Consider the following 541225-nt stretch of genomic DNA (forward strand, 5'->3'; position numbering starts at 1 on the left):
AATAATGGGCTGTGAATATGGCATGAAAATTAATTATAATGCTTCTCTATTGCAATTCCTAACTTTAAAAATGCAGTTTTTTTCAAATATAATTCTAAAAATACATTTGATAACATAAAGAAGAGCAGAGATACTGTTTCCCTTTTTAAACAATTCACTTATCATTTCATTATTTTTTTCTTTTCAAATTCAAAAAGGCATTTATCACACTATTGACCTGCAAGATCACTGCCGAGCATATTCCTTTGAAATATAAAACAGAAACTTGTCTTTAAATAAGAAAAATTGTAAACAAAACCAACCCAATCCTTTGAAAGGCCTTGCCAAGAGATTTACCTTGCCCTGTGGCAAATAATATTTCTTGAACTGAGTTTAAATTTCATGTATCCTGGGTTTATATAAACCTGGAACGAAAGGAAATCAGTCTCAGAACAACAAATATTATCTGCTTCTAGGGCAAGATATTGAAATTGCATTTTTGTGTCTCAAAAAGCTCTAGCAAGGTTTTTGTTTTGCAAATCCCTGTATGAAACCGCGTGTTTGTTCGTATTGTGCTGAAAAGCGCCAAAACACTATCAACTCCATTGTTTAAAGAAGGTACGGAGACTTTTTTTTCTGGCTTGCTTTATCACAAAATTTATTAACTCTGACATTTTGGGATTTCTTTACAAAACAGATACAATATGTAGACTGCATAAAACAACACAACTTGCATTTCTTTTTTTTTCTTTCCTTCTGCCTTCCTTTCCAAATATTTGTATCAGCCAAGTGCAATTCAACAAAATCTCAATGAAAAAGCCCTGAAGCGCTAAAACACTGCACCCTATTTGAAGTGTATATCATAGTATGTGATGAGTAATATTTAAGTCTAGGGAAAAAATAGTTATATTCTGATAAAGGAAGCAACATACATAGATATTTCTTATAATAATAGCAATAACCAATATTATCACGATTGCTGTAACACTATTGTGTGAATAATTAGATTGATGTAATGCATTGTGCCCTGTTTCAAACCTGTAAAGACAGCGGGATGAAAGGTGTCTCTGTGTGGACTGGTTGTGGTGTTATGGGGGGATGTCCTTGTTACCTTCTCCCTCCAGTTTCCACACTCTCTTCAGATATAATGAAATAATAACCTTCTGCCTCATCAAACACCGGGATCTACTCCTGCTTTAATGCCTAGGAGACTTAAGCAGAAAAAAATGAACAGAAAACTAAATAGCAAATTAAGAAAAAAAAAACCTGGTCCTTCTTGCGTTGTGCCACGATGTGTTATTTAAATTTGCTAACCACCCCCCAAGAAGAGAGCTGTAATTTTATTTCTCTTTGTAGTAAACCCTTGCTAAGGCGAAATCAACTAGTGCTGGCCAGCCATTCAGGCAACCTTCCTGGTAACAACAATACCGCATCAAGTGCGCTTCGGCTGTCATCAGATGTTCCACTCTACTTAAAACAGAAAAAAGAGAGAGAGAGAGGAAAAAAAACCCCTGGCCCTGCTATCATCATTTTATTTTTATTTTTTTCGTCCTTTACTTTAATCTCATTGATGATGTCTCGACAGGCTGAGGCATGCTTTCACAGACAGCAATTTCACTGCGCCATATGCGGCTCACACATAAGATAGCAGAGTGGAATGGGTCCTGGCAGGAACAGTGAAACACAACAGAGTGAAGAAGAGAAAGAGGTGGGGGGGGGGGTTGGGGGTAGGGGGTTTGGGGTGTACTGATTTACTGCTTAACCCTGTGCTGCACCGAGTCTGTCTGGCTGTCCAATATTCAGAATCATTTTTTCTGAAAAGGGCTGTTGCTAGAATAGAAATGTGACCATTAATTTGTGGGTAAGGATTCACAAGAAACACAGTCAGAATGGTGGTACCATTCTGACTGAATATCAGTTCGCTGATATTTTGTTATTTCAAGCTAGGGATGCAAATCTTGTATCTCGTGCTTAAAGACATATTTATACAAATATACACGTATATTTTGCGCCCTGTTTATGCTTTATTCTTCAGCACATGCTTTTGGTAGTTCACCTAATGCCGTATAGATGTTTCCCAGGAAAATGCTGCTATGAAATGCATCGCGTCAGACTATAGCTTTATTCAAGGGGTCCACAGTCCTTACAAATAATGCATTTGGCTTAAAATATTCATTTTAATATTTCTGGGCAAAGGGCAATATAAACAAAATTCGCCATTTGCTTCATACATGCTGTTTTCGTATCTATAGTTTAACTTGATTTATATATTTTTTAAATCCTCCGTGGTTCTCTGTGGTTTTGTCGTCTTCTAAAACATTGTTCCGTGTTTTTCCTTGAAATGACACAGGAAAGTTCATACACTAGTAGTCTTGCCTGCTTGTATAGTGTTTTTCCTCCTTAATGCAGTTTTTGAATAGCTTTTTTAAATATTAGGTTATGCATAAATGTACAGTACCTTAAAACCAGGGTTCATTAATTTCATGTTTCCCTAAGCATTAGAACACAAATTTCAGTCCTCGCTGCGGCAGAACAACTTGCAACTCTAAACCCACAATTAAAGGATGCATTTCACAATGATTGGGTTTCAGTTGCAGGAAAAGTTGTGTTTCACGGTAAAGAAAAGGTGAACAAAATAAAGTGAATTTGGGCCAATAGGCCCTCTTCAGTTTTGTAGAGAGAGCAATGTGAAATTCTGAGTGTATTTTGCTTTTCACATTGTGCTTTTTATCTGAGCTGAATGCTGACACAGCACTCTTGCTTTTTAGGCCTGGCTGCCTTTCCCTTTTCTAATATACACTTTACATGTCTCATATTTACAGCATTTGTGCCCTTTAAAATATGTATTTATGTCGTTCAGTCTTTCTTTATATTTTGCTTCTCTAAAGGATGTAATGAAAGGTTATATTTTAGGAATATATAAGCAATTAAGACTACATACTGTGAATCTTTCATGTCTGAAAACGAAGAAGGTACTGAAGCTTTTAGTGTTTGGGCTTTGAAAATAACAAAACATATGGGAATTCTCAGAGCTAATCCAGCTGTGAAAGCAAAATTATATGGATATATTTTGATTTGATTAAATTATATTAATTGTATTTTCTGTTTATGAATGTATAGAGCTGTAAATGAAGAGATAATTACTGTTGTGTTTTTGTATGAGTGGTTTTAAATATTACTGAGATGACTTTTTTTCTGTTTATTTTATATTATATCCCAAATACTACAAGTGTCATCTTCCATTTGATCTGTGATTTGATAGTTATGAAGCTTATCAGAGATTTCCCCTTTGCAAATTTTAGATAAGAAATATTGCTGAAAGAAAAAGACCATTTGCTATTTAGAAATAATTTGCAAACTAAACGAGATTACTTTTAGTGTGCTTCCATTGAAAATAAATATAAATTAGCAGGGATTTTGGGGTTAAAATAGTTTATGATATAAGTAGTGGTCAAATGTTTGTTTTCCTGTTTTTTACTCACGTGGTATGTTTCTCTTGTGTTAAAGCTGTGCAACCTATTGTCATGTTTAAGAACGGTCAAAATCGGTTATCAGTTTTAAGAAGATGCCTATTTAATGATTTTTAATGGAAGCGTTCTGGATGCTTTGTACAGTCAATAAAAGAAAAAAAAAACTTAGAACTTTTGCTGTTATTATTTCCTAGATCACATTACTGAAAAAATTCAAACAGGTACAGCTGGGTCATGCAGGTTTGTCAAACTAACAGACAAACATTGTTTTACATTATTCTCTTTGATTGCTGCTGTATTTCCCGACTGGGGAAATTCATATTTGTCATACCATAAAGTACTACCAATCTAACTCAATATAGCATTAATTATAAAAGAAGGCCTGAAAGGCATTTATAAAGAGGCTTCTGTCTGATATATTGAGTGAGAGAGGGTCACTCCTTTCTTTAAAAGATTTATTGTCCCCATTTCTTGGATGCCTGCAGTTTGAGACCTTTTTTAATTCAGGACTGAAGGAAACTGAGATGCCCAGGGTTATTGACCCTTATATTGACAGAATTTGATGGTACTTTTAAAATGTAATATAAGACTGAAGAGCAGAATATGAGGCAGTTAACTAAATAGCAATAACCTCTTTTCATCTGGTGTAGCACTGATATCTACAATTGCAGACAGTCAATGATACAGGTACTGCCATTTTTAGTCTTGCCATCTTCTGAAACTAATGTGAAACTTAAAGCAGGATGCGAATATCACAGATTATGGAGCTTTAAGGTTTTTTCTTACAATTTGTTTTCCCCAACATTTCAAAACATTTATGGTTTAGTTGGAGTTTATAAAAACGCTTTTTAAGATTGTTTGAGAAAGAAAGAAAACAATAATAACTGCTGTTTTCCCATATTTGTAAGCAGAGAGAAAGTTATACATTTGTAGAAAAGAGTTTCCAAAAGCATTTGCAGAAAAAACTATTCCAAAGGATAGTTAATATCTCATTTCAGTTTTCAGTTTTATTCCTGTATGAAAACCGTTAGTGCATGTCTGCTTCAAATTGCTTTTTAAAATGTCCACTAACTTTTTAAAAAAGATTCACTTTAAGTTTTTGTATTCAAATTTTGATAATTGTGTTGCAGTGTATAATGTCAGGATATCTGATTGTTCTAGAGTTTTTGTATGACTGAAAGAAGAACCACTCTTCATATAAAGTGAAAGTTACGCATGCAATTTCTGCTTCTTAAATTTGCTTTGATTGTGTCCTCAGAACCTAAAAAATGATGTGTTTTAGTAATGTCATCATTAATTAATTAATATTGATTTGAACCACTTTGTGGTTGAAAAAACAATCGTAAAAAATCATACCAGATGTTTGTACAAAGCATGTGCTTCTTCTGGGAGAATGATGGAAGCGAAGACTCCATAGTGCCAACCCTTGCAGTGGGGTGGCACTGTGGCTCAGGATCTGTGCCTGTGGCCGGAAGGTTGCCAGTTCAAATCCCACAGCCAGCAGAGGAATCCTACTCTGTTGGGCCCCAGAGCAAGGCCCTTAATCCCAACTGCTCCAGGGGCGCCGTATAAATGGCTGACCCTGCACTCTGACCCCAAGCTTCTCTCTCCCCTTCTGTGTGCCTGTGTGTCTCATGGAGAGCAAGCTGGGGTATGCGCAAAGACAAATTCCTAATGCAAGAAATTGTATGTGGCCAATAAAGTGATCTTAGATGTGCTTAGACATTGCATGGACCAAATCATCCATCATATTACGGATGGCCCATCTTGTCCCATAATGTACAGTATGTTGGTGATTAGCATGTTGCGGACATACTGGGGCACCTCCACAGTTCTTGTTGAAATGAAGTTAAGTTTCCTTTTGGCACAACAGCGGATTACACAGATAGTGTGACCTGTGGCAAAATGTTCTCTGAAAAACCAAAAAAGCAGTAGTCTGCTTTTGTGGACTGATGGTATATTACAAATAGAATACCTCCTGAAGAATATTGCTATCAGACAGAAGTAACAGTTCTTCACAGACAATCAGCAGTGATCATCCAGTGGGCAGAATTCCACCCCACACTGCAGAGAGTCAGGAGATTACAGCTCAACCAGGGCCTGGCAAGTCACAGGAAATAAACCTCATTGGGCACAAGTGGGATCAACTCATTTTTGTCAGATTGTTTCTGTCTATTCCTAGGACTGACTGAAACTTACAGATTCTGTTCCTGGATTTCTGATATTGTAATCAGAATATGTCAGTGCCTTACTACTCAAATGAAATAAAAGACAGCAATCGACTCTTATTTGTACACTACACTGTACCATTTTAGAAATAAGCAGATATTCTTTCCAGACTATCTGTCTATTTACTTATGTCTAGCCTCTGTTTAAACTGGGATATTGAAGAATTGTTTCACAGTAGAAGAATTAGCCAAATTACATGTGTTTCTACAAATTACATTAGAATAAATATAATTAGTAAATAAAGCTTAAAACAACCAATAAAAAATCTAAACCATTTGTGTAGATCAATAACCTCCTGTGTCATTTGTATGGTATGACAAAGTAATTATTCACATCTGTCTTTCAGAGGTACTGGCTATGTTAGCAAACCCAAAACCCAAATTTAAGCCTTTGTTAGCTTTTCAAAAATATTTTTTTTCAGATGTTACAGTATGTCCCGTGGTCTGCTTTTATGATCTTAAGTCATCAGATTTTGTTTTTGGTGCTCACTGCAAAAACAGTGACAAAAAATAATCAACCAAAATGAAGTTTGAATTTCTATGCCAACTTGTGTTTAAATTAAAGCTAAAGCTACCACTTGGTTTCCTTATATTTTTAAAACCAAATTAATGGTTACTCAATGATTTATTATAAAGCAAGCGATTAAATATAAAGTAAAGGAAAATGTACAGTATTATGGCTTTTTACCATAGCATTGAAAGGTTTTCTGTGTACCTCAATAAAAAAGGAAAATGTGTTAGATTAAAATAAATCAGCTTGGCTAACATTTTCTCCGTAGATAATTAGATAAGGAAACAGATTCTTGCTTTTGGTGGTTGTTAATTTACATCAGTTGTAATTTAGTAATGTGCCCTCTATAATGTGAAACTCAGACTTCCTCTCATTGCTGTGTTACAGTATGTATTTTCCACCAAGACTTAAATGATGTAACAAGCTATAGTTGAAGTTAATTGGGTAGCAGATGTTTTTTCGTACTTTGTGTCCGTATTGGCCAGGGAAGTCAAAGTATTGGAGTTTGTTTTATCTCTAATTCCAAATCTAGTGAAAGACAGTTTGTCCTGGCAAATACATATTTGAACATAAGTCTTCAGTAGACACAAGGTAACTGGAATATTTTTTATTTGAAGAAAAAAACTTGCGTAAGTATTCAACAGTGATTTATTATTAAAATTGTTGTTGTCTTGCTAATGTGCATGTATGTAATTATTTGCCCTTATAAATGTGCTTGGCTGAGTTCTGTAAATTCTAGATTCCAGTTTGTTTGTTTTTAAAAATCAAGATGAGACAAATGTTTAAAAAGCCACAGTAACATAAGTCGTTTTTCATTTCAGATCTGAATGTGAATAAAATTGGTCCTTCTAGTTGTCAGACTGCCTACACTGACTGCAGTAGAGAAAGAAAAGGCTTTCATACTTTAGCTTGAATTGTTTATTGGGTTTTGGCAAACAGAAAAGAAGAGAAAGCAAACACATAGGTACTGGAAAGATCAATATTATTTTTCAGATTTTTTGAGGGGTGAGGGATGCGATTCATTGCTGATGGACTGATGTAGGTTTAATCAGAGAAGGATATGGGATCATTGATAATAATGCTAAGACACCTGTGGTTTTCTCTATTCTTAGGTGAAATGCAATTAAATAATCAATGGCTATTTAAATTAACCAGTGTGGTGGTGTGCCTAAACAAAAGCATTAATAAACTCCTTATAGTTCAGTACCTGCTTTCAGTTGCAATCTGGTTTCTCCCTGAAGTTATTTAGCGTTATTGCATTAAGTCAGGGGCCATTCAATTCGTATTAGCCCCAGTGAAATCGAATAACATCTAAACAGAAAAAAAGGATCTGGAAATGACAAGAGAAGTAATATCTAATACCTGCGTTTTGGTTTTGTGAGCCGGTTCAGGTTATGCGCTGCTGTGCACCAAAGAAAGACGAGACCGTAGATGCTGTACTCTGTAGTGTGAAGGCTGGGACTCTGAAGTACAGGAGAAGGGTTGTGAATCCTAGGATGGTTTCTTGCTCATGGCATTTGAGTGTAGCAACTACAGGCTGAAAAACAGGAAAGAAAAAGAAACAGGAGTTTCTAACCTGGAACATGTTCTGTGTTTCTGTGAGTGGCTTTTCCTGTTGAAGTGCTTGCCTGTCTTCTTCAGCCAAAAAGCTGTGTGACCAGGAGAACACACTGTACTCTCGCTTCTTCCAGTGTACAGTATGTTGTGCTGTTGTGCATATAAACCACATTTTCATGTTTTTTATCATTCTTAGGGATATTCTGATGTCAAATGATAAATTGTTAAACCAAGGCAGAAACAATAATGGGAACGTGGATCTGTATGTATAATTCAATGCAAATTTGAATGAAAATATCAGCCATTAGCTAGGATGTCACAAAAAGTCAAAACTTCTGAAGATAGAAATTTTGTCACCTGTATTGAGTGGCATGCACTTTGCCAAAAATGGCAACTTCTCACATTTATTCATTCATTTCGTTCTTTATCATTGCTTTAACTCATATCGTGTGTGTAATTTATCAGCCATATTATCTGCAAGGGTCTGGCAATATGTGTCTGACAGTAATGTCAGCTTTAGGTGGAAGATGAAAAGGGCAGAGACAGTGTTGTATTACAATATTGCTTCTTTTTAGGACAGCATGGCTAGATTTGTATTGATTTGAATTTGATAATGATTCTATTAGCTCTATCAAATTAGTATATATTTGGGGTTCAGTTACAGACCAAAAAAAATTACCAAAGGAAACAAATTGGTGTATATAGGTGGATTGTGTTGCATGTAACCTTAGAAGGAGGTTATTGGCCAGAATTACAAGAAGTGCCAGTGAACTTTGCATGAAATAGACAAAAGGTCTCGAAATGTTTACTGTATGTGCGTGTGTATGTCTGTGAGACCCTGTGATGTTAACAATCCCATGCACCATAATGCCCAATGCACTGGTGACTGAGCTGAGCAAACATCATTCTCCGAATGCTCTTACTGCAGAAGGATCATTGTCAGAATACACTGCGTCTTCTCACCGAAGACCGTTTGCGTATATGCACGCTCCACTAAAATTGGGTCTCTGGAAGACTTTGACGTTCTTTTCTACATTGGGAATAACACTTTAGAAAAAGTGTTTTTTTTCTTATATTTCAGTGACATCGTCTATTAAAACATTTCATGATCTTTTTAACGTCCTCGCTTTTCAATGTGATGGTGCTCATATGAATGTGTAAAGTAGAAATGCATGACCTTTTCCTGATTAAGTTGAGGTGGGAATACTGAAGAAGTCAATAGTAATCTCCAGGTTGGCTGCATAGGCGACAGTAAATGAGCCCTATGACTAGGAGAGTTAAGGGGGCAGTGAAAGCCTGTCCTTTCCTCTGCAGAAGGCCTTGCCTGAAGTATTCTCTCTCACACACTCCATCGAGGGTTTCTGCTGGTCAGAGGGCAGGGCCCTCAGGACATCTGTTATTAACACACTGACCACTTGTTTATGTGAGACTTTGCCGACACTGACCGCTAGCCTGCCAATACCTGTCTGATCTCATCAGCACTTGTCTAAGGTCATGATTACTGCACCAGGGGAGGCTGGGGCAGTGTCCTTGGGGAGTCAGCTGACCTCCCGTCAGGTCAGGTCATTGTCCGATTAGCTGGTCTGAAGGGGAAAGAGGCCTGTCCATTCACTGGCCCACACATTCACTCACTCTTCCTGACAAGGACTCATTGACATTCACTAGCTCTGTTGCTTTACTTATGGGAATATTCCTTTGACACCCTGTGCGATACAGCTGTACAAAATCCTAAAAGCAGACAAAAAAATTAGACTAAAATATTGTTTTTCTCCAAAAAGACTTCATATTCATTTGCAGTGTTTTAGATACCTGGTTTTTAAACTTTTTATTGCCCAAAAGATCAGCTTTTATCTTTGTGTCAAGAAGTGCAAACATTTGATATATTTTTACCATTTAATAAGAACCTGATTGCCTCTTGTCATTGAGATCGTTTTAAGTGGCAGAAGACAAATGCATCTCCCAAAAAAACAAATGGAAGGATGTGATAAGAAATAAAGCAGGAAACAGCAGCAAAATGTGTATGTTCTTTAAAAATATAACTTTGTATATTTTAGACACTCTGGAAGAATGATGACCCATGAATAATTTAACACAAGCCTGATTGCTAGATTTTCTAGTAATATTTCTGTATGAGGAAAAACTGGGACCTCAGGCTGTTTACTAAAAGAAGACTAATAGATATTTAATTTCAGTGTTTTCCAGGTACAACTTCAGCTAGTTCCGACATTACTATACAGACATTTTTGGCTTTGTAAAACTCACATTATTACAGTGTGCAAAGTAAGCCCAAGTCTAAAAACACTTACTCTACTCAAACTTTATTTCATTTAAAATGTTTTGCTTCTTTTACTTTACAATATTAACCAGTTATTCATAATAGGAAAATCAGTCTATCTAGAGAGCTGTTTCACACTGTGAAATTCTGATATTTAATCAGAAATGTGATAAATGTTAATTACAGATAGATGTTATTCTTAAATTAATTCGTTAATTTCTTTTAGGTACTGTTTTTGGGGCGATGGGAGAACTTTGTTGATACATTTTTTTTCATAGAAACTACACTGTATCAAAATATGATGTTTCAAAAATTCCAGGAATTATGGACTCACATAACAAACTGGGCTGGATTTCATTTTCTTGGCATCTGAAATGAAACACAGATCGATGGAGTTTAGAACATTTTGTGTTTGAAATTTGGCTTTATTGCCTTAAACAGACATCCACTCCATTTGAACCACGTAGCCTGAATACCTTTCTGTATTGATCCAACATGTTCAAGAACTCAAATAGAGTTACAGGAGGTGCAACATAACTGGCACACAAATTTGATCAGCAAGACCTCTGCGTTTGGAATGAACAAATCCTTTCGTTTTCTTATTTCCAAAATCAAGAGGAAGTGAGATGTACATATTTTTCAGGGCTCCCTTTTTTGGTTGTATTCATCAGACATTATTTTTTGCCATGCCAAACTTTTTGTGGTGTTGCCTTTTGTTTTGTTTTTTTTAAAAAAACATTTGTCATTTGTTCCGCCTGCCTGTACTTGAAAAGTCCGTGTCTGACCCTCTGTGCCGCAGCAGTCGGGGAGGAGTGTTCAGGTTTGAGAAATAATCTGACATCTTTTGCCAGATCCTGTCTTCCTCTGAAGAGTCCAGTCGGTGGATGATGCAAATTTACTGAGCCCATGAGAAAGTGGAATAGAGAGGGTGAAAAGCTGCCTGGTGTCATGCAGTGACTGCTGAGTCGAGGTTGTTGTTAAGTAGTGAAGTAGATCTGCTTCAGCTGTTTAACCTCTCTGTAACCAGTTGAAATACTAGGGCCAGTGACGACAACCCCTCTCCCCCCACGCACAGCATGGCCAGGACTGGAACTTCATGATCTACTGGACAGTTTGTCTCCTGTGTTGGCATATGTGAAGTCTGGTTCTGTATTCAAGTCAGTGGACCTTTACTTGTTATTTTTGTTTGATATTTCTGAATTCTTCCCATGGGCAGTGCTTGTAATTGGTATATATAAATCATATCAATGTGTGTGTTGGTAGGGCAATGTTCGCGAGGAGGTTAGAGGAATTTTAAAATGTCCTGCGCCTTACCATTGCAGAGATATTAGACAGAAAATGACATTGGGAGGGTAAGAGGGGAAAAATGTCTTCTAGGACCACTCAACAGGGATTGGAGATCTAAGTGGGGGGAAAACTGGGACTTGTGCAAGTGTGTATGTGTGTGTGTGGAGGGGGGATTTCTATTTCTTTTTTATTATTATTATCTAGGATGAAGGGGGAGTTTCTGAATTTCACTCCTGTAATTTTCTCATCACTCAGACGCTGCCACCTGTCTTTCCCCAAGATTCCTTTCTTTTGTCTCTGAAATAATAAGCCTGCGTCCGAATGCGGATGGAGAGAGAGAGGGAGAAGGGAGGAATGACCAGGCTGAGAAATGGAAGGACTGAGAGAGAGGAGAGAGAAACGAAAGGGGTGGGGGGGAGAGAGCACAGAGAGAGATTAAATGAGGAGGGGTGACCTTTTTTCCTTGCTTATGTCTGCCCGTTTGAAAGCAGACGTGGCAGTGCGAGGAGCCATTTTATAACTCCCTCATTACCTCGGTCTTATTCAGGACGAAACGAAGCTGGGAGCGCTGGTCAGGGCTCTCGAACGGCGGGCGCAGGTCGGCGCCGATCGCAGTCGGCAGCTGGAGCGCGTGGAGAGGGGTGGGGGTCGGAGGAAGAGGGATTATAAGCACAGACCCCTGGGTTGTAGGCCAAAGCTCAAGTTGATCACAGCAGACAATCGAGACCTCTTCAGAAAGCAATTGGGCTCTCACAGCTATTGGCCTTGCACTTTGGAGCCTGTGTACACACGCAGACGCACACAGCACCTCTTTGTGTCCTCTAGGTTAAAAAGGCTTCTTATTAATAATAATAAAGAATATGTGGTGAGACACATTGACAGAAATTCTATACTATTGTATTGGTTACCTCTGAATTACTGCGTGTAAAATATGTGAATGCATATGCTTTGTCTTACAGCGTACAAAAGTGATTTTTGCTTTTTATGAGAAATCCTTTGGTTAAGACACTGTATGAGAGAGTCTGCAGATAGATGCTCAACCAGAAATATTCCCATTCCTGAGGCCTCCTCACATAGACACCACTTCTTGCTTGTCTTGAATTAAACAGCAGCTTTGTGACAGCTTTTGCTGGATGCTCTACTGAATTTAAATGTAAGGTCCACCACCCAGGTTGACCGTGAATTTGTCTTTTAACGCACTTACTGTATATAACAAAGTAAAGACGCTGAAAGCTGCCAAATCTACAATATTAATATAGTGTGGAAACAGATCTAAAGGTCTGTTTTCAAATAAACAGTTTTGGTAAAATGGCTAGGTCAAACCGTTAGTTTCAAATGTCTACTGTAATATCTGAAAAGGGAAAAGAATAGGGTTTTTACATATTTGTTTTTAATTAATTTAACAGGATATACTCTTGTAATTAGCCACATTCAAATGGAAATCCACACAGGCAGCACGTCATACATTTAAAAATATTTTACTTTTACACTTCTTGTTCTATCCTTAGAGAACCAGTGAAGTTTGCAAAAATACTTAAATATCACACATACCTATTATGCATTTTACACCAAATTAACAGATACTGAATACCTTAGATTATGTTTTGTTTTTGTTTTGAATTATTTTTCTGGATATTACCATTCTTCTAGTATTAGGCTATGCCATTACTGTTTAATATAAAGTCTCTGCCATGTTCTTAGCCATCCAATGCGCACACATATATAAATATGATGCTGTGCATTGCAATTTAATCATTAAGCTCAAAGATCTGTGGTTTGCATCCACAGCTCATAATAATACACCCAAATCACAGAGAAGAGCTTGGCAACTTTCAGACATTTTTTGTCTGTTGGAAATAAGATATCTTCTTCAAAACAACTCTTATGATAATGCAACATCGTTTATTACCTACACATGTTTAGTTTTAACTTACATGGTCATTTTAAATGACACAGTGAGATAATGCAGAGTGAATCTTGGTGTAATGTAAGTCAATGTATAAATACAGTATATATAAAGGAAAGTTGACCTCCTAAAAGCTTATTTTATTGAAAACTATCACAAAAGGGTGTAATGGTTGTACATAAGATCAGAGTATTAACAATTTCAAATGTGTTGTCTCTCACAAAAGGTTTTATGTAGCAAATACCTCACTGGGCTTGTTTTGTCTTATTTGGATTTTTTTCAATTCTCTGATAAGATCTGTTCCATGCGCATTCTGTAGCATTAAAGGAAATATTGTATGGAATGTAAGACGTACAATATATAATACATAATACATCTTACTTTTTCTAACATAAGTTGAAGGAATAAAAGGGTAGTAGTCTTCAAAAAACGGAGGTGATGGAATTAATAAAAAAGCAATTTTTGCCAGAGCAAATTATCTTTTTGAAATTAATAGTTAATATTTTATTATTGCTATATATTTTTAATGTGCTCTTTGCATTTTTGCAAATATAATGTATCTTTCCACATTCATTTCACTGCCCAGCCTTGATGAGTACTTCAAATGTGAATTAAAGCACTCCATTTTTAAGAAGAAAATGAGTAATAATTCAGAAATATTAATAATATATAATAATGCTATTCAGGAAAATTGAAACTTCAAAAACAGAATGAAAGAAATGAGAGAAAACCTTGTTTGGCTTCATTTACAACAGGAGAAGCCTGGTATATATTTGCATGTGAGGATCTGCAGATCTATAAATATGTACACAGTAGTCCCATAGGCAGGTAGCAGCTGGGATGTTTCTCACAAACAATGGCCCAAACATCACCTTCTCACTGCAGTTAATTGAAGAGGCACATTAACAGGTTTCTTTCCACTAGACTGACTTGTACTTAACCCATTTAAAAGTCACTGGTAACATGGAACTCATTAATATTTATTTTCTTTCATGTTAATTTTAGCCAATCCACATTTCTTTGCGCTTTTAAAATGTTCAGCTGCTTGCAGCAGTTTAAAGCCCTTTCCAATGTAAGAAAGCACTCAGCCTTTGAACTGGGCTATAGGTGCTGATATATGGCACCATAGAATCGTTTGTTTTCAGGTCTGCTAGCTTACTCAACTCCAGCATATAAGAGCAAGCAAGGAGAAGGAAGACAGCCTGCAGGGTGTAGTAAATAGGTTTGGTGTTCCTGAGTCTTATTTTAATAAGATGCAATCAATAATGGGCCTACGTAATGCATTTGGGAAGCAGATTTTTCTATTTCATGCCATTAAAAAAGCCATTGAAAATTATAGTGGCTAAAAAATGGAAAAAAAAACCCAACATATTTTCCCCTGTATGCATTGCATTCATTAGGCCACCTTTTCCCTTCTAGGACTTTGACTTTGACTTGCTGTGTCCAAATGCACTACATTCACTATTGCGTCTTCATTTCTGATGTTCTGGGTTTATCTCGTGTACAGTACAGCCACTATGAGAGCGTTTCCATTCATTGTTGTGAGATGAAACTTTTTTTCACATTACTGTTGTTGCTTTTTGATTCCTGGCTCAGTAGCCAGGTGGGATACTTATGGTTATGCAATTTCAAAGCTGCGATTTCTCCTTTTTATAGTTTTACCTTGGAAATCCAATTGGTTGGAGCCGTCCTGAGAAATTCATGATCATTTTATTTCATGAGTAACGTATCAGTAAAATGTCAGCACCTTTTTGAGACATCTATGTATATATGCGAAGAATATATGCATGCATATGTAAGGAGAGAGGGATTTATAGAAATTCCGGTTTGGGAAAAGATCCCTTTATCCTCTCATTGATTTCCTCTTCCTGTCTCTCTGTAGGATGCAGCTCCATGTCTAGTGTTGTGTATCTGCCAATAGGTTGTGACAGAAACCATTTAACAATTTCTCAGAGTTGCTGTTTTTTTTCTGTAGCTTGTGCACCCAACATGCTGAATAAGCTGTGGAACATAAAACTGAAGAGAAATAAAATTAACAACAAAATCCTATAGGCTCCATGCAAAATAGAACAACTGAGACTTTAAGATGATTAGTTGAATAAGTCCACTAAATTAACAAATCTGTATTTCTGATCGTAGCCTGACTGGAAATGAGGAATGGTGACAAAGCAAGTATAAATGAATTAAAGTATACTATATGTATTATTTCTGGTTGTTCTGCAGTGCTGATGCTGCACGTGTACAAATGTTTCATTTAAAGCCCTTTCCTGAGTGTTCTTACAGTTTGTAAAAGTAAAAAAAAGACAAAAAGTGCATTTCGATGCACTGCGCTCTGTGCTGACGATTCTTGAAGGTAGATAATGCCATGCTGTAGTGCACGCATACACCTTTTACAAAGGAGAGAGACGGAATTAAGGAGTCAGTTTGATGAAAAATGAGAAGACGGCCTGTTTTGGACAGCCCTGGTAAGACAGCAGTGATGTCATTAAGCAGCACCTAGGTTGATAAAGGTGGCCAAGGAATCTGTCGAGGTGGGGGGAAGCTGTAGGATTTGGGGTAATTGAATAAATAAATAAATTAAATGAATATCTTATTTTCTTGCAGCTCCCTCCAGGCCTGCTTTCCAAATCCTTACCCCCTCGCCCCCACCCCTGACTCCCCACCCCACTACCAATTCCACTGTACCACCTCTCGACAGGCTTTCTCCTAACCCCGTTTCCACTGGAAAAAAAAATGTAGCCTGGCAATAAATAATAAATTTAACTAATACAAATTCAGCTGGAGTGACGCTTTAACCCTTAACCCCTCGCAGAGCAGAAGGGGAGAAAGAACGAATTCAAGAAAGGAAGGGTTTCCTCTAGTACGGAGAATCGTGACGTCTTGATAATAGGCTAAAACAACTAGCGAGGAGCACGAGAAAGGGGGGCGAGAGAGAGAGGGAGAGAGAGAGGCAAGCATATTATAACTCATCCATGTGGATCACCCTAGTAGATTGGGAGCAATCCCTTGTTGAAATTGTCTTCTAAACACTTAGAGAGAAGGAGACAGAACGGAGCTACCAGACCGTCTCTGTGTGTATTCTTGTGCTCTCCGAATCCTTCCTGCCTGTGCCTGGTACTAGCTAAGGTATAGACACCTCTTAGCGCTGTGCATGTGTCTCTGCCTGTCTGAGTGTGAGAGTGTGTGTGTGAGGGGTGTTCATACACTGTGGATGTAACCTCAAGCTTTAACTAGCCAGCCTGCAATCCAGGTGCTGTACTACTGCTTCTAAATAGCCACAATATTCATAATCCTCATCAGGACATTTAAATCTCCTGCAGCTTGTGCAGCAGTAGCAACAGAGGCAAGGAAAGGAAGGTGAAATTCATAACATTCATGATATGTAGCAGGTAATTTATGACAAACAAGTAGATAGGGGGGCAACAAGGAGAAGAAAAGTGAGGAATGGACGTCAGAAAAGAATGAAAGAAAAAGAGAGAAAGGTCAGTACACATTTTCTTGTTGTTCATTCAAATTGTTCTACAGTATCGAATTTGACTCTTCGACTCGTTTTCTTTGAGATAGTATCGATTTGTGGCCATTCGTTGGAAGTTTGTGGTGTGTTGTGCTGCTGCTTTGATCCCCCCTAGTTTTTGTCCAAGAGAAGGTGAATGGGCTGGAATTCGGCGAAGGATTTAGGAACAGGCCGGCCAATGAAGTTTGTGTTTGTGTGTGTGTATGTCAGCACAGGCGCCCGCGCTGTGTGTGTTGGGGTGGGTTCGGACTGACAGGTGCTCTGCTGCTTTAAGATCACTGGGGTCGGCTGGCCAGGGAGTCGGGAGTTGGTAGTTGGAGGGGGGGGGGGGGGGAGTTGCGTTTCTAAGTGTTTATATTAGGGCAGTGAGGAGCCAGAATCATGTTTCTTCAGTCAATCTCACCATGGGACATAGGGAGAACTTGGAAGGGGGGGCACTCTAAACCTAACTCCACCATTACGTCTAACTGCGCGAAATTGCCTCGAATTACAGTTGATAATGGACATCCAATGCCATATACTGGCTTCCAAATACTATTACAGGACCTATGATACGGCAGCGTACACACTGTGTACCTGTTATCAGGTACATATTGATGTAAAGTCATGTAAAGCATATGTGTCTTCCCACTACACGCAGAACTTATTCTCCTGGCCGAAGGACAATTTCCACCATTGTGGGCACTGATATTTCGGTTTTTCTTAATGAGCAACAGAGGTATTTTACACCAGTGCTAGAAACAAAATGAAATTTGGCAAGCTTCTGCAAAGATCTTTTTTTCCTTTCTTGTTTTACACTGGTCAGCAGGCGCTTTAGACTGAACTGGACCATGTTATCAGAAAGCAAAATATATTCTATCTGGGTTGTGGCTGAAGTAATTATGGAACATTTTTGTATGTTTGAAGAGGTAACATTAAATATGCTGTGAAGAGACTTTTTTCTTGGCCTGCAAAGTAAAGCTCTGTGACTTAATATTTCTGTCAGAAGTTAGCCATATTTACTCTGGGATGCAGAGAAAGAGAGCCCAGGACAGCCAAATGGTCAGGAATACTTAAGACATCATACAATAGTCACCCCCCATCTTTTTTGTCCTTTGACGGGATTGATTTATTTTTTTGAGTAAAATACATTTAAGATAGACAGCTAATCAGTACTCTTACTGAAGAAAGACTGGACCTTCTACTCATTGAAATACAAGGCACTGTGCAGGATGTTTAAATGTGCACACAAACACAAACTAAAACATGCTTGACATTGGATGTACTTTACATTGTGTACATACAGTGAAATAGACGTTGTAACACACAAATAAAAGTCTACATATGCAAATTGTACACCTTCTACGGTATGAAAACCTTAACATTCAGAAGTTTCTGGATGCATGTATATAAAATCTTCTGGGACAATCGTCTCATAGCACATGCGTAGTCACACACAAACACACGACACTTCGTTCATGTACTTACCATAATCCAACATGGTTGTGCCGGGTTTTTTAGCCATTTAGAAAATGCACAGCAAACAAGAGCACATCAGCACCTGCACAAACACACAGACATGCAGACCCTTACTTTATTGTCCTTTCAGGCTAGTGTCCTGTGCATGTGCTCTTGGGTACACTTAAACACACATACAGGACATCGGGAGGACTAATAGCTGACTGTTTGTGTGACTGGGCAGCTTTGATGCAGGCTTGCTTTGACGTGTTCTCTCAGTCTTTCTCTCTGCCTCTCTCTCTCTCTCTCTCGCCCTGTCCTCAATTGCAAGGATTTTTTTTTCTCAGCTCTCCTGTCATTTTTTATATCACAGATGATAACTCAGGTCCCATACTGTGCGGGCAGATTTATCAGAGCGAGCACACCACCCCCCTACACCCCCCTCCGAGTCTCAACCCTAAGCCCTCACCCCTCTATTTTGTTGGGGGGGGGGCGGCGGCGGGGGGGGGGGGGAGGAGGGGGCTGTGGTGCATGACTTCCTGATTTATGCAGATCTTCGGTCAGAAGCTTTCTGCTCCTAATATGTTTCGGGGCTGCCTCTATCTGTACAGCCAATCTCAGCCTTCACCGTAACTGTCTGGAGCAGAGGTTATGCAGAACTGCCAACTTGGGAGAGAAGCAAAAATCCACAAGATTTTATACTGGCATTTGTAACCAAAACAAAAGCATGAATAAAATAGGGATAAAATGTATTTTAGCCCCCCCCCCAAAAAAAAAAATTATAATGTGGCTTTTGTGATAGCAATCAGAGGGAAAATCAGATTGATTCTCATCAAATATAGCTAGGACCCTCAAAGAACATTTTAAGTCAAATAATTAAATAGATTTTTAAATTTAAAAACAGGTAAATTAGTAGCATAATTTTTCTGCCTTTCAAAGGTAAATAACGTATTTAAATGATAAAAGCTTAACAGAACCTAAATGGTCTGTGTACAAAAAACTACACTGATATGTTTCACATTTCAAATAGGTGCATTCATTTCAATTTGTGCTCTTTGCAATTATTGCAAATTTAGGACAATTCTTTATTAATATAATTTACCAATTTTGAAATATTGTTTTGGGTATGTCAGTAGTTCCATATTATTAATGCTTTTTGACCCAAGTAATCCATAGTAATATGGATACCTGTATTTCTGATTAACAGAATAAGTACACTGACATTTTTTCGCTCTTAATATGTAGCTTGTAATATTTAATATGTGGGCTTTAAATAAACTACAAAGAAGTGAAAACAGTACAAACCTGTTTAAAAAAGACACTGTGTTATAGAGTACTGGTAGTATGTTTTGATATGAGTCAGAAGCAGTGCTTGTCAAAGACAGAAGATGTCTTTCAGTGTGTACTGATCGAAAGTGAGGGGTAAAGATTAAATATGTGAACAGCTAGGAAAAGACATATTTCCAGTTTTGAAACCCACTACTGGAAAAATATTTTGCTAATGCATATTATCAACCTGAAGTGAAACAGGCCTTTCTGACTGGGGTAATACTTTATTTTTAAGGTAAGCTATAAGGTGTGTGTTAATTTGTATGAAGTAACCAGTTAGATTTGCTGTCACAAGAAGTATCTTATATGCTTGCTCCTGCCAGACACCACTACATTTATTAGGTATGTAAAACATTTTTAAATATTTGCTTTTCGCTAGAAGAAGTATAACTGAGTGGTAGCATAACCATTTGCCACATAACAATGTGATTACACTTTTAAATCCTTACTTAAAGTGACACCAACTTAAAATCCAATAGTTACTTGTAAAGATATGGCCTATCACAGCTCCTCTGTTTTCTTGCTATCACCTACTGCAATCAAGGCTCTGAAGTGCCGAAGATATGGCTGCAACAATCTGGAAGTTATTATGGTATAAGACAGCCTCATGGATGTGAATTTGTTAATGTTTATTTTATATTCATACATAAGTTTAATGTATTATTAAAAATGAAATAGCAGTTTCTACCACTTCTGTATCCTGAATGTGCGTTACAGCTTATCGGAATGTTTTTTGGATCGGGGAAGGTATTGAAACACAATAACGTGATACTCCAACTTTCCACTAGCTTGTAGTAACTAAACACTGTACACATAACAACTATACAAAGTTGTCCTCTCCTTTCTAAATTTGCTATATTATTGCATGTGCTTTGCTTGGATGTTGTTTATATACACTTTATACACACTCTTCTATTTAATCAAATAATTAAATTGAAATTAAAAACGGCTAAATCAGTAGCATATTTTTCCGCCTTTCACAGGTAAATAACTTTAAATCATAAACTCTGTAAGATATTATATTATGTAAGGTGATTAGTAAGATATATTTTTTCTCTGTCCAAATTATTACAATAGGCAGCATTGTGCTTTAAATGTTGAATGTATTTATTTTATTTAAAATAGACATATTGTTTTATAAACAATGAACACAGTGTTTGTTCCTTGTTTATAAGAATGTTCAAGAAAAGAACATCAGCAACACATATACTCTATGGTTTTGTGTTAAAAGAACTACTTTGCCAAATACTGAATCATTAACAGCAGGGAAAAAAATGCATAAAAACATTTTGTTCATATTTCGTATTCTGCAAAGTTATGACAATCACAATGGATTTGTCACCTGAAATCAAGTGAACGTTTGTGTTGCCTTGCTATTTCTAAAATAATTGATTCTAAAACTCTCTCCCAACTGGAGAAACCCTGAATCTGTAATTAAACAAAGTCCAAATTTAAACAGGATTTGTTGAAACGAATGAACCCTAAAGGACATTTGTTGTTCATCTGCTTACTGTAGAAATTAATTTAAATCATGTCATTTTGCTGTTGTGTAAGGTGGAAATTCAGGACCTTTGGTGTTAAAACCTGTGAGTTTTATGCATTAGCATTTTTTAAACATATTTTACATGCATATTTTTTAAAGAAAGTTTCTGTTATAAAGTTGAAATTAGTATATTTCCTTGTTTACGTATATGAAAACATTGAGCCTTTCATTTTTTAAACAGTTGCAACTATATCTCAAAGACATTTGGCTCTACATTAAAAAACGTCTCTGGTATGATAAATCCTTAAAATGTACACTCTCCAACATGTTATTTTTAGAATCAAGCCATTAGTATTTTCTTATTTGGGGTTCCTTTGTGCTTGATTATAGTTCAAAGAGAGATGATGCTGACCTGCAGGGCCCTGTGTCTTCCGTCCCCTCAGAGCTCCCAGTGAGGGGCAAACACTGCAGGCACATTCATGGGTGCTGCTGTTTTGATTAAATTTATAGACCCTTCACTTAAAAATCGGTTCTGCAAAGTTATTTTCTGACAAAAGTTTTTCTTGTCCGCTGATCCATGCATCCATTTTCCAGCTGCTTTTATTCAAGATAGTGTCATAGGGGAGCCGGAGCCTGTCTTGGCAAGCCAAGGGTGCAAGCAGGATACACCCTGGATGGGACACCAGTCCAGCACAGGGCCCAGACAGGCACCCACACTCACACTTACACCAGCCTAATTTTCCCAGAGGCAAATTAACCAACCAGTATGTTTTTGGACTCTGGGAGGAAAGTGGCGCTCTCACAGGAAACCTACGCAAACAAGAGGAGAACATGCAAGCTCCATGCAGATAGGACCCTAGGTCGAGAATTGAGTCCAACACTCCAACCCCATAAGACAGTGGTGCTAACCACTGTGCCACTGTACTGCCTACTAGTAAATATTATTAAATGTAAATGATGCTTTCAAACTAGGATTCTGAAGTAATTTATCCTAAAATGTGTTCCGAAACTTTTTGTCTTCCTTTAGAGAAAAGGAAAAATACAACCTGGTTGTAAAAAACTACTTCATGTATTCTGTAGTGATGGCTCTTGCTATTGTGTGCAATGTATTTCAATTTACAGATGAATCGCTGGGAAATGTGGAAGATGCACAATGTTTTGAAATCATTGATAGTAGATGGGGAAGTACTTTCTTAGAGTTTCTTGTATTCACAAAAATTATTTGACTAACATCTTCTTCTGTGAGCTCTTCAGCCTGTAAGTTCTGTCTGCTAGAAATGTTATATTATAAAATAGGCTAGGAGTAGTAGTTGACTTTGTTGGTAAAGTTATAGCATGCCTTTGAATTGCCCAGGTTAAGTAATTTTTTGTTTCTTCTCTTCAGTTGTCTAAAATTCGGTGTCTTCAAGATTATGCTGTATTACTTTTAAATTAATTCCTCAATTATGGTAATAGTCATAAAAATGTCCACAGGGATTACTGCTCTTCAATCAAACTTTTGTTTAGTCCTGTTCCTAATCTGTCTTTAAATTACTGTTAACTTTAATGTGATTTTAACAGGTTTGGTTTCTAGGTTAAAGACATAATTGATTGGATTGAATAGCTTTTCAGTTGAGTCCAGTTTAAATGTCATGTCTTTCTGTTCTATAAAAAATAGATTGCTCATTTCCTCATTTTCAGTACTCCATGGTACATTAATCAGCATAAAAATATCAGAACTAGGAACATCTGGTTTGATCAAATTAAACATATGAGCTATATATTGAGTTTCTACCAGTCTTTAAAAACTTAAACTTCACATATACTGTAAACAGTTTCTGCATCAATGTCATCAATGTGCTACATACAAGTATGCATGTAGTATGTAGTATGTAGTCTGTGTAGTGTGTTCTGTATGTAGTGTATTTTCAGGTATCTTGGAAACCAGTCACACATTTTTACTGCTTTCATTAGTTTTTTTTTTTAATGGAGATTTTATGGCAGATGTGCTCAAACAATTGTTTCAGGATCACATTTTTCTTGGAAGAGAAGTGTCTTACATTTAAGTACTATCTGACCTCTGTAGGTTTCCAGGTCCATTTCTTTATTCATTCTGCTACCTGCTAGTACCAGTTCTTTGATACCAAAATTTATAACCACTGTACAACTCCTGAACGATAATGTAACCTGCTCTGTGCTGGGCCACTGTCCCGCTGTTATTTTATTGTTATTTTGGTGGCCTTCTCCACAACACCATTTGTCCAACCTTAGACAAAAAAATAGATTTAGTCACTTCTGGCCAAAAGAAGCTGCTGATGTCTTGAGAGTATTTTTTGGCAAACGCTTCCGTTTTCAGATTGACTTAAGTTTTGCAACATGACCAGTGACTATGATTCATTGACTATGATTTTAGTACTCACTCTGCTACCTATGCAACATACAGTGTTGTTTCACTAGCGCAATATCTCAAGGTTCTGTTTTTTGCTTGAATAGTTACATTTCGGAGCAGTTTACATAAACTACACATTTAAAGTTTTGTTAAAGAGGTGGCTTTTTACCAGCTGCATGCATACTGAGTGGTTTTGTTTTTGCCACATTCAAACTTCTTGTTAAAGATTACAAGAAAACATAAACCATGAACTGCCTGAACATTTCCTATAATTACACTGTCGATATGTGTGTTCATAAATGTAGGTATACAAAGCTGATATAGTTACAATTACTAAATAGAATAACTGAGGCATATAAGTGCTGTTTGCCTGACCTTACTGTCCCTTTGAGTTTCTCATACAGTCATGGGATTTAGCGATTGGTAAAGCCTCATTCTCGTATTCAACAGTCCCCCATTGGAAAATAATGCACTGTCTACTGACCTTCAAAGCATAGAGTACTTTGGCAATTTCAAAAAGGCTTTTCAGGTTCAGTGTGAAATGTTTGCCCCTGATTTCAGTCTTGATTTTCTTTTCTTTGCCTCTCTGTATTATTCTGGCCAGATTGTGCTACACATGAGATTATGTTTCCTGGAATGTAGAAATCAATGTGCTTATAAGACAAACAATAAAATCATAAAAGTAGCGCAGAAGGTAGTAGACCTGATTTTAATAAAGAAATTAGAATGTGTATTAACTTAATATTGTTTATACAATAAAATAATAAAACTGGTATGTACTGAAAATAATCCAGAACTCTTTAATTTGGATAGGTTTTTGACCTGCACAGAAAAACGACACATTTTCAGTGCAGCATTAAGTAGTTTTGAATATTCAAAAACATGTTAGGTGAAGTGCATTCCAGCTTTTAGTCCAAAATGGTTTTTAAAAGCATTATTTTTATTTTGAATTGTCATAAAATCTACTGGTTGAAGTTATACAATTTCAGCCCAGTAGCTGTGGAGTTTAATTAATGGATAAATAAATCTCTTTAAATTGACTATTTGCATTTGAAAAATTGGATTTTCTTCTTTTGTGAAATAAATTGTACTAATGGTGTTTTGGAGAAATTAATTTTAGGTATGAGTAAAGATCAGTGAATATTCACCTGTAATGAAAGAGCACTTACACCTCATGCTATGTTTTCTTTGTTTTCAATTTACCTTATTGTTATGGCTTCTATAAACATTACTTACTGTTTGAAAAGAGCGTACCATATTATAACTGGGCTCAGTTGTATAAAATATATTTTTAAATTTGTTGGTGGCACGTTATATGTAAAAAACATTCACTGAGAACCAACATATACTCTACGATACAAAGATGAGCAATGCTGTTAAGAATATTTGATTCGGTGTATTAACACAAGGGCAAACACCTAATCATGACAGACTATATATTTATATATTTATTTAAATGTTATGGGTCAACTAGCTGGATATAGGCCTGGGTGTTTCTGTCGGTGATGTTTTCGACGTAGCTCGGATTAAATAAGTATGCTATTGTATGTTCTTTGAAGGCCCATTGTGGTCACCCACACATAAAAGCTGTTTTACAAAAGCAGCATTACTGTCGTTTCTATTTTGTGAACAAGAGTTTCTTGATCTTAAAAGTCTTTGGACTTTGGGAGCACTGCACCAGATAAACCTTAAAATTAGATTCTGTTGGATTGTAACGTAGCACTTGGAACTCTTTGTGCTAGGGAAGGGTGAGCTTGGCTTTTTTGTGTGTGTGATCTGTGAAGGGGCTGGGGAGCAGGCTGTCCCCTACTATTCATTCTCCTCAGCCCCTGTCTAATTAATGTGAGCCTCACTCATATATGTTATTGCACCAGGGGCCTGTCACTCATTAATCATGTGACCTGCTGTGGCGCAGTTAATGACCTTGGAGAAGTATATCAGCTGGAGATGGCTGGAGCTGTAGAATTAAATTGTTTCTGGAAGTGCTTACGGTCACCCCCAGACAATTTATACAGCAGACCTGCTCCCGTCCTCAACCACATCTGCCAAACCAACTTCACACGGGCCTTAGGACAACTCATCCAGGCGTTGAGACCTATCTTGGACCCCATCAGCTAGAGATATGAATGTCCACCTTTACGTCACAAATTGTCTGGTATTCTCCCTGTCCACTCTCAAGATGGCTGAAGATGTGGCAGGTGGTCAGAGTTGGGGCTAGGGTGTGGTGCGTAGTGTGGGCAAGGATTAAGAGCCCAACACAAGTTACACCATTTCCACAAAGGTGCGACAGAATCTAATGCAGCTACTGCACACACAGGTCATTGAGGTTTAAACAATAATCTTGAATGAATTTAAATAGATAGGAAAGATTAATTGTGGATTGGATTTGTGATGCTTTGTTATGCACATGCCTCAGCTGCATTCTTCTGGGATGCCACATGTATTGTAGAAAAGCCAGTAAAAACAGTTATAATTCCACCTTCTTAATAGTTTACCCATCGCAATCCTGGCCATTAAAATCCTTTGTGTTTCTGTGCCATTATTTAGCATTTTGATCAGCATGGTGTTTGTGTTCTTGGAGATCCCGACAGACACCAAGCAAACATTGTACTGTGTCATCAAACACAATAATGAGGACAACTTTCTTAATAACACGGGGACAAGAGGCTATTTGCTGAAAACTAAAAATTAAAAACATAATTATTACAGAAAGACGTTATCTTTCTTGAAAGGGCTTAAAACCTTATTTCGATTTGAAAAAAACCCAACATATTTCACATCCGAAAACATGATTCAGTATTTCTGGGAAGTATGCTTTTAGGATGAGGTGAAGATAAAAGCAGCATCCTCAATTCATGAATCTCTGTGTTTATAAACTGTGTATTTAGATATATGTATAGAAACATATTACATGTACACTATCAAATAATCATGCATGAAGAAACCCATCAAAGCTGAACACAGAGTCCTGAAAAAAATAAGGTAAATCTGACACAGTGAGGTAAATTTGATACAATGCTTATAAAAATGGCATTTGTTTTGCTTTGTTTCCTGGATGCTTCAAATTTGGAAAAACTTCAAGAGAAATGACTATGGGAGTCCCAAGTTTAGTTCAAACAAAGGGAAAAATATAAATGACCTGAATCTAACCTGCCCAGACCCATGACAGATCCCGTAAGCCCAAGTAGAGATACTCATTGATTTATGAGAGAAAAAATAAAAATGTTGCTTTGCCAGTGCTGTTGGGTGCAAAGGGGATTTCAGGTTTCAGAGTAGTTCTTTGCCACCTCTTGCAAGACCTGAACAGTTCGCCCAAAGTTTTTATTGGACAAAACAAAAAGTTACACCCTTGTGTCTGTGAAGGCAACAGATACAGTAGAAGGCATTATTAACTGGCGCTTAGTGGTTGGTTAGAGTTTTAAACTCTGCTGTAGGACTAGATCCTGTTCTTTCAAATCAAAAGTCAAATAAAGCCTCGGGCCCTTTAATTCCGTTGCAGGCTAAGTTTGAGAGTGAAGACAGAAGACACCCAGACCAGTGAGAACTCAGAAGGAACTGCAGACAAAGGGTGTAGAAAGTGCTGCTGCCTGTGATGGCTTCTTCTTATTAAATGATATAAGTCCCCCCCCCAACTGCACACACATCTTCACACACCCAGTATACACATATACAGTACCACTTATTTCTTCTCTCCATATCTCTTATTCTTCCCCATCTTCCCTCCCTCCTTTGCTATCTCTCTCTCCCTTTCTCAAGTGCAGGCTTGATTAATATTTTCCGCTGTTCTGTAACCATGGCAATGAGGTCAGTGCATATGATACTTAATTTAATCTTTCCAGTGCTTTTGTGCACATCTCCTCCGTCCGGACAATAAAAACCTTCTGCCGGTGACTGTCGCTCTCCCCTCCCCTACCCCACCACCACAGCTAGCCCCCTCCCTCTTTCTTTTTCTTAGCCAGTTCCCCCATTTTCTTTTTTATTCCCACTCAGTTCCACTGTTATTTCTTCGACCCATCTCTCCGCTTTTTTCTTTATTGTAATCTTTTTATCTTTCACTTATTTTATTTCTCTGTCTTCTCCTGCCTTTCTCCACTTTGATTTTTTTTCTCCCGTTCCTTCTTTCATTTTTCTTTCACATCTCCCATTCACAGGACCCTGCTGTGATTCGAATTAGACCGACTCGTCGCCGTTTAATGCAATAATAACGCTCATTCCCACCTCCCTCCCTCTCCTTCTCTCCCCCACTAACTCTCTGACCCCTCCCCATTTACATACTCAAATCAGTCTCACACACAATCGTTAAAAAATTTATTTTCAAACGGCTCAAAACAATTCAAGTGGTAAAACAAAAGCTTCACAACTGGGCAATCATTGATATACAAAGTGAGATTTGACACAAGCTGCTTTCGCTGGGCAGGTGTTCTCATTAATTCTTAACAAATTGGGGTCTTCAAGGAGCTCGGCATAAGTGGAAGACATATCCAGGCTCACAATACACGCACAAATCAAGGAACACAAACACAGCAGTATTATTTCTACCACATTTAAGACCTATTTATTAATGGGGCATGCAGACTCAAATGCATACTTTCTAGCTATATTTTTCTGTTTATTTTCTCCAGTGGTTTCCAGTCTTGTCCCCTGTTTCTAAACAGTCATTATCCACAAAAGTGCCTTACAGAGGAGACAGTCAAATCAATTTGCTGAAAATATCTGTATTATGGTTTTTCTAGGGTTGTGTGCTCTTCATCCTTCAACCTGCATTTTGAACTGGAATTTAATATGAATTGTTTTAAGGAAATAAATGGGTGGAAGATTGGGTTTGTTCTGAAGGTTCTCTCATCAGTGACTACAACCTCTCTTTTCATTCCATTTTCTTTTTTTTCCTGCTTATTTTGATGTTTGTGTCTAAATGGCAGCAGTCTGCACTAATCCTGTCAAGATGTCTGTTAAAAGCCAGGAGGAGTTAATGAGTGATGTACTAAAGTAAGATAATAGACGTAAAATAAGGCTGTGTGGCTGTGAGGTGTTCTAACACTTTGTGTTTCATGTGGGATAAAGCAAAGTAAATCATAAGTAACTATTATTGTGCTAATCATTGACTTCAAAAAATAATAGAGCACATTTTAAGGAAGATCTGGTCTTGTAATGCACAAGAGTTCGAGTGTATCCGTGGTTGCAAGACAGATAATGGGCCAGAAAGGTTGTTTTGTAGAAGCTGTCAGGAGGACAATTGTGTCTGAGGATCTTAACTACCATCAGAGGAGGCAAGTGAAACAGGAAGTCAACAAAGCTTGTTTTTTCCTTTATAAGGCTAAATTGTGTAACTTTTAAACAAACTCTTCTCAGATTTCATTTCTAGTGTTTTTGGAATGGATGCACTGTTTAAACAGTACCCATGTGTTTGTTTTAAGCATCTGTAGTTTTGGCTGCAGGAATGGCTCTTTCAGTTTAGAGTGCAGGGAAACGATGGGACACAGAGGCTCGAAGTGCTGAAGAAAAAAAATACAGATGAGGTCTGACATATGCACCCTAAAACAGCCATTAGCAGTTACATAGCATCCGATGTGACACTCTATCAATAATGTCACCCTGAGAATGGGACAGGTTTGTTGCTGGCTTTAAATCATTGGACTGTTCACATGGCTGCAACACAGACAAGTTAGGGGAAAGCACTAACGCTTGATATCATTGAGAATCCGGGGAATTTTTAAACATGGGAGAGACTTTTGAATCTACTTTGCAACTATGATGGCCACCCTATGGTCTGTAGTGAATTAGGTAAGTAGAAGCTTGAAGTGACGCAGGAACTTTAAGCTGGCCTTTTCTAGCATAGTGTTTCACAGTATTTTTACTGATTAAAAACATCCTATTTGTATTTGATTGGACAAGAAAATATATATCATGTGCTTTTAGTAAAAACATTGCACTTGTTTTTGTTTTTTTTGTTGTAGTCTCACAAGTTTTAAATCTTGTAGCCAAACCATTTAACCACTAGTTTTATATCTTTTAGCCTAACCCTTGGTATCTCATAGTCATTATGTGTATATACGGTATATATAAATGCATGCATATACTGTATGTTTATATGTAAGTCTTATTGATTTAGCCAGGAAATCTCATTAAGATCAAGATGTCAGACAGACAAGAAGTCACTGTAAAGAAGAAATGATACAATTACATCTTGCATACCTAACTTAAAACAACAAGAATAACAATGCATTTAAATAATCAACATAAGTATTTTAAAGATTTTTAAGTACCTCCATTTATCAACAATAAAAAGTTGTATTATGTCTTTAAAACCTTACAACAATATAAGGTCAGACAACATTAAATATGTTCAAAGGGAGTTCCAGGACTACAGGGCAAAATATCGAAACGCCTTTTTTTACAGGTTCAGTGCCTTAGATCTCTGATGATTGTAGTCTCCCTCATTTGCTCATAAATCCCTGATCTTGGCTCTTTAGTGCAATTTGGGGATTTACAGTCAAATACAACATTATGAGATTTTGTTTTTTGTCTCACATAGGATACCTTTTCAAATATACTTCGCTTCAGTATGAAAAAATAATGAAAAACTGAATGTTATTCAAGGGGATGTGTGTCTTTTAAGTGAAACGATGCAGAATTCAAAGGCAACCAAGCTGATGTTTTCTCGGACTGCCCTGGTGAGTTGGGATAAACTGCAATGTGTTTCTTTTGAATGGGTGTACGTGTGAGTCTGGTCATGTGTTTACACCATAGCTTTACCAGTCCTTTCAGACAGGTCTGAAAGTGAACTTTTGCAGTATAATTACAGGTTTCTAATGGCAGCTGTTTTAATTCTTCAGATCTAAATCTACATCATTGAGCTCCTGATACAATTTTGAATTGTAGTTTGTGTCAATTTATGATTTTACCTGACTAATTAAACTTGCTTGTAACATGATTTTTTTCTCTTGGGGAAAAAAAGCTAAATGTTGTATCCCAGCCTAGAAATGATAAAAGCGCACTGCATTCCGAATCCCCAAAATAATCCAAAACACATTATTTGTGTAAATAAAGAAACAAAGGGGAACCTGTCTCAAACCAGCTTTTACTTAATACACTTAAGTAGGCCGATAAGAAATGGTTTAAGATAACCTTTTTTGAACTTCTGTGCTTGACGTTTTTTAGCATTTCGGATGTTTGGCTTTGTTTCATACAGAACATACAAAGAGTGTATTCAGTATGCAACACGAGCTAGACCAGACAGAAAGCACCCACAGACACATTTGCATAAAATCAAACAGCTAGTTTGTGAATGGGCAGGAAAAAAAAAAACCCAGCACTTCAGTCATGAATGGAGCTGACAGTGACTGCCAAACCTGAAAGACAACCATGCGCGCGCGTGCCTTCTGGTGGCATGTTAAACAGCCGGCGCTGGAGAAGGAGACAGTAGGATGCCCGTCTAGATCATCTCCCAGCTCGACGGGCTGAGGTAGGCAACAGGCAGGCATGTAAGCAACAAGTGTCTCCGAATTACCACGCTTGCCAGCCAACTCATTTGGCAGCCAGCCTTCTTGCCCTCTTGCATATAAAGAGCCAATTGTGCCAAGGCACAGTGCTCAGGGGGAAGGGGGTGGGGGTATGATTTACATACTGCTGCTGACACCCCTCTGATGTTAAACAGCAGCGGAGCAATTAGGGGTCATTTGTCCTTTTGTTTTGTGGCTTAAAGCTGCAGAGCAGACAGGATATAGAGCTAACAGACAGGCAGGGCTACAGAGACTGAGGCTGTCTGGGAATTGTAATGGCACGTGCCCCTCGCCACCTCCTCCTCCTCCTCCCTCCCAGCTCCGGCTCTGGCACGTTCCAGCACACGGGCGAAGGCTCGTTTCGGAGGCGAACGCCGGCCCCTGTTGCTAGGTGGTCTGCTGGCACAAGCCTGGCACCACTTTGGGTGCCCCCATGGCAACCCGGGCCTCATGGGAAACATGCGCACGTGCCAGCGAGGCTGGGCTATTGCCATCCATCTGGCAGGAGCAGCCCCGCGCGTCTGTGGCTTGAAGTGTTTGCACTCCTTTCCCTTCGTTGCCAAACACCGCCATCGCGCTCTCTTCCCGAAAAAAAGATTCTTTTCTTACTTAAGAAACCTGTCTCCGTCTTGCTCTGCAGTCACAGTATGAACATTATTATAAGGTTTTAAACAGAGGCTAAATAATATTCAAATAAAAACATTCCTAAATAAATTTCATATGTTAATAATTTAGAACAGAAATCATTTTGCAGTGGGAGTCTAGATATGTAAATGAATATTATGTAGATATTACACTTTTAAATTGGTGGATATCATTGTGGGAATATATTAAGAGGATTGCCTTCTCAATATTGAATGCTAATTTGTCAGTGCCCACTACACGATAATGCAAGCTTTCTAAATAAAAATAGATATTTTCATTGCAATCAAAATGTTTTTAAGCTGGGTAACTGACAGGGAATCAGAATGCTTTGTCAAAAAAGATGATTCATATCAACAACACTCTTTTCACAGCCCAATATGTCACAGAACTCTAATAAATACAGTTTGCACTGTCTGCTGGAGTTCTCACCGGAGATATACTTTGTACTGTGAAAAACAACTACAACATTAACATTTGTGTGCAGACATGAGGCCCAAAATGACATCTCCTGTAGAAATAACAAAAAAGTTTTTTTTAAATTAGTTTTTACTAAAGCATGCTTAGGAAAAAAACAAGTTCTTGTCTTGTTCCTGCATATATTTATTTTATTACTGCCTTGGTTGTATCATACACCATACAGTAAGTAGCAGGCTGTACAAGAGATACCACACAGTTTAGATATATGAGCAACGTTAATGAGGCAGTATTCTATACTATCAGTTGATTTGTTTTTTTTTTAACTTACTTTGATGTATTGTGAGGATTGTCATTTTTGAAAGTGTGTTGATCATTGAAAATGAAATAAATACTTTAGATTTTCTATGTTGATGGTTGTACTTTAAATTTTGAGTGCATTTTAAATACAACTGTAACAACAGTCAGAGGAGAAAAAATATATTTTCTCTTTATCAGTCTTTATCAATTATCATTATATCTAATAACATCCATTTTTTGTCTACTGAGCTTACATAGTTTATAAAGCTCCTTATGCATTACATATTGTTGTGCACTGTGAAGACTTTGGTTAGAAAATGCAGGAATTATACATGGTGAACCTTGTACAACCACTGTGTTCACCCATTGTCCACACTCATTTTCTAGTTTATACTATTCTGTCCGCTTAATATCTGGATGTTGTCTTTCCCAATGAACCTCAGTTTATATCTATTTTTTTTTATTTGCTTGGAATTGGAGTATACACGTCTGTCAATGGGATAGTCCCCAATTTTTTCTTAAAAAAATATTAAAATATACTAGGGACCGACAGCTCACTGCAGTAGAAAAACAGTTAGTGCTAATGCAAATAGCACCACAGCCCAAATCAGCAAACTGACCAGACCACGAGGTCTGGAGAATATCTTGTAATAGTTATTGCCAAATGAAGTGGCACTGGGATCAATATCGCACTATATCTCACTCTCTCTTAATCGGAGGCTCATTGCAAGAGGCCAAGGGAACAGGGGGCCTAGTCCCTGCATTTGTCTAGATTGCAAATAAATCACTCTGAGTTACTGCCACTCTTCACCTTACTAAACTGCATAAGTAATTAGCAGCTTAGGAAATTGTTTAATCTAATAAGACAATATTAACCCAATCCATTGTGTATATGTATTTCTTCATAGGATACATATATAAAATGCATATGTGTGTAAGTGTAATGTATGCTCAATGTAATGTACTTACATTGTTGTGGGTTTGGAAACCATTAAGAGGACCCGTTCAATGATGTACAGCAATAAAATCTTGCGATCTTCAATTGGGCCGTACGTTTAGGATGAATTCTGTGTTTTTTAAAGCCCTATTTTTGCTTAGGTCAGAGTCAATATTGTTCACAAAGTGAAAGTGAAAGCAGGCAATTAAAAAATGTGAATTTCATAAGCACGGTATATTCTTAACATCAAGCTTGAATATAGTGAAATTAACAAAAGGGAACTGGACAAAATCATCTATATCTGAATTGTGTGCTGGGGGGTGACGCATGCGTTCTCATTCTCATTTTTTCTGATGAACTCTGGTGTTACACCATGAGAAACGCTTGTTTCAAATTAAATTTTAAATCTTCTGCTTTCACTTCCTTGTGTTGTTATTTTAATGGTCTCTATGCTCAGCTGCTGACTTGTCATCAATCTTAGGGCTGTAGTATGTAATAAATTGACATTTATTGTTCCTTATTTATATTATATTTACCATCAGCAAGATAGTATTGTCCAAACTCTTACAACACCCTTTATTTCACTGTTTGGAACACTACCTACTTACAGTAATGCTTGGTAAAAATCCATAAACCCTAACCCTGAGCCACCTTTACAGTAAACATTTTAGGAATGCAGTACAACAAACCTTTAAAAAGAGGGAATTCCATAAGAAAGGCCAATAATAAATTAACACGTAGTTATATTTATAAGTTATAAGTTTGACAGACATATTATTCCACCTTGTCATTTAAGAAAAAATATTTAAGATTAAAACATGGTGGACCACAGCAAACATAGAGTTTGGACAGCATTCTTCATTTAATATCCCATTCATGTTTGTTACCAATAATTAACAGAACTTATTCCTTATGGTGTTACTCAGTAAAGAACATATTTATGAAAATAACCAGTGCAAGCTCAAATCACTGGGAAATGTTTAGCCTCATATATAGACATATAAACATATGTTATGGGGTCCATAAAAACATTCTGTACTTCCTAAAGAATATCCAGATTAATTTATTATCATCGCTATTCATTTTATTTAAGCCAGTTATGTCATTTCCCCTCAATGTGTGGGCATTGACGTTAATACTGTTTTTTTAAGAAGTAAGATTTGTGGTTTTCCTTCTCAGTGCTTTGACGCATAATGGATTTGAACACCGAATTAGACATTAAACCATTTTTATAATTACTAACAATCATTGTATTCAGAGAAATTTGCTCTGAATATAGATAACATAATAAAGCTTTGTCCCTTTTAAAATCATTCTAGAGGTAATTATTATTATTAATTTAAAAATGTTTTTTTTTAGTGTTTGTGAACATTAGTTTAGAAGTTTTTAGATAAATGGACCATAATTATAAGTCACTATGTGATTGATTAATTGGGAAATATGCTTAATAGAATGGCTGTTTAAATTGTAGTGGAGATTAAAATGGGAGATGTGTTTTTTTCTATTAATGTATAGCATATTGCCTTCTGCAAATTAGATTATTATTTTCTCAATTAAAGAGTTAAAGCAATATTACAAGCATACAAAGTGAAGAAAGTTTAACGGGTCAGATCATGGGTCATGTTGATGGTTTCTGATTTCAGTTGTAAAATTCCCATATCTTTGCCCCTTATTCTCTGTCTTTCTCTGTTTCAGGCCTGAGAAAACACTGCCTGTCCACAGCAGCACTGGGTAAGTAACTGTGCAGAAAAGAAACTGACTTTCTCAGAATCTTTTGAAACTACATTTAACCCCCATTCACAACAGCTTGATATTCCAGGATTTCTGGCCTTATGTGTGAAACTGCTCCAGTTGTTTCCAAGGGCAGACAAAATAAGCTGTACCTGAAGTGCTCTCAGTAAAATTGCTTGCATATTCAATGGAGCCCACTTACGTTTGCTTCAGTTTGGAAGAAAACTGTGGTCTTTTTGGTCAATACCATGTGTGCTGCCTTATTCATGATTGGAATGTGAAAATCGAAGCATTATTTATAATAAAATGTACCGACTGAAGTTTAAATCGTTTTTTATAAACACATGCATGGTTTATACCACACTTTTTATAGAATTATGTGTAGTAATTATAATTAATTGTACTCATAGAGTACTTTTCATTCAAAAGGAACTAAAAGTGCTTCACCTGAAAGAGGGGACAGATTTCACCCACTTCTGAAGTACACACCCACCTGTGTAATATGGGGCAGCCCTTGTGCAGCTGCAACTCCACTAGAGAGCACATCAGGTAGAGAGGCAAGAAATTGCTTCACTAAGGAAATTAAGGGGGGATTTTAGGAAAGGCAGACCGTACAAGTTCAGCATGGAATTTAACCGGGACACTGGAGGTAACTTTTACAATGAAACAACAAGCTGTAAATACAAAATAGATAACGCCAAGTTAACTACCACTAAACCAGGATGTGTAGTTACAAGTGAAGAATTTAAATCAAGAGACGTTTTATTCAAATAAATTACAATGCATTAGTAGGACTTAATTTAGAATATTGCTCACATTTTTGTCATCCTGTTATTGAAAGACATTGCTGCTCTGGAATTAGTCCAGACAAGAATAGCCAGACACATTCCCAGGCTTAAAGGAATGTCCTTGTTTTCAGGCTCACACCGCTGATTTTTTTTATTCTTGAATAGAGAAGAATGTAAACTCCTGATTCATATATTCTCAATCCAGTGGACAACGATCATACACAAACAAGAAAAGACAAGTGGAAACTACAGGACAGTGTATTTAAGAAGGAGGCTCTTATACACAAAGGGATGGAGTGTTCCAGGTTACCCGGCCATGTTGTTGAAGCCAATACCCTGTCATATTTAAAGAATAAACAGATGGATGAGATTGTTACATCAATTAGCTACTAAGTACCAAACAAACAGTGTATGTTGCATGACTCCTTTCGTTTGTAAATCATCGTATTTATTTTCACTCTGTAGTCACTATTTATATTTATTTATAATAAATACCTATTTTGATATTTCACTTTAATACACACAAAATGTCTAAACAAGTGATGCCAAAATGCTGAATAAAATGTTTAATACCTATTAGTAATAGGCAGCTGAGATTTTCTTTACTAATCATGTAATCTTTGGGATTTATACATGATATTTGTTGAATTAAATATTAAGTATTAATAAAGGATGAATAATACATTAACAACACGGCTCCTGAATGTTTTTAGACTTGGGTACATTTATTATCATGTACCAGCAGTCACCTCTTAATGAAATCAACTGCCGTAGAACTCCAAAGATTAATTTTATCTTAATGTTTGTTAAAAAATGATAATTAAGTATTTGTTCTACTGCCTTTTTCATTTGTTCCCCTAAATTCTGGCTCCCTGGAGGAAAGATATAAAACTCTCTTTGTATATGATAAACAGAAACATTAAATGAACTTCATCTTAAGGCATACAAGTCATTAAAAAAATGTTAACTAGAACATCAGCCTTTCTAATAGTTTGTTCTGGTACCCTGGTGTTTTTATGTGAACAAGTAATTATCATATAAATATGAGGCTTTCTTTTATGAGAAATTTCAAGATACTTTAAAGTAAAAAACAGATGTTCTAACAATCTTTTCTAATTAGATATCTACAGTATGTGGTTTTACTAATCAACACCATTGAAATGCTTTTTTTATTTGTTCATTAATTTACTGAAGTGTTGTTTATGAGGATAAAGTGACCGACTTGTAAATTAGTAGACCCACATGCTCGAAGAAGAGCATATGTATAATTGTTTATTGATGATACAATCACAGTTTTCACGCATGTGATGGCAGTGCTAGATTTAGAACAGGAAGGAATATGATTAACAGTGTAATTTTGTGCCATAATGTATTTGGGGTTCATAAGCAGAGAGTTGATACTTTTCATCTTATGATGGTATTTAGACTCATCAATTTGTCACTTAGTGCAATGAAGCCCACTGGATGCTAATCATTTAGTAACCAGACAGAAGAAGGTTCACTTCTCCGTCATTGGTACAGACTTGAACTTGACAGTGCATCTGAGGTCAGAGGTGAGTCCAGGTCAGGTCACGCTTGTAGCAGAGATTAGGAAATAAAGGTCAGTTTCACTTAGGGGGGAGTGAGACAGACTGGCCCAGAGGAGGGGCCACAGGTGACATCATTAACAGTGCTTGACGTCTGTCTGCAAAACATGTAACTAGACCAGCGTTCCTGACCTTCGACCTGACTTCTCCAGCGCCCTGTGGCCGGTGGCTAGCTCTAATCCCTTCTTCAATGAGTTGACAATAGAGCGTAGTATTGATCAGCTGGTCAGGTTCAATGATCTGTGTCTGGAGCACTGTGTCATGTGGCTATTGTTAGAACAGCTCAGTAATCTAATCTAAAACAGGTAGGGTGGAGCTGTGAAAGGAGTCACCTCGAAGATGAAAATACCTTTAGTGAACAAGTAGGATGCTCTGCTGATATTCTGCAGTCTATCATTTGACTATATATTTCAGAAAGAGCTGGAGTACATTATTTCCTAAACGATAGTCATGGATCAACCAAAAATCAGTCTGGTTTAGAATGAAACAGAAAAAGTTCTTTAGCTATCTGCAAGTTGTTTTAATCGAAGAAAATATATGATGAAGTAATAAAAAAAAACACAATTCTTGCCAAAAAAATTGTGCAAACATTATTTTATGATAGGCTAACAGCTTTTATTTTCCTTTTTAAATTCATGGGTCCTGTCACATCAGGAAATCCAGTGAAAGAAACAAAAATAAGACATTTGCCAAAATAAAACAACAAATATTAAAGATCAAACGAATTTGCAAAGTGGATGTGAAATAAAGTAGTTAATTAATGTGACTTTTTATGAGCTATATATGTTACTTAGTATGTGCTGTGATAGCCTGCTTCTTTGAAACCTCAGGAAGGAATATGGACTGTACTACATCCCTGTCATCAGGTCATTATGCTCTTCCCGAAAGCTACAATATGAAAAAAAAACTGATAGGAAATAAAGTTTGGAGTTTGACCCTGATGCCTATGGATTCTCACTTATTTTGGTTATGGTTTCAAGTAAAATATCATAAAATATATTAATAGAATTCATAACAAATATTTGAATATAAAACATTCTTCCTGAAAATCACATTCAAGGTACTTGAAAGTCGATACTTCCATGATCTAAGTGAAAGCACCTGTGACCTCCTTTAGTCTCCTGATTTCTTAGGTTTCATTCTGAGTAGCCTGGTGATTAGGTAGATTTGCATGCTAAAATAATGATACTAGTAATAAAAATAAAATGAAAGTAACACATTCAAGCTTATATTACTGACTGAAATAACTTCTTTCCCCTCCTGGGACAGCACAGATTCTTAAAAGCAATGCTTGTGTTTGAAACCACCAAAAACCAACACCCCTTTAAAAAGCCACAAGCTCAAAGCCTTTCATAAGTTGCAGACCTTTCATAACTTCATGTAACTTGGGAAATGCCCTCCCTCCTGCCCCAGCTGTCTGGCTGTGTCTGTAGCAGCTAAATGTCTGAAGCACTGCAAGTGAGCACCAACATCTGGACTCAAAGCGGCATGGAAAGAGGAGTTCCCCTCCCTGCAAAATATACACACTTATATGAGCTCTAGTAGCCAGGGGTAGAACAACATCTGCTGCTGCAGTTTGTAAGATCCAGGCCTCGATAATCCCTCTCCCTCCTCATTAAGAGGGGCTGAATAAACACAGACCGTTTCCAGTTGTTCCAGCGAATTTCCTCACTGTGCGTCAGGAGACTGGAGCTGGGGATCTTGGATCAAAGCTACCAGCAACCCTAGAAACATTTAAGGTGCAAAACCCAACAGAGTTATGGCTATTCCACCTCACAAGGAATGTGAAGAAGGGCATAGGTTACCAGCTGTCGACTTTATGGCTGTAAGGTCTTCTTCAGGAGTCGCCGAAGTTAGCAAGGTAGGATATATAGGCTGTTAGACTAGCAGAGAGAACAAGTGCTATCCATCCACCCTTCTGAAATGCTTAACAGTAAGAGAGCCTCTTCAAGTTGTGTGGCCTTCTCTTATGGCTGCCAATGAGAACAGTCCAGTTTTCTGTAACAGCTGTCTGTGAAAGTGCTGTGTTTTCCTTTACTTAATTGCTTGTTTGTGGACTAATAACGTGAAACATTTTGATTCATTATCATTGCATCATTGCAAAAACTCTTCCACAGTTTATTCTTCAATCAAATTGCTTTTAGTTAGAGTCTAAACATTTTGAGATAGAAGCTGCAAAACTACTTAATAGGACAAAATGTACAAAAGTTTGTGAACTACAAAAAAATAGGCAGGATGCAGAGGAGAAGGGAGTGTTTTTTGTTATTTATTCTTTTTTTTTGTTTCTGTTTATTTGTTTCATCTAGGAAACGTCTTAACAAAGCCACGTAACAGGCAGTGACAGGCAGTATCAGTGGCACAACAGGCCATGGTTAGCAATGTAACCCCAGAGCAAGGGATTTGCGGAAATGCTCATGATGGAAAATAATCTCAACTGAAACAACAGTAAACAGGCATGCGGTATAGGTTTAATGGAAAACACAGTAGCTCAGAATCAGCAGTGACAAGTAGCTCAGAGAACATAATGTTTCTTTAAGAATTTTGCAAGGGAGGCTTGCAGTACGTGGGTGATGTGCATTTGGTTAGCACTAATGTTTTTACCATAGTCGTTTGGCCTTTTCTCATCTTTGCTAGGAACCTAGTAAAGGAAAAGAGTGCAGTGGTGTCTTAGTAATAATCCTTTTTTAATCATGTTTTGCCCTTGATTGTTGTGCAGAAAGAGGAGGGTCTGCGCAGAACTAGGTCAGAAGAGCTCACCCTGTTGGGGGAGGCAGTGTGGCACCTTGACAGCCAGCAGTGTAATCAGGGGGCTGGGGACTTGTAATAGGGCTGCGGTGCTGATCATCAGCCAGTGATCAGCCCTTCCATTAGTTGTGGGTCTCCTGGTCAGAGCTGGCACCAACCTGCCATGAATTCTGATGAGGCTTCTCCAGGGTGAGGGGGCTGGGCTGCCTGACTGCCCTCTCTTACAGCCCCTGCCTTATCCATCACCAAGGACAGTGACACAGTCAGCATGCTCCCCCTCCCTCCCACCCTAAATAGCACAAAGGCACCTCACAGAACACACATTCATGCAACACAACAACCACCTAAAATACCAAATAATGAAGCAAACAAATTTCCTCCATGGTATACAGTTAAATGAATTACACACACCACAATGAACACACTAATTTTGTCGCACGAATGTGAGCAGTATGAATTACTATGAATAAATAATGCCCTCATTTCCATACAATGAAGGCCGACAAACAGACAGCGAGTATCCAGGCTTTCCCCTTTGAAGGGTGAGATTTTATTTTTAGCTCTCACTAGTATTTCCACATTTGTTGTTGCCCATTTAAAAGTACCAGGGTACAGGGGATACAACTTATGAATGATACTGGATTTGCCAATCAACCAAGTATAGTTTTTTCGATGATTTTGGACAAAATTGCAGTTTGCAGACTTGTAATAAAGGGAGAACAGCAGAAGAAAGGGCAAGGGGATGTGAAAAAGGTAAGGTAGCTCATTAAGGAGAGCACACATTGTTGCTCTTAATTTCCTTCAGTTCTTGGATTTCAGTTTCAGACAGAGGTTGGGTGGGAGCGAGGAAGAGAGAAAGTGTGGTGGAGATAGGCAGGCAGGGAGGGGGGGGAGAGAGAGGCAGACAGGCAAAGTTCAAGGCCAGAGAGCACTGCAGGGACCGTAGGTCACATTTGAATGGTGGTAGAGGGGAGTAAGGGGGGGCTCAGTTCTCTGACCCACCAGCTGTGGAATAGGACTCAGGGGAGGCTGGGGTCAGGAGAGCTCCCTCCAACCCCCACGAATTTCTGTGCCATTTAATGCCACAGAGCACCTATTTCCTCCACTAAAAACTAATAACCTTTTCTGTCGGAAATCACTGTGGCCTTCAAGTACTGTACCAGGGGCCCTGGACTGCTTATAATTGCTATGCTGGAGTCCCTTCGGTTTATTTTTGTAGTGTTTGGACTCCCCCCTCCTTCCCATCCCCCTCACTGACTTCAGCACAGAACAGGGTCTGATTGCCCATATTATTCTCCACACACAGGCTTTCAAAACTTCTGGTCGGCATAGGGAAATATGAAAGCACATTTTATAACCGTATGATTTTTTAAATGGAGCTATTTGTCACACTTTTAGTTTGGTTTCATTCAAACTGCAGGGAAGAATGGGGGATACAGCCCAAGAAACATTTACCTGATGTATCAGGATGGCCTTGCACTACGCTGTACTACACCTTTTTGTCTTCAGTGCAACACAACACATTTTTGGAAGCTTGTTAAACAGCTCTTCCAGGGCTGGATTAGAAAAATGTTCCATAGCTCTTAAATCATTAGTGTTGTACAGTATGTCATGTTTAAGGTGTTGTCTTTTTGTTTTGAACCTATTTTGAACGTATTTTTCTGTGGTGCCTGTGACTTAGCCTACTGTTAAAATGATTTTGTTTTTGTTTATCTTCCCAGTGTTTGGGGTGATTCCTTCATTTTGTGCCAAGAAAAAAGTGACTTGTAATGCAAAGTTGTTTAAATATAGGTGACCAAAACTTCCTCAATTTCCTGCACAACAGTGACCCCTGAGTCTGTATACGGTAACTGGGAGGTCATTAAAAGACATAAATGGTCTATATACCTATTTCAAAGCCTGCAAGAAAATTATATTAAAGTGATTTGTTTCACTATTATGCAATTAAAAAGAATGACATTTCCTGAAAATAAAGCTTAACAGTATGTATCATGAGACTGTGCCTTCTATAGTTTTAAGCCCTTAAATAATTAACATTTAGCTAAATTTTCCACAACTCACTGTGGGACATGAGGACAATTAGTTTTGATGAATTACATTTACACTGCATAAAAATGTTCCCTGTGTGTACAGTTAAGAAGTGTCATATAGGATAAAGAAAATATTACATGAAAAACGTTTTGGGAGTGTACATAGAGAAAAGTCAGCAAAATCAAGAATTAACATCATTATATTGAAACCACTAATGATATTTTTTAGGAAATAATTAAAAATATCACCATGTCTGGAAGTCAAGAGTCAGATTCATATGGTTTTGCTTCATGTCTACAGTATTGGTTGTGTTTTTCGTTAAGAGGGTCATGTCAAATGTAGGTTGCGGTTTTGGGGGGCATTTTAAGTCTGTCCAGCAGAGGACTGTAGAAAAAGCTGTACATAACTTTATTTTCTGTTTTGTTTTGTTCATGTTTAAGGATTGAGTGGTGGTCTGGGGACTATTTTGTAGGGACACCCGTTCCTATAGAATAATTTTCTTCAATAAACCTTCTAATATTCCATTTGAGTATGTTTTTTAAAAATCAAATTTCTTTTTTTTCTCTAGTCGTAAAAAGTAAGTGTCTAATTTTCCCCTCAGCATGCTGTCCTGCATTGTAATACAGTAAATACTATTTACCAAGCCTGTAACAGTGTTTAATACATATGGCTGCTCATCTCTCTCTTAATTCACCGCTCAGGTCTTTTAAATTTCATGCACTGCCCTGCTTCTCCTGCTATGTCTGCTTATATTCCTCTCTTCCTATCCGTCTGATTCCTTCAGTCTTTCCCCTTTAGCAACCTTCCTCCTCCTCGCAACTGTCTCTTGTATCCTCACACACCTTCTTCTCTCTATTTTAATAGCAGATGAAAGAGACAAATGGCTCAGCGCAGGCTGCCAGCAATCAGCCCTGGATCAATCGGCTTTGAGCAGTAATTAACTATTTGCTAAACTTACACAATTGATTTCCATTTAATGCTGCAAGAGATGGTTTAAATGAAGACCGATATCCCGGTCGGGGCGGGGGGTAAAGAAGGAACTCCAGGGCCTGATAAATTGGCCACTTTTTAATTGGGAGATGAAAAACACAACTGGAATTTTGAGGCACAGCTGGGAACTAATTGCGGAAGGTTCTGCTCTCTGGAGGGGTCATTGTCATTGCTTTTGATTTCCTCTGGTGTAGCTCTGTAGATAAGATTCTTCATGGAGGGCTTGCACGGGTTAGGACCAGTGGGGAGGTAGGAGTCTCCTGTTGTTGCTGGCTTTCCTTCGAGACCTTGTCCCCATGCTGGGATGCTCACGGTTGTTCACAGAAATGGCTGGGGCCAGCCAGTGTTCAATGCTAAACCATGCAGGGGTGCTGATCTTTATTAGCACCTGCATCTGTCCTGAACAGAGAGTTCAGAATCCGTATCACTGGACTGCTCTGCAGATCTCTGCATTTCAAACATTTTATAGAGTATGGGGCATGGCTTGCAATTTATCTTGCTAAGCACTTCTTTATTTCCACACACACAGTGTTTTAGCTTGTACTGTATTATTTCCACGAAGGAGAAAATGAAAGTTACGACGAAAGTGACTTGACACATCCTAAACTTTCTTGATACTCATCTTGTCCAGCCCAGGGTTATTGCTTGTGTTATTCTGGCTGTTGTATGGCTGGAAATGTTCAGAAGTCTTAACACCATTTTTGCTTCATCAACCAAAAACCTGCTTCCTGCTTCATGACTTTAAACAACATACTGTAGAGATAATCAGTGCCTTGACACTTGCTAATAAACCAAGAACGTCAAATCTGCTAAAATGCTAATTTTTGCGTGAGAAACTTTTTATAGTATATTAGGTACTGATCAAAAAGTAGAGAAATATTTATGCAATCTGAGTAACCTAAATGAATACCATCAACTTTACCCCTATGCACTTTTCCTTGTTAATGAAGTACCTATTATTTATGTAATGATTGTTCAATATCCCTGTGCTTTCCAGTGAGCATCAATAGCCTATTTTCCTGTGTCATGAGAACAGCTCTCACCTTGTGAGCTTGCACACAGCAGCAGTGGATCGGTTTCACTGCAGTACACTTTTTCTAACTGTTCTGGTGATTTAATTAACTTGTCAATCGTCTGAATCTACAACAACCACATATTTTCTTTAACTCCACACCCCCACTCCCGGTGGTATGTTTGTCTCCATCTTCCTCTCTCAGACTCTGGTTACTTGTCCCAGATCTCTCAGCCTGGGTGGTATGTGCCCCGTGGGGTCTCACTTTTGTCAGATAGTGTTTTATGTCAGCTCGATACCCGTGCTCTACGCCTCCGTTTAGGTCCTGTCACTTACGAGGCAATGAACTTGTCTTTAAACTTAGGGAAATCCAATTGAAGACTAATACACCATAATAGGCAGATCAATACTCATTATGGCCCTCAACATCTCACAAAAGAAACAACTGTATATGTTCTTCCGCAGCAGCCAGAGGGTCGTGCTCTTTGTGTGTTCAACAGGCTGTCTGTGGAGAGTGGAGAACATTTTCTGTAAGTAATCGGGTCTCCAGGATGGTACTTGGACTGAGCAGAAAGCTGTTGAGATCTTAAATATAAGTCCAGAGTGGTTGACTATTGGGTCTGTGTTTTGTTCAAATGGGTTACAGCCACCAACAGGAGGCTGAAGAAAACCGTCCTTGGGATGATTTTGTTCCATGTTTGTATTTTGAGGTGAATCTCAAAACGTTATGACTAGAAGGGTGTTCTGCAAAGTTTGTAATTAGGTGTCTGGTTATTCTTCTGCTGGGGCCAGCAAAAATTTCTAGACTTCTGAAGAAGAAAGACTTCTGTATTTTTTCCTTGTTTGTCATCTATGATGTATGTGATATATGTATCTTAGTGAAGACTTTGTGTCCGATTAAATGATACATCAACTGACTGGGCAGTCCAGTCTCCAGCAAAAGTGGTTAGACAACATCTACTATATGAAGTAGAGTCACAGACTGCATGCTATGTCGCATAGAGATAGCAGGGTGGTGAGAAGATGCTGACAATGACCAGCAGCTCTCAACAGAAGGACTTTACCTGGAGAAAGGCTGAGATCAATGTCGCTCTTGAATGGATGTCGAGTCAGAGACAGTCAGCATGCTGCTGTAAGCCCAGTGTGCCACACTGGTGTCAGTGACTTCACAGTGATTATTATCTGAGCATCCCATGAGGTCCCATGTTTGCTTCACCACTTTGTCGTTCAAAGATAGCCATTATGTTTTGGAACATACCGGAGCCTCCACATTTATTTACCACATTTAGACAATCTATGGCTTAAGGCTAACTAAGAGTACAAAAAAAGGTCAAAAAGGTTAAAAAAAAGTTCATCTAAATCTTTCATTTATGGGTTACGATAAAAAATATGTGAAAAGAAGTAACAGACAGTTAAATAGAAAGCAGAAATTCCACATAGTTTTAAACAAGCATTTTTTCAGATTTTTTCCTACCCTATGTAGCAGTAATGGTAATGTGTTGAAAATAATTGCTGTAAATATAATTTTGTGATTTTTGTTGGTCATCCAGTAGCTTCAAGCTTCACAAAGCCTTATAAAGCTTATTGAAACTCCTGGAAGACACCTTGATGGCCATTGGCAACAGAGATGCTGAAGGACGAGACTGAACACAGAATCAAAACATTCTGTGCCATGTGATCAGTGGGGAAGTCTAAGAATTATCCAAAGATCTCAGTCATCAGCAACTCTGGGGATGGTTCTAAAAAAATCTGGAGTCATCACCTTTTCTACTGTGGTGTGTGTAACTAAGACATTCATGAAGGGAATGTATGCAGCGTCACCAGGAGAATGATGTACAGTAGGAAGGTTTTTACACAGATGTGAATTCATAGAGTTGGTGCTGGAGATTAACTCACACCGACTCTAGCATCATCGGGATACAATGTCTGCAAGGAAGTCCACGAGGACTGCCAAGGTTGACCCCATAAACCTGGTGTCAATAGCAGCTTAAAAAGAAAAGGCACGAACATACTAATTGACTCAATGGGGGCAGATGATATGAATAGAAGAAAAACACAAATTATATATTATATCACCGGGATTTTGACCGTCAGGATAAATGTGGAGCTCATGTTGAAAGAGAAAGACATTCCTTCTGTGAGAAACAGAAGTGGATTTGTTCTGCTTTAGGGTTATTTGGCGTCCCCTCGTACTGGTGTCCCACTTAGAACAGGGGGACAGACTGGTTACACATTTTGCGAGGATATTGAAGAAATTAACCGCTTCCTTCTGCCACAAGGTTCAAGCTTGGTTAAAAATTGACTTACCGTAGGATAGCAACACAAAATGTACATCACACACAATGACCAATAAGTTAAGAGTGCATAAGAATGTGTTCTGGATTGGTTATCACAGTCTTCATAGAATATCTGTGGTATGAACTAAAAAAAGCAGACAAGAAATTTGAGGAAAAAGTCTGCAAAACTGGGCAGTGGTCAAATATCCCTTGTGTAATTTTACAAATCCTATAAATTTAAAATGATTAGTTATTAATAGGCTCTTAATAATTTCTTAAGAGGAATCTCAATCTCAAGGCTATCAAAGCCAAAGGAGAATTCACAAAATATTGATTGCTGAGGCAAGACTACATATGATCATCACAAATCTAGAAATACAAATTATCTGATTGTTTTTGCCAGATATTTTATGTATGCAGATAATTCTGAAAGTCGTACAAGTCAATAGTTTTCATTGAAAAATATTGAATGTACTCATTGGTTTTCATGTTGAATTCAACTTCAGCTCAGGGTAAGAATGTACTTGTAGGTAAAAGCACATATATTTCTCTGCTGTGTTTGCAAGACCATTTCTGAATCTTATCTAGGTAACATAGTAATGCTCCAGTTGTATCCAGAGTATTGGTTATCTCTCCTTGCTTTGTATCATCTACTAATCCAACTAACTAGCTTGTGCCCTGATATGATATATTTGGAAGAGTGCTGGCCCCAGGACTGAGCTTTGTGGGACTCCATTTACTACATTACTAAACAAATCGTATAATGTAGACTAAGCTGGATTTCAGTTTTCATAGCACAGGATTATTCTAGCTAGAATATTCAGCCCTGTGCCTTGTGATTATCAGTGCTAATGAGGTGATCGCACATACACACTCCCTTACTCTCTATACATTTAACCACATAATGCTAAAAAGGTGATTTCATGAAAACATTACAACATCGAACATGTAGAGATAGCCCTAATTCTAAAGAACTTGCTATAATTCTAATGATAATATGTAAAAACCCACAGTTTTACAAGGAGTATTAAGAACCACAGAGTAATCATTTGGTGGGACCAAATATTTTGTGTGAATAAATTATCAGAAAATGTAAAATAATTGTATTTTATCGAACTGTTTGATATCACCTTACAAAAACTCTAATGGTTTAACAAGTAATAAATATGATTTGTTTTTCTTTGGAGATTGCATAAATCCTTTTACTGCACTATATTCATGCATCTGTAACCAATAAAGGTATATTTCATGATACAAAATGAGATTTGCGATATTATTGCAGCTGATCTGGAAATGGTAGTCATGAATAATTGTGCTATGACTGTTTCAAGCAGAGTTTTCCTCTTTTTTTTCTCTCCTTCTATCCATGTTTCTGTCCGTCTCTCCTATTCCCATGTAGATCCCCTCTCCCTCCACCCCCTCGCCCTCTCGGGCAGTGTAACTGTCTAAGGGTGAGCTGCGTTCTCTCTCTCCCTCACTGTCATCATTTTAATAGTGGACCTCAGAGCGGTTGCCATGTCGACCAGCCAGCACATTACTATGGCAACCCGTCTGTGCACGGTGAGCCTGCTGATTAGGGAGAGATGTCTGGTGTAGCCTAGCCTGGCCGAGAAGGGGGGGGGGGGGAGTTGTGTGCACCCGTATATTTGTGTCTGTTTATAGAAGCATACGTAAGGCTTGTGCTGCTCTGCTGCTACTGAAAAGTGAATGATTTTATTATATTTAAATCAGCATCCTTCTAATGTAACGGATACTCTAGATCTTCGTAGTACCAGCGGCTTTTACAATCATGGTTGTTCCCACGGAGGACTAAATGAAATGCACATCACAGGTTTTCAGTTCATCGACCATTGACTTATACCCATTGGACCCCTGCATTCGAACCCCCTCAACTCCCCAAACCTTCTCCCTTTTTAAGGTTGGACTATGAAGGTAGTGAAAGTTATTGCTCCAGAATCTGAGCTGCTTAAAGTCCCTGCCAGACTCAGTGCACTTTCATTACAGTACTATATTTCTCAAACACACTATTGAACCTTTGACACTGAAATCTACCGCAATGTATGACCACCGAGCCACAGGAACTCACTCTATTATCTCTCTCCCACCACTGAGCAATTCAGAGCCGTCACCTTCTGTGCTGAAAACTACTGCTTTCCTTAACCACTGATCCAACTGCACCCAAGCATTATCTTCCTCCAGCCACAATTGAAACCCACTAACTTCCACACTGCAGCCCAGCATTTGTACCACTGTATTACAGTACTGGATCTGCCTTCGCCATTGCTGTCCATCATTTCCTTCACTGCCTGCTGTCCATGCAGCAACTCAATGTACCCCCTTCTGGAGGGGTAGAGTTTCCAGGAGGTAGCGTTTACTTTCACATTGAGCTGCAGCCAGGGTTACAGAACACCAAAGTTGTCTAGCCTCTGGTACAGCTACTGGGAGCACCCTAGCCTTCCCGGATCTATCGGTGAAACTAATTACAAGATCTAATTAAACTGTGACAAGAGATAGCAGAGCAATCCTGCACAACTGACCCCCGCCTGCCTGCGATCTCATTCAGGACAGTAATTACACCTCATTTATTATTTATTTTTGCTGCTAAATAAAAGCCTGACATTTAAATAATAATAATAAAAAACACCAGAACTTTGAGCTTGCTAATTGCCTGAAGCAGAGATTAAATGACTTGAAATATGTTGTTATTTACTTATTCATATCTTTCAAAAGTATTATTGTCACTGTAAAGCACACCACTGTAAAATAAGCTGAGGGATCACTGAGGACTCATGGCATACTTTGATACTACTCATTGCTTCTAGAATTATTCCAGGTACATGTTTTTCTAAGCATTAATACATTAATTAATGAGCATGCAGAACATTTTTCTCAGCTCTGTGCTCTAAATATCTGATTTCTTCCATGACTTCCGTAAGTTTAAGTTACTTCTGCATCTCTTGGTACAGTTATCTTTCTGGAGGTGGTTTAGAGGTTTACATTCTGAGAGCTGCAGAAAATTATTCTTTTCTAAATTGCGGCAGGGTCCTTGTGTTAAAAAATGTAGCTTGTTTTAATTAGTGCCTGTGTTGAAGAAAAGATAAGTACAATGCCTTATACACTTAAACACATGTCTGCAACAAGTTAGTGATTTGGAACCATCAGATGATATTTGGAAGGTTTAAATGTTAACCTCTAACTTGATCTTAACTGTGTTTTGAACTGTCTTTTCTTTAAAAACATACCCTGAGAAAGTTAACATACAAGTATAAATGATAAACTTTTTCTTATTTCTCAGGTACTTAGGGTATGTGTATCATATAAGTTAACTTATGCAGAATGATTCAGGGGTAAGTTTTCAGTGTTTAAAATGGCTTTATTTCTATCTGTGTGCTGTTTTGCTCAATCACAGGATCACACTGGGTCTCCCTTCCTACTGTAAGTTTCCCTGTCCTCTCTCTCTCTCTTTCGTGCTCTGTCCTGAACTCTCCTGTACCTCATTAACTGTGAGAGTCTCTGCCCTCATTTGATCAGCTGGAGGTGAAGAATATCACATAATTATGAAGACGAGATGGCATTACAGTCATCAGAAATTATAGATGAGTCTCCAGCCACCATGTCAGACAGACAGAAGGAGTGAAGGAGAGAGTAGATTATATTACAGGTAGAGGGGGTTCAGTAGGAGGACAAAGAGAGGGCCAGTGTCAGTCCCTTTAAACCCAAGAGAACTTATAGTGATTATCTATCAGAAGTTGAACTGAACCTGCTCTTAGGCAGATAGCTCATGGAATATTAGTTTCTAGTTGTTGTTGTTCAGATATGGATTTTTATCCTTTTCTTAATGGATCAGTATGTAATGTATCTGTTATAAGCTGTGTTAGTTTGCTTAAAGCCTGCTCTGGAAGATTTTCTTACCAGAGGAATACAGTGAGTCAACAGCTTCTGTGTGATGTTTCTGCTGAGCCACGTGTGCCTCACTTAAGATTGTAGGGCAGTTCCTCTTATTACTTGGACACAAGAGAGTTTTCATACAGGCCTTGACTGTCTTTTCTCAGCTGTCAAGTGTCTTGTGTCGATGTAGTGTAGGTGCAATGGTTTACCAAATATCTCTTTAGAATTATTTTATCAGAGTCACAAAACCTTCAGCTATGTAGAAAGGCAATTATACATTTCTGTCTACAGTAAGTTTCTCATTGATTCATCAACATATGTCATGCAAGCACTTTCAGATCTTGTCTTAAACTGTTATACACCACCGTTTAATTCTAGCTAAGTTAAATGCTAGTTAAATGCTATCCACCAGATTTTAATTCCTTTAATAATTTGTGTTTACCTGTGTCTTTATTGTTATTGTCTTTTCTTCGTTTTATTGTATAGCACCTGGATGATGCATCATGAAAGGCTCTGCGTACAAAATAAAGATTAAAGGTTATTATTATCTTTTATATTAAGCAGTGGATGTATATTTTTCCATGGATATATAGATAGGAATATTAATAGCCACAATTCCCCTCAGATATTTCTGTATTTTTCTACATGAGAGATGGGCCTGATGTTTGTTATCCATGCACAGAACGGCACACTCAGCATATGTTCTGCTGTGCCTCCAAGGCCCTGATATAGAAACCCATTTATTTGAAACTCATTAATCTATCCCCTAACAATGACCCTGACTTAACTTAAAGCTTCAATTTACTAACCAAACAGAATTGAACTAGCACATTTTCAAAATCTACATTTAGAACTTGCAAAAAAGGGTAAAGGGAAACCTTTGTGGGGTTTTTTTCCTGTGTCGCTTTGAGCATCATGATGAGCAAGTGGCTCACAGGGGGCCTTGTGTAGCAGGTAACTCCATGCAGGTTTGTTAAGAACATGCAAAAAATGCAGTCACAAAGAGGAGTGCGTTATGGCTAGGCTCTTGGTAAACTACAGTAGTTGTCCTTTGTTGACCTGCTGCAGCTCAGTGTTTTAAATAGGAGTTACTCAGCCCCAGCAAGGACAATGGAACCCCCCCCCAGTGTCTTTTAAAGATATTCAGCAGGCGCAGAGCCCAGTTTCCAGATGAGTTACCAGGTGATGTGACAAGTGTCGTCAGCCACACTGATTGACAGGTGTCATTGTGCTTGCAGATGCATTATTTAAACCTGCCGAGGAACTCAAGATCTTGGCTGCTAATTGACTTTGCCCTCCAAATTAATTGACAAGCACTTTAATTTGCAATCAAGGATTTTGTACATCTGAGTGCATGATTGTGCGTAGAGAGCTTAAAGTGATATTAGACAGAGTCAGAGCCGAGCACTTGATTGTGGGAGTCGGGAGTCAAAAGCTTCATATTCTCCAGGTGTTCCTATAATATCAGAGCCTGCCTTAGTTACTTCTATGACATGGCTAGAACTGAGATTCTTATCCTGGGAATAAGTGCATGCCTTGAAACTTCTTAACTTATGGGGAGAACTTTGACTTTTTGTAGACATTGCTTTTAATATGTATTTGTTTTTAACAGGATCAAAAACATAAAAAAAAATTCCAGTTTCCCCAAGCATTAGTAAGAATAACATAATGGTTTGAGATTATAGTTTGTTATCATTGTACCCCCCTCCTATACTACACACCCTGGCAACTTCATAAACAGTACGTGCCCCAAACGTCCATACACACACCACTGGCTCGGGGGCAAAGGAGGAGTGATTTCTCCCTAGGGGGGTGATATTTTATAGTTTGTGTCCATCAGTGTTGTGGCCTGGGGCATGGAGGTTAACAGTAAGAGCTCTCAACATCAGTGACTCTGATTCATCTCCACCTTGCCACAGCTGAGAGTGGGGAGAGTGTTGTGAATTGTTAGCACAAGAGGGATGAGGACTGTGCACTCTTTCCTCTGAATTAGGGCTTCTCAGCCTCTGCTGGCCAGTGGACCTCTTTCACGAATGTGCCTGCCGTGAAGAACCCCAACTTAAACATAAAATCAAATTGAAATAATTCTACTAGACGGTGCAACTATGTTACACTAGGAAAAAGGGCACAGATGCAGTTCAGAGACAGTTAGTCCTTGTTGATTACTCATTCACCCAGCTTGAGATGAAAAGTTTACTTTTGTTTCTGTGGATCTCAGGAAGGAGTGATATTCAAAGCCAGGCGATAGACCATCAGGATTTATAGGTCACTAGTAATCCTCCGTGACTAAAGACCTGGGACCAGTGGTAATAAAAACCAATTAAGTGAGCAATTTATTCAAAAAAAAGTCATTAAGAGTCCAGGGTGGAGTGAAAACCAGGACACATGGCAGCCCTACAGGATCAGGAGTGAATATCACGCTCTAAAGGTCTCTCCTGGACACGTGATCGAGGGCTGTGGCTCCAAAAACATGAGGTGTACTCTAATGCATCTGCCATTTTCACGCTGCACTGCAGCTTCACGGGTGACTGGCAATGCCAGGGGTGCCCTGGTGAGTCCACCTAGCCAGGGTGGCACTCAGCCATTTGTCTGCTGCTGTTCAGGAGCCCCGGTCACAGCTGGCTAATGGCCATTGCACAAACACGAGTGCATTTCAGAAACTCGATTACAGATCTCAACCTGTGATCTGAACATCTACTTTCACAGGCTGAGACACCCAGGTTTAGTTACTAAGAACAAATTGATAACCTGGCTTAAACACGGTTATTCACTTTTCTTGGCATTTTTACAAGACCGTTGAAACCTTTGTTTCAACCATAGCCTGCTCTGGCAGACCTGATGTAGGGCAGATTTCACACTTCATATCGATAGAGCATCACACACTAGATATACAGTGGCCTCTTGGAGAGCCCAGTAATGGACTTGTTCAAATCCCCCTCCTTTTTGGTATGGTGTATGTTGGTTATAGAAACAGCTTGAAAGGCTGGCCCCTGTCTAACAAGCTATTTCAATTTCTAATTCTCCCTACTTGATCTCTTTTGCTTTTGCCTTTTTATATATATATCGAGAGAAAATAAGGATTTGAACCCAGGCCTCTGGGACCAGCATGCTAAGCAATCAACGTGTCACCTAACCCTGACAGTACTATTTTTTCTCATATGGGGCTGTTCTCATTTTTCTTGTCAGCGGAAAGTAATTTGCTGTATTGCGATTCAGTCAGAAAGCTCAGCAGTCAGGGTGTCTGATAGGTCGTACCCCTCCCCTCACCCTTCTCCATTCCCCTAGCCCATACGGAGGGGCAGCGTGAGGCGAAGAGTCTCTCTCTCGGTCCCCCTCTGCACCCGCCCCCTCCTTTTGAACCTGGCTGCTAAATTAGATAAGCGGGGCTGCGCCGCACCATTCCTGATTAATAAAAGATGCGCCATGTCCCTAGGGTGGCCTTTCTGAGGGGCAGAGAGGAGGCCAGGGACAGACAATGCCTTTTGCACTGACACAATGGACAGGAAATGGAAATAATGGAAATATAGCATTTTAAACACCATCCGTTTCCCCTCTATAGAAACATGTATGGACCATAGCAGATAATGGTATTGTGCATGCCTAATGTATTTGATATTACATATTCACATATGTCTTCCAGAAGTCTCAGACGTCCTGTTAGTTTATAAATATGAAATGTTTATGAGAGGCCTTTGTTATAACAACGCTACATAATAATATGGCTGTTTATTCTACGATGAGCACACCTGTAGTGTGAAGTATTTCTGTCGGCAACAAATATATACTATATATAATACAGAATATAAAATATGCTTCTGTATATATTTAGCATTGGGTGATATTTGTCGTTTACCTTTGTTTATATGTGCTGTTTAAATTAGATGATAAAAGGCCAGATCATAATGTTTTCTTGCACTGGATGTGTGTACATAAAGATGTATAAAAGCACATTTCCAGATGGCATTACGATTTCAATTTCAAGTGAGTATCTTGTCTTGTAGGAGGCTATTGATGTTCTTTAATGCTTTCATGCCAAGAGCTGAACTTGGGTACTACATGCCACAGTTTCATGCTCCTCTGAATGAAACTGATCTTACAGTAATGGGTTTGTTAAGGTGAGGATATTTTTCATATAAATTGTTTTTTTTTTCATGTTTGCAATGAAGGCCCATATAGCTCTGGCTGCCTATGGATACTGTGGAAGACAGGAAATGGGGATTAACAATGATTTTATTTTAAAAGTAAATAAAAAAAATCAATCTGGATTTAGAAGTATACAGAAGGTTTTCAAGTAGGAGACTGTTTTGACTGCCTCTAGCACAGGCGTGCTGTCGTCTTGCTGTTTTAGTATTAAACTGAAAAACATATTAACTTGCAAGGTGAGTGAAACCACAGCAGACATAAGGCAAGAGATGAGGGTACTCATCTCGACCACGATGGGCAAACACAAAGACAAAAACACCTTCAGCAGGTGTTGAGTGGACTCTCCCTTCATTCTGCTCTCGTGTGTTTAAAGTGATTGCAGCACGGTTCATGGAGAAGGGGCATTTATCTTTAAATAACCCCCGCCCCCCTGGCGGGACAGAACAATAGCGGGACGCTTCTAATTTTCTGCAAGATAATAGCAGTCACATTGAAGTGAGAAAGGTCAGGGGTCAGTTTGCAAGGTTGTGATTCGCTGGTGGCAACCTGCAATGACGTTTCTGCCTTCAACAAATAAATTGCTATATTTTATAATACAGGGGAATGCACATCAGATGATCATATTGGTATTTATAATAAAGATGTTTGCAATGAGTTGTTCAATTTTGTTTATGTGTACTTTAAATGTGTTAAATATTGATTATCATCATTAAAATTAGATATTGTAACACTTAAAATATGATATGATTATACTGAATAACATGTATTCTTTGAAATCTACATGTACCTTGAATGGCTGTTGTACATTTTTGTTTTGAAGTTTAAAATAATTTAGATTTTCTGTTTATCTCAGATTCATTAAAACAGAAGCATTTTAAACTATAATCACTTTACTTTACTAGTACATAATACCACGTCAATATTTTATTCTTCCTACTTATAATCATCTCTAAAGTTTCGAATACCAGCTTTACCAATAAACATCTTCAGAATGTAAGTGTAACCCATGAAATATTCTAACAAGAAACTGAATTTTTCAAATTAATTACAGTATGACATTCTTATGCACATATTTGTCCATAAAAGATTTTAAGAAATCTGATTCCAATATTAAATGAATTTCATTTGAGTGGTCCTCTAACAAGAGCAGTTTTCTGAAGTGCCTCATGGGTCCAGTATCAGAGAGACTGACAGGTCCATTCAGAGAGATAACTTCTGTCACCAGCTGGGAGTCTGTGAGATTGACCGGTGTCTCCCAGTACAAATTCCTTTGCCATTTACTTTCACGTATAACAGTGCCACAAATGGGGTCTCCAGGATCCCAGTTCGGTTCATATAGGCATTGGCTATTGTTGGGGATCCTAAAGAAAGGTACAGTAAAATATGTGACATGATCCAGTATGTAAAAAAGCTTTACAGGATGTTTTCCTCCCTCACACTGGTAGAATTGTTTACCGCACACAACCATCACTAAAAATAAGCGAGTAGACTAAAATTTATTTCCCATTTATTGTGCCATTTAAAGATTTGTTCTCTCTGGCAGACATTCATCTTCGCTGCTTCCTTCTTGTTTTAGTACCGGCTGCACTGACATTGCCCAAGCTACGAACTATCTACAGTGCTTTGCAAAAGTATTCACACCCTTCCCATGACATTCACATTTCAGGAATGAGAAATGGGGACTACACTATTTCTAAAGTAAATTTTTTTAATTAATTACTTGAATGCTCACACTTTACATTTTAATGGGTGACAGAAGTTACAATGTCAGCTAAAATGCAGATTAAAAGCAAAAACTAATATATACAGTATATCAGTCGATAGATAGGCATTTTCTTCATACCGTTAAAATAAGCGCAATTTTCATGTTGCCTGGTGATCATTGCAGGAGGGCAATTTAAATGCCTTGCCACAGATTTTCTAGCGGAAAGTCAGGACTTTGACTGGGCCACTCGAGACCATTCACTTTCTTCTTGTTAAGCCACTTCAGTGCTGTTTAACAAAGCTACACTACTTCACTGCTTTGGGTTATTGTCCTGTTGAAAGGTGAATTTTTGTTCCAGTTTAAGGCCTTTAGCAGACAGAAACAGGTCTTCCTTAGTACTTTGTTCCATCCATTTCCTCCTCAATCTTGACCAGCCTGGGTCCCTGCCGAAGAGGACCCACCCCATAATAATGGTCTCCCACCATGCTTTACAAAGGGGTGGTGTTGATGTGTTGTTTTTTGGTTTATGCCAGACAGTGCTCTTCATTTAAACCAAAAACGTCCAAGTTTTCCTTGACATCACACAAAACGATTTGACACATGTTTGCAATGTCACATAAATGATCTGTTATTATCTCCAGGAGGGACCCGAGATGGGTTTGTCACTCTGTCATGCCGTCCAGCTTTGTAGATTGACTGGAATATTGTTGACTCATGCACATCTCCTTCCATCTCAGCCATTTGGTCTCTTGGTGGCTTCTCTAATCAGTTGCCTCCTTGAAGAACAGGTAGATCTAGGTAGTTGTAGTTCAGGTTGACACCTGAAGAAGGCTCCACGGCCGAAACGTTGTGTTCTCTTTCTTCTTTTTTTCAGCATGGAATAAACCTATTACTTGTTCCTTTGCAGATCTAGGTAATGTCTGGGAGATACGATACAGCTTTCCCATCTTAGTGATCTTACCCTTCTCCTGATTTGTGTCTTTCTTCACCTTTATTTCTGACCTGTACCTGAGCCTTGTTTTGAATGCTCCTTGATTTTCTTGCTTGAAATTCAAGACCTGACTGAGGGACCTTAGAGAGACCTGTGTTTTTATACTGAAATCACATAAACCAGACAGACAGAGGCCATTCAACTAACTTGTTAAAGCATGTTTTCTGCACCTGAATTAATTTAGGTTGGCCGTAGAAAAGGGAACATTTCTGCAATCCAAATATTTTTTCTTGACTTTGATAAAAGTGTTAGGTTTGAGCATTGAATATTACAAATGTGTATGCATCACTGTAGTTCAACAGAGTGAGACATCACTGCAAAGTGTAAATACTTTTTCCAGACAAAAAAATCCAGCCATTTTTATCCAGCCATCCCAGTATCTATTGTGTTTACCATGTGAGACTGGGATAAAGCATTTGAAGTCATATTGCCATATTACCTGAGCTAAAGGGGACCTGGGGTAAACCTTGCAGGGACAAGATAGAGTAATAAATGAAACCAAACATGTACAGTGTGTCTCTGGGATGTGGGAGGAAACAGGAGCACCTGGAGAAAACCTACATGGACACAGAGGCTTCAGCCTGCAATCAAACTTCTATAAGCTATAAGGACTCAGTGCTTACTGTCATGCCACTGTGCTCAACTGGCTTTACGTTGTATCAATTTAAAGTCTGATTAATTATAATTTCCTGTGTTTGTTGATTCAGGTTTGAGTTGGTCTACTGTTTCCTTTACTCGTTAGGTATCCATGTTTCATTATTAGGACCACAGTTGGTAAGGTCCTTATTTAATGTAATCGGTTGCAGTGACATTGCATCACATACTATGCCATTAGATGTTGTACAATGTATTATGAGATAACAATGTTCACACAATCTTATTTGAGTCTGGAGAAAATGAGGAGCATTCAGCAGCAGTGTACATGTGGATTGTTGTTGGTGGCCTGGTGTAATATCCATGATGCTATTACATAACCCTTGTCTTCTCCATGCTACAACAGGGCTTTTCTATATTAATGATTTAGAAATAGAACCAATACATTTTCTTCTCAAGACAGGGACTTAAGTGAAATGATGGAAATTTCACACTGCAATAAAGGAGGAGAGAGGTCTTCCAGAGTAGAGATTCACTGATGAAAGATTAAAACACAGTGGTGAAGAGCAATAACTGAATATTTCTCCAAATGAAACGACGTTGTCAGTGGAACCTATGCAGGCCTGCTTTTTAATAATTGCTGCCTTAAAATAGAAAAGGAGAAATTATTTTACATGAGCGAATAAAGATTACTGGCAGAGAAAAACTTTCTTCCAGATTCCTTTATTGAACCATCTTGAACTATAGAGAACTAGCGAGTGTTGTAAACTTGGCAAAATTTTAATGATTGTTTAACGAGATATATAAAATGAAGAAATCTTGGCTGGGAAGGGCGATAAGAGAAGGCTTGTTTTATTTATTCTATATTATTCTGTCCCTCAAAAGTGATGATCTTTCTACAAACTGGCAAAAGAAGGCCGTTGAGCTAAATGTTGAACACAAAGACAGTGATGGCTGCTGTGATGATACTTGATAAAAGCATAACGAGGTGGAATCTGTGATCTCCAATTAAACTCCAATTAAATATACCCCCAAAAGAATTCTTAAAAGCTCTGATTACAAGTGCTAATCACTCTGGAGTTGTCCTGAGTTCTCCCTGCAGTTCTGCACCTCGGAGCATTCCCCAACTCATGCTGAATCACCCTTTCTCTGCTGCCAGTTACTGATAGGGAGGTGGGACTTGTTTGGGCCTGAAGGTAATTATGGCACATTAGAGCACGACAAAACAAATTTGCAGCGCTGCTAATTGTGTGGCAGAGAAAACAATAACTCTCAGCATGTGCCCAGGGGCATGTGAAGGAGGTGGGGTGGAGGGGGCATTGGCAGAAGGCCAGAAGACGACACCATTGCCATCACCAGCCCCCACCCCCTCCGTCTGGTACAGATGGCTCGTCTCATGCAACTTTCACACGAAGCCTGACACCCCTGCCAAGTGGCATGGGCTCCCTGACACAGGCTTGCCGCAACCACTGTCTGTCTCAGCTTCTGCAACAGCACATCGGACTGGACAGGCAGAACAGCACTAATTTGTAAATTGCAGCCTAGCGGAAATATATGTTTATACAACAGAATAAATAATAATGATATTATTAAGTTGATCCATAATTTCCATCATAACCATTGAAGGCATAATATTGTTTCCCTTCTCTATTTTTTTCCCATGCAGTATGGTCAGCGTAAAACACAGACTCTTGGATTTCTTTATTTAAATTCTAAGCTCTTCCAACAAGACATGCACAAGGCGTTGAGGGGTATTCCAGTGTGTGATACTCCTTGTATCATACAGTAGGTTGTACTTTGAGAAATGAATCTTTGCCTGTCGTGTTGCTTTAGTTTACCAGTGAAGAAGAGCTTAAGCCCCTATCTGTTTTTTTTTTTGTGTTCTCGGGTCTCATTCTACTTTGACCTGGAAGACTTTTGAGTATCAAATGCTGCCAAATCTTCTGTGGCCAAAAGGTACATTAGGTTGTTTGCTTGTTCAATACGTTCCATAAGTTTAAGTGACTAAATGGAGACGTATATTCATTTCTTCATGGAGAAGTGAATAGTGAAAATTATTTTTAATTCGTAAGCACGAGTTTTAGGTTTCAACACTTTGTTAATGTCAGCTGATTTTCTTCTCTTGTTGCAAAATGCAAAGTGAAAAGTTGATTGTAACTGATGTATAACAAAATGGCAGCATGTTCCCTTTGGTTTAAGAATTAGAGACTGCCCAGGTGTTATATTATTACTTTCTGAACACATTTATATGTTAATAATAATGTCTCTGTTATTCTGCACGGACACTACATTATCAATTATGAATTTCCTCTTATACGACTAATAAAAACAGGAACCACATGGAGTCCAGGTATAAGGACAGGGCAATTGGAGAATTAAAAGCAATGAAACAAATTTGCACCAAATATCCAGTTAAAAAAACATTGTCCTGTGTTAATCCCATAAGACATGTCGCAGCATTTAGTATGGTTCACAATCAAAACAATTATCACAGCAAAATGAGGAAAGAAGCAGTGTTATATTTTTAGAAGAATCTGCATTTTTTCAGCATCTGAATCAGTTTATTGTTTTATGCTTCTCATTGAGCTTCCAGGTAGGAAGATTCAGCATTGAACTGCACAGAAAGCCAGGACATTTTTTTCTTTGGAGATTATATTTTTTACTGAAATATATTTTAAAACACTCTTCCTGATATTCAGTATGTGTACCTACAGGGTGCGGTGAATGGCACATTTATTCAATGGTTTGTATTAAACATATTACTTAATGATTGTTGTGTACATTATGAGAATAATATGCATATTATTATATATGTATAATAATAGAATATTTCAGTTGTTTTAAGTCTATTGTATGGATTCTGAATTTTGAAATGTTAACAAATAGATCAATAAATTTCAAAGAACTTCAGGCATCAAATAGTAACTAGTGGTCTGCAGCAGTCTTTAGCAAAGAGAGAAACAAAGCCTTTGTATCCTTAATAATGTGCTCAGTACACTTAGATAGTTAGGAAACTAGAAACTAAATTTGTTTTAGGTCTTACCAAATAAGCTTTCATAGTCAAAACTGTTTTGTACTTCCCTTTGTGGAAGTACATGCTCTCGTTTTGAAAGACTTCACTTATTTCTTTGGACTTGCTCAATGTGCTTTGTGTGCCATCATTTTGCTTCCACACTTAATACATCTAATTAGCTAGTACAAGTAATTCTGAACTAGATTATTGCTACTTTATTTACTGCCTTGGCTTCTAAGGATAAAAATATGCCAAGGATGACAATTCTTTACCAATTGATGCCCATAAGACATATGACTCCAAGACTTCTGTGCTTAAAAGAGATCCATATGAAATTCCAGCAAAGGAATTTTCCAAGGACGGAGCAAATTGGCTGGGTGATGTTACACCGACATCATAAATTAACGCACTGTAAATCTGTTCAAAATTACAAGAACTTGGCAAAGAGAGAATTAAGTCATGGAGCTGGAAATTAAAAAATGTTTTTAATATTAGTGTGACAAGCGTCTATAGAAGGGCTTTATAATTCAGCCTGGAATGGACTTATGAACTGACTGTATAACTTGCAAGAAATAGTATAGCAACAGTCTTCACGGTCATGACATGGATAAAGCCATGCACAGGAAGTGTCTGAACCAGCTGTTTGGGGATTCTGGGGTGGAGTGCCTTATTACCTAAGAGAACCAGTTGTTACAAAGGACTGCTTGCTAATTACAGACCAGCTGGGAGGTGAGGAGAACTCCTAGCTCAAAGGCATTGCTAGGGTGATCCAGTTAGATCTTGCATTATGCTGCCATTATAGAGGCACACCCATCAACCCCAGCCATTACTTCACATCCATCTTAATTACTCATTTCATTCATGCATTTCACAGATAGCAGCATGTACTAGCCTAGCTCTCTGTCTCCCTTCCTCCCTTCTATATCTTCTCTGGTTTTCTCTGTGATATCCTCTCCCTCTCCTAGTCTCCCCATGCCAATTATCCTGACCTTAATTTCATTTACAAACAATTTGTATGTTACTTGCTGTAATCCCAGCTTTTATGGTTTATGACATTACAGTATTTTGTGCTTTGAGTGCCAGATGTAGTCCAACATCTGCAAGTCATAGCTTTAGTGTATTGCTCACAGTGCAGTGTCCTCTACATGATATTAGGTACTGTATGCAGGTTGATCTATAAACACCATATATTTCTGCTCATGTATCAGCTTTGTGTTTTCATTGGTATCATAATGGACGTATCCTTTCTAAGTAGTCCTTGGAAGACTGCATTATTAAAGGACTCTCAAGCATAGCATGAATGAGCTGGCACAGCTTGAAGATTCTAGGCTTTGAGCATTCATTGAGAGAAAACAAACTACATGGTGAACTGGACTAAGTAACAGACATAACATATTACTTCTTCTTCAGTGTAAGAGAGAATGTAAAGAATTTTACAATGTTAAATATATATGCCCATTTTTAAATAGATTTACATAGAACTTGTAATGACAGGAAAATTAATTACAGGAAAAAATGTAATTACAGGAAAATTCAATAAACTCTTCCTAAAATTCCTGCCAAGCAAAAATTATGTTCTGTTTTGAGGTGAGAAACGCAAACTGAAATATGATTATTTATAATTTTGTTACAGTAACAGTTACCTTTCTGATTATTGTTGCTAAGTATAGTTATCATGCATGCTTCATTTCTTATCTTATAACTAGGTTTTCATTGACACATGAAAACATAATGTTTTGTGTTTCAGTGGTCATTTTTCCAATGGCATTGTTACATTGCACTTGTCATCTCTCTTTATGAATGATCTCCTTCTCATTTCTGTACGTCAGCAAGTCCAGTATATATAAATCCATTTGTCCATGTCATGCCACATCTCAGATGTTTCAGATTACCTTACAATCTTCTATTTGTTTTTAACAGAATAAGTACACATGTATTCTGGAAGGCACAGTACTAGGTTTCTTATTGTACATTGGTGTCATGTGATGTGAACCTGAAGACGTCTGAGCCATCTTATTCCTTTGCAGCATTGTGCTGTATGTCGCATGCTAATAGGTATATCCTTTACACCTCAGTGCATTTCTTGCAGTTCACCAAATTGCACCCCATGTTCATTAACTCAGTGTATTAAATTCAAAAAAACCACCCAAGAGTATCTAATTCGCTGAAAATCCTTTGATATTTAGTACAATCCATTTGTGTTATGAGCCATTTCAACCAAGTCTTCAATGTACCAGCGGTCACTATAATCCAACACAGAACAGTGTCAGGAGCTCCTGTCTTCGATCCAGTCTGATCTCCAATGGGCCAGGTCACAAAGTTGTAGCACCATCTCCTCAACAATCCTATAGCAGTTATCCACTGGAAAATTGATAAGGGCTTGTAGAAGTTGACCTCCTTGTATCCTCTGAATTACATTTGCACAAACTGGGATTGCATGACCATCTTAGTAAGAAAGTTAAAGGTAATGCCAGGTCTCCATAAAATTGATGACAAAGTTGAAAAGTCTGGTATGAAGTCTCTTCCTAGGTTGTCATTTTAATGCTCCTTATCTGTCCATTTGCTTGTCTGCTCATGTAGCTTTTCAGTGTAATGCTGTCTTACTTGCAGTGAACAGATCAATTTCCTTTGTAAGACTCTTATTGTAAGATCTCATGAGAAAGTATTCTTCAAAATAATTATTGCTGCTGCTCAATAATCCTGAAATTCAAGAGCCATATTCTCCAATTGCATAGAATGTTCAGCAGAAAACATAGCACCTGCAATTCTGAAATAAAAAACAAGAACAACAGAAGCATTTCCTGGTTCTCTTACCTCAACAGTCTTTGAAAAATCCCTGCAGGTGTTTGTGTTGCCTTTCTACAAAAGAACATAGCTGCCATGAGCTTTAAACTAGACAATACTAATGTTCTAATTGAAGTACTTTGAGGCCCTCGTTAATGGAAAATCAGTGCAAACAACAAAAAAATGGTGGCACCTTTGCAGTCAGAGACGCTCCCATTCACAGCCAAGCATATATAGAAATTTAAGTGCATTCAATAATGCATACGACTAGCTTGACCTAACATCACCAAATCCAGGTTTTGAGAGTGCAGAGCTCCATCGCAATCATCTGTTACCTCATGTGAGGGAATCCCTGTTACTCCTTCTTTATCCCACTCTCTCTCCGTCTGTGACTTATCCTGGGATTCCCCCCTCCCACACTTAACGCAGCAGAATTCCCCTCGTTAACCACCCCCACCCAACCTCCTTCTAACGAGAAGCTGATACGACACGTTTCTGTAGATCGCCCATTGCTTCTTCGACTTCCCCAAATTCTTCTCTCTCCTCTCAGTTCTCCATTTCTCTCCCTGAAATCCCTTTTTTTCCTTCTACCTCTCCGAAGCAGCAGCCTCTCTCCTCTCTCTCCTTCTCCCTTTTTCTTCCTCTCCACAGCCTCTCTCTCTCGCTCCTCCCATCTCCAAGCTGCAGGCTGCGCTGGGTTTTAGACAGATCGCTCTCACAATGGTTGATCAATACCGGTATTGATCCGCTGGCAAAATGTTTATAAATTCATCCCGGGCAGCTGGAGAATAAGAGGGGAGAGAGAGGGAGAGACACGAGAGTAGGGGCGATGCCATTCGGGCACTGAGGAGGAGGCTGTGCCCCCTGATTGGCTCCTTCTCCGTCTGCCTTGGCAAGGAGAGCCTGGCGCAGAAGGGCTCCTTCTGTCTCCATCATTGTTCCCGTGCTCTTCGGCTCGCGCAACTAAACTTTCTAGCCTGAGCGCGCAGCCAGGCAAGCCAGCCAGGCACAATTTAACCTTTTCACTGCTACACGTTGGCTGCCGGCCAAACTATCACATCCACCTCCCCCCCACCCCCCCCTTCCCCAACGCTGGAACCTCAATTTGCATAAATTAGCAAGCCGCAGGCAATGCCAGTCTCTTAACGAGCGGCTGTCGTTTCATTTTCTTCCCCCCTCTCCTTTCCTATGTACAGTGCAGGCAGCCTAGCCCCCGCCCGCCTGCCAAGCTCTGCCCCCGCCCTGGCTGGCACTGCGGTGTGGTGATCCCCTCTGCTCCACTGTGGCATATAAAGATATTCAAACAGGAGGGATCTGAGAGGCAGCATCCTCTCTGTAGGGACATCTTGTCCCCATTTACAAGTGCTTGGGGACCTGAAGTCTCTTTGAACTAAACATACCACTGCAGAGGGAATATATCCAGACTGGAGAGACTGCTGCTTGATTTCCTCATTTGTGTCCTGGAATTTAAGACCGCAGATCTCACATCTCTGCTCATCTTCATCACAGTGCCTTGCCATTTGCAGGCATCTTAAATGCCAACAGATCTGCCAGATCCTTCTGTTCCTGCAGCTCTAAATATTGTAAAAGCTGTAGAGGGAAAGAGTACTAAATGGTATTTCCAAGTGGATGAATGTGGAGAATGACATGACTTCCTAGGACTCAGAGAGTGCATTAGAGGCGAGACTGTTGAGGCGTGATGAGTGACAGTCTTGCCAAATACTGATCCCATCATTCTCATAAGCTAACCAAAGCTGAACGTGTTTGTTACTATAAAAAATATTGGTGGACCAGTAGGTGACACTATTCCCCTTGAATCAGAATATCTCAACAACAGCCCAGTATGCTGACCAGCGACACTGTGCTGAAAGTGTGGTGTCTTTCAGATGAAATGGTAAACTGACTATTTGGTCATTAAATCTCAGGGCACTTTTTTTAAAGAGTTGGGTGATAGCCTTACTGTATTAGCTAAATAGGTGTATATATGTGATAAGTATATTAGCTACATTTCACTCTAGGCCTGTATCATTTGCCCTACCTGAAGTTACCTGTTGTGCAGCGTTGCTGCAGGTCCAAATTGACACCTATGTGTCACACATGTGGCTGCTGACTTCAGTGGGGAATATAATGGATTCCCCCCTATATGTTAATGTATTAATATTAAGGGTTAATATTTAGCTGACACAATATTATTAAGGTTCCCAGCAATTATTTTATCAGAAATGTGTGCAGATGGAGCCCCACCAAAAAGGTTGGATTTCAATGGAAAGTTTTAAAAATAACCATGTGTTGTAGACATAAGGAAATGTTGGGGGAAAAGTGTTTAAAATTGGCTGGTATTGTAAGTATTTTCATGCTTTGGTTGCAGGGTGACAGTGCTGGAGAGTTTTCTGTGCCTCCTGCCTCCTCAGCTGTGATCCAGCTGTTCTGCAGTTGTGGGCTGGGAGGAGGTCCTGTTAATGGGGCCACAGCCCTTAGACCCTCCCCGTGGGTGTGGTTTCCCCTGGCCACACCCCCTGGCTTGCTCCCCTGGTCCTGACGCCAACGCAAACCACACAGTCTGCACCATGGCCATGACGGCATGTTATTGGAGGGGGGCTCTCTAATTAACGCTGTGTTTTTAATTAACTGCGGCAGCTACTTATCCCCTTGCTGATTGCGGGAGGAACACATAACTCATAATGTTCCCTCTTCCTTACTTTTAACCCTTGCCCTTGATCAAGAAACTGGCATTCAGATTAACCCTTAGAACAGAGTAACTCAAACCTGACAAAGGTGCTACAGGCACAAACTAGGCTAGGCTAAAACAGAGAGGACGATTGAATCAGTTCATACCTGAATACAAGCATAAAAACCTTTTTAAACACATCTCTGGTTTTTGATTATTTCTTCCTCCCATTTGTTGACCGTTTCTTTTCTGAGTGATAATGTAATGTATTTCAAGTGTAATTAGAATCGTAACCATAACAATACCAAAGCAGTAAAATCAGTTTGTAACTCTTTTTCATTGGGGTTTGTGTCTAGTGAGCTAGCTTTAGCTATGACATGGAAAATTGTGAATATCTGAATCAGGTCCGCTCAAAGTCTTCTCTGTTTTTGGATTTAAGGCGTCTAGTTTTTTTAGTCTGTCAGATTAAGACATTCCTTTAAATACAGGAATGTATCTAATTACTCTTGTCTGGACTGATTCCACAGCAACAAGTCTTTTTTTTATAATGTTGTGGCCGAAATCATACACAATATCTTAAATGAGGTCTTACTAGTGCATTGTCCAATCTTGAAATAACATCCCATGATTTAAGCCCTGCACTTTTAACTACATATCCAAGCATTCTGCTTTCTTTCCTATTGATTCCCCACATTGTCTAGAAGATGAAAATGTTGTGTCAAATGATTGTTTCTGCACTTACACACAGTGAGTGGATCGAAGGCAGCTATAAAGTACTTGGGCTGAAACGCTTGAGATGGTACTGATCCCGTTCTCCCTGTTACAACAGCAGCAGTGTTGGATAAGAGGAGCTTTTTATTTCAAAAGCGATCTGCAGCCGTGTAGCATGGGATATAGAAATCAATTTCAACTTCAGCAGTGGAACCAAACATAGCAGAAGATGTATTGCAGAAAGTGTTGTAAAAAAGGACATATAAGATTAGGAACGTTTCTTTCAAATCCATACAGCATAGCCAATTGAATATTCTTAATATTTGGCTCATGGACTTTCTCCTTCCTTGAAGTATGGAAGAAACAGACTGGTTGTATTGAGAGAGTAAATGCATACAAGATATATACATACCTCCTAATTAAATATGATTTAATGTTTTAAATCCCATTTCCAGTGTGATTCTGAGTTTTGTGCGCCTGCATAGACCAATCAGCGTGTGCTGTGTTCCAGTGTGGAGTGAATCCAGCGCTTTTTGTTGTCTGTGCTCAGCCTGCACAGGAAAAGAAGGAGCCAGAGGCCTTCATCAGCCTTTTCCCTGCCATCTCCAGCTTTTTGTACCGCAGCTGAGAACACAAGTTAATGCATCTTCTAGATCGGCGTCGTTCCTTTCCGAGGCTTATTGATTTCAGCAAGAAAAAGGAGAAGAAAGAAAGGGCCTTTTCAGGAATAAGTTAAACGGTCAAGTAGCGGGAGAGAGCAGCTTTCACCACTTATTGATGAGGTGGAAAAATGTCACAACTGCCACTGCTATTATGGAGGCCTTTTCAGAAGATAGCTAGCTGATTGGATGACTGCCCTTAGGTCAGGGCACAATGCATTCCGACGGCAGCCAAACTAGGGCACAGAAAAGGCCAGCGGAATCATTTGAACTGGCAAAGGTTCTGCTCTGTTGGTTCCTTCCCCATCAGAGCTCGATGCCTGTATGTCCGCTTGCTGTGGTACAGGTTGCCCAGCGTACTCCTCTTCGAGGCGCTGATTCGCGAGGACTCTGCACACGAAGAGGCATTGTCATCCCTTAAAACAAACACAGATTTGGAATTGTGTTTAATCAGACTTGAAATCCATCTATTCAAGGTCCCAAGATGTGAAATGGATTCTATGGATGGCCAAAAGGTGAAGCACACGCTGATGTTATATTAGTAGTTAAGAACAAGTGGTTCTCTTTTTTTTTAATTATTTTTGGACCACATCAGGCATTAAGTCAGGAACGTGACCCACGTTGTTAGGATATTCTATGGCAATATAAGCTCAATCAGGCACTTTTTAGGGTGTGAACTCTTAAGAGAAGGGACAATTTTACGCTGAAGAGATAGAGTAGGACCAACCCTGCATGGAGCTTGAATGCTTCTGGGCTGTCCTGAAAGTACCTACACTGTGCCAAAGCTGGGGTCTGGGGTAATAGGCTGTGGGCAGTTCGTTATGTTCTGATGTGAGAGCTAGTAACATCTCACAGTTTTACCACTGAATTGGGAAAGTAGGTCCTGACCACTGGTGGGAGTTCAAACACAAACCATTCAGCCATCAGCTGACCTCAGCCTTCTTAACTATTTCATGAGCATGTACCTCATGAACTGCTTTTTTCTTAAGCACAAGACCAACCAGTCAGCACACTGGAAAAGAGAGGGGACTTCTTAATCTGAACTGGAATGGTTGCTTTTCTAAACTGATTCCAGTTTAGCGTGCACAAGGAAACTGTTGTTTTCGAATTAAGCCATTTAACGACTTCAACGGGATGAGCATTCTGTGAGGAGGTTTCGTGAAACAGAACACATCCATAAACCAAACTATGCGACTCTAACATCTAGACCTAGTGTTTGTAAAGCACAGTACACCAGAATTCTGTATCCACGTGCAGAAGCAGTCAAATCTGCTGCATATGTTTTTTTCCCTTGCTGCAGCACGCACATTGCAATGCATGACACATTTCTAAGCTACACACATGTGCAGTGTAGCCTACTGAAACACAAGCATTTCTGCAGCAAGCCATGGACTTCTGAATGGCATGAAACTTGAACCCTCTACGGCACCTTCAGACTGTATAGAAATGCTCATCCTCTTTTCTGGTATTGCCCTTGCAAGCTTGCAATGTATAGTACCTATAATCAGAAGCACAGCCGTTAAATAAATATTAGACAAGCTACATGTGTTGCCTACAAATATTTTGTTTCTCAGAACATTTTTAATACAAATTCTCTTCTGGCTGTATATAGAAAATGTGCAAGTGCTCCCACACCCACATATTCACTCACATGGACTGGCAAATACACACATGCTTTCATTTCAGATGCATAATATATTTAATGAAATAATATTTCTAGTGGGGATGGTGGTGGCAGGGGGATGGAAGTGTGCTGTGAATCTCAATGCATTTCCCCTTGGACCTCTTGTTTCAATTGCTCGGATAGCAGGGGGTAAATTAATACAAGGGAGGGGGCAAGCTTATCAGAGTGCCTAAGGCTACAGAGTGCTGTCCAAAAACCTGTATGGAGACACAGCCCCCCTAGGCTCATAGCCATGATGTTGAAGATTTATATACACTAATTTGATGACTTTACCTGATTTTACATTTTCTGTCTCAATGCAGAGATATTCCAAAAAAATATTACCCTCAGGTCCTCACTTGGCAGCCAATTGGGATGTAATTAATCTGCAACAACCCAGAATCACGAAAAAAAAATTAACATTGCTTGAAAGCTTTAACCTGTCCTAATAACATTCATGTTGCTGGATATCAAAATTCTTAGTATGCAACTGAGATGCCCCATTCTTCGGTGTGTCAGTATGGTGTGATGTTTGCTTTAGGCAAAAGAGATGGTAGGTTCTTGTTGATGTTTAGTCCAACTAGCACACATCTGCCTGGAAATGGACAAGATATATCAACCAGTATACAAAACAGATTGCAGACCTCTTTCACCTGAGTTTCACAGTATATATTTTCAGGGGCAAAATGGCAGAGATATCCCTGGAACATTTGACAGAATTTAAGCCAGAGACCAAGAGGTACTTCTTTACATAGCATGCAGTAAGAACAAACTAACCAGCTGTGTTGTTGAAGCAGATACCATGGCTTCACTTAAAGGCTGGGTGAGATCCTTGGATCAATTAACTAGAGAAAAACGAGGTAGATGGGCCGAATACTCTACACTCCTTTTTAATCACCCTTCTGTTCATTAGTTCTTAATATCTCCTCAGACATCCTGTGTGCACCTCCAAGAGACTTGTAAGTGCTGATAGCTACTGATTCCAGTCTAACTGCAGCAGTTTCTGAAGGCTTTCCAGAATCAGTGGAAGCACACGCATACAGGCATCTCATGACTTGACCCTAGAATCTACTGTTGAACTGTCTCTGGGTGTCGTGCTGTTGTGCTGCCAAAGTTTGTTGCTACAGTGAAGGGATAAGTACAAGCATTTATTTTGCTATTGTGAAATAACTCAGAAAGTGATTTGCCATTCCCTGTCTGCAGTGCCAGATTTCACTGTGTCCTGTTTGGTTTCTCATTATCAGAAAGGGGCAATGACATAGGTTGCCAGTGCCTCATATCTCTTGGGTCCTCCCAGGTTTACTTCCAGACTGAGGTACCTTCTGTATAGAGTCCGCGTGTTTGTCCTGCACACGACTTTTTTCAAAGTGCGTCAGTTTCCTGCCATCTTCCAGAGACATTCGGTTAAGTTACTTGATGTCTTGAAACTGTCCCTGTATGTTCTTATCAGTTGCTTATCCCCTGGAATGGACTTACAGGCCGTAATCCTGCCTTGTCACCTTATGCTTCCAGGACAGGCTCCTGCTACCTGTGACTCTTACAAAGAATAAGCAGCTCCCTGATATTGGACAGATGAACTGACAGACAGCACTGGTCTTAGAAATGAACTGGGCGGCACAGTGGCGCAGTGGTTAGCATTGCAGAGCAGGGGTCCGTGTGGAGTTTGTTCTCCCCGTGCTTGTGTGAGTTTCCTCTGGGTGCTCCAGTTTCTTCCCACAGTCCAAAGACATACTGGCAGGTTTATTGGCTTCTGGGAAAATTAGCCTGGTATACTGTAAGTGTGAGTGTGCGTGTCTGTGTGTGTGGCTTGTGATGGACTGGCGTCCCATTCAAGGTGTATCCTGCCTTGCGCCATTTGCTTGTTGGGATAGGCTCCAGCTCCCCCGCTATTGGATAGTGGTTAGAAAATGGATGGATGAACATGTGTGGCTTTAATTAGCTCTGCAGTAGTTTGCCACATATCTACTTTAAAATAGTTTTATTTTTTGTGTTTCATGATTCTGATTTTTTAACCAATCCAATTTTTTTTTAAACAGGTCAAATGATAAACAACTAGTGTAAACCTCACTCCAAGTGTGGGATCTAAACTAATAAATATTAGTCAGAATCCAAAGTCTAATTATATAACCTGTTGTGGAATTAGGACATTTACGAAGAAGTATCAAATTGAAAATGTGTCCCTTGAAAATGAAAGGACATACTGTACAACTGTGTTTCTAACTATATGACTACAAAATCAACAAAGATTGCACAGTAAACTGATTTCTTTACTCAAAGGTAATCACTGTTGATTCTCAAATGTTTTTGGATACCCAAGGACCGTGGAAAACATTTAGATTGTTATACTAATCAGCTGAATTTCTTTAAGTCAGCTTCTATAATCATCATGTCTTTGGTGCTGGTCTAGCTCACCCTTTGATTGCATTCCCTTTACTCTTCGCTACTTGGCTAGGCCCTCTCATCACACACTGCAGTTTATAGCCAGGGCGAGGAATGTTTGAAGCATCTCATGAAACATGGGCTGGTATTTTCCCACAAGCATGAAAAAATAGAAACTACAGCAGCGCTGGAATTCTTATGACAGAATCACATCGGGGTGGGAGGTGGGTTTAAAGCTGCAGTCACAATGTTTCAGACGGAAACTAAAACATGCATGGTTCCAAATGGGGAACAGACATGCTTCTAGTGGGTGACAATTGTGGCGGGGCTGAGCTGCTGTGAGTTCCCTCGGTTCTGTAGGGATTTGTCCTTAAACAGTCTCCTTTGGAACCTCGATGCTGTGAGTTCTTATCTATAAAGAGCAGCAAAAAGATCAAAGAAATGATAAATACTCGTGTAAAACAAACAAAACAAACTTTTATTTAGATGTCAAAACAAGAAACAAGGGCCCTAAACACACTACTGTAAGAGATCTGTTGAGCATTGAGCCCCAGAGGTATTAGGAGTGATTCGGATGATTACCAGACGGCTGTTGCCGTCGTAAATTAAGACACAACCTTTAAATGAATTCCTAAGAAGAAGAATTATTTTGAACATTGTACTTTAATAAGTCCTTGTAACTTTTTCTGTTTCGGTAACTCCCGAACTGAACTGTCATTATTTCCTTCGCTGTTTCTGATATTTTAACTTTATGCTATGATGTACTCTGAGTACATTCATAATTCCCATACAAGTCAGGCCAGTGAGAAAGTGTCTTTGAAAGTTACAGACAGCCACTCTCTCAGACATCAGCTGACTCTTCAGGGTAGAGGCTACACTGAGGGGGCCGGCCTATTGCTTGCCTGTCAGTGACCCCTGGTCCCCAGGGTCCGCCTCCTGCCTTTCCAACATGTGGAGCTGATTTCCGGCCTCGGTGCACCCTGCCTGCCGAGACTGGCCTGGCGATGGGCCTGGGCTGGTAACCAGCCCGCCTGCTCTTTCTCTGCACTCCTCCAGCTGTGGAGACTTTTCTGCTTCTTTTCTTTCTCCCTATCTCATCCCTCTCTCTCTCTCTCTCTCTCTCTCTCTCGCCTCTTCCTAGAAGGCCTCGGAAGTGAGATTACCCCCTTCTCCCATTTCTTATCCCTTTTTTCCCTCTTCCTCTTCTTTTCACCTAATTTTCCAGTCTCTCTCCCTCACAAAACCACACAAACTCCTTCCACTCTCCTTTTCTCTGTTCGTTGTTTTCTAGTACGGGAGGCGTATGTCAATCGTAATTGCTGGTCAGTCACTTTTGTCTACCCCGTCAGTTATTGTTCAAACCTCTGATGCGTCTTCTTCTTCCTTTCCCTTCTCCCGCTTTCCTTTCTGTCGGTATTTGGATATATATTTAACGCCCGCATGTGAGGGCTGGTGAAAGCACTCTGGGATAGAAATGAAAACAAGCCTGCCCTCTCTCCAGGCCCTTTTGAGCTCTGCTTCTATAAATATCTTAGTGTGGCGCGTACGTCCCTGTGCCCATGGCATGGGAAAGAGTCTTTGGAGAGTCCAGAGGGTCTTGGTAGGCTGGATCTGGGAAGAGCAGAGGAGGGAGATGGGGAGAGACTAAGGCGTATGCAACTTAAATTATCCCACCAGACATCCCCCCCTGAGTCCAGCTTCACTGCTGCTCAGTGTTGTATTTTTTGCGGCCTATGGAAATGTGTTTTTTTGCAACTGAAATTCAAACACATGTAAATGTGTTTGAGTCTGCTTTCTCCACTGTTAAGGAATTCTCTTGAATTTCTTCAGAAACAAAATCACGCTTTTCAAGACTCGTGTTACACAGGACTGTCAGTTTCTGAAGGCTTGACTAGTGAGAATTACATTTTTCAAGTAAGAGCTATTGGAATTCAGAGAAAGCAGAGAAATATCCGAGTTTTCTTTCTTCAGGTCTTTTGTTATTTTTTTCTTCACATACTGTTACAAGCAAAAAAATGGTTGTGATGTGATGATATCGGTGTGAATTTTTTTGTATCTGAATCTGAAATGCGTTTTTTTTGTTGTTTTCCAAATTGCACAGGTGCAGCTGTAGTGAGGCAATTGGTCTAAGAAGTACTGAGTCTGGATGTAATCTTTCAGACCATTGAGCCTGACCTTTACGCTGAGCCCAGCAGCTAGGTTACACAGTGCAGCGTGGTCTCTTGTAACTCTTCTGACTTGCCACAAGCAACACGGTTTGTCTTGTGTAAACTATTTTTTCTACCAAGGCCATGTTTTGTGCTTACAGCAACAAAGTGCTTTGTCTAGCCCTGTTTTTGCAAGCACTCTGTCATATAGGTATATACTTACTGATTACTGCTGAGGTGTAAAACTCAGGCAGCAGAGGTAAACTGATGTTTGCAGGCAGAAACTTCTGCACATGTGGGAGTTGTGTAGAAAGCTGTATTGATGATGGCAAACGGAGTAGAACTCTATTTAATCTGAACTGTTTAATCTATCCTGTTGCTTGAAAAGGATTCCAAACTTAATGCTGAAACCTGGAGGGGGAGGGAGGGGGGGAGGATTCTCAACTTTGAGAGAGTTAAAGCAGTGACCTGGAGCAGAGGATATATTTTTTTCTAACATCACAGTAGGTTTGTGTAAGAGATCCTTTCGATCAACACACATCGCTTTCTTTCACTTACCTCCCTCGTCTCTCTCCACTTTTCTCCTTTCCCTGGCTCTCTCTCTCCCCTACAAGGCGCACTTGTTATTTTTTCGTACAAGGTCCCATAATTAAGTTTGACATAAGCGCAAGGATTAAATATGCGGTTTGGGAGGGGGAGAATGGGGCTCTGTTACAATCTCAAGGCCAGCTGTAAAATGGAACCAGATTGCGACACTTGGAATAGGAAGGTTTGGGAAAGGTGCCGAGACAGAGCTCTGCATTCAAACAGGACGAGGGTCTGAACACAGTCCTCCAGCCCAGACTGCTACGTTTGCTAGCCAAGACTTGCTTAACCCCCTCGCTTTAGACCTGGCTGGTGCAACAGAACGCACAAAAGGTAGCCCACAACAGGCAACACAAAAAAACATACACACAAACCCAGTTTATAAAAGCCCGATGAAAGTTTAGTTAGCACGTCATTCACAATCATCCTTAACTTCTCACTTGAAATTTAGGTTGCTTCATTACCAGATAAATGTGAGTGTTTTGTACTGGCTTTTCAAAACTGAAGGAAAATTCCTTTTGTCAGTGCAGAGAGGCATGATGACACTCTGTGATAATAACATTACAGCCTCCTGAGCTTCATCCCCAACATCAAACACTCACTCAAAAACGTATAGAGAAAACTAGTTGATTACACTTCAGTTGTACTCTAAAGCACACAGAAGTACAAACATTTGTTACCATTTGCAGTCTCTTGTGCCCATCTGCTGCACCACAAAGCAGAAATGTGTTTTTGAAGCAAATCCAGATCATTTAAAAAAATAATACTGGAATTTTCTTGACACTCAAAATAATAGACTTTATGTGATACAACACATTGTGTGTGTTTACTTTTTCAATTATGCTAATTGTGCTTACTTGACCAGCCTTTAAATGGAAGTAATGGCTTGGTTTATGTGAAAAAAAAAGTATTTTGTTAGGAAACTTTGCATTCTTAAATGACTATGTCTTGCAAAACACTCAAATCTTAATGAGTCCGAAAAAACTCACTCCAGAAGCAGAAAGGGATTAGGAATGCAAAACCAGCATTCCTCTTTGATGACTTTTGTGGAGAAAATCCGCACTTATAAAGTTCTGCAACTAACAAAGCATTTTCAAAAAAATGTTTTTAGACAACACAACTTATCTGAGAAAAACAGAACATCCATTTAAGTGAAAACACAAAAGCAAAGCAGATTTATTCCTTAGAAAATGATAGAAGTGAGTAAATCTATTCACAATCCACTTAGCTAGTTTTGAAAATCAAACCCAAAGTAGCTTTGCACAAATTAACAGGAGCAAACGTCGTGAACGCAGCTTTTCATGGTCCTTCATAAAGTGCTGCTAAGAAATAAATAACTCATTTCATGCAGCAATAAAGAGGTGCCCTAATAAGATTCTGGGGATGAAGGTGTTAATGACCAGAAACATTGGCTGCTGCCGTTCAGACAGCTTTCCAACTAAACAGAAGCTATAATGCTTGCAGTGCATTTTTCCGCAAACTTTGTCATAGCCTGGGAAAAAAAAATCACTTTAGTAAGCTAATCTGAAGAAACATTTCTTTGAATTTGATTAATACATCATTGATGATATGTTAATGTAATCCAAATCAAGGCAGTTCTGCATTTACTCTGTTAATTACATGGACTTCTAATTTCCCAAAACACTCCTTCAGAGTGGAGGAGTTCATTGAAGTGAGCCCCTGGCTAGTTCAAAACCTTAACTGAAAAACAAACACTGCAAGACTGAAACCTGCCATTAGTTTGTTTTCTTCTCAATGACCTTGGATCAGAGTAAATTAGTTATATTTGCTTGCCCAAACTTTCCTCCAGCTCCCCCTTGTAAATCTTAAAATGACATGCTTGCAGCAGAGGAACAAAATGGTGCTAAATGATTTTGCTAAATGGGGAGTGTATGGTGTACTTGTCCTACACATCTCTGTTCCTTTGAAATCCGTACCGTGACATATTTGTAGTTCCTAATGTATATTTTTGCATCAGAGTTTTTGATTGCATTTTCATTTATTTATGTTATATTTTGTGCTGATGTATATGTATTAGGAGTACACTGAGAATAAACATCTGGCCACCAGAGTTATCTTCTGAATGACAGATAACATCTGGAAAGTCTGTAGCTATCACAGCATACAAGATTTCAACCCCACCCTGCCCCACCCCCATCTTGTTTCCCTGCTCACACGCAGGCTTTTTTTTATTGATTTCCAATTAACCCCTTCCTTACTGGGAGTCCTGGCCCAGCCAGGCATCTGATTAATTGTGTGTCAGACATCTTGTTCCATAAATCTGTTAAAGAGGCTGGGAGTGAGAGCTGTCCAGAAGCTGAGAGGAAAACTCCCCCCTGTGTTGACAGATACTTTGACATAATCTTTATGAACTACTCAAATGAACTCAAACTCAAACACAAATGTAGCCTAGGAATTCATGTGAAGTAAAGATGGTGTTAAGAGTACAAGTTAATTCTTAAATCTTTTAAGTATTCATATGTCTGGAACATATTCCCTCAATGTACATAAGCAACACCAGAAAAAAATGAGATGTTCATTAGGTTGCAGTTAACACCCATTAACTTGTTTTGAATTGTATTTAAGATATGTATGACATACAAATCATCTTCTTATTGAACCATCTATGCAATAGAGGTTACATTTGTTTTTAAAAATGTGCTTTTTTGCATTTTCCTATAAAATTTTGTAGCATTAAACCCCCAAAAATGGGCTTTCTGAAGGAAGACATTTTAAAAAGCTTAAATCAGTGAGATATTTGACTTGTGTTAAGCAATTCATTTTAATTGTGGAAAATACAGCCTTGGATTCCAGAATTAACCGCTGGCACTGTGATTTGTTCTAGGACTTCAATAGAGCATGTTTTCAGTACTTTCAACAATGGAGAGTTTCCCTTTGGAAAGGAATAGCTACTGGAACCTTTGTGAATCTTGTATTTTATTTGGCATTGGTGGACATTATGATTTATAATGTTCAGAACACTAATTCTAAACATAGCATGTTGTGCCATGAAAAATTAGAGTGTTTCAGCTGAATACCCAAGTGAGAGTATCAGATATTTTATGGAACCTCTTAAAAACTCTAAAACCTAACCTTCAAACACCACAGTTGGACACTTGAACTGATTTTAATTACAAGAGTCTGAAGAGAAGGTGTCACTGCATTTTGTGAACTATGGGAAAGGTGAAGGCTGGCACAGTAACATGAGCCATTTCTTTGTACATGTATCTTTACTTTTCAAAATAGAAACAGTACTGCTGTCCCTTCTTAAGAGTAGTTGTGAATTTAAATTATGGTTCTAGCCCAAGGAATAATGGTTAAAGCACAACCCCATTGTATTCTTTGCTAAACTATGGAAAAAGCAAACTATAAGCTTGGGAAAGCCACAGTTAACAGCACAATTGGCGTGCAAATGCACCATGGCAAACTTTTTATGAGAGCATCAACAGTGTGGATTGTACAGCGACCCTGCTTTAGAGAGCCAAGTGTTATCTCTCCGAACAGGAGCTTTGTTTGGGGGGCAGAGAAGTAAAGATTTCCTTTCTGTGTCATTCCCTTTATTTGGAGCTCAGTATAAGGGACAATGGCAAACTAATCCATCCTGATTTGGGATTAATATTCAAGCCTGGAGAAATTAATTCGAGGGAAAAGGGGGAATGCTAAATGTGTCAAAACATTCAAACAAATAAAGGAAACAAAATGCACGAACCCAAACTGAATTTACATTTTAAGTTTTCTCTTTTTTCTTTAACATAGCAGTACAGATGCATTTCATCTGCTCAGTACAGATTTTGTGTTAATCTTCATAATGATTTTTTGAGCAAAAAAACAACAACAGTTTTATAACCACATGTTGTTTTTGGCAATTCTATTTTCTAAGCAGGGTTTAAATGTGGATTTAAATATTTACAATGGAAAATAATAGAGGTTATAAAAATAACTCTCCAGAAAATCCCATCACTTGCCCACTTTGAGTTATTGGGGTAAGAACTACTTCCTTACTTCAAAGAGTGTTTGAAATGTACAGAAGTAATCTGCTTCATGTATCCGCATGTAGCTGGAGGATGTGTCCAGCAATACAAGAACTGTCTGGAATACACTACACACCATATGAGGCAAAGGCAGGACCCAGGGTGAACTCTCTTCTTAGCTTTCCTTGTTATCCCATTTCGAGCTCGCTGCCCAACCTAACAGGTTTTACAACAGTAACTCCTGAGGTCAGCGAGCAGCACCTTTGTAAACTCGAAAGGGGAACAAGCTGCTGTACGGTACGGTTCAGCCCCTTATGCACCTCACACGGTGATCTAGCTGGGTAGAATCATCTGGAAGCCATAGATGACTTTGCTCTGAGACTTTCCATTGCCTTTCAAACACCATTGCAGGCACGGCTGCAGTAAAAATGGATTTGTTTCTTGAGAACGAGGCACCTGGCTCATGCGTGAGACTTGGTGGTGACCTGACATTTCAGCTTGGGCATTCAAAGCAGGTGGAATTCTTTAGCAGTGTCGAAGCCCTCTGTGTTGCCAGTCTATTGACCGAGGCCCTCGGCTCGCTGTCTGTACTGTCAATCCGATACTATACGTGCGATCTGGTGGACAGGCCCTTTTGGGAATTGGAAGGCTGGTATCAACTCTCTCTTCACTGTGATGAAGACAGTTTCCCATTGTGTCTGGTGATCCCCTCTGACAACTTCCGCTAAGACAGCATTAGCAGGGCGGCCCATTCAGCATGCACGCAGCCTTCTCTCATACTTTTGAATGACTTTCCAGAGGTTTTCTTTTCTCCTTCTCAAACACTACTCCTTTCACCCAAAGGGGTTTTCAAGACATGTCAACGTTTCACAGGCATGGCCAAAGCTCAGAAGCACTTTTTCTTGCGGCAGATCTGTTCCTCTTACTTCAGGAAACCTTTTCAGACCCCAAAGAGGAGTTGGGGATTTTATAAACCAGTGATAAGGGCTAATGTAATCTTACAATATAAACTTTGTGCTTCATGCATTGTGCCAAAATATGAAAGGACTGTTTATTTTATTCCTTAAATCTCACTTGCACAAGCAATGGGTCCTCTTCTTATGAACTAAAAACAGGCAGTAAATTATCCAGGAGAAGCTTTTAAAGATCCTGCACTTCTAATTAGCAGATGTTCACATAAAAGGGAGTTTACACAGAAATTGCAGGTCTGTAACTTTTTTCTTAAATGCTACAAATCATTTTGTCATCTTGAGTAAGCTTACAATAGTGGAGATGCTGGATGTTTCAACTAAGTCAATGATGCAGCACAGAACACTTTCTGTTCTTACAGCAAACTCGGAGCATGCTTTCAACTCATGTTCAGCTGTAGAAGTTTTCCTTGACATTCACAGATGCTACTGCACTGACATACCTCCAGAGCAGGTGTTGATTTTGGTGGGGACTTCTCAATATCTTGCGAAAATTTAGTTATATGAAAATAAAGATTACTGTCTTTTCCCATAGGAATACAAATCTTATCAAGGAGAAATAACCTAAACCTGTACATGCTTGAAGCATTTTATGTTATGAAAATGGCTTAATGTAAATTTTAGTGGGAGTACATTGATATCAGCTTACAAAATAGCAAAAATCAAAAGTATGTCCATATCTCTGTTCTGAAGCAAACTTACAGTCTGATCATCACTTTTCTCCACATTGGCCTAAATTGCTTGTTTATTTGTTTGCTTGTTTATGTATTGATTGTTTTATTGACTAGCTTGTGAATCCCTGGAGTTTAGGTGGTCTCTCTGGTATATTTCAGTAAACACAACCCTGATATTGAGCTACTGTAGGAATGTCAGTTTTGGGAAGATGTTAAAGTAGGCCATTCAAGTCATGGTGATGAGTCAAAGCTTAGTTAATTCAGAGAATCAAATGTCTTTCTTCTTTTCATTAATCTGTTGGATATAGACAAATGCTGAAACATTTATCAGCTGGCTATTGGATTCAGAAAAATGTTTCTTTTTTCTTTATCCTCAGATTGTTATTGGAGCTATTTTTTTCTGAAAGGAAAACAAACACCCATCAAATACAACAATAATAGTTCCTGTGCAGTAAAGTTAATTAGAGGAAAATTGTGAACAGACATACTTTTCTGTTAGTTTTATCCATACTTTATGACTGAGTGTTTGAAGTTATGAAGGATACTGAGGCAGCACTCCTAAAATGTGTCTCTTACAGAACATTGTTTTCTTCAATTATTTCCAGTTATATGCTTGACTGTATGAAGTTAGGGGTCATTTATTATTTAAAAGCACAGTTGTTCCTGCTTTTCAGGGATTTTTAAAAGAGTTTGCGTCTTTCTGATTAAAATCAATGAATGAATGATGAGTAATAATTCCATTTAAATTGCTTAGTTTCTCATCTGTTCTGCAAAATTTTTGCTGTAATTCCAGCTGAAACAAGTTGTGCTAATTGCAGAAAACAGGGAATGTCAGTAGACATTAGTTTAGTCTGTGAATGTGTGTTGAAATGCACTAACACATACTCACAAAGGCACAAATCCCTCTCTGCAAGCCCACAAGTCAATGAGTGCAGTTAGCAGCCAGGAAGACTGACAGCTATTTTATTTTACAGATGGATTATCCCTAGGGGACCCAGAGAGTAACTAATACTGATTTGTAAAAGTATTGATCACTGCCAGGTCCCTTTAATTTCACTGGCTGGGGAAGGACACAGAACAAACAGATGGTGTTAACATGACAACATTTCTGTTTAAAAGGAACAGATTTTTTTCTTGTTGCAGGAGTCTATATGCTCCTTGGTTGGTCAAATAACAGAAGGAAAAGAATATTTTTTGACTTTCGGGGATTACCCCCTGCGGAACAAATTTCAAAGTTAGGGATTCAGGTAGGAGCCCAGTAAAACTGTTCAAAAGAGGGTCACGGTTGAACGTGGCTCTCTCAAAGCACTACACAGACCGGGATGCGTGCTTTGTGAAGTTAAAAAAATGCCACAGATAATACACAGCTCCAGTCATTATTACCAAAAGGTAAGAGCACAAGTCTGTAAGGCGATTGTATCTCCCCCATCGTGAGTTTAAACTGCTTGGTCACCCTCTTTTTCTGTTCCATCGTCTAACTCTCTTCTGTCTAGTGGGCCATCCCAGCCCCTTCACTGCTCCTCAGTTCTTAGATTACAATTGCATAGACTCCTTGACTCTGCCTTCACCCCACTTTACGTTCTTGCTAGTTCTTCACATTCAGCCAATAGATCTCTTTCAGCCTGTCATCTGTCTCCTCTTGGCCAGTTATTCCCAGTCCCTCAGCCCTAATCACTTAGCAAACCAGCTTCTCAATACCTTTCCTGTAATAATTAAAGCTTATTGAACTCTTCTCTGTCCTCAGCTATAAATCTCTGCATCCAACTGCCCTCTGGTTCAGTAGCTTTAACCACAAGACCTCTCAGGCTTGTGGCCAGTCTCCTCTAACCACTAGGTTACACTGTTTCTCTCTCACTGCCTGGACCTTAAGGTGCAACTGCTGTTTCCCAGTCCTGAGCTTTTAAATAATCCTACCCTCAGTGGAACACAGCAGAAACAATAAATGCTGGAAGCAGTCCCTAGAGGTCACTGACCTGGCTTTATGATGCTAAGGATTTCCCAGTAAAATCACAGGTGATGTATTCTGAGTCACTGACCTTCCAGTGGGGATGAGAAATAGCAGGCTGGCCAGGGGGATGTGGTAGCTGAGAGGGGTGACAGTGTCCATCCAGTGTAGGCTGATAATGAAGTGGTTGGTATTGCCTTTCTGTCACTGAGCAATTACAGGGGGAGATTTACAGCAATAGATAGGTGCTGAATGGACAGGGAGATGTAAACTACTTCAATATAGACTGGTAATCAGTGAGAGCAAGCCAGATACAGGGGGGACATAGCCATCTGGGACATAGACAGAAGAAGACAGAGAGAAGGGGAATATTCTGAGTCCTTTGATAATTGTGTTTTAGCAGAAATTCCTTACTCAAACTTAATTGCACAGATATGTCAGACAATATTTGTAATGAATAGCCTCAATCTGAAATGTCCTGTAATTGTTCTTTAATTAACAATACTTGTATGACATACTTGATCTAGTATTCTGCAATTGTTGCTACTTGTGTTATTTGAAAAGAGACTGAGTCTGACTCCAGTGAAACAGTTCTGGGGAAGCAGTGGAATAGTTCTACTGTTCTACTGTCTTTTCCCCCACCACTGGACAGGAGGGCAGAAGACCCTAAGCTGTATGGCATGAAGACACACTTTCTTGTACATGTTCCTGGGCAGACACCTTTAAGAAATATTACTAGGATTGATGGGGAAGACACTATTATTATCCCATTGACTGGAAATTCCTGAAATTATTCTTGGTGATCAAATTTTAAATGGCACTTATCTGTGCTACATTTTCTGTGCATTCTATGCACTCATGGCCTCTATGTAATGGTATCCTGTAAGAAATGCTGGTGAGGAATTAGCAGTGCAGTCTGGGAGTGTCTCAGGCAGGCGTGAGAAAGTACTCTGGCTTTCTGGAAAGAGCAGGACTCACAGAGGCATTCCTCAGCCAGAAATACTCCCAGGGTGAGTGCAGCTCTCCCACTGGGATCGTAGAGGCTTGGTGGCAGGTTATTTGCAACTAAGTCTTCACAAATAATGCCGGCCATGAACTTTAAACGACCAGCTACCTCTCTGACATCACCATCATTTTTAAGCTGAAATCACAGGAGCCTACAGAGAGAGCAGAAAGTGAGCTCCGTTAATTGAGGTGTTTTGATGGACCCTGCTTACCATGCTTACTGAAGGGGCAGGCCGTATGACCTTTGATCAGTTTTACTCCACTGCCTCTTTACTTTGAAGTGCTTGTTGTTTATGAGGAGCCTTGTCCTTTACACCTCGTGTCTCCTGTAAGACACCTGTCGCCTGTTGCTGTAAGTGACACTGGCAACAGGCTGCTTGTGGCTCCATTCCCTAGTGCAGATGGAGTGAGGTAGGGAATGGAACCAAGGCATGCAGCCAGGCAGCTCCACCATCTGAGACCCCTGCATTCTTCTGTCCACTAACTATTTAGTTGTCAGTGATTTGGTTTAAGTGGAATTGACTTTTATCTGCAATCTGCTTTAAGGCTGCCACCGGCAATACAGATTTCCCCTTTCTGTGCCTCTGTTTTGTCTTTCCCTCTTGTCACTTTCAACACATTACTATTGGCAGCTGAGCCACCCTTGATCAATACCCCAGCTCAGGAATGGCCTGCAGCTGTGCCGCAGCTGCAGGGCAGACTATTGATCAGGTCCTGCGCTCCCACAGGTTGGCCGGCCAGTCGGCCTGAGCGCTCAGGCAGGGGCGGGAGATCAGGAAATGGAGCAGCGGAAGGAAGGTGTCAGTCTTAACTGTGCGACCTACTCACACAGCTCTCTTGGAACTGTATGGACAGCATTTACAGAGACCACAATGCTTTTCCCTCAGTATAAAAACAGACACATGCCACATGAACGTTGCATAGATTTAGACTTCTTAGAAGCATTTTGTAAACCTCGTTCAGTCTGTAAGTTAATTAGGCTTGTTTGCTGTTCCCTAAACTACTACGTTTGCATTTTGTCACACCGAGTTTCTGTATGTTTTACTTTTCCACTACAGGTTGCGTTAACATGGTGAAGCCATTCAGCCCATATTAACTTGTTTGATGGCTTGCAGTTAACTGATGCAAGGATCTCAGGTAGCCTATTCTTGTAAGAACCCAGGGTATGGGCATCAACTGCATGGCTCGCTGGCTTGATCCAGACCCCCGCAACTATAATAAACTTGCGTTGGCATTGATGTATGCATTTGACACACTGAAAGGAAATTAAATAAAAATATTAGATTTTCCAAAACAGACAGCTTCATTTTTTTTTCTAAAGCTGTAAAACAGGGACAAACCGTGCTGTAGAACAGAATCGTTCATCTTTTGGTGCACTGATTAGGACATTGAAAAGCAGGACTGTTTTAATCATTAGGTGCTAGCGCAACACACTCTGTAAATACTCTTCCAGTGCAGATATGACTCAGATTGACTTGACAAACATGTAAAATAAACCTCAGAGGGTACGCAGACCCTCTGACCCCCTTCCACTGAGATCTTGGTGAGGGGTGGTGCGTGCCTGGCTAAACCCCACCCAGTCTGTATCTCTGCCAAGGTACCAGGTTGGTTGTTTTTGTTGCAGTTATAAGTGCTGCTCCCTGGAGCTCCTCATCAACAAGTTAATAAGTGCCCTAGGGAACAATTAAACCCCAGCTTTAACTCTGCTCTAACCACAGAGGTAAAAATAATCATAAAAATGTTGCCAAATAAAAAGGGCTCCAATGGGACCGCAGGAAAATCATAGCCTGTCTACTATTCAGCCCCTTATTTACTAACTGCAGCGGTGCTCCTCGAGAGCTGTCAAGACTGTAGTCTACAATGAGCGAATGAATCTGAGTTAATATATAGACCCATGTGGTATTCAAATTTCTGTGACAATCAATGGTATTTAAGGAAATGTGTGTGATGTAGGTGACATTGTTCTATATCAGGGATCTTTTTCAAGACACAGATGTTTGCACATTGCGGGAATTTTCTTCTGCTGCTCACAGAGAAACAAGAGTTTGTGAAACCAATAAAGAAACATACAAAAAAGTCCAATCACACAAGAAGGGGAGATTAGACATAGTGATTACGCGCTTCATCTTCGTATAATGACAAGATTCTGGTGAAGCTTTAAAAAAGAATGTCATACTCTTACCGCTGGAGTCGTAAGTTTCTTACTTTTTTTTTTGTTGCTGTATAAAGTTTGTACCTGATTTGTCACAAACAAAGTCCACCAGGAATGAAATTTGTAAAAAGAACTTGACTGTGATAGTAAATTAAGAGCTACATGGCAAGCTCCTCAAGAAGCAATCTATGCACAGGCTCTGAGACTAATGTCAGCCCTCGACAGTCTGTGACATATGTGTATAAGCTTTAAGGTGTTGCTGCTAGTTTTCCTCACTTCATTGCTTCTTTCTTGCTGTTTTCCTAGGTGGCGCTGTCGGCCCTGCTCAGCAGACACTGCTCATGTGACCTGACAGACTGCCACCCTATTGGCTTTCTCTTCCTCACCTGGGCCTTTTTGCTTCGGAGACCCGAGAAATACTCTTAAACCTGGGGAATACAACAAAGAGCACGCGGGCGCAATCTTTCATGGCGGCGAGGAGGCGGATCTGAAAAGCCTTTACTTATTTATTTGTTTTTTCATAAAAAGACGAACGTCGGAACATTAGAAAAACCCTTTGGCCTCCTGGGGCGGTCTCCCCAGCCTGCTGAGACTTTGAGGGTGCAACCTTTCTGTCCCTGGCATCAAACAGACACTTGAAAAGAAGACACGAACAGAAGGGCTTTCTGCTCAGTGGCAGCTCGACAAGACCCCATCAGGTAAGACTGCGGATGTCTGTGAAGTCCTCCTACTGCTCTCTCTGCCCCCACATCTCTGGGCTCTTAACCCCTGCATTGCCCCAAACCAAGATGAATTAGCCAGTGTCATCAGTTGCTTTGAGAATGCCCTAACACTAAAGTAAGAACTACTTGTACATTATAGTGCTTTGTGCCACTTTCTTGGGCACAGCCTTTATCATGTCCTCATTTGCTTTTTCAATTTAAGGGCTTGCTGTGTTTTTATGGTGCTGGTAGATCACTGAACTACAGAACGGCTCGTCTTTGCCTTCTTCTTTCTTTCTGCTTTGTACGAAAAGGCTCTCCCATGCCACTGTAGACTGTGGGAGGTACTGCAAATCAAGAACAAAGGGCTTACGAATTTTTTTCTTTTCAACTTGCCAGCCCCTTTGAAGACCCGATTCAAATTGACTTAATATTTGCAAGCCATGCGTGTACTCACCTGGTGCTTTACTGATAGCACCAAGGTAACATGGTGATTCATTGTACTACAGCGGTTCAGGAAGGCTGAAGTTAACTTGTTTTCATATTTATTGAGATGAGGGGTGACTGTGCTTCAGAGAGCCCAGAACGGAGAGTTTCTCATGCATGTTGTCAGTGGTAGACTGGTGAGAAAATAGGGCTTTTTTTGGCTCATTGTTAAGGAGAGTGGTGACAGTGCAGTGGAACTGAGAATAGAGTGTTTTACAGGTAATTAAGGTGGAAACCATCATTACACCAGAGCTAAAATGTCATTTTTAGTCGTTATTAAGGTAACAGAAACAGCGCTAGGAAGCTGAGAATGGTGTGGTTTTAATGCTTGTTTGTAAATGTCAGGGTGCAGAGTGACATGGTGACTAGAGATTCAGTAGTCATTATTTGGGTATGCAGTGACACAGCTGGAGGGCTGGAATGGAGTGTATTAGTGCTCATGGTTGCTTTGTTGAGTGTTGGTCTTCCACAACATGACAAGGTGTTTTTACATACAAGGAATGTATTTGGTGGCAGTTTTTGGGCGATTAATGAAAAGATGACCCACTTTCATATTTTCTGAACAATTTTAGATTGCTTCTAGTTACATATCTGCCACAAGGGCTTTGGATTTCTAGTTGTAACATTATTCCCTTTTAATTTCAATTTTAGTTTGAATCAATCATTGAAGATTTATACAGTATACTATAGAAATAACATGGGTTCATCACAGATCTCACAAGTAACAGACATCAGAAAACCATTTTTTTATTTCAAGTTATTTCCTAACATTTCTTTTACAGGTTCTGTAGATTTCTTTGTAGCGCCTCTGTCCCTTCAAGCAGTGAAATTATAAAGTATATATTCAATTCACTCTCTTTATTAGAGTTATAAACGCATGTTGATTCTTATATATACTGTACATTTCCTGCCCTGGCCGACTGTTACAGTTCTTTTTTAATCAGAAAACCAATCCAAAATAATTATGAAGGAGAGGTTAGCCCAGCAATGCTGTTTACTTACCTCAAAGAATACACAAGTCAGTGGCAGGCTGTTTTTGTGTAAGATAGAAACAGCAATGGGGAGTTTAGATAGAAGGCATTAGCAAACACAAGAGGTTAACAAGACCGTTTTCCCCAATAAGATAAAGCTCAGAACATGCTGGGACTGTGGCTGTTGAGAATGAGGTTATTTGCTGGTCCCTAAATAAGCCTGATTGAAAGTAAGTGGTGTTTATAGAATTAGGCAAATAAAAAACCATGTATGATAAAGAAGAGAAATTCCAGGGGAAGCGCACTATCTGCAGTGCTCCATGGCATTTGTGGTCTTTGTTTGAAAAGTTCAAAGTAATTTTATAAAATTTAGGTCACTGCATATTACAGGAACACAGCGGGTAACCATCATTTGTGAAAAAAATAAAACATACATAAAGATCTCTTTTATTTTCATTTTCTAATATGTATTTTAAAGGACTGTGGGCTTTAAAAAGAAAACACTTCAAAGCATTAAAAGGAACAATATCCATCTTTTTGGGAACTAATTAAGGACGTGAGTTGAAATTTATTTCACAGAAGCACATTACAGCCCCTGAAGGGTCAGCTGGTTCACAATAGGACAAAGATAATGCGACAGAAGTCGACAGTGCCAAATGCCGACAGGACAGAGAAGCCCCCTTGTCTGCTAATGGTGTTTGGCTAGCCCAAGGCTCAGACACCACTGCCTATTCTGCATGTGGGATGCACTCTACTGTAGTTGGATCTGTTCTCTTTGTGCCAGCTGTCTTTGCCCTCCTGCAAAAGAAATGCATAATTTCATACATGAAAGACATATGTAATTGGATGCTGCCTGACCAGATCATATGCAAGAAACTGAAAAAAAAGCAGGCATGTGTTTATAAGAGATATACATTTGTACATAATCTGCATCTGATTTAATATGAGGCAGATTCCTTGGTATACATGTATATTGCACGGACTTTATCATATAAACATATAATGCATTTATGTTGTATATTCTTATTTCAAAAGGGTCCAGACTGATAACAAGTCCGTGTGACATACAAGAACATGTTGAATGAGATAGATCATTGTCTAAGTATGGCGTTCTACACAAAGTAGAATGCAATACACAAGTATTGCTGAAATAAAGAAGAAGAATTGCATTTTTAAAAATAAAGTACTTCAGCCTTGTGGAGCTCAGTAGGTTTCTTGCACTACACTTGTTGAACAATACATGCAATATATTTGGTCAACTTGTGTATCTATCATTCAGATTGTATGCATCCATGTATACTGTGACTGAGAGCCCTGTAGAAGATGCGGACTTATTGAACTATTGCCATTGAGTTCTACTGCAGAGACAAAATCTGGGTTTCAGTCTAGGACATATTGTTGGGCTTCAGGCATAGTTACTCAGACTAGAATTTGTAACAGGGCTGCTGAATCCAGCTCAAATGAAGGACAAGTCTTCTGTTCAAGATCTGGAATTGACCTCCTCTTAAGTGGATATTCTAATTGGGTGTTTCAATTAAGGTTGCTAATGAAAGTAGCCCAACAAAGACTTCAGTACTGTCAGAGGAAGTCACTGAATCTTTCTCAAGGCAGGTGGGGGGTGGACACATTGCCTTGGCAGGTGTTAAAACTACCTCCTGTGGTGTTAATGTACTGCAGAAGTAAACGCCTCTCCTGTTAATTACTCTAACAAGCTCACACCTAGCTGAGGAATGGACTCCCTAATCGCTTTTTTTATTGGGCCATGGGTCTCTAGGCATGCCTCCCACCATTCATGCTACCCAGACTCTTCCTGACCCCTCGGGCTATAGGCTACCGAAAGGGCTGGATCTCTTTATCCTGCTCTGCTCTTGATAAAACCCCAGTGCTAGAATCCAGCACGTGCGTCTGTGTGTGACACGGGTCACTAAAACCGCAGGAAAAGGCACGGTTGAGCTTTCTCTTGCGGTAGCCTGCATTAAGGCTGTGGGCAATGAGAACGTCGGTTGTCCGCACGACTGTTTCTGGAGTCGTATACGAGAAGTGAAGTGCTTGTCAGTGTGGGCAGGGACTTTCAGTCAATCACTATAATAATTATGCTATCACGCCCACACAGAGATGTTTGGGTGCTGAATGCTTCGCAGAAACAGGTTGCTGCCAAACAGTGCTTTCCAAACCACACTTTAGAAGAACTGATAGATCTTGTTAGTGGGTACAACCATCACACACTGCTGATCGGCTGACAATGATCTGTGTATTTCTTTCAGAGCCATGTTGCTTTCTTTAGGGTATCACCGCATTTCATGTTGCTAAATCTTCCTGGACTACTGTGTGTGATGCTTTTCAAATTTTAGAAAAACAAAGCACCCCCAATAGTAGAATTCAAAGTAATAAGTGTGACCAATTCAAAGTAGAATTTAATTTTTTGGGAGGTTATTTTGGTCAATAGTAAACTTAAACCCAGATTTAAGACACTTAATAAATACATTTTTTTCTTAAATCTTAAAAATCTCTATTTCTCTTTCTTTAAGAAAAATAGTTTTTAAGAAATACTTGGAATGTGCAATGTGTATAAATCTACAGACAATGAAAAACCAACAACAGGCATTATTAAAGACTGTTTGAATGAATTAATGAAATATTCTGCTAAAATAATCCAAATGAAAATATTTAAGAGCTCTCTGCAACATGTCTCAAATAGAATTCACATTTCAATAATATGAAAGTAAAGGACTGATACTACTGCACCTGACATATCTAGAGATTGACACAATTGACCTAAAACCTGTATTGAACAATATAAGAAAATAAATAAGTACAGAAATGTGATTAAATTTATGATGCCGAGGAAATCCAAATGAAAAGGAAAATTTAATGAACAATAAAGTAAAGATGGAAAAAAATGGTCAAAGAGGTATGCTATTGTACTGTGAAAGTGCAATGAACTTCAATGTGGAGCTTCCATTACATTAAAGACAAGATGCTGTTGCGGGTTTAATTCCAGTAGTTAAACCCATATATGCTCAAGTGAAATGGATTAATTTCTCTATTCATAATTCAGTGTGGTTTGGAGTATAAGCAATGAGGAGCTAATTGCGATGCTGTCAAATCATAGTTACATATTGCTGTTGTTTGGATTCAAACACAAACACATTTTAGAAAGATATGCAAGGCATTACCTGCTGGTTAAATAAAATATATATACACAAATGGTATAGAGGGGACAGAAAGTTGTATGTTCAGTTATCTACAGTATATATCACTACATGGGCCTAGCCTTCTAAGCCCCATTTATGAGTAATAAAAAACAAATGTGATGCAAAAGATTGCAACAGTGCAGTAGAGACAAAAATGTTTTAAAAATAAAATTACAAGATAGAACTGTATCTTGTGAACAAGATGTGAAAAATATTAGTGTCATGATTTTTTCTTGCTCAAAGTGCATCCTCTATGCGGGAGGTTCACAACCAAAAGACTGATCGAGGAAAGGAAATCTGTGAGCAGTTTGTGACTCAAAGGCTATAGGTGAAAAAAACATTATTTTGCTTAATGGAGATAGCCAAGCTCTAAGGCATGAGTGCAATTATATGTCAGTGAAGAAACAGCAACCTGTTTCTGTTTGTTAATCTAATTGGGTGACTTGCATGGCGATTGTTTTTAAATACTATAGATTCTTCAACAAGCTTCTCTTTGGTATTTGCTCATTTATTACATGAGTAATTTTACTAAGGATTCTGTGATGGAAATTACTGCACAGAACTCATCACTAGCAATATTGAAGTGATACCGTTGTGAATTGTTTACCGTTAACAGTAACAATTACTCTTGTTCACATTCAGTAATTCTTTCCCCAAACATAATGCACTCTTCTAAAAAAATAAATTCAGTTTTTAGATTGGCTGTAACAGTTATTCCCATTGATCCAAACTTTCAGTACAATACATCATTGCTTGATTGTTCTGGAAATCAAAACAATTTAGTGTGTAGAAAGGCAAAATTCATTGGTTCTTTTTCTGTCCAGATCATTTCTAAAATAAATAAGTTCTTCTCTGTTGCAACATTCATCCCACTGACCATAATTCAGTCTCCTTATACCACTACCTAAAAAAAGGAAATGTTAGAATGTTATTTACTTTTTTGTTTGTAATAAATTTGTGGTAGATAACTTTCATACACTCAATTTCAGTACAGACCTCAATGGCAATGTGTATGTATCGTTGTGTTATGTTAATGTAGTGCATTTCTTAACCTTGTGGGTTTTCATTGTACATATTCTTATGCACAAAAAGCAATCCTGTCCAAATGTACAGCTGTGTTTTATTGTTATGCCATGATGGTAAGTGTGTTGCATGAGGCAAAGATAAAATGGCATGTCTTCACACACACACAAAAGAATACTCCATGCGCCAGTTTTTAAGAATTAGTTTTGTCTGCTATTTCTAAAGGCTGATGTAAAAAGCAGAGCTCTCAGTGCAAAGGAAGAAATGCGTAAACTGTATATTCCATCTTAAAAATATTAAAGTAGTACTGCACTTCACAGTTTGTAGTAGTGTGAGACAATAGTCAATCCTGGCCTTTGGAAGTCTAGCAAGCTGGAGCATGAAAACAGACTTTTTAGAGAAATAGTTCCTTCTGATCTGTGCTACAATTATATTCAATATGCATATTACAATTTTGGGGAAAAAAGCTTTCTGGGATATATTTTCAATGTTCTAACTTAAAATTCATATTTTCAATTGTTTTAATATATCCTTTTAAAAACACAATACAACCCTGAAGCAATATATGTGTAGACGCACACAAATATACAGATATGATACAATGTGAAAACCAGTCAGTTATAAACGAGGTTCTGTAATAATACAGGCTTTTAAAATAGTTTAAGTTTTGTGCTGATTACATTGGGTATGCCCCAGTTATGTGTGTGTTAGGAATATATACATTAATTAAATAATAATTTAGTAGGAAATAATGTGTTCTTTTTTATTTAATTTGCATTCCAAATATCAATACAGGCACAAGAATACATAGTATCATTCTTGAATCCTAGCAACCTTTAACTAAAAGATTTGGAGTCTTATTTTCATTTTTACAATATCATTTTAAATGAAGTGGTTTGCTTTGTGAATACTGTGGTCTGGTGGACCTTTACAGTTCTTGCAAAACCAGCCTGCAAATCTAGCTGTTATGGTGCATGATTGGAAAACCGTTAAGCAGGGCTTAATTTGCTGCTAATAATAAGAAGGAAGATGATGATGATGCTGATGATGATGATCATGATGATGATGAGAACAATAACTGCCTTGTGCTTTGTGATTCCATGTTAAAGTGCTGAACCCAGTTGTTGTTTTCTTGCGAATGTAACCATTTTATGGCCAAAGCTGGACTTATAATCCAGTCATGTAAACCAGTTAATAGAATACCGCCGAGAGCCGTGGGCTACGGCGTCCTCTGCGCTGACCCTTGGCAGTAGTCCTACATTCCTGCTGCCCTTCCGTGGCCGCCTCCACCTGTCAACTTTCATTGCTGTGCGATGAAGGGGTTTTCCTGAGCAGCATCTCCAATAAATTGCTTTCTGCTCGCAATTTGGGCTGCTGGGGGCGGGGGGGCTCGAATCGAGTCCCGTTCCCCTACGGATACGATTTACAAATCTTCAGGCGACTTTAAGCAAATAATATAGAATATAAAAGTGCAGCATTAACGGGTGTTTCACTTCAGAGAGATTAATTTAGGCGTTGAGACTGATTGCTGATATTGTAATGGTATGTGGTCACTGGATAAAACATGAGGAGAGTCCTTTGAAATCATGCTTGCGCTGGACCCCTGCTCTCCACGGCAGGAGGGCTATTTTCAGTCTGGATGCGTCAGTTTGGACAGCTGACCGGCAGATTTCCGCTTTAGACAGCAGTAGAAACACATGTCACTGGTGTGTCTTTCATAGAGAGGCCACATGGAGAGAAACTCGTTGCCCGTTTGTGCATTATTTATGACATGCCCTTATAAAAAATGTCGAGTTACGCACTACAGTTTATTTTGTCAGGAAGAGTAGAAGTCTTATCGTATATTATGTAAATTTCCACAGATCAGAGCTGGACATTGCTTTATGTGCGTTTTATTCTTGCTGTTTTTTGGACATTTCACAAATAAATCCAAATTGTTGCAAAAGTAACCTGACATCAAAGGTTGAATTCTGCGAGTCCCTTTGAAGGTAGCACTGTTATTCGGGCTTGAACTGCTTATCCTTTTCACAATAGCTGTCCGTCGGTCCGTTTTCTTGGATAACATTGATTTTCAACTCCTTAAAAAGTGTCGCTTGTGATTTTTTTTAGAAGATATCATAAAGAATAAGAAGCCTTTAAGATACCGAAGGATTTTGTAGGTTCTTCGCTCTAAACAACAGTCTGTCCCCCTCTTTTTTTTTCTCTAAAAATGAAAGACAGGATTCATTTGCAATGTAGTGATTAAGGCTGGACAGGAGAAGAGAACAGGCGAAAGTGGTTTGGGGTTGAAGTAAATGGGGTATCCACAACATGTGCCATTAAATAGATTCTGAGAAAAAAAACTCATTTTGCAGAAGTGTAGATAAAGGTAGCTCTCGCCAGTTTACTATTTGGTTGTTTATTTTATACTGAAATAAATGCAGACGTAGAAATGTCATTATATTTTTGTGATTTCTTATATACGTTTGCTTATTCATTGAAAGTATAATACTTCTGAAGTGGAGAAAGTGATGAAGAATGACATGGACTGATAGACAGACCATAGACCATGCATTAAGTAAACCGATGTCGAAATATGTTTTTTACGTTTCTTATGAAGTGTTTTTTATTGTATCGATTAATTTCGGGTTTTCTCTCACTCCTGCGCTGAAAATATTCATAAAGCATTTGAGCAAACCCGATAATTACCCCGCTGTACCCAATAACGAGAGGATAATACCCCATCACACTTTTTTAAATTGTATTTTACCAAGTAAATTGAGAACAAATGGTCAGTATTACCTTTCTGAGTGTCCGATAAAAGGGCTATACGGAGTTTACGTTTAAAGCACTATAGCAATTCTCATTTCAAGGAATTCGGGCACGGGATTCTATTCACTTATTTCCAATAAAATATTTTATTTTGAATGCTGTAAATTGTAAAACATTTTTTAAAAATTGTTGACATTAAATTGAGCAAAAATGAGAAATCTACAAAATCTAAATAAATAAAATCTACAGAAACAGCTAGTTAAGAAAAGTTTAGAAATATGCGTGAATTGTGTTTTTTTCCCCAGCATAATAACAGCAATGTTTAGTTTTGAGTGTCACAAATTTTAGATGACAGAAATCCATCTTAATGGTTCAGTGTATCTTTCCTCTCTTCCGCTAAAATAACCCATTACGTGCACATTTTAGTAAGACTGTACACTAATTACTTATTTTATTTACATATTTACTTTTGCCTAAAAAACTAAATGATTGCGTTTAATTTCGGAGATACATTGTTCATCATTCACTTTTACAAGTTTCAAAAATGTAAATTTTAAAATTATGCCTATGAATTAGCATGCACAATTCATGCAGCACAGAATCGACAGTATTAAAGTACAGTATCATTCAAGTTCTTTTTCACGATAAAGAACTAAAAGTTCTTTACTACTACAAAAACATTGAACATCGAAAAGTGTACTTGGAGTGGAAGGTTAATTAGCTCCTCAATGGTTTAAATTTAATTACGGTGAATTCTAGGGTCCAAGTCAAACGCATTGCTTGATATTACTATATACTAAATACTAGCATTTTCTTCCCGACTTCATTGAAATAACGTAAGTTATCCAAACAATAAACTATTAAATGCTCTCTACTAATTTTCGTATTAATTGACAGTGTCTCCTTTTCTCGCAGTGTGAAACGTTCGAATTTATGATTTGAGATTATTTGTGCTTTTTGGAGAAAACGTTAGTTTATAATCTAATTAGTTCTTCAGACGCCCGTGTGACAAAGGAAAGATGAGAATTTGCGCAGTCTTTAACTTTAAGTAAAAGTACTTAATGGTGAACCTGAATAACAGACAACAATAGTGATGATTATCCGAACAGAAAAAAACGTGATAAAATCAAGTATTTTTTAAGTTCAACGTCTATCCCCGGAGCGAGTCAAATATTTTACTTTCTTAATTCTTACAAATGCCAAGTAGTTTCAATAATAATAGTGAAGATTTCGTTGGATTTGCATATATTAACGTTTTTGGAAAGTGTTTTGCTTTCGTTGTGACTTTATTTGCCCCATGCTGTATAAATAAGAGGTGTTTTGACCGAGATATCAGGATATGCGTCGTACATCAGAGACTGTGATTTTACATCATCATTGTATATCGTTTTAAATCAGATATTTTATGTAGCTTAATACGCTTAAAGAAGACAGGCATCATTTAGAAAAAACGGCACAAGATGATCAGATTAAATATTTATTATGTTCCTTGGTTTACAAATACGAGGCGAATTCTGATAGCGTTATTTTGGGGTTAATAGTTCAACATGAAATACCTTCCGTGTGCTGAAAGTATTATTCTGTGGGTATTCATTAGTGCTAACTGATTTTCGAGGTACAAAAGTGCAAAGAAAAAAAAACTTCCTTACAGAGGCTAGTCAGTATTTAAATCACAGATTTCACCTGCATCGGAAGGTATTGCGAAGCAAGAAATTGCTATTGAATATTAAAAAATATCTTGAGCAGCATCGTAGCGATCAAGTTTCAATACATATCACACAGCTTTCCACAGCTGCAGAAGAGCTGAACTGTGATATTAATTGTTCTGATTGTTGTTTTGCATTTGAAATTGTTTCAATTAATTTGATTACTCTGGTAATTATAATGTGAAACTCTTTAATATAGTATTACATTCGTTAGTTTTATGAAACGCATCCGAATCGTTTCTAAAGTTTCATGGATTGAATTCCCATGAGATTAAAGGCTTACGAAACGAAAGTAGCGTCTACCTTTACCATGATCTATTTTCTTAAAGCATATTCTCTTAAAGTACTTATAAACGCGCTCAGTTCTTATATGGTGTATTTTGTACTGGTAAATATACATCTTCGGCCAGCTAAAGATACATTTCTTCGCGTCCACATTGGTTTTCCGTGAATTTGCATATATGCAGATAATGTGAGGAAGCAATATGGATTTTCTATTAACCCGAACGGTGAAGTTGAGTAGGAAATCCAGGTGCTTTTGAAAAATTCGACGATGCCGAGTCGGAAGAACCGGCCCGATGAAATTTCACTTGTTTATTTGCATATATGCAAATACAATTGGCCAAGTTTCCGGGGTTTTGCTTTTCACCGCGCTGACGCGCCTGAATCATCAGACGGAGACTGCACGGGTCCGAGGTGTAGCCTGACGTCAGGTTTCTGTGCTACTTGTCGGTCCCTGTGGCCACAGTGAACATAAGAGGGCGCTGCCATTGCACCTGGGAGCATGGGCGCAAACTATTCTGTCCCATCATCTCCAACCACGGCCAATAGCCTTGTATTGTCCAATTCTAAGTCCTTAAAGCAAAAATGAAGCACGCTCAAGTGCGATAGCCGCCAACCTCTCTGACCTCGTCGTTTGAATCCTCAGGATTCAGTACTGAAATGCCCACTTCCCAAGGTGGAAAATTAATTTGATAATATGACTGTTACACAAGCTAAGCGAACACCTGTTAAGCTGTACAGCGGCGTTGAAGAATCGGACTGACAAGATATCGTGTCCGTTTTCTCTTTCTTGTTGTTTTTGGCCTGGTCCAAGTCTTGCTCCTTTGTGTTTATTTTAAGTGAGACCACTGTGGAGTTGCGTGCCCCCTATATTAATATAATAAAATCCCTAAATCCTCAGAACTAAAACGATCATTATCCCTTTATAAAGTTGCGAGACAAAAGCAGACTGCGGCTTTTATCTTTAAACGCTCTCGCCCCGCACTCATTTCCTCCCAGTGCTCGGCTGTGTGTTTTATTATTGTTATTCTGGGATGGCACGCGCGGTGCATGAGGCACAGACAAAATAACGGGGCTGCGTGCGTGTGTGTGTGTGAGAGAGAATACACTGGCTTACCTGGGTCTGGACATTTCGCGGTTTACAATTAAATTCTTGGCCATATTAAATCCGCCAGGGACGGTCTTTGAACCTGTATATGTGGTACTGCGTCCCGTGCGCAGCACTTCTTGAACACCACCATTTCAGCATTGACTTTGCTTTTACGATAAATAAACGCACAACATTTAGTGTATGCTCCAGTAGCAAAATCAGCGGTTTATTTTCTGTTTGTAGCGATTATTTTCCCTTAGGTGTATGAAATACATTTCGTCTGGGGTTAGTTTTAGATTGCTCTTTATTCCCTCGCGTTCTGCCGGTAAAATAGCCTGTTGGTCAATTTCGGTTCCCTGCGTCCCTTTCTAAAATTCTGGTGGCTCTGGGGTTTTCAGATCCCCCAAATTATTTTATTCGTTGCCCATTATTACAGGGTTTTAATTTTGTCTTCGAATGGCGTTTTGTGTCAATAATATGTACGTGCGCCCGCATATTTCTGTTTGAGAGGGTACGAACCCCGGATCCAGTGCGTGCTTTGAAGATGCATTCCACTTCAAACTGATTTCATTGCAAAAACAAATACAAAGGTGGTTTTAAAATGTTTTCAGTTCGCTCTTCTTCAAATAATATTACAACTTTTCAATTACTGACATTGTTATTTAAATGTATTTTTTTTTGGGGGGGGGGGGGGGGCGCTTTTATATACCAGATGACAAAGGCGAGTAGTCCTTAAATTTAAAGATGTCAAAAGTGGGGTGCCATCTGTATTCTTATAGACAGTGTATGGGTGTACTATTAGAGTCAGGGTCTCCTGAGCTGTTTCTCTACGTGCCCCACTCACACCGGTCTCTTTATTACCTCACTGCCTCTCTAACTCTACTTGCACTCTATTTTCTCGCCATTCATTTTTACAATCTCCTCTTCCCAGGAGAGCAGACACATCGCAAATCCTGGAGATCCTCTCTGTCTGCCTTTCACGGAGCCAAACAGTATGATCTGTTTGAGGCGCACATATTATTAGACACTGTACTACACACGTGCACACACAAACACAATACAGATCACAAATCGATGATATGCAACTATGCAAGATGTAGATTTGTAAACTGTGGTTTTATTCGGCCTTAAAATCATTTTGAGTGTGTGTGTGTGTTTCAGTGATATCTATGCAACACATACACAGAAATAAACAGTGCTCATGCTTAGATTTTACAGGTACTATGCAAGCGAATTGGTCAAGGCGTTTTTTGACATTTTTAATTCCATCTTTTGGTCACATATTATTATTATATCATGTTTATTGGTCTTAACTTATTGCGGTCTTCATTTCACGTATTAAGATGAGATTAAAACACGCACGTCATATTTGTTAGTTTATCAGTTCAAGTCCTTCCGCTTCATCGTTATTACTTATTTCGTTGTGGTCCGACGCACGGAGGTATATATACAGAAGAAAAGGAGATGAGATTAAATTATATGTAAACAAGAAGGCAGTTCATTCAGCTAGCTTTCCAGCCCTCTCCCATGGAGTGTGACAGGAGACAAGCGCACGTTTTTAAGATTATGTAATACACGCCTTTACTTTGTTATAAATACACACTTTATGCCAATTAGTTTAATCTGCGTATTTCATATGACGAGCCCCTAATGTTGAAATAAATAGGAGAAAATGTATTTACTACAGAAAAGTTTTTAAGGTAATCGGGTACAAAATAAATTCATCCTGATGTATACGACTCCTTGATAACTTCTACTGTAAGTAGTTACATTGGCTACATGAGCGAAAATGTGTTTTTAAAATCCGCTTGAATTTTTCAGTTACAAAGACCAGAGTATAGGCAGCACTAACAGTTCCCGTCTTGTGTGAAACAACCTAATTTTCTTAACCATTTTGGATCTTAAAGTTTACCTTTGTTGCCCAATTACGATTTTCTCAATTCCACATTTTGCCTACGATTTCTTTGAACAATTTCCTTCGGAAGTCGCAGCTGTGTGCATTAGTGTTGCTTACATTTTTTAAAAATGTAATTCATGGAATAATTAATGAAAATAATTATATAGGTGGTGTTGAGGCCACCTCGGAGCTCAAGTTAGTTGAAAAAGTGTTGCGAGGAAGAGAGTGCGAGAACTTGTCCATTTCTTTACTGGGAATCAACAATGGAATTATCATGACAAAGGACCTTGGGACACAGAGGTTGAGTTCTAGAATATAATCTTTCCATTTTTGGGAAGACCAAGCTTTTTAAACGGCATTTTGTTTGGGGAGGGGAAGGGGGGGACAAACCTGTAGAGTACTTCGCCGATCTATACTACAGTTGTTACTATTGATCAAATGTCACCCCTTTGAACGCAGGCGTTTGAAAGTTACACCATTTATCGGGAATAATCTAAAAAAAAGCGGCGGGAAGCCCTTTCAAGGACTGAGGTTTTTGTTTGTATAACTTTAAAAAGATAATTTAAAAAAATAGCACTGCATTAAGTACAGGTAAAAATAAAAACAAATAAGCGTATACAGATGAAAAACAAACGTATTCCTCAGTAAACATTCACCTGTACTATCCAAAAAAAACAAACACGCCAAAGTTCATTAAATATATTGCACATTTTGGGCGACAGAAATACAAATGAAATATCATTGAATGTGGTCGTTCTTAAATGCAGATGTTGTCTTTGCAAATTGAAACGTGTCTTCACGCAACCGAAGAGTGCAATACTTTGGTTTGGTTTTGACCGGACGATTTTTTGTTGTTGTTGCTTTCGGATATGGTACGATTATAATTTCAAGAAATTATTTTTTTTCCATTTCATTTTATGAAGGCTGTAAAATCAGAAGCGCTCCTTTAAATCTTGTCTAGATTTAAATCGTCGCATGCAGGTTTAGGCTGTATTTGCAATATGGAAATAATTAGCTGTTTATCTACCACATTTTTAGAGCATTATAATTACGCACGTAAACACATATGTGTGTTTTTATCCATAAAAATGCTCCTTTACACATTACTACGGAGGGGATGTACTAACTATAAATATACACCAGGAAGTTTAGGAAGCTCATGCTTTACCTTACCGCAGTTCGAATAGCCGATATAAACCTGGCTCTAATCTACACTCAGAAGGAGCAGACACGATGCCTCTTCGTTCCGTATTGAAATACAATATTCTGTATATTTATGCACCGCTTTTCTGTAGCAGTACATCGTAGTATCTTAAATCCCCTCAGGTCTCCCCTCTCCCTATCATCGCTTCACAACCACCCTGGGACCCACAGTCTTTTTGTCTTGTTAAATCTCAGCGCGGTAGTGTAGGATTGTACTTTCTCTGATCCCTACAATCAGCTAAAATTTAAATCTTTTCGCTCACATTTTATCTCTTCAAATCGAGAATAACTATGTACTATAACTACACACGTGTCTGTATATGTTGCAGTGTGTTTAAAATACTATTCTAAATAGCTATTTATTTACACGCCGTTGTGTTACGATTTTTTAAATGCATCATTTTAACAAGTCTTTAACGTTTTACAAAATCGTAAAACATAATGGGGTTGATATTAAGAGTGTGTTATTGTTTTTGTCATCTAAACCCTTATACTTTTACAACACAAACTTGTGAACAACAATTTGTCTCTGCCATGCTAATATCAGAACTTACTGTTAATTGCCCGAAGGCAATTAATTTTTTTTTTAGGTTGGGGTTTTTTGTTAGTGCATATGTAATAAGCTATCTTCTAACACTGTGCGTTTTAAATTACGTACATGTGTGTTAAAGCTAAGGCTGTGTGTTGTATGTATATAACATATACATACATTACACATATGCACATACTAATTTTTGTAGGTATTTTCAGAACCCTATTTCAAAAAGTTTGTTTCTAGGTTTTTTTACACCTAAAATCTTTCAATTCTAATGAACGATTCAAAATTGTGTATTTTAGAGTATGTGTAGAACTCCCCGAAACTATATATAAACGCCGCACTTTTGCATTCCTGTCCCCTCGCAGTGACATCGGTAAAGTTTCTTAAAAAGAAAATATTTAATGAAAGAGTGAACAGACCGCAAAGCGTTCCTTCTCTCTGCACCATTCCACACGGCTATGAACTTTCACTGTTTTTCTTTTAATCAAACTCCGTGTGTTTTACTTTCTGTTATTCCTAATTCCCTATTTTCAATCCGTGATCATCACTTTCCTCTTTTTTCCCTCTATCTATCCATCCCTCCCTCCCTCTTTCCTCCCTCCCTCCCTCTCCCTCTCTCTCTCCCTCGCTCTCTCCTTTGCTGAATCTTATTGATCCAGAAGGTGGCTAATTAGCCCTTCCCGTCGTGCCTGTGTAATGAAGCACATGCGCACTGAATTAATCACAGCCATTTTTTGCAGGAAACTAATTAGCAGGAATAAAGATCCAAAGAGTTTTTTTTCTTTTCAATCACCAGATCTCACTTTCACCTCTTCCTCTCTCCCTCTAACACAAGACACATCGCCTGCTTTGCATCCAAATTATTTTTATATACCCTTTACAACTAATACTTCTTTTTTTTACACTCCTCAACAACAATGATCTTTCTTTTACCATTCTAAATGCAAACTGACCAAAAGGGACTGCCTTGATGGGATCTTTAGCCAAACCGTCTCTATACTGGATTAAAAAGCGAAGATCACAAAGCGGCTGCAAAAAAATTGTAAGTTTCAACTTTGGGTTTTTCTCTCTCTCTCCGATTCATTTTTTTTCAGTTTTAATACTAACAGAAGGTTTTTAAATATTTTTCTTATTCACTGCGAGGGTTGATTATTCCCTAATTTTGGAGATTTAACAGCCGATCGCAAGTTCTTTTTCATGCAAGTTGCTCTATTTATTCTGTTCTGTTCGTATCGTTACCTGTGTTTACATCTGGGTACGTCCTGGCTCCCCTCATGACTGGAAGAAAAGAAACGGGGAAAAGACACAGCGATTCCTTCTAAATGCTGCAGACCACAAACGGAGGATTTTTAAACAGAAGCGTGCATTTTGGTGGAAGCAGAAAAAGTGAAAATAATAGCATTTAAAAATGACGTGTTTTGAGGAAGATCGCGGAAGGAAGGGGTTGTGTTGAGCTGTCGGAGGGTAGCGGGAGCTGCACATGATCGTAGCCAGGGAAGGAACAGATTAGTCCAGCTTGTGGGTCCGTCTCTGTCCGGCGAAAGGGAAACACCGTCTGTTTTCCCTTACTTTCGCGAATCTGTCAGCGCGCCCTTTACTCTTCTTTCTTCTGTTTTCTTCAACCATACCATATTTATATGATCCTTGGTTTTTATCACCGAATTCACTTTTGAGAGTCCCGTTTTGGTGGCGATTTTTTCTCCCGCTGTATTGTGCATTTTCAATCAGTTCCTCTACTTTTTCTTTCTCTGTGTTCCACTTTCCCGATCTTTTCGTTTATTTTTATTCCTGTTGGATATTGTGAAGGGTTGTTAAAGTCGATTCTTGCTGATTCCCTGTCGGAGTCACATGTAAATCGATCGGTGTGTGTGTGTGTTTTAGTGAGTGTGGGGGGTTTAAAAACGGAGCCCCGGGTCTCCTTCATGACAAGAGCGGAGCTGCGAGACTTCGGATACGGGAAAGCGCAAAGCCGAGTGCCGAGAGAGTGTGGGCGTCGGGTCGGGGAAAGGAGAATGGGGGAAAAAGTGGGGAAAGGTATTGAGACAAAGAACAACAGAGAAACGAATACGAAAGGGTTTTGGATTTTCAGTAAAAAAAAAGAAGACACAAGACAAGGCACAAAATCCCAACTGGAATAAAAAATAATAATTTGAACCTACTGATAGCCAATAATAAGTACAGAAAAAAATAATAAACGATGAGACACATTAAGATGAGAAAATACGAAGCGATCGTTAATAATAAACTTATTTTTTGACAAAATTGGGAACAATTAGAACTTAGAACGGTTACCGGTGGGTGAATCTAGTAAGCGCAAGAAGAAACAAAAGAAAAATGTTTTGACGAGGAAAATATGAAATATTAAACAAAGCACCGGACACAAAAAAAAGTGTAGGGGGAGAGGCAAAAAAAGCAGTAGTCGGATAGATGGAGGTAGAGACAGCGAGAGAGGAAGGGGGAGTCAGACAGGGCTGGAGAGAGTGTAGTCCCTCGGAGATACGGACTGATAGACACGAAAGAACGGAAATATTTCCCACCATGCGTACGCACAGAAACTCGCACACACAACACACACTCTGAAGCTCAAAAAGAACTGAAAACAAAGATAAGATGTGGATTTAAACGAAATGCGTTAAGAGAACCGAGAGACCGAAGACCGAGGTTTCGAGACAGACGGGCGAGAAAAGCTGTTTGAGAGTGGAGGGTAGGATGTGCAGGGTCTTGGAAGAATTGAGAGAGAGAGGTTGAGAGACTGGGGGTCAGACAACAAGAAACAGGGGAACAGGGGTCACCGAGTGAGTGAGAGAGAGATAAAAAGAAAGAAGGAAAAAACCCTCCATTAACAGCCGGGGGGGGGGAGAGGGAGAGGAGGGAAGGCGCGGGGTGGGGGGGGGGTGGTTGTGATGTTGAGGGGTCACACGAAACAGACAAGAGAGAGATTGTGGGGGTCAGCGACTGAAAGATAAAAGAAAGCCTCCAGTTGGTCAGCGAGAGGGAAGCTGCAGTCGAAGTATTTCTGGGGGTACAGTACATGGGAGGAGGAAAGATACCTGAGGAGGCTCTGGCAGTTTTAGGGACTGAGGAAAAGAGAGAGGCGTTGGGGGGAGAAGAAGGGTCAGGAAGCAGTGGGCAGTAGAGAGGGGGATCAGAGGAGAGGTCAGGAAGCCAGGCAGATTGCAAGACCTTTCAGAGGCATTCTGACAAGAAGAAGGCAAGCTTTCACATGCATAACCCAGGCCAGTGCATTATTTAAGACTTTTGCCTAAGAAGAGAGAAAAATTAAAAGAACCCCCCCCCCCCAAAAAAAATAAATAAATAAAAATAAATTAAAATTGAAATCTAAAGAATCGATTATAAAAGCCAAGAGAACCTTTTCTCTGCCTGATTACTGATGATATCTTCAATATTCAGGAAACCTTCATTTTGGAGGAAAAAAACAACTCAGGAGAGGGCTCGTAACATTTTCTTATTCAGAAATGGTCTCTCCCCACTCCAGTTTTTTATGGAAACAAGCTGGAACCGAGGGGTTACAGATAGGTCTGGATTTTGTGTCTTTTCGGCACGGCCTCTGAAGAGCTTCAAAGTTACTGCAGCAGCACAGAGAGAACATGGGGGTGTTAATAATCACAGGCTTCCCACAGAAAAAGGGATATGGCAAGTCATGGTAGCTGTGCCCATGGTCTCATTACCTGTGAGCTTTACAAACAAAGGAAACAAAATGCACAACTACACCTCAGTAGACTAAATCAAATACAGCATGTATATCGTGGACAAACGCAACCTGTTCAATTTAATATTGCTAATACAGTTCATCCGCAAATACTTCTATTATACCTTTATCAGATTTATGATTTTTTAATTCAAATGGTATATTATAAATGAATAATTATCATATGTCTTATTAAAAAAGGCATCTTATAATAGAAACTTATTTCTATATAGAACACTACACGGGAAAGGGAAAATCTTTATTTTCGTTCTTTCTGTTGCCTTTATGTTCCTCAGTTGTAATGTCACATAGTGGTTTGCTTATAATTATATATATATCATTCATATTTTTAAATGTTAATTTTATGCTTTTGGGGTGCTAGTTTTTTTTTTTGAAGATCACATATTTTATTACCCAAGGTTTTTCTTAGTTACATTAACCAAACTGTGTGTGTGCATAATTGTGGTTTGTAAGATGTAGGTTTAACGGTGTGCATTATAATGGAGGGAGCACATGCATTAATAGTGGTAGTGTTGTAATTGTGTCTAGGTCTCATCTCGTCTCATTTTCTAGAATTGTTTTTCTTTTGTAACGTGAATTTAGCTTTGAAAATTACATTAATTTATTCATGTGTCTTTGCGCTGCAACATAGCTCTTTTTGTTAAGCGGGCTGTTTGGGTCCTTCCTTAAGCAGTTAGGAGTACTGTGGTGTGGGCCAGTGCTGAAGAGATTTGTTACTAAAGATATAAAGTAGTCGAGCAAATCCTTCATTTCACAACATTAGCTCTTGAACTTGTTGATAATGGTGAGGTTCAGGATTTGTAGAACATGAAATTTTTTTAACATGGTAAAGGGTAGAGCCTCAGAGGTGAGTCGTGACCCTTTGCTCACATTTATATTTTTCTATTATTATGCTATTGTTTTCTTAAAATGCAAATATATCCCCAAAGGCAGGTTATTGCAATTGGAAGTAATGTTACTTTAAGAAAAGACATTTTAAAAACAGGTTTGTTTTAGAGAAGTATGATTTTAATCAGTTATTTATTCTAATTCTTCAGTGGTGTATTGACGCATATAAATATTTTATCGTGTTACTAAATGTGTTTCTGCTCATGAATGTGCTTTTATTTCTATATGTACCAAACTGTCTTTCCATCCTTCCACTTTTGAATATAAATTAATGCTTAGATGTGTGGATTGTGAATTTCATTTTAGTTGAAAACCTTATGGAAGCATTTTCTTAATTTGCCATCAACAGTATATATTGTACGTCAGGGTGTGTGTCTTCACAAAATTACTTTTAATTTTTTGAAAGCTTTTGAAGACCGGTCATTGAGCAAAAATAATTTGTAATATTTGTGCACTGTCTTGTAGTCAGAGCTTACAGGTCTAAATCCTGAAACAAGGTTACTCGCAGGGAGATGTCAGCAGTGTGTTCTGATATTTTAGAAGAAAAAACATGGTGAGAAATTCTGTGGATGGAATAAATAAGCTAATAATAATAATCTTAACCAGCACGAGAGAGAAAATGGGGAGATAGAGGCAGTGGAGGTTGAAGGTGCCCTTTGTGCATTTATAATGTGACACCGCAAAAAAAGGGTACACTGTATATATTTAAACGCTTTCTTCTTTGCATCAAATTGGGTAGCAGTTTTAATCATGAGAATTTGTTTTTTTAGTTTGCAGCATTAAGTGCAGAGTGAAAGGCGAAAGTGAACTGTGCCTAGGCGTAGTGAGGGAGTCCTGTTTGGTGTCCTGCAGGACCCTGCCGGCGTGGTAGGAGGAGATAGTGTGCCCTGCGATGTGCCGGCTCTCTCTCTCGGTCTCCCAGGGGCCGTGGCTCAGGTCTGGGCAGAGCCCCAGAGGGGATAGGAGGCAGGGTGCAGGCTGTGGCCTAGACACCCTGTGCTCTTGCTCCCTCTCTCTCCCTGATGGCTCTTTTTTTTGCCCTTACTTTTGAAAGAACCAGACTGAAAGATTCTTGATTTTTTTTTAAAATAATTGTTTCTTAATTCCGGCTCTTAACCTGCATGGCCGCCCCCCCCCATCTTAAAAGCACAAGCCTCTTCTTTTTTTTTGAACACCGAGTCCAGCGTCCAGCGGAAACGCTGCCCGGTCCTCCTGTTGCCATGCTGGCGCAGTGCTGTGAGTGGCAGGTGAAAGTGGTTTTGCAGTGAAAAGGCTAATTTGTCACGATCTTGCCATCCGTCTTGTCTTTCAGTTCTCCTGATTTTTCTCCCACACTTTTTCTTCCTCGGACCTGCTGTGTTCTTTTTATTTTTCCCTCCCTTTGCTTTTTTTGGGGGGTATTTTGGGGTTTGCTATTTTTTTCCTCCCCCCCCCCCCCCACCTCCTCCCTCCGTTTTTTACTCACTCTTCAGTGGGTTTTGACTTTTGTTGGCCTGCAGGTAGACCCCTTTCCTGTTGAGATTGTCATGGATTATGTAAAAAAACAAACACGATTTTTTTTTTCATAAATCTTCTTTTCGCTGTAGGGTTGAGTTAAAATTGGGTTAGCAGGAGCAGTGGATCCAATTACAGCTCTAGGTTTTGAATATGCAAGGTGCTGCAGACTGGACCTGTTATTCCAGTTGTTACAAACTGAAAAATAATAGCGTACGTGTCAGACTTGTCATTAAGGGGTGGGCGGTGATGGTGATGGTTGTCGGGGGGGGGCGGGTTGTGTAAAATGGGCCTGATGAACAGTACGATGCTTGTCTCCTGTGTCGTACCTGTCTTGTGGTTTAGGCTCAGTGGCACAGATCTGCAGCCAGAAACCCTTTCCTTTCTCTAGCTCTTACTTGATCTGCCAGCAGCGCCTTTTCTAATTATTTTTCTTCTTCTTCTTTTTCTTGTTCTTGTTGTTGGTCTTTTATCTCCTTGAAGTGAAGCTGGCAGGAATTCTGTGGTTTGCTGTTACACAATATGTTATCATGTTCGTAATCGCTAACTCATTGTGGTGGCGTTGGGGTTGTGAGAGGGGGTGATAACGGGTGGAGCACGTTCTGCCTTTGAAGCATCTTGCTTTTTATACCCTCTTCCACGCACAGGCAGACACAGCACCACGTCGTCTCACACGAACACATACGCACGGATATACTTTAAGTCCAGTCTCCCGGGTTGTGTCTGCAACACGTCTCCAGATTGGGGGGGAAAAGACACAAAACAAAGCAGACTTCATAATCTGTTTTAACAAAAGGTGGAAAAAATCTGGAAACAAACTTGTAATGATTGATTTGTTAAGGAATAAAAGAAAATAAATACAGCAGGTGGAACTGCTCGTGTCTGCCTGCCTGTATATTAAACGGTGAATGCAGAACGCTCACTGTAAGAACAAGAAAGTCAACGTGAAACAGGAATTCCACTTTCTTGATAACAAGCTGCTCGACCACATTTCGTTTTAATCAGGTAACGGCAGCGACTCTGGAGAGGCATGTAGTCTCTGCTTGTTCTTTTTTTTAATGAAATCTTTTAAGAATTAAAGGAAATAAAATCTAACACTCATATGAATATGAATAAACGTGGTTATTTATAATTCCTTATGACACACAAGATGTGCATTCCTTCTATGCATTGCTTTGTGATGCAAAAGTATAATTTTACATTAAACTGGATGTGCGTTTTGAGAAAAAGCTCCTTGCTTTAGTTCCACACGACCTTGAACTGAAACTGTGTGAAGGTAGTCCCCACTTTCTCAGCACTCGATGTGCATTTGTAAAAAGTCAATCTTGTGATGCAGTAGCTGATATATTATGGAATAAATAAATGCATCTCCTTGCTTTCATTTTTGTATTTTAACGTGTCACAATTCCTGTCAAGAGCAAACCCCTTCTCTGTTTTGCGTTCTTTCATTTACGGTCGGTTTCACACAAAAAAAATGATTAATGCTTATTCGCTGATTAAAAACGAAACGATACAGATGAAAAGAAATCCTAGCTCGCCCGTTCGGGAGAAAAAAATAAATTGACAGGTATGGAACAGCAAGGAAAGAAAAAAGACTTTGTGGTCTTGCATGTGTTTGTTTTTTTTTTTGTTAAAACCAAACTGGAAAGGTGTGTTGCAGTTGCTCATGCCCACGTGAGTCCTGGCGCTTCTGGGGGGCCTGTAGCGAATGTGGAGTCGCACGCTCAGAGAGGACAGGTTACCCCACTGTGGGAGCGGGTCTCTGCGTGGAGAGAGGCCTGACTGTGCCTGGAGAGAGGTGCCTCCAGAGACTGCCCAATTGAACTCTCCAGCACCCTCAGTATCCCCCCTCAGGACCTCAGACCAGGCATTCCACCCTTTACACTTGAGCTTATCATCACAAAAGGCAGAATGCATAAAACATGGAGGATATATAGACGGAGTCGACTGAGGTCGCTTTTCTTTTTCGACCACTGAGCTGTGGAACAAAGCGTGGGGCCCCTGGCCTGTGACTTTGACGCAGTTCTTTTCTTCTTCTTCTTCTTTTCTAAACGACGGTTGGTTCCGCCGACCAGCCTCCAACTCTGATTTTTGTTTCTGATTATTTCGCTTTTTTGGGGGGGGGGGGGAAGAGAAAAAAAACCCAGAACGTGTATTTGTTGGTATTTGGATTTTCTGGTGCCGCGCAACGCCGTCGCAGCCGCAAGCTCGAGAGCGACCGTTGTGGGCCCGCGGGCTCCCTCTCTGTGCGGCTCGTGGGCAGTCGGAAGGGAGCGTGGCTTGGAAACGTTTTGGGGGGCTCTGGCGTCAGCACGGCACAGGACTGTCAGTGACGCTGCGGCCTGCCGGCCAAGCTGAGAGAGCCAGTTCTCCTTCACAGAACTGGGCCGCGGAGCCCGAGCACACAGCTGGGACAGCAGCAGACGCTCCGCATGTCATGACCAGGCCAAATTTTACACACAGCAGGAGCCATCAGTTTCTAAATCTCAATACGAGTGATAGTTGGAAGAGGTGTTTGTTTTCGTACAAGGCATGTCCTAGCTTTGGCTGTTGTCCGACCAGCTCTCTTCTGCAGAGTGATCCAATGGTAAATGCCGCTAAACTGTAAATGATGGAAAACCGATTTTTGGCAGCGGAAATGCACTCTTATTTTTGCCATTTGAAAAAACGAAAATTTCATTTCAAAGCATGGGATGTGAAACGGAAACGTGTCTATTTGTTTTTCCCGTTTGTGTACGGCTGTCACAGGGGAGGTGTACACTTTCGTAACGAATTTATTTAGAAATCGAAAGGCGAGAGATTATTTTAAAATGGGAAAGGACACGCTCGGGAGATTCGCTGAATTAACATTGTGCTTGTACAAGGGGATATATACGCCTCAGACTGTGTGGGACCCAAGACTTATTTCCCACAATTGTAGCTGTGGTACTTGTAGTGCAAGACTGGACCCTTTAGAATTACCTGGGGGTGATTTTAAGCTGCAGAGTCTTGTGAATCCCAAGAGCTGCTGGGAAAAATGACACAGCCCACGTTCCTCATAGCCCCTGCCCACCAACACAAATAGTCTTATGCTCGTTTTGGTCCTGCATCTGTCTGATGCGTGCTCCTGCCGGTGATGCTGTTCGGCCTACTCAGGCAGACAGTGACTTTTGTTGTCCAGGACGGCAGCTGGCGAGTGAGGTGACGAGGGCAGATTCTGGGCCTGTCCTGGTCACGGATGGCCTCTGTTCCACCCTGAGCTCAGTTCAGCCTCCGTCATGGGGGGACCTGCGGGGACAAAGCCACACGCGCTCGCTTCAGAACGTCTTACCCTGATCCTTTATAAAAAACAACCAGAATCCCCCAAATACCTGTCTTTCTTGTTTAAATTTAAAATAGGTGTTTTCTTCACAGTATTGGGTCGAGATTTGAAGGCAGCACATATGTGTTCATTGATGATCATCTCTTAATGTTTTTTTGGGGAAATAAATCCATTCGCAGTGTTCAGCCCACTCCATTTTTGCTTCTGGCACCATGGAGTACAGATTTAGGGTTTATTTTTCAGTATTGGGGCTTCTCAAGTGTAATGATTGACACATTTTGGCAAAGCTGGGCTTTCCAGTGTTTGTTTTATATTGGATGCATACGTGTGTATCGGTTTTGAATGTGTAGGTTATAAAAGAAAGATGAGAGGTTTGTAATAGTTTTTCCATGTTAATTATACTGCTATATATAACAAGAAAAAAAATCATTTAAATGCAATTTACACATTGGATTAGAGAGATTCTGCAGCATGTAGTACCTTTATCATTTTATGCAGTTGTATTATTTTATTATTTACAGTTATGTTCAAAAATGAGATCTGCATGAAATCCATTTTGCTTTAGGCATCTGAAAAATAACGCATGATCCTGTCCAATGTAGTACAGTAACGTGCTATGTACATGGGATTGTAGCAGTGTTTTTGTCAATGGTTTTCCACCGTGCAAGGCCATAAATAACATTTCTTGTTCTTCTGTCAGTTGGGGTAAAGCACATGAGCAGCCAGCGAGTGTTGTGTTTGTGCAGTGCTTGTGTGCGTGTGTGTGTCTGCCTGTCTGTAATATGTGTGCGCAAATGTACAGTGTGTGTGTGTTCAGTGTTTCCCGGCTGCACTGAGCTGTTGGAATGCGGAGTGGGGGTATGTGGACCCTGCCAGGCCCATGCCATTTCCTCTCCGTGTACCGCACAGCTTATCCTCTTCAGGATTAAAAGAGAGAAGAAAAGAAAAGAGGGATTCGGGGAGCCCCCTCCCCTCCATATATATAAAACAGAGTCTTCCAACAACACACGCGATTCACTTGCAAATGTGTGGCAGACTGTCCGGGTTCCCCATGGGGCAGGAGGAGAGAGAGGCAGGCTGCTGTCTCCGGCCCGCGGCCTGCTCCAGTTGCCTGTTGCAGGCCTGCAGGGCTCCTCTTTTACCGCCAGGCCGGGCAGGTTCCTTTCGTTCACTTTCTTTTCTCGTCCTTTTTTTTTTCCGGATTCCCAATTGAAGAAGTTGATTCGAATTTGATTCTCCTTATTTTTTTTTTAAATCTCGGGGGCTGGATGTGGGCCCCGAGCTGAGAAGCGGGGCCTGTCTGCGGCGTGGCGTCTGGGGGGGGGGGAGACCGCGGCGTTGCCGGGGACGCCCTGTTGGGGCGCGGGGCGCGTGTTTGGTTTGACATCCCGGGGGGCCGGCCATGGCACCCCGCCCCCACCCTAGCTGACGGAAACAGCGGGGAATGGGTTAAAAGGCAGACTCCCCTCTTTGTCTCGGCAGCCCTCTCCGCTATTGTTGCCGTGGAATTGAGCTGGCTGCACCTCACTTGACCACAGCAAAGCAATAAAATGGCCTCTAAGTGCTGTCGCCTCGCAAGCGGTCTGTCGTCGTTGGTTGGGATGAGGGCGCACATCTGTGGGTTGTTTTCTCCACATCCGTGCCGTATGTACACACTTACAGCGCATGTAATCATGAATATCCAAACACTCTATAAATTGCGCATTGGTGACTGTTTGTAGTTGCTTCACCTAACTTGATATTTTTTCATTTTAAGTAATATGAATTTAATTTTTAAGGCCTAACAATAAATTAAAGGGTAATAGAACAAGGTTAATCATGTACTTATTTCAGTTAATTGAATCAACCTGTGTTAATCTAAATGTATAAATTGAACGCAGAAATGAGCGTTTCCACTCAGTGCTGACTAGAATACCTTTCTTCACATCTGTAGCTTTTGCCTCAACACATGCTTGTAAACAACATTGATTTTTTTTAACTTGAAGGAAACACCTGAGAATTTCAGATGCATGTTTTTTGCTGACATATTTGACTAATGAAGTCCCAGTGTTATAAAAATTAGGCGAGTCACCTACACCTCACCCAGTCACGAGACTGACTTTTATTTTGTTTATACAAATCTTGCTTAAAATTGTAAAGATTTGTTTTGTATGCAACGAAAACCCCATTTTATGTCCATTATATATTTTTGTATCATGACGTCTACTCTTGTGTACAGAACTTGTTTAGATCCAGCACATTTTAATAATGTCCTGCGTTGTGCTGCTATATTATTTTAATGATTCCCTTTCCAGCGTCCAAATCCAATTTCTTTTATCCCTTATTATCCTGTTGGTACGGGAGGATAGGTGGAAGTGAAGCTTGAGAGAGCTTCTGCAGGGCCTCATTATTAACGTGGAGGATGAATTATTGCGTGTTTGTGTTTTGACGTCTGGAGTTTCAGTGAGACTGTGGGATCTGTGTGATGGCTGCCACATAATTGGTAGTGTCCAAAGCCCCTCTTGGGTGTAACCTGTTTATACCAAGTGTCTTACAGACTCTGTATTAATTGTTATATATTAAATCAGGCACTTCCTTGGCATTTAGGAACCAAATTATAACATCACGCTGTCCTGTCTGCAGGATGTTGTTTGCCAGAAGTTTGTACTGCTTCCCCTTTCATTATTTTTCAGGAGCGTGGTTTGCCAGTGGTGGCATTTCTAGATGATTTCCAAAAAGTCAAGGGAACAATTGTCCTTCACCTCTGTGAGTTCTTAAAGAGATTCAGACCCCAAAGACTTGTGATACATTGGAGGTGGCAAAGTGTAAATACCCTCCCCCTACCTCCCCCAGAACACTAGGCTGCAGTGCTGTGTGGATCAGCTTTATATACGCAAGAAGAGGAGCGTGCAAGACACACATACTCACACAGGCCTGGCAAGACAGTGGGATCTTTTGCTCCAGTGTTGACTTACCCCAGACCCCTGCATGCCAAAGCCTGCTGCCTTATTGTACACTGTGCCGAGAATGTGCACTGGGCTTTAGACATCAGAAATTGCCCCCGCCCTCCCACTTTCCCATTTGGGATTCTGTTACCCTTGAGGGATGTCACATTGGAGGAGGAGTGACACTCAGCTCAGAATTTGGTCCATAATATTTCCATTTTGAAGAACAATGGAGTCTGCTGAGCACATAAAAATCAATCTACATTTTAAGGTGTTTTTAAAATTGGATGTTTGTTCAGCAGTGTTAGAATTTTTGTGTTTTGCCGTACAGTATATTGATGGTTACGTTTTGCAATTGAGTTTGTGCTTTAGAAAAGACTTGATCCACTATATTTAATATTTCAGAAGGCTTTTTGGACTTGCTGTTACTAACAGTCACCTTGTCTTGTGCCATTGCCAACAGCTCTAGAATTTGAAATCTCTTTAATGGTTTGTAAATAAAGACTTTTTAACGAAAAGTAGAACGTCAACACACATTGCCATTGTTGTAGACATTGTATAGTGGCACATCATTCCGGGGTGCAGAGACTAGGAATGAATGTAGCTGTCAGCATCTGTTTTAACATGGAAAATGAAGAAAAATGGAATTTGTTTTTACAGTATTAATAGGGAAGGACACACTAAGCTGGTGGTATGAAAATCATTTTATCAACAGTAATATCAGCGGGTAATTCAGAGTGGTAGCTGGATGGAACAAAGTACTTTGTTGTAATGAGAGGTCAAATGAAGGTGAAAACATACCAGGTGTATAGAAATTATTTTTTTTATTTTGATTGCTTATCATGCACATCTGCCTTTGATTGTGTTGTTTGCATACATACGGCAACGAAGCCCTTACAGCTTTCAATAGATGTCAACAGAAGGAAAGCTTGTGTTAGTCACTCAGTGACCTGCATCTTTAGGTGTTTCTTTTGCTTGTTCTGATGACTCAGAAAAGGGTTTTAGAGATCTCACTGAAGCAACAATATTAATCTTCTGTGGTTGTTAGAAATGTCTTAACTTTGCTACAAATTAGTAAGACAGTTCTAAACCAGACCCAAGTGCATGATTACCATTTATAAAGCCCCAGAGTCCTCAAAACAGCCTGTTTAGACTCTTGAATTTTAGGCTGTCCTCACACGTCTCGTGGCTGTAAGGTTGTACTCCTGTTATGTTCTGTTCTGCTGAGCAACAGCAGTAAATAAGATCACATTTAGACTCCTACTGCAAGTGAAAGTTTGGGAAAGTGTGTAATCTTTAAATCTTCAGGGCTGTCAGTAAGAGATTGCAGGCTTATGCTGTGGTTCTGTCTGGGTTTATACAGTGCTGTCTACCTGAAACAAGTGAAGTAAGCTCACTGAGCAGAAAGGAAAGTTTGCTTGGGGGTTGTGTTTAGAGATCTTCCTTCTGATGAGCTGCCAGTAGGCCTTACCTAACTCCCCAGTCCCTGCTTTCCCAGCACATGGCTGTTTTTTTCACTCTCCGGATGATTCCTGACTGGAGTGTCTGTGCAGAGATTCCCAGGGAGAGCAGCGAGTGTCTGCTTCTTGTCCTGGCACAGTGCTCTTAGCCTTTAGGTGACTCAGGCTCACTGTTTATCCTGGAGAGGGAGGGGGAGGAGGAGGAGGGCTGGGGTGCGAGGGAGGGGGTGTAGGCTGCAGGCACAGTTTTCATCACTTCCTTCCTTCCTTTAAGATTTTATGAATCACAAGTGTCATAACAATTGGGGAAAAAAAAGAAGCATAAAGGTCTTTAAAAACAGAATGGCACAACTAGAATAATGACATGTACCCCAAGGGCAGTGAAACTGCAAGGGATTTAGCGAACACTTATTAAATAAAATGTGTGCATATAAACGTACCTGTTTATATTCTGTACAGCCCCATTTTCTGAGGGGTTTGCTTGGCTAAATAAGTGACAAAGCCTGAGCAAGCATTGGCATGGAGTTTCCACTCGTAATTTGTTCTAAAAAATGCATTAGTGCCCCTTCATCCCGCACACACACTTATAAAAATGTACCTTCCTCAATCTTTTCATTGCACCTTTAAGCTATAACCACATTTGACAAATGTGTGTGTGTTGTGGTTTAGTCACAGGGCGTACAGTCCAACACGCATCGCATCTGCACTGCCAGTTTCTTTTGGCTGCCTGGGGACTGTTCTGCATGTTTCTCGGCAGGTTCACCCAAACGCAAGGGCATGCTGAGTAGAACAGGGGGCTTTTTACCTCTCTCCAAGAACTGGTTTCGTCAAGTAAGGCCCTTTTCAGTTCCTGATTCCAGCTGCCCGGCCTTACCAGATAACCACCTGTTTTGAAGCGAAACTGAAATACTGCTGTACATACGATAATGGAATAACAACAAGTCACTGCAATAAATTCTGTTTCAGGTGAACCCCAAGCAGAACAACAGCAACAATGACAGACACCAGGAGGGGAAAAAAGGTTTTTAGAAAAGAGCACAGATTTCACTAGAATATACTGTTTTTTCGGTCTCGTGCTTCATTATTATCTTGTTTCTGCGACAGCATTTAGATACAGACTAGTCTTCAAAGCGACGGGTTCAGGGAATATTTCAGGTTGCAAGGATTGCTTCCAAGCGATTCGGAAGTGATTGTAGATATTTGAGGATGCTCAGTACAATCTATCTTTATATCTATAATATATCTATATACCTTTCTGCTTGTGCCATTGTCCCACCCCAGCAGTATTAAATTGCCCCCCTTCACACCCCCAGCAATGTCAAAATACGAGCAGAGCATCCTGTGTCATTCTGATGCCCTGCACTTCCATCATAATGTGTTTTAACAACCATGCACAGGGTGACAAGGGATTTGGGAAGGCTGCCACTGCGCACTTTGCTAAAATAAAGAAATAAAATTACACCGAAATTAAATATATCAACACGACATCAGGACACGCAGCCAAGAAGAAAAGGAGCAAAGTGCAATTAATCAAAGTTAGCTTCTTTTCAGGCTGGGAGGCAGCGCTGTGTGAATGTTACCAAACTCAGATGGTTAATTATTGGTAATATACAGTCAGTCAAAACGAAAGGCGCAAAAAAAAAAAATACAGCGGAATAAATAATCCGTCCTCCTTCAGTGTTGAGAATATTGACTGTACTGTGTATGGAAATCGGAGTGAGAACATTCATAATGCTGAGTTCACAAGATCCAGGAATCGCAAGCACTCTGAAAAGTCAACCTTAATCCTTCAACAGGAAGCAGGAGGGTGTTCTTTCAGACGTTCCCATGAAACAGGAACTGTGTACCTAGATTACAGAGCTGAGCGGGGAGCGGGCTGGATGCCACGGTATCTAGCAGAGCGTCTGCCCTGGTCGCCCTATAGGAGAGCTGCCCAGCCTGTGTGTGGGTAACATGGAAGCCCTCCGGGGGGAGAGGTGGAGCCGATGCAGCTAATGACTGTGGCTTGTGTCAGCTTGTTTAACACTTGCTTGTGAGCACATTTATATGCAAATGCAAACGACCAATTGTCTGGTTAATTACAGCAGGTCTATTGTATCAGCGCCAGCTAGTAAAAGCAGGATAAGCATTCAGTTTTGGGATTGTGGACTTTCCCTGTTCTAGGTTTTTTGGGGGGCATTCCCTTTGTTAAAGGTTTCTGTTTGTTTGCAGCACCTTTTTTTCCCCCCCACCACCCTGAATTTGAATGTCGCTGATAAATGTGCGAAACAGTGTGTACTTGAGTCCTTCCCCATAGTCCTCCTCCTCTTCCTCACTGGTGTGATTCCGGATTTCTGTGGTCAGACGAAGTAGTCTGTCAGCTCTCACCCTTCTGCAACGAATGCTAAATTAATTACTTCGGGTGCTAAAAATGCATTTAGGTCACATTTTAATTTCATGCAAATTTATGAGCAGACAGAAGCAAATATTAACTGTACAGCCACAGGCAGCCATTGGCTGGGGACAAAGGTACCTCTTTTAACTGACAAATACAATCAGTTTCCACAGACAGACTACAGCCGCTCCACATTTGCAGACAAGGGAGGTTACCAGGACGAGTGACAGCCTGGTTTGCAGAGCGAAGCTGTACAGTGCTCTTGAGTAGGCTTCTGTGCCAATCAGAGGCACTGTGAAGAGCACGTGCTGGACCAAAACACAGAAGAGCAGCTACAACACTGCTAGAAAAACACTTAAATGCCTTTGTCTGGCTCTTTAGAATCTGTATAAAACTATTGATTTCCATTAAATAATACCAGAAATAAGCCAGCCCTCAGTCCTAACACCCATAATACATGCCATAAGGCGACCCTCTCCAGCACAGGACTATTGGCAGCTGTTCTGTAAATAGAACTAGAAGTGGATTTCTGTTTGTAATTGTGACTGTGACAAACTCGTTTTCAGGAAAATCCTTGCTTGCATTCACAGTTTTTAGCAGAAAAGAGCATAGTTGAAGCTGTTAAGTTCATTGTTCTATCCTTTTTTAAATTTTAGGTGAAGGAGGAATCGGCTCTAAGCACTACTTAGATTCTTTTTTTGTCAAAGTGAAAGGCTATATGCCTGTAATGACTCAGGTGTCCTTTTACCTGTCCTTTTTAAATGACAGCAGCCCTATCAGATATTAACAATAATAGAATTACTGTCCTTTTATATACATATGGAAGCACTGGTATAAATTCGATTTCATTCCAGGTTTTCTAATGGCTTGGAAATATCTGTGTCTGGTGGCAGTGTTGAATCTAGTTAGATTATCTGTAAGTGAACTAGGTGCAGTTCTCCCTGTTTCACAAGGCATCGACGGGAATTGCAAACTGTTTATCTTTCCAGACACCCCACTATTCTTTCAGTGCTTTCCTTTGCAATAAAATGATTTGCCGTAGCCTCTGGTCCGCTAATTTGGAGAAATGGCCACTGTGGCTTTGCGAAGCGGAGAGCAAATGTGTGTGCGCCAGTGTTTGTGCGTGCGCTTCCGTACTTGCACAGCCTACACAGAAAACAGCCATTTCCAAGACCTGCCCGGCTGCATTCCTCTGTAATTTGGTTTTCATTAAGACAAAGAGGAAGGGAGGCCAAGAGAGACCCGACTTTGGTGTCATGCTTTGTCCGTTCTGCCTGGGTTTGGAACTGCCCCCCTGTGGAGCCCTGACTTCTGCCGGGCACACCTGTGCCCTCCGCCACGCCAGTTAAGCTCTTCTCAAGTTTGGGCGTCTCGCAGGCTCGGCAGCGAGAGAGGGAGCGATCAAAGGGCGGCTGTAACTCCAGCACGGCCCCTCGCAGAAAACAGCTGCTTCTCACTGTCTCCCTGCTTTCTCCAGAGCTGACAGCAGGAAGAATAATGAAGCCTCACAGGACCCCTGTCCTGGGAAAAGAGGATGGGCCAGAGATTAGGTTATAGGGGAAATAGGTCTAACGCTAAACTCCCCCACTCCAACACACTGGAGAGAAAGAAAAAAACCCAACTTTGTCCTTCTTTATTCTCCACTGATCTTTCTTTTCTGCTCTGTTCTGTTTTTCACACTTTGCCCTGTCATTCCTTAACTTTCTGCTCTGGCCGCCTTTCTTCCTGGCTCTGCCCCTCCTGCCTCTCTCCCTTTCTAGGCTTGTCTTTAACTCTTTCCCCAGCCCGAGGTGTCTGCCTGTCCCCCTTTCTTCTTCTCGATCTCCCCCCCCCGTGTTTAAACTCTGACAAAGTTGAGAAAGGCATTCAGCTCTTAATCCCGGCTCCTTCCATCAGGAATGCAAATGCCTCTGATTGTGTGACCCAATGGGGCCTCGCAGCATCTGCAGGAGCTTCTGCTAATACACGGAGGCTGTGCGCTGAGCAGCAGGCCACTCCGAGTACCGCTGCCATTATTTCATTGTTTCACTTCACGCCTTGAGCGCTGCTCGGGGTTAACCCTCTGTGGCACAGCCAGCTCCTGCGCATGGAATGGCAGGACACGGGGCTCCGTCCGTCCCCTTTCCCAGGCCAGAGTCCTTCTGTCCTGTCAGAGCCGGAAGACGTCGGGGTTTGAACTTGTGGCGTTCTGTCGCACAGCTCTTAGCCGTTTTGTGACTAAAACAGCCTTTAGTGTCCTTTCACTTGCTCACCAATCATGTGTTGTTGTTTTTTCTTTACCCCTCCAGTTAAAAATCAAAGTCCTTAAGTTTTGAAGTGGGTTATACGGATTGGTACTTTTTAAACTGTGGTCAAACGCAACAGACAAAGTAGAGATGCATCAGTGACGTTCTGATTGAACGCTGGTGTAGTTGCAGGTTCATATATTGGACTTTCTGTGTATCACTGTAGAGTGCATGCCTTTATCTTTAAGCTTTCACTTACGAGATAATCGTCATGATTCCTTACGCTTATATACCGCTTTTCTGGACACTCCACCCAGAGGAATTCCACTCCACTCAAATTCGCGTTCCTTTGTGCAGTGTCTGTGTGTATACTGTGTTGCGTACATTCATATCAGCAAACTGTGTGTGGGTGTTATAGATTGGAATTTTTCCTATTAAAAAAAAACTTCTGACAGATCCAAGGAAATTTAAATGCAGTGTCTGAGATGAGCCTATAACACAATACACATCCCTGGGATTATCTCCTAGGGTCTGTTAAAAACTGACATGCTCTAATTAAGGTATACTTCGATACATCTTGGCAAAAAGAAAATGGGAAAATACAGTTCCTTATTGTTTTGAATAAGGAGTTTTAGTTTTTTACTTAAAGGTGTCTGCAGCTGTTGTGCACTGACAGCAATAGGAGGGCTCGGTCTTAATTTTCTTGTATTGACTGGTTGCATTTTTGCCAAAGCTTTCTGTGTGAGTGCATCTGTCCTGATTTCATTTTTAACTGGCCTGGATAATTCCCTCACACCATTAAAAGTGCTGCAGATGATGTGACTGTTTGTGAATGCTCGCATCTTCTTGTGCTCAGAGGACAGCGGACAGCAGGGAAGTTGGGGATAAAAGTTGTGGGGGGAGGAACCCCCTCCCCTCTGTTGTTCCGACAGCCCCCTCCCCTGTAGGAACAACGATTCTGGCTATTGTTATCAAAGCCACGATTAATCATTACATTTGTGCAAAGCAGGGGCGCTGTTGCCATAGGGACCTAAATGATGCATACTACTTTGCATATCAACAGAAAAGTTTACAATCGCTGTGGAGTGAGAGCAGAGGTCTCAACTGAAATGAACCTGCTCTCCCCAAACAGAGCTCATTTTAATCTTCTCTCATCTTTGCCTGCAGTCCCAAAATGCCTCCTGTTTGTCTGACACACAAAGGGAAGAGCAGGTGATGAGCCTTAAAGAGAACTCTTGACACAGTCTTTCAAGACTTCTGGAGAGTCAGAAGCGAGGAAACCGGAAGTTTGGAATAACATTTTCGATGATCAGCGCTTCATTTTTCATACTTCTGTGGGTCATGTTAAGAAGATAGCTCTTAAAATATGAGACAAAACCAGCTGAGATCACGTTCAACCGTCACTTTTTTTTCCCACAATGGCTGAGGTTATTATAAAAATCTTTTGTCTTTCAAGACACAGGGTTTGACACTAGACATTTATTCTCCATCTGTTTTCCCTCAACTCTTTGTCAGTCTATTCTGGACACTCATCTAGAAACTTGTGTTGAGTCCAGTGTATTTAGTCCATTAGAAGCACAGTACAGTACAGCTTACCTAGTGTCTTAGCTACCTGCATTTCTTTGTCAGAATCAATTACAAGAATCAAAATTTTGAATATATATGTGTATTTACGTCTTCTAAGAAGAAAATGAGTTTTTAATTTGTATTATAAACAGAAAAAAATGTTTAGTATATTGTGCACAAGGTTTAATTTATCAAAAAATCATTTGTTTCAGGATATTTTTAACAACAAATGTGGTTACATTTCTTTGTAAGTTGTTGTAGACGGACGTCTGTCCAAAACATCCTGAAACAAATGATTTTGTAATCAGTTGAATTTGGTCTATAACGTACATTTTCCCTTTTGTTTGGTCATTTATTTGTTCAATTAATCCTCCTGTTATATCTTGTTAATATGGATGGGTCGATGAAGGAGCCTGTTAAGAACAATATCCCCTTCAGCCCAGGGATGCCAGTAGATACCCTAATGATCAATTTTGTGAGAGTTTATGAATTTACAAATGTAAATCCATAATATATAGATGAATATACTGAAATAATATCTAATAACATCTGTATTTTTAAAGGGACATGGAATTATCTGGAAATGTTTTTCCTTTCAAACAAGTGAAATGCTCTCGATCTTTGTACAGTGATTTTAGGGTTTTCTCTCTGCAGTGTTGTAATGACATCATAATACTTTGTGGATCAGTTTTGTTTTCATTGTGCGCAAGTAGGAACTGCCCTTAACCGGCCCTGTGAATCAGTATGGTGCCTTTCTTCTTTCTGAAGACTGTCCAGTAGTTGGCTGTTCCACGGCGATCCAGTCCTCGCCCTGGAGGGGCCAGTGTCTGCAGGTTGCTAGATCTTCTAGATCCCTTTAAAGCTGCAGCTCTTGAAGAGTGTGGAGAAACTGCTAAATTGATCTAAAACAAGCCTATTTAGGTCCTTAGGAATTTAGTTGCCTCCCAGGACATCCATGACCTGTTCAATGCCAGCGTGTTTTCAGTCTCCAGAGGACTGATATATACAAATGTCTTCACCAGGAACTATTCTCCTTCTGAGTTTCAGATCTCATGCATGGATATTACGCAGTAGACTTATTTGCATTTAACAAATGAGGGTTGTTGTTTTTGTTTTGTCATTACTGGTATACTGAGCTCAATAAAGTGTCTGTGTGAGCATTGGTTTGGGATCAGTCATAAAAATCAAGTTATGGGATTTTTGTTATGCTACTTTTTAAATACACCTTTGTTTGAGCTGTTTCTAAACATAGCTGCTATGTCTTTTCAAGTAACATTAATCTTCTTAGCAGCCAAGCCAAAAGTGAAGTTTCTGAGCAAGGAAATAATATTCATTCTGCCTTCACCACAAAATACAGACAATTATGGTATTCAGTAGTTTGCTCAGATCCTAATAAAGGCAGGAGGACAAATATCTATCAAGCATGTGGCGGGACTCACCTAGCTAAGGGTATGGAGGCCTATCTGTTGCTGTATAGGCTGCCTAACTCCCCCTCGCTATGGTTAAATGTGAGTTTGCTGCAGGGGTGTAGATGGGGAGGTGGTGGGAGGGAACGCGAGAGAGATACGCGGGACTTATATGCGTAGGGGAGGAGAAATGTGTGTGAGATTAGGATTTAACCTTCCTCCCGAATTTCTGCTACAGCTTATATGATAATTCCATATGTAGACAAGCCTCAACAGTGAAGAGAGCTGTGTTACCCCCTTGTAGCCTTGTAGTCAATCTCAGAAGCAGATCGAGGCCAGACCTGCTCAGTTACTGGGACGGCTGACCTCCAAGGAAATCCAGGTTACTGCTTTATGTGGTGATGATGGACCTGTAGGAGGCACACTTCTCTCTAGACCGATATGTTCGAACTAAAGACCCATTATGGTATCTGATACACTGTCTGGACGGATGAGATGTTATTTTCTCTGCAAAAACAAATAGCACTAACACAGAAAACGTAACCAAAAAAATAATTCCCAAGATGAAAAGAAACTGAAAGACAAAGAAAAAACAATGTACAATAAAAATACAAAAAAAAAAACATTCAAATAAAAATAGTACATTCATAATATTCCTCTATCCAAAACAATTACCAAAAGTTACTCATTACTCCCCATTCCTCATATTGAGTCAACCATTTCCATCTCTTAACAGACTCTTTTGTCTCATTACCACCCATAATAGTCTTTTCCTGCATTTAATAACATTGAACGGTGTGCTTCAAGCCATTAAATGTTAACGTATTTTCATACATGCTATTGACACATTTGAATTTTAGGGATGGTTCCCTGAACATAACCGGACAGACTTTAGAATTTTTTGGGGGTCTCCTGTGAGGAGAATACTACTCCACCCTGTGAAAAACCACTCTCGGACATCCAGAGTAGTTTTCATATTTGCAAAGCCCAGCTGTTGGCGCAGCAATCTCACCAGAGGCTTTTACGTCAAAATAGCTTCTCATTGTCATTAGCAGTTGCTCACAAATGAACAGGGCTAACCCCTTTATAAATATTTGTAAACTTGTAATCCGTCTTCAGCAGTCTAAACGAAAGTCCTATGAGTTTAAGCATTGTGATATCGTTTTAGCAGATTTATAAAGAATCAGTGGTAATAAAGTGGTAGCAGACCTGGACAGGAGGAAGTTTTTGTTTTTCTTCCGAAGACTGGTGTGGCTTCCAGAATGGTGTGACTGGAAGTGAAGAGGTAGTTCTCTGCCCTTTCTTTTTCATTTCACTCCTGACTCTTGAGCGAACTTGAAACCAGCCTCTCGAAATTCATTCACCTTCGGAAATATTTAGGGGGAAAAATACAGTTCTGTGTATTTATTGCCATGTCAACAATTACGGTGATTCAGAGAAATCAACGGAAGTTTGCAGCTATAATTATATATTTTTTTAACAAATTTATGTTGGGCTCTGGCAAAGGCTTGTTTGCTTAATTACAAAGTAGCAGTTAGCATTCTTTTCAAGCATTTATCATGACTTATTATTATTTCTTAACTTCATGTCAAAACTATTTGCAGAGACCTTCACTAAGGCTTTTTTCTCCAAAATGTTAGTGGTTTTGTAAAAAAAAAACCTTATAATATCACAGAACATGAGCATTCTGAAAATAAGAGTCTTAAACTTCAAATTTGTGGTAATTATTTTTAGGGTTTATATTTCGCTGGAGTTCTGTTTCAGCCATTTCGGGGAAAAGGGTTTTAAGGAGATTGTATGAATGATCTGTTTTGTTGATGATGATTTCTTTGGTGAAACAGCTGCATTAACATGCAGGAATTATTGAAATCAGAAACAGATGAAGCGTATCGCTTAGTATTACAGAAACCTTTAGGCCTCTTTCATGTGTGATGTGTTACGATATTTAGCTCAGTTGTCCACTACAATTTAATGTTAGAGCACAACTGTGTTGGCAAGGCCAATAAATTGTGTTTTAGCACTCTCTGAGCAAGAATGTGGCCTGCTTCATTTTTTCAAATGTCCTATAAATATACTGAGTAAAAGTAATGAGAAAAAGTACAATCATGAGGTTCAGTAGAGGCAGAAGAGTGGTGTTTACGAAGCACAAAATGAAGAAATCGGATGATAGATGAGTAAAAAGCACTTACCAGGAAGGCTCTAATTGGACATGGGGTGAGTGTCGTTGTTCCAGGTACATATGTTTTCCTTTTGGCTTGCTCACCTCCATTTTATCTGAGGGAGACATCTAAACTCTGCACAGAAACTGATAATTCACTGTGGGCTGGGAAGGCACTGGGTGAGCCCGGGACTATCCTTTTCTAAGCACAAAAACTGAACTAGAACTAATCATGCCAGTAATAGTGCCAGCCTGTGTTGGCTGACAGGATGCCAAAAGCCTGTGCCAATGACTGCCTATTTGGACCTTTAGGATGTGTTTGGTAGTACATAAAAATGCCGCTTATGACTCCCTTACCAACCCCCAAACCAAGCCCCCAGAATGGCACTCCTCCAAAACCCACAGGATAGTTTTAAACAAAATCTCGGTGCTTTTTAAAACGGCATATAGGACATTTCCTGCATGTCGTATTTATGCAAGCCTCTGTCCAGACAAACCTCTCTGCCGAGTGTGAGATCTAATGGGGCATATCGTCAGAGACAAGGCATCGAGGAACTCAGAGTAATGGGGATTTGAAACTCACAGTTGCGGACTCTTTTTAAAGAATCCATTGGGGAGATTCCTGAATACTAACAGATAAGTGCTGCCCATGTTGATAGCTAAGAAAAAAAAACTTGACTTGGTGTCTCAGTGTAATCTTCAGAAGGTAACCTGATTAGTGTCCTGAATGCAGTGACACTCGGTTCTGTGCGTTAAGTGTCGCACAGTGTTTAGTCGCCTTTAAGGTTACCTTGGTTACTGCAAACCAGAAAGAAGAGCTGCCTGACCAGGAAGTTAGCTTCAAAAGCTCAGCACAATGATGCATAAACAAAGGGAGAAATCGTCTTTGGTGAGTCTGTCGTTGTGCTCTGGTAGAAATAGGGGAAGTCTCAACTTGTCATCTCCCGCGCTGTGCTGAACTGTGTCTGCAAGCGCGCTCTCTCTGCTCTGCTGTGCTGGGAGAGCCAAGTCTTCCCTTTAACTGCTGTCCTGAGGGACAATGATAGTAAAATGTTCAGCCCTGTTGGGGATATTGATCCTGTCCCTGTAGTGAAAACTTTTCCCATCTCTTTTTTCAGGGTGGAAAAAAAAACCTACAGTGACACACGCTCACAGGCGCACACACATGCGCCATAATTTATGGCTCCCAGATCCTTGATCAATTGATAGCGGGGAATCCTTTGGTAAATAGAGTTTTAGACACATTGCCAATAGACCCCAACTATTGATCGGTGTGTAAATTAAAAACTTAATCAGGTCTCTGAGATAAGACTTATCTCCGCCCCCGGCAAATTACAGGGCCAGCTCTGAGACAGGATAGGTAGGCCAGCAAGGAGAACGCACTGCCCTTCTGCCTGTCGGAGAGCTGAGGAGACAGGCTCGGCCCAGCTGCAGCGTTCCTTTTCAGCTGCTCTTTAACTCCCGCCGATACTCAGTGGGGACTGGGTGGCTGAGCAGGCTCACTGCAGCTGTCTGAGATTCACCTCTGAAATAAGAAACTTTCTCGGGACAGAATATTTATACTTTCTTTATATTCATTTTTACTGTTGTTGTGTGTTTGAAGCCTTATGTCTTCTTTTGGCTTATTGTTGTGTTTTGTACAATGGGGTCTACAGAAAATATTTTCCCATTTTAAGGAAATGTAAATGTATTTACACATTAATAAGTGATGATCTCAGTATTTGATAGCAGGATCTTTGGGGGGGGGGGGATTTTGTGACAAATCAGCTTTGCATTCAGATATAAACAATCTCATTCAGTGTAGCTTCCATATAGCTTATGGATGTTTAAAAAATTCAATAGAAACCCCTGTTGGGGTAAAAATTGCTTCTTTTCTTCTCAGTCACCCCAGATGTGTACCGTTTTAATTTTAGGATTTGGGAATATGTGAAACTGTGCATTAGGTCTTCCAGAATTTCTGTTTCTCTTCATCTGCTTTATAGAATCCACCCTACACTAGGGTAAGAAAAGCTTCAGTTTGTTAAGGATGGAGGTTTCTTTTACTGTGGGCTTGTATAACAAAGCCAGCTCTCTACAAGACCCTTTCCTCGTGATTAGGTAAACTAGTATTGTTTATGCTTCTTTAGTTAATGCTGTACAGTTTTTCATGATGAGGGGAAAACACTCAGTTTCTTAGAATGCTTTTGATTTTTCTGGGCAGTTGTATAAAAATGAAAATCCAGAGCAGTAAGGTGGAGAGCTTAAAGGGTCAGGGGCTACAAGTACTCCCCTTTCCAAGCGGACGTGCTCCCCTTCTTCGGAGAATTGCTGATATATTGAACCCCCGTGAAAAGCAAAGTCTTCCTGAACTTCCTAGAAAGGAACTGGACTCTGGCACAGTGATTACTTTACGGGACACACAGGAGACTAGGACAGCGGTATTCCCCCAGCAAGACTCCATCACCCCCTCGTTCCCCTGCTCATCTGTCCGAAGGGGTCAGGTCGCGTGCTGGGGTGGGGGGGGCTGGGTGGAGCCAAGGGGTGAAGGATTAAACAGCAAGAAATAACACCAGGCAGGACTGCTTCCAAGCGCCTCACTCGTCTGCAAAGCGGTGGGTATCTGTAATAGACGCTTTGTCAGATAAGCCTTGAAAAGACTCGTTTAGTTAGCAAAAGTGCTGGGGGAGCCTGCCCTGATAAACCTGCGTTTCTCTCTTTAATACCCACGAGCTAAAATCAATAGGCTGGATAATGCTGCTGCTTGTCCGCCATTCTGCTTTATCTGTAGCTTTCCAAACTGTGTGCAAAGTGTGTGGGGGGAGACCAGCAGAAGAGTGTGTGTGGTTGGGTGGGTGGGGGTGGGGGTGGGGGGGTAGAGTCACACTATTACACTAATAACCCCCAACACCGGGCTCGTTCAGTTGACAGAGAGAAAATGGGTCGGACTGCTTAAAAAAGCAGCCATCTGTCTGGTGCAGTTTCTCTTCCAGCCTCATTTTCCTATTTAATCTGATTGAACTTTTTCCCCTTTTTTAATGGTAAAGCTGTGGCATGTAGTTTCCCTTGACCTGGGTCTGGAAATATCTTACTGCTTCCCTTTGCTTCCTTCCCACGGCTGACGATAGATTGTACTACAGGGCCTGTTTTTGCCCATTCCCTTGCAGAAGTCTGTGTTTATGTCTTTTTGTGTTTTTTGCTTGCGAGACTACGGAGTGTGTCTGTTTTTTTCCAGAGGGCTTGGAGAGGTGCCAGTTCACAAGCCACTTTGGCCTAGACTTACGTCTGGCTAGTGTTACGAGGGTAATGAGCTTGATCTCAGTTTAAGGCCTGTGGACATGAGTCTGCTGGAGAAGGACCCGAGATGGAGGTGTTGCTGTAGGTGTTCAGGTCAGGTGCGTGAGTACATCTAGTAGGGGAAGCCCTTGTCAGGGCTTTGACCGAAAGCCACAGCCGGTGTTTCTTACCTTTAACAAGCAGCTCTCCTGTGCACAGCAGTGTAGCCCACTGCCTTCCCCTTTGTGCTGTTGCTGCCGCCAGAGTTTCTTCAGACTAATTGAAATAATGTGCAGTACAGCACTGCTAAATCAAATTAAACTTGGTGCAGTACATGCAGGTTCTTCTCAGAAAGCCAGGGTTGTCATGTGTTTCTCAGCTACAAGAAAAGGATGAGAGACCAGACCAAGGCACAATAATGCTTGTCAGTCTGTTCCTGGGGCTGATCCAGACAGCTGTGGTGTGGAAAAGTAGGTGGAGTGAAGGGCCTGTTCCTGAATGTATTCCAAGGAGCTTTTTTTTTTCCACAGTGGGAATTTGCCAGTCTGTTTAACGGAGTGTGCTGTCAGGCTGTAAGAGTAAAATATTGCCTGAGGTATTAGCAAGCAGAGATGTTGGCCTGTGACACAGTTACCCAAAGTGCAGTGTATTAAAAAGCAGTTGGGATCCAGATCACAGTATATCATAGAGGAGAGAGCGATAAGGCCTGCCTCGCTGGCTGTGGATCAATGAAGGTTAGTGACATCATATCGCAAAGTGAAAGCAAGTGCTTTACCCCCAGCTATTTATCAGCTGCACATCACACTCACAAGGACTCCACTGTTTCACTGCTGGAGCCCTTGACTTTTCAACTCAGCCACTTTACCAGTTAGAAGGCAATCTCTACTAGATTTCTGTTTCCCCCACTGGGAGACCAAGTCCTTGTTTCAGTGGAGCTCCAGGAGCACAGAATTACACAGATGGAAACTGTGTGAAGTAATATTGACTATAACCTTTGAGACCCCGGTACGGGTCATCGGTGTTATAAGGGGAAATTGTTCCTGTTTATTTGACTCTTTATCAATACAGGCACTTTAGCTAAGTTTGAAAAAAACTGTTGTCTCGCCCTTAATTGACTTTTTTGGGGGTATTTTCAAAACTTTGCAATTCGTGTGATCTCCTTAGCAACCCTTCTCTTTCTCAAGACCTTCAGTGATGCTTATCTTTCAGAAGTCTCATATTAGTACATAACTGTGAAATCCCATGTGTGGTGGGATGGGCTGCATTAATTCATTTGTTGATTTGTCGAACATGCCTGCGCCCCTAAAAGTATGCAACCAGTCCAGCCCTGAAAACGCACTTTGAATTCTCCTCTTCTGCCTTGACAAGGTGTTCTTGAGAATCAAGGTGCATTTGACATACAGTTTATGTTCGACTGGATTTACAAGGAAGGAAATTACATGTGACATTTATCGGGCAAATGCTGGTGATCTTTGACCCCATGCAGACCCCCAACTGTGACCTTTTTCTTTTTTCAGGTATATTTCCTTCTCTCTCACCCATGCCATTCCCCTGACTGCGAGTCACAGTGCTCCTTTACAGCAGCAGAGTCACACGGGGATTGTGATACAAGGAGGAAATGAAAGTACAGATTTTTTCAGGCTCCAAAATAAACAAACTTAAATAGCCGCGTTCGAAACGCATATCAGAGTAAAATGTCATTACTTTTTTTTTTTAGGAACTGCATTCCAAAAAAAGAGATATTCTGCAAATACCAAAAAGTTGAGTGCGAATTTCTGTAAAGCCTCATAATGTGAAACAGAAATGGTGAGGTTGAAAAGTTGTTTCTCAGAGAGCAGGGAAACCGGAGGGGCAGCTAAATGAGGTGAGCTCTCAGGAGTGTGTGTGTCTGGGGAGTTGGCAGAGGACAGGCAGTGAGGCAGCAGAGTGAGCAGCTACAGGTACTGTATGTGTTCCATTTATCAGCAGCCTGGGGCATTATTTGGAGGATTCCCCCCACTGGATTAGTGTGTAACCACTCTGTCAATACGTGCTTGTCCAGGCTGTGAGAGCTGAATAAAACCCTGAGCTCCACACAGTGCAGGCGCTTATTGAGCAGCCAATAGCAATTTAACTCCTGACAAGAGAGAAGGAGAAGGCTGGATTCCAGAAAGGGCTGCACAGTTGCTCCCCTTGACAAGCCTTTTTGTTCCCATCTTCCAGTGCAGAGCGGCAGGGCTTGGGCAGAGACTCTGAGCCGCCGGGAGCGTTTCCACTGCAGTCCCCTCCTGAGCTGCAAGGGCGCAGTTCTTACAGCGAGGCAGAGCAAGCACGAAGCCCAGGGTCAGGCAGGATCAAGCATTTCCCAAGATGTTAATGCTACCGCTCTGGTAATAACATAGATGACTAGAGTTTTCCAACCTGTATGCAGGCTGCTCTGCTCAGACAGAGCTTAATGTTTTATCCCCCAGCTCAAGGACATAGCTGAAAAAGTGCTTATCCCGCTGTGCTGATGTATGTCTTTCTTTGTACGAGGTTTGGTGATGTCATGGCTATGTTTTGCTGCCTCACATTTGCATTTGTTGAGCGAGGCTTAAGGTTTGCTTTCCTGCATTTGACACTTAATGGTTGCAGCAAGATAGGAGCCCCCTGTTTCCTCCTTAGTCTTGGGAAGCTCCCGGTCTGCAGGTTGCATCTCGAAATACCCATCTACTGGGTCTTCAGCCGCGGTTGTTGACTCTAGAGATTAACTCTATGCTGGAAAGCAGAAAGCAAGATGAAAACACACAGTATTTCAGCTGTGGACCCTTCTTCAGGTTTGTGGAGCATAGAATTAACCTCTTCTTGTTCTTACTTTGCCAGCTGCACACGGATGCAGTTCCTCATATTAGCCCTTTCAGTGATCTAGCAATAATATGTACTGTATCTTAGAGACTCCATGTGGTGTAGAAAGACTTTTTACACCTGCTTCTGCCATTGTGAGCCATTGTGATTTCTTATGCACTAGGAAGTCTTTCCTTTTGTCTGGCAACATCATCCGTTTCTGATTTTGCAGTATGGCGTCCTCTTAAAATCCTGCTGCAAATGCATGCTGTCCTTAATCTGTTAAGAGCTGCCTTTTTGGTAGGCAGTATATGCAGCAGGCCTTGTGGATTTGACATTGCTGGCTCTCACTTCATGACCAACAATTCGGGGGAAGATGGAAAAGGCTTCGCTTTGTGACGCACATTGTTGAGCAGAGGCTCCTGTGTTTCTACAGGATGCACTGTGTAGCTAACAGCTGTAAAGCCCTGTTTCCTATCCGGAATGCAGTTGTTGACAGAGAGTATCTGGGCCTGGGAGAGTTTCCAGCCTGCTGGTCTTTCAGGCAGGCTGAACTGGGTCCAGTTTGGAAGCTACTGCTCCCAGATCAAAGCGGCGGGTCTCAGACTTGTCCCTCCAGTGCACCGCCGCCTCCTCTCCCAGCCTCCTCCTCCTCCTCCCCCTCCCCCAGGGCTCGTGTGGTTTATGAATGGGAGTTTGATGGATTTTTCGTATAAATCCGCCTACTTTGGTTTAGCAAACAAAAGCATGTTTTCAAGGAATCGTTTTCGGGATATCTCTCCCTCTCCAGTGGAATTCCCCCTTTGTGGTCTGTGTATCCCTGCATTCAGTGTAGGGCTGGTGTGAGAAATGATAGGGGGCATCGTGTTGGGACGTGTCCTGCTACCTGAGTCTTGTGGGTCTGGAAATGTTAACCCTTGCATTTCCAGCTGGTTTATTCTCTGCCCAGCACTTATTGCACTTATTGGTCGTCAAGGGAAGCTGTAAATAAACTGTGACCTGAAAGTCAACATATATACAGTAGAAACTTGAAGAAGGTTTATATTTACTTATTTTCTTTGTTCAGGGAACACGGTACCCTGAAAAAGAAGAGGTGTGGATTAAAGCTCAGTTAACGGAAACAGGACTCTTCATTTCCCTGAAACAAAGAGAGGTGTTTGACTAACAATTCAATATGAGTGGAAGAATTGGCTTTGAATTATTTCTGATGCAGATGTGCTCACATCTTAACTCAATTGAATTCCTGTAAATGCAAGACTTTCCAGTTACTTAGTGGGAGCTGTCATAAGTGTAAATAAAATCAGTTTGGAAGGACAAACATCATTTTCAGCTGCTTTTTCATAAGACAACATTTAAACCAGAACAGATTACATGTTTTCCCATAACAGTTACTTTGTAAGGCACTTTTTACCACTTCAAGTGAATGTGATAGTTTAACGGAAGCACAGTCAGGGAATCGTCTTAATCCAGGAGGCTTGCATTTAATTGCTTTTGATGTTCATGTGAACATGAGCAGGTTCTAAATTCCATTCCTCAGCAAGAACCCAGGAAAGCACTGCCTGACTCTTAGCTAGCACTCAATCTCGTTTCCAGTGCCTGATAAGAGCAGTACGATATATTTGAGTTGAGACCCCAGCCTTGAAGTTCTTGTGCCGTAGCCTTTTTTAAGGGCTTTTTTGCTAATTTCTCTTGCCTGTTTCAGGGACCAGTTAAATCTGGCCTACGCTGTCAGGATGCAGAGGGCATCTGTTTGGTGGTGCCAAGTGGCAGGGGTTACTGCATTGAGTCTGGCAACAGTTGGGTGTACTTTTGTCTCCTTTAGGAATTCATCAAGTTTAATATGCTCTATTTTGTCTTATGTGAGCGGCTTCATCTGAAAAGCTTAGAAATGTGAATATGACGTAATATGTTCTGTAACCCATTGCCCTTTCACTGCGAACAGAAAGGACAGTTCCCATGTGCCTCTCTCTAACAGGATTGGGGAGCAGCAGTCCCTTCAAGCCTTGGCAGTACTTTGTAACTGATGCCATAATCTGTATATTCTAAACTTATCCTGTCTAAAACAACTTGTAGCATCAAACCCCCCAGTTTTTCTTGAGGAAAATGTGAAGGGCACCAGGGTTTTTTTCATCCGTGTAAACAAGAATATAGGTTCCTGGAGCTGGTCAAAACTAAAGTTCAGAGGCTTTGTCAGGCACAGAAAAAGACGATGAGGGACAATGGGTGCTAAAACCATCCTTTTTCAGGGGTCCGAAGTGCTGGCTCTTCTCCTTCCTAAACTTTAGGGGTGCTGTTACAATTAAGCCATGCACCTAGTCTTTGTATGCATGGCAGCACAGTGTATTGATTGCTTTCAGTACTTGTTCCTTTGTTGTTTCATTTGAAGCGCTGTCTAAAAGTTCAGGTGCGGTTACCATTGGCAGAAAATCCTGAAGCCTGGGGCAGTATACAGGGGTGCAGGCAGGCAGCCAGGCTCAATTCAACAAACTTTTAACCTCTCTTAACTAATCCCTTGTTATGTCAGTAACTTTTCTCTTTTCTGTTTGGTCGCTCTCTCTGTCTCTCTCTCTCTGTTGTTCCCTTGCTATTCCTCTTTCTTATCAAGTGAAGTCAGCTTGATGGCATGACCTTTAAACAAGGACTAGAACACCGCAGCTGTTACTAACTTCAAACACACAATCATTTAAAACGGAACACATATGGGAATAAAGCACCTATTAAATATACTTAAATCCCTCCTTAATTTCTTTTCCTCTCTGCAAGTATTGACAAAGTAAGTGTCTCAGGCACATCCAACATGAGAAACACATTAGAAATGGGAGAACAAACAAAGACACATTTTAGTATTTGACCTTCTCAGCTTTGGATTCCAATAGGGACCCTGTGATTGCTTTTTTAAGAAAAAATTTAGGGAAAGTAGATTTTTTTTTTCTTTTTCTAAAATCCTGATACATAGTCAGAAATAAGTATGAGACAACTGTGTGAAATGTGGGGCTGACTTCTGTAGAAAGCACATTGTGGTTTTAGAAAGAAACCATATCGCAGCAAAGCTAATCCTGGAGTTGAATTATGAAGAAAGACTGAAAAAACAAATTATGTAGCTTGGTTAGGACAAACCAGATTGAAAGTTAGAAAGCACACTGATATTTCATATTTATTTTTTTTAACTTGAACTGGGAAAGAAGAGCCTGAGCTCTGAACTGAGACCATGGAAAAATGTCTGATTGAGGGCAGCGAACAGGAAGTAGAGTTCTCAACACTTGGATCTGAATCATGTTGTTAATGCAGATATTTTAGGATCCTTTAAAAATAGAGCACTGTTTTTTTAGCCTTGTCCACAACTTCTTCATTAAATATGTAAAAAGAAAGTCTGGTGACAAAACTATTTGGCATTCGTTTTAATCAGTGGGCTAGAGACTCAGCACTCTGAGAGATGTTGGAGTAAATGGTGTTTCTTTGTTCAGAAATGTTTCCGAAGTTTTCCTAATTGTACATTAAAGCAACAGTATGACATTGTTGCTTTGCAGTGGACACTAAGAAGGATGAAAATAACAATGGGTCCAGTGAAACTGGATAATACACCCATTGCAGAAATTACTATAGACCAGTGGGTTATATAATGGCCAGGTTAGTTGATGAGAAGACTTTCCAGCGTATGAGGTTTTAAAAATTAGTAAAACAAATGGTACAGAGAGTATTAGAGAATTAATTTGACTTTTATGTTCTGGCACAATGTTGATTGTAACATAAGTACTACAAAAAAAAAAAAAAAATAATAATTTGAATTCCTTAGTGTGTCAGAACAGCCCAGTAGTTGCCATTTTCATTTCATTATTGACAAATGAAGTCATAGGTGCAGAAATGTAGCACTTTCCTCTGTTGTCTCTGTTGGGATCGTTGGTTGTGTTTGCTATGGTATTTAAAAATTCTACGTGTCATTCTGAAGCACGTGAAACAAGAGACTTATAATAATTTCACATCAATATCTGGGAATACAGGTACATGCTTCCAGTTCTAACAGTAAAAAAAATGTTTCAAAGTGTATGTACAGTATGGAGATTAAGCTGTAGATGTTCATTTTTGTGAAACTGCATTTCATACTTTTCAAGTGCAGGAAGAGTGTCAGCTGATGTAGGGTGAGTTGTGTGCTTTTATTCTTTTATCTTTCCTGTACAGATCTTTGCATGTCTAAAAGCTGAAATAAGCATGTTAACCTTAATGATCTGGCTTGCCTGGTTTCTTCTGTCTGCTACCGTAGTTCACCGTACTTACCTGTCATAATTCACAGCCGGGTTTAATATTGTTTCTAAATGTACTGAAGCTGCCGTGGTTTCATGCGTGACTGTAATTGTGTGTAATTAACTGAGCCCATTTTGAAAATGAATAACATGCCTCCTGAAATTGATCAACAATGCAGACATGTCGGAAGGGATGTAGAACTGGGTGAAGTCTGCAAAAGGTTTCACCAGTTCTGTTAAGAACAATGCGTAATCTTTTAGTGACATATTGGGACAAAAATCCATTGATATTGTACCCCTCTCTTGTTGGTCTGGCAGCTTTTGAAGGCTTCTAGCTGGGAACTGCCATTTTTTTTCCTGTAATGCGTGCTTGTGTATATGGTGCAGTTTTTTACTGTCATGTAGAAGGGACAAGTCTGGAACTTAAAATAACCTCATTGGCCACATAGCTTTATCGCATGAAAACACTACTACTCGTTTTAGATGGTAAGGTCATTTTACATTAAAATTGTATTTGCTACCACAACTGTAATGTGTGATGAATTCAGACAATTAGCTATTATTATAGTTATTTTAATAGAGATTATTGCCTCTTGTTATTCTGGTTACAAAGAGGTCAAAATGATGAACCAACTGTTACTCATTGGTGTCTGCCTCAGCTGTCTGAGATATGACATTTAACAGTTTTGTAGTTTATTTGCTTCAAAAAATTTTACACAATAATTTACACAATACATTTTACACAATATCTTAGATTAAATCGGTCTACCCCCAGAAGATGAGCAAATCAGAAAAAAAAAATGACTAAAATGTTTTCTGGCCTGCTCAAATTTCTCATGTCGACAGAAGTTTGTGAAAACTAGTTACATAAAAACAAAACTGTACTTTTTAATAGGTCTAGGCGTTAGGTACATCCTGTGAAATGTGATATGGAACATCATTATGTAGGCTAGCATAAAGACATTGATTCATGGGTCAGAAGTGACAGAAGAGAGCCAAGCCCAGTTTTTAATTTTTATGTATGAATTCCATAGGATGACGTCTGTCTTATATTTAAAAACATGGCTTGGACATCTTTTTTGCGTTATACTGGTGCTAATCTGCATTTGGCATGATTATATCGTATAGTCCATGTTGCCAGGCATTGTGTCTGTGGCCTGATTTTTGTAGCCTGTAGCAGGCCCAGTTTTTTGTTTTGTTTGTCTTTCCACACAGCTGTAATTAGGAGACAGGGCTGAGAGGGCTTGTTTGTCTGCCGGGCCTGTGTCTTCTCTGTCAGAGTACTACGCTTTCATTATGAAATGGCTGTCCTGCCTCCCCAATATCTTTCCCCAACTTCATCTTCTTTTTGTCTCCGCGCTCCTGGTTAATTACAGGTCTGCGCCTGATGTCACTGCTGAGGCGTCTGCTGCTGTTCTCTCGTCCCCAAGCCTCTCCCTCCCCTCTGCTGGGCTCTGCCTCAGCTGAAACTTCGCCTCCCCGGCCATTCAGCCTGTCCCAGCTAAAGCAGCGTGCCTCTTGCGGAGACAAAGCCACGCGTTCGGAAATGTAGGGATGTAGTTTCACACTCCGGAGAGCCGGAGAATGTTTGCCTTTTTCAATGTGCTTTAAAACAAATCAAGTTGACTAACTTGCTGTTGTTAACAGGTAGAGGAGAGGCAAGATTGAACTTGTGCAAAAAACATTCTTTTCCATTTTCAGACAAAATGGTCGTGCCATCGGTTCCTCTAGTTTCACTGGTTTGGAAAAGTAAAGGTTAAAGGCTGAGTATTAAATATGTCAAGAAGGAGTAAGAATTATATTCTGCTAGACTGCCTGACCACGCCAGTGGATTCTGAAGTGCAACACGAGAACGGATCTGCGAATTTGAGATTTCGTTTTGGAAGGGTACAGCAGACGGTCAGCATGCAATGGCGGAAAAATGATCTTTGTTCCAAATCTCGGTTCAGCCCGTGTCTCTCTCTGTGTCTGACCTGGGGAATGTGGTAGCTAACGGGTTACTGCGCCAAAAGCCTTTGCTTCTGATCCAGGCCTGCCTGCTATTTGTTGACTACTACTAAAAATAAAAGACACAAAAGCGAATCCTGTAGAGGGAATAAGGGACACTGGAATGATGTTTTTTGGAAGTAAGAAAAGAATAGTAGGTAATGTTATCTTGCTTACAGTTACAAGAATCCAGCTTGCAGAGGCTATGGGTTTCAAGTTTCTAATATGTATATAAAGTTTCACAGCACAATGGATCTATTGTACAGTGCAAAATTAACACCCCCCCACTCCCTCCCCTTTTTAAAAAATGCATTCAGAGCTCTTGTGGGGCTGTGAGGACTCGGGTTTCTGCTATCTTTGTGTGCTGTGTCGTCACTCGCCCCCGCAAGCCGAAATGTGCATCTCGGAGGGCGGGCACGCTGCCAGGGCCGCTTCCAGCCAGGGATTAGGGAGAATCCGGAAAACAACAGGGTCCTGACAAAACGGCAGCATGGCAGGTAACCAAACTCGCACAGGGGAGAGGAGGCAGACGATAATTACAGAGCTTTTTGTTTTCGGGGCACTTTTAGCTGGCTACTTAAGTGCCTGATCCGAAATCCGTGCCTTGTAATTACAGTACTGGGCCCCATTAGGGCAGAGGGCCTGGGAGATTATGCTCCATGTGTATATGTGTGTGTGTGTGTGTGTGTGTGTGTGTGTGTGTGCGCGCATTTGTGGGTCTGTGTGGGTGTGTCACTCTGGGGCTCTCTGCTTCAGTCAGCGTTGTCTCGGACATAAAATAAGCTGCCCTCACTCTCTGGCTCAGTCTCAGATATGATACAAAACATGACACCCATTCCTACAGCCTCATACTGAGGTGCTTTGCTCAAAATGTGACTCTGATGTAACACGAGGCTCTTGTTCATCCTAAATCATGGAATCTCAAAATGAAAGTAGTGCAGCTCTCCCGTCAATAGCTAGAGTCTCTGGATTCGCAGTATCTCCCATACTAAGCCCTTCTAACTCTTGCCTGGTGCTCAGTGCGGAGTGCAGTGAGCTGTGATTTCTCTATTTTACCTGACTTTACATTTTCTTCGAGTGTGATGGAATGTCCGATACTTGGGGCATAATTAGCTTCTTATACTAAATTATAAGGTTAGCATGGATTGTAGGTCCCTGTGATTTTAATGATTCACTTTAGTCTTATGTGTCATAGTGATTTGACAGGAAAATTTGAGTGGTGTTTGTCTAGTGGAAAGAAAGCATCTGTGTCTGTATTGCCTTTTTTTGATACAACAGTACCCATGCAGCTGTCACCAGAGTGATAGAGTAATGACAAGTCCTATTCAAGTGGGATTTGTCATTTAGATATCCAAAGAAATGCTTGCTATAGACGTAGCTACATTAAATCAGTCTTCAAAGAATGAAAATGGCAAAAATACTAAATCAAAGTAGTCGTCCATCTGACGGTTTAATTACCTTTTTAGTTTGCTTGCATTCAGTTATTGGCTGTTGAAAATGCTCAAAGCAACCCAACCTTAGATAGATTCCTGTCTCTTTAAGCTGTTAGCTTTTCTAATAGATTCTTAAGCACTGACTTTAGTGCATGTTAAACCAGGATTACCCAATCAATTATGGTCAGTACAAACAAGGATTACTTAAAACACTACATTTTTCTTGTCAAGAGGCTAAAAGCAGGGTGAATTAAAGGAACAGCATTGCTTTAGATAAGAGGAGCTGCTGATCCCCAGCTTTCTTGACACGCCCAAATAAAGGGCATGGTGGCCAATTCTTCTTGAGGGAAACCACAGAGTTGTAGCTCCTAGCAGTTCTGATGGCAGGGGTGTTCATTAAGGATCACTCACCTCATAGTAAGTGTTAGTGTACTTCAGCATCTCTTGAAATTCAAATACAGCGCTGTGTCATCCCACACAGTGGGACTGCAGTAGTTGAGTCTAATGTACACATTGTGGAGCCATATTGTCCACAAAACAAATTTAAGAGAAGGGTTTCATGTCTAAAAATGAGTCTGCCCCTCACAGGAGTATGGCAAAGGTGACTGTTGTTGAGTCCCATTGTAGGAATGTGTAACATTCATCCTAAGTTGCTCTTCTCAATGGTAAACTCAAATTGGATTTGGTTGTGAAACGCAGCGATTCTTTGTCTGTATGTGAATCCATGTGTAGTCCTTTGGGTCATTTTTCTCTGATGCTTTTAAAATGAGGGTTATGTGTGCCGTGATGCATGCACACAACCTGTCAATTGACTTTTTCATGTTTTTAAAGCATGACGTTAAGTGTATTTTTGACCAACTTATTCAGTTACCTTCTACTGTACTGGCAGAGCTTGATAAGCAAGTTCTGGATAGTATGGGGCTGAAAATGAGAGTGTTGTCAGAGGTAGTCACCCAGTTGGCTTTTCCAGGTAACAGTTTATGGATTAAAAGTGAGTCAGGGTTGCTAACTGCAACAAACATCAAATATGTGTTAAAGGTTAAACCTTTGTTTCAGAAAAGGTACATACTTAAACTGGCTTAAAAGCACTTGTTTCATCCAAATAGATTAATATAACATTCTAGTGGGAGTGTGAAACAGCACGGCAAGTCTCTGCCAGCGATAAGGTATTTGCTAAATTTGGTAAATCACGAAGGGAGATGGTGGGATATAGTCATTGGGCTTGAATTCAAATTTATGTGGTAACCAAGGGTACCCTCAAACTGTGAAAATGCAGATATTCTCATATTTGCTTGTATATAAATATATAAGATGTTCTTCTCTTGGAATATTGTGGAAGATTTCACCATGATATTTCTGTAGTTTGGCTGGTCCAGTCTAGCGTCAATATCGATATACTGAGGCTAAGACTCCTTTAGATACCATATATTCTCAATTAAATCTTGTATCGCAACACTAAGCAGCATGTAGGAGCCTATACTTGCAAAACCAGACTGGCTTGTACCTGCTGTTTTTGTGTATGTTATTTGTTTTTTTTTTCTCCTGCTTGAAACCACACATCACTGCTCTGTCTGTGCTGCACACATTTCAGGTGTGCGAGTACAGCTGTGATCTACCGGAATAGTTTTTTTTTTTACTCCTCAACATGTCATCAGCACTACTGCAGGCCTAACTACAGGGCTTCACAGTCATCTCTTCTCAGAGTCTTAAGTTTCCAGGTGGTATGTTACTATAGGGGTCATCAGGATAGCATTCACTCATTCCATAGAAATAGATGTTCAGGCTGGTACCTGAACTTGTTCAAGTGTCCTGCTTATAGAGCCTCTGAGTTATAATCCCCAAGAAAGGGTCATTCAACTTTCCATTAGCAAATTCAGTCCTTTTATGTAATATGTGAGACGTTGTTTTTGTTTACTTTCTAACGTTGTTAACATTATTTTCCAAGGCTTGTTTATATTGCTTCAGATCCCAGCATTTTAATTAAGAACTAAGCATTTGGCTATCTGGGTGCTTTGCTAGATGTTTAGAAAAAAACGAATATGGATTCCTCACAGTCTAGGAGACGTTAGAGAGTGCCCTTGGAGTCGGAAGAAATGAGATGGCAAGGCTTAATTAGAATGTGTTATTGATCGTGGAGACCCACCTCTGAGTCCAGTAAGCCTGTGAAAGTGATTCATGCATGCCCCTAACTCCACTGTTACCTTTGGCCTGTCTACAATAAGAACTGAACATCAGACAGACAAGGTGTCTTGTTACCTATTCTTGTCTGGGAGGTGTGGGTTCTGTCCTGTGTATTCCATCACTGCCTGCACCTTGTGATAGGCTTGTGAAAAGAGCTAAATCACCACAGGAGTACCTTCTTTAGAACCCCATAGTGGAAGATCAGTTTCTAAATGTTAATGGAGATGGTGGGCAAGAAAACGCACTCAGCACGTTGAAGCGAGTGCCTTGTTTTGCTCTGCTCTGATAGTTGTCCGTTTTGCTTGAACCGGACGTCGAAAAAAGCAGAGACGTGGGGTGGTATGTGGGCGTGGGTGTGGGAGACAAAAAAAAATGCAATTTTCTCAGTTTGTCCCCATTTTGAAATGAGCACTACTTAATTAAGAAGCAATGAGAGTCTACAGATAGCATTCCTTAATTAGCTTAAGCTGGCTGCTGTAACCAGATCCACTGCATTAATGACAACATAGCCCCTGTGAAAAGGCTCATTGTTCTCCAGATAATTGTCCTTTTAGTTAACGCGGCTAGGGAAGGACTCTCCTTGTTAGTAGAGATAGTTGGGCTGTCGACAGCCTCGGGCGGCAATGGGACCCGGGTTTGCACTGGCCCTGTGCCCGCTGTGACAAGCCACTTGTGCCCTCTGATGAAATCCCCTTGGCAAGCCGTGGAATCAGAGATCCCTGAGGGGGTCAGCTTGTTGGGATGTTAATTATATACCCTGACTGTTAATGAATGAAGTGGGATCAATAGAATAAAGCAGATGTATGCAAACAGCATGCTGATTACTGGTTAATGGCATATGGTATTGCATTCGAGGTAGATACATAAGTCGCTCAATGAAGCAGAGTTTCACTTCTAGGCTGGTAGGAGACAACACTTTACTGTGGGAACTCAGGAAAAAAGCAAAGGGACCATAAGCTAATCAAGTAAAAGTGGAGTATAACATAACAATGCCTTTCATACTTTTCAATTCAATGATGAGACGTGAATGCTCTGAAAACAGGGTAAGAAAAATGAGTTGTACTAACAGTGTAAGAACAGCACAGTCTGGAAACGAAGGAGTCTTAATTTGCACTAACATCAACGCTGACTTAATATTCTGCAGTTAGTTAATGCATGTTGTAGATAATTGAGTTAGAAAACACTAGAGATGTATCTGGGGGTTCTGTTAATTTGGGTAGAGAGGGCCTGGAAACAGAGAAGAAGCCTAGCTCTGAGACCCAATCAGGGGCTGCACTGACGGGCTGCTTCACCTGTTTGGAGTCTTGCCTGTTCTCTGAGATCTCCATTGTACCCAGTCAGCCAGAGCTGTTAGAAACTGTATACCTTCCTTTAAGCAGGGAGGGAGGGCAGCCAAGAATTAACTGCTTTTTCATTCTGGCAGCAACCGAGTATGGTGTCTGACTCGATTCACAGCAGAGCTGGGAAAGGGGGAAAAAGCCAAAACAGCCCCACTCCAGGTTTTTTTTCCAGTCTGAGATTTAAGCTACTTCCAGTTGTGGAAGGGCTGAAGTCGGAAGCACAAGTTCTGCTGAAGCATAGAGGATCCCGGAGCACAGTATTGAAAAATAAACTTTTTTTCTGAGCGGATACATTTTGCATGTTGAGTAATATTTTGAGTAATATAAAGAAATATTGTTTTGTGCATTCCATTAGATCCTTGCTTAGAAAATCAAATTGACGATGCTTAAAACTAATAGGGATACATCGCTCTCCCTGCCATACATAAAACTGTACTAGATGGTAATGTTTAGTCATATGTTTTTAAAAAACTTTGTTTTAATCTTATGCCAAGAGAGAATTGCTTAAGATTAGTATACTAAGAAACTGTGTAGTCATAGTGCACTGTAATGACATTGTTCTCAGTTGCTGTGATGTTTAGCAACAGTAGCAAAAGGTACATGATCTAAGTGTGATCTGATATAAATAATGAGATCAATGAAAAGATTAGCCCTGAGTGATATATCTACAATATATGTAGGTATTGTACTTCATCGAGACAGGCGAGAGTGGTGTCCTATGACGTCTTCTCTGAAAACTGGACCTTCTAGTGAATTTCTGAACAGGTGGTGACCCTAATAGCCTTGCAGTATAGAACTGCCTGGGACCTTGAAGAGCATTGATTATTTTATCGTATTGCCATTCACCTCAACAGCCAAAGAGCTTTGACTGACCTGGAATTCAGGGGCAATAGAATATTGTACTGACCTGTGCCCCAGGGTCAGAAACACGTGACTTTGACCCGAACTGTGTTGGGCAGAAAATGCCTCAGTGTAGCAAGTAGACAGTTGTTTTCTACAGAAGCCACTCTATGGCAGGAGTAGTGATTTAGATGCTGTGACTTAATTTGATTATTTTTGTGGTGTTGACACCAGCTGGTCAGTCTGCAATCCGTATGCGCCATGACTACAGTCTTTGAAGTGAATGGAGCATTCCTCCCTTATTGTAAAAAGTAATATGAGAATAAAGTTTTGAAAATAGATTTTATTATACTAAATCTAAGAACCTTTATGTGATGGTGTGAATCTCATGACAACAAATGGGAAACTTTCTTTGACTGATCACCAGATTTTTGTATAATGTTTTTGCTTTTCAGTTTGCACATTAATTAGCACAACCTTGATTTTTTTTCCCTTAGTGCATTTATAGAAAGACGTGTATAATGTATGCACCTTGTGTATATTGTGAGATGTAAGAATGTGTAGAGGCAATTAACATGCTTGTTTAACTTTGCCAAGATGATATTTTCTCAAGAAATAACCTGGATTGATGTAGCAAGGGAGACATTTTCTATCTGAGAGTAGTTGACTGTCAAGTAAGAGAACTGAGGTGTGGTTCAGTATTTTTTGTATATTTCTCTAATTAGACTAAAAATGAGTCTGTATGCAACAGTGCTGAGGGCATAGAGGAGGCCTTGCATTGATTATGTCTGCTGTAATGGAGAAAGCTCAGCACACCTTACTGTGGTGGGAGTGAGTAGGATATATTACACCTTACAATGACTGGCAGTGTTGATATATTGGGTAGCTGTGATCCAGACCTTGATCACATAAAACCTTTCTGACACAGAGCTGCTTGGTTTTTGTCAGTTTCTTGTGTATTACATGCAGTTCACCTGTCACTTTTAACATTTGATCAAGGGTCTAAAGACAACCACACGCACACAAAAAAAAAAACTAAGTTGTTAAACTATCGTTTATACTGGATGTCTTCTGCGTTTTTGTGCTTGTACTTAGCTTCCAGTAAATTGTGAAAGGAAATAAGAAGCTGCAATGTTTGAAGAACGAAGTCTGCTTAAGTGGTGAAAGAAACAGCAGATTTGAGCCCCTCCACCTGCAAAGCAGCCATTTCACAACCCCCTTTTCAAAAACATTTTTTGTATTTTATTGCTTTTTTAATGAATACAAGATGAGAAAACTCGATGAGTTTTGATTGGCCCCCCTTTGAAGAAGACAATGTACACTCCTTTAAAGGGTGCCTTTGAAGACCATAGCGTGTCTCTCTAGGAATGGGATTTCCTAAGAGCCACTGGCTCTTTTATGGATTCCATGCGTAAAAAATCATTCTAAAGTGTAAAATAAGATTTTATGCAAGTTATGTTAGTTTAATATAAATAAATAAACAATGGTCAATATAATAAAGAATAGCACAACACTGTTGAAACTTAAAAAGTGGAAATTAAAAACAAAAACATGTACTGTATATAGTAAAGATCCCCAGGTCTGTAGCATTCTGCTTGATAGCTGTAGGGCATTGTTCCCTGAATGCACATCCTAGAAAAGGATTTGACATGTCTGGAAAAAATACTTCCTTTTCAAGTGGAGCTCAGCACCACCTTAAAATGCTTAGCCACCAGGCAGCCCCTGATGCTGGAGTGTTTTACAAGCAAGTTGTGCATACCTGCCATAGGAAGGGAATGCTCGGACACGCCTGCTCTATGCGACTGCAGGCTCCACTACTAATTAGAAATAATGATATGGTGACTGTGGGACAAACAGGTGTTGCTGTGCCTTTAGAGTCTCAAAACCTCTGCCCTTCTCTCATCTGCACACTCCATTTGTGTGTGTCTGGAACCTAAACTATTTGTTTGCTCTTTTTAGCAGATTTGTGTTTTTTATGAACAATAATCTTTTAGCGTTCAAAGCCCCCTGACACATGATTCATAATTTACATACAGAAACCCAAGAACAAGTTTGCCCTAGGTGGAGCTGGTGGGATTGTTGAGGTATAGCGATTGTGTACAAAATGGCGCCTTTAAAAAAAATTTAACCGTTCTGATCACTGAGAGGCTCTGGCCTTTAAGATACGTCATGAAAGACAACACTGCCTCTAAGGCCAGTAAGCTTAGATTGACTTCTTTTCCCTTCGTGCGATCAAGGAGATCACCTTCCCATGTTTACCAGGGAAATTAGAAAACTGCCAATTTGTTTAACTTTGCTGACATGTGCGCAGTAAATATGTCTGGAATATGTCTTGTTTTGCTTATATCATGTGTTTATGCTGTGGTACAATTGTTAGAACACCGAGGAGTCACCCCACAGAAGTGGTCCCCTTTTCTGGGGGACTTGGGAGCGATCTGTGCTCTGGCGTGTCCTGTTCTCGAGAGGAGGCAGAGCGTTTTCCTCGTCTTTGTGTTCCAGGATGCGGAGGCTGTCGTAGGGGCTGGGCAGACTGGAGCAGCCTCACGCCCTCAAGGGTGCACCTGGCATCAGTGAGTCCAGCATAATTAGGAGCAGCAAAATCAGGTCCGGGGCCAATTAAATTCCCATCTCATTTTACATGGCCACACCACAGGGCATCTGTTAGGGCTGGACTGGAAAAAGAGGGATCCTCAGTAGTCAGTTCACACCACAGCAATTCACATGGGACACATCAAAGGTGACAAACATTACCTTTGAGATAGTCTCCATGCAGTGCTTTAAGCCTGTGTTAGAGACACTCCTCATTCCTCTTTGAAGAACAGCATAAATGTTCAAATACTATGGAGGAGCCTTCTCAAACCATTCAGATTAGTCATTCCTATTAGACCTAGATAAATCTGCTAGCTAGTGTGCAAGAGAATATTCTTTCGGTGCAGGAAAACGTTGCTGCATCAAAGGTGGTGTCCAAAACATGACGAACTCTAGAACTTGCTCCTGAAATACATCAGATCAATTGCCCTTTCTCATGTCTGGGAATTAAGTGTTACCCGCATCATAGCAACGCATACTAAACCACTCTTCTGTTTCTAAAGTATGTGGGCATTTTTGTGTTCTGAAACTGGGCGACCTCTTTACTGTCTACAAGAGCCTGGATGTGATCCTAGTCATACACTGTGCCCCAGGCAGGGACGCTGGCACAGTCCTTCTCTCTTACAAATGTGTTAATAGAGTGAAATTCATAGGAGAGCCTACATGGAGGAAAACTCTTTGAACCACTGCACTGAGACTCTTTAATACGGCAATCTGATCTCTTAGAAGATCTGCTAATACAGGGGGAATGGTGTTATTTGTCACTTACTCTAGCCCTTTTACAAAAAGCAGAGGTCTCGCATGATAGGCAAGTTACTAAACTCCATATCAAAAGAGTCAATGCGACCAGAACAACTTTTCCAAATTTTCAACCCTTCCTTTGCTTCTTTATGCATAAAAGACACGTCACATGTCAATTGTGCGCAATGTGTAATTATATCTGTCAAGCTGGAACTAAAATCACTGGTTTGGGGTAACAGGCCTGTCAGCTCATAAGAGAAACTGGTTTGGTAGGCTTGGCTAGGGCTGGTTTCACTGGAGAGGGTCTGGAGTCAAACATACCAGAACGTGCCAACAAACCGATAAACTGCTACTGCAGTCCTCACACTTGTGATATTGACTTCACCCAGCTCTGATTTCATTCTCAGTGTCATAGTATTTAAGGCTTAGATCCCTAGTCTTACATGTGAAATGGGAGTTGAGAATATTGCATTTCTAAAATGGAATCTATTTTAGTAATGTACAGGTTTTGCAGAGAAATTTCAAAACCCATCATTTTTTCAGGCCAAGAGATCATTTTGTATTGAAGCTGCATTCTCAGTACCATGTGATGGTTTGTTTTCTTCTTGGGGATACTGTTTCAGTGTTAAACCAATGACATCATGAGTCTACGTCTTCCTTAGAATGTGGAATCCACTTAGAGTTTACCACTAGGTTCTTGCTAAATGAAGAGTGAGAAGTTCCAAGAATGAGAAACTTGAGTGTGTAATGCTTTGATGGACTTTCAAAAATTCGTTAGGTACTGTAAACCCTCACTTTTGCAAGTGACCAGTGAGGCTTTATCTCTACTCATCATCCACCTTATCAGGGCAGCTCCTGTGTGCCAACCCCAACTTCTGTGTTGCAATAGTTCATCACAGAATGTGCCTTATAGATAAGTAGGAACTGTGGCAATACCGATTTGGGCTCTGCCTCGGTTATGGTGTAAAAACAATATGCAAGAAATGATCATTATAAACGTACTAGCACGTGTGGTTTTGAGTTTGCCTTTTTCTTTGTTGCAAAAACAAAGAAAAAACAAAATAATCATGCAATTGTATGTGTGAGCCCTTTACAGTTGCGCACATGGAATACTCAAGTGCAAAAGAAAAATAATCACAGCAAACTGGCCTAGTACAAACCAAGAGTACGACCAAATTAAAGGCTATAGTGAAAAACAGAGGTCTTTAAGGAAGTCTTGAAAATGTTGACAGCTGCAAAGTCACTAATGGATCTGGGCTGTGAGTTCCACACACGTAGTGCGGCACAAGAAAGCTCCATCACCCGTCGTGTGGAGCCTGGTCTTCTGCAGAGTTAACCCAAGAAATGCAGGTGCTAATACCTAGATTTTACCTAGATATCTAGACATATTGTAAAATCTAGTAGGATGCCGTGCTTGACGTTACCAAACGTTGCACTTAAACCCAGATTTGGAAGATTTTAAGTGACCCAGAGTCAGAACTCTTCAGCAAATCGTTACCTACCTTAGAGAGGGCTGTGTAAGTACTGTCTCTGCCTAAACCCTGATTGGAAAGGTTCAAAGTGCTAGATGTAAGAAGAGATTGTGATTGAGCACCCATTCCTGGATTTTTTTTAAAATTGGCAAATTGGCAAAAGGGTGGTGGTTATTAAGACATTGTGAGTCCAAGCTAGTTTTTTTACACTGGTATGATAGCAGCAGTCTTTAAACCTACAGGAATAAGACCAGATTTAATGGATCTCATTGATGAGGTTAATAGGACAAAGCTGAAAAGCTAACTTTGAGTAGGTCTGTTGGTATTGGGAGAGTCCGTGATACAGGGCATTAATTTCATTTTAGCTAGCAACTTGGTAACATAGGCACTATCAACTACAGTAAAATAGGAACCACTCACAACCTGTGAAAACAGGAGTGGACTTGTTTGCCAGCAGCTGCTTATTAATGTTATGTTTTTTGTTTCGAACAAAGTGCACAGATGTGTTATGTTAGAGGGAGAAAAAGCAGGATTGTTAGCTGGTTTCAGCATTTTATTGATAATGGAGAAAATGGAATGTAGGAATACTGTGACCCCTCCTGGGGTTACAATGGAAAAGGATCTGGTTGTCGTGAGGGCATTTCCAAAGGTCTGCTCATGTTGTTCATAAACAGCCATCCCTGTGTTCATTACAAATGCTCAAGACGTCTCCTGCTCCTGTCATAGAGCGCAGGTCATTTATGTAACAAGAGGAAGTACAAGCAAAAACAGCAACAGCATTTTGGTAGAAAAAATCTCAATAACTTGTCATTGTAAAGAGCAGCAGGATCTTCAAACAAAGCAGACTGAGCTACATTATATGGGGTTTTGGGTATCGCTTCCAAATTAGTGGAATTTACCCACTTCAGCATACATGAGGTCACAGCCTGTTTACAGTTAGAAGAAGGGAAAGGGGCTCCCAGCTCTTGTAAGGCAGCCTTGTTGTCACAGTTCAAGTACTTGTTTTGCTGTGTAATTCTGAAACAATTCACGGTAGCTAATACCTTAATAGTAACTGAGTAGTCAGAAGTATCCACATGTATATTGAAACCACCTTGCACAAGATCCTAGCACAAGGCAAGAAGTGATACCTTATCCAGAACTGTAGTGGAAGAATCAGAAATAGCTCTACGTTAACGAAAATAATCCTTATCCCGGATAATTGACTAAATTATAGCAAGCAAGATTATAGTAATTTGGTTCATGTCATTTTAATTTTCCAATGACTGTAACTAAAGATGTTGTCAGTCACTGCCATGTCCCCTTGGCCTGTGCTCCATACTGCTGCCTCATTGGGCTTTGAGGCTGGTCGAAGCAGGAGGCCTAGCAGGGATGTGTGTGTGAACCTGGCCTCAGATACTGACTGCTAACCTCGCTGAAAGGGTAGGAGCCTCCTGTGTACCCTTGGCCTCTCCCCATGCTCAAATTCCCACAGAGATGCATCTTTCATTCGTCTGGAGCCATGATCCTGCAAATAATTACACAGCAATGTAAATTACAGCACTGCTCCACTGAGATAGCCTCACTGTCAGCCTTTTCTCTCTTTCACTATGTGTGCCAATGTGTTTCTCCCCAAGGAGAAAGCCCCCCCACCCCAAATTTCCACAAAGCAACGAAGTAAAGAGCAAACTGCATCTTAAATGTCCCCCTTTTCTGAGGTAGCCCATGACTAAATATTCCACTGGGGATATTTTCTTTGGTTCTTAGCTGTGCTTTTACCACCCACCCCTGCTTGTGAAGTTAGAATTGAAAACATCTTTGCTTAATATTTCAGCATGAGGTCCCAGTAAAGGGAAATTAGAGAACTAAAGCTGGGTTTCTAACAGAAATTAATGAACACAGAAGAGGAGATAGGATGATGTGAAGGTGTTTGTCCAGATTGTGTTGGAAAGTGAAAGATCTGACGTACTAGGCTTTCGCTAGAGGTGGTGATTTCACTCGTATCTTAACTATTTAATCCTCTTGTACTATGATAAATCGTTCCTTAACCAATGAATTTGTACATTAAGGGTCAAGGAGATGGACAGTAGTTGAACTGAAGCCTGTAAGCTACTTTTATCTGCAATCTGAAACAGCAGGAAGCGTGTGAGTTGTTTCACCATCCTCAGCTTTTGCTGAATCTGTGGATCTCTGGAGCAGACCTGTTGCTGGTTGCTTGGGCTTCTTGCTCTGCAGCCACCCAGCTGTGAGCCAGATGTGTGAAGCATGTCATTTGGTGCTGGAAGGCAGGAGATAAGAGAATTGAGGCTTGGCTGGCTGGGGTCTGGTCTGCAGCGGTTCAGCTAGATGTTGCGGTTGGTGTAAGCTGAACGTTCACAGCTCATGTCATGCTTAATGCCTCACTTCCCAAATACAGCTCTCTTCGTGATTTATTTATAACAGGTGCTTTGTTAAAGGCTGACGTCTGGAGGCAGGGCAGCCTAGCGTCTGAGGCTGAGGGAAAGCATGTGGTCATTTTATTCAACTGGGGCCTTGGCTAACAAGGCTGCGTGTACGAATTGCAAGGCATGAGGGCCGTACTCTTCTGCAGTAACGCAGAGGAAATGGATAAGGTCTCGGGTCCCGTGCCTTACTTCATGTCCAAAAAGAAGAAGGGAAAGTTGAAGCAACACAATATATTAGGTTATAACCCAGAGAATATCAGGATCTGCAATCGCCTTTTCATCTCAAGTGCTTCTTACAGTGATGATATAGTGTGAATTAAGGATCAGCCTATCTCAGGCAAGATGTTCCAGAAAATGTAATCACATTGCAATTGGAATCTTTGTGCATTTTCGTTTTTGTTTGAGAATAAGCAGTGCTTTAACTGGGCCAGTATATGACAGTATGCCACCCTGGTATTTCTTGGAACAGCAGAGAGTCTACTGGAACTTTTTCAAATGTTCTACCCAAAATCCACAAACTTTTTGTAAAGAGACATCTTAATGGTAGATTTATTTCTGATTCAGTGGATGTTAAACTAGTATAAATATGGGGACAAGGAAATTAATTTATAGCTGCTTACTAATGTAGCTGTTTTTTGTGTTACACAGGCATCAAAGTCACTATGCAAATAGCCATTTTACTAATGCAAAATGAGTAAAAAGCTTTCCTTGGTACCTAGGGCATGAATTTCTCATATTAATACTAAGCTACACATTTATAGAAGTGGCTAGGATTCCTGTGTTTCTTCATGGAGCACACAAGGGCAGCATTTTAGTATGCAATCTGTCATGTGTTTTATACTATAGTGGGCTCAGTTCTCAATCCATTTCCAACACGTTTAGAGATGGCATTGTTTTTCTGATTGCTTAAATCTTCACATTAATTGTTAAATCAATGAACAGTGACTTAAATATACATGGCACCCATAAAATGAACCAAACAAATTGTGGCTTCATTATTGTTTTAAATCTGAAAACAGGGCAAACGTCTTTACACAAAGGCATGCGGGAGTGTGGGACAAGCTGTTAAAGTTGATTCCCTGGCTCTGTCAGGGAACAGCTGGATGACATCCTTGGGTCAGTTATCCATTGAATAACCAAACAAGCCAAGTAGCCCCATCGCATTTGTAAACATTCTTATGTTTTATTGTTTTCATTTAGATGTCACTTATACTGAATGTAAGTTAAACACTTAAGTTTAGAGATCATAGTCTATTTAAAATTAATATGAAATTCAGTTTGTCCCATATTGTGCCCTATGTCCTACACTGTTGTTGTGGACCCCTTGACTTTATTTTCAAGTAACATCCAACCCTCCTCCTCACCCTCACTCCATATACTGTATATACTTGTTTTTGATCCAGCACTTAAATTTCCATTTTAACTACTGAGAATAATACAGCAGCCTCATGTCCTCAGTAACTCTGTGCATTTCCCTGTCAGGACTCTCATTGTCCCACCCCTCAGTGAAGAATGACAGCAAGCTTAAAAGTTGTGCTTATGTCTGCAACTGCAATTGCACTTTGTGGAAAACTGCAGAGGAACCCAGACATTGCAGCCTTGTTTTGACAGCACCTCCTGTTACTGAGCACACCTGTGGCTCTTTAAGTTGGTTTGACAACCGATGTTGTGTACATAGCAAGGTCATTTTCACACATTGTCTGGCTAAAAGCCCTTCTCGGGATTCAAGACCATATTCCCTGCATTTTATGGGATTTTAAAATGTGTCAAGAGCTGCACTGTGACAATAAACTATCCTTTCCACAAGATATTTCCCTTTTCAACAGCAAATTGTAGTCTATTTTTGATACATTGATCTACATTTTTGTTCTGCCTTTAAGTGGCAAGAGATAAACACAGCAGTATAAACTTTATTACAATAAGATTTGAAGTTTATTTGGTTTTATGCTTGGACTGTAAATTAATTTCCTTCAGACTTCAGTGGCTCATTTTTGGAAGGTATTGGTATTTACTGCATATACAAAGAAAGTATCTCAATTATTTGAGAAGTAATCCAAACCAACATTGATGCTTATGGTTTTCTTCTCATGCTATTTTGGGATTAACGTCATGCTTAACATCTTAAATTGGTCCAAAAAATCAGACAGTCCATAATTTGCATATTTTGACAATCTTCTCTTGTGTTTGATCTCATAACGACAATAAATGAAAACTACAGCACAAGAATGTTCTAATAAATTCAAGCACTCCTCTAGGTACGAGGTAAAAACGACTACTTTTTATAATGAATAAAAGAAATACTCAAAGCGAAAGATCAATCTAGCGGTTTATACATCGCTGGTATGTACTTCTATTGCGTGTGTAGTTTAACCAGATTAAGAAGAGTGAGTTGCTTCCATGTGAATATTGATGGTTTTCAGGAATCTTGGAAAAAAACATTGCATCACACTTTGCCATGAACACAACTTGTGTTCTCTAATTTTGCATAATTCCAATTTTCCACACGCAAAGGGTACCGGCCTGCCATCATGTTTTAACTGTGCTTTCCAAAGACGTACTCTGTGCAGGATAGAAACTTCTTTTGATGTTTCTGTTCTCCAGTTCAAGAGGGAGGTTTCTTTCAAATTCATCCCTGAGGCCAAGTTGTTACTCATTTAAAAATTTGTTGTCTCTCCTTGTTTTTCTTCTCTGGTGGTGATATTTCCTAGTTAAACTGAAGTTTTGAAATGCATGCTAACAAGACTGGTCTTTCTTCGGAAAGCATGCACTGTATGGTAGCACAGATGTCCACTTAAACGAAGATGCAGATGTATTCATCATGTATGATCACGCACAAAATGTCATATTTAGATCATCATTGATTGATGATCAAAACTCATCAGAGACTGTGGTTTACCCTGATTACTCTGGATCGTTAAATACTATTCATCATTTTCTTCAGTCTTGATTGATAATAATCGGAGCAAATCCTTTCCAATTTAGAAAATTATATTCCAGTGGTATTTTAATGGAATTGAATTTATGTGGTGCATTGTTTTTTCCCCCTCTCCGCTCCAGTGATAACTTATTTGCATATCAGTGGGACAGTTCGTTGTTTTTTCCCCATTTTTAGTACATCAAAATAACATGGGGTATGCACCTGACATTGTTTTATTTGTTAAGTTCTTATTTCCGAATCCAGCTTGGTTTTCTGTCATGGTAATGTGAACAAGTAACATTGCAATCTTTGGTGGTTTCTTTAGCCTTTTCCAGATCAGGTGGATCACAGTAGTTTGCTATTAAACGTGAGCCCTAGTTAAGTGCCTTTATCAGGTTGTTCTCGTGAGATACATTTCTTAATCTTCATCTTCTTTACTTCATAGAAAGGTTGGGTTTTTTAGAGCTGTTCACAAACATCCACCATCTGAACTAAGCATTGCATTGTTTTTCTTTTGGCTGGACTCTGGTGGTTTTCCTCTTGTGATTTAGTCAGTTTTCTAGAGATGAATGATGAGATAGTTTGGCAAGAAAATTACACCATTATGCTTCATAAGAATGTTAAGTAATTTTGTTTATCTGTGGACAGATAAACTTTAGCAATATGCCACTCAGCTGCACTTGGCTTTTCATAAAAACTTTCTGTTCCGGGATCTGTTTTATAAGTATCCGTTTTGTTCTTTCTACCAGGATATTAATTTTCTTAGTTACAAATAAACGCTGTTTGACCACTGATATTTGTTATTTTAACACTCTTCCAGCTGTATGTTTGATAAAAAAAATGGTATTTAGATGGTTTGGGAGGTTAGCTCTCTAGCTCTTTTTTTACACAATTGTAAAAAAAAATGGGTTGTTTTACAAGACATAGTGGTTAAAGATGAGGAGACAAAACATACAAAACTTCTGTTGTTTTTAGCTCCCTAATTCCAAATAAAGCCGAAACAGGACGGACGTCATATCAGTTACCTACTCATCTGTGTTCAGCCTATTATTTAAAATGAGCCCAGTTAGCTGTGTTGCATTCTTTAAAAACAGCCTAAAAGTAAATGTGAGCTTGGTTAGCTAATTGGATATCTGCTCTAGTGTTCTTTAAGAATAGCAACATATTAAGGGTTTACATCATGAGCAGGATCCCTTTTAATTCTTCTTGGCAGTTCTGCAAACTCTCGAGTTTTGAGTTATTCCTCTAAAAAAGGCAATACAGCAAAACAGGGATGTATAAAGCTTTTCTTACGTCTGGACTTTCTGGAGTACACCACTCAGCATTTGTTTCCTTTTTGCTGTGCACATTATTCCTTTATTTTATGAAGGTATCATAATTATATAAAAGGAGCAACTTTTTTTTTCCCCCCAATGAAAAAAAGCCGCTCTCCCCTGAGGTTGTGTTGTTTCAAGTGAGCGGAGCGCTCTGCCAGGGTGAGGGTTCTAACTGGGCAAGGAGGAATCCAAGCCAGGGCTCATAAAAGAAGTATTTGTGTACCAGAAAGATTTTCGCTTTTTCCCTTTTAAATCTTTGTCATTAATGACTTTAGCAAATGTGTAGTGGAAAGTGAATGGAGAGGCACTGCAGGCCTTCAAAGCTGTTCTCTAATTATTTATCCAGGATATCCCAGCCTAGAATTAGAGGCTTGGACACTATTGGCTTCTTTCTTTATTCTTTTCCTTTTCTTTTTTCTTTAAAATAAATCTTTTCTATAGAATGGCTTATCTTGGGACTTTTCTAATCCTCTGTATGAATGTTTTTGCATTGTGGAGGACAGTTCTAGCAGCTTATGAAACGTTGACTTTCCAGCCCCAGTTTAACCAGCAGCAGCTGGTTACACACATATTGAAACTGTCTTGTCATTCTGTCTTCCTTTGCCTTCAACATTTGCTTCTGTCACTATCTTCCACTCTCAATTGCTACACAAATCTTCCGTACCTTTTAGCCGAGCTACACAAGACCCTGCATCACCTCCTCTCTGCTCTTATAGCTGGAAGGCACTTTTTGTCCAATTTCTAACTTGATCAGTATCTCATGGACCTTGTGCCTTTTTTTCCTGGAATTTCCCCCTGTCATCCACTGGTCTTTGGTTAGCCACAGTAAATGTACCTCTCTCCTGCCACGTTCTCTACAGCGTTGTCTCTGCTTCAGGTTGTCCCAACCCTAACCACTAGTTTAACTGCTCTTGGTTATCATGTGCTGCAAGTCACCACAAGGTTCCTAGCCCTTGCATGTGGCTTTCGCAAGGGTGTCTGTCCCTTTAAGAATGCAATTGCAGGGATACTTAGCTAATTCCAGGTGCCTGAGCGTGCTCTGTGCTGTTTTACCAGGTGCAGTGTTTGGTCATTACTGAGGTATTTGTTTTTCAGATTACTTAAAAAGACCCTGGATTAAAGGGACATTATCCCCTTGCCTTTCCTTCTGTCAGTCCCAGCTCTGCGGGAGTGAATTAGGGAGGAGGCAGAGCCCAGTACTGGGGGGGGGGGTTTGTATTGAGTGTTACACTTCTAACTTTCCCACTGTAACATCCTAAAAGTCCCAGCTAAACTTCTGTTTTATACGGCTTGTTTTTGAGCAGAAAGAGCAGAGGCCTTGTTTTTAGAAAATTACGTTACAGGTTAATTTAAACGGTTCAAGTGCTGTCGAGTTTCATTGTTAGGATGCTGCACGCCAGGGTCAGAGAGCAGAGAAAGGGGCATATCAAGGCTCCATATCCACAAATTTAGATTGACAAGGCATGGGGCGGTAGAGTATAGTCCCTGTTCTTCTCACTGCTGTCTAAAGTGACATTGACAAACATTGGTCAATTCCGTCTTGCAGATTTAATGCTAGTGTTCTTAGATATACAGTAAGCGTCTGGTCTGCTCTGTCCTGGCCTCCACCCCCAGCCCCCCCTCCCGGCTCACACAGCCAGAGGAGACCGGGGCAGGGCAGGGAGGCCCATTGTCACTGCTCCAGCACGAGTCCTCCTGGAAACATTTACACAGAGCCCAGCGATTATCATAATAAACAGTTTTATCATCGGCCTCCCAATCAATAATGCGGCTTCTTAAGGTTTAATATTTCAATGATATTGATCACCTTAACAACTCTGTTTGCGGTGGGCTTGCCTTAACCACTCGCATGCTGGAGCAGATGTAGGCGAGCTGGCAGCCCTTACCAAAGCTGTGAGCGGTGCACCTGCAAGGGTCGGTGATATCGGCAGATTAGTGATGAATTGACAGCCTGGAGCAACAGCACACACTGGATTTGTGGCATTAAACTCTTTTAAGAGATGGGGCTCATTTTCGATAAGGCGTTATTGGTATTTTTTATTGGCTTTTCTTCAAGACATTCCAGCTTCACATTGCAGAGATTATGAAATAACTTGAGGTTAGCCCTTGCTTCTTCAAAGGCAGTCTCGAAACGTGGGGAAAGAGCACATTTGAAAGAAGGATGGCTCTTAAGTAATGCTAAAAGGCTAAGGGACAGGTTATATTGCTAGTACTGTTCATGTTCCTTGTTGGAAAGCTGTTCTGTTTACCAGTTCATATGGCTACTGATCATTTATAAAGAAAAACTCATAATACCCAAAAAAGTGCTGCTTGTGGTTTAAACTCTAGTTTTTTCTTCTCCTGTTGCTAAGTTGAAAAAAAAAAATGACGGAAAACAAAAAAGCTAAACAAGCAAAAACTCCTGTAGTTAGCAGATTTCACTTCCAGCTTTGCTACAGAAAAAAAGGCCTGCTTCCCTGAGATATAAATAGCTGAGATTTAATAATTAGCAAAAACGAAAGCGTGGTGTCTGGCTGACTTTGATCTGCATGTCTCACACTTTCCAGTGACCTTCTGTTTGAAAGACAAAATGAAGTAGATAATTTTGCGTGCGTGTATTTGTTTCAGCTTGTATACATTATACAGGGTTACCTTTAAAAAAGCCGATACCCAGATAAGAGAAAAAATCATGATTTGACACCTTTCTGTCTGTAAGTAAAGAGCCTGAACGTCTGCAGACATTTTGTGTCTTCTGTTTTATTTCCCACCTTTCTTACAAAAAAGGCTACTGCCACAGAGGCAATCCACTGTGTCTGTGTTTCACACATCCTGAACACAAGCCAAACAACATAAACAAAGGTGAAGGTCAGTGTATGTTTTTTCCCCATTCCATTCAAACTGCTGAATATCGTATGGTTGACCTACAGCTTTTTCCATGCAGTATCAGCACAATCCATGGGGCAGCAGTATGAAGCAGTGGTTAGGGTCCTGGACCCTTAACTGGAACCTTTGAGAAAAGTACTTGCAACCCAATTGTTAATTGCTAATATAAATGATTGCATATGTTAAGCTGCGTGGGATGAAAGAATCTTCCAAAATAAAAAATGAAAACAAGCCATGCTATTGTTTTCAAACACCAGGATGCCACTGTATCTTCCAACTGAAAAGCATGACCATATAGCTGGAGTTGGGAGTCCAGTTCTTTTTTAGAATCAGTGGCCTGATGTCAAGCCTTCTGACCTGTGCTAAATCTGCTCCTGGCTGGTCAAGGTTAATGCTTTTCCATTGGTGACTTCCTGGGGGCCATCCAGCCCTGCCATTGATTCTTGGGCTGTGTTCACAGGTGAGGCTGGCGGATGGCAGGGCCCTCCTGGTAATCAGCCTAATCAGTTCGAAACAGGATTAACAGGAACAGACTTGTGCAGATCACAGGCAGCCTAGTTATCACTGGAACAAGGGCCTTGGTAGCAAGGAAAGAAACGTGGAACTGGCTGGCTTCATTTCAAGCACACGGATCTACACACAGATACTCACACACCCTCACAAACACACCATACTCCCACCCCTGCTGTGCTCTGGCGTGCGCAGAGCTTGGTGTATACGCCAGGTTGCCCCGGGGCGAATGCAGGGTTTGCGGTATGAGTGTGATTGCCTATCTCTGATTATACATCAATACCTTTATCCCTGGGATAATTTATGCATTTATAGAACACAAAGCTTTTATCTAAACGAATCACTGGGGACAGCGCTGGGAAATAATACACTTTGTGTTTCTATGAAGGATTATATAAAAAAATTGCTGGCGGCTACTTTAATAAGAGGTTATTTTTGTTAGAGTTATTAAAATGGTCTTTTTTTTTTTTGTTTTACTTGACACTTTCCAGAAACTTTAAATATTGCCAGTATTTCAGTATTTTAGGACTGGTGCCCTTAACAGTTTAGGGTTTAAACACAGAAAAAAAAAACAGAGACCTTAAATCTTAAACCAGTAAGGTCCTTAAACCAATAAACTGCTTTTTAAAAACAAACAGAGTGCCCTCCGAACGCGTCTTTAACCTAGCTGTGTTTTTTGTTGAGTGCTAGCTGTAGCATGATAACGTGAACCTCCTCTAATGTGCACTCCCTGTCTGTCTCTGTTGCCCCACACACTGGCTGCTAATTGGCGAGAGGCTTCGAGATTCCTGCTGTGTGCTCTCTGCCTTGCCTTGCTTCACCACCCCACCAGCTTTCTTTTTTTTACCAGCTTTCCCAAGAACTGTGTAATTAACCCGGAGCTAATTAACAATTTCTAATTACACCACAGTACTGTTTCTATCACACGCTCTGAAAGTGTGGAGACAGTCTGCCGCCCTGCTTCACTCAGCTGTGCTGACTTTGAACCTGGCTGGGCTGTGATTGGTCCAGCTGTGAGCCCCCTGAGCTGACACTGCCCAGGTCACAGTGTGGTTTTGATCTGATTGGTCCCCTCAGAAGCTGCTGTCGGTCTGGATTGGTGAATCGCCACACCTGTGATCTGATAGGGATGACCATGACTGTCTGACACTGTGCGTTTTTAAAGTGACAATGCTGTTTTGTTCTCGTGGATTTGTTAGAAAAACAATTTGGAATTCCTTTTTTTGAAATAGTTCTGCACCCAGAAAAGGCTGTGCACCTTGAAAACGACATACAAGCATTCACACACATGCACCTAGAAACATTAAAAACAACACCTCACCTCAATAACTTAATAGACTTTGTTGTGTTTTTAATGTCTCTCAGAACACAAATGGTAACATATTATTTTTGCCATGAAAGAACTTTTACAATGGCGTCTCATTACTGCAATCATGCAATATTAACAGGGGTTTTACAGGGCTAGATTTTCAGTATCATATTCTAAGGGATGGGCTTCTTTGGTCTGGAGGCTGAGAGCCGCTGTTGTTGCTGGTGAAGCTGTAGTGGCAGTGGGAGAGCTGCTCTGTGCCCCTCATTCCTGAGGTATCGCAGTCCTGATGTGCCAGCAGCCACACAGCAGTGAGCTCCAGCCCCCTACCACCCCCTCCCTATCGGCCCCAACTTCCAGTCCCGTCAAAACCACAGCTATTTCTGTTCGGCAGACTGATAGCTAGAACTGAAGATCATTGATTTTACGGGAAGCCGTGTTTACAGACTGAGTGCCATCGACCTGAGTTGACTTTTTGCCTCCTGAAGTAGGAGCTGGGGCTGCACGGCCCCGGTTGTATTAAGCGGTGAGGAGGAGAAAAGGCACGCCTGAGATTGTAGTGGCCTTCGCTGCTTTGGTTGCCATTGGCCACATTATTATCAACTGCTAGCATCAGATTTTTACAAGCAGTCCGTGTGCAGCTTCAGATCTGCAGAGGGAGGCCATTCATTCCTTTGGAATTATGACAAAGGATCGATTACATGGTCTGTGATTGCTTGACAGTGCAAAATGATTTTAGAAAATACATCTTTTTTTTTGGGGGGGGGGGGTCTTCACGCAGGTTCCCCCCCCCACACACACACTTTTTATCCTGTTCCCAAACGTTGTTTTTCGAAAGACACCTTCTGTAGCTGTCTTGGTATCTCGGCGGGTGCGGTGGTCTTGTAGTGTGACTGTACACTACAGGACCGGGGGGGGGAGGGGTATTAAAAGTAGGGGGAAGGCGGAATCGCTTGGTCCTTATCTCGGGTCCTGTGAGGAGGGCTGAGGCTGGTCTGTGGCCTGCAGTCTGAGCCAAGGCTGTTGTGCTGAGAACACTGTGTAGCCACGTTGTTAATCTGTACCTGCAGTAGATTCACTTGGGTTGATCTTTTATGATTGGGTGCCCGTTTTTTAATTTAAAAAAGTCATAAAAGTTGATTTAATGGATCCTGTTGGAAGTGATTCTGAAGTACAGAAATTTGTGTATACGTGTGTCTGCATTTATTATATACACACAATTAATTGGGAGAGCTTTGCAGGCAAGCCCTTTTGCTTAGCCTGAGGAGTACAATGGTTTTTCTATCAATAAACATGTCCCCTGTGCAACATCAAAGGCCTTCTGCTTTATCAATAGGAACCCTTCCTTCCCACATTTTCCTGTAACTTGCTAAGCATTTATGCCATTGATTTTTCAATAAGCGTACTAACCCTTCAGTGACCAGGATGCGGGATGGCTGAATCTTAAAAGGTAAAGCAATGTCCCAGCTTGTGAAGTGGGGGATGGAGGTGCCTCCCAGTAAAGCTTTGTCCTGTGTTCTGATTCCCCTGAATCAGGAGGGAGAGAGGGGGAGAGGAGCACTCTGGGAGGTGCTCAGCTGGATCTGGGCTGGGAGTTAATTCCCCACGAGAATTCATATATCCCCTGTCCTCAGGGATCATGCCCTAGCCCTAAGGCAGGTTATTCTGGATGCTTATAATGAGCTGGGTTCTTATAAAAGCAACCTCTGTTTTCATTTACTTCATGACCCACTGGTAAATCCTGGTTAATGTAAGTCACCATATAAATACCAACAAACTCCTCTTTAGCCCTTTGGTTAAAATAAGAGACGAATCCCTCCGACAGACACCGTTCTTTATATCGTCCTACAGTACGTCCATTACTTTCCAGCAGTGCAAGAAATTCGTATTGTGTTGTGGGAATATTTCCATCTCTGGTTGGCTGCTTTGTCAAAGTAATCACAGAACCGAACCCAGTTTTCCTGTTCGTCCCCATTTCTGTTACGGACATTTGGCGGGATAATATCATGCTCGTGTTTTTGCAGAATGGGAAACTCCTACGACGGAAAGAGATGGACAGGTGGAGCAAGCTAGAACCTTTTGCAGGTAGACAGAAGCCACCTGTCCAAATAGATTAGGCAGTTCCTGAGGGCCGCGCTGATGGGAAAGTGAGACCAGTGCGTGGGCACAGCTGGGTATCCCCAAGGGCTTATTCTGTGGACAGTGTTGAGACTGAAAGCAGCGAGAAGCTTTCTTTAAAGAAGACTGGCTAATTGTTTTCTCTTTTGTCTTTTGGAAGGGCTCTGCTAGGGCAAGGCTCTGCATTGATGTTTATTCCCAGAGTTCTGGAATCCTGCCCTTTATTCTTAGGGATTATCTTTTTGTGAGAGTGTGGGCTTGTTTTGGCTTCATTTAGTGTTTTACTTCCTTGCCGTTGTTTTTTCCTCAAATCACCTAGTACAGTAAACATCACTGCAGGGCTGCAATTAGAGTTTCTGTGTTGGCAACAATAATGTAATAAAAGGTTGCGTAACTGTGGTGGAGAATGCCGAATGAAGTATGTTTAGTTTTCGTCTATCAAGGTGCAAAGATGACAGCGGTACCTCGCAGAGAAGAGAGATTTAGGACCGCTTGTTAATTTGTGTAGTAATAATGTGGAGGAGCTGAGATTGGAGCATTCTACCTTACCCTAATAGCTGAGACCTTGCAGTCTCTGTGCACAAAAATCCATTGATTTATTACTTTGAATTGGAGTCGATAAACACAGCAAGCAGAGAGCAGTGACAGCTTATTTCTTCATACTCAAAATAGCTTGTACTTCCTCGTGTTTCTTCGTCAAGGTGTCTTGCACAGCAAATCTCATTTGTTTATTGGAGACATTAAAGGCTTTCCTACTTTAAACAGGTGTCACTTAGTTAACATAAGTACTACAGACAAACAGTATTAGGCCATATTCCCAGGCCCGTTGGCGGCAGGAAGACTCCTGACAGTACTCTTGAGCATCAATAACCAGCATGGGTTATTGAATTAGATCTATTTGTTTGTAAAGAGTAATCTTGTTTAGCACGAACTGAGGACGTGGCGTGCTGACTCGTGTAGCTTTCGGATGGGTTGAGGCTCGGCGAAGATTTGAAGGAAACGGTTTCTCTCGTGTCTGCTTTCTTACCCAACACCAAAGAGGGGCCGTGACCATTTTTTCTCTGTCTTGAAGCATGTCATTAAAATTATAGAACATTAACTTGATTTCTTGTGTCTTTATGGCACGCGAATGAAGTTGAAAAGAGAAATGCCAAGTTTACGATGTTACTTTATACAGTGTCAAGATGCTGTGCTTTACTTTGGCCTTTCTGGTGAACAAAACATTACAGTTCACAAAATGTTTAGTTGGTTCAGGTCCCGGCTGTCTGTGTCTTTGCCCAGTTACAGCCTCGCTCAGTAGGCTACAGCCAGGACATTCTGTGTTTGAGCTTGGTTGGCTCCCTTGTTCAGTTTCCTTTTCCTTTAAATGTAATAATCTAAACTGAAGTCTTGTTTTAATCACCTGTGCAGATAGTAGTCTTAGATCCTAGTGAAGTTAAAAGGTATTTTTACAAAATACACTGCTTAGGTCAAGTCAGGCTATGAAACTGAGAGGTAAAAACAATTGAGTGGCCTACAGATGAGTTGAATAGAAGACGCTTGTTTATGTATGAGGCACATCTGTCAGTCTTTCCGCTTTTGAATATTCAGCCAGCAGACTGAATGCAGTGGACATAGGTCCTGGTTTCATTCATACCGAATGCTTTGTCTCTAAGCGTGCTTCACAGATATTAAAGTATCAGTGCTTGCTCTGTCCCTTGCTTAATCTGTAAAACAGGTGGCTAAACATTCTTTGCATTCTTTCTGTATTCCCAGCTAATGTAAGTGAAACAAATGTCGAAATCATTTCATTCGATATCGAAAGGACCAAACCACAAATGGTGACAGAGTGCAAATATGTAATGTGTTGACACAAAATGGCCGTCACCTGAAGTGTGGCCTCTCTTTCAGTATGATCCTCCTGGACAGGCATTTGTCGCAAGCTCTGGGAAGACAGTGGGCGATGCTTTTAAACAAAAACCCTAAAAATTCCATAAGGCCTTGTCCACACCTGCCAACTGACTACTTTTGAATTTATTTTGTGCGTAGGTAATTACCCAAGAAAAATGTTTAGGTAGCCTATTTAGTAAGAACGTAACTTCCAATGCTGGATTATTCAGGTTAAATGGGGAATATAGAAATCTGCCAATGTAATGAGAAACTATTGAAGATCGTAAAAAAAATAAAGGGATTAATTTGGTTCCAGAGGCTGGAGGGAGCTGCCTTATTTTCAACAGGATTCTTGGATAACGAGACACTGTCAATCCTTCTTCTCCGACCGTATCCATTTATGCAGGAAAAAAAGAAATAGTGTCTGCACACGCCTGAAATTTGCATCCCTAAGTAAATAAGTAAATAAATCAAGTGGAGGCAGAGAATGTGCTAATCAGCTGGGACAGAACGCAGTGCTGTGCCGGGAAACTTTGCTCATGTAATATTCAGCATTCAAGGTTAAAGGCCAGACGAGAGTTATTGGTTTCAGTCCGGTCACCCCCCTTAATCAATGTTGCCTGCATCCCTTTAATAAAATTATTAGCTCAGCAGTATCTCTTGCTATCATTTTATCTCCTTGTTGTTTTAAATTCCTGCCTGTGCTTTGCCTTTTTGAAGCTCGGGGCACTGCTAACCTGAACACAGGGCCACGTTTATTATTTTAAACTGGGGATGCACAGGGGTGTTCAAATCACATTTAACAGAGCTGTTTATTGACAGTGAGGTTGGAACACAGCTGGTACCAGAGTCAGCTTATCTGTGTTTTTGGGATAGCAAGTTTATTGCCTTTTAAGAGACCTTGCCTTCTGTACTCTTGTGTATACATACAATTTTTTAAGGTTTAATTGAAAATATTATCAAGCAAAGGAGCATAGGTTAGGTTTTTTACATACTGTACTCAAAGCATTATTATTTCCAAGTTTTGTTTTAATATTTATCAAAGACCATCAAAAAGTAAAAAGCTTTTAATATAACATTGTCAAAATAGCACTGTGCTATACAGAGGCTTAAATTGGGAATTTAATTCAAAGTAATGCAGCATTTGTACCTACACTAACTATTGTTAAATCACAGAAATTACTGCTACCTATAGTCACTGTTTCATTGTTTCTTAGCATCTTCTTGAGTTAGAAGTTTGGATCTTTAGTTATATTTTTGGATCTTTTTGATTTTTTGTTCAGTGCTTCATTAAAATTGGAAAAATTAAGAGTGAAGCAATATTTAAGTCAGGAGTGTTGTTTGGTAGGTGAAGATGAAGGATTGCAGTTGTTGATATTGCTGGAAGATGAATCTTAGGTGGCTTATTAGTGGTTGTCTGAGGCTCTGTTCTTAAGCACCCAATCAAACATAATGAGCACTCTGTCATTTTTCCAATTAGATCTCACACGTTTGTCTCACACTCAATATAGTATACATTAAGGAATGTTCTATGGCTCCTATACATAGATGGTCCATTTATCAGAGTGTCTCTGTTATTTGATTTCAGTGTAGATCATTATGGAGCTCCCAAATGTCAAAATGATCCATTGGAAACTTGTTTTCTCTATTTTACAAAACACCTGACACGCAACTTTACATTTTGTGTGCACTGCTACATGTTTTGGTTTCTTCCTTAAACATATAAAAACCTGGAAAAAATGGAAATCAGTCGGCATCCAAGTTATATGACTTCCCCCGTCTCTCTCTTTCTGCTTCTCAGGCCTGGATGCGATGAACGCCTCATGTAGGCATCAGCATGGAAAGCTGTGAGTCTCCCGCGGTTTCTGGGACAGACGATGGGCTCGCCACCTCCTCCTCCCAGCAACAGCAGCACCCTCCGCAGCCCTGGAACGATCACTCTAACGTACAGGTCCCTCCCAGCAACCAGACCCATTCCTTGGAGCCCCTATCGCTCTCGGCGCCCTATCCTTCCCAGCACCAGGCTCCTAATGTTCCCCGTGAGGGTGTGAGAGAGCAGCAGAGGCCCGCGCCCCCAGCCCCCAGCGAGAGCTCTGCGGCAGGGCAACACCCGTCGAGGCGAGAGGGCATTGAGGAGCAGGAGGAGGAAGTGGGTAGCTGCGGAGAGGAAGACGATGAAGACTTGGAGGACTTGGAAGAAGAAATGGAAATCGATGGCTGTTTCCCAAGTCTGCAGCCCTTCCAAGGAGTACCCATGGCTCCGGGAGGAGGGATGCCAACTCTCCTGCGCCAACAGGCACGACGGAGAGGGGCGACAGAGAGCGGGAGTGAGGAAGGAGAGGAGGAAGAGGAGGAGGACAGCAGTGATGTGGAGAACCTGGCTGGAGAGATTGTCTACCAGCCCGACGGCTCAGCCTACATCGTGGAGAGCCTCAGCCAGCTGATCCAAAGTGGTGGGGGGGTGGCACCCGGCCTGCTCCCCACAAACTCTCTCCCCAGCACGGGGAAGCCGGGCGAATCTGCCGGGACCTCTTCCTCGGTCTACCCTCAGATCATCAACACGTTCCACATAGCCTCGTCTTTCGGAAAGTGGTTCGGCTCCTCAGACCAAGGCTTCCCCAATACCTCAACCCTGGCAGGCCTGAGTCCTGTCCTGCACAGTTTCCGCGTCTTCGATGTGCGGCACAAAAGCAACAAGGATTACTTAAACAGCGACGGGTCTGCCAAGAAGTCCTGCGTATCCAAAGATGTTCCCAACAACGTGGATTTCTCCAAATTCGATGGGCTGGCCCTCTATGGCAAAGGCAAGCCCATCCTCATGTGTTTCCTCTGCAAGTTGTCCTTCGGCTATGTGCGCTCTTTCGCCACTCATGCTGTGCATGACCATCGCATGACCCTGAGCGAGGATGAGCGCCGGCTTCTGGGGCATAAACACGCCTCTGCTATAATCCAGGGCATTGGAAAGGACAAGGAACCCCTTATCAGCTTCCTGGAACCAAAAAACAAGAGCTCCCCTGCACCTCCTTCCCTGGTGCCCCTTAGCTCTGGGCAGAACTTCTATGGCACATTTAGTGGGGTCCACTTAGAGGCAGGGAGTAGTGGTGGAGGTAGTGAAGCCCTCCTTAACAAAGACTCCAATGCGGGCCCCCAGCAAGCCCCATTAGGTCCCATACTAACACTGGGAGGGCTTGGCAGCCCCAAGCCGCCCTTGCTTACCTCAGCCCCAGGCCCTGCCAAAGACTCCAGCTCCCCGCCCGAGCAGCGAGGGAGAGCAGAGGGGCCTGCTGGGAAAGAGGGAACACGAAGGGGGGAGGATGAGGAGAGGGAGGTAGGGGAGGGCGAAATACTCTTGCCGAGCGAGGAAATGGGCTCGGAGGAAGAGGAGGAACTGTTATTAGAGGAAGAGGATGATGAGGAAGAGGGCACTGCGGTGGCCTGCGGCAGTAGTAGCAGCAGCGGCGGAGAAGGGGGGGAACTGGCTGTCTCAAACCAAAGCATTTCCAAATCTCCTTTATTAATGCCTAGTAGCGCTCTCCAGCCTTCCGCCTGCCCCTCTGTGGCCAGCCCCACGCACAACAGCAAAGCCCCCAACTCAACTTCCTCTTCCTCTGTCAGGGTGTTTGAAGGGGGGGCGGCTGTAGATGGTGGGGGGAGGACCTCAGAGCTCCCTTTGAGCTTTAACTGCCAGGGCCCCGCTCTCCCTGCGGGGGTGGCGGCAGCAGCAGGTAGAGGGGGTGAGGATGATGGGGCGGCATGCCCTCCTGCTGCCACCTCGGCCCCTCTCGCCTCCAGTGCCGCCACAGATGAAAGTGCCAATCGAGATAGTGCCACAGCTCCTGAACCAAATGAAAGCCCAGCTGAGGGAGAAGAAGACAGTGGGGCTCTCCTGCACCATCACCACCTTCACCACCATCACCACCATCACCACCTCCACCCCTCGGCCCACTCCCACAGCCACACACACCCGCACCCGGGAGCGACCTGCGAGCTGTCGGGGGCCGGCGAGTGCCCCCAGAATGCCGCGGCTGGAGGTGGCGGAGGCAGTGGGGTGGAGTGCCCCAAATGCGACACCGTGCTGGGATCCTCCCGCTCCCTGGGCGGCCACATGACCATGATGCACTCCCGCAACTCGTGCAAGACTCTCAAGTGTCCCAAGTGCAACTGGCACTACAAGTACCAGCAGACACTTGAGGCCCATATGAAGGAGAAGCACCCGGACCCAGGAGGCTCCTGTGTCTACTGCAGCACTGGGCAGAGTCACCCTCGCCTGGCCCGGGGAGAGAGTTATACCTGTGGCTACAAGCCTTTCCGCTGTGAGGTCTGCAACTACTCCACCACCACGAAGGGCAACCTCAGCATCCACATGCAGTCTGACAAGCACCTCAACAACATGCAGAACCTGCAGAACGGGGGTTCCATGGCCTCTGCAGGGGAGCAGGTGTTCGGACACGCCCCGGGCGGAGTGGTGGGCGTGCCCTCGGCCACACAGGCTACCGCCCATCACCCCGCCCACCACCACCACCCTGCCCAGTCCACGGCCCATGTGAGCGGAGCCTGCGGGGCCCCCTCCCCCACCAAGCCAAAAAGCAAGCCCACGTGGCGCTGCGAGGTGTGCGATTATGAAACCAACGTGGCCCGCAACCTGCGCATCCACATGACCAGCGAGAAGCACATGCACAACATGATGCTGCTTCAGCAGAACATGACCCAGATGCAGCACGGCCGCTTGGGCCTGGGAGGCCTGCCCTCGCCCTCTGAAGCCGAGCTCTACCAGTACTACCTGACGCAGAACATGAGTCTACCCCCAGGCCTCAAGATGGACACCACAGGGGCCGACGCCCAGTTCCTGCTGGGCGGCTTCCAGCTTGACCCCAACATGGCCGCCCTGGCACCTGCACTTGGTGAGATCACTATATCGAACAACGGGAACCTGAACAGTCCCGCTTCCTTGCCGTGCTCTAAATTGGCCCCTGCTTCTTGCCACTCCAATAAACGCCTTATCGTAAGAACCTAAAAATGTTAAAGAGCAGGTTTATCATGGGTGGGATTGCCCAGATTGCTAAATGTAGGTTATTTCTTTGCAAGCTCCATAGGTCCAGTACTCAAATATATGTAGTCTAGACTGAAACATTTTATAGGACAAACCTGGGTTGGTTCTTTGTAAAAACACATTGACTATTTTTCAAAGAATGTTGCAGTGCTAACAAATTTCATTGCGCTGACTGCAGGTTAAAGAAGGGTTTTTTTTCAGGTCATTTCAGAAAGAATGAAAAATGAGGCAGACGAAACCACTATTTCAGACCGAGGCTGTAGTCAGAAGCGGCGTTTTGGGCATTAGAAAACCAGCTCCCCCTTTTCCGATGCCCTTTTGTTAATGTGCCCCTCTTTATCTAAAGAATCAGTTGAATATGGGAAGCTCTGGAACAGAAGAGGTTAATTGAGCCAAGTATACACAGACGTTCTTGCTCCCTTTCATATTTGGCAGAGCGACTTGTTCTGTCCCTGCCTGCTGCCCCAGGGCACACCTGCCCTGCTGAACTCGGCACAGTTTCTTTTGTTGCCAGCAGTGGAAGAGAAGAGAGCACGACAGCCCCCCCCCCCCGTGGAGCTACTTCAAACAGGACAGCACTGCGAGGCGTGCTCTTGACTTCACGCCACTTCCTGGGCTTTCTGTGCTCGCTAGTGCGTTTACCTCCGTAGCCCTGCCGGGTGTGCTCCTCTGTGCCGGGATGTGCTTCCGGAATCGGAGAGCGCCCCTGTCTCCCAGTTCCCATCTTCCGAACCTGAGAACGTCTGTTTCATTCAAACCCCATTACTGAAACCCTCTCTGTAATCTGCACTGCACTCCCAGCAGCACTCAGGCCTGTGGGCGGGGCTGTCACCCGAACTCTGTAGTATAAGTGTGACAAAATCAATGCATTAAAAAAAGTCTGTTATTAAAGGAAAGTGGATACTGCACAAATCTAAAAAGGGCTTTTTAAAGCTAATTCTGAAGGAAGACGTTGCATCTTAACAGAGCTGGGGCGGTGGTTTCTTGGTTCATGTCAAGGTTGATAGTGCAATACAGCTGAAGGGTTTCTAGCACATTAAGCTGATGAGAAAAGATTTTATTGCATTGTAATTCTTTAGTGGTGAATGCAGATCACCTTTTAACTCCCAATGTATAAATCCCTCAGAGTCTTTCTAACACTTTGGACAAAGTGCTTCATTCTGTGAAGCCTTATATTTTTATATGGGTTATAATATCTGGGAAATTCAAGCTTAGGAGCTGTTATCTTGATTGTCCCGGTATAGGCTAGTGAATGGCTAGGACAGTGCTGCAGAGTGTTATACAGGTTTCCAGAAACATTGCTCCTTTTGTATGTCACTGTTTTGAAACAGCTGCTTTAGTCTGCAGCGGATTTTTAAACTTATAATTGCAGTAATAAATTTTATCTTGGTCAAGAAAAAAAAACCCAGTCAGGGTATTTCTTTTGCAGTGTTGTGCGTGCCAGTTACAATCCCAAAGTTTGTACAGACTTGTCTCGGACTGTCGCAAGTTCAAAGACATTAACAAGAATTGATTGCTGTGACTAATTCTTTTTTTTCTTTTCTGCCATCTGGTTAATTTTCCTGCAAATGTTTAATAAGCATGTTACAGAACAGTACTGACGGGGGTTTTGAGACTTTTCTCTGAAGGGGTTGGAGCCTCCTAGATAAGCGCACGTGCAGTCACACGTTCACAAACACACACACACACACACCAGCACACAAAAGAAATTATTTTCAGTTTTACCCAACACATCCAGTTTGGGGGTCTCTGACATGACCCGCGAATCTGTTGTTGTTTTTTTAAATCCAGCCTCTGCAGACATTTCAGTTTTTATATTACATATATTTATACAATATATTATATTAATATTAATATTGTAATTTCTTTGAATAAAGAGATCACAAATCCTGACCTCACGCAGTCTAACCTGAAGTCTCATCCTAATCCTCAGCACTGAAGAAGGGCACTGTGACTAAGTGCCTTTAGGCTCTAAGTATTGTGTGCTCTGCCCTGCTTTGTTGTTGAACACTAAACTTCAAGACAAAGACACTTAGAGAGCATCTTTTCAAAATATTAAATACACACATTATATATTACAGCCTTAGTCGTCATTCAGAGCACACTTTTTGTTTAAGATTTAATTTTACCACTATTTTCCCAATTACAAAGGACTTATAAAGGATTTTGGTTTTTCATGTTTTCCACACATAAACCTTTCCCTTTGCTGTGTCTCTGTAGTATGAAGTAGAAGAGATTAAAATTCAGGTGTATGAAAGAGCAGCTGTAGTGTACTAGCATACTTACTAAGGGCTGCAATGCTATGCTAATGTCAAGTCCTAAAACCAGACTGAACTCTGCACAAAAACCTAACTTTGTTTTAAAGTTCACAAGAACAGAAATTGCGTGAAAACGAGAGGTTTATGATTGAATAGTTTTGTAGCTGAACACCTTCACATAATATCAGTAAACAGCAAGAGTGGAAGTTGGGTAACAGGGATTGGAGGGACTGAGAAACAGGCGGTGAAAGAGTGAAGAGAGCAAGTTGAGCTTTGAGTGATTTCAGAAGGTTCACAGAGGTCTCCCGTCTGGCTGTTAAAACCCAGGTAATGGAGAAAAGTCGGACTGCAGCCTGCATACCAAGGCAATAAATAAAAACGAGCCTCTGGAATTAATTTAGTGTAAAGCCAGGCAGGGTCAGCCAGCGCTTTCAGTCTGGGCAGTGATAGATTAAAGATCACGGAGCAAAAGCAAAAACTGAAAAGCCTTTCTTTCCTCAGATTTTGCATTTCAGAATTTTTTTATTACCTTATTTTTGTCTGATAGAGTCTGTCCTTATTGCCGTTAAACACCTGGCCTTATTCAGAGAGAGACTAGTCAGGTAGGTCCCTCTATTGATTCAGCAAAAATCTGGAATGAGAAAGCAAGACGACTCCAAGAGGAGTATTTGTTTAGTGAAGGACTGGATTCGATTTACAGTCATATGTGCTTGGGAACTCTTTAGTCTTCTTGTAATAACAAAATAATCTGCTTTTTCTTTGTAACTTAAGACTTCTGGAGTTGATTTAAAACAGGACGGTGGAAATGTGCTCATCTGAACAGGGTCTTATGTAAGTTTACAGTGTAGAAATTCAAAGACCAGTGTAGTGAGTTTCAGTTCCTGTGAAGTTTTTGCAATTGTTTGTAGTCAAAGGAAGAATAATCTTGATTTAATGAAATTAGGTAGCTAAATACACACATGCACTTTAGCCTCCAACACTTATTTGAACAGGAGAATAAATCCACTTTGACTAAAAATGCAAACACTGTACTGTGCCGGTAAATTAACCCCATACCTTCCAATTCAGTCTAGGACATTAATGATACATTGAAATGCAAAAAATAAAACCCTTAGAACTTTTTTATATTTGTGATTTCTTACTGTCCTTTTGGGGTTTTTTTTAACCAAACTATTCTAAATTGATTTTTTTATTGTACATGAAAAAAGTGCCCAGTGTCACGTTCTTACTTATATTACTTTAAATTGTACTTTTTGCTTGTGAAAACACGTTACCGAGAGAGCGAGAGTGTTATTCCTGTCTGCATGTGTGTGTGTTGTATCCGCAGTGGGCGGTGAGATCCCCCTGGACATGCGTCTGGGGGGCGGTCAGCTGGTGTCAGAGGAGCTGATGACCCTGGGGGAGAGCCTGTCCCAGACCAGCGACCCCTCCCTCAAGCTCTTCCAGTGCGCTGTGTGCAACCGCTTCACCACCGACAACCTGGACCTGCTGGGGCTGCACATGGGCGCCGAGCGCAGCCTTCCGGAGGAGGAGTGGAGGGCCGTGGTGGGCGACTCGCACCAGTGCAAGCTGTGCCGCTACACCACGCAGCTCAAGGCCAACTTCCAGCTGCACTGCAAGACGGACAAGCACGTCCAGAAGTACCAGCTGGTGGCCCACATCAAGGAGGGCGGCAAGGGCAACGAGTGGCGGCTCAAGTGCGTGGCCATCGGCAACCCCGTCCACCTCAAGTGCAACGCCTGCGACTACTACACCAACAGCCTGGAGAAGCTGCGGCTGCACACGGTCAACTCTCGGCACGAGGCCAGCCTGAAGCTGTACAAGGTGAGCGTCTCTCCCCCCCCCCCTTCCCATGAGCCTCTTCTTCAGCGGCTGGTCTGCTTCGGCACGCCTGTCGGCGTGTGGGCTGCCGGGCGCAAGGCCACGGGGGTCTGGAGAAGGGAGAATTCACGAAATTGATCAATAATCTTCCTTTTTTTGTGTTTCAAAACGGGTAACTTATCATAACACTGGTTGCCACCCCATGGCAGTTGTCACCATTCCAAACCGCGGGTATGTGTTTGGAAAATGAATAATTGCTGCACTTTTTCGAGCAAAAGTAAGTTTGCAGTTTTGAGCGACGGTCTCTGCCAATCAAAAACGCGGGGGCGTGTTTCCAGTTTCACAGGATTTGATCTGGTGGTCTGGAGTCCCGCGGCTCAGGTGAAACGGAGACCCAGGGGGTGAGAGGGAGCGAACAGGAAGGTAGGAGAGGAAGGGAAGGTGGGGCAGAGACATGTGATTCGGGCAAGAGGAGAAGGGGGGTAGGGCTGAAAGCAGTGTGGAAATGAGCTCAAGTTGAAAGACAGAGAGTAGAGGATTTTTAAGAAATCTGTATTATTTATTTCCCCAAACTGCAAAGCAGAGCAAATTGTAACTGATACACAAAATACAAAATAACCTAACTACCTGCTTCCAGTCAGAAGTAGAGCTTCTTCGAACAAATGCAAGCATATGCTCTTTAAGGGTGTCCAGATCTCCACAAAATATCTTCCAAAGGACAAGGTCTCAGTGGCACGTTCAGATTTGTTTTATCCAAAAGCATATTGTCTCACACTCACACCTGTAAGAGCTGTGCCACGGAACAGTCTCAAAAGGTGTAGATAGGTGCCAAGTGTCCCCTGAGAGGCTGTAACAGAAAGGGTCAAGAGACTTCATTTGGAACCAGTAGTCTAGTGTTATGTGCACTCTTTTAAAATGTATTAGCTTGATCCCAGGCTGCATCTCATTGAGGATTGTCATAAATCTTCTCAAGTTCTCTGTCTCTTACGCCATATAAGTCCTTTGGAGATGGGATTAAAGCCAATGCGCTGATGGTTGAACGGTCAGTTTGGCCACTGGGAGACTGGACCCTGTGGTATCCCACGGCTCCCATAGGCGAAGGCTGGGCATTGGCACAGGGAGTGAGCCAGTCTTCCTCATATCCTGAAACGCATGCTGACCGGTCTCAGGAAAAGACCTGAGAATTTGTCAGTAATAGTGAACGTTAATGAAATTTCGGGAGGCTGTTGAGAAAATAATTGACTTTTCTCTGAACATCCAATGAACATCAAGTGGTTGGGCTCATTGGACAAAATAAGACATTCCTGCATTTCGCTAGCAAGAAATAAAAGATTCTGCAGCCAGTTTAGTTTAATTGGGGCTTCCTTAGTTGGTCATAATAACGCTGATGCCTTTTAATTCAACCAAGACATTGTCAATAGTAAATCCCTGGTGTTATTGTTTTTTAAAAAAGGTGCATTCAAGTAAAATGAAATGTGTTCACTTTGTGTTGTAGATATCACAGTGGGAGTGAGATGGGGCACACGAAAAATAACTTGATAAGAGAAAGTATGTCTGTTTTTAGAATGGAGATCCTACCATGTAGTGTGGCCTGTAAAGAAGATCTTCTAGTCCGATCAGCAGAGGAAGGTAACCGGCGGAGAGGGGATCAGAGAAAATACAGGGAAAAGCAGAACAGCCAGAGATCCAGAGAGCAGGGCAGAGAGAGCGGCAAAGAGCGAGGGAGGGAGCAGGTCGCAGGAGAAGGGATGAAGAAGTGTGAAAAGGCAGGGTTTTGTGCTAATACTCCTCCAGCAGGAAGGCAGAATTGTTCTCGACAGCGTTATTGATTTTCACTGGACTTGGAGCTTCACCTTCTCCTCTAATCATTCCATAATGGCCAGTGGATGAACACTCCCTGAACAAATCGCCATAAATCTAACTGGCCTGATTCCACTTACCAACCTATCTCTGCGTCTGTATTGGGCTCATAGAGCATTTAACCCAAACTGGCAGTGTAACACGCTTTGGGCTGAGGCGAGTGCGGAAGCAGAGGTTGCCTGTAATGCCTCCCGCCTGCTTTGTCACACAGTCTGATCCACGCACGCTCCATGTGTGCACCGACAATATAGTGACCACAGCGTAAATTCTGTTTCATGAAGTCTGGATTTTTTTTTAGCACGGTCATAAATATTTCAACAATAATTAAATATTTGAAACTCGCAAAGGGGGAGGGCCGTGGGGGAGGGTGTATTTCTATGGTTGGCAGGACCACAGGGTCTGGGTAATGCTGGGAACAGTTGCAGAAGCACACACAGGCTTGGTTAGTAGACCCATCACCTCTTGCCATCTGGATAGATCTTGCATGCTTACCTTTCTGCGTGAACTACTCCTTCAGCACTTGGCTGACCATGTTGATAACTGTTAAAAATCGACGAGAATTTAAACAAACCTGGTCGCTTTTTATACCTTGAACAGTATACATATTTTTTACCTGCCAGACTACAGATTTCTTATAAATCTTACCCGTGGTTTTTTATTCTTTCCCCAAGCTGTAACTGTATGCACGTTAAAATGTTGCTTTTTTGGTTAATAACAATTCACTAACGAAGGTCTGGATCCTGACTTAATCAGAAACACCAACAGGGGACAGACACAGGTTTTCAGTGGAGAGATGTCTCGGTCGTTCTTGAATTCCTAGCTCATTGCCCTGGCTGTACTCTCCGAGCCACAGGAGAGTACAGGGCCCAACACTAGTTGTCTCCAGCACTCAAGCCCAGACACGTAGTCAGGATATTTACAAATACCACAATGATTAAAATATGTAACACAATCCCTCAGACACATTAGCTGCTCTGTGGATGGAGCTCGGCCCTGGAGCACAACTGGGGAGAGCTGTATCATCAGGAAAAACTTGAGGTTTCCAGATTGGTGGGGAAGTTATGCCAAGATTCGCCACCACAGCGCGGCACCAGGCCCGGATGTCAAGGGAAGTAGTTACGCTTTAGATAAAAATATATTTTCTGTCACGTTTTCTTCACCTCACTATTTCATATTTTTCCCCAAAGATTCTGGTGTGCTGTGCCTGTCATGGGGCAGTGAAAGTGATAGGGTTGACTGTGGGAGATATCTGTGCTATAGTGAATTTCAGTTTGGAAAGGTAAGATTTGAATGATTATGCCCTTCCCGATTAATATTTTTTCCCTCTGACTGGGAAGTAGGGTATTTTTGGTTTCTCTCAGCGCCCTGCTTCGATTTTTGTCAGCTGGTGAAAGTGGCAAAACAGCTCACTGCGATCAATTTTCAAAAGCTTGGCTTTTTAAGGCTACCCTCAAAAACAATATCCAATAACCTGCTCAAGTAATGTTGGAGTATCGGCCTTAAAAACTGAGACTTTGAACTGAGCCTAGTGCTTTCAAAAGGAAGCGTTTGTGATCAGTTTAGACAGCCATGCCCCAAACAAAGATGTTCACAACCTAACCAAAATGATTATTTGATTTTATGTCCCACAAATATGATTAAATCTTGGAAACATCATAAGTATAGTGTGTGGAGTTCTGCTGTAGCACTGGGCTCGTACTTGTCACTGTAATGCGTCCTGTTTTGGTTTTAGACTCCTGGTAGGAAAATGACAAAAAGTACTCGGCGCAGTTTCATTTAAGAATCACGTCTGTTTCTGTTCTGTTTTTTTAAAGAAACCTATTTTTTTTCCAGAAATGAATTTTAAGTAAATTCATCTTTTTTTTCTGTAAACCTTTGGTGGTGGTGGTGGTGGTGGTGGGGGGGGGATATACCATCAAGTCAGCATAAACACGATGTAAGATGTGGGAGGCTTCTTTGGACACTTTGCCCAAATCAAACTGTTTTGCATTAAGCAGCCCCTTTGTGTGCACAGCTCCGTATAAATTGGAGCCTGTAATTACTGGAATTAAAAAGGAAGATTTAAACTGAGGGCTAAGCTGGATGGGATAATTTGAGAGTCTGTGGTATGCAGCCCATATTAGGGCTTTCTAAAAATAACCCCCGGCATATCGGAATGTTCCGAAAGGCTTCTGAAAGCTGGAGTGGCGTGTCCTGACCACACGGACCACCAGAGTGGGAGTGAACCTGCCTCTTACGGAGCTGTCCTCTCCTGGGAGAAGGAAATGGCTCCAGATCTAAGTTACAGCACCACCATAACCAACTGACCGGTCACATCATGAACTTTTTTTCCTTTGTGCTCCCTGGAAAACGCTTTCATTTTCCATAATCAGCTCAGCTGTTGGTCGGGCAAGTTGTCTGTGGGTGCTGAAATCTCCCACTGCCCATCGAGGGCCACGATGTGTTAGGGGACGGGGTGGCTCAGTTTTGCATCTTAAGTCAGATTTAAAATCACTTGTGCTTTGATTTGGCTTCAGATTTGTGCAGGTAACAAGATGAGGTAGGGTGTTGTTTTAACAGCAGATCCAAAACTGAACAGATATTTTTTTTAGTGCCTCAATGTTTTAACATTTTACTGCATTATTTGTGAGGTTTGTTTTCATTACTGTCTGTGATGGTGATGCCTACATGTCAGACTCTTACAAGGTGTGCTTTAGCAGTAGGGACTTCATCTCCTTCCCTCATTAAAATCCATTTGGTTATTCTCAGCCATATGCAGACCTGCAACACTTTATTACACAGCAAAATCGGTACTTTATAATGCGCTCTTGGATGGAAACAGTGTTTTTCTTTTTTCCAGAGTGCTGATTTTCTTAGTCTTCTCAGGCATTACACAAACTAGACAAAACTGAGGAAAAACTGGAAGTGAGCAATTCTTTCCTCTTATCTGGACAAACCTAAATGAAATTGATAAGTGGAGTGCAGATTTTACTGGACAGGCTGTTAAGTTTGATTTGACCTTTTCTTACACCTCCCCCTCACCTGCCAGGTGTTCTGCACACACAACCTTGCTGTGGTAAGAGCCCTCCCAGCAGTGCCAGTGAGACTGGACTCCTGGGCCCTCACAGCTCTGCCCAGGCGGACAAGGGGTGCGAGAGGGGACCAGGCCAAGACAGAGCTCACAGCCAGGGGGTTGGAAGAGAGGAGGAGCACTGGGGTTAGCTGGCTACCTTCCTTGTCTCGGGGGCCGGTGCGGTCTGCAGTAATTGAGATTGATTGGATGTTATTTTTCCTCTTGCAAATGTAGTCCATTAGCTTGGCACATGCATAATCAGTTTAGAGTGCAGTTAACTGAATGTAATCATGTTCCTTGGTGTCTGCTCGCACAAAATCCACTCCAGATGCAGCCTGACTGAAGAGAGAGGGGAAGAAAGTGCCGTCACTATCACATGGGGAATCTTTACTAATGCCCCCCTTCCCACTTGCATCTTTCTGCTTGTTTGCTCTGTTGGACACATAAACCCCTGCACATACAGGACACTCCCATTCCTCTGTCAGCAGGATGCACTGTCACATGTTCTGAACTTAAGAGTTAACACTCGGCAGACAAAACATCAAGTCCAGCCCTTATAACAAATGAAGTGTGGTGCCTTTTTTTTGTTTTTCCAAACCTGATCCTCAGATTTGGTCCAGCATCCAGCGTTCTCATAGCTGCAAAGAAAAGTCAAATGTGCGTTGCACTGAAACCTGAACTTTATTAAGGGGAAAATCACTGCATTGTTTAATTCAATTCTCATCAGTTAAGATATCGAATATACTTATTTGAACCCTAACTCCCATACCATGAATGATTTTTATTATCATTTCCAGTAATCATAGTTTTATTAACTAAATTGCTGTCACAAAGCTCTTGCTAGATGACGTTTAGTATAAAAAAGTTGTTTTCGATTTTAGAAGTCCGATTTTATGTAGCAGCAGCAGAAAGGAATCAATCATTTTAGGAAACGCCCACTGTAATTATTTGTGTTATTTGATTTAAATCTGATTTCTTACACTCATCCAGGTGTCGCTATCCTGAAGGGGAATGCTGGGAGGTGATGTGAGTGGGAAAGGCCACACCCCAGCCCCCTAGACACACCTTTCAGGCATCAGTCAGGGCGAGAGAGACAGCCTGAAAGAGCGCTTCATTTAGACAAGATACTCTACTAATTAGCATGGCTAGCCAGCAATTGTTCCGTAATAGTGCTCACTGGGAAAAAGGTTGCTGGATTCCTGGAAGCCCTGCTCTGATTTACTGGTACTATCGCGCTAATAAAGCACTCACTCTAGACTCACCGTGGCTGTCACTCAAGCAGCAAGTCAGCTTTCCCTGTTCTTAAAGCAACAGCAGGAGCTAAATCACTCCTGCATGTGAGAAAGAAGCAGAAAAAGGCACTTTTCCTATGCAGAGCCCTGCCATATTAAAGTTGTCTGTACATAGACAACAGGTGCAGCATAACACGAGTCACAAAACAGAGGAGACTCAAACACAGCTGTGTCTGATTGCTTTGCACTGTGCACATCATGCAGGGTCTGATGCAGAGGGTCATTCACAAGGCTGATATGATGGTTGCAAAGGAACTGTGGATATATTGGGACAACCTGGGGGGGCTCATTCTCATATGACTGTACTAAGTTCTTGAGGATGTCAGGATTCATTGATGGTGATTCTTCAGTGGAGTCAGACATATTTCATCTCTTCCATGAAGCGGTACTAATCCATGCTAATCCCGACTTTAGGAAGCCTTCCTAGCCTGGGCCTCCCGTTCAGTCTGTTTTGGGAAAACATGGCAGGTTTGTCATGCAGGAGACTTCTCTCTTCTTTAACGCCCATGCAGTCAAAGATCTTCACCTCAGAAATAAGCTGTGGTGCATTTGAACCCTGACTCCCAGAGCTCAGAGCTCACCCCCAGAGTGGTGGTGGGGGGTGATGTAGACACCTCGTACCCTGGGCAAACCTCTGCTTCTCCCGGCAGAGGGAAGTGTCAGTCCTCGGGAGGGGGAGCAGTCTTTGGGAGGAGTTGGTGCTTGAATGTCCGGGGCTGCTGACACCCTGTTATTTTGGAAGCTCTCCAGCTCCCACTTCAAACAGCCTGGGCCTGACCTGACAAGTCTGCAGTCAAGCCCATCCTGTTGTATTGGGATTATTGATATTGTTAGTGTTTTGTTGCGATTAAGAGAGGGAAGATGCGGCTGAATAACTCATTTATGTCGTTATTTTTCTGAGTGAACACAAAGGCCAGTTTACAAGTGAACAATGAACAGAAAGTCATTCAAGCCTGAAAAGGTGAAAATGGTTTATTTTAAATCTTTTTTTTAAAGTTTTTTTTACCCGCTCGAGTGAACTCCTAATCGTTTTCTGTTGTCGTCATTTTTTTCGCAACTGGTGAGGTGAGGGAATGGGGCAAGAGTAAACGATTCTGCTCCTGGTCAGGCGATTCTCCGATGCCGGATGAGCATCTCCTTGCGAGTGGAGCCTTCCTCCGTGTGGCTGTGGGGGTACGGGCGAGCAGCTCGTTTTGTGTACGGAGTGTGTGGGGGGTGGAGGAGCCCAGGCCTCTGCTCACTCCCACAGACAGGGTGCGGCCTTGGCCGACTCCGTATCAGCCCTCCCTCTTCCTCGCGTCTCGGCCTCCTCAAAATTAATAAACAAGGCAAATCCCGTCACACACAACACCCCGGTGTGGATTGTGGGACAGTGGGTGGTCTAGTGTCGAGCTCTGCTTTAGGTTAAATAACTTTAATCCGGCAAGCCTGAAAAACTAAACTAAACAGCCTCACGAGCTACGTTCTGCTTGCTCTCGTCCCACTGTCTTCAGCAGCGGCCCTCTGGCCAGTTTTGATTTTGTTTTGTTTTCCTGGCTTTCTCCAGGGCAAACGTTAGCTGTTTACCAATCAGCAGTCCATTTACTTGTGAAAGGTTAGGTCTGCTTCACTATAAAACTCTTAAAGCCCAGTATTGGGAAGGGGGGGGGAGGGAAAAGGCTCACTTTTTTACATTCGTGACAGTTTTAGTAACATAATGCCAGCCAAAGTCTTGTGACAGTGGTGTCCAGATCAGATCTCCCCTTCCCTTGCACTTAATGACATGGGGAAATAATAAGGGGTAGCAGTCCTGCTGATTAATTGTAAATCATAACTGAAAACACCAGTTTTTTGCCCTTCTTCCCAGCACAGTCCCTTGTCAGGTGGGACCTCAGAGCTCCTATGAACAGGTCACTGCCCATCCTTTTGGCTAAAGTGGAGCCCAGTGCTTCTGAGTCTCAATGGGAGCTAAGCCTGGGGATGGAGAGTGAGACAGGGTGGCTTACTGGCTCGCCATCATCAATGCAGAGTGGCTTAGTGACCAGATTAGCAGCCTCAGTGTGGTCAGAGCACTAAACTCCACTTCATTCTCCATTCAGACGGCAGCAGCCCAGCCTTCAGGGGGAGAGAGGAACTGAAGACCGCAAACAGGAGACAAGGGGCTTGGATCTATTTGCATTTAAGATACAAAAAAAGCTGCCTGTTGTTTTATGAACTATTGCTTTTTATTTTGAGGAGAAGATATTATTCTATACACATCCCTATCCTTTAACTTCATTTTTTTTTTAGTAAAGTCTTTCCTACATAGAGGCTGACTTTTACCTGGTTTAATTGCTTAATAAAACTTAGGTACTAGTGAAGTTGGTACGTTTGCGATCTTAAGGTTGTTGACGTTCGGGGTTGAACCCTTTTGTTTAATAAAAGGCAGAAAACCCTATCAGTTCTCTGTATGTGTCCTATTGGATATACCCAGCAAGTGCAATCCTGTGGAAGGAGGGGTCTGAACTATCAAGGTATAAACCCCCCCCCACCCCCACAGCTTTTGTAGACCACAGAACCATCTTATTTTTCGCCTAATTGCTGTCTGCTCCAGTCCGGGGGTGAGGGCTGGGAGCAGTAAATCAGCCGGTGTTTTGGGGAGCGATGTTTTCTCCAGATGTAGTCTGAAGATTTCATCCCTTTGTAATTAAGCAGCTCAGCCCGGGGTGTCATCTGGTTTTTATTGGGGGCCTCTGGAAAAAATCATTTCGCACCTTGTTTTCTCATCATGGCCTTTATTGTTGTAAAAAAAAAAAAGTTTAAAATCGAGAGAGGGGAATAAAAAAGGAAGAGAAAAAAAAAGTCTTTTGAATGCCTGTGTGGAAATGGCTGTGTATTGATTTAGGAGGTGAGGGGGGTCATTAAACTCGCAGGTAATCAAAGAAACGTGCTCAACAATCTCTGCTGAGAAAAAGACCGAATTGGAATCTACACAGATTTTTCCCAAATGTTATCTTTTTTTTTTCTCCTTTCCACCTCCTCGTGTTCTACTTTAAGCTCATTAAGATGCTGTGGGACTAGAACACTGTCCAAGGGCACAATCACTGACTTCATTGGCCTTCACTTCCTCAGCCCCCTCCTCGTCGAGCATGCAGCCTCGTATTCATCAGCTATTAGCCCGCTGTCAGTCCCACACTGCGCTTCTACAAACATGGGGAGAATAACCTCCGTCTGGAAGCGAATAGTTCACAATTACGCCGCTGAAGACCTGCATTCAAAGGGTTTGTTGCCATTCTTGGCTTCCTGTTGCAAAAACTAAAGTTCTCTACATAATAAAATCCCAAGAGAAAATAAAACCAGTGTTATGAAGGGTGAACCTTTGGGCAATTCTTGTACAATTTCATGTTTAGGATCCACTTATTTATTAAATTTAGTGTAGCTGTAAAAGAATGCTGTTATACGTTTCTGCACTTCCTGACATTCTGTTCAAAGCCTGCCAGAGTAACCATGTTAGTTTACACAGTGTTACCTGAGCCCGGGCTTTTTTTCCGCAACAGATTAATCAAGTACAGAGTACCTGGTAAAATAACGTGTGGTTCTTTTTACTGTCTATCTCTCCCTCTTCCCCCTTTCGCTTATGTGGCAAAGTGAGGGGTCAGCTTTGCTGGGTGGTTTTTACTGGTCACAGCTGGTGAGAAAAAAAATCTTTTACTTTTAAGCAGTTTCACACATTTGTGTTTTATAAAGAACTTTTCAAATGGTCGTCGTGATTTATAGAGCCAGGCTGCCCTGTTGGAGTAACCCTTTCTCTGCCAAGATGGGGGGGTATCTGTAGCTCTGCAATGTGAGGAATAAGAGAAATAACCAAGGCCGTGCTGAGCAGAAACACTAAATGCTCCGATTTTTTTTTACTCTTTTGATTTAACCTGGAAAATAGCCCATTGCTAGACGGGTTTGCTTCAGCCGTTTGTTGGCAGTTTCGTCCAAGTTGTCAAGACTAGAACATTGCTCTTAGGAGGGGCACAAAGATTTTGCAGAACTAATACTTTCATTCCTATCATAATATTGTTGCTATAGGATTCCACAGCCAGACCCGATATGTAAATGGTTATTTAAATTGTTATTATATTAAATTAGATGTTGAAGGTGCAGATATTGCAGAACTTATTAATAGACTATAAGCACCAGACTAGATTAAATATTTGTTGATGTTGTAGCAGCAATGCTGTATTAATTCTGCACCTGCTACTCCCAGTGGATCAAACCTAGACTTAGCTGAGTACGGAGATTGTTTTTTGAGATGTTTCCTAGTTCTAGTGTTGCACCTTTTCTCATTAACATAATTTCACTAATGAAAATGGGGGAGGCTTTCTCGACATTTCACTTCCATCCTCCAGTCATATCAGATTACACATGTCATAGTTTGGGCTGTAATGGCTCTTGTTCCACAATGATCAATGAAACATTCATACCTTGTACAGAAACTCAAGGTTTTGCTTTTTGATGGTATTTTTCTTTCTGTGAATGAGAAATATTTTTTTTGGGGGGGGGGATTTGGTGCAGTTTGACTTAGTCTTTCATTTAGCTTTGCAGCAGAAGTAGCTTTGAGCTCTGAGAAAAATGAAATGCAAGATGAGTGGGGATTAATGGGATATCATATAGGAAAAAAAGGCCCTGTAAGGGTTATGAGCTAAATTATGGCAAAAGCTTTCGAAAAAAAATAGCCCAAAATCAGATAATTCACAGGACTCGTTATTTGTACTTTAGTTTCCTCATGTACGATGCATTTTTCCATGCTTCACTTTCTCGTCTTAAGTCCAAATGTGCCTTATCATTCAATTTTCTACAATTTAAGACCATTTCCGTCACTTTGCAGCTAGTTTGCAGGTGCATCCTGAACTATGAACACTCAGTCAAAAATCCAGAAAGAAAACTAATGGAAACTGATACACTCCAGTGGAGATGTAATTGGTATCAACTTTTCAGTATCGCCTTTAATCATCTGTGTTCATTGATATCTTTTTAACAGGAAATGCAGTGTAAGTAATAAGAAATCACACTGATTGGAATAAAAGGCATTAGGATTCAAAGCCTGTTTTTTACGACATACATTAAATAAACTTAGACATCTAAAATGAATACATGGCAGATGATGCACTTAATATTTTATATTTCACCCTTGAAAAATAATTAGTACGTCCTCTGTGTTAAACGTGAATAATAGCCTATGGTAAATACAATTGGCAGTCATAGAGCTATGTTTCATTTTTTAAATGCTCTTTTTATTTTTTTATTTTTTAAAGTATTTTGAAACTAAGGTCAGTCATTTTAATTTGTTTTGGTAATGTTCATCGCTTTAAAAATTGAGGGTGAAAATGTGGTACTCTGAAAAGTCTACCTTTTAGAAGCTGTTTTTTTCCCTTTCACGTATTGTGTGAGTGGTGTGTACACTCCCTGCAGTGCCTTCTGACTTCTTACCAGTACAGGAACGCTCCCTCATACCTTCTCTCTCCATCTCTCTTTTCTTCCGTTACAGAATCCCTAGTATTCAACTTAACTTTTAAATCATTAAACATGATGAAGCCATCTCCACAGAGTCAGGATTTTATATACAAAAATCAAACAGCATCTGCCATTTCTGATCAGCGGTAACAGCCGTCAGACCGAAGTTACGAAGGCAGAACAGGAAAAGCCATTAACTGCCAATCACTGCATCGATCGGCACCCCCTTCTTACCGCCTGCTGCAGACTGCCGCGATTTAGGGGCAGAGAGGAAGCCAGGAATGAGGATGAATTTTTAAGACTACACCTTGATGAGAATTTGATCACGTGCTAATACATACATCATATTCTCCAACTGAGAGAACGCCTTCCTTTCAGAGTTGAAGGTCTCCTAACAGTTTCATATCCACCTGTGCTGGTCATGACAGCCTTTTCGCCTGTTGGTATTGCCATAGTCACTAAAAATGACTTACAGTACAGTATTTAAACATGTTGCTTTGTACTTGACAGCGCTTTTAGATAATGTATGCACTATGAACATTACTTCATCAAAACCTTTGATAATGCAGAGTGAGAAAGAAGGGGCGATGAAAAATGACAATTTTTCACTGAAAAAATGGAAATAGCGGAGGATATAGATTAGGCATGTTTTCGTGATTCTGGTTTTGGTTATTCCAGGTACACAACGCAACCTTCACTAGGATATGCTCAATTTTCAAAAAAAGAAACAATAAACCATTTATTTTTCCTTCGCTTCTCTTGAAGTACTCCAGTTCGTTTTTTTTTTTCATTGGTTTGAATCAGATAAAAAAAAAATCTAATGGTGTCGACAAAAGAAAAGAGGGGATTGATTTTTTTTTCAATGGTGTAGTTAGAACTGAGGGTCATTAGAAGAATATTTACCTACTTCACAGCTTAATAGCGCTGCTGTATATCAGAAAGTGATAGGGAGCAGAGGTTAGGGCTGGGAGCAATTAAACTGTATGGATTAGGGAGACTGTCCCATTGTATGAGGTGGAAGCAAGAAAAGAGGGAGATACAGATACTGTAGGTGTGGCAATAAAAATAGAGAAAAAGAGAAAACAACTGAATAATGCAAAGTGAGTGTGCTTAATATACTGAGTTCCTTTGCAGATGATGCGGAACCTCATGTGCCTACTCATGTACTCAGAGGCGTTAAACACACAAAAGATGAGGTTTGGGGAAAATAGCGTTTTGTTGTTACTCGGCTTAAAAAAAGCTGAAAGGAATCCATGGTGACTTAGAATATATTTCTATGTTTTGGGGTGCATGTCAAATCGGCCTTAGAGGTTTGTCTTTTCAAGCTGTCTCTTGTTCGAAACCAGTGCCGGTTGCAGTCGCCCCTGTCAGCAGCATGTACAGTGTCTTGACAGGTCCCCATCAGCGAACTCTGAATATCCTGTTCTCTGGCTACTGTTCTATTGCGGTCCTGTGTCAACAGGCCAGGACGAGCACAGGCCTGGAAACAAAGGTTTGGGATCAGCTTGTGACTCTGTCTATAGTGGTGCAGGAACTGTAGTTATGTGTGTTTCCTAAGCCAAGCTTTCATTAACGTAGGTAAAATAAAGAAAGACACCTGTAAAGACAGAAAGCTGTCTCTCACTGGGGCCTTTAATCGCATGCCAGTTAGCAGGCTTGGGATGTGTGGGAAATGGACAGGGGTGGGTCAGAGGGTAAAAAGAAGGGTATTTTAGCACGGGTGGAGTTCTGCACAGCCAAGCTGTGATGGGAGCGCAGACAGACTCAGTCACCGCAGTTTGGAGGGCAGCAAGTGTGGCCTGATCTGGCTGTGTGTATAATAAACACTGGCGGAGGTCTAGCCAGACAGTGTGGGGATGATGGATGTGGCCTGGGGCCTCTGGACTGCGAATACATTTGTGGTGGCCTCATTGATAACATATGGAAGTGGTGGAGGGGGGAGAGGGAAGTAATGGCCGGAGGGAGTGAAAGAGAAAGAGAAGCATTTTTTCTGGTCATAAATATTTTGTGTCGCTAAATTGTAAACACCAGCACATAAGCCAAAATCAAAGTTGCACTAACGGTTATGTGAAACCAATGCTTTCATGAAGCCACATTCTGTGCAGTGCTTATACCTATTAAAGTCAGAGCCATAGATCATCAGCGATACATTTGGCAAGCATATTGAGTGGTTCCTATCGCAAAGCTGGCTCGAAGTTTTTTAAAGGTTGTGCCTGAGCGTTGTCAGCCTGGGTCCCGTGCATAAGGATGATAAAGGACAGGGGTGCAAAAAAAGTTAGAGAGATTTGTTTAATAAGCTGAAAGCAACAGTACTTAAGTAACACCTTTTGTGGCATAGCATATGGACAAGAAAATAAATAACTAGCAAACGTGAGATATACTGCTTATTGTGTTTCATCAGCCTCTCCCTTCTGGAGTAGAGCAGTGCAAACAGCTGCAGATGCTGTGCTTCAAAGCTGCTGTGCACAAAGGCCAAATAAAGTGATCTGAAAAGAGTGAGGCCTGTTCCTCTTTGCGGTCTCTTAAAATAGGGCCATTGCTGCCATTTGTCATCTCTCTGTGGCAACGCATGTACAGCTTAAGCTTCCGTGCTGAGGGTTCGTCATCAGGATATGGCTTTACAGATCCATACAGAGTGTGTAATTCGGATTCCCTGTCCAATGTGCACACACACACTTGGCCCGTTTCATTGCTGGATTATTAATGCCAGCTCTGGGGCAGATGCAGAGAAGGCAAAGGCAGTGGCTGTTTGTTGACCTCCGTGGGAGGGAGTGTGGGTAGCCAGAGAGAAAGAAAGGCATTCTCTGTGGAGATTCCCTTCTTTGTCCTAAAAATAGCTGAATAAACAGGAGATCCATCATTGGGACAGGGAGTGAGCAGGGTGAGCAGTTGGGAAGGGCTGGCTGGAAAGTGGACAGTGAAAGACCTTTGTCCCAGTTGAGCAGGGACTCGGTCAGCTCCGTTTCCGTTTCCCAGTTCTCCCTGTCTCCCACAGTGGACCAGCTAGCCAATCCGTGTGCAGATAGTTACCTGCAAGTTCGATCAAGTTCATGCGTACGGTCCATGTGGAATTTGACATTCCTCAGTAGCGTTCTGACTTTTTTCTTAGCTATAGTCGGGGGAATCTGCTACAAGAACAGTCAACTCCACATTTCTGAATGGTGCAGTTCCAATAGATAATATTGTTGGCTTTTGAGCTCTTTTAATGTGGGAGCCCATCGCTTGCATTGTATATCTAGGTAGGTGCATGCCAGTATATAAACTAACAGTGTTTTTATGTCTCTGGGTTATTGTTGAGTAGATCAAAGTAACACACAAATCTGTCAATCAGTTCAGGGCAGGGGGGGCAGGTGCTGACCTGTAGCAGCTGCCAGAGTTGCATTATGATCAGGGCACGTGAACTGTTTTCTTCTCAGTACTGCAGAAGCTGGAAGTGCCCTCTCATTTTTCCCATGCAGCACAGAGAGGCACAGACTGCAAAATCAAACTACAGAAAGAGCAAACATTGTATCCATGCCTGCATTGCTGAAGGGCAGCAGCAAAGACAGATTTTAGTAAAGGGTTAATCAATTAATACAGACAGTTTTGGGGGTAATGGTCTCCCTAGGCTTACTATATGGGATATGTGGAATATTAATCATTTATTTGATTGTCCACATGTGCTGATTAATCAGTTTGAGAGAGTGCTCCAGGATTAACAACCCTATTATTTTCTTGTAAGAACAGATAAGGGACAAGACTTTAAAATATCGTGTTCCATTTATCATTTATTTTTAGTCTCTGCTGATGAGAGTGAAATAAAAACTGAGGTGAGATTAGACAATCGGAATCAGGGAGGAACAAAAAAAAAAGAGGGGCAGATTGATTTAACAGCGCAGAAGGCAGTGGAGGCATACCCTTCATAAGTGTGGGTTCACATCCCTCCTCTTCTACAATTACTGCTGTCTCTGGAGCATGAGGGGAGTGCACTGGGAGCTTGGAAAGGGGATAGTGCATTCCGCAGTGGCTGATCTGATAGCTCTTTATGGAGCCTTTCAGGAGCACAGCATTGTGCCACAGGCTGCCAGCAGGCTGCCAGCCACTGTAGTACCTCTCTTAGGTAAGTCTGCTTCTGCTGGGAAAGGATAATTAAACAATTACAATATTATAGGTGCTCCACCTACACTGAATCAGCCCTATAAATTTTCAATCCAGTGACTGTTTAATGTGAATTATGTCATGTGGTAACTCCTTTGATTCCAACATACCTCCGTTTGTAAATACAAGAAGCACTCAAAAGGCTGTGGTTACTTTACAAGCATGGTGCCCCCGGCTCTTTGGTGGAGAAGACTTGAGTGAGAGAGAGAGAGAGCAAGGTGGTTGCGAGCTATATATACTTTATATAGTGTGTCAATACAGCTTACAATAGAGTCTTCTTACTGTTCATGTGGTGTAAGCTAAGTGGTTTAGCAATAACAGGAAAAGAACGATATTTTATTCATAAGGTAGACAATATATAATTTTTTTAAAGTATGTTTTTCAATCAGGTCTGTCGACAAAAACTAAACATTCAGGCCTTTAAACAACAGAATCGTTTCAGCTAAGCATTAAAGAAGTTACTATGAATAGAAACAATATACAAAGCATTGTATGGAATGGGGTGGGGGCAAAAATGAATTGCACTCTTATTTTTAGTGTGTCTATAATGCCCCTACATCTTTAGTGACCCTAAAGGTCACTGTAGTCTGTTGCCAGTTTACTTACTTTCACTGTTCGACCTTTTGGGGCTGCTACACCGTACCAGTGTTATTAGGGAAAGCCAGAGTCTCTAGTAATATTTGACGGTGGGGTCAATGTTGAATCGCACAATGAGGGCACTTCTCCAAAACATTAATACATTTAAATCACAAGTCATCCTATAAAAGGCGCTTGATGTAATCATATAACCTTGTTGCATAATTTACATTAAAGAGATACAAAGCAGTTCTTGTGATGGAGGTTGCCGTGCCCTTTACAGAATGTCCCCAACTTTGTATCAGACACAGTAACTTCTGTAATGACACAGTTGTTATTAGCTTGGGCTCTTATTCGGGACTTCACTTTGCACAATCATCAGCTTTTAGGGGCACATAAGCTGGCAGTGTGCCTCAGGAAGGGCTTGGCTCCAATTAGCTGAGTTTGTTAGATTTTTAAGATGCATATCATATCTTAGATATAATTATGCTCTGTTTGGAATCATGATGGTTTAGATTATTGATCACCATCGATCCCACTGATCAATGACCACTTTGTTTCCATTGTATGGAAAATGACGTTTGTATCGGCATCTGCAGGGTCCCACAGAATTACCACACTAATGGGAAGCTGGTCAGTTTGGACCAGTGATCGGGCTGGGGAACGGAGGCGATATGGTGCTCAGGACCAATAGAATCAGGACCTGAGACCTGGGTTGTTGAGATACCCAACTTCACGGCTGGCCCAGGGAAAAGACTTGCAAGAGCAACTGAACATATACCTGCGTTTGGGAAGCAAGAGGACCTTCTTGTGCATAGAACCATAGCATTAAGATGACACTTTTTTTATTCCAGAAAAAAATGTTTTTCTGAACAGAAATGTACTCCTACCTTTGATTATATAAATAAATGGACACTGGTATTATTTTAGCTCGCATTACATTTGTGGCTGATGTGAAGATCTTAGGAGTTAAGACAAGGTGGTTTGTAAGATTCATCACATCCACCCAGAGATGAACACTTCAAAAGCTGACTGCACTAACACATTTAACCTTCTACAATGCTCTCCCATCACTTAACTTGAGATATAACATTCTAAATACTTTACTTAGATTTGAAATTTAACCCAGATGGTAGTAGGCCAGATCTGCACATATTTTGCTCTTCAAGAAAACAAATAGAGGCAAAACTTTTTTTTATAAAAAAAAAAACTTGGATGCTGATATAAAACAGATTGCTCCGTTCACTGAGCCACATGTACAGAGATGTTGTTAATTATTTTTTCCTTCTCATTGGATCTAAATAAGAAACTGTGCCTGTGCAAATCAAGGCTGGCCGCTGAAGTATAACGGCTGATATTTCTGTGTGGTCGGGATCGCTGTCAGAAGTGTTTAGGTGTTGCGCCAAGAAGAGCACTGTGCCCCATGGCAAGGTGGGTGAGGGGCTCAGAGAGTAGTTTGTAGTAAAGCTGCTCCAGGTGGACACTGTGCCCCATGGAGGGCTGGACGTGAGGTCAGGGTCTCTGGAAGCAGTGTGCAGGGTGTAAGGCTACTCCAGGTGGACACTGTGCCCCATGGCGAACTGGACGTGAGTTCAGGGTCTCTGGAAGCAGTGTGCAGTGTGTAAAGCTGCTCCAGGTGGACACTGTGCCCCATGGAGGGCTGGACGTGAGGTCAGGGTCTCTGGAAGCAGTGTGCAGTGTGTAAGGCTACTCCAGGTGGACACTGTGCCCCATGGAGGGCTGGACGTGAGGTCAGGGTCTCTGGAAGCAGTGTGCAGTGTGTAAGGCTGTTGATGTATCCCTCTGACAGGGAAACTAATGTAATATGCAAATCATGCTCAATGGCTCTGCAGTGCCTGTGTACTACAGCCCTTCTCCACCCCCACCCCCTCTTCCCATTTGCATTTTAAGAAGGGTACCACTCCCAGGGTTCCTTGTTCCTTTGTTGGCACAGTAGTTATATTATAAGCTCTCCGTTTAAGAATCTGTTAAATATTTACATTGGCACAGCATCCTGATCAGTGCTCCTAATTAGCTGTGAAGTGTGGCAAGGGGGAAGGAGGGGGCAGGGAGGGGAGGGACTGGCTGTTCCCCACTTTAAGGTGCTTGCAAACAGTCTATGTTTCCCCTACTACTTTGTGAATTTTTTATATAAAAAAGAAAAAAAAAATACATTTTAACAGCCTTATTACTTTGCCTGAAGCAGCAACCAATTATGTTGCCATGAAATATTTACGCAGCTGAAGTGGGAACACCGGAGGTGAACGCCAGATAATATACACTTGACAAGACTCTATTCCCAATGGTTACCAAATCAAAACCGGCACTGCGAAAGGACTGCTGTCTGCTATCAGATGCAGCCGGGACAGCAGGAGAACTGGGGCAGTAAGAGCTGCCCCATATATCCTACTTTTTGGAGGGATTCATTCCCCAAAATAGAAGTTAGAGGTGATGAGTGCTTTAAGGGCAAACTGTCAGGTTCATCGCTATCGCTTTTTCATCCAGTGGCGGATTAATTAAAGGCCTATTAAAACCCTGAAAGAGTTTTCTACAATTTAAAGAGTCACTTTAGTTGACAGCACAGGACTTTGTTATAGAATTAAGAGCGCAGGTTTGGGGCTCACTCTAGGGGTTCAAGCTGTATTCAGTTTTGTGATAAGAGCTTTTGGGCGTTGGCGATTCCCGGCGTATCTCTTAATGATGAAATAGCTCTCCGTGTCCCAAGTCAAATGTCCAGTGACGAAGGCCATTTATGTAACCCTGTTGTATAACGGCTGTCATTTGCCTCACATAGGGGGCTCCCAGAAAGTGGGGAGAGGAGCGAAATGTTTGTTGTCAGAGACAAATGGCGTTTTGGTAATGTTCATGTGCTGAATTAAATTTTCGAACACCGTATTAATCATCACAAGTGCTTTTCTTTTCCCCAGCTGCTCAGCACCCCCTTTCCCTGACAGGCAGTCAGTAGCCCACACCACCACCCAACCCACAAGGCCGTGCAGTGATAGCCAGGCTGCCAAGTGACAAATGAGAGGCTGAAAGGTGTCAGGGTTAATGTCACGTCTGTGGAGTAAGCAAGCAGGCAACACTACCCAGATGCACTGGACGCTAATGAGTGGTTCTACTTGAAGAAACATTGTAATAAAATCACTAAAACAGTATGCTGATGCTTTCTGGTGTGTGATACATGTTTGAAGGTAAGAATACCATCAATGTCTCATATAGGAAACTTGAAGATTTTCCCCGCTTCTTAAAGTTTTACAAGGTGTGATAGTATTAAAAGTTTAAGGTTTAAGAATCACTTCTAGTTTTAAAAGTACATATTCTACAGCGTGTGCCTTCAGATCTTAGGCCCTTGAAATTGTTCTAAGAGCAGGTGTCATTCTCCACCCCCCCCCAAACAAAAAAATTATTAATTTATATTTTACTTTTCTGTTCTTTTTTTAATTAACTAGAAAAAATACCCCTGAGAAATTCTGTCTGCTCTAGCAGTAATCCCACATGCATAAATAATTGAGTGTCTCCTTTTCATGGTGCTGTGGCAAGACAAATGTGTCTTCCAGGTTTTCCTGTAAGTTTCACAAATGCATGTAGGAGAGCAGAGCAAAAATCCCATCAGGCTCTGGGATGCTCTGACCTTCACCCCAGTGTTCCGAGTCAATATGGAAAGACTTAAAACAGTGTAGTGTGGGTGCTGGAGCCCTGCTTCTTTATGACGTGTAACTAAAAGAAAGGTAGAGTGGTTTTTAAATTGCTGTGTGTCTTTAGTTATATGGGAGGCTTATCAGATCAAGGGGGATTTGGGTGGGGGGCCTGCTTGGGTCAGAGCGGAAATGGGGGAGTGGGATTGTCACTGACAGTACAGGTGTGTTTTTTCCTCCATTGACATGCTGTTAGAGTTCAAAGGAAGATAAGCGATGAGGAACATTGTGCCAATTAAAAACTTCATTAGTTAAGCACTGCATTTAGCATGGCACGCTGGTTCAATACACTGTCTGTTATATTGGATTAAATAATTAAGGAAAAAATCCTGAAATAGAACAGGGTTGCAGATCCACAGCAGTCTGTCTCGTTACAGCACGTGGTGAGAAGGAGGGTAGATGCTGTAGCCATCATACAATTCCCTACTCCCCCCGCTAACCGTCACCTCCTGCTGTTTAAGTAACTTTACTGCTGTTTCGTTTATGTATTACAGTTGATAAGGGCTGACATTGGTAAAGGCACCTAAAAGGCTAAGCCTTCAGTGAGGGAGAAAGGCGGTGTCTGGAGTTTAAAGTTTGTCCTGGAGTGCCCATGTTTCCTGTCTGTTTCAGATACATTTGCAGTACATAACGTAAGAGCTGCTCAGTTCATTAAATGGGAATGCGTTTATCTGGCTCTAGTTAAAACAAAACAATAATGTATGTGTGTATCCAAATATTCTTAATGAGCAAAACCTGCAACTCGGGCACTTTTCTCCTGTGGCCATTGATGGAGGCTTTTACTGCTGTTTAGAGCATTGATTTAAAAGTTGCCTTTTTTGAGAGAAGTATTTGCCCCATGAATTATGTGGACACATTGATCAGGGCTGATTGAGAGCCGATCTTGGGACCAGGGGTTTATTGGAGGGTGGATTAGCACATTTCTGCTTTAGTCACGAGTGGGAGAATATATTATTTAGCCACCTGTCGTCCCCCTCCCTAACTCTTGCGTTCAAATTAGTGGATTTGCAATTAACGTAGGCCAAATGACTGCCTTTATTGATCGTCTTCCCTGTGCAATTATGTATCTATTGTTTACATTCCAGTGCCTTAGTTATTGGAAAGGAATCCAATAATTATTGCATTATTTAATGGTAAAGTGTAGTGAAGTTGTTAAAGCTTAGTGCAGGGGCGAGCAGGGACTTCTGGTGCTGTGTGGCGTACACTTAGACTCCTGCCTTGCTGATGCTGCCTGATTCTCTCGGTTCTCTTTTCTTACAGCAGTTGCGTATCTACATGGTTTTCTTTACTGATGTTCCAGACTGTCCTCCCATTAGCCAGCTCAGTGCATCAAGTACACTCTGTTTTTGTTTATACGTATCACTGGTGTCCACCAACATTTAATCCTCAGTTTGGACATCAAAGACCACTGCTTTAGAAATAAGGCAGCAGTGACCCAAACTGGACCCACCTGAGTGTCCCTAAGAGGGTTCGATGAGCAAGAGCTGATTTGAGAACTGCTCTGCTACCCAGGCCCTGTGCTGCCGCTGTGACAGAGGGAGAGGTTAGGCCTGTCTGGACTGGAGAGGGGAGATTCACAGCCCTGACACACGCTGAAGGCGGGTCTGTCACTGGGGCGGGCAGACTGAGTCACACAAAAGCACAGTACACCATCGGGGCATGTCCCCGCTCGCAGGGGCTAATTCAAGCCAGCTGCTCAGCTTGGCACCCAGCACCAGTTCTGTGGTTACTGCTTCTGCTGCTGCTGGGGGACAGGAATCCCAGGGAAGCTGCAAGCACTAACACCGAGCAGGTCATTCAAGAGGCTACCTCTCCTTTTCCAGGGGAATCCCATCACCTCATGTATGAGAGTTTGAATAGTAACCCACAGGGGCCAGGTGATTTGCAGTCGTTACCTGTGTTTGAGGTGACTCATAGGAGTTAGTGTCTGTGCTTTGCTCTTGGGTAGATATGTAATGTATGTGGCTGTGTGCATAATGTCGGTGGGACTGTAATGGCTTTGAATGTTGTCAGAAGGACAGGGAACGAAAACCCTTTGCTTCTGGCTCTTTCTCCGGTCTTTCTCAAACCAAATGCAAAACAGGGAGGAAATAAAATTCACACAAAGATAATTCCTTGCCTTTACTTAGTTGGATACTAAGGGATCTCGTTAGTGCTTTACTTGAGCTTCATCCACCACTGAAGTATAGCACGTAGCTGGCTAATGGATACTGTACATAGCTTCACTACACAGCAAACCAGGTAGAGGTTAGAGGTCTCCCATCCCAGTACTGACCAGATTCGGCCTTGCTGACCTTCCAAGATCTGCTGTTACAAGGTTCTAACACTGGTGTCACATACTAGAATAGGCCACTTCAGTAAAAGTGCCAGTCTCAACTTTTACAAAAGTTCTTACGAGTTTATATTTCTCTTCTAAAAAGAGAATATCATTTTAGTCAACTTTACTGCAAGAGTCTTCAGACCTAGGCTTATCATACTTATATTTCCAGAAATGTCCCAAGTGATTTTTTTTTTCTTGTGACAGGGTTAACAGCTGACATCTGACATTCTTGAATATCAGCATCATGCGGGTATAATTTATGAAGGCTCTTTGATGGGGGGGGGGAGATTTTGAGAAATGTTTGCGACTGTGATTATTTACCATTAGCCAATGATTTGAAAAATGCAGTGTCAATTTTGGATTTGTTGCGGAAGGGGAAAAAAACTTCTTTGATTTCAGCATGTTTTCCTCCTTTATGATGGGTGTGATTTTTGGTCTGCTCCCCTGATGGCGCTGTGCTGGGCTGTGTGTAAAAGATATTGTGTACCCCGCCGGTGGCCAATGGCAGCGCGTGCTGTGTAGATTGCGCTTAAAAGGGGGGGGGGCTTTATTTTCCATTTCTGCCTGCCACTCACCTGTCACAAGCGTTACATTTATCCAGAGAGATCACATTTGGGCAGCACAGGGCTTTACCACTAAGTGCTGAGAATCGCTGGGATAATTACAAAGCAATACACATTCATACACTCATTGGTTCATTCACAGAGGGTTTTTGGCAGCTTTCTGAAAATTGCTGGCCATTTAGCCTGTGGGTAGCCATCTATTTTAATGCATTAACTTTATATTAACAGCGGTACCGAATTTAATGTTGGAAATCGTGGCTAATCAAAGTGCGTCGGCTGCTTAAATCGCTGTAGAAGTACTCATTGTGCACCAGGAACTTGACAGTTGTCTTCCATTGTGCGCAGTTCTGCACAACGCCAGAGAGGGCACTGTTTCAAAGACTGGACATGAACATTGAGATTGGACGCCAGGCCACCATTAAAATGTCATGACTCAGTCACTGTGAGGCTGCAGAGGTAGCTGTGTGCACAGTGGTGGGATTTTGTTCCTGTTGTTAAAGATGAACAGTAGAGAAAAGAAGATGACTTCAGTGGTGTGCACCAATTAAATACGGTATGCATAGGGTGAATGTGAGAAGAAATGGTCAAGTGCCAGGAGATTCAATTGCCCATTTAATTTTGTAAAGGAGAAACCCTCTTTCTTTCAAAATCACATCTAGCGCTCTTGTTACATCCGATCTGAGCGATGGAAAGCTTGAGTTCAGACTGGGCTAGAGCATCTTCGTGCTCCGCTTTTTACTTCTCTAACATCGCCTTCAAACATGGCTGCAACACATTCCCTGCTAATGACATGGAATGAAATTGAAATTGAAGCCATGCGCAGGCAGGGCCTGGCCGCACCTCCCACACTGGGCTGCTCTCCCTGCCCAATGTGCCTGGCAGGGGCCTCTCAGCAGCAGGGCTGGGGGCCCCGGCGGAGGCTTTGCTGAGCAGAAGCACCCTGGCGGGTTTTGTCTTGGTTCCCAACATGCCTTTTTCATTAAGCTGCCGAATTCCTGTGCACTATTTGGACATGATTTATCAGCGCGGGGCTTCAGGATCATAGAAAACAGACACGGGGAATATAGGGTTTGTCTCGTTCACTTATTTCTTTTTAAGTTGCAAGTCCTAAGGTGATTTTTTTTTCAGGAAATAAGGCACGGTACAGTCATTTATCTGAGCCCTTTAGAAGTAGGGCTCAGACCTAAAGTATGTCGACCATACTTCAGGGAATCCGAGGTCTGTCTGTCTTTCCCGTTAGCTGTTTCCCACTGTGTCCTCTTTAGTCACGCTTCACATTTTGGTGGCCATCTTGAGTGCTTTTTTGTCCTTTACTTCAGATCACATGTGATTTTTCCTGAACAGCTTTAGCTTTGCTGTCTGGGCCGAGATGAACAAGTAGGTCGAAAAAGCGATTGAACCTGGGCTGTCAAGGAATGTCTTCAGTGGCTTCCGTCCAGAGCCGGAAAAAAATGTTCATGTCCGTCCTGTTGCTTCATGCTTCTGACTCGATAGCAGTGCCAGGATCCAGCTTCCTGTTCTTTGCTTACTCCCCCAGCAACATTCTTCTTGGTAGTTTCCCGGCAGCAGGCTGGTAAAGGATTGGATTTGTCAGTGGGTTGTGTGTGTGTGGGGGGGGGGGTGGGGGGCTCATTGTGGTTTCCCAGTGCAGACACTTGACCCACAGACAGGGAACTCTTAATGGTTCATTTCGAATGGATTAGTCCGATTAGCACTTGGCTGGCTTTCAAAGTGAAGGGATGCAGCCGGAGCCCACAGACCCAGGCAGAGGGCTGGGGAGAGGGAGGGAGACGGAGGGCTTCTTCTGCCTCGCCTGCCTGCCGCAGCTCTGCAGGGAGATGAGGATGCTGCCCTGACACGCAGATTTATTCTGGGCTATGGCTGAGTCCAGGCCGGCCGCCTAAGTTCCAGCTCTACTCGAGTCCTGCATGTGTGCAAGGTGTCTTCAGATCGCTTCCGTTGGGCACGACTGTGAGGGCTGAGATTTTTCTGGAAGCACGTGAAATCTTGTGCTTGAGTGGCCCCCACTCCATTGTCTTCAGAAGAGGAAGAGCACATGGTTCAAAATTTTATATTGTGGGGTAATTTGTTCACAATTCATTTCAGATTAGATCTCCTTTCTAGACATTCAGATTCACCCATTTTTTTCTGAGCATTTGTGGTTTAAATTGCCTGTTTTAGCTATCCTGAAGAACTGGCCTTGAATGAAGAAACTTCCAGGATGACAATTATTGTATGGTGTGGCTTATGCTTGTCACTTATATACACATTTGGCTATCTAGTCATGTAATGCATAAGTCTTACCCTTTCTATCTCACGGTTTGATGTTCGTGATTTGTGATCCATTGTGTGAAGAGAGGATGACTGTAACTCGCACATAGGATATTTCCAGCAGCACCTATTCAATTACATCACGCAGCGTCGAATATGAAAAAAAGCACATGCAGAAAGGCAGACCCTTTTAAAATCACCTTATAACTCTATTAGGTAGAGCTTTGGGGCTTGCAAAACTCTGGTTCCTGGAACCAGAATCCTAATGTACGTTTTAGGTGTTGCTGAAAAGCAATGGGAAATGTGATACTGCAGCGAATGAAACACATTTGCGCCGAAAAACCCATAGCAAGATTACGAGAAAATTAAATATCAGAAGAAAAGGAGCAGAGCATTTCAGGGAATAGAAAGGTTTTTGCTATCTACACCTGATGCAGATTTAATTTGGTTAAAAATATAATGTTTCCAGTGCTTTTGCATTTGAGATCAATTTTGGCACATTGGCACCTCAGAATTCAGGGCAGTTTATTCAGGCCTGTCTTAATGGAACAATTTGTTTTTCCAGACCTGTATCAGGCGTGGGGGGTGGGAGGGTGGGGTGCTAACTTTGGAAAATTAAATCAGAAGGCTGTTTGGTGGCAAAAGCATTTTGTGCTGAAAATATTTTGTGCTGATTTAAAGATGGAGACCTTTCCTGCCATTTGTATTTTTATGACCGATTTGCCACAGATTTATAATGTCCCTAGTAAGTCCCCACTACATTTGAGTACAGCAACACATCTCCCAAATTCCATTTATTTTCAGCCGTCCATGCATCAGATTGACAATCCACTACTGCCACCTTGGAGTTTGGACTGATTTCAATCCAATCAAGCCATCCTGGGACATTCTAAAGCACATTCTGAGGGTTGGAATCACCGGAGGGCTGTAGAAGGTGTAATGATCATACTTCCTTAAGTGGAGGTCTTCAACAGTCCTGCTTGTAATAGTTTGCTGTGGCACAATAAACGTAATTTATACAGAAACGTGGCAAGTTAACACTAGAGAATTGCTTATTAAAGGGATGACAAATGATTATACTGTGGAGTCTGAAAACTGGGTCAAATTGTAAATCTGAGTTATACCTAGTGAAACCAATTCTAAAAGTCACTATCTGTGGCATGAGGTGACAGTTTCCTTTCCCTCTGTCGTCGCCTACTTTGAATCTGGGCCTCCTCTCGGTGTGGCTGTTTGGGAATGTGCTGGATTGTCTCAGAATGTAGTTTTCACTGCCACTCGCTTGGAAAGGAAAGATTTGACTGACCCAGATCAATATATCGCATCCCATGCGTGAAACTGGCAGATGTTTGGAGTTTCCTTTTCAGCGCAGGAGAAAAAGACAAGGGGCTTCTAGGGAGTAAAACAATCGATGTTCCCTTCTGTCAGGGGTTGAATGGCTTCTGTCTCATCTGGGATGCTGGACCATGTGACCCGCCAAGCCTCTGGGCCCCCAGAGGGCCTCACTTTGTAGCATGTCCCTTCAGTCACTGACAGTCAGCAGTTTAGTCTCAGTAATAAAGGGGAAAATATGCTGGGGCAGGTGGGTATTTTCCCTGCCTTCTTAGTTAGGAATTGCAGCCTGATCTGAATGGGCAGCGTTTGGCGCCATTAAGGCGAAAAGCGATGTTTTCAAAAGTAGTATCAAACACAGCCATGAATGAGTTCGCAAATACCTTTCAAAGCTTACCGTGTTTACTAAGCCTGCTCTCAGCTCGCCATACTGCTCCGTTCCCACTCTGGTTTCCAGGTCAGATGTCAAAGGCTGTGGTTTCTCCAGAGAGAAAATTGCTGTTCTTAAAGGTGCCCCCGTGAGGGGTCCGGACTGTAGGGCATAAGGGCGCACCCCTCATACGATGTCCCCCCTTCTCGCCCCCCCCCCCCCCCCCGCAGCACCTGCAGCAGCACGAGCACGCGGTGGAAGGGGACGCCTGCTACTACCACTGCGCCCTCTGCAACTACTCCACCAAGGCCAAGCTCAACCTCATCCAGCACGTGCGCTCCATGAAGCACCAGCGCAGCGAGAGCCTGCGCAAGCTGCAGAGGCTGCAGAAGGGGCTGCCCGAGGAGGAGGAGGAGCTGGGCGCCATCTTCACCATCCGCAAGTGCCCGTCGGCCGACACCGGTAAGCCCCCCGCCGCTCGGCGCCGCGCGGGGAACCCGCTCACCCGCACACTGAGCTCACCAATAGTACGGTATTGATTCCGTCTTATTCCAAATTGCTTGCGTAATTTTTTACGCATCTTTACGGTACAAGTATAGAAAATGCACATCGTTGAGTCATTAAGCTTTTCACACCTCTGATCTCAAGCATGCTCTTGTGATAGCCTCTTGAGTACCACAGGAGTAATGCACTGATCACCAGCAGCCTGGAGTTCTTCTGCTTCCACTGGCCCTGGCCTTTAGTGAGCGAAGATGCTGCTTGCCAAGTCACGGGCCGCATTTCTCATTTTTCCAGGGCTGGACTCATTTTTATGCATCTCTTTAACTCCTTTCCTTCATAGGCGTCTTTTTTTTAATCTTGGAGAGTTTGTCGTGCTCAGGAGAGGTAAGTGACCGTGCTAATGGCCATCGCCAGGCACTTTGCCAGCAGACTCCATGACCAAGCCAACACAGACGTGTTTTGTACACATTCCTGGTTCACTTCATGTAAAGGATCAGGAAAACTTGCCGAAAACTTGATTTCAATGCGCTGCAGCAAATGCAGGTTACTTACAGTACATCCGAAAAGTGTTTCTTCCCGCTTTGTAAATATCTTTAAGCAACCTTAAATATGTAAGACTCTCGGAGGCTTCATGATAAGGAAAATAAACTGTTTATAGTACCGTGTACTACTTTTTCATAAATAAAAACATTTATTTTGCTGAGGGCCATTTCTTAAAAAGCAGAAAGCAGACATATGTAGACGAACAAAATGCTAATTACCCAACCCAGCCATTTCCGGAGTGTTTTTTTTTTTGTTCCCTGAGAAATTAGAAATTTATTCGGCTTCTCTTGGCGGCAGAAGAGTTTTCCACATCACAGCTGAGCACAGCCATGTCTTATCTTTCCTTCCTTTCTCACTGTGCTCTCGCACTGAACAAACAGTTTTCAGCTGCACTCGCTCCCTGACGTTGACATGCTGTGTAAACCCCAAGAAGAAACACTTGCTTTTTTTGTTCTGGAGTTAAAAATTCCAGAGCTCTGTTTTTGTTCTTTGTTGGGTTTTCCGGCCAGTCACGCAGGCAGCCAGACGTTCTGATGATTGACAAGTGCTCGTTGTCATGTTATGTCACCTGACCCCCCGGTCACCTGACAAACCGCCCAGGCATCTGAGCCCTGGAGGTTTGGGGTGCTTCTGGGCAGTGTCTGTCCTGGGGTTCCTCAAGTGTTTGTTCAATAGAGGCAGCTCTTCCCACACTGCAGGAATGCCAGAACCCTCACAGAGGTCCCTGTGAGTCAGCAGGACCAGCAACCCTGAACCACAGGGATGTCTGCCAGTGACCCGATCGTCTGTCTCGCCCCATATATCATGTAGAGGAAATTTTAAATGAAATATAGCCACTGTTCACTGTGTGGCCAACACTAAAGCATCTAAACAGTGTCTCATCTCATCCTGATAAACATGCAGCAATAAAGGGCTCTTATTTGTTTCTAAAGCATTGTTAAATATAAACTGACTCTTTACTGTCGGTAAAGGAATAGGTCACCATATTTAAGAGTAGAAGTGCTTGATTGCATCTGGTAAAGCAATCCATATTAAAATAAACCACATGCTTTCAAAGTTAATGGTGGAAGGAAGAGATCCTCGCTTCTTCTGAAGCATGAGTAAATGCTTTGTGAAATACATCTGTGATCATCCTTAAGCTTTCCTTTTACAAACAGTGAAACTGCAAATGCTTAAGCAGGTGGGCTGAGGCCAACGTTTTGAGACTCCCAGTTAGCAATAAACTGTGATCAGGGGGTTAAAGGGGAGTCCTCCCACCTTTTATCTCAGAGTTTTTTTAAACTCTGCGTCCAAACCCCGATTAACAGTGGGGAGGAAGGCTATGAGAGATGCATTCCGAGGCAACATTTCTTCTTCAGATGGAAAAACAAAGGAGCGCACATCGTTTGCTAAAAGACTGATTAAAGGAGTGAGCCGCGGTCAATTAACACTTTGTCTTTTCTTGGATTTCATTTTCTAATTACTTTGACTTCTGCCCCCTGACTCTGCACCCTGACAAAGGGCCGGCATTGTGCGGCCTCTCCGAGCCAGCAGTGCCCTGCTCACACAGGCTCCCTGTGTTATGTAAAAACAGCCTCTAAAGACGCTTTGTTCCAAGGAGGCAGGGATAATGAAGCCAGCGGCTGGGAAATTACGCAAAAGCCAGTCACAGATCTGAGGCAAATCATTAGAGAATGTATTTAGCCTAGCAATTAAGGACAATTAAGCTTTCTGCTTGCTGCACTCCAAATATGTTAATGACTATAGTACAGTGGACAAGCAAGCGAGCAGAGGCAAAAAGGCGGGCCTGCTTGGGTTAAAGGGGAAGAAAGAACAGCAGTATGAGGTTTACAAAAGACCTTTTTTCACTTTTGTGTTGTTGATTCATTTCATTTCTTTCCCTCATAAGCTTTGAAGTGCCTTAATGGATGTCTATGTTTGCAAACAGTACCAGAGCAAGGCTACTTGTCAAGTCAAGGTTGCAGGTTAAGTAATGAAGTTGAACTCCTGCAGAGGGGAATGTGTGGGCTGCACTGGATAAGAGTGGCTGTGTGTTTTAAAGGTATTTTGCTGGTGTTTACATAGAAGTAATCTAAAGATGAATTATCAGAAAAATGACCATCATTATTTTCATTTATAGATCCATAAAATATAACGATATAAACACAAGGAGACAGACATGGATAATTGATTTTTTTTTTTATATATAGCCAGAATTGCCGTATTTACAGTGTTGGCCATGGCTGATGATCTCTGCATTAGGGGGTTTCCTGTAATGCTTTTATCGCTAAAATTTAATTTGATGTGATTTGATATCTTTATGATGAAATGTAAAGTCTATAATTTAACTTCTCCCGGTACTTTACCTCAAGGCGAAGGATTGGGAACCCAGAACAGGGAACTTTAGGACTCAGGCTATGTTGTAGTAACGTGGAAAGCCCCAGTGTGTACAGAGCCTTCTCCTGCACTGCTCTTATCCACACTTTTTCCAATCTATTCCATATTAACAATATGAATTTTTCAAGCTTGCAAGCCTCCTGCTGCACTGTAGGTACGCTAACCTTTAAAATGAGCAGTTACCCTAATAGCCCTTGACAATTTGTTTACCATACAGGACGGCTGTCTTTTTTGGCAACTCCAAATGACTGATTGATGGCACGACAGACACAAGCGAGAACACACAGAGAAATCCATATCGCCAAAACAGACTGGGCACGAACCAAAAACCGCTTGAAAACAAGCCACATCTCATTTAGGAAGGGGGATTTTTCTTTTAAAGGTCCGTTAAATGAAATGAAGTGTGTAATAAAGAATGTCGGCCTTTCTTTCTGTTCAAGCATCTTGATTGAATTACGCTGATAATGAACATACTTCTTCATCAGCAAGCAAGAACACTGAAAACTCTTAACCCCCCATTCCCCCCCCTCTGCTGCCCCCCAACTCCTTCTAATGGCTGGTTCCACCCCCAGTGTTTGACCCCCCCCCCCCACCAACAGCTGAAACATTCCCTCCTGGTGTAATATTTAATTTCCTCCCTGCTATTCCTTCAGAGGCGCTCAGTCCTTTCTTGTGGTGGAGGCACAGTTGCTAAAGTGGTAAAAGGTTCCCCTGCTTGTTAAAACAAAGCTGGCCCTGGATTTCTGGGTCAGCTCAGCAGTAATTCCCGAGGCTGCTGCTGTTACTGCTGCTGAATTGGAGCAAGGTGCTGGGCTGCTTCCACGTCTGCGAGTCAGGCGATCTCATTCTGTCCCCCACGCTCTGCTTAATAAGATAAGATCATAAAAAGCAGGCACCCCCAGCCATTCCTCAGTTAAATGATAACTCAGTCCAGCCCCTCATTTTTTAAGTATAGGAACTCGTTGCAAAAAAAAACAAGGATGGTTATGCACGCTAGAGATGTCAGTTGTATTCTAAAATCAGTCATATTTTCTTAATTAGAAGCAAAAGGCATTAGGGTTGTGGATGAGTACATGCAAAGGGGGAAGAACAGAATACTGGCATTACTTTTATCACGTCTGTAAGCATGTGTTTCAAATGCGTTTCTTTACAAAACAATTAGTGTAGTGCAGAGTTTTAAAATATAAATTACAACACACATTAATGCACATTAACCAACACGCAGAGCACTTTAAAAGCATCACATTAAATCTATATACCACGAGGGGAGGGCTGTAGTGTAGGTTCGGAAAGGAGGTTTAAAACTGTCAGATGCCATTTGGTAGTAAATTGTAAGGTTTGGCTCTAAGAATCATCTCTTAGGGAGTCGGGCAGGTGCTGCATTTGCAGTTTAGGCTTGTCTTTAAGTATTTCTTTGTAGTGTGAGTTACCTTCATGCAACTATAAAATAAAAGGTATTTTTAGCTCTCCATCACTTACGGTTTGCAACAATCAGTTGTAAAGTAAGAAGCAGCTTACTGATATCCATCAGAAAAGCAACATCCAGTCAAGCTATTGTAACATTATACCAGCACATCACATGCACAGTGCTTAGGATTATTCTTCCCGTATGCAGTAGATTTCTTAGTAAGGCCACTGTGTTGCACATATTGGCTGTGTTCACATGCAGGCTGTGCGGAGGGACAGTGCGAGGGGGAGAAGGTCCAGCCAGGTCTGGGAGCACAAAGCCAGGCTGTGTGAAAAGGGCTTTGTTGAGAGTGGAAGGCCAGAGAGCAGCACTGGCTGGGTTTGATGCCACATGTCTTTCCCCACGCTCCTCTCCCCTCCCTGGCTCCCTGGGAGCACCAAGACAGCAGCGATGAATTTCCCATCCAATTAGACCAACGCAGGGATAAAAAGGCACGCATTGTTTTAATTCCTGACCCCCCCCCTCCCCCCACCTCAAATGTGCTGCTTAAGCATGTTTTTTTAACTTGAGTTTTTCTCCCTGATACCCTTCACAAATAAAATAGGAGGTTTCTCGTGACACCAGGGCTCAGCATTTACGAATTTCATACCAGAGCTATCCTGCACCCTTGCTGTAACGCCAGCGGATCTTTTAAGTAAAAGCTAAGTTATTAAGAGCTCATGTGACACCACGTATAAGGGACTGGGAGAGTTACATCCCTTTGTCGTTGTATCCAAGAGTAGCCGGATACGGTGTTTAGAGGTGATAACCAGGAAACCACATGGTCCTCCGATCCAAGCTTTTCTCTGCAGATGAGTCACACTGTAGGTGTGAGCAGCAGCAGTCATTGCAAGTTATAGCTATATGTCCTATTTGTGATTATTGTACACTGTATACTGTAGATAGGTGAAAGAATGTTTTTTGGGCATCTCATTTACAACTGGCAGAAATCTGCAACCATATGCAGATACTATAGGACTGTACGACAAGTTGGATGGCTTTGGGAGTGGTCAGTGGTCAGTGCCACCTGTGAACTGAGCTTGAGGGTGAGGCAAAAGAAGAAAAGCCGCTCCAGTCTTGTCTGGTAATTAGCAGAACATTTGTTTCTTTAATTGTGAAACAGAATCGACCAGAGGCTAGTTTAAAGGGATGTCACAAGATAACTATAAGGCTAGTTATATGGAACATATGGTTTCATTTTTTTGAAAGAAATCTGTGTGTGACAGGCAGAGAAGATACTCTGACTCCGAAATGGAACAAACGCCATTGACACTGGATTAGCTGCTACCTTAAATCTGCCTTTTCCCCCTGTGGCTGACAGATGCAGGCCCTTGATCGCTGGTCTGTGACGGCTTGGCTATCCGCGGAGGAAATCCCTGTCTGTCTGAGGGACAGGGTGCTGGGAGCAGAGCCTGCTCATTGTCTCCGCTTTCACAGGGCTGAGCTCAGCTGTCCAAGTTCTCCCACTGCAGCCCCGCACCTCCCCACAGACTGAGGCATCATGGTGTAGCAGCCAGGTCTTTCCAGGGCCACAGTTACCTGATGAAAAATGATTGTGGTGAAGGTACTGGGTGTGTGTGCGTGAATGAATAGATGGGGGTTAGATATCTACACACTGCTGGTGGTTTAGAGGTTAAATTGGCATAGTAGCCAGCATATGTCTAGACACCTCTCATTGGATGTTCTTCACTATGTAAGGAGGCACCACTAAGGTCATAATTGAAAAAGTGTGCTATTTTTTAGTGTTCCCTCTAATCATCCTTTAGACTGGATTCCTTTTAGCAAAATGTACCATGCATTACTAAGAATGAGTTTTACGGACAGTAATGTGTGCCTCTTTGCATCGACTGCATGTAAAATAAGGCTTCTAACACCAAAGGATCATGAAAATGCTACATGGCAGCAAAATCCAATTTGAAATCAAAGCTTGTTTCACTAAAAGGGGTGTTCTTCTGGGGTCAGGGACTTCCCAACAAGCCCGTTCCTGAAAATCAGGCATCCCTTGCTCAGGTAAGGGCTTTGTATAATTCTCACTGCGATTCCAAAAACTGGCATAGAACACAATGAAACAATCCAGTCGAATAAACAGACAAATTCATGCTTCTTTAAAGTCTGTGTTCACTGCATCTCTCAGAGCAGTGTTATGAAGGCTAGTATAGCATGTTAACAGCTCCCACAATGTGTGCAAATTGCAGGCAGGTTATGTCAAAATTCTTGAGAGATTAAGTTTTGACCAACATCCAAAGTGATGTAACATCTTCCTCATCCTCACTTAACCTTTGCATGGTGGTTTGGCACAATGATATAAGCCACTGACTCAACAGACATGTCTGTTTGCCTGTTTTTAGCACTGTTGCTACTTGTAAGATCCAAAGGATGCCTTTGGCTTTGGAGATCAATAGGGGATTTACCTTCAAGCCTTATCTGTCTCCTTTCAAATGGCAAGTTTATTCTTCTAGAATGCAAGCAAATAAATGCGCAGATGAAAGTAAAGAGGAGGTGAACAGTAAGGCTGGTTGCACAGCTGTCTTTCTGTCTGTGGGTTCAACTGCACACCGAGAGGGGGTATGAGCTCAGGCAGCAGCAATCCTAGGAATGTCATAATTTTCCACGCTTCTTAAAATGCAAAGCAAACCTTCCCAGAAAGGGTACATTATCTCCCCCCCCCCCACACACACAAAAAAGAAAAATCAGCTCACAAAAAAAAAAGCTATGGAAATTCAAGCAGTTTGTGTATTCTTTTAATAAAGTTTGTTATTGCTGCTGTGCCCTCCAGTGACTGGGGTGAGTGGATAAGTCGAGGCTGAGGGATGGAGAGAAGGCTGTCCATTAATCCATGGCAGAAGGGAAAAGGAGGGGCGGAAATTGTTCGATTTGCGTGCGGCTGTAGTAGCAGACCTAAAGCATATCTCCTTAGCCACTAAACGTGGCAGGAATCTCTTAAATACACTACCTCTCATTGTGAAATAAAAAAACAAAAGAATAAATAGGGCCTTTTCCTCCCAAGTCACTAAAGGAAGCCTCTTTTTTCTTTTCCTGGTTTATACTATATGTGCATGCCACAAGAAGTCGCACTGCTGGTTCATCCTGTTACAGCAAACTGACCAGAAAGCCCCGATTCTATTATAGAGCTGCCTGCGAATCGAACCTGTGAATCAAACCAGAATAAACAGCATTAAACCTGGAGTGTTAATTAATTTTGAGTGCATTTAGAACATTTGTGAGTTGACTTAGTCACATAATAGAAAGGTGTGCCCATAATCCTTTTCAGAATCCTTATCAGTTATCTAAAGAATATGTTTTTTCAGCCTGTAAAGATGAAAAGGTAAACTGTATCTGTTTCATTTCAAACATTCTTTGCTTAAAATGTTATCTGGTAATTAAGCTGTCAGTATTTGTTTCTGATAACCAGCATCACAGTGTCGGTTTAGCTCCCTTTCCTGATTGGACACTCAGCTGTATGTTGTAGATGTCTTCACGGCAGGAGTTGCTATAGGACGCGCAACTCACCTGTAGAGCAGATGACTGGTCATAGTGGTGTCAGCTGTGCAATTCTGTGATGTGCTCTGTGCCTGCTGGCAGAGAGGATTGAGTGCACTTCATGCTCAGATCCTGGGAGGAACAAGCCAGTGGCTTTTGCAGATCTCTTTGTTTCACTCCCTGTGAGATACATCACCACAAGAGAGCATTATAATATTGGTTTCAGTCTCCACCGTGATAAACAGTCTCTTGAAAGCTGATACAAAAGATAGACGGTCCATCGGGTCGGTCATCTCATTTGTATTTTCCAAATGTGCTAATGAGTTCTATTTATTGACTCAGATGCTTGACGGTAATTTTGCAAAGAGGGATAGCAGCTCAGTGGTTAGAGGGTCAGGCTGCAGTGTGGAAGGCCAGGCTGTCTGAGTACATTTAGTGGTTAGAATGTTGATCTGCAGGAAAGCATTGAGTGTCGGTGTCCAGAATGAGGGGTCGTGAGAGGGTGAATACCTCTGCAAGAAACAGAGAAGCTTCAGAGTTATAGAAGTAGTCTGCAGGGTCGGAGGAATCAGCATGAGTAGCTCAGTGTCGCCAGTGTTGGGATGCTGTTGATTTGATTAACACTGTGGATGGCAAAAACCTTGGGGTACAGCGTAGAGGACTTGATGAAACTCAGGCCTGCACTGCAAAATGAATTGGGTTTGAGTGGTTTAATGGGGGTGATTAGAGTATTCGATGCTGGAATTGAGCTCCGTGGTGTGAGGGTTGAAGTTTTAGAATGGATGCTAATGGTTTTTTGGTGCAATTTGCATACATTCTAGGTCTGTTCTTGTTCACCAGTCTGGGTGCTTGACTCTTTTAAGCAAAACCCTGTCTGATTTTCTTCAGCAGCATTCACTGAGCAACCTGCCAGTGCTGTCTGCGCTCTGGGATTACATTGGGCCTCCTTGGGGCCCTTAATCGTGGCTGGCTGGTGCTTGACTGGATATTAGTAACAATAATGGAGGTCTGGGGCTTAGAGAACAAGCTACATCTTTGCTTATTTAGAGAAAATGACTGTAATATAGACCTCCAGTGTGACTCTTTCCAGTACACTGCCTTGAATAGCCATTCACCAATATTGTCAAGTGTTCTATTTAAATAAAATCCAATTGATGTCTGTTTCAGGCTGACTTAGTCCATGCAAAGATGTTACATCAAGCTTTTGAAACAGGGGTGTGACATTTAACATTAACCATTTCTCTTCCATGTTAGTCACGTATTGAGTGACAGGAACAGCGATGGTTCTTCCTTGTTCTCACTGTAACAATAAGCAGGCAGCCTATGATTCAGTTGGTGATTGCTTTTGCACGTTAATAGTTACGCAGTATGTACATACAGTAAGTCTTAGAAAAAGAGGGACAGTTTTTCTTAAACAGCATTGTTACCCTTATTGCTTTATCCTTCACAGAAAACTAAAGCACCAGTAGTGCTCACCGTGTTCAGGTCAGAGCTGTCTAACTGAAAATATCCAGTACAAGACATCATTTTTAATCTGGAAAACTGGATATTTTTTTAGTAAGCCTTTTTATTTACCACAGAGGGGATTCGTGAATCAAGGGCCACATGCAGTGCTGTAGATACAGATTAAACTGTTAGGTACTGCTTAGATGGCAAAAATAAATATATGGTTTGTCATAATAAAGAATTTGCTCTGTGAGGATTTGTAAAAAAAGGAATGATACAAAAAGTAATTCAAGCTGTATTTTTGATTTAAATGTTAGTGGTTTAAGAAAAGCCAAGACTCAGATTGAGAGCAATCTGAGGATGCGTTTTAATATAAAATGCTTAATTCCGGAGAGCTGAGTAGATTGGTTAGTTATTGGTACAGATATTATCTACAGTATAGTGAGAAGGTTTGGTAAAGTAATGCACTATGATTGGTTAGTTATTGGTACAGATATTATCTACAGTATAGTGAGAAGGTTTGGTAAAGTAACGCACTCTCACTGAGCTCCATGAATTAAAATCAGTGCAGCAGATTGCACTGACGAGAGACTGAAAGGAATAATTCAATAGCCAACCCAGTAACCTTTACCTGTGGGCTGTCATCAGCCATTGATTTACCTCCGTACTTGATTATTCACAGAGGATGCAGTGGACAGAGAAAGGAGGCCAGATGAGACTGGAGTCATGATCAGTGCGACACTAGATCTTTCCTTGCATGGATTCCACCGCATGGTTTTGAAAAGGAGTGACACCAGTGCTTAGCTAATGTTGGCCTTCTTTAAACAGAACCCCTCACAGCCCGAGGCATTCCAGTTGTAATACAGTACCTTAATCCCTTCATCCACGTGAGAGAGAAAGTGTTCACCTTTTAAACCAAGGATCCTCTTTCTTTTTTACCGGACTACAAGGTCGAACATTTTGCAAGGCAGCCATTTTAACTCATTTTCCAATTCAGAGAAGACCAGCACCTGGTACACGTCTTTTGTAGTTAATGGTTTTCTGCGTTATTGTGCTGTAGATGAAATGTAGCCATGGTTCTTTATTTTTTTAATCTTGATTCTGGTTCAAACTTATTGGATTGAGGAATTTTACAGGTAACAGACATTTGTAGTCACTTGAATGTTAAATAGAAATATTAATTAATTAGTCAATAGAAATATTAACTAAAAAACACACTTCCAGAAGCCTGCTGTTGTGTGGAAAGTCAGTCTGGTTTGATTCAGTGAGGCAGGATTGTGGAACGTCTTGCCCATTGTGGGGTGGAGGCCTAACTCTGTTTAACCAGATGTGAGGATTCTGCAAGTGATGGTCAGAGACAAGATGGTGTTTGTTTTTGACAAACTGGGACATTCTTGCTGTTTGACTCTGGGAGATTAATGTTGCCCCTCCTGCCTCAGTTGAAGGCATATTCCTGACAAAGTCTCTTTGTTTGGCTCGGCCAGTCTCTCACTCACTGCTATTTTATTAGCTGCTGCTAGACAGATTCCTCTACAGCCTGTTTAGACAGGCGAGTGAAATATGCCTTTACACTTGGATTGATGTTATTTAGAAAGTAAAAACTCACAAAAATTATTATTTTAAGGTAGTGTTTTATCTGGTCGTGGCAGTCACTCCCAGGAAAGGCTGGTTGTGATTAATTGTTGAAGAAATTGTAAATGGAGGGAATAGTTCATTATAATGGGCAGATTGTGCCTTTTATGTTGTGTATTATGTGTTTTAGTGATTCCTGTCATCATTTCTGTTTAGCTTATAGTTTACAATACTAATTTACTATCCGAGGAAAAAGACCTCAGCAATCCTCTCTAAGGAAGAGGAGGCACTCTGTTGGGGACCTACAGGCCTTGGTCCTGACTGCTTCTTAGCCATTTTTTGAAAACAAGAGAAACTGAGAAAATGTGTCACAATGGCAACGCAGAGTATTATATGCTGTATCAAAGAAAACAAGACATGAGAAGTTTACACAGCAAAGGATGGTCAATTTAACTCATGTGGATTTTCGAAGGATCTCATCCAGCTGGAACTCAGAGTTTGGTTTACTGTCTAGTTTACTAACCATACTAGAACCTAGAGCATTGATATAAATTCAGTAGAGCAGTCGTCCTAATATAAATCACTCAGGTACTCCACCAATTATATCACCCCAGTACCCCCTGTATGAAACCCTCTATTTCCCAGTCATTAACCAATGCTTAATTCAAGTACATGCATTACCTTGAATGCCTACTGCCTGCAATTATTCTTAATTAGTCAAAATTAGTCTTTTTGAGGAACTTTATCAAAAGCCTTTTGAAAATCTAAATAGAACTCAAGCTGGTTAGTTAACTAAGACCTACCTTTTCTTAAACCATCGCTTGCCCCTTAGGAACATACTGTCATATAATAATAATAATAATAATAATAATAATAATAATAATTGCTTACACTTATATAGTGCTTTTCTAGACACTCCACTTAAAGCGCTTTACAGGTAATGGGGTCTCCCCTCCACCACTACCAATGTGCAGCCCCACCTGGATGATGCGACGGCAGCCATAGAACACACCAGCTATCAGTAGGGAGGAGAGCAGAGTAATGTAGCCAATTCATAGAGGGGGATTATTAGGAGGCCATGATTGGTAAGGGCCAATGGGAAATTTTGGCCAGGACGCCGGGGTTACACCCCTACTCTTTTCGAGAAACGCCCTGGGATTTTTAATGGCCACAGAGAGTCAGGACCTCGGTTTTACGTCTCATCCGAAGGACGGCGCCTGTTTACAATATAGTGTCCCCGTCATTACACTGGGGCATTAGGACCCATATGGACCGCAGGGTGAGCGCCCCCTGCTGGCCCCTGGATGGATATCCATCCATCCATTCTCTAACCACTTCTAATGCAGGGTTGCAGGGATGCCGTAGCCTATCCCAGAAAGCAACAGGCGCAGGCAGGAGATGACAGTTTGTTGCAGGACACACAAACTCACACCAGGGCCATTTTTCCCATAAGGAGTATGTCTTTGGACTGTGGGAGGAAATCGCAGCACCCGGAGGAAACCCTCGTGAACGTGAGGCAAATATACACAATCCACACAGCCAGATAGCACCCCAGGAATTGAACCCGGGGCCCCAGCGCTGTGAGGCAGCAAAGCTACCCACTGCACCACTGTGCCACCCTGAAAGCCATATGTCGTATACTGTATGCCCTATAACAGCCATTAATATTAAGACATGAGATAACAGGACCTTGTAGACAGGTTAACCTTCAAATTTAATTGAATGATGTTATTACAGTATATTTAAGGTATTACCTGAACTTCAATTTAAATGTCAAATTACGGTAGTGTGTGCAACCTCCTCATCCCCTTAAATGCATTACTCTTTCTCAGTACATATACAGGCAGGGCCTGCTGAATCTTCAATTTATGTGACTGTTTATAAGATTATTAGGTTTTATTAAGGATCTTGGCTTAGCTTGTTAACATTTCATCTCTTCTAACAAATACGTTTTAAAAGACTAAAAAATAGACAATTTTAGGGATCATCAGAACAAAATCACTCTGACTTCTTTTAAACATGAAAGATTAATAATACACTGTTTAGAAACCAAGGAAAGGTCAATTTTCATGCTAAGTAAACAGGTAGTCTTGCATATCAAGTACATTCACCAGTCTTGTATACTGGAAAGGAAATAGAAAACAGTGCAGACAGATTAGAAGGCTTGTTGTGGTGCTCTGGTGGAGGTAGCAGTGAGAGATAAATAGTTTTGATTTCATCAAAAGTGATTATAATTATTAAAGTAAAACCCATGTTCTTTAGTTTTGTTATTATGATGAGCAGTTGGATAAATTTCATAGCACGATTTGAGCCTGAATCTTCCATAGTTATCTTTTCCTTTGATGCCTGCTTTTGAACATAAAAAGGGGATTAAAAACGCCCAAAGAAATTCTGTATATACTTATTTTTTTGTAAATGACAATAGAATATTCACCAAAAACTTGATATCCTATTTCAGAAAGCTGGACTCCTGGATAGTATGTGTACAAAGAGAATAAAAACATAAATTGTAATTTCAAATTTTAATTCAGGAACCTATTGGCTCCGGATATGATGAATCATGCAATCTTGGCCTGAAGTATTGTTTGAACTGTGTTGTGAAAGAAAAGGCTGTTATCGTGAAGACAAAATCTGCTAATAAGTAATGAGTGTCTTCTTCAAGGAACCTAGGCTGCAATTCTTTTGTTTAGAAGATGTAAATAAGGGATTTTCACATCACAGTGTTTGGTTCAAATCCCCTAGCACACATTGGAACAGATTCCCTGTGTAAGACTGTAATTGGAGCTGTGGCACAGCAGCAGGTAAGAGTGAATATTGAAAAAGAGCTGGTCTGATTATGCATGTTAAAAGCAGGCTGTTATTTTCCTTGGCAGAGTGGTTTTCTCTACACCCAGCACAGCTCAGCAGGCCTCCAAACAGACAGTGGGTCACACTCAAGGTCACTGGAGTCTTCCCCTGACCTTTACAGCACAGTGCTGGAGCAGCGCGAGCTCTTTCGCAGAATTCCCGTCTTCCTTCCGCTGTAAGTGCTCGAGACGTAAGGATTCCACAAGGTTTTCCACAAGGCCCTTCAAAGTGAATAGACTTGGGGGACTGGTCTCTGTCTCAGTGATGGAGAGGTCATGGGGTTTGAATATAAAAACAGAACAAGTCTGGCATTAATGAGGTCCATGAACAGCGTGTCTGCAGCATTATGTTGAATTCAAGTCAGTCTCACCCTTGAGCTCAGTTTTTGAAGGAAACATCTTAACAAAGATTAAAAATCGAAATTGTGCCACCCGCTTTCTAAATTACAGTGCAATTTATTTACGTGCACATTGTTGTAAACTAGCTTTAACGGCTTTCTTCTTTTACCCAGTAGCTCATTGCAGCAGGACAAAAGTAAAAAATGTGTCTTATTTGAAGCGTTTGTTTGCTTGTACTTTACATCAAAGAAGTGTAGTGTAGTTGGGAGCTAGTGTTTTTTTAAATAAGTTTCATTTTTAATCATCAGAAAAGAAATTGTCCCCGTGCGCTTCCAGTCCAGAACACGTGTAAACAGAACCTACTGTATAAGCATGGCTCTTTCCTCTTGACCAAAATTTCTAAACCAATGCCCCATGATGGTGAGCAGGGATTCCTGGGCTGTAGGTGCTGTCATTTGGAGTTGTTAAAACTGAGGCTCTGACTTCAGAAATCCCATGGCAGTGTCGTACAAGCAGGGAGATAGACCTAGGCTAAATCCTACCATGCTCTTAAAAATCTGGACTCCTTCATTTTTGTTGCTTTCACTTAATTGACTTGACTGACACTTTTATCATGTGCATGTGTGTCCAAGTCCAAATGCTGTACAAATGTTTAATTTGTACAGCTGGGTATTTCAGTAGAACAGTTTGGAGGAAGAACATTGCTGAAGGGTACATCAGCAGTATCTCACCACTAATTTCAGCCTGTAGCCAGTTGTGAGTCCAGAACCCTGACCACAGCACCACACTGCTGCCTGTTGATAAGGTCATTTCTCACTCCTCAACTTGATCAGCTGTGCAGTGGAGTTGCTCGAGCAGAATGAACCCAGGTTTGTTCTACTCTTAGGCAGTGGACGAAAATGATCCTCTGTACTTGCAAAGCACTTTGCAATCCACTGGGATGATGAGCTCCGGACAAATACAAACTATTAATTCTTATTGTGAATGTGCGTGTCCTTGCAATGGATTGACGCCACATTCCAGATACAGTTCTGATTTGCACCCTGAACTTTCAGGATGAGCACTTGGTTGATGCCACCCTGACCTGTATTAAGTGACTTTCTGGTTATAGATGGATGGATAAAAATACATCTCAATGTATACATGCAAAAAGGAATGGATGTAGCCTACAATTAGAGGTCTTTAATCAACTATGTGGGATACAGATAAATGTCTGATGAAAAGCCAAAGCTTGATTGTTTTTTTTCCAAAACTTTTTCAAAACTTATGAAGTATACAGTATGTTCTGAGATGTACCATATTTACAAAATGCAACAGTTGCCATTAATTTCATTACTCATTTGTTGCACTTCAATTGCTGCAAATATACATGTATATGCAGCGCACGTATATTATAAATGGGAAATACACCTTGTGCTCGGATAATTTTAAACTTACAGGGCACACAGCAGGATAGAAACTGAGTGGATTTGGGGCACGAGGCACAATAATGCAGCCGCCAAGGTGTGTTTGAGTGAGTGTGCAGGTCTCTGTCAATCACGGAGGCTGCACATTAATCTAAACTTGTTTAGTTTCCGAGGTGCCTGTGTCAGTGGGATGTTGTGTGGCAGGGGAATTAGGAAAAATAGGCTGTTTTTTTGTCATGCAAAGTGGGGCGAGAATTATAATTGGGTGGGGGAGAGGGAGAGAGAGCGATGTCTCCTTTGTTTAACTGCCTTCCGCAGTTACTTTGCAGCCCCCATTGTGAGCACACAATGGCATTAATTTCTGCTCTTAACCCTAGCTCTTCCTTTTCTGTCCCGTTCTGCTCCAGTCAGCTCCTGTCCGTTCCACTCTGCCTCCACGCTTCACATCCACGCTCCGGCAGAGCAGGGGAGGGGGGGGCGGGGGGGTGGTGTTGAGGGGGCTCCTTCTGGACACCCTGCCCACCACTCCCATCAGAAAAGAGAAAGAAGAAAGGGAAAATTCCTCCCTGCTTCGTACTCCTCCCTTTGCCCCCTCCGATCCAGTTTAAGATTGTTTTGGCCTCCTCTGGTTTCTTTTTCTGTGGCACATGAATAAACTTCTGCTTATCCTCTGACTCTGCCGTTGGCCGTATCACCTTGTTTTTTTTTCATGTAATGAACAGTTTATAATGTCTTGATTGCAGCCTTTGTGTTATTTACTTTTTTTCCCTGCTACCCCTCCTTTTTTGTGATGACTGTTGTAAATATAATCATTTGGTTTCCATTGCAGGCCTTGCCTCTCGATCTCGGCACATACTGCCTTGCTGTTACAATTCAGGGCTGTAGGCCCACCAGCTTTCTGTAGCCGTGTGCAGGTCCAGTGAAAGTAGTTCGTCTTCTGAGGAAGAACACGTGTTAGAAGTGAGAAATGCAATCTGAGAATTGGACCATTTAATGTATGCAGGCTTTGTAGAATGATGGTGGCTTACCAGAAGATTTCATGTCTTATTGCCTCCTTATTAAAAATAAGCTATAGCCACAAAGCAATTTTTATCTCTTGATACCACTCCCTTAAAAAAAAAAACAGCACCGACCAGTATGAAAAGACATTTTTGAGTGCCTGAACTTCATTTCAGTTGGAGGCAGTGCAAGAAGAGCTGAAAGACCCGTCTGCCTTGCTGTTGTGGATAATGCTTCAGACTTATAAAGAAGGTCTTCATTGTGGTAATTGAGCCAAACATTTCTGTGACATTGTACCTGATTGTCAACAGTGTGGCTCTAAGAGTACCTATGCACTCTGAGTGATTTCTTTTAAGTATGGCTGGCATTCTAGCCTTCTTTCATCTAAAGATAGGAACATTCTTTAAATTAGCACTTGAACGTCACTACAAAGGAGTGCACTTAACGCTTATGAGATCTATTTGAAAAAAAGGCCCTGAATGTATGTCTTGGTTATGGAGAGCACTCTATTTTGCCATGCAGTAGATGCGTGTGTTTAAATTGGGGTGTGAACATGCAAAAGAGTAGGAAGCCAGGGGGAAAAAGAAGATCAAGAATGCAATACTCCCCAGCGCTGGTTTGAAATTAAGAGTGGCGTTTTAGTAAATGGCCGTTCTCGGTCTCCTGTCAGCTATCGCTTCACGACAGCAGTAGCCCCTCACCCCACCCCCATGTGTAAATTGAATAACGACTAACCTTGTCATATTTAGTGCACCAGTAATGGCCGCGTGCCTCGTGAAGGTGTAATCATGCACGATAAAATTCAGCCGAAGTTACTAAGCTATGAGCAGTCTTCTGCACATTAAAGTGTCCTTTTTTTTGTTTAAAAGGTCATTCATAACTTGGCCATGCCGTTGATGTACAGTGAGGGATATTGATTGATTAATGCATAAAGTGCTCTAAATCCATTTGCTTCTATGAAAGGGAATAAAGCGAAGTCTTGGTCTCTCTTTCTGTCTCACTCTCTATATTTTCACCTCTTCCCCATTGTTCGAAGGGCATCATTTTTCGCCGGCTGAGTTTAAGGGACAAAAGGCCTGTTTCTGCCAAGTAATGCATTCAAACGAACATTGATTCTCATCAGTGTCAGTTGAATTACCCTCAAAGGCTTGACAAGGAGTTGCTCTTATATTAACCTCCCAGTTTTTTTTTCTTCGTGCCTCTGAAAGAATTTGCAGCTTTGCGATGGAAATGTACGCAACAGTACTTCCAAATCTGAAGGAGACATGTTTTTATCTGGAATATTCAAAGTGCAAAAACAGGGTTTCTCTTTTTCCCGTCTGTGCATCACTGCTAAACAGGCTAGATGGGCCAAACAATCTCTTCTCTCCTCCTCAACCTTTCTTATATTCTTATGTTCACTCTTTACTTTCCTGTAATGTTTAAGAAAAAGCTTAATCTGTTCAGACCAAACTGTTGGTCTCTCCTGTAATATATCCTTTCTGATCCCTTTTATTATATAACCAAAACGTGAGTCTTTGAAAACATTATAAGTTCTTTTTGGTACTTATTAATGGGTTTGCAGCATTAAAGACAAACTGTCTCTTTGTAGTGCAGTGTGAAGCTGCGTGGATATGCTTTTTTTCCTCAATGTGATTTTTAAGGATGTTTTTAAGCGCCTTTGACTCAGAGGTCATTAGGTCACTACCTTTGCACTTTGTGACAAGAGAGAAGAGACCTTTAACAGCCAGAGCTCAGCAGGGACTCTAACTAATGTCTCCTCAAAAGAAACAATAGCTTGAAAACATAGTGGCTGTGTTAGGCACATTTCAAAATGTGCCAACCAGTATGTTACTCACTGTGTTGATTTTGCAGAATAATTATAATTGACCCAAAGCAAATAGCAATAGCGATTTCTGACTGCTGATTCCCATTTTTCAAATAGTTAAATGTTAACAATAAACCAGCTTTGTTTGGGGCCGGACTGCAGTACACTTCACAGTAACATTAAAGGTGCATAGAGGAGTTGTCTTCTTTAAGTGTGGTGACATTCCCTGTTAATATGAAGTTTCCAAGTGAGCATTTTTATATTATTCTGAGCTGTATACATTTATATTTGGAAAGCTTAATTTTGAACTAAAATAAATGTCCAGTACAAAGTCAAAATTGCTATTGGTAAAAAAATAATTCCACAGCTTTCCAGAACTTTTTTTAAGAAATGATTGCAACTAGGAGGAAAGTCAATGGAAAATTTTACTCCTTGCCTTAATTTAATCTGGGATATCTGTTCTACAAAGCAGTTTTTGAAAACAGTAATCTAATCAGTATGGAAAGCGATGTTTAGAGAGCAGGTAAAAATCATTTTTCAAACACACAAGATGAAAATGCAAGTGTGTTTCAAAAGGAATGCTCTTGCAGCTATCGTCACTTGTCTGGCCTAATGAATTCCAAGGCAAACTCCCAGCACTGACATACACTGTCTCTTTAGTGTTGGTAAAATAATCAACATTTCAGTGTTCGGTATTTCCTTAAACAATGTTTTGAATAAATGCTGTGTCTTGTACTATAATCAAGAGACAACACTAGGAAATAGAACATCAGTTTAGATAAGTTATCCAAAACTGTCAGGTTCTTCACAATGAAGGCATTTAAATAAGGGTGGACACTACGGTGATTAGGTTAAGGGATGTGGCTGTGGAGTTTCGGAGCTGTGGTTTCATTAAAGGGAAAGGAATCCAGGAAAGAAGGGCAGCTGAAGGAGAAATCCACTCAGTCCCTGGGAAAGTATACATGCCATCCTGAATCATCTTTACTGTGGGGCTGTGTGCAGCCTTGTGCTGCTAATGGTTTGTGGCCTGACCACAGTGCGGCCGCTCTTGACAGTAGGCTCACACTCCCCAGCCCCTGAACCTAGGGCCCACTGTGTGTAGCCTCCCAGCCACAGCTCTGCATGCTGCTGTACGTGTCCTTTAGTAAGTGGTGAAGCAGTTGAGGGCTGGTTGACTTCAGAAGGAAGCAAACGCAAATGGTTTATTGTCCCTGGCTCAGATTGACTAAACCCCCCCACACACACACCTCGCCTTTTAGTTATTGTTACAGCTACTTATTATCTTTTAGGAATATGTTTGTCCCAGCCTGCATTAGAAATGCCTGTGATGCTGACAAGGTTAAGGGTGATGGCTAAAAACGTAGCACATACTCACACTGAAATACGTAGGATCAAAACCGGCTTTTTTTTTTACGTGATGCTTGCTTTCACATGCTTTGTCCAATGCTTGTGCATGAGCAAATATGTCTGGTATGGAGCTGAATGTATGGCAAACTGTTCAGTCCAATGCAGAAATACATACAGCACAGCAGGGCAGGCAGTAGTATACTACAACAAGTGTGCAGCCAGAAAACCTAGGGGAAAATCCGCTCTTAGAAGCATTGCTTGGTAGTGCTTTTAAAAATGAAAGGCACCGCAGTGATTCCACAGTACTTCACGATGGCCGCTGTCTTTTAGGGGCTTAAATATAAAGTGCAGTAAGGCTGGATGTTGGAAATACTCTTGCTTTCTCCTGCGCCATCTTAAGCAGAGCAAATCTCATTTTCGAGGCAAAGAGGGAATGTACACACTGAATAATTATTGCGCTTAATGCTCTAGTCATAATCCCAGGTTTTATGATGGTTTTCTAATGATTTTCTAATGATGTTAAATATTAGTAGAAAGTATGGCTGTAATTTGAACGCAGCAGTCGTTTTGCAGCTATATCAGCACCCAGTTGCAAAGACAATGAATTTTGCTCTGAGAATTAGATTTAAGCAGCATCCTTTTGGGGGTTTTTTTTGTCACTTTTTTGGCGATAAATCATCATCATCATACACTAAAGCCAGCCCCCCATCCCCTCCGGCCCCAGGTGGAAATAAGATTAGGTGAAGAGGCCATTTGACTCCTTGACGTCCTTCAGGCCCAGCCATCGCAATCATTTGTAAAAACCGATGGACTCCGATGAGACCCCGCCCTAGCAGAAAAAAAATAGCAGCATGGCCCCCGGGGAAATAATTCCGCTACCAATCAAAAAAAAAAAGAGAGAGAAGTGGGCCGAAAAAGAAAAAAAAATGCAGGGACAACAAAAATCCTGAGAATGGCTATCAAGCGAGCTAGCAAGCTTGTTCCCTGATGAGTGACAATGTAGAGCAAAATATGTATTGGAGACAAAGGCTTTGTCTCCTTCCTGGGCCTCTTCAATGAATTAACCCCCCCCCCCCCAGCTTTTTAATTAAATGGCTGCAGCTCCATCTCTCTATCCGTAGCTCCCCATTACAGAGGGCAGATAAGGGATTACTATCTGTAGCATGTTAAGAAAGGCTTCTGGGCAGCGAAGCCTCATGAAATTTGTCACAAGATCTCATTTTCCTCATTGCCAGACGTGATGCTTATAATTGATGTGGAGGCAGCAGTAATTTATTGGCCGTTCGCAATTATCATCCCCTCCGAGCTGGGGGATGTGACTGCAATTTAAAATGGGGGGGGGGGGTTGTTGCGGCGCATGTATTAGAAGAACCTGACTTTTTTTTTTTCCACTCCAAAATCACTACTGGATGCAAATTTATGGCGGCCTCATATCATAAACAATATGTCGTTTATCATGCAGGCGCCTGCGCATGTCCCTGTGTCAGTGGAGCAGTCGGCCAGCTGGACTTTCACACACAGCTGGGGGTGGGGTCACGGCTGCCCAGCTTTGTCCAGTGTCACGTCAGAGTCAGCCTCGGCCTTCTCCTTTTAAAAATAACAAAATCGCCCGATCGCAAAAAATGACTTGGGTTTGTTTTTTTCAGATACAGGCATGGGGATATTCGATAAGAGCGCAATTTATTGTACCATGAGAGGATCTGCAGTTACATTGTTTTTATTGCCAGAACTTTTATGACATTGTAAATTACAGTTATTTTGCATTGTTTCCTTTTTGAGTAGATTTTGAACAAAACATCAGCATTTATATTTGAATAACCGACATTAACCAACATTTTTCAGACACTTTTTACAGCAAGCAATTGGGATTTTTTCCCCCAATTATTTAATAAGCCCTCAGTTCGTTATTGCATTTAAAACTTTTATTCATTAACATAAAGATATCATTATCAATCATTCAAAAAGGAGTGCTTTGTAAGTGCTGTGTTTTTACGCGCTGGTTTTGAATGTTGGTCTCATAAGCCATCTGGAGGGTGGATGGTGTATAAGGTTATTCATTCACTGCTGCATCTCATTGAAGATATGGCATTTCGTGCCTTTTACTGTGGGTAAGAGGTTTTTGTGCTGTGCAGCAGGCATGAGGTGATCTACATTTTCATAGGTGTAGCATTGGCAGATGTGGTCAGAGATTGAGTTCACCATGAGGACTAGGGGACCAGTCATTAGTTATGAAAGTTCACTCTTTATTTCATTTCTTAAAGTATTCAAACACATGCCTGTGTGGTTAGTACAGATCAAGCACTTACAGTATTCTGTATTTCTCAGGCGGTACGTGAAAGAAAAGTCTATACACATTTATTTTAGTCTTTTCAAGGGAGTTTTGTGGAATATATACTGTTTTGTTTCCGATTGACACAGAATCCATAAGAGCATTGAATAGAGATGTAACTGTAGGGTGCTCTTTGGTTTGAATAATCCTCAGTCTGTTCAGCCTGGATAAAGTGTAAACTTAAGTGTCATTTCCTGTGAAGTGAGAACTGTGCCAACACTGGGAAATTGTGTTCCATTGTAAAATTAAACATGGTTACTGGATAGTGCAGCTGTTTAAAGAACAAGAACATTTTATTAGATAGAAATGTGTTAACCTTCTCCTTTGGGTCACCATCTTGGAATCCAGTCGTGCTTTGTGGTAAAAAGATAATTTTAAATGTGACTCCTTTTGGGCATGTGACATGATTGCATTTAGCCTCCAACTATTCTTTTCTCTAGATCAGTGTACGCAGAGCGCTCAGTGGGTAGGCAGTGGTAAAGAGACTTAGCACAGGATTGCCTTAGCAGTTGAACTACACAGGATGAAGTGGGAAAGGCTGGGTTGCATAAGCGTTGGATGGAATTCAGGAAAGCTGAGCAAACAATCTTCGCTAACAAAAGAAACTTGGGGTTGCATTAGAAAACGAGGCAAAGCGCACACTTTTATTTGTTGATGGAAAGCAAAAATCAGCAGGTTTTCGGAAACTTAACAGAGACTGCTAATTTGAATCTGCAGCATATTGTTTTATCCCCCCGTGGTTTATGAAAGAAGCTTTTTGATGCAACCATTTTTAATTTTTCCTGCGCAAAATTAACTTGCGGAAATGTGCCTTAAGTCTTTTAAAAGCTTTGATGTCTAAAGCTTATGAAGGCAGTGGCATAAAGGTGTATTATTTGACATCTCTGCCAGTTTCTAGTTCTGAGTGGAATGTTCTATATCTGCCACTGTCAAGAAGGAGCACTGCTAGACTCGAGAGCGTATGCATATGCTGGTATTCAGCAGATCTCCTCACACGAGGGCTGCCCTGACTGTCTTGGGAATAGATGCTGTTTGTTTTGTCTACCTATAGTTCTGTTGTTCTGTGCCGAATTATACTTTCAAATCAAGCAGCAGGGTGTCGAGGGAATCTTTTTTTTAATATCCTACCTGTTTTTATTTTTTTTTTAAATGTACATTCTAAACAGTGTGCACATTTAATAATAAGCTTGCATAGGAGTATATTTCCAATAATATCCTTGCCTGTTGTGAGTCAGATGGGAGAGAACAGAGGGGATGGGGGTGGTACTGTGCCCTTCATGCTATTATCTTTGTGGCATAGCAAAACATGCTTCAGGCAATCAGCATGAAATTCTTAATTGCTCAGCCCACTTGCATGTTGCTCAGGGGACAGGGCCTGTGAATGGAGTCGCCAGGAGGACCCTCATTCTGCACAGGCTGAGTCCCCTGGCTGCCTGGATTACAAGCAGCAAAAGTGTTTTCAAACTAACTTGTTGTTCGTGCATCGGATCTTTTCTTCTTAAAGAAAAAAGCAGTGCGAAACTTCAGCAGAGCTGAAGCTATACAGTCCTGCCTCGTCTTTCGTGTGTTCCTTTACTGCCTCGGACGTGCTGGAAGATGAGCTTCATAAACCCGGCAGTGTTTGAGATGCACCTGCAGTCCAGTCAGGTTTATGCTGGGGCTGTGGGTCTTTGAATTAATGGGAGAGTGATGATAATGTAACTTAGATTCCACTTATAAGTAGTAACTCTAGCCTATCTCTTCTATTTAAGAGATACATGCACAGGAATAAGAACAGTGAGAAACTTCATAGTACCCCTAAATAACTGGGCTCATATCATTGAGTTCCTCCCCATCTTTGAACTGGCTTCATCACTCTGTTCTCCTCCCCACTGAGAGCTGGTGTGTGGGGAGAGTACCGGTGCACAATGGCTGCCGTCACATCATCCAGGTGGGGCTACACACTGGTGGTGGTGACGGGGAGTCCCCATTACCTGTAAAGCGCTTTGAGTGGAGTGTCCAGAAAAGCTTTATAGAAGTGTTGCATTGCTTCGTCTCTCCATTTTAGTGTCTCATGCTTCACATTTCTGCAGTGACATATATGCACTGCTCTAACAAATATAGCATTGCAACATAACAGTGTGCCAGAGGATAAATGCAAAATAAAACTCTTCTCCATAAGGACTGCTGCCGTCTGGTCCACCAAATTACACAGACAGCCATTAACATTTTATTTAGTATTCTTCTTCTCACTTGTCTCTGGGTGGTGGCCAGGTGCAGAGCAGTTATCAGTAGGTTTTGAGAAAATGTGTTTCTTTTGTCTCTGAACCAGATGCCAGCCCTTTTGGTTTGGAAAGCAATGATGTTATCAACCAACAAAAAAAAACCCAGTGTATATGTACATATGTCTATATGGTTAGACAGTGAGCAGAAGAGTGTCACCTCTGTATGTTCCAGTAATTAAATAGACATTATTACAGGGGCCGAGAGCAGTGTGACCATTCATTGAGCTGTTTCCTCATGCCATCATTCTGCCTCCACTGTATCTATTTCTGAAACCACAGCTTGAAAATCTGATGACAGAGGTGCTTTCTGTACTCATAAGTGTAGTGAATCATTTTATAGGCTGCGCCATGATTCATCCTTGATAAACAGGGCTTCACTGTCCTGTGGTTCAAGATTCATGGACAGCACACTTCTCTCTCGGTTTTCTCCAGCATTCGTGCCTATTGCACACTTTGTAGATAGTTTAATGGCTGTGTGAGGGGATACAAGCTCCTGACACTCATTGAATTGGCTTCAGTGTAGCAGATGCCTACTAGTTTACTTTGCAAACAGAACTTGTAGAAAAAGTTAGAAATGTATAAATTACTCCCCCTGACAATGCCAGTATCTCAGTATGAGATTCACATACCAGTAATCTGCTGCCACAGTTGACTGTAGACAGTTTTGTGTGCGACATTTGTAACCATGTCTAGTTCCTTGGTTATGTATTCAAAGGCTGTGGATCACAGGGCTTTGAGAAACTTTCCTATAATCACACAAATTGCTCTGCACACAGGAAAGTTGGAGAAAAATCTTTCCAACCTGCTGAATGGCCATGTATCACAGGTATCCATACTGGATTTGATAAGGCGTTTTTTCCAAATGCACATTGCTTTACTTTGGTATTTAGCAATAACAAATCCATTTGGCGTACGTGCCATCTGTACTTTTTGTTGCAGCGTGCACTTAGCTATCGTGTTCTGTGCTCTGGGACTCTAGTGACTCCAACTTTTTTTTAAATGTGTAGGTGACTTTTCAAATAACCCTTCACTCTCATACACTTTGAGGAAAAATCCCAAGTGCATATCAGTGAGTCTTAAAAAGCAACTTTGATCTCAATTAAAAAGTCTGAAAAGTCTGGTTTAGTGAGCCAGAGAGATTTGCTGAAAAGGAGGGATTTCACTGAATGCTTGTGAGCCAGCTGTGTTGAAGATGTTGGGGTGTCTGAAATATAGAGCTTGGCATTACATTAGATGACACAGATTCCCTGTTAAACCCATCAGTGCTTATACACTAAATAGTCGCTGGATTGTTAGTCCAACTCTGCCTTTGAATATTGAATGTAAATATTTGCATTCATGGCTACAGCACACTTTGTAAATGGCTGTATAGTTTAACAATTGAATTGCTTACGGGATGTAAGATACCTGATTTATTTGATTTTTTTTGTCATTAGTCTACTTGGCCATTTTAGGATTTATGAACCCATTCACGGTTTTCCTTATTCTATTGATTAGCGTTCTTCTTAACACAGAGGTGGATTCCGAAATATAAACCTGATAAGCTAAAGTAGCCCAGTATGGAAAGATGATCCTGTCCTGTTTTCTCTGCCTCGAGCCGCTTGCCAAGCTCAGGCGTTACTGCACACCGGCTGGGAATCTTGGCTCAGGTTCTGTGTTTTCACCAGTCCCTGCTAGTAAATTGAATGTGCCTCTTAACTTAACTAAGAATTAGCAGATCCTTCAATAAAGACTTATTTGACATCAGTCTTTTGTCTTCCACATTCTAACAAGCTGGGAGAGCAAAGGGAAGAGAAAGCGAGAGAGAGAGGCGAATGGCAGCTGCTCGCCAGGAATTGATTGCATTAATTGATATGCCAATATGTAAGCTTGTTACATCCACCATTGCTTAGGATGATGGCTAACAAGTCTTGCTGATCAATGGAACCAATAAAGGCTTCATCCATTAATGAGCAATGTGGTAATTAATGTTATCCATAAACCAATTAGACCGGGCAGAGCATCTGCTGGTAAGCACAGCAAGTGGCACTACGGTAGCCCCTTCCCATATTTGTGAGCACTGTCTCCCTGCCAGTCTCTGTTTACATCGCAGCCTGATATTTGGACACCCCTAGATTGCGGCAGCAGGCGTCACCTTTTAACGTTGCTCTCCAGCGTGCTCAGACAGTTTTTTTTCTCCTTCTGTGTTGCCTTGTTGTGCCAGTGTTTTCCTTTGTTGTATATGAACTGCAGACGCAGCGGTGGTGGAAAAAAAGTGCAGAGTATTTTTTTTTCCGTCCATTCCAACTTGAACATGAAAGCGGACAGCCAGGCAGCGCGCATGAATATTGCGAGAAATCAGTACTGTGGGCTTCCTGTGCTCTGTCCATTATGGCCTGCTTCACAGTATCAGGTTGTTTCAAAACAGGATTTGGTTTCAACATGAACCTGGAGTAACATTCCGCCAAGGTGACATCACCCGTCTCACCTGCTTCGAACACTGTGGTGAAAATGAGCAGGCCAGGCTGACGAGTTGTTATCTGTATTGTTCCTCAGATCTGCAGCTGCACAGCTTCACCTTTTTAAACAGCTGGTGGAGAGTACAGTGACAAGCCTGAGCACTCAATAAAAGTGCCTGTGATAGACGTATAGTCAGGACAGGAAATACAACACACTTATAAATCAATACTATTGTTTTCCAAATGAATAGCAAGACCAGTCTCGCCTGGAATTCATTACCTCACTCATCAGAGAACGCTATTTGACGAGGGTTGTTCGCTGCAATCTGGACAAGTGTGAAGATGAGATGTTTTTTAACTCAGCTCATGAGGTTTGGGCTCTATGTATACAGCTCTATCCTATGGAAACATGAAATCAGGGTCTGCCAAATGCAGTTCCTAATGTTGTTCAGTGCTTAAGTTAAAAAATCTCACCTTTTTTCAGTGGCCTGAATATGTTTCATATAAATGAAATAGAGTGAACTGTCAATCTTGCAGTCACAATTTGGAGGGATGAGCTGGTAGGATATCCCAGAACCGACTGTCAGGCGTGGCTGAGTCACAAAATGAGCATTGCTTGTTCTGGATTGTAATCACCTTTAATAGTCATTTCTGTTCCTGTGTCATCAATTTTCATGCATTCTCAAAGGTATTTAAAATAATTTACTTTTGCTATAAGATCCTAGTTTTACACAGATAAAGAGCTGGCACATTGACTCACCAAAAATTAAAGAAGGAGAAACATTTTTGAAAGAATGTGGCTTAGCATTTCCAACAAAGAAGGATGCATTTGGGTGTAGGGACAGTTAGGGAAGCCAGGTCTGCAAAGAGGATTTGCTGTTTAAAATCCCATTTGCTGTCAAAAGACTTTTCTTTGGATGTTCAGGAAGCTGAGAAGGTGAAAAAAAGACCTCATCAGTCTTCCTGCCTGAAACCTGCAGCCTTAATCAGTACTTACAGCAGGGAAGGCTAAATAAACAGTAAGTAAGTTGTCTTGGGCAGGGACACATCAATGCCTGCAACTTGCTCAAGCTTTAGCTTTGAATGGTTCTGTATTGACCCTGTAGGACCCCTTGAGGATTCCCTAATTGAAAATTAATATTGAATCAATGCCGTGGGCCATTTGCATATTGATCATAAACAACTAGGAAGGCACCAAGTATGTGGCAGATCAATAGGGCCCTTCTGTAGCAGCAAGTGCAGTACATCACATTACAGCTGCCTGCTCCAGAGGTTAATCACTGCCGCTTGTTAAGGAGCTCTTGTCAGGTGGAATCCAGCCACAGGGGTGCCTTTATGATGCCTGAACCTGGGGAGGGGTTGGGGAGGGGGGGTTGCTGATAGAGGGGCAGTGGGTCATTTCTTCAGGAATCGGGGAACCCTGGTATTGTGGCAAAAGTGCTACTCCTCATAACAGCCCAGCTCACCATGTCTTGAAGTTGGGTAGAAGCTGAAGATACCTTTACTCTTACAGTGTAGCATAACAACGGGTTTTTTGGGTGATCCGTGTGTATTTTTAAATGGCAGAACTTTCCTGAAAACATTTTTGTAGGTTCTGTTCCACACATCCTCAGGCTAAAACTTTATTTTAAGTTTTACGTTTCCTTTTAAATAATTCGTCTTGCAGCCAGTCTAGGCCAAAACCAGGATATGTTTTTAAATTGTGCTTTTGATGAAATGTGTCCTAGAACTTGTCCTCTTCTTACATAGGAATTAATTGGATTTCCCCTTTCACTCTTTGGATTGAAAATAACCAAACAGCCTCTCATTAGATGGCTGTCATACAATGTTATAAAGAGTATTTTTCCATTATTTTCAAACATTGACCTATAAAATGCTTCTATTAAGTGAAATTAGATTAGATCTTAACAAATCTAGAACAAGAACAGAAGATTGTTGTATTTCTTAAACCACATTTTAAGGGGCTTAGATATTTGTACCTCATAAGGACTGTGCAAACTGTACATATCCCAGCACTCTTTATGTTGTGTGGGGCACACGAGAGTCTTTGCCCGGTTCAGAGAGAGTATGGACTTGTGCCATGTTCAAAAAAGTAAAAAAAAAGGAATAAAACAATATTAAATAGATCAAACAGGCATTTTTTTAATTTAAGGTGAAACATTCACAGCGTTATAATACAAAGGCAAACCAGAATCCGCCAGTTTAAAGCACAGATTATTATTCAGCACATGCATTCCTTTCACAAAAGCCCTGTAATGGGTTCCACATGTTGGAGAGAGAGAGAGTCCTGGTCTGGCCGTCCACAGCAACCCCTCATCTCTGCACCTCTGCAGGTGGGGAGAATAGAGCTCCCTATTTCTCTATTAACGTGTTCTTTGCCAGGTTAGAATAACAGAGATCTCTGGTATTGACCAGCATGCCCACTTCCCACTGGTCCCTGCGAGAGAGAGTGAAGTCAGTGAATTAAGGACCAGAGAGAACGGAGCAGGGGCAGCTTATCCACCAGTCTATGAAGGCAGGCCCATGAATTAATGGCACTGTTGAGCCTGTCTCCCCCCCCTGTGCTGCAAGCTCGGCCCAGAGAGCCAGCCTGCATCTGATTACTTCATTACAGGCCCTTTCATTGACTTGGCTGCACTGAACTGATGAACTGAGGCTGTGGACAAGAGCACATAATTGGGAGAAATGAATTCTTATCACAGGCTCTCTTTGGAGGGAGCAAGCCAGGCTGTGAGTGTGCAGGGACTGTCGGGACAGGGGAGAGGCGCCGTGGTGAACAAATCTCTTATTTCTTTTCTAGGTAATAACAGGGCCTCATACTAAAGGCCTGAGGGGCTTGGCAGGATGCTTGGGTTGCTCCATTTGTCCAAGGTATCAGGAAGAGCCTGGGATGTTTTCCCTGAGTTTGTTTTATCCACATGGCTGAAGAGGAAGGGTTAAAATGTTGCTGTGGCACCAAGCCTGCTTGAAATGGTTAGAAAAACAAGTTTCTTAATTTTTTTTATTCACTTCATTACTTTAACTTCACATCATGTTTTGAATCGGCAACAGGCGGCTGTACACATTTTGTGCTTCTGGGCTCCTAGCTCGTTTTCCTGGCTTAGACAGTTGCCAGGAGAGAAGGTGCTGCCTAGTTAATATCTTGCCTTTCTGCACCACGTTGGCTCACCATCCATCACACCACCCAAATATTTACTTGTAGGATGAATAATTGATGGCGCTACCTGCCCCGACTTTCACCCGCATTTCAATAAAGGACTCCTGATAATTAGAGAAATATTTCTACAAAACAGAAAATAGTGCAAACAGAGACAAACACAGGGACTCCTTCCCCAGTCTGCAGGAGATGGAACAAAGCTGGTGAACGAGGCTTGCTTGGAACAAATTGAACCCAGCTTAGTCTCTGAGCAGGCGGTTATTAGGTGCAGTTGTTAATCCCCCCGTGCTGCCCGAGCGAGACCCAGGCTCTCCAGCTTCTGCCTACCAGCCCATTTCCATGCTTGTTTGCAGACTCAGCAAAATGACTAACCTTTCATTTCACAAATGTTGCTGATGTGAACCTGAGACCATTAAGCTAACAGTTTCCTCTGAAAGTTAGAAAGTAATATTAAATTATCTGGTGGTGCATCCCTCATAATGTTCCTGCATTGCATAAATTAATAAGCCTATTTAGTAACACAGGCAGTGAGACTGTTACAGACCTGCCTTTGCTGCTCTTGTCTTTTCTGTGTGTGGCACTAACAAAAATGGTCCAGAAAACAGACAAAAAGTCCAGAGACGTTGGACACCAGAGACCAGTGAGAAGTCCATAATGGGTACTATTCTAAGATCTGAATGCAGCCTGATGATTTCACGGTTTTGTTAGGTTGTATCACTCCTGTCCTGGAGGAAGTATGATTTTCCTTTATATTAAGTGTTATATTTCATGTTGAAGTTGATCAGAGTATCTTGTGCTGTGGTTCCTAACCAAAAAGCTTTATCGGGTTTAAGTTTAAAAAACAAAAACTTTGACATACAGCAGTACTGTCAGGAGCTTCTGAGTGTGAGCGTACTCACTGAAGAGAAATTCCAGGCGCAATAGTTTTGAAAACATTATTTTTTGCTTTATCAGACTAGCTGTTCTCCGTCTTCCTGGTAATGGTCCAGCTATTTGCTGTTAATATTTCTGCTTGTAATTTTTCTTCACACTTAAGTGACAACTTCCCTAACACCAGTACAAGAAAAGAATCCTTCAAGCCCTAACATAACACAAAATTAAAAAAGAAAGTGTATTCAAACAGATATACTTCACATCGCTCTCAGTAACCTCTAATCCAATTCAGGGTCTCAGAGGCCTGGGGTCTATCCCAGGAAGCACTGGGCACAGGGCGGGATATACCCTGGACTGGACCTCAGTCCGTCCCAGACAGATATACAGTATATGTTTTCTGTAATACATTTGATTATAACTGACTGTGCCTTTTCATTTTTTCCATCTACTTCAGTTCAATTTGCCATGATACAGTTGTGTAGACCACAAGAGCAGAGGCAACCGTAGCTGCGGAGGCCTGAGTCTACATTCAGAATAACGTGACCGTGCAGAGAGCTCGGAGAGTGTGTGTTCCAGAGAGAGAGAGAGAGAGAGCGAATTACAACAGTAAACGGCTGTAAAGTGCGGATATTTCGGGGCTCAGCTAAGAATTAAATCTCCACGACTGTCTGGCTGCAGTTAAAAGCCCAAATAGTGTGCAGTAGAAAATTGAAAAGAAATGAAGTGTGCTCACTTGACATGTGTGACCCTAGCTGGTGGTGCTGAATACAGGAGAGCTGGCTGTGGAACTGCAGTCAGTTTACATTATTAGGACTTGCAGGAGAAAGGAAGAGAGAGAATAAGAGACACAGAGAGAGAGGGGGATAGGGGCTAGGGAATACTGAAGGCCAAACTCTTCCTGTGCTGACATGATTATCTTTTGGGAGCACATTTTTTTTTGAGTCTCTTGTACTCATATGAGCTGGCGTCCACACAGCAAATTGGTAAACTGATTAAATTTAGATTAGCATAGACTCATCTGAGATTGGATAGATAGACTACTGAGATTACACAGATAACTAAACGGATAGACAAAGACCATATTTCATTTGTTTCCACAATTTGCATCAATTTCTGTGTTTACGGTTTCTTGTGTTTAAAGCAAAATAGTTCTAGGCGACATGAAATGAATATAAAAGAATGACATAATAAAAACTGGCTTTTTTAGATTTTGAGCCATATGTAAGTAGCTGATGAGAAGCAATTTTGTGTAATGCAATATAAAGATTTTTTTTATAAGTGGTTAGAAATCTTTAAATGTACATATTAAAGTTAACTGCTGTGGAATGAAGTGATCAGACATGATGAGTATGAAACGTGGGATGGCAAGGCGTGATGTTTTGACATAACACGCATCATGCACGTGCTGAGTGACTGCAGTGTTCGATATTCACATTTGTCCCCTGTGATCCAAGTGCTGTCTGTATATTTCAGTGTCGGTTTCGTTTCTAAGGGCAGACTGCTCCAGCTGCATGTTTTGCATTGTTTCTGTAGTTCAGAATTACAAGCAGGCATGCCCAAGTGCTGATGGTATGTGTTGGTAGCCCTGCGCAGGCACACATGTGAAGACACCAGCGCTGTCTCTTGGCAGGGAGGCTGTAGCACACCTGTTCCACGCAGGCCTGTCCTCTCCAGCAGAGGCCACTAGTGACTCTGGGTCTGGGTCACAGTCTGGACGGAAATCGGGAGATGAATTCCATAACCTTGAAATTCCACGAGCACAATTGTTTGAATGATTGGGAACAGAAGGAGGAAATTGCCTTTTTTAAAAAAATATTTCTTTCAACCAAATAATGGAATGATTTCAGAGATGTGCTTTGCCTCATGAATGCAAAGAAAAGATAGGAGAGGACTTATCATCCGAAACAAAAGTTGTTTTTGGTAAAAACGCAGATTTTTAAAATGAATCTGGTCTGTGTTATTAGCAGGAAACTGAATGCAAAATCATTAGCATACTGTGTGCCATTTTTAGCAATCTATAAAACAGAAACATGTGAGAAATACCCTCAGTAATTATTACTAATATGAACGCTGTCCTCATTATTAGTACTAGGCTTATGGAAATGTACAGTTGTTTATAAAGGGATTGGTTCTGCTCTTTGATGCTTTCAATCCGGGGTTTTGGGGGGTGGTCTGCTGACAGGCCTTCCTTTTTAAATATGATTTATCCTGGCTGCAAGATGATGGCAGCGGAGGCCCAGAGCTGAGATCTGTGGGTCTTTTCAAGTTTCTCTCAGGCAGTGATCAGTCATCCAGAGGGTAGGGATACCCTGAAACCCCTTAACCATTTTATATCTTCCTTTACCCTGCCGATAAGAGAAAGGCCCCGATTTTTTCAGATCAAAGTGTTTAACTTTTTAATTAAAAAAAAAACTGAAAGAAACAACCACCCGTTTTCCTATTAAAGAGAAATGTCAAGCGCAGTAGTGGAGCGCTAGTCTGAACGTGTCCCTTTGTTGTCCCCCCTGACATTGCAGGCTAATTTTTCATGGTTATTTGAACTGGAAAATGAAAGAGAGGTTTGCGATTATTTCCTATAAATGACAACACAATCGCATTACGCTTCAGTACAAACGCAGAGAGGATATTGCCTTTTCATATTTCATGTGAAAGTAATGGAAGGGATATGCAAAGAGAGAAAGAAAAGGAAAGGAGAGAAAGAAACCACTGAGTGTTTAATTTTTATTAAAATGAACCTGATAGGGGGAGAATGGAAATACTTTTTTTTTGTAAGTGGTGGTATTCATGTAGATATTTTTTAGTGCTCTTATGAGCTATTCATTGCCCATTTTAAATACTTTTACCAGTAATCTAGAAAGGGATTTTTTTGGCTCAGCTGTTGCTGTGCCTGTGGTGTTTGTGTGTGTATGTGGAGAAGTCTTAACTACCTGTATTTCTGCAGCCCCAGGTTTATAGAACTTGTTTAGAGGTGAACTTGGATGTGCAATCAGAGTGAGCATACCATTGTAAAATAGATTAAAATGTTATTGTTATAAATTACCATTATCTTGTCAAATTGCCCTGTGCAGTTTTTAAGCTTGATCATCAGAATACATTTATGTACAAGAATGGCAGAGGGAACATCATCATAATCCTTGGCTATAATCCCAAAATGATGCTTGGATTAAATGCCGGTTCTGATTTGTTTGTCCATCAGTTTTTAAACAAACACTTGGTCACAGTAACTCTAGACCCTCTCCTGTTGCTGTATTCTTTTCTATGTTCATTGTGTGCCATGCAGTGTAGATTTGTCAGATTGCTTATGTACAGCTGACTACAGTGCAGCTTTACCTGTCACTGTACGGTAAAAGCTTATCTGTACTCAAGCCAGCATGCGTTTGCACTGGGACTTTACAGTAAGGAACTTTTATTCAACCTAACTTAATGGAATGGAGGTTTTTTTCCATTTGTATTTAATGAATTTCTCTGTAGACAAAGGAGGGAACCTTTAAAGATTTCCACACAGGTTTTACACCGTCCATTAGCAGGTATTCCCATACATTATACTGAAAGTGTTAACATTGCAAATCGTCCGTTCTTTTCTTATTCATGTACACCACATTTCGAACTGAAGCACTGCTGAACCTTCAATGCTTAATTTAAAGCAGTGAAAGAGGCTTTTGAAAAAAATCACTTTTTGGATTTGTTGGTTTGAGGGGAAACAGAGGGAGAAAGATAGGTCTCGAACTTAGAGGGGCAAGTGAGTTAGCTTTTAGCATGACTAGCACTACCTCGACTTTAGTGAGCATGGATGCCCAAAAAATGTTAGCCTATTATTTTAACTTAGCTCAGGGTGTTCACAATAGGCATACATTGATAGACCCAGTTCCTGGACTTCACAGACTGCTCTGCTGATAGGTAGATACAATCCAAAGATATGCAAAAGTGGATCAATAACTAGACAGGCTGAAATCCTGCCTGTATGGGTGCATAGCTAGACACCAAAGAGAACAGTAAATAGATAAGTACCTGTTAATGGACAGAGATGTACTGACAGGTAGGTAAACAGAGTAACAGATACCAAGATTAAAGGAACATTTGGAAAAGTACATTGATGAATAGAGTACAACCAAATAAATAGTATGTGAATCATATGGTAGGCTTACTAAAATTACTTTTAAAAAAGAGAGCAGACTGTAGCTTTTCATCCGTAATGCTGATGTGATATTTTGCAGCACTTTTTCTCAGTAATATCTGGCTATTTGCATTCGATTTTTTTTTTTAGGAAATTGAAAAATGGATCTAAAAAGGGGGTGATGATAAAAGTCGGCTGCTCTTCGTTCATGGTCTTGTGAGAAGTGGAGGGGCTGAAAAGTGCTGTCTCTGGGGAAGTGGTCTGAAGCCTACCTGGTAATTAAAGTGCAGTTGTGGCAAAATCCAAACACTGGGTGAGATGAGCTATGAACAAAAGGGCTGTGACAGTTTCAGGTTATGTGACTTTATGTCTTTTTTATGCCAAATGAAAAATCAATACATTTTCTGGGTTATACATATTCAGAATGCCTCCAATGTTTCCATCCCGATTGTGAAATGGGCGTAGGACTTCCTCTCCGGCTGTCAGAACTGTACCATCGCATTTTCCGAGCCACTGGTGAATATTTCAGAGTTGATGTGATTGCCCTTCGTGACAACGGTAATGTTTTTTTCCTTCCTGCCCCCCGCCTCCCTCCCCAGCGCATGTAGAAATAGGTGAGCCAGTGCAGTTTGTGCAAGAGAGAGAGAACGAGCAGCTCTCTGTCCCTTCTTTGTGTAGCAAAATAACCTCAAGGCATCCATGTGCAGTGTCCAGTGAGCTGCTAGCCCACGGTGCAGGCTTTTAGCCCAGTGCTTGGCAGGGAAAAGCACATCTAACCACTGAATTCTCTCTAGAATGTGTTTGTACATCTGTCACAAACTGCCTAATGGCTTTTCTTTGTTTGGTTTTTAGTTGAGCTGGGACAAAATCAAGAAGCCCTGAATAATCTGGGCTGTAAACCCCCAAGTACACATATTAAAATAATTGACAGGAAAAAAACAAAAACAGTTAATTTAAAATAATTAATAATAACTACCACTGACCATAATAATAATAATAATAATAATAATAATAATAATAATAATAATAATAATAATAATAATATGCCTTTGTAACAAACAACAGTGAATGCTGTTGTGCCAGTAACACAAAACTAATATTTTAAAAACAATATATCTTCTTCAGTGATGCTCTTTTAAAAATATTTGATTATTTTTAATGTTTGTGCAAAACCTATTACTACAGTATATGACAGTGACCATCAATGCTATTATCTTGCTTATTTTGATTAAATATACATATGCCCTTTATTTTATCAGCTTTGCTCTGTGCATAATGGGCACTTTTTGTCCATCTTAGCTTCCTGGTGTGGGGCTCCAGTTGTTTGATGATGGAAGCAAATTATGTGTGGGAGAGCAGATTAAAAACTATCAGAAATAATTGACAGATCTGATCTTTTGTACCGTCTCCATTTTGATTTCAAAACTGCCATGTCTTGTTTTTTTGGGGGTTTATAATCATCACCTTCCTCATTAATATATTCCTGTTCTGGTTGTCGTCTCTCCAGGCTCAGCATATTTTCATACGCTACGTATGGGGTGTTTACATATGTATTCTTTTCCATGGCCATGGCTGTCTTTCAGACAAGCTGGCCGGGGAAGAGCGTTTTTTATTATTTAAAAATGCATTTCCGCCGCGGCATTTGATCATTTTAAATTGTGAAAAAAAAATTCCGGTCACGTGTAAATTTGATTTTTTTTTCCTCATTAGCCCCTTTCGTCAGCTAGGGACGCTATTTTTTTTTTTTTTTCGGGAAGAACAGATCAAATGAATTCAGCCTGCCTGACCCATATTGACCTGAGCGTGCATAATGTCCACTGAAATGGCCAGTGACTTTGAAAGGCTAGGGGGGATCAAATTAAATGCTGGTTCGAAAGATGATGGGGTTGGGGGGCTAGGGGGGTTAGGGGGGAGGGGGTATTGTTCTAAGGCAGTGTGGACCATCCCTGCTGTTTGTTATTAACTTGCCGTTTAAAGTTCTTTAGCTATTTGCTGCTCTTACCCCCCTACTTCCACCCCTTCACCCCCCCCTTACTCTCACTCCAGCCCCATGGAGACACAAAGTATTCATTCACATTTAGATCAGTCCTACTGCTCATGGGGTCATGTCAGGGCCAGGAGGAGAGGCACGCTGTACCGGACACAGGTTAGGAATCTTGCACATAATTTAGGCACATACCACCAGAGAGATGCGTCATTTTAAGCAAACAACAAAGGTACACTGCTTTAATTTTCCAGCTTGGGGGGGGGGGGCGCTATCTATCTACTGCGTGCGTGTCAGTGAAGTTTGCTTGCTGTGTGTCAGTGCTTGTCAGCATGTTGATGTGTCTGCTTTTGTGTGTCCACACGTGTGAGATACTGTGTGTACATTTCCCCCCCCCGTATTCACCTTTCTTTTCTGCTTTTAAGCATTCTTAATGCAGCATATTTATCATTGTTATGACTATGAACATTTATTTTGATATCATATATGAAACCGTTTATATTCATATTTGGATTTTCCTGTTTTTTTTTTTGTTTTGTTTGTTCTGGTCGACGGCCAAAATTGTTTTCCATCCTTTATGGGGTCTCCTCTCTGAAACGGTCAGTTGTATGCACGTCAGTTTTCAGAAAGGTCCTTTTTTGTGGGTGTGTAATAAAACTCAACTGAGATGCGGGGTTTGACAAAAGCCGGACAAGTGGGGGAAAAGTGAATTGTGGACACACAGTACGCCTGCAGGAGGGGCTCTGCCCGTCAGACTGTCACAGGTACCGTTTTTACCTTCTTACTGTTTGTGGGCTTCTGTGTGTAAAGGGCCCCTGCCGTGAGACTGGCCTACAGGTTTTCCAGGGTGGAGGGGGTTCCTGACAGTACCAAAAGGTAGTGATCTGTTTTTCTGGGAGGCGTGTTAGTCTTACTTGTTTGCTGTGTTTTAGGGAGATGAAGGGGTGGGAGGTGGATAATTGAGGGGGGGCCATGTGTGGGAAGGGGAGTTCAAACCGATGGGGCTCGGAGGTGCTGATATAAGGAGTGGACAATGCATGAAAGGCCCCAGTGTGGGGCCCGTGTCTTATTGTCCTGTTGTACACTCCTGTCACTTGCATTTTACACCATGCGGTCCAGCCTCAGTGCTGCTTTCATATCACCGAGAGGGGTTAGGGAGAAAGGGGTGTTGGGGGGGGGGGGGGATTTTAAAAGAAATAGGAGAAAAAAGATAGAGAGGCTGTGAGGTGTGAAATAAGATTGCTTTCATCCGACACTACTGCGTAAAAAAAAAGGAAGCTACCCAGCCTGGGATAGAAGGAGGTGGAGGATAAAAAGAAGAGGATGTGCATCTTGGAATAACAGGGCACTCATAGACACCTGGTAAAAACAAAATCAATTCATTAATGAGCACAAATGTTAGTGAGGGTAAGGCTGTTTCTGGCTGGGTGCTGAGCACACAAACTGGGACTTCACAGCTGTGGAAGCGAATCAGTTGAGGTGGTTTTGCAGTTTTAAAATGGAGCAGTAATTAATTAGGCAGTTGTCAGCTTTTTTTCTGACGTGATGCGGTGGACTGAAGAGTGGACCCTCTTCAGTGGGCCAGGCTGAAGGGGAGCGTGTGGTCAGTCCGTGGTTTGCTCCAAACCCAGGGTCTCTGAACCCTCCAGAGCTCTGGTCATTTGCATTGGAAAGCACTTTGCTGAATGCTTCAGATTACCGAGTTTGCTGTTTAGCCTATATTTATTTTTCCCTACAATTTCCCACTTTCCTCGCCCGTCTTTGGATAAATTCCTCATCTTCGGCCGGCTGGCTGTTCGTGTTTTCTTTTTCGGACGGTTCTGCCGCCTTCGTTTGTGCTCCTCTTTTTTTGTTTTCCTGGTGTTTCTGCACCCTGAAAGCCGTCTCTTCATCTCTCCCTCTCTGCCTGCTCCTTGCTGTCTCACAGCTTGTGTAGGGTGACACCTATAGGCCTTTCAGTGCCTCCACACTCTGAAACAGTCAGAAAGCATGTAGTGATTTCTCAAGCCAGCATACTGGGGCTGGCAGGTGTGTCAGCGCTTTCTCTTCATATTGGCTTCTGGCTTGTCCCTTCTGTTGGGGACCTTCATTTAAAAATGAAGCTGATTTACTAAGCCACAGGCTGGAGGCATGCAGTTATTATCATCTTGCCATAATGGAAAAATAATTAAACTGAGAATGTAAGTCTTTTTTTTGCCATTTAATGTCTAGATCTGTGAGATCAGGCTTATCAGCCGATATTGCGGGAAGTTTGTTGTTGTAAAAGCACCCTTCTTTTGGATAAAAACATTAGCACCACAAGTCCCTTACTGCTTAATGAAGGTAATTAAAAAGAAACCTTCAGGTTTTTGGCATTTGTATTTATTTTAAATGTAAATTTGGGTTTAAAATGGCCTGTTACCATAGCTTTAAGTGTTTCTATTAATCTCCCTGGAGTCCTAACCTATGACTACATTTCATGTACATCTTCCATTTGCAATTTACTCTTAGGCCAGTTTTGACCTTTTATTAATTATCACTGCATTGCTTTTAATAATTGTCTAATGTTGTCAGAAAGGAAATGTAAAATGCATGTTTTCCCCACTTAAAGATGCAGTACTACCCAGAGACTAAAATTTATGTGATTATGCATATATTTCCAAAGATTACATTGTTATAAGTCTTGTGGTTAGAATGTCATATCTGTGCAAAAGGAAGAAAAACAGAAACAAAATGTTAGAATGGAGGGAGAAAAAAAAGGTCTTTATTTGACTGCGAGAGATCTGTCTGGAGAATGTTAAGATGACAGCTGTGGTATTCTGGTGAGGAAAAATCTTGTAAAGTCTGATGTGTGGATTAATATAATGTTCTGAGAAAGGAAACCACTTTGGTGGAGAATTATACATGAGTGTGGGGCAGCTTCAAATTACAATAAAACCTTTTTAAGGTGTAAAACTTACTTACGGATTATTCCTTAATCATAGTTTGTCTCCCAGCATGTCTTAACTAATTCTCTGAGACTTTTCTGGATTTTTGTCCCATGTAGTTCAGCCCTTGTTTGTGGTAACTATCTATGGGCTGGTTTTTCTTTCCTGGGGATCATTAGGACTCCTTCGCCAGCGCAGGATGGGTTCTGTTGGACGGAAATTGAAAGTTGCCTTGGTAACATAATAGAAACATGCTTCAGAATAAAAGAAAAAAATATGCAAGTGGGATCTTGGGAACACTTAAATCTACTTTTTACTCCAAGCCCGTTATCCCACTTAAATACCTTTATTTAAACACAGGATCACTGTCTGCACGGAGTAATAATACCTAACAACACAATCCAGACACAATCATTCACTTTGAAACTGAAACAGCTGCACACAGAATCAGACTAAGATAGGAAAGCTCTGTTCCCTGATAGGGTTCTCCTGTTGTCAGTGTCACAGAGGTGATTTCAGTGGCTGACATTAGACACAGTCAATGAAAATCTCTTTAGTGCAATAATAATCATCATCATCATAATAATCCTGATCATAATCATCATGGCTGTAATACTAATGTGAAAAAAACAACAGCAGGGTTACTGTAGATTAGAAATATGTGGAGAATATGTGAATATGCTTTGAACAATTATATCAACATTTTTTGCTGATGACTGTGCCCGACTGTATGTTGCAATCCTTGTTGTCTGTGATTTTAAATCATTCAAGGGCTTTTTTTTTTGCTCCAGTAAAAAGAAAGAATTAAAAAACGTACGAACGTCTTGGCCTTCTTCAGCCGTGTGAACGTAGAGCTTTTCTTCACACACCTGAAGAAATCTACATGGCCAAAATGCTTTTTTTTTTTTACTTTTCAGCATGAGATTAACCTCAGATTAATCCTTGGCATCTCCCCACTCAAACCCCTTTTTTGAAAAATGTCTTCAGGCCAGTTCAGGAGTTTTACAGGAATAAAAGGTACCCCCTCTCTATTATTATTCATTAGGTGCTCTGAGATGCAACCACACTATACTGTATGCATGCACACTCATGCATTATCTTTAAAAAACATGCAAATTTACTTTTTCTCTCAGGTTACAGGCAGAGAGGTTTAGCAAATACTGAGAAACATGGATTAATTTCATCTCCCCACTGAGACCTGATTTCGGTTTATGAGAGAATATTCAGTAATATTTCTGTGTGGACTATTTTGTTGTTTGTTGTTTCTCATTAAACATTTTTTTTGTATAAACCCCCCCCCCCCATATCTGCTGGCATAATGTAAATAGTTAATTTTATATGTATAAAGATAATGTGACAAAAATGAAAGATGAAGGCAAATGTTTATTTATGCTGTTTTGGATGTGTTCCGTTTGTAAATCTTTTCATCGCTAAATAAGTTAAAAAAACATACAAATTACCAGTCAGTTATTATAAGATGTTAAAACACAAATATTTAATTTGCGTTATTAATTCATAAAGCAGAATCTTTTAACCTCAACTGTTAAGTCTGCACTACTCTTACTTCACATCTACTGAAAATGGAGAGCCTTCTAGTGTTACCACATTGTCACCATCAGTGCTTTTAAATGCAAAAATGTAGCAAAACAAAATAATAGAATTAAAATGATCTACCAGCAAAATATCCCTGTCATAGTACATTGCAAAGCAGTGGATTTTGGCATTAAAGATGGATTTATTCAGTGTCTGGGTTCAGGCTTTTCCAGCCTGGGGACCACTGAACACAAACCCAGCCACAGTTGTCTGATTTATTGGACCCCAACTACTGCTTCCCGGGTTGCGAGATAAATCAATTCTGTCCACTCGTTCTGTTTTTAATTTGATTATTTTATTATTTCAACAATCTTGAAGACATTACCTACGATGAGAAAATTACAGACGCTCATAGAATCCCAGGGTGGCGTGGGATTTGTTTTGAAAAAATGTTTTGTTTGTTGCTGTTTTTAATTACTTTTTTCCAAACCACTACAGCAAAAAAAAAAAAAAACCTCGGCAACATTGTGTTTAGGAAACGATTTTCATAACAGAAGCACTACGAGAGCATCAATAATTAAAACAGGATAACAAACACTGAAATTACATTCTGTCTGCAATGGAAGCATCCCAATTTATACAAGTGGATTCTGAATAAAATGGGTCATCATTTTACATATCCCCATTATGTTTCCAGCCTGTGTTTTTTTACCGTGGGGGGAATACATAGATGCAGATGTATCTTGAGCTTGAATTTACATTTATAAAGCATAGAAAACTCATCTCTTTGTATCACTCTTTGCAGAATCCATTGTGCATTATTAGAAAGCAATAAAATATAGTAATACCAAATCAAAGGGAATCAAAATATTATTGCCTTCTGCATTATGGTGTTCTGTTAAATATGAGAAAATCATAAGCTGCTTAATACTTTTGCTATCTCTTGTATGTAGTGCTATAAACACAGGCAAAGTCCTTCCAGACAGAGGTTACAAGCAAAAAACTGGGGAAATTGAGGTGCACTCCTGGAGATTGTGGTGCTGCCAAGGCTTGTAGATGATTGTGGTAGAAAACAAGCTCTTTGAGGTTTTAGGTTTTACCTGACAGGTACAGCACTCAGTTTCATAGGATCTCATGTAATATTTTCATTGAATGAGGCAAGCAGCAAACCTTAGCTCAGATTTTTTTCTACTTCTGAAATTTGTCAGGGAACATATCTTACAATCCCCAAGAGTCTGTATTTTTTGTTTAATTCGAAAAGGAAGAAGACAATAGAATTTGAATTAGGAGCAGAAGATGAATGAAGACACTCAGCCTGTCTGCTCTCTCGTCCTGATGAGAGGCAGGAGGACAGGGGGAGACAGACAGACCTCCCTTTCCTGCTCCCTTTGAATCTATTTATTTGTGTGATTCGATTTACAGTGTCTCGCTCAAGCCAGTCTTTGCCATTTGTTTTTCTTCCAGTGCATGTCTTTATATCAGGAATTAGATTAAAGCAATAGAAGGTGATAAATAAAAGAAAATCATAGCGGGGAACTGGATGTTAAAATGATTGCATGATTAAGGAAGCAAAATTAGAAAGTAAATCACAAAGCTATCGGCAAAGTTACAGGAACTCTTCTGTTAGAGGAAAGAATCAAATAATTAAAGACCGTCTCTTCAGTTCAGTTCAGTGTCAAAAATATTGTGTACCTTAACTGATATTCTGGTTCTGTGCTGCTTTATTTTCCCCACAATAATATGAAGATAGTATTTAAATACACCTGCAGTTCCTTTCTCTGAAAATCCATTTATTGTTTATTATTAGGAGGAAAACTGTTTGATAGTGAATATTCAAAAATCTAACAAAAGTAAAAGTGAAAGTTCATTACAGTAGCCTGTGGTCTTTGAGGTCATCTGAGATTTGCTGCTGAATACACAAAACGTTCTTCTCAGTGAAAGACTCCCTTAGTTGTTTGGAATTGACTGGTGAAATAAATATTTAAACAGGATATTTTTTTGTTGTTGTTGCATCGTCAATATATCAATAATCCAATGTGTAGAGAGTGGAGTGTGGAAGCGTTTTCAAAGATCATTTAAGTACATTTGCCCAGAATTAGCTGACTTCTGTAATAACTGATCGGGGCTTATTGACTGCAGTGCAGTTTACTGTTGTGGAATCAATTTTGTCATCTATCAGTCGCACTACTTTTAAACAAACGTAACATCGAGGGGGTGCAAGGAGTCACTGGAGGGAAATAAATAAGATTGATGCTCATTTTATCTATTTTTCTGCCTTTTTTCTGCATTACTTACAGATGACATTATCGGTTCTCCATTGTTTAGAGTTCATTCCTTTTAAACGGTCTGGCATATTGACCAAATGCTTTTAAGGAGGGGGTTTCGGAGTTAGAGTTGGCAGAAAAATGAATTATAGGCATGAAAAGTTTTAAATATTTATGATATTATTTTGCATTACCTGTGCAATTACACAGTAACAGATTGAAAAATGTAAAGTGCTCAGATTTGTAAGTAATCCAACAGACCGTTGTGGAGTTTTATTAATGAATTGGGGTGAATAAAAGAGCACTTTTATCATTTTAAGCACTCTTACCACACTATTTTCCTGTCCACAGGCATGAGTGCATATTTCTGCCATCTGTGCATTTGTTAGTTTTAAAGCCTTATGAAACTGAAGATTAAGTTGTGTCATGGTCCTAACTTAGTCACAGTTCCTCTAAAAATTAAAAATAGCTTAATAAAAAAGCAGGTAAAATAAAGAATGCACTGATTTATTGGGATACTGAAGGCAAAAATGTCCCATTTCTGTAAATTAAATTGTATACTGTACTGTATATAAGAAGTCTCTTTATTTTATATTTTACAGCACATTCCTTATAGAATCTTCTTGGAATAAACAAATGTGGGTTTTATAACCCTGTGCACAGACATCACTGGGTGTAATTGTTATAACTTCCTGTAGAAAAAAAAATGATGCTGTCCCTTTAAGGGTATCAACCAATTCTAATGGAGAAGTGATTTACATGTCCCATCCTCTCCTCCCCCTCTAGGAGAGCTGAGTGAGGATGTGGAAGCTGCCAGTGAGACCACCACAGACCAGGAGGACCAAACCAAAGACAGAGAGAGTGGGGGGGAGAAGGAGCTCACCAAAGGTACAGGTAAGGTCCCTCTTTGCATCTTAAACCTGTGAAGGGAGAATAAAAACACTGCTCAAAAAGGATATTCACCTCTAGCAGGAACCAAGCCAAGTATTCCTTTTATTTCTTTTGGTTTCTTGATTTAAGTCTGAATGTTTTTTCCAATTCATGTGCTTCTTTGGGTTAATGAGCCCCCTCCTAAAATCCCACAAACCTGATTAAGAGAAGCCTTCAGAACTCAGTAATGAAATGCAAAGAATTCTAAAACAAACTTTGCTGAAGAATGTTTCAATATTTGTCCTGTTGGGTGTTATAAGGCAAAACAAATCTTGAAATGTTTTATTTCAAACTGTACTTAGCTTCCTTTAGTGCTCAATAATGTTTTTGGTTGGGGGCGTCACTTCAGTCTTGGGGCAGGGATACCTTTTGATTTCTGGCACGCTGTGGTTTTAATAACACTGACATTTCAGAACATTCTGCCAGGAATCTATAGCGAGTTCTTGTCCGACAGTTACAGTAAGTTGGGAATCCTGCTGAATTTATTATACAATTTACAAGGGCAATGTTAATTCCAAGAAACACTTTCTTTAAGGCACTTTTAAAAAGCCACAAAGACTACAAATTCAACATTTAGAAATTAAATCTGAACTATAATGAATATCAAAGATGGTAGAGAATTGTAACACTCAGTCTGGGCTAGCCTAGTGGCCACAGCATGGTCAGTGGGAAGAAAAGGGTATTCTTCTGGTGCTATTGAGAATTGCACTTAACATTGTGCCTCATGTCACTGGCTGTTGTGTCTGTTCCTACATTTGCAGTTAGTACTACACTTGTGACAGAATTCACTGTGGAAGAGCAAGCTTTCGATACATGCCATTAATTACACTCTTTGTTGATTTTAGTGGGAACATTTATAACAAAAATGCTTGTGAAGAAATCTTGCTGTCTCACAGACATTTTATCTCATTTAAAAATAAATTGTAAAATGTATGAAGTAAAAACCCAGTAAGGCTTTGGGCTCACCTGATGGGATTAAAAGCGCGTGAAAGGTATAGCGCACCGAGGCAGAGTGGGTTAGCTTCGTTACTCTACAGACTAGACTGGCCTGCAGTTCTGCGGCGCAAGGCTGTATGATGAAGGTACAGTACGTCATGTGCAGCGTAAGAGATCTGTGGTCTCAGACCTGCTGCCAGGGCTGGTTTCTTCTCAGGTAACCAAGACACAGCTCATTCAGGATTAAACTCCTATTGTCAGCTCCCTGCTGCTTTGAATGAATGGCTATGTGATGCAGTGTATAACCGCTCCCTTGTTGTAATATAGCAGTTCCTGGAGTCCTAGGCACAAAGTGGAAGTGCTTTTGACAGCTTCCCACTGATGTCCCCTCCTTGCCTTATGGCATCATCGTTGGCAAGTTCAAAGGTCATTGCAGTCAGAATGGAACTTCTCCACATCATACTGTTGGGAGTAAACACTTACTGCTCTGGGATTGCTTAAGTGAATGTTATAATAATCTTTAATGCATTCACTTATTTTTATGATATCACATGTTCATGGGTTGTGCACAGTTTTAGTCTTGTTTATCCTTATTTTAATTGCTCCTTCAGGACATACACCAGGATTTACATAAGGACCTGCACACTCTATTACTATGTGTAATAGAAGGCAGTGTTTTATTTGCTTTACATTGTTAAATGCACTATTTATTAGATTTGAATTAAGTGTTTTTCTGCACTGCCCATCACAGTGATGCCATCAAAGGCCCTGCGTCCTGGGATGGTGCTGTGCAGTCCAGCTGTGCTACTGAGGGGATGTCAACCAAGGGCCTTTCCCCCTCTTCCTCCTTTGTTCTTATTCTCAGCCTTGCCCCCCCAGATCCCATTGCCTCACATGTATTTACCCTCCTTGCCAGTCGTTTAGGGATTTAAATTCCATTGCCAGCAACAGTACCAAGCACATTCATGTGCAAAGGGACTTTGTTATCCTAACAGTGACAGTTGTTTTTCCAGAGCACTTGGGTTCAGATCAGTCTTCACCTTCCATCTGTCAGGGCTGTTGCTGATTGGTGCAAGAAGTCTCAAAGACTGCAAACTAAACGTGCACAGGCAGAGAACTCGATTGGGAGGGTGTTTCCTGACATTTTAGAAGAAAACAGGTGTTTTCAGGCTCTTTCTTGGTATGTTGCTTTTCATCCTATGTGCCTTTTTTAGTGTTCAACCAAGGTTAGGAGCTCTGCCCTGGAACATTCATGCTGGTGTACCTGCAGTAATGAGGAAAGTGTTCTTCCAATGTCATACTTAGCAGCCATCACTAAAATGTAGAAAGTATTTATCTAGGACAAAGCAAGCTTTGGAGATCCACCTTCTGCTTACACAAGCAAGGTATTTTACAAGATTCTGTTTTACACGTTTTTGGATTGTGACATACCTGTGGGTGCAAGGTAACAGGATATTAAATAGGCAGGTACAAGCCAACAAACACTAAAAACACAGCTGTTAGATTTAAACCACACCCAGGTTTTATTTATAGTGCAAGAAAGCCACGAACCAAAAACCAAGCCAACAAAATAAAAGCCTAAGCTGTTTTTCAAGCTTCTGCCTAAACTTCTTGAAGTCCCAGTCTGTCACAGGCTGAGCACCTACACTGCTTACCAGTCACAAAACAAACAAACAAATCCCCCAAACAGTCTTTCAGACATTTCAAATTTCCAAAACCGTGTCTCTCCCTCCAAGACTCTTCACAAAGCTTCCTAACTCGGTTTCTTGGTCAGTCCTTTTCTACTGTCGGGTGCACACTGGTTCTATCTTCTGTTCCCCTCTAGCAACAGGCAGACATTCCCATGTCAATTTCCTCTTCCTTTAAAGAGGCACCTGACCAATTGGCTTCCTGCAACTGGTCAGGTGACTGAGCAGCAGCCCCCTCCCCAGAGAAATCTGTGGAATGTGCTCCACTGGGGCTGTGCTCCTCACAAGATACACAGCTGTTTCATTTTTTTAATTAATCCTTATTAACACCAGCCCTTGCAAACATCTGTTTCTGAAAACATCAACACTAGAAGGTAAAACAGGGCAAGTCAGTTTAAGATCTTCATGCAAATACATGGCTTGTTTTTTACACAATATATTTTTTTTTACTCTTGAAAGAATTAATTATACCTAATTACATTCTAGATATTAGTTAATTAGAATCAATTTGAAACTCATGGTTGAGAGTGCTAGCCAGTATTTTCTCTCAAAATTGTCTGTTAACTATCTTTACAAGAGGTAATGGGCTTGCCTTAACAGGTACAGATTTTAGCACCTCAAAATAAGGCAGTTTTAAAGCTTTAAAAGAAGCAGCCATGCCAATTAATTATTTACTAATACCTGTGGCACATAGGAAGATGATTCAAATATTTGAATTTTTACTTCTGAAAGGCCTGTGGTTTGATACAAGCGCATTTAATTCACCTCCTCCACCTGTCAGTGACTGATCACTAAATAAGTGTGTTTCAGTGTTTTCACAAAGGGAATATGTGCTGTATATGAAAAATTTACAACTTCTCAGCAGCTTATTAAAAGCGCTTAGTTAAAAATAGTCTGCATTAGTCTCAAGCACTTAGATGCTGTTTGATGTCTGTGGAACCGCCATAGGTGGGGTAGTTTGAAATGCAGAGTAGTCAGGATCCAGCGCGATCACCAAGGAGCTGTGTGTTAGCTATTTAATGGCATATTTTTTTTACTTTTAAGATTGACTGATCTTAGGTCATTGAGTCCCTATTGCATTTTAAATGAACTGGGATATAGCAATTGCATTACCTTTCTTGTGCCTGTCAGTGGGCACATGAAAGACGATATATGGAAGCTCATTAAAATTATTGGCTTTTTAAGTGTTGCTTGATTCCAAAAGGCAAAGGAACCTTGTTGTACCTTACCTGCAGATATGCAGTTCCCAAAGAAAGTAAGAAAAGTTACAAAAGAACCTATATTCTGGCCATTATTTGGTTGAGTATAACTGATATGAGGATGTTATGCAGCTGTTTCTTGGAAGAAACTAGGGTACAAGGGACGATCTTAACAATTTTCAATTTCAGCTCCAATCTGCTCTCTACCAATTCCTTATATATCCTTTCCTGTTCTACATCTCATGATCTCTGTCTCATTCCTTCATAGTCTTCATGTTCCTGCACGTTTTCAAAGAATACTTACAAGCATGTCGTATTACGATCGCAATCAGCTAATCAGCTCTCTTACCTTTGTTTTCTTTACCCTGCTTGATTGTTGAAAAAGACTCGATCGAGAATACTCTTCAATGTGCTATGAAATCTGATTATAAAAGCAGTCATTAGCAGGATTTGCCATTTGAGTTTTGGCTGCTTACATCCCTATTACTTTGTCCCCATCTGTGGAAGGAAAATTAAAATCTTCCATGCCAACCACTTCTCCCTTTACACCTGCTGCTATTTTAACAAGATAAGACTGCAGTATAATTGGTTTCTGAAACTATAGTAGCTTATGTAAACACTTGAGTTTCCAATTTCCAATTTCCGAAAACGACAGCTATTGGAGACATTGTCGTTCAGAGATCGTAGTGTTGTAGTAACATCTGTAGTTACCTTGCATTCCTGACCCCCCTTCATGAATGTCCAGTTTGGTTTGGTGCCTTTTTCAGACATGTATATAACACAAGCACTCTGCAGAATGTGGGTGTTTGACTACTAAGTGGTGTTGATTATTTCTACTTTTCCATAGGCACGCTCTACTTTGTTTTTAATTATTTTGCTGGAAGAGGAAGAAGGGGACAGAAAAAACAAGCAAAGATACGGTTTTATGGTTCAGGTTTTACTTATATGCATAATAAATAATCATGTTGGCAACAGCTGCAATTTAGCCACTTTCCCCAATAAGCAATCCAGGGGTTGTTTCTAATGCTCAGCGTAAAATATTTATAAACAGCTAGCCCCAAGCCTTTCCTTCCCTTTCCCCAGCCGTTTACACCTAGCTAAGGCACGGTTAGTGAAATGGAGCGTTTCTGCTCGAGGATGGAAAACCAAATCACTATTAGAGCAGGGGGGGTGGCTTACAGAGACAGAGTGGGGGGGGGGTCTTAATACACTTTAGTGCTGGGAGGCACAGCTACAATAGGATTTGACGTGTTTAACATAAATGTATCGGGAGGAGGGGGTTGGGGGTTCAGCAATAGAGGATTATGAATAATTCCTCTCATCCCCGTTCCTGACTTTCAGATTACTGAACCTGGAGAGAAGGGGACACAACAATAAAACACAACAGGTCGTTCAAAAGCTGACACCAGCAGCACCCAACCAGATTGGTCCTGTCTCCTTCATTTTTTTTAATATTGGTCACTGAGTGCGCTCAGGAGAACTCCGGCGGTATTGTCTCCTTATTGTCTCCAGTTTTTGGACTACAGTAGGAGGATACAGTGTAACACGGTGCAATGTTCTGTAATAACACTTGCTAACCTAGAACATGGGCTGATTGGTTGCTGCCATAGTTGTCATGTTTGCATTGGAGCTGTTTTATCAATCCCTACATAACCAAGGACTTTTCAACTGTTACAGAAATCAGCAAGATACGTTCAGCAGCTACACCTTTGTAGTTATTTCAGACAGGGAGAGCAAGTGGATAACGGTTAACTGAAAACACAAGACTCTTTCCGTTTTATACCTGTACATTTTCGTGTTTCATTTTTAACATGTGCTATTAGATTTTTTCAAAGTGTCTTTGATTTATCCTGCAGCTGTTCTGCTTTGCAGGGAATAGCATTAATTCATCTGTGTAGAACAAAGGAAAGGTATCCAATTCCTTAACTATCTGCATTTATAACATCCAACATTCATTGACACCTTTGATTTCAGCCTCATATCAGTCAGTTTGCTTTATATAAACCACTTCCTAAAATATTAATTGTTTTAACTGTCTTTATTTAACAACTCACTGTTTTTTTACTTTACAGCATAATTCTGAAAAAAACCCTTTCATGGGATAATAATTATGCAGGCAGTGCTGTTTCTGTTTTCCCAGATGATCTTTGTAATATAATTTTAATATGACTTAAAAGAACATTTTCCAGTCAAAACTAGAAACATACTGTATGTATTGCATATGTATGCAGCTCAACATGTTTTTATTTGAACAGCAGTTTTTTTCACCTTGCAATCTTTTGACATGTTGACTTTGTATTAGCCGGCAGAAATGTTCTCCTTTTTTGAAATGCTGTAGTCCGTGTAGAAGACTTGGTGTCATCAAAGTAGTTTTGTTTCAGGAAATGAGAACATTGTGGAGAATATCACTCTTCTTTTGTGGTATTTGATGATGTTTGTAGCGTTACAAATTTAGTTGTACTCAAGTACCTGAGTTGTTTCTGATCATTTTGAACCTGACAGATGAAAACATTTCAGTGCTTGACAGCAGTAGCCAAGGAAGGGTGTGATATAAAGTTTATACTGGAGCACCTCAAACTCAGGGACCTGAAGAAAGAAAAGCCTAACAAATTGGAAGTACCAGGAAATGTTCTGGTAATTCTTGCAACATTCTGTAAAGAATGAGAAAAATGTTGTGCTGAAAACTATGTGTCATGGCCCATTTACGCTGTTTTATGTGCACATTCAAATCTAATGTGGTAAACCTGGGTTAAAGTTCTCATTTTAATCATCCAAGTCTCTGCTGTTATTTAAATCATACTAAGAGGCCCTATGTTTATTTTGTTTTCTAGCACAATTCATGTTACGGTTCTGTCAGTCTAATCTACAAATGGGTGTTCTGTTCCTTGTCAAAGACAACATGTGCTCTTGTTCGCCTAAAGGAAGTCTTTAGTAAAGAAGTACAAGTGTAAAGTGTAAAATTTCTTAATTGTTCTATCGTAGCATTTTTTTTATTTATTACATTGTGTGTGATAAGTTAGTAGATTGTACTTTTTGCATTCCCATTTACACTAAGACTGCTACTGAGCTGTGCTTTTTGTGAGTTTTAAATTAAATGTGCAGAGCTGAGGCATGTGTCCTTAGCTCTTGAGGTGAATGTGCAGTTTCTTCATTCATAGCAGTCTAAAGACGAATAATTCTGCTGCTAATTAATATCTCTTTTAATTTCTTCATTTGAAATTTGTCTTTGTTGCAGTTATGCCTGCAGGCTTACACATACTGGTCTTTGCATGCAATCACGGTGCTTTTTCATTTAATAAATCAAGGGCTATACACCAAGGATACAGCAAAATGATGAGCCCTAATATTGGGTTGGTTTGGTAGAAGGCTTTCATTGTAATTTTCTTTATTTGAAATTAATTGATGCAAAGTAATTACCTGAGAAGTATGAGGTGGAATGCAATATAACCCTGCATAGCTCAAGGCTTAAACATAGGGTGTAGATTAAAAAAAAAAGATAATATTCAGTTATTCTTGGTGTTCACATTAAAAGAGAATGGCTTGTAGCACTGGGGAGCAAAGCCTGTCTTTGATATTAATGGTTAAATTGCTGAGGGACAGAAGTAAAACATGCCCTGTAAAACTGAGAGCAGAGGGACAGCAGAGAGGTAATTTGGCTTTGTTAGGGGTGAGGGTCTGGAATGAAATTTTGCATATAGTCATCAAAGGAGTTGAGAATTTCAGCATCTGGAAATGAGCCAGAGAGAGCTGGTTTTGAGCGCTGAGAGACTGAGTGTCCAATAACAGCTAGCAGTTTCAGTGTAGAGAATGGACAGGAGGTGTGATGATGTTGGTCAGAGCTGAGAGTCTGGCGGCAAACTTGCACAATGCAGGCTTGGGAGTTTGGACTCTGAGCTTTCGTCTGGAGGTGAGGGACAAGGGGAATATGTGAGGGAATGAAAGTGATGAGCTGTTCAGAAATCCTGGAAACCCTGGAGCACAAGCTTGGTCCCTTCAGTCTGTGTCTACTGGGAACAAATATCCCTCTTTTCTAGAATATCCAGGGATATCGTTCCTTCTTTTTTTTCTCTGTCTCTAACCGAAAACCTACTTTACAGCATCCAGTCAGCTCTGTCTCTCAGAATATCAGTTCCCAAGGACACGGTGGTCACTACACGATGGCCACTCTGATTGCACTCCTAGGCAATTTCAATAGCAGAGGACCTGTTGTGTTAATTTGGACTGGCCTGTGTCGGTCAGCCTCTCAGCCTCTCAAGCTGCCATCCCTTTTCCCCTTGAAAGCACAATGCATTTGTGATTGCCCCAGAGACCCAGGGCCCTGTGCTGATGTCCTTGCCTGAAGAGTAATGCACTCTAGCTAGGTGAGAGAAGGTGCCAAAGTCCAGTTCGCTTACGGGACTCGGCAGCACAGAAGCACCCAGTTTACGGAAAAGGGCCATGAATTAATAATCACCTAATTGGTTCTCAAGATTGTTTTCTCCTCCTGTGCTGTTTGATGGAAGTTGATTCTCTCAGCCTGTCAGATTAGGTTTATTCTCACTGTGAGGAGTGTACTGTATATAGGCAGATGAGGAGGGCATCAGCTATGGCTCCGATCTGGAAGGGTAACTTATTGTGTCAATAAGGTTAAGGTGGGAAATGAGGTTTCTGGTTTCCTGTTTTTTTTTATTTGCAGCAATGAAAGAGGAAGGACGGGGAAAACAGAATATTTCAATTTCGTGTTCATCAATGTGTAATGCATCATATTGACCAGGAAGAGACATGACGTGTGTGCCTGTTAATTTCTTACATTGTGTTCTTTATGTAGGACTGTTTTGTGGACTAGAAACCTAGGGTCAGAGCATGTGACTTAATTACATGTCTTTGAAAATGCAGTATGTTATAGTTGGGAAATTAGGCTTTCATAGGGATGGGACAAGGAGGGAGGAGGTGAAATTTGAAATATGAAAAAGCCTGATTGTGTCATTTTATGCACTACATTAAACATGGAATTACCTTTCAAGGGCAATTCACAAGTGTGACATTTTCCAGGAATTCAAGAACAGCAGTGAAGGTTTAAATTGTGCTTCCTCAGCCAAGTGAATTCATGGGGCTCTTAATAACAGTATTTCCCTTTATGCTGAAACTGACATATGTAAAATGTTGAACAACAAAGAGGGAGTACTTTCCCAGAGTATTTTCCAACATGAACTGTTCTGACATGGTCAATGCAATTGAATCTCAAAAACATGCAAAGTTTGCCTTGCTTACACACTTCCCAGCAGTGGAAGAGGGATAATATATCTAGACAGTGTCTTCAGAGCAGAAAACTGCATGTACAGACTGTTTTATTTTTACCTTTTTTATCTTTTCTAAGCTTGTTCCCAGTTTTGTTTGTTTAAAAGTCCCTAAGAACAAAAACAGAATACTAAATCAATTCTTGGTTATTTTCTCTATGGTATTAGAATGGTATTAGGTTTAAAAGAATCCATCTGAGGTGATTTATGGTGTCCTAAACAGCTGTGTCAATTGAAGGCACAGCTCATGGATGGAGCTGTTTGGTAAGTGAGCCCAGTATTGAGCTCAATGTGTTTTTCACCATCTAAGATCCCTCTCAATAAATGAACAGGCAAAATAAATATGCTGGTGCTTGGCTTGTCTGCTAATTGCAGATCAATTAGAAAGCCATTCAGTCTGGATTGATAAAAGTAGTTCAGATAGTCATTTTGTCCTCTCAGTAAACTGTATATTTATCTGGGAGCATGTATTTTCTTCTGTATCGTGTTTCTTTTTTCCCATAAATCATGTCATAACTGTAGCTTTTGGGTGGTGTGTTTTTATGGGCTCATTTAGATAAGTTCAATTGTTTTCAAAAAGATAAAATCTGTGACTAATGTTACAAATGAATTATTTTGCTGCTTATTTTGCTTATAGAGCAAATATATATCATTCTTAAAGAAGATTATGCAATATACAGTATTACGGTTTGTGTATAGCTGATGGCGAAGCAAAACCTCTTTTTGTCTTCCCAGCACACTGTTCAGACTGCCGCTGCTTCTGAATGGGTTTTCACAGGTTGTCCACATAAGCACACGTCCAGTGTGTCCCTTCTCTCTGTTAGTGAGAAAAGACAACAGCGAAACTCATTACTGTTGTTTAGGTCTGAGAACCAGCAGTCTCAGTTTATCTCATATAAATTCAGCAGTGGCTCACAGTTTAGGGAGCTGAGGGTCTGGAAATGTACCGCATTGCAGAAAATGAAAAGCAGGGATCACCAGCACATTAAATGCACTATTGAGATTTCAGCAGTGGGGTTATGACAGCCAGCAGATTCACCGCTGCACTGAGAATAATACAGTATAATGAAAGGATAACCTTTCAAAAATGTGAAGAGGAAGATAGAAAAGAAACGGGAGACCCCTGTGCTCCTATCGCAGCAGGCAGCCCAGTGCGGAGTGAGGACAGTGCAAGAGAGGAAAGGTTAATTTTATCACTTCACCCCAGTTCCGAGTGGGAGGTTCTTTTGTTTAACGTTTCCTTTGTTTATTGGTGGATGTGTTTAATGGGATTGGGTCTGACTGGGCCTAATAACCCATCGCTCCGTCAGCCCGGTGTCTCTGGGAGATCCAGCAGGCAGCGCTAACGAAGTGAGGGCCCCCACTGAGTAATCAGCTCAGCTGTCTGTGCCCTGATTGGAGCTGACATTTTAATGTCTGGAGCAGGAGCGTGGGTCAACGCCGCTTAACCCGCCCCCCTCCACAGCCCCCATTCCCAATTTGCCCTTCCAGGACTGTACAAATCAGGCCAAATTTAACTCTTTATGACCTCGTTAAGGGCCAGTAAGACACCTTCTTAAGTTTCCCATTAAATTCTTTCCATTTGAGCACTGATCGGGCACACTGGTTCTGGCTCCATGCGGATTTAGGTACTTTACGACGGAGGCTTAGCGGGTATTTTTGCTCCTCCGTTGTGACGTGTTGCCGTTTGTGGTTTTCTTTTGTTTTGTCAGATCTTTTTCTCTACTTTCCATTCACTCTAAGTGGGAAGTGGATGACGTGCTCAGATGCTGCAGCATCGCGTTGCGAGCAACGTGTTGTTGAACAGCAGGAGAGGTGCACCAGAAATGCTTTGTTAATGAAGCACTGGCTGAATTAAAAGGGTTAGCCTTGTGAACTATTTTGCCAGCATGACAGAAAGTGCTGTGCAGTCAGGGTTTAGATAGACAGTTTTCTATTACCTTCAGTCTTAGGTCGACAAACAATTTTTCCTTGACTGGGATTAACCTGGGTTGGAATTTTTGGGAGGTAGGATTATCAGTCAGCAGTGTTAAACCATTTGTTGTGAATACACAGTTTGCTAGACTTCCGTTTTTGTGGAGAGTTTGTCCGTGTTTCTCTGCATGTTTGTGTTAATGTGACGAATGCATTGTGAATGCAGTGCTTGAGAGAAGTGGTGGCAGTTACGGATTTCAGGCACCCTGAGAGCTTTCTCTCAAATCTCTGAAAGACATCCCTATCCTCCATTGCCCATGTCACTTTGTCCAAGACTTCTCTCAATTAAACAGCATTTCTATTTACATGATGTGTCCTGTTGTCTACTTAAATTGCCTCACCCTTCTTTCACTTGCTCAGTGAAGCAGCACAGTAGAGACAGAACCCAACAGTACAGGAATGAGTGGTGTATAAATAAAATGTTCTAGCCTGCTATGTATCTGGATTTGGAAAAAAAAAATTCAGTTTATATGATCGAGTGAATTTGTTTTGTTATTATTAAGAAAAGCTTTAAGGGCTCATTAACAAAACTTTCAAGAAAACCTCATTAGCCATCCCTTTCTGATTACAGCAGTTGTTAGTTGTTATTGCGCATTACAGTGGCGAAAACCTCGTCTTGGTCACGTGAGTAATGAGTATCAGAGTGGACAGATTACAAGCCATGGGCCATCGTTTCTAGTGTCACCTTGCCACCATGCCCGGTGAAGGAATGGGGTTGGATCTGGCTGAGTTGAAAGATGCTGAAGTGGCTCGGGAAGCAGGGAGCTGAACACTCTTGTCACACTCCACGTAGCCCACTGAGATGTGTTGAGTAAGCTTAGCTGGTTAAAAATTTCCAATTAAGTCAAGAGTTGCACTGGCACTCACTGCTGTATAGGCACAAAAGAGTGTAGAGATTTACCCTGAGGGGTCAAGCTCTAGGTCAGTGGTTCCAGTGGGATTTGAAACCAAGGATATTTGGCTTCACAACTTCTAAGCTCTAACTACCAGGCTAAATTGCGTTTCTGTTTCTCCCCCACTTGCTTCAGATCTAACATCTAGGTCGCTTGGCCTCCTTTCCCCTCTTAGCTGAAGAACCAATTTGCACCAGAACTGTTTTAACACTGAAGCAAACACCATAGTCAAGTATTACAAGCTTCCTACAGCTTTGTGGGAATTTCATATTTGTGTGCTAGATTAATTAAATTAGCTCTGTGTTGTACCTCTTTTCTAGTCATTAGATTAGATCCTTAGCTTTGGCCATTCACTTTCAATGCAGTTTGTAGTTAACATATCCTCTGCAGCTTCTGAAGGGGCAGTTTACATTAAATACTGTACACAGGGACAAGAGGTTGCTAGGATACCTTTTATTAAGAGTACTAATTGTTTAAATGCCCCTCAGTAAAATAAAGGTTAAAAATAGCTGAGGAGTGCAAGTCTTGTGAAGATCCTGTGTTTGTCCGCTCAGTACACGGACTTTACTGACAGTTGTAATGTTCTCTGGTGTATATTGGGTTTAGATGGAAATTATAACTCGACTGTAATATAAAATCGTATATTTATAATTCTAAATTGTTTTTGTTGTTGTTGATTTGTTGTTCCATCTATTATCTGAAAGACGCTTATTCCTGGTAAGGGTCAGTTTGTATCCTGTGCTGTTTGTTTTGAAGGAGGGGGTGTTGTGTGTGTTGGAGTTAAACTAAACCTGTTCTACCAAATCTTGGCGTAGATGGTGCTGTTTCTCTAAAAATTAAAACCAAAAGGACAGGAGAAGATGAACAACCTGACCTGAAACTGAACTTATTTGGAAAAAAAAAACAAAAAATTGAAAAGGCAAAACAAATGCAACATTCAATCATGTTAGTGAACAAGAAAACAGCTCACTTCTTTGACAGATGCTGATGTGTTTACCTTCAAGTATGTGTTTGTTCTATTTGCTACATGAATCTTTCAGCAGCATTGGTATAACTCATCCATTCCTTCAAACAGTCAAAGAGAACTGAGTCAAACTTAAGAACTCGAAAGCCTTTTCTTTTACTTCTTTTACATTTGTGTGATAAAGATAGAAGAAGGTAGGAGGCTATGTTGATTAAAAGTTTCTATACCTGACTCTCAGTAAATATGATCTCTTCTTATAACAATTTGTTTTTAAGTCCTAACTTGCAGGGAATGTATTGATCGACTGATGTGCTGACTTCCATGTGTGTGCCTGGTTTTGAATTGCCCTCTCCTTGTCACTTCAGCAGCAGTATCCAGCCAGGCGGAGAAGGATCAGGCAGATTCCTCACTCCCCTCCAAAAGACCTTCATCAAGGTCTGGGGTAACAGAGGCTCCCCTTTCCTCTAAGCGTCCAAGGACAGCTGACAAGGGCGCTGCCGAGCAGGTGAGACCACCCAGGGAAGACCCTACAGCGAAGTCCATGTCTAACACTGATCTTAATAAGCACATAAGAGAAATCAACACCATTCAGTGATGTAATGTATGTATTAGCCTGCCTCTTAAGAAGTTAGATTGTTACAAGTTTTGATTTCCAGTTGAGGTTCGTTTTAGCTCATGTCCGAAATAAGACACACAATGGACGAACCTTTTTTTACAGATAATAGTTTTCTCTTTATTTTGTAACACTGGAGCAGTAGACTAGCTACGCTGACCACCTATCAGGCTATCACCAATAAAAAAAAACTCTTTGTGTACCTTATGGAATATTAAACAGCAAGGCATTCATTAAAAAAGTGCTGAGCTAAGCGTTTTACTACATTTGAATACAGTACGTCTGCTATGCATTCTGCATCACTGTGTAGCCTTTTTGCTTTATTATTTTTTTCGCTGTGGTTGCATTGTTAATTGCGCAAAAGGTGGAAAATCAATAGAACGTTTGACAGACAACAACTCTTTGAAGTATCTTGCCAGGGAGGCCTGATTCTCAGCCGCAATCTTCGGTCTTTGTGCTGGTGACCCACCCTTCCTGTCTGCTCGGAGAGGGAGTTCCCCGCCCGGCCGGCGCGGCAGGGGGTGCCGACCGGACCCCCCCCCCACCCTTTTTTGACTCTTGCTCTTTTGCGTCCGACAGATGTACCAGTGCCCCTACTGCAAGTACAGCAACACGGACGTGAACCGCATTAGAATGCACGTGATGACTCAGCACTCTGTCCAGCCCATGTTCCGCTGTCCGCTGTGCCAGGACATGCTCAACAACAAGATCCACCTGCAGTTCCACCTCACCCACCTCCACAGCGTGGCGCCCGACTGTGTGGAAAAGCTCATCGCCACGGTGAGTCTCACCGCCCCGCTCGCCGAGCTCTCCACTGGGGGAGTCGCGCGGCGAGCGACTCTTAACGCGCACCTGCCGAGCTCACGAAGAAAGGCTGGGAATGACAGGAGGCCGCTCGGCTCGTCTCGCTTGTTTGGTAGTCGAGTAGAATCTGAAATTGAATCTCCCGATTTCTATAAGGGCCCCGAGTTTGGCCCCCGGAGCCACAGAGCTGGCAGGCCTGCTCCGGGTGCCCAGAACTGTTTTTGTAAAGACGTGTTTCCCTTTCACCTTCCCGGATGAATCCTCTTTTTGCTCCCCACCTTGTATCTGTGTTTCACTACTACCTGTGAAAGAGTCCCCGTGCCTGACCAAGTCTAGATGTGGTTTTATAGACTAGATCAAATCTCCTCTCAGTCCCCTTTGTTCTACACTAAAGAGGTGTTGCTCCCCCAACGTGTCTGTATAACCTTGGTTCAGGTGGGTAGCTGCGTCAGCATGGGTAGCCTGCAAAGGCTTCAGGCTTCTTATTTAGCTCGGTAGCTTCCATAGCTTTCCCAGCAACAGAAGTTAGACCGATTGGTTTATAGTTTCCTGGTATAGACTTGTTCTATTTATGGAATTTCAAACAGAAGTTCAGGAGGAGGTCAAAACCTAGTGGGCCCACCTGCCTACCTACTCAGTGTTATACTATATATGCAGTTCTCTGATCTGTAGGTACTGCAACCATTGTGAGTGAGGGCTGAAATAATTCTAGGGATCTGTGAATAGTACCCTTCATTTCTTTAAGTATGACTGGGAAAATACTATTACTGAGTTTTAAATTTCTTAGAATAGTACAGAACCTCAGCATTGGTTGATCCGAAATTACCCAGTGCTGCTGGGGTCCTTTCTGTAACATGGGGTATGTATTTGGCATCTTCTGTTTTAAAAACTGTGTGAAATTCATTTAACGTTTTTACAATATCATGATCATCTTCTATTATTAAACTCCTTTTATGTCACAAATTACTCTTCTGCTGTTGTAGTGCTCAAGAAAATGATTTTCATTGTTTTTCGCCTCTGTTGCTATATTCTTTACAGTCTCCCTCTTGGCAAATTTAATGGGTTTTTCCAGTTTTGGTTTTAGTGTGTTAAATTATTTTCCTGCATTAAGGGCTATTTCACACAACCTGTAGAGCACTCTCTTCCTTTTGGTTTTTTAATGTATTCATTAAACCATCTAGGCCATGTTTTTCTGAAATATGGACTTATTTGTTTAACATTTTTAATGTTTATGGTTAAAATTAAAAGATTAATTTGTTTTGTGCCTGTAACGTGATATTTTTGAAGAACAGCCACCCTTCATTTTTATCCTAATTTTGCAGTCACGAGTTAGAGATTTAAACTGTGCATCAAAACTGACCATCCTTGTCTTTGAAATAATTCATCATGACAGTTTCTAGCAAAAAAAAACAAACTCAAATAGTGATGAATTTGATAGTTTAGTTTGTGTTTTCTGCATGAAGCCTTTCCTTCTAAGTGTCTGAAAGTGGCATCAGATATTTGATCAACCAGAAATGACAGATAAAACCTTTAAACTATCATTAAAGACTTTTTAGACTGATAGGTTGCACTAATATTAATTTTAGTTTTTTAGTTTAATTTACTTCTTTATTTCCTAGATCTCAGTGTAATTGTGAAATTAGTTTTGAAAAAAATGTTTTGAATTGTGGAGTTTTGATATATCAAAGTCAGAACAATCTAAGATTTTTATATTACACGTCATTGTGTAAATAAGTAAATACAGGATCATCATGCATAGAGATGTTGGGTTGCTCTGAAAAAAATAATAAAATAAATAGCACTTTATTTTGTTTGTCTGGTGGTGCAATATTGTTTCACCAGTGAAGTACAACAAGGATAATGAGACTTGTGAGGCTGTTAAATAGACCCCTCCTTGCTCAGGGTATGTGGTATAGATCCTGTGAGGAAAGGGTTTAATACAGAAGGACAGTGAGACCGGAGGCAGAACGTGGGGAATTTCTGAAGGATGTCCTTGAAACGTGTCACGTTGATAGAACGAAATAAAAACTCGCACAGACTAATAGTGTGACATGAGTGGCTTTAGTTCTCTGCAAAGTCCAATAATTTCTGGTTTCTAAAACCTGAGTAAACAAACAGGTCATTATCTAATCATACTGTACGTTTTCATATTGACATGTTGGTGGTTTTTCAGAAACCCAGAAAGTAAATGTCCCGAGTTAGGGGACATTAGTTACAAAGTTAGGACTTTCCAGATTTATGTATGTGCAATGCAATGCATCCATATATTTTTCAGTTGTCAACGCAGTCTTAACCCAAAAACAAATGTTAAGCTAAAACTTCTGAAATAGATTGGGTTTTAAAGATAAAGTACCATTGATCTCTTTTTTGCAGAGTGAAATGTCATTGAGTGATTTTGTCAGATTACTACCTGAATATGGCCCTTGCAATGCCTTTTACATAAATTATTATGACAGAAGACATTTATTGTCATTTGACATTTAAAGAGAAGTTTTTGATGTGTGTGAAGCCTTTAAGTGAATGCATGAACAAACAGTGGGAAGGGTAACTATAGAGGATTATTCCAAACTTTCATCCCCCTTGAGATATGTAAAGCATTTGGCAGTCGTAGACATACTGATCTAAAAGAAACATCCATATGTGTTGGCATACATTAGCACACTTTTTTTCTGCAAACCCATATTTATCTTTATATTTTAATGCACATAAACCTTTTGCCTTATTGTGGATTGTTTTAATAGTCGTTCATTTGTGCAAACTACTAGAGTCATTTCCATAGTTATTCCTTTTTGTCTGTCTTTATTTGCAGAGGATGTGTATGATTTAGTCCAGACTAGTGTCAAAAAGAGGAATATCCTTCCTGTTTCGCATGAGTGAAACCCACTCCCGGTCATTGTCAGAAAGCAAACACGAACAGCAGTGGGAGCATCACATATTGGCCTAGACTCTCAGCACAGGTTCACTGCGGTCTGGAGATGAATCACACTTTTGCTCACTTGGCTTGAGAACAGTGAAAGGGGGCTCATCTCTCCTCTTCTCCCTAACTGATAACCTTTAAGGCAAACATACTGTACTTAATCAAAACACAAAGAAAAGTGTTAATGGTGAAATATCTCCAGGCCTTTTGGCAACTATCATTGTAAGTCGGATATTATTATGAGGTATTTCTTGTTTTACCTCAAAGGGGGATGTAACTGCTTTGTCAGGAGTATTGCAGTCTGATGTCCAGCAAACCCCAGAACATGACAATTTAATAAATGTAATAATAATTATTTAATTTAATAATTTAAATTTAATGAACCCGTTTCATCCTCTAAAAAATCGGTGTTGTTTTTTTCCTTTTTTGTAATAATCTCATCCTTTTAATAAATAGAAGTGTTGAGGAATAATAGCCAAAACTTTCTTCATTTTTCAAATATTCAACATTAAACTTAACCATTGAACCTCTGTTTGATTTGATTGTGTGAGGAGTATTGACAGTATGTGTTGAGGTGCTTTGACATCAGTGCTACAGCCTGGTTGTCTGATCTCCTAGCTCTCAGAAAGTGAGAGAGGCTGTCAGTGATTTTGGTGGACCAGTAGGTGGCAGACTTTTATCCTGTATGCGAAGTGTTTTTAGATGTATAAATGAAATTATTGAATATCATTAAATGAAAGGCAAGTAATTTCCATTACAAAAGCACTTTTCCCAAACTGGCTAACACATTTTACGTCTGGCTTATTCTGGTTTATGCTCCCTGAACAACATAATAAGTCTTCAATTCATTAGATGTACACATGCATTTCACATTTTCCCTCTTCAGACTCTTCAGGTCTGTTTATGATCCAGTTTTGTGTTTGTGGCCAAATTTGTGTGCACAAAATGAGTTTTGCATAAATAGGAGAGGGCTCCAAGTTTACAGAATGCAGGAATTTTGTTTGGAGCGTTCAGTGATCCTGGAATGAATTTGTTGAAGTCTTGTTCTCAGAAAAATAACTTGCAGAAATATGTTTATTTCGTTTTTCTTTGGTATTCATGAAAGTGTTTCTTATTTTTCTGCAATTCTTGCATCATCTTTCTATTTTTCCTCCGCTTCTGTGCTTTGATTGCGTCTCAAGTTTCTCTAATAAGGAGGCCTTCTTAATTGGAAAAAGAATATATAAATCCAGGCCTGTTTTGCCATTTAATAAATTAATTCACATATACATCTTTCTAGAACCCTCCAGTCTAAATAATGCTGGTACAATTAGTGAGTTTCATCATAACCTTTATTTTATATAGCGCCTTTCAGGATAGCTTTGCTAGTCATCCTACTGTGGCTATACCACAAGCAGAAAAGAAATGGTGAACACATTAGTATGTAAGGCAGCAATATTTTTTTTCTTTTATAGAGGTAATGCACTGAGCTTTTCAAAAAGGCAGGAGAGAGGAGCAGAGCTAATATAATGCGCATTAAAACCAGCTCCTTTTTTTATAACAAGTGGAAATAAATTGAAAGGTACTCTATCCTTTCCCGTGTCTCTAGCAGACGAGCCTAATGAATTCTGAAATAGGTGACTTTTATTTCTTGCCGACTGTGCATAAAGATGTGCTTTCTCTCCCCTCTCTCTCTCTCCCCACCTCTCTCTTGCACGCCTGCTCTCTCACTCCTTCACTCTCTACGTCTCATTTTCTGTCTGTCTGAGATAGGGGTAATGAAAATAATTGTGCTTCATTAATTCTGAGTCTGGCTAGATGATAGCCATTTTGAACTATGTTTGCCAATTAGGCGGTCTAAATTAAAAGTGACCTTGGGATACTCTTGGTGCTTGCCTCTCGTTGCCTAATGAAGCAGTTGTCTAGAAACAGTCCACTTTGTAATGTAAATCACTGGTGTTTTTGTTTTTGTAACTTTCCATGCTAGTTGCATTAATTTACCACTTTTAGTCTGAAAAAAAGAAGCGCTGGCTTTCTTTCCTATATTTTTCCTGATTAGACTAATTGCATGGTGATGGAATAAAGAGCATTTATTGTTTCGCTTAACCCTCAACCTCACCCAACTGCTGTGACAGGAAAGGGGCTCCATCTTCAGAAGCTGGTAGCTACTCGCTGCAGATTTGCAGCCTGGACTTGTGTCTTCCTGGTTTGCTTTGTTTGGTGAGGTGTCCTGGCTGTCAGTTAATTAGCAGGACTCAAGGCAGCTCTGACACAGTGGGAGACAGAGAGTGTTGCTCATTTTTGTGGTTGAAATGGGGGCAGCCCAAAAACGAGCCTATAGCCTAGCCCTTAATGCAGGATCCCTGTGTGTAACTATGTCATAGTACAACCCAGGATGTCTCTTCTTCTCCTAAAAAATAGCCTCAGCATGGCTAGTGCAGTATTTCACCTGTCTGCATATTGCGTAACAACGGAATCACAAGACTGGTTTGAATTGCATCTCTGAATAATCTGCATGAAATAACTGAAAAAGAAATATCATTCAGTATATATGTTGAAAGACAAAATGAAATCTAATTAGTGCCCATTACCAAAAAGCCCTTAACCATTTTCAAGGATTTAGCTTTAGAGAAATATTTGATGCAGGGCATTCTCAGAAAAAAATGACATAGTAAGAAATGTGCTGGAAATAAGACAACATGCTTTGGCTGAATCTGAAAGACGAATCTCAGCCCCTAAGTGGGAAAAGAATAGCTTTTTTTTTTTCTGGGGGAGCGCTTGATGCGGATGCTAGAAGAGATCATGATACAAACGAGTGCTATTAAGGAAAAAGTAGCAACAGATCTTGGAAGATGGAATGAGGGAAGGAAGATGGTTGGGGTTTAGATAGCAAGATGGAGTCTCTGTATTTGCTTTCATTTGCAGAGGAAGAGAGGCAGAGAGGGAGAGAAGGGAAAGATGGGAGGGGCAGGGGGGGGGGGGATGATACGGAGAGATGCTGTGAATTGAAATGCAGAGTGGGGAATGAAGCTGATTATTCTGTTTCAGGAGTTAATTGAAGGAAGGTGAATCCGACAGCGCCTCATCTCCCAGCCTCTTCGAATCTCAATCACTGATTATTGTTAAATAGGAGCCCACTAATGAGAGCTCTTGATGAATTGTTGTCTTTCTTTCTGTGGGGGGGGGTAGAAAGAGGGGAGAGGTGGGGGTGGGGGATAGCAGAGTTGTGGGGGTCGTGGGGGGTGGCTGTGCTGTCATTCACACATGATTGACTTCAACCTTTCGAGTGCAAAGAAAACCTGGCTGTGCTTCTCTCACTTTTCTAATCAATATTCATTGCTCCTTGAAATCTTCCAATTAAAAAAAAAATTGAAAAATGAAATTAGTTACAGCGGCAAAATACATAATACCCACTGTCCTTATTTGTCTGTTTCTCTGGGTTCGTCTCCTCATCAGTCTTTCTCTCTTTCTGTCCTCAAAAGAGGTTTAACATGAGCAACATTCTGAGTGTCTGCTCGCTCCCACTTGTTTAACGAGCTATATTATTTAAGCATGACTGTCAGATGCTATGTTTAGATGTTACTGAGGTCTCTTTCCTCTTCCCACTCCAGTTTGTCTGGGGGGTGAATTTCGGCACCATGCCTGTACATTATGATGACATGCTTCTGCAGTGCTTCCTTCAACAGGAACGGGATGCACTCTTTACGAGGAAGAATGATTTAATTAGGCACCCTAATAAGCTTTTTCAGTTAGCCAAGATAGGTCTTTCAACCCATCTCACTAATTGGCTGCAGCAGAACTTTCCAGGCGCATGACAAAACACCGGCAATGATCAAAGTGTAAATTCCAAGATGGTAAATACAGTAAAAATAATACGATTATTTTAGTACGCGCGTGTGTTTCTTAAAAGATTTATTCCTAGATAAACCAAACGAGCTTCACATTTTTCAAGTGGTCAAGTGTTGAGAGAAACATCTTATCAACATCCAGAAACCCACACACCTGCTGTGCAGCCTCAGTCACTAACACTCGAACTGTGCTGTTTCACAGGATACTGGAAAACCCAAAGCTGTTACGAAAAAGAAAAGCTGTACTATTATGAAGAAGAGAAAAGGCCAAGGTCCTATAGAAAGGAATATAATATAACAGAGTAGGAAAATAAAGATAATTTCTGTATTGAGATTTTTTCATTCATAATTCAATTTACAGATCATATTCTGATATATACCAGTCACAACGTGCTGCTCTTAATAAAATGTTTAGCATCTTGTCAAGGCTTTATTTTGAAAGGAGACTGTAATGAAATGTAAAAATGTATCTCACATAATAAATCCACCAAAGCTGAGGATAAACAGGCTGAGTGTATGGTTGCTCTTTTTTCCTGCTTTGATTGCTTGTTCTTGCAGCATGTCATTACCAAGCAGATGACAGATTTAATTAAGACCTGTTAAAGAAAAAGAAAGAAAAAAAAATACCAAACTTGTACACATAATAAATGTCAACAAGAAATTAGCAGGCCCTACTACATTGTTCTACATAGTGTAACAGTTAATATGGGACTCTCTTGTGTTTTGTATTACAGGTGACTGCATCAGAGGTGTTACCAACGAGCATGTTCATACCTGTGACTGGCCCAGAGAGAGAAGGACACACTGCAGCACAGACTGCAGCCAATTCCAGTGCTGATGACACAAAGAAGCTACCAGGTTAGTTCAAGAGACCTCATCTGGGTGTGAAGTATTGGATCTCCTGCTTCGTAGTTATTTAGCAGCTACCCTCATCTTGCTTTGACATGATATCCTGGCGGGAAATGTATAATGTCAGTTAAAAAAAATCTTAGCTACAGAAAGAACAAGCCATTTAAAATGTTTTAGACAAAGTTTTAGTCAGTAGAAATTTAAATTCTGTTGCAAGTATCTATTGCAAGAGCACAGCAAGTTCAGATAATGCCACCATCTTGTCAACCTGCTGTGCTCCTGCACTACCTGTGTGGGAACCACTGTAATTCATGTGATTTTTTTGTATTGTTTAGCAGAAACCTCAGAGGCTGAACCTGAGAAGGGAGCCCCTCTACCTTCAGAAACTCCTGAAGCCCGTAAGTCACCTCTGGAAGACCAGGCTTCATCAAAGGAAGAAACTGCTGGGTTCCTGTGCTGGAAAAAAGGTTGCAACCAGGTCTTCAAGACCTCCAATGCTCTCCAGATGCATTTCAATGAGGTCCACAACAAGAGGCCACAGCTGCCTGTCTCTGACCGACATGTATACAAGTACCGCTGCAACCAGTGTAGCTTAGCATTCAAGACTGTGGAGAAGCTGCAGTTGCATTCCCAATATCATGTCATTAGAGCAGCCACCATGTGCTGCCTCTGTCAGCGTAACTTTAGAACCCTGCAGGCCTTGAAGAAACACCTAGAGACCAGTCACCTTGAACTGAGTGAGGCTGACATCCAGCAGCTTTATGGGGGCTTGCTTATGAATGGGGACCTGATGGTCATGGGTGATCCTTCATTGGGTGAAGACCAGGGAGCTCTGGGTGAAGATGAAAAGGAAGGAGAGGAGAGTGACCCAGAGGAAAAGCAAAGCCCGGCTGGTAGTGACTCCGGTTCAGTACAGGAGGACTCGGGATCAGAACCTAAGCGGGCCCTGCCTTTTCGGAAGGGCCCCAACTTCACCATGGAGAAGTTTCTGGATCCGTCCCGGCCTTTCAAATGCACGGTGTGTAAGGAGTCCTTTACCCAAAAGAACATTCTTCTTGTACACTACAACTCTGTCTCCCACTTGCATAAGGTGAAGAGAGCCCTGCAAGAGTCTACCACTGGTCAGCCTGAGCCCACAAGCAGTCCAGACAACAAGCCTTTCAAGTGCAGCACCTGCAATGTAGCCTATAGTCAGAGCTCCACTCTGGAAATTCACATGCGATCTGTCCTCCACCAGACCAAAGCCCGGGCAGCCAAGCTGGAAGCAGCAGGGGGTAGCAGTAGCACCATTAGTGCAAGTGGTGTTCCTGGAAGTGGTGTTATGTCCTCAGTAGGCACCTCTACACCAAGTCCTAATTCTGCTACCAACACAACAAGCACCACTAGCACCAACTCCTCAGCTGGAGCTCAAACTGTGCAAAGCTTGCTGGGAGGAAATCAGTTACCACAGCCTCATAGCATAGATAACCATGGGAACTCAACCACTGGCCTGCCTTCTCCATCAGACACCAAGGAAGCAAAGAAGAAGAAATTGGCAGACATGCTGTCCTCCAGAGGACAACAACAGCAACTGCAGCAGCAACAGCAGCAGCAACAGCAACAGCTTGCCCAGGCTCAAGCTCAAGCTCAGGCCCAGCTCCAGCAAGAGCTCCAACAACAAGCTGCTCTTCTCCAGTCCCAGCTTTTCAACCCAGCACTTCTCCAGCACTTCCCTATGACCACAGAGGCTCTTCTCCCACTTCAGCAGCAGCAGTTGCTCTTTCCTTTCTATATCCCTGGAGCAGAGTTCCAGCTTAACCCAGAGATCAACCTGCCAGTGAGCAGCTCCACCCTCAGTCTGGCTGGCTCCTCCTCTTCCTCCTCTTCCTTGTTAGAGGACCTGAAGCACTCTGCGCAGCAGGCACAGCAGACCTGCCTGCAACAGCAACTCATGCACCATCAACAACTGCAGCAACAGCAACACCAACAGCAGCACCAACAGCAGTCGCAAGTACAGGGGCAGATGGCTTTGCTCCAACAGAATGCATCCCTGCTCCATCAGGTAGAGAAAAAAACAAAACCCCCTGTTCCAAATGAGAAGGAGAGAGAAGGGCAGAGAGATAAGGAGGCTAATGAGAAGACAGAAGATGCAGGTCTCATTTGCAGAGAGGGAACAATGGATATAATGAAAGCTAAAGATAAGAAAGACCAGCAGACAATGCAAGGTGCTGGGAGCTCCGAGCCTGGATTTCCACCTCCAAGAATTGCATCAGATGCTCGAGGCAATGCTACCAAGGCACTCCTGGAGAACTTTGGGTTTGAGTTGGTGATACAATACAATGAGAATAAGCAGAAAGTTCAGAAAAGGCCAGGAGGTGTCGTAGGACAGAGTGGGCAAGGTGGCATCAGCAGACTGGTGGACCCAAGTGAAGGACTGGAAAAGTTGGAGTGTGAGGCTTGTGGCAAACTGTTTTCCAACATCTTGATATTGAAGAGCCATCAAGAGCATGTGCATCAGGCTTTCTTTCCTTTCCGTTCCTTAGAGAGGTTTGCCAAGGAATACCGGGAGCAGTATGACAAGCTTTACCCTCTGAGACCCCAGACACCTGAAACAGCTCCCCCACCTCCTCCTCCGCCTCCCCCTCCTCCACCCCCACCTCAGCCAGCTCCTGCACCAAATATCCCTACCTCTGCCCCTCCACTCACGCCTCCTGCTATTCCTACCCCACAGCCTCCTGTTCCCATGGCTCAACTTCCCATGCCCATGGAGCTCCCGATCTTCTCTCCACTGATGATGCAGCCCATGTCTCTCCAGTCTTTGCCCACTCAAATCCCCAGCCAGCTTCCATCTGTGGAGCCGCTGGGCGCTGACCTTGCTCAGCTCTACCAACAGCAGCTCACCCCAGCCATGCTCCAGCAACAGCAGCAGAATAAAAGGCCCCGGACCCGCATAACAGATGACCAACTGAGAGTCCTGCGGCAGTATTTTGACATCAACAACTCCCCGAATGAAGATCAGATCAAAGAGATGGCTGACAAGTCGGGGCTGCCCCAAAAAGTTATTAAGCACTGGTTCCGTAACACCCTTTTTAAAGAGCGCCAACGCAACAAAGATTCACCTTACAACTTCAACAACCCACCTGTCACGACACTGGAGGATACTAAACTTGATTCTAAACCCCCCTCACCTGAGCCCCCAAAACCAGAGTATTATGGAAGCAAAAGATCTTCAAGAACAAGGTTCACTGACTACCAGCTAAGGGTGCTTCAGGATTTCTTTGATGCTAATGCCTACCCTAAAGATGATGAATTTGAGCAGCTCTCTAACCTGCTGAATCTGCCTACACGAGTTATTGTAGTGTGGTTCCAGAATGCTCGTCAAAAAGCTCGAAAAAACTATGAGAACCAGGGAGATGGAGTCAAGGAGGGTGAGAGGCGAGAGCTCTCCAATGACCGTTATATCCGTACCAGTAATTTGAACTACCAGTGCAAGAAATGCAGCCTGGTCTTCCAGCGCATCTTTGATCTAATCAAGCACCAAAAGAAACTGTGCTACAAGGATGAGGATGAGGAAGGGCAGTATGACAGTCAAAATGAGGACTCCATGGATGCTCTTCATGAATACCACACCCCATCTGGTTCCTCCTGTAACACTCCCATGCCCTCTTCCTCCAGTCTCTGCCCTCTGCCTCCATCAACCTCAGCATTTGCCCATATGACTTCCTCTGAAAAAGAAGAGGCTTCTCCTGTCACCAGACAGAATTCGTTTGATGAGAAGGCAAAACACTTAGGTGAGCCATCATCCCAGCTTCAGCCACAGGACACCCAGGGGCTTTCTAAGCCAGAGACGCCCCAGCAACCACAAGCAGATCAGCAGCAACAGCAACAGCCACAAGAGGAAAAAGCCCAGGTAGCCCCAAAGACTCCCCAGCTTTCCACCCCTTCCCCTTCCCAGCAGCACCAGCAGCAGCTGCAGGGAGGTCCTGCCATATCCCAAGCCAGCCCTACTCCTTCACAAGGTTCCCACATGGCACTCAACCCTCTCCTGGCCTCTACTTCACAGCAGCAGCAGCAACTTGGAACCATGTCCCAACAGATGATCCCTTACCAGTGTGACCAGTGTAAGCTGGCTTTCCCTTCTTTTGAGCACTGGCAGGAACACCAGCAGCTTCACTTCCTCACGGTACAAAACCAGTTTATCCATCCACAGTTCATTGACCGCCCTATGGACATGTCCTTCATGCTGTTTGATCCTAATAATCCCCTTCTTGCCAGCCAGCTTCTGTCAGGAGCTCTACCCCAAATCCCCACCAGCTCTGCCACATCACCGTCCACACCTACTTCTACGATGAACTCCCTGAAGAGAAAAATTGAGGAAAAAGCAGGTGCCAGTCCAGGGGAGAATGACAGTGGAAACAGTGGAGAAGAGCCGCAGAGAGACAAGCGTCTCCGAACTACCATCACACCAGAGCAGCTTGAGATCCTGTACCAGAAGTACCTGCTCGACTCCAACCCTACCCGCAAGATGCTTGATCACATTGCCCATGAGGTGGGTCTCAAGAAGAGGGTGGTACAGGTCTGGTTTCAGAACACAAGGGCCAGAGAAAGGAAAGGTCAGTTCCGAGCTGTGGGCCCTGCTCAAGCACACCGTCGCTGCCCCTTCTGTCGTGCCCTCTTTAAGGCAAAGACAGCCCTGGAGGCCCACATCCGGTCACGTCACTGGCACGAAGCAAAGCGTGCTGGTTACAACCTCTCTCTGTCCAGCATGCTACCAGACCAGGAACCTTTCCAACTAAAAATGGATCCCCTGGATGGTTCCAACTTCTCACAACTTCCTCCATCAAACAGTGATGGACATTGTTCCTCTCTGTCACCAGTGAGCAAAACTATGGATCTCTCTCCCCGGGCCCTGTTGAGCCCATCTTCTATCAAGGTTGAGGGCATGGAGGATTTTGAAAGCCCAACCATGTCTTCTGTCAATTTAAGCTATGACCCGAACAAGCTGGACAATGATGACTGTTCCTCTGTAAACACAGCCATCACAGATACAACTACTGGTGATGAGGCCAACGCTGACAATGATAGTGCAGATGCAAAGCACGCTCACAACACTGCCGACCTCCTGCCAAAATCTGCGGGAACTGCTCCTTCTATAGAGAATGATGACCAGATGTCTTCAGGGCTTGTAAGCCCCGCAACTAGTTATTATGCCAAGGATTATGAAAATGAAACAATGGTGGACTACAGCGAGACATCCAGTCTGGCAGATCCCTGCTCTCCAAGCCCTGGGGCTTCAGGAAGCAAGAGTATGGACAGTGGAGACCGGCCAGGCCAAAAGCGCTTCCGTACGCAGATGACTAACCTCCAGCTGAAGGTGCTCAAGTCCTGTTTCAATGACTACAGGACGCCCACCATGCTGGAATGTGAGGTGCTTGGCAATGATATTGGACTTCCAAAGAGGGTCGTGCAGGTATGGTTCCAGAATGCTCGGGCCAAGGAGAAGAAAGCCAAGCTGAGCATGGCCAAGCACTTTGGTATCAACCAAACATCTTATGAGGGACCTAAAACCGAATGCACATTGTGTGGCATTAAGTACAGTGCACGACTCTCAGTGCGAGACCATATCTTTTCCCAGCAACACATCTCCAAGGTGAAGGACACTATTGGGAGCCAGCTGGACAAGGAAAAAGAATACTTTGACCCTGCTACTGTCCGTCAGCTGATGGCTCAACAGGAACTAGACCGCATTAAGAAAGCCAATGAAGTTCTGGGACTAGCACAGCAACAAGCCCTGCAGCAGCAAGGGATGTTTGACAACCCACCCCTGCAGGCTCTGAACCTCTCTTCCGCCTACCCCACATTGCAGGGTATACCCCCAGTCCTGCTGCCAGGGGTGGGCAGTCCCTCTTTACCAGGCTTTGCTTCATCTAACACAGGTATGTCCCCACTGGAAAAAGCAGCTGATCACTGTAGGCAAGGCTTTTTCCAGCTAGCATATCAGGTGTCCCTTGAATTAGTGGTGAAAGCGGAATATTACCATACATTTCACAATAGGGAAGGACACTCCTGGTCCCAGGAACGCTATACAGGTCTGAGAACATTGCCCAGAAATGCATCATAAATATAGTAGTGTTATAAAGTACTTCTCAGTTTTCTTCTTAAATCAAAACTCAATTATAATACAATTATAATTGTATTAAAATCAACCACTATTTCTGTGCTGAGAAATAATTGAAATTCAAAATATGGAGATCAAAATTAAGGATAAATTTGCATAAGGAAAAGAAATGATCTAAAAATAATATACTGTTGTTTCAGCTTTTGTTGTTCTGAAGTTCTGAACAAAACTTGGGATCGAACTTTGTAGATTTCTATCCAAAATACCGAAGCTCATATATTGTAAGATTAGGTTAAAATCATCTTGAAGACAAATGGAGGACAGTGGCAGCCTTCAATGCTTAATCTGTTTTAATCTTTACTGTTTAACCTGAGGAAGAGCATAGCACCACCATCTCAGAGAAAAAGAAGTTTGAAAATGTTTATTTAAAATTGGAATGTTATGTTATAATCTTAATATCGGCATTTCCTTCAAGAGCCAAACTATATAATAGTGACGGCACATGTAATAGGTTTATTCCATGCTGAAAAGAGAAGATGTTTTGGCTGTGGAGCCTTCTTCGGGTGTGACACCTGAAGTGTGTCACCCGAAGAAGGCTCCACAGCCAAAACAATGTGTTTTCTTTCTTCTCTTTTCAGCATGGAATAAACCCATTACTTGTTCCTTTGCAGCCAACGCATGCTGACGCAGCTCCCCACCTGAGCTATATAATAGTGACTTCCACAGTGCTTTCCAGGACAGCGGCCTACTAATTGTACTTTCTCTGTTGAGCCTCATCACTCTTCTTGTCTTGCAGCTTTAACGCCTCCAAAACCTCCAAACCTTCTGAGCATGCCTGGTGCCAGTGTCCCCTCACCCAGCCTCCCAACATCTGGACTACCCAACAAGCCTCCCTCCTCCTCCCTGGCCTCGCCCAACCCAGCCCAGGCCAGCACCTCTACCCCGCACCCTGCGCCCACCTCAGCAGCCACCCCGCTGGGCCCTCGGCCCGAACCCCCCAAAGAGCGTGACACGGAAAGGGGCAGAGACAAGGAGAAGCCCAAGGAGAAGCCGGAGCAGACCCCTACGCCGTCCTCAGCAACGAGCACCCCAGCTCCCCCCGCTGCTGCTGCCAGCGCTAAGAAAGAGAAGCCGGACACTGCTGTCCCCGCCACTTCCATGCCGACGCCTGGCATGGAGTACGTGGTGGATCCTGCCCAGCTCCAAGCCCTGCAGGCTGCCCTAGCATCAGACCCCACAACTCTGCTCACCAGCCAGTTCCTGCCCTACTTCATGCCAGGCTTCTCGCCATACTATGCCCCCCAGATACCCGGAGCTCTTCAGGGTGGCTACTTACAGCCAATGTATGGTATGGAAGGCCTATTCCCATACAATCCTGCTCTGTCACAAGCTCTGATGGGACTGTCCCCAGGATCCCTGCTCCAGCACTACCAGCAATATCAGCAGAGCCTGCAGGAGGCACTTCAGCAGCAGCAGCGGCAGCTCCAGCAGCAGCAACAGAAGCAGCAGCAGCAGCAGCAGCAGCAACTTCAGCAGCTCCAGCAACCCAAAGTAAGCCAAACTCCAGTTCCCCCTCTACCCCCGGGGGCCCCAGACCACAAAGAACCTGCCAAAGATCCAGCGAAAGCTGAAGAGCAGAAAGGCACTCCCTCCTGCGAGGCCTCTTCCTCCTCCTCTTCTTCTTCCTCTTCCTCCTCTTCCCACCAGAACCCCCCCTCCGAGCAGCACGAGATGGAAATCAAAAGCGCGGACCCCCTTCTCGACCAGTACATCGTCCCCAAGGTGCAGTACCGGCTGGCGTGCCGTAAGTGTCAGGCCGTCTTCAGCAAAGAAGAGGCAGCCGTCAGCCATCTGAAATCGATCTGCTTTTTCGGTCAGTCTGTGGCGAACCTGCAAGAGATGTTGCTTCGGATCCCCAGCGGCGGCGGCGGCGCAGGGGAGGGCAGTCTCTTCGACTGCCTGGCCTGCGAAACCACGCTGGAAGGGGACGAAGCCCTGAGTCAACACCTGGAGTCAGCCTTGCACAAACACAGAACAATCAAGCGATCAGCCAGAAATGCCAAAGAGCACGCTACTAGTTTATTACCTCACTCTTCAGCCTGCTTCCCCGATCCTAACACCGCATCTACCTCGCAGTCTGCCCCTCACTCTCACAACAGCCCCCCTCCCCCGCCCACGACAACAGCTACCACGCCGTCCTCTTCTGTGTCTTCATCCTCGTGCTCCTCCTCCTCCACCACCCCGCCACACGCCACAACCGCTGGCAAACCCTGGTCCCAGGCCCCTTTCTCCAGAGCTTTAGCTGGGAAGCCCAATGCCACTTCTTCTTCTTCTTCTTTTCCTCCAGTATCCTCACCTTCAACGGTTACCTCAAGTTCATTGAGCACCTCAGGGGTTCAGACCTCGATACCAACAGACGTCTTTACCGACGAGTCTGACTCTGACAGCAGTCAGAAGTCTGCAGACAGGCTGGGCCGGCCAGCAGAGGAGCCACAGCAGCCCAGCTGTCTCAAAGACAGTAGTAGTTGTAGTAGTAATCTCGCTAGCGTAGGGACGGACTCCATCCGATTGTAAAAGAGCTCTCAACGATGGACAATGTTTAAAAAAATTTTAAAAAAACACATACAAAAACAAAAAAAGCAGCGATGTTAAAAAAAGTTTAAAAAATATACAAACCAATTTCAGAAGAAAAAAAATGTGTAAAGACTAACTGCAATTCCAAAGCTTGTAACCAAAAATTAAATGTTAGTGGATTGTTTTCCCATATTAACATGCTGGTTTTCATTTCTTTCAACACAAATATATATATATAAACGGATCACTGCAGTTAAGTTTTTGGATACTGTTAGAAGTGGAATGCTGTATAGCAAAGAACTGCCTCAGATGATATTCAAATAGCCCCCCAAAAACCCCTACCTACAAAATGAATCTTCGCAAGACAGGTTTTGCCTTGGTTACGTTTTTGTCCCCAGTTAATAGCACAGTATAAAAAGCCAGTATGTACTGTATGGGAGAATAGTCTTACATTTACAGTTTTCTTGCTATCTAAGCGTTCAGATACCAATGGCTTGCTAAAATAAAAAAATAATGTAATGTCTATTTTATTCTCAGGTCAACAGCTCACAACCTTTTTTCTGTTACAGAAATTCATTCTTTTCTAATTTTTGTTCCTAACAGGAAAACAAACGTTTTTTTTTTTAATGATTAATTTAACAGGCAGAAAGTATTAAAAAATAGAAAATATTATAAAGGCATAGCTTTCTGGGGATTCAAAAGGGTAGCTGATCTGCTGAGTTTAAGCATTTTAAATAATTTCAGAGGGGAAAATTAGCACTCCCACTTTACCCAGACACAAAGAGTGTTGCGGACTTGTAGGTGAAAAAAAAAAGATTTTTTTAAGAAAAAAAAAACTTTCTGTATTTATGATAGATATGAACATTTTTGGTGTTAAGTAGATTGTTGCATTGGAAATGAATTTAAACAGTATGGTAGATTGAAAAAAAACTTTGTGTACATTTAGCTTTTGTATCGTCCAACTTAAAAGCGCTTCATTTGATGTTGTCTTGGTCATTCCAATAGGCTAGATTTAGGAGCAGTACTGATCTATACTTCATTTCTGTCTTATCCTCAGCTTTTGTTCACCCTACCACCATTCACTGACATGGTGGGATACTTTATTTTGTAGGGACTGAAACAAGTGAAAATTTTCTTCTTTTTTTTTGGTCACTAGAATACTGACAAAAAAGAAAAAGAAATATTGGGGTGAAACTTTGAAGAAACTATTTAATTATTTAATTGTGTTACCTTTGTGCACTTAACACTGTCTGACTTTAGCTCTTCCTCTCTATTCTCTCGTTTTTTTTTTCTTTTCGCTCTGCACTTGTAGATTTGGAGATGGTTACTCCTCCTCTTGTACTACAAAAGCAGATCTTTGTTCTTCGTGTAGTGTGGCTGCAGTCTGTTTTGCTTTCATTTTGAACTTTTTTTTTCATTGTCATGGATGAAAATGAAAAAAAAATAATAATTCTCACGCTTTAAAACAAAAAAAAAAGAAAATCCAAAGACAAAACACTTTCACCATTGGTGCATAAAGATGAGAAAAAGAGGCTTCTTTATACTTGAGAATTTGTTGCTGTTTTTAAAGAAGAGAAAACAAAGTTTAAAAATAAAAGAATAAGCATCAGAGTTGCCGTTTTTGCTTCTTTGCAAGCAGACAGGTGGCTTTTTACGTAAAATAACAAGAATACCAAATACCAAAAAAAGGGCCCTTGTCCTAGCATTGTGGAGTAGCACCATAATAGAGCCATTGCAGTTTGTAAGATAGAAGTTAAAAACGCTCTTTGTTAAACTTGGGGCACATGTGTTATGTTAATCTAGACATTTTCATTTCTGTCACACACAAAAGTCCATTTTTTAAGAAAATGTATAAGGTCTGGTCTCTGAAGACATAAGTTTTGCTGCTAATGTAGTTTTTTGAAAAGAAACCTAGATGCATGCTCATTTTGCTTTTTGGCTAAGCTTTAACAAAACAGAAACAATAAACCAATTTTCCCTGCCTCTGCAATTTTCTTTTTTTCTTTTTTTTCCTTGTTGCAAAAACGGAACTTTGAAGACTGTGAATATACGTTCCAAAGGACAGTTTGGCTGACTTTCTATTTTCCTTATGTTTAATTTTATTATTTTTAAACCAATGTTGAAAGCCAATGATCTATATTGTTTGTACAGAACAGTGCATTCCAAAATACCACGTTGAAGAGTTTGTCTTTTTTTAAAAAAAAGCAAGGACTGATTTTTTTTTTGTTATTTGCAAGGTGACTGTAAGCTGTTGTGTAAATTTAGAATCCTGGTTTGCAAAGCATAAGGACTCAAACTCCCTCTTGTCTAGTTCTGGTGTTGGGAGATTAAAATCTCTAGAAACAGAAAGGATGTAGCCCATTGAAAAGATTACCAAGAAGTACAGGTCACCAAAACATTACACACTTGGTACGGATCTCTGTTTTTCCAGTTGACTGTTTTCATGACTCTCAATGCCCAACAAGTTACTGAAGGAAATAGTTGCTGTTTGCAAGTAAGTCTGCCTCCCTCCTTACAAATAAACAACTAGGGGCTCTTTCGAGGTTTCTGAGCAGTTCTAAGCCATTTTCAAATATGAGCTGTTGACAAAAGACTTCTAAGGAATATTTTGATCCAAAGCATAGAAACTGGTATTTTGAGATGTCCCTGAATGATTTTGGAACATTTAAAGGTGTGTCAACACCTTTTACTCCAAAGAGGTCACTCCCACAGCTGGTGGATGAAAATATTATGGTTGTGCTCAATGAACTCCCCCACTCTCCTTTACAAAAAAGTAGCTTAGAAAAAATAACTAACTACTGAGTTTTGCCCCATTTTCTTACTTCCCTCACACCAAAATCACAGCTATGTGGAAATTTGAACAGCTGAAGCGATTGGAAGCAGCATGCCTTTAGTTCTTGAGTGTGTACAGTTCAGCCTGCATTAAGCAACACCACAGTTCAGAATAAGTTTGGAATTAAAAAGAAATAAGACATAAATGTCTCAGAGCAATGTGATTTGGTGTTAACACTTCCAGACGCAAAAGAAATTGGCTAATTTGGTCAGTAGGTTTGCCACCCCTCAGATAATCCAAAATTCTGGTCTCTTAACATATTGTATGTTTGTTTTTTAAAACAAAACCAATGTTGTACAGTTTATTCTTTAATACTTTTTCCTTTTCATAGTTATGTTTTTTCATATAACTATTTGTGTGTAATTTGGTTTCTGTATATTACATTGTTTTTCTCATATAAAATTAACATTTAACACTAGCTTTATATTTGAATTGCTGAAGTTTTCTTTTTTATTCTTTATACTATGACCTGGCCACTTTATGGTGTAATAATGTCTCCTATATTTTTGTGTTTTTAAAAGACTGTTTGAATTCTTGTTTCCAAAGTTTATTCTGTTCTGGGCTCCTTTCTGTGTAGGAAGAGGTCAAGGTCTTTGCACCAGATTCAAGAAGCATGAACTGTGTGTTTCCTGCAGGAGCCCTTTTCATTTTTTTGTTTGTTTCATAATGTTATTTTATTTTTACAATTGTTTGAGTGTAAAAGGCACCAAAAGTACTGAACCGCGAAGCTGGATTAAAAAAGGAGGTGAAGATTTTAAAAAGAAATAATAATATTGAAAATAATAATAGTAAAGCACTGAGCAGTTTTTATTTTAAATTAAATATATGAATGTGGCCAAAGCTTTATGCAGTTTAAAACAAAAAAAAGGAAATTTTAAGGTTGTGCCCCACAAAAGTGTATATTTTATTGTGGCACGAGACACAAGAAGACAGCTGGATACTTTTGAAAGAAACGTCAACACGCCGACATCCGCGATAATTCATGAACGTTTTACAAGAAAATACAAGGTATTGCTCTAGAGGTAATCTTTTTGCCCACTGTGAAAATAAACATGTATACATATATAGATATATTTAAAAAAACAAGACATCAACCTTTTTGTTTAAGAAAAAAAAATTAAAAAAAACAAAAAAAAGAACTTTGGGCAGTTTTGGAGAGATCACATGAGGTGAATGAGAAGGCTACTTTGGAATCTGGTGGGCACACCAAACTGGGATGAGAGCCGAACGCAGGTGGTCGTGGCTTCACTTATCAAGGCATTCTTTTCCGGAAGAAAATTAAGAGAATGGAATGGACTGTAAAGCCGAACGGAGACGTAAAACTGAAACGTGGAAAAGCCGAACATTGGTAGTTGGAGCAACAAGCTCTCCACTTCAGCATTGCTTCTGCTTTGCATTTCCTTATTATTTTTCTTGTCTTGCTCCAGAACCGGAGGAACAGTGTCGCTTTTTTTTCCCTTGTTGGCGTCGGACGTTGTTGCTCTTTGTCCAACCCCCTCCTTCACCACCACTTCTTCCACACCGCCTACCCCCTCTCCCTTTCCGTCATCGACGAACGGCGCTCTCCTGTCACACAGCAAGCTTTCTTCTGGAGTCAACCGATCCCATTGCACCGTTAACTGGTTTCGGAGCAGAAGGGAGGGTTTTGTAGTTTTTGTTCTTAAAGAAAGCTGTTCAGAAACGCGAACCAACCAACCACATGCTCCAATTTCAAAGATGAACTGTTACATGGAGCCCCGATCCTTTTGTGACTCCTGGTGCCACAATGTTTATTTTCTCTCGGTTGTTTATTCTGTACTTTTATTTTTTGGTCTTTTAATTATTCCTCCTCTGAGCCTCACACAGGACGGCTCCGTGGTTCCAGTTGGCCCACCTGAGGGTAGAAAAAAACAGCCTTGCAATGTACAAAAAAGAGCAAGTTAAACCAAAAATGTTGTTCTTGATGTCTTTTCTATACTGTAGTCTTGTTAGCTTTTTTGTTACTGTAATTATATGATGAAGATTTCCAAACTGTACCAAATTACATGGAGACTAACATACAAAAACCACATGGAACTCCAAACTTTTAAAGAAGAGAAACTTTTGTCACAAAAACCTTGTTGTCCTAGTTAAGTTGATTGTAGATGGTAATTGAATATACTCCTTTGAAAATATTTCATCAAGTATGTTTCTTGCTCATTGTGATACATTAAAAAAAGTATGAGCAAAAATGACTTGGTGCCTGTGTTACTTTCTTGCAAATCTCACCTTAACAGGATTTATACTGTATATGCCCTTCCTTCTAATAGTTAAGCCCCAAAATGCTTTAATGCATTAAATACCTTAAAGTCAGTCTGTGTCTGTATTCTGGGAACCTCATCTGTGGCTGACAATTGAGTTTAATTTTCAGAATCCCTAAAACTCGGAAGCCTCACTGTTGTATTTGCTGACATCAGTTATTTTACTTTGAAGAACAGCTGATCAGTATTTACCAGATGCCTTGTTTGATTCACTTTGACCTGCAATACTAAATGAGAATGTAATGAATCTATGCAAATCACCTCCTGGTGATTGACTGCAGGATAGGGAATCCAATGGAAACATTTCTGGCATAATTACCAGAATATTGTATCTTAAAGATGCAAAATCATTGTGATCACTATTCTTCACCTATGTTTTGCAGTTAAAAGTTTTTAAAAATGTTCATCGAAGAGCCAAGGGAGAAAGAATGTTTCCAATGTAGAAATCTTTGCACAGCCATCTCATGGTTATCCATATGCCCTTTACTTCTTCACTTCTGACAGTTTTAAGAAGCTGAGGAATGCTTCATGGTAGAAATGGTGGACATGTTTGTGGCCCAGTGCTCAGCACTCCTCCTTGGTGGTCTGACCAAATTTTGGGTTATGAGGTTATTGGATAGTTAGCCGTATTTACTAATTATTTAGACATTTTTTTACAATGTAAATAATCCAAATTACAGAACTTAAAGAGATAAGAAGCATGGAAAAGGGAGAAAAGGCCAACGCTAATTAAAAGCTTGATTAAACAGCTACGTCTCAAGGTTTAAAAACAGTAAAAGAGTTTACAGTTCTCAGAGTGGCTGAAAGCGTGTGTCCCCAAGACGCATGGACCTATAAGAGGGTGCTACTAAAAGGTTTGCCTCAGCAGAGAATAAAGCCCTGCTTTGGCACAATCCATAGGGAATAATGAGAGGTGCTAAGTATTGTGGGAATTTGGTGTGTAAAGCTTTAAGAGTTAAAAGTAAAATTTTGAACTGAATGCGCTGAGTAATGGGGAGTAAGTGAAGATGTGTCAGAATTGGGGTGACGTGGTCATGGAGCCTTGAACGCATTGGAAGTCGAGCAGCTGAGTTTTGGACCCTTTAACGATTGTTCAGAGAGCAGGTAGGGAGACCACTGTAAAGGCTATTGCAGTAATCCAGCCAAGATGCGATGAAGGCATAAAATCAGGGTGTAACAACTGAGATGAGATTTAAACCTGACTCCTCAGGTTCATGTATAACATCTTTCTTAATTCAGTCTTGCTATCACAATAAGGGCCACATCCTCAATACAGCAGGTGCTTGATCGCTTGTATTGGAGTGTTCAGTTGTAAGGCCTTTTCATTAAAGCCACCAACTTGTTTTCTGTCCACCAGAGGCTCTGTGAGTGACAGCAGCCAGCTCAGCCTGACAGTCTACTGTAATGTAAGTAAAGTGCCAGTTTTCTTCAGAGCACAATTGGGTAGTGGGGATGTAAAAATAGATATCTTCACATTAGAACTGATTGGCAAATTATGCCTTTAATATTGAGTTTATAATTTATGTATCTGCCAGAAGCTGTGTGAGTGTCGTGTTCCAGTATCACATTGAAATACAGTCTGTTGAGTACTTGAATTGAAATTATGGTATTTATGAGTATGAATGGGTTGGCAGAGATGTAATAGTCCATGGCAGAGAAGGGCTCTTGTGTATTACAGAGCTCAGGTGAATAGCTAAGACTTAACATATATGTATTTATATCTACATGTCTTTAATGTGGATGTATGCCAGCAGTTACATCACCCTGCAACTCACAACTAGCAACCCACTGAAGCTCAGCCGGTGTGAGCCTGGTCAGTACTTGGATGGGAGACCTGGGAAAGCTAAGGTTTGCTGCTAATAGAGGTGTTAGCGGGGCCAGCAGGGGGCGCTCACCCTGCGGACTTTGAGGGTCCTAATGACCCCAGTATAATGACAGGGACAAAAAAAGGTACCATCCTTCGGATATGTAAAACCCAAGTCCTGACTCTCCATGGCCATAATAGATCCCAGGGCATTTCTCAATCCCAGGGTATTACTCCGGCGTCTTGACCAAAATTCCCATTGGCCCTTACCAATCATGGCCTCCTAATAATCCCCATCTATGATCTGGCTTCATCACTCTGCTCTCCTCACCACTGATAGCTGATGTGTGGGGAAAATACTGGCGCACTGCCGTTGCATCATCCAGGTGGGGCTACACACTGGTGGTGGTGGAGGGGAGTCCCCATTACCTGTAAAGTGCTTTGTGTGGAGTGTCCAGAAAAGTGCAATATAAGTGTAAGCAATTATTATTAAAGAGAACGAGGTGTGATCATTAAGTGTGAGGACAGGTGAATGTCCTTGTTTTGACAGGTCGATACTCCTGTACGGTAAGAAGAAATACTTCCATAAGAGGTGTACCTATCTTCAGTCTTCTGGTTTTAAAGAGCTTGTGTTTAGGGGCAATAGTCATTAAAACAAGAGGAGGCCATTTTTCCCATCAAGCCTGTTTGATAGTAACTAATTGGTCTGAAGATCTCATCCAATCATTTCTTGAATGAAGCCAGGTTATCGGCTTTAACAGTCTGGCTGGGTAGCTGGTTTCAAACTCAAACAAATCCTTATGTTCTATGCAAAAGACTTATGATCTCACATTAATAAGTAATACATATTTATATTAACCCTTTATTATATGCGTCACTGTTGTTTTTCTGTTCTTGAAATGAGTTGTACGAAAATACTATTCCTGGAAAAAAATGAAGAGTAAAAAAGTTTTAAAAATTAATGACTGAAAAAGATGCTCTCTTCTAATGAGCCAAACAGTGTGTTTTAGGAATTAGAAGAATATGGTGTTTTTATTTTAACCTTCACATTTCATTTCAGACTAGCGACTGCATACTGTATTTTCTCGGTTCTTTTGGATATTTTGATACATAGGGTCTGATACGAGTAGGGAAAGCACAGCTTTTGTTAAATGTAGGCTCCTATCAGACTGCGCAACCTGTGATGAATCGACATGCTGAAGTCATTCTCTAGCCTAGTGGCTCCTCCTGAGCATTGCTTCGTGCCCGGAGGGAAACCCAGAAGCTTCCTGGGAGGCCAGTTTAGACTGTCTGAATGGTCACTGTTTGAGCTGCCACCTATATTTCACCTGGGGTCTCAAAACGTGGCAGTAACTTTGATCTTAGTACTTGGATCTTGCAGCTTATTTGTGTTTATTGCTGTTAGTATTGAGTGGTAGTGTTGTTTTTCCTCCATATATGAGGAATATCCATCAACAGGTTTTGTATTGTAGCTTCCCTTTAGTCATGCAGTGTGTATTTGACTTTAATGCTCCATATATTCTCTTTTGTGATTTTTGCACAAAATCATGGCAGGGGTTAGGATTTACGTCAGATCTCCCCAGCAGAGATCAGAACCTTATGTACTGAAAAGAAAAATGTACTATACAAGCCTATGGAGAATTTGTTTTCACAAAGGGGCAAGCTCATATTCATTGTTGCATGGTGACATTTTGTGGGTGATCTTCCGTCCTTCTACAGAATGTGGTTTAATTATTTTTGCTGTATTGATATGATATACATATGGAAACCTTTGCCCATCTTCTAAGACCACTTAGAAGGAAATTACATGTAGTCTAGGGCACAATAAATCCATTTAAATAGTTCTGCAATTTTATTAGTTTTTAACTTGACATCTGTAAGTCAAACGTGGCTGCCATTCACTATTTTTTAAAGTTCCTTATTAAGACATTTTCCTAAAATGCTCGGCACATTTGCTGCAAATTGTCTTCAGAGGAAGAAGAATTTTGAAGGTGTAGAATTGAGGAGTATGTGTAAAACTTTTAAGATATAGTGAAATGCATCTGTGTTTGCTTTCAAGCAATTGCTTGACCTTTGTATGCAGAATCTTTATGGAACTGATTAAAGCAGTAGATGTTACCCTAGCTGTGTAAAATGATATTCCGTAAAGAAATGAATGAATATATGCACAGCAGGATCAGAAAAAATAATGTCACCCTCTGTTTAGAAACACACCTTTCAACTAATTTAAAAAAAAATTGTCAGTTTGATTTTCTCCCTCCTTCTCCCAGTAGATTTTGCCAGTGGAGTGAATAAACTAGATCAGCAGCTTTCCTTGTAAAAAGAGTGGTTTGAGGAGGTCATTGGGTACAGCGCAGTGTTTATACATGACATGAAACAAAAAAAACCTCCTTTCCTTGACCCAAAGGGGCGATCCACCCTTCCTGGTAGCAACAGAGCCAGATTCATTGGCCATGCTGAGCCAATTAACACACAACGTTACATCCCGAAGGAATTAAGAGAGCCCTAATAGGATCAGTGTGAAAAGCCAGGCAGCTTCCTTTTAACTCTATACCAGATGGCACCTACTCTCAGGGCATGCATTCTGCCAGTTCCTCCAAGTCACAGAGTGTGAAATTGGGTTATCGCCTCAGTATACTGTGGCCTTCAGTAAAGGGATTCTTCTTTTGAGCTTTCCTGGCCTCAAGGTAAAGACCTGACTTTAGGATACAGGACCACATCTAATTATCAGCCCTCACACACACGTCCTCACTCAATCAGATAGGCCACGGTCACTGACGAGGGCACTTCAGTGCACCAGCTAGGAAATTCAAGCACAGCATAATCTTCATCTTCCTGTGTGACTTACTATAGGTTGATCCAGCTCAGTAATTCATTGATTTTATTTTGGACTTTCCCAGTGTTCGTGCCATTAACATATTTGTGTTTTTTCTTACTGTGCTCACTTTCACATCCAAATAAAAGTTAGCCTCTCTTATCAACAGACTGCTGGAGTGCAGAGCCAGAAATACAGACTGATTTACTCTAGTAATACTGCAGAAGTTGGTCATTCAAGAATAAGTCATTCTTGGTGTAGCTGATTCAGGGGGAAATTAATTTAGGGGAAAGAGAAGACTACCAAAAAAACGTTTAATTTCGTTTCTGTTCAAAGTTGGCACCAGCACTGCCAGCTGCTACCACACAAAGATGATGAACACACGCTGGAGGTTAAACTGCAACATAGTTTGCCTTTTTGATTGCACAATATGTTGCATTTTGCAAAAGGATAGTCACCCCAGCATGCTTTGGATCAACAGAATGCTAATCCTACTCTCCTAAACAGTGAGCCATTACCATGAACAGTAGTTGAAATGTTTATTACCACAATGAATGATGCAGTAACCCAAACCTAGATGAAAACATATTTTACATGATCATTTAGTTCATAATGGCAAACACCATTCTCAATAAAGCTGAAGGGAACGTCAGTGCAAAATTTGCATTACTGTCAATTTAGAAATCGTCATAATTGTACAAACCACAGTTTAAATTTGTATTGACCTTTTTTAGGTGTGGAAAATGGGCAGAAGTAAACGGTTCATATGTAACTTATACAATGTAGTCTGAGTTTCATGTTCTATATACCTGCTTTTTTCACTACTCTCCATCCCTCTAGCCCCATTTGTTATCACTCTTTTCCTCCTCTATCAATCAGGATCGAACTGTGTTTGAGCTGTAAGGACAGGTCAGATTCATTCCATCACCCCTGACAAGAAAATACAAGGGCATGGTTACGGATCTGGGCAAAAGGGATGCAAAAGAAAAAAAAAATGTTTTGTCTTAAATTCAACACCAGAATGAACTCATTCAAAGGGTCTATCACCTCCAAGAGCCCAAATGTGCAATGTAAAGACTGATACGACTTTTGATCAGATCACTTTATAGGCCATACACAATTTCTTGTATTAGGAATTTGTCTTTTCGCATACCCCAGCTTGCTCTCCATGAGGCACACAGACAGGTAGAGAAGCTTGGGGTCAGAGCACAGGGTCAGCCATTTATACGGTGCCCCTGGAGCAGTTGGGGTTAAGGGCCTTGCTCAGGGGCGGAACGGAGTAGGATTCCTCTGCCGGCTACGGGTTACGAACCGACAACATTCTAGCCACAGGTGCAGATCCTTAGCCACAGAGCCACCGCACCACCCCTTGCTGATCTTGGTTCTGAGCTAGACCTTACACAGCAGAAGAGCAGACTGAAATGTATTCTCCCCATTGTCTATCGGTACACTCAGGGCCAATGAAACTTAATATAGACTATCACAAGGTGCTCCAAATTTCACAGTATACTGTATACTGTATATGATCAAGAATTAGCTTTGAATGCCAAAGCCTGCTTCAGTAATGGGGGACAAGGAGCCAATATCATCAGCCAGCTCCAAACCTCTCTTATTCCCCCGATTCCATAAGCAGAGACGCCGTGTGTTTAAACCCCTTTCAAAGGCCCGAGCTCCCCCATGGAAACCGAGTACATTCCTGCCCTGCTAACCCCCTCTTCCCTTTCCAGTGCCCTCTGCGGACCACCACCCCCCCGCGGCCCCCCCAGGGAAGGTGGGGAGGTGGGGAGTGTGTCTTGGCAGGCGCTCGCGCTCGGCAGCGCATTTCTCCCCCCTCTCACTCTTGTTCAGCGGGCGGACGAAGGATCAGGTGTCACAGTTTTCACAGCACCTTCTGTTTCTCGTTAATGGGAAATGAAGTCCATCAGAAGGACTTTGACCAAAACTGAGCCGAAATCGGCCCTGGCAGGCAAAAATATTAGCCTGTGACGGCAGGCAGCGAAAAACAGAGTGATCAGTGTTCCCCCCACATAATTAGGATAATATGTGCCGGGAATGTTGCTTTCCCTTGTTACCTCCCCTCCTCTCCACCCACTGTCCCCCCCAGATTACATCTGATATTCGGGCAGAAACTAGAGTTGAACTACATTTCTAAAATCCAAAACGTTAAGAAAAATTGGTGTTCTTGCAAGACCTTAAAAAAGGCAGAGCTTTAAACTGACCCCTTCTGCTGGATCCCTGATGGATTTCATCAAGAATATTCCAAAGTTTGATTAACCCCTTTTGAGCAGATGAAAAAAAAAACAAACATCAGGTCAATATTTCTCTTAAACATCATAAAACCCAGCTTCCGATGTAGATCTGTTTTTCACGCAATGAGTTCCTTACTGATCTGTTCTGTGTGCTGCAGTTCTGGAAAATAGATAATGTGCTGCTCAACATTGTCTCAGACAGTCAAAAAAATGTTCCCTCTTCCACTGGACTAGTCCCAGTGTTCCTGCTGGTGCTCTTGTAAATGGTTCACTCTGCAGAAGTCCTAATGACTGGCATGATGTTATGTCTCTTCATTTATGGAACATGTTGTATCTGTAGTGCTTAAAATTCAATAAGCTGAGGTAAAATTCAACTAGATTTGTCATTAATGCAGTGCTGTAATTGTAGCTTTGAATCCTTGTTGTTTGGAATAGAATCCATGTGATTTCACAATGCTTGACCTTGCTTTAAAGCAGTGGGCACAATTAAGGTAGAGCCAGGGAAGGTAAAATAGAGGATAAGTGCCAGTGTTTCAGGGAGCCGAGGGGGTCCTCAACATGAGCCTTTCAGACAAGGCTTCATATTTCACATAGCTTTGGGAAAACTGCCAGTTCAGAGAAGAATTATTAATACAATAATTGTTCTGAGACCTTTTGTCTTATTAATATTACTCCGACTCCAGTTTTCTTCATTTCTTTTTTTTTTTCCTCCCTTTTCCTTAACTAAAATCAGTTGTTGTCTGTTGCTGCTGGAATGCCTGTCGGACTGGGGCCTGACCCTGAGCAGGCTGCTCTAATGATGGCAAGATGAAAGCACGGCTCTGATTCCCAGGCCGGCCTGTTAGGGGGTGCAGGCCTGTGAAATAGGGAGATAATGGAGACCAGGTGTGCAGGCCTGAAGACCGTCTTCGGTGAGAGAGCTCCTCTCACAGAGAGTGAAGGAGAATTGCTGTTTCAGGAGCATTCCCGGCAACAGTGTGTCACATGGGAGGCAGTGAGTGAAGCCATTACAAGACAGTTTGTCCAGCGTCACACGCAGTTACACTGGGATGTCATCCCACTGCTTCGAACCATGCTTTCTGTGCTGTTACTGGTTATAAAACAGACAGAGACCTTGTTATTGCTCATACCCAGAGCTTTATTGAGAGCAGTACTGTAGTTTTCTTAATATCACCTTACTGAATTATCTTACAGCCTTGTCTTGTTGGTCTCTTCACATTTAACTGCGAGTTTAAGTGGCTTTGAGGAACTTTACACGGTTGACTTAGTCTCCCAATAGCAGACGCATAGTTTCATTGAGAAGTTACAGTATACACAAAGGTGTTTGTTACATTGAGGGTTGTACTGTAGAGCACAGCTGAGAATTGCCAGTTAACACATTTTTTATGACAGCTGCACATTGTTATACTGTATGAAACATTGCACAATTGCTATATACAGCATTCAACAAATAATTATTTACCAAATGCAAAGTCAAATGTAGACAAACACTTACAATTATCTTTTTCATTTTGTGTTGTTCCATCCTTACTATTGCAGGTAAAACTTTTAGGGTTATCCATCAAGTTACAGTTGGTTTTTAGCACTTAACGTACTGTATATGTGTAATTAGTCCAAATGAAGAAGTTAACATCTGCAAGCACCTTTAATTGGGAACACCTCCGTTTGTTAGGCACTTACTCTGCACAGCCATAACTAATCTGGAATTTAAAAGTTTTGAAAGAAAGGTCAAGCAGATCAGTCGTAAAACTGTTTCTAATCAGACGAGACAGCTTCACAAAGCTGTCCTGCAATTACAGTGTAATTAAGGGGCAACACATGGAATAAAAATTGCCATCGAATGTAAATAATCTAAATCATTGTAAGCTCTTCCTGAAAGTAACCATTCTGTTAAGGAGGAATGTAGAACAAATAAAAACTCTGTTCCTAGTTTCAATGGCAAGCAATAGTGTGTAAATGCACTGCTGTATTACAGCCCCCTATCACCAGCAATGGCAGTCTGAGTCAGGGTTAGACTGACTCACAGAAGTAGAAAATCAAAAGGCTTCTGAGCTACAAAGAGCTTTTCAAAAAGCTTTTTTATATCATTTATATGAGGTCATTGAAACCATGGATTCCGACATATTTATTGTACACTTTCTGACTTGACTTGCACAGTACAGCAGGGGATAGCACTGTCACTTACAACATTGAGGTCCTGTCTCCTTTGCCGTCCCTGTATGGAGTTTACATATTATCCTTATTGGAAAAAATGGATTTTCTCCAAGTATTCTGGCATCCTCCATATTCTTGTAGCATATTTAGATTCATTCTTTCTTGCAACTTGGAAGCAAGATACAATTAATGTAGGTGGCGGCAGTTTTTAGCTTGAAGATATTTTGCTTTCATTGCATGGTCAAACAAGTGTATCCTTCTCTTACCACATTTGGAAATAAAAGCAATGCAACCAAAGGCATTGCCAAAAGAGTACAAAGGACATACCCTTCTCTTACCTCCAATAGGTAGCACATGAGAGACTGCATGAAAAGCAGTTAAGATTTGTTTCACATACATCTTTGATATCTATACACACAATCTGAGGAACATGTGGGTGCTCTGGGTCCTACCACAACCTTATTTTGTCCTCTTCCATGTCATCTGAGCCTGAAGTGAACGTTTTCAATACCACTGTATCTACAGAGTCGTCTGTAGACACTCTTCAGAAAACAAGGAATGCACAGATCACTTACAGATGTTTTATAAGGTTAACTTTAATTTACTAGCATGCACAGTAAACGTTTTCATTCATCCATTATCTGTCTGCTTTATCCAGTAATAATCATGAGGTTCAGGGGCACTGGAGCCTTATCCAAGTAAGCAACAGGCACAAGGCAGGATACACCATGGATGGGACACCAGTCCATATCAGGGCACACTTCAGTTTTTCCCAGTAGCCAATTAACCAGCATGTCTTTGGAATGGGGGAGGAAGCCCACATGAACATGGGGTGGACATACAAAATCTATGCAGGCAGCACCTCAGGCCACCCCAGCAAGGGTTCCTTTCAGTGTTAATCTTTATTTGTTACCTAACCTACATTCCAAAATATAGGTTACAGTTGGGATTTGTGAGGTCACTTACTTCACAACGTTATCAGACATTAGCTTTGTAGTTTCCAATGAAAGTAAATCTATAAATCTCCATAAAACAAAACAAGGATATGAAAACCTCATACTGTATAAGCAAAGATGAAAAAAGAAAACAAACACCCAATATTTTCTTTTCTGTTTTAATTAATGGTTAGAGTGCATAAAAACAAATCTGGCCCAAGTTTACTGTACAGTGCTTTTTTACTTGAAACTGTTTACAGGTTTTAGGAATTATTAGAGCAAAGGTCACTTTTGGCAAGCTGAAACTGTCCAATAAAAGGAAGTGGGATTGCACAGACAGATCTCTATTACTTTGTGAATTAGGTACTGGGAGGATAATAGTGCGCTGTTATTTTCAGTCAAATGATCATTTAAACTTTCACTTTTTTGTACTTTAAGCATGTGAACATCCTGATGCAATGAAAATTGACTTCAAACTAATGATTGTAAGGCAGGGCTCTGGCAAATTGTTGTCAAGGCCAGTTATTGGCAGTTTTCTGACCACTTTTTGGCAAAAAAAGTAAAGGCCTCACAAACGTGAAAGGTTTTAAGTTCTGTAGCGACGACATCTACACTCCTGAAAGCCTGAACTTTAGAAAAGTTGCTGAGTGGTATTTAAAATTAATGAGAAACACATTAGTCCCCCGAACACCCTGACTCACTTTCAATTTCAGTTGAAGTGTAGAAGAGGAAGTGGAAAGAGACCACTGCAGTGTTTGTCCCACCTGAGAGAATATTGACTCATCGATTCATTAATTACGCCTGAGGTACTCAAAGAAATCTGTTCTTCTTTTACCTCATTCCCTCGTGCCCCACTTTGTGACTGTCCTAAACTGATCTTGACTTCATCTCCACCTACGTTCAGAACTGAGCAGTTCCACTTCTCGCACCTACATGTAGATCACAATCTATCACTTTCACTAAAATGTTAAGTATTTTGTGTGACCTCACACAAGAACAGGATATACAGTACCTCTGTGTCAGCCTCTAATCAGCTCTAGCCCTCTGTGTTCAAAACTGAAGCCTAACAGTGAACAATCTTCTAGCTTTTACACTGCTGTTCAGAACTGTGGCCTGGCATTGACTTAGTAACTGAAAACGACAGCTTTCAAGTCTTTAATTGAGTATTCTAGCCACTGAACAACTCATGTCAAATACAGTCCACAGTACAGTTCACCACTGAAAACACTCCACCCCATCCCACCAACTCCAAACCGAATATTTTACAATCCAGCACTTTAACCACTAAATACACAGCAGCTCATGGCAGACTCTAAATACCAAGCAATTATTTTGCCTTAGGAGTTATGGATTTGGGATAGGGAGAGCCTTCCTCATATGGTAGTCAAGGAGATTCCACTGTCTTGACAGAGAAACGTCATGGTACCAATTCTCCTTTGAGCCTGCAAGTAACTACTTTTCATTGAGATGCACACTTCTTCTATCTGCACATCTAGGCAGAAATAATCAACTGGGTAGCCCACATTTAAAATTCTACCATTCTACCACCTAATACTCCCAATCCATTTACAACAAAATATGTACAGTATATAAATGATGGATTTTTCTCTGCATACTTGTACAAACTGGTAAGATTCTTCAGTGCAGGCTTAAGAAATCTAACACATTCTTCTAGGGTAGCTCCACCAACTCTACTTGTATGTCTCACTGTCTACTGAGCAAAATCAGAAAGTGTGTAAATTACAAAGCAAAGTGAGTTGTCTTCATGTCTGATACTGATTGTTTTGCCTTGTTTGTAGCTGTAACACAGATTGGACAGGTGACATGTCAGTTACCCATGAATCGGTGTAAGGTATTGAACAGCTCAGGAGGTAAGCAGGTTGTGGCAAAGACTCGAACCCTGGTTCCTGGCTGCAAAGGCAAGTGTCTTAGCTCATCAACTAGGCAGAAACACATTTCCATAACCACCTGCCTCCCAGGAGGTCTACACATTACACTTTAATTCTCACAGGACTAAAAATCAGACTTTTGGTAATGGTTCAAACATAGCCCATTATTATTTCACAGTTCTTTTAAATATTTTTTATTTTAATGCCATGCAATTACTTTTTACACTTTATTGGTATTTATTTATGAAGTAAATGTTTCTTGATACATTTTCTATTTACAGTATGTACCTTTTTAGGTATGTCTAGCCCATGAATGTGATCATGGGCAATTTTGGAAATTTGGAAATGACCAAATCGTTTTCTGGAACAGGTGTAATTACTTTGTATTTTACAGACAGGACATAGGCGAGTTTATGATGCTGGCTAATATTTGTCATCAAAAGGCCTGATCTGTAGTGTGTGTACTAGGAATGCATTAGCAGACTGTGTGACCATTTTGGAAGCAGTACAAGCTCTACATTTAAATTGCAGGTTTTGCCCCAGAATGTAGAAACTGTGTTGTGGCATAGTGTGCCATTCCTCTTGTAGAACCTGGACAAGCAGATGCCTGTTCACTGGCCTCTGAACCCTACAGTAGATGCCTCCCTTTGTCCCAGTGGATCCTACAGTTGTTCAATGGGGTGAACACTCAACTCAACTCTGGCTGGTAAGGCGTTCTTGGCATAACCGGTACATTCTCACCTCACATAGAAAGACGTTAATACATGAAGACATGCATTGTGCTGCTGGAAATGTTGTCAGTGTGAGTATGCAGGAAGGGCAGCCACAGAGGACCTAGGACGAATGGAGCACAGTGTTGTCCACTTGCTTTTAAACTGGAGCTCTGTCCACTAGTCACTCTGACCAAGGCCATCACACTTGGATGTTCACGTCGATCAGGCTGTTGTGCACAACAGCTAGTGTAGAGTTCTGCACTGCTGTGCCACAGTCTCTGATGTTCATCATGGTGGGCCACACAAAAGGTTGCCATGGAGGACATGGCTCCACTGATACAGAGCCAGTCTGAGGTTTCTTGGTCCAGCCCCCAACATAATGATGAAGGCATTGTTCTCTTGATGAGTGGGGCATTTTGGTTCCTTTCTGTGCTTTTCTTTCTTGATTTTCACCAGGTTGGACAGTCATGAGGTTAAATCCCCTCATCACTTGTGCCCAATCAATCTCCCCACTAACAGGATGATTTAGTGATTATGCAACTCAAGTGCATTGCAGGCCGTCTTCTCAAATGATACAGTGAATTAATCAGAATAATTTCCAAAACATTTAATCAATATTTAAAATCTACTTTGTTTTTCTCCAAGAATACCATGCATAAATAGAGCAATGTAGCATTTTCAACAGCAGCAAACCAGGACAAAGTAATACTTCTCCTGACCCACCCAGTGTTCCTGCCTGAGCTCTCAAGCATTGGCACAAAGTTTACCCTGCAAGTGGCAGACCCAGAAAAGTTAATAGGACCCCCAGAGTATTTGACTCTCCCTCCATGAATACAGGTTTTGGGTCTCTCTACTGCATCGTTCATTCCCTTGTCATCCTTTGTTCTGGCTATAACACAATCTTTTTTTTTTTATTCTCACGCTTCAGTGATAAAAAATCTGGGGCTTCTCAGTATTGGGCAAAAGCTGATGTCCGGGAACCTTATCCTCACAGAAGAGCAATCCTTTTCATGATAAGGTTTATTTTAAATGTACTTGAAGCCAGGGGGAAAAAAGCACCTGTCCACCTAGACTGACAGTGGCACAAGTACAATGTTCTCATCTAATAAATAACAAATGAAATTGCTTTAGAAATTGTTAAAACTTAAGACAATTGAGATGAAGAACTAAGAAGGGCGTAGCCACCCTGATTGATCCTAGGCCTACCCAATCAGTTCAACGTAATTTAAGATTTTCCCCCCTTGTTTGTGTTACATGATTTGCTTTTTTAATGTTATGTGTTTGATTTTTTTTATCATTGTATGTGTGCTGTATCTTTTGTGACAAATAAGAAAATTATTGTTAATGTCATGGGGGGGTGCATGCGTAGCTGTAGCCTAATTGCCTATCGTTGTCCTCAGACACTCTTAGAGCTGTCTAGCTCTAGGTTTGAGGTTTATTAGATAACATGGCAAAACAAATGTATATATCTACGTTTTTCAAAAAGCCGCCTGTAGATGCCCAGATCAGTCCCGAAACAAATAAGACACATGAGATGCTACAGGCATCTTGGGTTTTAAGGAGAACAGCCTGGCTTCCCGAATACAAGTGTTTCTGGACCGCAAGCAGCAGTGCACGCGTTTGCTTGTAGCAGCTCGATACCTGTAGGAGTTAAGCACGCAGAGGTTCTAAAATTTCTCCTGTAAACAAATTACAAGCATTTGTTATATATATTTATTTGCTGCTTTCTGTAATTAATACATGGTATTTGAACAATTTTAATCGTACATTTAAGATAGATGAAACACGTTCTGCTTTGTACATCAAAAATGAATAGAAATGTAGTCTTTGATCATTTTATTATTATGCTCGTGCTTTTGATTTTGTTTTTTATATTTAAATTATATTGATCTGGAAGCTAATACCTAAAAATGTGAATATGGGCTCTGTGTTGTACCAGCGGTAATTTGGAAACTGGTGTCTCTTCACCAATGAAAGGAGTACGCAAGCCATACATTTTCGAGAACATGGTTAAAAATTAAAAGAAAACACTTAACCCAATGAACTAACATAGTAACTCCGTGTAAAGGCTGCAAAGTCTGGGGACAACTGATCAGAACTGAAAGATCTGGTAGTCATGACTTTGCTGTTTTGTACATCACAGCCAGGAAAAGAAGGTGCTATACTGAAACATCAACCCCACCCGACCAGACTCAGAAAACAAATTGCCCCCTTTGTTTTCATCACAATCAGGAGTTCAAGTACTGAGTTTGTTGGAACCTGTAAACTTCCTTGTAGATATTCGCGTGATTACCCGAGAAAACAAGGCGCTATATATCGGAAATGAAAGCAGCACAAAAGCTACTTACAGCAACACAAACCGGCACAAACGCAGCACTAACGAATGGTGGGTTTAATCGTTTGTGCTGTCTTTAGGGGGGGAGGGCAATTTCACTGAGCTCGAGGTAAACCCTGCATGGTATTTTAAATACAATATTTCGGACGGATTTTGAATCTTGCGTTTTGCGTTGTGGTCATTGTGTTTTGCAATGAAGTATTAACTTCAAAATAACTCGTAAAACTACTGAACAATCTAAAAGCAGGCATACGAAATAGAACTGTTACAAGCAACAAGTGAAAATGAGCTCTTGCAGCTTTTCTTTAGCTAAAGACAAAGTCCTCATATGAGAAACCTTTGCAAACTAGCTGTCATTTGAACGGGAGTTTGCCGACTTTCTAGACAGTGACGAGATTATCCCCATATTCAATTCCAAGCCCCGACACCTGCATCTGGTCTAGAAGGCCAAAACCTCACAACAGAGGTAGACACTGATTGGTTTTAGTGTGGGTCCGCTGTGGCACAGTAGCGTTCGGCAGCCTAGGTAATTGTTGCTTAATGTGTGTGTGTGAGAGAGAGACAGTATGTATATAAGGTTCCGCTAATTCTGCTGTTAGATTATACCGCTCGAGGATTGCATTGTAAATTGGAGGGGTGCCCCTATGCTGGCAGGAATGTCAGTTAGAGCCCAGGCCACCCACTTTTGCACAGGCCCACCCAAAAATCAATTCCTGGCTACACCCCTGCTCTATCCTCCAACCATTTTCCACAAATTCATTGTCAGCATTTTTTCAGGAGGGCTATAAATCTACAGATATCTGGAACTTCCTGTTAATTTGAGTTTTAGTTCTGGGGAAACAGGCCTTTCTTGAAGCCAGCCACCTGATTTAACATGTGATTTTTACTTTGTGTCTGTTACGTCTGCCACTAGCTGAAGAGAAGATTTGATTGTATTCAGTTGACATCCTCCCCTCACAGTAAACCGCACAGTAAAGAAAAACTTTCCATTGTGTTAGGTGACATTTTAAGAACTGGACCATTTTAAACAGGGTGTGGAGGGTGGCAAAATGTTTTGTTAGGAAGGAGACTAGAGTATAATGGTTTGCACTCTCTGGTTTTTACAATATGGTACTGTGGTTCGACTGCACACCCCTTAACCCACACTGAAGCTAAAGATGGTTGTGTTTCACCCTGCTGAGGCAGGTGGGAATTCCTCCTCAGTCTGCAAGGCCCTTTAGTCCTTCTGCAGTTGGAGGCCTGGTCTTTCCTGAAGTCTGCCGCCTCCCTCTTTCCTATCTTTCCCCCAGTGCAGTGTTTACAGGGAAGGGTACTGGGATCCCTTCCCTTGTCTCTCCCCCACCGCCGTTCCTCTCTCTTACAGCCTCCCTCCGCACACTGCAGCAGAGGGAGGACAGTCAAATCAAGGTCATTGCACATTAATTTAACTTTGGTAGGTAGCTGCTGCTCTAAATTAACAAGGCCACCTTTTTTTTTCTTCGCCGGGGTTATCAGCTCCTCATAACAAACGCGTGGTAATTTTTTTTTTCTCTTCCTCCCTTGATATATTAATTTTTGACCAAACGTCCCCGCTTGACTACTGTAACGAGGTATGATGTATTGAGCCTAGGCTGTTGCCATGGAGACTGCAGTCCCCTGTTACTTGTCATTAGAGCACAAACAAGCACTGGCATCTAATGTCATTCCAGTCGTCATAAGGGAGAGCGATGAGAAAGGGAGGGTGCTGGAGTCTAGAATGCCTGCATATAACCCCCACCAACACCTTCTCCTTTTCCCTTTCTCTGCAAATTGAAATGGAATTTAGTTAGCAGATACAGGTGTCTGTTTTATTATGTTTTTTACCCTCTTTTCTTGTAATTAACCAGAAGTGTGTTTCAGTAAAACTGTTTAGGGAGCACAAACCCTCTTCTTGCTCTTTTGGTCTTTTTCACTTCCTCCCTACTCTGGATGTCTTAAGGTGGAGACAAGAATCACAAACGTTGGGATCTGACTCTACAGGAAATCCTTTTCTTCTGTCATTTCAGTCCATCTCTTTTTTGTCTTACTCCAGTTCTTCTTTCATGTTTCACTTTAGTTTTGTCTCTTTCTTCCTCAGCACACAAAACTCCTGTTCAGTCCAGACACCCGCTATCCCTCCTTCAGAGAGGCCATGGCTGTTTCCCACCAAAGACCTCCACCTCTCTGGTTTACCTTGTATCTCTGCTGAACAGTTGTCTGGTCTTTTCCTCTCACATCCTGTCTTAAACTGAAAGCAATTTCACAATGTTTGACAAAAGCGCCCTCCTTTATATGTATCTTATACATGTAAAAACTGGAAATATCTCTACATACACTGTGAGATTCAATTTTCTCTCTAAGTTCTAATATGCATATACTGCATACACAGTATGTCTTTCTGATGAGGACAGTGCTGTTGAAACACACCTGTTAGAAAATAGATGATAAATGCAGCTGTTAAGGTTTTTCTATAGTGGCTCATGAGTTCATTAATGCTTCTCCTCATCTGTTTTGTATTTCCATTTACAAAGAAAGTGTTTGATGTGTCATTTTAAAGAAATGTCTATGGTTTATGGGCTGTAGATCAATATTAACTACAGGTCAGTAGTTTATTTCTGTAAGTTATTGAAGGGCAGGGTTATGTCCAAGAAGAGTTGCAGGTTTGCCCATTTATGACTAATCAGACCGAGTAATTCCCAGTTCATAAAGAGACAGTTTGTATCCAGAAGACTCAAACAGATAAATGCCGTAGGAAATCTAGAACTCTTTCACAACCATAAGAAAAGACATGGAAATCTATTGTGAGAATGCCTGTGAAGCACACAGGAGTGCTTTTATGTGTAATTTTATTTATCACCTGCATTGAGACTGACACATAAAAGCTGTGATGGATACAGAGGTCAAAGTCATTTCTTTTAATATATATAATGGAATGAATGAATGTTTCACAGTTAAATTAAAGAGGAATCTCATTGGTGCGGGTGGCAGCAACATACTGTACAGTCAGAGAAGAGAAAGCAGATTCTCTGCTGCCACAAGCATCTGTTGTGTCTTAGAAATTACTGAGCAATTAAGATAACTAATGAGTTGTCATAATGGTGCTGAAATGGCTATAAACAGAGGCTTGTCTGGGGACACTCACAGGCAGGTAATCAAACAAAAACAGCAGCTAAGAGGACAGCAGGCTTTCGGAAGTTTCCTTCAGTAGATTCCCACTGGAATTATCATTCTTCCGTTGACGCTCCACTACACGTAACAAGGTAAATCCCTTTCCTCAGACTGCATTTTCTCTAAAACATCCGATTACAACATACATTTTCCAGAATCAAACAGGCCTTCCTCATTCTATCCAGAGGCTATCCCAGAAACATAGGACCCAACATGGGACTACACCCTGGATGGGAGTCCATTGCAGGGCACACTTACAGTACTGTACATGCATACTGAATACTTAAGAGATACCAGCTTATCCGTCATGTGTTTGGAAGGTGGGAGACAGCCAGAGTGCCTGGAGAAAACCCATATGAACACAAGGAGATCATGGACACTCCACACAAAAGGCTCCCCAGTGCAACATCAAGTCCAGTTCCCAGGAGCTGTGTGACAGCAGTGCTGCCCATCGCCAGTTAATACAGTACATAAATGACAGTAATAATTAACCGAAAGAGAAAACGACATTTAAGCCATCAAATTTAACCAAAGGAGAAAACGACATTTAAACCATAAAAGGTAACCAAATCATCATCATATTCTTAGCTAATTGAACCTGAAACTGGCTGGTGAAGTTCAGTGCTCTGAAATTGAACAGGAAAGTCCCTGGGGACCGTTTGAAGAGCAGTGATCTTTTTGCAAATTACAGTGCAGGTAAGTCAGGGCAGGGGGCACACCACGGGCCGCCAATGACAATGAGAGCTCGTTTTTCTTTAAAAGTAAACGTCACCCTTTGGAGAATCGGGAGTGCTGGTTTCAACCCGGTTGCAGCCACTCCTAAACCATCGGGGGCACGGCACTGCTTCCGACTCTGTGCCCCGTGAAGCGTAACGAGTACCAATTTCACTACAGTATGTCCCCCAGGAAATGATGACACCGTGTGGCAAAGGGATCTCAAATGCCAAATTGAGCTGACAGATAAAGGGTTAAAAAAAACAGAAATGTTTTCGCCTGCCCTTTGTCTGCTGCCTCCCTCAGACTCTCTCTGTCTTCCTCCATGTCTGTGTTCCGTACATCACAGGGAAGCCAAGTTAAGCACCAATCCAGAAACACAGAAGCAAGATTGCTTTAGGACAGTGCTTGATTATCCAGCAGGAAAATGAACACTGCGGCACGGTTTTTTTTAGACCACTAGGTCCTTTGATATGAATTTAGACAAGTGAAGATGTCTTTCTATCTCATCCTGCTGTTGTTTGTGGCTTTGGAGTAAAATATAACAAAAGAGGGGAGGAGGTGGTGCGTTGGTTTCTTAAATCAGACCTGAAGAAAACCCTAAAGAAAGAAATTAAATTACAGCATAGCAATTGATGTACAGATAATATCTTGATCAAATGTAGCATGCAAGAGGGAGACCCTATTCTGGGGGTGAAATGAGATATTTGATGAGTATGTGCTTTTCTTCTTTTGATTTTTCTTTTTCTTCTTTTTGTTCCCACTCCTTTGTTTCTGTGGAGAACAAAACCAGCTCAGACTGCTCCCTGAACTACAGCACAACTCTTAACAAAGACCATTATTATTATACTTCTGCCTGTGAGCAAGAGAGAGAGTCGGCCATCGCATCTGGAAGTAATAAAAGAGAAAACAGAGAGAAAAATAAGGCAGGTTTAATGTACTGTGCGAAGAAGAGGTTTCATTTATAAAGAAGCTGTGAGTTGGTGCAGTGAGGAATGCGGGAGATTTTACTTTTTGGGGGATCAATTTCAGAGCTTTGGAGGATTTTGTTGATTAACGTTAGTATTTTGAAACAAAACAGACGCAAGTAGGAAATTCTGCAAGACGTGCTGTGCATAAATTATTTCACCTCAGTATGCAGCTCCAACCAACAAAAAAATGTCCATGTCACATCTCTTTCTCTCTATCTCAGTTTTGTCCAGTGGGCTGCACTGCCTCCTATAGTTCTCAATTTCATTGCAATCTGCCCCTTTCTCCCAAACGTCCATTTACTGGCTTTGCTGTTCACCCTCTGGCTTTTTCTTCAATTACACCCCCTGTAGTCTGGCCATTAATGCTGTGCTCTGGCTATCCACCACACTGTGAGGGTGTTCTGATCTTTAGCTAGCAACACAGAGAGTACTTCTCACATATACACTGTACTCCACTTTGAAAGGTATGGTTGTCCAGACATCTACTCGCCCAATATATTTTAATTGCTTGGTTCAGAAAAAGTACTAGATTTCGTTTTCATTCACTCATTGCGCTGTGGATGAAAGCCTCGACTCTTTACTCCACAGAGAATTTTTCACACAGTGGTTTTTGAAGCAAGACACCACATTTTGAAAACTATGGATATGGTAAACATGAAACAGAACGGCTGCTGCAATGACTGCATTTCAACATAGTTTCTTTATTTTTTAAAATGAGTGTATTTTTAATAGGCTAGGAAATGGAGTTGAAATGCCGTCCTTAAATGATGTTCCTATTGATAGAGAGAGAACGTAGTGCAGACAAGAGTGGTGTTTTCCCTTCAGTGCTGAGGAAGAGTAAGCGGGAGTTCTTAAAGACACATTGAGACATACCAGCACTCTTTCAAGACTTTTCCTCTTAAGTTTCACTGTTTTCCTGTAAGTAGCTAAACGGAGATCCCATGTACTTGCAATGAAAAGTGACAGGAAATTGACTAAAACATTGGAAATCAATAGAAAGTAAATGTGCTCCTTAAGTACAAGTGAATGGCTGAGAGCAGCCATCTCTCTCTCACTTGCTCGCTTTCCCAGTCGATCCCTCTTCTCAGTCAAGGAAGAATTGCCTTGGGATTTCCCTCTAAAATTGCTAAAGAGTGAGGTGTGAAAACACAACTTGTCTGTTTTTTTTCTTGTTTTTTTCTTTAAACACTAACTCTAGTTGCCTACAGCATATGATATGGATGCCTGGTGGTTCTGTTATTGTAAAAAAAAAAAGAATTTATTTGTCTCCTTGATTTCAGATACAGTGTGGGTCCACACATTTACTTTCCAGACAATGGTAATGAAGAGAAAGGATGGGAATTTGAAATTTACAGAGGTAATGTATGCTCCATTAGTGTAATGAAGCACGTTTTTATTAACAATTCTGTGTGTGTGCATTAGGCAGACACAGAGGAGTATTAAAGTCTTCTGAATCAGGCAGTGCAAACCCCCTAGAGAGTGAAAAGGGATCGCTGGAGAGGTCAGGAAGGAGGAGCAGAAGAAATTGTTTCGGAAGTTACTAGCCATTTTCCTATCTGCCTGGATCATTTGGTGAGAGATTTGGGCCTGTTCCTTAATCTTGAAAAGTTTTGCATAGTTTTGTTTCCCAAACTGTGCACATTTTTTTTTCACCAAGGGGCCTTTTGAAAATCCCGATTCCCTAAAACTAAAACTTTTATGTCACAGCGTAAAGCCCAGAAATGTTTTCCCGAGCACTGCCATCATATCTCAGGGAGTAATCTGAAACACGAGCACGATCAGGGAACACTAAACCAAGTTCGACAAATTCCAATCCAGAAGTTAATGGAAGAATGGTCAGTGTTACACTGGCTCGGGCGCAGAGCAGTGAAAAATCGATCGATGTTAATAGCCACACTTGGGATAAGTGACTCTAGTTGGACACAGTGATCCTGGCATATCAGTGACACAAGGTGTGGCCACTGGGAGGCCTTTTGGTTCTTCGGGATGTATAGTTGCACAAACATCTCCTTTTCACTTGTGCAATTTATAGCAGAAAGAGAACTCCAAACAGTTCGAAAAGCAGGAGAAAAAGAAAAAAAAATCAACCTTTCGGAGAGAGAAAAAGCACATTTTTGAGTCTTTAGTATGGCACCAGCTGTAGCTGTGAAAACAATTCAGAAACTAAAGAATAAAATCGCAGCGTGGGCGTCTTTACTAGTGTGCTGAATAGGGCATGTATATTTAAGTTGAGTCAAAACAACAAAGTTGATTTATACTCTTTAAAATGATGTTCCTGTAATTGAGTCAATTCTTTCCAAATCCATTTACAATGTTTAGAAAATGAGGCCCAGAGAGCCGTTTGATGATGTAATACCCCATACAGGTTTAAAAGACTTTATTCTTAATCCAGACGACTGTTATCCAGCAGGAGATCAATGGTGACAGTCCCAGATCAATAGTATTACATACAAATCCCTGTCCCTTTCACACAAACAATACTGGCATGCGGTTTGTTTCTCTTCTTTCAGAGAAACTTTTTTTTTAGCTGGAAAGAACGACTTTTCTTATAATTTATGCAAGGTTTATATATAGAAAGAGTGAGCAAGAAAATAAGGCTGTGTTTCAGGTGCCAGAAATAAACATCTTCTACAGCTATATCCAAAATGTTATTGCTGCAGAATGTGATCAAGTTTTAATATTTGATGTAGAATCAGACTTTCCTAATTAATTCCATTATGTTGTCTTATCTTTTGTCCCTTTTCCTTAGACGTTTTAATAGTATACTTACTTTCACACATACATTTTCAGAAATATACACAAATGTTATATCTATTCACAAATCTTAGACTCAGGTATTTATTTTAGTATGGTTTTAAAGATTGAAAATCTGCAGCACATTTTCTCATGCTCTGTGGGGAAACTCGCTTTACATTTTTTTTTTTAAATTGCAAATCATTTTATGTCATTTCATTAGAAAGAAAGTACTGTAATTTTTCCGGTGAGTGTCTGAAAATGTTAACTCTGTACAGTCTTCGGTTTCAGATTCATGTGGGATATGATCATCATATTTTCTAATAGCCATGAAGGCACAAACTGAGGAAACAAGGCTTTCGGAGCAAGAAAAAAAACATTTTAATAACAATAAAAATAACAATCTCAGCTGATGTTTCCTTGTTAATATCTTGGTAAGATAATGGTGTTGTGGAATATGAGCTTTTCTGGTGAGCATTGTCAATAAAATGACCCCCCCCCCCCCCAAATAAAAAACTATTAAAGGGAAAAAACACAATTTTGAAGACCATGCTGACATTTCCACCTCTTCGTGGAGAAAGAAAAAGAAGGGGTTGTGGCGAGGCAGGGGTTAAAGCCTTAGCGCCATAAAACTGGGACTGTTCATAAAATGGAGGAATAAGAAGCAGAAATAATATTTCAAGTATGATTAGTTCATCCGCAGGGCACCTTGTGCGATTGAGGGGAGGGAGGAGGGGGCATTGTGCACGGCGAGCAGTAAATTACATCTAGCCTTTGAATGATTTCTGCAGATCCCATTACGACAGAGAGGGAAGGGAGGGAGGGGGAGAGGGTGAGAATAGCAGCTGAACGAATCGGATGAATTCCTGTTTCCAGCTGTCCGAATGGGGAGGAAAAGGTGGATGGTGGTGGGGGGGGGGGGTTCAGACAATAAAAGATGCATTTGTTAGCCATTCATTATTCTGTCATCACAGAATACAGGTACATCTAGCTGAGCAGCCCAGCACTCCACTTTGGTATTTATTTGTGTTTTTTTTTTTAGTTGTTCTTGTTCAATCTCTTTGGCTCGCTTGCTCTCGCTCTCACATATAAAAAAACAAAACAAAACAAGAGCCGACCTATCTTTTTTCCAATTTCAAATCCCCCCTGTTCTGAATATTTGAAACCGCTCGCCTGACATTTGTCACCTTGCCTAGAGATTTCTTGGCCGAACCCCTTGCTTTCCATGTCTGGCCTGAGACGGGGAAGATTGCGTCCTCTGAAAACGCAGATCTGGTGCATTTATTCATTTTGCAGTTCAGACTACAGATATTGCATCCATTGTTCCATCTGTTTGGACATTAAAAATCACAGCTTTAAATACATACAGCACATTGAATACTACTGAATTTATGTCTCAGGGTATGTTTAAATATATTTGTTTAATTATCAATGGTAAGATCAGTATGTGCTTAATATATTTTGTAAGAAATGAAATGTATTCAACAATAGGGTAGTTCCTGTTGTATATAGTAGATGGGTACATTTCCATAGTTTACATGCATTTGTAGCTACAGCAGGAGGGGGTTGGGGTTTCATTTGTTAATACAGACCTTACTCACACAGATTATAAACCTGTGTCCTGGTCCTGTTAACTTGGGACAAAATGTGTGCAGGTACAGTATTAGTTTGAGGAAAAGAAGGAATGTTTCCCAATAAGATTGAAAGAGTCAAGGTAAGGAAGATATTCTTTGACGTACAGAGGAAAATTCATTACAAATTATAGCAAGTTATAGAATGTTTGTGGTGTTTGTGGAAATCTGGGACAGTGGGTGGATGTATGATTTATTTCTTGCAGTGCAGCGTGTTTGCTCTTGTCTGCTGTGGAGTACTTACATTTGTATGGGTTTACTGTATGTCCGTGGAGCTGCTAAAGAAGTGCCCTACTCCTTATCCAAGATTTCCGCAGAATGCTATGGAGAATAAACATGCCCTTTGTCTTTTCTAACAGGTCTTTATATCAGTGTAACTGGACCATTCAATTGTTTGATGCAAAGGCTGTGTATATTTATATTACAATGAACAGCTTTCAGCACTGTGGTGTCTATTAAGAGCAAGTAGGTGCTATGAATTATGGGATTGCATACAAATTAGCTCAGTGAAGGGACGAGTGAAACTTTCTATAGTCTTCTTATTCCACCTTTTACAAGTATAAAGCGATAGTTAAAAGCTAGATGACCAATCAAATTGATGCATATATGAATCTTATAAGGAATATCTTTCAATGGTGTCTCCCTGTGCACTGAAATGGAAATGATCTAATTAATATTATTACAAATGACAGTTTATCTGCAATAGTGAAACGTGCAGGTCTGTGGGTTTATTTCCAGGGATTGGAATTCCAATAAACAGGAGGTATAAATAAATTAGATAAATAAGGGTAAAATTAGAGCTAGAAATCATGTTGTAGTCTCATTGCTTGTCTAGCAATCTAACTAATAAAAATAGTTATTTCCTTATAGTCAGGAAATGTTCTGCATGTCTGTGTTGCCTCTCTGTTTCTGTCATAGCATGGGTTCAAAGCACATAAACAGGTGATAACGTAGAAGTGATAACGTAGAACAGACAATCCACAAAATAAATTATTATTTACAATATTTACAAATTATTTACAGTAACCATGCACAAATAGGCCATGCCACTTACAGAACTAAGACAATGCCGTTCGGGTGAAAACACTGATAGTGATAGATCCCAGCACTGACTGAATGAGACACAAATTCAGTAAGTCAGATAAAGCTCCTGTTCTAAAGTAAAAGGCCCTACTCAAGACAATCTAAACAGCTGAGCTGCAGATATGTGTTGATGTCTCTTAGATTGTGATTTCATTACTATATTAGAGGATCTTTCACACACGTTTCTTCCTATGCATTCAGTTCAAAGAAGTGTTTAGGTTTTAGGTTTAACATATGCGACCAACTGTACCTTACAGCTCTCCTTTGTCTGAATTGACCAGAGTGGTAATTAGAATTCTTAGTGGGCATACACTAATCCATATAGATATTCTTAATACCCTTGTGGCACATAACAATATGCATTCCCATAGTTCATTGTGACTGCATGCAACTAAAAGACGCCATATCTCTGAAAGTTTTTTCTTACAAGATACTGTGCATACAGTATATATATTAATTTCATTTATCAACGTTTGCTATATCATGCTGATGAGCCCCAATAAAAGCAAAACAGCTGTCCATGACTGCTAAATTTAACTTTATGTGCAAAATGAAAAATTAGAAGCCTCTTTACATGGTTCTGCCTATAGAGCACTAAAAGAGCTCATTTACAGTACATTCATACCCATACTACTGTATATATGTGCGCTAGAAATATTTAAGAAAACTATTTTGAGTGTTTTAGATAGTGTTTTAGTGGATATAGGAAAAAAATAAGTTCATCCCCGTTTTCAAAAATGTCAGCTATATAATTCTCAGGCTATAGAGGAAGTTGAGCTGAATGATGAAGTACCAACCCCAGCCCTTTTGGTAAGATCTGTTTTAGTTATGTTTCTGTTAATTAAACATTGTTTTTTAAAGAAAGGGAAAACAGGAGGGGGTGAAGAGACAGGAATGGTGTCTGTGAAGTTGGGGGGGACATTAATGTGAACATTAATCATAACAAAAAGGGGGGAAGGAAAATTAAATGACAGAATCCTGCATCCCCACCTCAGATTTTAATTGCAAATTTAAATTTCCTTTAATGGATTCTGACATCTCAAGTCACCAAAATCCATCATTCTGAAGGGTATTATTCCTCAATTAACCTGTCAACCCACTGTGTCTCTGTGCCTTTCAGCAGCCCCTTACAAAAGAATTGAAGAATTTTAATTACTACGAAATGCAAAACAGATTGATAATTTCTTTTCTCTGTGTCCTTTCTTTCTCTCTCACTCTCCTCTTCTGTTTGCCTAGCTCACACATTCTGCAGAGCTGTCAGGAGTGGAGCAGTTTTTCCAAAACACACAGCCACCCACCAAAAGGCTTCAATGTCTTTCTGCATACATGCTGGAACTGTTCTTCTCTTGTTCTGAAGCATCTGTTGTTTTGACCTTCAGGGAGGTGCATCTTTCAAAGAACAGAATCTGTGTGTAGGTATTTGTCGGCAAACACTTTGTCCTCATATTATATTATGAAACAGATAGAATAACCCCCTTTAAGTAGTATTAGGTGTAGTAGTGATGGTAATTTCAGACAATGATTTAATTACTGTTACGAACAGTTCTATCCAGACCCTATGCGGACAACACAATCCAGAATAGTGAAGAAGGAATACACTAGGGAAAAGTCATGCAGGAACAGGGATGAACGGGGGGGTGTCCATACGGTGCTGGTGATCCGGGGAGGTGTGGCCGAGGCGAACAGTCCAGAATAAATCCAAAAGGGGGAATCCAAAATCGAAAGTAAAAGGTCCAAGGCTGGGAAATCCATCCAAACACGAGATTAAAATCAGGTGCCGGGTCGGGACCGGCGGGGGGAACAAGGAAAGGAGCAGGAAGTTAAAAACATAATGGAGCCAGGCGCAACCAGGTCCCGGGCTCGCACGATGCAGGGATCAGATGCAGAGCCCCGGGTGAAGTGAGCGCCTGGCTGTTAAAGGCGAACAGAAACAGGGAAGAAACAAGGAATGTGGCAGGAATGATACAAACGAGGAAGGGCTGGAGCGCCCTTAAGAGGAGGGGTTGCGATCGTGACAATTACTCAATCACAACCAGTGAAGCAAACTGTTTTTTAATATTCAACATGCTATATTATTTGGCTTTTGTTACAGTAGGCTGTAAGGCCTTGAAAAAAAGGGCTTTTGACTCTGTATACTAAGACAGCTCATTGGGGAAACTGTTAAAGATCTTCACTTCTTAATATTTTAAAACCTATGAGTCACAGCAGTGGAGTTCTGCCCTTTTTTAGCAGTGTAGACAACACTGTACTCTCCTTGATTTATGTGCAATGCAAGTGGAAAGGGATCTCTTACTAATTGATTTACAAATCAAATGGCATGTCATTCATTTGGGACTTTGTAAAAGTTTTTTCAAATTTGGTGCCACTCCTTAGGGTCACACTCTGGTGCCTTTTGGCTTCTGTAGTTTGAAGGTTGTACTTGAGTCATGAAAATCAGACCCAGGGAAGGGTAACCAGTCCAAGAGCTCGCTCATTCACAACACCTCTCAAAGGGTCTGTCAGTGACACTCCAGTCAATGCAGAAAAGTGACTTAATCCAAGAGCAGGAAATACAGGACCAATTCTTTCTCAAGTGTCTTCTCCCAGCGCTGGAGAGCAACAGATTCTGAGGCCCCAAATTGGCCAGACTGTTAGCTTAACAGAAAGGAAAGGGCAAGGATGAAAAACCATCAAAGTGCCATTTCTTGTGCTTCTTGCTCTTAAAAGCCCCGTAAGTGCACGTCAGCAAATTTAAATGTGTTGAGTTGCTAGGTTTTTGCCCCCTTTGTAAATGAAAGTCTCTTTTATCGGTGTCGATCGGCCCTCATTAATCTTTCTTTTTGAGAAGCCTGTGGCCATAAATTACAAATTAATTTCAGATTTTAACGGCTGCAAGATGATAGTTAAGATCGGCAAATGTGCTGAGAAAAAGAGTCAAACGTCTTGATTAACCAAAGAACTTTTTTATACCACTTATTCAGAAGGCAGAAGTCCAGAGGGATGTTAGAAATTGTGATAATTTTCACAGAAGGTCAAAGTGGCTCTGCGTTCTGGAAGTTAGTAACTGAAAAATCCCTTTTGCTTTGAAACTAATGTAACACATGTTTAAGCAGAAATTAATAGGTTATGCATCTTAGACATTTCTTATAAGACCAGTACATACAGGTTTTCAAAACATAATTAATCATTCTTCATCTTGTCACTTTTTAAGCAGTTAGCATTACATAATATTAGAATTTCTATTAATATTTAAAGTAGTATTTTGCAAGTTAAAATCATAAAAACAGAACATGAGGAACTACAAAAAATAAAATAGCAAAAACTATTGAAATGCAGATTTAATAAGCTTGCTTCCATTGAATTTGTCAATTTACAGTTGTGCCAAGCTGATGAAATGATTAAAGAAATATCTAAGCTTTCAATTTAAGGTCAGCAGAAATGACTGCAGACTTGGACTGAATTTGATTGAGATGCAGTCGGAAAAGCCGGTGCTTGGCTGATACACTTGTTTCATTTCTTATGCATCTTAAAAGCAAAGAAGATGCTGTCCTCACCCCCCATCCTCCAAAATCACATATGCATGTGCATTCACGTGTTTTTGTATGTCCCTGACTTATTAAAAGTCACATATAAACAGTGGTAAGGTCCTCCATCTGGAATGGCCTGAATGCGTACCTCTAAATGTGTATTTCAATGCCAACATCAGGGACTCTATTATGCCTTTATTACAATTTTATACTTTAAGCCAGCTGCATTCATTAAGCAGCCTTGACTTTCAATATGACATGAAAAAGAATGGCTTTAAAATCTTTGTGCATGTGCGTATGTGTGCTTTTCTCATTGTCACGTTTTCCCCCATTCTTATTTTAAAGCATTCGTATTGCCCCTATGTATGTCCAAATGCCCTTGTAGGAAAATTCATCAACCCTTCAGTGTTGACTTGCATGCAGTACTATAGCCAACAATTTGCAGCTTTCATTAAATAGAAGGAAAATAATTTTCATTATTCTACTGCAACCTTGACATTGTGGAATGTTTTTTTTCTTTTTCACCACAATTACCATCTCTTAATAAGACGGGGGTCACTTTATTAAGGTTTGCTTATTAACAAAGCATAAAAAGCTCAGTTTTCATACTGCTCATCTGTGGAAACATCCAAAAGTACATAGTATTGATAGAAGGCTGTAGATTCTACTGAACCATTCTTTTTTTAGTTCCTCTTGTTAAAGACTAGACTTTTTAACAATACCATAAAGAAACCAGATAATTAGGACTGACAGTGTGTTGGCTTTCGCTCCACATTATGATCAGTGTTTTTTTTTGTTTCAATGTCTGCTTTCAGATCTTAATGAGTCAGATGTGTCTTTTCTTTTCATTTTTGTAGAATTAACAGCTTCACATTCCATGAAATGACATCGGTAAAGGTTAAATGACTTAAAACTGAAAAACTATTATTGTAAAGTCACAACCCCAACTACTTTTATTATTTCAGAATATACCATCTGATTAAGGCTTAGGTCTGTTTTATGCAAGATACAGTATACTGCAGTCAGCTTAATTATATATTTGTCTCTGTGGGGATAATTGTTTGTGATAGGTAATCATTTTTTTACCATTCTTTGATGGGAAGGAGTCTACACTGAACAGTAAAAACAAAAATTAAAGAAAGCTGTTTAAGGAGGACCAATATTGTGTTTTTTTTTTCTTTTGAAGGAAAATCTAAATCTGAATCTGATCAACTATACAAACAATCAAGACTGAGGAAAATGAAAGTTAAAGAACCATTAAGAACCTTTGATCATAATACAGCATGGTTTGAGGTGTATTTTCAAACAGTTCAGGTACAGAAGTCCCAAACAAAGCTTTACAATTTCAGGAAAGCAGAGCATGAAGGAAGAAGAGAGTTTACAAGTAGCAGAATGAAACAGATGGGTTATGTGTAGACTATGAAAGGGAAATGAATGATGTATTAAATATAATATTTCATTCAGTTGTTTCCCAAGGTAAAAATCAACAACATCCTGTACTGTACCTGAGAAAAGACAAAGTTCTATACTGCATAATATTTATAAGGAAGAGGCAGAAGTAGTGGAAGCTGTTATTCTATCAACTGTTCTTAGGGAACAAGAAATAGTCATAGGACATCAGCCGAAGTCTTACCATATTCACTCAAGACAGGTGTGATACACAGTGGGAAATTGCAAATGTAGCACCCATCCATAAAAAGGTGACAAAACTGAACCAAATAATTATTCACCAGTATCCATTCAATTACATGAAAGGTTATAGAACTGATGATAAGAGTTAAATTAGAGGATAATCTATATGGAAATAGGATCTTAAAGGACAGTCAGCAAAATGAATTTAGGAGAGGTTCAGTAAGTATTGCTTAACTAACTTGCTAGTCTTCTGTTAGCAAGAAGTAACAGTAATGGATATACCCAGAAAATACAAAATGGTATGTTTTGACTTTCAGAATGAAGTATGATAATGTTACTCACAAAAATGTAATTCTCAAATTGAAGGCAGTAACCTTTCAATGTAGTGCTTGTGAAATGACAATTGGGCAATGTATAGAAAAGAGATTATAGTTAAGGGACGAATACACAGATGTGGGTGCTGTCATGTACTGGAGAAGTCAAAAGTCAACTCAATGAACTTCTTAATAAGCTATGATGAAGCTATTCAGCCTTGTATTTGAAGCTGATACCCTTGCTTCTTTCCAAAAAACTACTGGATGAGATCTTCGGATCTAGGAATGTGCTACTTGCCAAATAGACTCTGTCATGTTGTCACTTTTTTCAAGTTCTATATACTGTATGGTCTTAATATCTTGAATAAGTTTCATTTCCATGAACATGTGATGATCTTTTGCTATTAAGCATGCAATCTTGCTATTAAACAAGCACTTTAACACCATAATTTACTGTGGATGTGAAGTGCAACCTCTCAAGACCTCCAGTAAACAGGAAAAAACAGAATTTAAGGAGGAACACCTGCACATGCCATTCATTGAGGTTTTACCAGTTTTACATCAAACAAAAATTAGGGAAGGGGAAATGGGAAAATAACAGAACATTAAACCAAAGATAGCAGAAACATAGCAGGAGAGAGAGATAAAATTAAGAACTGAAACAATAAAAGAAGAAAAATGTTGGAGATAAGCACCTGCCTGCCAGCATAATATTAGATCAGCTGCCAGCCATACAGCTGTTGATTTCTCTTTATTTTTTAAATAATTTAAATTTAATTAAAAGCTCGGGGAAAAAAATGGCCCGAGCTGATGGTATAATGAGTTGCCGTGGGACGTCTTTTTAATAATCTCAGTTTGTAACAAAGAAGTTGCCAAGTCCTCATCGTCTCGTGAGTCACAAGGCCAGCCTGGCCACACGCTCACGCGGCTAGATAAATCCCATCAACCCTCAGGACTCCATTAGTTTCAGTGTAATCTGCCTGTTTGCTGATTAAACTGATGACTTCATTGCAGCCTTCAGCCCTCATCGACACAAAGAGAAAAAAACAGTAAAATATCAGCATTAAATCAGCATTAATCATGGATCATGCCCTCTTTTGTGAAAACCTTACTTAGCTTTAGATATTGGCATTACAAATTGCAGAGATTCACCTTTGTTTAATGTTTAATGATTGCCTGGATGTTGATAGTTACAGTATTTCGAGATTCAGAAAATGTATGCGAACTAAAATAAGAAAACTTGTATAACCCATCCCTCCATTTTCTAACCACTTCATCCTATTCAGGGTTGCAGAGGAGCCAGAGTCTATCCTGACAAGCCGGGATACACAACAGGACACACTCTGGATGGGACACCTGCCCATCTCAGGCACACACAGAGATGCACACACTCACACTAGGGCTAGTTTTCCCAGAAACCAATTCATCTGCCAGTATGTTTTGGGGAGGAAATCAGAAAACATATCAACTCCAAAACTCCAAGCAGATAGCACCCCAGGTTCAGAATAGAACTCAGCTCCACAGTACTGTATGGCAGCAATGGTAACCACTGTGCCACCATGCTGGTCTCAGATTGACCATATGAGTTTAACATGATTTAATTATCAAAGATGTGCTTCAAATAGCTGTATTGCCAAAAATCAACAGAAAATACTACGGCAACTTCAGCCTTTAGCCTGATCTTTCAGGTCACAAACCTCAGCATGTTAATGTATCACATTATGTCTGCCCAGGAAATCACTGGGTTTAGATATGATTCTCTAATTAAGAATGGTATCATTTGCAAACAGTATAGGTATTTGCACCTCTTCTTAAATTAGTTAATTAATTAGGATTACAACAGTTTGTCAATGATAGTTAAGCCTAAAAGATGCATTATTGACAAAGTATAGTTTAAGAAAACAATATTACACTTAAAAAATAAAAACCTGTAACACGTTATCCATACTTATGTATGGAACGGTATATATAAAATGCATCTATTTCATTGTAGTATAAAACAGAATGTAATTTGCCTTGATACACACTAATGTCATGTTGTTTGTATTTAATAGTCACATTTCATCATTAAAAGGGGATTCAGGCATTCAGATATAGCATGTAGAATTCATAATAAATATTCTTTTAGGAAAGAGCTACTCTGGCCCTATTTTTAATATTCCAAGTATCTCCAGCTTGGTCCTCTCCTCCCACCCACACTTTCCTGAATATGACGTCGAGATTTTTCTTTGAATCTTCTTGACTTGTGTTGCCAGTCATGCTGTGAATCACTATAAACATATGGAAGAACATTCTAAAACAATTCGCCACAGTACCTTATTAAATTTTAGTTAATCAGAAAGCAGAGCAATGAACAGGACAAAGAATGAAGTCTGGAAAAGACGAAGACTGTGGTATTTATTCATAAAGGAGATTGAAAACCTACTTTATAAGTGAAACTATCACTAAAGAAGGGTGATTGGCAATATGTTTTGGGATGTATGCTATTACCAAGTTCTGCTTTTGTGCTTTTACAATATTGAGATTTTGACATTGTACGATATTGTGTTTAGGCGTAAAGGGAGCTTCCCTTGGGCAAGCAGTTTTTGATAATTTGTCTGGTCCCAGTTGTGCCACTGAATCTTATAAATGTTTATGAGACTGTTAAACTCTGCAGTTCACAGCACATTATAAAAAATAATATTGTTAGCAATCAGTTTCAGTATCTCTTATGCATCATGTGTCTTGATAGCTGTGTTAGACTAGGGAGTTTAAAGCAGGAAACAAATACGCTCATAATAAACAGGAATACGGGGAAGGCAATTTTCAAGTCAATAATCTAGTAATATAGCAATCATGCAGCTTTCAATACGCCTTGCCTTATGATTCTCTACATGAGCTCATTCTGGACCTACTGAGCAGAAAGGAGCTGCATAAAACACACCATCAATATATTCGCACTGCCCGTTATTTTTTTATTCTTTATAAAACAAAGAAGCTTCACAAATTCAATTTCGAGACGGTGCTATATTTACTAGAGGGAGTCTCTGCTGATGTAGTCACTGTGCCTGCAGAATGTTTTAATATGAAAAAAAAACTAGCCTCTCTATATTTTCATTTTAAGACAGTGAACATAAAATTACAAGCTAATGCAAGATTATGTATCCGAATGCCACTCCACAGGCCTTTCAGACAATGGAGGAGTTATATGCACCCAAGGATATACTGCATCATGCACGGCCCAAGTACCCCCCCACCCCTTTGCATTGTGCTATTGGAATACAGAAAAGCAATAAAAAAACATGTTGTTTCTGCTTGATTTTGAACATTATATCAGTAGGGAAGCGGGATGGTGTTAAATAACGTCTGATTCTTACGTCTTAGGCAAGGTCAACGTTGTCATATGTGACAATTTAATATGCGAGCTCCATTTGGGTTTTATCGCTACGTTACCTTCTGGTTTCACAGTAAAGTTGCCAAACCTGAAACATACAGTACCCGAATGAACAGCATGACGCAAGGAAAGCGCAGCAACTCTTTTTAAAAATAAATATTATTTCATAGTATGGGTTCTAGCTCCTTGTCATTTTAATCGCATGCCGTCCTTTTTTCCATAGTGCTTACATTACTATCAATAATGATTACGCCTGATAAGATTTATTCTCTAAGGATATTAGATGTACATTGTAATGTACACAAAGAAAGGTTTAAAGTGAGTTTAATAACATCATATAAGCAATATTTATCAAATCAAGCCGATATGTTCGTTATTATCTATACTGCATGCATACTGCAACACAAAAGGCTTCGCCTGTAGCACAGTGTATTAACTGTCACATCACATGAGACTTACTATATTGCTTTCCCCAAGAGGAAGCACTGGTCACCACAACAACCAAAGACGCCTGGCTTCCTTTCAACCAAGCCTGGTTTAAAACCCCCTTCTTGCGGACTCCCTGCGGCTATTGGCGGCTTCCTGCCTCCGGGACTGTCACTCAAACGCTCCTCAGCAGTAGCTGGTCCAAACCAGGAGGAGTTACGCCCCCCTGCTCACCCAAGCCAGGAACAAGGCAAGCCTGCCCCCCGAAGAGGCTGCGAAGTTTCTATGGAAATCTTTCACTTCCACTCCACACACCAACTCCGGCTGGCTTGAGCCCACACAGCTCAAGGCGGCTCGGCCGCCGCCATTGGCCGGGGCGCCGTGCCCGCCGGGCGGACTCCTCGCCTTGATTGGCCCGAGGGGGTGGTTCGTTAGCAGGCGGAGGCGGCGGCCGGTGTGCGCAGGTGGTTGCAGCGGGAGAAGAAGTTCCCTGGGCGGGTTAAAGGTGTAGCCAGGGAAGCCTAACTGGTCCGGGTATGGGGGGTGGATGTTTCAAAAATGCTTAGAGCGGCGCAGGAAAGGGAGCCCACTGCGGCGTGGTGCAGGCCGTTTCAGGTCGGGTCGGCAGAACCAGCACCAAGCCGGGGTGAAATGATAAGCAGCAACATTGCAACAGGTATAGAAAACAAAACTCAACAAACGGGTGCTGGCTGGGGCCGAGAATCACACGCTTTCTACTTGTAGACGTTATCAAAGATACAGTGTTTCAAAAAGTTCTGTTTTTGTTTGTGTTTTGCAGGGAAACTGGTTCTGCACACATGTTACCATGTTGTGACATTGCCAAGCAAACATTGTACTTTTCATTTTTCATCCCCGTACCTGTATTGTTACACGAGTGAGCTGAGCTCAGAATAAGATGATCGCTTCAGCTGAGTTCCTTTATAAGACGTCAGGATGCGTTTCGATTTGTGTGCCTTTAAAATATGTTAAATGTTTATTATGAACATTCATTTCATGTAGCAACTGTGCCCGGTTGTACGTGAGTTAAACTCCAGGCCGGTCTTCATGCACGAGTTAAGGGAAAAAGCAAATACTTCCATAAACCCTTTTCTGTAGAAATGCGAGGCAAAACGGTGGTCAGAAACTGTCCCTAAAGTAATATTTGCACATATCGGCCTGCTCCGACGTTATTGCATTTTAATTGCAGTTTACATCAGTTTCGAGCTTAAACTAGGTTAAGAAACCTACCTGTGGCAAAATCAGCAGAGTGAATGTAACTGAACAGTGTATGGTTTTTTTTTGTGTGCAAAATACTAAGTAATATGTGGTAAAGCTAGAATATAACAGAATCTAGACTATTGTAGTAATGGATCAATTGCTTTCTAATGGTACATAAGAAGCTAGCTACTGCCAGTGGATTGTGCGCTTTTAAGGTTAAATAGATCAGTTTGTAGGGGGAAATGTGCTCAAGAGACTGTAAATATGATTTGTATGCCTTCGGTGGAGTAGAATGTAATTCTTTCAAACTTTCACAAGGGCTTTCATATCTGTAGTGGATTTACTATGAAATGCCCTTGGACTGTATTATTGTTTTATGCTGACCCTTTCCATGTTGTTTATTTGAAAATGGGTTTGATACATACTAAGCACTCTGTTAGCATGTCTGCATTTTCTTAACTTCTCATTTTTTCATAGCGCTGAAGTATGGCTTTGTTATAGCTCTGTCCAGGAAGGCAGAATTAAAAAGCATGTTTTAAAACTGCTTTGAAGAAGAGTAGCAAGGAGTTCCACTTGTGTTTTATGAACACCGCACATCACGAAAAGAAATGGGATATTTGGTGAAATATTGTCTTACATTTCTAAAGATAACCTTTCGATAGTTTGTGGATATAAAGGTAAACTAAAACTGTTGTCAGAAAAATAATTTCACACATAGTAGACGCAAACCTTTCTTTTTCTTCCAAACTAATAATGTGCGCCTATTTTCAGGATCTATCAAAAGTGGGGTCAAAGCCTAAAATTAGGTGTAAACATCTGAAACTGCAGAATCAGTGTTGCAGTAATCCAGACTTTGCATGTATGGCACCCAGGAAAACAGTGGGTTATTTATTTTGATTGAGAAATTTGAATTTTTTATCTCTTACTTCATCCAGGACTGTGATTGCCTTATTATATTGGTTAGAGACACCCTTGGTCGCAAGGGTAACTGAACGGGATACGATCCTTCCCTGCTGTTGTATTTTCTGTTCCTTTATTCAACACACAAGGATCTGGTCATCTGGCAGCCGGTCACTTGGCATTTCCTGCTGTCTGATGCTTAGATCTTTGAGGTTTGCTTGATGATGACCTTCCTGTGTGCAGAAGCTGCCCGGGTAAATGCCTATATGTTGTTAATATAAGTCTTACCTGCACTGTCTCTTCCGAGAGTGAGCCATGGAATTCTGTACTGTATCCCACTGTCTCAGTGTCGGTAACCCAGTTGGACAAAATGCTCATATGGCCACCTTGTCTTTTAAGAGAGAAAAGCTTTTGCGCTTAATCAAGGTCTGCATAAAAAAGGTCTGTTTGAAAATCTGGGTAAAATATGTGAAGCTTTTCTCGTTTTCTGGTTTATTAAGTATTCAAGCCAATTTCAAGAATATCCCTGGAATGAACTGCTGTCCATTCAAAGACCTTCCTATTGTCTGATGCTTGATGGACATGAAGCAAATAGAATATGGTCACTTAAGATTAAATCTAAAATGTTAAAATTGATATTTAATTTAAGGAAATAAAAAAGTATAAAATGTGTACTGTTTCAAGCTGCAGTTCTTGTGTGTAATTAAGCACAAAATGTTTTGTGGAAGTAGACGAAGAATTACTGGGGGAGACTGCTAATATTTTTAATACAGCAGAAATGTGATGAATATATACTGTATATTTCATCTTTGTGTGCCTGAAGATGATTCTGTAGACAAAAATGCCCAAACTATTTTGTTGCAGCCTCATTGTAACTTGATGGTCATGCTGATTTAAAACAAATTAAAAAAATTTAACCTTTTTTTAAATGAGTTCGAATGCTAAACCACCGTGTAGTTTTACTATACTGCTGAGAAGTATTAGGATTTTTGATTTTTCATCATTGGGGTTTTGGTCATAGTAAGGTAGAGTGGGTTCTACTCAGTAATTCCAGAAATGTTTAAAACCCATCCCTGGAAAGGTCTGGGTTGAATCAACAGCACTCTCTATCGTGGTGGATTAGTTTTAATCCAGAATATGACTTGGTCAGGAGTGAGATAGGAGAAGAAGAAGGGGGGTGGAGCACACAGATAAATTAAATGGGCAGTATGGCCCTATCGGGATCATCCAATAGGTCAGGGTTACTCTCAGTGGAGATATGATTTATTTTTTTTATTAATTTTTTTTAAAGTCTTGGTTTAGATACAGCCTGCTGTTCAAATTCCAAAGTGCTACAGTTTTTTTTTTCAGCTCTCCACCTTTTCTCCCTGCCTGTTTGAAGGCACAAACGGGTTTTGGAAGCTTCCTGACTCGGATAAGCACAGATTTTAAAGGCTTTTGGTTTTACAAAGGATCATCTTGAGTTTTTAGATCAACTGCTGTAATTCGGAAGATAACAACGGTAGAAATTCTTACGAATTAAGGCACCTGGGTTTCAAATATTATTTGAATGCTGTTCCCAGAGTGGAATATCACTGTGTATCCCAGTAGGACTTGTAGTTTAGCTGGGCAGTGTAGCCTGTATCTTTGTTTTCTGAAAACATTCATAAAGCGATCAAGACCTATTTTAAGCATGGTTTTCAGCCCTAAACATCCATTAATTTTCTGGTTGCTTCTTCCAGTTCAGGGTCACGGGGGCCCCTATTCCATCAGGCAATGGGCTTAAGGCAGAGATGTGATGTGGATGTGTGGGATGCCAGTCCATTGCAGGGCACACACAGACACAAACTCAGATGTGCCACACCTAGGGATAATTTTACCAGAAGCCAATTAACCTAACAGTAAGTATTTGGAGTGTAGGAGGTTGCCAGAGCACCCAGAGGAAACTCACGTGAACATGGAAAGAACATGCGAACTCCAGACAGATAGTGCTCCAGGTCCGGAAATCATGCCAAGACCCCAGTGTTGTGCGATGCCGCAATGCTAACCACTGTGGGTAGAAAGGACAGGGCACTGAACAGCTGAAAATGTTTGCACTCTGACTTCAGCATGTGCTGTCTTGGTAGGTTATAGGTCAGCTGCTGGGGACAGTGGGTCCTGCAGGGGTGCCCAGCGCCCAGCAGAGATGCAGAAACTCCTGACGGAATTCAGGGCGTTGTACCACGAGCGCCTTCGACGAATTGACCAGTCACATGAGGGCAGGGAGGAGACGCTGCAGGTGAGATTCCGTGATCAGCACTGTGTTTTTGTACAGTGTCGGCGTTTATACTCTTTCATCCTCAAAAGAACATATCCTGGAAAAGGAGCATCCTGTGCTGCATGAATAAGAAAGCTGTGTAGACGGATTGTTGCTATTTTTTTCTCTGTCCAGCTCATTTATGCTGAAAGTGTGCCATGCGTCATCTGTTTTTGTGAAGTGTTCAGTGTTGGAAGCTCCTGAAGAGATTAAACACCAGAAATCAAGTCTGGCTAGACTGCACTGATGCTGTTTACAGGGGAAGGCGTGTTGGGGCTGTTTCATGCTTCATCTCTGCAAAATTCTTGTGTTTTGCTGCTTCCTGGCACAAAAACTTGCATTTTGTTTTGCTTTGTTCTCCATAAAACAAGGATAATAGTTTGTGTTTTTCAGCCATAATTCATGGGTTACAGCATGCTAGCTGCAAATCTTACATCCTGTACTCCTACCTTTTGCTGGTCAGTTCTATTTTTGTAGCTTCTGCAGGTAAGAATTTGAAGTTCCTGCAAAGCCCCATGTGCATTAGTTTGGAATCTGTTGTTTTGAATTAGTGTTAATGTTGCGGTCTTTCCCTTCTTTACTTGAATGTCAGATTGTTGTCTTTTGGTGAAATGTTACAGGCCATAGTCATCTGCAGATAAGACCAAAATAACTCTGCAGAAAAAATGCCTCTGAGAACCTGTCCTGCTTCTTTATTTTTAAGTAAAATAAATGCAGTCTCTTGTCACAAACTGATTAAGGACTGTTGACATTTGGACAAAGAGAAACAGTCCTTTACCCCCCTTTCTCGCTGTCTGGTTTGGTAAATTATGTGCTATATGTTCTTATCCTGTTAGTGACAGGGCTGGCACTGTGGGCTGAGTGTCAGGAGCCAGCAGTAAGATGCCTGAGCTGGCCAGACAAGGGCAGGGCGTGAAATACCTTGTATGGGAGAGTTTGTAACTGTCTTAGCCTGGTGCACACAGCTGAAAGGTGCAGAACCAACACGAAAACTTGGCAGTTGAACAATGTTGTTAAAAGAATTAGTGTCGTTACTTCAAAAAGCTTTCTGGGTTATTTCACTTTCCCATTAAGATACCTTTTTTGAATTACTTCACCTATTTAACATTGAAGAAATGTTACTTTTTGGTCAGTGTGCATTCAAAAATGTGTCATGTAAAATTTTTGTTATGACAAAAGAAGTAATCTTTTCAATTTTGCGTTTTATTTAGTGAATTCATATTTGTCATGTTCTCAGGCTTTTAAGCTTCATTAATTTCCAGGGCCTCTTTTGTGTGAAGGAATGGTGTGAGCAGAGAGAAAGTGTTTGGTACTGCATTTTATTTCACTGTATCCAAACCCAAATGCTGACAAGGATGAAAAGTATGTACTGTAACTCATGTTCTCAGCAGATCAAGGCTGATTAAAGCTTTTTAAGATTTCTATAATAGTAAGAGCAAAGTTTTTTTTTTTCCTAAAATGTCCCCTACAAGCTTAACAATAAGAGACTCCGATTCATGATGCATATCAAGAGTTCTAGGAATTTTTGTGGTCACGCTAATAGTATGCTAGGTGCTACACAGGTTAATGAAAAGGTATTTGATTCTGCCGTTGATGCATGATACCCTTATATAAGTAATTCCCAGCCATTGGATCTATAGATCTATCCATCCATTTTCTAACTGCTTTATCCAATACAGGGTTAAGGGGGAGCCAATGCCTATCCCAGCAAGCAACGGGCTCAAGGCAGGATACACCCTGGGTGGGATGCCAGTCCCATCGCAGGGCAGACAGACGCAGTAGACACAAACACAGACACACGCACTCAAACCAGGGCCAGCTTTCTCAGAAGCCAGTTAACCTACCAATATGTCTTTGGACCGTGGGAGGAAAACGTAGCATCTAGAGGAAACGTGCGCAAATGCAAGAAGTGCATACAAACTCTCGGCCCCAGTGCTGTGAGGCACTAATGCAAACATAAAACATAAAATACAACAATTGCCACACCATTGTTCTGTGGATAAAACCATTGAATAAAACATAAAATTGCCATTTTATAGTGTTTGAGGTAGCTTGGCAGCAGAAAGTGTTTATTCACCATTGTTCACTTTTTTTAATTCACTTGTTTGAATAAAAACAATATAGCTTCTGATCTATCCCGTTTTACCGAGAACAGATTATTTCTCAGTTCCTATTAATTCCTTGTTAATGGATTATTACTATTTTGCAATAAGAACAGCCTGTTTTCTGTTGAAACTGAAATACTCTTATGCTCTTAGTTTCAGAAATTGTGTATCCCCGGTATGAATTCTATAATTAAAGAGAGCAAAACTAGAGGTTTTATTGTATGCGATCCTAGAGCCATTGCTGACAGGATAGTACTATATCTGGGTCGCACTCAAATCAGTACATAAGTGTCTCTGTGAGTGTGACATTGTGTGTGACTGTGTAGATATACCCCATTGTGGCTGTGTCCTCTTGTTCTCTGTTTACTTCAGCTGTGTTTATGTCCTCATATTCTGAAAAAGGGTGAACAGGGCTGAATAGAACAGTTTAATGGAGTTCTAGTGTTTATAAGTGGCAGTTTACTCCTCAATTAGGGATGTGTAAACAAGACGAGTGAAAAGGTGCTTACTCCACATTGTAAAACAGGTGCCACAGTTAGGGAGCCACAATGACTCTGCTTTTACGGATGGAAATCTCTTTACAGCACAGAGTGGTCTTTATATAGACAGAAGGTTCAAGTGTTGGCTGTTCATGGGTTCATTGTGAAAACACTAAGCTTAGAAATGTGATTTCTGCATGGATGTTGTATATTCAGGAAATATGAGCCTGGCCTTTTAAGTACAGCCTTATGATGTGAGTCCTGGGTCAGTACAAACTTGGCCTTTTCTTTTTCTGTAATTAACAGAAAAAAAAAGTTAAGAAATCTCCAGCTTCACGTGGGCTTTTGTTGTTTGTGCGGTTTCCTAGTAGAGTGTGGGATCTGCTGGAAAAGGAAACAATTTCTTAGCTGAGTGATTCCTGCCAAGCTTGGACGCTGACCTTCAGAACTTCACGGCAAGTTAGGAGGAAAGGGGCACTGTTCGAAAATTAAAACTTTCACAAACTCGCATTAACGAAGACTGTTCTGTCTCAGTTGGCATGAATTTTGCTGTCTGGTATTGCCAGCTGAGACGAGAAAAAAAAAAGCAGAGGAAATGTCTGTGGCGGGTGGTGTTACAGACAGCAAGCGGTGATACTTGATCTGATGTTAATGTGCCGGTGTGTGTGAGTGAGCGAGAAAGATGGGGAGATAATCCTGGCTGCCTGATGAGATTGAGGGCTGGGATTGATTGATCGTCTAATCATAGGAGGAAATGGGCCTGAAAATGAATGGAACTCTGCCCTTGGCTTCTACAGGAGCTTGGGAGGGTGGGTTTGGGGGATGTAGTTGCAAAAGACAAGGCCTTAATGTGCAGAAGACCTGATTTCATTTGTGTCTAATATACAGTTATATGATCCCAGCTAAGTGATCAAATAAAAAAAGGAAGGGGTGGGGGAGAGAAGAGGTGTAAATCAAGCTTTATTGCTTGAATATTACTTTTTCATACCATTCCCAATTGATTCTTGGTAAAGGTGGATGGGAAAAAAAAAGAAATCATGTTGTTTGAATTTAAAGTGCTTTGGCAATTGTGGACAAGCAATGTGATAGCCATTGTTCCCTTTTCATTTGAGTTGCTGAGCTGAAGCTGTTTATTTGTTTCTGTTGTCTGTTTTTGTAATGGCACATAACTGGTTAAGTTAACTTTTGATTGCTGTACTTTTATAAACCAAGTGTCTTTGTGAAATATGCCAGGCGGAAAACTTTGCTAAACTTTAATCTTCAGACAGACAGAATGTATGCTGCAATGTATGTTTTCTTTCCTTCTGTGTTACGCACGACCTTTATTACCGGCAGTGAATTCTTTAAATCAGTTTACCATTGACTTTATTATCTGTTCTTGGTGTTAAAACTTGCACATTTGCATGTCATAGGCGGTAGTTTGTCTATTGAGACTTATTTTATGTGGGCTTCTCAATTCAGAAATAAACTACTTTAAATATGATAAAACATTGAATCATGTTGCTTTGTTGAATTTGAAGTATTTGGGTATAAAACATTAGCAAATTTAGTTCAGCACCTTAAAATAAGTTTTGAATTCAAATGTCTATATAGGTTTTACTCCTCATCAGAACCACACAGATGTGAGATGTACTGAATCTAGATCTGTGCTTAATTTTAGTTTATAGGGCTCAAGTTGTTCTCTCCATTTGTAAGATAGCAAAGCATGTGACTACTCAAGACATAAATGAACTTGCCATTGGAGATCAGCTCCTGCGTATGCATAATAAAATCATACTCGTTATTACTACCAGTGATGTAAATTGGGGAACAATTTGCCGTACCAGTATAATTCAGTGCCTGGATGTTTTCTGACAGCCCAGGCCGAAGTTTCTCCCAGCCTGTCTGTCTGTATCAGGGTGCTGGTCATCACAAAGAAGGAGCAAGAAGTGGGAGGCTACAGAGATCAGCCACAGAGAAACATCTTTAGGATGCTCACCGTAGTTTGAAGATCCTTTCTGTTTTTTGTCAGGGCCTATATTCACTTACTACTGTAAGACTTGTCATTCAATCATGAATATTCCCAGCATTTTATTCATTCTCTCTCAGCTGAGCTGAGTCAATACAATATCCTGTATAACATCTCATCTTTGCTTAAATGTGTGAGTATTTTTTAAACAAATCTCATTATGGAAACTGTTTATGTTTATTGTTTTAAGCGTGGTGACATATTTGGCATGTCATTGCATGTTTAAGGACGTGGTGGGTTGAATTAATTAATGGACTAAGTAGAGAATGTCAGAGGTCCCTCAAAGTTTAAAAATGATTTTATTGACTATGCAGTCAAAAAGATCTCTGCTTGAAGACGATCTTCGCGAGCATCTCTCTTAAAGCTCAGGCGGTTGCTCTTACGAATGTAGGAGTGGATGTTGGCTGACTCGTCTGGGTGGTCACATCTCCATCGTGAAAGAAACTCGCAACCTGGTTAGCACATCCTACAGCACTGGTTCTCAATCCCCGGTCCTGGTGACCCACACACCTTCAGGTTATCATCCCATCCCACCTTAGATAGGTAATTGAAGCCTTATTTGATCTAAGACATTGCTTCACTTGAATATTTGCATTTTCTTTCTAGTCAGAAGTTTGGGATTTTATTTCATTGACAAAATACAACGGTTCAAACTCCACCATGTTTAAGAGCTAGGAACAAACGGTTCAAATTTGTTTTATTATTATTATTATTATTATTATTATTATTATTATTATTATTATGTCAAGCAAGTGTTTGATGGTGTAACTGGGGGCTCGGCTGGAACAAAAACCCACAGAGGTGTGAGGTCACCAGGAACAGGATTGGGAGCCACTGTCCTACAGGCCTGATGAATGGAGTGCCCACGAAGCCCATGGTTTCCTTAATGGCTCTCAGCTGCTGGGCAGGTTTATGCGGTCTGAGAAGACTGCTGTCCTGTGGACCCATAATGTTTGGGTGTGCAGGGATTCCATCTCTGATGTTTGAAGGTGAAGGCAACAGAAGATGAGGACATCACAGGCTGTTGCACAGTCTGCCAGTTGGACATTGACACTGCAGGGATCTGGAAGGCTTCTGGCAGTGGTAGCTGTGATGAGAGGTCTTAAATGGGTCATAGGATTTCTGACAAGTCAGGTTTGGCATTCAGTGATGCTTTCTCATGGTGAGTGGTATCATATGATCATGCAGAAGTGCTGTTACTTGAGACTTCAACAGGCGGGGTTGTTGACAATGTAATTTCATTGGTGACTGACATGCTTAGATTGTGCTTCTGAATGCTCCAGTGTCCCTACTTTGAAATGATCTCACTTTGCTTGTGTTTTTTACATTTTTTTGATAGTTTGATTGATTCCCTGAAAATACTGACTTTTATAATACAAACCTCATCTGTAATTCAGGTATCATTTTCATAAATTTGTCCTGACCTGCAGTACTATCGGTACCAAAGCCTCACCTTTAAATGCATTTAGCACATTTTTAAACCATGGTTTCAGTTGCTTATTTGTGACAGACCTGCTGCGGATTATACCAATGAATGAAACCTGTACTGTAAGACTCCTCCTCTCTGTCTCCCCCTAGCTGAAGACTGAGGTGTTGCAGTCATTTGTTCGAGACCTGAGTGAACAGAATGAGGTTCTGATCCAAACACTGGATGAGCTGGAGAGCGTCTCTGAGGAACGAGTGAGCAACCTGCACAAAGAGTTGCAGGTGACTAATCAGCGCAATCATCATTTACACAGGGTTTATCAAGAAGCTTTCAAATGTCCAAAGGTGGTTTGAACTGTTGCTTGGGTAACCATTTAAAAGCAGTCTTTATAAGAAACACTTAATGATGTTACTTAGTGTGGAAAATTTGAAGAGCTCTGATAGAGCCTACAGTACAATCAGGGCTTGTTGCCATGTCCAAGAATAGGAAGTTTCCTCAAATAAAACAATCCTTTTTCTTTTGATTACTCTGTTAAACTGATGCCTGATCAGGTCTACTTTACATTTACCTACAGTAGATACCCAGGCTTCTGGGCTCAGTAGCTCAGCAACATCTCAATTACATCAGTGGGTAGAGAGCAGCCAGATAGTGTGGTTTAGTTTACATCCAGGAGGTGGGCTTGCATTCACAATTAGATATATAAATGGGGTAAAAGGAAATTGGATGCTAGATTTGTAGTAATAAAAAATGCACCTTCAGTCTTTTGTTAATGGGTGTTAGGCATCCGGTTTAGATTGAAGTATGTTTGTATTACATTCCCATCTTAATTTTTTGTGTTCTTATTGCTTTAGTTTCTGACATTGCACATTAGTGTACTATCACGTTAAGCAGGCGTAAATTGAAACTATGTTAATGATTTTTGAAAATCATTAAAATGCATTCATAATGGTATACAACTCCGTAAAAGACACAAGACCATTTAAAGACCATGGTATGGTTGTTCTACCTTATAATGGGAATAACAGTATGGGCAACAACATTTTTAACAAACTTTTCTTCTGCCAAATATCAACATCTGTACCATGAAACTACTTTGTCACGTTTTTTTATTAATTTATTTTTATTTTGTCAGAGTTTAAGGTGATCTGCAGTATTGCTCAGCTTATTTTTGTATTTCTGTCCCTGAGGTTTCACAAACCAGTTACTGTCTGAATGTTCACGCAAAATAATACGTTGACCTTTTATAGACGGTGCAAATTACAAAAGCAAATTCTAATGTTAATACAACAATATGCTTCACAGACAAAAGACACATTGTTTGCATATTTGGCACTTAAAACTAGTGGAAAAGTGATTCCATGGAATATGTCCCTAATGTAGAACATATCTTATCTGCCAGTGGGTTTAAAATTACAGTATTACTAATAACGGTATCTAATTAATACCATGTTGTTTACAACTGGGAAGGCATTTTTGTTCAGTTTGGATTCTGTGTCGTGAAATAAAATAGACATATCATTCCTGTCTGTGCTACGTTGTAATAAGACCTCTGATCATATTCTTAGTTGCAGTGTGCCAAGTGCAATTTTGTATCGGTAACACCAAAACCCCAACAAGCCTGAAAACCTGGTTCCTTTTTAATGCATCATTAACAAGCTGTAAACAGTTTGTGTGAAGACGTTTATAGATGATTTATATGAATTACTGAGTTCTCAAAGTGTGTTAGTGTTAGACAAACTAGAACCTTAGTAGAAACCCAGTAATCAAAGGCTTTGCAAGTTTGGTTTGTGAGCTGTGGTGAAGTATGGTTTTGGTGCTGGGAGGGACTTGTACCACAACAAAGCTGTGATGAAGACTGAGGCCATCTGCCTTACAGTCCCCAATTAGAGCAGTTTGGAGTTCCTTTTTTTTCCTTGTGGTTCTCTGCCAGATAAAAGCCAGACTGCTGTGAACACTGCTTTTGACTTTTGGCATCTCTTTACGAGATTGGCTTTAATCTTTTGCCTTTTATATGTCACCCAGAAATGTGTGGAACCTGATATGATAATGATGTGAACCTGTCCAGGGTATTAGAGTTAAGCTGGCTGATTAGGCTGTGCATCGATTAATCTATCACTCACTTCTGACCAGACTGCAGGAAACCACAGGAAAAGCAGCGGTGAAGGACAGGGTTTCAGAATGTAACTCATGTAAGAAAGTTGTGAAAACAGCAGAACACAGTGTTGTTGCATAGCTAAGCATTTGACCTAAACATTTTTAAGTGTAATCTTTAATCTCAAGGCCCAAACCAAAATTGAAAACTAAAATGATAATGTCCAGGGGCTGATTTGCTATATACTGTAGCAAACAAGATGCATGAGGTGGGATCTTTTCATAAAGAGATGATGATTGTTATAATAATTTTCCTGGAGAACTATTAAAGAATTTAGAATTATAATAAAATAAAATTGCAGTCATAGAGTTACTCTCACCACCTTTCTCTCTTTCCATCTGAAAGGAAAGGATTGAGACCGATATTAAAGATATAGTGGCATCTAAGAAAAAAATGCAGGTTAAAAAAAGCCTTGAAAAATTATTCAGAATTGATACATATCTATTTTTTCTGACCTTTAAAAAATCCAATACTGTAACCTTAAAAATAAAATCAAAAGACAGTCACTTGGTTTCCAATGAAAGATAAAGCATAGTCTTCTGGTCCAGGCACTTCCTAGGGATTTAGCGGGACTATTTCCCCTTTATCGTAAATACCTCTTGGAGAAAGAGGGAAGGAGGAAGACCTTCACTTCATTAAACATTCAAATGGCTTTAAAACAGAACGGCTTAATAAGGTTGAACTAAAACTCCTGCTGCTCCAAGTGCAACTTGCACCTTGCAAAGCACACTTTTTTGGGTGAAAAACAGACTTATTGCACAACTAGAATTCATTTAATCATGAAAGGGATTTAAAACAATCTTCCAAGCCATGGCTTTGGTACCCAGAGTTTTCTATAGTTATTTAATAAAAAACTGCCTACAATAACAGTATTGTGATTTTAATACAGAACCTTACAATCCGGGTTACAATTATGGATTTGTCATCCTATAATTGCATGTGTTGTACTGTGCTATTTGTTTACTTCTACAAGGCATTTATGAAGACGGTATATAAGTTGTTTTTGTTCTATTTGATTAATTATTGAAGTCTAACTTCCAAATGTCAGTGCTTGTGTGCATTTGATGCTACATCAATACATTATATCCATCAAGCGTTATTATAATCTCTGTTAACCGTTTTCAAAAGGCATAAACCTGGGCCAAAAATAATGTACAGACATTTAAAAAAAGTTACATTTAAAAAAAGATAAATATTTCTGAAGTGGCCTTTGTGCTGTAGCGTCATAGATTCTTCTTAGGCTGTTAAGAATCAGAAGTTGAAATAATGATGAAAGGGACTGAAAAGCAAGCATAACAGAATTAATGCAGGAAAAGTCATTTTAGGCCTTATTTATTTAACCTTTAAGCTCCCTTAATCTTTTCTCGACTTTATTTAAGCATGAGCTACACCCTTTTCTATTTCAAACATCTGTTCACAGCTGCTTCACAGCTGTGCGCTGGGATGGCCTGCAATGGGGTATAAATGGGTAAAAGCTGACTGTAATTGCTTAATTTATTAAAATTAGTTAATTATAAACAGAGACCAACTGGGGGATATTCACTATGTTAAAATAAATAATGTTAACATTAGTCAAGCTTTCCTATTTTTTATTGAAATTCAGATGTTTTTGCACGGAATTAAGGTAATGATTTCCCTACATAATGCAAACACTTTGTCCCGTCTACAAAGTTTGAAATTGAAGTGATGGCAATAAACGTTTAACGGCTAAGTATTCAGAATGTGTGTTTGTCCATTTTGCCATTTCAACTTTTTAAGCTAAGGCAGCATCCAGCTAGGAATAGAAAAGTAATGATGGGGAAAATATAAAAGTACTTTCCAAGATAACTTGCCAACCCTTGGATAGAGATACTGAACTTCGTAAGAACACATACAGTACACCAATGTAAACAAAATATTGTGATTGGTTTTTCCAGGTCATTTGTACAGATAGTGGACAAAAATGGTAAATAAGGAAGACCATGCATATTGATAGGGGTGTGGCTTGTGTTAATTAGTTAGGCAACAAGCATCCCAGTGTGCTATGGAACATATCTAGTGTTTTTATATAGATCACCTAGAATTATTGTTAACATGGCAGGGGCTTCAGTGGCTAGGACAGCTGATGTCTAGAGCAACCATGTTAAGGTGATGATGTGAGCAAGGAATGTTGAGGGAAGGACCTCAACAACCAAGAGAAAACCGTAGGCAGGAGGATCCTACTATCATTCATTTGAGGTGTAAAGGGAAAACACAGGGGAGTCACTGCAGACCAATTGACTGAAAATTTCAACCTGGGGTGTGGGTAGCCAGTTTAAACAAAAGCAATATGCCAAGAACGGAGCGGGATACTGTAGTCTGTTTGCAGTGCAACACACTAACTACTTATCACACCAGGCAGTGTACGTTTCCGAATCCAGTGATGCAAAAAGCATAGATTAAGTAGTGCAGAAATGTGTTGTGGTAAATGCTCAGTATCCAAGAACTCTACAGCCCTATGTACTTGGTTTCAACAGTGAATTTTTCTGATGGTTCAAACAAGGTAGATGCTAATAACTGGTGATGATCATCCGCATGATCATCTTCACCCCATACTGTGATATTACTTTCCTGCTAGGCCCAAACCTTTCAGGACAGTGCCTCCATCTGTTGTGCACATTTGGTTTGGTGAACCTTATACTGATGTTATCCTTAAGATATACAGTAGCCACCATCAGATCACCAGATCTGAATATAATGGAGCATTTATGGGATATTTATCGGATATTGTGGAATGACATTTTCCATCTTCATCAACCAGCCGTGAGTTGATTGATTTTCTGGGGTCAAGAAGAATGGTGCTGCATCCCTACTGAAATATTCCAGGTACTGGTATACTCCACGTTCTAGTACATACAGGCTGTAATGTTGCCTGTGGTGAGTGGAGTGGTGTCTCCCCGTGTTGAGACTTTGGTTCTCATTTTATGTCCACCACATATGCACTGTAATTGGAATACACTCATATTGCTAAATGAGCTGTAGTTCTGTTCAAAAACCATTTTCTCTCGATTTTAACAGGCCTGTGTCTCAAGATTAAAAGACGGAGAGGAGGAAAACCATGCTCTGCGCATGACAAAGGTCAATATGGAGCAGGAGATCTCGGTAAGTTGTGGCCCAGAATTTTGCATCTGTGTTCTTGGTTATGTTAAGAATGAAGATTAAAAATGTGAAATGTCAGGGGATGGGGGATGTTTTAAGATGTCAAAAACAGTTTAACACTGTTTTTTCAGGAAACACTTTATTTCAGAAAAGGTTTGGTTGACCCTGTGATCAAATGTAGGATATAAGTTCATCAAATCTCACAACGTGACAATGTGTATGGTTAGTCCCTCTGAGTGGTGAGAATGATTATTGTCCTGTAGGCACTGGCGTCATTCCACGACAGCACGATCTAGCCTCAGTTTCAGCTTGAGCCCAGCGCTGATCACTGTGTGCTTCAGAAAAAGAAGCCGTCAGTCATTTTCATCAGCAGCCAGTGATTCCCTTTCAAAGCTGCTGATCGTGTAGAAGATGGACACTACTGTAGGACAGCTCTCGTTCAGGAAGGCCCTTCTTCTTCTAAATGCCATTAACCCACTTTAAGCACAGAGAGACGGTAATTGTAGCTGATTGTGGTGGCATTTCCTTCCTGCACTTCAGTTGGGTCGATCTGTAGGCTCTTTACCCTTTATCTAGACTACTTTACCTTGTTTTTGGTTCTGACTTTGTAAGGAGCAGAAAAACAACTTACTTTTAATTCACAACAGCTCAACGCACGCACATCTTTGTAATAGAATTCCTGTATGCAAAACTGCTTCAATTTCCATCCATCCCTTTTCTGAACCACTTAATCTAAAACAGGGTGGAGGAACAGCTCGAGCCTAATCTGGTAAGCAGCGGAGCTATGGTGGGATACACCCTCGATGGGATGCCACTCCATCGCAGGCCACACAGAAACACACTCACACTAGGGCCAATTTCTGCAGAAGCTAAATTTGCCAGTTTGTTTTGGACGGTGGGAGGAGACCGGAGCACCTGGAGGAAACCCCACGCACTTGTAGGGATAACATATGAACCTCAAGCAGACAGCACACCTGGAATTAAACCGCGGGTCCCAGTACTGCCAGGCAGCAGTGCCAACCACTGCGCCATTGTGCTGCCCAATTATACAATTTAATAAATAAAACGATGAGAGCTCTTGCAACTTGTAACTTGTTTCGGTTACCATTGAGTTTTACTTAAAGTGACCTGGAAAGTACTTCAGCTACATTTCACAACAAAGAGGAAATAGATCTCTGAAGCACTATTAATTATAATGTACTGTGCTGCACTCTTCTGTATGGATTTCAGAAGCAATAAAAACGACTTTTTAGTTGCCGATATCTTACTTATCTGTCTCGTAGTCTTAAACAATGCCTTCCATTTATAGTAGACTCTATGGGAAAGCTCCCTTTTTGCCCTTATTATAGAACTGAAGCCTATAATAAAACTGGACTTCACGGCACTGAAGTGCCACTGTTGAATTCGCAGTATAAATGTTTTCAAACTTTGTAGTGTGGTGACTTGCACAGACGGATACTGTAGTTACCTAATGGATATGAAAAGGTTATTTTCTTCATCCCGGTTTGAAATCTCAGCGTAAGGATGCATATTGTTGTTGGTAATGTTGTTAGAAAGTGGGGTTGTGGAGGTTTGTGTGCTTAACATGCCCAGCTCTCTGCTGCAGACACTGTTGAATAAACAGATTCACTGTACCTCAGTGCTTGTGCAACATCTAAGTGCATTGCCTAATCATATTCAGAATAATTAAATCTTGTGAGGTGTCTCTGCAGGCATTGTTTATGGATCTCAGCACACTGGTCCATGTCACTCCTAGACTTGAAGTCCCTCCTTATGCACCACCCATTCCTACCTACTGCTTGTCACATGGCTTTCCTCCTTTTCCCTGTTTCAATCCAAGAGCCATTATTTCAAAGAACAATTATCTGTCCTGATCCCCGAAGCTGGCTTTTGCAACTTAATACAGAGAAATGGCTTCACCCCCCCAAACACACACACGTCCTTCTCCCTTTCCAATATCTTCCCTGCACTCTTTTTCTCTGCAAACTGTAAGTTGATATTCTCCTTTGAAAAGGTAATGATGCTGGCGAGGTGAGATTATGTATGTGTGGCGCACAGCGTAATAGCCTCCGTTTTTATTGCTTGCCGCATACTAATCCTATAACTGAGGGAATGAAATGACCCCTGCAGGGAGTGCGTGGGAGTTGCAGACCCACATTAAAGCACAGCCATTAAAAATGATCAAAGAAATTATTACATATTGTACTACTGCCACACAACACGGGTCTCAGTAGCTATATCTTGCTACACACATGTGCCAATTAATATTCCTCTATGATGCATATTGTCAGAAAGATGCACTGTTGACGTATGGTCTGTCTTGATCTGACTTTGCATAGCCCTTAAAAAGCTCTGGTGTTGCAAGCAGGGCCGATTATACACAAAGATTGACATTTTTATATTTTCTGGGAAGATCTATAGTAAATTTGCTCTGTTTTTGTTTTTCTTTAGAGCTTTTCTACTCTAAAGTTCCTTTTTTAGTATTAACTGGACCGTGCATTCTTAGTTTGTGCTGACAGTCTTAAATCTTCACATGTATCTGATTTTGTTCTAATTTAACATTTTGCATGCAAATGCTTTGAGTAATTTAGAGGACAAACATGTCTGCACATACATTTTGCCGATTCACAGACGAGATGAACGCCCTATCAACACCATTGTGCATTGAAAGATGACATTTTGCAGCACAGTAGTTGACTCTTATTATGTATTCACTAGCTTGGCTGAAATATTGTGATAAATGCTATTTCATTTCCTGAATAGTACAAAATAATGCCCTTTTATTAAATAGACTATCTGAAACAGTAAGTGTTTTCTAATGCACAAGAGAAACCAATGTATGTAGAAAATGGATAGCGAGTATGTCATTATTGCTGGTGTGGAGTAATCCCGAAAAATAACCTATGGAAGAAAGTGCTATGATTTATTTTGTACTAGTGCTAGTTGTCATGGTCATGGGACCTTTTCTGGTGGATCCATTTTCACTGCTTTTTCACTGCATTTCTCCTCCATTAGATAGTTTCTACTTGTGATGTATGATGTATGCATAGAAAGGCAATAGGATGTTTATTCATGACTTTCTAAGCAGCGCCTTTGCTTATAAGCTGTCTGATTTCCTTTTAAGGAACAAAACTACTTGAGACTCAGTTTCCTACTTCGGGAAACAGCGACGTTATTTTGCATTTCATAGTTTTTCCATACTCTTATCTTTGTTAATTATCAGTGACAGGAGGGCGATCTATTCATACAGCAGACAGCAGTGACAGCACTTTGTAGCCTGAACTCATCAGGAGCTCAAAACCTGAGCAAGCCAGGGCATAGTGGCTCTGTTACCACTGGACCACAGTTTTGTAAACCAGTTTCACCAACCAGTTCTGCACTGTTGGACATGCTGTCCTTCAAACAGGCAGTTAACTGGTGTTCTGACAACCTGGCCCTTAGAAATCACTTATGACACTCATGACCATGTTCATAAGAGGTTGACCCTAATGCCCTAGCTACTGTAAGCTCCATCTGGAGCTTGCACAGTCCTCCCTTAATTAAATTTTTGGAGTAAACTCTTTCTCCACATGGACAGCTGTGTAGTGGGGCTGCTTGAAAGTGACTTTCCCCCATGTGGGTGCTCTGCTTTAATGGTGGATGAGTGGCTCCCCTCCTACTGTATATGTGAAGCACTATGGGGAGAAAAGTACTATACAGATGCAAGCAATTTTTTATGCCTTGCGAAAGAATGTCCATCACTCCCTAGCAGGGGAAGGGCTGTGTGCTGATTGAACCTCTTTGTACGATGCGTAACAGTGATTGTTAAAACTCTGTCCTAACTCTTTTCTGTTTTGCACAATACTCCATCTATGACCTAAAATCACAGATAAAATAAGCATAATTTGAAAATAAAAATTGCGCTATTTGTCTTGTAAATGGCTTTTTAATGGTAACAAAACCCTGTTCATCAATCATATGAACACAAGTCTATTTAATTCTCTTATAAGACTCCTCCTTTAACAGAGTAATGTCCATTAGTGATTATGATAAAACAAGTAGGACATTTCGTTAGCTCCTTTAATATGATATGCCCGTTGCATGAAATATGAAAGTGCAGGTATGTTTTGGAAGCCCAAATGATGGGTAAACTGTGACCACACGGGACAGAATGTGGTCAGCAGTGTTTCTGATAGCCAGGATGCTGCCTGTCTTCCATGGTGTGGTTCCTGCAGTCTATTTGTCTTTGAAGTTAAAGACAAACAGTCCTTTAACCCAATACAAACATCCAGGAATACTTGAGGAAGATCCCACACGAAACATGTACTGTACAACAATACTTCGCCTCTGGAGGAAGTTACAAAATGAAATACTGTTTGTGCTGTATTCACACGTCTGTTTTTTTTATCCTTTAACACATTTCTCTTTTTCCTTACATTTTCTAATGAATTCAGAGACCTTAATCGTCCTCTACACCTCTTGCAGGCAACTAAAGTGGTGCATTGGCGCATGAGCTTAAGAAATCGGTGCCTTTGTACTTGACATATGTAATGCTATACTAATCAGCACAGGAAGGGATGTGAATACACTGTGCTGAAAATATTTTAAACAGATATGATAAATAATGCAAATTTTGTGACGGTCTCAAATGCTACAGCAAGAAGGAATGGGAGCTGGCGTAACCAAGTGATTGTTGTGCTGTCAAATTGATTTACATGGAAAAGGCAGTCTAATTGCAACACTTAGCTGCTCCATCCTGATAATTCCAAGCAGGGTTACTGAAGGACACAAATGCAGTCTTATTAACGTGAAGGATTTCCAAGGCTTTTGGAAGTGGTGGCTGTTTTTGTTGCTCAAATGTGAAGAATTCATAACCACACAATTTTCTAGTGCCTCTGGGGACCTATCAAGCATCATGAGCATCTCAGCCCCTTTCCTAAACATTCACTGTTTAAAAGTTTAACATCTAGATATTATTTATGTTTTTTCATAACATACTAAAAGAATAGGAAAGGAAGTGTTGATGGGGGGGGGGGGGGGGCAGCTAGCGGCAAACCTTCTTTTTTCTTTAATAATAAATGATGGATGTTTCAAATTAGAAAACAGTGCTGAGAAAATCCAATTTGGTCCTGAGCTTTGGAGGAGAGAATAAAAAAGGAGAATTCTGTATTATAGCCTTTTGCTTTAATGTGCACACAGGGGCTGAAGTATATGATTTAATGCATGTCGTGAAATGGCTGCTATTATGTACTATTAACAAATCAACCTGGTTTTGCCCGAAAGTGAATCTTTACTGCTCAGGAAGCAGTGGGTGGCCTTTCTTCACCGACGATTGATTTATAGTCCCTGCTCATAATCACATCAGGGTGAAATGAGTGGAAGATGTGATTTTTCTGTGTGTGTATCGGGGTGGCGGGGGGGTGTCCGTAAATTTTCATTTTTCCTGCGGAATAATTTTCTCCTATCTTTCTATTGCCCTCTGCTATTTTCCCCACTTTTCTTTATTTTTACTTGAGCCTTTCTACACATTCCTCTACACCCTGATTTTTTTCTCCAGCTTTTAATCCTTTTCTTTTTTCTCCCTGCTTGCTTGTCCAACTTGCTCTCTCTCTACTTTAACCTTCCTTTATTGCCTTGGTTCCTATGTTACGGAAAGTTTTCCCAGTTCTTGTCATTCCTTTTTGCTGCTGGATTTTAGCTCTTTTTAATGAAGCCAACATGGCCATAGCTTTGCCACAGAAAGCATGTGCCAGGAGGAAGTCTGCATTTTCACTTTCATCATGGAGTGGGCCAAGGACTTTCAGTAATATCCCTGTGCACCACATTAAAAAATAAAAGGGAAACAGTCATTCCTTTTTAATGAACCATTTCCTTGGAGGGAGAATACAGAATGTAAAACAATAAAGGAAAAAAAGGGATTACCAGTAAAATGCATGTTTCCTCTTTTTTTATTGATATGTTAGTGCTGTAATGGCTTTTTACTTTGGAAATAAGCAAATAATGCACAGATGTGTTAGAATGAACTCTTCTGGTTAATTATTTAATCTCATATTGAATGACAATCATCTTTGGTTCCGTCTCCCAAAGGATCTTCGGTCAAGACTGAGCTCCACAGAGGACCAGATGCTGCTGGTGAAATCTGGTGGAACCATGCGCCACAGCAGTAATGTGAGTGTCCAGTTTGCTTCTACATGCTCACAGACACATCCATTGTTTGAGAGGAGGAACATGGAACTCAATATAAAGTTCTATTTTAGTTTTTTGTTAGAATGAGGCATTCCCGAGAATATTGGGTTGTATTTTTACAAAAATGCTAATTGCATATCAAAATCCTCAATAACAATAAAACCGCTACAGTACATAGTTGCTTACATTAAATTGTCTGGGTTAGTTATTGCCAGTTTAACTCGACGTTGTGCTACCTGCTGGAACTCCCCAATTGCGATGCACCACTGGCAGAGTGCCTCCAGGGGTAGAGTCTGGATTAGCCAGGACTCTTGATTGTCGGAGAACTGGACACTTCTCTGACAACCTGGGCATCTACAGGCTTGCAGCAATGTCACTGCAATGACAACTCCAGTTTTTGCTAACCCTCCTGTATGTCACTATGGGGCTTGCAGCCTGAAGAAAATTGAATGGCTCGATAGATGGGTGTGTAGTGGGTATAAGCACCAGCTCTGTTGGAGTACTTTAAGCACCCCCATTATTTTTAATCATTTTGCTGTTAAAACAGGGGTGAATGCATTTTTGTTTGTGTTAGGGAGTTTGCTGCAGGTTTTACATACAATACTACTAAACTACTCTTGAAGTCAGACTAGTTAGTTACGTTGTATAGGTTGAATCATGATTAACAGTCAGATAGGTTTGTTTTAATCATGATTCAATTAATTTGTCTTTTAATGACCTGTCAAGATGAAATTAGCATCATGAGTGGAACCTGTTTGGGGGGGGGGAAAGTATGCCTGCTGACCAAGAGCAAATTTGACAAGAGATTCATAATTTAAACAGATAAATTTGTAATTCGGTAAACTAGCTTTATGGAAAAAGAAATCACAACCCCCGATATCTGCAATTAATTTGAACAGAAAGCATTTTTCCAAAGAGCTTAATGATGATGAGGAAGCCAGCACTGGGTCAAAATCTAAGAAAGGCCGGGCATTTCAGCCAAGTTAGAAAACAATATTCAGGTGACTCATCCTTAATTTAAGATGCAAAAGGTAGGTTTAATAAAGTTTTCTATAAAGGCTGCGTTTATGGAGAATGGATTTGACGGATGGCATCACGCGATAAAAAGGTTTTGAGAGCATGAACAATCTGACTGTCACCTTCTAGCAAAATAATGAACATACAAGATGTGTTTGCAATGATAAGTTCTGCCAAGAAAAATGAGTTGTAGTTCAGCGCTCCATTTTCATGGAGATTTTGTTGCACTCGATGCTGAAGATGCCATAAATATTTTCATTAGCAGGCCTTCAATGTGAAGGAACACTACTTCAGAACAATATGAAGGCTTCATTAATGGTAAGAACGGCTTTACCATCAATGAGCGTAATTGGAGGGCAGGGAAATACATTAAGGTGAATACATTTTAAGATGAGCATCCCTGATCATTTTCAAAGGTTGTATGAGCTCATCTTCCTTGTCCCCAAGCAATACAGGACATGCTGTTGTCAGCACCTTCTTAGCTCCGTAGGTCCGATTCGGTGATTCTCAAGCTGAAGGATTGCTGAGGCAAAAAGAAACAACTGGGAATTTGCAATTGGGTGGGTACGAAATGGGGGGGAAAAAATTAAAAACATGTTGTCAGAAAAGTTCACTGTGCACAATGTTACTCTACCCCAACCGGTATGATCGTGTGGTACTGAGGGACTACGTGGTGGCCATTAGGAAGACTGTGGCAACCCCTCACTTAAAGATTCAGCACTCCCCCTGATAATAGGGCACGCAGTAAAACTGCTAAGCAATCAAAAGACAAGCACCAATGAGATCTAAAGTTCTTAATTCCACCTGTCTTAATAAGGATTCCAGAATATGGCAATGCTAAATAACCCTAGAATATAATGGAATCCCTGCTCTATTTCCAAATAGGCATTCCTATTTTCTCAGTATAATGCTGGTGAGCTCATTTTTTTTCATCTGATCATGAGACATGGTTCCTGTTGTCATTTCAGATATAGTTTGACAATTTCATGTTGTTTCTTCCTTGTAATCCACTCATGAAAGCAACATTCATGAAGGCAGTATTAAAGGGTATTTTTAACAGTGCATTCTGAGAGTACCAGTATGCGTTGGAATGGTAACCTTCAGCTGTTGCCTATGAATGTAGAGTTGTCTCCTGAACCACTTGTCTCACAGTAAGTGGTGGCAAGATACACTGATGTCTTCTTCCTGGCAGGGTTACTAGTGCCAGTAGCCTTAAATTTCCTTAAAACAGTCTGCAGTGGAAAGTGGAAGATTCAACCTTTTGTGGATTTTCTGTAACAGTTCTAACCTGTGTAGGTTAATGACTTGCCTGCAGTCTTCAGTAGGCTCTCTGATCTTAAACATAATGATAACATGCCTTCAGCGAGCTGCTTCTGATTTTGCTCTTTGCAATGTTTTTACGATTACAATATATAGCATTTTTAGAATTGTTTTAATCAGCTAGAATTATGCATTCCACACTTCATTGTTAGTTTTTTTTTCCTATTTCATCTTTTTTTTTATTAATACCTACTTCAGATGTATGAATAAATCTGGAGGGCACTGGCCTTGGCTGTATATTAACTGATTATTTCAAAGGTGGCTCTTTTTTATGAATATTTGAAATGAAAAAAAGTTTTATAATAAAGGGTGTTTCGTAGAAATATAACATTAACATCACATTGTAGGGGTTTTTGTTCTTTATCCTAAAGTCAGTAGAAAAAGTAATTAAATGTTAATCAAAATATATCACAATAATTCCATGATTTAAAGATTATGATAAATGTTTGAGGTCTGCCTTCATGTAAGTCAAAATGGAAGGATCCTTATTAGTCAGAAGCAAGAAGGGTTATATATAAATTTGAACTTGACATGAATATCTCTCGCAAACACACGAGCGTTACTTCAGAAGAACTGATGAAAGCTGTTTTTCCAGATAAATCCTTTCTGGCTTCCCTCATCTTTACCGAAGACCACAGAAAAACAACTACCCCGTCAGTAGTATAAATATTAAATACTTGCAATTTCTAACCTAACACTAGACTCTGAAGATTTGAAAAGAGGAAATGGAAGCTGTTGAGGACTTGGAAATATGGGAGAGTTAGCCCTGAGCTAACGAGTGGTGAAAGAGCGTAAAACGTGTTGGGTAGCGAGGGTTCAGTTGGCATTGGTGAGCGTGTGTAGCAATCCTCTGCAGGGAACGCAGTTCAGCCCCTGCGGGACACAATGAGAGTGCCGTCATGGGCTCAGGCATTGACTGAACACAGGCACACTTCTCATGGGCTAGGGCAGATCTGAGATTTTCTTTTTCACGTAAGCAGTGCTCCGGTTCATTCCTGTCCGGCAGTGTTATCTAGTAGAGTATGAAAAACGTCCCTTTACACTCTTCACAAGTCTTATAGCATGTATTCGTGTGCGAAGTCAAAAACGGGGAAAGGCAAAACAATCCAGGAGAGTTTTAAAACTTCTTTACAAGACTAGTAGTCAGATTTCCATAGGGAAATGTCTAGTTTCAGTGATCCTCTCTTAAAATGTGCAATCGGCTATACTGTAAGTGGTTATGAACTAAACATACTGTCTAATAGAAATGTGTGAATGGCATCTGTTTCATTCTGGTGCAATTTTAACTACTCAGCTACTCATGGGTGATAAGCCACCGAGGTACTTCTGTGGTATAATATGGTTACCTAGCAGTTTTCTTTTCATTCAAGGTGACTGCGTTTCTGATTCACAACTTCAAATGTTCAATCATAAAACCTGTTGAAGAGTAAAAGTGATTAACATTTTATGTTGCATCTCCTTCGGCGTTAATGCTTTCTATTGAGTCACACTCATCCTGCTGCTGTGGGTTTAATACTTAATAATAACACTATAGTGCTGTGTAGTGAAGAGACCTGCTGAATGTGTACTAAAGAACTGCTCTTTTTAGCTTTCCTGTATCTCGCCGAGTTGTTATGCTATACAGTCAAGTAGAGGTAGAGTTCTTTTATGGTGTCAGACGCATGTTATTTATACTATAGCTGCATGTCTCTGAAAAAACATGTATTAGATGGTTCAGCTGCAGTTCTTTCAAGTGCTCTCTTCTTCAGCTCCACAATCATGAATACCTTTCCTATGGAACCACAGTTATGACCACTGCTTGCAGATGCAGATTCTCCTACTAATTTCTCCTCATCTGGTTTAAAGGCTCGTTATCATGTTGTGCAGGTGATTGACAGTTGACCTTCATGCAGGTTTATAAAAAGCCAGTGAGACACTGCAAGTCACCACGATTGCCAGGCAACAGTGTATTAATACCAATCTGATAGAATTACCGGGCACCAATTAATCTGAAGTACCATTCTGGGCAGCATTTAAAGCTATAGTGTTACATATCGCTCCAGGTATTGAGGGTGATCTAACAGTATTTTTTTCCATGCTTACTCTACCCATGAAAGGTTACAAGGGAAAACATGAAAGCTTTTCAAATACTCAGATTTGATTACAAAGCTTGGCTGAGTCTGTCTGCTTCCTCATTTATACATCTAATAAAGAACGCTGCACATTTTATTGATTGCAGTTAAGTTGTGGAGTTTAAAAAACACGTGCCTGTGAGAAAACAGTGTACCCAGTGCGTGTGAATGTGTGCACTACAAATCTCAGAACTTAACTTAACGTTTCATTTCCTGCTGCTTTTACCACTAAACATATCTGAAAATTCTGAATGTCAAACAGAACTTATCAGAAATAATGCTCTTGTCTGATGTCCATCTTTCTATTATCAGAAGTTTGCTTATTTTTCATAAGGCCTGCAGAAACCTGCAATCTTTCCTGCACGTATTGGTTGTGAGGTGGTGACCCTTCTGTCAGTTTGTATACATATGCAGTTAGGAGTCCCCAGATGCCCTACCCACCATGTATTTGGAAAGTGGAAAGAAACTAGAGCACTTGGGATAAATCACATGGACAGAAGAAATATGCAAACTCCAGAATGAAATGTGTCTCATGCTGGACCCACAAGCTGAAAGACAGCAGTGCTAACAATACCACAAGCAGCCTTTGGAATTTGGTTATTTGGAAAAGATGCAGTGAGCACTGTAATATTATTTGGTAAATCCCAGCAGTGACTTCCAAGAGGTTCAGGACTAAATGTCAAGGTACAGTATGTAGTGTAGAAGAGAAGATGGAAGTGTTCTTCGAGCTAGGAGTGGAAGCGCTCATGGAGTCCACTCATTGTCCCTCAGCCTTCTCCAGCAACGATGAAAACAGACTTAAAACTCAGCCGCAAATCCAGTATACAAAGACGTGAGTGATTGAGAGAAAGAAGTATGGTGCCGTGGTTTCCACAAAGTGATGGTGCCAAATGCATGTATGAAAACCCCTACTGCATGTTCTTTTTTATGGAAAAAAAAAGCAAGATTCTACATCACATGGATTTTTACATTACTTACACAGTGTAGACCTGCCGTCTCACTGTCCAGTGCCTTGCAAGACTTTATGATTAACTCTAATCAGCTTTTATATTACAGTAGCTGCAGTGATCAATGACTAGCTGGATCAAAGTCCTGCAGCGTTATGATAGATAGTTTCATGTGCTTTTGTTTGAAACGGACAGCATAAAGCAGTGGTATGACGCAGCTCTCCTAACTTTTTCATAACTTTTGGCAATTGCCTTACATTTGGTCTTAATGAGAAACTTTCTCATACACGTCCTTGAGGCTTGTATCTGTTCTCATGGTGTTTCCTCTGCCCATATGAATAGACTTGGCTAATGTTTTACACTTCGTGACAAAGCAGTGTACGTTCAGTTTAAGAAAGGGTTTGGTACATTCAGGACTTTTTTTTTATGCTAAACCCCTTGAAGGGTAATGAAGTTATTTGGTTCTAGTTTGCCTTGCAGCATTTAAACTTGCTCTCTGGTATTCCCATACACCCTTACAAACCAAATTGGGCATGGGAGTATTCGTAAGGCACCCAGTCTGTGACACGATGGAGGTGAATTGGAGAGACAACAAGTGAAGGCAGGTATTATGCATTGTTGTCCTCAGGAGAAGCTTATACGATGGTTTTCTTGCTATCAAATAAAATGTTTCCGAAAGTAGTCGTATAAAAAAAAAAACAACCAGAGAAAGAAACTAGAGCGATAATGTTACTGAGAATCAGATCGTCTCCAACAACCCTGTAGACCGTAAAGAGAATGCGGCAGAAGCTCTCTACAGTTTTACTCTGCACTGAAGAATATGAGCTGCATAATAATCACCTCTCCTTATGCATATTAATATAAAAATATTCTGCATAATGTGTATTCCATGTGACATGCACAGTTGAATACAGAATGCCGTGGTTCATCTCAGTCACTGCGCTCTATTTTGCCGAATTTGAATAAAAATAATTTATGTAGACATTCCTTCATACAGGAATCTCCGATTTAAAGCACTTGCCCCCACCCCACCCCCCCATCCCCACCTTCTTCCTGCATATCCATTTCATAAAGCGTACAGCAGAGGTATGCGATCCCAAACGACATTCTCGTTACTCCCCTCTCGTCTCATTAGAGCTTTCGGAAGAACTACAGCGACATCTGCATGATTCCAAGCTCCAGAACGCCAGCCTCATACCCAGACCTCAGCACTGCCGCAGTGGAAACCAGCTCAGCCTTTCAGCCATCATTAAAGAAAATTATTAAACGGAGCTAATTGTTCAGTGGAGAACCTCATTCAATTTGAATATTCATATCTCCATGCCAGTGGGAGGTAGGAGTTGGGGGGTAGAGGAGGAGGAGGAGGAGGAGGAGGAGGGGGCAATTTTGGGCATGGGCAAAGACTTGTCTTTCATGTTTCTGAAGGCAAATGCAATTTACAATGCAATTTACCCTGGAGTCAGGTTTTTTTTACACTAGCTACAGCTTCGCGTCGACAATGCAGGTGATATTTCCTTTGACCCTCGTTTTCTCCTGTTTTTTTTCGCATTTCTAGTTAGAGAGCTGTTGCTCCCTGCCTCTTTCCTTGAAAAGGAGATTAATATACAGTATGTACTTTCAGAAGAGCAACACTATTGCTTTGTCTTTCCTTAATTCTCCTTTTATAAGTCAGGCAGAGTTAGGATTGATCCAACCCAATGCGATGCTTATGCTGCCTACAGTTCTGAATCCCTACCCCTCAATTAATACTTGGTGCATGTGTGTCTGTCTAGGGCGCCAACAATACCCCCCTTGTGTCCTACACAAAAGGGTGGAAGGAGAGAGAGAGAGGAGGGGGGCCAAGGAGGCATTTTTGAATCCGAAACAATGGATTAATCGCCTCTAATGATTTAATACAGGCAATCAGAAACTAGGCGGGCATGCTAATTTGTGTGCATAAATTATAAGGAGACTGTTTTTCTCTGCGGGGGAGTGCAGGGGCTTGTTTTGTTTTTCTTTCCCGGGAAAAGGAGGGGAAAGGCTGTGACAGGGTGCCCACAGCGATTCCCACACACAGCCCGTGCCCTGCGCCCCGCCGCCTCTCTCTCGCCCCCCGGCTCGCCTCTTCGCCCCTTCGCTTGCATCCCCATCTCTTCCCATCACTGATTTCAAGGAGGAGGCTAAAAAGAGCAATATGTATCGGCGGCTGCTAATTGTGCCAGTGGGTAACTTAAATAAGGCAAGGAGTATTCCGCACAACACAGTATTCACAACATGCCAACACGCTGTTTTGCGCAAAACTTGAGAACTCTTTAAGTGAAGGCTGCTGAGAAACCCGTTTTTTCATTAGACACTGCCTCATCCACGATTTCAATGTTAAGTAACAAAGTACCCGTCCACCAAATTTTGTAATATCATCCCGAGAGATATGTGCATTATATATGCATTACACTCTTACAGACTGTGACGTTTTAAATGATCCAACTTGGAAAGGTTGAACGTTTTTTTTAATTAATGTTGCATTAAAACCAACTGGCAAACGCGTGGCTCTGAAAATTGCCAGAAAATAATGAGTCGTTCTCTTTTTTTTTACACTTTGTGCTGCTCCACACACTCCCTCTCTCGCTCTCAGCTGCCAGTTGCCAGTGTGCCTTAGCGATTTAATGATATGCAAATGAAATATGCATAAAACCATTCTGCTGTATGATGATTAAACACTGAAGACATTAGCCAGTGCCCCGCCACAGTCTCTGTTGTTGTCTCTTCGGTATTCCGTTTGCCCGCTTGCAACAGCACTGTAATAACTCTTAGTAATAAATTTAAGAATATGATAATTGTAATAGTAGTAATCTCCAAACGGAAATAAATTCCATGCAGCTTTTCATTCTCATGTTTTTTTTTTTAAATCCAGCAAAGAAAACAGCATCTTCCATGGAGAAATGTGACCGTAGAAAGAAAATGAAGCCAGATTTTTTAAGAGTTGAAGAGACTAGCATAGCCAAGCATTGCAGGAGCTTCTGTGGTTGTTTGCCAGTAGTGTGGCATTATATGAATGCAAGCTGAAAGAGAAAAAAAAATCTCCTTCTTTCTCTCTCCTCCTCCTCTCCATTCTGCACTCTGTTGCGTGCACTCCTTTTTTTCTCGTTTTTTTTTTGTACTCCATTTGTATAATGAAGACGTGGCACAATTAACATCCCCCCTGGAATTAAAATAAAAGGCCAATAATCCAAACCTCATTAGCTCCAAAAGATTATAATTTCCATGCACGTTCCGCGCTGAAGAGAAATTTTTTGAAAAATTAAATCGTAATTTTGTACTTGTGACGAACCCGCTTTAAGCAGCGGGGGAAATGCCCAAAAGATGCCATCTTTTAATAATCCATCCTTAATGGTGGCAGTCGTGGCTCTGTCATCTTGGTGGTGATGCCAGAGCACTGCAGAAGCACAAAGATTCCTTTCCTGTAATCCCTCCCTTTGGATGACTTCTTTAATTTATAATCCATATCTGTGCCCCCCCCCCCTTCCCTCAAAAACACAAAGCCAAGAAAAGTTTCTGATATCCAAAAAGTGGCGATTTTTTTTTTTCCCAGCCGCCGCGGCAATTAATTTCTGTTTGTAATTCCTTCTTCCTTCAAATAAATTTTAAGAATAAATCGCCTTCCTCGTGCGCTTCTCTCCGCAGTGTCGCCCATCTTTGGCTCTGCGCCCGATGCCAACGGAGCACCCTCCGGGAACCACGGCAACGCTCCCCGGCACCCCGTAAGTAACTGAACCCGCAACCCCTGGCTGGTACTTCTGCGTGCGCGTGTGCCCGTCTGTCTCCCCCAAACCCCCCCCACCACCACCACCAAAAAAGAGAAAAATGGAGGGGGGAGAGGTTGGTAGTTTCTTGGTTGGTTGGCAAGCAGGGGGCAAAAAAAAAGGGGGGTGGCGAAGCTTTCCCACACGCACATTCCCCCACCCCCCTTCCGCTGGGTTCCCCTTGCACCAGGAGGGCTATCGCCGCGGGTACCTCCTCCCGAATCTGTGCTGTGTGCCGCCGCGGTCCTCTCTCCATTCTGTCTGTGCCCCCTTCTTGAAGTTAGTGCACGTCTGTTGTCTGTGTGGCATCTCTCTGCTTGTCTCCCATACTGGTGGATGCTGTATAGAGACTACAGCCTGAGCCATTCATCTCCCTGGTGATAGCTGTGAATGTAGATAAATCGCACACTCCTGCCTGCCTCCCTCTCATGCTTTTGCTTTGCTTTGCTGCAGGAGTAGAGTTTCATACTTTGTTCCCCCCCCTTAAGAAGTTGATCTTATCACGCCGAAGTGGTTTAATTCCTCATACCTGGGTGAGACCGTAAGATAAAGGAAATGCCCGTTTCTCCAATAAAATTAAAATCTTTGCAGCTTCACCAAAATAGTTTGCAGTACTGTCACAGTCTTTTTCTTCAGTTCTCTTTTGAATCACGGATGACTTTTTTCTAGCTGTTTATTAGTATTCATCCTCATGTTTGCAGATTTGTGTGTGTCTTTTGTAAACAGCTGCTGCCGAGCCATTGGCACAGTCCCTGAGGTCCTTTCTTCCTCCCTCCTTTCTTGTTGTGAGCGGGCGATTGGCAGATTGGCAGCGACTGCGGCGGCGGTGCCCATGGCAGGCATTCTTCACTGCGGTGGCTGGCTGGCGGCTTTTCGGGAGGTGGTAGATTGAGTTCGGGGGGGCCGGGGGGAGTTGGCACAAAAAGCAGCAGCGCCCAATTCTTAAGGCCCCCCCCCCCCCCCCGAGCTCCCACCCCCACCCCGGTCGGCGTTCCGCTTTTGTTTATTCGCTTTGTTGTTTTTGGTTTTAATCCGTTCCCCCCTTCCTTTGGCGCCGTCGTGCTAATTAACAGAACAAACTTTTGTTTTAATTAACCGTCAGGAGCGGCGTCTTGTCCTTGTTTGTTCTTCTGTCTTTATCTCTGCCAGCCGAGCCGCGGCGGGCACGCGCCGCCGTTTTGTTGCGTTCCCTGTTTTTTTTTCTGTCAGCATCCCCCCCCCCACCACCACTCTCTCGTTCCTCGACAGATGCCACCAAATAAGCGGTTGGCAGGCTTCTGTCCGCTCCGGGGTCTGCGCTTCTCTCCTGGCATCGCCGGCGTCCCAGAGTCGAAAGGAATCCGTCCGCGCCGTTTCCCAAAGAAAGGTTTTATATTCCATTTCCTGCGAATGCGCCACCTCTGCCAGCGAGCCTGTTGGCATGGCGTCCGCTGGCTGGCTGGCTGGCACAGGGAATTGCGGTTGAGAGGGAGAGCACGGGAGGGGAGGTGCTTCTCTACATCCCTCCCCTCCAACACCACCAACACCACCCCTCGCCACCTCCAAAATAAAATCGGCAGTTTTTGTAGTGTCTCCCCCCCCCCCCCCGCGTTGTTCCTGGTCCCCTTTGGCATAGCTCATCGTTGTGTCTGCCGCCTGGCGCCGGTCCTTCCATAGACACTTCCAGCTTCTCCTCTGGTGGCGATCGGGTTCAGGTTGTCACCCCCCAACAACTGCCCCTTGGGTCCGTCCCCAAAACTCACCTCTCTCTACGACACCCACAGCAAATGCAAGGCAACGGATTTCTTTTTTTTTTTTTGCTTCCTTCCTGGTTTAAGTTTAGGTTGAGCTTTAGGCTCCTTACCAACAACCCCCCCCCCCAGCCAGTGGTAATTTTCTTGTTTTCGGTATGCCCCCCTCCAGATCTCCACCCCTCTTTTTAGCGAGACCGACCATATAGTGCGGGGGTCTCTCTTTCTCCTCTGTAACATCTTCCCGTTTTCTGCTAGTGAACACAAACCGCCTTGGTGCTACCACTGAATGGATGGCACTGTGCCAGCTTCTTACTGCCATCATCCGCATTCGCAGCTTGTCTCTCTTGCACTCCCTCCCTCTCTCTTACCCTCCCTCTCTCTCTCCTACCACCCTCCCTCCCTCTCCTGCCTCTCTCTTCCTCTTTTCCTCTCCCCCCCCCCCCCCTTTTTTTGGTTCTATAGGCTTGACATTAATTAACATACGGGTTAATTGATTCTAAAAGCTGATGAATTGCGCTTAACATTTCCCATAGGGTAGGTAGCCCACCGCCTGCCCGCGCGCCCGTCAGCCTGGCACTGCCTGTTCTCTGCTTAGCCTTGTCTCCACACTGGCGCTGGTTGAGAAACTGAGAGCCCCGCAGCTGGCGTCTGAAGTGTAGTGTTAGCCCTGACTGTACTGTACCCTACTGTACTGTAAACTGTGAAGGATCTCAAGCTGCTTATTGGACTGGAGCTGATCGGAGTTGACGTTTTGCTGTCTGATCCCACCACAGGATGTTGCGATGGCATTTTGTTATAAATAATCAAAGTCCTCACAACCCCCTACCCACCCCTTTTCTGTCCCTCCCTCACTCTCGCTCTCTTTTTCTTGCACAAGCACACGCTAACTCTCACACATAAACACTTCTGCCTTTTCTCTCTTTTGGTGTCAGCCCATCTGGTTTTGAAGCGAGGAAAGATGACGTCAGGAAGCTTAGGAACAGGTTTAATTGAAGTTTGCAGATGAAACAGAACTGTTGTTTATCTCCATAAATTTGTATTATTTTATTTTTGTAGTAATTGCTGCCACGGTTCTTTCCGCAAATTAGACAGAATTAGCTATCGCTGTCATATTTGATTAAGTAATTATTGCTGTCACTGTGCTTTATTCTTCCCCCTTCCTTTTTTTTTTTGTGAACGAACGGAACTGATGAGGTTAAAAATAGGAGGCAGTGCTGCTTTTAATTATTTAATAATGCACCCCCACCCGCTCCCTTCCTGGCAGTGCCCCCTCTCCACTCGCGAGGGTCTTAGCACGATCGCTAATTGGCCAGGCTGAAACCTGCAATAACAGGGAAGGTAGTTTTACACTCATTAAGGAAGAGAAACATGCATATAGACACATAGACAATAGAGCAGCCCCTGCTGTTTAGGATGCCCTGTCTGTTTGTCTGTCTGTTAATTGAATGCGTCTGATTCCAGATTTTGTCTTTCATATCTTGCGGAAATTGATGTCAGCGCTGTGAAGTTTGAATAAGGGCAGCTATCTGCTGAAGCTTAAATGAGCAGTTTGTTCTTCCTGTCTTAGTTGCCTCTATTATTTCCCCTCTCTTTCCTTTTTCTGGAAGTGACACGAACAGCAGCGGTGAGATTGGGAACTAGCACATTTCTGTGCGATTCTGAAGCTCGCTCTTCTTTTTTCCCCTCTTTGTTTTTTATTATTAAATAAAAAGAAGCATGAAGCAACTGAGGCAACAAGAGGAATCCATTATGCAAATCGACTTCTATTTGCATAATGTCTTATGCCTGGAATATGCAAATGAAGCGTATAATTTATGAGTGCCTGTGTCTGTCTCAAAGTGTTCCCATAACTTACAAAGTGGAGCTTTCTCTTTTTTTTTTTCTTTTCTGTCTCAGAGCTGGCATAGACAACAGACACATACAAAACAAGCACGCACTGTATGCTTACAAAGGGTGTGTGCTTGTGTATTTCAGAGTGGGAGAAACTTGTTCTCGTCAGTGAGGGAGCAGGGACTGTGGAAGGGACGTGGGGGGGGGGCTTCACAAAAAAGTAACTGCAGCTCATATTCTGTTTTAAATTACCTCGAACACAAAAAGCAAATAAAACCACAGGGAATGGCCGTCCTTTTCCCGAGGAAGTACAATTTTGTTTTGTTTTTTGGTGGAAAGTTTGGTTTTCCTCTTGGTGGCTTTTCCTGGAGTCAGTCCGTCTGAGAACAGCAAAGGGGCAGGAGAGGGAGAGAGGAGAGGCTGGAGGGAGTGTGGAGACGGGATGTGAAGGCATTCTCGTGCGTTAGCCCAGCTCCACGCGGTGCTCTGGAGCAGCAGATCCTGCAGATGGAGAACCCTGGAAAATGACAGCGGGCGGCGTGGCAGCAGAGAACTGGGGGAAGGAGCCGCAGAAAAACCTGGATACACGCGTGTGATCTGAGCTCTTCTTGCCCGTTGTGCTTCTCCTCCTTGCTGATTTTAATTGCCGGCCTATCGTGCATCTTATGTTAATGTCTCGGGCAACAATAACACATTGTTACACGGACACAAAAACAAAGCGCCGCCCTTCGCCATGCTACATTGTAGTCTAAAGTAGGTAACAAACCAACTTTGACTTGTTCTGCTCTTACCGGGACTCTCTCATCCTTAGGGCCATGTCTGAAGGAGAGCTTTTTTTCTCCCTTGCTTCTGTATTTTATCGCAGCAGCTGCTCAGTACTCCAGATCCTTTTCTCTTTCTGTGTGCGGCACTGGCAGTCATGGCTGCCAGCCTTGGGACTTACTGTGCCCGGCTCCCCAGAGCTCAGGGGGCATCTCCGATCTCTGGCGCTTTTCTCTCTTGGACAGATGAGGGCCGGGAACAAGCTGGCACCCCAGACCCACCGCAGTATGCCTACCTCTCCCATCCCCTCCTCAGTCAGTCGCTGTGCCTTGCGTTCACCTCCTGGATTTTGAGCACGTTACAGTCTTTTTTTTTTTATTCTCGGAAACCTGTTTTTCAGAACAAACCAGTGCATGAAAAAAAACAAAATAACGCATGGAAATAGGAAATATCCTCTTACAAATTTGATTTGTTGTGTACTCTTTTTCTGTCTAAGAGCATTGCTGTTTTGTGCCTCGTGGGGATCCTGCTAAAGCAATTATTAATGAGGAAGTTGAGATAATTTTCCAAAAGCATTTAATTCATTGCCTCTTCCACTGACTCTCATTCATTTAAGCAGTGCACATTTACCTAAAATAATTGGAGTGTGGTGCCGTTTTTGCAAAACTATTTTTGGAATTAACATTTAACCGTCAACATAATTAAGTGAAGGAGACTGATTATTTATATGCAAGTGAACAAGCGACAGAAGATCAGAGAATTGATTTGAAATGAGAAACATTCTCCACTCTCACACATGCAATCGCATAAATACAAGAATCTTGCATTGAAATAAGCTTCAGTATGTTTAATTTTAACATCTATTTTTGTGTAACTTTTAACTACTGTCTTATATTTTAACAATAATAAAACAATTTTACAATAGTTTAATTATTTTGTAAAAAAGCTTTGTACACACCCTAAGAACTGTTGACTAAGGAAGAATCAAAACAAAAGTAGACCCAACATTTTGTTGATTAGGACCTTCATCTGAAAGTGTAAAAAGTAAATGATTGCATCACGAAATAAATTAGATTTCTCTGCCTTTCTGTTGGATTATTTGAATGTTAACAATTTCCGTTTCATTTCATGTTTTAAATATTCTAACAAGTTGTTTGAGACTTGTTACTCTGCAAAATCATATTTGATTTTGAGCCAATTTTGTTAGTTACGTATAAATTGTGTTTAATCATTGTGTTGTAGCTTTGCAGAATGATTGCAAGCTGATCAGAAAAAGATCTTCTGTTTTAAAGTGATAATGTTCCTTTTTTTTTAATCAAATCTAAGTTGCTAGTTTGATAGTATGGCCTTCACTGGCAAATGTTGCCCTCTCTGGAAATTATATTTGCGTTATGTACAGTACACAAGTGCATTAGCCTTCTGTAGTCAGTTGTGTATGTGCAGAGTTATTCTAGAAAGGAAGTGTTAAATGGAAAAGAAAGCATTACTAAACTCTTCAGAGACACCCTAAATCATAACAGAAAAATATTCACGCACAATGGAAAGGAAACTAAGTTATATGATCTTAGTTGTTTCTTTTCTTTTCTTTTACAAAAATAAATGTTGCAAGCATATTGGATTTAGAGATTTTGTGTGTTTTAGAAATTTTTCTAAGAAGCTGGATTTAATAAAACAATTCACAAATTATTTAATCTTCTCTGGCTTTCTTATCCTTTGTATAAAGAATGAGGAAGATTTTGTAAGGAAGATAGAACAGTGAAGCAGTGGGTAAAAGTTTGGTATTACACTGTGGTTTCTAAGACAAAATCATAACGCTTGCTCTGTTGTACATTGTTTATATTATTCTACAAATGACTTTACTGATAAAGTACTTAAATAATTTTAAATATTTACATTACTTATCAGAATTAATTAAAGCGGTAGATATAAGTATCTTTAGTTCATATTTCGTTTGAATTGTGACACTTTTAGAAAATAGTTTTGTATTTAGGTTGACTGTAAACAGACTGAAATTTGAATGATGTTTTTAGTTGGTTATTTTATTTGATGATGTTTAGGACCTGTATACTTGTAATTTCCAGCTTTCAGCTCGTCTTAATTTATATTTGTTAGTCACAATATTAGTGACTTTCACAAAGTTTCTGACTACCCCAGCTTCTGGATTATATTACATGCATATATTAGAAGCCTATTTTTCTATTCTCTCTTCTCTTGCCAATATACAAAAAATATGATTTTTTTTATTTTTTGAAATGTTATATTTGTCACACATTATTAAGAAATAACACATTAGCATAATAGATTTTTAAACCTCTATTATTTTGATTTTGATTATTATCTACAATTATACTTGTTTCCAATTCCGTGATTAACTGATGAAAAAAATGATGCAGTCTTTGCCAGTTGGCCTGGAACTTTAGCAAATATTTATGTTGCAAATATTTATTTTTAAAATGTTGCACAGGACAGAAAAAATACCCTAATAAATTAGACAGTTCTTAATCTCTTATATTGAATATTATTTATATATAATAACATGAGATTCGTGTTTTTGGATAATTTGTTTTGACAGAATGTGCACATTAACATACACCGTGACATAAATAGCTCGTTCAGTATTTCATTGCCAAACAAAACATTACAGTGCATAAAAATTACAAGTCTCTTTTATACAAGATTTCTGTACAGCCTGCGCAGTTACTCTAATCCATTATGTCTAAATCTAAAAGTAGAGTTCTGTTAAGACAGTTTTTTTTATTTATTGGGAATCTAGCTTCTCTGGACTGTCCACCAGATTCTAAGAATGAGCTGAGATAAGATTTTATTTGTGTTACTTTTGGGGGCATAAGTATGAATTTCTAATATTAGTATTACTAATATTAGTAATACTAATACTAGTATTTTTCTATTTGGCATAGCACTTGAAATGAGGACGTTGAAAATGATAAAGTGATTTGGAGCTTGGCGGTAGCTTACAGTAGAGGAATTAAGTAAAAGCTGATTTTATTTTTAATTTTTACCCCAACATCTGAAATTAATATACCTCAATTATAATGATTGTTTAATTCCAAGTAAATGTAAACATATGGTTTAACTTTGACCTTGTTTTTGATCTGCAGACAAAAGTTGCCATTTTGTAAAAATATGTTTAATTCCCTCTAAAGCTGCAGTTGATTCTTGGCTATAGAAGTTGTATGGTTAGTAGGGCTGTTGCTCCTGATTTTAAAGCTCACATTTTTAACTGAGAATATTTAGTAACTACATTAAGTTATCTTATAGATTCAAAGGATGGCATTGCTTAACAGTTTTCTCATTTCTGTAATGAGAGTGTTTTGATTGTATTGTTGAGTTAGAAGAAAAATTCTGTTGAAATTTTAAGGGGCTGCCGGTGGTTGGGTTGAACAACTACATCTGTAATGCCTAGCGGGGTATATAGATTTGTGCATTTTTCAGAAACACAGTAGCTCGCCGAACTTTGTAAGAAAGTTTTAATACTGTTTATAAGGAAATAAATAGTATTATAGTAAAATAGTATTAAAAATCCTTTTAAATAGTTAAATGAATTATAGAATCCATTTACAATATCAGAATGTGTGTGTACAGGTGTGTTATTTGTTGATGTAATTTTATTTTACTTTTTTACCAAATGTTCATAGAGGGTCCCAGAGAGCACTTCTCATGTCCTTCACACACTCCCTAAAAGTCCTCCATCCTAAAGCAATATGTTTTCCACACTGGTTTTCCCCCAGTGTAGCTGTATTCCTCCTTTCTCCTGTGGTTTTAAACTTTTTCCAATGTGAGCCACCTCACCTTGTCAACACATTTCCACTGTCTTTTTGATTGGCCTTTGGGTGCCTTTTTTCATTGGCATCATTCTATAACGGCAGGTGTGAATGTCAAGCCTCATTCAGAGTTTTTCATATAAGAAAGGTTATGAGGCCATTCACCCCATTTACTTGTTTCCAGTAGCTAATTCTTCTAAAGATCTCATCCAGCCAATTGTTATAAGAAGCCAGGAATGTCTGTGCATCTTCCAGACTCGCATAACTTTTAACTTTGTGTAAGAAAAGGCCTGTTCTTTGTGTTCAAGAAAAGTACTTTCATGTAGTGTCCACTTGTGATCCCGGGTTCATGATTTACTGGTACTGAAGACATCTGTTGGGTCTTCTTCATCAGTGCCTTTGTGGTTTTCAGATGCTTGAATCACATCTTCTCCTCGTCTTCTCATAGTCTTCTATATTCCAACTCGTTGTTCAAGATTTCAAAGGTTTGAGTTTTTTTAGCCTGTCAGAAAAAGACATTCCTTTAATCCAGGGTATGTGTATGGTTGTTTTTCTCTTGTTTGACTCAAGAGCAGCAATATATTTTTTTATAACATGATGACCAGAATTGTTCTCAGCCTTATGAATGTGGTTTTACTGATGTTCATGGTATTAGTAAATTGAATATCAAATCAATCAATCATATGATTTAAATGTTGTGCCTTAAAACACAACTTTCTAGAATAAACAGATATAAATGAAAGTTTAGGATGGATTCTCCACAATGTTTTGAAAATTACAAAGAGGTGTCAAGATAAACTGTCAAGCCTTTTTTATAAGTAGATTCTTCTGTTATATTGCATTTTAATCCTTGTATTGTGGTATCATCTACAAACTAGTTTGTACAACCTACAAAATCTAATCTAATTGTAAATATTTATATGACTGTTCCCAGCCTCTCATCCATAGCGTTCCACCTGGAGAATCCAAGTCACAGTTGGTTATTGACCGACTACAGGCTCGAGCCTACAGTATCTGCACTGTAGAATTCAACCCATACTTGGGCAAGTAGTTTTACTAATTGAGCAACTCAGAAACCCTAAGAATGAATCTTATGACTAAGCTGATCAAAAGCTTGCTGAAAATCTAAATACACCATATCACGTGCTCCTTGTATCCTTTATTACTCATCTAATTGAAGTCATCTCAGTTTTTTGGGGTCAACAGTACCTGAGTGCTTTCCAAAATCTCACTTTTCGTTCTTCTCCATATCAGGTACATTTCAAGAACACAGCAATCTGATATAAAAACAACATAGTTAATCCAGTTAGTTATTTTTTTTGTACTTTTTGTATTGTTCCAGTGATATAGCGCACCTTTCACATTGCATGCATTCTCTTGGATCAACTAATAGTTTATTAAAAGGCTCTCTGTAGGGCTTATTTCTTTGCAGTGGTCCCAGTGCAATAGTTAAAACTAAAGCAAGTTTACAGTTTCCTTTCTGAAATAATTGAGTAAAGTTAAACAATGACTCAACAATACAGCTATCAAAATGTATGTTTTGTAATGTAAATATATGCAACAGTTAGGTGATGAAAGAATTGTATTTATTACGCTTTTAGTTCTTGTTACTGGAAGGCAGAAGTATAAGGAGCAGATGTTTTCATTTTTTTAAGAAGAAGCTCTATTTTTAACAGGTTTGTTATTATTGCCTATAAAGTAGGGCTCCCTGTGTCTTGTGCTTGAGGGCAAAAGTCCAACAGGTGTTTGTAGGACTTCTTAAATCATCACCAACATGAAAGAGTTCAAATTAACTCTCTTAAGACAAATGTAAACCTCCTGCACACGTGTGAAACTGCTGGTGATTTTAGAAAATGTACAAAAACTTGCTGGGTCACATTTGGAAGCCTGGTTTTAAGAAATACTTTGGCGAAGGGTTTTACAACTGCACTTCTCAAAAACAAGTGAGGATGTTTAAATACAGAAAATAAGGGTCCATAATCTATGAGAAGAACTTAATTCTGAAATAGTGTAGTTATAGTAAAAAAATGCCACAAACCATCAGAAATGTTCTCTAATATAAATTGAAGTACATAAAATATTTGTTTTGTGTTACTCTTCTTTTAAATGCCCATTGCATGAAACAGTTCCATTGATAAAAAGAAAAGACTCCCACAAGATTAAGAAATAATCCTAAGAATGAACGTCACCTCAGGGAGTCCAGGTTGGTATGTGTTCTGGAGCTGAAAGACAAAAATAAGTGTACAGGATTACAACTCGTTGTTTTTCAAGTCCACAAAAGAAAAACATATTAATCCAAAAATGTTAAAGAAACAATATATTGGGAAATACAAAATTAAACACGAAAACTGGAATACACAAGATACATTCTGTTTTAATTATTTCCAGAGCAATTTAAAATAAAAACAATTCCTTTATCAATGCAAAAATGGTATATAAGAATATCATTCCCTATCCCAAGTACCTTTTCTCACTTTTAATTTTCGCTTGACACTTTTATGTAGTATTGCTAAATAGTTCAATAATTCTAAACACAAAATTTCTTCTTGCATCTTCTGGAAAACAGTAGTTGTTACAGGATAAGAAGGCAAAGGTTTATAAGATACAAAGATAATCCTGTGATTAACTAAATCTACCTTTTCGATATTTTACCTTGGGGTGTAATGTGTTCAAGGTTTATCGGGCTTGTCTGTTCTCATTATTATTTGTGTTTGTTTATAAATGAGTGTCCTGTTACATTCAGTTGTACGACTGAGCTTATTGTGTGTTTGCTGTAATTTGGATTGGCAGGCTGTCTATTTTTATTGTCCCGCATCTTGGAGAGCCCCCCTGGGTGTGTGGAAGTACTGTACAACTGAGAGATTTACTTGGGTAAAAGCCCACAGACCTGAGGATATCTAACTAGACGGCCATCCCTCAGCAGCTTATGGGACCGGAATTCTCCTGGAAATTCCTCGGCTACTCCACGTCACCAATGCGGTCTTAAAAAGCAGACATCAAAAAATGAATATCACAGTAGAGAGGAAGTAATGATACAATTTTATAGCTTGCCTTTGCCACTGGAGTCCACCTTCATACACCAAAAATCTATCAAGTGTTAAGCTTGGAATTCACTACAATTAAGGAAAGAATTCCTTTTTTTTAAAATGCTTCTTTTTAGATCTGCCAGGAAGGGTTTTTCAGTCCTTCAGATTAGCTACCCAGGAAGGAAACACCTGGAGTCATACTCACAGCATCCACGATCATTGGATGCGCTCTTCCTCTGTTGCTTTGGTTTACAGCAGCTCTATCATTCGGAAAGCTAATAAGGGGTCCACATACCTTTCCATCCCACCAGCTCCTTTTATAAACTCCTCCGTTCGGGAAGGAGGGTTCCAAGAATCAAATGTAGTCAATTCCAAAATAGTACCTATCCAAGGGTGATTAGGGACCTCATTATGTAGATCTTGGATTTTGTTTTGCTGTTTTATTATTTGGGCTGTACTGGAGCAACTTCCAATCAGCTTTCTTGACATGGCAATACATATTGAATTGGCCCTACACATATTTATTTTGTTCTCCAGCTCGGGGCAAGGTCATGAAGAATATCTTGAAGACTTTAAGGCCCAGATGTCTACTCAGGAACACCTGATACACAAGCTCCATCAACAGCTCCAGGAGGTCACTCTTTCCCAAGAAGAGACCCAAGCCAAGGTGAGCAATCTTCATGTCAAGACGGCTCATGCTACAGCAGAAGCTCTCTTTGACTTCTGCCTTTCCCAGTTTCTTCTGTATGAAGTCCAGGGTCGGGTCTGGAATGTGTAGCTTATTCAGATATTAAAAATCTTAAAGCGTGAAGATTGCTTCAGTCCAGGCCGCCAAAATATTCCGGAGGTTTGGGTGAGTTCAGAAAAAGTTGTTGTGCAGAAGAAAAAGTTGTTGAGCGTTGAAAACTACTGTACCAAGCTTTCCCCACTTCCTTTAGAACAAAGTGTGTGTCTCTTATGGCATTCTGTTACTTGCTTAACAAAGATGGTGTACACTGAGAGCTAAAGTGTTGAAAATGTGATACGTTGCCAAAAGAACTGAATACAGTAGCGATGGACCACCATAACTTACTTGATTTATTGTTCCAGATGGGAAATATTAGGACAGCTTCAATTAAAGTTCTGTATAATAAAGTCATTGTTGTAGTACACACATTAAAAGAGTGGAGTTTTCTTAGGAAGAACAATAACTGTTTGCTTTTCTTACATAAGGCCATATTATTATTATTAGGATCGACAAAAGCTGACCTAAAAAGACTGCATGTCTGTTATATAATTGTTTGACAAGTGATTTTGGAATGCAGCAGTTTCACTCTTATTAGGGCTATTTAACAGGCACCTGTATGTAATGGTGTTTCACAGTGAAAGACATTTAGTCGGAGGTAGAGCTTGACCAATGAGTAGCAGCAGCCACAGAGGCAGTGATTTGTAGAGTGTTCTTATTTTTTGTAGAGGTGTTTAAATGAAAGTCACAATCACAGCCTGGGCATTAAATTAGCGTTTTGTCAGAATGTAGTTAAGGTGCGATTGTCCCTAAGTCACTTCCAATTCTGGTGGCAGTAGTGGGATTATACCCATGGATGTTCCCGTGGTGTCCCACAATGGAGTTGAGTACAGCCTGTTCAAATACATATCTCAGATGATCTTTAAAATATTATTATTATTATTTTATTATTATTATTATTACTATTAATATCCATTGGATCCGTACAGACCACAGGGTAGGTGCTCCCTGCTGGTCCCACAAACACCTAATCCATCAGAAACCTTAGCTTTCCCAGAAGGACTCCCTGCCAGGTACTGGCCAGGCTCATATCTGATTAGCTTCAGTGGGTTTCTAGTTGTGAAGACAACTGCTTACACAATGCTTGTAAGTGCGCACCTGCTTAGACAGTGTTTGTAAAATCTTATTTCACGGTTTCCACATACTTGTCTACTTTTGGTAATAATTTGGACATATACTCACAGGGGCTACTGTATTGCGCATTACACGTCAACTGTATTGAATTTGGCAGCAAGCCTTGAACATTGTCACTGTTTGCCTTGGTATTGTAACTGGCATGATTTTAGACAGTTCCAGTCATGTTTAACACGGAGTTCAAATGCATTCCAACATTTCTTTGCCCTATGCCACTGCAAGACAAACTGTATTTCCTAAAGTAACTGTCATTTCACAAGTACTTATAAACAGATTGTGCAAAATATATTGATCGTTTGCACCTGTAAATCTGGCAGTAATTGCACCTACCTTGTCAAATATTTTGATCAGTTCTTTGTTTTTGTTTTTTAGAGCAGGTAAGTACAGTGCAATAAATACACTTTTCTCTGTTGAGTTGCTATAGGAATACCCCCATTATTTATTACATTTGTTGAAAAGATGCACATCTCATCGGATGGTCACCTTCTTTTCCAGGGAAATATTAGTAGTGCTAGAACATGCCTATGCCTCAATCAAATACATTGTAGCATGCCAGCTCTTGCTGCAATTTATACAGAAATATCAAGCTACAGATATCAATATTTCTCATTTTGTAAGGCAAGAGCACGTGCACTACTGTATATGGAGGCAGTCTGATTGGAGCCCTACAGCAGTCTTTTATCTTATCTTAACAACTGAGGCAGCCACAATAGGCAGAGGCCAGATGGCCAGGCAGATTTTGAAACATTTTAAAATCACCAAACCACTCTTTAGAGCTCAGTGATCCAACCCTTTCTGGGCTGGTACTGTGAAGCGGTGGGCCCTCAGTACATTATAAAGGAAACCTCCCATCCTGTCTCTCATAGATTCTCCAACGGATGAAAAATTAGCAATGTGAGTGGGTTCCCAGCTTTCCCAGGCCAGACTGCTATTGCCTTGGGCATTCCCTTGGTACTAACGGAAACCTGCCACATAATGTAAGCAGAGACTGAAAGTCAAATCTAGTGAGGGGACTGTTATATTTGTGGTAAAATTTTGACCATGTGGTAAATTGTTGATGCATTATTTGATATATGGAGAAGGACTGTCCTTTGTTTAGCACTTATTTTGTCCCTAGTAGGGTCCTAACACTCACATTAATACTGTAAAAAAAATGTTAATAATAGAAGTACTGTGACTTTCTGTTAATGAATGTAAATACCTATTTCTTTAGTTTTAGATTTGCTGCCCTTTCCATTACTCTCACTGCAGGGAGGAAAGGAACCATGTGCCTACATGTGCTTCTGCTCTGTATTCCCTGGCAATAGGGGGTGTGTAGTTATTAACTTTTAATAATTTGCTTGTATGGCAAGCACGTCAGGACCTATTTACACAGCACACCAGTGTCAATTCCAGCCTTTCATTTTGTTGTTTTGTGATTTTAAATGTTATCTTTTGAATGTAGTGAAATGATAAATGGCAGTGTTTGTAAAACACGTTACTGTACAGCTGGTGGATATTGTTGTACTCATTCAATCAATGAAATGTTTTAAGGTGTAGTTTGTACATCCATTTTTAATTTTCTCTCCATTTTCTTTAATTGTCAATATATTGATTTGCACAATAGACTGCTAATATTTAGTTTCTAGTTGTGCAACATTTGAGTTTCTATTTACTTCATGATTGAAGCGATTACAGTATATACAGTACAGAGAATCCTGGATCTAATGATTGAACTATAGGTTAGCAGCCCCACATGTCATAAGAAAAACTCTAGGATCTGGGTTTACATTACTTACAAGTTTAAGCTCAGGCTCCTCCTAATGCATCTTTGTTTTTTTTATTGAGTTCGGCCATCACCACATACTAGATGAAGGCATCACAGGATGAAATTAATCTACCATTCTTTAAACAAGAAAACACCTTCTTGTTTTAATAATTTATTGCATTTTTTCTGCAATCCTATGGTAAACTACAACCTGTATGTTGTAGTTTTTATCCAACTAAATCTTCCAAGAACAAATACCGCAAGTCATTTGCACCTACCAAAGAATAGAGTAGAAAACAATATGCAGAGTAAGCTGAAGCTATCTGCCTTTGTCTCTCAAGTTATTTTCAGTTTTATGATTAAACCCGTTCAGTTTGACACTTGCACTTACTAACACGTATGCTCTGAACAGATATTTACTTTTTATTAATTAATCTTTGCTTTCATTGCTTTGTTTATTTATGCAGTAATGGCCTAGTCATTTATAACAAAAAACAAGCTAATGGTTGTCTAAACTTTCCTTGGCCTATCTGGTAAACTAAAGGTTTTTTTATCATAACATATTAAGTAACAACTTAAGTTATACTACACTATTATAATGTAATGCCTTGTATGCTGTTTCTGGTAATGTGAGATAACCTATGTGAGAAAATCACTATGTCTTAATTTTTTAGCGGAAAATGCTAATTACTGGACTGAATTTATTTAACTGCATTTTATTTGTCTCAGTTAATGATTATTGTATGCTACAAGTTATGCTTCATATGTCTGTTTAATGCAGGAAGAGATCTGTTTATTATTTAAAAGTCACTGGGATTTCACTTTCTTGTTTTTTGAAATTTAACCAGTAAAAATGACAAGTTGTGTCTGAAATACATAACTGTGGCCAATTTTCTAGAATCCTGCTGCAGTGCTGCACAATTTTTGATGTGAGCCGAAATGGATTGTGTGACCTACTCTGGGTAATGCCCAGAGCATTGTTAAAGCTTCAGCATCACATGTAATGATGTGGTTTTTAATTTCCATGTTCCGGACAAAGGTATTTTATAGTAGAAATTATATGCAATCATTCACTTGACCCTAATGCGCAAGTAATTGTATGCGTTGATATTTATATGTGTGTGCTGTGTACCTTTGAAATGCCTAATTGCTTTTTATTTCCTGTGCTTCTGTATTTCTGCTGCTTGGGTTGGGTTTGGTCCAGCTGCAGCAGTTGTCTATCCTGGAGGTCCCGAACCTCTGCAGCCTGCCTCTCTGCGTGCTCTCCTCCTTGTTTTGCAGTGGTTTGTGCAGCGCATTGTGTGTAGCGTGCTCTGGCGGCTAGAGGCGCTCGTTAAAAGCAATAACTTATCTCACGTTTGAAGCTAATGGGAAGAATACTGGCCACAGTGAAAAATAAATTACATTTTTTTCCCCGCTCTCGCTGCCCTCCTAACCCGCAGCGTAATATAGCGGCGGTGAGAGTATGCATTACAGATTTGAAGCATTAGAATTTATCTGTGCTGTACGACGCTGACTGATGCATTTGAAAATAATGTACTTGAGCGGAGCATTACAGAGACCCCGTAACTAATGGACAGCTCTCGCCCGTGGCCGCTACTGTATATCATTCAGTCTGCCTACCTCATCAAACCCTCTAGATTTTCTGCACGGCTCTTCAGCCCTGTGCCTCAGCTGCCGGGTGTAGTAGGATGTAGCAGATCCTGGCAGAGGGGCAGCCCATTTCTCACCAGCACCCTGATGCGCCATAAAGCATGGATAAACTCCAGCTGTGAGTGAGATCTAGATCCGACTTTTTTTTTCCACCGCGCAGCACATGACGTTAACTTAATAGACCACTTCAAAGTGCTGAAGTTACACATTTTTTCTTATATGGGCCAGAGAAATTCATGGGGAAAAAAACCCCTCCTTCTGCAGTCATTTATTTTGCTTATTTCAGGCGTGCTGTTCAGTTATTACCAACTGAAGCCTCAGATGCACGATGTCCATACTTTTATCCCTTAACCCTTGAGAGTCTTAACCACAGCCTATTTTTCTGGGTTCAGATGGTTTGTGTTTGGCATGTAAATAAAAACATGTGGTAATATCCTGAATGAACCCTAAGACTGCACTTAAACCAAAGACCAGGCAACTATAAGGTGACTATCCTGCCGGCGTCAAATATGACAGATGATTTCAGCTTAGTAACTTTCAGCTGACTTTGTTATTATTTTTATGAAGTGGTGATTTTGTCTGTTTTTTAAATCGATCATTCACTGAACCTCTGTTTTTATGTTTGCAGTGCGGTTGAGAGAGGAGGACTACTGCTAGGCCATGGAACTTGTGGGCTCTTGAGAAAGTGAGGGTATCAATACAGGTCCTTAAAATGATCTCATCATGTGTAATGAGCTGACGTGGGTTAAATTACCATTGTTTTAATAACGGGTTCATGATATACAGACGATTGGCTTTTTTTATTCTATGAAGTTAAATTAAAGGCAGGCTGAATATAGCCTGAGTATAGAAAGACAGTGGACAAAAATGTAAACACTCATTGGTGATGGAAAGCTCATGTTAATTTAGCAAATCGTATCCCTTCATGCTTTGCGTCATATATAAAAATGCTGAATAGGCCTGGCTGCCTATAAGTATGGCTGCAAGAGGAAACTTAAGTGTTTGATAGGAGCTTCAGCAGCCGAGACAGCCCAACTTGTTGATGCTTCACAAGCTACAGTGCCTAAGCAGAGGTCAGCAGGGAATGCAGAGGAAAAGACATCAGCAAAGGGCAACATGCACTCCAGGATTGGAATATCCTTCCATTAAGTGGAAGGCAGTTTGTAGGTGGAGCAATTGACTGGAAATTCCAAGTTCAGATTAATAAGAATCCTTACACTTAATTAAGGTAATGGGGACTCCCCTCAACTACCAGCACCACCACCAATGTTTAACTGTCACCTGGATGATACTGCACCAGTCGGGAGGAGTAATGAAGTTAATTTATAGATGGGGAATATCAAAAGGAGCTCCCTACTGGTTCTACTAACACCTCTTCCTGCAGCAACTTTAGGTTTCCCAGGAGGTCTCCCAACCAGGTAACAGGCCAGAGCTGAGCTGAGCTTCAGTAGTTTGCCAGAACTGAGCTTTTCAGTAGTTGTGAGATGCAGGGGTATGTACTGTAGCGTTTGACAAATTGACTGCAAGCAGTCGGTCGCATCAAAAATGGTTTGCTGAGAAATCCACAGGATGGGATACCATAGGGGACAGGGTATCAGAATGGGCACAGAGAACACATTCACTGGACTACTAAGCAGTGTAGGAATGTGATACAGTCAGATGACTCATGTTTCACCATGTTCTTGACAAATGGACAAGTGCAAGTGAGGCACCAATTTAAATAACTCTATAGCTCTGGGTACTTAGTTCCAAAAGTGAAGGGTTCTGGGGGTCCCATAATGTTGTGGGGTGCATCTTACCGGCATAGTTTGGGTACACGAGGGGTGTCCTCCAGGATGACAGGGATTTTCATTCTGTCTATATGATTCAACTCGGGACACTCTGAGATTGAACATTTTTTCTCCTCTCTCGGTGAGTTTGGATGGGTACATCGCCTAGGATGACTGTCTTCCATTAGATACGTCTGGTGAATGTGCAGACAGAGTCCCAACACAACTCTCTCAGGTTGTTGGAACTCAGATGTATCCAGAAAATTAGCCAAGAAGTGGCCAAATGTGGATGAGCTGAGCACATTTGTAGTCTCTTATTGCGTGTCTGTGTGATCACCAGTGTTGAGCTGAAAGTTAAAAGATTTAAAGACCTTTTAAAGTCACGCTAAGGTGCAATGCTGGAGGAGATAACATCCTAAGGTAAAGCTCTGGCTTCAGCAGCCTTTTTGCTGAAATGTCCTTGAATAGCAATACCATCCAGCATTAAAGTTTTACAGCATAAACCATTTGATCAGTTATTTCAGAAGACTGAATTTAAAAGAACAGGCACTAGACGGCTTAGAAAACAAGTTTATGATGTATAGACGAATGTCCAGAAAAATTCTAATTATTATTGCTTACATTTTCTCTTGCATTTTTGTGCTGCATCTGTGAAAGTAAAACTATTATGAAACATTTTTTTTCCCCAGTGAGGAAACTGCTTTGATGCCGCAGCTCATCCATAGGTTTTGTATTTTATTTCTGAAGATTATTTTATTTTTAATAAGTGCAGCGAATTGCACTGCATCCTTCTAAAAAAAGCTGGTCAAAAAAAAAAAAAGGAAAGAAGGCCAAATTAATTCCGTCCGCAGAGGGGTCAGAAGGCAGAAAGTGCATAGCAATGCATTCTGCTCAGCAGGTTAGTGGAGATATGATGCTAATAAGATCATAAGATGAGAGAAGGAGTCTGGCCCTGGGGATTCGCATGAAGGGTTTCTGTAAATTTTTTAAAAGAAATCGTCTCAAAAAATAATGATGTCTGCTTTGAAATGCATTAATAATCTGGGGTGGACGGTTTTGTTCCAGGATGTGGAATAACATTAAAATACCAAATTCATATGGAGAGAAAGAAGGGGGGCAAACGGAAAAAAAAATACTCAAAGCATTTTTCTTATTTTTTCTTCTGCAGTGCGCAAAACAGGTGTTGAAAAGGGGGGTGTTGTGTGGGGTAAGGGGTTGGAGGGTTGGTGGATGAGTGTGTTTTTTACATTTGCTTTTCAGTTAATGTTTGAAATAAATGCTGCAGATGGTACTAATCTTATTTCCAGTTCATGACATAATAGTCAGACAACACTTCCTGTTCCAGAGACTTTGGATCATTTCAGTCTTCAAAAATACATTTTGCGGAATTCTTTGAGGAATAGTTATTGAGCAGTGGCCTAAAAAAATTGATGAGATGGCCGAATACTTTGCTTCTCATAGGAAATTGCGTGAATGCCTGATGAAATAAGGCTTGGATAAAGTATACATTCGTTTTCTTAATCTGTCCAATTCTGTATTATGCTTCATTATGTTGAATAGTCCTTAAACAGTTTGAATTGCAAATATTTATTGTAATTATAATGAAATATGGTGATATAAATGCAGTAATTTCTATGTTGACAAAAAGCCAAAGAGACTCAGAAGTACACGGAACATCGTCCAAATGCGAGACTGAAGTTCTGTTACTATGGGAGTATGAAAGCGTCAGGCAGAGGTAAAACATGGGTTCAAAGCTTAACATGTCCACTGCCTACATGAGATGGGCGGTGTTATAAAATTGCAAACAGCAAAGACTAAACCACCTCTAAGCCTTGTGAGCATGGGAACGGTGCATATTAGTGGACCAGAGGGCCTGTCAATAATAATTTAAAGCTATTTTCTTTTTCACTTACTCCTCTGGGCTGCGTGCAGGAGGTCAGGAATTGAGGACAACTACAAGACCTAAATCTTTAGTATCTGGAATCCTGTATCCTGATACCTGATACTAGTATCCCAGATCTTTAGTATCTTTGCAGTACAACCACAAGCTGTTTTCTGGTGAATGGCAGAAGCACTCAGGTCACAACTTGCTATTACAACATTTGGTCTTTGGTGGCACTGTTTGCTGCCATTACAAAAATACCAAATTAAAGAAAAAAAACCCAAATAGATCTCTACATTATCCCCTTCAACTATTTTGGCACAAAACACTGAAGTTGGCAAACCCTCTATGTGGTATGCAGTGCGTCCCTCAATGAGCTTTCCACGTTTTAATGGCAGACTGAATGAGAAGTGGTGTAATGGAGCTGTGTGAAATTATTGGATAGGACTGGTTTTAGAAGGGGGAGGTTCAGGAGTAGGTGGACAGATATCAGATAACATAAAGGCATTAAAAGGTTGACAGTGTCTGCGGTGTAAAGGGAATGTTGGTGACCCTCTTAATTTACAATAATCCTCCTGGCTGATTGTTTTTTGAAGTGCACACGTGAGGTATACATTCATTAATGGTCCACTAGTGGTTTTATTTTATTTATTTATTTGTGCCGGTTCTAGTTTTCCAGTGTGCCTATAATTTCTAATTTTCTCAACTACCTTTTTTTGGCTAAATATAGACTTTGCTCATAATAGCAGGCTATGTATTTTTTCTAATAAACACCACGCTTGAGTCTCAATGCATTATCAAAATGTAAACGGTAATTTGCAGTGGATTTATTTTTATTCTAGCAGCCCCCTCCCCTTGTTTTGATGGGGAATTATCGGTGAATCCTATCACCCTCCAACACCCCCCCTCCACCCCGCAGCCTGCTTCAGTGTCAGCACCTTTTGATGTAGCTTATGTGCACTTCCAAATAGAATTTTTAATAAGGAGTCATTATCATTTTGATTTCTCGCTGAATGAAAAGAGTGACCTCTGGCATTTATAGGGGAGAAAAAAGGCAGATATGACTCATTGACATTAAACATGGAGCCTTCTCTGTGTAAGTTATAACTAAAGGTAGGGAGCTCTCTGGAAGAGATTGGTGTTGCTATTAAAGATCAGTAATTAAAATAATTCTACTTGTATGCTATTTTGTTTCATTTTGCTTGTTCATATTTCAGAAAAACGTGCCTGCTCTCAACAAAGTCTAATGTTTTGCATACTGCATTTTAGGGATAAATGTTTCATCATGTTAAGCTATGCCAAGTGTATCTTTTGAGTTCTTATCATTTTTATGTACTTTTGGTTACTGCAGTGTACAGATTCTAGGATTTGCCCCATCAGCAAGAGTTGCTTTCAATGGCTGTACAGATTTGGCCAAGTAATGAGAGTGATGATGATAAATTACTGTATGCAGCATATTTACTTAAAAATCATTTTGAATTGAAATTAGGGAAATAATTTACAGCTGGGTGTGGTGGGAAAAAAAGAGGGAAATATTGAAATATTCACTTGCTTTAATGGATAACATTTACCAAAAGAAATACTGTATCTCTTTAAGAGAGTTTTAAAAATGATAACGGTTATAGAGTAATTGATTTGGGCATTGAGATTCAATGACATGGTTCTGCATGTGGCAGATCTTATTGTCTGGAGCCTAGTTAATGACAGAGTAGGAAGACCTTAGTTCTAAAGGAGATCTCAGATTCATAGTTAGACTGTACTTGTCTATACAATGGACAACCCGGTGCCTTGTAAAAGCATTCAGCTCTTTTTAACGATGGTTCATTTTGTTGAATTACAAATGATCTATACACTTTTTTCAAAGTGAATCTTTCAGTCAAAATCTCAGTGTTCAAGCTGATCACTTTTATGAGTGAAATTGGTGCTGAACAGTTACAGTAGATGTCAGCAAAAATTGCAAAGAAAACTAAAAAAGCCTAAATATGTTGATTATGCAAGTATCTTCCTTGCTGTTGTTGCTCGTATCTGAATTAAATCAAGTGCACCAAAGTACCTTGACAAGTCACACAATTAGCTGAGTGGTGGTGGCAGCATTATGTTATGGTACTGCTTCTTGAATACTTCAAGTCTGACTTGAATTCAATAGAAGGTCTGCGGAAAGACATGAGAACTTGCTTTCATCAACAGTCCCCAGCCAACTGGAGTAAGTAGAAGGCTTTGATATTGCCTGGTGTGCAGCTGGTAGAGAGAAGCAACCAAAATGACTTGCAGCTGTAATTGCAGCTGAAGGTGTTTTCTCATTAAGTATGGACTCGGGGGGTCGAATACAATCAACATATTTTAGTTTCAGATTTTTCTTCAATGGTTTCGGTAGCACTTAACTCCTTTCTTCCGTAAAAGTGTTTAATGTGAGCATTCTGATTAAAATATTCACCGTAAAAATGTGTACTGTATGTATATTTCTAATTCAACAAAATGGGACATCACTGCAACAGGTGAATACAGTACTTTTCTGAGGCACTGTATGTGCAGTAGGTCCTAAACCATTTCATTTACAGCAAGAGCTAAACCATTCAATGCCTTTGATGCAAGCAGGAGAACTTTGGATTGTTAGATTTCAGCTGGAGGCATTGAGAAGCTGAGCCATACTGCGCTGGTGGGAGAAAGGTGTGATGTCCATAACAAAATGACAAATGACAAAGCTATAGTTCTGTTGCATCCATATTTTAATATCTGACAGAAACTGCAGCAGTAGTACTTAATTTGGTTTGTAAACATATTTGAGTGCTCTTAGCATAGCAATGAATCCATGGTGCCCAGTGGTGAGTGATCCAACAATGAGACAGAATACAAATACAGTATTAACGAATAAAGATTCCTGCACAGGGTGTTGTGCTACACCCTAGATCTGGTCTAAAATAACCAAGATTTACCAATTGGGTCCTAGAAGCCAAAAAGATGCAAAAACCAATGAAAAGAAATATCAGTAACTGCCAAAATAACTTTCTATGCAAATTAGGAGGACGCAATTGCCAGTATTTATAAAAGTTGCACTTACTGTAAATCAGAAAATGGTTAATTATATTAACAAGGGCTCAGTGCTGTGTCCTGAAGTCCTGACAAAAGGTTCAAAAAGCTCATTAGATGCAAGGTGGGATTGTGATTGAACTGCCACCACTCATTTCAGGAATTCTGCAGGGAAAGGGAAATTGTAAATAGAAAGGTGCTTGCAGGTCTTAGCTAGGTTTTTAAGCACAAGTAGGCTGACTTTAATGCTTTAGGAAGAAGAACAGACTTCAGAAACTAATTGATGAAGTAACAATGGGACAAAGAACTGAGAAGTTATGCTTTGAATGGGTGTGTAGATATACAATAGGATCCAGGACACAGGTAGGATAAACTAAGCTACATGGACAGCATCAACAGCAGTATAATCGGAGAAACAAATTTATGAAAACAGGAGTTGGTGTGGTTGTTATGACATATGGAGCCAATGTCTTCATGTGGTTATTAATATGTATTTTGTAGTGAACAAATTGGTTGAATATGCCATACTGTTTAATACAGATAGGGAATCATTGAGTGGTTCAAGTATTGTATTGATACTGGCATGAAGAACCGAAGGATTACTGAAGTTCCTCTCGATAAGGCTAGAATAGACAGGAGAGCTGGCTGCCTCAAGGGCATTCCCATAGGTCTGCTCATGTTGTTCATGCGGTCCTTGTCTTCCACCACAAATCTTCAAGATTTCTCCTGCTGCCATCACAGAACACAGCTCAGCTCTGTACAAGCAAAAAAAAGTTTTGCATTTTGATAGACTTATCAATAACTTGTCTTATGGTTGTCATTGTAAAGAGCAAAGGAATCCTCAAACAAAACAGACTGAGCTGCTTTTTTGTTAGTAGACGGCTGAGATACTGCAAGGTCTAGAAAAACGGCCTTGTGGTCAGAGGTGCCCTGCTTAAATGCTTGTAGACTGGAAATGCAAACACCACGAGAACCTATTAATTCTAATGCATGGCCTAATGTAAGTATTGGAAAGCTGTCTTACTGAGTAAATCAGAAACATTCCAAAATAGCTAGGAAACGAGCTGCAGCAGGGTAGTCAGGAGAATCCATGTTGAAATCATCAAGAAATAAAATACTTGCTTACTTTTCTGACGCAACAGAGTTGAGTAGTTCAGAAACACTCAGGTAGAACTCTAGAAGAATGTTTAGAGGGATGGTGCTCCACAGTTAGCAGCAGATGCTGAATCTTAGTGTTTGAAAACGATCATTCAAAAAATGTTATGTTCTGCACGGGAATTACATTTAGACCAGCATCTAAGTGACTCACCCACCACTAGGACCGGTGTTTGTAATATAGGCAAGTCCAATGGGAATTGTACATGGAACTCTTTGATTTGGAAGGTTTCCTGTGGATTCTGCTTGTTTAAGAGATGAACATGGGTATATAATGTAATTCTTTACAAAAAAGCCTATTTGTACAGTTGGAAAATTAGTTCCCATAGCACCAAGAACAAGATCAGCTAGCGTGAGACAACTTGGAAAAATGTTGTCTTCGATTATACTTTAATGGTGTATAAAATCTGTATACTGTTGTTCTGACTAGGCCCAGCCTTACTTACTGTAGCTTCTGAGATCTGATGAGGTCAGGCTACAAGGTGGTAACCCTGCCATCGTTATGTTTTGCAACTGCATTTGGAGCATAGCTCTGTTTGAGAATGGTTTAAATCTTATAATTTTAGTTTTTCCAGTACTACCATTTCATTGGGTTGATAGCTTGAAAATGCTTCAGCACCTCTTTTTCTGATGTTTCTGAATTGTTTCCAAATACATTTACAGTACCCTTGATATATTGTATACTGATTATTACTTGTTCTGTTTATTTTATGACGCTTTTTGTATTATTTTTATTTATTAAATCTACTGAATAATCAAATATAGAGTTGCATAAAGAACAGCCATTAAGAATGCTATGTTATTTGCAGTCTATCATGTATAATATACCTTTAAATACTCTATATAACTGCTCTCGTGCAGTATGTACAGAATAGTGCAGTACACAGATCTTGGAGGTCTTTGCAAAGGGGAGATCTAGTGGAGGGATATATTGGTAACAACTTTGTAGTGGTGCCATGGTCAAATAGGAAGAAAGAAATAGGTTAAAAGCTAATCCCTGGTGCAGGGCAAGAGGACCTCCAAGGGAAACCAACTCTCCTTGTGTTCAAAGCACCTGTGTAAAGATGCTGGGAGGCCTGGCCTGTATAAAGACCTTCACTTCCTCATCTCAGCCAGTTAAGAAGCCCCCTGGAAGCGTGCACTCAAAGGCGGCAGCCCTGCAGTAGTGCTCCACAAATCGCTTCAACATTAAATAAGAACTCGCCTGGCCTTCGCACTGCCCTCGAGCTAAGGCACCAATCTGTTTCTCACACAGCCCTGGGCTCCAGACTCTGGCTGTTCCTCCTTGCAGCTGGGCAGTTCAGGCATGGTGCTAATGAGCCCTGCTGTACCTTCTTCTCCTGGCCCACCTCTCTGCTGCAGTAGCTTCTGACATGCAAATGCACAGATATTTTATACAGACCTAGTCAGCCAAACAGAGGCTCTATCCTATCAAACCCATATATTCATTTTAATTACAATTGTAACATTCTTATGTTTATTGACTTGTTTCCCCCCTTTTGTGTTAGCTTACCAAAGGCCTTAGCTGTGCACTAAAAATAAATGTCAACATCTTGATGCTTGTACATGAAAAATCATGAACTCCTGAAAGCTGATAAAAACTGTAATGAACATATCACATTTTTCTAAATCATCTCCAAAACATTCCTATTTCGTTAGCCAGATACATATCAAACAACTGCAACTTCAGCACTACAAAGATTTTTTAAAAGGTGTTTTCCTACGTTGTATAAATTGTCAGTCGGCTCCCCATCTGCATGCAAAGTCTGCATGATCGCACTCTTGACATTTTTCTTAGTCCTGTATGTGCTTGAGCAGAGATGGAGCTGGTGGTGAGGAGTATATTTTTATATATGGTGACCATGTGAGCAGGGTTTGCTACTTCATTCAAACACTTGGCAAAATCATTACAATGTATTTAAAAATCCTGCTCTGGAAGTGACAGCTATTTTAACACCTTACAAAATTGTAAGTCAGACTGTGTGGGTGTTGGGCTGGGAAGTATTTTACATAGAAGAGCTCTCTGCTGATTTTCTGGTAAAGATGATCACGAATCTGGCTTCATGAATTAAAAGACTAACTATGTTAATGTAATTATTTCTTGGTCACTGGAGATGCACATTCAGATCCATTAGGAGTACCCTAAAGATATGCAAACTATTAGGCTAAAATCCCAGTATTCATATTATGAGGTTAGCAATCAAATGAAATTAAAGTAGAAAAACTATTAAGTTAATTTTTTTTTCATTCTTTGAACTTGGATACAACTAATACTTGATGAGGAGTCTGCAATTCTTTAGCCTTTAAGCTATAGTTCCTCTCCACAGTACAGTGTGTACAGTATCTTTAATAATATGTGGTCATTATCTCTGAAACGTGCAAGCTTTTAATCTGCTGTCTGCAAAGCTGAAGTGGTGTCTTAGGACAAAAGTATATCACTTAAAAGTGCTATTCTTTGTGTCTTGTGTGTCCCCATTTATTTTATAGACTGTTTGCCCACTCCCTTTTTTAGCTGTACTTTTGATATATGGGGCTCCATCTGAGTGACCCAAGTGACCTTGCTGTTGGAGAGACATCTCCTGAACCCCCCCCTTACAAACTAGACTTCAGCTTTTAAGAAGGTGCTGTAGATGTAGAAATGTGAAATTAAAGAAAAGCCCACTGTGGAGAACGCCTTTCAAGTGGTTTATCATTAGCAAGATATGGTTATACTAAGGTATTTAAGAACTTGAAGGTTACTTCTAATTTTAGAATATATGGGCCTGTGTGTGTGTACAAAATGCGAAAGGCTGTTCCCGCAGATGACTTAACTTGGAGACTACATTTGCACAGAGAACACACAAGGGGATTTGAGTTATATAGGAAATACATACGTGATTTCCATATAGTGAGGCGACGGAGACGGCGGAAAGATGTGCCTGTTTCAGCTGGTCTAGCGGTGCGAGAGCGCCCTCACTGTAGCTGCCCGGGTCTCGTAGTGCAATCCTGACTGCGGGCTCCGCGCCGGGCAGGGAGAACACGAGACGTTGAAGTGGACACTTTTTTTTCTTGTCAGATGCAGACCTCTTTTCGCTATTTCAGAAACATTGTGCTGCCAGACCTCCACTGTGAAATAAACTACCACATAACGCCAAATCTTTACAGCTGTGGTAGCGCCACTCCGCTTTACAGTAAAATTCAATTTTATTGCAAAAATGCAGTATTTATCAACGTGGACAATCTTATTCACCAACGCAAATATACTGTAATCACTGTCAATCTGACGTACAGTAGTTAGAGACGACAGTGGTATACATTTATTCTCAATCTGTAAGTACAGTGGGTTTAAATCCTAGATGGGGAAAATGGAAATGTGTCGCCGAGATTAAACTAGTTCCAACAAAATTGTCGAAACGGAGGAATTCATGGTTTTGGGTTGATAATAGTTCACAAGGTTCTCGGGTGTAATCATTCATTAATTTTCATTTCTCATTATTATTTTTTTTCTGTTATTTTTAGTTCAGTATGTTTTCTGACATTGTTTTCCCGTTTTAAGATATGCAATACATAAGATATAATACTGTATACATGTGAAATAATTTCCCAAAAAATCGAATATACATTTTGTTTCCTTAAACTGGTAACATTTAACTGCTTGTTAAAAAAAATGTAGCAACATACTGCAGATTTCAGTGTCCATGGATTTTAATGAATTCTGTTTGTAATGTTAAGACGGCTAGACTGAAAGATATTAATTTATATCTAGCCAGCATCAGGTCATATACTCGTGATTTTAGGTGCTGTACGATAACCAACAGACAAGACCTTCAGTCTAGACTTTAGAAAAATGACAACGATTTTTTCTTTCCCTGATGTGTCCGAATGCTTCTTGGTTTCCAGCCCTCACTGAACTGTGAACTGCAGGAAGCTACACGACGCAAGTTACTCTTAACGCTGTGAAGCGCACTTTATAAAAGTTGGAGCAGTATTGAAAAGAAAAATTACACTATATGGAATGTCAAAACTCGGGTTTGGTTAACTCAGCTTGGCTGGTGTTTCGTAAATACGGCTCATATGCAGACTGCACGAAGCATTTCTGCTGACAAAGTAATGGCTTTTTCATTTGCCGTGTCATTGTTTTCCCGAAAATGATAACGGTATTTCAACAACAAGGCCTTCTAATAGGCATTTTCAACCGGGTACCACATTCAATGAGAAGTAGATTGAATGAATTTATTTGGATTATTTTGTAATTATGAATAAAATTGAGAAAACACCGGGGGGAAGAATGGCGGAGATAGAAAGTGGTGTTTGGTGCTGTCCAATCTTTGATTTGTTGACAGCTCTGGACGCGCCGGCTCAGGCGCACAGCCGGTGGTGTGTTCCGGGTCTGCAGGAGCGAAGCCCCTTAGCGCCTATTGTTCTGAGAGACTGACGCTTGTAGGTGATTGACCCCTGATTCTTCTAAAACGTGACCCTCAATTTCAGTGGACAATTTAGCTTTAGGAAATGGATTTATACAGTCCCAGAGGTTACCTTTCAAGCACCACCGAATCGCTTTCTTCTAAACGACGCGTGAGCTGTTTCAAGAGTTAACTGATATTTGCACGTTTGTATTTTAATCTAACATTTAATGAAATAGTTTTCATTAGAATGAATGTATAATGAAAATTGACGTAGTCATGTTACGTTGGGGGAGCATAGTTTTGCGTATCCTTATCGTGATCAGAATATACAGAATTTTGTAAAATTATAGCTAATTAAAATCCATTATGTGATTTTACAGTTTTGCTATGTTTGCAGTGTCTCATTTTCATTACTGAACTTTTGTGATGAATGGATAAACCTCTCAAAGTGGGCGATTACTCAGATAAGTGAAAGTGAGGCTTTTCATTCCATTATGATACAAATAAAAGTGTTCCCCTGGTAGGAAATGTGTATTTTGTTTTTATGTTCAATACTAATGACACAAAAAACATCCAAGTGAACACTAAAAAAACATGGTATTCCCCATCAATCATTTAATGAGAATCCTCTTTTTCTTGATGGAGATCATAAAGAATTTAAGGTTCTGGGTAGCTTCAGCCAGTATACAGCAATGTAAAAGGAACCAAGGTGGCAAAAAGGAAAAGAGAAAAACAATGTGGAAAAACAAATGAAGCTGCAGCACTTTATTTAACTCTGCTATCCTGTCTTGACAATAAACCTCACCCATTCAATGGAAATTAATCAACATGTTAAAGTGATTCAAGATCGATGTGCAAGCCTTATCCTGTTATTCCAACAAGATCCCACACAACTGGGCATTGATTTGCAATATCCCCAAATCTGATCCTATAATCCTCGCTCTCTTATCCTTATAAGGGAAGTAAATGTGATTGAGGAACGGTTGGAGTTGCACTTAACAACTGTGGAGAAACTGGAGTGTTTCACAATCATAAGAATAAATCTGTTTGGATAAATTATGCCTGCATTAGTATTTGCTGAAAGTATTGGCTTCATATGTGAAGGCAAATGTGAGCAAACCCAATTTAAGTGCAATTCCAAACATAACAGCTTTTCATATGCTAAGCCTCTTATAAAGCTGCGAAAGTGTGCTGTACTGACTGAGCGAATGAAACAACATCTCTACAAATCTGTTTTTCCATCATTGGCCTTTAGAATTCCGCGCTGTTTGGCTGGCTGTGTTCTTGTAAAGTGTTTACGGGAGAGGGCGTTTGAGACTGTCCGTGCTCTGGGACCTCCAGGGACATCAAGGACCACTCTGGCTCCTCCACATCACTTCAAAAATTTACCTGCACGGTTACAATTTGAAAGTCATTTTGAAGATGCTCACATTTGTTTGTCTTGTTGTCATCTGAGCTACATTTCCATGAGAAAGTCCTTATTTGCCCACTGCGTGTGCACTCTGTGGGTGTGTTGCCGGAGTTATACTGTATGTTCAGCCATTCAACAACACTTTTCCACAGGACCAAGGAGAGATTTGCTTGAGAAAATAGTACGATGCACTCCTTATGGGTGGGCTCATTCTAGATATGGCTGTTAGTGTGTACAAAGAAGTGCCTTGATCGTGTTGATCACGGGTAGGAGGTACACCTGCTCATACTACTTTCAAACTAAAAATGTATTCTAATCCTGGTTTTTCAGAAAATAGAAAACAGAATCTTTAAAATAAAGCAATGGATTTTGTCAGTATGGTCAGTCATGCAGTTTGGCATGGTGGCACAGGGGTTGGCATTGATGGAGCCCTCGGTTCATCTCCAGACTGTGTGGAGTTTGTATGTTCCCCTCTGCTCGAGAGGATGGATTGCCATTCGACTATATCATTTTATATGGTCAGATTGTGCAATCTCACAGACATGAGGACAGGTCCACCAGAATGGAACAATATTTAAAATAGACTAGGCCTAACAGCAAATGATTATGGAATTTGAAATGACTAAAAAAAAAACTGTTCAAGTGAGCTTGTTGGCATGTTTGTGACAATGGCACATTATATTGCATTGAAAGTGTGTTACATTGATGTTAAGCATGATGCACATCCCAGTTAAGCACTCTATTGCCCTTCGTACATTTTCTTTCTTCCTATCACTTTGAGCTTCAGTGCTTTGTCATTTATAAATGAAGAACTGTGTGCAACCTGTTATGGTGTTTAGGGCTTTCATAGGATTTCAATATCCTTATGGCTTAGGCGGCCAGTTTGCCACTATCAAATGAAAAACGAAGATCTATCTCAATGATTCTTTCCTAGTAGTATACACACAAAATAATACTGCGTTGTAGTCCTGCATATTGCCATGTCTTGTGGGAACAATACAAATCTAGTATGTGGATAATGATAATTGTTACATTTCAGCTCTCTTGTGAGGATACGGTTGGAATTTCTGCTGTCAATTGTGCAGGACCTCTGGGGATGCATTCTTTTCTTCTCACTCTTCCATACTGTTTAAGTCTCCTAGAGTTGAGGCCCGTCTTTTGGCCTAGCAGAGAAGAAAGAATTTACTTAAAGAGACACAAGGGAAGGCAAACCCAGCCTATGTTTATATCGTTCTCCCAGATTGGGCCAAATTCCAGGGTATTAAGAAGAGTCTTGTTTGTTTTTAAAAATGGTGTTTTTTCCAGAGCGCTGTTGTCTGAATTTAATAGATTATTTAAGCATTTATATAAACACACAGCATTAATATGGTGTGAATTTTTTTAGTAACTTTTTAATACTTATGAATCTAGTTTTGTGTTTCAACCAACAGACTTTGAATTAACATAGTTTGAATGTGGATTAACAGTGATGAGTATGTTTTTTAATCCGTTTGCATTTATTGTTGAATACAGAGAGTAGGTTATAATTGATCTTAAAAGATATGGAATGATTTCTTACAGTGAAAGGGTCTACTCATTTTACTTTATGACCCAATCTCTCTTAAAGACACTAATCTACTGTACTTATTTTTTTGTTCGGCTGTGTACAATACTTGCCTGTGTTGTGGCATTCTTAATTCTAATTGTCCTGTTTCAGTTTCCATTCTCATTGAACCTTTGAATTTATTACTGTCATTAGAGCAGAGAAAATTCCAAGGTATAAGCTCAGTAGAAAATAACAACAGTGACACAGCCTTCTGATTCTGACTAGGATATGTTTTCAGTTAATATGGCTGTAATTGGCTGTCCTTTTTAAAATTTAAAATCACCAATAATTTTTGTGCCACCTGCCCGATTTGAAACTGTCGCACAATGAAATTTCACACAATTTGAAATTTGAAGTTACGATCCCCACATACAGGGCAGAATGACTAGATCTGGGCAGACTCCCCCAAACCTCCCACATTCACGTCACAAGTCACATCACAGCAGGCAATGCTGCCCAGATCCGGAGGATCAGTGCTGACTGGAGAGGTGGACCACCTGCCTATAAGCATCTGGGAGGCAACAAAGGTCACTGTGTCACTAATGGTCAAGAGAGCTCTGATGAGTTCGTCCCATACTGCACGTGGAGCTGCTTAACCAGTTGGAGAATCCATCGGCTGGCCAGTGACGTGACCTCCTTAAATAAGAGGCTCGAACCCGTGATCACAGAGATAAACCTGCTCTGAGGCGAGCACCTTTCCTGGCTGTGCCACACAGGTGCATCTGTTGCCTGTCCTTTTCAAACGGAACACTTTCTTTAAGCTACAGTATGTGCATAGATTAATAAGTCCTTACAGCAGTTTGTACACATGAAAGAATGGAATCAATTTCTCATTAGAGATGGAAAATTTGACTGTCCTTTATTCTGTTTGCTGTGCTTGCTTACAATAATTTCTAAGGTTTCTGACTAGACGGTTTAAATTGATATTACAGTATGTTGCCTATTCCTTTAAATGCTGATTTGACATGTTACAAAAATATGTGAACAAGATTTTTTTTTCTATGCTACATGTAGTATTTTTCGATTCTGTATTGCAGCAGTGGTTCAGTTACCTTGGGCTACAGGATCAGCATTTAGTTGACTGCCACAGAACAGGGTGTGTGATTCTGAACATTTGTATTCGGTTTGTGTAATTGGTGGTGTGTTATGATGTTTTTGAGTTTTAGCTGAACTAGATACTACTTTACCATTGAGAAGGCAATGTTGATGTCAAAAATGTGTACACACACTGCAGTGAGACCCTGTAGTAGACAGAGTTGTGTGCAAATGGTCATTTTACAGAATGAGCAGAAGGTGTCAGGGGCACATTTGTTATCTGAACAGTTGTGGGAAAACATTCAAAATGTATTTTTGTATATAAAACTGTTCATAAAACTTTCGTGAGTCTGCTGGGTGTGCTGGATGAGAGCATTGGAACCTAAGGATTGAACATGCTGGTTTCTGTTGTTTCTCAGGTGGTGGAGCGCGAGTCCAAGATCCAGGAGCTGCAGAACATGATTACAGAGCTGCATCAGGAGATCTCCCTGAAGGATGAGGAGAAACTGATGCAGCTGAATGAGGTGCACAGGCTGGAAGGCAGAGTCAAGGAGCTGGCCCAGGAGGTAACGGCTGTTCTTGCTGTACTTTGCCACCAGAACACGTAGACACAGGAAATGCTCTAGACACTTGTGTTTAGTTAGACAAGTGCAGAAAAATGGACATCTTGCTAGGTAGCCCCTCATCTACTGTACACCAAGAATGGTCCTGTGATTTAATTTCGTAATTCAACAATAAGCCAAAGGACTCCAGCCACGCTATTTTTTCTGATAAACAATTATCTGAAGGCTGCAAGGAGCATTTAACACGTTTTTACCCTGTCATCCATTCTTCAGTACAGTCCCATTTTTAGGACATGCTTGTCCAGCTGCCTGTGTGTTTTAGTCACACTGTCAGTGTGTAAAATCCAGTGTTGCTATGCTGAGCTTTCTTTTCTCTTCACAGTGCAGCAAGACACTTGTAAATCCACTTCTGTAGCTTTTATTTCTTTAATGTGTCTTTAATGTCTTTCCTCCTGGAGCAGGTATGGAATGCAGAGGAGACCATTAGCCAGCTCAGGAAGGAGGTGGCTGGCACTGCGACTGGAGTGCGCAACACTGTGCTGGGCAGAAGTGTGAGTAGTTCAGGGAGTGTGTGCAAGCGAGTAATGGGGAGTTAATAACATTAAATATACAGATTTGTTTCTCAATGTTAAGATTTGCCAAATTGGACATTTTCTTGATTATTTTTTAACTCTGACTGTACAGAAGTAAAAGCTTTGGTCCCAGTACTTGCACTGTTATTGAACTTCTGGGAAGTTCACCACAGTGGAAGTAAAGAATGTCAGCTTGGAAGAAGGAATGAGAACCAACCGCATGATTAGAGGAAGTAGGGACCCTCAGTCTTACTCTGGGAATTGGAGATCGTAAAACAAGCAGTTTCTCCCCCACCTGAAAGGATGAGCCAACTATCTCTTCATATTCACAAGCAGCTGGCACATAGCCCAGAGAGGGTGGGAGTTAATTTACTGTAATGAATTGTAATATTGTGCAATTTTAATCAGGGAGTAATTCTGCATAATTACCTTATAATTTCGGATAGGATTAGATTGTAATTACAGCTGTGGCTGAAAGGCAAGAGTTCAAGTGAAAAGCTAAATAGGACTGCAAATGAAGTTCTATACTTTTATCATTGTATTTCATATAAAAATATTGAAAAAATATAAGTACAGTCCTAGGTCACATGATTAAAACATTTCAATTTGCGAACCCTTCATGGATAGGTCTGGCAGAGTTGAGACATTATGAAGAGGATTGGCCTGAGTTATTGAACTGTGACAAGATTACAAAGCGTTTTTTCTCTTTAGTTATACGTTTTTGACCTGCAGTCATAATTGTATGTATTGTACACTTTTTTGCTCTTATGCATTTCAGTACAGGATAATGGTATTTATTTTTGCCGTTGAGGTAGCAAAACATTTGTAAGAAAAACATTTATGAACAAAATTTTGGGTTCAAAAGCTGAAACCAACTTCCAAGCCATGTTGTTGAAACGAACTCTGTGAGATCCTTTAAGGAACACCTGGATGGAATCCTTGGATCATTAAATTACTACAGTACCTTCCAAAAGAGTACTAAGGGCAGGTTACCCTTTACTCTCATTTGTAACCTTTCTTCTCCTGTTAAATAGGCACTTTGTGACTATATGGTAGCCCAGAAAATCCTCCTAAGCATTTGTTTTGAAGTGAGGCACTTGGGAAAGATTGGGAGTTATTGATGAAAATGATGCAGGCTGGCCTCAGGATTCAGAGACGTTGTCAAGTCTGTTGCTTCTGTCCTGTACCACCCCCCCCGCCGCCAACCCCTAGTCCTCTGCTCCATCCCCAACACCAGCGGAAACACATTTGGAAGGAGAGACAAAGTCACACAACATTAGTTTGGTGGTGGCGGACAGAACAGAGAGCCATTACTCTTCTGTGACAGTATCAAAGAGGCCGGCAGAGCTGGGTGCGCCTACCCTGGGCTTTCGCTCGCCACGCGCCGCTCGCAGGAAATTGCCTCATACTTCAGCAGGCAGGAGGTGACACGCCTGCGACACCCACACATGTGTCACTTTCAAAAGCCAGGGCCTGGGTGGGACTCAGCTCCTATGTCAGCGACCAATTCTGAAAGGGAAAGCGGAGCAATTGGTGTAGATCAGGAAGGGGAAAAGCAGAGCGCCACAAGAAGGGAGTCAGTTTTGGGTGGAAACAGGCTAAATGTCACCTGTGAAGTGGAAAGAGCCATGGTAATGTTTGGTTTGATTTCGCGAGGGGGTGAGCGGAAGTTAGCCTAAGCTGCTATAGTAGCGAGAACAGCCCTGCCACATGTTCATCAGGTTGGGGAAATGACACCCCAGTTAGTGCTGCAAAGTGTTGAACCCAACAGTAAAGCACTCCTGTCCCCCCTGCTCTTATCTCGTATCCGAAACGTGGGTTTGGAGAGGCAAATGAACGCTTTGAAAACAGTGGAGTGCAGTTGGGCTTTTAACCGGACATGCATGAGTGTACAAACAAAAACAAAAATCAGTCTGCTATATACAGTTACTCTAAGATGTATACAGTAACAGGAGAAGGACAAGCAATACTTCTGTCGGTTTATTATATTTGACTATTCCTTACTGATATCACTTTTTAGGGGTGTTGAAGCTGGTGTCCCAGAGTATTTAGCTGGTAAACAACAGGAAACAGTAATTAGTGTATTGGGGTCTTAGTTTTATTCTGATTATTATTAGACCTTATTCCTTATTTGCTTTCTTGTGTTAGGTTGTGATGTTCTTGTAAATGTGCCATTCATTTGTTTCTCTTACCCGAAGAACACAAAAGGCGGAAGCAGATGACAGGTGAGCTCCTGCCGGAGTTAAGCCCGTTTATCATCTTCCAGTCCCCCCCCCCCCACTCCACCAAACCCTAAATATCCTCCCCCATCTTAGAGCTCTCGAGAAGACGAGTGTTTATTACTATTCAAAACCAGCCTTTGTTGTGATTGTCTCTCCACTTTCTCTCCCTCTCCCTCGTTCCACTCTCCTTTCATTCTGTGCGAAGCAGGGGATTGCTGCAGCCGCTGCAGTGGTTTATGATTAGGAAGAGAGAGAGAGGGCTTCTCGGCAGGGCTCTCTGTTTTATATTCATCAAAAGGGGTCGCTTTGATTTGCAGGTTCTTTGACGTGACAGCGCAGACTGCAGAAAAGCCAACTAAATCGCACACTTACTCCAAGCTTTCACAACTCAGCCCAGCCCCACCCCCACACCACAAACCTGCCTTTTCTGCTTTTTTATTATTGTTAATATTTCTACCTGGATTGCCAGGGCTTTTTGATATTGTTCTCAGACTCACTGACCTGAGAAATTGTCCTTCCCTTGAGCAAAGACTGCGGTGAATAGCAAATGGCCGGTTGTTTGTTTTGTAATAGATCCAGCCTAAACTAATTTCTTTAATCAAACCCTGATCTTCTGAGATGTGTGACTACCCCCTCCTGTGGCTGGATCTTCAATGCAAGTGGGTGCCACTGTCCATCGCTATTCAGTCAGGGTGCCATACCGGTCTCAGCCTCAACGTTTTGCCTTTTTTATTCTTTTGTACGTTTCCATGTTGGCGGCCTGTTCTGCTATCCTCAGCTTTATATTTTCCATCTCAATCTTTAACTCTTGATTGAATCTATCAGTAATAAAATATGTATGTAGCAGTTTTTCCCCTCTTTCTCCTGGTTTGTGTCATTTTATGTGTTCCTTGGCAGAACTGAGGTTTCATCATTTTAAGTGACTTTATCTGAAATGTACATTTACCTGCATAATCAAGTGCTATCCAAAATATTGTGAGGAAATTAAGATGAAGTTTATTGATTTGTTCATTAATTCAAATTATTCTTAAGTACTAAGGGACACTCTTTAAGTAAAATAGTACTTTCTTTAGTAGCCTTGAACGTGCTGCTTTACTTTCTTTAAAGAAGCCTTTTGTAAACAGGTTAACCAGACAGTGTTTTCTGTTTGTAAGAACACCCTCACAGATTGGACCAATTTGCTGTCCGATTTGAGACGCACTTTGATACAATACATTTGTGTTCATGTAGTGTGGTAGACTCGTATACTGTTCATGCTATGGGCTTCTGTGTGAGTCTGGTACACAGCGCCAGTGGGCAACTCTGTTCCCTTGGTGTGGAAACAAGCGCTGTGGTTTAAGTGTTAAAACCCTGTGGCTCAAGGGAGCTGTGGTGTTGTTGGAAGATGATAATAATCCAGTCCTCTGGAGAGCTGGTGCTGGTTATAAATACCGAAAATCTCTCAAATTAAAGCCAGTGGGAGGATGAACACAGCTAGCACACATGGTTCCACTTGTGGTCTGGTAGGGAGTCCCTAAGTGTCTTGTCTCACTATTGTTGCTCTACATTACATTTGGTCTGTTCTCTAGACATGTAGAGTACAGTATGTATGTTGCATGTGCTGTAGTTACATTTTGCCAAAATGCCAGGAAAAATGTCCTCTGTAATGTTAGTTTAACAACAGCTGGATGGAGCATTGTTTGTTAGTTTGTCCTTTAATGTCATTCGGCCCATAAAGATTACAGGGGTTCCTGTTATGCTGGATGTTGGTGAGACTGGGTTGAGGTACTATACTGTATGTGTTTCACTGAGGTCAGAGTTTCATGAGTTTAATAATAATGGAGGCCAGCATACATTATGCTCCTCATGCTTGGCTGTGAGGGGTATTTCACATGGAAACGGATGAGAACAAATCATTTTTAAAATCAAAGACCCCTTTGGTAATTTAGACTTAGAGACTTACCTGAACCACAAGAGAGTAATTCAGATATTACATCTTTTAGAAGGAATTACATCAAGAATACAATAGCATATTCTTGACAGAAAACAGTGTAAACAGCAAACATAATTGGAAAGGACCTGGTCTGTAGTACGGATCATTTCTCCGTTTTTTTCTGAACATGGCTGATGGCCATTGGTTACAGTTTTCAATTTCCAAATGCAGACATTACCTTACCACCATCAGAATTGTGTAATTTATGTATTTATTAATATCGGAGATTCAATTTAAAACATTCAGTTTAAAAACAAAATATTTTTTATCTTATTTTTATTTAATACACAGACTTAGTATTTAAGGTGTAAATGTAAAGAAAATGTGTTTTTCTTTTTACTTTTTGCTGAACCAGAGGTTTAGTCGTTGCAGCTCAGTCTCTGATGCCCTAACTCAAAACACACACAGCCTGATACACACACAGCACTCTTCTCTAAACAATGTACCCTTGGCTGCAGTGAACTGAAACAACACACGTGTTGTTTGAACAGAGACAGTGTGCATAGGGGAGCTGAGGAGGAAATTAACAGTGTAAATTATTAAAGCAATTTCCAGCTTTGCAAACATTGCTGGGAAAACGAAGCAAGCGACTTGTGTGTTCTGAAAGGTTCCTTGGAGACTGACTGCTTCAGTATCCCTGCAGTAGCCCCAGTAATAAGGTCACGTCACCCCTAGGTTAACCCTTATAAGACAGGAAGACACCTGCATTGTGTTTCACATACTCCAAAGAGTCAGGTTGTCATCAATCAATATAAGCAGAGGTCTGTAGCAAACAGACACTCCTGCTCTGACCATCACACTTGGAAATCTCCATTAATCTTGGTGAAGTATCAAGACAGAGACTAGTGATAGTGGCCTATCATTGACGGGCTGCGTTATAGCACCTCAACAGTTAGAAATAGCCAAGTACGACCCCCCAGATGGTCAATGACTTAGTCTAGCCCCCAACACACTGATGGCATGAAGGTATTCATTTGAAAGTGGGGCATATTGTTTCCTTTTTGTTCTGTGTGTTTGGGTTTTTGGTATTCACCAGGCTTGACATTCAACAGGTTAAATCTCCTCATCACCTGTTCTCAATCATCTTTCTCACTAATGCTCCTGATTTAGTACTTACGCAGGAGCCATAATCACTTGAATATATCACAGTCGATCTTGATCAATTAGTCAAAATAGTTCTAGATGCAGTACATTTAATCAATATTATTAATTCAGGTGCCTTTTCTGACTTTAGTGAGAAATGTATCTTTCAAATGCAGAATGTTCAGCGTTGGGGGAAAAAAAAATGTAAAAGCCCCATTTTACTGTCTGATTTTAAAACTAGATTTTTTATAAATGGAGCTAAGGGTTTATTTAGACTATTATAACTCTTTCATACAGTATTAGTCTGTTAGAAATGTATTCTGAGAGAAAGCACAAGCCTGGGTCAATTTCAGCACATGAAAAGGGAGATCTGAAAACCAGAAAAAGTTATCTTTTACATAGATATGACATTCAGAACATTTATTCTGCATAACTGAAGGTTCTGAACGTTGAAGTGTGTCTGTTTGTGCTCTTCTCTGTGCTGCGATAGAGCATTATCAGTAGAATGTGTTGAATGTGAAGGTCACTGGCTTGTGCAGTATGGTCAAAGAGTCCCTCATACAGGAATTTGAACAAATGGCCGTAATGGATCTGCAGTGCACATCAAAACATTTCAGAGCAGTTAAGTACTGTACATTCAAGTTACGCGGTTACATTTTTGCTCTTGACTTGCTTGACTAAGCATTGTAATGTATTCACCACCTTCCTTTTGCTGTGCTTCAAGTCACACAAAACAAAATGAAAAGGCTGTTCTGAATGCTTACAATATTCTCTTCATGTCAACAAGTTAATTTCATGCTTTTTTCACTGTTATCAAAGATCCAAAGCAGCTTCAGTGTTGAGTTATTACTGTTCTTTCCGTCTCGTTGTGCGAGATTTTTGAAGAGTTTATATTCTGAATCTAATTTTTGTAGAAGCCATTTATTCCCCTCTGTATTACACCTTATAATAAGGTGTAAAACACAGAAAAAATATATTATTGCTGGTCTTACCTCTCTTATTTTTTTGCTGGGAACCAGATAAGTGTGAAGTTTATAGGAAGCCGAAAGTACACTAGTGCTTTAATTTGTAATAATGCAGTAGTTATGCAGTTTAAGCTTCTTTAACACATTATCTTCATTAGCAATGCATATAGGTATTTTTCTACCTCTATACCCTTGCATTTTTCTACTTATCTGTATGATTTTTGTCTTTATATTATGAAATTGTACAGTATATCGATTAGGTCAGCACATTACAAAAGTACAGTAGGTGACATGCTTTGTGTTTTCTACATTTATAAAGATTTACAGTTAGTGTTATTAGTTTATTATGATGAATATTCTGAATAAATTATTGTTCCATTTGGTTGAGATTTTACGTATTTGAAAGGTGCATGGTTTCATCTTCTTCTGAAGTCTGTGTTTTTGATAATACTTGACATGGCAAGCTCTTGTCGGCAGCTTTTCTTTGTTCTGTCAGGAAATACTGCTGCCAGAATTTAAAAGCAATCAAAAGTTAAAGGGAGGTATCAAGTTCAATATTAGTCATCAGGTAAAGAATGAAGAAAATGCTTAGAAAACATGAGAACTCACTTTTCTATCAATAAATAACAAACAATGAAAACCCTCAAGTTCTTGTAGTTCAGATTATCAGTCATTTGGTGTTATTCTGTACTGCAGTCATACTAGACAGCTGGAGTCTTTAACTCTTCAGGTTGCCAAAAAGGGCCTTTTTGTGATAAAAAAGACCGAGTTTCTTTCATTAATGTTTAATATGTTTTTACAATGTTTAAAACAAAGCCTGTGTCCTTTTTGTCTATCCCTGCTACTGAGAGATGCTTTTCTCCACCTGTTCCAATCCTTCACTGCATAATCTCTTTTTCATTAGCTTCCTCGAGTCAATGTTCCAGTTATCTGCTGGGATTAGAACTAGGCTTCAGCTGGCTGTGCGGGCCAGAAAGCAGGACCTCGCCGTCACGTGCTGAAACCTTTTGTTCCAGTCAGCTGTTAGTGCAGGCTGTGAAAGGGAAACAGCCTTGAAATTGCTGCTTGTCGATAGTGTTCGTTGGCCGTGTGGGCACCCTGATATGTCTGTTCCACCGCCTCGTGTTTCTGGGGTTTGCTCTAACGTGGCTACTCTCTAATTAAAATAGCTATTATAATAAGATGAATCTGCCGAGTCGTTTTGCAGTGAGCTCTACAAATGCAGACACAGTTTATACAAAGTAGATAATTTGCCTAGTCGATTTATCAATATGTTTTTAATGAGATGGGTTTCATGAAGATGCACTGGTGAGGGAGTGAGAGATAGGTCTTACATGTTTCTTTTGTCTGACTGCGGACGTGATGTTATTTTGATGAGGGAGCAGCGGATGGTTCTCTTGTCTTGTCGAGATGCTGGTAGCTGCCTTGCATCCTGCCGCTTTCCCAATTTGACAGCTGATGGGATCTCAAATGAAATGTCGGCAAATCTGAATTGCCAGTGATAGATACAACGAAGCTCATTTCTCTCTCTCCCCCTCTTCTTTCTTGAACTCCCTCCCCCCCCCACTCGCCCACACCAAAACCACCACCACATTTCTCTTTTCTTTCTTTTTTTGTAGTTAACTGAATTTCCTGCGCTTGTGCACACACATTCCCCCCCCTTCTCAAATGTATTTGGCCGTCACGCATCAGACACTGCGGAAGGAGGATTAGCAGGGAATGGTAGAGTCATCATTTGTGTAACTGTAATGTGCCTTCTTCCAGGTTTTTACTGTATGATAGGTTCAAAGGTTGTGTCTGGATCTAAACCCAGGAGTTATTTTCCTCTAGATGTCATTCTTGCTGCTCACTTTCAAATTCTGTCAGGATCAGGGATTTTAGATGTACGTTTGCTATCACCGTATGAATCAGGATTTCAATATTTGGAAGGGAAATCTCTTGAGAACTGTATTCTTAAGTCACCATGATGCATACAACTTCTGTCCTTCAACATCCTTAGATTACAACTACTGTACATCTAGATGTAATTTATCCTGGTCCAGTTCAGTTAAATAACCATCTCAGTGCAAGCAACTTCTTCGAGCCCCTCCAATCTAGTTTCAAACAACTACACAGTACATAAACTGCCCTGGTTAAAGTCGCTAACGACCTTCTTAAGGCTTCTGATTCTTTTTCTCTTTCTATCCTTATCCTTCTTGACCTCAGTGCTGCTTTTGACACTGTTAACCACGATATCTTGCTTTCTAGTTTTGAGACTGTGTTTGGAGTTTCTGATCACTGTCTCTTTGTCTTTCTTGGCAGTTTCAGTTCTGAAATTGGACTTGTTAAGTCTGGTGTTCCTCAGTGCTTGATACTGGGCCCCTTACTTTTTAGCATTTACACGTTTGAGCCTGATCAGCTATCAAACTAAGTTATCATTTCTACGGTGATGATCCTCAAATCTGCGTCCATACTAAACCAGACTCAGAACTTCTAAACTCAAAACCTTCTTCTTTTGAAAGGCTTTTATTTAACTAGTTTTGAGTTTGCCCCTTTGCTTTTATACTGTATTGTAAACCCTCACTGAAACTTGTGTAATTCTGCTATCTCCTCTCATTGTGTATTTTTTTCTTTGTAAACTTGTGCAACCTTTAGTGATTTTTCAAAATAATTTACAAATATGCAAAATCAGTCTTGACAACTACACCATTAAAAACAGAAACACAGTAGGAGTAATCTAATGTTTTCTGAGGCCTGGATCTCCATACATGACACACATTCATATTTCTGATACAGTGTCCTACAATCAAATACTATTCGTATTATCTGAGAAAAAAAGCAACCAGCTGCAGCAGATCAGTGTACTTCTGCAACTAGAAAAATATTTGACAAACTTTTCTTTCTGTAGTGGCAAGTGAAACACATATAAAAGAAGTAGAAATAAAACAGTATTCCATAAAATAACTGAACACAATTAAAATATGAACCTTTCAGTTTTATTGCAGAAGAGGCAGAAATATGGCTTTCTGATCAGTACAACTTTGTAGTGCAGGAGTTGAATGGATAAATTCCAATGATTTTATCATCACCTGAGCCTATTTACTGTAGGTGTGTTTTATCATTTTTATCCATGTCTTCTTGCCCAGTTTGGGGATACAGCCTAATCTGTTCATTGCTTGGGTGTCTTCCACTTCTTCATGATTGACTTCACAATGCTCAAAGCGATATTTTAGGGTCTTTGAAATGCTTTTCTACCGTTCTCGTGATCTCCTGCCTTTATACAAGTTTATCCCACAGCTAATTGAAAGCCCCTTCATCTTCATGGTTGAATCTTTGCTTGAAATTTACTGCCTGACAGATATTACAGATATAGACCGGTGTATTTATTCTAAAATCACCTGAACCACATTTGTTGCACATGGATAGAGGCCACCAATAACTAATCGACTAATTGTGTGGATTTTTAAGGTAATTTTGTGCATCTGAATAGAGTTTCGAATACTTATGTATTCATGATTTAAGTTTTCCCCTTTCATTTTATCATTTTTCTTTTCGAACTAGATGTATGGAGGTGTGTACCATATATACTGTAACAGATGTGAATTACTTCTTGAAAGTCATTACTGCTGACTTTAAAGGAACAAACTATGAAAAGCATGCAAGGGTATGAATACCTTTGCATGGCACTATGTACTGATTAAAAATCAAGCTTTTCAAATGTGTTCTAAAAATGTAAAAATGATATGTGAAGAAGCGAAAATACTGCTATTAAATCCTATTGAATTGTATTGAAGACAATTTTATTCTATACTATAAAATACATACATTTTCATACAGTATGTAGGTGCATGCAAGTAAAATGCGTTATTTGCAACATTTCAAGGAAATATCAAAGTCAAAATATCTTCACTGTTGATTTTAATGAAATACAGCCCTTAGTCTTAGTGGTGCATTCCCTAGACGATGCAGGTTTAAGGGACATTGCTCAAAATGACATTTCATAACTGCACTCTCTCATTCTTATCACAGAAGCCTGGAAACTTCTCTGGCCAGTCTCATACTGAAGTGATACGCTGCTGCAAGCACAGAACATTCTTCTTTTTTATACATTCATAGCTAAATATCAAGTCATAGCATAGCTAACGTGGATGGCATTCATATGCATTTACATGGTTCTGCATTCAGATTTGTGAAATGCTGAGAATTAATATTTATTGGCATAATTAAAATAAATAAGGTATATATTTATGTATCTTGTTGGCACTTTTTGATTTTGTTGGCAAGGTTTTTTTTTAATTATGGGAACCCCTTAATAACAATAAATAGCAACTGCAAGCATTAAAAATAGCTAACACGTTTATATTATTCTGCCATTTGTTTTGGTGTGCTCCTGTGAGTTTGTATATACAGGTAATGATTTCAGCCTATGAGTGTGGCTGTATGAGTGCAGTGCCTCTTTACAGTATTTCAGTCCATAAACAGGCCTTTTTCTTTGCTAAATATCTGAATCCTCTTGTATCACAAAGGAAGAGACATGCCTATGCGCACTGTAATTACAGAGACATGGTCTGTAGTTAGTCACATGGAGCCTGCTCGGAGAAATAATAGCACTTCTTCCAATTCTCCTGTGTGTTGACGCTCAGTGACAATGGCATTCATTTTGAAAAGGCGCGTTTCTCTGTCAGATGAGGGACAGCGGTACTTGGGTTTTATAATGAGCCTCTGTGGCAGACTCAGGTTTAGTATTAAAGGCACATCTCTTCTTTTAAAGGTAGTAAAGAATGTTAGGATGCGGTGCAGTGTTTATAGCATTCTCATTGCTTTCTCCTGCTGAGTCCTGTGCCTGGAAAGTTACTGCAGGTTCTCACTAATCACTCGCACAGGGTCATCAATCAACAGGACCACTGCTACCATAGTTACTATACATTCTAGACTGGAACCTCAAGAACACAAGCTAAGACTCTTACAGTCACCATTACAATGTAAGTTTAGTGTATTCTCATAGAAATAGTACTACTGAGTAGCAATGTACATTATTCATTGTTCATATTTGCATGACAACCCATAAAGACATTGATTTCTGTATAGAAGCTGGTCTATAATCAAATATTCCATCATAAATTCTGTTGAGGGTGACAATGAAACTAGTTTGTATTGAGCTCTTAAACAATAGTCTCCTTTATTATTATAGTGTTGCATTGGAATGATAGATTTGAGAAGGATTATTATGTTTAAAAACATTACAAAATGCTGAATTGAAGATGACCTAAGCAGATAGAAACTGTTTCAATAACAAATTCAAAGTAAAATCATGTCTGTCACAGATGATTGGTTCTTGAATCACTGGACACTAGAAATGAGCTATAGGCAGCTTTTATACATTTTTAGATAAGGATTGTTTGAGTTTGTTCCATTAGTATTATTACATGCCAATGTATCCTAAGCAAATGTTCGGTACAAATTTCTGGGGTTTGCAGTCACACACAATTACCACATTGAATTAGAAAATTGTGATTTTAACCTCTGAACTTCATTGCCAAAATCAATAAGTCAATAACTGGACCTATTAATGGTTTTAACTAACTGTTAAGACAACTCAGCAGAGAATTTCACTAAAGCATGGCTTTATTTACAAACCACACAAACTACTTGGTTTTAACCAGACATGCCACTGGTGTAATGTTAATAGCCTTTTTTAAGAAATTAGTTTGTTGCTGTTTGCTTTCCACTTTACACCATAATTAGTTATTACTAACAGGCATGTACATACTGTATGGTTGTATTGATAACTATCAGAGCAATTGGACCAGTTGGTAATCAAAACCTTTTTAATTTGGAACAGTGATTTGCTTCCTCTCCGTCTTTTATGAAATGCTGATGGATATTTATACACTGAAATCAAGTATAAGTATCATTGGTAAAATTCAAAAGTAACAAAATATTCACTCCGTTTGTATAGTTAATCCCAGAAAAAAAAATTACAGTATACTTTCAAATTATACTTTGCAGGTTTTTATGATGCTGAAGATTTGGTTTTAAAGGCTTTGTAGGATACCTTTAAGAGCATGAGCATCCAAATGTATTGAAAGAAGATAGTTTTGTCTGTATCTGGTTAAAAAAGTACAGTAACAGTACATTCATGAACAGTGATTTGGCTGCATTTCTGGTAAGATACTTGTGCAATGAATTGCCATTTTAATGTTTATTTGAAGCTATTTTTTGCTGTGGCGTCAGCTACACTAAAATCATATGTGCTACTAAAGAAGTTTGAACTATACAGTCTATGGCACATTTATGAACAATTAAAGATACTGTACTGGACACGTTAGTTCTTTTTAGGTAAAGCCAAATACCTAGATGGCCAAGATAGCATGCACATTCATAGAACAAGCACATTCTTCCACATAAGCTTGTGAACATGATGGCAGTTGTTTTCCTACATGCTGTTGAAACATTGCAGTTCATTCAGGCACCAAAGGCCGTTTATTGCAGTTCACCACGAGACATAAACTGAACAATTCTTCAAACTGGTTGACTGCAGCTCTAGGTTTTTAAATGGATCGAACACTCAACAATCCCAAACACCCGAGGCCGCTGTAGAAAAGCAAAACATATACAGTAACGCACATTCTGCCTGTAGTACTTGTGTATGCGTCCTGCAAAACAGTGTAAGAGCATGCGCAGACACAAACAAAAGATGAGGGGGAAAGAAATAAGCTGCAGCACCACATAAGACAAGTGTCAGCGTGTCCTCTTTGCTGGCCATAAAAATTAATTAAAGAAAAGGAATTTTTATTGCACTCTGCTGTTGAACACGAGCACCCGGGAGGCGTTTAATAATAGCCTTTCCTGGGGCTGCTGTCAGAGGGAGAGGGGAGTCCTGAATAATGTGTATGAGTGTATGCTTGGTAGTGTGTGTGTGTGTGTGTGTGTGTGTGTGTGTGTGTGTGTGTGTGTGTGTGTCATTGCAGGTAAAAGTACTGACGATCTAGAACCGAGTGTTATACTGGATATTGCCCTCCCTTAAAAGGTGACCAAAAGCTCTTTTAGGTTGTTTGGTTGTTTTGTGGAGTTGGAGCAGACAGAACGGTAAATTGTCATGTCATGAGAATATTTTTTTTATCATTGTAAAAACACAGAACAGGGTAAGGGTATAAAAACACTTCAAAGAATATTAGTTAATGAATATCTTTGAACATGGTAAAGATGATCATTAAGGAGGGAAAGCACCCAGACACTGCCTAAATCAGGCTGTCCCTCCAAACTGCGCAGCTGTACAGAGGAGGAAACTGGTTAAGAAGGCCACTTTGAGGCCCATGATGACTTTGAAAGAGTTAAACAAGAGTCAATGCCAAGGCGTTGTGCAGTGTGCAAAGTTGTAACATACCAAAATGACTTGTGGCTACTTTGCTTAAGAAGATTCTTCTACCTATTAATTAGCTATCAATACATTTTATTATTTTCTCTTTCATTTTTGCTGCCATCATTTTTGTAACCTGTCTTACCTTTCAATATATTCAGCCGAAGCATTCAGGGGTTGAATAAAATTACATTTCAAAATTGTGTGAATCTCTTTGAAATTTTAAATAATAGGAAGGTTGCAAATACTTTTGCAAAGCACTGCAAGTTGCCTCTTCAAATTTAGCATTTTTCATTTTGTGTCCCTAGTTCAGTTTTTTACTACCTGTAGTATGCGAAATTCCTTCCCCAATCTTTCATGTGTTGCCCAGACTTAAATTCTATTTAAATGTGTTTAGTTTTTGTTGGCTGTTTGACTAAAAGCAGTTTGCATATCTTCTTGCAGTGCATGAAACATATATCAGGTTTAAAGGAAAACTAGATGAAACAAACATACATGCACAGATGCACACAACACATACTAAGAGATAATGGAGAAAATATTAGAATTAGTGCTTTTTTGTCTAATTTCATATCTAATGCTTTTGTGCACTGTGTACACATACACTGCATTTATTTAAGCTGAAAAGGTAGATTTTATATCTAGGTTTCTATGCAACTTCAGTTTTAATTACCAGCACAGCTCTACAACAAATGAAGAAGAGAAAGAGAGGGGAGACTGGGAGCAGAGCAGCAGTAAAGGATGCATTAAGCAATTAAAGTTAGGGCCCACAGAAATGAAATGAAATGATGCAGTGATTTTTCCAGTAATTGCCTTAGCTATCACTTGTGATCACAGGGGAATGAGCAGGAGAAGGGAGAACAGAAGCGATAAGCTTTACATCAGCATTTTATACTGACAGACACCTTTAATACACACATGCGCACGCGTGCACATACACACAGGCTTGTACTGTACAAGCCTTCACACACACACACACACACACACACGACCCCCACTCATGCGGCGATATAATTATGCATGCTACGTATGCATAAATATTTTATGAAGAACACATCAGTTAACACACTGCAGTATTTGTGAGCTTGAATGGTGGGATTATGTAAAAACTGCTTGCAAGTTCATCTATGATTTATCTCATGGTGTAGTGATTCTGCAGTGTGTTTTGCAGTTAAAAGCATTTGTCTCGCCTGTCTATTTGAGATAAGATACCAAATTTCTCCTACGGTGCACGAGCTCATGCCTCATGCAATGCCAGTTTTTAAAGGAGCAAGAAAAATGTTTGTTGGTTGTTTTTTTTCTCTCTCCAACACAGATGTTCAGTGCAAAATGAATGCTTTGCATTAACCCACCTTCGATTGCATATACAGTCCCTTGCAAAAATATTCAGATCCTTCAAAATGATGCATACACTTAAAAAAAAATTCAACCTCTTAATGCTCAATTTGAAGACATTGAAGTGTAAGGTACTGTAAGTTACAATGCAGTCAGTATATTCTCACTAAAGAGAAATCTCAAATATGTAGAACTCATTATTTGTGGAAGCAACTTTTGCACCAGTTATACTGTAGCTGCATGCTCCTGGGGCAACTCTACCGTCTTTGCACACTAGTTTGGTGCAATTTGTTCTCCATTTTTCTTGGGAGGTTTGCTCAAGCTCTCTCAGGTTGCTTGGGGATTTCTTATGGACAGGACTTTTCAAGCCTTTCCCAGATTTTCAGTAGGAATTGCAAAAGTGGGGTCTTTGACCTGGTCACTCAAGGCCATTCACTTTCTTATTCTTAATCCACTCCACTGTATACAGTACATTGCATTGTGTTTGGCTCATTGTCCCACTTTAAAAATCTTCAGGAGACTGAAAGAGGTTTTCCTGCAGCGTTGGTCTTCATCATCCATTTTTCCCTCAGTGTTAACAGTGTTTCCAATCCCTGCAGAGGACAAGCATCTAGATGACACCACTGTCTTCACTGCATGGATGGTGATAACTGGGAGATTTTTTCTTGTGACCTCTGCTCCAAGCTTAACACTTGGCATTTAGAGCAAAAGATTAATATTTGGTGTTGCCTTTTGCCACATTTTTGCAGCATTTTGGATCAAGATGAAGTCTAATAGAAATGTAATTTCCATTCATAAATATGTAAGAATAGACTTGTTGTCCAGGCGTAGTGTATGTACTATAGGTGCAGTAATATTCAGCTGTTTGGGGCAGGGTCTTTCTTTCCTGCAAACACCAGGGCTGTGATGGGGCTTGGAGTTTATGTAACAGGCAGTGACCTGGAAAGTGCGCTCACCAGACACCTCATTTAATTTAATACATTGCCGCAGCAGTGGAAAGCGGTAGAAAGAGGGAGATAATCAAGCGCTCTGTTCCTTATAAATGTGTGCTGAGATGACATGGAAGAAATTGGATTTGAAAACCGCAAAGTGGAGCAGAATACAATTGATTCCACTCAAGTGATCGCCCCCTGATAAAGAAGAGTTTTTTTTTTAAAGAAGAAAAAAAGCTGATGAGTTTTTCAGAAATTTAATAGCTAATGTTAAAAAGAGTTTCTTTGAGTCTTATTTTTTTCTCTTCTCCCTTTCCATCTAATGTTACTGTATACCAGTTTTCTTCTATGTAAAACAACATGTGCCTAGTAAATGTCATTGTGTTTTTGTGCCTTACATCATTATGGTTTTCTACACAAAAGTGTCTAGGATGCTGTGTACAGTAACAATAGTTTTGCTAATGATCCTCTCATTTCCCTAAACTAAAGCCCAGGGATCTCTCTGTTTACTTTTAACACAAATTTGGAGGCTTGTGTGTTTAATCACCTGCACTGTTATGTAGAAGAACAGTGTACAAAACAGAATCCCGGAGCTTCATCACTGTCCTGTTATGCAACACATACAACTGGACTATACTGAGTCTTGCAGTTACCTCTGGGAGGGGTTCCTCTGTGAGTGTTGTTCTAATTTTTTTAAACTCCACAAGGTAAACAGTTGGTGTCATGAACACATGGAAGGCGGTGAGGGAAAAAACAGTCCCTCGCAGGAATACAGAAAACAGGTTGCCAGCTGCCTTCTGGGAGGTGATCAACTGTCCCAACTGCCCTCGGGGAAGTGATCTCAAGTCCTCCTAACTCCCTTGTACTTGTACTGTGCGTCAAGCCTGCTCTTGTCTGGTACTGACGGTGTTGTTCCCAGTTACGTTTGGGCCACCAGACTGGAGGAACACTGAGGACCATAAGGATGACACACTTGTTTCATTGCTTTTTAAACCCTTAAGAATTAATTATAAATGATAAACCACAAAGCAAGTTTTTGCTCACTTTTGTAATTGCTTTACACTTTTGTAAGTGCTGAGATACATGTTTGATCATCTCTTCAACTGTGCCTAATCAATTATTTCACTAATGAAGTATTTTAATGTTTATGCAGTGGTCAAAATCACTTGTTTGTATTACAGGTAATCAAAATTAACATTGAATCATTATATATAGTTCTAAAATAAATTGTATATAAATCTTTGGTTAGATAAGAAAACTGGTTATGTGAATTACAAGGTGATTATTGATGTGTTGTTGATGTTCTATCATAGATACAGACATTGTTTATCTGTCGTTGTTTAGAATATTTCTATCTATAGATACACATTGTTCTATCAAATGTAATTCAAGAACCATCCATGTTCAGGTCAAAAATGTTTAAATGAAGATTTATATAATTATAATTCAATTTGCGATATGTATTCTTAAAACGTGGACTGGAATATATTGGACACATTAACAGTATGAAAAAATTGTTTAATTTAACAAATGGACACTGCAACACAATGAGTTATTGGTCTGCTTAAAATATGAAATTTATTGCAATTAAAAGTATGTATTCCTAAAGGATGGATATATATATTTACATTTTGTAATTTCTTTATCGAGGTCATCACTCAGTTTCAATTTTTGTTGCCCAAATACCCCTGGGTTGATGAAACTAAAAGACAATTGAAAATTGGAAAACAGGAGAACATAACAGTCCCATTCGCAGAGAAGTCCCTGATCCACAAGTAGTAAGACATTGTAATGAATGCAGTCTTTTTATTTCCATAATAAAATGTATTAGTAGTAAACAAAAAATGCCCTCCCAACCTCCCCCCACAAGGTAGCATGTACAGAGGATTGTTTTTCCATTAGTTTTCATATTGTGCATAACGTGTATATAAATTGTGATTCATGTTTTTAACATCTTTGGGCCACTTGGAAATGATGGTAGTTGATTAGATCCATCTGCATTTATTTAATTAGCTCTTTGTTCTGCCTCTCTTATCACTTTAATTGCTTTTTACTAAGGATTTGCTGCCGTACCATTGAGATTTTTATCTTCGTGGTCCCTGTTCTGTCTGTCAGACTTGAGTGGGTTTTAAGTAAAAGTCAGTACAAAGAAACGAGCAGTTTAAGAATGTGTGTTTCCGTTTTGTTTTCTGAGCTTATCCCTGGTTTGTTTGATTTGGACTTTTTGGGGCTCAATGCCAACTCGCCTGGGAGATGGTGGTTTGATAGCATCAAAGAGATCTGCTGCAAAGACTTGTACATTTAATGTACATGAGGGGGCAAAAGTTGCTGAGAAGAGATTCGTGTTGGATATTTATAGAGCAACAAAACCTTATTTATTAAACACAAATATTAAATTTTAGTCCATATCTGTTTTATCTTAACTCATCATTTCATTGGCTGTCCCTCACAGTCCAGAATAATTGTCTTCCATGAACCAGGAGCTCACTGATAAAGCAAATATGGCATAAGCACACTCTCTGGCAGGTGGAACAAGTGTTGTTAGGATACGTTGAATTGTGTGTGGTTCCATCTAGTCATGTCTAGTGCTCTTTGATGCTGTCTTATTGTTTCCTCATTCTGACAGCTTTGGTTCTTTTGGGCTCCTTCCCAGATATCCTTTCTCCATCTGCTTTGGTCAAGAGTTTTAACTCTCCAGGAAATTATATTGATTTTGCAGTTTTTCATATATTCTTTTGCTTTATCTTTAAAACTCAACTTCTTCTCAGCTCTGGTTCAGCTGTGTTGGCTACGTTGAGTGAACCTTTGGGAGCCTGGAGTCAGACAGCTGGACAACATGACCTTTCCTGCCCAGTGGAGGTGATGGCTTCAGAGCTTGTGGTGTTGTCTGGGACAGAACATTGATGTTAGTGCCTCTTTCTTCCCACTTGACATGTACAAATATCCTGCAAACAACGTAGGGATATGACTTCAGCCCTACTAACTGTCTCCTGCATGTTGTCCATGTTTCAGCCCTGTACAATGAAGCAGGAGTGGTGATTGCTCACTAAAGCATCGGTTTGGTTTCAGTTTTGGTGTTGGGGTCCTCAAGTACCAGCTTTCTTGAGAGACCAAATGGTGCATTTGTACATTACAAGCGATGCATTCTGCATTCGCACTCAAGAATCCAGTTCAGTGACACTTGGGCAGGTACATTTGCAGCCTGCTGATGCTGCACATGAAGTCCAAGTTGTATCTTGTGTGCCTCAGTAAATATAGTAAGTTGAATGTTGTCTAGTTCCCCTGTAAAGGGACTTACAGCACCATTGTCAGTGTATTACAGCTGGATTGTTGGAAAATAAAAAAATACATTTGGTAACTCAGCTGAAATGCAGAAGGATCTGGTTCACCAGTGGAGCTTGACACTTCAAAAGATGGAAAATAGACATTAGGTGAGGATATGCCTTGTTTGACTCCTGTCCTGAATTATGTTGAGGTATTACAGTTTGAGTTGTTCATTGATAAACCTGTTTTTCTAATTTCAGTATGACATGCAGTATATGGTTTTTGCTTATGCTACGTTGAAAGGTTTGAAACTGTGTATTCCTGTATTAGTGGTTTTAAATTGATTAAAGTGTTCTTTTTCATTCTAATTATACAATAAACTGTAGCCATAGGGACCTATACAGTATATATATATAAATGCATTCATACCACATAGGTGTTTAAGAAGCAATTGAAAACATTTTTTATTTGCTTGATCAATTTAAAAAATATATATTTTTAATGAAACAAAATGACCAATGTCCTGTTTTCAAATCAGACTTAAATTTAAAAGTGAAAAGATCAGTATCCAAAAGAACAAACACTAGTCCATGCATTTGATGCAGCTATTAGTATTCTTTTTATGGGTCAGCACCTCGATAAATTTAAGCAAGGCACTGCACATATGTTTTGAATATGAAGTGTTTAAGTAGTTGAAGTGCGTAAGAGAACATACCCAGTGATGTTCGAGAAAACTGTGCGCTCTCTTTTTGGTCATTTATTTTTACTCCTCATGCTGAAGAACTATAGTGCTTGATTTTTGTATTCTGTACTACCAAGACTCTTAAAGGAAAAGTGTTAACACACGCTCCCTTGTTCTCTGTCTGCACTGTTCTATGTCCACAGTCAGTGTCTGTACATAAGCCTTTCACACGTGTAAGCATGCTACTGAAACATGTCTGAACAGGGCACAGGGGGTCCTGCCTGTGTCTAATTGTAAGAGGGCACTGCATTGTAACTGGGACTTATCCCAAACTGCATAATCTCCCTTTGTGTGAGTTATTAATTAGTGTTAACATTAGGGTCTTGCTGATTCAGGGACTTATTTTGCATACATAGCCTCCTGCGAAACAACATGCTGCTGCTCACCAAAATAAATCCTTCAATCACATCAAAGAGAAGTCTGGCTAAGCATGTTTTGGAATTGTTTTAATCTATTAAGCATTTTATCTTCAGGCATACAGCCCCACAGTGGGTAAACAATATTAATTGAGATGCGTGTCTCACATGCCAGCTGGTATGGAGAAATCTGCTTTTCGTTAAAAAAAAGGTCCTAACAACTGCATGAAAATAATTTACTTTTACCCTCACCTGTACATGTCTCGGGGATGAAAGATTACGTGTCCAATTTTTGGTTTTAATAGAGGTGATTGTTTTGTTATTTTAGTCTTCTAAATATAAAAGCTTTCTTTGCAGATTATCAAATGTTTCCAACTAGGGTAATGAGCACAGGGGCAATGTGTCAGAACTTGTATTCTTGCAAATAAAAGCAAGAATCATTAGTACATGAATAATTTCAATGATGGATGTTGTAAAATGTATTGATAAAGTGGATAAGTAAGAAGAAACCCATTATATAATCGCATCACAAAAAAGCTGCTCAGAAATGCCATTTAATTGCTTTCAGTATATACAGTAGGATGAGCGTTGTATTTAAGAAACTACATGGTAGTAAAGGAATTAAAATAATTGTCATTCATCATATGGTATCATCAGTTAAATATTTGTTGAATATGTTGCTTGGTCGGTGGAACAGACTGTGCTTCAGAGGCAGCACTAGCACAATTTTCCAGCATGTTTAAAAAACACTACATGAGCAGAATGGACGCATGTCAGAAATAGTGTAGATTCAACATTACAATCGGACAAAGACTAGGAAGCTAGTCTTTGTAGAGGGATTTAGGAATAGGATCCAGGACACAGGTATTAGGTCTCATTTTAGCTATTAAGTTATTCAGTTATTTAGACAGCATCAAGTGTAGTAAACATACAGAAGCTTGATGTTTTACACACATGGACGGAAAGTAATATGAGATATATTGATTTTCTGCTTCACGACTGGGGTTCTTTAAAGAGTCTGCAGGCTGCAAAACCTAAAATGGTTTTAACTGTTAAGCAACAAGAGTCTTATTTTCATTCCATGGATTTTTAAGAAACGTACAAGGCAATATAGGTGAGCAAATATGGCTTTTTGATGTTTGTTTTTTTCAATTCCCACGCAAGGCCATAGTCTTAGTTAAGGACCATAGTTCATTTCATGGTTTTGCAACACTTCAGCACTGAATAGTTACTTATGTATGTGTCAGTACTCAGAGACACACACTTAATGTCTGTGTTTGGCTGAGGAGCCAATAGTGTGAAACTACTATCTGTGTGATCAAGTCAGACTCCTCCTGAAAGCTGTGGAGAGTAACACTTAATCAGTCCTATCCAGTGCTGTTTGATGCGGTCTCACTTTCCTTAAGCTCTGTATTTCCTAAAGAAGAAATCTAGATTCGGGTGATTTTTTTTTTCAATTTTCACTAAACCCCATTCAATTTTTGCATTAGATTAAATTTAAAAATGGGAAATTCCAACTCCAGCTGTGGAATGAATCCCTGTTTACTCTTACTGTATGTTTCAGTCTTTGCATCTCATCATTCAGATGGATAGCCGATCTCATGGACTGTTTGGTAGACTGTTCCCTTTAAATCTGATGCATCTTTGCTGCACTAAAATAATTTATCCCAAGGAAAAAAAAACGGAGGCATTGTAATGGAGTAGCTGTCTGACTGAGGTCTTCTTGTTGGTACAAGTGTCTGAAGGCTAGTTTGGCAGCTGTTGAAGGCAGAAAATAGATGTGGGCAGTTTCATGTGGGTTAAATGAAAACATTTATACAACATTCAGCAGCAGCTGATTCCCACGCAGGGGAAGCGGTTACCCAGTTAGACGACTTTCTTTTAATTTCAAGAGTCAGCACCTGAGTGAGCATCAGAGAGTTTGGTGCTCTGCTCAACTCAAGGCTTCCTAACAAAATGGGTATACTGTACCTTAATGGTCAGACCAGTCGCTTGATTAGACTGGTTGTTTGAGTAGCCAGAGTCCATACTGAAATGAGTACTCAATTTTCAGTGATCACATATCATCTTAACCAGTTTGACCATTCTCTTAATCATGAGTTATTTATGCAATGGAGAAGATCGCATACACTCTTCTAACAAGGTCTTAATGGTTTATAGAGTGATTAGTATTCTCCTGGAGGTGAGAGAATCCCGGGGTTTTGTACTAATAGTTGGGCATTAGACAAGGGGAGGCGTACGGCTCTCTCTGCCACAGTTACGTTTAGCCACCACCAGTGAGAAACTCACTCCGAGGAGCTGGTTGGCTGTTGGGAAGGAGGTGAAAGCTCTTGAGTGGAGCTACAGTAGAGTGTACAGTCACTGGTTCGTCCTGAAGGCCCACTGACAAAAGTGAATCTGGGCTGGATAGGTCAAAACGTGAGAGGAAGGAAGGAAGAACCAAACCCGCCTGCTGCCAGTGCTGCGCTCAGCCCTGCTGACCAGTGGGGACCCTGTTACAGGCATGTAGAACTGCAGACCTGGTCTTCTCAATCAGACTGAGTGACCACATGTTCTCTTTTTAACCTGTATAACACCACCAAGCAGTGCGTGCATGGAGCATCATGTGAAGTGGCAGTTTTGCTCAATGTGCCACCAGGGACCCTAGTCTGGGGATAAAACTAATCAAATTTGACTAAACCCATCTGGACTTAGAAACCAGATGCAGGCAGCCTGAAACCCTAAAAGCCTCTCTGTGAGGTCATTTCTCTTCCACAGGAAATAATTTCTAGGGGGTAACAGCACCTGCTCTGGGCCTCTTTAGATAGTGTCACCCTCCTGCCAGAGACCACATGTTTGAATAGTTTGTTTTATTGAACATCTTTGTTTAATTGTGAGGAATTAAGAAACTCTGTATCTGAAGATCTTACAGTATATTCTTTAACTAAATATAAGGACACTTACAAAAAAAGAGGAATAGCACCTTTTTATTTTTATATAGAATACCTATTAGTAGACTGAATACAATAGCCTTTTTAATTTTTTATTACCTCTTACACGAATTACACTATTGTAAATACAATAACAGGTTAGCTTCATTATATTAGAGCAAACTCTTCTTGATTAGTGAAATTAGGTGCTATTTTGCTTGTTTTTTCTTTCCACCTACAATTTAGTTCTGTCAATTGAGATGTATATTTTTCCTCTGGCTGGTAGCCCACAAGAACTTACCATGCATTTCACGTTGATGTTGGAGTGTGTTGCTATGGTGGTTGCTAAGGATTTAGTACAGAGTGACGTGAAAAGTCCAAATATTAAAGATGTCTTTCTGAAGCACTGTGGCACTGTGTGAGGTAGTTACTGTAGGATTCATGATTTTGAATGAATAGAAACGTAGTGTACAAATCCAGGAGAGGTTCATCAATTTTAATAATAGCAGCCTGAGAAGGATTGGGAGTTCAGCTAATTCTTCAGTTGTTGATTAGGTTGAAAACATTTGAATTTTGAAATTCTGCAGAAATTGAGTAGCTGGTCCTACATTGCACACATTTCTTATCCATGTCCAGTTGCAGTAAGAAGAATTGTAGCTGCATGGCATTCGTCTCTGTCTTCATTTCTCCCTGATTACCGCTACAGAAGGGACCATGTAGAGCAGTGTCAGAGCTATGGGCTAGCAGACAGTGCGTTCAGGTTGTTACAAACACGGCTGTTGTACCCTTGAGTGAGTTACCTTAGCCTGTTTGCCCCTGTCCACACAATTGTATAAATAGGGACTAGTAGTGCTGCGGTTAATGCCTGTGATGGAGCTGGCATGCCTTCCAGGCACACAAACCAGGTTGATTTCTGGCTCACTGTGCTGTTGAGGCACTAGAATGGACTTTTCCTTTTATTGTAACATACCTGCACAAGTATGGATGCAGTTCTATTGAAGGTCTACTGCTTTGTATTGCTTTGCGTATTAATGCAGTTTAATATTGTGATGATACTACTACTGATGTCTGATAAAATCTGAAACTTTTAGAATAATGAATAGTGAATTTCTGCAGTTCCATGAGTCACATTGCAAACATTGCGTATCAATCTAACACTTATATTTACACAAGGGAAAGATCAGAAAGCTTGTGTGGATAAAGGTTTAAGGAAGTCCCTTTCTGCACCTCTGTTAGAAAATGTTCATACTCTAAATACAAGAGTGTGCTAGCAGTTTACAGGTAGAGAACTGGTGGCTGTGTGACTGACACTTGTAATAGTGGGACTGTTGAGCAATTGTGACAGAGCCTGTGTAGTCTGTAAGGAGATGGGAAGAAAATATGAGGAAGTACACTTATGTTCATGCACAGACACGTCTTTCTTTTTTTTTTAAATAAAGGAACATTTATCAGTCCTTTGGTTCTATGTTACCAAGGATAAAAACTGAGAATCTTTGCTGGCTTATTTCTCATGCAGCCTTAATATGCCTGGCCAAAGTATTGCCTGTTTCCCCTTTATAAGCATGAAAGAGTAGTAATCGGGTGGATGGAACCATTCTCTTCTCAGGTGGGTGATGAGCAGGTCTCGTCAAGCCAGGACTTCCAGTCATCCCTGTGGAGAGGGACGGAGCTGCTGAAGACTGAGGTACACTCGGCCCTGAAGTGCCCACTCACTGAGACATGTATAGAAATTTTACTGTAAAAAGAATACCGTTCGACTGGTCCTGAATACACAGTGCCTAATGTTGCATTTTGATTGCAGCTGCACTGTCATCACAATGGAACGTTAAGAAATTTCCAGATAAACCACTGAAGGGTCCATAGTAGACGTATTTATATAACCTCACGAAAAAAGTGAAAATCTGAATTATAGGGGAACTGCAGTCCCAATTTCTCAGGCCGGTTATTAAATTTTGTTAACAAAATTAATTAAAATAGTCCAAATTTATTAAGCAAACTTTTAAAAAATTTCTAAATGCAGTGTAAAATCGTGAGCTTTGTGTAAGTACTGTTTGTTCGCCATGTTATTGGGGGCAGACAAGAAACCACAGTCTCAACATGTGATGTGAAAGCAGCGGCCCTTCCTGCTCACTAGTTGTAAGCAAATGAGAAATATGGTCTCCGAATAACATGAATTATTATGAGTGTATTGTAGTTGGTTGGCAGGTTACTCTTTTTTGCAATACTTAAAAGTATCTGAAAACATCATCTTGCATGTGTTGGTTTCATGAAAACATTTGTAATTTTAAAAAATATTTACAATAGTAGCAAGCTTTGCTTGGTCTGAAGCATGTTTACAGTGTACTAGGGCTGCTTTTGCGCCACTGGAAGCTCTGTTGCCTCGTTCTCTTTCTCAGACAACAACAGCAATATGGCGCTATGCATACAGTGCAACTCCATTTGATAAACGTCTGTTTTGTGATGTAAAATGAAGGTTGTACATGTTACCGTGTACTTGGCAGCTTCAATGTAGTTTGAAATGCACTCATAACTGCTGATTCATTATAACCCTGAAATGCAAAAATAGCATTGCACTTCCCCTTTTAATGATAGGAGAATTTCTTTCAAGAAATAAAAGCCATGCCAAAGTGAAGTGTTGGCTTACTAAAAGACTGACAAGTAGTTTTTATTTTGTCTAGTGTCCTTGTGGTTTAGGCCTATTTGGTTAAGATGTTACGAACTGGACAATATGAACAAGCTTTGTGTTGCAGGAGTTTTCTAATTATGACAAATACAGTCACAAAGACCAGACATTGCACATCCTGAAAAGCAGACAGTATAAAGTGAACTGTGGCTTGAGGACGGTTTTGGCCAAGGATGACTGGGAAATATGAGTACGCAATTATCATAAGACCTCTATTTTATGGGCGTGTGTATGCGCATATGTGTGTGCTTGCCTGCGTGCCTGCGTGTGTGACTGCATCAAGGCCTGTGATATTTAGCAAGGAGATCAATACAAGGCTAAATGGTAATGACCAGCTCCCAATTCAGCACTGAGGGCCTAGGGAAAATGAGACCTGCTTGTCCAGTCCCCCCCGTTCACCTCCAATGTTACAGCAGCAGCCATCACAGAATTGCAGGCAGGCTAGTTAGCTTTAAAAACCCGATCAATAACTTTAGTCTTGTCTCGCTAATTGCTTATTGGTTGACATTGGTGCCGGCTATGTAAGCACTTGGTTACTGTAGTGGTCTGTTTTGAATCTTAGTTTCTCTGTTTTTTATTCTCGTCTTATCTGTTTTTCTGTTCTGTTAATCTCCTTATTTTTCCACATTTGGGATACAAAAAAATACCACCCGGCTGCCCGAAATTGCACTCAGCTGTCGCATCGGGATGCTACGATCCAGAAGCTCCGCAGAGACGTTCTAGCGTCTCATCAGGCCCGGGATTCGCTGTGTGCTGAGGTAAGTCCAGAGGATAATCAGAGTATTCGTTAATAAAGACAGGAAAATTAACCACAGACTATTTGCTGTTTTCTATGCTGTTTGATCTCTGTGATATAAATGTTGCAATACATTTTGAAGTCTATTATTTTAAGCAGCTTATGATGTTACATAATTTCTACACTATGTACTGCTGTAAAACGTGTATTTTTTCCTATATACTGTATGTGAACATTTAGATATACATCAAATTAGTTTTGAAGGGGTAGCGTTCTATTGGTTTTATACAAAATGTACTTTTCATCTGAAATTATAATGGATGTTCAAGTCATTATTTTGCATCTGGAATTGATGTATTCCATTTTGCAGATCTTGTGATCGCTCACAACTCCCCAGATTTTAATGAAATATTGCTTAGTTTGGAGCTTGGGAGTTAAAACATAAACCTTTAATACTTGTCTAATATTTGGAATTTACTATGAACTTCTTTTGATAATGCGTTTTCTAAAAATAAAACCCCTTTCACTTCTACTGTTTAACATAAGAGCTGGTTTGGTTTTCCAATCTTCTTTTCAGTTGTAGTGTGCTAATGTCATGATTTAAATGAAGTATTGATCAGTTTAGGAGGGGAGAATACAGAGAGAGAGAGATTGTAAGAGAAAGAAAGAAAGCAGGGTTATCGATGTGGATCGCGCACAGAACGGGGGATTCTGAGCAAAAGGAGGAGCTGTTTTTTTAAAGAATAAAAAAAATCCGAAAATTATTTCTTTTAATTTTTTTTTTTAAAAAGCAGGAATTTAATGTTCGTCGTTCGCCAAGAGGGTCTCGGGCTGGGAATTCGATTGTTGTGCTTGTCAATGGAACACAATCAATGATGGAGGAAAAGGCAGAGAACCTTCAGCTGGGTCCTGCTTTCTAATGTCTTTTTTGGTGGATATGTGGGATTTTCTTCTCAATTTTCAGTGTCTTCATTTTATGAAGGGACAATGTTCTTAATTTCCTGGGCCTCCATCTTGCCTCTTTCTTCAGGCAGTAATGTGCCACTGTAGGTATGTAGGGCTGACCGTGGGGTGGACCAGCTTTTGGGGTCGGTCACTCCTCTCTGCGCTGTGCGTTAGTAAGTAAATGTGTTGTGTTAATCAGCACATTTTTTAAAACCTGTTGTTCTCTTAGACAAGAAGGCTTTTACAGTAATAAACGAAGGTCATTGTGCTTCATGGAGTAGACCAGTAGGTGTGGATTTTTTTATGTTATAGTGCAGTCTTTACTATATCATGGAACTGAACTTAATTCGTGGGGTTTTCTTTGGTCAGAATAAAATCTCCTGATTTGCTTCATGGTATTTAATACATATATTCTATAATAGAGCCAGATTGGTTCGGTTCTGTTTTGGTTTGGTGTCGATTCTTTTAAATTGTGAGGCTGTGTAGCCATAGTTACAAGCAATCAGGTGAAGGTTTCTAGGTTACCTTAGTATAAGTTGTAAGAGTGATAGAAAGGTGGGTTTGTTGTTTTGGCACACAGGTTTTGTAGAAGAGACTTTCTTTTTGTAGGCACATTTAGTTTTGAAAGCAGAAATCCAGTAGCTGATGGTTTACATGTCAGAATGAGGATGTAGGAGATGTCAGTGCAAACTGGATGGGTAAAGGCATGGCTGTTAGGTCCAGGGATGGGCTGGCAGTTTTCCTGAAGAGATGAAGGGGCTTTACATGGCGGATTGATTTTCTTTTCCTCTGCACTCTGGCGTGTCTTGTGGTTCGATAGTTGGACGTCCAGGAGCAGAGGATTTCTCAGCTGCAGAGGGAGCTGCAGAAGAGCCAGGCTGAGCTCCAGCAAGGACAGAGCCGTGCCCAGCAGCTGCACAGGGATTTGCACACAGCGGGGCAGCAAGGAGAGGAACTTCGCAGACAGGTATACTCGCAACTACAAGGCCCAGGCTTTTAGGGCCTTCATTCCTAACTTCATGCTTCGCACCCACAGCTGTTTGTATGTGTGTCTGAATTTGGGCGTGTTATTTAAACATATTGTTTGGCTGTATTCTTCCTGTTTATGCAATAATAGCAAAAGCCATGCTGGAAAAATACTATACAGCTTACGTACATTTAAGTCGGTCTTGTTAAGTTAGTCATTTAAAACTAGAATACACGTTAATACAAATACAAATGCCATTTCAAGCACAATCTGATTTAGTTCACGAACATGGACCATTTCTATTTTTAGATCTCTATGGCATGATTTATCTTTTTTTTTCCATTTCTTTAAAATGGTAGTTGCTCCATTTTAATACAATGTTATGTAGATATTTTAACTGGAGGAAATGAAATAGGTATGCTGTCTCTCTCTTGCAATTGGTGTTGAAGTCTGTTGATATCTGAACATTTTGATATAATTCACAGACATTAACAAAGTTGATAAAAGTAAGATGACTGTCCACGACAGGTGGAATCCATTTGCACATACGATGCCAGGATCATCGCATTATTAGCACATATTGACTCGGGGGCAGTATCCTAAGATTTCAGATCAAAGAAGATCCATGCTGAATAAACATGATCTACTCTGAGCTTCACGTGTTTTTTATCCAGCCACAGCGAGTCATGCATTTTACAGTGTCCATGAGTGCTGTGCTGCTCTTGCATTCCACAGACTGCCCAGTCCCTTGGCTTTCTGAACAAGCATGAACAAGGACTGCACTCTTTCTGAAAGCAGTTATGTAATTTAAAACAGCTCTACGAGTTATTGACTGTTAGTTGTTGTGAACTCTCAGCAAAGCAAAAAGAGGTATAATTTGTAGGACTGACGGGATGATAAGCTGCCAAGTTCACTTGCTAAGCAGTCATGGTAACAATTTCCTCCTTGCACCTGTCAGATTTGAAATTTTCAGAATTATAGCTAGGCAACATAAAACTGGAATCTTAAAAAATTTTAAAAGAAAAGGCTAAAAATTCAGCAGCAAAGTCCAAACCTGTGGTCCAGATGGATGTTATACAACCTGTTACAGTATATCCAAGATTTGTGAAGTATAATACATTTTAATTGTACTAATACAGCAGAGGTAATGTCTAGAGAGTCAGATGAAGTTTTATAACCTTAGCGTGTGTCAGAATTCAGTTTGCTGTTAGGGAAGAGTCTGTTAGCATTCGAGAGGAAGCCGAGATTAAAGTGGTCTGGGGCTCTCTGACTGTATCTCCTGCAGTTAGCTGAGGTGACCGGTCATCTGGAGCAGTTGAAGGAAGAGAACAACACTCTGAGGGGATGTAAGCTGGAGCTCAGTGATGAGGTAAGACAAGACGCACTGAGCCATGCTGCTTACGTCGTTATGGCGTTGGGAGTGTAGCAATAGTTGTTTTGTCTGGTCAAAAGATTAGTGCCTATTGCTCTGGAATAATTATAGGCTTTAGTGTTATCATTTTGTATGAGAAATTGCTGTAGCATCCTTTCAGATATTTCTGTTGCATACTTCAAATGAGAAAAAAATGGTATGATACAATCAATACCTGACAAAAAAGACCTTTTCTAATGTTTTTTCTCTTAATGTGTTCTAAAGATCTACTAAAAAGCATCACGCATTGTAATTGGACCAGGAATCTAAGTGCAAGTAAAGAAACCATTGACATGCACAGCACTGTGCTCACCTCAGTCATGCTCGCTGTGTGTATCTTGTCCTTTAAGTAATGCTGTGTTCACATTTGGACCATGTTTTTACATAAAATTTCCCCAGTGAGTCACACACTCCTTCCATTAGCTTGTGATCTTACACGGCTTTCCCTGGTGAGGTTACTGAGAAATTATATTTTGTGCCTTTCTGTGGATGACTGGAGGGCTTGTGATTGCACTCATTGGAAAGTATAAAGAAGCGTCCCTGGCCGCAGACTCTCAGACAGTGTTCCAGCAGTCTGGTGAGCTCATCCAATTCCCCTTCTGTCCACTTTCTAGTTTTCATCTTTGAAATAGCATTTGATAAAGCCAAAAACAGAACTTTATTATTGAGGTTGAGCTTGAAACAATTGGTCTGCATTTTAATAACTTGAGAACATGTGGCTGTTGGTTTAGTGTTGGTGACCAGTTAGTCAATTTGCTTTTGGCTACAGTTGACTACTTATTACCGGTTACCGGTATCTTATTTGGTACTCCATCACCCTGTCTTGCTTCCCTTGTAATGGTGAATTTGCCCTTTGTGATATATTGGACAAATGTCAAGAACAGTGCCAGTGGTTGTTTGGCAATGTTACTGGGTCTGTATCGCCCACATAAACCACTGCAGCCCTGTCATTGGAGAAGGAAGGTGAACACTTTCAGAGTGCTTTAGACTTTGGTTGTGTTGATCCAATAAGGCACACTGCGTGGCATGTGAGATATTATTACAGTATTGTTTAATTATGTTTTTTCCATTGTGTTTGTAATCCTGGTATGAAGTATCTGAGGCTCTGGCCACAGTTTAAGGTCTTGACAGTGAACAGGCAGCATGGTGCTACAAGAAAGGGAAGATTATTGGTGTTGCAACCTTATCTAAGAGCAATTGGAAATAAACAGTCCTCCTATAATATTAGTCAGTGCACAAATTGTTGTGAAATGATAAAACCGAATGTGCTGATTAATGTGAACTGTGCCGGAAATGTGAGGGTCTGCGCTATGCTGGTTGTGCTTCTACACCTAAATAAATCCTCATTTAAAAACTGCCACGCAGAAAGAACTGTCCTGTACAGCACTTGATATCTCTCGCACGTCGGGGGTTATGGGGTAAACTCGTCACGTACACCAACGTGCCTGTGCTCTGTGCCGCCGCCCTGCAGGTTGAAAGGCTGGCGGCCGCGGTGTGCTCTCTGCAGAGAGCTGCTGATGAGAGAGGGGCCTCGGAGGCTCTGGAGGCTGGGCGGCGCTGCCAGGGCTTGGAGAGCCAGCTTTCTGAGACCCGAGCCCAGCTCGCCCACTGCCAGGACAGAGCGCGAAGGCTGCAGGATGAAGCACGAGCTGCCTGCAAGAGGGTGAGGTGGCATTTTGCACCATTCTGTTGCCAGTAATGTATTCCATTAAACTTGTTTTCTGCTTCCACTCTCCAAGGCTTTATCACTCCCTGCCTCACAAAGCTGCCACAGAGCGTTCATGCCTCTGTAAATGAAATTAATCCGGATCGCTTTTTTTTTTCCTGTCTAGGAGCCCTGCAGGTAATAAAATTTAATTTCTTTGCCTTCTCTGCCTAGACCTCCTGTACAGTGTCTTCAATATCCCCTACACAATACACAGTGTCAGGTTGCCATTATTTTTCTCCTGCAGTAGAAATTAATCCCAAACATATTTTGCTTGAAATGAATGCGCATCACTTCGTGATGGAAATGAAGCTAGGTGGATCTAACTTTATTGTTATTATTAATGCGATTTTACTTTTACTTTAAATCTCACCGTATGTGTCACCTTTGTCGACATTCACCCCGGCACACCGCACTCTGATTTAATGATGCATACACCATGTCTGCAGTGTTTAATCTGAGCAGTGCTGGCTCAGGAGCAGATTACATGGGCCTCCTCCTCTGTGACATGATAGGAGTACCAAATAAGAGAGGAGCAGGTCTCCCTTCTCGCTTCCTCTGTGCGTTGATGTTACAAGGAAGAAGTAAAGGCCCCTGTTTTGAAGAAAAGGGCTTGATCCTGCATTTTCAGTAACTGGATGATTACTCTAATAATTAAAACTGTTAACGCTCTACCGTAGATCAGTTACTCTCCTTTACATAACTTCAAGTGTATAGTAGTCTGAAGAATATCTCAGTAGTCATACAAGAATGTTTTTGCAGATGTATGCAAAGCATTAAAATTGATCTAATAAGCCTCACAATTAATGCACATCATCCTTCTAAACCATTTTTCATACTGCCCATTTTTTCGTTAGTATCATTGTAAGGTACTTTTTGTTGTGATTTTGTTATTTTGTGTCCGGACTGTGAGTAACTCTTGTATTGTATTGTATGTATTGTACTATTATTATATAATTCGTTACACTGTGGCTGTGTTGTCTGTGTTAAGCTGCTGTTGCACTGCAATTTCCCTCACGGGATCAATAAAGTATCTATCATATTTAAAAATGGATTGTGTGTGTTTGAAACTTTTCAGACAGTTGTTAAATATTTGAAGGAAATTATATGATGAACGAGCAAATAAAACACTGAGGTATACTGAATCAGGGTTTTCATTTGGGACAGTGTGCATGTGCCTCCGTCATACTCTTAGCATCTTGAATACACCTGTGTGAGATGTGAAACACACTTATCTTTTACAAAACGACGGTCCCTCGTTCTAAATCTGTGTTTTTCTGCAATGACAGGCAGAGGAGAGAGAGGTCTTTTTCCAGGCTGAGGTGTCCAGTCTGAAGACTGACAGCAAAGAGGTAAAAGCTCCAGGCAGCTCCGCAGGCCGCACCCCCCCTGCCCTTCTGCTCTTCATACTGTACCTACTGCAGGACGCACTGCCCCCGTTACGCCCCCCTGCGGGCTCACTGCACACCTTTGCAGTGTTCCTACAAATCCCTCTAGCAGCGCTTCAGAACGAGTGTCGTCGCTGTGCGAAACCTCATCATTTTTTTGCCTATGAAGCTCAGTGCATCACTGTTGCATGCCGACAAAGGTACTCACACACATTTTCACCCAATAATAATATCTTTCAATTGCATCAGTGCCGCTGTTTAAGACATTAACCTGAGGCACCTACTGTGGTTTTCACGTTCAAGGAACAGTCATCGTGGCAACTAAGTTGTCAGGGTTTCTCTTGGTTGCAGTGTGGTTGTTGTGTAGTCTTCTAAGAAAAAAAATATTTCTTTAAAACTTTCCTTATGGCTAAACACTTTACCAAAAAACCTTTCTTTTAATATATCGTTTTTTCCATATTATCTACACACTGAGTTTTGACTGTGAAATGTACACTAGCTGTTCATTTTAAAAATGCTTTCATAACATTTGTCTTGCCGACCGAAAACGATGTTGACCAATATGTTAACCAGATGTGATGGGTGTGCACAGCCACACACAAGTTTTCACATAAGCACTCGACTGCTCTGAAGACAGAACAGAGAAGCCCAGAATAAAATGTGCCTTTTCCTCAGAGTCTACACCTGGGGTTAATTAGATAGGTCCTAGAGACCACAAGCTTAGGTGTAAATAATTGAGATTGTAGTAAAGCTAGAAATGACTTCACCCATAATGGGGAGATTTTGCCTGTGAGCTGTCAGTGCTAACGAACAGTATTGCACAATGCAGGGATGACAGCTAGGACCCTGCAAGGAGAGGTTGCTAGTAAAACAGTTGATTGAGAATAGAACAAAGTGAAAACCATAAACACACTGGACTGTGCTCTTTAATTTTGGTATCTCTGGAGAATTGGTTTCACTGTGCAGTGGAGTGAGTCACACTCAGCAGTCAGTGGTCTTCCTGAGACCGGAATTTAATTCACTGTGTGTGTGTGTGGATCCAGAAATGGGGGTGTCTTGCAAAGCACAGTCCTCTGATTGAAGAACCAGAACCCATAATAAAGAGGGCAGGATCATTTCATATCTCTTGGTTGAATTGTAGTTGGGGTGTAGAGGGGGCACTGTAAAGTGGTGAACAGCAAATTCTATTAATTCTGCAGAAGCCTCAGCAATTTTCAGTAATGTTTTTGTTTTTGGTAATGTATCAGCATGGCGGTGCGTGGTGTTGAATGCATATAAACGTTTCCTTCTGATGGATAGATATACAGCGCCGCGCCAAAGATCGGCAAGTTAAAGGGAGTCTCTCATTCCGCTCTGTCGCTTCTGGGAGCACCACTGATCTTACCGCATTTACGACAGCAAGATGAAGTGGCTGTCCGGTTAGAACATATTTGGTCCTATACCCTTTTTTTTTCCTTATTTTAAAGACATCTCATCGTCAATGTGTAATATTTTAATTGGCTTGGCACTTTGCAAAGATTGCATTATTTCCATCTAACTCGGACTGTTTTTTTAAGCAGCTCTATCTGAAATAATTTTAACTGTAGCCTATATATCTGCACATTTGCCACAGTGCTACACAGAATGCAGTTCTGTGTATGTATTAAAGTGTGAGTTAGTGTGCCTTATTATCATCAGTGCCTGCCTGTGTGCACATTGATATGTATGTGTGCTTAATTCTTAACCCCCCAGTGCTGGTCCCTTTTCTGTTTAAGAATAGCGGGTTTTTTTGGAGTGCATTAAAATTAAATTCGCTCTTGTTGTTGTGAAAAGAGGCACACGTTAAAAATAATTGGATGTGGGAGAGAACAAAGGGCTGGCTCCCCTTCCTTCCTTGCGCGCCCCGATGAGGCGTTAATACCAAGCCAGCCGCATTGTTCTGCTGTCTGCAGCCATCCCCCCAGCCAGACACTCAGCGCTGGATAAGTCACTTTTAATGTCTGATAATCAAGGTGAATTTTCAAAAAGCTGCCATTTTCAAATGATGGTGTATATATTATGTGGAGATGGGGGATAGGAAAGGGAGGGAGGGGGAAGGGGGGGCGGTTGGGTATGCGCTTGAGTTGCACACATGTACAGTGAAAGAGAGACACCCAATGGTAAACGGAGGCGCTGCAGGCAAGGAGTGTTGGCAGTCTGTGCTGCAAAGAGGAGTTATTGTCTTTTTGATATCACTCATGTACGGGAAACGCAGGGATATATCATTTTATGGAAGCAGATGTTTTCCAGGGGTCTGCTGTGCAACTGTAATCGCGTCTCATTTCCGTCTGTGTTTTCTTCTGTGCTAGTGCATACGGTATTGCGTTTGGTAGGGCCTGAGAATGGTGTTTGTGCTATGAAAGCGCTCGGTGGGTTCCGGTTTTCAGTAAAGGCAGCATTCCCTTCAGTGGCTCTGGAGGAACTGCGAAGAGCCAAAGCTTAACTGATATCACCAAAATGAAATGTGTTTTTTAATCATTTTTTGCCCCCCCCGGTATTTCTTAACAAACATTCAAACTACTGTACATCACCTATATCACCAATATTTAAAACTGCATCTTTGTCGTGGTCTTCTGGGGTCTGGTGGGGTGAGATGTGTTTTTAATTCAGCAACACTGTGCATTCCAGGTCTCTAGTTCTGCTTTCCATGTGATATTTCATAGTAGATACATAGGATGTGGTGACACAATAGGTGATTCTGTTAAATAATCGAATTGTGTAGATTGTTTATCTTGATCATTTGTAAGGATTTTGCTTCTAAATGTGTGTATTTTATCTTATTTTACAAACCTGCAGTTTATAGGTTATTTAACAATAGTTGCTTTTGTACTATGTAAGTTCTTTTGTGTGTGCAAGATCTTAAGTAATTCCTGTGCAAGGGAAATTTGGTCTTGATGTCCAGTATTTGACAGAAAATTACATTTTGATGTTTTTATTTCACTTACTATGCTGATGTCTTTTTAGGAAGAGGGTGGCATTAAATATCTGCATGACTTCTTGCTGCGATATAGTGACTTTTTTCTTCAGAGCTTTCGCTGTCATCAGGTCAAATACAGCAGCACACGTTTGCTGGCTAGCATGTCCCTGCACTGCTTTTGCCCGATATGTTATCTTGAGCTCTGCCCAACAGTGCTACATCAACTCTAATTATTTGAGTCTATTAATCCATTTCTTCAACAAAGGATTCATGTACTAGCCGACTCATTTTAGGGCCATTTCCACAACAACAAGGCTACTTAAAGTTTCCTTTTTACCTTGCTTCCAGAAAAAAACTGCCCATTCTTTAGATATGTGTTTGTGGTACCGAGAGTAAACATTAAGGCATTTTTCTTAAGTCTGCAGTTGAAAACTGAATATTTTTTGCAGTTAAAAGATTTTTTTGCATGTGTCTTGCTGTGCAGACTGATTTCAGTCTATGGCCAATGCTTTTATAATCTCCGGGTTCAGGTCTTTTGCTTCTGTTCTGTATGTTTTCAGCAGGGGTTTTAGATCGAACTGAAAAGTTTTGTCATCTGATGTTCTCCAGTGTATGGAAGACCTGCTGGCTGTGTTGTGGTTGTGTTTCACTGCCTCATCTGTGCTTTTCCTGATAACCTCATGATTTTTGGATGCCATGTATAATTTCCAGGTTTGTTTATCTTTGCAATCTTTTTCCTTTTATCTTATTATGGTAATCTTCTTCCACTCTGACATCTCAGTATTATGACCTGTTCTTAAGTTCCTTGAGCTGAAGTTCAGTGGGAGTCCCCTGATCTCTCAGTTTTAATTAAAGGCAAAAGGACAGAGTTCAGCAGGAGCAATCTGTATTATTTCCCTCCATGAAAATCTCACAGCCATCGTCTTGCTTTCTGAGAGACATGATCCAAATGATCAATCTCTATGACTGCACTTGAGTTGGTCTGTTTCACTGCTTTGATGTGGTATTCAGGTTTAAGCAGTCACTTATTGTGCAAGACTATTGTAAAAAAAAATCACTTTCTTTAGCAGTTGATTCCTTTTAGAATGGCAGAGGAAATCAGTGACATACAGCAAATCAAATCCATTTAGCATTGATTAGACAGGTAATGAATGAGTAGTCTGTTAAATCAACAAGTTTCACTGTAGTCTGGAATGAAAAAGCTGGAATTTTTCCTGGGTATAATAAAACCCAGAATCATGACAGCAGATGTCTTTTGGAAGACTTACTGGAAAAGGTTAAAATTGTATTTGTGCGTTTATTTATTTTTCATTCTGCTGTTACTAATATTTAGAAATGTATCTAATTTCTATGTGCATTTTGTTTTGTAGCACATACTGTATGATTACTTTCTTTCTGACCATTGACATAATTAAGCATTAATATCTCACTCAGCAGGCAGTACCTGCTACATAATAAACTGAGGCAGTAAGCAAATATCTCCCGGATTCTCATGGAAAGAAGAGTAAGAAGTGTAGTATGCAATAACAACAGGCAGCAGTTTTACATTCTTTGTCACATAAATGTTTTTATGCGTTTTCTCTTTAAGAGACATAATAGATAATAGATTTAAACATGCAGTTTCAACAATCTGTGTATTATGTGAAACAATCTATGATTTCTGTAACGTTAAGTAACAACATGTTGGTAGTAAAAGTTAGAAATGTCATTTGAAAACCATTATATAGTGCATGGGAAATTGTGCCAAGCAAACTCTATAGCGTTGAGGTTGTGGCAGCTTGCCACTCTTGGGTAAGAACCCTCAAGGGTCATCTCACTGGCATCACCATTGTAACAGCAAATTAGAGAAGGGGATATTATTTATGATTCCCCTTAATGATGGGAGTGATGCCAGGAAGAGGTTGTCAGAGCTGAGCTCTGACATTCCAGATGCTGTTTGTCTGCAGCTTCTTTTGCTCGGTTTTACAGCAAGAGAAGAGGGTCAGGCTTGACAGTGAGATGGAGAGCTCTTGTTAGTGATCAGTCCTACACCTCACTGAATGGGCTATACATACTGTAGTAGATGCAGTTTGAGTGGGGGCATTTGGAAGTTCTGAAATAAATCAATTCAAACAGCAAAATAATGGATTGCCGTATCATTGTTTGCTGGGACTATTGCTGACAAAATAAATAAAAGAACATTTTGAGAAAAGCTCCTTATACTGTAAAGTTCTAATTCCTCTAGACTGTGAAAATACTTAATTTTGCTCTGTTTGCCTATTCCACATGCTGTGCTTAAATATTTAACATTTATTTTATAGAGAAGACTGGTTTCACATGGAAGTCTATAGAGCCAGATTCTCTTGCATGTAGTTAGCCAATTTTAAGCACCCCTGTCACATTTCAGACTAAGGCAGCGAAATTGAAGAATGGTTTATTTAATTCAACTGTATTTTGTAACAACAGTTTGAGTCATATAAAAAATTAATTGAGTTTGGAGATTATTTTTTTTTTGCCTGTCATCCATTCATTGACTGATCTGTGTACATTTCTGTCTATCTATCTGTCTAGATAGGCAGCTGCTTATGGGGGAAGCACAGGAAGCGCGCAGACCTGGAATGTAGCCCGTGTTTTTGTATGCATTTCTTTCTGCTTGCACCTTCTGTTTCATAGCCTCTTTACAGTGTTTTCAAACACTCGTTGGTTTCAGAATGCTCCCCCTCCCCCTGCTCGTCTTTGTATCCTTAAAATATTCTGCACATCCCGCCACAGTTCCGCATGACAGACACCCCTAATATAATCTGTGTGTCTGAATTCTAATTTATACCGTCAGGATAAAATAAATAGTCTGCAGTTAATTATGGGGAGCCAGCTTCTGGCTTGCAGGGTGATTTATGAAGTGCGCGCAGGCATTCTGCAACACATTTTTCTTAATTTATTTTTAATCTGTCTTTCAATTAATTTTCCAGGAAATGTCTTAATGATGTCAGAGGTGTGTGTTAATGAGACCAGGCCAAAAAGGCAACACTGGTGGCGAGGGCTGATCAGGGCTTGTGGTGGGTGGGTGGGTGGGGGGGGGGGGTCGTTTTGACAAGACACAGACGTGAACCCCCTCCTTTGTCAGATGTGGGGTGCTGCTGCCAGTCTGTCTGTCTGAGATCTCAGCCTTTTTCCCGCGAGTTTTAGTTCAATGTTTTCCAATTTGTTCGGGGCTTTCAGTCACAGTTGCAGATTAGCAGGTTTCTGCCCTCACCCACAGAGAATGGCAGGGTTTCACTCGGCTCCTTTTTCCTCAGCGGTGAGATCTAGTAGTGGGTGGGGATCAAAAGCGCAAAGCAAAGTTCCCGTCTGATAAAATTGCTAAAAAAGAAGAAGATGCTTCACGTTATTTGCATTTTTTAATTAATGCTGATATGTCCTCCATGCTATGCACTGCTGTTCTCGAGTAATTAGTAATGAGCATGTTTGTGTACAGCACCTAAAGCCTGAAATGAAAAATAGGGCAGCAATTGCTGTTTTAGCTGTTGAGCCTTCTTCAGCCCCAGTGCCTTCAAACACCGAACCATTAGTCTCCATTGATGATTACTAGACGCTTGGGTTTTGACATCTGGGTTCATTTGTTCATTTAGCATTTGTTCTGCTTTAAAAAAAATAGCCTAACAATAAGAGGTAGGAATAGTTAGCTGCAGCAAGAATAATTAATTTTCTTCTGCCTCTGTCTCCTTCTTATGTCCCTTATACTCACACACACACACAGACTATTCATGCACATATCATTACAGAAGTTTTATTTTAATCTAATGCTGACATTTCCAAAAAGGTTTTAACTAGTCAACAATCCAGCAGTCACCGTGCTGATCAATAGTGTGGTCAGGCTGGAAAGCGCAGTGGGTCCTTAATAGGTCCTGCAGGTCCCGCAATAAAACATCTCAGCTTCATTAATAGGAAGGCGTTAATTGTGAGAGCTGGCCCTCTCGCGTCAGGGCTGTGGAGCAGGAACAGGTGAGTGGGCGAGGGCCAGCTGGAGCCTCTGACACGCCTTTAACCAATTAACCCCTGGCCTGGTGTGACACGGCCGCTCATCCACAGCCCGCTGACAGCCATGAAATCTCATCAGCTCATGCTGCTTCCTGCATGTATGTACACTACATGAATAATGACTGGCATTATCTGCTATGCTTTCAAAGAGCTACAGAATGGAGTGGAGAGAATATGTGCGTTTGGTGGGGGGTTAGGCTGCAGGGGAGAGTGCAGGGTGTGCGCTGTTTCAGGGCTGGACAGCTGGCCCGTTTTTGAGGTGTTGCTACAGCATGTGGACGAGGTGAGACTGAGGTTAGTCTGCTGTGCACAAGGGGGCTCCTTCCAACAGCGTTGTTGTAGACGGATAATATTCACAGAAGAGCAGGAGGAAGAAAGGGGAATTTGGGGGTATTTAACAGAAAGATAAAAGGATGAGTGATGGAATGGAGGGAATGGCAGCGAGGCATCAGGAGGAGATGAGGGACAGGCTGAGGAAGCACGGAGATGGGCTGCTAGCATGCACTCTTTGTGCGTGTGTGCACTGTGTATTAACTAAATAGATAGCTCCCAACTTTAATTGCCTTTGCATCCACTTATTCACCCCTCAGCCCCCCTCTCTCCCTTTCCCTCGCCTTCACAAATGAAAGAGAGAGGAACAGAGAGAGAGAAAGAAGGGAAGCATAATTACTTATTTTAGTGGAGTGCGGCAGAATGCCTTTTGCCAAATGACTCTAATTCCAAATGGTTAACAAGATTTTTCTCTTTAATAGAGCCGAATCCGTGTGACAGCAAATTGCTTTCCCATTTGCAGCCTTAATGGCTTTTCATACTTTGCACTTCCAATAAGCAGTAAACTCGGAAATTAATATTGCACGCTGTGTTATGATGCAAATGGGAGCAAGATAGGGGAGCGGTACCATCATGCAGAAAGCCTTGATTAGATCGGTAATTGCTTCACTAGACTTTTTTTCTTTTTTTTTTACTTATTTATTTATTTTAGTCCTGCCATTTGCTCCTCTTTCATGTTACAATAATTTTTGTTTTTAAAATCGAGGGTAATCATTTGTGATTTGTAAATAGCTCACCCTTGATTTACATTCCTGTGCTTACTGTCACTCTGTGTAACTGTGACCTCTGTGCTTGTTGGCTTAGCTACAAAAGAGCTGTAAGGGGCCAGGGGAGACCAATACAGTGTAGAACTGGGAAGGTTGCTTGGCTCAAATATAATATTATGCAGGTGGATTTACTCTCCTGTTATGATTCAGAGGGGTTTAAAGAACAATAGGGATTATAGTACCGGTCAAAGATTAACAATGAAGAGTCACTATAGGCTGGATTCAAATGGACTCTAAGAGGCTGTAACTCCTCAGCACAAACTTTACAAGAGCTGTTTCGAATCTTGTTGAAATATTCCTTTTTTTGTGGTATTGTTGCACAGAGCATAGACCCATGTCACCATGACCAATGAGCTGTGAAGGAAAGTGTTGCTCATTGTATACAAATTACAGTTCAACCTTTGTCTTTTCATTTCCTCTTTATTATTCATGAACACAGTGCCACTTTGAGGAGACGAGGTGTAACTGCGTTTGTCTTGGTCTGTGATCTTGGTTACCATGTAGCTTTATGGCAAATATTATTGAGGAGACAAATACAGGAGATCTGTATGCAGATTGTTATAATAGCCGCGAGACATCTCTGTGCAGAGACGCTGAAGTGACACAGAGTTATAGGCTGTCAGTGGAGCCTGGCCGCTCTGTCTTGTAAACAGCTCTAATTATGCACAGGCAGTGATTCAGTGCACACGTTTGGCTTTTTATATTACTGCCATAGAACAGTCAGTCTCTCCAAAAATGCTTTAAATTGAAATAGGGTTTCCACCGCATACCCTCCGTGCTGTGTGGTTTGTAACATATAGGAAGAAGCGGAAGGCAGCTCTGATTACAGACTGACTCACAGGTACATCTGAGAAGTCTGCCAACTGTCGTCAGGCTGGGATTACTGACGTGACAAGGAAGCGTGATATGGTTTTCTTCTAATTTTGCCCAAATCTTTCTCATGCTATTATTTTTAGGAGAAAAGTATAAAAGAGTCATTTTTTTCTAGCATAATTTGTATCGATGCTGCATGATGTTGTAGAGTTATGAATCTGGAATCTGTTTTGCCTCTGTATACTGTACAGGGTTGACTCTTTTTCTCATAGTGCTCAATACAGTAAGCTCCTTCTCCTCTTCTCATTGTGGTCTCTCTCAGATATTCAGTACTTCATTACATTATAAAAAAAAACCCGCACGTGAAAAGTACACAGCACCTCTGTAAGTTTGGGTAATTATCATTTTATAGGCATTACAGAGTAGAATTATCCTTTTGACTATTCAGATCCTGAAATCTTAGTTCTTATGATGACTGTAAACAACCCAGCTTTTGGCTTTGCAATTTGTTTCTAAAATGCCTTCCTGCTGTTAATTTCCTGATAAGACTCCAAGGCATCTAATACCCCGTCTATGATAATTATAGTTTATTTTATTTACATTGATTGCATATTTCATATGTAAAATACTATCTCAAGCCCCATATCAGTGTTAAATACAACTCCACAGTAGGATACCAAAGCTGCAATCTGAGACAGCCTTTGTTTGAAAAATAAGCCTATTATTTTTGTTATCAGCACATCTTACATTTTGGGAGTTACTTGATCAGTCTGTCTTCAGACCATTCATTAATCAAAGAGTCTGAATCTTCAGCAAGGAAATTGTAGTGTCCAGTCTGTTTTTAATACAAGCACACAGTTCATGCACAGGTGGTCAACCCATTAGATCCTTTCTGTCATACTGTTGTTCAGATTTGTTGGTAACATTGAATTGTGCTCCCTGTGGCTCGTTCTTTACCCGCATCCAAATGTAATCCTGCTGGTTTGGACTCTAAGCACAGCAAGCTTGGGCACAAACTATGGATTCACTCTCGATTCCTACGATGGGTTTCAGTCCCTTCATTTCTGGGCATCATTTGGCTTCATTGAGAGCCTTCAAACTCAAGCAGCTAGATAGTGTAATAGTATACAAGAAGGGTTAGTTGTGTTTCTTGAGGTAAAGAAAATCTGTCACATGTATCTGTAATCTATATGAGGCATGTAACATGCATGATATCCGGACAAGTAAATGAGAGATTCACTATGCGCACATTGCCTCTGAGGAAATAATATTTAAAAATATCTTAAATGCTGATTATTCCCCTCAGCTACAGTATATACTGTATGTCAAAAGGGGGCCTTTGCGATCCACACCTTTCTGTAAAAGAAAACAACAAAAAAATGAACACAATTCTTGTTGTTGCTCTGTTTCAGATAGAAAAAAGCAGCAGTAGCAGGAGCAGTTGAGACATTGTTACTCTGACCTCGGACAAAAATTGCAAATAAATTCAATTGAATAGACGACAATTGCTTGCAGCTATTGAGGTTAAGCGTCCTTTGGTCTACAGAGCGTTAGCATTACTTTATGCAGCGGGCTGGGTCATGTGACTGCATACAATCTGCTTCTCTCACCAAATCTCCATGGCAACCACTGATTTCTTTTACAGTACAATCCCATTTCACCTGCCTCTTCAGTAATTGGCTTGGAATTTTCCAGCATATTAAAAAAATAATAAAATATTTCTGAACTGAGCATTGAGAGAGAAGGAGAGAGAGAGAGGAGAGGTGAGCAACATATTCATTGTGCTGGAAAATTAATAAAGGAAGAGGTTTTCAATAACTAATTAAAAAGATTTCAGTTTTAGTGGGTTTCGGTGTAATATTGTTAACCAGAGCAATACTCATTGCAGGGATTAGTCTGCTTTTTTTAAATTCAGACACAAATTACAAGGGCTGTTAGAATACTTAATCAGGCTGAGCATAGATAGTCACACAAATAAATTATGTATAAACATACAGTATATCAACACGTTTCATATTTCATTTTTCTTTCATTTGAAATGGTGTTCATGTAGAATTTTGACCAGAATTAATTATTTGCATTTAAAAAGTTTGCTTCCCCTGTAACCATTTGGATTATAGTTCGTAACCGTGTACAGGCTATCATCTAAACAGTAAAGACTGAGGGTCTTAGAAAAAGTTTTCTGTAAATGCATGTTGGGAATAGATATTCGTCATTAAAGATACAAAAAACTACATTTCCTTACAAATATTTATACAGAAAAAAGATTTGTAAAACGAGCACCAGTAACAGTTTTCAACACAGTTGAATTTAAAAAAATGAAAATGATCTGCATGTTGTGTGCCAGCCAGTGAACAGACATCTGGAATTACCTTGAAATCGGATTCAAAGGAAACTTGAAATAGATTACGTTTTTCTCCTATCCATGTTCAATATTTTTTTTTAAACTGACTTTGCTGATGTGGGGGTTCATCTCAGAGTCATTTTTGCAACTTGTATGATATCTTTCAGATATTTTTCAGGCTGTCGGGGGGAACTTTATGCAGCAGAGGTTTACAGATTACGAAACGACTTATTGGTCTTATTCCCAGTTGAAGACTGTCCAGTGCATAAAACCATCACATATCTAGTTACAGTGTGGCTGGAAATGACTGTGAGAATGTGCATCAATAACCCAGAATGTTTTCTAAGAGCCAGTTCTGAATTTTTTGCCGTTCGAAAGTCTGATTTACCTATAGTGAAGCACCTTTTTTAACAACTGAAGCATCAGTATGGTATGGGGTTAAGTGTGAGCAGACCTGCAGTGAAAGGCAGGCTGACAGCAGGCACATTAAATAAATCACAGCTGCTTTAACACTGGAACAGTATCTCCCAGTGTGAAACAACAGGCCTCACAGTCACACAGCTCCACAGTGCAGGGAAGGCTACTCTTTAAGTGGTCCTTATTCTGTCCTTTATTTGTCAAGAACCGGTCCTTGCAGACACTTAAGGGCCTGCTGTTTTATTTAAGCAATAATACCTGACACAGAACTGGGCTATCATCTGAAGTTTGGAGCTGGGATACAGGGTAATGACCTTATTTCTCTTAACAGATCCATCTTGACTCCTAACCCCAGTTATAAATGTTTTACTCCTGTGTCTTGCTGGGGTTTGTTACTTCATTGGTGATTTTCAACTGGATGTTTTTTTCTGTTGTGTTGGAAAGTAGCAGCAGAAAGCAGCACTTTTGGTTAATCTTTACTTACTTAAATATACTGTATACTTATTGCTTCATTGATTAGTAAGGAAAGAACAATATCAGAAATTAGTGTTGGAACATTAGTTCGCCTTTCAAAGGGTTTACTCCATAAAACCAGTGACTTTGTTTCTGACATTTACAATAATTACGATTAATGAGTTACACCTCTTTTTCCTCTCTATTTCCAGTGCACCTCTACATTACATGATATGTAATATAGAATACTGTATCTTTAATTGTATATTTGTGTATCTACTGTCTATGAAAGTACATGATAATGCTGTTAGGATGTGTGCTTTTTCTTTAGAAATTCAGAATTGTTTAGTTTTTCTTTGAGTTTCACATAGTATTATTCATTACTACATATACTGTCCTAAAAGGTGTATTCTGAATTTTCTACCCCTTTTGTACAGTATGTTATCCAAAAAAATCTACTTTTAATGTGTAAAAATCGATAGTTTTCAGGATGACCAGATGTTTTAAGAAAACAGTAAAGCGACAAGATGCTCATTTCAATAATAAGATATAATTTTTCTTACTGATCATTTAAAGGGATAAAAAGAGCAAGTGAGCTTCAGGTTGAATTTATGTAGGTGCTTTGGGGAATGTCACCACAATTAATTGATTTTCCCATATTTGTCAGAAAAAGAGTAAATGCCTAACCCCATTCTGCATTATTAAAGCTAATACCACAGTGGTTTTTACAAGTCTTACACTGTGAATCAAAGTCTGACATGGACTGATGATGTATGTATATATAATTCAGACCATTGCATTGAGTTTGTTCCAATAGTAGTTTTTTTTTCAGATTCCCATGAGAACACCTGTGTTTTCAAAGTAAAGACCACTTAAAGAATAGCCTGAGGCTTCTGCATACTGGAGTACCCTGCGATTCACATTAGGAACTGCTGTCCAAGCACAGAAAAATAGACATTCAATAGTCCTTGTCTCTCCTTGAGAAACCCCAAATACTTCAATATTGGGACTGGAAATGAATGCACTTAGATACACAGAATTTGTCAACATTTATAGCATGTACTGTGCACACAATACTGAGTCAGATGAATAGTACATCTATCTTTTTTACAGAGTTTGTTAATCAATTATTCTGCTGAGCATTGAGGTTATATTAAAAGCATTAGCTGGAGATACACAGAAGTTATTTTGTTATTCATCCAAATAAAACATAATTTCTCTTACCACTGCAGCTTCACAGAATGTTCCATTAATAGTTGCAATAAATGGAAGAAAGCTGTATATCTTAGATTCACATTACTTTAAGTGTACCCTAATTAAATTAATAAATTTTCACCAGACAGATGTTTGTAAATGAGAAACCTCTTCAATGTGCTTTATGTGCATATGCAAAAATAAAGTTGCTACACATACAGTAAAATAGATTATTACTCGTACAAGAAAAATGTTGCTTGAAAGTCCAGTACTGTCCTTTAAATTGTGGTAATGAAATATTCTGTGTTTTTGCATTTGCAAAATAGTTTTGCTTTTATTGCATTTGGTAAAATAAAACGGATGAAATGTGGGTTTTATTGAGCCGGGCACCAGCTTCCTCCCACCCTGGGCACTTGTCGCTAGTGTCGCTGTATCTGTTAAGCCACCACACTCATGGTCAAATGATCTGTATTTAATCCAGTCTGAATTTTTGAAAGTGTAAATGACGTTGCAAATGGTGGTTGAATTGATGATGTGGAGAGCTTGGTTTATTTCAATAGCAGTTTAAAAGCACCTATATACAGATGAATATTTGAATGCTGTCAGGCTCATTGAGGGGGATCACAAGGCACATGGACCCTCCTGTTAACACTCTGTATCAGGCAGTTAAAAAAGAATCATCATAATCTGCACAGCTGCGGATCTGCACACCAGTGTGTTGTTTTCATGTGCTGTGACGAGTCTCACTTCTGACATCTTAAGGATAAATAAAAGACAAAGTAGCAAGAAGAAAAACAACTCCCTGATGTGTGAAGGCTTAAAAGAAATGGAGTTAATGATTAGATGTCTTGTTTAATTCCCCGCCTGTGAAAATGGGTTTTGATCAGCAGTGAGGAAAAAAAGCAGCTTTCATATTACGGTTTGCCATTTGTATAGAACTAGAGTTTTAATATTTAACACAATCCTATTACAGAAAATAAGTAGAGTCTTGTGGAACCCAGAATAACTTCATCTGCTTTAATTATTTAATGCCAGTTTGTGCATACACACATTGCCATTTATACTGTCTTTATTAAGGAAGGTAAGAAAAAAATACTTTATTTGCTCCAATCTGCTTTAAAACAACAAGGTGTGGTTGAGGAGGATATGAAAATTAAATAGCTTTATTTCCGAATATACTGTACAGTCCTGATAGAGTTTAGAAATGAAAAATAGAATTATTAAGGTAATGTAAGTAGTTTCCATTGCATTTGAGTCATAATTCAAGTGTGGACAGTCTCGGGGCCTAAACTAGCAGTAATAACCTAATCGTCTGCTCTTATTATATCAGTGCTCACAGAATTAATCAGTGGTACCTAATACAAAGGCAATCCCTTGTGTGCTAGATCTTTTTTTTTCTCAGTAAAATGAACGTGAAAGTTTCATTTCTGTAAATTGTAGCTGTATTTACAAAAACTATTTATACAAAAAACACCTACTCTATCTTTCCAATAAATTGGACTTCACTACTATTGGGTCACAGTAATCTGTCAGATTGTGACTGCTGGCAGACACGTGTACACATTCTTTTCATGTCACTCTTGTTCACTGACAGGGTGGCAGAATGGGGGCACCTGTGAATTATTTTAAATTCTCTTCTAATCTCAGTGACAATAAAGACACAGGAAAAAATGCCAAGCAAATACTGTACATTCAAAAAGCCCCCTTTTTGCTACATACCACAGTACCATACAGCTTACTGTAAGTGCAATAACTATCCATTTACATACCACAGTACCATACAGCTTACTGTAAGTGCAATAACTATCCATTTACATATCCAGGACCACACACCCTGCCAAGCAAGCCATTCCCTTTGTGCTCAGGCAGCTAAATTCAGTTTTTCCATTTGGAGAACTCTAAACAAAGCTGTTGATGAACTCTGAACAAAGGTTTTTTCACTTGTCTGTTATTCGATGCTTACGGGAAGGAAGATGGTGAGCTGGTTTTTACATTTAGGGAGTCAATATGTGTGTTTTTGTGATTCCGTGCTTAACGCACCTCTTCACGCAAGTACGTTCAGAATCTTCCTTCTGCCGTCTCAACAGCTGTGTGGGAAGTGTGTGCAAAGTCCTCCAAGAAGCTAGTTCTTTCGGCATGCGGAAATGTCTCGGTATGCCTGGGCAGTGGAGGGCTGTGAAAGGGAGAATCCGAACGCGGCGCCCTGCTTGTCTGTCATCTTGTGTTGTCCTGCTGCGGTGCAGGTGTCTGTGCCCGAGCCTCGTGCAGGGGTGTAGTGCAGAGGTAGCCTTCCACGACTTTCCCCCTTGGGCCCCAGTCAAAGCGTTCAGCATAGATCTTTATTTACAGCACAGAACTCGGAAACAGCTGGTCAATCCGTTTAGCCTAAGGCCACTGATTTGTTCGTATTTACTACAACACCTAAAGAAAAGCCAGGGTATTTTTTTCTCTCTCTTTCCTATTGATCCAGCGCTTAGAAAATCTGCTCTGCTGTCTAAACACTATTGATCCCCCTCTCCACTGTGAGTTCCCGCAGAAGTGTATAAAGGGACTGGATGAATTGAAATTTCATTTCCGACAACTTGTTCCTGTTATTTTTACCCTTTTTCGATGGGAAGAAACACGCGCTGGCGGCCTGCCGCTCGATGATAGTCGATAGCAGCCTGACGGCAGGAAATGCAGAGCTCACAGCATTCTGGGGCAAAGCATCATGCGATTGGCTGATCCGCACACCCAGGGCTTGAAGCTGCTGAGTCCCCTTCATTAAAAAGTTTGCTGTTACCATTAAAAGTATTATATGTGTCATTATTGTAGTGACTGGGCTCACTTCGGCCGGGCATTGTCATTCATACAGTATATACTGTAGCTATCGTCTTCAGCTTTGTGTTGGATAATTGTCTAGCTGATCAAATCCCAGCACTGTCTGTCTTGTGGAAAGGTGTGTTTATATGTCTTGCTTATCCTACAGAGACCCAGCAATTGTAGGTCACGCTCACACACTTGCCCTACTCACAATAAAAATGTGAATCAATTTCAGTTGTGCAATATTTGTTCTAATCACAGAAGTCTCATTCAAGATTGTAGATGGTTGACCACAAACTAAAGACCAGCTCCGTCTGTTGTGTGTGTATCCTTTCTGTCTTCACTCTTAATGTCAGCTTACCCTTTCATTGTGAAGCAGAAGTGAAAAAAGTGAAAAGTATACTTGAAACAGGTCATTTCTGAACATTTTCCTTTCCTCCTCAGCTGGTGGAGAGGAAGTCTGAGCTGCAGTCCCTGCAGAGGGCCTATGAAGACTTGCAGGTTCGAGAAAGTGACCAGGAGAGAGAGCTCAGTACCCTGCACACCCAACTGAACCACGCCAGGGAGGAGCTGCACAGTGTCACTTACAAGGTCTGCCTTTCATTACAGCTACAGTATGTATACAAATACGAACTGCAGGCTTTAGAATAAGGCCCACACTAAGTCAAAAGTTTTGTCCATTTTCCTTTTGAAAATTACAAATCCTCTTTGCAAACATTGGTTTTCATCGTGTAGAAGCAGGAGTCTCCTTCCGGCACAAAGTTTTTGTCTTGTAAATTGTGATTGCTGAATTGCTGAATCACTGCAGTGCTTATTTTAACAGATTAGCCTTTTATTGTTATAATTATGAACACTGCGATTGGTATTATATACTGTTTACAATTGCAGTTTTTATTATCAAGTTTTTGTGTGTTTGGTTTTTGCTGTTTTCATAAACTGCACTAATGCACCCTCATATAGACAAGCACACAAACACTCTCATGTGTCTTTTCCCCAGCCTGTTAAACACTCAATCGGAATTACATATCTGTGTCTGAATTGGGGTGTCATAAACTTTATTAAGATAAATTGGTGTGCTGTTTGACATAAATTGCAAAATGACATTTGGAAAATCACCCTAGTGTGGAAATTAGGGATATTAAAATATAAATCAGCGGTCTGAGAGTGCCAACACCTTAGATAAGACCGGATGGACTGAGGTTTCTCCATCGAGGAGAATATATCCTGGGCTATAGCCAGGAGGGACTGGGGAGTCTGTCAGAGTGTAAGATGTTAGAATTTAAAAATGTAGGTGGTGAGTTTTAAAGGGAAACATGATTAAGTTGAAAACATGACTTATAATGCTCTTGCTATGTTCATGTTGATCTGCATCTTCTTTCAGAAAAATCGATTAATAGAGCATTTGGCCAAGTGAGGACTTATTGAATGACTGTACTGTGATGTGCTAATGGAGTGTTATGTGTTGATGGATTTTATTTTGCAAGCCTTTGAGCTCTTGTGAGCCTAACATTGTTGTGACTTCAGTGCACACAGAGGGAGACAACCGTGCTGGAGCTGCTGGAGGAGAAGCAGAGGCGGGCAGAGCTGTGCGCTGAGCTTCAAGCAGAGGTGGAGCGTGTGAAAGCCCAGCTCCACAGAGAGAGTGAGGGCCTGGAGAGAGAAAGGCAGGAGCTGCACAGGAAGGTCAGTGAGAGACTGCACTGGGCTCATGCATCTGAGCACCATGCAGTCCATTGCACTGCGGGAATTGGATCAAACTACCCATCTCACCGATTCATTGATCCCAGACTGGTTCAATTAGAAAAATGAAACAGCTGGTTACAACACAGATCTGCATTACAATTGACTGAAAGGTCACTAGGTTGAAGAACCTTGACATAGATGACCCTGTCCTATTGTGAACTCGTTTAAAAATCTTTGCTTTTGAATGAAGAACAGCAAACTGCCAAGTAATCACTCTATTTGTAATTCTCTAGTGATTTCTAAGAAAAAGCAAAAATCAAATTGATAGTGTTTATAAAATTTATATTATTCTGTTTTCAGTTGTCATAACAAGGGAGATTAAACCCTGATTCTATTTATGAAGCATAAGCTCAACGTTTTGCTGAGCATATACAAGGCAGATTTTAAAAGCTTGTGAACTCAGTATTATAAGTGTAACGAGGCCACGGTAAATATGAATCGCATTAAATAGTGTGCAATCACTCCCGCACACCCTGATATAAACATCTGTGGAACTGCCAAAGAGAGATGAGATTGATTGTTGTTGCTGTGCTTCACAGATACATTTTCTTTAATGAAACTAGCAGCTTCTGTCAGAGGTGGTGGCTTGTTTCAGTCTTTCCCATAATGCTGCTGATGTGTGGTTACTTCTGTTCACCGGGTGTGGGTAAATAATCACTGGTGATAATTTCCTTAGCATCTTTCCAAACAGAACAAGGAAAAGTGAATGTTGTTTAACTCTGTGTCTCGCACCGTTTTTAAATTAAACCTCAGCCTAATCACTGCCAGAACAGTGGCCTTCATCAGTAATAATCACTTCATTTTTATCCTTTGCAAAAGTGTGTCTCTTCTCTACACAATTTGTGAACCCCCTTTTCTAATGTTGATAGGCTTAATATGGTATTTAAATCTGATTAAAAATCTGTTTTTTAAATATATTAAAACTTCTGTTTCATTTCCCAAGTCCACTGACAGTAAGGTAGGCTAGGTGTGTAATGTAGACTTTAAATATTGGTGATATTGATCCACTAAATTGGATAATGCCCTGGCCTGCGCTGTAATTAATGTGCACTTAATTAATGAAGCTGTAACATTATCTGTTGTGTGCCAGATTTCAGCTGTAGAGCTCAGTGAATGTATTTTATGTGATTATTTCGATGATTTTTTTTAGGGTGGTGGTTAAAATGAAACTGACTGAGCTGATTAATGTGTGAGATTGAGGAACAGCTGTAAGAATTTTGTATTGATCTATCACCTCATTGTAGCAAGAAATGAAATAAAACTGATTCACCGGGACAAACAGGAAATGAATTTTTCACATACCTATGTTTTTATATTTTGTTTATTGCTTACAGTCATATGCAAAACTGTTTAGTCCATTTTTCATTTGCCTGTTAAAATGTAATAACCTGACAAAATCAATGCATACATTTTTAGAGGTCAGTCATTTTAACTTCCTTCTAAACTGAATCCAAAGGATCAAATTGCCATGGTGTGCAACTTTATTTGGTGTAACACCTCATCTGTCAGACAATTTGTACAGCGCAGTGTATCGGTGTATCTGGTCAGCATGCTGGAGTATTGCATTGCAAACTACCATCGACTGGTCCACCAACATCACTTACAGACTAACCTTGCATTCCATTCCAGTATTGACCAGACCAACTTTGCTTAGCTTTTGAGATCCAACCAGATCAGGTCGCAGGATAGCAAATCCGCTGGCTTACAAATGCTCTGCTAGTGACTGGCACATGACGTGTCTCCTTTCCTTTTTCAGCTAATCCAACAGGAAGAAGAAACTGAAAAACTGAAGCAAGACCACATACACCTCAGGGACAAGATCACAGCTGCAGAGCGCAAGGTTTTTGCCATATTCTTTGTTGCTTTTCCAGGTATCATTACGAATAGCGTTTGTTGAAGGCTGCCATTAAGAGAGACATTGACGTAACAGTTCTGCTGCTGTGGCAGACTAGAATGCTTGCCTGTTCGTTCCTGTCGGGGAGTGATTCCCCATGTTGAAGATGACAGTTACTTAAGTAACTGCTTTCCAACATGCATTTAGGTTCTCATTCACAGTGTGTGTTCTATTAGTAATGTATTTTCGTATTGTAGGAAACTGAATTTTCTGGAATATTGTTAAAAATAATAGTGATATTTAAAATAAAGCAATTTTTTGGAGAGCTTATCAAGAAACTAAAAGCTCTATACAGCATAGATGAACAGCTTTGTACATCTCTGTACATGTACGCAAACATGGTGTTAGCAAGTTGTTGTTTCAGCGTTCATAAGTGAGTTTCTCTAATTGTAGCCAAGTCTAAAATGTATGGTGTAACCATACCATATTTCACCTTTTTTAGTTTCCTTGCATCTGGCTTGGAACACTGGGAGACAGTGCTTTCTGTTTGGGTTTTTTGCACCAAGATGTGGGAAATGATCTACCAGCCCATATTAGATCTGGCAAACGTTGACATGCTGCATAAGGATGAAACCCTTCATAGTAGCTAAGAACTGTGCAGTACTCAAATTAGGAGAAACACATAGTGTATATTGAACACATATTGAAATCATCAAGGAGTAATAGATATAGGTTGAGTAAAGCAGAGTCAGTAGCTACAAAAACTCAGGTAGACGAACTGTTGAACAAAAAGACGCAGCAAAGCCCTTGTAATGTGGTCTTGAAGTAGGTGTTCTATCCAGGCCAATTTAGTGATACGGATTTACGGTATGATACTGATTTACGAATGTACCGTAGGTGAGAGTCACCAGCGAGTGAGTGCTAGAGTCACAGCTGGTAAGGGGCTTGTTAAAAACTTTAATGAGGGTTACTTCTTCCCACGGACTGGTTTGAAACCCAATTAAAAAGAGCTCATGAAGTGAATTGTACCAGGATGGGAACAAAAGCCCATGGTCACACAACACTGAATGACAGCAGAAAGGTACCTGGAGGGAACAGAAGGGAGGAGGCTGGCTTTTTCACACAGAGCGATAATAAGCAGTTTGAAAGAGCCTTGTACGTTTCTCAGTGAAAAGAACATTATGAGCTGTCCACAGGGGAGTGCTGTATCTAAAAATAAGAGATAGTGATTTAAGTCACCTAATATAAGTGCTGGATGTGTACAGTACAGACTTCATTTATATATTTTGGCTATGTTTATAATTGGCTCTCAAAACACATTTCCTGTTCTAAGAATCATCTAAGAAAGCTAAGCCAATACTCAGTGTTAAGATTTCTGATATTTTTATCTAGAACAGTCTGAATATGCACTACAGTAGGCTCATATGGGGCTATTGGGTTTTCCGTAGTGATGTACAGTATGTTACAGTATGCTTGGACTGTATTCTGTCTCTCGTGTCATGAAAATTCAATTAAATTCAAAATACTTTATTCATCCCAGGAAGGCAATTTAAGGAGGGCAATATAAAAGCCCCAGCATCTTTGAGAGGCACTATATAAAAATAATTACAGTATGTGCCTTGAGATGATGTGCTGAAAGGCACTATATACAGTGTTGTTTTGTTCACTGATCTTGTGTAATGTGTTTGCAAAGAAACTTTGCTCTGATTTCACACACACCTTGAGAACTGGGCAGTAAGTGCCTGCTGGGTGGCATTTAGCCTGACCTGGTGTCGGGGCTCACACCATGTGCCTGTGCTTGATGAGCAGGCTGAGCAGAGTGGAGCTCGGGCTGCAGAGCTCCAGAGGCAGCAGGAGGAGAGCAGCCAGCGGCACAGGGAGCTGGGGGAGAGGCACCGCGCAGCTGCGGAGGAGCTGACCCAGCGAGACAGAGAGCTGGGAGAGCTGCGCGCGGAGCTGGCCGCCGCCGAGGCAGCCCGGCACGAGGCTCTGCGGAGCAGCCAGCTCCAGGAGGAGCAGGTCCAGAGACTGGGAGCTGAAAACCAGAGTTACCAGGACAGGCTAGGGGAGCTGCAGGCCAAGGTAGGAGCTGATCAGTAACTGCAGCATTGTAGCCCACTGGCCTTATCTCTCAAAAGGAGGAGGGTTGTGTTAGGGACCTGGTCAAATGAGGTCAGATTTGGTCGCTTTATTTTACTTCCATTGTATTCATTACTCCTATTCAGTCATCCTGCTCTATAGGAAATACAGTCTGAAGCACCAGTTGAAATCTTATTTCTGGCTGGTATAGTCATCAATTAGCATGTTGGTCTTAGAAAGCAGATTGACTAATTTTTCCAAGTACGTTGATTGATGTAATTTGGGTAAATTAGCTGTACGTGCAAAAATAAAAATGGGGTATTTCTCTGTTCTTGGTCTTTTGTCCCTTGCATGTGAGGGGTATGTTTCGGTACATTAACGCATCAAAAAATCTTTTTGTGTCTTAATCCTTTCAGTACGAAGTGACGGATGGCCTTGGTGCACTAAATCACCTCAGGCTTGTCATTTTGGTGTATTAATATCTGTTCTGTAGAGTCCTCTCAAACTAAAGTCCCATATATCTATAAGAATTCTGTAAGACCCACCTCTAGTCCGGGAACCTTTAAGTGACTCCCACGTGGTTCATAGTGTAAACTGCTCTTGTTGTGATTAATCACCTGATCCTGCTTTCTCTCTCACGTGTCTGTTGTGTAATTGCTCGCTGTAGTCATGGATCCATGCAGTATGGTATTTCCACGATGTCCTTGCATTTCATCATATTTTAAATAAAGTAGGTCTGTTATGCTTGCAGAAACAGGGAATAACTGGGTACTTTACAGGTAATTATGGGTAATTCACAACAATTTCTGCAAACCTGAAATCCTTGAATGGTATAACTTACATTATTCAATTTGTGACTGGAAAATAGAGAATGGAGCAAACCCCTGAATTCACCCTTTTCCATAAAAAAAAGCCAATGAAAGATGACAATGTTTCCACTCGAAATTGCCCAGATTTCGTTTAAAACATTTAAAACATGATACATAAGATACGTAAGGGATATTACTTCAATGTACTGATTCAGAAGGGTACAGTCAGTAATTATATCTCAGTCTTGTTTGCCCTGATGTTTGGAACATTTGCTTTTTATGTAATAGTTTGCAGAAATATGTGAAAAGTAGCGTGGCTTGGGAGGGTCTCCTGTCATGTCCTACCGCTCTCGTCCTCAGCTGTGGGAGAAGGAGGAGAGGCTGGCTGCCCTAGGTTCAGAGGCTGCCTCTCTCAGGGCAGAGCTGCAGGCTCACGGCAGTGATGCTGAGGCTCTCCGCCAGCAGCTCCACACCTCCCAGGACGCACTGCAGCACGTCACCGCAGACTTGAGAGCAGCCAGGAGAGAGGCAGAGGACCAGGTAATGCAATTCACATGTTACCTCTCTGGCAACCTGCTATTATCCACCTGCAGGGTGTGTATTTGTTTATATTTTCTTATCCCACTGTTGATTCTGGATCCCTTGCTCCAAAAAGTCATAGCAAAAAGTTTAAAATCAAGCTCTTTTAGTCTGCTGCCTTTGTGGGTGGTGTTCCTTGCCCACTGTGTTTTGTTGTTGTTGTTCAGGTGGCTCAGAGTGAGGACAGGATTGCAGAGTTCCAGGCTGACATGGCTCAGCTTCAACAGCAGTATTCTACCTGCTACAGTCAGGTACTGTTCATTGAACAAGCCTTTCCAAACTCACATACAATACAGCTGAATTACTTAGAATTCGTCAAATATATTTTAAATTAAAGCAGAGTACTAAGAGTACATGTTTCCATCAGCTGCTCTAAAAATTCTGTAATGATGCATTTTTTTCTTGTATTGAGCTACGGTATCTGTGGAGATTATTGATGCAAGTCTGAAGGAGAAGTTATGAAGAGAATCTTAATATTTTGATTTTGTGTGTAAATTATTGAATTTAACTACTACTTCAAAGACCTTTTAGATCTGCATTCACTGACTGGAAAAGCCTTTTTGTTAAATTTACTTGAAGTAATAACGTATTTGTTTTGACACATAGAGCACTACTATGTGTAACAGGCATTTGGGAGCTCACCTGCTCCCGGGTGTTTAAAGGTGGATGAGTGAATTGGCGAATGAGTGTTTTCTGTTCTTAGCTGGTACAGGAGGAGGAGAGCACTGCGAGGTTGAAGGCAGAACTGCAAGACATTGCAGAGCAACGGGACAGACTGGCCTCTCAGGTCTCAGAGCTCAGTGCGGAGACTCAAAGGCTCCATGCTGAGCTTGGGCTGATCACTGAGAAACACAGGGCAGCACAAGAGGAGGTACTGTAATTGCAACGCCTTTCCTAACCAGTGATGTCATACATACACTATGACCTCATAAACAACTTACAAGGCATAAGGTCAAGGGTAGTCACAGGAAACAAGTCTTCAGAGCCACGGATATCACAGGTTAATGCTCAAGCTCAGCTTTGCAAATGAGGTTGACATGCTTGTTAAAAATGTGACAAGAAGGAAAAAATGTGTATGACTGTATCTTTCCCTGCAGAATCAAAATGATAATTTCTTTAAATAATACAGGACCTGATAGTCTCATACACATAATTTAAAATCTTACAATTCAAACTGTACAGTTCAGAAACAATTCTTCCAGGTGTCTGAAAACAAGATAGAGAGTTATTGTTTTTTCTGAAAGAATTACTTTGAGGTTTTGAAGATGTGAAATTCAATACGGTCTCACATGGTGTGATAGTGATGAGCATCTGTCTGCAATGTACTGTAGGTGGGCAGTAGGGATGACGCAGTCCTGAAACTCACAGCTGAGCTGAAGATCATCCAGGAGAACCTGAGAGCTTCTGAAGAGGAGGTGAGCAGATTGATTCCTTCAGTGCTCTGTAGCAGGAGACCAAGTACAGTCGATCTTCATCATGGGCATGGTGAACTTCAATTAAAGAACATTTAATGGTTCTACGCTTATAGCTAAGATAAGTTGGATTTCTACCAACACATGGCTGGTTCACAACATCTTTGTTTTGAGTTTTTAACAATGCTTGTAGCTTTTTTTCTTTTTGGAGAAAATCACAATGTTTGGCTTTCATCGAAAAACAGCCTGAAGAGTTACCCACCAGTATGTTTGCCAGGACACACACAATCTTCTGGTCAACTGTGTTTTTTTTTTTGCAAGACTGTCCTTGTTGCAGACAAGGAAGTGGGACGGTGCTGTCACTTTAGTATGGAAGGGTTGTTTTGACTTCCCTGGAAGTTTTTTGGGGAGTGGTGAATAATGCATCCCAACCTGCTACATGTGCTGTTTTTATCATTAGCATGTCGCACGGCTATCTGCAGAATACTTATGAGTGCCTGCGAAATGTTTGTGATGTTATTTATTTATGTCAGCCTCTCAATTATTCATTTGTTTATTTATTCATGGCAGAACTAACTGCAATTGGAAAATTCATTTTTGCTGAAGGGCATATTCCCCCACAAAGGGAAGGGGGGAAAGCACATCAGGCTTGTTAGTAATTGCTTTATGTGGCGTTTCCTTTGACTCGCAGGGAGATGTCATTTTAATACGAACGGACGGGTGAAGAGAGAGAGATGGGAAAAGGAAAACACGATGAGTTTATCAGGCCTTTTTTTCTTGATTCTTCACAAAACTCGGCACTATGGGGAATTAGTGCAATTGGAGGCAGGGGTTCAGGCAGAAATTACAGAGAATCACAAAGCACGTTGCAAACATCATTCAACAGCTTCTTCCAAAAGTACAGTAGACTAGGCTGATGTATACTTTTTCTTTGTTTTCCTTTTTTTCCCATGCAGTCCTGTCTTCTTCTTTTTGCATCCCCTAGTTATAATATCGGCTTTAATTGACTGGATTGAGCTATATTTTTTGCTTTGTTTTTTTTCCATAGTGTACATGATACAGTATATCCTTTCAGAGAGAATTCACAGAGAATCCCATCTACATCTGGGAACCTGAGCTTAGTGTTAAGAGTGTTTCTGTGATTTTATTATATACAAAGTGAATCTTAAAAGAAAATGTCAGATTTTTCTTCTGTCATATGTAACAGTGCATGTATTTTCTAGAAAGGGAATAGAATATGTTTCAGATAATCTGTTCACAAAAGGATGTAGACTTTGTCCGCGAAGCTGGAATTGTCTCCGGCATGATACTGTTTCAGTTTGAAGTGATTTATTAATTGAAACAGCAGCCCCTTTCCTCTTGCTTGGGTTCAGTCACGTAAGTAAACTTGGAAAACATGAACATGCCACACGTCATTTCAAAGCACAGCAGTTTCATAGGCTTGATTACTATTTATATGAGCTGAATAATTAAATAGCAAAACGCTGGGGTACAGCTGACAAAAATCAATTAGGGAATTTATTAAGTCCTGGAGAAGCAGACGAATAATAACCAGGAGGGCTTTAATAAATGAAAAAGAATGCTGTTTCGTCTCTGAAGAGAAGCTTCCTTAGTGGTGGAGTGCTGTAGGGTGTTTTTCTCTGTAGAAGAACCCAATAGGTTTTCTGTTTATCATTTTATTACTGAAGGAGAATGAGGTTAGGGCTGATCTATTACTAAGAATGCTGAGAAAAGAAAAACATGCAGACAGAGTCAGCATTGCTTGTGCAATGTAGACCTTCTGACCAAAACTCTGCTCAAATTCACCAGCATGATACTGCTGGCTTGCTTGGTCCCTAGTACATGAGTTTCAAAGCCATGTGTGAATGAATTGCTTTGATTGGCAGAAGTCTATGATGTATGCATTCAAGTCACAATGAGCTTAAAGTGAGAAATAACCTTTGCTTATAATATAATTTCTAACATTTGTTTTTATTGTGGATGTACCGTAGAACCTTCCGTAAACAATCATTTCTTTTGAACACAACTCATGGCTTCTTTGTGGGAAGAAATATGTCCATTTCCCAGGGTGTTGACAGTGGTTCATGTTTTCTTTCCAGCTAACAGTAAAGGGTTCAGAGGTGCAAAATCTGTCCAGGAAGATGAAAGACCTGCAGAGTGATATGAGGACCCTGCAGGACATCCTGAGTCAGAAGGAGGTTGCTATGAGCCGGCAGGAGCAAAACTTGGCTGAGCTCCAGCAGGAAAGAGAGAGACTCCTCACACAGGTTAGAATGTGTCTTAGTGCCACTCACACACTAAGCTGCAGCTCCCAGTGCCACCATCAACAAACAGTCTGCAGCTCCCAGTGCTGCCATCAACACAGCACTGGTAGTAGTTGACATACAGGAGTAGATATACATTTTCAAAACATATTTAAGAAGTATTTAACTTTGAGTTCAAAATACCTGTTAGGAATAATTTGTTTGCCTTAGTAGGTCTGGGGCTACATAAGTATTGCCCTTCACTTTAAATGTTTCTTGCAAATTAAAATCATTTTGATGTTAAACTATTTAGCATGTATTTGTTTTAGATTTATTGAAATCGGTCTTCCTAGACCACACGTTTTCATCCCTTGAATTCTTGTCTAAATATTTATACTGAGTCTTATTTTTTCATTTATCATACATGAACTGAAAAAAGGCATCAATTACTAACAATATACTGTAACATGTTTTCGCAGTGTACTTAAGATGACAAATACCAACAAACTGCATTTGACTGCGGAATTCCAATTAGTATCTTTTAATTAGGAGCTTGTTGCTCTAGGCACAGCTTTTTCCATTTATTTTAATCTCGTTTGTTTACCTTAATGGTTTCAGAATATATTTTTTAATTAAATTGCATTGATTCTATGCCCTTATTAAAATAGAAACACTCATATGTTATTTTTCACTGTACCCATCTCTCATCTCATGGGGCCCGAAAGCTCTGTCCATTTTCCAGCCAGGCAAGGTTTATCATTTTTAGTGGTGGCCGTTGATGGGCTTTGGTTATGATGCAGATGGTGCAGGATAATTTACAGCTGAATGTAAATTAGAAGCAGTGTGTGTAGTAATGATGGTGATGGTATTAACATCTGGAAAATAGAACGTTTCCCAAAACCTTGATTCAGTGTCTGTCTTAGCTTTTTAATAGGGGATTCAATGGTACGATTTGGCCTGTACTGTGCATTACAGGCCTGTTAACAAGCATTAACTGTTTATAGCCAGTGAGTAATGGACGGTGCGTCTGCAGATGGTTAACATTGCTCTCCGTGCCAGCCGGAAAGCTCTTTTTAATTTTGACTGATGACTCAGTTTATCTTCTACATATAACACCCCCAGCACCGCGCCACCTCCCCCCCTTCTGTTTTCCCATGCCCCCTCCCCGGTATGAAAATGATATTAGAAACAAAATGAGATTTGAAATTTCATGTTTGACAAGCGCCTTGATGAAAGGGTTTCATTGCAGGGTCTGATCCATGGAAATGTTATGCTAATAATATTGCTGGCCAAGCGATCTACTTGGAAATGAATCAGAGTGGCAGAGAAGGAGAGAGAGAGGCAGCGGCTGCTCAGTAAACAGCACTTTCTCTCTCTCTCTCTTTTTCTCCATCCCAGAATCTCATCAGAAATAGCCATGAGGTGTTTCTGTCTGATGAGGTTGTGAGAGAAATAGGGAGTTAGAAAATTATACCGCAGCTTATCGCTGATTGATGCAGTAATTTATGCAGCCATGCAGCACACTGGTTTAATATGGATTAGGCTTTTCTGTTTTTCATGACTCCTCTTGAAGAGTGAGAATACTATTTTATGTTTTCCCTTTATTCCTCACAGCTGTCAGGGTAATACACGTTATAATCTTTTTCATTTTTGTTAGATATTTGTGTATGTATTATCAGCTTCTAATCATAAAGAGTGTACATATTATGTATTCACAAACGTATCAGAGATTCAGAATACTTTCCCTTATGCTGTGCCATTGATAAAAGCCTGGAGAATAGCTCAGCACCTTCTAAAGCCATTTTAACTGCTCAGGCTTGTAAAAATACAAAAACAAGCGCAGTTTAGCAAACAAGAGCAAATGTCTTAGGTCTCTCTTTCAGTTACTTTCCTTTAATATTGTTTAGAATGTTTTCTAGGGTTTTGATTGAGAGTTGGTACAATGTTTAATATTATCCCAAAGTTTGGTTCAGCATTATCATAAGGACATTCTCAGATTTGAATCAGATTTAATGTTTAAACTATTAACTGCTTTGCCTTATTTCTAATGCATTATGTTGTTATTATCAGTCCAGCATTCTAATACAAAGATCTGTTTAGAATTACAGTAAGGACATCCTTGAAACTGACATCCTCTCTCACTAGATTCAGAAAGAATGCTGAGGCCTGCTTTCTGTCCGGTCTCTATTTTGTCGCTATGTCATCATTGACCAGTACCCCTGGCTGTACTTCAGAGCGAGGACCAGGAGAGGGCACTGTCCCAGCTGCAGGGCGAACTGCAGTGCTGCCGCACCGAGATGAGGGAGCAGGCAGAGAGGGGCGAGGGAGAAGTGGCCAGGCTGCGAGGCGAGCAGGAGGCCTGTCAGAGGGAGCTGCAGGACACACTAGGCCGCCTGCAACAGTACCGCGCCACAGTGGACCGGCTCAGCACCGACCTGGAGCTGGCCCAGAGACTGCACAGGGAAGTGGAGGAGGAGGTGAGACTGGGGTATCACAGGTGCGGATGCTCTGTGTTGCCTCTTGAAGGTCTTCACTGGCAGTGATCTCAACCTCTCCTCAGATCCATATATCCATATATATCCATATATCCATATATAAAATAACTGAATGAGGAGTTTAGTAATGTCAGGGAAGGTAATGTAAGATCACTGGTGTGGGTGTGTCCCTTTTCTGTGATTTTTCTCTGAAGCCTTTTTGTTCATCCCAACATTCCTTTTCATGTGCAGTTGTTTCCTGCCTCAGTGTTGCCTTCTCAAAGCAGTGTGCTCAAGGGCAAACTTTCTTTTTACATCTTGTATTCAGACTCACTAGGTACCTTATTTATGGGTTTTTTTGGTTGCAGATCATGCAGTACTTCTCCCTGGATTCTATGCATATATCCTTCTACCTGTAGTAAAAAAACAGCCTTATAACAAGTTGATTCTGGAAAAGGGGTCCTCGTTATTGTCCCACTTTTTCATTTCACATTTCCGTGTCTCCTTTTTTGAGCAACAGTTTTGACTATTCTTTTATCTGTTTTGAACTCGTGTCTTTTTCTGTGAGATTTGAGTTGGGGGTCGACCAAAACTATCTGTGGCTGTGCATTCTGCAGTCTGAGCACTCCTAGGAGTGGGATGAGACAGATGTGTGGAGAAAGGGTGTCAAAACTCTATGCGTTACTGTACATATTCATATATTTTGAATTTTGGAAAAATATCCAAACCTGACCTACACTTATTTCATTATTTCTTACAGCACAGAAGTCCCTGATAATTGTTTCCTTAAAGAGTTTGTTGGAATGTATTCCCCATTAATTACATTCATTCTTATAGGAAATAAAGTTTAATTATTTTGAGTTTCCCTGTCATACCTGTGTTCCAGGAAAGTATGACAACTAATGAGTGCCCTCTGTATTAAGAGACAAAACAGATTGAATTGATTGGCGCTGTTGTTCACTATATAAAGGCTGTAGCACACTGGTGCCTCAGTGATGTCCGGCAGGCGACAGCTCTCCTCTGTGTGTGCTGTGCTGTCTCTAGGTGTCCCAGCGTGAGAAGCGTCTGCGAGATCAGGACTCGGAGGCGGCTCGCCTGCAGACGGACCTGCAGGAGAGGGTGTCGGAGGCGGCGGCGGCCAAGGCCCACTGTCAGTCGCTGTCGGACTCGCTAGACGTGTACAAGCAGAAGTACCAGACCTGTCTGGCTAAGGTGACAGACCTAGAGAGCACGCTGCAGGCCAGGGAGGAGGATCTGAAGGAGTCAAGAGCACAGGTCAGAGAGCCAGCTCTGTGAGCCCAGGTTGTTTTGCACAGAATCTGAAGATCATTTTTTGATATCATTGCTGCATCCATCCATCCATCCATGCGTGATATCACACCGGGGCCGATTTTCTCAGAAGCTAGTTAACCTACCAGTAAGTCTTTGGACTGTGGGAGGAAACCTCAGGAAACCCATGCAGACACAGGAAGAACATACAAACCAAATATGGACCCAGGGCTCCAGCACTGTGAGTCAACAATGCTGACTCATTACTGTGTGTTGAGCACAATTATTTTTTTCGAATTGCTTAGGGTCATTCATGAGTGCTGGTGTTTCACCTTGAAGAAATAGAAAGCTCGATAGGTTAAAGCCTATGCTGCCATGAAATGTGAACACTCAATGTATGACAGGAACCAAAGATGGGCAGCAAAAAGTAATCAGGTCAAGAATGTAAGACAAGATCACAAAGAAGGAGGCCATTCAACCCAGGTTGATAGCATCACCCTACCTGAGGCTGGCTTGCTCTGAAAATGCTGTGTATCTCAGGTGTCAGAGCGTGACGATGAAATCCTGAGGCTGCGGGCAGAGGCCATGGTGCTGCACACAGACCTGGAATCTCATTACACCCAGCTGGAAAGCAGTGATGAGGCCATCAGCACCCTGAGCCAGCAGCTGCGGGACACCCAGAGACAGCTGGAGGACAGTAGCAAACACAGCAAGGAGTGCGAACTGGTTATCCACACGCTGAGAGACCAGACAGCAGCACTGCATGCCCAGGTGAGAGAAACTGGATAAGGAAGACATAATGCTGCTGCCCCTGATACAGGTGCATTCTGATTAATATCCCCTAGAAAAGTAGCAAAATACAATCTGCACAGACTACATACAGTAGGGGTGATCATGATCATTGGTTGGTTGGTGTCCTAATCCTGCACAAGGTATTTAGGGAGAGTCATAAAGCCTGTTTGGGATGTTGTTTCAGAAGTGGTCAAAAGTGGACAAAGAAAGATTAAAGGGCCCCACATCTTACAGTTTTAAAGGATGAGAAAATTGAAAAGCAACAGCTGGGAACTGTTGCTAGGAACTAACTAATGCCAGCTCCTCAGAAAAACGATGTACATGCTGCCCACTTGTTCGAGCTGAGGGTCTTGTGTGTGTACTGTGTACTGTGTATGTGCCTGTGTGGGAGAGAGAGAAACACAGGCCTGTGCCTCACAAGGAAAACATCGTCAAAGCTGAAATAATTAGCTAATTATGAAGTGGAAGAAAGGCTTCCCTGTCAGAGAGCAGTCACTGCAGCCAACAAGACGAAGAGTGAAGTGTCTTTCTGCTCCTCTGCCCTCAGCACCCCCTCCTCTGCTCAGCAGCTTGCTTCACTTGCATGGCCAGCAAAGGGAGCAGACTTCCATTAGCGACACTGAGCCACTCAGTCGCAAACGAGCAGTATTGATCTCTGCGCCGCCTGTCCTGTAAGCTCAGTCAGGGGGCTATACACACCACATTCTGTTTGTTGCTTTTGCTTTTTCGTTTCTGTATATTTTAAGTGGTCATTTTTTTTTTGCTAAAGGTCTTGTACTTCTATGAAGTATAGTTTCCATCGTTATTATGAAAAGATTCATCCCGCATATCTTATATTTTGATTTTGAATGAGAGAAAGATGGAGAGATTTGGCCAGGCTATTTTTGACAAGGATATTATTGTAGCTTAGTGATTGTAAAAAAAACAGTGGAAAACTGATCTGACACCATGTCTCTTTCTTCAAATCCATCTGAAGTCGGATTTCAAGAGACCTGTTGTCTAAATTTATTATTTTTAGGAGGTGATTCAAGCCTTTCAGTCTGATTACATACAATTGCAGCTCAACAACAGCACATGACAAACTAGAATGAGGACCTTCATATACAGTAAATGACTTCTGTAGTTCTAGTATGGAGGTCTTATCAAATACTAAAATCCCTGGCAAGGTAGAATAATAGATTTATCTATCCGAAACTGCAGTGCATGCTAGTCAACAGCCATCATGCTTAAGACATGGAGACGTAGGGGGAAAACTCACCTATCTTTTTTTGTCAGGTTAATTTCAAGAAGTATACAGATGTGAGCTTCAGAGTATCAAATCATAATGAAAACATTACAGAGACTGTTCTGAAGAAGAGAGGATACTAAGGCCTGCCACCTAACAGTTCAGAACATACTTTAGTGCAAAAGCCTTGAATTCCAAGAGACTCCTATTGTAATTCCTACTGTATATAAATATCAAATGTGTCATCAAATTGTGTTTGATAAGATCTTAGATGAAAGGATCAGCATAATACCATTTTAAATCGGAAGCATTCTTTGCATTTCTCATTGTAGGCTGCAGCACCGAACCTTATGATCAAATTGTATTCATGCTGATATAATAAGAAAACAGGGACAGGATGAGAGCATAGATACCTGGACTGCACTGACATCTTCAGCCTTTTGGGAGACCTGAATATATTCTGCACATTTTCAGATGAAAATGTATTTCTTCAGCTCACATGATTTTCTCAAGTACATCAAGGCTTTTTCTTCATTTGTCTCACCCCTTACTGTCAATCCAGTCTGACTGAACTTCACAATTATTATATACAGTGTGTCTTTTATTTAGATGAATACAACAGCCTTCTTCCAAGAAACCAGCCTTGACCATGGTGAATAGTATAAGCAAATGAGGCATTTCCTATTATTTTTGTATTTTTAAGTGTAAAAAAGTTAATTTTGTAAATCACTGCAAGTAAATAAGAGGGGGTGGTCTTCAAAAAGGTGTTATAATGTTATTGGTATGGTTTATAAACTGAACCAAATTATTCTCCATAGATCTACAGTAGGAAGGCGGCACTGCTTCACATGTGCAAATGTCTCTAACCCTGTTAGCACAAGCAGCCTTGTTACTGATGCGGGGCTGGTGTGAGGTTAGGGTTTGTAAGACACTGTCTGTGCAGGGCAGGTTGTTATGGCTGAGGTTGTGTGTATATGTGTTTGCAGTTGGAGGAGCAGGAGGAGATGGTGGTGAAGATTCAGACTGATTTCTCCGCGTACCGAGCGACACATGCCCATTCTGACTCTGAGTACGAGGCACAGCTCTCACACATCGAGCTGCTCAAACAGGTATCCCTTTCATCCAGCTGTCACACCTGTGCTCCCTGTCAGCCAGAGACAAGCCTGATCTGCTACCATCCATAATGAGGCCTGGCACGGTCTTTGAATTGGTTTGATCCGATCCCTTTTATAACTGTGAACAATATTACTGTGAGGAAATCCATTGCACAATGGATTTGATGACATGATGCTTCATTTCTAGTGAGGAACTACGAATGAATGAAAATTAAATTTGTTCTTATTCAAAAGGTGAAGAAATAATAGCTACAGTATGCATGGGCTTAAATGGAATTATATAGGATTTTTTTTGCATTCTGTCTGTCTTTTCCTGTGCATATGCATGTGCGTCCTCAGAAGAAAAGCCATGTTACCCACCTTAACCACCTTCTTGACTAATTGTTTGTTATGTCAGCGCGTGTGTGCCTGTTTGTTTTTAATAGAGTGTAGCAGACCAATCCGTCAGCGTGTCGACAAGGGAAAGTGTCGGTTGAAGTGCTGGCGTCCCACTAGACTGGCTGGGCCGTGTGCAGTGATTTACAGCCCTGATCAGCACAGCCGGCTGGCCGGGGAACAGCCACTCTGTAAAGCCCAGATTGATTACCTGCAACCCTTGTCACTGCTGCCCGCCATGTTTTCTCAACCTTTTAGCACAGTTTTATAGACGGTTAGAGCTGCTCGTTTGGCTATTTATACATTTGTAAGTGGCCATGAAATATAGATTTGTCTTGATGGTTGTCAGCGATGTGGCTGTGGAACAGCTGTCGCGTGACATCTCATTATTTTAATGGTTTAAAATGAAGGAGGAGGCTTTCTGTAATACTTCTCCAATTCTTTTTATGAACTACATAATTTTTACTTTCATTCCTCTTTTAAATGCATATACTGCAACGGGAAAAGAACTGACAGTGATTGTGACTGACAACTCCAAACTCATTGTACTTTCTGATCTTATCATCTTCTCTGATAAACAGCTTTGACCTGTTGCTTAGCTCTTCTACAACATATACCGTCTTCAGTTCTTTGACATCCACATCAGTGCATGACAAAGTTAAAGAAAATTGCATTTGTTCAATATAAATTAACAGTAAATCTAATGCAATTTGAATAAACTTTGCAATATCGTTTGTTGTTAAACCTAACAAAGGTTATGGGGCAACTGTCCATTTGTGGGTATAGAAATGTTTATGCTTTAACATAAATATTTTAATTTTTCAATTGAAATGAGAAATTTGGCAAAACTCTGGAGTATAACTACAAAGCATACAGTATATGCACACTGCCCTCAGCACTTCTTATCTCTTAGGAAGGCTTTAGTGGTGCAGAGACGATCAGTCGCCATTCCTGAAGTGATTGTCTCACTGTCTGCTCTTGCTGGGGTGGAGTGACAGATGTGTGAGGGGGAAATTGCAGCTGTGCAGACTCTTGTCTCCTCAGGAACTGTCCTGTGCTGTGGAACAGTGTGCTCAGGGCTCCCAGCAGCTCAGCGAATGCCAGGCGGCTCTGCGGCAACTCAAGGAGGAGTTGTGCAAGCTGTCAGAGCAGAGGACCAACAGCATGAAAGGTGTGGAGCCCTTTCTTCCTAAGGGAGATCTACCATTTATCATCCGCTTGTGTGGCTCTGTGTTCCACTAATATCGTATCATTTTGAAATCAGTACAAATGTAGTGTCAGTATTCTGCAGAGGTGGGTGTGTTGCGTCGTGGGCGACTGTGTAGCAGTGGATCACATGCTGATCTCTCAGATGCCCTGCGGCGACTGAGGCGTTCTTCTTGTTTCAGAGGTGCTGAAGCAGGAGGAGCTGGTGAGGCAGCTGCGCGCGGAGGTGGGAGCCGCGACTCTGAGGAGGCAGGTGGAGGTGGAGGCACTGGAGCAGTCCATAGCCAGGCTGGAGGAGGACCTCAGGGAAGCCAACCGGCTGTTGGCCCAGAAGGAGCAGGTATCCTCTTACTCGGAAACCGCAGAAAGCCCTCTAAGTGGTAGAACCAAGAGATCTGGTCCAAGCTCAAGTTCTATACATCTAAACCAAGCTTTACAGAACATGTACTGTCTGTTGAAGTCTGTACACTTGTCAAAAGTTTACTAGGCAACAGCTTTCCTGTCGGGAATCTTTATTTAACACATCAGCAGGCACTGCAGCTTGCTTCTCAGTGTTTTTCACATGCAATATAAAGAACACAATAGTTGTAGTTCACTCCACCAGCACTCAAGCCCACTGCTCCTTCCCCAGGCCGTGCAGAAGAGGGACGATCTTTTGAGGAAATCAGAGGCAGATCTGATGGACGCTCGTGAGCTGATCAGAGGGAAGACAACAGAGGTTGAGCGGAAGGCAACAGTGGTAAAAGGCCTTGAGGCTGATATCCAGAGGCTGAGACGCGAGAGCCGACAGAGACAAAGTGAGAGAGCCGCCCTGCAGGCTGAAGTGCTGCAGCTCAAGGAGGACTTGAAGGAAGTGCACACCCAGTTCAGGGACACAGGTGCATCTGCTTTCTCTGCTACAGTCCTCCCTGTCTGAACAGTGGTGCAGAAAAAATGGTTTTGATGAGCCCTTGACTCCTTGAGACATGAACATAAATCCAATAATGACTAAAAGTGAAATCGGATTCAGTCTTCTGCCAGTGGAGTGAAGAGCTGTGAATTAGTATTCTTATCTCAAGAGAACTGTGCGATGATGTCCCTTGATTTGTCTTGTGCATTTTTTTCCTTTCTCTTTTTCTTCAGTCAGTGACTTCAGAAAAAAAAAATTACCCAAATAAGAAACGGAAGGAAATGAAAAAAACAAACTTTGTGCAAGTTTTCAACCTGGAGTAGCTCTAAGCCCTTGTTATTATAAATGTTTCTTCTTATTCTTGGTTATTATTATTAGCAGCAGTGGCATGTAATGCTCAGGGCCCCAGGGGCTCTCTTTAATAAGCTGTATAAGTCGGTCACCTGTTAGCATGCTGCTCCAGCAGCTAGTCAGAAATAAAACGGCTCATCAATTTGCCGCCCCGGGCCGTGTCGCACTCAGACAGGAGAGCTGGAGACACAGAGCCTGACAGCGGGACTTAACAGCTGCTGTCTCTGTCTCTGCCATATCCAGACAAGGCCGCAAGGACTCGGTCACTCTCCCTCAACATACGGCTGTCATCTGAGAGCTGGGAGGTCACATGTTAACTGTACCGCTCAGCAAAGAAAGAATCTAAGCCTGTTTTGTTTACAGTTGCTCAAGTGTTGTTTTTCTGCTTTCAGAGAAAAGTGTTTTGAATTACCTGTGGATTACAGACTAAACCTGTTGCCACAATAAGTAATTGCACTGTATATAAGATGGAGGTTTACAGTGTCATGTCACACAGTTGGTATTTTGATCAGAAGGGTTTGAGATACGTGACATTCTAAACAAATCACACCGGTTTGTCCACTGATGACAAGCTAAAACATGGGTAGTTCTTCAACCTATATTATCAGGACGAGTTTGACATGTATTCATTACTAGTGACCAAATTCTCACTCTGCAAGATATCCTGAATCCCCTTCCTTTGTCCTACTCCAGGTATGAATGACTGCCTTACACAAAGGGTTGTGTAACAGTTGTGTTTGTACTGTATGGGAGTAAAGAACCCATCTCTCGGCTGCTGGCTCACTTAATGCTTTGCCAGTGGCCTGCGGAAACTGAGACTAGGCGCATTACGTTTACTTGTTGTCAGGCCTTAGGCGAAGTGTACTTCCCAACATCAAAGCAGCAAACTCAGGGATGCTCTTCAGTGGACCCAGGGCTCTCTCCAGTGCTTCACAGCCCGTGTGCGCATGTGTCCTGCAGCCCAGCAGCTGGCACGCCAGGAGGAGAAGGTGGTGCTCGCGGAGGGGGGGCAGCACCGGGCCCAGGAGCAGCTGGGCGAGCGGGTGGCGGAGGTGGTGCGCCTGGAGCAGACCCAGAGGAGGCTGCAGGCTGAGCTCCGGAGGTTGAAGGAGCGGCTTGCGGACGCTGACCAGGAGATAGAGGATTACAGGTACTCGCGCAGCCGGAGCCTGACCGCCGTGCGCGGTTCTCAGCTAACTGCAGTGAAGGTCCACGGGGATCTGTATCAGGACCGTTGTCTAATTCGCGTGAGCGATCTCGATTCTGGTAAGGTTAGCAAACCAGTGAAGCTGCGCAGATGATGCCTGGGAGGATTAGCAAATACTGTAGAAGAAATCAAATGGAATTTAAAAATAGAGCTCAAAACTAGGCAAACATAACTTGAAATGAACACACGTGCACATACTGTAGCAAAAACATAAACTGTAGATAAAAAATTGGAAAGGTTGAGCTTGAAAAATAAGCTACTTATATTTTTGTTGTATGTCCTCAGATGGAACAAAGCAATTCCACTAACCGCAGAGACACACAACTCCCAGGGAAAACGTACACCTCAAACCAAGCTGCCGTGGGGGAAAAAAATGTTTTATGGCAGTTAGTACTAGCTTTTAAAGGGCAAGTGTATTGCATGTGAACTCATATGAATTCATCCTCTTCCCCCATTAGTTTATTAAAGAAGCTGCCCCCTTTCCCAATCCTGAAAGGCTGAGGCATGTAGTGTGTTGCCTTTAATGCCGTCATTCAGTTAACATCTTAGCAGTGTAACCCTACTGCTTCCCTGCCTGTCTTGTGTCTGTGCATACAGGCTGGTCGATGTGTGGATCATTTCAGGTCAAGGCCTGTCGCGAAATCAGTTGTTTAAATGGCAAAGCAAAAAGGAATCTGAAGATCTTAACCAGCACCTTGCCAAAGGTCTCTTGTTCAGTCAGCCAGCCTTGAGCACTAAGTACACCAGCGGCCTGCCAATACACATTAGGGAGGATTTAGTAATTAAGTGATAGGCTGAGGACTAAATTGGGTGTTTGTGGGCTGTGAAGCCAGCCTGAGGTCCCAGCAGCCATGCAGATAGGGGATTTTAATTGCCAGGGATATTGATCAGGCTGGTGAGGGGGTGCTGAGGGATTTCACAAGCTATCGATTAGCTGTTACTGTGGCCAGCTTGTCAATGAAAAGGGATGTGAGTGCTGTTAAGGCTCAGGGCTTTCCCCATACACACAAACGTTTAGTGTGACACAGCAACTCCCGGAAAGCAGTTTTGTCTGTCTCTTTTCTCTTGACAGATGGCTTTCTCCACCACCATACAAGGTGTTTTTTGTTGCCATTCCATTGCTGGCCTTCCCTTGCTGCTGTTCTTACCAATTATTCTGTCTTGTGTGTGCTTTTAATGACTTTTTACTTGGGCAGACAGATTTCAAATGATGCTATTAACTGGAAATTCACCTTCCTGAGTCAATCAAACTGTAAAATTCAGTGTTGTCCACATTCTGTTTGTCACTTACATGTATGGAATGTCTTGTGTGGAGAGAGCAGAGCATACATTCCATCAGAGCAGCTTTAGTCCCTCCAGCATATTCAGTTCAGCCTCTGTGGCCACTTTAATTCTGATTCTCTAGACAATTTTCTTTGTGCAGTGAAATCATAGTGAATAGAAGATTATTTAATTCTCTTTCACTTGAAAAGAAAGGGGGGAAAAAGCAGAGATCAGGGAGAACAGGAAAGTCAGTTTGTAACTTGACCTCAGTGAGGCGAATGGGTGCTTTTGCTGGCGCAGGAGCCTGATGGAGCGTCTGAAGGCGGAGGTGAGCGACTGCAGGCAAGCCCAGCACACCACGCAGCAGGAGGAATCCAGGCACCTGCAAGGGGTGCAGAAGCTGGAGGGGGAGCTGGCCAGAAGCAAGGAGCACATCAAGACTCTGCAACAACAGGTAGGCATGAGGGGACAGACCATTCGGCGTCTGTCCACCCGAAGGGGCGATGCGGTGGCTCTGTGGCTCAGGATCTGCGCCTGTGGCTGTAAGGTTGCCGGTTCGTATCCCACAGCCGGCAGAGGAATCCTACTCCGTTGGGCCCCTGAGCAAGGCCCTTAACCCCAGCTGCTCCAGGGGCGCCGTATAAATGGCTGACCCTGCGCTCTGACCTCAGGCTTCTCGCCCTGCCTGTGTGTCTCATGGAAAGCAAGTTGGGGTATGGGAAAAGACAAATTCCTAATGCAAGAAATTGTATATTGCCAATAAAGCGATCTTATCTTATCTCATTCCCCTCGGCAGGGATCTCAAACCCTGGTGCACTCACTCTTATAGGTAAAGGAGATTGGACAAAAACCTGTAAGCTGCTGTATTGAGGGAGAAGTGAACTGTGAACTCCTACAGTAAATTACCTCTCCTTAATTTATCAGATCACCTGATCACAATGGAAATGTTCCACATCTTCATAAATTGGTATTTTAATGGTGATCTACGAAAGCTGAGGCATGGGGCTCTCTCTCTTGCAGAGGAGTAAGTAAGAAAGATTTAAGTAAGGTGCTATCTTCAGGCTGAAGCTCGCTGTGGACTGGGACAGAAGGGGTAGAGAGATAGATCTAGCATTTTTAAACAGTCTACCCTAGGGAGACCATCGAGTGAAGGGATCTTAATGAGTTCATCCTCATAGTTTGTCCTTATCAGATGATTGAGAGGAATAACCGATGGAGCTGGACATTATGGCGATATGGTGAGATGGATGAACATGCCAGGTCTGTCTTCCTCTCTGTTTGCCCAGCTCCACGAGCAGGTAGAGACAAGTCGGGCACTGCGGGTAGAGCTGGCACAGGAACAGACCAGACAGCACGGGCAGCAGCGCAGCCTGCAGAGTGCCAGGGAGAGAGAGAGTGAATTGGAGAAGGAGAGTGAAGACCTAAGAAAAGCTCTGCTTGCCACACAGCAAAAGGTCAGCACAAGCCTCCCAATGACATACAGTAATGCAGTATAAAGAACTCCAGATAACAGAGAAAATAACCCTCTTCCTTATGACCCTTAATGAAGTCTTGCAATTTGCATCATTCAATTCATGCATCATTCTTCTGCTCTTCAGTGGTCACCCTTTAAAGCTCATATAGCAAATAACAGTGCATTGTAAACATCTTGAAACTGGATTTCAGCTTTTTTTTTTGCTTGCCACACGAGCAAATAGGACAAAGAATAAAACTACTTGTTCTAGCAAAAACAGTTTCATATCAGGGAGGAACCATCATAAAAAAGTTTGTTGTTTAAAATCAAGAAAAATAGTTTATAAAGCAAATTAATGGTCTCAATATCATTGCTTAATTTTGCACATTAAACAATACTATTGAGCCCACTTATTAAATAAATTGAGGTTATTCTTTTGCAAACATGTTGAACCACAAACAATAGATCCAGTTATTTTATGCACTGGTATCAAATATTTTAAAATTAGGTCAGAATAGGCATTTTTTCACCTGTAAAAGGCGTGCATGCCCAAAATTCACTTGCCTTTCAGTGATCATGTAACCAATCATTGGTTAAAAGAAATTAAACCCTTGAAAAAGTCAAATCTGATCAAAAGCTGTTATAATTACTTTACACTTTGATTAATCTTCTTAATCCTATCTGAATATCTGTCAGGCATATATTTTTATATTAAATATCTTTCTACCCCTCTAACCTTAATCCTTACTATAAAAATAAACACGGAGCTTAATGTTTACTTTAGAAAGTTTAGGTGTTGAGGTTTATGTATTCATTGATGGGTAAGAAGCAGATAATTTTAACCCTGTCTGCGAGAAGCTGGACTGTGTGAGTGACTCGTGAGTTTCTACAGCTAAAGGATGGCGAAAAACAGATCTGCAGCCTACAGGAGCACATGTCTGAGCTCCAGAGCACCTCCCATGGCCTGCGAGAGGAACATGCAGCCAGCCAAACCCAGCTGCAGCTGTCCAGGAGGGAACTGGAGGCAGCACAGAATCAAAACCAGAGACAGAGTCAGGAGGTGAGGCAGCAGGCATAGGACCACAATCAGAGACAGAGTTAGGATGTGAAGCAGATGGTATAGGACCACAATCAGACACAGAGTCAGGATGTTATTGGGTGAGTCAGCTTGTTTAAGACCACAGTCAGAGACAGTGTCAGGATGTGAGTCAGCAGGTACAGGATCAAAGTCAGAAATAGTCAGCAGGTGAAGGACCACAACCAAAGACAGAGTCAAGAAGTGAGGCAGCAGGTACCTGTATAGGACCACAGTTGGAGACAGTCAGCAGGTATAGGACCACAGTAGGAGACAGTCAGCAGGTGAGGGTCAGCCCACTCTGACAAGCACCTTTCTCAGAGTACTGTCCACAATGGCTTTCACATAAGGTTCTTCAACTCTTAAAACCATGGTGCTAAGGATGCAAGGGATAATGATTTATAAATAAAACCATTACATTGTTATAATATTACTACATGAAAAAACAATCGTCTTTGAAAGCATTTTGTGCATTACTCACAAAGAGTTGGAAAAGAAATGGAAATGATTATTTAAGTCAGGTTCATACTATTAGCAATTATTGTTACTGTTTCTGTGTCCTGATCTGACTGTGATATACAGTACAGTAATGTCTATGAGTCACTAAGGCTAAAACGATGAGTGACTTGAGTGTGTTGTCCTGCAGGTGGCCAGATTGGAAGAAATGGTGTCGAGGCTGAAGGCACAGCTTGAGGCAGCCCAGGAGAGTGGCAGACAGGCAATGCGAGAGACAGCCGCAGCAGAACAGAAAGCTCACGATCTGAGGCTGGAGCTGACCTCTGCCCAGGGCGCACACAAGGAGAACATGGAGCAGGTACACTATAGGCACTCAGGCAGTGGGCTGTGCTGAAGGGACAAGGAAACAATATTTCATTTAATTAGACTTTATTCATTTCATCACTCATTTTGAAAACACATAAGTCAAAGAATTAAGTTTCCCGTTTCCCTAAAATTCCTGTGGCACACTCCTTAACAAATTAATTAAGCAACCCTGAGATTTATGTATGTATATAAAAAGCAACTTTAAGTGGGAATGTTTTGAAAGATTTCAGTTCAGGGAACAAAAATAAATCATTGTCTAGTAACAGTCAGTTCCATTAAAGTGGATAACACTCAGACAACAGCAGGGAAGATGGAAATCAATACTTTTCCTTGTGTTATTTTAAGTTTTCAAACTTAAAGTAAGCAAAAACTTGGAATTACATTGATACTGTAAATTAACTTGTAATTTGTTGTTTCTCATGTGCAGTTAAACCCTTTAAAGATGTGAAGTATTCAGCCATTTTCTTAATTTGATCAGTTGAGTGTAATTTACCCTATTGACTGCTTTTTTCTGTTTCTGTGGAGCCCTTTTGACATTCTGTATGCCTGCTGTTGTCCTAGCTGAGCACCCGGAGCTATGAGTTGGCATGCCTGCGCAAGGAGCTGTCCCGCTCTCAGCAGCGCGAGACCCAGCTGGCTCAGGAGCACACGGCCCAGGAGAGCAGGCTTGCCCAGCTGGCCGCAGAGCTGCACAGCCTGCGCAGCCTCAGCAGACACTCACAGGAGGAGGTGAGCAGCTGAGTGACCTCAGCCGGCTGCTGCTTGAAAGAAGCCGGGGTTTCGGCTTCAACTACAGGGTCTGCCTCCCTGACGTCTGTTGCCATTAACTTTCTGCCATCTGCCCAAGGCCTCGACTTAGATAAACACACCTTCTTCTAGTCAGTAACCCAATATTGAGTGTTCAGCTACTCTTAAGTCATTGAGTACAAGTGGATAAATCCTTGATGCAAAACCATAATATCTGCATCTGTCCTATATACAGCGCTTGTATGTATTTATCAAAGCCTGATTTCTTCTACATGTATAAAACTGCTTTCAGCAGCTCCCTGTCAGTACATTTAAGGCATTGCATTTAAATCAGAGCAACAACATATGCACCATGGATTTAAGAAAAAACAGGCTGAAGAAATAAAAAAAATAAAAGACTTACAGGAGTGTTCCTAAGGTCACATGTAATTAAAAATAACAAATTAATGTAGCCATTTTAGTTCTGTTGCACTGATGTGCAGGTACTTTCAAATTCCCATTATTATTGTGCCAAGGCCATCTACTGTACATTGGTTCTAGATTTACAGTTTTGATCAGCTGCAGTCTAAAACACATGTACTCTCTAAAACTTTGAATACAGCCAGTGTTCATGTTCAAGACCTTATTTGTGCTTACATACTGTAGATACATTAAGTGCAAAATATAAATGCTACACAGTGGTATCAGAAATAGAAGACACATTATCACTTGTGTGGAGAGCTTACCGTATTTCTCATTATATACAATTTATTAATAGAGGAAAACCCCCCCAAAATAAATACTGAAAAACAATCTGTCATTTTCTTTATAGAACTTTTTCTTTATAGATCATATAGAACTCAATCCTTTGGCCTGCACCATAGCCAGTATGTACCAAGCACTGCTGTAGATTGTGATATATGTTGTAATCATATATTATTAACCAAGGTAGCGTGCACGTTTTTAAATTCTTATCAACAAGAGATTGGTTTTAAAAAAAGTCAAGGGGACAAATGATCACCTCACACTCTATTAGCTGGCTGTAAGTCCTGAGTTAGGAAGAATTGTGATGGGGAAGAATCTCCTAGCAGATTCACTTGACACAATATCTAGTACATCTTTTATTTTAGAGGAAAGAAAAGCTCCCAAATTACATTCATTGCCATCTGGCTACCCTGTGTTTGCGTAGGAGCTGAATAAACAAAGAGAAAAACCACTCTAATCCTGCCTTTCACACCCATCACCAACCAGCCAGGCTGCTGAACTAGCCTATTAACGAGCACACTGGCGTCATTGGAAGCTGAGCCCACTAAGTGGAAATGGAATGCTCTAAAATATGAATAATACTGAAGCAAACTAGAACTACCTTATGCATATGTATGGATACAGTTCATTATGATTTTGTGACAATATGCAGAGCTTACTGCAGTTTGATTAACTCAGATCGGTATGCTGTCGCAAGGTGTACTTGAAAGTCTTAGTGCCCCTATTGTTTCACTTCATTCTCTAAGGGCTGTGGCTGTTGCATGGTAACAAGACTATATTCACACTGGCCTAATTGGCTTAAGAAAAACATCCCTGCAATTGTTCAGTCACCTAACTCCTTAACAGAAAATAAGGCAGAGCTCGACCAACACAACACAGCACCGAAGAGAAACACAAATAATTACACAAAGCATTCGGATGATGGTGGTTTCTTTTTAACAAGGCTTTCTGGTCAGCTGTAAAATGAATTCTATCACCGGACATTATGGTATCGGAGATGGAAGACAGCCCAAGACATAGAAATAAAGATGTGCAAAAAAGAAAAAAAAGGTTAATTTCAGAGACCTTTGCGTCTGCGTGAGGTTGTGCTTTTCTGAGGATTATACATGAAATCTCCAAGAATATGATCAGAATTTCTGCACACTTTTGGTTACTTTGAGATCACAGAGGGATTAAGAGGGATATAGAGCTAATGCAGTGTTAGGCTGAGTGAAGTGAATCTCATCTCTGCACGCCTGTAGAGGACCCTTTTTAATTGCCTTTGGTGTAAAAAAACAGCCTTTTCTTTGATTACATTTATTGCCTCTTCTCTGCATTCCATTTGCTCGCCATTCGTGGCCCTCAAAAGGGCACAGGGCTGGTGCGAGGTGGGGAAAACACCCCTGCTTTGATCCCTGTACACGTGTTGAGGGCTTATTGGCACCGGGTTGCAGGTGGTGACGTCTCCCACTGTGAGCCTAGACGGGGTTGAGCTGAGAGACCCAGTCTTGACTGGCTGAGGAGTGGTGCTTTGTGGCTCTGAATCCATACTTGCTCATGCGCAGCTGTGATCCAAGTCGGGCTTTGAGCTGCCTGGGTATTTTGTCAGTATGAACATAAGTGGACAAACAGAATCATTCCACTCTTGTTATTAAATTAAAAAAATTTCAGCAAATTGCACATTTATATTTTCACCTTGGAGAAAGTTAGGGGTCTAGAATATAACACGATAAAACTGAATATTCAAACTGCCAGATTAACCTACTCAAAGAGAAACACCTCGTAGAGCATTTTCAAACACTGGTACGCTGGATTTCAAATATTATGTCATTTCATGTCATACAGTGCTTCTAGAAGGAGGTTTTAAGTAGTGTTGTGAAGATATATTCCTGTTGAAAGTCACAGTAGGATTTTATATGGTCAGCACTTCCATTGGCTATGAAGTAACTGTATTAGTATTACAATATGTCTTAGTAAAATATCGATGGCCTTTTATGTGCTATGTAGTTTTTCTGGTAGCTGCTTAGGGAAAACTCTTAACTATTACGTGCACATCTACTCTTCATCCAGCTCGTTTGCTACTAGCTTGTTGATCCCACGATCTTGTTCCAGCCACAGCTTGAAACACCTGACTCATTCTGGCTCAATGACACAGAGAGGAATTTTGTTCCAGACCCTTCTTTCTGTGAAGAGAGGATTCCTGATTTCAGTCCAATGAATGCATTCTCTCTGTTTGCTTGTTTGTCCTTGTTTTGCTGTTTATCCTGAAGTATTCCTTTTGGTTTACTTTGCCAGTTCCTTGCAAGATTTTATATACTTTTATCAAGTCACCTCATAGTTTCAAGACTAAAGATTTTAAAGTGCTGTATCCTGTATGTGTATAAAAATCCTTTAAGGTCAAGAATTAACCTACATAACCTGTTATATACACAGTATTCTTTTTTATTTTTACCTACACATTGCCTAGGAACTTTTCTTAGTCCACAAAGCACCTAAATCCTTTTAAACCTCAAACTTAGTGCTGATGCCTGTGATGTCTTTTCTTTAGGCTCGCACCTACGAGGGGCGACTGTCAGAGCTCAGTGCCCAGCTGGCCGTCGCTCAACGCTGGGGGCAGGAGCAGCTGGCAGAACTGGAATCCAGAGAGGAGGGAATGGTGGTCCTCAAAGTAGAGCTTGCGTCACTGAAGGAGAAATACCACGCCAAGGCCAAGCAGGTTCCCAGACGATTCACTGCGGCCTCCCGCCGACACTAACACAAACTATCAGGCCACGCGCCTGTGTGGTGGAAGTACCGTATGTAGTGTAGGTACCAGATCACACGGGGATAGGCAAGCAGGTCACACTGGATGAAAACAAGTAGATGTCGTTTTGTTCACCCACTTTCCTTGAGAATAAAATTAAACCACCTTCATGCGAGTAAATAAATACGTTCAAATGCTCTTAATACTGTGTAGCACTGTGTTCACAAGTTCGTTTGCCACATCCCAGTATTGCTTTGAACAGGTTCTAACTAGGTTGGCAGCTTCCCGGTTCAGTAACAGCTCCTGTCTGTCTGTGTTACAGATTGATGCCTTACACTCAGAACTGGACTTAATGAAGCAGAAGTATGAGGCGGCAGCTAACGAGGTGCTGTGGAACACTATACTGCTGACTCTCCTCACCCCACGCAGCTATTTAAGGGCATTTCCCTTCAGTAGTGTGAATCATATGCAGCTCCTGTCAGTGTGTTCTGCCACATTAGTTTGTGTTTGCCAGTGACCACAGGCGGTTATTTGGAATTTGGAACTTGATGTGTGAGCCTGTCCTTGAATAAAAAGTGATTGTTGCTCAGTGTGTATGGCTCAACATTTAAGGGAGGTGGCTCTCTGCGTGCCTTACCGTATTTTTCCCCCGAGCAGGTGCAGGTGCTGCGCCAGTCACTGGGAAACGCTCGATCAGACAGCTCCCGTCTCCACCGTGAGAGTGAACTGGTCGTGTCCAACGTCAACCAGTGGGTGAAGGAACAGAAGTAAGTATCCACAGTCCTCTTCTGGGTGGGGCAGGAAGAGAGGTCAGCGAGAAGGTATTTCTCTCAGGGTTTGGGTGTTTGACTGTTTCTTATGCATCTCTTTATTCTATTCCAGGCAAGCTAATGAAAAACTGGGAAACAAGATTAAGGAGCAGAGCAAACAGATAGTCCACCTAATGGCTGAGAAGGAGTAAGCTGATCTTTTCCATTCCTTCACATGTCGTCGTAATTGACTGAGATCAAGTCTTGATTTATCACATCGTAGACTGGTGACACTTAGAACCGGGAGTATGGTACTTCACAGAATGTTGTTACAGACACCTTCCTCACCAAGAAAAACACATACAGTATATTCACACAGTCCTGTAGACACTGCTAGAGACACAGTGGCGCAGTGGTTAGCATTGTTGCCTCACAGCACTTAGGCCCTGGGTTCAATTCCATATTTGAGGTGCTGGAGTTTGTGTGTTGTCCCTGTGTTCATGTGGGTTTCCTCCAGGTGCCTCAGTTTCCACCCGCAGTCGATAGACATAGTGGTAGGTTAATTGGCTTCTGGGAAAATTTGCCCTAGGTGTGAGTGTGTTCATGTCTGTGATTGTGCCCCTTAGTCTACCTTTCGGTCTGGCTTTCTGTCCAGGTTGTGCCCTGCCTCATTCCCATTGCTTGCTGGGATATGCTCCAGCTCCCCTGAAATGGAAGAATTGGAATTATAGAATTGATGGATGTACTGGAGACACTAATCATTTTCTTGTACTTGTTACATCACCTTATACTGTTATTTGGAAAAGGTACCAAACCTCATGCTCAGTGTCCGAGATTAGCAGTCCGTCTCGGTGATCAGACTTAATTTCTGTCTCTCCTGTTACAGCCACCTACAAGAAAGCATGGAGGGCCTGCAGAGAGAGAACAGGAAGCTGAAAGCTGAGGTGGACGAGAGAAGGATGGAGGTGGAGAGGTTTAGGGTAAGTCATCTGGGTGGTTTAAGGATATTATCACTGCCATTACACACAGTCTCCTCTATAGTAATTCAGTGCCTCCCATACATTGTCAGCAAAGTCACTTTACATGTATTTAAGCATTTAAGCATTCTGATTCTCCCCTGGTCAGTGTGATGAGCTTACTCGATGGAGAAAGGGGGACCATTGTGGGTTCTGGTTCTTCTACAGGTGCATAGTAATAAATTCATCACTGGTCCTCCTGCCTTGCAGGCACTTCAGGCCAGTCAGTCAGACCAGTGCAGTGCCTTAACACGCTTACGGAGCCAACAGCCAGACCCGGAGTGAGTAAAAACATTTACTTATTACTGGTTGCGTTGCTGTTCTCAGTAACCAATGCAAAGTCACCGTATGTCCTTTTATTTCTCAGGTGCTTCATTACACTTCTTTCTGTGCATTAACCTAACCTTCTGGGTAGTGTTACATTTGTAAAAGCCACATATGGTTCGATATGGCTCATTTTACTCATCATAGATGATAATATCCGACTTGCGTTATTCTAAAAGAGAAAATGTCTCAATGACTAAAGCAGAGGAACTTTCTATGCAAGGAACAGGCCCAAAAGGTTGGTTTTTTTTTAAATTAAGCTATCCATTAACAGATTTACTTTTGAAAAGTTGTATTATTTTATTCGCTGTAGGGAGGTTTGTTGTGGGATTAGCATACTCCTGTATGTGTTTTTTCTGGTTAATGGCCCATGTAGCCTGGCTGTTAAATCAGAGAGCTGAAAGCTCTGAAGCCAGCAGATTGATGTTTCAAATCCCAGACTGCACAGCAGCTTTGGTGTTTTTATTTTGGTCCGTCTTCCAGACCGGAGCCGATCTCAATACCAGCTTTAAAGCAGCAGTTTTTTTTTCTAGCACTTCTACATTCTCCCGGTCCTGCACTAAAACTGTAGTTACATAAAAGCAGATGGCGCCTGAGGGACCGGGTTTAAATCCAGCAGTGTGCCGCTGTGGTGTGGCTCTCCGTGTGTGTGAGCGCGGCACTCTCCACACGTTAGGGGAGGCTGCTCAACTCTGTCCACTTGCGGAGCAAGTCCATGCCTAGCAAGAGGCGCTGAGGTTGTTAACACCAAAGATGCATTTCTCTAGCCAAGCATAAAATCTCCAAGGTGGCCACAAAGAAAACCACTCCACAGGCCGTCTGACTTAGAGCTGAAACTTTCCCCTTGAACGCTGAGCACTTCGACTTTACTTAGCTTAGCCTGCGAGTTCTTTTCAGGTCTTGGTTGAAGAAGGACAGCCTGTTGCTAGCCAGTTTAAGCATTATATTCCATATCTAAGCAGGTCTGCTTCTAAAACCCTCCTCCCACTTTCTCATCTGCCTGTGTTTAAGGATGAAGAAATCTGGATACTATCTGTCCCCATTTAACATGTCTACAGCAGGCAGCGCTTCATACAGTATAGTGTTTCTTATAGTGAATGCGGAATGTAAAATACAACTTAGTGTTCTACTTTGTATTTACTTCTTTGCAACTAATAATTTTCATTCAGCTCATTTTCAGGTATGATCTAAGAAAGAAAACCCTTTTTTTCCCGTATCAGAAGTTTGAAACAAAGATGATAGGTCAGATGAGTTCAGATTAATTCAGATTCTATGCTATATACAGTATATTTTCCCCAATGCGGTTTGTCATTCACTCCTCCTATTAGAGCATGTTTCTCAACACCTTAAGCTACCATGCATCCTAGAATTGTGACCTCATGTATATTTCATGCTGTACAACAAACAGTGGTCGCATTCTTCCTTAAATTCAGCTGATAGCTTTCACCTCATCGCTCACTCTTCTGTGTCAAATAAAAACACATTTGACCTCACTAGACTTTGCTTAAAATCATTTTAGTTTTTTTGGCAAAAGATATATTTTTCTTGCACTGGTGAAGGTTTTATCTAACAATTGCAGAACTGAATTCTTCTGTTCTTGCTGTTTGTGTTATTGTCTCAACACCATTTCCCACAACTTCAGTACCCCCTGCAAGCGATCTCAAACACTTATTTTTCTGTTCATACCTGAATAAATGTTTGAGAGCCTCCACTATAAAGCATTTTAAAGATATTTATTGTCTGAGACCTGCTGTTTTCTTCTTTTTTTTTTTACAATGTGACTGAACATGCACCATTTTCTTTACAATATTCTTATTACAAAAAACATTACCGCAAGCAAGCTCTGCCAGGATAACCTGATCTGTAGCTTGCTGATGAATCACCCAAGTGAAATGGCTGCATACTGCAACCAACCTGTGGTAAAGAGATGCAAACACAAGCCATTAACCACTGGGTAACTAACTGAACCTCAGCTAATGTTTTGGGACATCCTAAAAGCCTTGGGGAACAGAAAATGTATTTTGAACTCTGGCAATAAGTAAATATAAATAAATGGATAAATAAGTAAATTGCATATGAAGAGCCAAGGGAGCTGTGTACATTCTTACACAGTGCTTTTGTTTATCACATCAGAAATTCTAGGTGCAGCTGATGGGCTCCTTGCGCAGATCTGCTCCTTCTGCATCATTCATTGCCTTTCATTAACTGTCATTGCTGGGGCTTTCAGAAGAGAGAGACCAATTTCAGTTCGAAGTCTTCTGAGACCATATTTTCTAAAAAAAAAAAGTCTGAGAGCCTAGTCAACTTCTGTCCCCGCACTCAAAGACTCGAGCTTACAGATAATGGACTGAATCTTTGTTTGCTACAGCTAAGGAGGGAAACTGCAGTTGTGCTGGGTTATAATACAATGACACTTTAATGACTTTGCATTGAAATTACATCAAGTAATTGTCATTAGTAGAACTGCTTCACTATGATTGCTTAAGAAAAAGGAATATGTGAAGACTCTTAGTTGCAATACTTGAATAATAGAGGCAAAAAATCTAAATGTGAAAAATTACTGAAAATAAAAAATGTATTTTCCCCAGTAATCCCTGTACAGATAGAGCCATGGGCATTTTTAAGTGTGCATTCTTTTTGCGTAAAGAAGAAGCCCTTTCTGTTTGGAGGAGAGGAACGAGTCTTGCTGCTGTAAGATATTGTGCATTTTCCAAAAGCGTGGTGTTCATTAGCCATTTTTTTTCCAGTTCACTTCCAGCTAGAAGGTCCCCTGATTGATAGAAAGCTTGCGCTGTTTATTTGGGTATCAGGGAATGAAATATTCATATTGTACGCCTTTCTGAGCAGAAGTTATCAAGATGCAGCGTAAATGGTACTTGGGATTAGATTTTCACAGCAGATTGCTGTTATTAAAAACGGGGGGTGGGAGGGGGGTAAAAACTTTCAGCGGCCATCTTCCTGGGAGGCAATCTATTTATTTTTTCACACAGCAGCAGAGTAATAGAGTTGGCTCTTAATGCTGTGTAGCAAAAGTGCTGTGGTCCGCAACCTTTCACGCCTTCACCTGCCTTTCTTTCATGTGATTGAATACTTAATAGCTTCTACTGTCTTTGAAAACCCATAATGGGACCCCTTCTAGAAATTTAGAAAGACTCCTTTAACCCTCTCGTCTGTCTTCCTGGGATAACCAGTGGAAGTCTAGGTTTCCTGCTCTCTTTAACACCCCATTACAGTGTCCTTGTGCATGCAGCTCACAGTGGTGATGCATACAGTAGATATTCTTTTTTATTAACTCTGCATAGTGTTCCTTTGCTTTCCATGCTTGATGTGATCATTACACCTTTACTCTCTGTAGATGCTTGTTTATTTAGTAGTAGAACATTTCTGAAGACATACTTGCTGTTTTTTCAATTGCCATTTCTAAAAATTAGTCACCCCCCCCACCACTGTATTTTATTTTGTTCTTTATTTGTAATTTGGAGACACAAGTTAAAAACCGGATGTGCAGTTGTGAGTTTGTCCCAGAGGGTTACATAGAAAGACAGATCAAGAGGTAATACTATATGAAGAATGGAGTTGGAAAAATCAGAGCAATGAATAACGTATTGATTATTACTGAAGTTCTCTGAGCACTGTGAAGTACATGTGTTTTTTAAAATGTGTTAACACAATTCATGGATTTGCCAAAAGCATTTGCATGGGAAATGCAAGTACCTGGGTCAAAAATATTAGAAAAGTTTTTTGCAATATTCTACTAACTTCTAATGTTCACAGTTCTTTAAATGCCAAATATACCTTGACTTCAATTGTTCAGGCATAATGGCATCTGTGGTTTTGCACTCTTCATATATAGCAAGACATGTAATGCAGGTCATGATACAGCTGGGCCTGTGTGAATCAGTGTTTTTGTCAGAGTGTCAGATAGCAAGTTTTTAAGATCTTTAGTTTATGTCTATTAACCTTCCCCAGCTGCCTTTAAAAATGTGTCTTGTCGCCTCTTTTCCCTCTTTTTCACCACGTTAGAGACAGGCTGCAGGGCTGGCTGAGAGCACAAGAGCTAAGTAAGAGTTCTAGTGGGGAGGTAGCTACAGCCCTTTTTAATAATAATCAGGTAGGGATGTTTTTTTTTTCAATCTATAAGGAAAAAGATAATAGTTAAGGTTATCTATTGACCCCTGAAGCTAAAGGCAGCAACTGATCAGCCTAAGACTTGGTGTTTGCTTTGCAATTATCAAAACAGGTAAAAAGTAAAGATGTGCTGACCTGCCTTGTGAGTTTACGGGAATCAGGAGCCTTGAAGCTGATGCTTTGAGATGTTGTTCTTGTGTCCACAGACCACCCCGCACAACAAGAGGGACGTTAAGCAGTCGAGGGGCTCTGAAGAAGAAAGCTCTGGCTGCCAACCTGGGCTGCAGTTAGACCATCACAGAGGGGCTGACGTCCTGCCTATACCAAGCCCTGGTCAACCTCAGAGAGGGGCAGTTGCCAGAACATGCCCCTGAGAAGACAGTGCTGCACACTGGCCTCCAGCTGAACTCTTGTTGAACAGGCCAGAGATGATTCACACACATTGTGCCTTACTGGAGAGCCTCAGACTCACTGAACTTAAGCCAGATGTGTTTTTTGGTATCGTTTAAACAATGAGCATTAAAAAAACACACAGGACGTCCGAGTTACACAAATGCTCATTATTGCTGATACTATGGCCTTGAATTATAGAGAAATGACTTTTGCTTATAGTGATTAATTTATTTATTGTCTATTAGCTTTTTAAATTGTTTTAGCACCCAAATATGTGTTGGTAACTCAGTTTTGTGTGGATTTAAAATGCACTTTCAATCATTTTAAGCTTATACTTTACAGAGGTCATTTTGAAGCACACTTCATTAGAACCATATTAGGCTACATTAATGAGGTAAGGTTAATGGACTGTAACAAATCCAAGAAAAAGATTGATTGTTTAAAACAATTTGCTATTTACAGGTGACAGTCCAAGGTGACTGAAGCAGTTTGATTTTGTCTGAAATGATGATGATGATAATTTCAAAACTACCTTATTTTTTTTCATGAGATTATAACAATTCTGTCTGATAATTTGATAACTCTCTCTCTTTCTACATGTTTTAAGGGTTTTATATTCTAAATTGTCTATTTTTGTTACTTTCTTTAATGATGGCAAATTTAATCAATCATGGTTAAAGTCTGTCTACAGTATACTGAGCATTAGAATAAACTTATCCATTATAATTGGACCGAATTCACAAATTTATTATAAGGAAAATAAAATATTTGTCGAATATCACTATGTGCATTGACATTTTATATTATGCTCATTAACATTTGTCATCAGCAGGGCTGACTAACAGTGTAGTCTGCTGTGGAAGCAAGACTTTGCATGAGTTTGCAGATGCCCTCTTGTGGGATTCTGTCCCATTCCTCTCCATTCCTCTTGCAGGGTTTGGACAAGCTTTTGCCTGCTCCCTGGTGTCTGAGTCCTAGTCACCACACATCATCACAGCACATTCCACAAATAGTCTAGCAACTAGGGCCTGTATAGCACAGCTGACAAGAAAGCCATTGTTACCCAAGCAGCAGTAGAACACATGTTGTCTTGCTGGAAATTTGTCACATCAGGATGAGCTTTGCAGAAAGGGCAGCATTTGAGGCCCCAGGTCTTGAATAATATCAGGTGGTGTAGTAAGATTACCATCAGTCACGGCCAGTGGAGTCCTGTAGCAACTGAACACTCCCACCATCACCATCAGGCATAGACCTCGTCATCAATTGGTCTGTTGTGAGAACTTGGCTCCACTGTTGCTCTTCAAGTGTTGCCCCATACCGATGGCACAAAGGCGTTGTTTTCGTGATGTTCTGGACGTCTTGCTTCCTTTTTGTGTTCCTCTTCCTTCATTTTCATCAGGCTTGGCATTTAACACATTAAATCGGCTGTGCCTAATTAACTCTCCCACTAATGACTGGCTTTAGTGCATACTGTATGCAACAAAGCTACTCCATTATATATAATCAATTAATCAAAATTATGCCAAAAAAAATTCTACATCCTGTATACTTTAGGTTTGTAAAAACAAATACGGATACATAGAATGATGTTTCTTTTGATACTCAGTATATATAATGAGACAGCAAGGATTAATTTATTTTCATTTTATGGTTCATAGCAACTTAATGCTCTTGAAAGCCATACACCTGAATGTCTGATTCACTTGTTGAAATTAACCATCACACTGATGAGCCCCAGTAAGTGCAAAACCGCTGTCCATGGCAGCTACCTTTGAATTGATATATGTAAAGAGTGGAATTGAAGCCTCCTTAGATTATTAGAGGGTTCTGCCCCTCTCAGAATTGTGAAACAGCAGAGCTAATTAATATCCATTCCCATGTTGTGCCTGTATATTTATTTCCACCTTTATCAGTATGAGAGCACAGGCACCATTCCCTGTACACCACATCTGAATGATAACGAACTGTCCTGTTGTGCTACATGTGCAGAACGAAGGGCTTCTGTGCAATTAAGAGTAAATTGAAAAGTAACAGTAAATTACTTACAAGGCAAAGTTGAGACTGTTCCCAAACTTGTTTTCTTGACTTCTTTAAAGACAGCCTCTGTCCTCAAACTGATGCAATAAATCTCAGAAATATTGCAGATCCTGTAATGAAGCATTTTTTTTCCATACAAGTGAACCCAATATTCTCATCATATCATATCCTGTGTTTAGCATCAAAAGCAGTATTATTATATTAATACTAGTTTTCAGAGATGGGCCCGATAAGGAAGTAGGTTTTGCTTGCCTGTCAAAGGCTGCACATACAGGAGCAGATAGCAACCGGAAATCAAATCCACATTCATTAATTTAGTCTACCTCCATTCCTTCTTAATTTTAATCAGATGTGCCACACTTCATTTCGACAGGTCAGATTTCTACCCAAACCATACCTTTATCTCATGGGAGGTTTATTGTTGGGCGACTGTGAATTTGGATTCATCTGACACTTTTTCATGTGTGTTTGAAAGGTATCTTAACACTGAAGACACAGACTTTCACATTAGTGATTTGAATTGCTAAAAAGGTAAACGATCGAGTGGACCAGTTCTTTAAAACCGAGAAATGCTCTGCTCTGATGTAGCTCCTTGGCGACTGGTAGCTGGAGTAGCTTTTGGATCATTTTCACTTCAAATTTAATGTCTGTTTATCCCACAGCCCTGACTGGGCTGTCAGTCACAGTGTGAAGATGTAGGGGGTCAATGCACAGCTCAGTCCAAATGTTGGCTTTCTATGAAATGACCAACTACAGCTGTGGCTGCTGGTGTGAGAAAGGGACCAAGTTCGGTTATTTGAAGTGATAAAGACACCCACATTTGAAGGAACACTTGTCATGTCCTTTCTGCACAGTGCAGGTGAAAAAAAGAATAACGATCTAAAATTTAAAATTTGCCTCTAAAATTTAAAATCTAAAATTTGCCTGTGTGAATGAAATTGGCATGCAGGATTCACGATCCCAAGCAGACACGTTTTGGAGTGGGTTTTGCAGGATACCCTTGTGTGGATCAGTGGTGCTCAATTGTCCGAGACAGACACTGGTTATTCAGTGTTATGGTTATGGTGTCTCATTTCCTGTTGTGATGTCACTTTCTTTGATATAAATTTTACTATGAGTCTTGATGGGTTCTCCAATTGTATTGGAACAACAGCGGAGCAATCTACTTCAGAGTTGAAGAAGCAGGGTAGAGATAATGATAAAGTTTCCATAATTATTTGTAACGCTGTTGATGCAATGTGTACAAATTATTTATTTTAAATAATGTTTCAGGGCAGCTTTTTTGTCTTCATTTCAAAAGAGCATAAATTAGTCAGATCATGTCACCAGGTTTTCTTCCTGATGAATGTGAAATTGGTGTGTAACTGTAAGTGTTTGTTGGGATGAACTTGTTTGACTGATGGGCAGGGCTCTGCTCTTTCAACCACAAATCACCCAGTAAATACAGAGGAATATTTAATAAAAAATCAGTATATTATGACCATTTGCATCATGGGTTTGCTCTGACAGTGTTTATTGACCAGATGATTTGCTTACTTTTTAGTATTTTATACTAATTAATTTTTAGTATTGTAAATACTAAATTACAAAAAAATAGTATTTTAATACTAAAATTACTGAAGATTTTATAGGATTTATAGTTGGATTTTGTGTTTAATTTAGATTTAGAGGGAGTTATTCCATGTGGTTTCTTGTGAAAAGAGCCTCAAGCCAGAAAAGTAGTCATCATAATAGTGAGTTTATTTCTAAAAATTACATATTGTTTTAAAGAAGCACCTTGTATGAGATGAGGGTTTACAATACAAGCATATGTTATAAATGTATAAAGGTTGAAAATGTTGTTTATAATAGATTTTTCAGGACAGTAAATTATTTTTAATAACTCGTTATCCCCTAGATCTAATGAATTATGGAGGACCAAGACGATCCTCTTTATTTGATACAAAAACTCTGAAAACCCGATTTAGCTGTTATTTTTTTATGTTTTGGGCAGAAATATTTCTGTATTAAAATGGAAGTGTGTGTGTTGGTGAGGTAAAAAGAACAGCTAGACAACGATTGTTTCAATTTGATTCTGGTGCTAGTTTATATTGGAATGAATTAGAAATGCGAATTGACCATCTGGATATTCAAAGTGTAGGGAGCTTGAGTTTTCATATATGGTGTGAGACTGGATGTAAAGGTGTTCTCTTGGGTCCACAGATATCTCAGGGAAGTGTTTGAACCTTTGCACAATCATTCCAGGACAGTACTATAAAAAGTACATGTCAACAGCCAATAATTATATATCAACATCAGAGATTTCCTTGTCAGCATTTTAGCCATAAAGATTAGATGCCCTTAAGCTACTGAAAGATACACATGAGAGGCTGAAAGAAGAATCTTTAGGCCTGTGTGTAGCAACATCTTTTAACATATGACAATAAAAGGAAACTTTCTTTGATTGTAAAACTGTGAAATTCATTCAGATTATTAAATGGTGTTTTCAGTGAAGAATGTAAGCAATGTACATTGTTGATCCTTCCCTGGTAAAACTTAAATATATGCATACATTTTAATATATAGACTTGAATGAATAGATTAATGGATTGTATTTTTCTTTTAAAAGGAAAAGTAGTAACAGCACAGTGTGTTTAGATTTTTAATTCGAAGACATTTGTACTGTATATGTAACGTAATTGTCTTGTGTGAATTAAAATTGTCACTCTGTCTTACGTGGTCATGCTTTATAACTGGTTGTTCTTATATTTGTGTTACATTACTTCGAAAGAATATATTCTTTGGTGTTATATATTGTATTTGTTTTATTAGATCATAAATATGTTTACTCTACTTTGTAGCCTGTGTCTTACCAAATCTGAGCAGCTAAGCAAGGCTGGGCGTGGTCAGTACAGCAAAAACTTAGTCAGCCAATGTTCAGTTGTTCAATGTTCAGTACCCACCTGAACTACTTCAATGTTTGGTTATCCATTTATAGAAGAAACCGCCTATAGGGTGACTTTGGAATGCTCTTCAAAAGAAAATAAGTATGGACATTTGCACAAAGTTGTAAGAGAGGATTCTAAAGCAGTATAATTTTAATTAAACATCTCAGTAAATAGGTATAGAACACAAAAGAAGGTGTTTAGTCTTGTGGTGAAAGACCGGTCTATGGTGAGATATACTGTAATGCATTGGTTAAGTTAGTTCTAGACTCAGCACTAAAGTGGCACACTGGTAAAACCCACCTATTGACTGAAACAGATTGAAAGGTCTAGCTGTCCCTGGTGAGCTCCTGCTCCTTTGGGAAAAAGATTGGGGCTCTGCTGGACTTCAACCATCAGTTCAAGTTTAAGAAACCCTATTCAGGTTTACACAAAAGGGAAACTGAATAGGCCAGTAAGTTATGGACCATATCAGGATGGGATGGTGATTTTATTACATCCTGCCACAGCATTAATCCCAGTTAAATGTAAGTAGGTCATGATAGTAATTAAAGGGGACCTGCCACACTGACATAAAATCATTCAGGTGGGGCATGCAAGAGATGTCCCAGATTGCTTTCCTGGTGGACAGACATAGTTAGCATTTTCACTGATCCAACCTCTGCTTCTACATTTTCTGTTTATTTGGAACATTTCAGGACTTTTGGAGATAGTTATTCCAAAAGTGTTTTCTTGCCTCTCCATCTTGCAGAGGCAAGAAAACGTTCTGTTGAAAATCAGTGTCTTGACAGTGAAAATCCTCACCCTTCATCATGCTTGATCAGGACAATGATTGCAGATGCCGGAAAGTGGCTCCAAAAGATGGGCAAGTACAATAATTTACTATGCCATTTATAATTTCATGTATAATTACATGTTATACATGGATGAATCTTTTTATATGAATAATCCAAAATGATTTTTCATTCATTTCATCTTAACTAGCCTCCTCCTTCCCATGTAGATTAGTTGATGGAAGTTTTAGCGCACTTAGATGGGAAATGTCCGAGGGCAATGAGGGCATTGCTTGCCAGAGGGATAACTGATCACTAATGTTACCCCAGTAATAATAATGAGCCCTAAAAGTTGCCAATCCTCAGATGAGATGTATACATTGAGATTGTATGTGTTTGTGGTTGTTTATAATAATAATGTGGTTGTAATACTAGGACATTGTGATAGAGTTTGGGTGGTTAAAACCATGAGTCCTTTCTGAACTGCATGTCGGTACTTACAGTACTTAGTCTAGCCCAACCTAAGTTTCAAATTTAAGCAATGAGTCTTACACTTCATTGAAAAATTACTGCACTTGAGCAGTGGAGGAAGTGAATACACCACTACTTACAAAGAACTTCAGGCTTCCCCTAAGTGGAGAAACAACACAGAATTCCAAGGAATGCTTATTATTGTATATTATATACAATATGTATTATATTGAATTTAAAGGCTCACCTCCTCCAGTGTCCAAAATCTCTTATCTATAATCTCTATTATTATAATAATTGATCATATAATAAATGTGTACACACAGTACCCTCCAACAATTGTACAATTGCTTGACTGTAAAAGCAAAGATAATAGTTTTGACTTTGCAATTTGCTTTTGTGATAGAGAAATATGAACTATACTGTTGGTACATTATAATATGTTTTTTTAATTTTGTGTAATTCCATGCATCTATTTAAATATTTAATCTAAATATTAAAGCAACAACATTTTGTCTATAATGCATTGATTGCAAGTAACCATGGGTATTGGGACACATTCACTATAAGTAAATGTAGAAGTACAAAATTCAGTATGTGGTGCAAATCCCTTGAAGGCAACTTAAATCTGTGAAAAATCAACCAACTATGATGACCCTTTATAGATTTTTGCTATGTCCTAATGTACATTGTTTCTTCAGTATTTAAATGCATGCTATAGATCATAACTTGATGAGTCAAAGATTTTCCACTTTTTTCATTTAAGAGACAAATAATCCTGTTTCAGAGACAGACAGTTCCAGTTACTGTGCATTGCCAGAGTTTACTGGTCCCAGATTTATGAAATACATTTGGAAGGTACTGTACAAATTGATGGACTGTATAGCAAAAAAAATCAGTTTTGACTTCCCTACCCCAATATTTTTTGGAGGGCACTAGAAATTTCTACCTTTGTGTGCTACTCCATATCATATAGATTGTAATTGATTAGTCTTTTGTGTTTTACATTGCATGTTTGTGCACCTTTTCTGTGTTTGAGAGCTCCATTTCCACTTCAAACAGGACTAATCCCACTATTCCTTGTTATTTTTATGAACCGTTATCTGTATACATAGTCCTAATGCTCTTTTGTTAGGAAGTGTACAAAGAGTTTGGAGCCCTAGGTATCCATAGGGAGAGGACGTTTTTGAACCCAGGACAGTCAATGGTATTGAGTAGAGCATTCACAAACAGGCTGCCTGCAAGGATTAATCCAAGTCTTCCAGGAAGATGAGGCCATTCCTTCGTGCCTGGGCTAGATCAATAGGCAACCTTCTCTACAGCATACGAGTCAATACTCAACACTTAAGGTGTCTAAGGAAACTAAAGAACGCCAATAATTGTTATTAATGCTCTAGATTTCCCCAACCACAGCGTTTAAGGGTAATTCCAGCGTAACTGACACACCACTTAGACAACACACTATCAGCCGCCTCCAGCAAAGTGGACACACAGAGAGGGTGAAAGATAGATATAGATAGAAAGATGGATATATAGAGATAGAGATATTGATTTGGATAGAAAGATTTCCCCAAGGGAGAAGCAAGCAGTGTCTTAATTCTGTTGAAGTTTGTGCCAAACACATATCTGTAAATGTTTCATGATTCAATTATTAAATAGATGTTATTGATTCTTTAAAGAAATTTATGATCATTAAATGTTCCCCTTGACTGAAAATGTTCAGTCTCTTAGTCCGTAGCATGTTGGAATCAGTGTATTTGAGAGACAAAAAGAGAAGTTAATTCAAATGGAGTAACTTTTTATTTTCAGTCCTTTATTTAACCATTTGTGGCAAGTGAAAACAAATTATGTACGACAGAAGCCTGGAAAGCACCCATTTATACAGCAGAGCATTTACCAGAGTGAAGGGTACAACAGGTGGAATTTGAACCCATGACTTGCTCTGTAAATCCAGAACCCACACCATTGCTCCACACTACAGCCTGAAGGGAGATGAGAGATGTCTGAGGACCAAATGTGTACAAAAGTGCAGGTGTGAAGCTTAAGAAATGTTTAGTTCAGTGGTTATATTTGGATTATTTAGTTGTTTGATTTGCAAGTGTAAAATATTGTAATAGTTAGTATTCTGAAGTGTTCATTAATTCAATAGCTTTATGAGCTAGTGGTATAAAATTCTTTAACATTAGAAGATCATATTCTAATTGCACTATGCAAGGCCTGATTCAGAAAGCCTAAAGCAGTGGGTGTTGTTTGGTAAGCTGCAGATGGGCTAAGAAGCAGGTAAACACAGATCATCAGAGGGGGGTTACTGGCGTTTACCCTGGTTAATCATAATAAAGAATAAACATTAAGCATCTGTAGACACAGCATCAATATGACATCTTCGACAGAAGGGTGAAGATGAAGGAGATATAGACAGGGAGAAAAGTAAGAACACAATCACCCTCCTTGCTCTCAGTACTTGATCTTGGAGACCAATTTCTGGATAAAGAATCTGAACTTGCATCTTATTTCTGAAATTCTGATTTCTTGTATTATGGAATCCCCAGACTAGCAATGTTCTCTCTTCATTGGTGATTGGTCACTGGTGATGTGTTTTTCGAGTAGGGAGATTGATTCCCATTCACTTTCCGGCCCCCAGGACGTAGCAAGATTTATTTACGAGTCACGTTACTTTATTTGGTACATTTATTCTCTTTTTGGCTTGTTAAGATGTACAGTTCTTTCACATCACAGGGCTAGAATCCAGGGGCTCTAGGTCTGCTGGCCAAAAGCCTATACAAATTCCTTGTCTTGTCAAGTCTGGAACAGACTATACTATACTAATAAAACTTTATTTTATATAGCATACCTTAATTATCATCATCATCGTCACCCAGATAAAATATAAAATCCAGAGCTCTGGCCATAAATACACAAAACGCTTAATGAAAAATGTCAAAGTAAAATATTAATTCTACCCTGGACTGAATCTCCCTCTCTAAGAATGCCTAGATGGGAATGAGAACCAATTACTCTCTTCTAATAATGTATCACTAAATTAAGAGACATCTTTGGTGGGGGATTCAGCACTGTAGGAAATCTGAGTTTTCTAAAAAGATGAGTAGGAAGCTCTGCTGTAATGATTGTCCAATTTCTTTGGAAGACTCAGATTCTGGAGAGAATCTGGTTCCAAGTCCAACTGCCAAGTGGAGCTCTCCCACAACAATTTTGGAGGAACTGTAGGATTATGGTTGAGGATGGTGATGATACAGTAAGTCATCAGGTCTGTTCTCTTCCTTCTGTCTCCTCCTTTTCTCTGGCTCTGTATTTGCCAATAGTCTAGAAAAGCTTGTGGTCACAACAAGAATTGTGTATTTCACACTAGTGAGGTGGGCATACTGCAAGTGTCTAGATTTAAAAACGAAGAGAAAGGATGGCTGTGTTGTAATGTGGACTGTTGGAATGTCAAAGAGGAGGATCTTCACTCTCTGGTAAGGTTGTCCAATGGTTAGGAGTCCTATGTTACACTTAAACATGTTTTCCTGCATCTAATATTGATTGTGAATAGTACCAGTATAGAATTTTATTAAAAAACGTTCACTAAGTCATTTTGTGCCAGAAATAAATAGTAAAGAGCTGAGATTTATTTCCACTATGCAGTTCTGCAGGAGAAACTGCAGAACAAGCACTACTGTAATATGTTAAAGAAAGTCATGCAAAATATCCTGGAATATAATGAAAAGGGGGCATGTATGTTCTATGCTTAATTTATGCTAGAGCCCACTGCTTAGACTGCAATCCAGTAACTAAGCACAGCACAGGCCACTCCGCGGGACTGGAAACATTTCCGATGTTCATTTACAATTTCAAAAATAGCTGGAAAAAAAGTCTACGGCTGTAAAAAATGGAGACTCATGATTTGCTGCACATGTAGTCAATGGAGATTGCAGAAATGCACATGACCTTTGCTGTCCAAGATGTAGTGTGACCTCACCTGCATTCCAGAGCTCCCATGACCTTTGATGCACATCGGCCCAGGGGTCACGAGCTCTGCTGCAATGTACAGTATCACAACAGTGGTCCTACAGCCCAAGGGTCACGTGACCTTTGCCGCACTGCTACCCTGAGGTCTTGTGGTGCAGCCCTGTACACTGTCTCTCAAGTAGAAATGAAAGTAATGGAAATGACTTCAAAAGAAATGGAACACCAGTTCATTGGTCATACTGCATTTGCATTGTTATAAAAATAGCAGGTCAGCAAACAGCCAAGCAACAGGCTAAATTTGGGTTCTTTTCACAACAGCCGCTCTGGTGATAGAGTAATAAATTAGGCTCAGTCTTGGACACAATTAAGAAATATTAACTTTAAAGTAACTCAAATATAAAAATAATTACACTATGACACATTTGTGCTGTTTAAGATAACTACTTCCTGCTACCCCTGTACTCCAAATACACAATTACTAAAGGTCTGAAAGGTCAGAAACCTGACTATTACCCCCCTTCTGCAAATTGCACATCTTTCCTTTTTCTAAAACAAGTATTTACACAATTCTTGAGAACTTCCACCTTCTTGGTATCTGAGACCCACTCATATCTTTGGTTGAACATGTGAACCATAAGTGCTCCTGTGGTATATTTCACCAGTCCCCTGCAGGTTCAAGGAGATCACAGCAATGATGTTTCTGAATTAAATCATGTTTTTTTTTTTTTAAATGCAGATTTCACCTCAAAAAAGAGGAATACAAGGATCTTTCTGGAAAACAATGTACTGTTATTAAAAATATGGTTTTAAGAAGCCTCAAAGCTGATATCAACATTTCAGAACCACGCTGCCAGGGGAGAGATGGCAGAAGACAGATGTGTTTTCAGTAGCAATTAAAATTTCTTATATGCACAACCTATTCCACACCTTCAAAACAAAAAAGGAAATTGATAATAGAAACATACAAATGTCATGATTGGAAAAGTGTGCCAAAATCTTTGCAATTGCAAGATGAATTCAATTTAACTGCACAACCTTACCTTGAATCACACAATTTCTTGAGTGCCCACTATCCCTGTGCAATAGTAGTAGCAGCTCACATGACTTCAGATACATAGATACATCTATGACTACTGTGAATTTCAGGCAGGTTCAACCAGACCAAAGAGCTTTCACAATTCAGGAATAAAGTTGATAAAGGCACAGCTCAGAGGAAGGGTATAAAAAACCATTTTAAAGAGACTTTATATCTCTTTCAGCGTGGTGAAATCGATCATTAATGCATGGAAGGGGCCAAGACACTGCCTAGATCAGTCTGTCCCTCTGACCTGAACAGCCAAGGTGGAAACCAGTTAGGGAAACCACTGAGGCTAATGGTGACTGTAAAAGAGTTACAGAGTTCACTGGAAGTGAGCGAAAATGTCCACAAAGAGGGATTGTACGGAACTTAACAGAACACATCTGAAATCCCACATCAACAACAAAGCGCTTAAGTAATAATTGCAAACATTAAAAGATATTGTGGCCAGACAATACAAAATTGGTATTTCTTGCTCTTAATGTTATAGTTCTGCTTCTCATCACCAGGGACTGAGAAGCTGAGAAGACTGCTAGAGCAAAATACAGGCAACCCTTGGAGGAAAACCTGCCACAAACTAACCTTTCAGCAGGACATAGATCCAAAGCAGAAGGCCAAAGCTATATTGGAGTGGCTTAGGAATAAGGTGAATGATCCCAAGTGGCCCAGTCAAAGTCCAGCCTCAAATCCTATTGGGAATCTGTGGAAAGGCCTGAAACCTGCTGTCCATAAGAGACCCCAAAAACCTGAGAGCCCGAGATTCTCCCAAGAAGAATGGGCAAAAACTGCACCATTGCAGCCAAAACAATGTCTTTGCACTCTCCCCCACGACCAACGCATCACTTGGCCTACAAACATGCTAAACGACTACTCTACAACTACTCTGAGCTTGACCATTTAAATGAAAGGGGTGGCATTCTTCAGAAGGTTGGCTGTTTCCTAAATTCTGTCAAGCGAAAAGTGAAAAACACACAGGAGGGATGAGGCAGGAGGGGGGAAGGGGGGAGGGGGGGTAGGGTGGCTGGGGGGCAACAGGGGCAGCCTCAATTTAGGTTTCCAATGGCCCTGCTGTGCCTTTAATGCAGGCTTGTATGTAATTGGTTCCCAGAAGGCTGTTCATTATTGGAAACTGAAGCAGGGGAAAGAAATACCTCATTCCACGCTGAATAAAGGCACCCACTTGCTTTATCTGTGCACGATTACTGGATTGCAGCTAATTAAAAGCACAGTTGATGCTTCTGTTTACCTCATCAATCTCACTTCTCCACTTATTAAGTTTGTAATGACAGTTAGCCCTTCCCCTGAAGCACCGAGGGAAAGAGGGAGGAGGAAGGCAGACACTGAATTCAACCACACCTTTCTGCTACATAACCTCCACTAATAAAATTCATGCATGTATACAAATAATTATGATTAAATAATATACATATATAAACACATACACAAACACATCATCACCACACATTAAGAGTGAGTACTTCCTTTAAACTTTCCTCTCCCCATCCCTGAAGTCCCTCAGAGCATCTCACTTCAAACCATTTCAGCTAGATATAACAAGAGAGGCAGCTCTGTGCTATATCCATTCTAACAATTCTATGTACATGTATAATGCCACATGCCTTCAACTCTCACCATCTCAGCTGCTATGCTCGGTAGAAACCTTTATGAAAGCTTGCCAATCAGATCAAGGAGTTCCAAATGTCAAACAATGCTGGAGTTTTGTCCACCAACATGCTCACACTCAAGCTAATTTTGTGTCTAGTGGAGTTGGTAGGAACACCATATTCATCCTCAGTGGAATCAAGACTACAATATCACATTTAGTCAAAAGAAATTCATCTACAACAAAATAGCAGATACCAACTTCTAGTGTCTACTATATTTGTCTATATACTATATAGTGTATGCACTTGCTCCTATCATATGCATTTGCCCATTTGCTCCCAGCTAACAAGCAAATTGTCTTAATACAGAAAAACTGCTCTTTCTCGTCATTTCCAAACTGTACATTGATATCATTCATTTCAACTGTAGTGAGCCTGAACTAGTTTCAGAGTTGTTAATGCATTGGCTATGCGCTTTACTACACACTGAACATTTTCACTGATTTCTATTAGTATTAGTTACCCTTTAACACCTACAGGCCAACTCCAACACTCAGTTCCTCCATTACAATTGCAACTGCATTCATTCCCCCCTTTGATGGCCAAAAACAGAGATGAACTGTCCGCAATTTCCACAAAATCAAATACATGGACAAGTCAATCCAACACCCCCACGTCCCCTGAAAGACACAGAAGACCTGAACACCCACACAAACTGAAGCACAAGAAAACATTTGGAAAAAGAGTTGAAGACATTGCTTTGTTTTGCAAAAGAGGGTCATCCATCATAATTATAATTAGAAAGTGTCACTTCACCTTTCTGCCTGATCAGCGACTGATTAAATATGCTCCGCTGTGGCAAGTAATTGAATTGTGTGTGGAACCTAGGGGCTGCTGTAAGAAGGGAATTAATTAAGTACAGGTCTGTCCGACTACTACCGCTACTAATGAGCAAATCTGAGTTCAGAGTTAAGTATCTAGATTAGTTTCAGTTACATTTCCTTCTATTTTAGTCTTTAAAAATATTGATGGTCAACACATTTCCTATGATTAAACACTCCCTCTGTACCCTAGCATCATTCTCCCCAGGGGCTGAGGAGGCTGAAGACTAAATACTGACATAAGCACAATCATCAGCATAGCCTTTTAAAAATATATACAAGCTACCATTCGTTCACAAGAGAAAACCATATATTAATGAAAACAACGCCTCACAATTCTACAAACCTTCTCCAGTCCACCTATTACAGCAACACCACCATTCAGGACACATCCAGACCCCGAGACCCTGTGGATGAATGTGCGCTTGAGTTGCCATCTTAAGACTATTGGGGGAAAAAAACAGCTGCTTTATAAAACAAAATCCATTTATTACTGGTAGCCAAAAGGGGATTGCACACATTGAAATACATCCAGCACTTCTGTTTTCTACAAATAGATTCATTTACAGTCACATTTGAAGACATACATTGAAAAACAACATGGACTGATTATTAGGCGTCACCGAAACAATCAATGTTTCTTGCAACAGAATTTCACTATCATCCATAGCTCTCACACACAGGAGGTTACATTTCATTACTGTCTTTTTAAATAAACAGTTTTAAACATCACCTATAAACGCTTTCTTCATACTCTATTACATGTACTCTCTTACAGAAGAATGCACAGCAACTGACTGAAAAACTAAAGACCCATTTGCAAATCTTTTCCAGTAATTTAGAGTGCCATATTCATATGAAGAACATAGCTGAATGCTTATTAATCACCTGATGTGTAGTGGCAAAGGTTATTCCTGAATAATCACCATCAAAAACATAAAATGATCATTTTTATCCATTATTTTGCAGACGTATTAGCTGTGGTCACTGTCACTAGGAAAGCGAAATCTCCTGGCGAGATCATGTTATATTAAACAGGCTGATTTGTGAAATAAAATCTCCAATGATAAAAATATTTGCTCAAAGTGCAATTCTTCCCAAAATGTGCATGGGCCCAGAACCTTCTGCTGTTACTGTAATGTCATATATGTAGAATATTACTGTAAATCTCAATATTTTTTCCAACAAAATATGATGGTACTATACAGTAATGCAAACTGATTTTGTCAGTGTTCACTGAGCAAATATTTTTGAGAGGAGTGCAGTATTTTTAATATTAATAAACTAATGAGACAGATGGCTCATCAAAAGTAATTACTGAAGTACTGTAAGAAATCAACATATTAAAAGTACAGAAAACCTAATCTTGTCTCTCAGCCAACACCTAATCACCCATCTCTCTATATAACAATTTGTAGAAACCTCTGCATGATGTCTTGAGTGCAACATTGTATGGATTGCAGCTATTAGACCTAATGCATATTCTACAGGGAGAAAAGTAAAAAGTGATTTCAAAATGCACAACTGCAATACAGCAAGTAACCAAGATAAAATATCACATGAAAGAAATTATTTCAGTGCTGGTTCTTTGTCAGACTCCAGACACTTGTAACATACAGTATACACAATTTAGAAAAATGTTTTGCTGACACAAGCATTGGTGAAGTGCATTTTGTTGAGGGCTTTGGTAAGAGACTGATCAGAGACTGTAAGGCCTCTGGCTGTGAGTGGCTTGTAGGTTTTGTTAAAAAAAATGTTAATTAAAACATTTTTTCATTTCATTCAAAAAATTCAATAAAAACAAACCGAAGTAATGCCTAATTACATGGACCTATCCATGAAAACAATTTAAGCCACTTTGCATCTTCCTCCAATACTCATGCCTTCCGTTAAAAATTCTCTTCTTTAGACCCAATGATATTTCTTGATAAACTGTTCTTTCACCAGACAGGAAAGAATAAATTAACTAGTCCCCTCTTAATGTTATTTCTGACATGAAATATAGACCTGGTCAGTGCAGTCTAAATAACACAGAACACCACCTCTGAAACACACGCAGTAAAAGACCAGTATAAATTATGGTTATCTGGTTAAAGGAGGTCAGAAAACACGGAACATTTAATATAAAAAACTCCACTATCATTTCTGACCTTCTTGTGGAAAATACTGAAAAATTAAAACAGTCACAGAAGACATAACATCAAATTTGTGCCCCAATAGATTTAATTATCTGCATCATTGTAAAACAACTGCTTTTAAAACAGAAGTCCCTAGAGAATCTTTTTAAAATGGAGGTGTGTCAGAAAAAGATGTCCATAGAGAAGAGAATCTTAAAACATTTTAAAGAGGTTTATTAAAATAGGACACAGTCCTTTTTTAACCAACCCACAAAAATGTGTTGTTCTGCAGCAATAATTCTAAAAGACCACAAAGGCAGAAAGCAGTCCACTCTATGGACTGTTATGCAAAACAGAACAAGCAGAGAATATTGTAGCCAGAAGAGCTCAACATCCCCCTCATGCCTTATACAAGTGCTCCCTCTGCTGGGCAACGTGCTGAACTGCATGGCACAATCAAGCTGCCTTACAAAATCACCACAATGAGAGCCCAAAGGACAGCAGGAAACTACAGGGGACATTTTGGACTCTGTGGATGTAATGAAGAAACAACGGATTAGAAAATTAAAGTCCAAATCGTGCGGGAGTGCGTTTTGGGGTCATTGGTGCTTCTTCTTTCCTCCCTGGGGTGCAGATCTTCACTGACCTATCAGAGTAAAAAGACAACATGGACATGAGAGTGATAAAAAAACAGAGAGCCGGTTTAGAAGGCATGAACCAATGTGTACTCACTGTAATACTACCTAGCTACAATTTCAAGAATATAAGATACATTCTAATGTGTGAATAACATTTCAGCTTGAGATCGTATAGTAGAGATTTATATTAAAAGTATAGCTTATATATTGAAAGTCAAGTTTTACACTCAATTGTTTACATTTCAATAGTATGAACACACCAGATCAAAGATATCCGACTGAGAGTTTTTAATTTAAATCTAATTGGTTGGTTAAATCTGGCAAGAGTTTGGCTCACTATACTGGTGCTGCTGCTGTGGTTTCTGCACGTCAGCCAAACGACGGAACTCATTACATATCACCCACTCACATTCAGCAAACCCTTTTAATGAAATTAAACTGCATCACTATGAGCTCTGCGCTGTCCGTACTCCACAAGGTTAGACTGAGGCACTCCCTAATTCTGTTACATTCATTGTCATTTACATGACAATTCTTCAAATGGGATTGCTGGGCAAGCAGAACATACGCTTCATTTTATTCCTTTACTCCCCCCCATGGTTGTTTAATCAGTTTTTGGACTGTAATTTAATATTTAAACAAGTATTACTCGTTATGTAACTTTGAAGGAGAGGCTGGCGGGGAGGGATTTGAGGGCTATTTGGTCTTTCTGCAGTGGATGCTGCAGGGTGTAGCTGACAGTACAATACATCATCTTTAATTACAGCTTCACAACACACCAACACCCCTGTTCCAGCGCACACATGCTGCTATCGTGCCATCAGGCCCTGACCTCCCTCACTGCAGGTCCCAACACGCATTAGGCATCATCTCGCCCTTTCATTTCCAGAATTTCTACCCATTATATTGTGTGTATCCTATGCTTCATGTATTAAACGTAACACAAAGCAGAAATACTCTTCCTACACGTATGCTTTAACCTACAGCCGTTTTCTTTTGGCACATTGGGAATGACGTCATTCCCAGAGACAGGCGCGTTAACGTGCCTGGGATGAGGTAACTCTTCAGAGATCACCCTGCCGAAAACCAACCACTGTGCCGTCAGAAGCCCACCTGTACTTATAGATTTCAAGCGTTTCCTGGAAAAAAACACATCGCCTAACCTCAATAATACTCCCTATGGCTTGAATGGACATAGGCCTAATTTATTCCAAAAATGAAAATTGGGGAAAAAAAAATGTCTACAGAGCCTGCTATTTCAAGAGCTGATTAAAGGCATTCAATTTCACATAGTTGTAGTTGTTCTAACAGAGCACAAGAGAAGCCCTCTACAAGTAACATTATCAGGATGCAGTGGGACAATGCAAGTGGAGAGGTTAAGCACTGAAATAGAGCTCTTGCCCTTCTCTTCTTTCCCTGTGGCTCCCATCAAACTCAAGTTCAAGTTGAAGCAAACTTGTCTGCTGAGCTCGAGGGAAGAATGCATACTGTAACTACTGAAGCCTTTAAAACAATCGGGTCAGTATCCCATTTCCCTCATACACACATAAAAATGCTGCCACTTCAGCCTGATTTCTGACTGTGGCTCTGCAGGGTAAAAACCACTAACTGACCAGCTACACTCTTGACTTGAGAGCAAGCGACATACAGTACATAAGGCTTGCCACAACTGACCAGTGTCCTGCTGGACTGTCAGCACAGACACAGTCTGTAAAGTTAACATGAAAAGAGGCTGCACAATGAAAACACTGAGAGACAGAGAACAGAACATATTCATTATTTGACTTCAAAGTTGAAGAAATCAAAATCCTAATCCCCTTCTTTAATGTGATCATTGCAGAGATGTCTGGCATACCAGTTGACAGACAAAGCTTGGAATACATAGATAAATTAGTTGATTAATTAATAATGAAAATATTTTTTTAAAAGCTGTCGTCTTTGTGAAGTCAGAAGATGTGTGTGGAATTAATTTTTCAGTTTAATTTAAAAATTAAAGCACGCTTTTTCTTCCCCTGCGCCACAATTTAAATTGCTACAGTAATAGGGGTCAGTCAGGGGTCAACATCATTTCTTTCTCTCGGCTCAGGAGTGGAGAGGTGAGAAAAGCTCATCTCATCTCTCTTCATCGAGCGAGAGGAAAAAAGCAGGAGAGAAGCTGGCTGGGGGAACAGAGATGGACGGACAAACAGATAAAAAGACACAAAAGTAGACTAAGTAGCAAGGATAAGAGAGGAAATGGCTATGCAAGAAGAGCACAGGGATGGGAGAGGCTAGCTGGACTGTGTAAACATGCTCTAAAGAGGTAGTGCTCAGCTGGGACACAGAAACAGTTAGAGCGACAGACAAAACACAGGAGCCTTACAAACAGCACGCCAACACAGAGCCTGGGGCTGGGGCTGGGAGGGACACACACTACGGAAAACACATGAAAAGAAAATGGAAACAGGCCAGAAAACCTAAAAGGAATTTGCTTCATGGCGAAGGAAGGTGAGGAAACTAAAAAGATATGGATGAAGAAACCTGTGACCACTCAGCAGCCTCAGGGGAATTAACCATGGAATTAAGAGACTGCAAGACAAGAAAATAACTAATGCACAAAGTATCTTTTTATAATGAAACTGGGAAAACATGTCTACTAATAGTTTTTTAGTAATCCCTCAAACATTACAAGCATGTATTATTCTAAAGGCTACATGCTGTACTCAGGCTACACTGCACAGAGTGGCCACCATTATTTCACAGCCTTCATTTTGTCACCAAAGTGTCACACAACAGTCCTTCTTTTTATCCTTTTTGTAAATTTAAAGCTTTTTATGATTTTTAAAAGTACTTATTTTTAGGAGTGTGGTATCCAACTAGGTACAGATCAAACTGTTACAAGTTGCATAAAACGATGGCAGAAGTGTGATTGTGCATTAAATGTTTTAATACAGTTTCAACATAGTCACTTACATTTTTAACATACCACTCCAAGGTGTGTATGTGAAGCACTTGGAATAGTAGACAATGTGCTATAGTGATTTTGTAGTTCTATGTTTGATCATACTTATTTTAAGTATATCTTTAATATTTAAGCATATCTAATAATGTATTTATTAATTTATATATAACATACATAATATATAAAACATATTACGCTATTGTATAATAAATTTAAATATTTAAGCAAACTTATGCATTTAATATAGAATATTCATATATTTGAATTGCCATTGTTTCTCATGATTAAGATACTCTTTACCATACAGCTCTTTTCTTAATCATGATGTAACTATGCCTAACCACATTTTACTCTGATTGGCATACCACGGCAATCTTTTCTAAGGGTTTCTACAACCTACGACATATGGATAAGTGAAGGTGCTTGAGTGCAACAAACTCAGGCCACCTTGCACTTCCGTGTTAATGTTTTTGGATCATCATTGCACAGCACGCTCTTACAGACGTGCAGGGAGCAGGCCCCGCCGTGCAGAACGTCAGTGTGGCCCGGCGGCTCGCTCGGAGAGGCGCACCTCACGCTGCCCAGGGTGTTCTTCCTCTCCTGCTCCTCCCGCCGGGCTCTCAGCTGCTGCTCCGCCAGGGACATCTCCTCCTCCATGGCCGAGATCTCCTCCTTCGCCCTGCGACGGTTCTCCTGCAGGAAGAGGATGGAGGGAGAATGAGCACAGGAGGAGAGGAGAACAGGGGTCCAGGAAAACACGAAGTTGGAGTTAAAGGCGGTCAGAAACAGCAGAAAGAAAAGAGAAATGAAGCACGAACAAAAATGCTACCCACACAGGGGAAGGCGTGAGAACACATGAAAAGTAAAGGCGGACAGGGAGTGGCTGAGGAATACACGGTACTCACTGAAGTTGCAATGGCTGAAACCAAAAAATGAAACAATAATGATAATACGGACGTGTCGCTATAAAATTGCTCTTCAGGAAGTGCTTGTTCCTTTACAAAAGTTCCAAAGATCTGAAAAGATCTGAAACATTCCCAAAAATTCACAAACATTACGGAGACTGTGAAGCAGGAGAAAGGACAATGAAAAAGAAGGATTCTAATAAGAGCAGTGGGGGGGGGGGATAAAGAATAAATGTGGGAAAATAAAGGGCAGGAATAGGGCGACGCAGACTTAGGTGAGAGAGAGGAGAAGGATGGGAGTAAGACTACATACCTGTCTGCTCTTGCCGGCGTGTTTGATGCTGTAGAACATGGGCCCCAGCTCGGCCAGCCACTCCCCGTCCGCTGCAGTCACACACTGCATGTACTCCTGAGAGAGGCAGAGCACAGCACGCTCAGCAACACAGCATGAGGCAGACCCATCACTCGAGCCAGGCTCGAATCGTGACATGGCCCAAAAAGAGCACATCAAGCCAACAGAACCACTGGCAACCAATAAAAGCACAGCAAAGGTCTTACTTTGGTTGTCATGACCAGCTCATGATAGACTATGTAATCCGGGGTGTAGCCCATTCCAAAGAGCGAACTGGTGGGGTGTAGGTGACAGGGCATTCCTGTCCGCACATTCACATACTCCCCGATGCCCTGAAGAGATACAAAGACATGGCTTTAGTTACTGCAAATTAAAACATAACCGCGGCTCCTTGCTGTAAATCTTGCCCTTCTGTCCCAGACACAGTATTATTTTGATTTTGAATGGTCAGCTTAAAAAATGCCCCTGCTCTTGCAGTCAGAAGGGGACCCTCCTGCCTTCACTCGCCTTTAATTTAGCAGCTTGGTGGAAGTACGCGGCACAGATGCACTTCCTGATGATGTCCCAGTCAGAGCCGCAGGAGACCAGATTGAGTCTCTGCTGAACCATGATGTCCTTCAGCTGGGCCCTGACCTCCCGCACCTGCAGGACGTACAAAGGCACACCTTAACAGAGCAGTCAAGTCACGGTTGGCATTCAACACTTTACACTTCAATGAAAAGAATTTGCTACCATAATTACTCATTATGCACATTAAACAACTATAAGCTACCAATAGACACTGCCCATTTAATTTATACAAACCTTGCTTACAATATAGGACAATGTTATTAAAGTTGTAAAAAGAAGAACGCAGTTTATATGTAACAGTGATGTCACATGAACACAAGAGCAACGGCTGCTGTTATTAACTGGATGTTAAGAAAATCCAAACAAGAACAAGCCAGGAGCAAACCACTGTTTTGTTAACAGTAGAGAAAGCCGCTACCCACACCATAACATAAAGAAAAACCGTTTTGGAAATCATCAGTGCAGAACTGACCTTCCTCATGGCTTTGGTGTGGATGAAGTGCTCGTTGCACCAGATAGTGGAGTAGTTATTGTTCTTCCACTGCAGGTAGACGTTGAGGTAGGTGAGGTGATCGCTCTCGGGCACAGAAAACTTCTCCCTCACTTGGTCACTCTCTTCCTCGCGGCCCTGCCAAGGGACACAGACTGGCCATGATTCTGCTTCACAGCTGGTACCAGACGCTATTCTCCGATGCTCACGTGGAAGGAAAACTGTCCCCTGCATTGAATTCCTTATATATATCGAGACTAACTATACAGAAAATGGGGAAAATTGGAGCTAGAATTCGCCTAAGTAAAACGCTAGTTCACTTTTTTTTTAGATATGGAAATTGCTGACTAGAACACATTAATTTCTGATTTTCAAATATACAGTATGGTGAAACGATTTTTAAAAAACTGAGAAACATCCTCTCTCCCACAAAAAACTGTGATTTTTTTAAATAATTGTTCTCTAGTGAGGAGTTGAGCAGAAATGATTGATCTGGCTGAACAGTCTCTTTCCACTTAAAGAAAAGGTGCTCTGCTGGGAATGTGAGCAGACAGATGAGGCATTCCTTGTGAAATCCCAGCTGATCCACAGAAAAACCTAAAGTGAGAACCCTGGGGAATGAACTACACCTACCTTTGGCCTGTAGAAGATGGCGGGCACAGACAGCATGGAGACAATGATGAGGATGTCGGAACTGCAGCCCATGTCACACGACACGATCAGCATCTTGGACAGGGCAGGGTCCAGGGGGAACTCCACCATGAGCCGACCCGTAGGCGTCAGAGAACCTGAGACAAGTAAAAGGAGAGGACGATGAAAAACAAATGACCTATATAAATAGCGGACCATTATAGGGACACAAGGCAAGGAAAGAGGACACTGCACTGGAACAACTACGTAGACTGTATGACAATAAGAAAGTACAAAACTTAAAACAAATGATGAGAGAAACATTACAAAATAGGATTTATGAAAGGATTTTCTTTAGACTCATTATAACCAGTAGCCATGTCCTTTTATACCACTAAAAAAATCCCTTTAATGACTGCGACAAAACAGGACTTTAGTGAAGGAGGTGAACATAAACCTACAGCCTACCACTGTCTCCTAAACAAAATATTCATTTACATCTAAACCATCAGCCTCATTTATTGTGCAGCAGTGCCATTAGGCTAAATCGAGGCTGCAGGCTGTCGTGGTCTTCGACAACAGTTAAGGGGTGTACCGGTGTTGTCGAGGGCCCCCAGGATCCATAGCTGGTACATGGAGTTGAGCATGTTGTCTTCGGGAGGGGGGTCCATGAAGTGGAACAGCAACAGGTCCTGCACACCCAGGGATTTCAGCAGCAGGACCACATTGGCCAGGTTGGTGCGCTGGATCTCGGGGATGGTTGTGGTCAACATCTCATTCTTGAAAGCACTCTGAGTGTACAGTCTACACAGGACAGAGAACAGGCCTTAGACTGACTGAAGAAGCAACAAGGCCAGAACAATGGAGAACCAATGGTTATACAAGTCTGTCTACCCACGTCCACGGTTTTTAGAAAATGTCCCAGTCTGGAGAGTCCGCTTGAGCCTGAAGTCTGCAAAAAATGTCAGTACTTATGATAACAGGACTCCAAAAGTATTTTATACTGACTTTGTTCATGTGTTCCTTAACAGAAATGAAAGACTGTTTTCTGAACATGTCAGTAGATGTATTTTCCTATTACATGAGAAATTGATTTTAAATACATATTTCAACAGCAACAAAAGATCCTTTGAATGTATAGATTTATCTTTCTGAATTTCTTTCAGGTTAGAAAAAATGCCAGCAATATCCATTAAGAAATACAAAATATTTTGTAACTAAAAGAAAATATAGATCCCCGTATGTTCTTCAGTCTATTTAAGAGTTAAGAGGTTTTCCTTAAGCAGATTTTCATGCAATATCAATCTGCAACCCAAAACATATCATTGCACCTTAAGGACAGTTTCTCTGAAGCAGAAATTGATTAGTCAGTCACAGATGTGCACTGGTGATGTATCTAATCCTCAAGTAAATGAGCTCTTTTAAGTGTACTTGGACCATTTACATGGAGCAAAACAATTTTAATTCTGTCAGCAGCTGATTGGAAAAAGAAAGGGTGTCTTGTTTCTTTAGAGCACCTTGGAAGTTTAAAGATTTGAAGGTTATCGTAAATCTCTCTCTCAAGCATACCTTTGTATTATTCAATTTTTACTGCTCTAAACTAAATTATATTCCATAGAATTAACTCAAGAATATATTGAGTCCTCTGCATTTCCATGAAATCCCTTAGATTTAAAATGGATGGCTTGGAGATCAGAGGATGAAATTTTAGCTCAGCTCTGTGATGTACTGTATGAAATCTGAACCACGCTAAAGAACAGAAATTCATTTAAAAAAAGACTTCAGAATAATGCAACAAAGGGAAGCCAATTTCTTTAGAGGGTCTCAAAGAGACTTGAGCAAAAAAAAAGTAATGGCATGTCAGTGTCAGACAAATGTGACTAATTCCAACAAAGGTTTACAAGGCGTTATTAAAAAGTGATGATTTAGTTTTCTGATGTTTCTGCTGGAAACACAAATGAGTAAGAATGTAAAATGAAATGCGGGAAGCAGAACATATCTCTTTCAACAAATGGTAATGAAACCGGAGGATGGCATTGACTTGAGTGTCAAGAAGGCTGACTCCCACAGTGTAGTGATCTCCCCTCTGGAAGGGCAGACAACAATGTGGTCAATGTCATAGTACAAAAAACTTGAACAGCCATCTCACAAAGGAGCACAGATTCCTACATCAAAAACTTGTCAATGAAGTCATTTCTAATCATTCTCACTAAACGAGGGGCTACAATCTACACCCGAGCTTGTGTTCTGTCCAGTGTCGGGACATCTGGGGCTATACCTGAAGCACTGGCCCGGCCCGGTTCTGCCAGCTCGACCTGCGCGCTGGTTGGCGTTGGCCTGACTAATGGGGTACACCTGCAGGGCATCCATTCCAATACGGGGGTTGAACACCTGTATGCCAAAAGACATAGTGGGATCATACTGTCAGAATATTTTGGGGGGAAAGACATTTTTTTTAATTTCACAAACAAAATGTTATTCCGAGAAGACCTACGTTCTGAGAAATAGAAAAGACAACAAATAAACGCTTCCTCATTTAAAAGTCGCTCTTTTTAGGTCATGAGATTTAAAATACATTTTACTCAGTATACTTTTCACATTGAGTAAATGATCTCAGGATGAATTATTAAAGAATGCAACCTTAGCATTTGCTGGTGATCATTTTATCTACCCTGAATAATGATGAATTTATTGCAGTGAATTAATAAATATCCATGTTAAATTTTCAAGCAAAGCAAATGTGACTCTAGTAATTAAATGAAAACCACTAACTAGAAGTTTCACTCACTCTGGCCAGGATAGCTGTTCACACTTAAGTCAATACTGACCTGTTAAGGCGGTAGAGAACAGTGAGACAGGGAGACTTTACCTTGAGCTTGCAGTAGCCAGAGTCAATAACAAACATAATCCCATCCACAGTCAGGGAGGTCTCAGCGATGTTTGTGGCAACAATACATTTCCGCACCCCATCTGGAGCCTAGGACACAGGCACAGTTAACGCAGAGAAACAGAACCACTAAGTATCGGAGCACCGAAAACACTAAGGGGGTTTAACTACTTGAAAACTTTTAAACAGCAAATAATAAAGTTCAGTTTTATTTAATTTAACAAGCGAAATGATGCAGGAAAAGGCATTTCAACATGCAGACAAAGTATCTAATGGAGTGCAGGTATCGAAAACAACAGGTATTGTTGTTTCCATGCTCTTTGAAGTTGCCTGTATGCCTCCTCAACCAATAAGGTGAGCTACACTGCATCACTCTGGTTAAAAAAATTACAGGTCCTGTTTGCTTCCAGTCTAGGAATACAAAAATCTAAGTGAACTGCATTTAGGAGGACAGCCTTGGAATCTCATGGCAGCCAACTCTGTGTCTGTTAACACCTTCCTCTTCAAAAAGCAGAAGCAAACTTACATTTTAAAAAGTTAACCTATTTTTGTAAGTATAAGGGACATTAACTTACATCCATTTCTAATTTTAACACACATCATAGCTCCAGTTCTAGCTTAAATGAGTATTTTTGACAAAAATCAAAGATAAAGATGAGAAAAATTATTCTCCCATAGAGAAAGTAAGATGTCCAAGTTTGAAATACTTCAAGGCTCAAAAATGTTGCTACTCCTATAAGTAACCAATAAAATAATTGGAATAAAACAGATCATTGATTAAGTTTGTTTCTCCTCAGGATGAGCTGTTGCACTTTTGAGTTTTGGCACCATCCTCAGTAGGAGTCATATGTGCTGATGCAGGATTTTTCAGATGGGTTACTGAGGAGAACAGAAGCAGCTGAACTGTTAACTGCATTTTATGTTAGATCATCAATTATCATTGCAATACAAAATATAGAATAGCCAGTTTTGTGTTTCTCAGGTCTCAGCTCTCAGCTATGATCCCTGAGATGCATGCAGGGGAGAATAAAGAATGCATGTGCTCAGAAGGCCACAGGCGTCATGGTCACTGACAGCTGACTAATCCCACCCTACTCTCAGCAGTGCTCAGCCAACTGTGTGCCACTGTTTCAGGAACCCTAGTCTCAGTCGACTCCAGGATCATACAGCCAAATCTGCCCTCAGGAGATCCCATGAACCATGTTCTGTTTTCTCAAATAGGTTTAGCTCCAGTTTGCACCTTTTCATGGTGTTTTCCCAAGACTGTTGAATCCTAGTTTCAAATGAAATGCACCTCAAATTTCTGACCAACAAATGAAGGAATTAAGTTAAAAAAAAACTTCAAACAAACAGGGATGTAGAAGGGAAGATGGTTCCCTGCTATTACCTCAGCTCCACTTTACTTTCAATAGCCATATACATCTTTCGTTATTTAAGGAGAGATTCTGAAACTTGAACTTAACCATCTTGACCTGGGAGTTCACAGAAGAGCCACAACATGCCACTAAACAGACTAAAAATGTTCTAATTTTTAGGCCAATGGAAACCTAAAAGGCAGTCAGTCACTGAAGGAACAAGACAAATCTCCTAGAACACTACTCTAAGACCAAGTGTACAGCCAACACACTGTGCTTCTGCACGCCTTTCTAAAGGACAAAAAAACACCTGGGAGATAACAAGAGGTAAATTATTCAGCAGGCTGGCAGACAGATGACAGGTTTACCTTCTGGAAGATTTTAGCTTGGAGGTCAGAGGGCAGCTGAGAGTAGATGGGAAGTACTGCCAGTGCAGGGGCATTCTCCAGGTCCTCCAGCCTCTCCACAATCTGGTCTGACGTCACCTGGGTAACAGCAGGTGAACAGATCCTCAATAACCAAGCTTCTTGCCTCCTGTACATCACTGCTCCTGCCTCACGCAGGTCCTAAGTTACCACTGCTGACAAAGAGCTTACTCATCTAAGCCCTCAGGGTACTGCTACAGCCTTCTGTCATTCTTGGACACTGTTCTCTGCCTTGAGGACATCAGGCTCAACCTTTGCATTATACATTGTTTTGTTCACCAAACTCTTTTAATCACCCCTATGGAGATTTACTTAAACCACAACGCTGCCTTCTCCTGTGCATTATTATGACATTAAGACAGTCCCTTTCTCCAGTCCTTCTGCCTCTCCTTCGCGTAACATGTCTGTCATATCTCTCCTCTTATACAAACCTCAATGTCCTCCTGCCCAGGCATGAAGATCAGAATGTCCCCTTGCGTCCCGCTCAGGTGAATCTGAAGAGCCTGCTTCACTGCTGCTTCCACATAATCCTCCTGAGGGGTCTGAAACACACACCACAGCCAACAGCTGAAGCAGTCTGTCCCTGTCAACAGTCAACTGCTCTCAACAGAGAAGCACAAAAAAGAGAACAGAAATAGACACTAAGGGAAAGTATATTTAAAACTGAACTTATGAAAGAATTGTGGAAGTTGAGAAAAACCTACCAGGTATGTTGTTGAAGTCTATACCCTGGTTTCTTTCAAGAACTGGGCGGACAAGATCCAAGCTAAATGAGCAACTTGCAACCACACACTAAAAGGACCTAATGGGATCCTCTTATCTGTAAACCCAATTTATGTTCACATTTTACTTCACATGTACAAAACATGAAAACGTGCCCAAAGAAAGAAGGTAAAGCAATATACCTTGCTAAACAGAATATCCACAGGGAATGTTCTTCCGGGAATATGGAAAATGGGGACATTCCCGAAGAATGCTGCAAACTTATCGGAATCCATGGTGGCCGAGGTAACAATGAGCTTCAAGTCTGAGCGCCTAGCGACCACCTGCAGAGAGCAAACCACAGGGAGAGTTTCAGCTGCTGCTCGTGTCCTGCACTGCTACCTCTCCATGCTGAAATGGATAACTCAGCAGTGTCCAGAGACACGTACCTATGCCTTATTTTATTTTCGAATAGGATTTATATCTTGTACGGGAAGGATTCTTAAATTCACGTTGGATGTAAGAATTTGTTTCAAATAGTTACATTCCCCGTGCAACAGTCAAGAAATGACCAGAGAGATCACATGACTCGTTCCCCAGAATGGAAGCCTGAGTCTAGAGCTCTGTCACCAGCAGCACCCACCCACCCCCTTCCCAGCCCACACACGCATACCCACCACTTTCGTAATCTCAGATACAGTGTAAGGTAGTTAGGGCTCCAAAAATGCCCAAGTAAAAGGACATTGCAAGAATCTGATGGGGTCTATTCACACTAGCACATGAGGTAGAAGAGTTAACTGGATCTGAAGGGAGTAGAAATCAAGAAGAACCATTTCTTCCACCTTTGACCTTTGTTCGGATTTCTCAATCCGTCAAGGACACAGTGTGTGTGAGTAACTGACGCCAGGTCACATGCGGGGAATCGACAATGAATTTTGGTTGTAGTATTTCAGAACTACAGACAAGGTGAGGAGAATGGAAGGGAATGGGAGAGACTAACGCTGGCGAACTCTTTCCACTCAAGTAGCTATCCAGCTATCCCACTCGATCAGTGGGGCAGCGGTGTTCCGTCATGAACAGCTGTTACGTATTCGCATTGATTCAAACGATTAATTCCTTGTGAACATTCAACTTGGCTTTTCAAACACAAGACTAAGTCTATTTTATCCAAGAACAAATGTGGGCTGAATTAACTCGACAAACATGTTGGCTCTTTGGATTGGATGCAAAGGAAAGGAATTGCAATTATCACAGCAGATACAGGAATCTCATCTGTAACAACAAAATGTTTATAGATTTTCTAAGTATCATCACAATACCGCAAAACACAATACAAAGCAGGGTTTTAATTATATTACAAGGATTTATTTTATATATTGGTTTACGATCTGACAGACTAACGAATATGTCTTATTAAAATTTCAGGAAAAAAATCTTTTGTTTCAGTTAAAGCCCCTAAGATGACAGATCCTAAGGTGAACCATCTTTTATTCGCCGTTTAAATTCCTGTTGGAATTCACTAACTTTGATAGTGTTCTGGATACTGATATGAAAACATTTATGAATTATGTACAAGATAGATCAAAGTAAAAACAGAAAAATGTTCAGTCTCAGGCAGATGCAACAAGAAGAAATTGTAAGAAATAACTGGGAATTGTAAAGAGGGTCCATACACCTTTAGAACAAAAAAGAACCACAGGACCAACCTTTTTCATAATATTTAAATATTTCCATAACTCAGAATCCCTATTTGTTAAAGTTCATCTCATTATTCTGCACTGTTTTCTGAGATATTATTCATAATGTAGCTGTTAAATTTGTGGATAATCTGGAATTGGTAATGAAAAACATCTATTAAGAAAAAACATTACAGAGACAATTGTGTTTTAAACATCACAACACCATTAGTTTACCATTACTAATTAGAAGCATAATTAGTACTAGCAGCATGAAACAGATTAAAAAATTAGGCCTATAACCCTGGAAGGAAGTGGACCTTATAATTATGAAATTTATGAATTATGTTTTGCAAAGACCTTCAAATAAATACATTTTGCTGCTAAACATGTTTTGCATATTATAAGCAAAAATATGAAAGAAAGTAACAGTAATGAGGAAAGAGGGACTGAAGAGTGGTTAATTTAATTTTAGAACTCATTTTTTCAGAAAACAAAAACGCATTATGGACATAAAAAAGAAGTGACTGGAGAATTGCACAGCTTCAGTAGGCACAGTGAAGTAATCTCACCTCCCTGAGGAGACCGAACAGCACGTCCGTGTTGAGAGACCTCTCGTGGGCTTCGTCCATGATGATGGCGCTGTAGTGGTCCAAGTCTGACTCCCTCAGAGACTCCCTCAGCAGAATCCCATCCGTCATGTACTTGATCATCGTCTGCTCCGAAGTGCAGTCCTCAAACCGGATCGCATAGCCCACCTGTCCACACAACACAGCATTATCCTTTTTCCCCACTGGATAGGAGCAATAATCCAACTGACAGAAAAGAGGAGCTCACTTCGAGCCACATCTCTGTAATCACACTCCTGGGGTCTCACGAGGATGTGATTTCAACTTCCCTGTGCTATCAGCTCTGTCACTGAAATGTCCCTGTAGTTCACCATGCGGCCCCATTAGCACACACCTGACTTTTAATGCACTCAGTTATGTAAACATAAAAAAATTAAATTAAAATTGATTTCATTTAAGTTCTTACCATTCTGGTTAATTACAGCCAAGCCAATAGGGGAAAAGATATTACTGTTAACACTCGGTTTAAAAGACTAATCGGAGGGAAGTTGTTCGTTATTGCAGGATGTCCACTAAATCATGAATAACGATTTTTCAGCTCAGAATCACACCATTATAAGAGAGATATATACACTATATATACTTTCGACATCTTCTGACTTATTTTTTTAACAATTACAATCAACACAGTCATTGAAGATTGTTCCTGAGGGTTTTTTTATTATAAATATACAAGCTTTTTCAAATCTACTTTATTAAATTCACCAAAGCACACGAAATACAGGGAACAGAACTACCCCTATAGGGCACCACTGATATTCCTGAATGAAGTAGTGTTTATGTTCACTCTTGTGTAATCATGTGTGCATCTCCCCATTATCGATACCTCTGATCTAGCAGAAGAGATTCCCCCGTAGCACATTCTGTCTGTTCAACCCGAAGTCCGGTAAAGCAGCGTCCTGTGAACTGAAGGTTCACTACGCGGTCTGAAAAAACAGGAGCGCTGCTGCGCAGGGACCAGCTGGCGTGTAGGAGCTTCCTCACCTGCTCGCCCAGGCTGCTCCCGATCTCCTCGCTCACTCTCTTGGCCACGCTCATAGCCGCCACCCTGCGCGGCTGCGTGCAGCCCACCATCCCGTAGCAGGTGTACCCATCCTCGTGCAGGTACTGCGTCAGCTGGGTGGTCTTCCCGCTGCCCGTCTCGCCCACCACGATCACGATACTGTTATCCCTGGGAAGGGCGGCAAAATGAAGTCTCATGCAGCTGTCTGGCAAGATGTCAGAAAACGTGAAAACATGCGACAGCCTGAGCCTGACTTTTCACAAACTCCTCTCATCTTGTCACATCCAATGACATCCAATCCCTGGATGAACGTTCCAGCCAATCAGCTTTGGTTTACCAAATCCCATTAGGCTGGCTCACTCCGATGGCGACATTTTTTAGCTGTCTGTCTCAATGAAATAAACATCTCAATTTTGGAAACTCTGCTGCCCAGATAATGACAAATAATGACGGTAATCACAAATAATGACGGTACAGAAGCGATTATGTTCTATTGCACTCATTCTCTGCACTTGGGATCCCCCTAAGTCTGTCTTGCTTGTTGCTTTGAAGGGCAGTACCTAATGATGTTGAGCAGCTGCTGTCTCACTGCAAAGATGGGCAGGTACTGTCTCTGCTCCAGCAGAGTCTTCTTCTTGGCAAACTCACTGCTAGCTTCACTCTTCTCTTTCATGTGATCTGCAAATTTCTGTTCCGTCCTGACACAAGAAAGCAAGGGTTTCAGAGAGCTCCGATGCAGCAAAGACACAAGATAGTAATTGAGAGCAACTGGAACATTATAAAATAAAGCCACTTCATGCTACTTAATGTAATCCTTACATAACTGTAATCATACATACCTGTAGTCCACTGTACCATCTTCACCCACAACTTTGGCCTGCGCTCCATCCTCCTCTTCTTTCTTCTTAATGCCCATGATGTCTCCTAGTTTGGTACCAGCCAGCTCCCAGTGCTTGTGCTGAGCCTAAATGACAAACAGAATTTAAGAAGTGGAAGGAACTATTTATATAAAAAAAACAGACTCCTAGGTCTGCTCCCTTTTTGAATGCTTTAACATTGTGCAGTGACAGGGAAGCCTCATATTTTTTATTTTAACTTTTGCTACAGACCCAGGAAGGCAGTTCAGCAACGTGGGGCTTGTGGCCTCTGAAATGAAGCAGAAACTAGCAGTCTGTGCCAGCACGAGAGCACTACCTGCCTTCCTTAGCCAGCACGAGAGAGTACCGAGATAGTGCGAGGCTAGCGTGAGGCAGATCCACATCAGTGATGATTTTAGAAGCTATTTTAGACGCTGAAGAGACAGAAAGACGAGAAGTATTTGAGTTAAAGCTGCACCTTCTTGCGCTCCTTCTGCTCACGGTGTTTGCGAACCAGCTGGCTGCCCTTGCGGGAGATTATCGCCATGTCCGAAGTGGGGTCCTTCACAGGGATCACCGGCTCGGGCTGCAACACACAAAACCATCACCTTGACATGCGGTGCGCGCGCCCACACAGGGACAAGCCAATTGGAGACGATAACTGGAATCAAGCTCTTCCAGCGCCACCTCTGTACCTGCTTGGTGAAGACAATCCTGCCATCTAGGAAAGGTGGTACAAGGTTGTGGACTAACAGGTGGACTTTAGCAGCATTGTCCTCCTCAAAGTCCTCGTCCACCTCCAGCCGCTGCACCACTCCACTGGTGAGCATGCGGTTCGTCTCCCAGCGTTCGTTATCCTACAGGCACCCAAGAACAGGGTCAGACAAAAGCAGCCGATGAAACCAAACGGCCAAAAGGCTCTCTTAAATTCCTATTCTTTTATATCACTTGCAAGCACAAAGAAAGCTCTCATTCAGTGATGCATTTATTTGAAGAGATTTGTAATAGTATCCAACAATCTGAACAAAAATATTAAGTGAAATAATCATTGAATTGTGATGTGCTTTGAACATTTGAATCATATCCTGCCCATAATTGTAACGCAAATATTTTACAGCATTCCAAGAGTATCTGTAGCAGACTGAATATAGACACAGACCGGGTTAAATTATGAAACAATTTCAAGGTCTGTTTTTCTTATCTTCAGAAAGCTCAAAGCTACCCTTTTCATATGAAAAAATGAATGAGAATTCCACAGCTGGGTTGGATAATGTTATTGAGCAAGATATGAAAGGATATAAAAAATAATTCAGAAAGCAACTTTTTATAATTACAGAAAAGCGTTTTATGGGCATTAATTGTAGGTCAAAGCTGTCTCTTGTTTTACCTCGTTGATCTGTCGCTTCTGAGCCGAGATGCGCTTCTGGGTCTGCTTCTGTAGGATCTGCTCTCTCTTCCTGACATACTCCTCCGAGCTGGACGTCAGCGGGTTGTGGAACTCATCATACCCCTCATCCATCATGTACCAGTCACGGTCTGCTTGCTACAAGACCACCACCCAGTTACTCACACCAGTACCGCTGCACACCCTAAGCACAAAGCCAGTCGGCATTCTGTTTCATGAAAACATCATGTTGGAAAGAACACTGGCAATCTTGGGGATATCTGAAACTATGAAATAGATATTAAAAACATCCATCTATCCAATTTCTAACTGCTTCATCCAATTTAGGGCCAGGGGAGGCTACAGCCTATTCTGGCATTGCAACAAGTACAAGGCACGATACACCCTGGATGGGATGCCAGTGCATCGCAGGGCACACATAGACTCAGACACACACACACTGAAACACGGGGTCAGTTTTCCCAGAAGCCAATTAACCTAAACAGCATGTCTCTGGACTATGTGAGGAAGGCCACCCGAACACAGGGAGAACATACAAACTCCACACAGACAGCACTCCAGGTTCAGTACTGAACTCAGGACTGCGCTGCAAGGCAGCAATGCTAACCACTGCTTCCCTGTGCCACCTGTATTAAAACATAAAATATTAAAAGAGAAATATAAATAAGAAGCTTCAACATTCATCGTTACCACCAAATTTAAGACAAATGAAAACACTGAGAGGCTGGGAACACTGTTATAGGAAACTTAATCATTTGAGCAGGAAAACCTGCTTGCAGGACTGGTGACAAAGGCACTTGGGTTCACTCCTCTGCCCTCCCCCAAGATGCTCACCCGTTGGTCTTCCTCCCACTGCTGCCTCTCCTCCTCGGTATCGAAGGAGATGCCGTCCTCACCGTCTTCCTTCCTCCCTGAAAGGCAAGGCACAGGAGCTTCAGAGCTCTGCCAGCACCCTGCTGGCCTGCGGCTGTCAGCTCGCTTGTGTACTAGAAAGTCAGCCGTGGTCAGTGCCCTGCTTCTTATTAACACAACTGACAATAAAATCACTGACAATTTATCAAGAGAGATATTTCTTGCACACTGCTGACAGATACGATCATGCTGTGCAAATACTTTATTTTCTGAAAACTTAAGAGGTGTTTTTCATTATGGAAGCAAAACAGGAAATTTGCTTCTCCAAAAAAACAATTTGAAAGATGGCGTGTAAATATACTACTTTTTAGGAGCATTAACATTTGTGCTGTTAAAGCAAAGGCCTGATAAGCTGAACACTTGAAGTACTCAATGTCTAGATCTTTCAATCCACTCCGATGCCCAACTGATGCAACACGCTCCTTAACCGTTATACTGATCCTGTTACTTATTAACTGAATAATTAACTAGCAGTTTCGAGCAAAATCCGGTACGAGTCTGAAAGAGAAGGCCATAATTGGAGCAGCCCTGTTCTGCACAGCACTTCAGAGTGATGGAGTCTCACACCCCATCTTAGGACCGAACGTCTCACAGGACAACAGGGAATGGGATACCTTTTCCACGTGAGAGGCGGGGTGTGGAACCCAGGTGTCTTCGGTCATTGGCCCACTCATTATATTTGTAGGATGGTGTCGGCAGGGGAGTGTCATCTGTGTAGCGACTTCTGACTGACCTGTGGAGTGAAAGAAACACACATGAAAAACTAAAGTGCTGCATAATTAAATAGCAAAATGGGAAAGAGTCTACTGCGGTAGGGCAACTCTGAAATTAGCCGAATGGAGAAAAAAGATAATGTACTTAATCAAGAATAAGGGAATACAAAAACAACGCACAAAAAAATCTGCTCAAGCCTGCATGGAACTTCTGTTATGTTGTATTTGTTCCCACCTCACTGTCCCTGGAGGACACTTTATCAAAACAGTAAGTGATGAACTAGAAGACCAACAGATCTTCACCTACCAAATAATTTTCTTCTACTATTACAAATGCAGCTAGACCACTGAAATCTATTGTTACTTCCTAAAAACCATGCAAGGAGTAAATTGGCATATTTCTGAACAGGGGTAAGAACCAGGCACCTGTTAATGCAATGCAACTCATTTTGCAACAGATGGCTTCAGCTTTCTTGGGATCTGCATGGTTAGAAGGAAACAGGAGGTGCAAAAAGATCAGAGATGAAGCTGTGCATACCTGTCTCTGTCTCTCCTCTCGCTGTCGCGTCCAGAGCGCTGGCTGCGCTCGGATCTATCCGCCTCGCGGTGCGAGGGGGTGGGGGAGGGGGATTCCCAGTGGGAACGGCGGGAGCCGGAGTAGCCACTGTCATCTTCATCCCAGCTGGAACGAGACGGCGTGGGAGCATCTGTGCACGCAGACGTGAGAGACGGTAAAGAATATCCTGGTGTCAATACATCAGAATGCTTGCATGGAAAACCAAGGAAATAAGGACAATTAAACACACAGAGGTCTTGATAAAGTCCATTCCTAAACCTATGACATTTCAGATAGGTATTTATATAGTGAAGTGGTACATTACAAACAAAGTTTCTTCGAACTCATTTAGAAACTTCAACGTCAATTGACAGATGTTTGTTTGGACATTGCATCCAATGTGTTGCACAGTATTTCATTGATAATGAAATAACTAACACTTCTCCCCCTCAAGAATTAAGAACTATCTTGTAGTAACCACAAATGATTCTTTTAATCCACCTTTCTATCCTAACACCTCAGACGAAACGTGTCAAGTCTTAACTCCCATGAGAACTGGTGTGCGAATAAGCACAAGAGTAGTTGAAAAGGCCGATATTATAGATAATATTGAATAAGCACACTTTTGTCAAATAAAGACAAAAAGTATTAGATGAAATAATCAAAATTGATCATACGTACTACCAAAGACAGAGTGCTGCATTTTAAGCAACAGATCTGCACAGCACGATATTTATGCAGGGAGTGCTCATGGTTTTTGTCCCCGATGCCACGTGCTTTCTGCTCTCCAGGCACACGATGGCGGCAGTAACCTAAAGGCGGCAGTGGGGAGAGAGATGCAGACCTCTGGGCCGATGTCTGGGAGACTCGAGCTCCTCCCTGCGGGAGCCCCGGCTGCTGCGCTCGGACACGCCGTCCCTCTGCGAGCGCTCCCTCTCGCTGCGGTCGCCCCTCTCCCGGCGGCTGCCCCCGCCGTGCTGCCCGCGCTCCCGCTCCTCTGTGGGGACACAAGCACGCACACGCGCTACCACACCGGGGCTGAACCAGCGGCCGCGCCCACAGCCCAACAACACTCCTCGTTCATCGCCTGCAGGCGTCAGCAGCCCAACCTGCCGTTTTCTCCCCTCGCTGAAGTCACTCCGCAGGATAGCTTGGAGCTTAACAAAGATGGAATGAGGCTTAAGAGCCCTCAAGAATGCTCTTCACGGGAACAGATCAGGATCATTAAGCAGCATTACAAAACTAAACGATTTGCATAATCCAAATTTACTAGAGTGGGAAACAATTTCTTAACACCAGTTTTCTAAAGAAATGCAGCAATGATGACACAAACGTCTAAATTATTACAGAAATTCTACATTCATGGAATGCATGCTAAGGAGTATTCTTATAGGTTATGAGATCAGGGTTAAGCTAAAAGAGTTGCGAACCTACCTCTCTCACTCCTTCGCTCCCTGTCTTTGTCTCTCTCCCTGTCCTTGTCCCGATTTCTCTCTTCCTTGGAGGAGGCATACACCCCATGTTCTCTTCGCTCCTTCTCCCTCAGCTGATGTTTCCGGCGGAACTCCTCACTCACCCCGCCTGGGTTTGAGGGGGTCTCAGAACCAGTCACCCGATACTTCCTGGAACGCAGCAAAAATTGTCTAAATCTAAAGCACCTCTGTATAGCACCTGCTGCAAACAGAGGCTTGGACTACTGAGACAACGTCAAATGCAATGCACACGCTGATAGCAAATTAGACTTTCTTATGAAGACAGAGAAAAAAGATTCAATAAATCATTATAGTATCATTTTGTATTAGTTTTTAGCCTTGGCAATTGCGCATATATCTAGCATACAGTTACGACAGTAAGGCAAAAGTCATATTAATAATAATTCCTTGCATTTATAGTTTTTTTTTTCCATCCCAATGAAAATCCCAAAACATCACCCTAAGAAAGACCCACTCCATCCATCACTGAAACGCTGCACCTCAGTGGGAGAAACATGGAAGCATTTATATGCCAGCTTCCTCTACATAACATTAGTCATATTCATGCCATCTGAGCTGACCAACACTGACAGACTCAAAATTGGAAAAAATCTACAAACCCAAACAAAACTGCTAACCTTTTCATAAGTAAACATGACATTTAATAAGTAGCTTTGAACCACATTCTCTATTAAAATTAAATATAAAGTTAGATTTTCATTTTGCTAGGTAAATCCATGAATTGGAAAAAGACATAAAGGAAGGCACATTCATCTCCACGACAGTGAGAGCTACGAGTGAATTTCTGGACCGTCTGTGATTTCGCAATCTAACATAAATGATACCTAGAAAAATAAAAAAATAAAAAGAAGTGAAAGTGGCTGTTTTATCCAGGCTAAATTTGTCTGAACATTTTTCACAGGACTTGTTCACTCACCTCTCTTTCTTCCTGCTCCCAGACTCGTCCTCCCCGCCATCTTCATCTGACCCCGAGTCGTCTTCGCCCTCCTCCCAGTCCCGATACGACGACACCTTGGACTTCTTCGCCTTCTCTCCCTCGGCTTGCCGCTCCCTCTCCTCGCGCTCTTTGCGTTTCTGGGAGGCCAGCAGGTCCAGCCCCAGCAGCGAGGTGCGAGGAGCGGGCGCCCGGAACACGTGCTGTTCGGCCACAGCGGCCTTCTTCTTCACGATGAGACCCCCCGTCTGGCCCTCGGGGTCGCTCCCCTCCAGTCTGTGCAACGAGGCATCATCTTCCATCTCCGCACAGAGGCCCTGCAGTCCTGCCAAGACCGGCACCAAACCAAATCAAGGAAACGCCCCCGACTCCTGGTGTCGAACGGCCTGAAAACCCAAGCGTGCCTTCCAAACGGAATCTCACAAGACTGGTGACAGAGATGTGCTTTTCTGAGCAGGGCTAGTCTCCAGTGCCAGACAAGATTACTGTGGATATTTGTAAATTACCCATTTTCAGCTGTAAGAAATAAAAAAATAGATCACCTAGCCGGTTTGGATAAACCTGTATTCTATGATCACACAGGCAAGATGAAGATGATGCTTTATTTTTCAAAGGAAAAAAAGACCTCCTGACTGCAGCAGGAAAAGGCTCTAATGCAATTAAAACGGCCTTGACAACACACAAATATGTTCCATCTCAGAAAAAATGTGAACATTACAAAGAAGCAGAATTTAAATATTAAGGGCTATATATTGACAGAACAAAACACGATACAGCTAAATAAGGCTTAAATGATTCAAAGAAAATCATTTTGCTATGTGAATGTCACATGAACGTGAAACAAAAACTTTTTCACCATAAAAATGGTTTGACAAAGCTTACGTTGACCTGACCTGTGGTTAAATATTTTAATGCAAACTGTATTTCTTTCAGCAAGTAGTTCAGGTGGGTAGCTGCGTCGGCATGCGTACGCTGCAAAGGAACAAGTAAAGGTTTATTCCATGCTGAAAAGAAAAACGGAAACACAACGTTTTGACTCAAACCCGACGAAGGCTCCGCAGCCGAAAAGTTGTTTCATTTCTTCTCTTTTCAGCATGGAATAAACCTATTACTTGTTTCTTTCAGTAATAATTGCATATTCTTATTCACTAATTGATTTATGTTGGAATGCTTGTGAGGACCATTACAAATTGGCTCCCCAGCAAGAGATCGTTGATATCCCCCGCCGTACTCTCCATAAACAAGACTGCTAATGACTAAAACTGCGATTAAACTGCCATTTGTATTACACAGGAGGAATACAAGCAGTACTGTGAATAGTAATGCTGAATATACTGGCGTCGTTAATCAGCTTGAAAACCTAAAATGAAAATTTCATTTAGCATTCATCAAAACCTCATATAACCCAATTATATTTTATTTATTTGGAATCGGAAACGTACGTGAAATATAAACGTGTTCTCTAAAACTGAAAACGAACAAAATCGAATTCATATTGACGTAAAACGAATTCGTTTACATTCACAAACAGCAAATAATGTGCGAAGAGATGTTCTAACGGCCATGTTCTCTCAACACACAATCTGCGTAAAAAACACACCCCTTTGCGAAATATTTACAATATCTTACCTTACTGTAATAAAGGATTAGAAGATGTCCACTTGCTGGTTCGATAATTAAATAAATTTATTTCCAACCGTACAGTAACTATTGGCCCCGACATCAACACTGTAGGCAGCCATTTCAATCCCACAATTCCCAGTTTCAAGAAAAAACTTTATTAATCGAAGTCTTCCGGACACTGTGGCGACAGAGGAAGTGAATTTATTGTAATGTTTTGGCAGTAGTTATTATGGGGCTTCTGACTCGTCTTCTTAAAAAAGCATTGTTGTTTAATGCATGTGTATATTTTATAAGAGGCAATGTATTGTTTGCGTATCAAAAACATTGTATATTTCTTTTTTTTTTAACCCAGGACAAACTCCCAACGAGCTCTCCAATTGTACATATATCACTTATTTTAACAGGAAAAATGGTAGACTCCCATAAAATACGTGTTTAGTAATCTGGGCGATTTCGTCGGTGCAGTCTTGTGTAAATGTAAATCAGATGTATAGTTAAAACACTATGCTCTCATTGTGAAGCTTATTCACCGAGATAACCCATAAACGCATTATGTTAGGTACGACTACGTTGACTACACAAAGTATACAGAAACATAATTGGTGCTCTTATCGATTTGTATGTTTAAAAGTGTTAATGTACGATTTAAGAGGTCGTATTTCACAATATGTGGTGGCAGTTTTTCCCCCCCAGCATTAAAATAGTCTTATTAATGTGACCATTATTAAACTTCAAACAAATTCTTATACAGTATATACACATTTCAATTCATTATAAAAATACAAATAAAATAATTCAGTATTATTCTTCACATTTAAATAAACACATTTATTCATCTCGCTTTTTGACAGATGCCTATTTAAATGTAAAATAGGCAGAGCCAGCTAAACAGGTGTTGTATGACAATGTGACAATGTATCAATGGCTTTTGAAGGCCCACAAAATGCACTGTTGGTCACAAACGACACATCTAACGTTCTGAGGTAAAAGATGGCACCGTAGGCAGTAAAAGTAAAGATCTGCCAATCTCACATCAGACAACTAATTTTGGCAAAAAATCCCATTTAAAAAGTTACAGATTACAAATGTTAAATGGGCAATAAATTCTCTACACCCAATATAACCAACAATCCATCTTTTACTGGTTGAGAATTAGTGTAACCTGTTAACAGAAGAATCTTTTACTTCAAATATTGTTTTACTGACAACTTTTCAATCTGCTTAGGTTTTCACATGAGCCCTTTCCTATTCATTTAGGTTTTTACGCTATTACTGGGTACTGTACATTACTGGATGTATAAGAAATTATAAATGTTATAGAACCAAATTCATCATTTTATACATAGAAACTGTTAGCCATGGAAAAAAAGACTTACATTTACCAGTGATTTGTTTTGCCTGCGGACAAAAATGGCCTCCTCTGTAATAAATTAATCAAGCGGACAATTTTCCTGCACAGATAACTGGTCTGAATTCTTGAATTTTGACAAATTAACTTAAAACATAAATCCAAGGCAAAGTCCCACAGAACTAAGTATGATGTAGATCTTCAGAAATTCAGAGACTTGGGACTTAATTTTCAAAGTATTATCTTAGATTGTCAATTTTTCTATAAGAAGAAAAAGTTTTACTACAAATCTTTACTGAAACACCAGATAGCGAGGAAGGAAGAGGAATAAATCCTAATCCCAGATTAGCTGTTTCTTATTTTTTTAATATAGCTATCAGATGGTCATTCATCTTCCAATCACCACAAATAAATGAAGTACAATTCTGAAAACTGTTAACAAGTTTCATCTTGATGATATTTCTACACAACAACTAGATGGAAAACTCACAACAGACAAAATAATTGCAATAATCACTGCAAAGTTTTTGCGTAGTAGCTTCAGCAGCTCAATAATTTGCTTCAGGGAAACAATGAATAAATGAAAAAATAAGTGAATGTTAATCATCATTTGTAAGAATGGCTTTGAATATTTTATCCTTAGGACACTGTAAATTATCCCCTTTTAGAAGAAAAATAACCAAATATGTAGGAGAAGAATCAGAAAAGTCATCAAAAGTTTGAATGTTTTTAAACATTAAATAACAGAATTACAACAGTACAGTGCATAATAATGACAATTTGTTTAAAAAAGACCTTAAGTGAAATAGAGACCCATACATATCCTGAGAATACTATATTCTGTTGGGGAAATTAAAACATGAAAAAGTTTAAAAGCTGTACATGAGGAAAGTTATTTTTCCAAAAGAAAGCATTCCTATGTTAAACTTCCAGAGAAAAAAGCTATTCTTTTGTATTTCAAAATTTTTAATGATCTGAATCACTAACATCTTGGGAAATTGAATTTCATAACAACTATGAACTACTGTAAAGACATATTACAAGCTTCATTTTTATTTATTCTGTGTTAATATAAAAAATAAAAACTGACCTCATACTACATTAAAGAAAAAAAATTTTTGGGTCATGCTGCATTACAGAATTTTCATGCCCCGACTCGAAACTTCAATTACCAATTACAAACAATAAGTTCAGTACAAGATGCATTCTCCTTTAAACCACACAAAAACCCTTGTACTGGATCTTCATATTTCTTTTAGCATGAGGGCAGTAATTAATCTTGGTCTGAATAAATTTAATCTCTAACATCTTCATCTTTTTAACCAGATTTCAATTTAAGTGTTTTGGTTGTTGTTAATTCATTAGGAAAATTCCATGAAAAACAAAAAAAAAGTGTTTTTTTGCAGAGATCCAATATATAAAAATGTATCACTTTATCAATGGAGCTACTATGATAATCTTATACAATCACTACATTATGTTTCTTCTACCCAAGGCATCGTTTACTAACATTACATAACTGCTGGTTTTTATCTCAAACCAACATTCTTGGGGTAGATAAGCTAACAGCCATTACTCAAAAACAAAACAGCTAAGCATCTTCCGTATACTGTTTGCTTCTACAAAACCATAATTTGGAAAAGAGTCTTAATTGAGATTAAGTGCCTCAAATTTATAAGACTAGGAATCAGGGTTTACCGAGCTCTTGCAGACATGATGATATTATTTTCTATTGTACAGTACAAACACAGGGCAAGAAAATGAAGAAACATACAGGATCTACATGTCTAGACATATGAACCGTTTTCTAGCAAAAGCTTAGTAAATCTGTTCCGGAAAGTTTTCAAACACTTTAAAAACACAGTACAAGAAAACTGAAAGAATGGAGAGCACATTGCCCTAAAATACCAATGTTTGAAATGGTACAGAAAAAGCCCAGAGCAACTCCACAGACAGTGACTGTACCACTATGGGGAAAAGGGAAAACAATGAGCTCTAAAGGCAAGTACACTGAAACCTAAGCAGGGCAATATGAACTCCACTCTCTGCCCTCTACCCGAACACAGAGGCAGGTAATGGAGACTGGGAGGAATGGTTCTGTAGAGAAGCCCACAGACTGTAAGTGCTGCAGTATGAGAGCTGGGACCCGTGTCTGGCTTATTCAGTGATTCATAAGGAGTTCAGTCAGGCATGTCGAGGCTTCAAGGTCAGACGAATGTGGACGATGTGGAAGGGTTCAGGATGTCTTGTTTTCCAGCAGGTAGTAACGATACATCAGACCAACAACAGCAGCAGCAATGGCTGGGATCAACCAGGTAGTCCATGTACTACAAAAAGGAAGAAAAAACATTGTGGAAATGCTGCACAGTAACATTGCATTTTTAAGAGTTGTTTTTATAAATATTAGAAAATAAAAATAGCCTTGCTTTTTAAAGGCGTGAAAGCAGAGAATATAAAAATATACTGAAAACTGTATCAGATATTCAATTTAAAAAAAGTTATTAGTACAATAACAGCATTTTGCACTGGAAAAGAGAACAGATGCAGTCTTTCGGTAAGAGTAAAATGTTACATATTCAATTACTTTTTGCTTTAGAGGGCACTCTGCCAAATAGATGTTTGGATATTAAACAAATTGGATCATGTTTACAAAGTCTCTTACTCAGGGAAGAGTTATTCTATTTTATCAGACTTCTTTAGGAAAAAGGACATGCACATTTCAAGTAAAAAGCAAGATCATAATTCAGCATTCAAAAGATGGTATTTTAATGGTGTTTACCTAGTCTGACTTGTAGATGTTGTAATAAGAACATCCTGAAAAAACAACAAGTTATTAAAATAGTGAACAGCCATAATGCATATTCAATACTGACAGTGTGGCTTTGTACATTATTCCAACCTCTTAAGCTTAATATTGCCTCAAAAGCACATAGTTTCTCTTACAAATGTCTCAGTAATTAATTGGATGGGGTAACAAACTTCGGGGTGAATGCTCAATTCTAAATTACTGTACCTCCAACGCCAAAAATAAGACAGACGTTTGTGCTCTTGTCTATAAAGTTACCTTTCATATTTCAATTTACTTAGCAATAGAGAAACATTCATGTAATTAATAAAAATAAAATACTAAAATAAAAAAGATTTTATGTGAACAACATCTAAATGAATATACTTTTAATTCTTCCATACTAAACCTGTCATAAACTAGATCCTGAGACTGTACCTTAGAGTTTTCATTCTTGCGGTCATTCTGAAAGGCAAAGAAAAACATGATTTTCTACAATATCTTATACAACTTGATCACTGTTCAGAATATCAAGGTGACTTATTAAGACCTACCATTATTTTTAATGAATAATCACTACTTCTTGCATTTAATATCTAACGTCCTGCTTTTGTAACTTAATATAAAAACTGCCCGACAATAAATATGTTAATGGGAATCGGGTTACACAGAGAAACTGAAGGAAAAGTAATTCTTTACTGAACATCTGAGTTTCAGTAAAACCTTGTAATACACCAGCATTTGGTCACATAAGACTGGGACGTGTATCCCAGTGCTTCAGAAACAATGAAATGTATTTTGTTTATAAGTAAATAGAAATGTTAATGGTCATGTGATCATGTTCTCAAAGATCAAGGCAAAAAAAAAAGAGGAATGGAAAACTTTACCATGTCAAGCTCTCCTATAAAATACTGCTTGAGCATCTCCCTGGCATCTGTGGAGTGGCCCACATCCTCGAAGCTCTCAGTGGCATCTCCCCCAGCCTGCTCCAACAGCACCTCCTCCCCTCCAGGGTGCTGAAACAGTGAAGGCAAGACGGACTCAGTGCCTTCCACATGTCAGAGCCGCAGTGTGAAAAAACACCCTGTGCTTAACCCCTGGCACCGTAACTACCCGAGGATAAACAGGCAGGCATTCTGCAGGTAAACGTCAGGGGGAAAAAAAGCAAGTAGTTCTCATCCTTGAAGCATAAGAGTATTGTTAAACAAACTCATTCGACTCGGTACCTCCCTGTAGTACATACTGTACATCCTTTCATTTTAAAACTCTAACTGAACATGAATCCAATACAATCTGAAATACTTGACTGTTCCATGGTGGTATTCCATTCCAGTCAGGACTAATTCACAGTGCACCGTATTGTAAATATACCAACTAGGTATATTTAGATTTGCAAAAGTATTTTATCTAAAAGGTCCTCACAAATGATCCGTTCTCAAATTTTGGGCAGCTGGCATTCAAGAAAATAATAATAATAATAATAAAATAATAATAATAATAATAATTGCTTACACTTATATAGCACTTTTCTGGACACTCCACTCAAAGCGCTTTACAGGTAATGGGGATCCCCTCCATCACCACCAATGTGCAGCATCCACCTGGATGATGCGACGGCAGCCATAGTGCGCGAGAACGCTCACCACACACCAGCTCTCAGTGGGGAGGAGAGCAGAGTAATGAAGCCAATTCATAGACGGGGATTATTAGGAGGCCATGATTGGTAAAGGCCAATGGGAAACTTGGCCAGGTCGCCAGGGTTACACCCCTACTCTTTTCGAGAAATGCCCTGGGATTTTTAATGACCACAGAGAGTCAGCGAGGAATCGTCGTTCGCCATTAAAACTGATTCTAAGCACCAACTCCTTTAGGGTAAAGCACATTTTTGTGGACATAAAAATAAATAAATGGTTCCGTAAATGTGGTCATGTACCGCACCACGTGGAAATACGTTTTAAAGAAGTTTGATAAGTTGGACTGTGCACTTCCGGGTTCGTGCAGCTTATCAGTGTGTACTGCACGTTATGGAGCTGGTTTCCATGGTTATCATCCATTTCTCCGGTAATGGCCTTATTTTAGACGTGATCATAGGTCACTTTGTGCCAGAGACCCTTTCCCGCTGTGCTAAGGATTGTTCAGTTGTAATAAATGAACGGGTTTACTCAGTAATTGCTCTTCAATAGCAGCCTCTTAGAAATTCATCAAACAAGACCGCTTCTGTCAAAGGTGGTGGTGGTGGTGGTGGTGGGGGAGGGGGTGATCCCTACTTAAAACTGTTACGCAAGTTGCTCAGGCCTCATGTGGGACACACAGCGAATGGTCACAGGGCACGTCATCGTGTTTGGATAAAACGTTTTTCTTCGCTTTCCCTGAAAAACAGATATTTCTGAGTTTTCCCTCACTTAAGAACCGCGCGTCAAAAAGGCTGTGGAGGCAACGTGCGCCTGCGCCTTCCGGTTTCCCTGTAATTTCAGTAATCATTTTGGGTGTTGTAGTTTATCCTTTTCCGAAACGCTTATAATTAACGATAGAGATTTCTTTTAAGCCACAAGACTGAAGACGGGGCCTTATGTTGAAGTGCTTACCTCCTCCAGAAAACGGGTGATGTCATAGACTTTATCGTGGATGACAAGCCAGGTATCCCTGCTCATATTGTGTTTCTGAATTTCTTCGAGGGTGTAATACGTAACCGTGCTTTTCGAATTAGCTTCTGTGTTGTTTTCCTCTCCCATTCTGTTTTTCGGTGGCCTGTTTGATTTTGCTGACTGGAAAAAAAAAATAACCAGAAAGATTCAAAGTGCAGAACCGTGCTTTTATGTACAGTACCCTTAAGACACGCCAGCCTCGAATTTCTCGGGATGAGAAAAAGACTTGTTTTCCCCACCCTGGCCACCGTATCAGTCTATCAGCTGACTCCTGATTTGAGCCAACAGCAGTCCCAGGCTATGACAGGCCAATGAAAGATTCAAGACTCAGTGGGGTGGTCCATCACCGCTGGGCGTGCAAGAGATCAGCCAATCCAAAACACCCGCTGGAGCTCAGTGGCGTTCACACCATAGAGAACCATAAGAATTTCGTCCCTGCCCCCCTTTCGGTATCAGAAGTGACATTTTGGTCAAGATCACCTGATTTATTATTGCTCTTTTTCTCAATTAAATGCGTTTTTCTTTCTTTTAATCACTATGCACAAGTCGGTGACACATAGCCAATTACAATTCTAACTAAAACCCTTAGTTGTATTCCAGGCTGATTCAACCTGAAACAAAACCATCATTTCAAATAATCGTTTGTATTCATACCCCAGACCTGTGACTTGAGATGGTCAGTGATGCATGACACTCATTACGGATAGACCACTAATCAATCTTATCTTATCTCATGAGTCCGTTTACAGTCCAATACTGTGTGCATTTTTAAAAAAATTAAATCATGATCGCTTCAACTGATCTCCACTAGGGGGAACCCGTGTTCCACAATAGCATTGTGATAACATTTCGAGTTTTTTCACAGGAAAGTTTCTGCTGTAATACAAAGTTTTTTTAGATCAATGTTCGAGGTGTTATTGAAAACTATTCATTTTATTTATGTTCCAAATTTTAGGGATGAGAGGACGCTCAGATCTTGTGAAAAAAACTCATTGTCATTCTAAGGAGTTCGGATTTGTATTTAATTGTAATCCGAATTAAATCATTGTAATTAATTAATTAACAGGTTTTCTAATATGAGTCTTGGCTTAAAATGTGAAAACGCAACAGAAAAAGTATTCCTCAGTTTTGTCAGATTTAAATGGTCTCTCTTATTGTAAACATCGTTTTGCACTGCTTGACAGAATATGTCTGATGGTGGAATTTGTAATACCCTTACTTTTTGACCTGGTTACATGGTGTGCAATCATCGTTACTGATAACTGACAATATTCAGGTACGTTAAAGAAATGAAAGAGGAAAAAACACTTCCTACAACATAAAATTGACCATTATGAACTGACTTCACTCATATACAGTATATACCTATATTTTAACAACAAGGAACAAGGAAAAGCGGTGTGAAAATGAGCTGATGACTGTTCATATATGCTTAGATTTTGTCATTGTAACATTTTTCAATGGACAGCATGCAACATCCATAACTCTTCGGTAAATAATCAATTGTAGAAAACTGAGAAAGCAATGCCGTATTTTGTCTCTTATTATTTTCCTTGATTTCAGTTTATAATTCAATTTTTCACCATTTGTAAGTGACACACTATCTTACTGCCTTTAGTACTTGTAAGTAATCTAGAATTAGGAAATTGTCCTTGTTAAGAGAGAGATATTGTTTGTTAAAAGCTGTGGTATTTTCAAACTGTCCCCACACCAATTAAAATGTTTACATGTGGAGTCTTGTATAAAAATATCATAGCATTGTACATAAAAAATAATTTAGGAAGCAAAAGGAGACCGTTCTGTATTGTACAATGAAATGGTATTGCCCATTTCAATGCTACAAATTAAAAAAAGTCTTTGAGTACAGGATGCTGGAAGTACAGTAGTACTCCTCTCTCTAACCTTGTGAAACAGAAAGTGAAGCTTTCACTGTTTCACCAAAGGGACACACATCTAATGTTGTGGGTAAACATTCTGTAGTAGAGGGGAGTCAGGTCAGGGTAAGAGCATCCAATTTGCTCAAACAACAGGAGAAAACCATGCTCTGTGACAGGAGACAGGAGTAGCTTGTGCCATTAATGTGCTGCATGTTATCCTTTCAGAAGCTAAAGGTGCACGCCGGAGGAAATGGCCATTTTCAGTACATGAAACTGCTGTAGTGAATAGCCACAGAATGAGGTTATATCCTAATTAATAAGATCTATAAAATCAGCTTTACAATGATATTTTTTTTAAGTAGAATGTGGACCTTTTCGTTTTTTTATGGAGTCTTTCTTCTTCTCATATTACAGAAAAATACATCAGCCCTTTCGATCAAGCGCCACAATTATTCTCACATAGTAATGAAAAATACCTATTTTTTTTAACTTTGAATTAATATACAGTACTGGCACAGAAGCCAGTCCAGATGGGTCTGTGATGCATAGATAGTGCATAGATACGTTTTACCCCTAGTCTTCATTAGGAGGTGCAATGATGCATCCTAGTTCCAAGCAGATAAAGTTACTTGTTTTTTCACTCATGTGTACACACATCGAATTAGAGGCTATAGCTGGTTAATTCTTCTTATGTCTCTCTAACAGCAAATTTGTTTACTCCCTTCTGAAAGATTAGCATAAATTAAAGGCAATCTATCCAGGAGCAAGAAAAAAAAAACACTGCCTTGGAAGAATAATTAGTTACTGTCTCTGATATAAATGTATGTGTATTTGAACATTTGTGCAGCCAAGAGGAGATAGTGGGAGGTTTAAAATCCTGACAGTAAATGGTGTGTTGCACTGTAAACAAATCTCTTTATGCAAAAAAAGCTTTAACAGTATATGCTTGCACTTGTAATTTAAATACTGTGATGAGGAGGACAGTTCTATCAGCTTAGTAATATGTTGTTTGTCATAGGTGAAAAGTGAAGAAGGAAAACAATAGCTGAACAGTGGCATTGCGTGATTAGGTGTTTCAGTGTTCAGCTGAGTACAGTACTTTCCATGAACTAAAATAGTTAATCATTAACCCCTGCTTCTTTCATCCTACACAGATCTACGTTCTGCAGAAAAGTGATTTCACCCCCATTTTGAAAAAGAGAGCTGGCTCATTATCTTGCAGGTGGATGTCTGCTACGGTGATTTGCTTTTCTGGGTCTTTTTCTTCTCCCGGGTTGTGAGATATGAGCCAACACTAATCTTGCCACTGCACGTTTTCACACTGCTCACACTGCCAGCAGGTCGAGCTCTGCACTAGTGCGACTGGGAGACTGGCCAACTCACCGGTGATACGACTGACGGGGGGAACACAGATAAAGGGGGGCACAGCTACCACTGAAATGGCTTTTCCTTGAAATGAATTAAATTCAGACATGCTTTAGACATGAGCTATCAAAGGGCCAATGCTTTTGTGTATTGGCAGGGATTTTATTTAAATCGATTAAATAAGGGAGATTTCTTTTCTGCCTCCTACAAGTAGGCACAGATATCCCTGTTGCATATATTAGAATGTTTCCACAGCTGCAGGTTTGTTGCGAGCCCTCTGCTTTTAATAAATAACAAAAAATGTATTCAAAAACAGACAGACCTGTTTTACAAAAGTCACTACATCGGGGCCACATTTACCTTTGGAAGTCGATCAAAGGGCACTCTTTTATTTGTGCTTGCAAGTGCAGTCTCAATAGAACTAAAACACAAGGCACTATGTGCAAGGAGCACAACCTAACAGTTGCATAGCGATGGGATGTACCTTACATGCAAACTTATCAGGAATGGTCATTGGAATGGAATATTAATAGAATATATATATGCCTCTGAGCCCATAGCTTCTGAATAAAGAGCAGGTGAAATTCTAGTAAAAGCAATATTGTGCTACTGTAAACAACTGCATTCAGCAGCATCCTTAGCTTTTTGTTGAAGACAGTGTGGGGGCACCAGACCTTGATCTCCTAGTCCCAAGGTGGGTGTATGATTTACAGGACTTAAATAGACTAGGGCCTGGACTCATTTGGCCACACCATGGGTATGCCACTTTATCACTCAGTTGCTAAATGGTTAATTGCACAATGATTCAGCGCTTGCCTCAGGGCTTCAGGTACTGAAAGAACTTTACCACATTCCTTGAACTCCTGTCATTTCACTCCATAGCCTGCTCACTGCAGGATATTATGTAAATAGGGCTCTTCAGTCCTTGGCTGTGAATAGATGAATTCATAAGCCATTGAAAACTGAAACGAGCTGGAACACAATGTTCACAGGCCTCTGGCAGTGCACATACTCCACTTTAAATAGCTTCTCTCTGCTGCCTTCATGGCAGAGTTAATAGAAAAGCTTTGTATGTAGTACTCTAAATGAAAGGTTTAGAAGAAAAAAAATCTCAAGACATCACAATGATTCCGGTTTCTGGTCTCCCATGGACAATTTTATTATATTCTCAATTTTCATAGCCACACTGGTCCATCCACAAGCTGATGTTCCAAACGGTCTCTTTAAATTTCAAAATACATCTGAATTTCAGTTCAGCAAGCATTACTGTAAAAAGGGCGATTGAAACAGACAGGAAGCTCCAAATGGATAGCTAATTGAAAGAAAGCTTTCTGAAAACCTAAGAAGTTTAAGAAAATGCAATTCTTACAACATCAATATACAAACAAGCTCAAAAAACAGGTATCAGAAAAGCGATGTGCCGAGCTGATGTGTGAATCACTCTGGAGATTGAAAGAGGTAACTCACAGATGCTCTGAGAAGCCTCCTCTACTGCCATGCTGCACTGACTGCCCGTGGATCTGAGCAGCCCGTTTTCTGACAGCGTCTAAGCGGGAGGTGAGATTGATACTGAAGCATCAAATGTTTAACAGGGAAAAAAAAATCATTGCACTGAGAAGAGGAGTTTCATCGTCTACACTTATCATCTCATTCTCCATGATTCAAAGAGTTTTTTTAGATGTAAAAACTCTGTAAGGGAGATTTGAGGGGCAGAAACACTCTCTTCTGTGAATCAGTTTCTGATTAAAGAGCCAGAGCTTTGAAGGCTTATCTAAATTAAAAAATAACCAGACAAAAAATCCTGTTAGAACTGCTGCTACTGATGTATTTCCACAACACCTTCTTTGGTCTAAGTTGTCTTGGGGAAAAATTAAGAGTTGATGCCTAATTGCAAGACTAGTATGTATTCCTTGGTGGACTTTTACATCATGTACAGTGTAATTTAACATTTAAAAAGGGTGATCGGTCATGACAGTTTAGAGCAAGTGGAAGCAAATTCCTAATGCCTACAAAACTTTGAATTGAATTGAAAAAGAATTGCCATGTTAAATAAAAGGAGTTCAGTAAAAAATCCTACAATGCCTTACAGAATTATTCAGACCCTCCCTATGGTGTTTCATTTTGTGAAAGTACAAAATGATACATTCACATTCTATTCAAAACATGACTGCTCGAACTGAAGACTTCTAAGGGTACTGTAAGTCATAGTGAATGTCTAACACTGAAGAAGAAATATGAGTGCTCTGCTAAAAGGTACATTTGCGTCTGAAACACGTTTTGAAGATTTGTCAACACTTTGCTTCATCCATGTTCCCATCAGTCTTGACAAGGCGCCCAGTCCTTCTTGATGAAACACAACGCTGCAATGACCATTCTCAGACAGGGGAGGTGACTGCGTGATGCACCTTGTTGGATTTGTGTCAGATGAAATGCTTTGCATTTGTTCCAGTCTTGTCTTGTCTGAGCATTAAGTGTCTTGCCACAGGTGTGCAGTATGACTTGTGTGCTTTGTTGCAGATGTTACGGGACCCGGCAAATATTGAGAGGAGACAGCTAGTGTCAGTGCTTTTGTTCCCCCTTGTTCATTTAAACTAAAAGCATGACTTAGTAATTGTTTCTCTGTCCCTTCTCCTAACTGAAAGTTTCCTTTCTCGAGTCAATGTGGCACACGGGGTAAGAACTAGAAACGTTCCTTGGTGACAGTTGTCCTCTGGGTTGTATGACACCTTCACCACCACCATGCCAAATCTCTGTTTTTCAGTTCCATACAAGCCCCCTTTGTGGAGCGGCCGAGATATTGTTGACCCATGGACATTGTTACCCATCTCTGCCACTGAAGTCTAAAACATAATTGCTCTTGTTAAAACAGAAAAGGTGTTTAATTCATGCTTAAGAACTAAATAAGAATTAACACCGCACCACTTCTTATAATTAAAAGGGGATGCTTCAAAGTGCAGATTAGGGATAGAAATTCAAGCAATGTTTTCTGGGCACTGTGCCTCAAAACCACTCCTCTCATTCAGTCCTGGGCTATTACTTGTTACATTGGGTTGCATTCTATTTTCAGAACTCACTGTAGGCTCTTTGTCAGTTTCAGGTAATCGACCTCTTCCTATAGCTCTTATCTTCAGGGTCCAACAATGTTTGTAGTTTAGGGTCTGTTTAGAGTAATCTACCCCATGTCACATCTATTCTATCTATAAAGGCCCCATTTTAGCTCACTCCTAAATTCCATGGCCCCACAACTACATTATCCAATTTAACTCCAGCCTCTTCGCACGCTGCTGCCAGCCCACTGAATACATCATGCGTGACATTCACCAGTCGCTGCCTCTACAGGCCTCTTTCACCAATCTCCACAGTTGGTTCCCACAGGTGGCACCTCTTCTGTGAAGCTATGAGTGGATCAGCCGATGACGGACAGAACTGCTATCTGCATCGGCGTCATTCTGTCTCCCCCTCATGAGCACAAATAGATTTGTCTCTTCAACTCACTGTATAATATGTATACTATGTGAATTCATGAAAATATATATAAACATTTATTAATGTATATATTTTCTAATTATATTAAATAGTTGTGTTCGAATATTGTGTAGTCTATTAAACAGTAATCCATCTTTCCATTTAAAACCCACTCACTTATTTATCTGATCAACTGATTATGGAATATATTCATATTTGATCATTTCCCAGTGTTGGAAAGCAGGCTCCACTAAAAGAATTCTTATTATACTTTGCATACATTTATTCTTTCACAAACGCACACATGGTCTGTCGGAGTGTGTTTTATGTGTGTTTTATCCATCTTTATGTCTGTGTTTGCATTTGCATATATGGAAATTAAGAGGGATGATGCTATGCATCTCTGTGTCCACAAAGGCAAGCTATGGTCTGTCGCTGAAATGTGAAAATGGGGATCTCACATTTGACTCCTTCTTTATGCTAACCTGATTCTTGCTTTAAAGCCAAAAGCAGGAGGCACTTATTTACCCAAAGAGTTGTGGGAGTATGGGGTAGCCCAGCTTCTTTCAAGGAAAATGGCTGGATGAGATTCTTGGATCACTTAGCTGCTAAACACAAAATGGGCTAGATGGGCCATATGGCCTCCTCTCTTTTCTAAGCTTAATTTTGTTCTTGAGCCTGAGTCAAGGATCCCTGCATTCGCGTCATATTATAGCAATATCATGTTGTCAAGGTCTGGATTGGACTCGGAGTGCAATCCAGAAGCCGCTGTGCAAGCAGGCAGCTGAGTTGGGGAGCCCACAAACAGCACACAGCACACACAAGGAATGCCCAGGGTTGCATGGTACTGAGATCAGAGGGAGTGGCAAATGTGCACTCTGGGATCAGGGAGCAGACTGCTTGCAGACTGCAGAAACAGAGAATTCCTGCAGGCAAACAGTCCAGCTTTGTAGTCCAAGATGAGCAAAGGTTTGTAGCCTGGAAGACAAGGGTGAATCCAGGAGTCACGGTCAAATTGCAATCCAAGTACAAAGCCAGAGGCCAAAGTCCAGAAAGAAGAGCAAACCAAAGCTGAGGGGGTGATCTGGGAACAAGGCTGGGAACAAAGCTAGAGTCAGGGCACAAGTGAAGCCTAACTCGGGAGCACACAGTGTCCAAACTCAACGACAGAGCGCTGAGCTGTGTCAGGTCTGAGTACTTATTCTGAGGAGCTCCAGGAATGGGTGTGGCCATAGAGCGACTCCAGGTGCTCTGAGTCTCCAGGTGGCAGGCGGAGAAGGGAGACAGGCTGGTGATGACGTCACCAGCTCCCACGCCACTGCTCCACCGTTCAGCAGGCAGGGCGAGCTTGACAATTGTTATTCATCTGGCAGTATGTTCAGCTGGGCTAAATAAGATGATAAAAGCTAAACAGCCACAAAACACTTCAGCTATAATACCTGTCCACATTGCTCATTCAACGGAGGTGTTTAGGTAGTATTTGAAATGAATGTGTTGTCTCCCACTTTCGTAGCAAGAGCTCTAACTTGAGTGGCTTGTGATCCTGAACTTGTAACACAGGGCTCTAATCAACAAGAGGTGACTCATGAGTTATCCTGAGTTAGTGTGACTGTACTTCAGCTCTTCAAGAGCCAAAACAAATGAAAAAAGATGTTAGGAACAAATGTTTAATGTACAGTAACATGGTAATTAAAAGATTAATTATTATCATCCTTCAGTTAATTAAATGCATTCATTATTCAAAAATCCACTTCAAAAAGGTGTTTAAAGAATGTCAAGGAATTTGAGCACATGAGATCTATTGTACCGCATAGATAAAATCATAGAAATGTGTAAGGCATTTAGTACAGTATTAGTCTTGGTAAATCGTGGTACATGGGGTAGGTGTTTATGCATAAGACACTGAATGAAAACTGCCTGTAAGTGTATGTGCACACTACTGTGCAAAAGTCTACAAAATATTTATGCAGTATCTATATATATATATGTTACAAGCACAAGCAATTGAATTATACTCTCCTTGAAGGTTTTCTAGTGTTGTATGTTATTATGTTAGAAGATACTAAACTGGATTATTATTCCAGTTTAGTATAGGTAAGAATAGCTTGTCATTTAGCAGTCTTTGATTCAACTTGATCAGAAACATGGCCACAACTAAAGATAACTATACAGTACATTAGCAACCAGTATGAAGAATTGCATCACATTGGCTAATCAAATGTATTAACTGATTTCTCTCTACATGTTCCTTATTTTAATAGGATTTTTATGTTCTACAACATACAGCTATATCAGGATTGGTCACTTAAAACAATCCCCAGGTGAGGAAAGAACAGAAAATAAATGGTCTAAGATTTTGCCCAGCAGTTGAAGAGTGTGTACAGCGTTGCATGTGTTTGTTTGTGTATGTGTTGGGGCAGCATTAAGCCGACAACGTTTTTGTGCCATTGGCTTGCAAACTGACTGCTCATTCCTGTCTCTCCACACTGGCGATGGAAGCCCTTTAGCCAAAGCAGCAGAATGACATTCGCACACAAGCTTTCACTTTATAGACAAGCTCATTTTGACCTCGGTGTAAAAACGGCAGTCAAACCCATGAACTAAAACCTCCAGCTACATACAATGCAAAACTGCAAGCAACCAATTATCACCAAAATACGTGTGCCTGTAGCCCTCAGCACCCTGACAAACACCCATACTACCAGAACTGAAGTGAGAGCAAAATCTCTCCTGCATGTCAAACTACGACTCGTGTGACAAAATGTAAAATGAAAGGATTCCTGGGCAATAAAATTAACCAAAATATATATTAGTGTAAAATATAAATATATATATTTTTAAAATCGTATCAGGGCTGTTTTTCCATCTCAGTGCTTTTTGCTGTGCATATCCTTGCTTACAGCTGGCCCCATGTTAACACTAAGCCAGAGAAAAACCTTTGGAAACATGTCTCTGACTTGCTGCCAGTTTTCACGAGTCCCCAGCTGGAGAGTGGACAGATGGAGCTTCTTGGGATTTAAAGGACTGACAGTTTCAGTATTTGGTGATCATATTTCTGTCTTTATTTAACAGCTTGCAATGCAACGGTCCCAAAAAACAAATCCCTCCTCTTATCTCTTCAGCTTCTTCTGTATACTCTACAGCTTCTTCTGTGTAGAAACACACATACTGAATTTACTTAGTGGCACTGTTTGGGATTATAGTTCTTTTGCAGTTACACCTTCATTAAAAATAAAAACTAAATTGCAAACTAATAATATAAAAATGCACTCTTTCCATCAAGATAACAATGAATCAGAATCTAGAACAAGCTAGGTGATATGTCCTGCTCTGTTGTATAACAACGTTCAAAGAAAAAACATAAACCATCACAGGGCAACACAGAGACAAACACACACACGCATACCAGGGCGAATTTTCCCAGAAGCCAATTAATCTACTAGCATGCTTTTGTACTGTGGAAGGAAGCAGGAGAACCGGGAGAAAATCCATGCGAGCACAGGAAGAACATACAGACTCATAAAACAAACAACATAAAACATTCTAGCACATTACTAAGATATGTCTTTCCCTTTCTAAATCCAAACTGGAAAGTCATAGTTTTCTTAGCGATTGTTCTAATTTATCTCTAGGAATTGTTTCCATAACTTCATCTTGGTCCCCCTTTTAATGAATTGGCATAACATGTGTGATTCTGGAATCTGTGGGTATGACACCCCTACTTTTTTTTATCATGAATGTAATCGTGTTGCCGGATCACTCAAGTATGTACAACCACTGTGTTCTCTCACAATTTTGTTTCTGTCTGCTTTTCAGAAACAACAGTCTCACACAGAACCTTGACTTTTTTTTAAAACTCACCAGTTTGTGCCAAAAGTGGTGCTGGTTTTATTAAGAAGACTAAATTGGGATTGGGTAGGAGAAAGTCCCATTCTAAGTGAAAGTCTAACAACTATCCTAGCAAAGATCCTATATCATCACTCAGTGTGATGAAGCGAAGGAATCCTAGTGTGTCATCCAAACCATTCAAGTTTTAAATCTCGATACACGTTTCTCATGCAAAGCATTATTTGTGTCCACTAGATGGCGTTATCCCTGTTGAATACACCGAGGCAATTATTGGCTATTGCAGATAAGTGATAACTTTTGAACGATGTTAGTATGTTAACTGCTATATATACACAACACTACTACTAATCTTATTTTATTGACCTCTTGTACTGATTTATACTGAGACGATTAATTCAGCTCTGAACTGAAAATAATTCTGAACACGTTTGGTTCATGATACTTTGTTCCTTTTATTGAAGCAAAATGATCATCTGTTATCTGTGCTATAGTAGATCTATAATAGATAAATAAACGTAACGTAAGACATCACAACAGAATAGTGGTTCACAGTGTTACAGTACTTATTGTAAAGCTCTTTGAGTTTCATATAAAATAAAGTTGATTATTAAGATAATTTCACAGTTCCTGGGTCCTGGGTTCCATTCGAGCCTGAAGTACCCTCTTCTGTGTAGATTTTCATGTGTTCCCCCTTTTGATGGGTGCTCCAGTTTCTTCCCAAATTACACAGAAATGTTGGCTAGATTAACTGGTGCCTCTAAATTGTGTGTGTGTGTATGTCTGTTATGGACAGGGATTGTGTCCAGAGTGTGGTCTCACTCACTGTAGCCTATTATCACCCCTTTCTGCCAGGAATATGTGACTTAATGATAACACATCATTTTGATATGCAAAGTAACATGCACAAATTATATGACATGCACAAATTATATAAACCCGTGTACACACCAGATGTGGTTCAGAAATACAGATGCAGCACACAGCAGATTAGTTCTGTCTTCTAATTGGAACTGATGCTTGGAACTCCGCAGACCCAGTTCTCAATCAACAGATTGTAGACTCAAATTAAAAGCAAACAAAAGAAAAAAGATCTATCAAAAACAGCATGTTTGACTGATACGTGCTTTCAGGTTCTGTAGTTTTTTTGTTTAAATAATCGAAATTTAATTTTTTGGTCAGAATTGTTTCCATCAAGAAAAAATAAATAAAACTAACAATAATACACCATTTTTTTCCTTGACAATTTACCACCCCATAAACAAAGGCGTGATCTCCAGTGAATGTTTATTGTAGATGAAAATATGCATCTTGATGCTTACAATTTCCATTTAGTTTATTAATGATATTCAGTTCTACAGTAGCTAGAAAAGAAAAGGAACGGTTAATAATACTACTTTGTTCTCTATATTAACTCTGTATGTTTATTAAAAAAACATCTTGGTAACAGGCAGGATGGTGAAGCAGTGCTTAGCATTACTGCTTAAAGACCCTAGGGGTCCTGGGGTCAGTTCCAGATCTGGGGTGCTATCTGCATACGGTAGAGGTTGTATGCTCTCCCCATGTTTACATGAGTTTTCTGTGGGTACTATAGTTTCCTCCCACAGTATAAACACATACTGTATTGTTTGATAAACTGACCATGGACTGAGTGTGCGTGTCTGTGTCTGTATTTCTGCCCTGGGATGGACTGGGATGTTCCTAGCGCCTGTTTGTAGGATAGGCTCTGGCTCCCCCTGTACTGGATAAAGCTGTTAGAAATTGGGTGGATATTTTGGTCAAACAATACTTTGTAAACATATAACAGGACTGGCTTTCTTTTGGTAGTGCTGTGTATACGTGTAGACAATGGTGTGAAGACAAACCTTGAGCAAATAAAATACTCTGCTTTGTACAAACTCCTAAAATATGAGCAAACGATGCTTTAGTGAAATCAACAATGTAATGAAAATGGAATCCCCTGGCAAATAAGGAACAGTGCTGTGAAACATGACGTTTGAGAAGTAATTGGCCACAGTTCGAAGTTACAACAAGTTTGACAAGAACAATAACATGTTTACAGCTTTAAAATGTAACTTTATGTACTGTACAGTAGCTTGCTACAGCTGGTTCCCATTTTGTAAATATATTCCCAAGCCTGTTAGTTTATAAAACGTATCTTGCAACTGTTACTCATTACTTTCTGAACATAATGATCGCCGACACCAATAAGAAAGGAGAAGGCAGGAGTCTGGACTGGAGCACCCAGAAGACAACATAAAGAATCACCTCCGCTTGCCAGTTGCAGGACCAATTTTATCTCAAATCTTTTCTCCCTTCACAGACAAAGAACATGAAAAAGGTTACAATTGAAAGGAGGCCTTTTGGCCCAGCTACTTCTGCTGGGTGCTAGTTAGGGTGTTAGCTCAGTCAGAGGAGATATACCCATTGTAACAATGTCTCTGTGGTGGGAGGTTCGTTCAGGGTCAAGTTATTAAGGCAACAGCGCTGCCTTCCCAGGTCAGGGTACTGTGAGAGGCCTGGAGAAACCACAACTGGGAAAAAGAAACGAAAGTGTACAAAAACTGCTCATCCTTCAGGATTACTGATGATGAGAAATACATTGTCACCATGAGCTCTTTATGAAATTCTTGTCTGATGGCATCTGATGCTCCTATACTGATGCTGTTGGGAAAAGACAAAAGACAAACAGAATTGATTTGTTTTTTATTAACATACATAGCCCTATTTAGAGAGCCATCATGATAAATCTAGTTTCAGTGGAATGGCAAGTTTGTTTTCTTTTATTCAAAACATTAGGAAAATGACTCGTTTTAATCAAAATCCGCTTCTGGGAAAAAATGAAGCATTTTCTAATGTAAATATATAGTTGCTAAAATGTCACCTGAGGCTAAACATTTTATAAGCATGGTAAAAACAAGCGTATCAACTACAGCCAGCCAATACGTTTCTGTGCAGCGAGCAGGCTGCAGTTACAAAGCCGCACCGCTAGATGCCGCTCTGGAGACAGCCTCAGAGGCTTATTAGCTTAAATATGTTCACGTTTTGTATACTGTAATTGTATAAATGATTGAATGGGATGTTTTGAGTTTTCACATGGGGTTAATGAACAGGGTTTGATGTAAAAGTGCGTGTTTTTGCGAGATGAAGGACAGTAGAGAGAAACAAAGGGAGAACACAGCTGTATGCTTGAAGTGGAAAAACAAAGCAGGCAGAAATAAATATCGGTCTTGCAGCCCTATGTTCCTGTAAATTAAAAATTATTATTATTTAAAATTATATTAATTATAAATTAAAAAAGTGTAATTTACAGTAGCCGTGGAGAATACAATTCAGTGACAAACCTCATACCTTTTATAATGAAAGGATTTTAAACAAAAATATTTTTATGAATTACTAGAATTAGGTAAACCTTCAAGTTTGAAATTCTAGAGATCTCAAACAATGGAAGAATGTTGTGCTTTCAGAAAAATACAAGTTTTTCATTCATTCATTGTTCCTTCACTGCAAATAGCTTCTTTTCAGGTTTACTTTTCATGAGCCCTCAAACAAAACAAACAACAGAAATGTATACATGAATATATGAATAATGCCAACAAAAGTACACTTGTTGCCCCTGGGCTTCAGTGACACCCACTCAGGGCTGAACAGCAGGGAGGCCGGTTGGTTGCTGAAGATATGGGGGGAGGCAAAATGTAGTTTCCCCCACACTATCCTGACCAGCTGAGATGTATCAACAAAACTGCATAAAACAAACATTTTAGAAAAGATGCCGAGTTGCCCCTTTCAGAATTGACCGTTACCAGCACTGACTGAAAAATAAACGAGCTGCTAATTGTTTTTTAATATTAAAATATTGGTAACGCATGATTTCAATTCCACTTTCCTCAAAGAAAAATCCCCACTGCCTGCCTCCAATACCCAGCATAATGTTTCATTGCTTTTTAATCTTTTTTTTTCAGGTTTTAGTTTCCCGTATTTTGCATCTTGATGCTCAAAGAACTTTTGTTCTTTCATTCAGGCTTACAGCAGATTTCCCCATTCTGATTATCTGGTCTGGGGAAAATTCAGAAGTTCATTGCAGTAATCAATGTTTTATGCAGCACGACAGTTGATAACACTGTGTGTGTGGACTGGATTATTGGCTGGGCAAAGCCAGTGTGATAGAGCTTCTTCTCAGTCAGATTACTCTCTCACTCACTGCAGATGTTTGGCCAGAATAACCCTGGGCAAACTGATCCACTCATCTCACACAACTAGAAACAGATTTTGAGAACTAGAGGGACAAGTTAAGCTTCCTTGATGAATTGGCAGGGGACAACTATCCCAGGTGAAGTTCCAGCGCTGTAGACTTTGACAGCAGGTTTTACTGAATGAAGGAACATGGCCCACTGTGTTATCTTAGAATGTTAGCCGAGATAACTCAGAAGTTGAAAAGGCTATCTTACAGTTCTGCCGGGGAAAAATCCCATTAAAGTCTGCTTGGGCATCACAAGGAGCTCAACAATGAAAACTGACCCCTACCCAGGTGAGTGTGTGTATATATATTTGGGAGGGAAGAGTTTACTCTGGTAACAGGTGAAAATAAATTATGTAGTTTAGAAAATGCTCAGCAGTTTAGACACTGAGTGTATTAGAACAAAACATTAGTATCTCATAGATTACAAATCAAATAGAATAAATGTGAAAACATTCCATAGCCGTTCAGAATATAGGTTAGCTGAAAGAAAGCAATAGGTGAGGAACACAGGTGTCTGCACTGATTGATCACCCAGTTCTGGTGTATTGCAAGGGCTCTGCTCTGTCATTCAAGCACTCCAGCTGTTAAGGTTCCACAGAGTTAATCAATGGTCAGCAATGGAACACACAATAACACTGTGAAACTTTGTTTCTCAGTATCATGCTTCTTTACCTCTTCCTGGTTATTGATAGAGCAGGTTACGATGTGACTTGGCACTCATCTCAGACTATTCCAGCTGTCTGATTTGTCCAGGACATGCCTCTTAAAAAGAAGAAATACTTTTGTGTCTCTTTATACAAAAGAGAAGCATATGTCTGCTGATAAATGTGCTATGAGCTTAGAGTTGCCCAGGTGTTTTATGTTTTTGTAATTTTTAATTATAAAAAAGAATTACACCATATGAAAAAATGCAACCGTTAAAGATGTATTAATGGTTGTACTGTTAATAATTAATGATTAAGGTACATTTGTAAAATGTATACATATCTCAAGTAACATGCTGTGCTAGATGGTGCATGATGAAGTATGAAGTTACAGAAATTCCATTTACTGCACTGTTTACTGTAGTGCCTCAGCGTTGTCAGCTGTTATTGTAGTTGTCTTATAGTTGAAAAGGTAAAGTACCCTGTAACAGACTTACACTCTCCTACTGGGTCAAGATCAACAATGTTGATTCTCACCTTACAAGAATGTAGACTACAGTTTTACACAGTAAACTGGCACTTGGCACAGTAGGACCAACATGAAAAAAGGAAATTAGTGGAATGAAGCATATTATTAAGCCAGATATACAGTACATCCGATTTTTCAACATTATCTCACTTTTAGCACTTTCAGAAACTACTGCATCCATTATCCAACTGTATGTATTAGTTTAGCAATCAGTAATTTGACAACTAATAAACAACGCTCTTGCCAGCAATGTCTAAAATAGTCCTGAACACTGTCTTTAAAGTTTGAGCACTGGATTGGATTAATAATACCTTATACCTGAAAACAGTACTGGTGACCTACTGTATAGCAGAAGGATGACATGATTGGACACAACGACCTTAGCAATGCCTGTGTAATAGTGTAATATACAAAAGAGCAGACATATTTGGTCAAGGATGTTAATATATATGCAGGTTGCAAAGAAAAAAGTTGAAGAATATTGTATCTATATACCAGTATCTCTGCACATAATGTTACTGGTACTGTAATAGGTACTGTATTGAGAAAATAATCAGAAATGTCCTTGGATTTTCTTGTACTTGGTGTTGCGGCGTCATTCATATTGGCATTGCTTCTATTATTAATTTGTTACAGATATTCAAACAATAGACAGAAAAGAAAGCATGGCAAATGTAATTTTCCACTGTATTTTTAAGGCAAAGCTTAATATTTAGTATAATTATCATCTCCAGAAACTAAATCAGAAATAACACCCAATGTGACATAACGGGAATTGGCCAATAACAGGATACCATGTGGCTTTGAACAAAGAACTACTGGAAGATATGAGAGCTTATTATTAAATATACTGTGAGAAGCCCAGCTGGATACGTTTCACCAGTAGGGCTGAAATATTCAAACCTCTGAGCTAAAACAAAACACATTAAAATATTGTCGTGTCAGATGCTTAGTTGTATGATGTTTGCAACTTAATTAATTATACATTTTTCTTTTTGCCATTAGAAAAATAATTGTTTTCATTCTAAAAGCAACTAATGAATACATTTTACTGGGTAACCTTGGAATTTAACACAAGTCTCATCTGAGATTTGCTAAGGATTTGCATATTTTAATAAAATATGCACAACTCATGCATATATATACCAGGACTGAGAAGGACAGGTTACAATCTAACATTGAAACACTTTTCAGATGATAGAATTTTAAACTGAATTTATAAAAGTGATTTTACTTAATTCAGCTGGTTAAAACCCACAGGAAAGAAGCCTATTTATTATATGTACATACTGTAGAGAAGAACTACTGTATGTATCACTTCTTAATTGGAATAAATTATAGTTTAAATTATTTTCTTCTCTGTCTTGTTCTTTTTTACATCCCTGTCAGTAGCTGTAAGGATGTCAAAGTAGTGAAGGTTAATCCAGTACAGTAGCTTGAGGACTTCATCCTGCTTGTGATGAAGTTCAATAACTGCATTGATCTAATGGGGTTTCAGTTATGTGGTTGGTTAGGTGTCAGGGGGTTATTTCTCTGGCGCCTGAGCTCCTCTCTCTGCCTGTATGGACAGTCTTGACTCCAGGCTGGCCCAGACACCCTGTCTGCCTGTGGGATCAGGGAGTTGTGACACTCTAGAGAACTGCCGAGGAACTTAACAAGGGCAGACTATGGTTTACTGACAGGCTCTTTATTAAAGCAACACCACTTCTTGTGCATGAATCATGATCACCTGTTTACAGCAAATACAGAGAAGCCGTTTCAGTTTGGGCAGAAGACTAAACAGGATTATACAGAATCACTGGATAATATATTGAGAATAAAAAAGAAACTTATCACAACTGCATCGAATTCAGACAATCTAAATCTCCTGTCTGGTGAGTTGGACATCTACAGTATTGCATAATGCACATTGTCACCTACCACCACAAGAGGAGCTCTGTAGCTTCTAGACATGCCTGCTCAGACCATCGTACTCTCACTTCCCCATTGATTGGTCTAATCACTAATGTGTCATTTTACACCTTTCATAATTTTATAATTTGTTACATATCTTCTGTTGTAATCCACCAAACTGTTGAAAGCATTACAAACTTGTTGTACATCAACAATGCATGCTTGCACCAGAATGCAGATGCTGTTTGATTCCTCACATACAGCATGTGGAGCCTGGACAAGCACTGAAATAAAATCTACAGACATACTGTAATGCTATCTACTGTACATAAAGACTCTGCCATTTCTTCAGTTATTCTTAGACGACATGCAGCGAGAGACCTCTGATTCCATGATTGTCCACCATTAATTTGCTTGAACCTCTTACTAAATGCAATTTAATCAATTTACAGTAAATGATGCTTTGTAATATTAATAATTGTTCATATTTAACATGCAGAAATATAAAAAGAGGTTTTAATACTCAAAAAAGGCCTTCTGACCACATTGGACTTTCCATTTATAAAACATGACAGCTTCTTCTTGAGGTCGATATGGTAAGAATTCTGCAGTGATTTTTGTTGAAGTCTGACTGATGAGCAGACCAGCTCATGGAATTATCTTTGTGCCTTACTTTACTTTCCATTGTTTTTCTTTGCTCTGTGACTGCCTTCCCTTTATCGTTATAAAAGACAACACTAAATCCGTAGTGTTAAAAGATCAACAAAGGAAAGCTGTAGATCTTATAGACTTACAGTGCCTTGCATAAGTGTTCGTCGAAAGTAAACAATTTTAAAGTAAATTTAATCAAAATATGAATGCCCAAATGACCCATGCAATTAACATTTTATTTTTTCTTCTGGACACATTCCTGTTGCTTGCCAGGATAGGCTCCGACTCCCCTGTGACACTGAATTGGAAGAAGCAGTAAACAAATAGATGGATGGATTTTCATTCAACCAATGACACGGATTCATCTGAATGTTGAAGTTTTGATTAAAAATAGTCACTTTCACTGATATACGATATTATTATATAGTTATGCACAATAAAATAGGGTAACTTGTGTACCTATTACCCTCTACAATAATGTCTATCGAAATGAAGACAAATGTTTAATAATGCCTGAATAAAGAGTTTTAACCAAGGGTTTTACATGTGCTTACGTGGACTGTATGCAGTTTACACTCCTATTTTAACATACAGGCTTCCTTTATTCTGAAAGATCAGAAGGAAAAAAACCTACAGAAAACTATAAATCAGAAGTATTTCAGAGTCACATTAGATATTGTGCAGTAGCTGTCATTTCAGAATCAGTCTCATCAGCTGAGTTCAGCATTTTCTGCTACAAGATGTACTGTTATTCTCATTGAGGTAAAAGTGAAATCCTGTAGTATACTATGTCCTAATAGGATTACAGCTTTTATAATCCTAACTATAATAATTTCATCTATTTACATGATTTTGTGACTATTCTCCCTCAGGCAGAGCCTACACCCTGCATTGTGAAATCCCAGATAAATATCCCCATGTCATGCTGAGGGATGTGGATTTTATGCCTGACCAGCTATCTGTAATGCATCTGCATTCAGGGAGCCAATGTGATATTTGAACTGACAAGTAACATCACACTTCCTCGCAGCCTGTGCTCGGCACGGCAGCTCACAGACAGCTCCGATCATATTGTCAGCTGCTGCTGCACGTCTTCATAATACCAGACCCTGTCGCTCATTCCTGGCAAAGGGCAGATGGACAAAAAAAAAAACGGAAAAAACCATGCTCATTCACCAGACTTAAAGTAAAGATAATCACTATGTTTATCATCCTAAATTAAAGAAATTGCATACTTATAAAATAACTTCTGACTGAAGTCATGGCCAAACTAATATTCACCATTTCTAAAATTGGCTGTAATTGTCATTCGCACTTTGCATTGGGACACAGGAGACTAATAACCATTTTCAATGCAGGTTTCGTACGTTTATGAAAGAAATGTTAAAACCTTCCAGTCTGATCACATCAGATTCTAGAAGCTAAGCAAGACTGAGCTGCTCAGAACCAGGATTGCGAAAGCTCTTGGGCAAACAGGGTTGCTGCGGTGTGGGGTGTTGGAGGAGAGTAAATGGCACTGAATGTCCAAGTCCATGTCCGAGTACCCTAATCAGAGACACTGTACAGTAGGATAATATAAATGATCTAATCATGCACAGACTGGTTACTTTGAGCATGAGATACTGCAGTCTCATAGAAGACTTTGTAAACAAAAATTATTCTATATGAAAAACATTTTGGAATGCACCACACATTTCTAAAAAGCAACACGACTGCAATTAAATTTAACATCTTAGGGAACATTTGACTAAAACAAGAAGAGATAAACAGTGATCCACCTGGTTCATATAAATACATCCCTCAATTCATAATTAGCTTACGTTGAGAGATGATTATGGGAGAGATTGTGTTTGTTTCTAAGACAAATGAAGACTGGACAGGAAGAAAAAACAGTTGATAGAACATCTTTGCTTTAATCCATGTAAAGATATACAGTAGTAAAAAATCCAAATTACAAAAGTTGTTTGTGATTACTGTGTAAATTAACTATATTTAATAAATATATATACTGCAGCCTATGGCCATGAAGTTCCAAGTCTTGAATCCATTTTCGAACATACAGAGTGTACAAAAGTTTAATGTGAGACAAACAAGCTCCTGGTGAAACTGGAACTACTTTCAGCACGTTAGATGGAAGGAAGCACAGCTGTGAATACTCAGGAGAAGCAATTAGTGAAGTTTGTCTTGTTAAAAATCAAGATCCTTGTGTTCTTTAATGAAGCAGGACATTAGGGGAACAGTCTTTACAAAAAAAGACAGGCCAGGGCAGGAGAACAGACCAACGAGCAATTAAACTCAACCAGCTCCTAACCCCCAAGGAGTCTGGCAATGGAGGCTTTTGATTTCTAGAGAAAGAAGCAACATTCAGGCTCTAATGCCTGCAACTCCAATTTGTCTGTCATCTGTCTGCCATACCTATTCTGTAAATACTGGAGGCATGTTAATGGAATTTTGCACTTTTAAAATGAAGAGATATAAATGGAGAATAACAGACAAATTCGGCTAGCAAGAAAACACTAATAATTAAAATCAAACAGCTGCAAGACATCTGCTGAAGCAAGTAACGCACAGTCCCTGTTCTCAAGGGCGATCATGTTCCACTAACGCTATTTGGCTAAAAGAAATGTTTAAATAAAATTAACAGCCATTATTTTTCCGAATTAATAACCTATATAAGATTATTTAACTTTTTTACAGATTAAAACAATCTCAATTCAATCTACATAATTGGTGCTCATTAGAACTCAGACTATGAAGACACTGAACTCTAAATTCTAAATTCTAGATGCTAAGTTCTAGAAATTATACCTGTCACTGAAGCTGTAGTCCATATACAGTATGAATTGAGAATCCTATTAAAGTCCTAGAACAAGAAAGAGGAACTGCTGGAGAATGCAGAATGGCAAATCTAAATTCATCTTATGGAATCTAGTTGTGGGAAGCACGAGGAAACTAGAGCAATCGGAAAATCTTTCAGACATTGATATAATTTGCACAGTGGTACTTTTAGAGCTTATAAAAAGCACATTTGATATTGTGTCTATTTACAGGTTTTCTCAGTGCTGCTTCCACAGTGAAGAAAAGCTTTAAGTTGTTCGTGTGACACTTAGGACTCCTTTTACAAGGATAAGTAGGCCGGCACCCTAATAATTTTAACAAGGCAGTAATGCAGTGTAAAATAAAACTTGGTAGCTCTACAATGGAAGACGAGTGATGTTCAGTTATTTAATTAATGTCACTTTTGATATGTCCAGTAAGTGTGGATGGATCAATCACTGTTCACAGGACTGTATAGAGCATGACATGCCTCTTTCTGTGTACTGTATGTGATGGGGATAACTCCAAACCCCTTTCACTGTCCTGTACCACTGCCACTAGATTAATATCTCCTTCCCCTGTGACACATTAAAACCCACTCACTGAGTTCTGAGGGGTACCTGTAACTCCACGTATTTCTTGACTCTTGACTCTTGAGTGGAATATAAACATGAAGTGTGCTGTCAGACATGAATCACAGACAAGAGTAACACTTTCAACAGCTTCATATTAAAAAAAATGTCTAGAGATGAAAGGCAAACAAGACAGATGTTACATAAGTTTAGTTTCATGGGACTTCTCCACAGGCGAATGCAGTCTTTTGCACAGTAAGGCCTAAGTGGAAATTGACGTCTCACTAAATCTACAGTCTCAGTTGCAGGTTGTCATGTAATATATTACCAATAGAAAATTAAATTCCCTGTCCCACCCCATTAAAAATTAAACCTCAAGCTGTCAGACTGCTGGATTTGGAAATGATTTAGCCTTTCACATTATTCACTTTAAGGCAGAAAAAAAACTATAGAATGAAAATCTGCAAATAAGTAATTCTTAGTTTAATAAATAGTTAATGGACTTAAGTAACTAGAGACTAATTAAAGGAAGCAAGCACACATAGACACATATTACCCTTTACTAGTTTAAAACTTTCTTGCTCAGTTTCAGTATTTGAAGGTTATGTGCATAAAACTGTCCTATTAAAATAAAAAGAAGGGCTGTGTAACAATATAAAATTAGGGATATTCTGAGTTTTCTAACAAAACTAAAAGAAAACTCCAGAGGGCAACTGGAACTTTCTTAAGATTGAACGACTTAAAAAAATAAGGGGGACAAAATTAATCTAAGGCATTAAGCTTTATTTTCTTACGAATTAAACTTTTACAGTAAGCAAAAAGTAATAAGCACTTTGACATTGAAAGTTTCTTAATTTTTTAATACACTCCAATCTAAAACATTCAAATGCTACATTTTTAACAACTCTCTTTTAAGGAATACAAGTGGAATACATGAATTTGGGAGAAAACTACCAAAGTCTGCACATTGTGACACTGATTTTTATTCCCAGGTGACAAGTCTGTACCGGTGAATGATTACAGCCTGAAGCTGATGGTCTCCGCAGAATTTGAGCCTAAACCCTATATCTCAGGTACTTCCAGCCCAGATCTGGAAACAAAACATTGTTGGCTGGTTTTCAATTCACCTGAGCTTTGAGATACAGTATTTAATAATCTTGAGTCAAAAACATTGCTCAAAAAAACCTTTGCAGTTTAGCTCCAAAAATTATTGGGCCCGATATTCAAAATACCTAGGTGTTTAAATCTCTGCTGCTTCTTTAGCAACCTTAAGCCCTGAAGTGTTTTGGAAAGAGGGCCATTTGTTGCAGGTTACTTATTCTTACTATTTTATGTGCATTTCCCTGGAAATGGATTACAATGAAAAGGACCAATTATGCAGCTTAGGCTTAATTAACAGATCATTCCAAAGAGCTTAGAAAGAATGAAATCCTCCAGACACAGAACTTGGATGGAATACACCTACCTCAGCTGGTAAACTGTCACTGTAGCTTCAGTCTAAAACATTGCAATTAAAAATGTACAAAACAGCATTTACCATTTTCGAATGGGAGGACATTATATACAGTAGGTATCTGCCATTTTAAAAACAAGCATCAATATACTTTTTGCTTCTGTATCTGACCGCGAATAACCTTTTTTTATCATTGAATTGTCATATTTCACGGGTTTGGATTCCCTATCATGAAGCCTTTGTCAATTTTTCTGCAAACAATCCTTCCATTAACATGCATAGTGTGTGTGTCTATGTTCTGGTTAAGGACATCAAAGCAAAGCTTTAGCTGATTTTCACAAATCACATGTTGTCACAAGCTGCAGGACACATGCAAACATAAAGATCCCTTCTGTTAATATTTCTTTGTCACTTAGAGGGATGGGGTGGGAATGAGCAGAGAACACATTTGACTCTGTTGACATAGACCTGCTATATACACCTCTTACATATTGTGAAGCCTTTTTCTAGAATTCTTGCAAAGAAAAGCTCTGCATCAAAAAGCACCATGAACATACTGGGCATGGAACATGGCTTATCCAACAAAACTTCCCAATTACCTAACTATATTGTGTAACGGCTCCATCAGCTATCTGGTACATTGGTTATAGCTCCATCATAGTGTTTGCAAAATGTGGAACCCTTTGACATTCTCAAGCACTAGCCAATTAACTAGCTTCTAAAAGTAGTAATAAAAGAACTATATACAGGTAGGGATGTATACCAGAAAATTATAAAGCGCCCTACAATAGTCCATCAAGATTAATAATAAAACATGTTGATAAAAACGTTAGCTATACTTTCAGATTCAAATAGAAGGAAAACTGTTCTTGGCTGACCCTTTAGGGAGAGAGGACTTTTCCTTGTTTCACTAGCGCTTTACAGGGACGAAATATACCATGCTGTTGCCAGTCCCTATGATTCTCTTTATGTGATGTTAATGGATCCTACTTTTTCTGTATGAAAGGTCGATATTCATTAAGTATCATCCACTACTGTCACAGAAATGGAGATACATTTGCCAATGTGCAAAGTGCAGAGAGATCATATAAAATTTATCCGTTCTGCACAATTCACTCAAACCTGTGCTATGCAAGAACCAAAACAGTGCCATCTGAATTTGAACTGGATGCAGCATGACCAGTGGGGAAAAAAAGGAGCTAAAATGTATGTGGACAGTTAACAACAAAAGATCAGTAACAACTTTACAACACAGAAACAGCTATTTACAAAGAATAAGGCAAATTTGAATAATTCATGAATACATTGTGACTTAATGTGCATTTCATGTGAACTCTGTGTTTACTAAAAACAAAGAGCCAGAGTATCAAAAAGAAAACTGCTGTAAGGAAGGGTCTACAGTACTTTATGTTCTCCTCGTTGAAGACAAAGTATCATCATCAGTGCCCTGCATTACTGCCATGCTTTAATGTCTGAAACATTCAAAAACTGCATTTTTAATGATATGCTCCACCGTTCAACAGATATTTAATGAAAACTGAGACCTAGCAGAAGAAACGTGACTTGTCATAATGGACGAGAATCAAAAACTATGGCTCGGCACTGTCAACTGTGGGTTTTAGTAAATTTAGAAATTAGTTGTGAAAGACTCAGGCAGTTTTAAATTTTGATGTTTAAAAATAAATATAACAGGATTTGCAAGACTCTTGCCCATGCTAATAAAAGCCAAATATTCATTTTTCTTCAATGGTTTCAACTGCTAGATCCCATCTTCAGGTATCCCAAATAGCAAGTTATACTGTACGTGAAATGCCAGCCCAGAAACATGCCATTCTGAAAAACGGAAGATTTCTATCTTTTCTGAGGCAAACGTAAGGCTGCCGTAACGCTGAACTAAAAAATAAAAAATCGTACCTGGAAATAAATTGCTGTAATTGGGACCATTTTGATAACAAACATGGTTGGAGAGATGATGCAGGATACATTTACCTTCAGAGGAAACAAAAATAAAACCCACACAAAAAAAAACATAAAAATGAACAAATAAGAAAAAGAAATGAGAGGACATCCTAAATCCCACACCCCAGGAGATGTCAGCGCATGTTGGCGTTTAAAGAGCCACTATACAGCACAGCTGGGTTCCACTGTCTACTGCGTGGTGGGTAATTTCCTCCCTTTACAGAGTTCATATTAGGGATAATACGGAGGTAGAGCAACAAAACAACGGAAAACCAACTTCAACTATGCAGAAGTATCCAGTGATTTTAATGGTTGATTAGTTGTGTCTGGCGACTCTTCCAAAGTAGCTCCTTGGAACCAGTTGGTTATATGGTACAGTGTATCAGCCACTTTCACTCAGGTACAGTGGCTTGAAGGCTTCCTGGGCTGCGGGCCTCAGATGCAGCTCTCCACGACCTGCGGCAGCAGCGTGCAGTTGGAGGAGACGCTGCAGGAGCGCTCCTGGAGAGAGTTGTTGTTGTCCCAGGCACTGCCCACCACGCTCACGCCGCCCGGAGCCCGGTACCCCCCCACCTTGCCAACCGCGGGGCACAGCTGCAGGCACAGCCTGTGCCCCATCAGGCAGAACTTCCTGCGGAAGCTGTGGTTGATCCAGAAGTAAACGATGCAGTTGAGAAAGCCGTTGGCACTGGGCAGCCACACAGCCACAAACTCCAGCCACTCTGGGACCGCGGTGCCAGAAATTGCTGACGGGACGGAGAAAAACAAAGGGACACCTTTCCGTTGTTTGTTCGGGGTCAAAAGCAATCATGATTTTCCCCGCCCTCTGTCCCAGAAACAGCATACAGCATGTCATTGCATTGAAAGACATCAATACTGGTCTCCTCTGGTGCAGACTATACCGACACTACCAATGCCTAGGATACCGTTTTAGAACCGTTTCTTTCAATGGCATAAGACGGTGTATGATATTAGGTCTTAAAACCATGAAGAAATAAATGCCACAAAATATGGAAATGTACATTTTATACAAACAATTCACTCGGACAATTCCATTATGTTCAGAAATCATTCCAGGCTAAAATTAATGATAGGACCAAAAATCACTTATACTGTAGTACATACAGTATAAAACATATAGACAACACTTGGTGTTGGTGAAAGAGTAATGGGGCTATACCTGCACTTGGTTTCCCCACAACTGCTGACGGAGGAGATTTAGAGATTCAAACCATAATTAAGCTGAAGAACAATTATCAAGATCGCGATTCGCCCTAATACCTACAATGCTTTGCAAATGTATTTACCCCTTTCCAATGATGACACATCATTTGAAATAGAAAATGTAAACACTTTTATGGGAATGTTTTTGAGAATACTCAAACCCAAGATTTCTAAGGGAAAGATAAGTCACAGTAAATGTTGGCAGAAACATTTAAAGAAAAAAAACTGAAATGTGTTGATAGCGTGAGTACTGAGACAAGCACCTTTGGCACCAATTACAGCAGCAAGTGTTTTTCTTAGGAGGGGGGGGGTCGTCAATCTCGGCTTTGCACACCGATTTACTATAATTTGGGCCCATTCAGATTTGCCCAAACTCTCTCAACTTGCTTGGGATCGCTTATCACCAATAAAAGCATTCTGTTTGAGAATTGCTCAGTCTAAAAAAATATATATATATTTTGCGATTCATACATTTGAAAAGAGGTGTATGTATTTGAAAGGCACTGCATATACAGTACAGTACATCATTGGGCATTTCCAAATCTGGGTGTTTAGTATAAGCAGATGGGTGTCACATTTCCGATCTAAAGCAATCATACAGAAAGCTGTATTCTTACCTGTGTACAGGATGGTCATCATGCATGGCGTCCAGCACGTGTAGTACACAATCATTACTGGCACCAGGACACGGGAAGCCGAGTCCGGTCTGCTGCGGCCGCGCAAATCGCGGTTTTTCAGTTTGTGCCTCTGTCTCCTGGCAGCGACCCAGAGCCGACAATTGGCGAAGGTCATGACGATTGAACAAGGGAAGAATATAAGGCAGGTTAAAGTCAGCGAGTAGGCCACGTTGGTGGAGTAAACCGGATTACAAACTAAGGACGCGCTGGAGAAGTAAACTTTGATGATTCCGTCGGGAATGGAGATGGGGACCAACACCACCGGTGGGAAAAACCAGGCGAAAGCAATGAGGACTCTAGTCTTGTTTTTCGTCATCACGGTGGTGTACTTCAGCGGGTAGAACACCGCGATGTACCTTTCAAGGCTTATTGTAGCCAGCGAGTAGATACAGGTGGCGTAGACCGTGGAGTTGAAGAAAGCCACAGCATGGCAGTACGGGTCTGGGTCTTCTCTGTCCTTGACGAGACTCACGTACAGGTTCAGAGGCATAACAACTAGCGCCAGCGCGGCATCTGCCCCCGTGAGAGAGATTAAAAAGTACCGAGTGTTCCTCGACCAACCAGACACTGAAGATGCTATAACCAAAATCACAGCCACGTTCCCCAGAATGATCAGAGCTCCTAACACAGATATAATACAGATTTTCATGGGACGGTGAGATAGCTCCATGTGTCTTTGAAGTTCGGCGCTGCTTAAATTCAATCCTATGGTACTGGCGATTTCCCACGACAGTGTTAAATTCGGGGAAGTCAACATATCTGCCTTTATCACAGAACTAGCATTTGCTGGTGAAGCAGGGTTGTTTATTTGCTTTAAAAGTATCGCACTAACCCAAACATAACACAGATTCAAGACCCCTGGACACACACACACAAGCAATTGCTGTTCAAAGTTAAATGTCCATGACAAAGACAAAACTCCCCATACACTACATCTACCACATTAAATAGTTCACCTGTCGCAGATTATCGCCCACAGCACCTGATCGACTAAACTAATTAAGCTGTCAATTCGATATAAGGCGCATTTAAAATATTTAACGTTATTTTTAGCCTACCTTAGAGTGGGATCGATGTGCAACAATAAAATTCCATTGAACATATTTGACTTTTTGACAAGGCAGCCATGTACAATAATTGTGACTGATAGAGATTAGTCAGTTTAAAAACATCCATAGAAAAAAACAGTTCTCTATTCTAAAAACACAGAACTACAATTATACAAGCTATGGTACTGAGGTTCATTCACTGTTCTTACAAAATACACGTCGGGGAAGTTGTCTTGTGGCTGAGTTAAAATACGTATTTCAAAAGTTTCTGAGTTATGAATTATTATTATTCATATTTAATGATGATGGAAAATATACCTCATCCTATGTCTACCCCTGACAGTTACTTCTCATTTACTCTATCAATATATGCATGTTTACTCTGAACTCTGAACTTGATTTCATTCAACAATTTTCTCTGATTACACCTCTAATATACCCTGAACCCTCACTTTCTTAAATAGGCCATCTTTCAAAATGCACAATTTAAGATCAAAACATTAATTTCACCCTATGGTGTTATAAATAAAATCCGTCCGAAATATTGTATTTAAAATACCATGCAGGGTTTTCCTTGAGCTCCGTGAAGTTGCCCCCCCTACAGACAGCACAAACGACGAAATTCACCGCAATCGTTAGCGCTACGTTTGTGTCGCTGTAAGTAGTGTTTGTGCTTTCGTTGACTATCTACAGGGAAGTTTAAAGGTACCAACAAACTCGGTACTTGACACCTGATTGTGATTAAAACAATGGGGGCAATTTGTTTGAGTCGGTCTGGTCAGGTGAGGTGGCATATATGCATTTGTTTGGCCATGTTGGCTAATAAACCAAAACCCTAGCGCTAGACAGCTCTGAGTGTCTGACAACAACGATAGCCAATTAGGCTACGGCTACGCATGCACCGCTCCATATATTTGCATAATTTTCTTATTGATCGTCAAAGATACAGCGAGCCAATAGCAAAGCACATACGATGAAAAAAAAAATCAAACACGTAACATCAAAAAGCAAAACGTAACGCAAACAAGGGAAAAAAATCTTAAATTACTTTGGACTGATTGGTTATGCCTAGGATCAACCAGGCAGGCCCACCCTGTTTGGTGGCTATGCCCCTGTTTCAAACTGAGTTTATGTTAACTAAATTGTACTTTAAAATACATTATGTGATTTGTATTCATTTCTAGCAAAAGTACATGTTGTTGTCTGGGACAAGCAAATAACCTCCAATTCGAAAAATACTTTTCCTTTTATTCTTTAGGACAGCAGGATATAAATTCTTGTGAATGTGGAATGAAGTTGTAAAATACATTCTTCTGAAGCCGATTCTTTCAATCATATTTTAACTTTGAAGGTAGGTGATTAATGTTATGTGTAGCCTGATATCATCTGGTTTCAGAGTTACCTGACAGAGAAAAAACACCTATTAACTCAGTGAACAAAAAGAGAAAATAAAACCTACATATGACATGATTGTGTAAACCTTACTTAAGACACGTTTAGTGGGTTAAATGACACAGGCCTGGGTTTTATATACTAATATATTGATTTATTTAGTTAGAATAATGTACTGTTTGCATAACAGTATATTATTATGCTATCTAAAATAGGTTGATAAATTTTCCCAATGAACATTTGCAAAAGCAACACAGAACATAATTTGCCAAAACATCAACACCACCATAAAGACAAACGCTTGAGAAATTCTGGACAAAATATGTTATGTTCAATTTTAGGTCATAAGTGGAAATAATGTCCAGCAACTGGAAAGCCCCAGGCTGTGCAGTTCAGTTTATTTTCGTTGCAGTGCAATATTTTCAATTGGTACGGGTCCAAAAAAAATGTTGTGTGCAGGTCAGAAGCCTCCTCAGGGGATGACTTTAATACCAAATCACACTTCACTGCTCTGTGAATAACAGCAAGCATTACAATAAAGATATCAGGAAAAAAGAAAAAAAAATCAGATACTTGTATAAGAGAAAAATTGAATTTTTAGCAAGCTCACTGAATTATCTTTGTAATATACAGCATGGTTGCTGGATACCAACCTACAGTAGATCTGAAGTCTCTGGTGAAATTGTTGGAAATGAGA

At 40.5% G+C, this 541225-nt stretch overlaps 5 protein-coding genes and 1 long non-coding RNA gene across 20 annotated transcripts; 2 read left to right on the plus strand and 4 right to left on the minus strand.

Moving 5' to 3' along the window:
* Nucleotides 1-28874: 28874 nt before the first annotated feature.
* Nucleotides 28875-279134, plus strand: zfhx3b (zinc finger homeobox 3b). 9 transcript variants are annotated; one of them, XM_015368057.2, is made up of 13 exons: nucleotides 28875-29125; nucleotides 29877-30015; nucleotides 34835-34870; nucleotides 85250-85641; nucleotides 164311-167410; nucleotides 171145-171641; nucleotides 198797-199028; nucleotides 243324-243431; nucleotides 256763-256902; nucleotides 257590-257790; nucleotides 265293-265416; nucleotides 265743-271322; nucleotides 272301-279134. In XM_015368057.2, exons 5-13 carry the CDS (start codon nucleotides 164347-164349, stop codon nucleotides 274076-274078), a joined length of 11724 nt encoding a protein of 3907 aa, XP_015223543.1. In that variant the 5' UTR covers nucleotides 28875-29125; nucleotides 29877-30015; nucleotides 34835-34870; nucleotides 85250-85641; nucleotides 164311-164346; the 3' UTR covers nucleotides 274079-279134. The 9 variants fall into 9 exon arrangements, with proteins under 9 accessions (XP_015223543.1, XP_015223551.1, XP_015223552.1 ...); XM_015368065.2 differs by lacking the exons at nucleotides 28875-29125; nucleotides 29877-30015; nucleotides 34835-34870; nucleotides 85250-85641 and adding an exon at nucleotides 101400-101827 and having other exon boundaries at nucleotides 265746-271322; XM_015368066.2 differs by lacking the exons at nucleotides 28875-29125; nucleotides 29877-30015; nucleotides 34835-34870; nucleotides 85250-85641 and adding an exon at nucleotides 101400-101827 and having other exon boundaries at nucleotides 256766-256902.
* A 34831-nt stretch (nucleotides 279135-313965) lies between these two features.
* Nucleotides 313966-464694, plus strand: LOC102690441 (polyamine-modulated factor 1-binding protein 1). Of its 5 annotated transcripts, none has more exons than XM_015368202.2 (45): nucleotides 313966-314308; nucleotides 317856-318007; nucleotides 324196-324324; nucleotides 329232-329315; nucleotides 335379-335459; nucleotides 344533-344609; nucleotides 356322-356451; nucleotides 377771-377917; nucleotides 378376-378465; nucleotides 403212-403289; nucleotides 404963-405046; nucleotides 406790-406936; nucleotides 408222-408305; nucleotides 409819-410010; nucleotides 411342-411404; nucleotides 427957-428103; nucleotides 429037-429195; nucleotides 431012-431095; nucleotides 432899-433171; nucleotides 434338-434517; nucleotides 434724-434807; nucleotides 435260-435427; nucleotides 435888-435971; nucleotides 438068-438235; nucleotides 440446-440688; nucleotides 441730-441960; nucleotides 442495-442725; nucleotides 444958-445080; nucleotides 446506-446632; nucleotides 446850-447007; nucleotides 447299-447545; nucleotides 448868-449057; nucleotides 450678-450831; nucleotides 451664-451831; nucleotides 452723-452890; nucleotides 453552-453719; nucleotides 454289-454456; nucleotides 457746-457913; nucleotides 458263-458325; nucleotides 458598-458707; nucleotides 458823-458897; nucleotides 459576-459669; nucleotides 459916-459986; nucleotides 464053-464140; nucleotides 464364-464694. In XM_015368202.2, the coding sequence occupies exons 1-45, from the start codon at nucleotides 314191-314193 to the stop codon at nucleotides 464529-464531; spliced, it is 6216 nt and encodes a 2071-aa protein (XP_015223688.2). In that variant the 5' UTR covers nucleotides 313966-314190; the 3' UTR covers nucleotides 464532-464694. The 5 variants fall into 5 exon arrangements, with proteins under 5 accessions (XP_015223688.2, XP_015223690.2, XP_015223689.2 ...); XM_015368204.2 differs by having other exon boundaries at nucleotides 464053-464090; nucleotides 464364-464477; XM_015368203.2 differs by lacking the exon at nucleotides 464053-464140.
* Nucleotides 353967-361195, minus strand: LOC107080009 (uncharacterized). The gene is made up of 3 exons (XR_001480898.2): nucleotides 361073-361195; nucleotides 354948-354980; nucleotides 353967-354035 (listed from the first exon to the last, which is right to left on the minus strand). It is a non-coding gene; the product is annotated as an uncharacterized lncRNA (long non-coding RNA).
* A 14058-nt stretch (nucleotides 464695-478752) lies between the features above and the next one.
* dhx38 (DEAH (Asp-Glu-Ala-His) box polypeptide 38) lies at nucleotides 478753-504221 on the minus strand. Of its 3 annotated transcripts, none has more exons than XM_015368262.2 (27): nucleotides 504109-504221; nucleotides 502457-502990; nucleotides 501482-501669; nucleotides 500892-501044; nucleotides 500030-500198; nucleotides 499393-499511; nucleotides 498701-498777; nucleotides 497849-498004; nucleotides 497157-497318; nucleotides 496940-497047; nucleotides 496444-496568; nucleotides 496165-496302; nucleotides 495586-495772; nucleotides 494545-494730; nucleotides 492500-492640; nucleotides 492026-492136; nucleotides 491538-491654; nucleotides 489797-489904; nucleotides 489206-489318; nucleotides 487523-487731; nucleotides 486931-487085; nucleotides 486280-486435; nucleotides 485745-485879; nucleotides 485444-485569; nucleotides 485199-485294; nucleotides 484552-484673; nucleotides 478753-481047 (listed from the first exon to the last, which is right to left on the minus strand). In XM_015368262.2, exons 2-27 carry the CDS (start codon nucleotides 502774-502776, stop codon nucleotides 480966-480968), a joined length of 3759 nt encoding a protein of 1252 aa, XP_015223748.1. In that variant the 5' UTR covers nucleotides 502777-502990; nucleotides 504109-504221; the 3' UTR covers nucleotides 478753-480965. The 3 variants fall into 3 exon arrangements, with proteins under 3 accessions (XP_015223748.1, XP_006641269.1, XP_015223747.1); XM_006641206.3 differs by having other exon boundaries at nucleotides 502457-502799; nucleotides 504104-504221; XM_015368261.2 differs by having other exon boundaries at nucleotides 504104-504221.
* A 689-nt stretch (nucleotides 504222-504910) lies between these two features.
* cyb5b (cytochrome b5 type B) lies at nucleotides 504911-511134 on the minus strand. Its single transcript, XM_006641205.3, has 5 exons — nucleotides 510816-511134; nucleotides 509118-509246; nucleotides 508669-508695; nucleotides 508225-508259; nucleotides 504911-507772 (listed from the first exon to the last, which is right to left on the minus strand). Exons 1-5 carry the CDS (start codon nucleotides 510960-510962, stop codon nucleotides 507682-507684), a joined length of 429 nt encoding a protein of 142 aa, XP_006641268.2. The 5' UTR covers nucleotides 510963-511134; the 3' UTR covers nucleotides 504911-507681.
* A 22485-nt stretch (nucleotides 511135-533619) lies between these two features.
* gpr211 (G protein-coupled receptor 211) lies at nucleotides 533620-538985 on the minus strand. The gene is made up of 2 exons (XM_006641335.3): nucleotides 538028-538985; nucleotides 533620-536932 (listed from the first exon to the last, which is right to left on the minus strand). Exons 1-2 carry the CDS (start codon nucleotides 538842-538844, stop codon nucleotides 536622-536624), a joined length of 1128 nt encoding a protein of 375 aa, XP_006641398.1. The 5' UTR covers nucleotides 538845-538985; the 3' UTR covers nucleotides 533620-536621.
* Nucleotides 538986-541225: the final 2240 nt, after the last annotated feature.

Source organism: Lepisosteus oculatus, chromosome 20 (assembly GCF_040954835.1).
Source record: "Lepisosteus oculatus isolate fLepOcu1 chromosome 20, fLepOcu1.hap2, whole genome shotgun sequence".
Lineage (NCBI taxonomy): Eukaryota > Metazoa > Chordata > Actinopteri > Semionotiformes > Lepisosteidae > Lepisosteus > Lepisosteus oculatus.

What these genes read in the sequence shown, in the direction of transcription:
- zfhx3b (XM_015368057.2), top strand. Translation starts at nt 164,347, where the DNA reads ATGGAAAGCTGTGAGTCTCCCGCGGTTTCTGGGACAGACGATGGGCTC. An exon ending in GGAGCTCACCAAAGGTACAG is followed by an intron (nt 243,432 to 256,762) that starts GTAAGGTCCCTC and finishes TTGTCACTTCAG; the next exon opens with CAGCAGTATCCAGCCAGGCG. An exon ending in CTTTGCTTCATCTAACACAG is followed by an intron (nt 271,323 to 272,300) that starts GTATGTCCCCAC and finishes CTTGTCTTGCAG; the next exon opens with CTTTAACGCCTCCAAAACCT.
- LOC102690441 (XM_015368202.2), top strand. Translation starts at nt 314,191, where the DNA reads ATGCTTAGAGCGGCGCAGGAAAGGGAGCCCACTGCGGCGTGGTGCAGG. An exon ending in GCAACGCTCCCCGGCACCCC is followed by an intron (nt 344,610 to 356,321) that starts GTAAGTAACTGA and finishes TTTGTTCTCCAG; the next exon opens with CTCGGGGCAAGGTCATGAAG. An exon ending in CACCTAATGGCTGAGAAGGA is followed by an intron (nt 458,898 to 459,575) that starts GTAAGCTGATCT and finishes CTCCTGTTACAG; the next exon opens with CCACCTACAAGAAAGCATGG.
- dhx38 (XM_015368262.2), bottom strand. Translation starts at nt 502,776, where the DNA reads ATGGAAGATGATGCCTCGTTGCACAGACTGGAGGGGAGCGACCCCGAG. An exon ending in AGAAGCGACAGATCAACGAG is followed by an intron (nt 497,319 to 497,848) that starts GTAAAACAAGAG and finishes GGGTGCCTGTAG; the next exon opens with GATAACGAACGCTGGGAGAC. An exon ending in CTGGGCAGGAGGACATTGAG is followed by an intron (nt 491,655 to 492,025) that starts GTTTGTATAAGA and finishes GCTGTTACCCAG; the next exon opens with GTGACGTCAGACCAGATTGT.
- cyb5b (XM_006641205.3), bottom strand. Translation starts at nt 510,962, where the DNA reads ATGGGAGAGGAAAACAACACAGAAGCTAATTCGAAAAGCACGGTTACG. An exon ending in TCACCCGTTTTCTGGAGGAG is followed by an intron (nt 509,247 to 510,815) that starts GTAAGCACTTCA and finishes TCACTGTTTCAG; the next exon opens with CACCCTGGAGGGGAGGAGGT. An exon ending in GCAAGAATGAAAACTCTAAG is followed by an intron (nt 508,260 to 508,668) that starts GTACAGTCTCAG and finishes TTGTTTTTTCAG; the next exon opens with GATGTTCTTATTACAACATC.
- gpr211 (XM_006641335.3), bottom strand. Translation starts at nt 538,844, where the DNA reads ATGTTGACTTCCCCGAATTTAACACTGTCGTGGGAAATCGCCAGTACC. An exon ending in GATGACCATCCTGTACACAG is followed by an intron (nt 536,933 to 538,027) that starts GTAAGAATACAG and finishes CCGTCCCGTCAG; the next exon opens with CAATTTCTGGCACCGCGGTC.